Source organism: Cygnus olor, chromosome 2 (assembly GCF_009769625.2).
Source record: "Cygnus olor isolate bCygOlo1 chromosome 2, bCygOlo1.pri.v2, whole genome shotgun sequence".
NCBI classification, from domain to species: domain Eukaryota; kingdom Metazoa; phylum Chordata; class Aves; order Anseriformes; family Anatidae; genus Cygnus; species Cygnus olor.
Genome location: NC_049170.1, coordinates 123897586 through 124397605, shown reverse-complemented (window position 1 = coordinate 124397605; position 500020 = coordinate 123897586). Strand labels below are relative to the sequence as shown.

The 500020-nt window shown below is 41.8% G+C and overlaps 6 protein-coding genes, 3 long non-coding RNA genes and 33 other non-coding genes across 53 annotated transcripts; 37 read left to right on the top strand and 5 right to left on the bottom strand.

Moving 5' to 3' along the window:
- Positions 1 to 68368: 68368 nt before the first annotated feature.
- On the top strand, positions 68369 to 70069 carry CRH (corticotropin releasing hormone). Of its 2 annotated transcripts, none has more exons than XM_040545788.1 (2): positions 68369 to 68668; positions 69025 to 70069. In XM_040545788.1, exon 2 carries the CDS (start codon positions 69040 to 69042, stop codon positions 69589 to 69591), a length of 552 nt encoding a protein of 183 aa, XP_040401722.1. In that variant the 5' UTR covers positions 68369 to 68668; positions 69025 to 69039; the 3' UTR covers positions 69592 to 70069. The 2 variants fall into 2 exon arrangements, with proteins under 2 accessions (XP_040401722.1, XP_040401723.1); XM_040545789.1 differs by having other exon boundaries at positions 68389 to 68484.
- On the bottom strand, positions 70067 to 110233 carry TRIM55 (tripartite motif containing 55). Its single transcript, XM_040545787.1, has 10 exons — positions 109709 to 110233; positions 108852 to 109024; positions 101076 to 101241; positions 99146 to 99241; positions 94985 to 95218; positions 93961 to 93983; positions 93737 to 93861; positions 91418 to 91644; positions 89029 to 89316; positions 70067 to 71569 (listed from the first exon to the last, which is right to left on the bottom strand). Exons 1-10 carry the CDS (start codon positions 109895 to 109897, stop codon positions 71450 to 71452), a joined length of 1641 nt encoding a protein of 546 aa, XP_040401721.1. The 5' UTR covers positions 109898 to 110233; the 3' UTR covers positions 70067 to 71449.
- Positions 110234 to 121218: 10985 nt separating this feature from the next.
- On the top strand, positions 121219 to 121291 carry TRNAR-ACG. Its single transcript has one exon. It is a non-coding gene; the product is annotated as a tRNA-Arg (tRNA).
- Positions 121292 to 124031: 2740 nt separating this feature from the next.
- Positions 124032 to 124121, bottom strand: TRNAY-GUA. The gene is given in 2 exon segments: positions 124032 to 124067; positions 124085 to 124121. It is a non-coding gene; the product is annotated as a tRNA-Tyr (tRNA).
- A 231-nt stretch (positions 124122 to 124352) lies between these two features.
- Positions 124353 to 124425, top strand: TRNAR-ACG. Its single transcript has one exon. It is a non-coding gene; the product is annotated as a tRNA-Arg (tRNA).
- Positions 124426 to 125632: 1207 nt separating this feature from the next.
- On the bottom strand, positions 125633 to 125705 carry TRNAR-ACG. The gene has a single exon. It is a non-coding gene; the product is annotated as a tRNA-Arg (tRNA).
- Positions 125706 to 125920: 215 nt separating this feature from the next.
- Positions 125921 to 126010, top strand: TRNAY-GUA. The gene is given in 2 exon segments: positions 125921 to 125957; positions 125975 to 126010. It is a non-coding gene; the product is annotated as a tRNA-Tyr (tRNA).
- Positions 126011 to 127851: 1841 nt separating this feature from the next.
- DNAJC5B (DnaJ heat shock protein family (Hsp40) member C5 beta) lies at positions 127852 to 179439 on the bottom strand. The gene is made up of 4 exons (XM_040545785.1): positions 179333 to 179439; positions 140168 to 140381; positions 136371 to 136545; positions 127852 to 131192 (listed from the first exon to the last, which is right to left on the bottom strand). Exons 1-4 carry the CDS (start codon positions 179437 to 179439, stop codon positions 131098 to 131100), a joined length of 591 nt encoding a protein of 196 aa, XP_040401719.1. The 3' UTR covers positions 127852 to 131097.
- TRNAY-GUA lies at positions 146055 to 146143 on the top strand. The gene is given in 2 exon segments: positions 146055 to 146091; positions 146108 to 146143. It is a non-coding gene; the product is annotated as a tRNA-Tyr (tRNA).
- Positions 148774 to 148862, top strand: TRNAY-GUA. Its single transcript is given in 2 exon segments — positions 148774 to 148810; positions 148827 to 148862. It is a non-coding gene; the product is annotated as a tRNA-Tyr (tRNA).
- Positions 150130 to 150218, top strand: TRNAY-GUA. The gene is given in 2 exon segments: positions 150130 to 150166; positions 150183 to 150218. It is a non-coding gene; the product is annotated as a tRNA-Tyr (tRNA).
- On the top strand, positions 151481 to 151570 carry TRNAT-UGU. Its single transcript is given in 2 exon segments — positions 151481 to 151517; positions 151535 to 151570. It is a non-coding gene; the product is annotated as a tRNA-Thr (tRNA).
- Positions 154166 to 154254, top strand: TRNAY-GUA. The gene is given in 2 exon segments: positions 154166 to 154202; positions 154219 to 154254. It is a non-coding gene; the product is annotated as a tRNA-Tyr (tRNA).
- On the top strand, positions 156970 to 157042 carry TRNAA-AGC. The gene has a single exon. It is a non-coding gene; the product is annotated as a tRNA-Ala (tRNA).
- TRNAA-AGC lies at positions 159591 to 159663 on the top strand. Its single transcript has one exon. It is a non-coding gene; the product is annotated as a tRNA-Ala (tRNA).
- TRNAY-GUA lies at positions 160773 to 160861 on the top strand. The gene is given in 2 exon segments: positions 160773 to 160809; positions 160826 to 160861. It is a non-coding gene; the product is annotated as a tRNA-Tyr (tRNA).
- TRNAA-AGC lies at positions 160939 to 161011 on the top strand. Its single transcript has one exon. It is a non-coding gene; the product is annotated as a tRNA-Ala (tRNA).
- On the top strand, positions 162122 to 162210 carry TRNAY-GUA. The gene is given in 2 exon segments: positions 162122 to 162158; positions 162175 to 162210. It is a non-coding gene; the product is annotated as a tRNA-Tyr (tRNA).
- Positions 162288 to 162360, top strand: TRNAA-AGC. The gene has a single exon. It is a non-coding gene; the product is annotated as a tRNA-Ala (tRNA).
- TRNAY-GUA lies at positions 163471 to 163559 on the top strand. Its single transcript is given in 2 exon segments — positions 163471 to 163507; positions 163524 to 163559. It is a non-coding gene; the product is annotated as a tRNA-Tyr (tRNA).
- TRNAA-AGC lies at positions 163637 to 163709 on the top strand. The gene has a single exon. It is a non-coding gene; the product is annotated as a tRNA-Ala (tRNA).
- Positions 164825 to 164913, top strand: TRNAY-GUA. The gene is given in 2 exon segments: positions 164825 to 164861; positions 164878 to 164913. It is a non-coding gene; the product is annotated as a tRNA-Tyr (tRNA).
- Positions 164990 to 165062, top strand: TRNAA-AGC. Its single transcript has one exon. It is a non-coding gene; the product is annotated as a tRNA-Ala (tRNA).
- On the top strand, positions 166174 to 166262 carry TRNAY-GUA. The gene is given in 2 exon segments: positions 166174 to 166210; positions 166227 to 166262. It is a non-coding gene; the product is annotated as a tRNA-Tyr (tRNA).
- TRNAY-GUA lies at positions 167515 to 167603 on the top strand. Its single transcript is given in 2 exon segments — positions 167515 to 167551; positions 167568 to 167603. It is a non-coding gene; the product is annotated as a tRNA-Tyr (tRNA).
- Positions 167678 to 167750, top strand: TRNAA-AGC. Its single transcript has one exon. It is a non-coding gene; the product is annotated as a tRNA-Ala (tRNA).
- TRNAA-AGC lies at positions 169024 to 169096 on the top strand. Its single transcript has one exon. It is a non-coding gene; the product is annotated as a tRNA-Ala (tRNA).
- TRNAY-GUA lies at positions 170204 to 170291 on the top strand. The gene is given in 2 exon segments: positions 170204 to 170240; positions 170256 to 170291. It is a non-coding gene; the product is annotated as a tRNA-Tyr (tRNA).
- Positions 170366 to 170438, top strand: TRNAA-AGC. The gene has a single exon. It is a non-coding gene; the product is annotated as a tRNA-Ala (tRNA).
- On the top strand, positions 171550 to 171638 carry TRNAY-GUA. The gene is given in 2 exon segments: positions 171550 to 171586; positions 171603 to 171638. It is a non-coding gene; the product is annotated as a tRNA-Tyr (tRNA).
- On the top strand, positions 171716 to 171788 carry TRNAA-AGC. Its single transcript has one exon. It is a non-coding gene; the product is annotated as a tRNA-Ala (tRNA).
- Positions 173069 to 173141, top strand: TRNAA-AGC. The gene has a single exon. It is a non-coding gene; the product is annotated as a tRNA-Ala (tRNA).
- TRNAY-GUA lies at positions 174257 to 174345 on the top strand. Its single transcript is given in 2 exon segments — positions 174257 to 174293; positions 174310 to 174345. It is a non-coding gene; the product is annotated as a tRNA-Tyr (tRNA).
- On the top strand, positions 174423 to 174495 carry TRNAA-AGC. The gene has a single exon. It is a non-coding gene; the product is annotated as a tRNA-Ala (tRNA).
- TRNAY-GUA lies at positions 175610 to 175698 on the top strand. Its single transcript is given in 2 exon segments — positions 175610 to 175646; positions 175663 to 175698. It is a non-coding gene; the product is annotated as a tRNA-Tyr (tRNA).
- On the top strand, positions 175776 to 175848 carry TRNAA-AGC. The gene has a single exon. It is a non-coding gene; the product is annotated as a tRNA-Ala (tRNA).
- A 22147-nt stretch (positions 179440 to 201586) lies between the features above and the next one.
- PDE7A (phosphodiesterase 7A) lies at positions 201587 to 279420 on the top strand. 3 transcript variants are annotated; one of them, XM_040545772.1, is made up of 13 exons: positions 201587 to 202328; positions 242745 to 242805; positions 250250 to 250333; positions 262648 to 262799; positions 264554 to 264617; positions 266759 to 266854; positions 269834 to 269934; positions 272807 to 272938; positions 273235 to 273326; positions 273941 to 274085; positions 274910 to 275006; positions 275867 to 275947; positions 277310 to 279420. In XM_040545772.1, exons 1-13 carry the CDS (start codon positions 202191 to 202193, stop codon positions 277519 to 277521), a joined length of 1455 nt encoding a protein of 484 aa, XP_040401706.1. In that variant the 5' UTR covers positions 201587 to 202190; the 3' UTR covers positions 277522 to 279420. The 3 variants fall into 3 exon arrangements, with proteins under 3 accessions (XP_040401706.1, XP_040401708.1, XP_040401707.1); XM_040545774.1 differs by lacking the exon at positions 266759 to 266854 and having other exon boundaries at positions 202124 to 202328; XM_040545773.1 differs by lacking the exon at positions 250250 to 250333 and having other exon boundaries at positions 202125 to 202328.
- A 1854-nt stretch (positions 279421 to 281274) lies between these two features.
- Positions 281275 to 304541, bottom strand: MTFR1 (mitochondrial fission regulator 1). 3 transcript variants are annotated; one of them, XM_040545775.1, is made up of 9 exons: positions 304449 to 304541; positions 304252 to 304261; positions 299121 to 299263; positions 295749 to 295847; positions 290215 to 290333; positions 286881 to 287122; positions 284913 to 285174; positions 284578 to 284746; positions 281275 to 283001 (listed from the first exon to the last, which is right to left on the bottom strand). In XM_040545775.1, the coding sequence occupies exons 3-9, from the start codon at positions 299184 to 299186 to the stop codon at positions 282942 to 282944; spliced, it is 1017 nt and encodes a 338-aa protein (XP_040401709.1). In that variant the 5' UTR covers positions 299187 to 299263; positions 304252 to 304261; positions 304449 to 304541; the 3' UTR covers positions 281275 to 282941. The 3 variants fall into 3 exon arrangements, with proteins under 3 accessions (XP_040401709.1, XP_040401712.1, XP_040401710.1); XM_040545778.1 differs by lacking the exon at positions 304252 to 304261 and having other exon boundaries at positions 304442 to 304531; XM_040545776.1 differs by lacking the exons at positions 304252 to 304261; positions 304449 to 304541 and adding an exon at positions 303638 to 303655.
- A 181-nt stretch (positions 304542 to 304722) lies between these two features.
- ARMC1 (armadillo repeat containing 1) lies at positions 304723 to 335688 on the top strand. Of its 5 annotated transcripts, none has more exons than XM_040545783.1 (8): positions 304730 to 305191; positions 307119 to 307200; positions 307703 to 307903; positions 311904 to 311995; positions 328665 to 328854; positions 332587 to 332703; positions 332789 to 332863; positions 333434 to 335688. In XM_040545783.1, the coding sequence occupies exons 3-8, from the start codon at positions 307730 to 307732 to the stop codon at positions 333623 to 333625; spliced, it is 840 nt and encodes a 279-aa protein (XP_040401717.1). In that variant the 5' UTR covers positions 304730 to 305191; positions 307119 to 307200; positions 307703 to 307729; the 3' UTR covers positions 333626 to 335688. The 5 variants fall into 5 exon arrangements, with proteins under 5 accessions (XP_040401714.1, XP_040401717.1, XP_040401716.1 ...); XM_040545782.1 differs by having other exon boundaries at positions 306800 to 307200; XM_040545781.1 differs by lacking the exon at positions 304730 to 305191 and adding an exon at positions 305740 to 305840 and having other exon boundaries at positions 306800 to 307200.
- Positions 335689 to 382858: 47170 nt separating this feature from the next.
- LOC121065386 lies at positions 382859 to 385416 on the top strand. The gene is made up of 3 exons (XR_005817029.1): positions 382859 to 382896; positions 384340 to 384435; positions 385356 to 385416. It is a non-coding gene; the product is annotated as an uncharacterized LOC121065386 (long non-coding RNA).
- Positions 385417 to 388111: 2695 nt separating this feature from the next.
- LOC121064385 lies at positions 388112 to 396091 on the top strand. Of its 2 annotated transcripts, XR_005816485.1 has the most exons (6): positions 388112 to 388780; positions 390401 to 390479; positions 391488 to 391587; positions 392335 to 392488; positions 392837 to 392890; positions 394895 to 396091. It is a non-coding gene; the product is annotated as an uncharacterized LOC121064385 (long non-coding RNA). The 2 variants fall into 2 exon arrangements; XR_005816486.1 differs by lacking the exon at positions 392837 to 392890.
- Positions 396092 to 412995: 16904 nt separating this feature from the next.
- On the top strand, positions 412996 to 499571 carry LOC121064384. 2 transcript variants are annotated; one of them, XR_005816483.1, is made up of 5 exons: positions 412996 to 413263; positions 436321 to 436447; positions 444690 to 444842; positions 458645 to 458752; positions 498940 to 499571. It is a non-coding gene; the product is annotated as an uncharacterized LOC121064384 (long non-coding RNA). The 2 variants fall into 2 exon arrangements; XR_005816484.1 differs by having other exon boundaries at positions 436321 to 436456.
- The last annotated feature ends 449 nt before the right edge of the window (positions 499572 to 500020 follow it).

Genomic DNA, 500020 nt, shown 5'->3' with positions numbered 1-500020 from the left:
GCCATGACATTTCGAGCTGATCCCGGGTGCCCTTAAAACAAGCTCATGGTAGCATTGAACTGCAGCCAAGGAAAGTGGTGGGAGTTTTTATATGAGAGACAATTTTCTGCTAAGTTAAATCACATCTCTACCTTTACATTATGTCCAGAGTGATGGAAACAGTTCTGGCACAGTAGTGTTTTGGGATGAAAATAAATTGCTTGGCTTGTAAACGGGGATGAACATCTTTATAACTATGATAAAGTCTTACTTTTTTTTCCCTGAGTCAACAGTTACGAATATGATTCATATACCATGGAACAGCAGGTTCTCTATGCGTTTCAAGGCAGATCCGATGGCATAGACCGTTTCCCCATTTACCACAAGATGGCATCGCACTGGAAACTGTTTCGTTCTTTCCTGGACGGCTCATGCTTTCACGTGGAAATACAGAAAAAAAAAAACAAACAAACTTTAAAGACAGGTCTTCGAAGAGATGTACATGCACTATGAGATTGGATTTAGGCGTATATTTATACTTTTGAGAAGCATAAAGTCCATCGTTTTGGAAGTCTGGTCAATATCTTTACACTGATCCCTGCACTATCCTGAGTTTTATTCTTAAGCAGTTAGCTCTTTGAGTTCTTCAGTTTGTATTTGCACAGAGCCCAAAAGCCTTCAGGTAGGTGACTAGGTCTAGAAGGATTTAACTGGTAGTATTTATTACACTTCCAGACATGCCTTGAGAGTTTGTGATTACTGTGTATCACTATAACAGCAGAAGGAGCACGTACTACCAATTGGTCTGTTTTACCTGACAGCCTGCACCTGCTAAGGAAGAAAAAATCAGAAGCTCAGAAGGTAAAAATTCGCTTTCTGGCAACTGCTGTTTGGAACTGAATTCCAGCCTTCTTATGTATTCCAGAAATTGTAATTTGCTATGTGAGTGCTTACAAAGCAGTAAACAGAACTATTGATTTGCTACATGGCTTCAGTGTTACTTTGCAGTCATAACCTAACCGGGGCACCCTTATGGTTATTGGTAGGCAAGTCTACACAGGGTCTCAGACTCAGTTCAAATGTGATTTTATATAATGGCCTTTTTTCTCCTTTTGCTGATCTTTCTTGCGTGTTTCATTGCTGAAAGCAATGAATCGTTTAGCCTCTATGTACATGATTGAACAGTAGCAATTATAATCAACAGAGGAAATCTGTAAATGCTTTAAATTGTTTGTTTGTTTACTTGCTCTTTATGAAAATCCTGAAAATCACACTTTCAGCAGACTAGGTAAGTCTTTGAAACTAATCACAAGTAGATGTTACAACACATTCTGAAAGCATTTCAAAAAACACAAATCATTTAAATCCCTGTTTAGAGAATAAGCCTGAAAAAAGTTATTGCATCTTTTTAAAGAATCAGACTTTTAAAGAACATGGGTGAAAACCTTCAAGCTGAAGTCTTTGATGGTTTTGCTCTAGTCCTTGGCAATGTCAGTTTTAATTTATCTCGAGCAGAAATTTCATAGTCTTTGTATAGACCTCCTTCTGTTGTGTAGAAGAAAGAAATACATGCTTAGTTTACTGACAACACCATTTTTTTTTGGTCCTGTAAGCACTTAAGAACAGACATAACTGAGTAATGAGCTTCACTCTACTGTGCTTCAAGCTTCCTCAGCACAATGTTGTGTTACTGAGGTCTGACTACAAAATTATTACAGCTGTACACAGAGATGGCACCCACGTGCTGCTGTACAGGGTGATGGACAGGACATCTCTGAGCTTGCGATTTCACAGTGTGGTTGGTACAGTGGTAGTTTGAAGAATGTTTGAATGGATTTGTAAACCCAACAGGATTTTTAAATGGAGTCATGGATATTTTGGGAAACTATCCCACTGTGGAAGTGGCTTCTTAGATGCTCACTGTAGTAATCAGAGCCCCACTATGAGCTTATAACTCTCAGTTTATAGCTGAGAATTACAAGCAGGCACACAGCTTCCAAGAAGTGAATAGACGTGTGTACTGCTGAAATTTTGGGGTTTTGAAAAGACAAAAGAATGATATCAATGTTGAATTATGGAAATTACATTTAGGAAATAAATATTTTTATCTTATGCTTGCTCCAGCTTTAATAACAGGCTTTTACAGCAATTTTTTTAAGGATGAATTTTTAGATTCTCCTCTTTTGGGTACCGAGTTTTAGAATCGCATATATCACATTTCTCCAAATGTGTCTGGATTTGTGAGTGCTCAGCACTCACTCAAAGTACTTGAAATCAATTACCCTTAACTGCAGGCCCTCACAATCCATAGATACTTGACCAATTTCAGTCTTGCCCTCCCTCTTCTTTCATGAGGTTCTCTGTCTCTTCAGTGTGAGTGATAGAAATGCGTAACTCATAGTGTGTGTGCATGTGTCTGTGTGCATGCTTAATTCCTCAGTGATTGCTTACTTTCTGTACAGTGAGATGATCAGATAGAATTTGGATGCTGTGTTAAAGTGCAGACTTTCTTTGTGGTGAGAAAAGCTGCAGTTTTGCTTTGTTGCTGTGTTTGTTCGGTGTTTTTTACCATAATAGTGGTTTATATGAACAGCATAAGGTGGCAGAGTGCAATTCGCAGAAGCACTTGTCTGAAACATTAATAGAAACCATAATGAAGGATATATGCAATGCACCAAATGAACAACATCCATATGATATACTATTTTTTTTCCTGTTGAAAAAGAATAAGGAACTATCCTGCCTAGCTTTTATTTTTGTAGTTGCTGTTCAGCTGGGCTACAACTTTATGTTTGTGTTTCATCAGAACTGCTCCAATATACAGCATTCAGGTCTTACTGTTAGTGATACAATTAGCTTAGATTTACTCTTCAAACTTTTGCCAATTACCTCTGGATGGCAGTAGATGTAGTTGCAAGATGATTCAACCAATTCTTTAACCTGCTGCGAGGATCATTATGAAGAACACTTTTATCAGGAAAACTCAAAGTGCTAGTAATTTTGGCAAATAGTAGAAAGTGCCCTTAAATTACCCACGATGTCTCCAAATCACTTCTTTCCACTGATTTTGTTCAGTACACTTTAAAGTGAAATCTACATTGCAGGATTTCTTCCTGTAAGAGGGAAGTTAGCTCACCGAAGCTAAATTAAGATCAACAGTTTGTAGACCTAATTCTGCTTCCCAATTATTATTTTTAAAATCCTGATGTATTTCAAAAGGTATATTATTTCCTGGGATATGTAAGTGCTTTTGCAGTCCAAGTAATAAAGCATAGAAATGAAAACAACTTGGCTAAATAAAGACACTTTTCTATTCCCTAGTCCATATAATGTGGACAAAGTTGTCTGTCAGGAATAAGCAAATTGCAAAGGCCTGAAAAAAAAATAAAAAAAAAAGCCTTATGGTTAAAATTTTTGCTATTTAAGAAGGAGTTATGTTACCTATTACAAATAAAGTGTAGTTCCTTCTTGTGGTTTCACCGATGTAAGGCCTTAAGCTAGAAATGCATTAAGGGATGTGCTAAATTCTAAGCATGTGGATCGTTTTGTTGATGTTGAAGGTATTACCTGTGCTCACACGATTAAAAGCTTTCTGGCCTGTTTGTAAGTGAGCAGGAAATCTCCCTGTCTGAAAATGTAACGTAGTATTAGCAGAAGGCTGGATTTGTGGAAAACCATGAACGTGACACTCAGGAGGCTGTAGCTGTAGTTCTAAAATCTAAAACCAAGTAATTGGAAATGCATTTACAAGTGGATACCCCGCAGAGTCAAATTTTTGGTTCAGAAGCCAGAACATAGATAGCTGGTGAGATAGCATGCAGATTTGGATGCCTATAGGCCTTTGTGGAAAGCGACTGGTAGACCATAAGCTGTTTTGATCACTTGACTGGCTGCGACTGTGTGGTTTCATTGAACTGACTTTGGGTAAACAAAACACAAGCTAAGCTAATTTGAGGCTTCCCAAGTGCACGATGCCTATCTTGCTATGCATTAGGGAATTGGGCTAAAATCTGATTGCAATATGTTTTACTTTTTTATGAGCTTTACAGTGACCTGATTTTCTGAAAAACTTTTCTTGTAGCACGGTCTTAATATGAAAAATCCCAGCAATGGTGTGGCTTGCTTTTGTTAGATGTTTTTTTAGGAGAATTCAAAACACAGAGTGGGACCTTTATCAGACAGTGATGAAAAGAATGGCAATGTAGTAACGTATTCTTCTTCCAGGGTCACTCCTTCTTATCACCTTTCTAGAGTATGCCTACTCTTTGGCATAAGATTGCTTCTGCAAGTTTGTTTTTTTTAAACACTGAACAGATTTCCTTCTTTTACAAGAAACCTGTCATGCACAGAGATTTGCCCTGGATTAAGTCTATACTTGCAAGCAGCAAAGAAAAAAGGTTCTTTTGTTCTTGGGCGGGGTTCGTGGTTAGAAATGTCTCCAGTGTTGGGAGTGATATGGAATATGTGACAGTCTTCATCTGAGATACAAAAGGTGTACCCACAAAAGCCTCATTTTCTGACAGTGGCCTAAGAAGAGACTTCTTGGGCCACATTTTCAATAGGCAGTCTCAGCCTTTTATGTGTATGTGCGAATACTGCATGCATGTTATTAAGCCTGTGCAGATATCAGCATTCATGTGGGCAAGAGAGATTTGAATGTTGACTTTTGCCAAAGGAAAAAGGCTGAGATCTGATCTCAAAGCAAAACAATGCAATGTATTTAGGGTCACAATTCTTCAGTAACTTATCAGGGAATGTTCGCCTTGGGGCTAGACGTAAATCCAAGCATCATTTCATACACACAACGCAGCCATTTCACACAGCACAAACACCTGGATCCCAATCCTTGCAGGATGATGTGGAGATGTGTGCTGAAATGCTGCTTCTCAAAGATATCTGCAAAGCCTTGGCACTACTTGGCCCTCAGCAAGGAAAAGGCTTCCCATGCACAGTTTATAACCTTATCCTCCACATTTCCATCCATCAGTGAGGCTGGTCAGTCAGGATGGAGTTTTGCTTTCTGTTTGTTTTCAGACTGTGTTGTTCCCAAAGCTCCTGTTGACACCAGCGTGATGAAATACACACTGAAGATGTGTGATCAGGAATGGGGAATATGCACACACGTCCTGCCACAAAGGAGAAAAAGCATTTGCGTGTGCAACTGTGCCTCCTACAAGGTACTTTGATGATGTGTGCTGTAGGTGTCCAAGTAAGATACTAAGTGCTGTGCTTCAAATCTGATGTTTCAATTACTTTGGTTGCAGTCACGTCAAGGTCTTGCTAATACATTTTCGGTTGACAATTATCAATGAAAGGGGAAAGAAGTCTTGGTTTAGACCTTTTTACATACAGGAAAACGGCACTTTATAGGTTCAATCTAAGATATTAGGGAGGTTTTCAACCACGTGTAACCACAGGTGACTCATGTAAGACAAGAATCATCTTTAAGCTTGTATGAGCTTGTATCTAGGATATATGTTGTGGTTCAGAGTAAATTAGGACAATTTCTGTTAAACAAATATTTTTCATTTTAAATGTCATACAACCTAAGGCTGTTACTCTACGTCACTACCCAGTGGCAATAGATTTGTCTGAAACAGTTCTTGCACTGAAAATGAAGTCCTAGAGGTTAACAGAGTCTGGTTTTAGACCATGGTCAGAAGGTAGCTGAATCAGCATAGCTGATTTAGGTAGCTTCTGGGGTGGGAGCAGCTAGGCATTTGAGAGGGAAGAGCAGCCTCCCAAACAGGCTTTGTCCATGGGGGCATTAGCCACAGCTTGACTCACAAGTGGGGATGGCTTCCCATGGAGGAGCAATTGTGGTCCATGCCTACAGCAGCCTACCAAACCTCTTTTTGAAGAAGTCTTTCCTGTAAAGGTGGCATAACTGCTCAGGTAGTCGCTGAGATCTCCCATAACTGCTCTTGCAGCAACCCGAGCTCACAGCCTGGTGCATTAAGGTAAGCTGGCAGCAGTTTGGGATTACCTTAATATAACATACTATAAACAAGATCAGTTGCTACATGGGTTGCTCAGTCATTCCCGCAGAGGGTTTGGGAGCACCTCGGAGAGGTGGGGGGGATAGCTGGGAGCAGGAACGACATTGGCCATCCCAAGGTAACCTCCCTGCTGCTGCTGCTGAATCAGATCCCTCAGATCTGGGGAAGGAAATTCCTTGTCCTAAATTTGCAGTCAGATCTCCTGGGTCCTTGGAGGGGATGAGTGAGTTTCTGAGCTGTTCAGTGTCTCCCTTGTGCATAATCAAATCAGCTATTCTATACAGTGCATCCTTATTTTTTAGTTTTATGCAGCATCCTTCTGTTCATCAGCTGCTGTACTACATGTACAGCAGCAAAGCTGTAAAATGGAATAGGATCTCAGTTTCCAATACCTTTATACAGGCACCGTAGGAATTGGTCAGTCTGTAATTATCCTCAGTTACTGAGGAAATATTCAGGGAGGGGTAGGGCAATTGTGTGTGTAGCAGTAGTCAGGTGATAAAATGAAAATTGTTAAATATTTTAATATAATAAATGAAAGGGACAACAGAAAAGTTTTGCTTTTTTTGGCCAAGGATGCATGAATGGCTTAATCTACAATGTTGTTGACTCCTGGTTTCAAACCTGGAGATATCTCATAAAACTCATGTTCCATCTTTGCTTGTGGGACTGCCTTGTACTTCCAGTGCAAGAAAAGTTCCAATCTTACCGTCATAGGCTTTGAATGGAAACAGAAGTGTTTGCCGGGCTGTGGTGCTGCTCCTTGTCACTCCTTTCCCTGCAGTATTTACAGAGCCAGGCATTCACATTCTCTACCTGTCCACATACCTCAAATTCTGACAAAGGACACCTTCCTTTTCTCTTGAAGCTGATCCTGCACCTGCCTCCTCTCTGGGCTTCTGAAAACTTGCCACATTCCCTACAGACCCATTCTGAGTACCTCCGAGATGCTCCTCGTAATCCATCATCCGCAGCTTTCTTTTCCTGCCATCCATTTCGTTCCCTTCACTAATTCCTCCTTATTTACAACATTAATGCAGACATCTCAGCTTCATCTCCAAGACTGTTAATTCTACCGTGTTTATTTATCTGTTCCTGGTTTTTGAGGCTGTTCTCCATAGTCTCTGCTTTACCCCAATCGTGTCCCATTGTATTTCTAATTCTTTCTGTGAAGCACTGAGCTAAAATTCACCTGACTCATGGGGCAGCCTTGCTCCAGTCTGCAGTATGTCTCTGGACTAGTTTGCAGACAGAACAGCTGCCTGCTGTGCAGAGGTGTGTCAGACCTGGCGTTTGTAGTGCCTGTCTGCTTCTGGGTACCTGGAAAAAGTACCTACTAAATTGCGTGAGTAAGACAGGCTTAGCTTTCCTCTAATGCTCTAATATAAATGGTGTGATAAGTACGGATGGTGTGGCAAGGCTGAGAAACAGTCGGTGGTGAGTTTGGGAAACATTCGATGGTAAGTTTGAGAAACAGTTGACGGTAAGTTTGAGAAATAGCAGAGCTGTGAATTAAGCTTATGACTCAACCCTTATTGATGTTACCAGTCAATTAGAGGATCATGGAAACTCTCAGCTGTACATTTAGTGTGGGCAGTGTTACGTACTGGAACACAATTGCCTTTCACTCACTCAGTAAGGCCTTTCCTGGGCTTTGTATCCTGCATCAGTGAAAACACAGGCATCTACAGTTGTGAGAGTAGAGGAAAGAAGGGGGAAGCTCAGTGGAAAAATACTTCATAAATGAGTTTTAGAGGATCAGTAGGGAAGAAGGAGGAGATCAACATCTCTTTAAATGAATTGTTTGAATGATTGCAGCTTTTCCTTCACTCCAATTTACTCAAGCTGTGCAAAACAGCTCTAGATAAAGTATATTCTCATTATGTCTTCACTGATTAGGGAAAGAAGTAGAGAAAAAAAACCACAACTGTAGATGATTTAGGACTGGACTGAGAATATTCATGGGTCTTGGGATGTGCTCTTGATCAGGCTATGGGTTATTATGATGAAAACATCTGACACTAAGCTTGTGACTTGTAAATAAATCTCGAGTCAAAGAATTTGAACAAAAATAAAAGTAGATGGATACTATCAAACTTACTGTTTGCTAAAAAGTCTAGTTAAGGATCGTAAGTAAAAAGATTTGTGTTTATCATCTCAATGGATTCAGCAGCAGCCTTCATGGTGGCAGGTGTTTGTTTTACATAAAGGAAAAATACACTTTGACTGCGATATTGATTGTTGTTCTCTAGAAAAAAAAATCTTGCTTTTATACCTTTACATTTGAATTTGCATTTTCCACATAAAGTACACTATTACACTATTATAAAAATACATATATAGAGAAATAAAATACACTTGTAAACCTATCCTCCTACCCAATTCAGCTAGGCACTTCAGTTCTGAAAACTAACCACCTGTGTTTTCCTTTCTTTGGATATCGAAGTTTAAACCCAGGCAGATAAAATTAAGCATGTATTAAGCATGAATCTTGTGAACTGGTCTTTAAGCCCTTTCTCTTTGAAATCCATGTTTTTGTAATGTTACATATATATCTGTCTCTCTCTCTATATATATGTACATACATATATGTGGGACTTGCCAAGAAAATGAGAGCCAATGCTAGGTGAGAGCTGTTAGACAAATTAAAAATATGTTGGCTGCTACCTTGCTTCTTCTGTCAGCTTCCTTTGTAACTTATCTAGGTGAAAAAATTCCTCTGGTTTCCAGTCTGTTTCAGGAAGGTATTCAGACACATGAGCAGTCCTACTTATTTCAGGGTTTGAAGCGAGGTATGCGTTTAAACTGCACATTTTGAATGCAAAATCCTCCAATAGTGTGTCTCACTGAGCAGAAAATCTGAAGGCCCTCCATTCTCACCTGCAATAAAAAAAAAAAAAAAGGAGAATAGCTCCAATAGGACACTTGACTGTTGAATGTATATTTTGTTTAAGCATGGGTATCTTATGGCAAATGCCCCACAATGGAACTTTGTGTATTCATTCTCTGTGTGAAGGTTAAAGAAGAAATCTGAAAGTCTACAAATAATTTCTGTATTACTAACCCCTCCATGCAACTTTTAGGGTTTCCTAATGAACTTCTTATCTGCTAACATGAGTACAGCAGTGTACTTGTGTAATTGCTGGCCATGTAGATCACTTTATAAGAACTGACAAATGAAAGGCCAAATAATATGTTAATTACCTCTTGTTGAAATGTAAGTGCTGTTGTGACCTTTTTCTGCACAGTATAAACTACTTTTTTTTTTTTTTTTGGTGTCTAAGAGAAGTTATTTAACTGTATTATGAAAACCATGCAGGGCCTGATCCTTGAAAGCTTCTACTAACAAAATTTTTCCCTTGCTCCGTTGCAGGTCTACAGGCTGATCCTTGACAGGTAGGACTTGGCATTGCCTTGGGTTATTTCAGCTTTGCCAGAAATCTGAACCTGCTTTGGTGCACAGATGAATAGTGGGACTAATTAGAGGAGCACAGCTTCACAGCATTGAGCCAAAGCATTGCTCTGTATTTGTTTCTGAGGGTACAGTTAGGGTATGATTAGCTAGGTTCAAGAATGTGAATAATTGTCTGAGTACCTGCAAGACACAGCTAGGTACCCTTGGTGGGTACAGTTAGGCTAAGCTGTTGAAAAGGGTGTGTAGGAGGAAAAAATATTGCAGATACTCAGACAATTATTAACATCCCTGTAACTTGCATTACATACCACATGGATGCCCAGAGTCCTGAGCAAGGTAGCTTTTCCCAGCTTTCCCTTCAGTTCCCTGGGATCTTTAAAAGTTTCCCCAAGAGAACATGTTGGTGCTTGTGGGCTGGAAGGGTTGAGTCAAAAGTCAAAAATCACACGTTTACAGCATGGCAAATGGGAAGGACTTCTAGAAATTGTACAGATGATAACTGTGCCTCTAAACTACCCTTGTCTGCTAGTGGTTCTCCAAACTTTTTATTCTTGTTGCTGTCCCATGAAAGTTTTCAAATATGACTATAGCTTCCCTCTGGCTTCTTTTTTTTTTTTAATATTATTTTTAATGCAACATCATACACTACTGGTTCATATTCAGCTCATGAATCAGTATAACTCATTTTCTGCACAACTGCTGCTTAATGAGGGGTTCCCCCTTACATAATACAGTATGATACACAGTGTAATATATGACAATACACAACCAGTCCATATTAAATTAAATGGAGCATTTTAAGCCAAGCACCTCAATAACATACTAACGCTTTGCAGTCCTGACCTACATGAGATGACTAAGGCCTTATGACCAACATTCATTGTTTTGATGCCATACTTGTACATAGTGTCAGAAGAATATTGAATGCACAGAGCAGGTGAGGAGTGAAATAGAAATAGAAAATAGAGCAAGTGAAGCCATCTGAATCCTTCACTCAGAAGTGAAACTGGCAGGAAAATGGGAAGAATGATTGCAAAGCTTCAGGGTTTTCTAGGGTGCCATGTAGAAATGACAGGGTGTGCGATCCCTCCCGCTGCCACAGACAGCAAGTCCTGTAGTACTGGGGGTGATCAACAACACTTTCTTGTGGAAACATGAAGTAGACCACAAACTTCTCAACAAAGACATTTAGAAATGTCAAGACTGTTGCAATTGACAACAGAATGTCACTTGGAAAAAAGCGCATCTTGACACCGAACCAGATGGCGGATGAGACAATTGAGCATTCTGTCACATCGCCGCATAACAAAGCCAAGTCACGTGAATGTGAACTGCTACCAGCCTCATTAGTGATTTAATAATCTGCCTTCTAACATGTAGTCAGGTGAAAACACTGTACACGAAACTGATCTATCCTGAGTGGTTCTGGTTGGCAGGGCCTACTGGAAAACTGCTCTGCTCCTTTTTCATAAATTTAGAGCTGATATTGGAGCTGTCTTTCAGGAAGAAGGCCTAAGCTGTCACAGTATAAAAAAGAGTGCATGAACAAAATCCTATATATTCTAACTTTACAAAGCATGAGGCCATTTAAATACAGAGCACTGCTGTTCATCTCTCATTAAAGTCTTCCTTATCATGTTCTCCCCTTTGTATACAATGGTGGATTTAAATGGATTTACTTGTGATTTACTTTGGTGTACATGAAATAGGAATCAGGATCATAAAGCAGGAGCGAAAGTTCTTTGTGAAGGCCTGATTCTATTTAATCAGACATCACTTCACACTCCTCTAACTGTGCAACAGAATTGTGAGGTGAATGTGAATATAACCTATATAGCCAATGCGATGCAAAATAGATTTTGTATCAGAAAGCATCAAGGCTGAAAGCAACTTTGCTCCTTAGGACCTGAGCATAGATGAATTCATTTCTTCTCACGTATGCGCTGTTATAATCAGCCATAATTTAATTGAAAGCAGTTAGAATTAGAAATTAATGTATTTACATACACAGAAGGTTAGTGTGAAAAGAAAATGAGGTCCGTTTAGTTTCAAAGTCATCAATTTCAGGATGTCTTCCTTTTAGTTATCCTTATTATAGCAAGTACTTTGTAAAACACAAGTATTCTTTACAGAATACTAAAATGGTTTTGATTTTAGTAAAATCTACCTTGAGTTTCATTTACACAATAATTCATTTATTGTGAAGTGTTATTGAGAAACATTTTCCAGTGAAGATCTCTAAATATTTTAGAATTCAAGTGCTGGAGAGGGTCTCATCACATTATAAAGCAATCAGCCATCTTGAGACAGGTTAATAAAAGCATCTTAAACTCATCATCAAAAGGCAATCTTGACCTCCATTATCAGGCACAGGACTCCTAATGATTCATTGATCACATTTTCTCTGTTCAACAAAAATATCATGAGCCTAAAGGTTTCAAGATATCCAACATGAGAGATTTTTTCCTGCCTCACAACTACATTTGACAGGTGACCTTTAGTCTTTCTTTCACATTAGTGAGATATTTAATATAGATAATGCAGATACATTTTTTTTTTCACAATTATCTAAATGCACATGCTCACAGAATCCTCTCTTCCAAGTACCACACAGTAAACAGGTACAAGAGTCTTGCTTCTGTAAATGCCTTCATTATAAATAAGTGCACTGCTTTCAGCTTTCCTCTTCCAGTGAGATCACAAGATTTAAAAGCCTCTGAATGTATGTAGTTAACCTGATGCCGTTTCACAGGGAGATTGGGGCACGTGTAGCTACACAAGAGGCTTTCAGAACAGATGTGTAGTCTGTTTATGACCCTTCCATCCACCGTGCCAAGAAATCCACTTATATTTCCAAGGTACTTAAGAGGTCCGATGTACTCAGCATTTCAGTTTACACCTACGCTGCAATGCAATTCAAGGGGTGGACTGTGGCTTGCCTTTCCATCCTAAGCTCACCTGAAATTTCCTGGCTTGGGTACAGACAACAGGGGAGCAGTGACGCTGTGGACATCAGCAGCCAAGCACTCGCCCAGGGTCCTGGGGAGATTTGCACAGTCTGCAGAAATCCTTGCTGTCAGCACCAATGCTGGGCAGCTGAAGGTGACTCAGGTGTGCCTATAACAACTGCAGTCACACCTCTGGATCATGGTAATATTCCCTTTTTCAGTGCTTCTCAGGACCTGGCAAGTGCCTCCTGCTGAAACTGTGGAGGTCAGAGGTGTTGTGGAGGGCGCAAGATTGCACAAAAGTGTTAAAAGAGCTATGTCACTGCAGAGCTAACCATTAGTAAGTCAGTAGTCCTCACTGCACATCCTCACCTGTGTTACTCTGTGGGTCATACAGTGGCTGCATCACCCATTTCTTAATAGCAGGGAGATGCTTTGCAGCTTTTACAGGGGGCTCTGCTCAGTTTGAGTGGGTGCAACTGTGGGTTTGACTCTTCTGTCTGTTATGCTGGTAAAGCCTGCAGTTATTGCACGGTAGTCAGTGAGTTTAAGAAATATGGTCTTGTCCTTCTGAAGACAGCTCTCTTCTGGAGAGAGGCGGAGGTGGAAAGGAAAATTGTCCCATTGGGACAAGATGGCACCCATGGCTCTGCAGGTGAGAAAGGCAGGGGACCTGAGAAGTAGGCAGAATAGCATTGCAAAGCAGCTGGCAGAGCATGAGCTCAAGGTCACTTGGCTGTTGGCCCAAATCCATTAAAAATACTGAAAGCCAGCAACTAGTCAGGCCAGCAGCCCTCCCCTTCTTCCTCCTCCCCCCCCCCCCCCCAACAAACAAACAAACAAACAAACAAGAAAAAAGCTGAGACATGACATTGTTGATTAAGAATCTGAAGATTCTGCTTAGCATCCTTTTGAAGGCCACCATGGACGTAAACTGGGACTGACATGGTTTATGGCATCAGTTTGAATTGAACCAAAAGTCATTTTACAGAATGGCTGAGTTGGAAGGGACCTCAGGAGGCCATCTGGTCCTACCCCCCTGCTCAAGCAGAGCCACTCAGAGCAGTTTGTCCAGGACCATGTCCAGGCGGCTTTTGAAGATCTCCAAGGAGGGAGACTCCATAATCTCTCTGAGCAACCTATGCTAGTGGTTAGTCACTTGCACAGTAAGAAGTGGTTCTTGATGTTCAGACAGAACCTCTTGTGTTCCAGTTTATGCCCATTGCCTCTTTTCCTGTCACTGGGCACCACTGAAATGGACTTGGCTCCATCTTCTTTACGTTCTCCCTTCAGGTATCTGTATACATTGATAAGATCCCTCCTGAGCTTTCTCTTCTCCCAGCTGAACAGTCCCAGCACTCCGCACACAGGAGAGATGCTCCAGTACCTTCATCGTCCTCGCAGACCTTCACTGGACTCTTTCCAGTATGTCCAGGTCTCTCCTGTAGCGGGGAGCCCAGAACAGGACACAGTCCTCCAGGTTCGGCCTCACCAACTCTGAGTAAAGGATCTTACTTGAATACCTCCCTGAAAACAGGTCAAAGCGTAAGCTCTCAAATGAATCAGGAGCTCCTGAAAACTTGTCAGCTTTTCTTGGGATAAAGAGGTGAATGGCTGAATGCAGTAATACTTTGGTAAAAAAAGTCTGATAGAGCAGCAAGTACAAGCTCTGGACTAAAGCTTTTCTCAGCATTGAGGCCTTTGCAAGGTTTCATCAATTTGGAGACAGCTAAATCTTTCTTCCCCCCTCTATTAATAAACATAAATGTGTAGAAAATTACCCTAATCTTCTTCCAAAGAGGATGTGCCTCCAGAATCACTTCCAGTACCAAGAACCTCAGAATTCTGCTGCCATATTTAGAGGCGATAAAAACAGTCCTTGAATTTCTGACCAAAATCCAAATATAGCCTATTTCTTTCTGCCAACTGAAAATGTACCTTTTTATTTCATTCAGTTTTGTTTAAACTGAACTTTGTTCCAAACTTTTCATTCTATAAGCATTTCTTTCACTATAATTATTTAACTAAAGTGGGAAAGTGCCCAGTTTAGTGAACTGAATTAGTATGCTGCTGAATGTGCCTGCTATTGTCATTCTACTAGGACTCGTGTCCTGTTCCTGTTATGACTCTCACTGACTTCAGCAGGTTTATAGAAGAGCAGAACCTAACCTGTGAAGGGCAAACAATTTTATTTGACAAATCTGAAGTGGACATCGTTGCTATTTCTACAAGATTTACCAAAGTCTTCACAGGAGGATGAATACACTGGTTGCTACTTGGCCAGGCACTGGCTTCATGTCTAGAAATGCAGTGTATTTCAGTGATGCTGTAAGGCATCTATGCCTACAGCTTATGTGTGTCATGGTGTGTCAAGTCCCGCTTTCCCAAGCATTCAGCAGATCTCTGTCTTGGTTCTATGACAGCTTTTGTGATGGGCACCTCTCTCTGAGAAGTGTGAAATGTAGCTCGAGTCCCAGAGAACATCAGGATAGAAGAGGCCATGCGGGAGTGTGGGGGACGTTACTGTAGTATTAAATCAACTAGTTTTAGGTATCTACACTGTAGGAATCTGCAAAGAGATGGTGGTTCAGGCTCCTGTTAGAGCCCGTGGAGAGAAATGAGGAATGCTGAGATGTTCTGGATGACTTCTTCGAAACAAGACAAAGCTTGCCCTACAAGTGCTTCTTTTCAGTAAGCTCATTGACAATCTGAGCAACTCAAATATAGCCCTCATTATGTAGGTGTCACAGACAGGTGAGATGATCCTATCTTTCCTGTGTAGGACCTCGACAGGTAGAAACAATTTAATATATTCTTATATATATTGCATATCCAGAATCTTTTTTTCTTCTTGTTTCCTTCTTCTTAACTACTCTGAAGAAGCTGTTTTTTCTCCTCCACTCTCACGTATTGTTTCTTGTCTTCTCGTGCTTACATTTTTACTCAGTCTGTTTGTCGTCTATACTTTGGTGCTTCAAGATGATGATGGTTCTACATAAACAAGTTTGGCAATCAAATTACTTAAGAAACTCCTTGAAAATCTTTACTGAGACCTTTACTGAGACCTTGACCTCAGGTACTGGATGCAGCCAGTGGTGGTCTGACCTGTCACCTGCAGAAGCTGTTGTGCCCAACACTGAAGCTGCTGTTATCCAGTGGACCCTGTGCTCAGAACCATCCTCTGTCTTACCCGGAGCCTCTCATGGCGATACAGCTAACTGCTCTAGGGGCTGGGTCCTGCCAAAAGAGGGTGGGTGGTGGGGCTGTTTTCTGCCCCTGCCTCCCTGGCCACAAACTCCTGCCTGTTCCTGCGTGCTGCTGGCAGTTGTCTGACCTTGGAGTGAGTCAGCTCAGGGAATGGTACCAGCAGAAAATTACATTAAAAAGGAAAGAGTTTTTTCTCCTCAGGGGAAGAGGTGAGGTGGAGATTTCTGTGTTTTTTTTTTTTTTTTTTTTTGAAGCTGCAAGCTTTCAGGTACGGCAGCGCTATGCTCTGGGGTATGGTATAAACACAATATACACGTCTTTAAAATGTCTGTGAAGAAATAGTACATAATGATCCAGTGCAGCTCCCCCTCTGAAGCTTCCTTTTGGCTTCAGTGCTTCAGGATTTCAGTCTATTTACTCACTGCTATATTTCTGTACTGCTGTCATTATTCTCTTGTTATTCTGCATCGTCAAAGATAAAGATACTGTAAATATTTCAGTACAACGTTCAAGCAAGGGGCTTCCAGTGCTGGAAAGCCCTTATGTAGCTACGCTTTATGTATTGCTTTTACACCAGGTTACACTACTTTTGATCATGATGGTGAAATTCAGGAGTGATTCCCAAAACATTTGTAGGTCATGTCTCAGGATCCAGCAATGAAAGGAATGGGGAAAAAATGAGATCTCAAATATCTTTTGCTTCCTCATCTTGTAGCCTTTGAGGAAGAAACTCCCTGTGGTCTCCCTTGATGCTGCTGTGCTGCAGAGGTGCAGGCTAGCAGGTGCAGAAGCAGCCAGGTAAGTGCAAGCACCAGGTTCCTTGCTGTTATCCAAGTACATGACATCCCACAGGGACAGTACTATCCTGACCTGCATGACAGGGGAAACCACAGTGCAGCATTTTTCACATAGCCTTCGCCAGGTTGTGTTACGGGAGAAGGCCAACATTAAGGTTGGCTTGGCTACAGCCCCTTCACTTGCCTCTGGTAGATCTGAGCCTGCCACATGTTCAAAGCAGATCTCTCTATGCTCGTGGTTGCCATTGCTTTTCATTAGAGAATTCACTGGATTATTTGCTGGAGATGAACTAGGAGTGTAATCCCAGTGAGTCTGTTCAAAAATGCAAATGATTATTCACAGCAGCTTTTTTCGGGGGGGACCACAGTAACATTTGTTCAACTGTATTCATTACACTTGAGCTATAAAAAGCAGCAAATTAAGGCTCAACATGAAGACACATAAAATCAAAATGTGACAGCAGAAATGGTTCAGTATCCACCCACCACTTGCAAAAGGAAATGAGGAATAGTGTCTTGCTTCTTCCAGAAAGACTATCACAGTGATCCTTCCTAACATGCTTTAAAGTCCAGTCTTCTCCCTTTGAAACCTTTACTATTTTGCAAGCCATAATGCTTGTTTTTTCCCTACAGTTGCAAAGGAGGATGCAATCTGGTTCAGTCAGTTCAGTCAGAAGGGAAAGGACTGTGGTTCCTGCCCTCCTCTGATGGTGCATTGAGCACAAAAACTTTGCAGAAGTGGACTAGCACAAAAACAAGGGAAAATGTTATTATACTTGCCTGCTTAAATAATAATTTTCTTATGCAGTATAAAAAAACTACATGTACATTTAATTGACTTGTTTGCAGATATAGATGAATAGAGAATATGCATTCAGTATGCACTTTCTTTCATTAAAAAAATCCTTTCTGTCTGCCCAGTTTTTGACAGATGACCTGAGTGCACATGTTCAGGGATAAAGATCCAGAAACTTACTTCCCCAGCACGGGCCACTTTCTTTCAGTCTGCCAGATCTTTTATTATACACGGATCAGGACCACAAGGTAGGCTGTAATTGATAGAGGTGGATGCAAAATTCCCAGTAAAATATATATTTTTTTCATTTTGCAAAATTAATTTCCGTATGATCAATATAGCTTGTGACTCGATTATTTTTGCCCAGCCCAGCTTAAAAAGTTCAGGGGTTTCTTACTGCACTGCTTACAGAACTGACCAAAGAAACAGAGCTGAGTTGGAGTTCTTCTAAATGAAAAGAGTGCTAAAACACAAGTTAATGAAGTTCACATCAGTTTCAATTGCTCATCTTTTGAGTGTACTTACTTTCACATTTGGTATATGCTGGTGTGAGAACCACTTTGTCAGCATGGTGCTTTACAAAAAACACACATATAATTAAATATTATTCCATAATATTCAAATAAATTAGCTATTTTTGCTTCTTATTATAATTTTCTCCTTTTTTTTTTTTTTTTTTTTCCAGAGCCATGAGAAAAAACATCCTGGAATGTATTTGGAGGAAAAAATCAAAAGTTTGTAAGTGAAATGCTCTGTTACCACACTGAAGGAATGGGACATAGTAGTACAAGAGTACCATTCACCAAAAGTAAAGCAGCTCAAAACCTCACAACATAGCAAACGAACTATTAGGTACACCTGACTTGATGATTATATCTGTGCTGCGGTCTGGACCAAAAAAAAGCCTGTTTGTCCTCTTGTGATTACTTCTGATGTACTTTAGCACTGTCACATCCCCCTGGTTTTGCTGTTTTCATTACTCCTGACAGAACGTTTGGGTAAGTGCAAGAAGAGAGAGGGGATAGTATAGCGGTTTGACAGCTCTAATTATGAATATTTAAGAGCTGTTTGAATGTGCTCTCTTTTATCACCTAATTTCCTATCAATGACAGCTTTGGAAGCACTTGTCTCATTTTTCAAATCAAAGCTTCCTCAAGCAAAATGCTTGGAGACTGAATAGCTTATGCATACTATTAATCACAGAGGGTGGGAAAAGATCCATCAAGTGTTTCAGATAGTTTGAGAGTGCTCCATCCTTGTAGAGCTTTCACCTCCCATTTCTCACAGATGAGTGTATTTGCCTCCTGTGAATGATCTTTGTGATTCTTCCTCATCCAGATTTATCTTCCTTCAAAAATGCGTCAAATGATGCCTGGATATTTAAAAACAGACTAACTTCTAATTGGGGTTAGTCATAGGTAGAATGGAAGAGTAGTCACGTGTTGTTTTCTTAAAGGAGGATACCTCTTATTCTGCTTCCAAGGGGTCAACTTTCATCAAAGAAAGGTTACAGTTTAAATGTAAATGAGTAACTGCTCCAACTTTGAAATGAGCTTTCTTGATTTGAGCCAGAAAGAACATTGTTGTCTGATGCTTATTCTGTGATTATCATTACTTTCTACACATGAGATTGACTTTGGTCATGATGGCAAAATGTTCCCCAATTAACTTTATCATAGTTTTGTGCTTTTTGTGTATACTGAAATGTCTTCTCCTTATTAGACAGGATTAACCAGAATCTCCTCGATAATGACATTTAAATTCTGCAGGATGTGCATAATGGATGGAGCTGGAGAAGGGGAGTATCTTCATAGATGAAGGTGGACTCTACCTGGTAATAGCCAAGCTAGCCCTTGGCCTTCTGGGAGACTTGTGATGACAGAGCAGCATGATAACATCCCCAGTTTTTGAAGGAGTCTGTGTCTGCAGTGCTTGTTCCCTCCCATTTTGTTGTGAATTTACATTCCATATGTTACTGAAAGATGAGAGAGAAATGACAAAAGTCAATACTTCACTAAACAACATCTCATGGTATTTCCTACTATTGCTAGAGGGGAATATTATTCCTCCAGGTCTCATCAAAGTGATAGTGTAGCAAGAACAGCCAGTCTCCAGCCTGGAGATGTGCGGGATTCAATAAAGTGATGTTTTTCTTTCCTTGTTAGATCGAGAGAAAAAAGAAGAAAAAGAAAAAAAAAAGGTTTAGATAGGGAAACAGAGAGAATAAGGAAGCTGAAAATAAATGATTTGGGAGAATGAAAAGCAGATTCAAAACTCCTTCATGTACATTGACACAGCAGGATAAAAGTGTCCTTGAGCTTAGAAATGCCTAGTCCCACAGCTCCCACTGAAATGAGTAAGATCTGCATCCTGTCAACTACAAATGAACCTCTTACCAAAGACACTCACAGCTGAAAATATTGGATTTTTGTTTTCATAAAGTGTTGTTCTATATCCTATATTTAGACTGCATTTTCATGTGTCTAAACTTAGTAATATTTTGGTCCAGCTACCAAGCTAGAGGGAGCTAAAGAAAAGTGAGTCTGCAAACATTTTAAATAGACTTCTACTATTAAAGCCATTTTTAACTCTGTGGCATTGATTATATTTTTAATTTTCCCAAAAAATCTCATTTTACCCTCTGAATGCTTGTTTTAAATTTGGTTCTGATGCACAGTGCATTTTCAAACCACAATTTGTTTGTCACTGTTCCTCATTGTTTAAGGGAGAGTCTGCATACAATTTTATACTCACATTGCTACATGCATTGCTCTTAACAAATTCCTTCAGACTGTCTTTAAAACACCTTGAAATGGAGCTACAGTTTTAATTATGCAAGGTTTGGCTGTTGTTTTTGTTATAGCTGTTGTGGAAAGGAAGGCCAGGTAACAAAGAAAAAAAGGATGTTCTTTGTTGGAAGGACGAATTATGTCCTGAAACAACCACCAGGATAGTAGATTTCCCACTGAGTGACAGGTGAGACTTTGTAAGAAGGCAGGTTGCAGCCAAATACTGAATTTGGCCTCAAAGAGAGGAGACAATTCTAATTGTGCTTTATGGATTGACAGAAATTAATAGAGACCCCGTGCGCTTGGCTGTGAGGAAGAATATGAGTCTGCTTACATTTTTCAGTCAAAATTATTAGTTTTTGTTAATTGAAATGATTAGCACCCTAGGCATATTAACTGTGCTGTTCAGTCCAGTGTAAATGAGCTCACCAAATCATGTCCTTTATACACAAGTTTAAAGTGGGTCAAAAATAAATTGAATCAGTGACCTTTTCTAGTAGTTTTCCCCAGGGCAAAGCAGAATGTGCCATGTGCCTAAGTAATCTGTTTTCTTTTTACAAGGGTCTCTCTCCTGCTGTGCTTTTCAACATCCTCCAAACTTTGGTGCCTGAGTCCTCTTGATCACAGCTCAAGAGGAAGCCTTGAAGCGCTTAGATAACCATACTGTCACAAAGCAACCAGTGCTCCACCAAACCGAGCAAATGCAATATGCAGAGAGTTACAGACTGGTTGGGGCTGGAAGGGACCTCTGGGGGCCATCTTCACCAACCTGCTCAGGCAGGGCCACCCAGCCTGCTTGAGGGCTTTGAATAGCCTTTGGATAAATTGATGTGTAAAGAGACAATGAATTATGTATTTTTTACTAATTTTTTTGCTGGGATCCATAGTTACTTGGGGTATATGAACTACAGCTGGCACGAGCCAGAGCCATAGACCTGATTTCTATCATTACCAATGTTATTTTCAATTCTTCCAGCAGTGTGACTGTGAATTTTCATGTTAAGTAATAAAAAATTATTTCACAAATATTTACCCCCTTTATTTTGCATGACATAATACTGTTATGAGAAATAGGAATCAAAAGCTAAATGTCCCGAAGAACTTTTGTACCACAACCCTCTGTGCCAATTAATATTTGTGGTTTATGTCAGGCAGCCATTTGATGATATAAATAATCACTGATTCAGAAAGTGAAGTGCTGATTTCTTTTCTCTCAGATGTGTGTTCAACACATCTAAGTAGATGCCCTCATGTATTCCCTCTGAGGTTTTTTTCAGCCTTCAGGGAGGGCTCTGAAGACGTGGTATGTGGAGCCAAGAGCAGATCACTCAACCCAGGTCTCTGTCCTGCTGACCGAGTGTTGCTCCAACTACATTACCAGATTAAAATGAGGAAATTGCCCCTTCCTGCTGTTTTTTCATGGACCTTGATGTATCAGAGCACTCACAACATTCCTTCAACAGTTCACTCAACATAAGCAAAACAGAACTTTCAGTTTATACGCCCTGAGAAGATGTAGACAGGATCCAAGGAGCTGTCAGGGCTGAGGTGCAGAATTTGGCCATGCAGGATGGTGGGATGAAGTCTTCAATTAGTATCTCTTGCACACCATATCTCTAAAAACAAAGGCTGGGGCACATCTCATCCAACCTTAGAGATAGGTATTAGATAGTTACCTCATCTGATCGGTCATCTAGATTCATCTGCAGGGAACAGAGATAGCACGGCACCTCTAAAGAGACATTTATCCAATTTCCCTAAAGTGAACTGAACTGCCCATGGAGCTGCTTCTGCCTCACTGCTGATGGCAGAGGGAATGCAGACAGTTAGCTTAAGCAGAATTCAGTAAAGGTCAAATTCATAGAATCTGATTTTTCAGATTATAAACTTGTTTTAGGCACATTTTGTTTCTATTGATAAAAATGACCATATTATACGAGCATGTAATTATTTCATGCTCTGTGTGTAAAGCGGTGCATAGAATCTGAATTCTACTGCATGAAGATTTTTGGTTTAATATGCAAAAAGAGTGCAAAAACCCGCTCAGTTTGAAACCATCGTCAGACTACATAATTTCCCATTGTACATTTCTGCGTCATTAGTGAGGTTTTGTAACAGTTCTTTGTATGAAGATGTTCCTAAAATAACTGTATGGATCCTGCATCCAGTCCACAGCCATATCAGGGGACATGTAGGAGGTGTCAACAAAGCCACCTTTGTGTAGTGGGAACTATGTTTGTTATTTGCAAGAATATAGCAATTCTACTGTATTTAGACTTTCATATTTAATATTTAACATCCCTGGAGGTGTTCAAGACCAGGTTAGTTGAGGCCCCAGGCAACCTTACCTAGACGGTGGCTTCCCTGCCTATGGCAGGGGGGTTGGAACTAGATGATCTTTAAGATCCCTTCCAACCCAAGCCATTCTGTGATTCTAAGAGTCTATGAGTTGTGATGGTCTTATATTACAAACTAGATAGTGACATTGAAGAAAATATCATGATACCCACAAAAGGCACTTGCTTGTCCATGAGTAGTTTATTTTCTCATTCTCGTACATGGAGAAAATATACCTTTTCCTTTTTCATTAAAACATTTTCTCTACCTTAGGATCCTGATAACTTCCTCCTTTTCAAAAGGAAAATAGAAGACTAGAAAGGAAAATAGAGGAATTCTTCAATACACATCAAGAAATAAGAAAATTAATTGAAATATTTGGACAGGAGATAATTTCAATATTTTATGTAGATGTATAAATCTTAAGCTGTATTTATAATGTAGTATCCTTGATTTCCATTCAGGATGTAGATTCTGAAAGGTAATGTGATCTTTAGCTCTGTTTCAGAATAGGGCAGTTAAATGGTAACAGCTGATTTTGTAAGAAGAATAAGGTCATTTGCTTGGCTTTAGATCAGCTGAGGAGAAAGTAATAAAAACTTTCACATCGATCTTTTCTTTTCCTTATGAATGGTCTTTTAAGTAAGTGATTCACCTGTGCTAGATTTTTTTTCAGAAGTTTTTTTTTTTTTTGTAGAATTTTCCATATTGAAGACTGCATAGTTTTTTTTGAAATCATTTGACTCTAATGAGACTGCGTCAAAACTGGTCTTCAAAAATGGTTTATAATAGTGTTTTCTGTTGAGGAGTTCATTCTTTTACAATTGCCAACTTAAATGGGATTTTTCTAAATTGATACTCTCTTCAGTTTAGGTACGTGTCTTTATTTAGTCTTGAAGGCTTCACATTTTCAACAAGGTCTTGCACCTTGTTATGAAAAAGGATTTGCAAGATGGCAGTAAGTGAAGTGTTAAGAGTCAAGTAAAAGATGGAGAAACCTCGAGTTTGGCCACATGGGGGAAGTAAGGGTAGAGGAAATAAGAACGTCTCTGGCCGGTGTTCACTGTACTCTCAGAAAGCCCATGAATGATGGGGAGTGACCCCATCTGATGCCATGTCCTCTGTTGCACTTTCAGCTCCAGGAGGATGCAACAGAGAGTGAGAACTCAAATTTTTGAAGCTCCTCCTTGCCTTGCTTAAAGAATTACATTTTTGTTTTCTTGCTTTTTTTCTTGTTCCTATTTTTTTTTCAGTTCATCTTAATTAACCGATCAATGTTCTAGCCTTCTTATTTTCTTCATTTTCAAATATGAGCCTAAAAAGCTGTGTATTTGATGTATAAACTATCCTATACAATTGTTAACTTCTTTTAAATCCTCCAGGGCAGATGGAAAGAAAAAATCTTTATAGTTATATAGACTTAAATATACTGTTTATTATCCTGTTCATAGTCATACTCTTTTAAAGTCTGGATAGACCTGAGATTTGTAGTTTCAGGTAAATGAGAATTTATCGCTTCCTGAGCATGGTATTTCCTGTTTGCTGGTGTAGGTCATGTTTTAAAAAAGTTGATTTTCCTGTGTGCTTGTCACTGATATGTAGCAGTCATGTTCAAACGTGCTATCTAGGTTTAATTCCAATTGAATTTTCTCTAACTAGCCTTAGGTATAGTTTTATGTGTTTGCTCTTCCTATTTCCTAAGTTGAACTCATTTGTTTTCACATCTGTAGAGCAATGGGAATCAGATCCATGCCACAGCTCTTCAATAAAACAGTAATCTACATCCAGTTCTCTGTTACACTCCACAAGTAATTACTTTCTATGTCTAGGATGGGAGGGTGTGGAAGGATAGTGTTGCTTATGAGTGGGTCTCCAAAATGAGTTTTCCTAGCCTCTTCTTGATTTCCAGTTTTGCTCTTCTGCAGCTAGATCACAACCTTTGAGGCACCACTGACAGCACGGCTATTCATTGCTCTGGCAGCTCCTTTGCCTCCTGCTTCCTTATCTGTATTCTTTGCAAGTGGAAAAAACCAACCAACCAACCAAAAAACAAACACACATACAAAAAAACAATAGCAAGAAAAAACCCCACCCAACTTTTTTTTTTTTCCTTATGCTAAAAGACATTTCTACTTGTCCTGCTGTGTTAAACTGGAATTTAATTAATAATCAAAGATATTTATTCTTAACCCAAGCTCTAACTACTCACTCAGTCAAATAGGCTAGGGGAATGTTAGGAGAAATTGGGGCTGGCTTTGAGATGCTGTGTAGCCTCTTGTAGAAGCTCTTGTGGACTGTATGTGGTGGCAGTTTCTCTGTCATGTAATTCAACACGCTCTGTCACATCAACAAAATGCAGCTGCCCCATCACAGGACAGATGCATTTGGTGTCATTTGACAAGAGCATGCATGTGAACCAGGTCATGGCATTGGATATAATGGGAAGGAGGCAGCAGGAAGCAGGCTGCTAGAACAACTTCTTTGTCTCCCAACCTGCTCCTGCTAAGGTTTCTGGGTCTTTGGCAAAAGATGGATTAGTCTTCAGGCTGTCTGGTTCTGACCCAAAGACTAGAGGTTAAGTGCCCCTGCTGCACACCATCTGCAGAGAGTCTCAGGAGATCAAATTGGCAGTTTGATAGCTGTATTCACAACCCCTGGTCCCTGACTGCAGTCACGCATGTTGGGACTCCCAAGGAAACTTGTTCTGATACCACATCTGGGTAGAGAAAGCATAGAACCCTGCTGGTAGTGAATCACATCTGCAGATGATAAGGATTAGCAGAACTGTGCTGATTTTCAGTACTTGATAATCTGGTGCCCTGTAAGCTGGGGAAAGATATGCATGGTGACAGGACAAGAAGCAATGGACACAAGTTATCTCAGGGGAACTTCTGTCTGAATGTAAGAAATACATTCTTCAGCAGGAGAATGACTAAACGTTGGAAGAGGCTGCCCAGAGAAAGTATGGCATTTCTCTCATTAGAAATACTCATGCCTTGGCTTGGCAGGGCCCTTGATAGCCCAATGTGAGGCCCTGCTCTCAAAGGGAGGTTGGACCAGGAGGTCTCCAGAGGACCTTTCCCACCTTGACCTCTGTATGAATCACAGTTTCACTGTATTCCCTTTGAAGAAGGGCCAGAAGTGGAAGGGGCAGACGATGAAGAAATTAGACAAGCAAAATGAGATGGACAGTATTCCTGTGTGACTGCAAGCACAGGATAAACTGTTGGTAGAAGAGAGATGCAGATGTGCTCAGAGCAGGGTTAGGCTTTATATATGACATTGCACTGCTCTTAATTTTATTAATTTTATTAATTTTCATTAATAAGAAATATTACCTGAAGTTAATGTAAAAGCTGCTTAATAAATTGAGCATCCTGCATGACCTGACTAATTAGTCTCCATAATCTGCTGCTCTTTAGGTGCTGACCCTGTCATGGTGTATGCATGTAGTTGCAGCAGGACCAGACAAAAAATTAGATAATGGAGGAAACACACCGAGAAATACTATAAAATCTTCCTGTACAGAGACTATATCATGAAAGCTGCTTTTGATTGTATTGTCCCATTGCTCATGTTGCGACCAATACCTAAAAATAGAAATCCTATTAACAATGATAAATAAGTGGCATGTTTAACACAACCAAATTAAATGTATAAGTCTTAAGCAAATATTCTTGTAATAATGTTAATTCATTAAACTACAGGTGTTCTCAACATGAGGTCATTATATTGTGGTGTCACACATTAATAATCTTTTCCTGTCACTTCTGAATTAAATAATTTATGGAAATCCTGTGCATTTCCTCTGCTGATTAATAAACTTGCCATTGCATACTACTGCAGGAAGTAGAAGCCCTGAGTATTATCAATCCTGTAGAGATTTCTGATTTACTTAAATTTCATCCTGTTCTTTATTTTCACGTGTCCTATCGTCTTGCTGGTAAACTATAGCTGGTAATAGGTTTAATAATACACACTTAGATTTAGGCTACAAAGATATTTTCATTTTAAAATAGGAAAGATTTCAGAATTAGCTCTTTATTCACCTCACTGCCAAATCCTGAGACTGGGATCTCAGACAGGTATAAATCTGAGGAACTGCTATTTAAGCCAGTAGACAACTTACTCCTGTTGAGTGACTGGCCATGTTAGCTTACAGCTATGGGCACAGGCACAGCATGAGAAGAAATCAGGAAGCGAGCTGTTAGTGGGGCCAGAGGCAAGATTTAATTTGAAAGTTCAGCTGCACTTGTAACAGACCCAAAGTTACACCGTGCTCATGCTGATTGACCTAAAGCAGTCTGGAGCTGAAAGAGGTGAATGACAAAACCTGTGGGTTTCACCCACGACATATTCATTGCATTACAATTTGGGTGCTGCCGCCTGTTACTCTGCTGCCCTCCTCCCAGCTACTTATTCCATTCCACTTACCACGTGCGGTTGGCTCCCACATCAGTCTCGTTTGTCTGGCTTCCTTATCTTGGTTTGAGGCTCACTGTAAGTCTCAGTAACTTCATAGCACCTGCTAAAAAGCCCCATTTTTATATCCAAGCAGCTTCCTTGCTCCTTCATTTCTCCTGGTCCCATCCTTGTCTGCTGCATTTCAGGCAGAAAATTCCTACTCCTTTATGCTACACAGAGGCTATGTCTGCATTAGCAAATACTGTAGCCCAACGGGAGCAGATGTATGCAGTGAAACAGTGCAAGTTCAGGACCTTGTGTACACCCCATAAGCATTTCAGAGGATTTCTTTTTGAGCAAGTTTTTATGGCCAGGACCCTCATTTACATTAGGACAGGACCTCAGTTTCCCTTGTAGTTTCATTTTGCACAACCCATGCACTTTGAAACCAGTCCACAAAATGAAGCAAAGCATGTTAAGTGGTGGGCAGGCAAGGGATTTGCTTCAGGAGTGCAGTCCTTCTCCAAATACTGGTAGATGAACCTATGGTGAGACAGAGGAGGAAAGTGTCTCAAAATGGAGACAAGTGACAGTGACAACATGTTGGTCCCTGACAGTCCGGGAAACCAAGTACAGGAAAAACCATATTCAACTTCTATGGCCTGGGCTGGAGACATTCAGTGCCACGATGTCTTTAGAGAATTTAGGTACCAAACACTAACCAATACTAAGTAACTGCCCAGTGAGGTTGTAGATGCCCCATCCCTGGAGGTGTTCAGGACCAGGTTGGATGAGGCCCCAGGCAACCTGGTCTGGTGGGTGGCATCCCTGCCCATGGCAGGGGGGTTGGAACCAGGTGATCTTTAAGGTCTTTTCCAACCCATTCTATGATGCTATTCTATGAAATCTTTAAAGGCCATGTACGAATAAATATTATCGAGAGTTTGTAAATTTATCAAAGTAGCAAAACTCACATCTCTGTTATCAGGACAAAATTTCAGCTTCAAGCCAGGACTCTTGAGTTTCTCAGTGCAAGATTTCTTTCAACTTGATCAAAACAATAGCTTTTCCCGAAGATTACTCTCTCAAAAACACCTAAAATATATTTGCTGTATTTAGGATAAATTATCAGTGTAAAGCAGATACCTGTGGAAAATATGAGTCAAGAAGGTGAAGTCTGTTAAATGGAGAGGCATTTAAAGCATTAAGCTCTTAAAATAGGCTTCTGGGAAACATCCTCTGGTAATGATCACATCAGATTTCTCTGTTCAGATTCTGAACTTCCAAGTTGATTATACATTACAACATGTCGTTTCCTGATCAAACAGTAAATTACTACCTACTCCTAAAATTAACCTTTCAGCTCCCTTATATGTATTTTGAAGCTTATAATTTTGGTAAATCCAAAAGCTCATGCATGAAGACCTGGATATAGAAGATGATACATTTTTTGAAAGCTGGCAAGAAATCTTACTCATCTAAGAAACCAAAAAGAAGCTGAATCAGACTTTATCAGACCTGCCAGTTAGTCTAAATGGTTCTTCTTTGCTGGTGGGCAAGGGAAAAAACAATCATGGAGAATGCAGTGTTGAATTTAAAACGCAGACATAAAATGGTAGTGCTTGTAATTAGTCTCTGAAAAAAAAACACCAAAAAACAATGTTAATAAATATCTAAAGACCATTAATAAACACCTGAAGACTAGAAATCCCACCAACTTGTTTTAAACTGTACATTGCCTAAATGAATTGTGTAGTCTTGGTAGCAGACAGAGAGCTGTGAAGGGGCTGTGTCCCCACAGCTTGCCTGCTTTCTGCACCTCCTATGAACTCACCAGCCCCTGAGCCCCTGGGGAGAGGCTCCTGGAGGCGGTGCAGGGAGGACGGGGCCAGAGCTGACCCCAGCCATCCCAGGCTGTGTCTGACCCTGGTTCTCCTCACCAGGCCTGATCCTGGCCACCACCCATGGGCTGACCTCAGCCCATTGCCATTCCCAGGGAAGTGCCTGGGTCTGGGGCTGCCCCACTGCCCCCGGCTTCCCAGCTGGGGCAGTGGAATGGGAAGGCCTGCTGGGCCCTGCCCTGATGTCCCCGTGGAGGTCTGTCACTGCCCACAGGAGCCCACAGCCCCTGCAGCACCCTGGCACTCCTGGTGTCTCTCCTGTGAGCTCCATCAGAGATACACAGGAGTGGGGAACATGTACGTGAGTGTCTTGACTCACCTATTTTGGAAAATAAATAAAAGCTACACACTGTTATTAGGCAGCCTGTGTGCACTGGACCTCTCCTCTTCCCCCGCCAACCCCGTTCAACTTGGCAGGGGGACAGTGAACTACCACTGTTCAGCTCACCAGGCCACTTGTGACTTAAATGAGATGGGGAAAGATCCTTAGTTTCCCTTCCTTATCAAAAGTGATGGCACATTTGAGGAAACTGCTGCCTGTCTCCAGCACGGTATCAAGAAAGCCATGAATTATTTATTAGTCCAATTAGTTGACATGGGTGAAGAGTAGTGAGGGCTGTAAAATAATTACTTATTGATTTGCCTTTTCTTCCTTGAACCACTTCACAATTTTGGTGTGAGACAGCAAAAGCACAAAGGCTTGGGAGCCTGCTTGCTATCCATTCTGGTTACAGTGGAGCTGGCATTACAAATAATGAGGCTTCAGCTTTGGACATGTTCAAATATTGGTGCTGGCACAACAGATGGAATAACTTCATTTGCTACAGCACAGATGCTGTAACCCCATTATTTTCTACAGGCATGTTAAGCAACAATCAATAACTCTCTGTCTGCTTATGGCATTTGGAAATCGCTGGGGACTACTTATGACACTCATTTGTTTTTCACACTTGCCATTAAATCGTATTCAAAACACCCCAGACATTCAAAAGGTGGCTACATAATTTTTATGCATATTAAAACTAATAAAAAAATCTACCCAACTTCAGCAAATGACAGGCCATCTTACCTGAGACAAAGAAGAAGGCAGGGGTAATAGCCATTTTTCTGTTAATCAGAATTCCTCACTGCTTCCATAAACTTCCTGAGTTGTTTTCTTATTGTTGCTACATCAATAATGAGCAATGCTGGTTATGGTTTGTATCAATGCCTGTACCCTGAGATCGCCAGGTCAAAGACAACCTGAGATTGATGGCTGTACGTGCCTGTTATGGTGTAGATGTCTCTAACCCTGTTGTTGAGTTGTGGCTACAGGCCACTGCTGTGGAAGGTCTTCACAAAACCCTTTAATTAACTGTTTTGAAACATCAAGTAAACTGCAAAATAGGTGCAGACAAAATTATGCACTGTTTCAAATAAATCAGAAGCTTTAATAACATTACTGGAAACAAACAAATCGAATCACCTTCTAATCCTTGTGGGAACTCGTATCGCAGGGTAGTGGTGTGACTAAGGAATTGTATCAGGGCTCTGAACTTCCTGCATTTTGAAGCACTATGGGTCTTGAATTTTTTGACTGTTGTCAAACTGCAAGTTAGAACATGACAAATATACCATTGTTAGTCATCACAGTCAATGGTCAGGAAAATGTCAGGTCCACTCAAAATCATTTCCAAGCACAAAAGAATATGAAGACATTTCTATCGCAGGACCAGCCTGCAGCAGACAAAAGTGGGTATGACAAGCACTGACATTTAAACCTTTGAATCAAATGTACAGGTTTGAAGGCAGGAGTAGGATTTTCTTTAGCTGGTGACTACCATACTTTCTGGTTGCTCAGATTCCCAGATTCACATACCACAGGGCCATTTGTTTTTCTGTACTGGCCAGAGAAGCATTACTTGATCAGACTCAGCACTGAGCAACTTGTCTGAGTAGAAGTTGGCGAGGTGGATTCTCCCTGCTGACTTTACACTACAAACAGCATGTTTTTTCTCAACACCATTCTCATTGTGGTGTACATGATGGGTGACCTTATTGTATACAACACTGGCACACACTAGCCACTGCCAGCAACAGGAAAATGAAGCTTATGATGTTCTATACGTCACCATATAACGTATAAGGAGCCATATAATGTCACCATATAATGTATAAGGACCATCCCTTTGCTTAATTTGAGTCACCTCTCTTGGCCCTTCCCAGCCTCTCGCCCACCTCCAGCATGCCTGCTGGGGAGCAGAGTGAAAGCAGAAAGTCTTGACACTGTGCCAGCACTGTTTCTGCAATAGCCGAAGTATTGGTGCCTTATTGACACGGGTTTAGTCACAAATCCAAAACATGGCACCATACGGGCTGCTATGAAGAAAGTCAGTTCCATCCCGGCCAATGTGGTGCAATTTCATATCGGTGCTAGCTTGTGAAATACCTGGACTGAGATTCTCATTCACCTTCAGCTCTCCTGTTGCAGGGCCAAGTCACAGCTTGACCAGAAGCTGCAGCCAAGACAGGCCTGGAGAGGATGAGGTTTCTAGAAGTCATGTTTGTTCCTGGCTTGCTGACTCTGGAGGGGCTGTGGTGCTGCTTATGGTGAATGTCATTGCGAAACAGCACACTGGAATTTTCATTTGCTTTAAAAAAACACAAAGCTAGGAAATTACACATAAAACTGAGAAGAATACTACAGCTGAAAGCTTCAAGCACTGTAAAGATACAAAATTACATGATTAGGTTACCTTTGTGATTCTACAACAGGGGATTATCACACCTCATTCATTTGCCCTATGGCTGTCTTCAGCTCCACAGTCTAACACCACTTTTTCCACAGACAACTTTAATTCCAGCATTTCCTTAAGTGCTTGCCTTTGCAACATTAATGCTCTCAGCAGTTTCTCTTTAACACAGTGGGGGTGATTTAAAGATATTTGTAAGAGGTTTTTATGTTCTTTATTTCTCTCTCTCTCTCTCTCTCTCTCTCTTCCCCCCAATAAAATAGATTTCTAGGAAGCAAAATTGAAGACCATTGTGCTAACCAGGGTCAGAATGAGAAACATCAAGATCTTATTAAAAAAACATTCATAGTCTGGGCATTCATCTCATCCAGTGAGTCCCCTAAATTTTTCTTGCAATCTGTTTGGGAAGCGAGTATTCTCAGCAAGTAAATGTGAGCAGGAAATTAGGGGAAAGTTTCCAGCAGTTAAGGGTTCTTATGTTCAAGTGTTATTTTGAAAATATTTCTGGTTAAGTGCTAACACATTTTCAAGTGTCATTTAACAGGTATGATGGCATTTCATGTGGGAGGTGAGCGTACACCAACAACAGCACTACTCCTTCAGCATGACACATATGTTCATTTTGTGTGCTGGAACACTGCGGTTTTTACGGGCACCTTGTCAATACCTACATTGGCATCATTCACAGAGTAATCCTATGGGTGGTGTTCCCAGGAGGACTGCAAATTTAATTACTGTCAGAGTGCTTAGGGGCATTTTTGTACATCAAATCAAAACACATAAATAAATAAACAAACTTCTCACTTCAGTAATGGCACTTTCTACCAGCTGTAACACTACATTCTGCTGCCAGCTTCCTGCCAGCCAGTCCAGCCCCCATCCATACTCGGGTACAGAAGTAGAACTCAGCCCCATCAGTAGCCACATCAGTTTCTGAATGCTCTGTGGTCATTGCAATCTTTGCTGAATTGCAGAAACAAAGTAAACATAGCTGCTCTAAATACATTTGGTCCGGAAAGGGAGTTACAACTGGCTGAAGATAAAGGTCAGGAGCAGCCTTCAACAAGACTATCCATCCAGGAGGATGTTGGACAGACTTCAAGTGTACTCCTGGGAGAGATTAGATATCTTTCAGAAGAGAGCTTCCCCTTGGGTCCTTGCTTTGTTTTATTCTGCAATGGCAAAGGATGATCTTTCCATCATGCTGACCACCGCCTTTTCCCTTCAGTTATGCTGAAAGAAAGTCCTTTCTCTGACACCAAGGCATTTTTCCTCTTGGCAACTTTTTCTTACAGAGTTTAGCAGCTGGTAGTATTGAGGATGTCAAAGGTCAGGTCAAATATGAGAATTTTACCTTCTTCTATTCTGAATGTAGAGTTTATGCTGTTAGCATTGGCCTGCGTGGGACACCAAAGAGGTAGAAACTTTATGCACAGGCTAGGGAATTTACACACCTTTTTTTTCTATACCAGTATTGTGCCGATGTGTACTTAGTAATAAATCACAACTAGTTTTACTAAGTCAATATTAACACAGCAATTTGAACAAGCAAACCTTTTCAAGAGCTAAGAATTAATCCTTCTACCACATTTTATAAAGCAATATCAAAGGTGACATTGAATAAATATTTTTCCTAATTTCTTGCTTCCAGATGTCTTTATTGTCTTACGTGGACTCAGGGTTTTTGAATAAGGACACTCTAAAAATAGAGGTGTTTGCTAATGTTCAAAATTAGGGCTGTGTGACTAATTGATGGCTGGCAAAATGGGGAATGAACTGTGTTCAGCTTGAACCATGTGTAACTGTCCTTTTCTTTTCACTGAACTGTAAATCCTAAATATTTTGGTGGCAGTAGTTCCTGTTTTGGCCAGTAACCTAGGGGCTAGAGCACTCCCTGCCATGGTGTGGGAGACACTGGGTGAGTTCTAACCCCTGCAAAGTAGATTCAAGCCCACATCTCTCACTGTCTTGGAGATTATTGGGTGCACCCTCAACAAGTTTACTGATGACACCAAGCTGAGTGGTGCGGTCAACACGTCGGAGGGAAGGGATGCAATCCAGAGGGACCTGGGCAGGCTTGAGATGTGGGCCTGTGTGAACCTCATGAGGTTCAACAAGGCCAAGTGCAAGGTTCTGCATCTGGGCCGGGGCCATCCCAAGCACAAATACAGGCTGGGGAGAGAATGGAATCCTTTACAGGATACAGGGGGGAACATGACTACTGAGGATAAGGAAAAGGCTGAAGTTCTTAATGCCTTCTTTACATTTGTCTTTACTAGTCAGACCACTTATCCTCAGAGTACTCAGCCTCCCAACCTGGAAATGTGGGACAAAGAGCAGAAGAAACCCCCCACAGTTCAGGTGGAAACAGTCAGAGACCTGCTGCTCCACCTGGACTGTCACAAGCCCATGAGGCCAGGTAGAATCCACCCATGGGTGCTGGGGGAGGTGATGGATGTGATTGCTGGGCTGCTTTCCATCATCTGTCAGTGGTCATGGTCATACGGAGAGGTCCTGGATGACTGGAGACTTGCTAATGTGATGTCCATCTATAAGATGGAGGACCCGGGGAACTATAAGGAAGACCCAGGGAACTACAGGCCTGTCAGCCTGACCTTGCTGCCAGGAAAGGTGATGAAACAGCTCATCTTGAATGCAATCACACAATGTATGTGGAACAACTTGGGGATCAGGCTCAGCCAGCATGGGTTCATGAAAGGCAAGTCCTGCCTGACCGACCTCATCTCCTTCTGTGACCAGGTGACCTGCCTGGTGGATGAGGGAAAGCCTGTTGACATAGCCTACTTAGGCTTCAGCAAGGCCTTTGACACGGTCTCCCACAGTATTCTCCTGGAGAAGCTGGCAGCCCATGGCTTGGACAGGTACACTCTTTTCTGGGTTAAAAATGGGCTGGATGGCCAGGCCCAGAGAGTGGTGGTGAAAGGAGTAAAAACCAGCTGATGACCAGTCACCAGTGGTGTATAGTCAGGCATTGGAATGGGTTGCCCAGGGAGGTGGTGGAGTCACAGTCCTTGGGGGGTGTTTAAGAAAAGGTTGGACGTGGTGCTTAGGGACATGGTTTAGTGGGTGATAGTGGTGGTAGGGTGTTGTTTGGACCAGATGATATTGAAGGTCTTTTCCAACCTTAATAACTCTGATTCTATGACTCTATGATCTTTAAAGTCCCCTCCAACCCAAGCCATTCTATGATTCTGTGATTTTGTAAGATGGAGGGGCAGGCAGCAGAACGTGGGTAGAAAAAAAGGTTCTCAGTCACTCCAGTTCGTATTAGCCTGCTTTGTACAAATAATTCAATACCCACTCAAGCAGGAGCCAAACCGAGATGTCCTGTCACTCCGTTGGGACAAACCTTCACTTGACTGCCTACCAGAGGAGCTCCCTGAGAATCAGGCTGCTATGCACTCTCTGTCTCTGAATATTTACCGCAAAATAGACCAGCCTGAAAAATGAAAAACTAAGTGGATACTCCTTGCTTACATGTTAGGACATTTGAGAAGAGTGCAGCTGAAGGAAGTTCATATCCACTGGTGGTTTTATTCAGGGTGGGGATGTCAAACAAAGCTCCCCCATCTCCGAATGGGCACCCCAGCTACCTCCAGTAGTCAGCTTCCAGGTGGTACAATCTCAGCTGGGGAGCTGTATAGGATACTAAGCAAACATATGGAGAAAGTGACTAAAGTCTAGGCTCATTTGGACAGTGAAAATTTTAGGACTTCCCTTCCTCTTCCCCTCCCCCCCCCCAAAAAAAAAATACAATGCCAAGCAGTTAAGGGCACTAAAGAATTAAGTCATTAAGACTTTTCCCACTTTCCCCATCAAAACAGAACCTGATATTTAGCACGCTGTCTGGATTCAGCTCCTGTCAGGTAGAGGAGATAACTGAAATCAGGTTTCAATATCCAGTGAAAGAAGACTCTCATTTAAAAATCCCATTCTTGTTGATGAAAATCTAGTTTACAAGTCCCTATGGAGAGGGACTCTTTACTCGGGTAGATAATGATAGGACAATGGGGAATGGTCTTAAACTAAAAGACAATAGATTTAGACTAGACATTAGGAGGAAATTCTTCACTGTAAGGGTGGTGAGGCACTGGAACAGGTTGCCAAAAGAAGCTGTTGCTGCCCCATCTCTGGAGGTGTTTAAGGCCAGGTTGGATGAAGCCTTGGCCAAACTGTGTGGCTTTCCTGCCTATGGCAGGGGGGTTGGAGTTAGATGATCTTTAAGGTCCCTTCCAACCCGAGCCATTCGATGATTCTATGTTATGATTCTATCTGTGTCTTGCCAAACACAAAGGTAGAAGTCTTTATCCTGAAAATAATATATATATATATATATATATATATATATATATATATATTAAGGGCAAAGCAGTGAGATGCTTGGTGCTGCTGGCTTAAATCTACTGTGCATTACTTTGCTGTTGCTGTCTTTGTTTCCCTTCCTGTTTTCCTTCTGTGATTCAATCTGTCTGTTTTTCAAGTAGAGTGCTTTAGAGTGAAACCCCCAGAAGATGTAGGCATTGTAAGTCTTGGAGCTGACAGACAGCACCCACAAAAGTTCGTGCTTGGTGCTCAGGGCAACAGGGACTTGGTCTGAGTTTCTTAGGCACTGTTGGAGTAATAGTGTGCAAGCACAAAGCTAAGAAGGGTGGCAGTGAAGAGCTAAAACGTGCTAAATGATCTGGGCTATCAGGATTGCAGGAAGCTTCACCTGGGTGCAACTCAGAAATGCTAGTAGGATGAGTGAGGATTCCCAAAGAGAGGTCAAGTAATATGATCTTAAGAGCTGTACCTTGAATTGCAGTTTCTAAATACCAATCAAAGTCTTAGCGTTCTCTTTTTTTTTTTTCTTTTTTTTTTTTTTTTTCAAAACACAGTTTCCTGTCACTATTTTGCAAGCTTTGAAAAAGCTTGGAATGTTAAATCAGCTTTCTAATAACATTTTCCACATTGGGAGAAACTGGTCCCTGTGAGCAAAGTTAGGCTCTAGTATTCCATAAGGCAATCTTTTTTGTTCTTTTAATTTGCTGCATTCCCACATATATCTAAAAAAATAAAAATAAATAAATAAAAGCTGGTGAGGCCTTTCCCATCCCTTGCATGCCTTTACACTGAATAGGCAGCAAATCACAAGTGCTATGTGATGGGAGCTAGTTAATAAAATGCTGTTGTTCAGATATCAGGAAGCATTCCTGAACATTGTGATGATGTGTGAGAAATGTGAAGCTGAGTCTGAATAAGGAGTCAACTCAGGAGGGTGTCGTAGAAGATTTATTAACTTCAGGACACATATATTCACCCGCTTCATTTACTCAGAATTGCCATGGGTATAAGTGAGAGCAAAGTCTCTCCAGTATCTTAAAAGACAGAGAAGTGCTGAATATGCCCAATGGATCTGGGAAACTGTATTTGGGATGGGAGAAAAACGGCAAGGACTTGTGCAGACTACAAAAGATAGGTCAGGTCTTCACACCTCCAACCCTAGATGGGAAAGAGAAAACCATTAGCTCACTGGAAGGTGTTACAGATGTATTTAAAGTAAAGGTCACTGATTTGATTCACTTCTGTTGAGTAATAAGCACCTTCTCTTCCAGAAATATGTATTGCAAAAGTCAGCTTGAGCCTTTCAGGTGTAGGTACAGTGTATCACTCTGAGAAAGGTCAGACCAAGCAGCAGCTTCTCTTCTTGAAAGGAGCCAAGAGACAAAATGGTTTTTATTAAGACTTGTTCTGCAAAGTTCTGCCTAGACTTTGAGCAAACTATTTTCACATGAAAGCAGAACATATTTTCTTACAGGAAAATTCTCAGTCTTTCAGGTGTTTTAAAGATATGTGAGCCAGTCTGTTAGACAAGAACCATCTGATGATAAACCAGATCTATAAACCATTTTAAATTGAGAGCATAATAGGATTATGAGCTATGGTTACATTTATTTTTCCACCAGTAGATGAATGTGAAACATCCCAGATTTTTTTTTTTTTTTTTTTTTTTTTATAATTTAGATGGAGCCACACAAATTAAGAATTAACAGTGCAGGGTATAGTCAATTTAATGTGCTTAGAAGAGTTCTACTGCTCCTGTTGACTAAATAAATATTTATAAGCACAGTTCATGAAGTATGGAGTACTCTGCATGTCAATGGTTACTCTGATAATTTAAAGTCATAATTCCAGTACTGCCATTTTGTGACATTAAAAATAATGAGGGACATTAAAATGGTAAACTGGAAATATGCCCGTGGTCCAGAATATGCAGATGCAAAAATTATGAGAATGTGATACAGAAGTAGAAGAATAATTTCAAAAGAAGTATATCTGGAAACTTATATAGATTAAGAAATTTTGCACACAGCATACAAAACTGAGTGTTGTGGGCTAGTTGGTGTTAACTAAATATCTAAATACATACATCATTTAAGTCCAAATTTAAAAACTGTCAGGCACATAACTTATAGTCATGCCCCAGTAGGTTGTGAACATATCAGACCTCATTTGCCGGATAACTGTGGAGTGTTTGGCAAATCCAAGAATAATTTCAGGGATAGAGTGAAAGGTTCCAACTAATTTTCACTTGGGTAGAGACAGTTTGGCACTGATAATTATCACCAAATTTTTCCTGTGCTCCAGATTGTCTCTTGCCTGGCTTCTCTTGTCCTGAGCCTCTGTGCTGGCCCCATAGCCTGCTGCCATAGTCAACCATTAAGGAGTAAAACAGTGAGCTGTTATCACTGGCAAGATTGTTGAGACAGATAACCCAGCTGTTTGTCTTGGGTTGAAATACACCATTTCTGGTGATATGGACAATTGAGAGAGACTCTAAGGTTTGCTGATGATCAGGGTATTTCAAGACCAACCCAGAACTAGACTATTTATGACTTTTAAGGGGAAGAACAGCAAACAAACTTCTATCTGCCTGCAAAAATATACGCAGACATATTTGGCTGTTTTATGATCTGCTTCTTGTCTCAGTGGAGTTGATTTCATTAAAGCCAAGCTTCCTCTTTGTCATTTCATTCTTTTTCCTTCAGACTAATACAACCCCTGAATGAATGATGACCAGAGGTGCTATCACAGTTCCTCCAAAGGCAGTTATTCTGGTACGAGATTCATTCTCATCCACCTTAGCAAACTGTAGCGCTTGTGCCATCCCAGTATAGTTACAGTGGCGAGGTTATCCTAGAGTAGATACAGTGGGGCTGGTGGAGAAGTGCTGATAGTGGCAGAGCTTGCTCTAAATCTGGAACAGAGGTAGCTCACACTTGGACCAGGTATTATGAGTGTGGCAAACCTGTATCCATGTGTGAGAATGGGATGGTCATGAGACTATACTCCAAAACCCACCCACAAAAATAAAACCTTGTTATCTGCATACGTACAGGGTAAAGCAGCTCAAAGAACATTACTGCTGGCACTATTTTAGAATATCCCATTCTGTTAAGCTGTGGGATTGGTCAATATAGATGGCATAAAGTTCAGTTTGCTAAGTGGAATGTGGTCAAGCTTTTAGTGGGTGCAAATTGACGCAGCTCCACAGAAGCTGATGGGTTCATGTTGATTCACATCACTTAATGGATATCCCACAGTTTTCTGCTGACCTCTTTAATCTGCCCAAATGTTTGGCACCTTGCACTTTCTGTAATCACTTAAAACTCTGGTGAGGGATTGGGGTAAGGCAAAGCATTTTGCATGTATTTTGGCACTCAGTGAGCACAGATTCTGAAGAAGCTTTGAGATAACTAAATCCTACCTTTCTTTAGAAGTTGGACATCTGCCTCCCAAAGGCTCTGCGCTTTTGAATATCACTTCCATAACTTCTCAGTCAGATGTAAGGGTGGAGAGAGTGGGGTGCAAAATTGGCTGAGAACTGTATTAATAACTTAAGTGACTTCAAGTGAAGTAAATACTAAATATATATTTCCAGTTTGACACAAAATCCACTGACAGCAACCATAATCTGAGATCCTTTCATCATGTATGATTATAATCACTCACTGTCATGAGGCACCTATCTGTCACATTTATAGTTAGAAGCAGTGGAGGCAGCTGACATCTGACAGGGATGAAGCAGACCTGACAGGCACCCCCATCTTGGCTTGCTTTTCCCCTCCCTTTCATTCCTGTCTTGTAAAGGCTGGCAGACATCTCATCCCCATGGTGCCCCAGTCTCAGTGCTGCTAAAGGGAAATGTGACTTTATGGGATGGCTTCACGTCCTCCCTGCTGTCCTGATAGTAGCCAGGGACATGGGCCTTTGAGGTGAGTACGTAATTTCTCAGAGAGCAGACACCCATTACAGTCAGGGCACATGCACGTTCTGTTTGCTCATGATCAGGGATTCTTTTCTCTCTGGGTACCCTTTAAAAACACATCAGTGTGGGATCCTTCCTGAATGTGGCCTTGGTATTAGGGATTGCTGCTGCCACATAAATTTAGCAGCCCCAGAACACAGTGATCCCTGTGAACCAAGATGGCTGCCAGGTCTCTTCTGTGAGGAGCGTGCAGTCTTTGAGCTGGTTAGCCCTATAGTCAGCCCTACAGTGTTATAGAAGAAGATGAATAACTACATAATGACTAAGTAAGTGTTTTATCTTCTGCTTCTTTTTCCTTCCTTGAAGATGGTAGTGTCTACCTGCCCCTTTCCCGGTAAACCTCACCTCTTTCCTCACGCTTGTTTACTGCTGGAAGTCATCACCTTGGTCATCCTCCATCCACACCCAGTCTGTGGTGATTCACTCCCTTCCCATCAGCAAACAGGGAAAAGAACCAGCTCAAAAGCTGGTGCCATCCTGTTCCTTCATCACAATTTATATGATTATAATAGTTCCTAACTTTATGTGCCATGTATACAAGATTGCCTATAAAATAACTCCATCAGACCAGGGGAGAACAGTGGGTGAACGAATGCCTAGGTTGGCATATGTCTTTCTAGGAAGTCCTTTCATTTTTTTCCAAATCTTGCTGTGAAAAGGGCTAGGAATTCCTAATCATTTATTTTACAGTATTAAACTGATCTAAACTGTTCTTTAAAGATGAGACTTTGTGATAAAATTTGCCTTTGGCATCTAACGGGCAACTATCTTAACTTGTTTTTCTGAACTGTTGTGCCACAACCATGACACTTGTAGTCTCCCCATTGATGAAACAAGGAACGCACAGTTTTTTCTTACTTTGTTACACCAGCATAGATCTAGAATAACACCACCTTTGAAATTAGTGGCAGATTTTGGCCCATCAACATTTTGTGAGTTTTATAACAGCAAGGAATTGAAACGAAGCCCATTGTTTCCAACTTTGGGAGAGGAACTTTATCTATCCGACAGCTGCTGTAGTCTACCTGCAGTTGATTGATGTTAGCTTAATAATGATGATCGATTAGATCATCAGTGTCATCCTTAGAAAGAATGTACTTTGGCTAATGACATCAGTTGACTAATAGATTCCTGTTTAAATGTCAGGGGGCCAGAGAAAGACACTCTGCTAAGTACTTACATTATACCTATTGAAAAAAATCCAATCGTCTACCTTACAAAGGACTTTTGTGACATAGTTATAAGCCCTTTATTTCCTCTACTACTGACAAGCAAATTTTGCTTAAAGTTGCAACAGCGTAAAGCTGAGTTACTCCATTTGTCTTCAAAGTTTGGCTCAGCCTTTCTAGAAAGCTTCAGATATAAATCACTGAGCTGTTCCCTGCTGTCATTACAGAAAGCACGTCTCTAGCCCTGAAACCAGAGGTATGGGAGGTGGCTCCTTTGTCCACTGCTGTCTCAGAAGAAGAATGTTCTGTATTTAATTTTCTATTCCATTGTGTTTGCTTTTGGAGAAACTCAAATTCCGTTCTTCTAATTATATTACACATCCTACAAACATCTTGAGAATATCTTGCATCATTATTGCTGTAAACAAACCACATTTCCCCTTCCCCTCAAGCAGAAGACTCTGAATAAATTTTGCATTAATGTTATGCACAAATTAGTGATTCCAGTCGGCTATATCATGCAATGAAATTTTCAAACATAATTTTCAATTGATTTCTAAATTATCATTCAAGGAAATACTTGCTTAATGCAAACTTACAGTAGGTAAATATGAATGGGAATGTCATTCTATTAGTATTTTCTGTATGGATTCCTTACGGAGAGGTACAGTTTATGACAAGAAATGACTAAAATTCATCTAATTTAAGGAGGTGGTTGAATGAGGGACAAAACTATTCTCTGTGCAGATGCATAAGTGCACAGCAGAAGATAGTTTTGTACTTTTAACTTGAGTCAGAATGTACAGAACTGTGAGCAGACCAGTTTATTTTATCAGTATATCTACAAGCTTTCTTCCACTGAAAATTAATTACTGGGCAGATTTATTTTATTCCTATTCAGAAGATCACTTCCAGTGTAAAACTAAATTGCAAAGCTGATGAGAAATTATTACAGATACATGTTTAGGTTTCTTTATTCACAAGCATGTATAATTAAATCCAGCTGCCCACCCAGCAGTGGTTGTTTTTATAACTCAAATTTGAATGTGTTCAAGTGAATTAATTATTTGCATGGCTCTGGCTCACTGGTAAGTCAAAAAACTTCATGGAAAACTAACTATAGGTGCTGCCTGAGATAAACAAACAAAAAAATTGACAAGCAGGGCTGTTTGCTTAGAGACCATGGCAAGTTTAATTGTTACTGATATTCAATTCATTTGAACACGTTCCTTCTGGAGCAGGCAGATCTGAGAGGACTATTGCAGCAGCAAGGAACAAGTGAACACTGCTGAAGTGGAGGAGCACTTCAGATCCCCGGAGAATCAGAGGAGAGTCTCTACGTGGATGACAATTTTAGCCACCATTGAGCTCTCAGGGAGGCGGAGAAGAGAGGCTCTCACCTGTTTATCACTGTCCATAGCAAGGGAGGAAGCAAGCTAGGGAAATGTATATACAGAAAAATATTCCATCATCCCAGTAAGAATCTGAAGGTTCAAACACAGAGGAGGGTGTGAGAGTATCTGCAGCATTTAATTTTATATGTCCAGCTTAACTGGCTAAGATTATCCACGGCAGGCTCACCGCCAAAAGACTTACTGGACTGAACTGGCAATGGGTAGGATTTGCTGCATCCTGATTTATACCATTTTTTCCAATAGCATCTGTGGCCCTTGCTCATGCCACCTTGCTCCATCAGCGTGCAGGGTTGCTCACAACATATGAGCATCACAGACCGGCCTTAGCTGTTCTTTCCTTGCATTAAAACACCTCACGCTGCTGGGAAGACATAGACAAAATCTCTTCAGGGGATAATGCAGCTGTGACCTTCCTGGATAAGGATACGGATTTCATTTGTGGGGTTGTCTGCTCTCACAGGGTGCACTGTAACCTGGAGAAACTTCAAAACTTCAATAAACTAGTACTAGTTCCAGAAAAAGCCTAGGGACAGCAGTGCAGCACTTGGGGTAAAACAGGCTGTAGGCAGGCAATCTCTTGCAGATGTGGCTGCACCAGTAGATGTGTTGCCTCAACTTTTCATTGCTGCCCACTATTAGAGAGTGTTGCTGCTCTGATCTGCTCACTCAACTACATGTCTGAGTGCTCCCAAACCCACTTCAGTGGAAATGAACAAGCTAAACCTGAATTTGCTGGTTGGAAGGGGCTTTGGGCAACCTGGTCTAGTGGGGGGTGTCCCTGCCCATGGCAGAGGGTTGGAACCAAATGGTCTTTAAGGTCCCTTTCAACCCAAACCATTCTATGATTCTGTGACTCTGTGAAATTAAAAACAATACAGCTTGGCAGACCCAGCACAAAATTGCTCTCTTTGCAATTTGAGGACAAGGAGAAGTGCTCATTGTTTCATCGCATGTTGCATCATTTGCTCATTTCACCTTTATCTCATCTATCTAGAGAATAAACACATACCAAGGATGTCTGTTATCAAGAGGAAAAACAACTTGAAAAGAACATTTTCATGTCTATCTATCTACCTCCCTCCCTATCTGTCCTTTAATTCAAGTCTTTAAAAGTTAATGATATATTACGACCACCAATCCAGATTAAAACATTGTACAGAGTATAATTTGGTATTTTTGGAAGTATTTAAATTTTTTTTTAAACATTTTTGTTTCCCTGAAAAACTAACATTTTTAATGGTGGATTTTGCAAAAGTGTCTTTTTAAATTTTCTGTCCAGTGCATCATGCTGTGACTCATGGAGTGCGGTTGTATAGGTCACATCAAATTTCTTTCTTTAAGGAAAACATGATGTCATGTATGCGGCCCAATGTGATGTGTCAGAGCACATGAGAGGTCATGCCTGAAATGTGACAGAAGCTGTTCTCAGATTCGCTTAAAATCTAGGGACAAACAGCAAAGTGCTAGATAAAGCTGTCTCATGATGTTAATAGTATTAACTCTTACGTTTTTCTATAGCACCTTTAATCCTAAAATGTGACCATCTTGAACAAAGAAATCATCTTCTGTTTCAAATATGGCTTAAAAGGATGACTTTTTCTTTTTCTTCCTTCCTTCCTTCCTTCCTTTCTCTTTCTCTTTCTCTTTCTCTTTCTCTTTCTCTTTCTCTTTCTCTTTCTCTTTCTCTTTCTCTTTCTCTTTCTCTTTCTCTTTCTCTTTCTTTCTCTTTCTTTCTCTTTCTCTTTCTGTTTTTCTTTCTTTTTCTTTTTCTTTCTTTCTTTCTTTCTTTCTTTCTTTCTTTCTTTCTTTCTTTCTTTCTTTCTTTCTTTCTCTTTCTTTCTTTCTTTCTTTCTTTCTTTCTTTCTTTCTTTCTTTCTTTCTTTCTTTCTTTCTTTCTTTCTTTCTTTCTTTTTCTTCCTTCCTTCCTTCCTTCCTTCCTTCCTTCCTTCCTTCCTTCCCTCCCTCCCTCCCTCCCTCCTTCCCTCCTTCCTACCCTCTCTCCTTCCTACCCTCTTTCTCCTCCCTCCCTCCCTCCCTCTCCTTGGATTTGATGTGGACCCACCTGGATTTGTGCTAAAACATAAAATCTCCTGAGATACTGAGGCCCTTAGGTTTACAATTTTGATTTCACTTGACATGGTATTGTCACACATAGACTGTTGCTTCAGCAATAACATGAAAAGAAAGCTACTGCCTACAAAATCATCAGCACTACATTGACCCAGAGCTACAAATGTACTCTGAGTCCATAAATAAGTGCACTTTTTTTAGATTTAGACTCTCTTTGATGACCACCAGCCCAATGCAATGGTTGGGCCAATTAAATTCCATAATCAGATAGCCAACTGCTTTGAGTAATGAGTTTATCTGCTTTCAAGTTGATTTTGTACAGGGTAGCACCAATGATAAGGAAGAGATTTTGGTTAAAATAACCTGTCAATTACAATATTTAAATGATTCTAAATGTGAAGGCATGAACATGTGTATATGTGCATTTTATGAATTAATAAAAAATGAGTTTTATTCTTCTGAACTGTAACACTTCACTTTTCGTAATACATTTCATGAACGTGGGCACAGTTATCATCTCACTGAGAATTTATGTTTAATATTTAGTCCCAAATTCTCTTGCAAAAAAGAGAAATCCATTTTACGTCACATTTTTATAAATCTTTGACCAGATTTGTTCAAAAGTTTGAACGTTTGTTTTTGCTTGAGTCCAGGCCTTCCCTGTTGCATGATGCAGACTGTTTTCTGTATGTAGTAATGAATGCTTTGTGATTTCTGAAAAAAAAAACCAAAAACATTGCATCTCATTTTTCTCTGTTTTGTTGCATTGGTGCAATTTTTTTCCTCTTTACTTGCACTAAAGCAAAGAAAATTGTGTACTGTGTCTATGCCATAAGACTGTCAAATAATAAATCTATATTGGACTACTGTCTTTATATTTAAAAGTTTCAGTCAAGATTTCTAAATATTCCTGAACACAACACTGTTAATGGGAATAGCTGCCAGATGAAAATGATTCTCTCTAAGTTTTGTCCCTTCTATACATTTAGCAACCTCTTTGGGTAATTAATTGTCCTTTCCCATTGAAAAACTTCATTATTTGGTAAAAGCGCCAGTTTTTGTGAGGTACGGGACCAAAATTCATTTGATGCCTTTTCCTAAAAAAAATCTTTAATTTCCTGACTCTTCTGTGAGAACAAATGCAGTTAAAAAGGGCTGATTGCTCTTTTCTAGTACTGCCATTGGAGTTACGTTTGGGGAGATGCAAGTCATCATTTCTTCTTCTCCTAAACTCTTCTAAAATGTCACTCTTCACTCATACTGTATATACACTGCAAAGTGTGCCCAGATCCCAGATCCAGGCTTGGATCCAAACCTCTGGTCTGGCCAAGCTTTTGTTTTTTACCGCACACAATCCATGCACGTGTCTTTGCTTCCATTCTGTTGCATTGGTTCAAAGAGAGTTCAGTGCTAAGGAGCTACAGGAATATGTCCCAGAGTCCTTAACGCCTCCTTAAACAGAGCCACTTGAAGGGCTAGTTCATGGGAGAACCTGTCGGCATATCAGCCACCCCAGCCTGTGTCCCCAGGGGTGAACATCAGCAGAAATGTTTCCCAGGGGAAGTGAGATGGGCTTTCCTTCACCTCAAGTTGCCTCCTGCTTGCTGAGGTGAGAAGGAGGCGTCCTGGCTCTGTGTCACTGCAATGCCATGCAGCTTTGGTCCAGCCACGTAAGGGCAAAATGAACCATCTTGGCTTGTTACTGTACCAGGAAAGTGTTGCTCACAGGGCTAGCGCTGGTGGCATCCCTCTGCTGGGACCAAAGCCGGGCAGGCTGTAGCCCAGTTTGCAGCTGAGGAAGGACCAGTGCAGGCACATCTGGGCAGGAAGCAGGGAGCTCCTGGGCTACAGACTGAGTCAAGAACAAATTCCTGGCTGACCAGCCTGGCTACCACAGGCTTCACGATTTTACAGAGGCAATATATTGAGTCAAGAAAAGTTAAATACCAAGCACAGTGCATTCACTCATCTTCAGGGGCACATCAGCCTCCAAGAATAACACCAAAACCCTTGTTTCAGTTTATTCCCCAAACCCTTGTTTCAGTTTATTCCCTTTCCTATCTATATTCAGAAGAAAGTGGAAGATGTTTCCTTAAAATATTCGTAATCCTCTTGGTGCAACTAGTCTAAGTTCTAAATTTAACTTTTGTCCTAAAGCCACAAAACGCTATTGGTAATAAATTCTCTCTCTCTCTCTTTCTTATTTGGGAAGGAAAATAAATTGTTTATTTTTAACAATTCAGTTTAGAGGAAAAAATTATAGCATAGTGAATAGCAAGTAAATTAGCAATTCCATCTATTATCCAAACCAGCAGGTCTTCTATTAACAAGAGCAGTTTGTGGCCCCTGGATTATGAAATCAATCAGGCAGTTTATTTTTCTTTAATTTCAGGGAATCAAGTAGTTGTAAATCTGTCAAAAGCCACATGTAGGACTTGTATTTACCTGTGCTGCGTTGATTTAACTGATTTAATATCACTTTCTTACTCCTTTCGATTTATTTTCTGAAGCTGGGGCTGCTGATTGTGTGTAATTTATCCCAGATTGAGGGCAGTTATTAGACACCCACTCCAGCACCTCTGGTACAGACAACACCTTCACTCCTCTTTAAGAAATGTGCTTAAAAAACCTGACACTCAGCCAAAGGGCTGGTAACTACACATAGACTGGGCAAGGGGATGTTTACTCTGCTTTGTTTGCAAATTTAATGGAAGATTATTATTATATATTTTTTAATCAGGCAGGTATGTTGGCACAGAGAGCAGCTGGTGGGTTAGCTGTCCAAGGCAGCTCAAATAAAACTTCAATACACAGATTGTTTCATGTCCCTGCTCTGAGGCTGGGTTTTATTGAATTGTAGTAGATAACAGAAAGCTATGAGCGATCTGCAGCAGAGGCTACCATTGTGCACAAACTGGGATTAGGGAGGAAATATCCATCTTCATATTCTGCCCTTCTTAAAAAGACAAATGAGACCTAATTGAGTTCTTCTTTGCCTGTAGTCTTCACTGTCTGCTTGCCATATCTAGGAAGCAGGAAACTTTCCATTTGGTTTATTTTAGATCGCTTGACTGCCCATAGATATTTGCCACTTGTCAGCCTCCAACTTTATGGTCCAAAGGCCATACACAACTACATGTGCACATGCACCTCAAGTTCTTTTTCTGAGGTGTTGAGTTGGTGCCACGAAGTGGAGCCAGAGTTATAGCTGTCGATGCTGGGAATCATACAGTCTAAGCCAGGGAGAAGAGGAGTGTGGATAGATGATGCCACAGCCACTGGCCTCATCAGCTTCTGCAGCCCTGGAGGGACATTGAGCCCAGAAGAACTCAGAGCAGCTTCAAGACTGGCCTGAAATATGCCATGGTGTCAATCATTCCTTTGGAGCCTGAAGCCCACTGAAGCCATTCAGGTAAGCTCTAATGTAACTGGCAGTCTGTTTTATAACTTAGGTCCAGGACCAGAGATCTTCCCTGGAAATTCAAGCAGCAGTCAACTGCATTACTGGATTGCATTTTGCCTTTGAAGATTAAAAGAATTCAATGGTTAAGATTAAAGTATACTTTCACTGTGTGAAGGCATACAATCCACCTACTCAGAGAATTAGATGAGTCACTCAAAAATTCAGTGCATCAATACATTATTTTTTAAACACAAACAAAATCTGAATTAACAATGGCTGCAGGTTTGAAAAGGATGTGAATGGGCACATACTTGCTTATGAGCCTTCATGAGAAAACATTTAAGGTAAAGAGCATATCAGTTTTTTAAAAAACTGTTTCTAGAAAGAAGAGTAGTGGTAGATGTGTTTTGCAAGGTTGCTCTCTGCTGCTGGTTCTACATTGTCAAGGACAAAGTAGATATGAAGACAGATGGTATTTCAGGCCAGAAAGCATCTTTAGGTCATCTAGCCTTAAACCCTTTGTGCATCACATATATGCAGTTCAGCATCACCTCTAAGCTGAATTCAGTAACATCAGGGGCAGGCGCTGAGCTCCGCTCTCTGGGGACAGTGACAGGACCTGAGGGAACGGCACGGAGCTGGGACAGGGGAGGGTCAGGCTGGGTGTTAGGGAAAGGTTCTGCACCCAGAGGGTGGTCGGGCACTGGGACAGGCTCCCCAGGGCAGTGGTCACAGCACCGAGCTGCCGGAGTTCAAAAAGTGTTTGGACTATGCTCTCAGACACATGATCTGGTTTTCGGGTGGTTCTTTGTGGAGCCAGGACTTGGACTCGATGACCTTTGCGGGTCCCTTCCAACTCAGGATATTCTGTGCTTCTGATTCTGTGTTTGATGACAGATCTCCCAGAAAAGCACCTGGTCCTGTTTTGAAAACACTGAGAACTGGAGAGCCTATGCAGACTAGGCAGACAGTTGCCCAGTTTCATGATAAAAATGGTCTGTCTTTTCTCTGTTTTGGATCTGTGTGGCACATGTTTCCCTCCAGCACTCATGTCTTCTTATGCCTTTCCCCACCAGATTAGAGAGCTCAATGGAGCAGAGCAGCAGCCAGCCACTTTTCAGTCAGTCAGATGTCTTAATTACAATGTCAGTGATATGAATGACCCAGGAAAGGAGCTTTGCAATTCCTTAGCCTCGCTGGAGCACTGAGAGTACTGCCTTGCATGCAAGGGCTGTGCTGTAGCCTAAGCTTGCTCTTCTGTTCCTGGAAGCCTGTATTAATTACCCTCCACAGCTGTAAAACCGAAATTGTGCAAAGGTGATTCAGCTTTTTAGCATCCAGTACCTCAGGGAGAATAGTGTGCTCTCCACCCTGTCCATGGACTTCTACTGACTACTGACTGCTCTCCCACCCTCTGCCCTGCAACTAAGGGCAGGATTCAGCCACAGCTTAATGACAAGTGTAAAACGTGGCTAGGTCTGGGTTGTACAGTCAAACCACTTCTCTTCAGCAACATAAACGTTCTTCAGTGCTGTTGTAGCAAGGTAGAGGTGCCTTACAATATATAATAGTTTTATTTTAAGTTCAATTAAAGGGATTATTTTATTGCCAAAGTAGCAAAAGGAGACCATATTAAGGTGCAAACTGAAATTTTTGGAGGCTACATCTACACTATGCAAAGGAACAAAATGCAGAAATTCATTAATCAAGTTCCCTGAAACAATTGTGTAGTAACCTCAACAATGTACAGGACAGTCCTGTGAGGAGGTGCTATCTTGGGTCCTCTGTAGGAGCCACGAAGTCCCATTTCTCAGCAAGGTTGGAAGGTGTGACACATAACCTGTGCAGTCAGACTGCTACTGGTTCCTAACTGAGCTCAGTAAACACTAACCCAGGGGTCTACATACCTTCAGCAAAGCATTTGTGTCAAGACGTCCAAGACACTGTGCTCACACTTTAGGACTTGTAAATATTAGCAGTCCATAGTTTCTGTGCTGAGATCTGGATGTGTCAATCTAGAGGCCTTTACTACCTTGTTCTCTTTAAGTTGGTGTATACATGGACTGTGCTGACCAGGCTTCATCTGGAAGAGAAGAAATCCAGCTGCACATGTTCCACTGATCCTTCAGCTCCACTGCCTCATCCTTGGGATGACACATGTCACAGGTGATATAATGTTTTCTTCCACAGCTCAGGAGCAGACTTGTTAGTCACTGAAGAACTCAGCACAACTCAATTAAATTTCTTCCACTACCTAATTGACATTTAGTCAGCTAGGAAGAAAACAACACCAACCGAAAACAGTCCTTGCTTTCAGTGAAGATGTTGTGAAACTCCATGATCCCAACTGGCCAAATGTGAGGAAGAAATGAAGAAAATTTAATTAGACATTGCATGGCCTCTCCTCCAAGATTAAATGTAATATATTTCTGGTTAAAATTTCCCTTGAGGATCCTCCTACTCATGTCAGGCACACAAAAGTGCTAAAACATCTGTGACAGCATGATGCATAACATAATATGTAGTCTGTGGTCACAACATCAGGATTAACTTCCAGCCAAAGAAGGTGATCAGGCTGCAGACATATATGTTAAAGGTCTGAGGCTCTGAGCGTTTGTGATAAACTTAATCTCTGAAAGTGAGATGGATTTATACAGCCAGTACCATTGTAATGCAGAGCATGCCTGAGCTTTAAATGCTACAGGAGATTACTCTTCAGAGTGATACAGGACAGTGTTCCCATCTTTGGGAACAACACGCTACAGTTTCCAGCATTTAGCAATTTTTAACCCCACTCCTTGAGCTACTTTGTTTTTTTCCTAACAACCCTGGAATCATATAAACATAAGAAAGCATACTGATGTCATGATCCCACTGCCTCTTAGCCAAAGTAGTGTGATGCTGTGACATAAAATGTATGAACTCTCTCTTTTCTCCAGAACCTGGGGAGGTTAATCAAGAAGCAACAGATGAATCTTGTCTCAGTAGAATTTTGACACTGTCTCAGGGGTATTTGTCTTAAGCAGTCTAGGGGAACTCAGTCTAGACTAAGTTTCTTTCTGGTGGTCTGTGGGCTTCCCTCTAGTTTTTTGTAAGATGTCAGAGGTGAGTTTCAAAGTAGTTACCAACAACAGTTAAATAGAAATGTATGCACACTTCTTTACAAATTGGGAAGGCAAAACAAAGATGGAAGGGAATTAAACTTTCATCTACTTTTCACCACACCTAATTCTCATATGGTAACATTGCAAAAGGTGGTCCATGGATTTTTTTTCTCTCTCTTTTTTTTTTTTTTTTCTTTTCAAAAGGATTGAGTAGTTCTTGTTGAATGGAGTTGAAGAAGAATGTTCTAGATGAAAATACAACAGAACTAGTGTAAATCTGGTTTAAAATAATTGTTCAGAGAGTAGTTATGATTATCTTTCCAGCTGAGAAGATGTGTCCAAGGAGTTATAATGTGGATTTAATATTCAGCATTTGATTAATGGTTTGGATGATAGAGTAGAGACTATACCTGTTAGACAGGCACATAACACTCAGCTGGGAGGGGCAGCATGAATGGAAAAGGAATGTTCTTGACAAACTGGAAAAAAAACACAACAAATTATCTGGCTGGGCTAAAAAGCTGCAGCTCAACAAGCAAAATTCTATTCTTAGGAAGAAAAATGCACAAACTTAAAATGGGGGGTTTCAGTAGACATATTTTCTGAAAAGTTTCTAGGGATTATAGCAGATCACAGCCTGAACTTACATCAACCGTGTCACATTATTTGGATAAAACAATGCACTAAGGTGCGTGAAGAGGAATGCTATTTGATTTACTCACTACTGAGGAGGCTTCACTTTAACATTGTGCCCAGCTTCTGGCATTATCCTGCAAGAAGTGTATTGAATCGAGAGGAGACTAGGTGTGGGTGCTGCAGTCCTAGGAAACAAAGTGTGTGAGGGTTGAGGAAAGCAACTGGGAAGGGTGTTTACAGAGAAGATTGAGTGAGACTGTTGCTGTCTTCAAATAATGTTGGGTTTCCTAGGATGAGAACTCATGGGCAATGTGGATATTGAGGTTAGATGATAGGAAAACTTGCTAATGGTCAGGAAAGACTGATAGGGGAGGATGTGGAGTCTCTGTGATCCTACCTTGAGGCAAGACAATGGTTTGGTGCATCTCAGACAGGACCATCAGACGAGTGAGGTTGTCTGGATGCACAGCTGCCATCAGCATGTGTGTCCTATCTGCCTTCTGCTCTGTCACAGTCAACAAGAAATAATTTGTGGTGTATTTCATATATGCTACCTCCTATTTTTACTTGTGTTGAGCTTCCCATATCCAAGGTGCTGGGTTTTCCATCTCACACTTTCACTGGTTGCCTCTATTTTAACTGCTGATCATCTGCAAGAGAACGCGTTTCTGTACTAGTTCTTTCTGGCTTCACACCAAATGAGTTACTCAGTAGGAAACAAAATAATCCATATTTCTCTACATGTTTCAGAAGTCACAGAAGCACTATTAGAGGACATAGTAAGAATTACTGTCAAAACTGAGTTTCACAATGTCTGCAAAGCAGGTAGGGCTCCTGAGTACGTAGGAAACAATAATGGAACTGAGTTGCACTATGTAGAAAGTAGCAGCTAAGAGTAATCCCTTAAAGTAAGTACAGTTATGGTGGTGCAAACCAGGTCTAGCTGAGAAGAAAAACAGGCTCAAAGAAACTTGACTCATGTTACATTATCATAAGATCAGCTTCATCCTCAATAGACAAGCTTCCCACACTGATTTTGATTAAACTCTTGTCACATGTAATATTGATTTCTACTAAATTATTTCTATTCACACAATGTGAAGGAGGCGGACTGTCCCTATGAGCATAGAAGGTCTGTGTGTCCTTCAGAAAATATATAGAAAGTAGTCTGCCCTTCCAGCATTGATTATTGTTTCAATACATGCAGGAGCAGGAAAGCATTATGCATGTGCATTTCCCAATGGCTAGTTTCAGCACTGAAGGGAGAAGTAACATTTGCATTCCTTAAAGAACTGATTGAGATTCTAAAAACAGATTGGAAACTTAATGGTAAGAAAGGCACAGCTTGAAAGTCTTTACTTTTTGGCATGAAAGTGTGGACCAGATTGACACAATCTGTGACGTAGTTTCTAATGAAGCATTTGTAATGAGACATTTAAAGCAACTCAAGAGGCCTCTCTATCCTGTTGGGAAAGGAACACAAGGAGCACATATTTGAAATTCATTCAGCAATGAATACATAAGCTGATCTTGACATGAATTTAGAGTAGGATTCAATTGTAGATAGGTGCTTGGGGAAGAAGTTGCTTGTAGCAAAAAAAGAAAGAGAGAGAGAGAGAGAGAAATTAAGAGCTAAAATAGTTGGAGGAAGCTCTTGGGAAAACTGCCAAGAAGAGAGAGAGGTATCTGCTTATTGAACTGTTGAATCATGGAACTGATTTCAGTTGAAAAACTTTTTGCTGAGATTTCGTGCAGAGACAAATTTGGCTTTCTCAGTAGGCAGGTGGGAAGGGTGGGACCTCTCAATTTCTGTTTCTCTTTCACATCTTGCTTACCCCAGTTGGGGGGGTGCCTTTGGTGCTCATTAATACCCTTTAACAAGCCTATCTTAAACCTCTGCTGTAGGTGAGGTCAGTGAAATTGAAACATTTTTTATCTTGTTTACATGTTTATTAGTTAGGCAACTCAAAGCTTCCCACTAGGCTTGATCTGGACCCACTAACATCTGTTAAAATCATAGTTTACCTTATTTACTTATTAAAAAAACACCTGTTTGCCTGCAGAAAGCCACAACAAATGAATGACTGTGCTCTAACTATCTGACCTTGCTTCTGTAGCTCCATTTTCTCATGTTAAAAATTTGTTTTTCTTGCTTCCTTTGCTAATTATTTAGGGATTAATTTTCTACCTAAGCTGCTTGTGAAGCTCTTTGAATATAAAGTGTTTTTAAGTGCCAAATATTGCTATTACTGCTGATTAGGTTATTAGGTAATAATCAGTAGCTGAAATCGGACTTCCCAGAATAAGAAAGAAGTCTGGCGCTCTTCCATCCTCTTTCCCATCTGAGGAATGACTGACTGGCTCTGAGGTGCGTGCATGGCATGCTTGTAAACACCCCTCTGAGGTGCATACCTGGTGTGGTCATATACACAGGTGCGTTTTAACACCTGATCGTGAAATTAACTTTTGGATGCCATGACAGCTATCGCTTTTAGTGACATGAATAGTGTACGCCACACTGCAGCCATCCTTAAGGACTGTAATGTAGGGATGGGAGAGCCCAAAAAGACTAATGCCTTGATTCATGTGGTCTGACTTTTACCCCAGCTTCTGCGCCTAATATTTCCTCTTGGCTGGCTCTTGGCCTTCAGAAGCGCTGACTGAAAACACTAGTCATGAAAAATGAGGTGGAAGTAGAGCTGAGTGAACCCAGGCACAAGCTTCCTTCTGTCTCATATGAACATCACAGAAATGGCTGATTACAAAAGCTGTCATCGTCCCCAGTAGTCACGGGCTGAGGCCTATCTCAGGCACAAGGGAAATTTTTGTCCTTGAGACACTGATTGATTTCACTGTTGGGATATAAGTCAGGGAGGCACACCAGCTCTAGCCTCCAAGGTTAGGTCTGCAGCGTCTTCTAGGCCCGGGCTCTGATGGCACCCTGCTGAACCGCGTCACTGAAGGAGCTGGCTTTATGTTGTCAAGTATAATAAACCCAAATGTTAGCATGAATTTGCTAACAAATGAAGGTAATTGGGTTCTTTAGGAGGGAATGAGATGACAGCTTTTACTGTACTTCAAATATCAGTCCCAATTACTGTAAATACGATCATGATGCAAAACATTAATTAGGAAAATCTGAACTGTTTGAAATGTAGAGTCCCATATGAATGATTAACTACATGCAAAATATTGTGCCTGATTAGAGGCATTCTACTGAGACATCCATCTGTGAGCTCTGAAATAAACCTGGTGGGAGCAGAGGAGAGATTGCAGCACAGAGGGGCTGGCTTGCTTGAGATGACCTAGGAAGCTATTGGGCCATGCATATCTCCTGTAGGGTGATAGGGCTTCCAGGACTGTAATGTCTGTGTACCCTATATTCTGTGCTGTAACAATCTCCAGAAAGACTATTTCAGGGGTAAGGAAGTCAGGCACTAAAACAGTATGGAACTTATTCAAAGTCACCTAGGATGACAGAAGCAGAGAAAGGAACCAAGCACCGGTTGTCCAAGTCTTAGCCTAACTCTAGCTCTCATGCAAAGGTGGAATTGGCTGTCCACAGCCAGGTGGGAAATAAAACTTCTCAGAAAAGACGATAATGAGCACACAGTTTTGGAAAGATCAGGAACAACAACCCTGTCTATAGATCAACCCAAGTGCTCTTTCTGGTGGTGTGAATTCTTGTGATATTGCTTTAGCATGTGTTCTTCAACCACTAATGAAATAACACACCTGGAAATACTGGCTTTAGGTATTTCCTATGGGACAAAGACATTTGCTGGTTACCTCCACTTAGTCAGGGGCAAACACTAAGTAGAAAAGGACATTCTACTGAAGTAAATAATACCTGCCTCTAGGATATGGCTCAGTGACAGAACTGATGTAGGAAAAAATGGGGAAGAAATAATCTCTGATCTTGTGACTTAGTTTTATTCACCTGTTCTTTGTCAGGGAGATGGACCATGAGAGATCAAAACACTTTATCTGCTGGCTTGTGTCTTATTTGAAATTCATTGGTCTTCTCAGTTCATTAAAAATACTAAATAACTACGCTATTGCTGTTTTATTAGGAAACTTGGATATATGCTGCCAAATGGGCTATTTTAAGCAAAATATTCTGTTGTAGTCTAAATGTACTATTGTTCCCTATTTGGACATGTGTCTGTAGCCACTGAAACATAAAAGCTCACAAAATGGTGTTTCTTTGTCAAAACCTTGGTGAAAGAATCACGCAACAAAGGATAATTGTTCCTAGTTTGGATCCCCTTTTTCAGTCAGTTCTTAGCCTGAGAGTCCCCTCTGTTTTTTGTTGGTGGTGCCACATTCATTGCTGGTAGAGCAGCTCACCACCAGATCACCCACTGATCCAGCTGGAGCATGAATATACACTCCCATTCCTGTCAAATTACTCAGATCACGTGCTGTGGTATTTTTGCTGCCTCCATCTTGTGTGCCAGCTCTAGGGGGAACAGATGATATACCCAGAGCAGCGCAAACCCCCGCTGGTACAAAATTAACTTGCTTTTGAAGAATTCCTATCCAGCAGCTCTTTGCACCAGGTGGCTGCAGTACTTTTGATCCAATACTGGCAGGCGCCTGGTCAGATTTGCAGTGCTGAGTACTCAGAGCTGTGTGCCCAGAGCTTGCTCTGATCATGTCATGAGCTTTTCTGCTTTCCTTTCTCAACAGCTTTAGTCTTCTCAGCCTCGTTCAGATGTATAGCCTTCCAAAAACAATGTCCAATAAACTTCCCCTGCTATTTATGCTGATGTATGGCTTTACTGGTGATGTGTGTGCATTTTGGGGACAAAAAAGAGTATCACTTATTGTCTGATTCCCTGGAGTACTATAATTGATACTTGCATCTATCCCAAAATGGAAGGTGGCCGTTGCACTGATTTGTTCCAAAGAAAATTGGTCTAGTCCATAACAATAAAATGTTATACAAATTATGTAAGAATATAATAATGACAAATTTAAAATAGGTAATATCCTAGCATTTGGATGTCTTATCTCAGTATGCTCTTTTATATGATTAAGTAAAAACAAGTTTATGCCTAAGCAGCTTATGAAAATTTCCTTTAAAGTGCTATATCAGCTACTTATTTAGGAACTCTTCAAGAAACTCCCTAACCATTGGTCAAAATGCTACAATTTATTAACTTCCTCTTGTTGATTATAAAGTAAAATATTTAGTGGTCTTTTTTCATAGAATAAATGAAGTTAATGAAGAAGGCTTAAGCATCCAAATTTTAATGGGAATAAATATAGAAAACACATTGGAAGCTGTAAGTGGAGAGTTCTTTTGGGTGACTTTGAAATCAGTTGCTAAAGGATGGTGCAGGTAACAAATGATAAATGCTGTTAGGTTGATAAGAAAACTGGTTATTCACCACTCTTATTGAGGTCTCTGCTCAGTTTGATTTGAAAAGGTCTGCTCTGCAAAACCACCCCAAAAACCTCACTGCGTGGCTCTCTCAGCAGAGACATACCAGTCTGCCCAACAACACTCCGGTTTCCACTGGTAACACCAGGATTTCCCTTTGAGGATGGCCACAAGGTGGGCACAGTTGCCATGGGACTGATTTTCCAGTTTGGCCACACAAGTAGGACAAGAAAAACCTCAGACACTACAGATGCTCCTGCCAGTGATGCTGTAAGTGAACATCTCCGGTGCTCTTCCTGCTTTCTTACTCAAGGCCCCTGGTCAATCAGAAATGTGACGTGAGTCCTTATCTGAAGTGTTTAGCTGCCACTGAAAGAGCTTCTGGTAATTCATCTGCAGCGCAGGGCGCTTGTCACTGATGAAAGGCCCGGTGTTAGTTTTAAGCATGATTTGACTCATGCATACTTTGTAGTGTGTTGCTCTAGTGCTCAATTTAGGGACAATGAGACAAGATTAACTCATGAATATTTGCATCCGAGGTAGTTGTTCTCATTATACTGATAATGAGTGCTTCTGGCTGTAGCCGGGAGCGAACAGTTTCAAGAACTCTAGGAAGCGAGTGGTAAGAATTGAGGATGATTGCTTTCCAGAACAGTTAATCCCCAAAACTAAAACCCAGGTTACAGTCCTTCTAACAGCATAGACAGCTGAGAGACTAAACGACGCGGGTCGGAAACATCATAAAGCGTAGTGAGCACAGCCATCTTTTGCATCTTTCCACCTGAAACCCAGCTGGAGGAGATGTTTGCTAGGTGTGAGATAGCTGAGTTCTAGCACCACCTCTTGGCTCCCACCTGTAGGTATGGGACAATGTATTCAAGCTAAATAAATGAATGCCGGGGACTCAGGAATCTTTGCCTTTTTTGATAAAGATCACTCGATTCTTCTCTTCGTGGAGAGACGTTATTTCCTCAGCTAGAGGCCCACAGCAAGCAATACTCCAGTATCACAGAGCACTGATGGGATTTCTGATATTTCCACTGGAAATCTGAGCTGTGATTGATCATCTGCCTTGTTTATATTGTGGAAGAATCATAATTCTACAACAGTTTGAAAATAATTTCCTTTCGTTTCCAACGTAAGGGCAGTGACGTCAGATGCAAAGACATCTTTCCCGGAAGAAAGGAATCCCAAGAAGGATCTTGCCAGTTTTACAGATGGGTTGTATAACTGAAGTTCTCTTTTTCTTATCACGGTCACATTATATGTTAGGATCTGTTATAGGGCTTGTTTATTTTTTTTATTGCAGTTGTCATTTACAGATAAAGCACTTCTCAATCAATCCTTGTTCAGACAGATTCTTGAAAGAAAATTCTATATTTTTCTATTAAAATTCTACTCTGTCCAACACAAACCCTGTCTCTGGATCACAAAGTCCCTGAGCCGCAGATCACTTCCCACCAGAGCCCCTGCAGACAGACCAACACAAGGGCAAAGAGCCCTATTTGACTGGATGCTCAGTTGACAGAATGAGAGACATGCGCCATATTAATGAAGTATAGTAAGCACCATAATGTTAGTTACCTCTTTAACCCTCAGCAGGGTAGCACAGTTGAAGACACAGCTAGTTTTATGGCTAGTAAGTGAAGCACCCGTGAATTTCTGTATGAACTCAGGATGAGTGCAGGTGGGAGATGCAGCCTGGGACTGGTGTCCTGGGTGGAGGTATGATACTGATGTTGTTCTTGGCAAATGGAGGAAAGCCAGGTTATTTAGAATATAAAATCTGCATGTGGCCTAACTGAAGTCTTGCTATCAAAATAACAAAAAACTGCTTTCTTTCTCCAAAAGCACCAGGAGTTATACATGCTTTGAGTTCACCACAAGTCAGTTCAGTCACCCCCAGAAGAGGCAAGCCACTGGAAGGTTTACTTCAGTTTACATTCTTGAAAACAACTTAGTCTGTCTCAAGCTACATCCTAGCCATAACTGAAGGCTGAAGGAGAAGTATACTATTTGTGTTTTGGTAATGAACAGGGCTTGGTTATCAGTAGGTGTCAATGAGCACGAAGAGATTCACCAGTGTTTTCTGTGACTTCTCTGCAATTGGCATGTTTCATGTCTGATTCTTAGAAGACAAAACTCAAACTGAATAGGACCTCTGTGATGTTGTGGTGGAATTATACATGGAAAACTCGTTCCTTGTGGCTCCAGTCATGTTGACAGGTAGCATGCAGAGTTGTTTAAGCTGTGGCATTCATTCTTTGGAGCATGAGGTGGCTCTGCCTCAAGCTCCGTGTGGCAGCTCAAGCAGAACCATGCAGAGAGACAAGGTTGTGCTTAGGACAGTGCTCAAGATTTGAAATCTGGCCTTGATCCAAAACAGGGATTTTGTTTTCATTCTCTGCAAAGAAAGAGTCAAATAACATCTTCTGTCAGCAGATTTTGACCCTGCTTTGTGTTGACTCTTATGGATTTTATAAAGGGATCATTGTGGAGCTCATTTTTGAAATGAAGAACCGTTCTGAGGGGCCCAAAGTAGGATCTTTATCCCCCAGATAGTTATCTAGGGTGTGGAGTTTATTAGAAGTTTGTCCTCAGATGTAGCTAAGCAGATGAAGGAGCGAGGATAGCCCCGTGCCTGAGGCAAGAGACACAGTTCCCAACTATCACAAAAAATACATGCTGCAATTCCTTTGCTCTCAGGATGGATTAATACCTTATTCCCTTGCTCCCTGCAGGAGCTACTTGAGTGTTTCCTTGCTCTAAATAGAGCTGTGCTGGAAGTGTTGGTTGGTTGTGAAATGTACAACATTGCTTCTTGCTCATCTCTTTAATTTGGGGTTTGTTTCTTACCAGGAATAGTAAATAGACCCAGAGAACAAATCCAAGTCGTAGGCACAATCCCTGTAGTAGTGAAATTGGACGGCATCTTGAGTCACATTTATTTATCTGTTGTCATAGTTCTTGCTGACATAATAAAGACATTATAATGCCATTCAATCACCTATTGCCACGTGGAAGCCAATTCACTTACCACTGCCCTTCTTTTGTAGTTCACCGGTTGCCTGCTGCTGACATCTCCTTTCCATTCCTGTTTTGCAACAGTCAGCCAGCCTCCATCACACAGCTCTGCCAAAAGCTGTGCCAAGACAAATAGGAGGAAAGTGTGTGTGCGCTTCAGTTTGGGGCCAAAACAAGTTTAATTGCAGTCAGTGTCAGAACCCTAGACTTCAGGATGCACATTTTTTTATCCCCACTGAGTTGAAAACCCTACCTTCTCCTCCTCAGGAGCATTAATACAGATAGGATAAGTGAGGGACTGGGGTGTACTTCCCACACTACACCCAGGGGCCTTCCTCCTTCTCCTACTTGCAGAGGAAGAGACAGTTTCAAAGCTCAGTTTCAAGCTCAAGAGCAATTCTGACTAAGCTGTAAGTGCTTTTGTGTCAAAGCTTTTACTGCATGTATTTCCAGGTTCCTCTGAATCATTCTCTCATAGTAGAGGTCTAGCTGAGCAGTCTGCCTGGGGTGGCATCCCTTGCATGTTCCGGGGAGCTGCCTGTTGAGCCAAGGATTTTTAAAATCTTCCCTGAGCCCAAGACACTCAGAGAAAACTGAAGAGAGACAACCTCAGTGAGTGTATTTGAGAGCACTTCACACTGCTGTCTTACAGCAACACCCAAAGGTCAGTGACACTCACTGTTAACACCTTAAATTTGGCTGCTCTATAATTATTTTTCACGCAGACTTCACTAAGGGAACTGGAAAAGCTTTGTCAGGACATTCCCAACCTTTGTATGTCCGTAAATGTAGCTGCCTCAAAAGAGATGTTATCAACTCAAGTATTACTTGAGATGAGACTTATTAAAATAGAGGCACTGATTACTTTTCTGACATTATTTTTTAAGTTAAAAAAACTAAAAATAAAACTTTGGCCACTCTGGTTGCAGCCGTCTTCTCCCATTTGAAAGCATCCTAGGAGGAGCTGTGAACACGGAGCTCCTAATGCCTGTGATGCCACCCTATGGCTTTTAGCTTTAGTTCTTGTCTCCTAAATTCTCAGCCTCCCCTTGTCATTTAGTAAAAACTTCATCTGTACGAGCCAGGTTATGTCAGAGATGGGTGCTGACGAGCTCTTGGCATTTACCTAGATGTCTGCAGCCAAGGTTTGGTTTAATTGTTGATCCAAGGGCACGTAGAGCAGAGCAAAGTGAGAAAACACTGCGCTGCTGCTGCTCCAAACCCACGTGCCTGCTCTTGCACAGAAAAACAAGGAGCTGCGAGCTCTCGACAAGACTTTTATATGAGATGCAGCATTGCATTGCCAGAGCATCATGCGATACAGGCTGGGGTAGTCCAAGCACCTCCATGCCCGTTACATGAGGTAGGCCCCGTCCTGCAGCCTTGCCTGGGTGCTGTATCCACGCACATTTCCTGGCACTCGCTCTAGCCCAGCCTGTGGGCCTTAATTGCGGATGGTGTTGGACCATCTCAGCCTTCTGGGGAATGGAGGAGGCTTGGCAGTAGGCTGGGGAGTTGCAAAGCTGCTGTATTTCACTCAGTACAGAATGCATTTCACTGCTAAAGGACATTAATTCTCTACAGCTACTCGTTAACCTCATTAATTTCAGAGGTAATATTTGCAAAGCAGTTTGAGATCTGCTTTTTGCAGATCTGTTTGAGAGCTTCAAGTGGTCTGATGTCAGGCCACTGACACTGGTGCTTCCTGGTGAAGGAGAAATCAGAAATGTAGTGGCTTGGAATACACATCATCCATCTTACTTGATGTGCATATCCACTAGCCTGAAATAGAGGGGTTTGTAATGACATCCCACCATTCAGGGACCCCAGGCTGAAGACATATCTGCTTCTTAGTTACCTGGATGCTCCTAGTCATAGAGAAGCAGCTACAACACTTCTGGTGCTGCTTGCCTTTGCTCTCCCAGCACCAGAAATTAAGAATAAAGCCAGTATTTTCTTCCAGGCTAAAATCTTCCTCATTTGCTAAAAGAATAGTATATGGCAACATGTGTGGCTGTGCCATCGGTGGCCCCTATGTTTACATCTGCAAGATGACGAAGCAGAAGAGAGATGAAAGAAGCCATCCAGCAAGTAAATTCATTAAGCATATGCCTTGCAGTATCAGTAAGCCATAGTGAGAACGGAATGGTTGAGGAATCTGGAGATTTTGTCCTGTGGAGACTGACCATTTCCTCCATTTATTAACTGGCATGATTTGTGGTTTTGTTCTGTACTTTGATTCCATCACCCGGTCTTTCATCTTGTCCATATCAAAACTTACTCCAGTGTTCTCAGACACTGCAGTTCTGAATTAGAAGGACCAGACAAAAAGTCCTGCCAAATTCCCAAGAGTAGACTGTGTTTTGGAATTAGCATTGTCTTCTCCTCATAAAAATAACGTGATGTCAAATAAAACTCCATTAACCACTGGCTTAGAGAAATATTGTTTGATCCTGAGATGCTGATGAAAACTACCTTCATGTTCCCAGCTAATTTAATACTACTATTTACTATGATGTACCGCTTGAATTGCAGTAGCACTTAGGATTCCTAGTCACAGACTAGGGCGCCGCTGTGCTAGACACCAGGCAGGCATGGAACAAAAAAGAAAGTCCCTTCCCTTAAGAATTTGCAGTCTTTGGCATGGGCATGGTCATTATAAAGATGATAATCTTTTTTTCCAAGAAACGCCTCATCTTGTTCATTATCCTTCTCAATTAGTCTCATGGGGCTCCTCTTCCAGCAACACACACCTGTTGGTAAGTGCAGCCTCGTCAGAGCTAAGAGAGACTTTGATTCTTCCATTTTTTAATGAACAACAAATGGTGCATTAGAGATGTTTGCTCCTTCAAATATGCAGACATCTGAATTTCTAATTGTTTAGCATTAGTCATAACTTAAGTAGGACAGAGCAGATTCTATATATAGTCTGTTGCCCAGCCATTCAAGACAGATAGCGTTTGTATTTCTTCCCATACCTCCTCACTTGAAGGAAGTGAGAAGGCAGTTGTTGCATCTCTAGCCTCAAGTATTCCAAAAACTGTGCTGCTCCCATCTCTTCCTCCCCCAAATATTGAGATTGTGCTCAGAATCATGAGATTTTTAAAGAAGATGACATTTTGAGCTCTTCCTGTGCTTATTTGGGGATTCTCAGCCTTGATGGTGTAGTTGGGTTGTGTTTTTAAGCTAGAAGGCTAATTTTTTTTATATATTTTTTATTTTATTTTTTTTTTAGCAACAGTTGAGGTTGTAACAGGATTGGAGGAGCAGGAGTTGCTCTTAGTATCACAAACCTTCTCTAAATCACACTGGTTATTTTCCTTCTGTACTCAGTTTCATTTCTCTGTCTCCTTCTCATATAGTGTATGCTTTTAAATATAGAAGTATCATGTGTACTTACATTACGAAGGAAACCCCCGTTCACAACAAACAAACACAGTGGAAGTGAGTGAGGGTTTCACTTTCTGCAAATTCAAACTCTAACTTTTCTCCTGTTCTCTTCACCTCTGGTGGGACAGCAGCAGATTGGCCACCGAAAAATCACAGACGCAGCAGTTTGCTCAAATTCCTGCTGCCTGGGTGCTGGAAAATACAACACCAGCACAGACATGTTTCTTTATTTTCAAAGTGACCCCCAGATCCATCACCCCAGCAGCATGGTTTCCCCACACTTGTATGATGGCTATGACTTCTGGGATGGTGACTCCGATGGCTAATGGAGGCCTGGTGCTGCATGGGGTGGCAACAAGGCAAGGTCCCTGGTGTAGCTGATGGCTGAAGCTGACAGTGGCTCAGAGACCCTTTCTGTTGGAGTGTCCGAGCTGGACAGACAGGCTCTCCTCTGCTCCTGGCCTTCAGTATGTGATTCCTCATGGACTTTCTGGAGCGAGGACGCCAGAAACCACCAGCAACGTGGTCTGAGCTCTGTGGGCTCCCCTCTGCTCCACACCCAGTGTCGAACAAAGGGACGGCTCCATGCTCAAACCTCGCTGTGGCAGGGATGTGTCCGAGGAGAGGCGACTTGAAAATTCCCGCTTGCCCTCCGGGCCCACGCCAGCCCCAGCGCCTGCTCTCCTCTGCTCCGGCCTCTGCCTCCCCTGCCCACCCCAGTCCGTACGCTGCTCCCAGAGGGCCGGGGGGTGTCCTCGCTCGCCTCCCTGCCCACCAGGCTGAACCCAGCCTGTCAGCGGGGTGCCGGAGGCGTGCACGAGATTCCAGCCCAGTCCCTCGGCCTTGCCCCGGGCCCGGCAGCTGTGTTTGCCAAACACGGGCAGACAGGCCGGGCGAGCGCACAGCAAAGTTTCTCTTATGGCGAAATGTACCCAGACACCGAGGCAACCAGGAATACAAATTGCTCGGTGCTTTCACAGGGTGATCGTTTGATGGATTTCCTTGTTGCTAACAATAATTGTGAGATTAGTTCCTGCAGAATTATCATTAACAGCGTAGAGAGCTCGCATGCGTACCCGCGCAGCCTTCTCCATCCGTTATTTGAGTGCAAGAATAGCAACTGACAAGTCTTGTGAGGTAAATATAAAGGTCAGCTGTTGCCTCCCTAGATGAGGGCTGTCAGGAGGAGAAAGGCACAGCTCTTAGCATGCACACTCCTCCCAGCCTGCTTCTACAAGTCCCTTCACCAACTGCAATGAGAGAGCGTGGCTATGAGGCACAAGCACTTTTTGGTGACGTCCAAGAGGGTACATGCACAGCTCCTGCCTGTGCCACTTGAATAAATCCTCCTGGGGGCACAAGGCATTAAGCACATTTTAGGAAGAAATTCTTCTCTGAGGGTGGTGAGGCACTGGCACAGGTTGCCCAGAGAAGCTGTGGATGCCCCATCCCTGCAGGTGTTCAAGGCCAGGTTGGATGGGGCTTTGGGCAACCTGGTCTAGTGAGAGGTGTTCCTGCCCATGGCAGGGGTGTTGGAATCAAAAGATCTTAAAGGTCCCTTCCAACCCAAGCTGCTCTATGATCCTATGAATCTGTGTTGGTGAGCCATACCACAGAAAATCATAGAATCATAAAACGAGTCAGGTTGGAAAATCCCTGTGACATGAGCACATGACCCCCTTCCTGGAGTGAAATCATTTAAAAATTGTCTGAAAGAGAAATTAAAACTGAATGAGAAAGTTTTGAAGACTTTTGGGTTCAAAAGAAATGACAAAAAGCTGAAGTCCTTATTAGTGTATTTTTTCTTATCCTGACCTAGAACATACTTTTAAAAATTATTATTTTGTTGATTTATTTTTATTGAATTTCATAATTCACTTTAATTGTGGTTCTCTATGATTAGTCTAACAAATTCAGTCTGATGAGGAATAATAGGCATAACAGGAATAATAGGAATAGTATTTTGTTCTTAAGATGACTTATTACCTGCAAGATACCTTGAATTTTTCTTCCTTTTCTCTAGATTGCCTTGGAATCCATAATATTTATGACCACAGGATTTAGATTTCTTAGTGTCAGAAGTAGGGTCAAATGAAAATGTGATGTATACAGGAGTCAGTGTGTGACTGCTGGCACTGCAGAGTGGGCAAGATGTGCTGAAATAGTCACAGAATAAAAGATCGTGTGTTGGAGACCTGATCAGAGGCACCAAGTAATGATGGTGATACATGAAGTGGTTAAGTGAGAGGACATGGAAATATTTGCTGAATGCAACAAGACCAGAACACCTTACTGTCTTCTGACAAAAGCTAGAATTATAATGAAATACTACACTATTGTAGAAAGCTAATCTACATCTGGTGTGTCTTCTTCCATGTTTGTAGATGGACATCTTCAAAAATACCTGGGGTAAGAGCCATACCCTCCGTTTAACATCATCACTTCTATATTGTTATTTTTAGAATCGCATGAGCTCTCTGCTATGGTCAATCACTGAGGACGGGATTCTTCTCTCCTAACATTAGCTATTTAAAAATTCAATGACTAGACTAAGGTAGCTCTCTGCACTCCCTTTATAGACAAGGGAATGAGGTGAGCTTCTCCAGAAGCCTCAAGATATTATTTTGCGATGGGTTGTATCATGCACTGGGCATGCTCTTGCTTTCCATTAGCTACAGCAGAGTGGCTATAAATTGCCCTTCAGTAGGTGCCTGAGTTTGAGATTGCTTAGGCTAAAGTGCAGGTGCCACCCAACCCGTGTTAGTATAGAGGAGATGGACCTTGATAACGCTTTTTGTTCTGAGACAATGTTATTGTGCAAAAATTATGGTTGCGCCTATGTTTGCAGAATGAGTCAAATATGAGTACTTTTTATATGAAGAGCCTGCCAATCTCAAACTGTGTCACTAAATGTAAAACTCTACTCCAGATTTACCCCATATCTGCCTTGTTTCTCTTCTTCACCCCTCCAGTGAGAATCCAGGATTTCTTCTGTTGTAATCTTCTTCAGGAGCAACAGCTGAGATTTTGCCTTGAAACTGGTTCCTTGTTGGAGAAATGAATTCTGTGTTCACAGGAAGTCAGTTCTGCATGTGAAGTACTGAGGGAAGCACTTTTCAATTCAGGTATCTGTCTTGTTCTGTAACCCTTGTTATCAAGGCATCCAAGTATCTCATAGTCTTCCTGCATTGAAATTGTTGCGAGCCCTCTAACATGTCATTCAGGGTCCATGGGGAAACCATGGGCTAATGTGACCATGTTGGATTAGAAGCAAGTGTGCATGAGAAATACAGACCCTGCTCAGGGCCAGGGGTTGGGAAAAAGCTAAGAAGAACCTGGCAGGTTACACAGCACTTATGAAAATTGCAGGAGCTATCCTAGCCCACTCCTTTGCTGTACTTTCTGTCACTGTAATTCTTCAAGGGATGAAACTGTCTGCCTAAAGGGACCTCAGTAATACTGAAAATGATGAAAAACATAAAATAATCTGAGCCAATTCTAACTGGCATCAATCTTTTGGAGAGATGTAACTCTGTAACTTATTCAGATCTCACCCACAATACTAAGAAAAATGTGTTTGGATCAAAATGTTTCCTTCTTTATGTTTATGATCTCATTATTTTAAGAGGTTTTGTGGTCTTTAAGGGTATATTAAACCTATAAATGGAGGCACTGTGATAAAACCCACCCCGGAGCACATCTGGAGGGTTTGAGTTTAATAAGTGCCTCTTACATTCAACTGATTGAACTTAGTTCCTGCTTCTTTGAACCCCTTGTTCTCACAGAAAGCTGTGCTGACACGCTTTAAAAGCATACAAATAACGTCTGCTGTGACTATCTCCACAACATATTCCGCTCTGTTTTTGTTGTAATATGCTTTTCAGTTCATGAATGCCTGAGATAGCGGAGGTAATGCAGAGACAAATCTCTGGTATTACTACTTGTTTTTCCATTTGTGTGTTTATGATGCACAAGATCGGATTCTTTGGCACTTCACCAATGACATCTGAGGCTGGAGGTAGGTATAACAAAAATTAAAGTGTATAGCGTCCCTAAGGAGATGCTCAGAACTGGGCTGTGGCCAACCTCATATATTAAGTGGTTTGAACTTCATTATTTTGTTAAGGAAATGGATTTCAGATTCGTCACTGATGTAGCGTCGATAACACACGACCACCTTCCGCAGTCTGTTCAATCTCCTCACCGTGGTGGGACACGCACAAGTGCGTGGCCCCAGGCATTTGCAGTCTGTGCAGGGTAGAACCGGTAGGGTTTTCAGTGCAATTTTCCGATTTAAAGGGAAGGACATGATGACTGTTGCAAGTGAGGCGGTGGCGGAGCGGGACCGAGCTGCAGTGGCGTAGCTGGTGGGATGCAAAGGCTGAAGAAGGCACGTTGGGCGTGGAATGGGCGCTGGGCAGAAGTTCTTGCCACAAGCAGTGCCACCTCCCGAAGAGAGGACGGGGTGGTGAGCGACCTGGCTGGAGATACTGGTGGAGTGGAGACCGAATGGTGACGGGAGAGCACTGCAAAGGGACCTCAAGGCGTGCAGTCACCCACGGAGGGGGGCGAGCAGGGAGACCGCTGACCGGGAGGGCGACGAGGTGGGGAAGATCAGCGCGAGGGAAAACCCAAGGGTTTTCTCGCTCTCCACCTCGGCGAGAGGGGACGATGGAGGGGAAGAAGGGCCAGAAGCCAGGCGGGGAGGAGGCCGGGGGGCCACCTGCTCCGCCCGCCCCCCGGCAGCCTCACGGCGGGCGCAGGGAAGCGCTGGCACCGCCGGCTTCCTCGGCAGCCCCGCGGAGCCGCCGGCCGGGATGAAAAGGACCGGGGAGGGGGTGGTGGTCGTAAGGGGGGGGGTCGTCGAAGGCTGCCCGGGGTGGCAGCCCCGGTGCGGGTCGGATCGGGCCGGGTCCGTGCCCGCAGCCGGCCGGCGAGTGGAAAGTTTTCCCGGAGTGACCTCGCATAGTAGGCGCCCGCTAGGAAATCTCATTCAAGTATTTTTGTCAATGGGGTTGGGGAGGGGGGGGGGGGGGGCGTGAGGAAAGGGGGGGGGGCACCCCGCTCCCCGTCCCCCGGCCCGGCTGACGTCACCGCAGAGGCGATAAATATCTGTTGATATAATTGGCCGTGAGATTTGGGGTTGCGATAGCGAAACTCGGCCCATCGGCGCTCCGACGGGCCCCCATGATTTATTCAGCAGTGGATCGGGGCACGCAATCGGGCTGTCAGGAGAGCGTCAGCTTATTAGGCAAGTTCTGCGTGATTCCAGGAGAGGGTCTAAGCTATAAAAATCCCGCGCCCCGGCTCTGATTAGGACCAAATCTGATCCCAAGTTCGCCACGAACCGGCTTGCGAGGGAGAGAGAGCGAGAGGAAAGGGACGCCGGGCACCGCCGAGCCCCGCCGCCTCCTGCCCTGCCGCCGCCGCCCCGGGTAGGTGCGGAGCGGTGCGGAGCGGTGCGGAGCCGCTTGCGCTGCGCTGCGCGGGGGCTGGGGCGGGCGCAGCCCCGGCCGCGCATCCCCGGGGGCAGGCGGCGGGGATGCGCGGGGGAACCGGGCGCAATTTTGAGCCCCCCGCGCATCCTCCGCGCCCCGACGGCAGCGGTCGGGCCGGGCCGGGGCTGAGCGAGGGAGGGCTGCGAGGCTCGGAGGGGCTCGGGGGGGCTCGGAGGGGCTCGGAGGGGCTCGGAGGGGCGCGCAGGGGCGCGCATCAGCACCGGGACAGCGGCCGCGCTGCGCGCCCCCCGCCGGCCGCGTAACCCCTCGCCCCGATTCCGTCCCCGCTGCAGGTCCGGGCGCCGACCATGAAGCTCCAGGTGCTGGTGTGCACGGGACTGCTGCTGCTGCTGGTCGCCCTCCTGCCCTGCCAGGAGTGCAGGGCGCTCAGCAAGAGCCCCGGAGCCGCCCACGGGGCTCTGCACCAGCCGGATTTCTTCCCGCAGCGGCAGCAGCAGCAAACTCTGCCCGTCCTGCTCCGCATGGGAGAAGAGTATTTCCTGCGCCTGGGCAACCTCAACAAGAGACCCGCCGGCTCTTTCTCCGCCTCTTCCAGCAGCAGCAGCAGCAGCAGCAGCAGCAGCAGCAGCAGCCACCCACAGCCCCAAGCCTCCGCCACCAACTTTTTCCGGGCGGCGGTGCAACAGCTGCAGCAGCTGCCCGAGCGCTCGCTGGGGAGCCCCGAGGAGGGCGAAGGCGAGGGGGAGGCCGTGGAGAGGGAGAAGCGGTCCGAGGAGCCCCCCATTTCTCTGGACCTGACTTTCCACCTCCTCCGAGAGGTCTTGGAGATGGCCCGAGCCGAGCAGTTGGCGCAGCAAGCCCACAGCAACAGGAAACTGATGGAGATCATCGGGAAGTGAAGCGGCCCCTCCCCGCCTTGCCAAAGAGATTCCGCGGTTAGCACAAGAATAATTCCACACTCCGATGTACCATAGTGCTGCTCTGATGTCATCTCTTTATTTTTATATAGCTTTAAACCTAGAAGGGTGTACTCCGAACAGCCTCTGTCCCTTGACTAGCATGCACGGCCGCGTACCAAGTGCAGAAACACGAGTGTCGTCCGTAACCTCCCCTACCTTTATTTATTTCTCCATTTCCCAGTATTTCTAGTGGCATCGCTGCGTAGGGATGTGTGAGCATTGGAAGAAATGTCGCCGAGAAGCCAGATAACTTTCCTGGCGGGGGCAGGGAGGTGGGAGGGGGAATCTCTGTAAGCTACTTTAAATCCACTTTTTCCTGTAAACATTTTCACAATAAAACATCTTTTCAGCGCTCGGTCAATTTTGTTGTGTAAGAGAATGTTTAATATTTATATTTTTAATAAAAGCTGCAAATAACCATGGCTGGCTAGACTTTCTTGCCTAGGCACCCCGGGGCGAGCCCCAAAGCCGCCCCCGCCGTGCGGGGTGCGAGGGGAGCAGAGCGGAGCGTGGTCCCGCACGGGCTCTGCTTTAGCCCTAATTACGATTAATTGCAATTAGCACCCCCCAGCAGCTGCAAACGGCCCCGGTCCCCGTGGCCCTGCCCGGACCTCACGGGGCATTTTGGGGGGAAACGGCCACAAAGCAGGGCTGCAGTCCCAAAGAGGCAGGGACCGGGGGTGGCCCCGCCAGGCTCCCCCGTGCCCCCCGGGGGCTGCTCAGCCCCGTCCCCGACGGTGCCCCCCCTGCGGGGCGCTGCGAGCCCGGGGCCGGGCTCGGCTCCTTCCGTCCCTGCCCGGAGCCCGACGCCTGGTCCCTGCGGCGCTCGGTCCCCCCGGCAGCCGCCCGGTGTCCCTTAAGGGCTGCCGAGAGCTGGGTGACAAAAGGCACGGTGTCACCTTCAGCGCAGGTCTCCCGTGCGTGGAACCTGGTTTGGCCGCACGGCTCCTCTCCTGCCCTGCAGGCCGGCGTTCGCCCTTCCCACGGCGTGCCGTGGGGCCTTCGAGTGAAAACCTGAAGGCACAGCTCTGCGCCACCTCACCGCACCCGAGGCGCTCCCTAGCATCGGCCCCACACGCTCAGAGCTGTCCCGCATGGGTGCCTGACGCGCACACACCTTCCTCGTCCCTCCCCGCCCGAAATCTGTGCAGGTGAGCATCACCCGCTGCGGCTTGGCAGGAAAAGTGAGTGCAAGGGGAGAAGGAAGAAGCAGCGGCTTCCCTCACCCCTCCTGTGCTCGGCCTCTGCAGCATGGGATGTGCTGATGCATCTCGGGGACCGGGGACCACAGGTGGTGCCCAAATGTAACCCAGATGTGACTTTGGGGTGCCAAGGGGGTGGCAGTGGCACCGAGGTCACCCCACAGGCTGGACACGGGAGGGTACCGAGGGGAAATGCTGGGCTGGCACAGGATGCTCCTGGTGAACATCACAGCAGCGTTTTAGCTAACATCAGTGAAGCAGTTACACCTACACGGGGACGTGCCAAAAAGTGAGTGACTAACAAAACAGTAGCAGTGCTCATCCTGCAGCTGTAGCGATGCTGCTTTTCCCTTGGAAACCAGAAACTGGAAAACACTCTGATACACTGAAGTACAGCAATTTGTCCCCACGCTCCCACCCCTGTCGCGACTCTGTCGTCTCAAGGGCCGGGCACGATGTGGAGGTCAACTGAGTTCCCGGGAACGAAACCTGCTCGGATGTCCCTTTCCAGGCCAGCTTCTTTGTCGATTCCAGCCAGGCTGCCTGCGCTTGCGGTCCTTCCGAGGAGCACACCAGAAGCCAGCCGGAGTGAGTCATCATTCATTCAGTGAGTTCAACCAGGAGAAGGAGAAGACATGACGAGCCGGCTCGCCACCCCTCTCATTGCTCACGGGAGTTTCCTCCGCTCGTCCTTGAGGGGACGGTTCAGAGCCAGTCTGTAAAGGAAGGAGAGGTTGGCAAATGGAAAAGATGGGCTGCATTAAAATACGTCCGATTTCACAACAGGCAGAAAAAACAGAGTGAGGTGGGAAAGGGGGGAAAGGCAGGGGGCACGGAAATTTGGGGAGGCCAGCCGGACTTCTAACGCCAGAGAAGGCAGAGGGACTTTTGCCACAGACAGCGGTAGAGGAAGGATTGCGCTGTGTGAGCATCGCACTCGTGCAAAGGGCTGAGCCCTGGTTTGGACCTCTGGAATATTATCGCAACGAAGGTGATAACTGCCTGCTTAGAAGGGATCCTGAGCCAGCTTGGCTTGTGTAGCGGGTCTCCAGATTGATGTGGACCTAAGCCAAAAGTTATTGTCAGTGCTCTGCCACTCAAAGTGATCCTTGTTCTGCTGTCATGAAATCTGCCTTGGATGTGCTCTGTTTTATTTTATTTTTCTTTAAAGTCTTTTAATAACAATTTCACTTCAATTTCAGTCAGACCAAGAACAGAAAATAAATAAGAGAGAAATATAAGCTTCTGATTCTACTCCCCAGTGTAGAATAAAGAAAACCCCGGGGAAAAATTTGCCTTTTATTTGCACAGGTATCCTACACTTGCAGTAAAAAAAGAAATCTGGACTGCATGTGCTGTACCTGCTAATAATTGTTGTTATATTTTAAAATTAGATGGACATTTAACAGGCCAGTATAACATACTGAAATATTTTTACTAGTTCCAACGTTTTCAGATTCCTCTGGCAGAGAACGAACACCAGCTTTGTGAGGGTAACCTGATTTGGTAGCTAAGGGATGCCTTCTGTCTTCATCGTTGTAACCACAATTTGACAAGAAATATAGAGGAATTTTTTTTCTCTATATTCCTATATATGTACATATATTATTGCACATTCTTAATATTCAAATAGTTGTATGAGCTTCGGGCCAATGCTGCCAGCCTTCTCTATGCAGGATTTCACCTTACTCTGGGAAGTTCAGCATGATCTCAAGAGAACCATTTGGTGTCAAGATATTACTCAGGAGAGGCAAAATGCCTGAGTAGTGCTCTCTGAATTTTAACACATTTCAGTCTTTTATACTACGCCCCTAAAACAGAAAGATACCAAAGCAGTGGTGCTAACATACATATCCAGGAACAAACAAGGAAGCAGGGATGCTTATGAGGAACGGAAGCACAGGATGATGGTTTTCCTTAGCATTTTTGTAAGTACTCAGTGTTAAAGTGTACCATAGGAATTAGTGAGAAGTGGTGGCATGTTACGTATAGATTGGCTACTGGGCTTCATTCCAGTTACTACCTGTTTGAGCATCGTGACACCAACAGACGAGACAGAATGGAGGTATGGAAAAGTAGCTCCCTATTTCTTTACTTGTACCTGATTAGATTTCATAGCTCCTTTTTTAGACCTAGATCCTCAGGTGCTCTGGACTGGAATAGCCTTACTTTTTCCAGTGAAATACTATCTGAGAATCTGATTTAATGTTGGAAATACGCACTGATCTTTGACTTAGACTGATATTTGCCAAGCAAGGCACCTCTGCTACTCACTGCAAAATACAGGGCTCAGAAAGGATTTTTATGGACAGGTATCCTTCAAAAGAACATTATTTTTTCATGCTATCTTTTTAATGCGCCCTAATGAAAACACAAGTGGGGTGAAAAATCTGGGAGGAACAGCTGCCTACTTGAACACAAAATTCCTTTTTCAGCAGCGCTGGTGAGAAGGGTTGTTTCCCAGGCTTATGTGAAAGTATTGCAAAGAATCGGGCCCATGGGGCCAGATCCTCAGCTGGAAAAGCACGTAGCTGATTGAGTCCCGATTATAGAGATGTGACTCTCAGACCTGGAAAGTGCTGAATGCAAACCTTTCAGCTGAAATGTTCCAACCCAGATTACAAAAGTCAGGTATCAGCAGTAAATACATGGCTAGACTTTCAGAGTCATAGGGGGTTGTGTGCTCTCCAGATCTCAGTAAGTGCGGGAGCGTAGGTGGGTTATTAGTCCTCCGTGGTGTTGAAAATTTTGCCTTTTATTTCTGGAAGGACACCTGGAGTAGCTAAAAGTAGTTTTGAAATTGGTTGTGCAATTTTGCGCACCAAGCCCTCAGCAGCGTGTGTGACCAGGCATGGGGCTGACCCCTGTCACTCCCCCTCAGCCTGCAGAGGAATAGGACTGGTGAGAGGTTTAGGACATAATTTCCTGCAATTTCCTACTTTTTTTTACTTAAAACCGCAATTGTACCTTGCCATTTGTCTTCTTGTGCAAGATGGGCTTTCTATACCACTTCCACTTGCTATTCCAATAAGCCATTAGCCAGAAATATACATTAAACTAAGCTCAACTTTGAAGCAAAGAACGATCTATGGACTTAAAGTTAAGCAGCTTTTTTCATAGACTTTGGATGTAGCATATTAGAAGAAATAAAGCCTTGGTCGGGAAAGGTGACTGCATTCTCTTGTTAACCAGCATTGCTGGTGCTGCATTTCAAACAAAACAATCTTTGTCTACATCACTGACAAAACCGTGTTTCATAACGTGTTAACTCCTTCATACGCTGCTGAGATGGCATCTTCCTGTGTCAGCAAAACAGCGCCGGAGCTCCGGCACGTTCCCACTGGGTTTGGCTGGGTGAAACATTCTCTCCCTGCACCTCGCTGGACTCAGCAGGCTGCCAGGCTGCAATACCTCGATGCGCCTTTCCAAGAGCAATAACCCACCAGCACGCCCAGCCGGGAGTGAAGCAAGTGCAGAACTGACAACGGGGCTATTCCTTGGCTTTTCGGCTTGTGTTTTCACACCTGTGACACTTTAGTATTTGTGCTCTGAGTCACGCAGTCACTGAGGTATGCTATCCTCATGTGAGGCAAGAAACCATCAAAGGGTGCCAGGAGAGACTCTTTCCACATTACTAAATACATTTTCCCCTTCCAGTGGCAGCTCACACAACACGGAGTAATACAGTGTGTTGGATTTTTTTTTTTTTCCCAAAGATTTTACAAATCTTTTACAAAGATTTCATCTTTGTAAATATTATTTATTTATTTATTTATTTTTAAACTAGGAGGTGATTCTGCAAGGCAGAAAGCAGAAGCAGGTCCCCTCAGCATCAACAGGGTTTGGGCATCTGACCTCTCCATGGGTTCTTGCATCTCATCCCGGATCAGCTCCCTTCCCCTGTTCCTGCAGTCCCTCTCCACTGCCAGGGAAGAGCTTTCTGCTGAGCATGGCTCAGCCCTTGCCACATGCCTTTCAGAGGTTTCAGATTCAACACTTCATCGTGTTTGTCCATTGCTGTTAGGTAACTGCTGTTAAGCTGCTACCTGAGCTTTATCTTAGTCTTGGAGATCTCATGGGTAGGGCTTGTTTTTCACTATACCTAGAATAACAAGTCCCAGCCCTCTATTTGGGTCCCTAACAGCAATAAAGAATAACTGAAGCGTTTACCTCAGATTACATTAATCACATTAGGCCAATGCTGAGAGAGTGCTGAATACTTACACTTTGATTTATATTTTCCCTTGTGGTGTCGAGTGACATCAGATGATGCTTTTAATAAGCACCAGGAATTTTCACCAGGCCAGCTCATGAAGCGGGGAGGGAAGCACACCCTGCATGACTGATGGTTGGATTTGTTTTCCGCCTAAGTGAAGTCCAGGCTGGAGTTTACATGCCAGCTCTGTGGAGGTGCTGAGCAACCACAACTCCCACTGAAAAATCCATTTAGCACCCCTCAGCAGCTGGCACGCTGGAATTTGCGTGGATAAACAGTATAAGGATCTCGGGGTTTAGCAGATGAGTCGTAGGTGTTCAGCACTTTCAGCATTTGCTTCCTTAAGCACAAGCACTGGTTAAATCCGTATAGGGTTCGAGCAAAGGGTGTGGAGGGAGGAGAAGAGTGAGTAGACTGACTTTATCACAGCTTTTTTATTGATTAGGGCCCAGCAGTTATCCTATTTATGGTGTGGGAAAAACAGGCAGTCCAGGCCTTGTAGGTATTTGAAACATAATGAAGTCCACCCGCTGTTTTCTGCTGTGCCACTGCTAATCTCCATAGCCTTTAGGTACAAAGACTGGGACCCATATTACCAAGCTTTAGTCATCCAGAAGTGAGATATCTGGTCAGGCAAACTGTATTCATTCTCTCTAGTGGGAGTGATGAGAGAAAGGCACCACCAGAGGGTGATTTGTCCCCTCCTAAAAGAAGTGTCTATAGCGTTGTGTTGCCTTCTGAAGGTGCCCGGTTCTCCCTGCTGACTCCAGAGTCACTCTTGGTGACCAGATTAGACTAGGTCTGGCTTTCAAATAATTACACAAGAAAGATTCCACCCAAACACCTCAGAATATCAGAAAACTGATAGAAACGATGAACTTTGATGGCACCATTTCTTTTTACAAGATCAGTGCCTCTTAAATTTATGAGGTAGGGATGAAAGGTGCAGGGTCTTTGTAGTCTTCTTCAGTTTGATTTTTGTTTTGACAATTTTTTTTTACTTATTTTTGATGATTTCTGATACGGCAGGATCTGGAGAAACAAATTTTATAATGGACCTCTCAGAGGTCGTGTCACATCAGCTTGCAAGGAGATGTGAGAGCAATGATAGCTGAAATAGTTGTTTCCTCCAGTGCTGCAGATCACCCAGCAGTACCTTTTATCTGGCTTGAACATGACTAAATGATCAGAATTTTGTCTAATCAGTCCAAAAAACTAAAAAATGGTTACTGGCTTTATTATGCTGGTCACAGGAGAATAGATTATGCCTTTGCCAGCAAAGCAAAAATTACACACCTTTTCAAAAATTCTTACATTTTTTGAACAAATATGGTCCTCCATAGTGATTTTGAAGTTGAAGACTACTACTAGTTGAAGACTTTGTGCCACCTGAGTATGATATTTCTGACTTAGCGTTGAATTCTCCAAAACTGTATTTGCCATCTTGTGGAACCCTGGTCTCAGTTTTGACATTCCCAATGAGAAAGGTCTACATTTACACTGAAATTCACAAGGAGAGAATGGATGTGGCTTATTATAATCCAAGATGCCCTAGGAAGGGGGTTTATTTCTTAGAACCATGTACATGGATACACTAGTTGGTTACAAAGAGCCCTCTCACACAGCTATATCAAAGTTTGCTGGAGCAACAGCACAAACCGAAGAAGGTTCTGCCCTTTGGCTCCCATCCACCTCCTCCTGCTTTCCCTCCATGTCTCACTGTCCATTTGCACTGCTGCAGCTGTATGCAGGGCAGCGCTAAGAATGGGAATGCCACTGGAATGACATCAATTTGTTGTTGTTGTTGTTTTTGAGTTGAAGAGTGATATTTTTAACCTGGACCATTTGAATGATTTGATTCCAACACAGCCCAACAAGCAGCTGCATCAGCACAACTGCCATGCCAGTGGTGGCATCTAGGCAGGAATAAGAAGCAGGGTCATTTGGCAACAAACTCCTGTACTCCTAAACTACCTTTGATGCCAAAAAAGAAAAAAAGAATAAAACAAAAAAAAGGATCTAAACCCTTCTAGGTATGTGAGCTACGCAACGCCTTCACTGACTCCTTTTGATACAGCACAATCGCAACAGTGAATTTGTAAGAAAATATGGCTCTTGGAGGGAGAAGCAGTGAAAATACAAACTTCTTAATTCTACGGTTTCTCTAGCCTCAGAAAAGGAGTGAGAAATTGAAGTTAATTCCCATATTTTTTTTCTAGTTTGTTTAGAAACAACCCCCAGTGTTGACAAGAAGAGGCATGATTAAAAAATGCTAGCTGGTCGCAAAGCCATCACAGAATCTGTAGGCTATGTTTGTCTGCCTCAAATGTCAAGTGTTACACTTCTGGCACTCAACACTTCCAGGCAGCGGAAACAAAGGGAGCACAACAGGTTATTTTTAAATGGTTTAAACTTTAGTTCAAGCATTTTGTTTTCATATTTTTAATGCAGTCTAGCTCCTTCAGCAAAACACCTGGCAGCTGTCACATATATCACAACAATACTCTTTCAAGCTAAGAGGCTGCTTATTTTGCATGGATCTTTTCTTTTTATTAGTAGGAACCAACAGAATACTCTCTAAATAATTGCTACGATTACCTGCTACAAGAACACATATGGTGGCAGTCTAAATAATATGCAAAGACATATTGCATATTATCAATGGAGACAAACTCCATCAATCACAGTACTAGCTATGTCACTTTCTTAATAGTGGTTGACAGTGAATTTTAAAAGTATATTGGGAGCAAATGCTTTACTTCAATAGATTTTCCTTATATTACAGTTAACAGGATGTGGCTAATGTCTATTGCAATGTCTCTTGCATAATGACCTGGTGATTTGATGTCTTTAAAGACAACAAATGTAGTTCAGAGGAAAACAGCCCAAATAGCTTATTTTGGTGTAGGGTTTGCACATCTCCCATAGGATACCAAGGTCCAGGCACTTGAGAGAGTAGTGAAAACAGTTTTAGAGAACAGTGTGAGAGGGTGGCTTTCTTCTAGCTGGCAGTTGGGAAAAATGAATTCCCTTCTCTCTGTAACCAATCTTTTTCACGACTCGAACAACAAAAAAAAAAGCCAGAAATAAGACACATTTTCAATATTTCACTCATTGCTGCACCTTATTGGAATTACTTTTTCTTGAGAGTAATTAATTACTGATCTGCATAAAAAGTAGTGTCACTACTGACCAGGAAAATGAAGGAAACCCAAGAGGGGAGTCTTACAGACATGAATGTTAAGGCTCAGTCTTTCCTGGATTTATCCACACATCATTCTTTGTTGCTCTGATGGAGAAGTTTTTGAGGACCTCCTGATCAATGAGTCATCTATTCTAAACATATCAATGAGCCATCTATTCTAAACGTGTAATTTCTGCTGTGTTTCCAGTCCTGCTGGACAACTGTCTAGCAAAGGAAGAATCATCTTGAGAGGCTGCAGGAATAAGTGGCAAGCCCTGGCCACCAGTGCCAGAAAGCTACTCATGGCTACCAGCTCTCCCCTCTTCCTCCTACTTCTGCTTCATCAGATAAGCAGATATTACTTCACGCCAACAAATTAATCATGAAGTAAAGACCTTCCAAGAATGTCTCTGTGGTACTAACCCATCTAAGCCATGTTAGAGAAACTTTGCTATTAACTTTCAGGGAAAAGGAGCAGATCTAGTAATGGTTTAACGTCATGTTTGTCTCTCTTGTATATTCTTTCCTTTGAGTAATGTGGATTGTTGTAAATTAAAGCTTTTTCTTCCTCTGCAAATGGTATTTTTGTAGAGCCAATGAATGAGACACAGTGCCAGTTCAGACTGTGACTCACACCAGAGCTCCATTCACTGGATCAGATAACAGAGCCAGCATAGCGGCGAGGTGTGTAGACACATAGCATGCTTTGGAGGTTGGAGCACTGCTTATTCTCACATCACGAGTGACTGACTTCGTTGGGTTGGTGTGAGTGAGTGTGGGGTGAGCTGTCCACAGCTCACATTCTCTGAGAGACAAAATTACACTGATGGAGATGCAGGAAGAAAAGCTGCAACTTCAGCTCAAGCAACTGGTTGCCATTCCATAAAGTCACTGTGTAGCAGAAACAGAAAGTCTTTGCCACAGTTAAAACATGTCTCCTTCCTCGCCTGTTGCTTCTGCCCCTTTTCTTCTGTGTGCTTGTTTTTCCGTGTGTTCGGTTGCCCAAATCTTCTTAATTCAACCACAGCAACTGAACCTGGTAGCCAAGAAATGTCTCTACTCCAGTAATAATGCATTGCTCAGCTAGCAGCACTGTGACTGCCTGGGCAGATGTCTGTGGCATCACGTCTCACATCACAGTCTGTGGTCACCCATTATTAGCAATGCTGGCCTGCTCGCACAGTGCTTGGCCAACTTGTGTGCAAGGTATTAAATCAAGCTTCCTTCTGCCCATCTTGCACTGTTCCCAGGTGAAGTCTGAGGAAGCTGTGATAAATACTGCTCTTAAAGCCTCGGATTCAGTCACAGTTATTGACCTGGTTATTATGGTGTAGAGTGCAGACCACAGGCAGCTGTCACCAGAACCAAGCTTGGAACTGACCTGCACCTGGGTGGACACAAATTCCATTAAAAAAAAAATCTGTTTATCTTATAAAATGAAATTATAAAATTGCACATAAATATAAAGATGAAATGCATTTGAAAAAGTAAATCTGCTGCCTGTCATTGGAAAGCTCACCCTTACTGAGGGAGGAAACAACAGCCACCTTTCCTCAGTAAGGCATTTTGTAATAGAGCAAATCAAGCAGCAAGTGTGTTTCATCATGAAAAATAGCCACTTCTGTGTGCAGAAGTGCTGAGCCAGGAGTGCTCTAAGAGACCAGGTCTGTTTATCAATCACCACCTCTGGTGGTTGAGATAGGCTCAGGCAGATTTTATAGGGTGCTCTCTAAATGAAAGAGAACAATAGGAAATTCAGATCACTTATTCTCCAGCACTGTGAGATCCTCATTCTCTGTTCAGTGAAAGGAGAAGTAGGCGTGACATCTATGTGGGACATCTAAAGCCTCGTTTGGATATCATGGCACCAATCTATCTCCATTGGACAGAAATCTGGGATAACAGGCTGTCTGAATTAGTCACTAGTCTCTTACTTAATGACCCGAAGATTATTCTAAAGATGCCAGGAATAAAAACCACCTGAGAAGGGATCTAAGACTGAATGAGTGCTGTGTTTGATATGGCCCTCACCTTCTCTTTGTTTCTTTTTGGATGTACACCAGCCATCCACCCTGCCTCTCCATGTCACTGCCGGGTGGGTGGGTGGGTGCTGCAGGGACCCATGCTCCAGCCCCTCGCCTGTTCTGCAGCCAGCAAAGCCTAGAAGTGGCAGGATGCAGAATTCAAACACAAGGGCCCAGCTCTAGTTAACTTCTAATCACTGCCAGTAGGACTTTCACTATAGCTAGTCGGATAGGCTGGTGTTTAAATATTGATCCAGCTGGGAGGGTTCAGAGACAACAGGCACTGCTTTACGTGGCTGAGTTCACAGCTACACCGAAAGCCTGAACTGTCTCCAGGTAGCGGGATGACGACCGACCAAATATTTTACAAACAGGCGGCTTGTGTTGTTGTGACACAAATCGACCACAACATGATGTAAACCAGCAACTGCTCATCCATGATTAAGAAATACTTTTTGTTTACACTCCATTTTCCTTTCAAAATGCCTTAACAGTGAAGAGAGTGAGCAATGCCTTGAGGAAGAGGCTTAATGGAGGTTGAATTCGGTATTTAAATGAGCTAGTTGCTGAAAGACAGCATCTAGGTGAGCCTGGCTTTGTACTAACTTAAACAGCAGAAATAATTTTGCCCACGCTGTCATTGTTGAGTCCTATTGCTAGTAATGGACTGAAAAATGAAATATACATAAATCAGATGGTACCTATGACTCACCAGACAAATCGCAGACCAGACTATTCAAGGTAAAACTTCAGGTGAAATATTTGCCACTCATATTAATTATGAGAAACTGTTGTCTGAAAGCTGGCCCTAATACATTGCCCTTACGACTCATCACTGAATCACTCAGATAATTCTCAGAAGCAAGGGAAAGTGAGATGTTAAAAGAGGAGCAATCAAGACTTTCCTGATTTTCTCTGCATGTGTTCACTAAATTAAGGAAAAAAAACATCTCACCTTAAGCACAAAGTCAAGATGCAAAATGGAAATTTACAAGCAGAATTTGCTACCAACTAAATACCAGCCTGACTGGCCTCAGACCCGAACACTACACCCGAGTCCCAGCTCGGTTAGCCAACTTATGAAGAAGCACAAGCAGAATTTTGAAAATTAACTGAGGGTTTTGCATCTAAGGTCTGCCCTATATTTTAGCTACAGGTTGAACACTTTTTTTTTTTTTCACACGGTGAAATTTAAGAGACGTTTAGGAAGAAGCTTCAAAGAGAATTCAGCTGGGGCTTGCAGGCTAAATGGTTCAGGGGTCTTCTGCAAAAGGCTCAGCTTTACTGACAGTAGATGACCCATTTTTCATTCAGTCAAACTGGGCAGATTTTTTAAGCGTACAAGCATGAACCCATCCAGTCTTCTACTTAAGATACAGTCCAAGTATATCCAGAGGTAGATGTTAAACATCAAGTAGCATTTTGCTCTCTGAACTCCCAGGCCTTCCACTAACACCAAGTACAGTTGTTCAGGGGAGCAGAGAGCTTTTGGAGCAGCAGCTGGCTTCCTGGGGAGCACTGCCTGGGCTACCTCTGCTGCTGACACTCACTTCTGGTCCTGCTCTGGGGACAAGCTGTGGGGAGGCTGTGTTGGGTGGGCCAGAGGGGAGAGGGAGATGCCTTGCTTAGCATCACTCCCCCAAAATCCAGCCTTGTGAGGCTGTCTTCTCTCAAGCAAGCCATCCCCTCTGTGCGAGCTGTTGGCTTTAGGAGGGTGACATAGCTTGCTTACCTGAGCAGACCAGCAAGACTGAGTTTCCATTTCACAGAAGAGAAAGGAAATGGTTATTTGCACAGCCAGGCAGTCATTCCAGAGCAGCACTGCTCTAAAATGTAGACCCACACCTCTTAAAGAGCGATGGAGGAGCAGAGGCACATGAGCAATGAACACAGCCTGATCTTAGGCTTATTTTCATTTTAAATTGTCTTATTTCGTCCACGTTGCCTGCATATTGACATGACAACCAATTGGCTAAAGCTTAGCTAAATACTGACCCCACTGGCATGTGATTTAAAGCTGTCTTGTGGAAAAAAGTATGAAGGATCACCAGCTGAAACTGAAGCGTTCAGCAGCAGGGCAAAGACAGCTATGGTACGTGAATACAGAGAGGTCCGTCCCTATGGTAATTTTGGCAGATGGCATAAGGTTGCAAGCAAGTAATAGAAAATTTTAAAACTAATGAAACAAGATTAACATAGGCCACTCTATTAGTATTTCTCCTCCCAAACAGCTCAGTCCTGATTATATTTTATATCCTCATGGAATTAAAGCACTGTACTTACTGGCAGCAAAGGGAAATTAGATCAGAATATTGTTTGTGTATGATTAACTTGCATTTCCTTTCAAACTGTGTGTGTGTGCCTGAGTCCTCTGGAACCACAGACAGACACTTCTCGATGGAGATCTGAGCAACAGCCTATGGGGTCCGGCACTTCTCTGGGGTGAAATAAACTGGATAACCAGAGACCTAGGTGAATACAAGGCTTTCATAAACTCTCACAAATGTACATGATGTCACTGCGTGAGAGACGTTGCCTACGAAATTTGGAGTAGGAAAAAATGAACAAACTCTTCCTTACTTATGTATCCACTGCCTTCTATTTAATCAGACTTAAATAATTTGAGCAGATATAAAGTCTTGTGGGATCTGCCCTCTGCCAGTGACTACACAAGAAGGTTTTGCTATACAATACCCATCCCTACTGATTTTGGAATTCCTCTATTACAAGCTGAGGGACAGAGTGGTTCCAAACGTGAAGGCAATTTTAAGGATTACACATTCCTGGAAAGTGCTCCTACTGTTCTTGATGTGCACGGCTTTCTCCAGCTGTCAGAGGGCTGCACAAGTGAACTGAAGGGTAGAACTGAGGGCTAGCTTTTCAAGTTTGGTTGCCTGAATCTGGGCCGCAAGATGGGCTTGACAGCTGGGAGTATTGAGCATTTGCATTTGTAGAAGAGACAGATATTCAGCAGTCCTAAAAAACTGTCTTACTGCTAAGGGTGACTCAATGTATATCTGGAAGTCAGATCTACATGAGACTAAAGGTCCATATCTCCTCCAGGTGCACCAGTCCAAGGGTTGGATGTCATGAGCATTTATAAAGCATACACACTCTTCTTCATGTGTCTAAAGCTTCAAAACTATATGCCATTAGAAGCATCCTCCAAGTGTAATGAGCACAAGGACACATGCCTGCGTCCTGAAATGCCAAGCAGTTGAATGAGTTTCTTAAATCTAACGCACAAAACATGCACTTTTCTTCCTATCCCACTTAGCCTGTCTTCTGAGACCGAACACATGAAGACAGTTTCAGAATGGGTAAAGGCTTGCTTCACCTCCCTCTGTAACTTGCCACACACACCATCTCTAAGCTTTCTTGTTTTTGTTTTGGACTCCGAGATCTGTTTCTCCTGTGCACTGGGATGGGCTGCTTGTTAGTGCCGGTGCCATCCTCCACTAACACAGGGCTCCCCACGGGGGCGAGGCAGCGCACGGATCTATTCCTGCTCCCGGTGTTCCAATCATTCACCCCTGGCTGTCAGCCGCAGAGGCTCAGATTCACTGCACAACATCTCCCTAACTTCAGATGCTGAGCAGAGGCACCTGGGGTAAGAGCGATGTCACCTCAAACTCAGCAGGTGGATGTGAAGAGGGTGCCAAGGGTGCAGCAGCCACTGTTAGAGAGACGCCTCTCTTCCTCCATCAACTGCAGAAGCCGCTCGCGGTGACTATGCCCCTAAATTCCTCGCTCCCTGGAGTGGGATGTGTCTGTAGCGCGGAGGTCCCTTTGTGTGAATCACCTCATGCTGCCCCTTCTTAGACCAAGCAGGCTGTAAACCTGTGGGCTGCACCTCCTGCTGCCCGTCCTGACTGATACACCCTTCTGTGTGCCGGAGGGAATGTCGCCGATACCATGGCTCACAGCGAAGTGAAGTGACCCTTCAATAAAGTAATTGGGGGTATTAATAGGGAGAACTGACTTCTTGCTGCTCAAACACAAGGAAATCCCTATCGGTGCATTCTACTGAAATAGCCTGAAAATAAATCATATGCTGCTTTTATGACAGTTGTGCAGCTTCATATTATTATTATTATTATCATCATTATTCTAAATTATTATTACCGTTTTTATTTCCAGTAGTTTTGTTATTTGGCTTTCAAACAAAAAGAGAAAAGGGCAGTGACCTGATATTTCACATGACAGATAAAGACACATAAAGTGTCTAAACAGTCACCTCACTACACATGGGGAAGCAAATCATTTTTATGCAAATAGAGTCTGCGACCAAAATGTCTTTCTTCCTCACCTCCTTTCTATTTCATGATTAAATAAATCATAAAGCTGTCACTAGAGACCACACAAAAAGAGGTCTCAAATGGTTGAAATGAGAGCCTTCTGCATTGGTCTATTTTTAATTTCAAAAGGTATTTTGAATTAAAAAAGAAAGAGAGGGGAAAAAAGAGCATGATGCTATTCGCATGCCTGATTTCCCAGGAGTACAAGCAAGCTCTATGTCCTCTTGTAATAACATAACAAATTTTCAAAACCAAACACAAATGAATGAAAATTAAACGGTGCTCCGTAAATTTAATTGAGATTCACAGTGTCCGATGCTTTTCAAATTCAAATTACCACCAGATAGCGCAGCCTTTTGCATAACTTATGCAGATAAAGCATAGATGATAGCTTCTTTTTCTCTCTCTTTTTTTATTTTTTTATTTTTTTAAGGAGAGACAGACTTCAGTCCTAGTGCCGGAATTTTTGCACATAAAAGCTGAATAGTAATTTACCATTTTTCACAGAAGCACCGTATTGTGTTGTACAGTGCTTAGAGTGCAGTACATAAAATGAGCAGGGAAAAACAAGCATTTTTGTATTGAATAATAGACCAAAATGTTTTTTTTTTCCTGTCATTAGAGTGAACGCTCAAAGGTAACTACTGTTGCTTTCTGTCAGAGGTCTTTGGTCTTCGGTAAATAAGATTAAATGCTCCAGTGATAACATAATTCTCTGCAGATCAGCCATATCACTTTGGAAATTGAATATAAATATATAGCTTACCTACAGAGCGTGTGAATTTGGAGCTGGAGGAACTAAATCATGGACCTTGTCTACAAAAAAGGAGCTACTCCAGAATAGAAGTTAAGGAACACTTAAGGTCTAACCTACAGTTGTTCTTTTGTTTTCAGGACAACTTCACTGTGTAGTGAAGCTCCTAGTCCTTGATCTTGTAGATATCTCAGCTCTAATTAGTGTGATGTAAGGAAAAAAGCCTTTGCCTACAGAAAACCGTGTACTAATCATGCTTTTTGCTGTGCCTCAGTATAGACTGGACCTTCTTAGTTTGGATCTACTTGGGGGCAAAAAAGGGGAAGAAAAGAAGAAAAACAGTATTCACAGCCTGCACTGGGATCCACGTTTTGGAAGCAGCCCCTCAATTTAGGACATGCCCGCTGAAAACCGGGGGATGCAAAATCCAGCCCTAGCTTGCTCAGCCTTATTGCTACGAAAAGCCCCTTTTCAAGACAATTTTTTTAAGCGCAGATACTTAAAAGCACACGCACAGCCTTGGGTGGTATCTGTGCGACGGTAGTCCCATCTAGTGTGTCTGGTGAGAGTTAGCAGTGCTGTCATCTTCCACCCCGTGTCACCGCAGGCTTGGGGCACCTCCTTCCTTCTAGTGAGCCCTGCTGTGGGCACCACTATGCTCAGTTTTGGTGCTTTTTCTAGGAGAGGGAGCTGCTACGTTGTTGTGATTCACTGACGAAAGCACTGCTCATAAGCAGTGCTCTCGAGCCCACAGCTATGTCTCTGCATCCTTTAGGGGTAGTTATCGGGAGTGTTTGTAACCAAACAACCCTGGATGCTTCGAGAGGGTTGGGCTCATCCCTCACAGCGTGGGGATGTGTTTCAGGGCCACGTTGGATGGCTTGGGCTCTTCTCCTCGGAGGAGACAGGCTGCCTCCCGGTGTAGGGTTATTCGGTGGAATTTTCTTCCTGATGTTTACCCCTCTGATGAAAACCATCACCCTCCAGATTTTACTCCCTGATTTATTGGATTTAACAAGCTCAGCTTGTCACACCTCCCGTCAAACCTCAGGGTCTCCATCCTGCTGGTCAACTGAACAGCAACTGAAATAAAAGCCCATGGACCTGAGGAAGTAAATTTCCCTGTCCATTTTGAACCAGGGGGATGCAATGTTTAACCATGCAGGAGTAAGCTGAAGGGTGGAGTTCTGAAGGTGAGAGGAAGAAATGTTTTAGGCAGCTTGACTTGTGAACCAGCATGATGTTTTTGGATGGGGGGGAGGGGGGAAAAAGGGAAAACTTCCTTTAAGACCATATAGGAACATCACCAGAGACACTATTTGAACTGTTAGTTAACGGTAAAATGAAATATTTCCTACCCATGAAAGAACAAATGTATTGAATCAGATTCCAAAGATGATGTAGTATGATAAGAAATGCCAAAGTGATATGCAGAATGCTAACTCCTGTGAGAAAATAAGAAGAATGCTTCACCAGCATTGTCATAACACGAACTCGTCGTTACCACTAAGCTCAGAGAAAAAGCTCTGTTTCCACAACACTTTTCCATGACATTCTTTAAATGGAGCAAGGGAGTAAAAACAGCAGTGTAAGGAACATCAGCCAGGATTTTTGAAAAATCAACCTGTTTGTCATTTGAGAGTGGGTTGTGTCAAAGTCACATGCAGGAAGGAAACAAAGCTGAAGTTCACATACTGAAAAATGACCAGCAGCACGCGACAGAGGCCATTTTGCTCACGATGCAGACTCATTTCAGCTCAGATCCACAGCTCTGATGTGGCATCATTCCTCCACCCTGCCTAGCTTGGTCACTCCAGTTTTCCTGTTCTTCAGCACACTCTGCACCCTTCAGCTCCCCATGCTTTCCCATTCCTCCTCTTGCCTCCAGCCCAGGGACAATCCCATCCCCAGTTCTTTCTTCCCCTGTCCCCAGAACCACGCGCTACTCTCCTCAACCTCCTGCTCCTCCCAAAATGTCAGTGTCACTCTTGATCCTAGAAAATATCAAGACACAGCACCCACAGATCCACACAACCCCAGGCACTGGCATCTTTCCCACTCGCTTGTTTTCACTCCCTGTACCCGGCCATGAAGAGAGCTGGGTACCACAAAGCAGCTACGATGTGACTGGAAACCACGTTTCAGAAGTTTGGCCACACCAAACATTAGTTTTGCTCCTCTACTTGTTGCTGGTAAATTAGGACCCAAGGAAGCAGACCAGAATCAGGCAACCCCAGTAAGGATTTTACCTGCCTATGGACTTGGGTGCCCATTCATTAGTGGAACTGATATAAAGAAACAGCAGCAACAGATTTCATTGTGAAATCACCTGCTTTTCCCAGCTCATTTGGAATATACTTGGAATATACTTAAGAAGACAAGGTCATAGAGGATTCGATAATTTTTAAATATATATATATATATATTTATTCCATATTCTTATCAAACCCTGACTTGAAAAACAACTGCTGGAATTTCTGGGTCAAATTTTTCTCTTGTTATGACTGAAGTGACTGAGAATCCTCCCACCAAATTCAAGTGTCACTGCATAAAGCCTTCAGCTGACAGTTAAATGCCCTTTTTATCACATCTGTATGAAGTCTTTCTTCTAATTTTTTGCCCACCACATGATGATTTATTATCGAAGAGCTGCTCATGTATGCTGAATGGTCAACTTTAACTTTTGAGGAAACAGCACTGAAATATTTACTACCCACATGTGCTTTTCCCCATGCACACACATACTCTCCTCCCGTCACATATGTACAGGTAATATCTTTTTAAGTCAGACAGCTTGAGCCTGACTTCTGCAAATCAGGACAGTCTGATTTGGAGTGCTGCTAATGGGCTGGTTGTCACCCACTAGAGCAGGAGCAGGTGTGATGTGCAAATACTTCACACACAGCCTCCTCAGCTCTGTTTCTTGGGTCCTTGACCCATGCAAAGTTTACACACATATGCAGAAGAAACAATATTCAAATTCAGGTTATCGCAACTCTAACATTGTCATTTTAAGGGAAACAACCTCTTATAGTTTAGCACAAGAACCTCTGAAATCTCATCATGCTGCTGGTAGTCCAGCACAGAACTGGAATATGTTATTGTCATGCTCTCCTTTAATCAAGTCACAAGGAGGAAACCCTCTGCAACAGATCCGAACCCAGTAAATCGTGCTGTTTACTGCTTGGCCACCAAACACACTAGGAAGCACCAGGTATTTGCATGGTTTTGTGTTCACAGGGAAAAGCTGTACACTCCAGTTGCAGCCACCAAGCCGCAAAAGGCAAAGCCAAGCTACAGCTGCTTAGCCAGTGGTGTACACATGATGTGCACAGGCTATCAACAGGTGATGAGAATAATCTCATGCATGGGATCTGTCTGCCACTAACACATGCAAACTTCTGATGGGCAGAGGCATCACAGCCTTTCTGACAGCTCCTGAGAGCGTGTGCAAGCAACTCTGGTTAGGTGCACTGGCAGCTAAGCACAAACAACTGCTGGCATGCTCCTCTGAAGCTGACAATCAGCCTGTCACATATTCCAGTCATCTGTAAACCCAGGGGACTGGCCAAAATGACGATTTAGGCTGTTTCGATATTTCTCAGATTATTCTTTAGCATGCAGAGGAAAATCAAGTCAGGTTTTCCTCAACAACTGCTGCACGCCACAACCCTCTGGGGTGAGCGCGGTGGCACTGACCTTGGATGTCGCTGCAGTGGCATTACTTTCCTTACCGCTCCCCGGCGCGCTCTCCTCCACTGCTGCCGCTTCCGGGGCTTCTGCCTTCTTTGCACTTGTTTCCAGAGAAACGGGAGCCCCTACTTTCCCCAGCCCGCTCCCGGGGGTTGAGCTCGGGCTGCTTGCTTGCCGCGGCTGAGCCTTATACCAGCTAGGGTAAAACAAGGGGTCGACGGTTTCTGCCGCGGGTGGCACTGGACTGTCAGACTCTGCAGTCTGTTGAGAGCCACTTGGTGTCACAACCTCATCCTTAATCAGGACAGATAAAAAGAAGAAGAAGAAGCAGAGTGCACCGCGTTACCTTCCTGCCGTAGCCAACGTTTCTCTGCATGCCGTGTTTGTTATATCTCACTGCAAGGAATGTATTTGTCCTAATATAAGGTCCAAAAGAATTACAGTCAAAATGCACAGCAAAAGTAACTAACATTTGAGTAACACAGATACGGCAAAGAATATCTGAAAAATAAAACAGGAGGGCAGAATTAGCAGGGAAGGAGACCCTTACTGAGAAAGGAGTGGGCAAGCTGTTCCTTAATGCATATTGTTGTACATTTTGGGCCTCATTTTAAACCCATTTCTAAATCAGAAATAACTCTCTGGAAGTCAGCTGAGGCACGCGGTTAATAATGGGCACCAGAGGAGAAGGAGGCCCCGTGTTTCAAATATACTGTCCAGTGAAACTCCAGTAAAGGGATAGAGCTGCCTGCCAAATTACAGGTTCTTGATTAGTTACTGTATTTCATTCCATACACAGATAAAGACACAATTAAACCCCCAAAATATAAGAAATCTTGCATAAGAGCCTCATGAACTGTCACCAGCCATGAGGAACAGGTGAGGTGCCTTTGAATGGTGTTTTGGATCAAGAGCAATGCATTTGCCAACAAAACTGTTGATATGAACAGTCAGATAAGGAGAATACAAAGACACTGGACAGAAACATTTGCCCACCAGCCTTGCTATCAATACGCTAACCAACCTCAGTCACACTTTGCTGGGAAGAGGAGCAGTCGGCTGAACTGCACCTCTCTACTTGCACCAAGCTCTCGGGCTCACCCGCACGATACCTGCTATCACCGCTGCACTTCTGCTTTGCCTTTCTCACACTGGAAGGCAAAAGCTGAGATACAGGTATCCCACACACTGCAACACCACATGCTACGGTGTAATGCACATCTGACCAAGTCATAATGGCATTTCACAATTGCTGCAGCAGCAAGCCATACATTTTCCGTTTTAGCCTTAGAAACAAGTGAGGGACTTGGCATTAGTGGTCCGGCTTTGTTAATTCTAATTCTTGTTTGAATGTAAAAGTACATCACTTATGCTACAGAATTTAGTTGAATCAGTGCAAATCTTCAGAAGACAAACTTAAAAAATCACTAAAACCTGACTTAAGAGCATCTTCACATAACTGGTGCAAACCCATGTGTGCTCTTAAATCAAAGCAAGAATCAATCTATAGTATTTGTTTTCCTTTGTTTTATGTGGAAAGCTTGCAGTAGTCAACAATTCACCAGTTGCTCTGTTGTTTTCACACTGACCTCTCCAAATACCATCAGAGTTGTCTTCAGCCACTCAGCAACTTCATCGGGCAAATTGCATAAGAGCAGAATCTGCTAAACTAGTTGTATCTATGGGCAGCTAAAGTAGCATATGAAGTATATTTTTTATATAGTCTTTTAGAATATGCAGCAATTATAGCCTCATTCTAATCACATTCCTTAAGTAAAAGTGCTGGCCTAAATTATTCACACACTGAATCTGTTTGCTGCCAGGTTGTAACGTTGATAGGTTAAAAGCAGTTCCCTCTTCTGTTTGGTGTGTGATATCCCTGCATCCACCTAGACAATAGCACTAGGATGACCAGACCAGAAGAAGGTAAGTGCCAGTCCCAGTAAACAAGATTAGAGGTACGATCTAAAAACTGCTGGTGGAAAGCTCACTGAATCCACTGGGGATGCCAAATTCTCTTAGTATAAATATTTTAACAACCATTTCATTTATAACAGTTAGTCTGAGTTAAAACACAGGACACAGCAAGCAGAACATCCATTATTATGTGCTTAACTCCCAAATTGAATCTCTTTTATTTATATCTTATGTATCCCACATATATCCTGGTTTATATAGCAAGGCAATTTTTTGCCCATCAAGCAATCTTTATGCAGGACAGGGTACAGTCATGTACATCTGTGAAAGGGCAATAAGCAGCTTTGCTCTCCAGTGCCTGGACTCCCTTAGCTGTGCTCCTGAGACATGGTGCCCACGGGCTGCAGGAGAGGGTTTTCTGGCTCTGCCAGACTGCTCAGCAGAGCTGGCAGGGCAGCGGGGCAGTGGGGGCAGTTACCTGGCCAGCTGGGGGGGCAAGCTGTGGTGCTGGGGCAGGTTCGGCTGGGGGCTCGCCTGCTGCACTCTGTGGTTCAGGGTCCTGCTGAGGCGGCTGTGATGCTCTCTCAGCCCCTTCCTCCTCCTCCTTCTCCTCTTCCTCTTCTTCCTCTCCTGATGACTCTGTGTGGACTTCATCCAAATCTTCCCCATCCACTGTCTCCTCCTCTTCCTCTTCCACCTCCTCCTCTGAGGGACAAGCGTAAAAGGAGCACCACAAGATGACTACAGTCTTTGTGTAATGAAAAGGCCATTTACAGTTGCACAGCAAAACTACTGATGATCCACCTCCCTGGCAGACATGAGGAGCCTGCACGGGTCACGAGCAGGAGCCTCACAGCAGGGAGGACACCAAACACACTTTTTAAAGGCTTAAATTAGCCCTTCCCATGGGAGGGAGGGCAGAAAGGCCTGTTCTCCTCAGTTATCCTCATGAGGGATTTGCAGTACGGACCTGCGGTCTTTCGTGAGAGGATAACTGGTCTGGCACAATCTACCAGGCAAAAAGTCTCTCTTGCAATTTTATTTGCTTTAAACACTGCTGAAGTCATAGTGAATTTTACCAGGTCAGTGTTTTGCAATACTTGACTGTGGAGACTTAGGGTACCAACCTCCCTAAAACCAGACTGTCAAACTTGGTCAAACCAGAGCTTGTATGTCCTATAACACATCCTATTTTCAGCATTCATGGTTGCTCCCCCATTTCCAGAAGGAGCTCTCTAACAATGCATTTTGTTTTGCATAATCATGGTATTCATCCAGACAAACATCAGATACTGTTCAGAGCCATCCTGGTACTTCAGAGAAATAAACCTAGATGGATGCATTAACCTACAAATTGACTGCACATTTTGCACAGGTTGTGGTTCTGCCTGAGACTGTAGAAGGAATGCAGATCTGCAAATCAAATAACACTCTCGTAATGGAGAAATATGTCTGCAGGCAAACACTCTCCTATGAGCAGAGTGCTAAATCTCTGCTTCCACACCCCCTGCATGCAGAGGACTTCACTGACTGTAGCAGGACTGAAGTCCTGATTGCCAAGGCTTTACTAATGCCTTGTCCCCAGGTGGTGGCTGTCACGTTCCCAATCTCATGGTAGGGTGCAGGAGGTCATAATCTTGGCAAGTGTATGCAGGTGGCAAGTGCACGCAGCTGTGGCTGATCACAGGGACAAACTGGGCATGAGGCTGTGAGCAGAGACTGCCCCTCACAGCACAAATACCTGCAGGTTCATGGCCCTGTGAGATGGCATTTGATCCTCTGCTGCTAACTGGTGCCATGGCTGGTGTCCTGCTATATGGACCCGAGTGCCAAGTAGAGCTAGTCCATGGGGCCCATCTTACAGACCAAGACCTGCAGCAGGCATGTAGGATCCCTCGTAGGGACCAGCCACATTCTCTGAATTTAGTGTGAGTTGTGGCGTGGGAGCAAGTGATGGGTGCGAGCGGAATGAGTGTCAGGCGTTTGCATGATTTAACTGGGCTTATACAGGTAAATGTGGATGTATTAGCAGAGCCCTGAGCCATCATGAAAACCAGAGATATCCAGATGACCATTAGTAGAAGAGATGAGACATCTCCTCTTTTAATAGGAGAGGTCTGCTTATTTGAAACACTCATGTCCATTAATTTCTTGTGGCTTACCCTGTAAGGTAAAGCATAGACGAGCCTAGATTGCAGGCTGCCAGGGCAAATGAAGAATTGCAACTTTGCAAAAGCACGTAGCATGTCATGATGTCACAACAAACAACATCACAAACTGTTAAACGTATGAAATATGATGACAATCTTTGCTTACTTCTATAACTGTGTTTTTGAATTTTGATAACATTTCTGTTACATTTCTCTATTACTATAAAAGAAAAAAAGTATGTCTTTTCTAAAGAAAGGAGTATTTTTAGTAGTAAACTTTCTATTTCTTTAATGACTTTCTATAACAGACAGGCCATACAACAAGGGCATCCTTTAGGGGGGAAGAGGTACTTTACAGACCGAAATAAAAGCTTAATTTTGTGGTCCCTTCACAGGAGGAATCAGTAAAGATCACACTCTCAGGAAAGTCTTGAGGCTCCATAATAGGTAAAATTAAGGATGTTGACAGGTTATGCGATTTTTAACTGTGATGGATATTTGGTTTTGATTATAATTGAAACAAAATGGTCTAATTAACCTTGAGATGGACAGAAATATCTGATTCAAGTTTTCCTGCTCTGTATCATCATGTAAATTACACACAATTGCTATGTAAGAAAGCAATTTAGGTGAAATAAATGACTTACCTCTGTCAAAATCAATTTCTCTTATTATCTTTTCTTCTCTACTGAGGTTCACAGTGAACTGGTTCATATTTTCATACCCATCCTCTATTTTTTCCATTTGAAATCCTTTAGATGCTTCAGTAATTCTAAAACAGAGAGATTGGTTATTTGCATTTGGATTTGCAGATAAATTTCCAATTTGTAATTAATTATAAAGATCAAATGTCGTAAGTTTAAATACTTACTTTTGTAGCAATGTTTTGGCATTCTGTGAAAACAAAAAGGAAATAAATGACTTCTTAAATGGTTCCATTTTTTGAGAGACTTTATGCATTGAGATCTAATTCTTACACTGGCTGCTTCTAAGTGCACTACTATGGATCTCATAAATGACAACCACAACATCTACAACTGAGATCAGATTTGAATAGTGATTAGTATACAGCCGAGTAATCCTCTTAGTTCATTGAAGATGTTTTAGTTAAAATCTGAATATGACAGCAAATACCAACAATCTCTACAAAAATGAAATGGAGATATTTATACTCTTTTTCGTATGTGTTTACGGTGAAAAGCGATTGTTCTGTTACCACTTCTAGTCACAATAACTATATCTTTGACTATGCATGACAGCATATTTCTGGAGTCACAAAATTTTATTTGTTTGGAAAGAATATTGTACTCTCAACAGCAAATCTTTGATGATTTTGTTTTTGTTTTTGTTTTTGCTTTCTGTTTAAAAAAGATCTTTTCAACCTTTAATATAGAGAAACTGTAACACTGCAGGACAGAAATTCTACACCAGTAAGTTTAGTGAACAGGCTACTAATGGTTTCCTAATCAGCTATTCTAAGTTTATAGTAATGAAAACAAAAAAGTTTTGAAGTAAAGGCATAAAAATGTGACTTAGAACACCCATATTCAATCTTGGAAAGTTAATCACACTGTCAATAGGCAAACGAAAGCTGTAAATCACAGAATTACATATATATGTATGTTTTAGTGGTGGGACAATAAGAATATGTAGGAAAATAATAAAATTTATGCTTTCTCTGGGGGGAACTCAAAATCGTTTTTGGTTTGAATATTATTCACAAGAGGACTAGTCTTTTTTTTTTTTGTGTTGATGCAAGTTTTCAAAGAATGAGTTTGTATAAGTGTTCACTCAGACATGACCAAATTCTGAACGCTCCTAAAATTGAGAAATGCTTAAACTGTATTTCAGCAAACCCAACACTCTATTTCTGCTTCTACTTATAGACTTTGTACCTGCAAAAACACAGCCATTTCTGGTTCTTCCATGAACTGGATTCCTGATTCCACCAGCTTTGACACAGCTTCCAAATGATCCGCATACTTCTTCATCAGGGAGCGGACGTGTTCCAGTTTCTCCTCTTGGGTTCTAGTGATTATTTGTGTCATCTCGTTTTTTCTTTCTTCCAGTACAGAATAGAGATAATCAAATTTTTCACACAGCTGTTCTTTCTGTCGTCTGCAGCATTCCTGTGAATCATTTGGTTTATGTTAAACATGTTATGTTCTTAAAAGAGTTTCTATTTTTACAGTTACTTGGAAGCATTTTCATCAAAGAAATTCCTCTTTCTGAACAGTGCAAAGGATTCTGAATGACCCCAGAGACTTTTATAATTTTCAAAGTTCAAGCTATTGGAACAAAAGTTTTAAAACTGTTCTCAAACTCTGGATTTCAAACCACTGAAAGCCCCCAAACAGGTTATTGTATAACTTGTCAGCCTTCTAAAAAAAACTGTGAAAGGTATTTATAATGTCTGTAGTGATACTTCAAAGCCTGCAGAAAAAGTAAAAAACATCACCATAGTAGCAGCTGGGTTCGTTTGCACAAACAGAATGTTTTTGAAAGGAGAGATCATCTCAAAGCAGTTCTGGAGAATTTTCTTTTTCTACCTGGAACTTTCTTGCTTAGGCCTGATTTTTACATAAGCCCTTTTAGACTCTGTTTTGACAGCAGGTGTCCATTATATTCCATTTACTGTGCACTGAATGAGGTAGAGGTACCACGAAGAAAATGGTGTGCGACAAAAGCACAAAGACAAGGAGGAGGAGCCAGGTCCCAACCCTACCTTCAAGCATTGATTTTCACATCATTGTCTGAGACACTTTTACTGTCCTACCCAGACAACACAGCGTATTTCACCAAGTAAGGAAGGTGGGTTTGATGACTGCTTCATTGTACGCTCTCTAACAAGAACACACTGCACTTGCAAGGGAGGATTTACGGGGAGGAAAGTGGAGACGGGTTATCAGTAATGTCTGAGGCCTACCAAGAAGAAGCACTTGACTCATCTCAGTGCCCTGGGGCATGTAGATGGGCATATCCTTATTGTGGTTATATCTGGTTGTGGATGGGGGTGGTTATTTTAATCTCTTTCTCGGGAACTGAGGCTGAATCAATTCCTCTTCTTCATCCCTTGAGGCACAGAGCTGAGATCCTGGCAGCACAGGGTTATTAACAACCCTGCAGTACTTTTGGAACTGGTATTATTCATAGTATTTGGCCACTTTTTTTCTTGACTTTCAGCCAGTGCTCTTTCCTAAGAGCTAGAGACAGTCTACCCTGTATTGTTCAAAGGAGAAGGCCTTTCAAAGATGGATATATGGCCAAATATCACAGCCTGGGTTGCAGGGTGAGGAGCAAATACAAGTCTTGTTGCATTGGCCCAAGTATCCACCTCTGCTTCCCAATGAGGAAGAGTAGGCTAAACAGGCACTCCTAATCTAAACCTCATGGTGGATCCAGCCATGCTCTGTCCTGGAGGTCCTTGGTGTTTCCCAGAAATTCCTCTGATGAGTGAATTATAGGGTGGGGATAAGGAACTTTTGAACCAAGTGAGACACAATTTCTAGGTGTTGTTCTATTGTTCAGACCTCAGATAACCTTCCTCTCCTCTTTCACTCCTTTCCTCACTTTCTCCCTCTGTTTCCTGCAGTTCCACTTGCTGCACACTCCATTTTAGTCTACAATGACCTCCTCTGAAATGTCACTCAGATCACTTTTAAAACAGCCTTAATTTCAGGACAGGTGTGTGCTATTTGTGAGATTTGATATAGGACAAGTATTAGGCGAAGAAGAGAGACAGAGTGATAGCAGAGTGCCCTGAGAAGTCCTTCCCAATCTCTAACCTCTAATACATAATATTTCCTGCCAGCAGATATTACAGAGTTGTGAACTTCAAGTGAGAGAGTACAAAGCTGGTTCCTAACTGCAAATGTGGAAATATTTCTGAGTACTATCTTTTCTGTATAAAATGTACCCTTACTAAGTCTCTGTGTGATAGAATTATCCTAATCAGATTCTGAGTAATAAAAAAGGTTAATAAATACATGACTTTCCGTTCTAAAAAAAAATCTTAGCCTTTTTTTTTTTTTAAGCACAACTACAAGAGAAAGAAAGAACATGAGTTGCACTGCTTGTTCTGAAGTATCTGTATTGCCTGGTCTATGCTATTAGCATTTGAAAAAGACACTGTAATTTTTCCTTCATTATCTGACTCTTGTTTTTACAGGACTAAACATTATTTATTTGTTGCTGTTTTTCAGTATTTACCATTTTATATCCTTCTGTTTTATCCTGTTTGTTTGTTTTCAGTATGATATGTGGACTTGGTATACCTTTCAATCAGTTAAAGATATACTAGTACTAATCAGGTGTTTTTGTTTGTTTCTTCTCTTTTTTAGCCTTGGATAGGAGCAATAGCTAAATATAGAACTGTAGGCTATTGCATACTCCAGCTAAAAGAAAAATGATCATGTATTTTCTGCTGGAGCAGACACTTATTGTTCTCCTCAAAGCGTTAAGTAAAGAGAGAAGAGACAATCCTGGATTATGAGCATTACTTCCACGTGTGCACATTTCTCATCTCCAGCTGTAGCTTTTCATCTTCAAGGACAAACTGATGTCAATTCAGACAAAGCTGTTGTATGGTAGGAAATGTGATTTGCTTGAAACGTAACATGGAAGTGCCAAGGTGAGCTCTAAGATCTATTTTCTGCAATCTCTGACTTTAAAGGTGGAAAGCCTGTTAAAACATCTGAAGGTAAAATGGCTGCACTTTCTCTGGGCTTCGAGTTTAAAGGTTAGGCTTTAAAGTGAGTAGATGACTCTGAGGAAGCTAGTTTCAGAAACTGTTGTATTTTTTAAAGTATTTTTAGCACAGTGTTTTCTCCATACTTCAGATGATGTTTGAAGTTTTGTTTCTATATCAGCTAGTTCAACTTAAATGAGTATAAGCTCTTACTTTTGTATCATTCAAATTTCTGCAGTTAACCTACTTGAAAGGCTTGTTTCTGTCTGCAAAGTCCTGATAGCACCCAATTTCATCCTTGCAATATGAAGGCTTCCTGACTACAAAGTTCTGACTCTGCTGCTAACACTCTCTCATTTATTTGGGCTAATGGTTTTATTTTCTTTGAACCAAACTTGGACATTTTCTGCTCTTTCTTGCTCTGAGGAAATAGGAGCTTTCATTAATTGTGTACATAGATAGTGGAATCAATTTTTCCTCCCATTTAGAATCTATACATCTTGGATTAACTTCTTTTTCACTGCAGTCTCCCTTTTCTGCTCCAGCTCTGAAGGGTCAATAGAATTCTAACTGGGCTGAGAGGGATGCGACTTCTTCACTAGATGCTTCATCAAACTCTGATCATAAAATCAATTCATATGAGCTGCTTTCAGCCTATTACTCTGTGATGCTCAAATTGGTCAGAGCTGAAATTTATATTTGCTTTGTTGGTGCAAACCTCTTGGAGGAAATGAAAGCCACTTCTGCTATTGAATGACATAAAACCAATTCCAGCTCTGTCAGAGAAAGACCTTTACCAGAAAACCCAAACTCACAGTAAGAACCCAAACTCAACCCACCCATGAGCAACACAACAGGATTCCTTAAAGGACAACATGAGTATATTAGAAATATACTCCACAGGAGGGAAAGTAACCAAATAAAGAGTTAATCGACATACTTGGGAGCTAAGCTGAGGCTACCGTGTGTCTGAGACTGAGGTTCTACTCAGAATCAGTCAGGACTAATTCTGGTCTTCTACAGCTCTAGCTCTTGAGCTTAGGTGTTAAATGAACTGAGAGTTGATGGCATTTCTGCTTTTATCTTCAGTTATAACCTATGCAACTAAGAATGCTGAATAAGACATGTTGATATGGATTATTTTACTCTTTGTCCTCAGTCATGTGGTCAGTGCCAGAGGCAGGGTGCTGAGCAGGATATATCCTTTGGATGAGACACTACAGCCAGTACTACAAAAAGCCACAGATTTAGCAGAATGATGTGGGAATCCATTCGGTAAAGTGAGGTCTAGTAAAGAGTGATCGTTACCACCAGTTTAAAAGATGCAACTCCACTCTGCCATACCTGGATAGGAAGGCATGCTACTTACCTCAACTGTCTTGCAGGTCTCCTCCAGCTGCGAGACTATCCCTTGCACTCTGTCGTTGCTCCCCACCAGGACTGCGATGCCGTCACTCAGCTCGGACTGGTCAGAAAAGGGAGAGCATGTGAGAGGGTGTTAGACACTTGGGGGGCACTGCCAGCCAGCCACCCACCGTCCCCCCTCAGAGTGGCCCATCTAACAGTGGGGAGCAGGGGGATGAATAAGCCATACCAAGGTATTAGCTGCTCTTTTCACCAGAACCATGGAAAATTGAAGCATTACCTGCTCACGAGTTCCCTGCTAGTATTTTGACATTTGTTTCCTCTCCCAAAACACTATGAGAAGATTGACATTTTGAAAATTTTCATGGAGAAGAAGCCATGGTTTGGAAGGAGGAAGCACTTTCTTCTAGAAGTTTCTTCTAGATGCTTTTGTCTAAAACAGCCACAAAATAGTCTAAAACACTATGTTTCAACAGCCTCAAAATATTCCATTTGGGTTCATTGACAGGAAAGACTTTGTCTCTTGATGGGCTGTATTTTTTTCTAGTTTCTGGAGAGGAAAAGAGGATCCATAGACCTGGAGGGACTGTGGGCATCACAGAGCCCGTGCTATGAGGGCAGTGGGGCTAGGGGCTGTGGTGAGAAAGGGAGGGAGAAAAGAGGGAGAAAAGGGTGGAGACAGAGTAATTTCAAGGGAAACAGGTGAACACTCTCTCAGGGACCAAACTAGTGGGAACATGGAGGGCCCTGCTGTGTAATAGAAGGGAAAAAAACATGCAGGGAGGAATGAGCTGGAGATGTTGAGGCAGGGACCTCTGCATGGAGGAAGCATGAAGCACTCTGACATGAATGGGAGATGTTCTTAGAAGAGGAAAGTCAGAGAAGATACTCCATAGGGAACTTGGTGAGGGTGCAGAGGAGGGCAAGGAGCCCTTGGCATACCGCTGCAGTGATCTGTCTACAGAGACATCTGTGTCTGTGGCCTCTACAGCTTTGTAAAGGATCCTTTGAAGCATGCAACCCACAGGCTCTGGATTAGACATCCATTCTTGGGCATGAAAGCCCCTTTCCACAGGCACACTGGGGAGGAAACCGCTGCTTGCAAGTCTCCACAGAAAGGGCGTGATTGAGGGCATGGATTCGGTCCAAGAAACTTCTCCCACTTTTCTCTCCTTTTTTGATCAAAAAGGATGCTTGTAACTACTTTTCTAAACTGACTTCTCATTTGTAGTTTTCACACACAAGCATCCGTGTGACAAAGTTGGAGGCTGGGATTGCAAACTTGTCCTGTCTGATTGCTAGGCCCACTGGGGCCCTCCAGAAAAATGAGCTGTTTATCTCATGAGGATAACCCAGTGAGTCAGGTTTTAAATTAATACTGTATTAAAAATAAACAAGTCTTTTACTGGTGACAGCAAGGGCAGAGGATGTTAGGTACATCTTGTGCTGCCAACTATTGAATATTCCTGCATTTACTTGCAGGAGGTTTTTCACTTAAATTTTCTTAAAAATGGGATGCTTAAAGGCAAAAGTGCCTGATAGATAACTCTTTGATTTGTAACGGCCTGTTCTCTTTTTATCATGTTCTGTAAATCCCACTTCTTTTTGTGATCTGAAAGCATTGAAAAAAATAGATTAGGAACCTCAAAAGGGAGATCCTCATCTTCACATCAAATCTTGGTCTAAAATGTTTACTTACTGTCCTAACAAAAACTGAGACACTTTAATATCTTTCTGTGTGATTTATCATAAATTTATTTCTCTGTGTTCTGAAACAGTTTCAACACATCTGTGTGAGCCCTTCATTCCCATACAGGAATGGAGAATGTACTCCGAGACCCCTTTGGAAACTCACAGGAAGCTCATGGGAATACTTTCCTGTTGATGGTTCTTCCAGTTGCTGGGAGGACTATGAGATACAAAAAATTATTTACCTTCTGTCTCTGGTAAACGTTTGTGAGAGGAGCAACCTGGCAGTCTTTGTGGGCACCAAAGACTTTGCACAAGGAGCAGGTGGGCATTTCACAGTTCAAACAATAGATATTAATTCTCTCATCTTCATGCTCTTCACACATTGGCTGGTCACATTTCCTTTCAGGCCTGCAAAAGAAAATAAGTTTAAAATAAACTTGGTCTCATAAATTTCTGATGACAGTACTCAGAGTATCAACATGAAACAGTACAATCATGTAGCAGTGTCCGAGGTTGAGCTGAATACTCACTGTAGATTTAAACCTGTCACACAGGCTGACTAAACAGACAGAAGGATCATTTAATATTCTGACATGATAGGATGTGATGAGAATATAGAAACATGATTTCATATTGTGATTCCAACTGGGAGTGTGACTGAACCCTCACTCATGTTTAAAAATGTAAATAACCTCACTAAGATTGGTCTGAGACTACCTGTATACTTTAATTAGCATGTTGTCCATCATCGGCCTGAAATAAGAAACATATGTAATTCCGTTAGGGTTCATCATGCAAAATGTTGGGTGACTGGCCTTGATGCAGCAAAGCTTCTATGTAAATTTGAAGTAAGAGTTGTAGGTATCAATGGGCCTTCATGCCTCTAACTCTATGATCTCTGCTGATGTGCCCTGAGGTCCAGGTCAGGCCTGTCGATATCAAACTGGACCAAGTCCTTGCGGCCTTTACACCATGCCAGCAACAAAATAAGGTCTCACACAAACTAATTTTAGCTGGGTGGCACGTGTCTAGCTGGTTGGACTTGGTGACCCTGAAGGTCTTTTCCAACCCAGATGATCCTGTGACTCTATAGCTTGTACAATCTCAAGCTTTTTAAGAGCAGCTAATTTGATTGTACCAACCACCAAGGGTATGGTTACACAAGAAGTGTGTAACCTCACCTACGCTAAGCCAGGATCTATCATTAGCTTCACTAGCCCAGTCCTGATTTCTTTTCACCAAAATGATTCAGCCGTATATACGCTAGTCAACCCCTGCCATTTTAGGAACCAATTTAGTTGAAACTTCCTTTAATGAGCCACCTAATTGACATACCCAGTGTAAGTGAAAGCTCTGGTCCTATCTGTATGGGCAGGATGATGATTTTCTGAGCCTGTGCTCCATGCTTAGCACCCTAAGAACATCTGTGACAAGCACATGAGCATGTGACAACGTGGCACTGGAGCATAGGGTTAGTGGAGTGCTGTAGGGAGTGTGCCTGGGGGTTCCAGCCTCCAAAGGCTGCCACTCCTACTGTGGTGTGCAAAATCTTTCCAGTATAATTCATTATAGCCTTATGCTACTATCTGGAGGGAGAACTATGACTTACCTGTAGCAAATGGGACAACAACATCACAGAAATATGTCGTCGTCATTGGATATAAAATATTTCCCCAAACTATAGAATTTATTGGCATTAAATGGAAACTTTTTTTTTTTTAACCATTCTATAGAGCTCTATAGCAAGGAGGCAATGAGTCATTCTATTACAATTTTAAAACATTCTGTAAAGATCATTATTTTATATTGTACTACAGTAGAACTTTCCATACAGTTTGGTGAGAGGAATTTTTTTAATGACAAAGTACAGGTTTTCTCTTCTGACCTTAAAAAAGAGGAATGGAATGTGATCAATTAAATGCATCTAAAAAAGATTGAGCAATAAAGAAAATGTCTCATGCCTTTGTTTTTTGAATTCAAGAAGGCACTAGAATTAAAAGTGTTTATAAGGAAAACCTGTGATCTTCGATATAACATGCTTTACAAAAATAAGAACATTTCTGAACATTCAGAAGAACATTTCTGGAGGAAGCCTGCATTATTTGGGTCAGATCTCCAGCATACATTTACACAAGGCCCTCAATGTGTCAAACTGAACACCATTTCAAGGCCAGCCAAAAGAGGTGTGTCCCCACTGTGAAGGATGCTTTACATTGTTTGCAGCTGACTGCTAACAGCCCCTGCTATGTTATGGTGTGCCAGTGGGTGGGCCCACCTGCCGGGGCAATAACAGACAATGAATATCAAAGTGATTAATTAAGCCTGAAATAGCTGCTCTTCCTGAAAATATTTACAGGACCAGAAACTACGAGAATGTTATTTGACACTGGAGCCGTGCCACTAGCATGAAAGACACACAGCACAGGGCAAAAAGGCGATGGTGTCGAGCAAGTTCAGCCAGAAGTAGCCAACCTTCAAAGGTGCCGCAAGGAGCTGGAAGAAACCTGGCAGAACTCCCTGAACTAGCGGGGCCCTGAAGACAGTGACAGAAGACCAGAAGTAAACAGATTTACGGTCTCCTTCCTAGGCTTTGCTAAAGGAGAGATTTTTTGCAGAACATTCCCTGACTTCAGAGGAGATCCTCTAGGTTTACGTTGGTGTAGCAAAGGCTGAAACACAGCTCCTAAGTGTAAAACAGTGGCTGCTCCTGAAATGGAAGATTAGAGTGTAGCCAGTAGGACAACAACAGCATGGCTTTACTAGGAGAAAAGATTCATCACAGATGTGGTTGTGACCAAAGAATGGGCAGGCAGCTGAAATACCCTAATAGTGATTCTACGATTCTTTGTCTCTGCTCTTTGAGATATTCAGCCTGCATTTGACTACTACAGGCTTATTTTTTTTCCACTGAAATTGGATAAGGACCTTAATGTGCAGAGTGTTGTGCATGCTTTATGCAGAGGAGGACTCTTGGCACTGGTGAGGCCACATCTAGAGTGTTGTGCCAAGTCCTGGGATCCCCAGTAGACGTTGATGAGATCCTCCCTGAGCCTCCTCTTCTCCAGGCTGAACAATCCCAGCTCTCTCAGCCTTTCCTCACAGGAGAGATGCTGCAGTCCCTTAGCTGTCATCTTGACCCTTTGTTGGACTCTCTTGTACTGGGGGTCTCAGAACCTGGCACAGCACTCCAGATGTCCTACTAGTGCTGAGTAAAGGGGAAGGATCACGACCCTCGGCAGGCTGGCAATGCTCTGCCTAATGCAGCCAGGAGACTGTTGTCTGCCTTTGCTGTGAGGACACATTGCTATCTCATGGTGACGTTGTCCACCAGAACTTCTAGATATTCTCCTGTGAGTCAGCCTCTCAGCCAGTTAGCCTCCAGCATGTACTTGGGCTTATTCCTCCCTAAAGGCATGACTTGGCGTTTCCCTTTGTTGAGCTTCATGAAACTCCTGCTGTCCCATTTCTCCAGCCATTTCCCCTTCTGAATTGGTGTACCAGCCACTCCTCAATGTTTGGTATCACCTGCAGACTTGATAAGGGTAGACTCTTGTCCCATCATCTGAGTCATTAATGAAGATATTAAACTGCATTGTACCCCAGTATCAACCTCTACCTACACCAGTAATGACTGGCCACCGCCTGACTTTGTGCTGCTCATCGTAACCTGTTGAGCCTGGCAGTTCAGCCAGCTTTCAGTCCACCTCACTGTCTGCTATCCACTCTCGACATTATTTCATCAGTTTGTCAATGAGGATATTATGAGAGGCAGAGTTGAAAGTCTAGCTAAACAACATCCACTGTCCTCTTGTTCACCAAGTTAGTCATCTCGTTGTAAAAGGCTATCAGGTTGGTCAAGCATCATTCCCCCTTCGTAAATTGACACTAACTACTTCCAATCACCACCTTGGTTTTTATATGTTTGGATATGCGTTCTAGGAGAGTCCAATACCTGTATAGGAGAGCTTGCTCCAATACCTTTCCAGGGATCGGCATGAGGCTGACCAGCCTGTAGTTGTTACAGAGTGACATCTGCTTTCCTACGGTCCTTAGGAATCTATAACAATTCCCATGACTTTTCAAAGATTATTGAGAGTGGTTTTGCAATGACATTGGCCAGTTTGCTCACCACTCATGTGTGCATCCCATCAGGATGTCCACTTTTTAAAAATTATTCCCTAACCTCATCCTCCCCACCGAAGGTAAGTCTTCTTTGCTCTAGACTTTCCCACTGGTCTCAGGGACCTGGGATTCCTGAAGGCCAATCTTACCATTTAAGACTGAGATGAAGAAGGCATTGAGTACCTTGGCTTTTCCTGTGTCCCATTTAGCAGTGGACCCACATTTTCCCTAGCCTTCCTCTTGCTGCTGATGTACTTGTAGAAGCTCTTTTTACCCTTCACATCTCTCACTACATTCAGCGCCAGGTGGGTTTTGGCTTTCCTAACTCCATCTCTACAAGCTTGGAAAATATCTCAAAATATTCCTGGGTAATCCATCCGTCTTTTTTTTTTTTTTTAATTTTTTAGTTTTATCAGGAGTTCTTTGTGAATCCATGCAGGCCTCCTGCCACCGTTGCTTGAGTGTTTGCACACGGGAATGGACCACTGCAGGTTGGATGAAACTTGGAGGAGATGGTCCTTGGAAATCAACCACAATGATGGAGTCTCCCAAAAGCGGCAAAAAGTCCATCAATACTCAAGGCAGAAGTGGGGCTTGAAAAATGAGAAGACCAAAAAAAAAAAAAAAAAAGGACTTTGGGATTCCTGCAGTTCCATACATACACACCACCATTGTGAATGCCTGACCCAAGAAAACCTTTGGCACAGGTAAGGCTTGGGCTTTGTCTCCATGGGGACTTGGAGAATATCCAAGTGATCTCTCTCCTCGTTCCTCGTGCTGTGCAGTCTGTGGGGCTCCTCCTGCAGCACTGGTTTGTGTCACAACCCTACCAGTGCCCACCACCTGCCCATCTCCCTGGTCCAGCCATCTGAGAGCCCAGGCATCTCTGCAGCCCATCCTGGAGAGCCACAACCTCCCTTTGGGAGCTCAGTATGAGACCACTGAGGTGTCAGGAATAGCTGGTCGTGGCAGTGCTGGGTACCCTGCCACCACTGTCGCAGAGCCTGTGCACGCTGCTCTCAGCATGGTGCCTGGTCCCTGCTGCACGTGCTGCTCTGTCCACGCACAGGGCTGCAGGGCCAGCCTTCACCTAGTAGGTGTAAGGGAGAAGGAGCACTCGACCCTCGCTGAGCAGGATTCAGCTGGAACAAAGCCCAGAGCACCCTTTGATCAGGAATAGCTGGCTGAGCTCGTTAGAGGCTGCCAGAGCGTGTGAGAAGTCCCAATTTCCTGCAGCTACCCTTTCCTGGCAGCAGCAGGCCCCCTGATGCTCCTCAGAAAGTTTGGGTAATCAGTGGCCCACAGACTTTCAAACATCGGTGTAATATTTTAGTCAACTCTATTTCCACTCAGTTCGGCACTTTGCCCTCCTTTAAAGCTTTGCAGGAGCCACATCCTGCTTGAATATTTTTTTCCTTGTGTTGCTAATAGGTTCTAAATTGGGCAACAGGCTACGCTGTCATCGGCTGGAGTTTGATGAGCAATGTGATAGAAGATAAAAAAATGATGTGATTGTTATTAGTAAGAAGGGCTGCATGTGAGGGCTTGGGCAGAGCTTCCCAACCTCATAGCAGCTTCTGCCCCAGCTTTTATTTTTGAAAGAACAATGCCTTAATTCAAATAGAAACTCAAAATAGAAAAAATATGTTTGAAATCAATTATTTTTTTCTAAGCAGGAAACAAAACTTGCTCCTTATCTGGATTTTCCTCACTCTCCTCAGCTCATGCAAAAAGCAGCTGGGAACTGGCATCATTCTGGCATGCAGTTATGGTGAATTATACCCACAGAAAGACCTGGGGGAAGAGGTTCCCCTCTGGAAGTCACAGGAGCTGCTGTCTTGAAGGATTGTCTTGGGAACACTCAAAGATGCAAAGGTGACATCTCACCCTTCCTATGTACCTCTGCCAAACCCAGCCCTCCGTTTGAAGGAGACTGGTACAAAAGGAAGGAGAGGAGACTTGATTTCCCTTGACTTTCTTATTTCAGCAGGACAGCACAGGGTAAAGCAGTGGCAAATCTTGCTCACACACCATGGGAGCCGGAGGAACGTTAGGCAGAGGGAGATAAGCAGCTGAAGCCTACAAAGTGCCAAATAGTTTAGATAATGCTGTTATGCACTGCTGCTGCTACGTAACCCTGATAATTATTTTAAATCTAAGGACATACATGAAGGTTAAATAAACACCTGAACAGATTAAACAAACAAATATTTTGGATAGGTAGCTAAGCAACTATATGTTCATATTTATATTTTTTCTCTTCTCCCCTTTTATTCTCCTTGTTGCATTGTACTTTAGTAGAATTTAAAAAAATAATCTACTAAATCTCTTACATTTCTATTTAACTGAATTTTGTTCAATTTGCCCATGAACTACATGGGAAAAAGGAACTGCATTTCCATATTTTTAAAGTTAAATACAACTCTGAGTAGGAAAAAAAAAAAAGAAAGAAAAAAGACATGAGGCCACACATGTCCAGCTAATTTTGTTGAGAGCAAAGTCCACCACCATAGCTCTGCTGATTCATTTCCTCCGAGATTTTTCTGACTCAAATAATATTTGGATATCAATGACACACACGAGGGTAGCTGACCTTCCCTGGGCTCGGAGTGCTAAGGGCAGCAGAAAGGACAATTTTAAGCCAACTTCGTGCTCTCCGGCGTTTTGGAGCTCAAAGCTATGCCCAGCTACAACAGTCCCTGAAGGAATTCAAACAGCCAAGAATAGCCAAAGCCACTGCCGGACTCCAAAACGTCCTCTCTGCTAGTAACTGACCTCCTCTGCTGGAGGAGGGTAGAAGTGCCCTGAGCTGGGGTCCAGTGCCTGTGCCCACCTGCTGCCCCAGTATTGCCTCTGTTATCCCTGCAAAGCTCTTGTGGGAGCAGGATGGGATGACTATCACGGAGCGTGGCCAGGATTACACCTTCCTTCAGGTGTACAAAACACCTTGCCATACAAAACCGGCCCTACGGATGCACCCTGGTGACAACAGTCTGAGTCTGCTTGCTTGGTGGCCTGGGACCACGATTAGCTTCCCCTTTACTACATTCCCCAGGGTGGTAGCATGTGTACTACCCATCCCAGGGCAAGAGAGAGAGAAGAATGCAATATTGTTCTACTGCTGGATCTGTTACACATCCATTACAGGCAATTAACATTAGGAGTAATCTTAACTGTTAGGATTAATCCATTCCTCTATAGTGGGATCCTGATTCTTGTACACAACCACATAGCACTCTCATATATTATTTCTGGCTGTTCCTTCACTTTTACAGAGTCCTGAATAAGGCTTGACTTCTTCCCAAGCATTCACATCCCAAGCTGACAGGAGTGGAGATTTTTTATTGAGTTTTGATTTGATCTTATGGTGCAGGGCATCCTCTCTGTGCAACTGACCCATCTCCTTGTTTGTGTTGCCTGTCCCTCAGGACTTTCTAACAAAATTTGAAATTCCTTTCCTTTCTTTAGCACGAGAACGTACAGGATAAAGAGAAAGATGTTCTTTTGAACAGTTTATAAAATAAGCAACATGAACCTAGCTACTTTTCCCTTATCCATATGAATACCCACTCTGACTTCAAGGTCTTCGCTTGCGCAGGCAAGTATTGCTCATGTGAATAAGCATGGCATAGTCGTCTTCTATTAGTGGTAGCGAGGAAACTCAGCATCTATTTGGATACTGTTTTCTGAGCTCAGTAAGTGAGCGCTGACATCATTGTACAGCAAACAGGCAGGCATGCACAGCAGCACAACCCATTTCCGTACTTCCAAGAGAGAAAATAACTAAATAAACCTCACTTCTGACAAATAGAAAGACCAGAAGGACACCACGGTCACCTAAGCAGTGTCTGCTTTTGTGACAGATATTCTATGAAGGGTACAAATTCACTGCTTACCTTGTGGACTCCTGCTTGTATATGTCGATGATGTTCTCCACCAGCAGGTTCCTCTGCAGCCCGTACACGCCGTGCCGGTCAAGGACCACTTCATGCCTGCATGAGGGGCAGCGAAACCGGCCTCCCGAAGCCACGGTCGTGCCTCCCCTGGTGGGCAGGTAGGGGTTCGAGGCCTGTTCTTGCCAAGCAGCCCAAGAAGAGGTGAGTAAGGCCATGCACAACTTCACCAAAATGTGTTTTGACAACAAGACATTGTCCTTGGAGCACGCAGAGGCTGTTTCATGATGGACCAGAGCCCACTGAAATCAAGGCCACATCCCTCTCTCTCCCCTTTTCTTCCCTACCAGCACAAGGAGCTCTGGGCCAAGCCATTCAAAGCCCATATTAAAAAAAATTACTGGGAGAAGCAGCTGAAGCTGTTCAGATCAGACTCATGGCGCTGCAACGACCTGCGCTAGAGATAGCACAGCTTTTCCAAAAGTGCCAGGGCAAAACCCTGTGTGTAGCAATCCATTTGTAGGTATGCCCAAGGCGAGGGCAGCTGCACAGAGGAGCCCAGGAGAACACACAGAGACTGCAGGATGTAGGCCTGGCTCCTCGGCTCTTGCGTGCTGCCACCTCCTTGTAGCTGACGGGGAGCAATTCAGGCTGGTGCAAGCTCAGCCCCAGCCCTGAGGAAGCTGGGCCCTGGGGACATTTCCCCAGCTCATGTTCTGTTTTAAATCACCCCCCCCGCCCCCAGTCTTACCAACTACTAAAATCAACCAACTGAGCCGTGTGATATTCGGCTTTTCCATTCATTCAGCAAGTGCTGCTTGTCCCTGCAGAAGCAGCGCTTTCCACGGGAGTGAACCTACCTGGAAAATGTCGCTGGCGCACTTCCTACACAGGTTGTGCTGGCAGGGCAGGATGACCACCGGCTTGGTGAACATCTCCAAACAGATGGGGCAAATCAGCTGCTTCTCCAGGTTATCCATGGTCTGCTGCTCTTTGGAGAAGGACTTGTAGTTCAGGGAGGTGCTCATGCCTAGCTTTTCCAGGGGCATACGCTCCAGATCACGGCGTCGCAGGTCGGTTTCCGGGTTAATTTCCCTTGAAATAAATCCAAGGCTCCGCTGCGATCAGAGGCTCTCTGGGCTGTGCTCACTGGAGGACATTGTTTAAACGGGGTGCCGAGGGGAGCCGGGGCTGTTTTTAGCAGCGCGGCGTCACGAGATGCCATTCAGCCGTGCCCATATAAGCGCGTGAGAGGAGGACAGGCTGGGACAGGTGACGGCTCCCGGGGGACCGGGGGGGTGGCCGCAGGGCCCTGGCTCTCCTCACTCGCACATGGCAGCCTTCACCCCCCTGGGAGGAGGCCAAGCGATAAGCAAGCGCCATCTGCTCCCCCCTTATCTTCGCAGCCACTCACTCCAGCGATACAATGAACACCCAGGAGGCGATGTGCAGCCTGCAGTTTAGGCCGCGTGTTTCGGCAGGCTCTGGGAGCTGGCTTTCCCAAGGTGTGGAGCACATGAAGTCCCCGGAGAAGGCAATAGAAGCAATGGCTGCTCTCGGGCTCGGTTAATTTGGGGTGTAAACCTGTCACCACCTTGAAAAACAGCTTAAAAAAATTGCCTGCCTATATCTGCACTTAACTTCCAGTATGACTTTTTTTAGGAGCTGTAACATTAGAATCTAACAGGACTGTTCAACACATAAATTCCACAGCAGCTTTAATATGCCCCAAAAAGCATTATTTGAACTTCCCAATGGGAACGAGTCAGAAGAAATACAGTATGAAAAGCTTTAATTTGCACTGCTAGAGAATGTGTACTAATTGTACAGTCTCTCTCTCTCTCTCTCTGCATAGTTTAATTCGAATACATTTTAGTTTTGGGCACTGCAGTGTTTGTGTCTGTTTATTAGACACTGATATCCCTCTCAGCTTGGCACTTGCTCTGGAGTTATTTTTAAAATGACAATTTCCCAGATAATCTGTGGCATGTGATGCCTGATCTTAAGGAAAAGCCATCTGTGCTTCTACTTGCCAATAATTTATCACACAACTGTACAAGTAATAAATATCTCAACCTCAATTTAAGCCAAAGTTCCCACATGTACTGTATAAAATCACTTTGCAACTGTACTTACTGTATATGCAATCAGTATATTGTCTGCTCTTTTAATCAATAACTTTAATACTTTCTTCACAAAGTGTCTTGTGGAAAACTCTCATGTTTATGTTGACTCCTAACCCTGGAGTGCTTGGATATGACACATGCTATACAGCAGCTGAACCCGTCTTGGGGCAGACCCCAACTCCCTTTATCTGTATGCAGCACCAGTCTGCAAACTGGGCAGTTCAGGGAGATAGAAAAGTGAGGGTTTTCATTGATTTCCACATGAAAATGATTCGTATTCTCTGCATGCAATGACAGTGAATCACATTAAATTCAGTGTATTACTGATTAGTTTTTATTTTCAATGCCTTGCATAATTTCTAAGCATTCGGGTGAAATCCTGTACCCATTTGCAGCCCACCAAGCCAGAATTTCACCTACGTAAAAATACAAACTTGTCAGCAGTCACATAAAAACAAGTAACTTTTTCTGAAACCTTGCTTCGATGAGAAATTTGTAGCAGTTTAGTTAAACTGGTTTGAAGTCACACCTTTGGTTCAGCTCCCTGCTGTAGACAAGACCTTGGGGCTGCACGGGGAAAGCTGTGCTGGCAGCTGAGCAGCGGACAGCTGGGGCTTTTGGCAGGGGTGGAGGGGATTCGTTCCTGGCAGCAGCAAGACGATATTTCTCTTCTCTCCCTCCCCTCTGTGGCCAGGTCAGAGGTGACTTTGGTGTCTGGAGGAATTTGAAGGCCTCATGCTGACCCTGCCTCAGCTGCCCCTTGCACATCAAAACCTGCGTGAATAAGGAGCTTTACGCTGGGTGAGGAAGGCTTTCCTCGCACGGCGAGGCAGATGCTTCCACCCGACAGTACAGTGAAACTCTGTGAGGAAAAGCTGAAGGTTAGAAATGCCACTGTGTAGAAGCATCTGCGTACAGCGATGCGTGTAGCAGGGGGCATTCAAGACACAGAAAAACCCAGGGGCGCTTGGGTCAGTGAACTAAGGCACCTCTGAAGGTGCAATGTGTACCTGGGATGTAATTCTGGGAAAATTATACTTACCTGTGGCGACCCACAAAAGTCTTCAGTTAACTGGCTGAAAGTGCCATCTGATGCATACGCAGAGGACATCTGATGGCCTCTGCACCCACCAGCCCATGACGGCTCTCTCTCTTGAAAGAGCCACCAAGCCATCTCTCAATGGAGCAACACAGGGTGAGGGGACCTGCCTTAGCTCTGCTCCTGCACAGAAAATCTGGATACCTGCCAGACATCACAAAGGTTGCAAGGGTGTTTTTTTATTGCATCTTTTTACAGCATAGTTTGCCTGGGAGCGTTACCTGGCTTTGCTGACAACCAGAAAACTAGCTCCTAGAGATATGCTTGGTTTTCTAGACATCACTTCTAACTCCTCTATTTTTGCGGTGTATCACAGCTTGTGGTCTGTGGACTGAGGGCCAGGAGAGCCTGGAAGACTGGCTGCAAAGCAGTGGGTTTAGGAGAAGGATTTGAAGGCGGCAGGAGAGGTTGAGTGATGTCCAGGTTCAGGTTTCAATACCATAATGACATCCCTGGGTTTTGCATTCAGAGAATTCCCCTTTGCAACCTCTTATCTTGTACCAGTGGCGTGAAGCTCTCATCTGTCAGTCATAGGAAATCTGCCCTATTGCTCTCTTGCATGACTGGAAAACAAAGGGAAAAGCGTGTTTTCACTGCAGGGTAACTCCCACGTGACTTACCTTGCCACAAAGCTCAGCAGGGAGAAGGCTCGCTGTGCAAGCACCAGGCTCCCTGCCTGGGTGAGGATGAGCCTGGTGAGGATGAGGGGTGCTCTTCACCCATCTCACCTCCATCTGTGCCCATTTATCCCTCAGTCACCAGCCCCTTAGCAGTGGATGGTGAATACTGGCATTCCCACCTACAGCAGGCCTGTTGCAGAAACTCAAATTCCACTTACAGTTGCAACAGGGTATTAAGCAGATGAGTTACTATAAGATGAAGCCCTCCTACCTATGTAAGTGAAAACTGCGAACAGCATCTTGTATTTTGTGATTTTATTGTGATCACTACACATCCTACAATAAATACTAAACCTACCCTTTGATGTACATGACTCAGTGCTGCAATAGAGAGCCTTTGCAACAGGGACAAGAGCTTTCAAAAACAGCTGCCTTTTGAGATGGACATTTTTCCATTCAACATATATATTCATCTTTGCGTACCTTATACATAATGATAGGCAATATGCCTATATGCAATATGACCTTCTAGAAACAATCTGGGAGATGGTTTCAGGTCTCCAGGGAAAGACAGTCCAGCACAGAAGGTAATGACATCTTCCGAAAGTTCTCTTTCTACTTTTGAAATCACAGCAGCAGAGGCAAGCTCAAAGCATTTCTACGGGTGATTCACTGGAAGCACATGAAATGTGCAGGGGCACAGGATTTCAGGGACAAGCTAGAAAAAAAACAGTAGCCAGAGGGTTGATTTCTGTCCTTTTCTTTTGATTAGGGGATGGACACCCATCTGAACTGAATTGTGCCAGAAAGAAGCCTTTTCCTCTGGACTTATCCACGCTCAAGAAGCTTCCATGGTTTGCAGCAAACAGACAGAAACATGAGATAAAAGGGTAGGTGAAATAAATCATCATTTTTGTTCCAGATTCATAAGCACAACCAACATAAATGCCAGCAGGCAATTTTCAGAGACTTGGATTAAAAGACCCTGAAATGGGGAGAGTCCGTGGATGAGCTCCAAGGGGAAGTCACCTCCACGTGCTGTGGCTCTGCTGCCGGCAGGACGCCAAGCCGTGGTGTTGCTGCTCCTGGCTGTCTGCAGGCTTCCAGAAGGAAGGTCCCACGCCTTCCTGCTGCCACCCAGCAACACCAGCAGGCCAGAATAAACCTGAACGTCACCTGGCCTTAGAGGACACGAGCTCTGCCTCCTGCAGAAAGTCCTGGTTTACTCAAAGTCCTTCAGATCAGGATTAGAAAAGGTGGTCAGGCCGTGCCCATCAGTGAGGCAGGGCAAACCTGAACTGTGATCAAGACGAGGCATTAATCATCTCTGTAATTATCTGTATTCTCAAAAATCTCAAAACGAGCAAGCCCGAAAAGGCAGGCTGCTCAAGCAGTGGAACAACAAACAGAAGATTACAGATTCAGCTTCTCCCTCAGCCACACGCAACTTTACAAGCCCAAAGGTTCCCAAACCCTCATTCCCTTTTGTGTACTTTGGACTCTCAACACATTACTGATAGAAAGAGATCTACACTTCACATGCAAGGCATAAAAGTATGTCCTAACTGCTGCATGGGGAAGAAACTGGCCCACATAACTGACCACCTAAAAATAGGCCCTCTCCAGGGCTAGGGACGAATTTCAGAGATAACAGGCTTGATTTTCCACACACTGAAATATGTGCTGGGGAAATATGCCTTGAGAATGAGACACAAAGGGAAAGGTTATAAATAAATAATAAAAAAAAAAAAAAAAAACAGAAAATGGAAGAATACAAGCAGGAATCCTTCATCCTCTCAGAGAGTAAGTGACCAAATGCTTCACTCTTTTAGCACGTCTAGCCCTGACCCTTTCCCCTCCACTTTGCTATGCTAAGAGCACGGCATCTCATGGGAGCCTGTGGATCATCACTAAATGCCTCCCCTGTTACCAGAGGGGAAGGCATGACTGTTTTTTCCCTGAATCGTTCTTGCATTTCATGGAATAACATGGTAACTTAGCGCTCGGCTAAGGGAGGATGAATTGGTGCTGTGATGGTGGGGCTGGACGCAGGTAGCCCAGACGGCAGCAGCAGGGGGGCCTCCCAGGCCAACCAGAATTTAAGGAAAAAATGATAGCAGAGTTTTAGCAGGAGGAATTTTGACCAGGGAACGGATCTCATTTCTGCTTTATCCTTGACAACCCATAGTGCTCCCCTCCAAACCCCCAGCTCTATCACCAAGAAACAACAGTGATGTTCAATGGAGAAGTGATTTGTGTTTTGCAGCACAGATCCAGCTCAGGCTTCCCAGCTGGTGTCAGCTCATCGCTTCGCAGAGATACAGCCTTGGCCCAGGGTCACGTTTCTCCCCAGCCCTGGTCCGCTCAACGTCAGCCACTTGTGATGCTATTTCAGTCTGTAGCCTCCATGGCTCAGCTGGCAGAGCAGAGGAGTGCAGGTATTTTTTCTCCAGGACAACACTTAGGTCTGTAATTCAAAGGAGAGACTGTCTTAAAGTTATACTCAGCACGACTTTACTGTCCCAGGCCCCCAGACTGGTTTACTTTGTGTTTTCATCCCTCCTCTTCCTGAGGGTCATTCCTTCAGGACAGAGTAAAAACTGAGTGCTGGAAGACAAAGGATTGAGCTTTGTGCTGTTACAGTTAAACTAAAATTTGGGGTGTAGAGGAAGGAAGGTTTTCAGACAGCAAGGCATCATCAGGCCTGTTAAAGCACTTGTTTGGCATGTGCCCGGTGACAGGGGTGGTACCTCTGTCTGTTAGCCTTATTTTCCGATGTATTTCAAATTTATCTCTGCTTTCCTTTTATGTCTTCCTTTGTCCTACAAATGCTCTTTAGGTGTATAGCAAAACCAGCATGACTATTCACATCTGAGTGCCTATGCCTTTTTTCTTTTGAAAGTCAGCTTAGAAGAGCAAGCTCCTCTGCTGGACATTTACCAGCCAAGTTCTTTCCCCCCCTCCCTCACGGGAGGCTCACACGAGCAGAGAGACAACAGCAGCTGGAAGAAGTACATTCAAACCAGTCAGGAATTGAACACGCACGACTCAAGCTCTGATCAGGGATGCCATCGATTGTGACATTGCGTTCATTGTACCAGGCAGCAGTGTATTAGATTAACGTTGTTTTGAATTATCACTGCAGGAACCATCTCAAGCACATCAGCCTGCATCCACACGTGTGGTGTTGGGTCCCCCTCTGCCACCACACCGCACGTTTCTGGTGCCTCTTCAAAAGCTTTGACCTTGTCACCAAAAGGGCAGCTTTGAAGAGCTGTGGTGCTTTCAGAGCAATCCTTAGCCACTGGTTCAAGTCCAGCTCCCAGGAGAGGGAGTTTTGTGGTGGGAGGAGGCCCCTTGCTCATCACTAGTCTTTTTGTCTGGCTCCCTGGACCAACACCTTGAGGAACCTCTGGAATCGAGCCTGGGGGCCAATCTCCTGTTCTATGCCAAACAGCATCCCCAGTCACCTCTGTCAGCAGAAGACGTCTCTGCCACTCCTGACCGCCAGGTACCTGCCAAACTCCTTGGTCTTGCAGCCAAAATGGGGCAGGCATGGCTATCGCTGTCCTTTGGAGAACATTCCAGGAGCCTGATAGGCGTTAGGTGGCCACAGGGTAGCAGTTCGCCATAACCTTTTGCAAGCAATGCCTATGAGCAAACAGTAACACTGAAATCCCACTCAGATCAGGCCAGAGAAAGCAAAAATGTAAATAAAATCATTTATCCATGACATTCAAGATAGATGATTTTTTTTTTTTCGGATACTTAAAGAAAACAACAAATAAACAAAAACAATCTCCTACCCTTACCCATCTAATGGATATCTCTGCCTGGTCTCTGTGAGGCCACTTTGTAAAACTGGGGGAAGAAAGCCTACAGAGGCAAATGGAAGGTGTGCAGGGGAAAAGACAGAAAGCCACGGTAAGAAAGGAGAGAGCAGGCGGGCACAGCTGTAAGTCCCAGGATGTCCTAGACGCTGAATAAGCACTGCTCCCTTTGAATTGATACCCTAAAGCCCTGCACGACTCCTCCACCTCCTCTTCTACTTTGCAGCACCTCAGCAACCCACTTTTCATCCTTCCCACATCAACTGTCAGCTCCCCTTATCCTCTTCCATGAACACAGCAGACCATCTCACCCTCCCTCTGCAAATACAAGTCCCATGAAGAAAAGAGCAGTCCCTGCTCAGGCAGAAACAGCTCCCCTCGATCCTGACCCCAGAACTAGCTTGGATCAAGACATCCCCTCCAAAACAAGGCTGATGAGGCACACACACTTTGCCTTATGCCCATAGGAGTAGTGATGGCAGGCAAGGCAAAGGAGGGATGTTGACATTGTTACAGAAAAATAATAATAAAAAAAAGAACACAGAAAACGGTGGCTTTCAGGCATCAGCCCGATGCCTTTCCCGTGACAGCACTCTCACTTGGCATTTGGGCCAGGGTATTGTTTTGTTGGCTGGCAAGGTAATGCTAAGGGAATGAAATCATTTTTATTTTTGCTGAGAAGGGTCAGTGTGCCTTCTGGGTAAGGAAGAAGTCGGAGGAGCTCCGTGTTAAATCAGGGGACCTCCCTGGAAGGGATTTTTTTTTTTTTAAAGGAGGAAATTAGACATGAGAGGCGCTTTGTTCTCCCATGAGGAAATATTTCTTGGTCAACACAGCCTGAGGTATAAGGTGTGGAGGAAGATAGCGTGCTACTCACTGTGTCAGGACAGCCTGCGGCAAAATGCCTGGATATGAGGGAATGGCCTTGCTGATTTAATCTTCAAAGCAACTAACTGAAGCCTGGTTTTCCCTCATTTCTCCACCTACCTCTTTTATGAGTTTATCTATCTTGGCAGCTGCGAGTAAGTGTTTTTATTTGCATTTTGTCTTAACCTGTCTTGAATTAAGTATGATTTCAGTGTAATTGGATACTAATGACTCGTTCCTTGTCAAAGGATGTGGTAAATCTCCACGTAGAGCTTGGGGCACCTCACAAGCTCTCTAGGTTGCCAGCTTGTTCTCCACAGTACCCAAAGCATTACTGCATGTGCCTTCGTCAGCTGCAGAACCCCTCTGGAGAGGCCAGGATGGGAGAAGTGTATTCTAGAGACAGGAGCAACAAGGAAGGCCATCTGGCACGAAGAACTGGTGCAGACCTGAATCTCAAAGGCTTCTGGGGGGTTGTTGGAGGTTTTATGGCTCTTGGTGGAAGAACACGTTCTTGCTTCATGGGCTGAGAAACAAGAAAGCAGAGAAACCCTCCTTCAGACAGAATTGAACCAGCAGCTTAAAAAGTGTAAAAGTCGTGTTCCTAGAGTCTGCCTTGCTGCCAGGTGAGCCAACACAGCACGTTAGGAGAAGACACCAAAATGTAGGGTTGGCAGCATACTGTCAGGCACGTGTCTTTCCCTACCTGCACACCCCTTTGTAGCACCCCTTCTCATTTCTAGCTCTTGCCTGCACTCATTCCCTAGTCTGAGTTCCCAGCTCTGACTCCAGCTTCCTCCAGGCAGGAGGACTGTTCTCTGCTTGACCAAGCTTTTGAATGAAACCATTATTTTTGGCTGTGGCCCTGCCCAAATCCATGGGACCCTGATGTCCTGCCTGTCCTGGGCATGTGGTGGAGGATGTCTGACTGCCAACTGGAGGAATAAGTGCCAGTCCCAGCTGCCCAACTGGGAAAACGCGCTACTCCAACCCCTGCACTCTTCTGTTTCCAATTACAGTTTTCCTGTTATTAAATGCCCACCAGCTATTTGGACACGCTCACACTCTTTCATTCACTTTGTGGTTCTTTGTGATTAATCTAGAAGAGAATAATAAAACCCCTTTGCAGAAGAGGAGCTATTTGCAAGTCTCTGCTTATGAAGGGGCTGCTCCCCTCAGTGCTCACCCCCCTGCACTGGCCTGAGGCAAATCAAGAGGAATCTGGCCTCATCTTCACCACCCACCTTACTAGCACCTGCAAAAAATAAGGAGAGCAAGAAGGAGAGCAAAAAGAAGACGGAAATAACAGATCAAAAGTGAGGTGTCCATGGAGGCAGGCAGCAGCTCTAGCTCTTACCTACTGGATTCCTTCTTCACTTTTTCCACTGATTTGACAGGCTGTCCCACTGCTTTATTCCCACTCCACGTTTTCTGCTTTGTGATCTCAGGATGACCCTCCTCCTTCACAAGGCACTGAAAGTGGCTGAGCTGCTCTAGCAAACGGGATGGGGCAGCCTGTGCCTCTCCTTTTTGCACTGCCCCTGGCAGCAAGGTCTTATCCCACTGTTTGCACTGACTGTGCTGATTCACCTCTCTGACCTACAGGAAATGAAACATTTTCCTGGATTATCAAATTGAGGGTCCACAGACTACCAGAGCAGGGACAAGTTGAGTTGTGTGGCTTAGTGCAGGGAAGGTGAAGCAAGATCTCCTTATTTTGGATCAAGGAGGAGCTAGAGTGGCTCATCCTCTTCAAACTTCACTCTCTATGTCCTCTTTGTTATCCAGAACATAATACCCGTGGTACCCTACAAGATGGTCCTTGACTTGAAGGAGCACTTACAACCAAGTCAGGCCTTCTCTGCAGGGGAGCTACAGATGCTCACCCTCATCCCATCTGCTTGTGCATCCATGAGAAGGAGAGGACCTCTGGCTGAGCAGAGGAGGCTGTGTAGAAGGCCTTCATCTGCGTTCACTTGTAGCGGCCAGAGCAACGTTTGTCTGTCAGGCCTCACGGAGCAATAGTTACAAGGTGGTTTTAGCTGGATGCATTCCTGATGTAAGATAGGCCCCTGTTGTGACACTGTCATACCTCTGGCTTGAGACCTGCCAGACAGCAGCTGCACGGCTGCTTGTGCAGGAAGAGCAGACCACTGCCAGGGTGACAATGCAGCCAGTGCCCCAAAACATGTCCCTGAACTGGAGCCTGTTGAGGAATTATCCAAAGTAATAACAAAAGATTAAAACAAAACAAAAAAAAAGACCTAGAAGATCAACATGTCAGACTGGTTTGGGGAAAAGAACAATAACAAATTAACATTTTGCTTGTGAAGGATGAAACTGAATCAACTTTCCCTTATGAACAGGGATAGGTCCTTGCTTCATCTAACCTTGATGTGGCACCATGCAAAGCACAGAAATACAACACTCAGTTATTGCTCAGTTATAACAGTGCCCTGTTAATACCCAGTAGTCAGGCAAAACCATCATTGCCAAGGGAGGTAGCAATGCACGTTCAGATAGGGTTGTGGTGACTAACGTCCGTCTCCAGCAGTTCCTGACATTTTCTCTGGCAGCAGCTGATGTGAATCTCGCCCTGCTCCTATGGAATGGAAAGAAGAGCCATTCCTGTTCTCCCATGTTCCAAAAGGTACAGGGCTTGCTAATTCTTTTGTTGTTTGTCTAATTAAGCTAAGGCTAAATATCATGCAGTTTGTTTTTGGTTAGCTGGGCTCTGTTCAGTACAGACCTGTTTATGAAAGCGTGGTTGGACAACCGTCAAGCCAGAAATCAAAGAACAACCAAAGACTATCACAGGAGAGAAGCCAGCAGCCCAGTGACACCTGGGTTGTTATCAGTACTGGCTTAACACGTGTGGCTGTGGTAAGATTAGCAAAGGGCTCATAAAAACAGGCAGCAAGCATTGCCAAGAAGTTCTGAGGCTGAATCCCAAGTATCATTAAACTGTGAGGTTTTCTCCATCTCTCTCTGGAGAAGCAAAACACACTTTGGATTGACTGACAAGGAAAACAAGTTCTGGGGTGCTGTTGCCTATGTGGAGCATGCCAAGTGACCAAGAGCACAGCCACTGATGTCCTTTCCAGAGCACCAACACGGTGCTTTGTGTGGATTCAAAGGTAAAACCTGCTTTGACAGTCTGAAAAGAGTTGTCTCTGACAGCTGAGCCACAGGAAGAAAATGGGGGGTATGGACCAAGAGCAACTTGGAGCTTGGGGCAGGAACTAACATGCAGATGCGACTCTGGTATGTTGCAACGGGAGAGGTGTCGGTATGATGGTGGAGCTGGGGTTACCTAGAAGACAAGTTGCCCAGGCTGTCTTGTCCCCACTTGTGGTGCAGGTTCAAGCATGGGGCGATGGCCCCAAGGTTCCTCTGCTGCCACTGTGCTGCGGACATGGAGCCAGATCCTACCTCCCCTGCCCAGCAGGAGGGATCCCTGCCCGGAGCAGGCTGGGGAGCCGAGTTTGTGAGCAAAGAGGCATGACACAGCTCCCTGAATTTGCAGACTGAATGACATTTTGCCTCATTTTGGGCATGCAGGTAATGTGAGGCGACTTGTTCCCAGCTCACAGCTGCAGAGCTCTTTGCGGCAACATCGTTCATCGTGGCAACATCGGACATGGCTCTGCGACACGGCTCCCTGGGGGAACAGGGTGTCCCACCGTTCAGCCACCACCTGTGGCTGCAAAACTCCGCTTTCCCCTCAACAACAGGAGCTGGGGGTGATAAGGTCTGGCACCACGGGCCCGCAGCCGCCCAGCCCCCCCCGCCACCGCCCAACACGGCCCGTGCGGCCATCACCACCCGGGGCCAGTGGCGCAATGGATAACGCGTCTGACTACGGATCAGAAGATTGTAGGTTCGACTCCTGCCTGGCTCGTTCGTTTTTTTTGGTTCTTTTTTTCCCCCTCCCGACCCAAGCAGCCCTGTCTCGGCTGCTGACCAGCTGCTGGAATTGCTGGGAAACTTCCTGGGACGCTAAAAGTCGCGCCTACCTGCCCAGGGCCTCAGTAGAGGTCACTTACCCAAGTCAAGAAAAAATAATAGGAAAGTTTAATGTACTAACTCACTCAGCAAGGATATGCTCACACTTCCAGCGGTGATGCACCAGGTTTCCCAGCTGGTGAGCAGCAGGACCTCTTGTCCACGCACGTGCCACAAATCTTAAAGTGCAGCCAGCACCTCCCCACGAAGGGCCATTTTCACCACCTCTCCTGTGAACTCCTCCAGGCAGCCTGGGGACTTTTAACCTCATAATCTAACTTCCCTGAGATTTTTTATATTTCCCCTTCCTGCAGTAGAAGAGAGAGCCTTTGCTTGAAACACAGACAAACCTCTTCCTACAGCGCTGGAGCTGAAGGACCCTTTCTGTTGAAGCAGCTGTCCCCTCTGGTCCCTGACAGCTGTTTAACAGCAGCACCTCAGCCCTCTGCCAGCCCACCTCACACTTTAGAGTTTCGGAGTAAAAATACCTAATCTCTGGCACATTTCTATTATTAAGTGAGAAATCTGATACAAATGATTAAATAGGATACAAGCACACAGCTCTTTATTGGCCATAACTGGAGGCCAGGTACCGAAATAATTAAGCACTCACAGACGGCTTGTCACTGACAGTTGGCACCTAAATTAAGTACTTCGCAAGCTACTCTGCCATCCAAGCACCACATATACTCTTATTGCAATAAAAAGCACTTAATATATTTATACACCTGAACATGTCCTAGACAAGTGGAAAGCTGAGCCAAACAATTACATTGATGCATTAATGTAATAAGGACATAGCTCCAGAGGCAAGGTAGTTGCTTAGCACACAGTAAGCCCTGAGATCACTGCCTGCATTTTTTCTTTTCACCTTTACTTTCCCTTTCTCTTCTCTTCTCTCTCTCTGTCTATCCTGGCTTTCATTCTGTTGTATTTTTTTTTTCTTTTCCTCTGTCTTCCTTTTCATTACAGGTAACATGTATTTATGCAGAACGACACATCTCACCCTTTGGGTGAGAGAGAAAAAACATCTTGTTTCAAGCTGGCCAAGAAGTCAGCTTGCAAGATGGGGGAAGAAAGAAGATAGTCCCTTCTCCATAGGAGGTGCTGGGTGTGCTTTCATTTTGTGAACCATCCTTGAGGAAGAGGAAAAAGGGGATCCACTAAATAAGTAAAAAGGAATGCAGGAATTTCCATGAACTTCTGCAAAAGGTAGGAGCAAAGGCATTTATATACAAATGGGTGAAACTTGACTAAGAAAAATTAGTCTTGTGGCCCTGGATGGAATTGGTACACTCTCCTACACCAGAGAGTATCAAAGGGGTGTTCCTGGACTGTGAATTCAGATTTGACTGCTAGTGTGTGAACATTTAAGGTAATGGACACAGAAGGAAATGGATGTCTTTACTCATTCTCTGCTTCCCAGGGTGCCCCTGTTCCCTGGATTTCCTCCTACATACTTCCTAAGAGGGGTGCACTGCATCACGCTTGAAGAAAAACAAGAAAAGGTGGCACAAGTGTACATAAGCATACATTAAAATGTACTAAATAATAGAACGCTTAGCTGGGGCCAGTGATTCAATGCATGAAGTGTGTAACTACATACCAGAAGCCTGTAAGTTTGACTGTGGCTGAGCCTGATACATCTTCTTGCCCACTGATGGACAATTTTCTTACCTTTCTTATTCACACAGATAATGGGCCTTACTTGCAGTTATATCTGAAAAGCACACCCTCACACAGAGAAAACTAATTCTAGGTTCTTTTGAAGGAGAAAACCTCCTTTCTTCCCCTACAATGCAGACAGACTTTGCTTCCTTGAGACATGTTTACTTTTTTCCAAGCCAGGAGTCATTGCCAAGTGTGTTTTTTCTGCACACCGTGTAGCACCTGTAATGAAAAAGATGACATGAAGGAAAAAGAAGACAGCACTACAATAGAACATAAGACAGGGGAAAAAAAGCAGAGTATGAGTGCTGGCTTTATTAGTTACCACATGCCAAGCAAGCCTGTGACCATGTCCATTAAGTCCCTTCTGTATAAAGGACACCTCTGCCTCCTCCCACTGCTCCACCTTGTTGCAGCTCATCCTGTGCCTCCCTTTGCAACATGACCAGAGGCTAGGGAAGAGTCTCAGGCCCACTACCACCAGACGAATGACCATGGGACACTTTTATCCACTGCCACCAGGCAGGGTACCCGGAGCAGAGTTCTGGTTGCTGAGGATTACTTGGCACCTATGGGGGGAGCTGAACTGCAGCCTGAAGGCCACTGTGGGAAGGAGACCCGTGGCCCTGCCGTGCCACCGGGTGATCTTATAAAACCGGCCAAGAGTGATTTAAACACGCCTATTTTGGGGTTTCACATGGAATAATGTCAAATATATGCACGTTTACTACTGGAAACAAACGCATACTCCCACCAGTGCAGCTGCAGCACAGAGGTCAATGCGTACCGCACAGCTGGCACCTGGCCGTGGTAGTTTTATCGTTTTTCCCCGGCTGCACCTTTGACAGAGACGAGATGGGATCTGCTCCCACACGGGAGGGCAGCGTGTCCCTCCAACCACGAGCTGTGGCAGCTTACTGAAGCCAGTTTGCAGGAGAGAAAATAAAGAAAAAAAAATTGATGCCGTCTCCTTCGAGCCGGAATCGAACCAGCGACCTAAGGATTCCCGCGGGCAGCGCCTCTACAGTCCTCCGCTCTACCAGCTGAGCTATCGAAGGGACCTGCCCGACGCCGCGCCGCGGCCGGCCAAGCTCCCGCCCCACCCCGCGCGTCGCTCTGCGCATGCGCCCTCCACGGGCAGCCGGCTGCAGGGGGGGCGGCGCATGCGCACGGCGGGCCTGCCGCCACCCTCGCGTCCCCCCCCAGCTCCCAGCGCTCCGCCGTGCGGCCCCGCCCCCCCCGAGAGGGGCTCGCTGAGGGGGCGTCTGCCCGGGCGCTGTTCGGGTGCGGGGCCAGTGGCGCAATGGATAACGCGTCTGACTACGGATCAGAAGATTGTAGGTTCGACTCCTGCCTGGCTCGCTCTGCTTTTTTGGCTGCGCCGCGTGGCGGCCGGCCTAACCCAGCCAAGACTTACTTGCCCGGAACTTTTGGAGCACAGAGCCGTTATACGCTCTTTGTGTAAAAAAAGATACCATTTTTTTTCCCTGTTAAACACAGATGTCCCACATTACGTCCTGGCCAGCCATGTTTGGCAGCGACAAAGGAGCATGCACAATGTGGCGGCGTGCCGCCTCCACCTGTGGCGCCAGGTCTCGTGTCATGTCCTGCTGCGGGTGCCCTTCACAGCTGGAGCTGAGAGGACGGGAGGCCAACAGGAGCCCTGCTAACCTGCTGCATCGCCCCGTAACTCGTAATGGTGGTTCTTGCTCCACGTGAACCCATTTCGTCCTTACCTCGCGTTGAATCTGCGATCATGGAGGTGTGGGCTGTTCCCAGGTCTGATTACCAGGCATTACTGGCTTGCCTCTATTGATTGTGCGTACTCACTGTGGTAATACTGCCCATTGCAGTGGTGTTGCCGGTTCCTCTGCCCTTTGGCATGGTGCTATCTGCCCTGCTCACCGCGCTGTACTGGGCAAGCACTGTCCCTCGGCTAGAGCCTAAGGAGGGGCAGGCGCTGAGCTCTGCTCTCTGGGGACAGTGACAGGACCCGAGGGAACGGCACGGAGCTGGGACAGGGGAGGGTCAGGCTGGGTGTTAGGGAAAGGTTCTGCACCCAGAGGGTGGTCGGGCGCTGGGACAGGCTCCCCAGGGCAGTGGTCACAGCACGGAGCCTACTAAAGTTTAAGTGCTTGGACTGTGCACTTAGTCACGTGGTCTGAATTTTTGGGCAGACCTGTGTGGTGCCAGGAGTTGGACTCGATGATCCTTGTGGGTCCCTTCCAACTCGGGATATTATATGCTTCTATGATTCGGCCTGTGCAACTTCATTGGAGTGTTAATTGTGTTATTTGTTGCCACAGGAAATGTGTTTGACTGGGTGGATATTTAAGTGGTTTGAAAAGTTTAAGTGTAGATGTTGTTTTTTATATTTTATGTGTTAAGGTGTTTTTGTTGTTGTTTTGGGAGATGTGATAATCCAGTGATGTGCCAGGCACGTAAGTGGCATGAAATTACCAGTGCAGGTTTACGAAGAAAGAGCTGAGTAAAACACAACCAGAGCTCTGTAGGTGTGTATTTGCGTGTCAACACTTGGAGGAGATGGAGCGCGGCAAAAAAAACAGAGCGAGCCAGGCAGGAGTCGAACCTACAATCTTCTGATCCGTAGTCAGACGCGTTATCCATTGCGCCACTGGCCCCGCGTGGTAACAACCATTCCTCGCCCTCCCTTACAGGCTGCCGCCGCCCCCCGCAGCGTCCCCCCACCCCGTGCCCCCTCTCCCCCCGCAGCCCCCACCCCGCAGCGAGCCCCGGGCCCGGCCGCTTCCCGCCTCGGAGCCGTGCGCGGTGCGCGCATGCGCCGGGCGGCGCGCGGTGCGCTCTTGAGCCGTGGCGGCGGGCTGTATGGCAAGTCCCTTCGATAGCTCAGCTGGTAGAGCGGAGGACTGTAGGGGCGTTCCTCGCGGGAATCCTTAGGTCGCTGGTTCGATTCCGGCTCGAAGGAGACGGCATGTTTTTTTTTTGGCACCGGGTGCTCGTAGCCGCTATCGCATCACAGATCACCGAACCAGCTCCCACACCGCTGCTACAGTTCCCCACCTCGCCAAAATGTCCTCCCACATCATTTCTCCTTACACATCTGCAGCCACTTTTTTTTCGCTTTTCTCTCTGAGGCACCCCCGCTCCGCAGCCCCAGCCTCTGAAACACCCGAAGGCTTTGCTGCGACTCGCCGACCGGCAGCAGGAGCCGTGCTGCCGTCACGGGGGACACGGGGCCTGCTGCACGAGTGCCAAGACCCGGTTACGTTGTGAAGGAAAACAAGAGGCACGTTGCTCCCGCTCTGGGCCACCTCAAGCCCTCACGAAGCAAGTCACTGCAGGAGAACGCCTGCTGGGATCGTCCCGGCTGATTAGGGTGTTGAAACGCCAAGGGCTTTTTCCAGAACCACCTCTCCTCTCCCCAAACGTCTAGACACAATTTTCCGGGCTCCCTGCTAACCACCAGCATCCTTCTGGCCCTGACACGAAGGTCCGGGCCCTCTCCTACCACACTCCTGTGCTCACCGCTTCTCCCACCCTTCCCTGTGAGGCTCCTCCAGAAACTAACGCGTGGCGTTGGTGCAAGCAGTTTCGTCTGCTGGGTGGTCACGAAATGGGGCCAAACTGCCCTGTGACATTGGGCTGGCACTGTGCTGTGTAAGCCCGCTGAGCTGTTATCCCAGCTGTTCATCCCCTCTCAGCTTGAAAGGACACGTGGGGTGCAATGATTTAATGGACGGGCCTCTCCTAGTTCATGGAGGGAAGGAAGAGGCTGCTTTGCAAGTCTTTCTCCCTGCTTTCTAGCAATACAACAAACATTTTCTTTTCTATAGGAAATAGTATAGAAAAGAAAAATCAGCTTTCTGAACTGTGCTTAGTTTTGCATGCTTCGTTATTTTTTTCTTTAACAATTTTGTTCTAAAATAAGGCAAAAATGTAACTCCTTTTCGACTGAACTCATACCCGTACTCTGGGTATTAATTCTTAGGGAAGTTAAACAATGAAATCAAACATACTACTCTGTTTGATGTGTCTTGGATTAAGCAAAGTGGTTTATTGTATAATCTTATTGTGGGGAGAAAAGTGCACTGGCCACCTAAGTAGGAAGTAGCTGCCATGTTGATGGTAGTCCTAAATCTTCTAAGATGTTTCTTCCATTCTGTAGTTTGAGTGAATCTGGATATATGTTAATACTCAAGCACTCAAAAGGACAGATTTTAGAGATTACATCCAGCCAAAACTGTTGCCCCTTATCCATTTTTCGAATGCTTGGGCTTCTGTGGTCATAGAGGCTGGATACCATCATAGTGAGAAATACTCCTCTCTTGCAGCAGCCCAGATTATCTGGCACTCTGTGCTGGCTCTCGGACAGATGCCAAATCCCTGAGTGAGATCCTGGCCCAAGGGAAGCTCATGTGAGGTCTGCTGGTTGTCCTCAGTAGTGGCATGAGTACTCTGCACAGGCCCTGTGCTAGGGGAATCGTTCCATACAGGTATTTAGGCCAGTAAAACTACCATGTTACATCACTTCAACCCACTGCTGAATTTTCCTATGTAGACAAGCATCCTGCTTTATGTAAAGGACGCATTTGCAATGTGTGGCTGTACCCCTGGCTGCTTTGCATAGATAGGTTCATCTGCTGCAATCCAAGAGTGAGTTCCTCTTCGGGGAAATCCTGAGCTGCTGCTTGCTGCTCGTCAGGGTGCAAAGCCATCATCCTGGACAGCTGTTGAGACAGCTTCTGTAGTTGTTACTGCAATGAAGTTGTTGATGGTATGGAAAAAATGAAGGGAGTGCTACAATTTGTACATGCAGGCTTTATTAGTCAGAGTGCTTGATGGTAAATGTACCTTGGAATGTACGGTAATTTACATCTTAAACAAATGCAGCAAAATAGAACAAAGTCTGAGCAACTGTACATTATGAGAAGATTAATGGGTGTGTGACTGAACCTTACATAGAAACAGGTCATATAAGCACTGCTGTGTTCACTTTAGCAACTTTTTCGAAAAGCAAAACAAACAATAAAATCACATGGAAGAGCTAAGTCCTGAAATCCTTATTCATCCTTTCTCAAATCAGCCAATCCTGATGATGGTGAGAGAGGCAAATGTTCTGGTACCCTGAAAACCAAGTTGCCTCTTTGGAATCAAACTGTGGGTTCAGACACACAGATTTTTAAGCTGTAAATCCTGGAGAACCCACTCAAAGGCTTGGTCATTGGTTTGTTTGGGGGTTTTTGGCTGACTGAGATAATACATGGTGGTTCCTCTGTAGAGATCCCCATGTCAGTAAAAGGGCTTTACAAGCGTGTGGCAGCTTGTCCTTATTTGCATCACCCCGCAAGATCGAGTCATGAATCTTTCCCAAGGAAAATCTCTCATTTAGAAAGAGTGAATAAGAACCACATGACTTACGGTACATCTCCAGCCGATGGAAATCACTTCCTTGATTTCAGTAAACCTTGGATCTGGCTCATACACGGGTCCTGAGGGACACTGAAGGTGTTGCGTGTGAATAAAATTACCAAAATGGTTTTACTGATCTAGGATTTAACTCTCCCTTCCTAGTTTCAGGCCTGATCTGCAGCTGTCAGTGAAATCAAGGGACCTTCCCTGGGAGCAGGATGAGGGACGTCACATGTAGAAGGATTTCTTATATAACATGTAGCTTTAAGCTAGACTTAAGGCTGGATGAAATTCCCATCTCTCTGCTGGAAATAGTCACTACATCGCATTCACACGTTTTCAAAGCAAATTTCTTTATCAGAGAGTAAAACTTAGGAAATCACTTAACTTTCATGCTTACGACGTACTCACTATGTGCTCCCTCTGTTCCTGTGGCGATGGCTTACAGCAGAGCACGTGCTGTGCACAAGGGAACAGCGAAGAAGGACAAAGTGTGTGTGTGTGTATGAGTACATTAGGGTGCTGATGTCTCACTGCCTGTTCCCCATGGGCCCACAAAACTACCGCCAGTGCACGGCGCTGGTGCCCCGACGCACACGTGGTCAGGTCTGGCTGCCCAGCGGGAAGGTTTGTGGCACTTGTCTGCCGTCTGGGGTCACATCTCCTCCGCCACGGGATGTTGTCACCAGCCTGGCCGTGGGACCACAGGAATGGGCTCATCCCCCCAGTGCCAGCTGGGCGGGCGGGGCAGCGGTCTGGATTTGTGCACATATGAGTGACCCCTCCATGGGGACCTCATCTGCAGCCCATGGGTAGGAGGGGATAACTGCTCTCTGCCCACACACAGCCCTAGTTGCGCTGGGACTTCCCCTCCTCTCTGCAGCAAAAAAAAACCCAGGACTGTTTCTGAGGACAATGTGAGCGTCAGCTGTCCCCAGTGCCTGCGCTTGGAGAACAGGTAGATAATCTGAACTAGAATAAATGGCTTTTAAAATATCCATGTGTTGTGGGAACTTTAAAGAAATGTTCAAAGTAGTATTTCTTGACTTCGGAGCGATAGCTGGTGCTATGAAACACACTCTTTTCCCATATATTTAGCTGCCACTAAATGACATTTGAAGTGAAAGGTGAGAATGGAAGGAAAACAATAATGTTTCACAACCACAGAATCCAATTTTAAAGAAGAGAATAAGACTTTTGACTAGCTACACATTCACCAGTCTCTGTAATTCAGTGGTACATTACTTCCCCCTTTGGACTGCAGCACTGTGATTAGAGGAACAAAAATAGCAAATGTACAGAACTGACAGTGATTGATGTAACATGATCAATAGAGTGAAATTCATCTGTCTAAGGCTTAAACTACTCTGTCAAATGAGACAAGTGCTAAGTTTAAGATCCCAGAGTTACTTCTTTATCTCTTACAAATTCGGGGCCTAACTTCTTTATGCTTGCTTTAGCTGTACCCACACATAACTCCACTGATCTGTGAAGCGGTACACCTGGTTCATTTTTCAGAAATACACAAGCACTGTGGTTTTGCTCAAAACTGAGCATTTTGTGTGTTTGGGGATATAATTGTCAGCATGCTTCTCATCCCTACCTCTTTATTTAAAGCCACGCAACATGCTCTTAAAGCCTGGGGCCGAGGGGAGGACCCAGGCTCATCTGAGGACGAGGACTGTGGGGAAGATGCTCACTCCTCTGCTGCCTCCCTGCCCTGCCAAGTCCTTGCTGCCCCGCAAGGCGGTGTGGAAGTGATGGATGCCGTCCCGGTGCCAGCGGGGTGGTGGGGACGGCGGCCAGGGGCACTGTGGAGTAAGAGATCTGGCAGAAGGCTGTTGGCTGGGGATCAACTCCCAGCACACTGCAGCTGCAGATGGAAAAGTTGGGGCTGCCCGGCATGGACGGCAGACCCATCCATGGAGGAATGGGGGAGCTTTGTGGTGGTGGCAGGGAGAGGAGAGCAGCTCTGGGACAGCCCAGGGCCAGCAACCCCCTCCATGGGGTGTTTGCAGCTGGTACAGGCACTGTCCTGTGTGTGTGCAGGAGTACACAGAGCCTGCGTGTGTATCTGGTGCCGGATGAAGCTCCTAGATTTGGAGTCATCTGTCTTGTCAACACCACCACAGTGACCCTAGAGCACCTCACCCTGGCTCAGATTTACAATTTCTGGGGCTGGGCACCAGCAAGGTGCTAGCTGCTTTCCTCCTTGGGAAGAACAGCCAGAGCTGCCTTGCCACTGACCTTCTCTTTGAGGGAAATCTTCCCTGGGGCATGGAGAAAAGGAGCTGGTGTGTCCAGAGAGGGCCTCAGGACCATGTCTGGGAGGTGAAACCCCAGCTGAGGACAGGGGATAAGAGCCATCACACCAAAGAGAGTATTGCAGAGGAAAGACCACGCCAAGCAGGGCAGCTTGAAGCAGCGAGAGCTCTGTACTGGCTGTAGGCATCTCCTTGTAGAGTGCAGATGTGAACCTACATGAAGTGGCCTAAAGAGAGATTCTGCCTCAACAGGAAATTACTCTCAGGTTAGTCTTGATTAGCTTAGAGACAACTACAAATACAGACTGCAGAGCTTTCCACGTGTTCTTCCTTGCCGTGACACTCACTGGGAGGCACCCTCAGGCCGTGTTTGCCCGCTCTAGGAGTCCGTGCGGTAGCTCCGGTGGCTGTCCCCTATGAGCTGCGTCTTCTCGGTTGCGTTTGTCGGCTGAAGCACAATAGGAGTTTCTCCATCTAAATCGGGGAGGGAGACAAAAATACTTTAAGAATCCTTCACTTGCTGCCACAGCCAGGCTCCTTGTTGGCACCACAGCGTGTCATCTGCTGCCCTGGCTTACGCCTTAATCTCGGTTTCGGAGACACCTGTGTGCCTGCTGAAGAGGCAGCAATGTTCACACCGAGTCTACAAATGCTCTTACACCTCGTCCACACGTAACGACAGATTTCAGGGTGACTATTGCTATTGTTGCTGAACCGGACAATAGCTTTACCTGGTGCCCTGTGGGGATTGCAAGGTAGCGGTCCCTGCCTGCTCCAGGCACGAGTGCTTGCTCCTGCAAACGTCGGCACACAACGAGCGCCGCTGTGACTCAGCAGGCACTGACCTTGGCAGTGTCTGAGTGGGCCAGAAATGAGTCTTGGAGAAGGCAAAGTTAGCAGGAAAGAAAGAAGAGAGTTAAAAGGAAAGCAACGTGTGAGCAGTAAAACCTTTGAGAGTGAAGAAAGCACAGACATCCTGAAAGGCAGCAAGCTACATAAAAATGTCAAATTGCGTTCTGAAGTCCTACGTAATTTATTTTCAATAGAGTTTTGAGGACTATTATTTTTATGAGTCTGGAACTGCCCAAACCCCATAGTGTCACTGTATAACTGCTCACTACTTCGTACTTTCTCGTTCCATTCAGTTGTATGCTTGGTTTCCCAGTATATCTGTAAAAAAATACATTTGTTGTAGAGCGGAGAAAAGTTGAGTCCTTACGGAGCTCCCCGCTGGCTGTTGTGTTCACTCTGATAATGAACAGGGTTTGGCTGCCCTTCTCCCAGGCCTCCTTCCAAGCCACCATTTTTTTGGGGGGAGGAGGGCACTCGAGTCCAAGAGAGTGAATTTTAAAGGTTCAGCAATCTCTGTGAAGGAGCTTTCATACGAAAATCTTTCGACTATCCATCTTGAAAATAACAGTTTTCGGAGTAATTGAATACAAATTGCGTTTTTTTTTCCAAATGAGAGAATGTTTAGAAAAAAAAATCATCTGACATTTCCTCCTGTTTACATGCCAGTTGATGGGATGAATCATGGGCAAAAGATGTAACGTATAGGAGTAACTTAACCCAGAGCAGGAATCTAACTGCGTGCCATACGGCTTCCCCTCGCTGGGGGCAGAACCGCTTCGACTCTGTCAAGGTGAAAGGCAAGGATGATAAATGCTGAGCAGCTTCTCTGTATGGGCAATTCCTAATTTAGACGCAAGGTCAAAGACAGACATGTTTCATAACTTCTAAAAGTATATGAGTAATTAATGCCTTGAGCTTGGTGTGGTTTCGCATTAGCTTGGCAGTTTCAATCCATTTTTAAGTTGCTATGTATTTTCCAGATCTCTGAGCAGCATTCCCTCCCACCCTCTGCTGCCTCCAAGTTGTTCATTTTTTGGAAGCTCATTTATGGAGGGCAGAGCCTAGCAGTTAGTTTTGCTGTGCTACCCAGATGCGCAACAAGAGACCCACTGAAAATCTGTCACGTTGCTCCCGGCTGATCTACACACAGTTCTGAGCTGACACCTTCCCCAGGTCCTTTGCTGCCTGCACCCTTCTGAGATGCACGATGCTTTTTATCAAAGCAGGGACCTCTGGTATAATAAACTGTACAAATATAGACTGTTAATGGAGAGCTGCAGAATGGAGGTGCGGCAGGATTCACAGCTTAAACTGCTTTCTATAGATAGCTCCTGCTCACTGTTCGCCTACATTGATATCATATGGAGTGTGGAGGAGACAATGAAGTGCTAAAAACTTACTGCTTCTGAGTTAGGAAAGTATTTTGTTATTCTGGTTCTTTTTTCTTTTACTTTTTTTGTTTTTCTTTTCTTTCTTTTTTCTTTTCACTTTTTTCTCTTTCTTCTTTCTTTTTTTCTTCTTTCTTTTTCTCCTGTATTTCATTTTCTGTAAAATGAATCTTGCTTTGTTCTTGCGAGAATAACCAAACAGGAGAGGAGAGCAAACCAGACAAACTGTTTGAGTGCATCATTGAGGGCAATCCAAACTCAGTCATCTCACCTGGGACCACAGAAGTCAACAGAAGGTTTGCCATGGACCTCAATGAAAGCAAAATCTGTCAGCCTGCACTGTGTGCAAGCGAAAACAATGAACTACTGCACATCTGTGCTGCAGAGAGGTGTGTGATGCTCCCCTCTGTTAGTGTATTTTCTCAGGTCATCTGTGGCATTATGGCATGCTATTACAGGTTACCGGCATTCATGCATTTTTAATGTCACTTTATTATTTTTTTTCTTTCCTGAAATGCTAAAAAATGTCACATTTAAAATGTAATAATCCAAATACAAGATTTATTTTGGAAATTGATCTTCTATTGTGCATTGTGTGACAGAGAGAGTCCTCTTGTGATTCAAATCAATAGTCACGGGAAGAAATCACTGTAACCTAAGCACAGACCAGATCTTACTAATCCCTAAATTCTCTTAGTTCTTCTTGTTGATACTACCCATGGAAGTAAAAGCTGTAAAACAAGTCTCCCACAGTAGATACTCAGCTAGCCAAGCACTTGAACTAGTCAAATACATTTCAATAAAACTTTCTTCTAGAGGAATATGACTTTCTTTCAGAATTGAGGGTTTTGAAATGATTGTGACAACTCACATTGCTTTTCCATTTTAGGGAATGGATCACAGAATTTTTGGCCTCATATATCTTTATTTACTAATAAATTTGTTTTATGGTATGTTAAATTGGGGAATCAAATAAACTGTGTAGCACCTTGAGTTTTGTTAAGGACAAATGTGAGGGATTTCAAAAATTACTAGTGTTGTGCCCTTTCAAAAAAGGAAAGTCTAAGTCCCTGCTCCCACAACATGCATACTGCCTTTTCTCACAGTATGACTGGCTCCAAGCAGCTCCCAGTGAGCGCAGCAAGAACTGGTGGAGACTTGCTCTCAGAGATTTTTAGCATCAGGGATTGTGATGTTTTATCGCTGTTGCATTCCTCAGAAAAGCAAGGGCTGATTATAAAATATTTGGATAAATAAAAGTATGGCCTTAGTTTGGGAATCTACATTTTGACCTCAGTAAAAAAAAGTTCTGGCTAGCAACAATATATAAACTTGGGACAGCAGGAAGCAAAGAAATTAATTACCAGCTAGAATGCTCAGTCTGTGGGCAGAGGGCATGCAAAGAATTTGGATCCTGATATGATTTTCTCTTCCAAAATGTAGTCTGCTACAGGACTGATTACAGTTTGTTTCTGAATTACCTACAAGCGCATTTCTATTATTTACACAAAGGAAGGTATGAGTATTCATTTATCTGGCCCAACATTTGAAAATGTCTGGTGGAAAAGCCCAATCTTTTCTATTCCAGGTCATCTGATTCTTTTTGACCAGTATCCCTAAAATCTGGTGAGGAGAAGAGGGAAGGTAACTGCAGTTTGAGCTGGTTACCATTCATTTCTCTAAATGCAGTGCCTATTTTCCTTTCAGTTGCAGAAAAGATGCTCCCACCATCCTCTGTCATGACATTTTTCCTTTTATTTTTTTATTTTTCTTTTCATCTGCTTTTAAGATGTAGAGAGTTCTACTCTGCTTAAGCAAGCCGGTTTTGATTGGCAAGAAAATGTAGCAAGATGGAAGAGAAGGCTAGGAAAGGTAGAAATAGCTAGTTTTCCTCAGGCCCTACCTGATTAATATTGTCTTCAGAGTACCTAAAACATACTGGTACTTTGCTGAACATGCAATTTATTTATTTGTTTATTTATTTATAGGCTATCTAGTTGAGATTTGGTGGGAGTAAAGGGATGGGAAGATGGCCTAAAGTTACTGAACTCATGTCAAGAAGCACTACTAGTGCTGGATGGAGGGAGCACAGGTTTTTTTTCCTGCCTCTGCAGAAATTTGTCCTGGATTTTGCGAGACAGCAAAATGCCTGCCAACTTACAAAAAGAGACAGGGAAATGCTAAATTAAACATTTTTTGTCCTTCCAAGTTACACCTTTGTATTTCAGACTTCGGTGTCATAGACCCATAAGCATCAAAACCCATTTTTTATTTGCACTTTTCAGGTGCTTAATGTCTTACGGTATATTACATTTATTTCAAATAACGCACTGTGGTTATAAAGCTTTCACTAACATTTTTTGTTACCTTTGCACTGACTGACCAAATATGATCAATTTCTAAGCTGACTGTATTTACCTTGAAATGCTTCTAGGCAAAAACAATTTAAAAACAACACTCATTTGCATATCAGTTATATGAATAGCATTTGTTTCAGCTACTACAGGTGTTTTGTTGCATATTTATGAAAGGGTATATTTGTGTGTAAAGATGGGAAAAAACTCTTCCTGCTACGGGAATGTGACATTTCCAATTTGGCACTGCTAGTTTAAGTATAATAAGCCAAGCCAAGAGGGTGACCTGCTGTGAAGGGGTCCTGCTGTCCCCAGCCTGTGATCCCTTCCTTGAGCTGGATTAGCACTTGTCCTGTCCCACTGTGAGGCACACCAGGGAGTTAAACTGGCAGGGAGCTGCTCGCTCTTTTGGGGAGATAACTTTTCATCTGAGTCGTATCCAAGGTTTGGCTCCTGGTGAGGCAGCACAATTGCTATGTCCAAAGCAGTAGAGAAGGAGCGAGCAGCTTGAGGGTGGATGGGAGAGGGGCAGGACCATGGCAGCTCCCATTCTGAATGTCTTAGGTTACTGCACAACCTTACAGCTGGAAGCTCTGCATCTTTTCTTAAAGCCTTTTCTTGCATGGGCACGGTTGGCCCATCACAATTGATGGATTTTACCTGAGTAAGAACTGAATGTACTTTTTCAGGCAGGTGAGATGTGGCAAGCACCAGTCCAGCTGGAGCCTGCTATGTATGTACAGGATCTAGGATATGAAGCAACAGGGGTATGGGGGCTAAAAGGCGAGCATCTTCTCTTCAGATGAGCCCTGAGACTTCTAATGTTTGCGTCTAATAAGAGATAGAGGAGATATTTAGTTATTAGTTCCATAAGTTTAGTTTTTCATTATCATGCTACATGGGAAGTTCATTAGGTCACGGTGTTAGCTGGAGAGAATTGGCACATCTCCACGGATGTCTGGAATCAGCTTCAGCATTGCGAGCACAACATCTGGCCTACAGGCTCTACGGGCTGCTTTGAACAGCTCTGCTAACCAGTAAGCCCCTATAATACACACCTCTTTCCATGTCATTCTTAATTTGCTCTTCCAAATCTTCCGGAGACACACAGAACTCATACTCTTCCCCTTCAGGTGCTTTGGGTTTGCACTTTCCGCAGCAGCAGTTGAAACAGCAGCAGAGGCAGCAGCAGAGGTAGCAGCCCGTCAGGAGGCCGCAGACTGCAAACAAGCCCTGGGTTAAAGACAGCAAGAGGAAAACCCCGTGAGCAGTGACCTTCCTGAAACTCGCGGCAGCCTCTTCAAAGAGGCTCTTCAAAGGGACTCAGGCTCCCACATGCTTGGTTCTCAGAGGAGTCCAACCGCCAGACGAGTGCCTAAATAAGGACCAGACCTTCCAGGGTCCTCCTCACCCACCAGCTCCTGCTTGACGCTCGGGACCACAGCCACAAAGAAGCCACCAAACAACAGGCCCCCGCATGCCCAACTCCCGAAAGCCTGTCTTCAGCTGACGGCCCTCAGAAAAAACCTCCAGGCAGTATGCAGAACCCCACCCACCTTAAAATGACTCATTTCCATCTTAAAAATGACTCATTTGCCCAAGAACTTTTTTTTTTTTTTTGCAAACACTTATTTACTGGCAGGTTCTTGTCAGTAACAAAGCCAAGACAAAAAGAAGCGAAGACTCAGATGCATCCACATAACTTCAGTCACTGAACTAAGGCAGCTAAATTAGGCCCGCAGTCTCTGTGGGCTCCCCACAGAGGTGATAGGAAGCTAAAAGACCTTCCAGGGGGTGAATCAGCCCCAGGAGAATTTGCATTGCCCTTTGGAGGCGTCTCTTTCTCTTCTTTAGCCTGTGCAGGAGCACAGAGGTGACAACTCCTGGGTTAGACTCCTTGGGCTGTGGTTTCTACGTCTGGGAACTTAGGCATCAAGAAGCTCCCACCAGCATTGCCCCTGCTCACTCCTGCCCCTGTCACACCAAGTGCAGAGGCTTCAGCAGAGCCAGGCTCTAGTATTATAGGTATCCAGGCTGCCCTTTACTAAATGTAGTTTCACTTATGTGCTCTTGCAGTTACTTCTTAAGTTCATAAGTAAACATGCTGGTGAAGAAGAAAGGAAGCATAAATGCCAGGATATTGTCAAATTTGACAATGAAGCTATGTAAATAACACTCAGTTATGTATGCATGTCTCAGGCAATGTTAGCACGGGCTTTGAAGGTAATATGATATTTACATGTGTAATATTTACCGTTTATGTGTTTGCAGGCTCGAGGCCAATGATAATCTATTCTACCCACAGATATATCAAGAGTGAACAAGATGCTTCTTAAAAGACAAGGAGGACTCAGACATTTCTTTTAAAATGTTTTCCTTCCAACTAACATCTGAAACTGTTAGAAATCTCAGAACCTCTAAAATAAGTTATCCGTCTGTTTATCGTTTATGCCATAATGGAGAAAAAAATCAGCACAATGGATAGAATGAAAAGAAGTATAAAAGTTTATCAAGTGAAATATATACATATATCTATTCATGATAAATTAATGATTCATGATTCTTATATTTAAAATATCGTAGATGGTAAATCAGGAATCAGAAGAACACTGATGTGATCATTAAACTGTCTTCATGGGAGAGGGAGAATTGCTTTTTGCAATAACAGTTGCATGAACAACTCCAATGTCTGCCAGTGGATAAGCAGTTCAAGTACCCACTACCCATGTTAATATGTTCCAAGTTTAGTATGCCTGCTAAGAAGTCTGGCAGTTCCAAAAAAGTAATTTTCACTTTGCATTTCTCCTTTCATTTGACTTTCTTTACTTCTAATGATACACCTCCTCATGATGGTCAGATTTTCTCAGTATGAGTGTGTTAGGGAAGAGGATTTACCAGGAATTTTGGTAGCTGAAGAAGAAGATAATAAGCAAAAGCTGTGGTCCCTACCTTCTTCAGACTAAAATGGAGAAAATTAGGGGTCCTAAGATCATCCACAGTCAGACTTAAATAGTATTATGATAGATAATATAAAAATCTGAAGCTGACCTGGCATTTGTGCGTGATTAAAAAAGAGATGAGGATTAGTGACCTCAGCTTGAAAAAAACATTTGGTGACCTGTTTGTGCTTCGGAGGTGGCAAGGTTTGGAACTGTGGGAGAGATAGAGAGACCACCTGTAACAATCCTCAGGTGCTGACCATTTGCATATTTTGGATTTTTCCTGGCTATTCTGCACAGAATTCTTAAAACTCAGGAAGCAGTGATTAATTTTGCTTGGACTTTCAGCATCTCTCTTCTCACCTCCAGGATACATCTCTTCTGAAACAATCCACACGTTCCTCCTGTATGTGTTAGGGACTTACTAGCTTCTCTCTGTACTCTCCGCTGCTCTCCTTATGAGTCAAAGCCACAGCAGTTATTTCCGTTCCTGATTTTCTGACCACAGAGTATTTTATACTTCATAAAGCTTCCATTAACAATCAGCAAGCAGAAGAGGAAATAAAAGTTAAATGTGAAGAAAACTTTAATTATCAAGACTGTTAGAGGAGCCAATACAGTTGCCCTCTCAGCTCTAAGGGAATGCTTCCAGGCACCTGAGCCATGACAAAGAGGCCAAAGAGGAGGGTGAAAAGACAGCAAAGAGAACAGGGATGGACCCAGCAGGAACAGAAAGCAGCTGTGGCCAGGAGCCCAGCCGCAGGCAGGCAGCCTCCAGGCTGTTTCTGAGGATGCCATCCCAACTGTGCAGGTGTCATTTCAACACTGGTGGTTTTTGTTCATTAGTTTCATTTGCAGTTTGGCATTTGAGCAGCTTCCATCTCATACTGATTCAGCTTACAGATTGTGGCTTCCTAAACCCACAAATCTGCAGTGAAGAGGCTGTGAGGGCAGTGAAGCACTGCCCTGATCCATCACAAATGCAAGAATGCACGTTCCATCGTTCTGAGATCAAAGCTGTCACAGCACGTTTGCTTCATGCAGTACAGACCATTCCCATTTGTTCCAGCAGAGACCTTTCTTTCCTGTTATTTTATTGTTGGAAACAGGTGGGGAGAGCATTGGTTTTGCATATTTGCAGTTCTGTTGGTTTGTTACATTTCTGTAACATTTCAATATCCGCTGAAACACCAGAATTTGACATATAGAAACATCAGAGGATAACAGTGACATAAGCAAGCACATGAACACAACTCTTTTATCACAAGAGCACTCCATGATGTGTTTTTCCTTGAGCAATATGCCAGTTTTTGATGCATCATTCTCTTCCTTTCCTGATCTCTTCCTCCACTCCCCAGTTCTCACCTTTTCTTCCACTTCCCTTCTCTCACCCCCTCACCAAGAGCTGACAGGGCACATATATGACACCATAATCCCACAGTGTTATGTATTATTATTGCTTACTTATGCTGTGTGCTATATATAGCAAAGAACACAGCTAAATTTGTACTGTAACAACTTATTAACTGGTTGTCACATAAGTGGGACTTCTCATTTTTGAACAATGAGTCACTTTTATTTAGTCACTACTGAAAAGAAAGTCAAAATTAACCTGGAGCACCAGATTCAAATCTAATTAATGTCTGGAAGTGTTACAAAACATGCACTTTATTTACCAAGTTAGAAAGAAAAAGAAAACATTCTATATTAGCCCTCTTCTGAGCTGATGCTACATCTGCCCCTGTCGATTTTCCCAGATACATTATTGTTTAATTAAGATTTTAGTAGTGTTTTACATCCTGATCCTACTCTTTGTTAAGCCTGTATGAACACTGTGTTTTTCAGGGGTTTCCTTGTGTATATATGTATCTTTGTGCATTATAATGCCTGCTTTTCAACAGAAAATAACAGCTTACCTTTGCCCACCAGCTTGAGAGCATGAAGTATGTGTTAACATTTTCCTCACCAAACTGTTCTGCCACATAGAGCCCTAAGGATCCATACTTGTCGTATATGTTTCGCTTGGACAGATCAGTCAGTGTTGCATGAGCATTGTTTATCTCTTTAAATTTTTCTGCAGCCTCTGGATTGTCAGGGTTCTTGTCAGGATGATATTTCAGAGCCAATTTTCTTCAACATAAAAAGAAAAAAAAACAGGGAAAATAAACATCGGTAGTGTGTGCATATAGTGCATGTATACGGACACGAATAAAACATTACAAAATACTCTAGCAGAGACATAATTATTCTGAACAGTACGTTCAGCCTGGACCTTCTTATTTCCAGTTCTAATACACACAGAACATTCAGTGGAAGGAAAGTGACACAAAGTAAGTGAAAATGAAAGTTTTTGTGAAAGAGATGTGCTGGTTACACTAGGCATGAACATTGTGCCTTGATACCTCATCAGCTATCAAATTAAGGGAGAAAGCGATACATGCTGAAAGCACAGATTTTAGCCTGGTAATAAATCACAAACATTTGTTGCATTATGTTTGCCAGCTGATTTGCATCATTTAGCAGGTTTCAACAAAGATAAAGATTTCGTAAAGGATGTTTAAAAACATGTTTATCCCATCAAAATGATCTTATAGCAAAGGAAATTCAGTACTTGATTGTCTATCAATAGTAGCTATATTAAAATATAGTAAACAGTGTCTATACTTGCAGAGCCCAGACAGTGATGATGAAAAACAAATTTAGGAGTTACAAGAGAAAGGAAGCATGTTTCTGAAGCACAAGATGGAAAAGCATAACGAGTTAGCCCCAATTTCCAATGCCTGTCTGAGCCTAGTTCACCACTGCCACACTCAATGCCGTTCCTAAGGTAGTGGAAGCGGATTGTTGACCGTTTGGGGCTGTTTACGCTGGTGGAAAGCCTTTGCCGGGACAGGGCTCAGTACTGTCTGTTTTCTCTGACTGTACTCACTGCTACAGCCTCAGAGTACAGATACAGCTTGAAAACAACCATGTGGGACTGTTGACTCACAGACAGCACTGGGGAATCAGATTTGGGGAATAAAGGGTTTGCTTCCAGCCATGTTGGAGCAATGTGAGCTCACACATACCTGCAAAGCAAGCATAGACATAAGTGTATCTTTTTGAAAATCTCCACTCCCTTTGAAGAAGTGGCAATAAAATTTTCCAAGGACATTTATTTAATGACTAGTGCTGACCTCTAGTGGCATCAAAAGTGATTTAATAGTGTATTCAATTCTGTCATCCTCACATAAGTCAAGCTATGTTGTATTTTTAAATATTCTCTCTGAGTGTTTCAGAAGCTAGTCATGACCGTTATGCCAAAATAAGTAAGTAAGTAAACAAATAAACTAATTGTGGTGTGAAGGCAGCGTGCCCACACTTGCTTTAACAAATTTATCCTCTGAGTGGGATACTGCTTGACTCTCTACTGAAGTCCCAGTACTGGTTATTCTCCCAGCAAAATGTAAGTGCTTTTCTCTTTATGACAGTTCCTGTCTTGGAGACATTCTGCCAGTATCAAGACTGACATGAGCCTGAGAATAGCCTCTGACAACAATATCTTCAGTTCTATACACCGAACTCAAATCATCTTCTCATAGATCATAGCTAACTCCTTAAACATGTCTCTAATAGCATCAATAGCTTCATGGTCAGTCATAGTTAATATATTGTGCATATGGTACCTTAAATATAATAAAAGATGAAATAGGAGAACTGGAAAAACAAGCTAATTCTTGCATGACTAATGACATAATGTGCCATCCAAGTATTTAAGTAGCTTATGCAATCTATTCCTTTTCTTAGCTGAAAACAAAACCTAGCAATTAGAATGAAAAATTGGAGAGGCATTACTTTCAAACTCATGCTTGGCTGGAGGCATCAGACAATCGATCTCTGACCTTTCTTCCTTTTCCCACAACTAACAGCCCCAAAGACCTCTTCTGCCCTCTTCACTTTCCCAAAAATCTCAAAAGAACTTGAACACAATGTCATTTCAAAGAGGTGAAAAATATTAGTTACATACTTACTTTAGCTTAGTATTGTTTTGCAATGCTAACAGCCTTACTTACAACATAGTACTGTTAATAAAATATGAGATATATTCTTTAGTTTTGGGAAAACTCAATAAAATATTATGCTAACAACTCCCTGCACAACAAGATGTCATATACTAATTGGTGATGATTTAGTAGTGGGTCAGAGATCTATATACTGCCAGTATGATTCATATGAGTGAGAGAAAGGACTCCATTAGGTTCAGCCCAAGAAGCAGTAAAAATAAGGACAAGAACAAAAATAAGGACAAGAACATGACATGGTAGCCTTCTGTGATAGGGTTACAGCATTGGTGGATAAGAGAAGAGAAAGTAACATCATATACCTGGAGTTGTGCAAAGAATTTGTCACTGTCCTGCATGACATCCTTGTCTCCAAGTTGGAAAGACACGGGCTTGATGGACAGACCACTCAGTGGGTAAGGAATTGGCTGGATGTTTGCACTCAAAGACTTGCAGTCAATGGCTTAATATCCACAGAATCACAGAATCATCTAGGTTGGAAGAGACCTCCAAGATCACCTAGCCCAACCTCTGACCTAACAGTCACAAGTCCTCCACTAAACCATATCACTAAGCTCTGAATCCAAACGTCTTTTAAAGACCTCCAGGGTGGAGATCAGTGATGAGTGGTGTTTGTCAAGGGTCCTATTTAATTATTTAACACCCTTGTTGGCGGCAGGGACAGTGGGATTGAATGCACCCTCAGCAAATTTGCAGATGACACCAAGATGAATGATGCGGCAGACATGCTGGATGGAAGGGTTGCCATCCAAAGCGACTTTGACAGGCTTGAAAGGGGGGTCCTGTGTGAACAACAGGCGGTTCAACAAGGCCAAGTGCAAGGTCCTACAACTGGGTTGGGGCAATCCCAAAGAAGAACACAAGCTGGGCAATGAGCAGATAAAGAGCAGCCTTGAGGAGAAGGACATTGAATGTACCAGTGGATTAAAAGCTTGACGTGAGCCAATTTGCAACCCAGAAAGACAAACTGTATCCTGGGCTGCATCAAAAGAAGTGTATCTAGCAGGTCAAGGGATGTGACTCTCCCCCCTTTGCTCCCCCAAAACATTCTATGATTCTGTGAAATAAGAGGTGTCAGCTATACAGAATTTCCCTGTGAGTCTCTTGGAAGTGAAATGTCTGCTTAGGTGATATAGTTGTTCATTATGAATACAAAAAGGGAAGAAAGCACAAAAAAAAAAAAAAAAAGAGTAAAATGAATTCTGGCCTCCTTCCTATACCAAACACACAACTTTAAGTCAATTCAGATTTTTCTCATGATGAATGGCCCTCTTCTTCCCCACTGACCACTGCAGGCCCTTGACAGCAGAAAGAAATGTGACACTTTGGGAGAGATAAGTGAGAAAAAGGAAAAAAACAGCTATTCCACAAGATGGCTGGGGCATTCAGGGAAAGGAATTTGGAAGAACACTCTCAGCATTTCTGTTAGTGGTAGGCTTAGAGTGCGAGCTGAACTCAGGCCCAGACTGTGCTACACACACTGTCTGCTGGAGGTACATCTGGGTGGAGAGAGTGGCATAGTGGAGGCAGGAAAGTGGGTGTAAAAAACAGTGCAATGGAAAATGGAGTGGTGTAACTCATACTCCAGCCACTCCATCAATAGCACAGCTGGTAGAGCAGAGATTGTAGGTACTCTTGCATGGCTATCCTTTGCTTGTTTGTTCAATTCCACCTTGAAGAAGTGCCTTTTTGGCTCTTGCGCAGATACCGTGACACCTTTGCCATTTCAAACATCCACAACTACAAGGCAATTGTGAGGTCAGAAGAGGGAGACTGAGGTAAGAGTGCTGCTTGTGGTCAAGAGTGAAGATGGGACAAGATTCAGAAACAGATCTACAATGGAAAGACAGCTCGGTGGTGGTGTGCATGCAGAATATCTGAGGTAGGCTACTTGAGTCTAAGGGCCAGGCCCAGATTCACAACAAGTAGGGCAAGTAGAAATGCAAAGAAAAGGTAGAAAACATGCTTCAACACGGCTCAGAAAAAGCAGAAAGGGCAAAAGAATTCATTTCAAAGATTCTCCACTGCAGAAGAAAGCAGGACATAGAAAAACTGCCAAAATATTTTATTATAAAGGCCATGTTTTTAAACATAAAGTAGATTAAGATATCAGAGAGACAAATTCTTAGACAACTAATGAAAACTTCAGTGAAACAAATAATGAGGTCAAGAGAAATACACTTGTTGGGTAGTTTCGTCCATCAAGAAAGAGGGTGGGAGGGTTGGTTGCCATGGTATTGAGTGTTTATTCAACATCTCTGGTTTTGCAAGGGATGATTGTACATGGTGGAGGAGATGTAGCTGAATGGTGATGCAGTCTTCTAAAAATTGCATAAATATGTGAGGAACAAGTGAAGGGCGTGTTGCCGGGCAGGTGTCTGTGATTCCTTCGATAGCTCAGCTGGTAGAGCGGAGGACTGTAGGCTCCCATGCACGGCCATCCTTAGGTCGCTGGTTCAACTCTGGCTCGAAGGAGCGCCCTTTTGGCTCTTGTCCAGGGGACGGGCTGGGAGACTGCGAGCAGACGGCTGCTCAGGGGCCGGCCGTGGGCTGGGGAATTAGCTCAAGTGGTAGAAGCGCTCGCTTAGCATGTGAGAGGCAGCGGGATCGATGCCCGCATTCTCCAATGCTTTTCCGTCCCCTTGCCTGGACATCATGCCTGCGGCAGTGGGGCCGCGTGTCGTCCCTACTGTGGGGCTCTGGAGAACCTGGGCAGCGTCTGGGCTGCTGCGGACCACGACGGCATCCAGTCAGCATGCAGGCCAAGGGCAGCACGGGCTGTAGCAGCAGGGAAGTGATGCTCCCCGCCATTAATGGGCACGCGATCGACGGCATCAAGAGAAGCATGTCCTTGTGTAGGCCTCTGTGTGCGAGGAAGACGTTGAGCAAGTGCTGCAGGCTGAGAAGAAGGCCACACCCGGGACGGTGTGACTTGGGAACACGTGCTCTGCGAGGACGGCTCGATGAACGGGGCCTATCGAGAGCCAGGAGAGGAGAGGGCTTTGTGGGGAGCAAAGCAGCCCCCCTTCTCGGGACGGCTTTCTTGGCTCGTTATCGATGCAGTAGAGCTCGGCCTTTTTGTCTGGCCGTTGGCAGAAGAGCGCGGAACAATGGAGCCCCGTTGAAGGCAGGAGAGGAGTCCCGAGGGTTGCATGACATTGTCTTTCATCCTGAGGATTTTCAGACGGTGGACGAGGGTGGGCAGGGGCTCTGCGCGGTCCCCCTGCGTGTGAGTGGTCGTGAGGTGAGGTGCTAAGAGCCGTGCCGCAGGCGGTGTTATCGTCCGAAGGTGGGAGCTGTTGGAGGTAGCGGTTGCACTCTGCGCGTGCTGAGGACGGGGCGTCTGTTTGCCCTTGTGCAAAAGGCGAAGCTGTGAGGGGTTGTTTGGGTGTTGCGGAAGTGAGGAGGAGTTACTGAGAAGATGGCGGATGGGTGTTGTTTTGTGAGCGTGTTGATCAGAGGTGAAGTGAGAGGAGGGCAGAAGGTTCAGGCGAGTGGTTTGAGGTGGTGGCATTCTGGATGTCTGTGTGTCTGAGGAGAGGGCAAGGAAAGTGTTTCTGCGTTTTTGTGTATGTGCCTTTAGTGAGGGAAGCGCCTGAGGTGTGCGTGGAGGCGTGTTGGTGCTGTAGGGAAGTGTGTATGGAGGAGAAGTTGTAGCAGAGTGGTGCGGCTTAGATCTGGAAGCGGGAGAGGTGTGTGAGGGGCGTGTGAAGGGCGTGTTGCCGGGCAGGTGTCTGTGATTCCTTCGATAGCTCAGCTGGTAGAGCGGAGGACTGTAGGCTCCCATGCACGGCCATCCTTAGGTCGCTGGTTCAACTCCGGCTCGAAGGAGCGCCCTTTTGGCTCTTGTCCAGGGGACGGGCTGGGAGACTGCGAGCAGACGGCTGCTCAGGGGCCGGCCGTGGGCTGGGGAATTAGCTCAAGTGGTAGAGCGCATCGCTTAGCATGTGAGAGGCAGCGGGATCGATGGCCCGCATTCTCCAATGCTTTTCCGTCCCCTTGCCTGGACATCAGGCCTGCGGCAGTGGGGCCGCGTGTCGTCCCTACTGTGGGGCTCTGGAGAACCTGGGCAGCGTCTGGGCTGCTGCGGACCACGACGGCAATCCAGTCAGCATGCAGGCCCAAGGGCAGCACGGGCTGTAGCAGCAGGGAAGTGATGCTCCCCCGCCATTAATGGGCACGCGATCGACGGCATCAAGAGAAGCATGTCCTTGTGTAGGCCTCTGTGTGCGAGGAAGACGTTGAGCAAGTGCTGCAGGCTGAGAAGAAGGCCACCACCGGGACGGTGTGACTTGGGAACACGTGCTCTGCGAGGACGGCTCGATGAACGGGCCTATCGAGAGCCAGGAGAGGAGAGGGCTTTGTGGGGAGCAAAGCAGCCCCCCTTCTCGGGACGGCTTCTTGGCTCGTTATCGATGCAGTAGAGCTCGGCCTTTTTGTCTGGCCGTTGGCAGAAGAGCGCGGAACAATGGAGCCCCGTTGAAGCAGGAGAGGAGTCCCGAGGTTGCATGACATTGTCCTTTCATCCTGAGGATTTTCAGACGGTGGACGAGGGTGGGCAGGGGCTCTGCGCGGTCCCCCTGCGTGTGAGTGGTCGTGAGGTGGAGGTGCTAAAGCCGTGCCGCAGGCGGTGTTATCGTCCGAAGGTGGAGCTGTTGGAGGTAGCGGTTGCACTCTGCGCGTGCTGAGGACGGGGCGTCTGTTGCCCTTGTGCAAAAGGCGAAGCTGTGAGGGGTTGTTTGGGGTGTTGCGGAAGTGAGGAGGAGGTTACTGAGAAGATGGGCGGATGGGTGTTGTTTTGTGAGCGTGTTGATCAGGAGGTGAAGTGAGAGGAGGGCAGAAGTTTCAGGCGAGTGGTTTGAGGTGGTGGCATTCTGGATGTCTGTGTGTCTGAGGAGAGGGCAAGGAAAGTGTTCTTGCGTTTTTGTGTATGTGCCTTTAGTGAGGGAGCGCCTGAGGTGTGCGTGGAGGCGTGTTGGTGCTGTAGGGAAGTGTGTATGGAGGAGAAGTTGTAGCAGAGTGGTGCGGCTTAGATCTGGAAGCGGGAGAGGTGTGTGAGGGGCGTGTGAAGGGCGTGTTGCCGGGCAGGTGTCTGTGATTCCTTCGATAGCTCAGCTGGTAAGAGCGGAGGACTGTAGGCTCCCATGCACGGCCATCCTTAGGTCGCTGGTTCAACTCCGGCACGAAGGAGCGCCCTTTTGGCTCTTGTCCAGGGGACGGGCTGGGAGACTGCGAGCAGACGGCTGCTCAGGGGCCGGCCGTGGGCTGGGGAATTAGCTCAAGTGGTAGAGCGCTCTCGCTTAGCATGTGAGAGGCAGCGGGAATCGATGCCCGCATTCTCCAATGCTTTTCCGTCCCCCTTGCCTGGACATCAGGCCTGCGGCAGTGGGGCCGCGTGTCGTCCCTACTGTGGGGCTCTGGAGAACCTGGGCACGTCTGGGCTGCTGCGGACCACGACGGCATCCAGTCAGCACAGCACGGCCAAGGGCAGCACGGGCTTGTAGCAGCAGGGAAGTGATGCTCCCCCGCCATTAATGGGCACGCGATCGACGGCATCAAGAGAAGCATGTCCTTGTGTAGGCCTCTGTGTGCGAGGAAGACGTTGAGCAAGTGCTGCAGCTGAGAAGAAGGCCACCACCGGGACGGTGTGACTTGGGAACACGTGCTCTGCGAGGACGGCTCGATGAACGGGGCCTATCGAGAGCCAGGAGAGTGAGAGGGCTTGTGGGGAGCAAAGCAGCCCCCCTTCTCGGGACGGCTTCTTGGCTCGTTATCGATGCAGTAGAGCTCGGCCTTTTTGTCTGGGCCGTTGGCAGAAGAGCGCGGACAAATGGAGCCCCGTTGAAGCAGGAGAGGAGTCCCGAGGTTACATGGCATTGTCTTTCATCCTGAGGATTTTCAGACGGGGACGAGGGTGGGCAGGGGCTCTGCGCAGGATCCCCCCTGCGTGTGAGTGGTCGTGAGGTGGAGGTGCTAAAGCCGGGCCGCAGGCGTGTTAATCGTCCGAAGGTGGAGCTGTGGAGGTAGCGGTTGCACTCTGCGCGTGCTGAGGACGGGGCGTCTGTTGCCCTTGTGCAAAAGGCGAAGCTGTGAGGGGTTTTTTGGGGTGTTGCGGAAGTGAGGAGGAGGTTACTGAGAAGATGGCGGATGGGTGTTGTTTTGTGAGCGTGTTGATCAGAGGTGAAGTGAGAGGAGGGCAGAGGTTCATGCGAGTGGTTTGAGGTGGTGGCATTCTGGATGTCTGTGTGTCTGAGGAGAGGGCAAGGAAAGTGTTTCTGCGGTTTTGTGTATGTGCCTTTAGTGAGGGAAGCGCCTGAGGTGTGCGTGGAGGCGTGTTGGTGCTGTAGGGAAGTGTGTATGGAGGAGAAGTTGTAGCAGAGTGGGTGCGGCTTAGATCTGGAAGCGGGAGAGGTGTGTGAGGGGCGTGTGAAGGGCGTGTTGCCGGGCAGGTGTCTGTGATTCCTTCGATAGCTCAGCTGGTAGAGCGGAGGACTGTAGGCTCCCATGCACGGCCATCCTTAGGTCGCTGGTTCAACTCCGGCTCGAAAGGAGCGCCCTTTTGGCTCTTGTCCAGGGGACGGGCTGGGAGACTGCGAGCAGACGGCTGCTCAGGGTCCGGCCGTGGGCTGGGGAATTAGCTCAAGTGGTAGAGCGCTCGCTTAGCATGTGAGAGGCAGCGGGATCGATGCCCGCATTCTCCAATGCTTTTCCGTCCCCTTGCCTGGACATCAGGCCTGCGGCAGCGGGGCCGCGTGTCGTCCCTACTGTGGGGCTCTGGAGAACCTGGGCAGCGTCTGGGCTGCTGCGGACCACGACGGCATCCAGTTCAGCATGCAGGCCAAGGGCAGCACGGGCTGTAGCAGCAGGAAGTGATGCTCCCCCGCCATTAATGGGCACGTGATCGACGGCATCAAGAGAAGCATGTCCTTGTATGGCCTCTGTGTGCGAGGAAGACGTTGAGCAAGTGCTGCAGGCTGAGAAGAAGGCCACCACCGGGACGGTGTGACTTGGGACACACGTGCTCTGCGAGGACGGCTCGATGAACGGGGCCTATCGAGAGCCAGGAGAGGAGAGGGCTTTGTGGGGAGCAAAGCAGCCCCCCTTCTGCGGGACGGCTTCTTGGCTCGTTATCGATGCAGTAGAGCTCGGCCTTTTTGTCTGGCCGTTGGCAGAAGAGCGCGGAACAATGGAGCCCCGTTGAAGCAGGAGAGGAGTCCCGAGGTTGCATGACATTGTCTTCATCCTGAGGATTTTCAGACGGTGGACGAGGGTGGGCAGGGGCTCTGCGCGGTCCCCCTGCGTGTGAGTGGTCGTGAGGTGGAGGTGCTAAAGCCGTGCCGCAGGCGGTGTTATCGTCCGAAGGTGGGAGCTGTTGGAGGTAGCGGTTGCACTCTGCGCGTGCTGAGGACGGGGCGTCTGTTGCCCTTGTGCAAAAGGCGAAGCTTGTGAGGGGTTGTTTGGGGTGTTTGCGGAAGTGAGGAGAGGTTACGAGAAGGATGGCGGATGGGTGTTGTTTTGTGAGCGTGTTGATCAGAGGTGAAGTGAGAGAGGGCAGAAGGTTCAGGCGAGTGGTTTGAGGTGGTGGCATTCTGGATGTCTGTGTGTCTGAGGAGAGGGCAAGGAAAGTGTTTTCTGCGTTTTTGTTGTATGTGCTTTAGGAGGGAAGCGCCTGAGGTGTGCGTGGAGGCGTGTTGGTGCTGTAGGGAAGTGTGTATGGAGGAGAAGTTGTAGCAGAGTGGTGCGGCTTAGATCTGGAAGCGGGAGAGGTGTGTGAGGGGCGTAGTGAAGGGCGTGTTGCCGGGCAGGTGTCTGTGATTCCTTCGATAGCTCAGCTGGTAGAGCGGAGGACTGTAGGCTCCCATGCACGGCCATCCTTAGGTCGCTGGTTCAACTCCGGCTCGAAGGAGCGCCCTTTTGGCTCTTGTCCAGGGGACGGGCTGGGAGACTGCGAGCAGACGGCTGCTCAGGGGCCGGCCGTGGGCTGGGAATTAGCTCAAGTGGTAGAGCGCGTCGCTTAGCATGTGAGAGGCAGCGGGATCGATGCCCGCATTCTCCAATGCTTTCCGTCCCCTTGCCTGAACATCAGGCCTGCGGCAGTGGGGCCGCGTGTCGTCCCTACTGTGGGGCTCTGGAGAACCTGGGCAGCGTCTGGGCTGCTGCGGACCACGACGGCATCCAGTCAGCATGCAGGCCAAGGGCAGCACGGGCTGTAGCAGCAGGGAAGTGATGCTCCCCCGCCATTAATGGGCACGCGATCGACGGCATCAAGAGAAGCATGTCCTTGTGTAGGCCTCTGGTGTGCGAGGAAGACGTTGAGCAAGTGCTGCAGGCTGAGAAGAAGGCCACCACCGGGACGGTGTGACTTGGGAACACGTGCTCTGCGAGGACGGCTCGATGAACGGGGCCTATCGAGAGCCAGGAGAGGAGAGGGCTTTGTGGGGAGCAAAGCAGCCCCCCTTCTCGGGACGGCTTCTTGGCTCGTTATCGATGCAGTAGAGCTCGGCCTTTTTGTCTGGCCGTTGGCAGAAGGAGCGCGGAACAATGGAGCCCCGTTGAAGCAGGAGAGGAGTCCCGAGGTTGCATGACATTGTCTTTCATCCTGAGGATTTTCAGACGGTGGACGAGGGTGGGCAGGGGCTCTGCGCGGTCCCCCTGCGTGTGAGTGGTTCGTGAGGTGAGGTGCTAAAGCCGTGCCGCAGGCGGTGTTATCGTCCGAAGGTGGTAGCTTTTGAGGTAGCGGTTGCACTCTGCGCGTGCTGAGGCGGGCGTCTGTTGCCCCTTGTGCAAAAGGCGAAGCTGTGAGGGGTTGTTGGGGTGTGCGGAAGTGAGGAGGAGGTTACTGAGAAGATGGCGGATGGGTGTTGTTTTGTGAGCGTGTTGATCAGAGGTGAAGTGAGAGGAGGGCAGAAGGTTCAGGCGAGAGTGGTTGAGGTGTGGCATTCTGGATGTCTGTGTGTCTAGAGAGGGCAAGGAAAGTGTTTCTGCGTTTTTGTGTATGTGCCTTTAGTGAGGGAAGCGCCTGAGGGGGTGCGTGGAGGCGTGTTGGTGCTGTCAGGGAAGTGTGTATGGAGGAGAAGTTGTAGCAGAGTGGTGCGGCTTGATCTGGAAGCGGGAGAGGTGTGTGAGGGGCGTGTGACAGGGCGTGTTGCCGGGCAGGTGTCTGTGATTCCTTCGATAGCTCAGCTGGTAGAGCGGAGGACTTGTAGGCTCCCATGCACGGCCATCCTTAGGTCGCTGGTTCAACTCCGGCTCGAAGGAGCGCCCTTTTGGCTCTTGTCCAGGGGACGGGCTGGGAGACTGCGAGCAGACGGCTGCTCAGGGCCGCCGCGGGCTGGGGAATTAGCTCAAGTGGTAGAGCGCTTCGCTTAGCATGTGAGAGGCAGCGGGATCGATGCCGCATTCTCCAATGCTTTTTCCGTCCCCTTGCCTGGACATCAGGCCTGCGGCAGTGGGGCCGCGTGTCGTCCCTACTGTGGGGCTCTGGAGAACCTGGGCAGCGTCTGGGCTGCTGCGGACCACGACGGCATCCAGTCAGCATGCAGGCCAAGGGCAGCACGGGCTGTAGCAGCAGGGAAGTGATGCTCCCCCGCCATTAATGGGCACGCGATCGACGGCATCAAGAGAAGCATGTCCTTGTGTAGGCTCTGTGTGCGAGGAAGACGTGAGCAAGTGCTGCAGGCTGAGAAGAAGGCCACCACCGGGACGGTGTGACTTGGGAACACGTGCTCTGCGAGGACGGCTCGATGAACGGGCCTATCTAGAGCCAGGAGAGGAGAGGGCTTTGTGGGGAGCAAAGCAGCCCCCCTTCTCGGGACGGCTTCTTGGCTCGTTATCGATGCAGTAGAGCTCGCCCTTTTTGTCTGGCCGTTGCAGAAGAGCGTGGAACATGGAGCCCCGTTGAAGCAAGGGAGGAGTCCCGAGGTTACATGACATTGTCTTTCATCCTGAGGATTTTCCAGACGGTGGACGAGGGTGGGCAGGGGCTCTGCGCGGTCCCCCTGCGTGTGAGTGGTCGTGAGGTGGAGGGTGCTAAAGCCGTGCCGCAGGCGGTTTATCGTCCGAGGTGGGAGCGTTGGAGGTAGCGGTTGCACTCTGCGCGTGCTGAGGACGGGGCGTCTGTTGCCTTTGTGCAAAAGGCGAAGCTGTGAGGGGTTGTTTGGGGTGTTGCGGAAGTGAGGAGGAGGTTACTGAGAAGATGGCGGATGGGTGTTTGTTTTGTGAGCGTGTTGATCAGAGGTGAAGTGAGAGGAGGGCAGAAGGTTCAGGCGAGTGGTTTGAGGTGGTGGCATTCTGGATGTCTGTGTGTCTGAGGAGAGGGCAAGGAAAGTGTTTCTGCGTTTTTGTGTATGTGCCTTAGTGAGGGAAGCGCTGAGGTGTGCGTGGAGGCGTGTTGGTGCTGTAGGGAAGTGTGTATGGAGGAGAAGTTGTAGCAGAGTGGTGCGGCTTAGATCTGGAAGCGGGAGAGGTGTGTGAGGGGCGTGTGAAGGGCGTGTTGCCGGGCAGGTGTCTGTGATTCCTTCGATAGCTCAGCTGTAGAGCGGAGGACTGTAGGCTCCCATGCACGGCCATCCTTAGGTCGCTGGTTCAACTCCGGCTCGAAGGAGCGCCCTTTTGGCTCTTGTCCGGGGACGGGCTGGGAGACCTGCGAGCAGAAGGCTGCTCAGGGCCGGCCGTGGGCTGGGGAATTAGCTCAGTGGTAGAGCGCGTCGCTTAGCATGTGAGAGGCAGCTGGATCGAGGCCCGCATTCTCCAATGCTTTCCGTCCCCCTTGCCTGGACATCAGGCCTGCGGCAGTGGGGCCGCGTGTCGTCCCTACTGTGGGGCTGCTGGAGAACCTGGGCAGCGTCTGGGCTGCGGCGGACCACGACGGCATCCAGTCAGCATGCAGGCCAAGGACAGCACGGGCTGTAGCAGCAGGGAAGTGATGCTCCCCCGCCATTAATGGGCACGCGATCGTCGGCATCAAGAGAAGCATGTCCTTGTGTAGGCCCTCTGTGTGCGAGGAAGACGTTGAGCAGTGCTGCAGGCTGAGAAGAAGGCCACCACCGGGACGGTGTGACTTGGGAACACGTGCTCTGCGAGGACGGCTCGATGAACGGGGCCTATCGAGAGCCAGGAGAGGAGAGGGCTTTGTGGGGAGCAAAGCAGCCCCCCTTCTCGGGACGGCTTCTTGGCTCGTATCGATGCAGTAGAGCTCGGCCTTTTGTCTGGCCGTTGGCAGAAGAGCGCAGGGAACAATGGAGCCCCGTTGAAGCAGGAGAGGAGTCCCGAGGTTACATGACATTGTCTTTCATCCTGAGATTTTCAGACGGTGGACGAGGGTGGGCAGGGCTCTGCGCGGTCCCCCTGCGTGTGAGTGGTCGTGAGGTGGAGGTGCTAAAGCCGTGCCGCAGGCGGTGTTATCGTCCGAAGGTGGGAGCTGTTGGAGGTAGCGGTTGCACTCTGCCGTGCTGAGGACGGGGCGTCTGTTGCCCTTGTGCAAAAGGCGAAGCTGTGAGGGGTTTGTTTGGATGTTGCGGAAGTGAGGAGGAGGTTACTGAGAAGATGGCGGATGGGTGTTGTTTTGTGAGCGTGTTGATCAGAGGTGAAGTGAGAGGAGGGCAGAAGGTTCAGGCGAGTGGTTTGAGGTGGTGGCATTCTGGATGTCTGTGTGTCTGAGGAGAGCAAGGAAAGTGTTTCTGCGTTTTTGTGTATGTGCCTTTAGTGAGGAAGCGCCTGAGGTGTGCGTGGAGGCGTGTTGGTGCTGTAGGAAGTGTGTATGGAGGAGAAGTTGTAGCAGTGTGCGGCTTAGATCTGGAAGCGGGAGAGGTGAGGGGCGTGTGAAGGGCGTTTGCCGGGCAGGTGTCTGTGATTCCTTCGATAGCTCAGCTGGTAGAGCGGAGGACTGTAGGCTCCCATGCACGGCCATCCTTAGGTCGCTGGTTCAACTCCGGCTCGAAGGAGCACCCTTTTGGCTCTTGTCCAGGGGACGGGCTGGGAGACTGCGAGCAGAAGGCTGCTCAGGGGCCGGCCGTGGCTGGGGAATTAGCTCAAGTGGTAAGCGCTCGCTTAGCATGTGAGAGCAGCGGGATCGATGCCCGCATTCTCCAATGCTTTTCCGTCCCCTTGCCTGGACATCAGGCCTGCGGCAGTGGGGCCGCGTGTCGTCCCTACTGTGGGCTCTGGAGAACCTGGGCAGCGTCTGGGCTGCTGCGGACCACGACGGCATCCAGTCAGCATGCAGGCCAAGGCAGCACGGCTTAGCAGCAGGGAAGTGATGCTCCCCCCGCCATTAATGGGCACGCGATCGACGGCATCAAGAGAAGCATGTCCTTGTGTAGGCCTCTGTGTGCGAGGAAGACGTTGAGCAAGTGCTGCAGGCTGAGAAGAAGGCCACCACCGGGACGGTGTGACTTGGGAACACGTGCTCTGCGAGGACGGCTCGATGAACGGGGCCTATCGAGAGCCAGGAGAGGAGAGGCTTTGTGGGGAGCAAGCAGCCCCCCTTCTCGGGACGGCTTCTTGGCTCGTTATCGATGCAGTAGAGCTCGGCCTTTTTGTCTGGCCGTTGGCAGAAGACGCGGACAATGGAGCCCCGTTGAAGCAGGAGGAGTCCCGAGGTTACATGACATTGTCTTTCATCCTGAGGATTTTCAGACGGTGGACGAGGGTGGGCAGGGCTCTGCGCGGTCCCCCTGCGTGTGAGTGGTCGTGAGGTGGAGGTGCTAAAGCCGTGCCGCAGGCGGTTATCGTCCGAAGGTGGGAGCTGTTGGAGGTAGCGGTTGCACTCTGCGCGTGCTGAGGACGGGGCGTCTGTTGCCTTGTGCAAAGGCGAAGCTGTGAGGGTTGTTTGGGGTGTTGCGGAAGTGAGGAGGAGGTTACTGAGAAGATGGCGGATGGTGTGTTTTGTGAGCGTGTGATCAGAGGTGAGTGAGAGGAGGGCAGAAGTTCAGGCGAGTGGTTTGAGGTGGTGGCATTCTGGATGTCTGTGTGTCTGAGGAGAGGGCAAGGAAAGTGTTTCTGCGTTTTTGTGTATGTGCCTTTAGTGAGGGAAGCGCCTGAGGTGCGTGGAGGCGTGTTGGTGCTGTAGGGAAGTGTGTATGGAGGAGAAGTTGTAGCAGAGTGGTGCGGCTTAGATCTGGAAGCGGGAGAGGTGTGAGGGGCTGTGAAGGGCGTGTTGCCGGGCAGTGTCTGTGATTCCTTCGATAGCTCAGCTGGTAGAGCGGAGGACTGTAGGCTCCCATGCACGGCCATCCTTAGTCGCTGGTTCAACTCCGTCTCGAAGGAGCGCCCTTTTGGCTCTTGTCCAGGGACGGGCTGGGACTGCGAGCAGACGGCTGCTCAGGGCCGCCGTGGGCTGGGGAATTAGCTCAAGTGGTAGAGCGCTCGCTTAGCATGAGAGGCAGCGGGATCGATGCCCGCATTCTCCAATGCTTTTCCGTCCCCTTGCCTGGACATCAGGCCTGCGGCAGTGGGCCGCGTGTCGTCCCTACTGTGGGGCTCTGAGAACCTGGGCAGCGTCTGGGCTGCTGCGGACCACGACGCATCCATCAGCATGCCGGCCAAGGGCAGCACGTGTAGCAGCAGGGAAGTGATGCTCCCCCGCCATTAATGGCACGCGATCGACGGCATCAAGAGAAGCATGTCCTTGTGTAGCCTCTGTGTGCGAGGAAGACGTTGAGCAAGTGCTGCAGGCTGAGAAGAAGGCCACCACCGGACGGTGTTGACTTGGGAACACGTGCTCTGCGAGGACGGCTCGATGAACGGGCCTATCGAGAGCCAGGAGAGGAGAGGGCTTTGTGGGAGCAAAGCAGCCCCCTTCTCGGGACGGCTTCTTGGCTCGTTATCGATGCAGTAGAGCTCGCCTTTTTGTCTGGCCGTTGGCAGAAGAGCGCGGAACAATGGAGCCCCGTTGAAGCAGAGAGGAGTCCCGAGGTTGCATGACATTGTCTTTCATCCTGAGGATTTTCAGACGGTGGACGAGGGTGGGCAGGGGCTCTGCGCGGTCCCCCTGCGTGTGAGTGGTCGTGAGGTGGAGGTGCTAAAGCCGTGCCGCGGCGTGTTATCGTCCGAAGGTGGGAGCTGTTGGAGTAGCGGTTTGCACTCTGCGCGTGCTGAGGACGGGGCGTCTGTTGCCCTTGTGCAAAAGGCGAAGCTGTGAGGGGTTGTTTGGGTGTTGCGGAAGTGAGGAAGGTTACTGAGAAGATGGCGGATGGGTGTTGTTTTTGTGAGCGTGTTGATCAGAGGTGAAGTGAGAGGAGGGCAGAAGGTTCAGGCGAGTGGTTTTAGGTGGTGGCATTCTGGATGTCTGTGTGTCTGAGGAGAGGCAAGGAAGTGTTTCTGCGTTTTTGTGTATGTGCCTTTAGTGAGGAAGCGCCTGAGGTGTGCGTGGAGGCGTGTTGGTGCTGTAGGGATGTGTATGGAGGAGAAGTTGTAGCAGAGTGGTGCGGCTTAGATCTGGAAGCGGAGAGGTGTGAGGGCGTGTGAAGGGCGTGTTGCCGGGCAGGTGTCGTGTTCCTTCGATACTCAGCTGGTAGAGCGGAGGACTGTAGGCTCCCATGCACGGCCATCCTTAGGTCGCTGGTTCAACTCCGGCTCGAGGCGCCCTTTTGGCTCTTGTCCAGGGGACGGGCTGGGAGACTGCGAGCAGACGGCTGCTCAGGGGCCGGCCGTGGGCTGGGGAATTAGCTCAAGTGGTAGAGCGCTCGCTTAGCATGTGAGAGGCAGCGGGATCGATGCCCGCATTCTCCAATGCTTTTCCGTCCCCTTGCCTGGACATCAGCCTGCGGCAGTGGGCCGCGTGTCGTCCCTACTGTGGGCTCTGGAGAACCTGGGCAGCGTCTGGGCTGCTGCGGACCACGACGGCATCCAGTCAGCATGCAGGCCAAGGGCAGCACGGCTAGCAGCAGGGAAGTGATGCTCCCCCGCCATTAATGGGCCGCGATCGACGCATCAAGAGAAGCATGTCCTTGTGTAGGCCTCTGTGTGCGAGAAGACGTTGAGCAAGTGCTGCAGGCTGAGAAGAAGGCCACCACCGGACGGTGTGACTTGGGAACACGTGCTCTGCGAGGACGGCTCGATGAACGGGGCCTATCGAGAGCCAGGAAGAGGAGCTTTGTGGGGAGCAAAGCAGCCCCCCTTCTCGGGACGCTTCTTGGCTCGTTATCGATGCAGTAGAGCTCGGCCTTTTTGTCTGGCCGTTGGCAGAAGAGCGCGGAACAATGGAGCCCCGTTGAAGCAGGAGAGGAGTCCCGAGGTTGCATGACATTGTCTTTCATCCTGAGGATTTTCAGACGGTGGACGGGGTGGGCAGGGCTCTGCGCGGTCCCCCTGCGTGTGAGTGGTCGTGAGGTGGAGGTGCTAAAGCCGTGCCGCAGGCGGTGTTATCGTCGTCCGAAGGTGGGAGCTGTTGGAGGTAGCGGTTGCCTCTGCGCGTGCTGAGACGGGGCGTCTGTTGCCCTTGTGCAAAAGGCGAAGCTGTGAGGGGTTTTTTGGGTGTTGCGGAAGTGAGGAGGAGGTTACTGAGAAGATGGCGGATGGTGTTGTTTGTGAGCGTGTTGATCAGAGTGAAGGAGGAGGGCAGAAGGTTCAGGCGAGTGGTTTGAGGTGGTGGCATTCTGGATGTCTGTGTGTCTGAGGAGAGGGCAAGGAAAGTGTTTCTGCGTTTTGTGTATGTGCCTTTAGTGAGGGAAGCGCCTAGGTGTGCGTGGACGTGTTTGGTGCTGTAGGGAAGTGTGTATGGAGGAGAAGTTAGCAGTGGTGCGCTTAGATCTGGAAGCGGAGAGGTGTGTGAGGGGCGTGGAAGGGCGTGTTGCCGGCAGGTGTCTGTGATTCCTTCGATAGCTCAGCTGGTAGAGCGAGGACTGTAGGCTCCCATGCACGGCCATCCTTAGGTCGCTGGTTCAACTCCGGCTCGAAGGAGCGCCCTTTTGGCTCTTGTCCGGACGGGCTGGGAGACTGCGAGCAGACGGCTGCTCAGGGCCGGCCGTGGGCTGGGGAATTAGCTCAATGGTAGACGCTCGCTTAGCATGTGAGAGGCAGCGGGATCGATGCCCGCATTCTCCAATGCTTTTCCGTCCCCTTGCCTGGACATCAGGCCTGCGGCAGTGGGCCGCGTGTCGTCCCTACTGTGGGTCTCTGGAGACCTGGGCAGCGTCTGGGCTGCTGCGGACCACGACGGCATCCAGTCAGCATGCAGCCAAGGGCAGCACGGGCTGTAGCAGCAGGGAAGTGATGCCCCCCGCCATTAATGGGCACGCGATCGACGGCATCAAGAGAAGCTGTCCTTGTGTAGGCCTCTGTGTGCGAGGAAGACGTTGAGCAAGTGCTGCAGGCTGAGAAGAAGGCCACCACCGGACGGTGTGACTTGGGAACACGTGCTCTGCGAGGACGGCTCGATGAACGGGCCTATCGAGAGCCAGGAGAGGAGAGGCTTTGTGGGGAGCAAAGCAGCCCCCCTTCTCGGGACGGCTTCTTGTCGTTATCGATGCAGTAGAGCTCGCCTTTTGTCTGGCCGTTGGCAGAAGAGCGCGGAACAATGGAGCCCCGTTGAAGCAGGAGAGAGTCCCGAGGTTACATGACATTGTCTTTCATCCTGAGGATTTTCAGACGGTGGACGAGTGGGCAGGGCTCTGCGCCTCCCCCTGCGTGTGAGTGGTCGTGAGTGGTGCTAAAGCCGTTCCGCAGGCGTGTTATCGTCCGAAGGTGGGAGCTGTTGGAGGTAGCGTTGCACTCTGCGCGTGCTGAGGACGGGGCGTCTGTTGCCCTTGTGCAAAAGGCAAGCTGTGAGGGGTTTTTGGGTGTTGCGGAAGTGAGGAGAGTTACTGAAAGATGGCGATGGGTGTTGTTTTGTGAGCGTGTTTATCAAGGTGAAGTGAGAGGAGCAGAAGGTTCAGGCGTGGTTTGAGGTGGTGGCATTCTGGATGTCTGTGTGTCTGAGGAGAGGCAAGGAAAGTGTTTCTGCGTTTTTGTGTATGCCTTTAGTGAGGGAAGCGCCTGAGGTGTGCTGGAGCGTGTTGGTGCTGTAGGAAGTGTGTAGGAGAAGTTGTAGCAGAGTGGTGCGGCTTAGATCTGGACGCGGAGAGGTGTGTGAGGGGCGTGTTGAAGGGTGTTGCCGGGCAGGTGTCTGTGATTCCTTCGGATAGCTCAGCTGGTAGAGCGGAGGACTGTAGGCTCCCATGCACGGCCATCCTTAGGTCGCTGGTTCAACTCCGGCTCGAAGGAGCGCCCTTTTGGCTCTTGTCCGGGGACGGGCTGGGAGACTGCGAGCAGACGGCTGCTCAGGGGCCGGCCGTGGGCTGGGGAATTAGCTCAAGTGGTAGAGCGCTCGCTTAGCATGTGAGAGGCAGCGGGATCGATGCCCGCATTCTCCAATGCTTTTCCGTCCCCTTGCCTGGACATCAGGCCTGCGGCAGTGGGGCCGCGTGTCGTCCCTACTGTGGGATCTGGAGAACCTGGGCAGCGTCTGGGCTGCTGCGGACCACGACGGCATCCAGTCAGCATGCAGGCCAAGGGCAGCACGGGCTGTAGCAGCAGGGAAGTGATGCTCCCCCGCCATTAATGGGCACGCGATCGACGGCATCAAGAGAAGCATGTCCTTGTGTAGGCCTCTGTGTGCGAGGAAGACGTTGAGCAAGTGCTGCAGGCTGAGAAGAAGGCCACCACCGGGACGGTGTGACTTGGGAACACGTGCTCTGCGAGGACGGCTCGATGAACGGGGCCTATCGAGAGCCAGGAGAGGAGGGGCTTTGTGGGGAGCAAAGCAGCCCCCCTTCTCGGGACGGCTTCTTGGCTCGTTATCGATGCAGTAGAGCTCGGCCTTTTTGTCTGGCCGTGGCAGAAGAGCGCGGAACAATGGAGCCCCGTTGAAGCAGGAGAGGAGTCCCGAGGTTGCATGACATTGTCTTTCATCCTGAGGATTTTCAGACGGTGGACGAGGGTGGGCAGGGGCTCTGCGCGGTCCCCCTGCGTGTGAGTGGTCGTGAGGTGGAGGTGCTAAAGCCGTGCCGCAGGCGGTGTTATCGTCCGAAGGTGGGAGCTGTTGGAGGTAGCGGTTGCACTCTGCGCGTGCTGAGGAGGGCGTCTGTTGCCCTTGTGCAAAAGGCGAAGCTGTGAGGGGTTGTTTGGGGTGTTGCGGAAGTGAGGAGGAGGTTACTGAGAAGATGGCGGATGGGTGTTGTTTTGTGAGCGTGTTGATCAGAGGTGAAGTGAGAGGAGGGCAGAAGGTTCAGGCGAGTGGTTTGAGGTGGTGGCATTCTGGATGTCTGTGTGTCTGAGGAGAGGGCAAGGAAAGTGTTTCTGCGTTTTTGTGTATGTGCCTTTAGTGAGGGAAGCGCCTGAGGTGTGCGTGGAGGCGTGTTGGTGCTGTAGGGAAGTGTGTATGGAGGAGAAGTTGTAGCAGAGTGGTGCGGCTTAGATCTGGAAGCGGGAGAGGTGTGTGAGGGGGTGTGAAGGGCGTGTTGCCGGGCAGGTGTCTGTGATTCCTTCGATAGCTCAGCTGGTAGAGCGGAGGACTGTAGGCTCCCATGCACGGCCATCCTTAGGTCGCTGGTTCAACTCCGGCTCGAAGGAGCGCCCTTTTGGCTCTTGTCCAGGGGACGGGCTGGGAGACTGCGAGCAGACGGCTGCTCAGGGGCCGGCCGTGGGCTGGGGAATTAGCTCAAGTGGTAGAGCGCTCGCTTAGCATGTGAGAGGCAGCGGGATCGATGCCCGCATTCTCCAATGCTTTTCCGTCCCCTTGCCTGGACATCAGGCCTGCGGCAGTGGGGCCGCGTGTCGTCCCTACTGTGGGGCTCTGGAGAACCTGGGCAGCGTCTGGGCTGCTGCGGACCACGACGGCATCCAGTCAGCATGCAGGCCAAGGGCAGCACGGCTGTAGCAGCAGGGAAGTGATGCTCCCCCGCCATTAATGGGCACGCGATCGACGGCATCAAGAGAAGCATGTCCTTGTGTAGGCCTCTGTGTGCGAGGAAGACGTTGAGCAAGTGCTGCAGGCTGAGAGAAGGCCACCACCGGGACGGTGTGACTTGGGAACACGTGCTCTGCGAGGACGGCTCGATGAACGGGGCCTATCGAGAGCCAGGAGAGGAGAGGGCTTTGTGGGGAGCAAAGCAGCCCCCCTTCTCGGGACGGCTTCTTGGCTCGTTATCGATGCAGTAGAGCTCGGCCTTTTTGTCTGGCCGTTGGCAGAAGAGCGCGGAACAATGGAGCCCGTTGAAGCAGGAGAGGAGTCCCGAGGTTACATGACATTGTCTTTCATCCTGAGGATTTTCAGACGGTGGACGAGGGTGGGCAGGGGCTCTGCGCGGTCCCCCTGCGTGTGAGGGTCGTGAGGTGGAGGTGCTAAAGCCGTGCCGCAGGCGGTGTTATCGTCGAAGGTGGGAGCTGTTGGAGGTAGCGGTTGCACTCTGCGCGTGCTGAGGACGGGGCGTCTGTTGCCCTTGTGCAAAAGGCGAAGCTGTGAGGGGTTGTTTGGGGTGTTGCGGAAGTGAGGAGGAGGTTACTGAGAAGATGGCGGATGGGTGTTGTTTTGTGAGCGTGTTGATCAGAGGTGAAGTGAGAGGAGGGCAGAAGGTTCAGGCGAGTGGTTTGAGGTGGTGGCATTCTGGATGTCTGTGTGTCTGAGGAGAGGGCAAGGAAAGTGTTTCTGCGTTTTTGTGTATGTGCCTTTAGTGAGGGAAGCGCCTGAGGTGTGCGTGGAGGCGTGTTGGTGCTGTAGGGAAGTGTGTATGGAGGAGAAGTTGTAGCAGAGTGGTGCGGCTTAGATCTGGAAGCGGGAGAGGTGTGTGAGGGGCGTGTGAAGGGCGTGTTGCCGGGCAGGTGTCTGTGATTCCTTCGATAGCTCAGCTGGTAGAGCGGAGGACTGTAGGCTCCCATGCACGGCCATCCTTAGGTCGCTGGTTCAACTCCGGCTCGAAGGAGCGCCCTTTTGGCTCTTGTCCAGGGGACGGGCTGGGAGACTGCGAGCAGACGGCTGCTCAGGGGCCGGCCGTGGGCTGGGGAATTAGCTCAAGTGGTAGAGCGCTCGCTTAGCATGTGAGAGGCAGCGGGATCGATGCCCGCATTCTCCAATGCTTTTCCGTCCCCTTGCCTGGACATCAGGCCTGCGGCAGTGGGGCCGCGTGTCGTCCCTACTGTGGGGCTCTGGAGAACCTGGGCAGCGTCTGGGCTGCTGCGGACCACGACGGCATCCAGTCAGCATGCAGGCCAAGGGCAGCGGGCTGTAGCAGCAGGGAAGTGATGCTCCCCCGCCATTAATGGGCACGCGATCGACGGCATCAAGAGAAGCATGTCCTTGTGTAGGCCTCTGTGTGCGAGGAAGACGTTGAGCAAGTGCTGCAGGCTGAGAAGAAGGCCACCACCGGGACGGTGTGACTTGGGAACACGTGCTCTGCGAGGACGGCTCGATGAACGGGGCCTATCGAGAGCCAGGAGAGGAGAGGGCTTTGTGGGGAGCAAAGCAGCCCCCCTTCTCGGGACGGCTTCTTGGCTCGTTATCGATGCAGTAGAGCTCGGCCTTTTTGTCTGGCCGTTGGCAGAAGAGCGCGGAACAATGGAGCCCCGTTGAAGCAGGAGAGGAGTCCCGAGGTTGCATGACATTGTCTTTCATCCTGAGGATTTTCAGACGGTGGACGAGGGTGGGCAGGGGCTCTGCGCGGTCCCCCTGGTGTGAGTGGTCGTGAGGTGGAGGTGCTAAAGCCGTGCCGCAGGCGGTGTTATCGTCCGAAGGTGGGAGCTGTTGGAGGTAGCGGTTGCACTCTGCGCGTGCTGAGGACGGGGCGTCTGTTGCCCTTGTGCAAAAGGCGAAGCTGTGAGGGGTTGTTTGGGGTGTTGCGGAAGTGAGGAGGAGGTTACTGAGAAGATGGCGGATGGGTGTGTTTTTGTGAGCGTGTTGATCAGAGGTGAAGTGAGAGGAGGGCAGAAGGTTCAGGCGAGTGGTTTGAGGTGGTGGCATTCTGGATGTCTGTGTGTCTGAGGAGAGGGCAAGGAAAGTGTTCTGCGTTTTTGTGTATGTGCCTTTAGTGAGGGAAGCGCCTGAGGTGTGCGTGGAGGCGTGTTGGTGCTGTAGGGAAGTGTGTATGGAGGAGAAGTTGTAGCAGAGTGGTGCGGCTTAGATCTGGAAGCGGGAGAGGTGTGTGGGGGTGTGTGAAGGGCGTGTTGCCGGGCAGGTGTCTGTGATTCCTTCGATAGCTCAGCTGGTAGAGCGGAGGACTGTAGGCTCCCATGCACGGCCATCCTTAGGTCGCTGGTTCAACTCCGGCTCGAAGGAGCGCCCTTTTGGCTCTTGTCCAGGGGACGGGCTGGGAGACTGCGAGCAGACGGCTGCTCAGGGGCCGGCCGTGGGCTGGGGAATTAGCTCAAGTGGTAGAGCGCTCGCTTAGCATGTGAGAGGCAGCGGGATCGATGCCCGCATTCTCCAATGCTTTTCCGTCCCCTTGCCTGGACATCAGGCCTGCGGCAGTGGGGCCGCGTGTCGTCCCTACTGTGGGGCTCTGGAGAACCTGGGCAGCGTCTGGGCTGCTGCGGACCACGACGGCATCCAGTCAGCATGCAGGCCAAGGGCAGCACGGGCTGTAGCAGCAGGGAAGTGATGCTCCCCCGCCATTAATGGGCACGCGATCGACGGCATCAAGAGAAGCATGTCCTTGTGTAGGCCTCTGTGTGCGAGGAAGACGTTGAGCAAGTGCTGCAGGCTGAGAAGAAGGCCACCACCGGGACGGGTGTGACTTGGGAACACGTGCTCTGCGAGGACGGCTCGATGAACGGGGCCTATCGAGAGCCAGGAGAGGAGAGGGCTTTGTGGGGAGCAAAGCAGCCCCCCTTCTCGGGACGGCTTCTTGGCTCGTTATCGATGCAGTGAGCTCGGCCTTTTTGTCTGGCCGTTGGCAGAAGAGCGCGGAACAATGGAGCCCCGTTGAAGCAGGAGAGGAGTCCCGAGGTTGCATGACATTGTCTTTCATCCTGAGGATTTTCAGACGGTGGACGAGGGTGGGCAGGGGCTCTGCGCGGTCCCCCTGCGTGTGAGTGGTCGTGAGGTGGAGGTGCTAAAGCCGTGCCGCAGGCGGTGTTATCGTCCGAAGGTGGGAGCTGTTGGAGGTAGCGGTTGCACTCTGCGCGTGCTGAGGACGGGGCGTCTGTTGCCCTTGTGCAAAAGGCGAAGCTGTGAGGGGTTGTTTGGGGTGTTGCGGAAGTGAGGAGGAGGTTACTGAGAAGATGGCGGATGGGTGTTGTTTTGTGAGCGTGTTGATCAGAGGTGAAGTGAGAGGAGGGCAGAAGGTTCAGGCGAGTGGTTTGAGGTGGTGGCATTCTGGATGTCTGTGTGTCTGAGGAGAGGGCAAGGAAAGTGTTCTGCGTTTTTGTGTATGTGCCTTTAGTGAGGGAAGCGCCTGAGGTGTGCGTGGAGGCGTGTTGGTGCTGTAGGGAAGTGTGTATGGAGGAGAAGTTGTAGCAGAGTGGTGCGGCTTAGATCTGGAAGCGGGGAGAGGTGTGTGAGGGGCGTGTGAAGGGCGTGTTGCCGGGCAGGTGTCTGTGATTCCTTCGATAGCTCAGCTGGTAGAGCGGAGGACTGTAGGCTCCCATGCACGGCCATCCTTAGGTCGCTGGTTCAACTCCGGCTCGAAGGAGCGCCCTTTTGGCTCTTGTCAGGGGACGGGCTGGGAGACTGCGAGCAGACGGCTGCTCAGGGGCCGGCCGTGGGCTGGGGAATTAGCTCAAGTGGTAGAGCGCTCGCTTAGCATGTGAGAGGCAGCGGGATCGATGCCCGCATTCTCCAATGCTTTTCCGTCCCCTTGCCTGGACATCAGGCCTGCGGCAGTGGGGCCGCGTGTCGTCCCTACTGTGGGGCTCTGGAGAACCTGGGCAGCGTCTGGGCTGCTGCGGACCACGACGGCATCCAGTCAGCATGCAGGCCAAGGGCAGCACGGGCTGTAGCAGCGGGAAGTGATGCTCCCCCGCCATTAATGGGCACGCGATCGACGGCATCAAGAGAAGCATGTCCTTGTGTAGGCTCTGTGTGCGAGGAAGACGTTGAGCAAGTGCTGCAGGCTGAGAAGAAGGCCACCACCGGGACGGTGTGACTTGGGAACACGTGCTCTGCGAGGACGGCTCGATGAACGGGGCCTATCGAGAGCCAGGAGAGGAGAGGGCTTTGTGGGGAGCAAAGCAGCCCCCCTTCTCGGGACGGCTTCTTGGCTCGTTATCGATGCAGTAGAGCTCGGCCTTTTTGTCTGGCCGTTGGCAGAAGCGCGGAACAATGGAGCCCCGTTGAAGCAGGAGAGGAGTCCCGAGGTTGCATGACATTGTCTTTCATCCTGAGGATTTTCAGACGGTGGACGAGGGTGGGCAGGGGCTCTGCGCGGTCCCCCTGCGTGTGAGTGGTCGTGAGGTGGAGGTGCTAAAGCCGTGCCGCAGGCGGTGTTATCGTCCGAAGGTGGGAGCTGTTGGAGGTAGCGGTTGCACTCTGCGCGTGCTGAGGACGGGGCGTCTGTTGCCCTTGTGCAAAAGGCGAAGCTGTGAGGGGTTGTTTGGGGTGTTGCGGAAGTGAGGAGGAGGTTACTGAGAAGATGGCGGATGGGTGTTGTTTTGTGAGCGTGTTGATCAGAGGTGAAGTGAGAGGAGGGCAGAAGGTTCAGGCGAGTGGTTTGAGGTGGTGGCATTCTGGATGTCTGTGTGTCTGAGGAGAGGGCAAGGAAAGTGTTTCTGCGTTTTTGTGTATGTGCCTTTAGTGAGGGAAGCGCCTGAGGTGTGCGTGGAGGCGTGTTGGTGCTGTAGGGAAGTGTGTATGGAGGAGAAGTTGTAGCAGAGTGGTGCGGCTTAGATCTGGAGAGGGGAGAGGTGTGTGAGGGGCGTGTGAAGGGCGTGTTGCCGGGCAGGTGTCTGTGATTCCTTCGATAGCTCAGCTGGTAGAGCGGAGGACTGTAGGCTCCCATGCACGGCCATCCTTAGGTCGCTGGTTCAACTCCGGCTCGAAGGAGCGCCCTTTTGGCTCTTGTCCAGGGACGGGCTGGGAGACTGCGAGCAGACGGCTGCTCAGGGGCCGGCGTGGGCTGGGGAATTAGCTCAAGTGGTAGAGCGCTCGCATTGAGAGGCAGCGGGATCGATGCCCGCATTCTCCAATGCTTTTCCGTCCCTTGCCTGGACATCAGGCCTGCGGCAGTGGGGCCGCGTGTCGTCCCTACTGTGGGGCTCTGGAGAACCTGGGCAGCGTCTGGGCTGCTGCGGACCACGACGGCATCCAGTCAGCATGCAGGCCAAGGGCAGCACGGGCTGTAGCAGCAGGGAAGTGATGCTCCCCCGCCATTAATGGGCACGCGATCGACGGCATCAAGAGAAGCATGTCCTTGTGTAGGCCTCTGTGTGCGAGGAAGACGTTGAGCAAGTGCTGCAGGCTGAGAAGAAGGCCACCACCGGGACGGTGTGACTTGGGAACACGTGCTCTGCGAGGACGGCGCTCGATGAACGGGGCCTATCGAGAGCCAGGAGAGGAGAGGGCTTTGTGGGGAGCAAAGCAGCCCCCCTTCTCGGGACGGCTTCTTGGCTCGTTATCGATGCAGTAGAGCTCGGCCTTTTTGTCTGGCCGTTGGCAGAAGAGCGCGGAACAATGGAGCCCGTTGAAGCAGGAGAGGAGTCCCGAGGTTACATGACATTGTCTTTCATCCTGAGGATTTTCAGACGGTGGACGAGGGTGGGCAGGGGCTCTGCGCGGTCCCCCTGCGTGTGAGTGGTCGTGAGGTGGAGGTGCTAAAGCCGTGCCGCAGGCGTGTTATCGTCGAAGGTGGGAGCTGTTGGAGGTAGCGGTTGCACTCTGCGCGTGCTGAGGACGGGGCGTCTGTTGCCCTTGTGCAAAAGGCGAAGCTGTGAGGGGTTGTTTGGGGTGTTGCGGAAGTGAGGAGGAGGTTACTGAGAAGATGGCGGATGGGTGTTGTTTTGTGAGCGTGTTGATCAGAGGTGAAGTGAGAGGAGGGCAGAAGGTTCAGGCGAGTGGTTTGAGGTGGTGGCATTCTGGAGTCTGTGTGTCTGAGGAGAGGGCAAGGAAAGTGTTTCTGCGTTTTTGTGTATGTGCCTTTAGTGAGGGAAGCGCCTGAGGTGTGCGTGGAGGCGTGTTGGTGCTGTAGGGAAGTGTGTATGGAGGAGAAGTTGTAGCAGAGTGGTGCGGCTTAGATCTGGAAGCGGGAGAGGTGTGTGAGGGGCGTGTGAAGGGCGTGTTGCCGGCAGGGTCTGTGATTCCTTCGATAGCTCAGCTGGTAGAGCGGAGGACTGTAGGCTCCCATGCACGGCCATCCTTAGGTCGCTGGTTCAACTCCGGCTCGAAGGAGCGCCTTTTGGCTCTTGTCAGGGACGGGCTGGGAGACTGCGAGCAGACGGCTGCTCAGGGGCCGGCCGTGGGCTGGGGAATTAGCTCAAGTGGTAGAGCGCTCGCTTAGCATGTGAGAGGCAGCGGGATCGATGCCCGCATTCTCCAATGCTTTTCCGTCCCCTTGCCTGGACATCAGGCCTGCGGCAGTGGGGCCGCGTGTCGTCCCTACTGTGGGGCTCTGGAGAACCTGGGCAGCGTCTGGGCTGCTGCGGACCACGACGGCATCCAGTCAGCATGCAGGCCAAGGGCAGCACGGGCTGTAGCAGCAGGGAAGTGATGCTCCCCGCCATTAATGGGCACGCGATCGACGGCATCAAGAGAAGCATGTCCTTGTGTAGGCCTCTGTGTGCGAGGAAGACGTTGAGCAGTGCTGCAGGCTGAGAAGAAGGCCACCACCGGGACGGTGTGACTTGGGAACACGTGCTCTGCGAGGACGGCTCGATGAACGGGGCCTATCGAGAGCCAGGAGAGGAGAGGGCTTTGTGGGGAGCAAAGCACCCCCCTTCTCGGGACGGCTTCTTGGCTCGTTATCGATGCAGTAGAGCTCGGCCTTTTTGTCTGGCCGTTGGCAGAAGAGCGCGGAACAATGGAGCCCCGTTGAAGCAGGAGAGGAGTCCCGAGGTTTACATGACATTGTCTTTCATCCTGAGGATTTTCAGACGGTGGACGAGGGTGGGCAGGGGCTCTGCGCGGTCCCCCTGCGTGTGAGTGGTCGTGAGGTGGAGGTGCTAAAGCCGTGCCGCAGGCGGTGTTATCGTCCGAAGGTGGGAGCTGTTGGAGGTAGCGGTTGCACTCTGCGCGTGCTGAGGACGGGGCGTCTGTTGCCCTTGTGCAAAAGGCGAAGCTGTGAGGGGTTGTTTGGGGTGTTGCGGAAGTGAGGAGGAGGTTACTGAGAAGATGGCGGATGGGTGTTGTTTTGTGAGCGTGTGATCAGAGGTGAAGTGAGAGGAGGGCAGAAGGTTCAGGCGAGTGGTTGAGGTGGTGGCATTCTGGATGTCTGTGTGTCTGAGGAGAGGGCAAGGAAAGTGTTTCTGCGTTTTGTGTATGTGCCTTTAGTGGGGAAGCGCCTGAGGTGTGCGTGGAGGCGTGTTGGTGCTGTAGGGAAGTGTGTATGGAGGAGAAGTTGTAGCAGAGTGGTGCGGCTTAGATCTGGAAGCGGGAGAGGTGTGTGAGGGGCGTGTGAAGGGCGTGTTGCCGGGCAGGTGTCTGTGATTCCTTCGATAGCTCAGCTGGTAGAGCGGAGGACTGTAGGCTCCATGCACGGCCATCCTTAGGTCGCTGGTTCAACTCGGCTCGAAGGAGCGCCCTTTTGGCTCTTGTCCAGGGGACGGGCTGGGAGACTGCGAGCAGACGGCTGCTCAGGGGCCGGCCGTGGGCTGGGGAATTAGCTCAAGTGGTAGAGCGCTCGCTTAGCATGTGAGAGGCAGCGGGATCGATGCCCGCATTCTCCAATGCTTTTCCGTCCCCTTGCCTGGACATCAGGCTGCGGCAGTGGGGCCGCGTGTCGTCCCTACTGTGGGGCTCTGGAGAACCTGGGCAGCGTCTGGGCTGCTGCGGACCACGACGGCATCCAGTCAGCATGCAGGCCAAGGCAGCACGGGCTGTAGCAGCAGGGAAGTGATGCTCCCCCGCCATTAATGGGCACGCGATCGACGGCATCAAGAGAAGCATGTCCTTGTGTAGGCCTCTGTGTGCGAGGAAGACGTTGAGCAAGTGCTGCAGGCTGAGAAGAAGGCCACCACCGGGACGGTGTGACTTGGGAACACGTGCTCTGCGAGGACGGCTCGATGAACGGGGCCTATCGAGAGCCAGGAGAGGAGAGGCTTTGTGGGGAGCAAAGCAGCCCCCCTTCTCGGACGGCTTCTTGGCTCGTTATCGATGCAGTAGAGCTCGGCCTTTTTGTCTGGCCGTTGGCAGAAGAGGCGGAACAATGGAGCCCCGTGTGAAGCAGGAGAGGAGGTCCCGAGGTTACATGACATTGTCTTTCATCCTGAGGATTTTCAGACAGTGGACGAGGGTGGGCAGGGGCTCTGCGCGGTCCCCCTGCGTGTGAGTGGTCGTGAGGTGGAGGTGCTAAAGCCGTGCCGCAGGCGGTGTTATCGTCCGAAGGTGGGAGCTGTTGGAGGTAGCGGTTGCACTCTGCGCGTGCTGAGGACGGGGCGTCTGTTGCCCTTGTGCAAAAGGCGAAGCTGTGAGGGGTTGTTTGGGGTGTTGCGGAAGTGAGGAGGAGGTTACTGAGAAGATGGCGGATGGGGTTGTTTTGTGAGCGTGTTGATCAGAGGTGAAGTGAGAGGAGGGCAGAAGGTTCAGGCGAGTGGTTTGAGGTGGTGGCATTCTGGATGTCTGTGTGTCTGAGAGGGCAAGGAAAGTGTTTCTGCGTTTTTGTGTATGTGCCTTTAGTGAGGGAAGCGCCTGAGGTGTGCGTGGAGCGTGTTGGTGCTGTAGGGAAGTGTGTATGGAGGAGAAGTTGTAGCAGAGGGTGCGGCTTAGATCTGGAAGCGGGAGAGGTGTGTGAGGGGCGTGTGAAGGGCGTGTTGCCGGGGCAGGTGTCTGTGATTCCTTCGATAGCTCAGTTGGAAGAGCGGAGGACTGTAGGTTACATATGTTGACATCCTTAGGTCGCTGGTTCAACTCCGGCTCGAAGGAGCGCCCTTTTGGCTCTTGTCCAGGGAGGGCTGGGAGACTGCGAGCAGACGGCTGCTCAGGGCCGGCCGTGGGCTGGGGAATTAGCTCAAGTGGTAGAGCGCTCGCTTAGCATGTGAGAGGCAGCGGGATCGATGCCCGCATTCTCCAATGCTTTTCCGTCCTTGCCTGGACATCAGGCCTGCGGCAGTGGGGCCGCGTGTCGTCCTACTGTGGGGCTCTGGAGAACCTGGGCAGCGTCTGGGCTGCTGCGGACCGACGGCATCCAGTCAGCATGCAGGCCAAGGGCAGCACGGGCTGTAGCAGCAGGGAAGTGATGCTCCCCCGCCATTAATGGGCACGCGATCGACGGCATCAAGAGAAGCATGTCCTTGTGTAGGCCTCTGTGTGCGAGGAAGACGTTGAGCAAGTGCTGCAGGCTGAGAAGAAGGCCACCACCGGGACGGTGTGACTTGGGAACACGTGCTCTGCGAGGACGGCTCGATGAACGGGGCCTATCGAGAGCCAGGAGAGGAGAGGGCTTTGTGGGGAGCAAAGCAGCCCCCCTTCTCGGGACGGCTTCTTGGCTCGTTATCGATGCAGTAGAGCTCGGCCTTTTTGTCTGGCCGTTGGCAGAAGAGCGCGGAACAATGGAGCCCCGTTGAAGCAGGAGAGGAGTCCCGAGGTTACATGGACATTGTCTTTCATCCTGAGGATTTTCAGACGGTGGACGAGGGTGGGCAGGGGCTCTGCGCGGTCCCCCTGCGTGTGAGTGGTCGTGAGGTGGAGGTGCTAAAGCCGTGCCGCAGGCGGTGTTATCGTCCGAAGGTGGGAGCTGTTGGAGGTAGCGGTTGCACTCTGCGCGTGCTGAGGACGGGGCGTCTGTTGCCCTTGTGCAAAAGGCGAAGCTGTGAGGGGTTGTTTGGGGTGTTGCGGAAGTGAGGAGGAGGTTACTGAGAAGATGGCGGATGGGTGTTGTTTTGTGAGCGTGTTGATCAGAGGTGAAGTGAGAGGAGGGCAGAAGGTTCAGGCGAGTGGTTTGAGGTGGTGGCATTCTGGATGTCTGTGTGTCTGAGGAGAGGGCAAGGAAAGTGTTTCTGCGTTTTTGTGTATGTGCCTTTAGTGAGGGAAGCGCCTGAGGTGTGCGTGGAGGCGTGTTGGTGCTGTAGGGAAGTGTGTAGGGAGGAGAAGTTGTAGCAGAGTGGTGCGGCTTAGATCTGGAAGCGGGAGAGGTGTGTGAGGGGCGTGTGAAGGGCGTGTTGCCGGGCAGGTGTCTGTGATTCCTTCGATAGCTCAGCTGGTAGAGCGGAGGACTGTAGGCTCCCATGCACGGCCATCCTTAGGTCGCTGGTTCAACTCCGGCTCGAAGGAGCGCCCTTTTGGCTCTTGTCCAGGGGACGGGCTGGGAGACTGCGAGCAGACGGCTGCTCAGGGGCCGGCCGTGGGCTGGGGAATTAGCTCAAGTGGTAGAGCGCTCGCTTAGCATGTGAGAGGCAGCGGGATCGATGCCCGCATTCTCCAATGCTTTTCCGTCCCCTTGCCTGGACATCAGGCCTGCGGCAGTGGGGCCGCGTGTCGTCCCTACTGTGGGGCTCTGGAGAACCTGGGCAGCGTCTGGGCTGCTGCGGACCACGACGGCATCCAGTCAGCATGCAGGCCAAGGGCAGCACGGGCTGTAGCAGCAGGGAAGTGATGCTCCCCCGCCATTAATGGGCACGCGATCGACGGCATCAAGAGAAGCATGTCCTTGTGTAGGCCTCTGTGTGCGAGGAAGACGTTGAGCAAGTGCTGCAGGCTGAGAAGAAGGCCACCACCGGGACGGTGTGACTTGGGAACACGTGCTCTGCGAGGACGGCTCGATGAACGGGGCCTATCGAGAGCCAGGAGAGGAGAGGGCTTTGTGGGGAGCAAAGCAGCCCCCCTTCTCAGGACGGCTTCTTGGCTCGTTATCGATGCAGTAGAGCTCGGCCTTTTTGTCTGGCCGTTGGCAGAAGAGCGCGGAACAATGGAGCCCCGTTGAAGCAGGAGAGGAGTCCCGAGGTTACATGACATTGTCTTTCATCCTGAGGATTTTCAGACAGTGGACGAGGGTGGGCAGGGGCTCTGCGCGGTCCCCCTGCGTGTGAGTGGTCGTGAGGTGGAGGTGCTAAAGCCGTGCCGCAGGCGGTGTTATCGTCCGAAGGTGGGAGCTGTTAGAGGTAGCGGTTGCACTCTGCGCATGCTGAGGACGGGGCGTCTGTTGCCCTTGTGCAAAAGGCGAAGCTGTGAGGGGTTGTTTGGGGTGTTGCGGAAGTGAGGAGGAGGTTACTGAGAAGATGGCGGATGGGTGTTGTTTGTGAGCGTGTTGATCAGAGGTGAAGTGAGAGGAGGGCAGAAGGTTCAGGCGAGTGGTTTGAGGTGGTGGCATTCTGGATGTCTGTGTGTCTGAGGAGAGGGCAAGGAAAGTGTTTCTGCGTTTTTGTGTATGTGCCTTTAGTGAGGGAAGCGCCTGAGGTGTGCGTGGAGGCGTGTTGGTGCTGTAGGGAAGTGTGTATGGAGGAGAAGTTGTAGCAGAGTGGTGCGGCTTAGATCTGGAAGCGGGAGAGGTGTGTGAGGGGCGTGTGAAGGGCGTGTTGCCGGGCAGGTGTCTGTGATTCCTTCGACAGCTCAGCTGGTAGAGCGGAGGACTGTAGGCTCCCATGCACGGCCATCCTTAGGTCGCTGGTTCAACTCCGGCTCGAAGGAGCGCCCTTTTGGCTCTTGTCCAGGGGACGGGCTGGGAGACTGCGAGCAGACGGCTGCTCAGGGGCCGGCCGTGGGCTGGGGAATTAGCTCAAGTGGTAGAGCGCTCGCTTAGCATGTGAGAGGCAGCGGGATCGATGCCCGCATTCTCCAATGCTTTTCCGTCCCCTTGCCTGGACATCAGGCCTGCGGCAGTGGGGCCGCGTGTCGTCCCTACTGTGGGGCTCTGGAGAACCTGGGCAGCGTCTGGGCTACTGCGGACCACGACGGCATCCAGTCAGCATGCAGGCCAAGGGCAGCACGGGCTGTAGCAGCAGGGAAGTGATGCTCCCCCGCCATTAATGGGCACGCGATCGACGGCATCAAGAGAAGCATGTCCTTGTGTAGGCCTCTGTGTGCGAGGAAGACGTTGAGCAAGTGCTGCAGGCTGAGAAGAAGGCCACCACCGGGACGGTGTGACTTGGGAACACGTGCTCTGCGAGGACAGCTCGATGAACGGGGCCTATCGAGAGCCAGGAGAGGAGAGGGCTTTGTGGGGAGCAAAGCAGCCCCCCTTCTCAGGACGGCTTCTTGGCTCGTTATCGATGCAGTAGAGCTCGGCCTTTTTGTCTGGCCGTTGGCAGAAGAGCGCGGAACAATGGAGCCCCGTTGAAGCAGGAGAGGAGTCCCGAGGTTACATGACATTGTCTTTCATCCTGAGGATTTTCAGACAGTGGACGAGGGTGGGCAGGGGCTCTGCGCGGTCCCCCTGCGTGTGAGTGGTCGTGAGGTGGAGGTGCTAAAGCCGTGCCGCAGGCAGTGTTATCGTCCGAAGGTGGGAGCTGTTAGAGGTAGCGGTTGCACTCTGCGCATGCTGAGGACGGGGCGTCTGTTGCCCTTGTGCAAAAGGCGAAGCTGTGAGGGGTTGTTTGGGGTGTTGCGGAAGTGAGGAGGAGGTTACTGAGAAGATGGCGGATGGGTGTTGTTTTGTGAGCGTGTTGATCAGAGGTGAAGTGAGAGGAGGGCAGAAGGTTCAGGCGAGTGGTTTGAGGTGGTGGCATTCTGGATGTCTGTGTGTCTGAGGAGAGGGCAAGGAAAGTGTTTCTGCGTTTTTGTGTATGTGCCTTTAGTGAGGGAAGCGCCTGAGGTGTGCGTGGAGGCGTGTTGGTGCTGTAGGGAAGTGTGTATGGAGGAGAAGTTGTAGCAGAGTGGTGCGGCTTAGATCTGGAAGCGGGAGAGGTGTGTGAGGGGCGTGTGAAGGGCGTGTTGCCGGGCAGGTGTCTGTGATTCCTTCGATAGCTCAGCTGGTAGAGCGGAGGACTGTAGGCTCCCATGCACGGCCATCCTTAGGTCGCTGGTTCAACTCCGGCTCGAAGGAGCGCCCTTTTGGCTCTTGTCCAGGGGACGGGCTGGGAGACTGCGAGCAGACGGCTGCTCAGGGGCCGGCCGTGGGCTGGGGAATTAGCTCAAGTGGTAGAGCGCTCGCTTAGCATGTGAGAGGCAGCGGGATCGATGCCCGCATTCTCCAATGCTTTTCCGTCCCCTTGCCTGGACATCAGGCCTGCGGCAGTGGGGCCGCGTGTCGTCCCTACTGTGGGGCTCTGGAGAACCTGGGCAGCGTCTGGGCTACTGCGGACCACGACGGCATCCAGTCAGCATGCAGGCCAAGGGCAGCACGGGCTGTAGCAGCAGGGAAGTGATGCTCCCCCGCCATTAATGGGCACGCGATCGACGGCATCAAGAGAAGCATGTCCTTGTGTAGGCCTCTGTGTGCGAGGAAGACGTTGAGCAAGTGCTGCAGGCTGAGAAGAAGGCCACCACCGGGACGGTGTGACTTGGGAACACGTGCTCTGCGAGGACGGCTCGATGAACGGGGCCTATTGAGAGCCAGGAGAGGAGAGGGCTTTGTGGGGAGCAAAGCAGCCCCCCTCTCGGGACGGCTTCTTGGCTCGTTATCGATGCAGTAGAGCTCGGCCTTTTTGTCTGGCCGTTGGCAGAAGAGCGCGGAACAATGGAGCCCCGTTGAAGCAGGAGAGGAGTCCCGAGGTTGCATGACATTGTCTTTCATCCTGAGGATTTTCAGACAGTGGACGAGGGTGGGCAGGGGCTCTGCACGGTCCCCCTGCGTGTGAGTGGTCGTGAGGTGGAGGTGCTAAAGCCGTGCCGCAGGCGGTGTTATCGTCCGAAGGTGGGAGCTGTTGGAGGTAGCGGTTGCACTCTGCGCATGCTGAGGATGGGGCGTCTGTTGCCCTTGTGCAAAAGGCGAAGCTGTGAGGGGTTGTTTGGGGTGTTGCGGAAGTGAGGAGGAGGTTACTGAGAAGATGGCGGATGGGTGTTGTTTTGTGAGCGTGTTGATCAGAGGTGAAGTGAGAGGAGGGCAGAAGGTTCAGGCGAGTGGTTTGAGGTGGTGGCATTCTGGATGTCTGTGTGTCTGAGGAGAGGGCAAGGAAAGTGTTTCTGCGTTTTTGTGTATGTGCCTTTAGTGAGGGAAGCGCCTGAGGTGTGCGTGGAGGCGTGTTGGTGCTGTAGGGAAGTGTGTATGGAGGAGAAGTTGTAGCAGAGTGGTGCGGCTTAGATCTGGAAGCGGGAGAGGTGTGTGAGGGGCGTGTGAAGGGCGTGTTGCCGGGCAGGTGTCTGTGATTCCTTCGATAGCTCAGCTGGTAGAGCGGAGGACTGTAGGCTCCCATGCACGGCCATCCTTAGGTCGCTGGTTCAACTCCGGCTCGAAGGAGCGCCCTTTTGGCTCTTGTCCAGGGGACGGGCTGGGAGACTGCGAGCAGACGGCTGCTCAGGGGCCGGCCGTGGGCTGGGGAATTAGCTCAAGTGGTAGAGCGCTCGCTTAGCATGTGAGAGGCAGCGGGATCGATGCCCGCATTCTCCAATGCTTTTCCGTCCCCTTGCCTGGACATCAGGCCTGCGGCAGTGGGGCCGCGTGTCGTCCCTACTGTGGGGCTCTGGAGAACCTGGGCAGCGTCTGGGCTGCTGCGGACCACGACGGCATCCAGTCAGCATGCCAGCGAAGGGGAGCATGGGCTGCGATTTAAGGGAACTTATTTTGTCTTTGCATGTAATTGAGTTTATCTATGTGTGCGTGCCCGTTTTGGTTCTCTGTGTTCAAGAATGACCTTGAGTAAATGCAATAGGGTGAGAAAAAGGCTACCACCAGGATTGTGGTCCTCAGTGAGTTGATCTGTCATAACCTGGAGAGGAGATGTCTTTGTTGTCTTCCATGTCTGTTGGTTGATTTTTTAATGTAATTTTATCATCCATTTTTTTATGAGTAGTACAGGCCTTAGTATTCGTGGGCCTAAGAAGGCATTAATTTTTTTTTATATTTAACTGTTTTTAGATGCATTGCATTTCAACTTGATATTCCCTGCACTATGATGGTTTCAATGAGATGAATTTTTTGAGAGGATAATCAGTACAACAGATTCATTTATTTTGTTTATTTAGAAATTTTTTGACTATGGACATTAATATGTAGAGAACCCCCTTAATGATTATGTACTGTAGGTTTTTATCATTTTAACAAAATTGTATTTCACTCGTGTAGTCTCATACACAAATTGTCTCCATTCATTGGAGCAAAATTTGTGAGGTACTTATGATTTTGTCTATCAATAATGGGTCTTTTCGTACTTCTGAGGAAGACAGGAAATATGCTCTCTGCATACTACTTCACTGTCAGTCTGGAAAGCAGAAGTCAATATGCAGTTTAAGTTATTATGACAAAAATTGTTCTAAAGAGTATTTTTGTAGGAAATTGAAGGTAAACAGATCTCCTTTGAAATTCTGCTGATTAAAAGGTTGTTAGCTCTATCTCCTTGAAAATTTGATTGTGCCAAACTCCAAATAAAAACACAGAGAGGTACCTCTGTCATGTTTATTAAAAAGTAAATTTTGCCCTGGGCTGTGGTAGTATGATTAATACTGACTTAATTAATAATGGCATGAAACTCAGAATCAGGTATTGCTGGTTTTATACCTTGTACTGAAGATTACCCGTTCAGCAGCAGATTTGTGGATTAGCATAAATTAAATGATAATTAAAGCAAATCTGTGAGACTGACTCATCATTTTATCTTGCAAATATTTACAGCTATTCCATTAAAAGTGAATCCCTTTGACATTTCCACTTTAGTTAGAAGCAGTCTTTTTTTTACTATAATTACTAATAAAGATGGATAAAGCACCACTGTCAGTTTTACCATAGATCGTTGTGTAAATCATCTGTATTCATGTTCAGCATTAAATAAAGTTAATTTCATTTTACATTCTTCCATGACAACTCTCTCCTTTGGGTACTAAAGAAGGCTTCCTTTCCAGAAACTTAAATGTAAAAGCAACAAGAAAACATGAGTTTTGATACAGGTGGTTTCTGCAGCCAGGCTATACTACAGGGACACAGAAGGTGCAAGTCATGAGTGAATGTGATACTGTATTAAATTTATCCTCTAATGCTGTAGTTATGCAACACAGAACTATGCAATAGTTTTGTTCCTGTTGTGTTAATAGTTGGACCGTTCATTACTGCTACCGTCTACATTGGTCATATGCCTTTTGGGATCAGAAAGAGGGAGAGATGCAATTTATTCAAAAGGACAAAGTCCCAACAAAAATCAAGCTAAACAATGATATGAAGAGATTTATTTCCTAACATCTTTTCCAGTTCAAATATATTTTTACATTTGATAGCAAGGTGTGTTGAAAAGAAACTGCTAATACAGTGCAACCAACAACATCCATAATGATGCTGTAATAAAAGTTTTACTATATTTATTAAACCTGTAAATACATGCCTGGCATGTTTTGCTGTCAAGAACATCTATTTCACTCATGACATTTAATGTTCTCTCTCTTTTTAATAACAGCAGTACAGATTTAAGAGCAAAAAGACCAATAAAGTCTTCTAGTCTTACTTCTAGGTCTTGTTACATGTCATCATGTTGATAAGTTGTGTTTGAGTAAAACTTACTTAAAGTCTTCCTACCTTCTTTTAAAAAGAGCATCTGCCAATTCCTTTGCCAGTATGTTTCAACAGTTGATTACACTCACTGTTAAAACCAATACCTTATTTTAAGCTTGAATCAATTTCAGAGTCCATCCACTGGTTTTGGTTATGCCTCTCTTCATAAACCGAAGACCCCTCTCACACCTAACATTATTCATTTTAAGGACATTACACACTGTAATCAAATCTATTTATTTATTTTATGACAAGACAAACTGATTGAAGTCCTGTCTCTTACTCTTATCCTTAAATCATCCCCTTTGTGCATAGGCTATAATTTTTAATATCAGGAAAAGATGTTAACACAGAAACTGGATGTAATATTCTAAGACTGCACTTCGCAAGTGTGGTCTGCATTCTTTATCATAACACTCTGACCTCTTGTTTGGCTGAATTAAAACATTTTAGATTAAGTGCGCAAATTACTTGTGAGATTAAATTAATGGATTCACACAGAATCATCAGGATCATCTCTGAATCTTTTCAGTCTCACAGACGAAAAAGAAATTGTAACAACAAATGCCTAAAATGCAGGTTACTCAAGAGGTTTTACTATCGTGAGGATGCCAGGCCCATAAACAATTTTTGCTAAGAGTTGTGGCAACAGGAACAAAAAGTAAATAGTTATACTGGTATAAAGTATCTACTGTCAGAATATTGTGTTGCTTCACTAAATTAGATTAAACTACTCCATGGTAAGTACTTGCATAAAAATACAATATTGAGGAGTATGTATGTTGGCTTAACTTAAGAAGCAATTTTTCTGAGTGTGGATAATTTCTGGTTTTGCAGTTGAGACAATGACTCGTAGATGCAAACTCCTCTGTTCACCGTTGATTTAACTGGTTGGCAATTTCAGGTTCAACTTAATGATGACATAATATCAATATTAACTATTCAATTTCTGACTATTTTAGTATTTTGAAGGATGGCAGAGCACTGAATCTCACAAAGGCAGAAGCTAAATTAAATACCAAAAAAAACCCAACAACCAACCAAACAACAACAACTACAACAAAACAAGAAAATTCAGAAAGAAGTATGAAGAAAAGAATCAGAAAGAGTAAAATAAGCAAAAAGAAATATGGAACAATCTTAAGAATAAATTTGTTTTGCCACTGCAAGGTGGTGAATATAACAATGTTAGCAAACACCTTCAGTGTCATAGCTCTAACTTCTATGGAGGGTTGCTTCTTGAACCACACAGACTGGCTGCTGTATACAGCACAAGCTTTGTGGAGAATTCATACAGTGTCTTTGCACAACACTATGGATCCGTAACTATCTATTTGATAAGATTTTTAAAAAGTTTCCTGTGTTTTAGACACGTTGCAAAGCACATCTTACATACCTGTAGGACTTCTTAATCTCATCATGTGTTGCTCCCTTCTCTAGGGCCAGGATTCCATATAATGCTTCCCCTGACGTTGACAAAGCACGTTGCCTTTGTTCAGCCATGTTAGCAGTGCATTACCAAAGCTGCTAATGTAGAACAGAATTTAAAATAGTACTGGCTGCACGTATATATGGATAATATTTCTTAGTAGAGGTTAAAATTACTTATATGATTTACATGAAAGTAAAGCTAAAATAAAATCTCCTTTAAATTGCCCTCCGTTCCTTAAGAGATTTTAAAGGGGTTTTAAAAAGTGGGGAAAAAAAAAAAAAAAAAAAAAAAAAAAAACAAGAAGAGAAGCTCTTACATTATATATATATATCACTGCTCATAATAAAGATTTGGTGTTTTTGTCACTGAATTCAGTGGCTAAATTTTCCACAGCACTAATGTCTGCATGTAGTATTTCCACCTAATTTTGTGTTTATTTTTCTCTAAGTCAGATTCAGTTTAACTAATTATAGGTGCCTAATTTGAGTGATTAAATTTGAAGCTTAGTCAAGCAAGGTTCCCTGTACAGTCAACAGACAGAGATACATGCTTGGAGGACAATTTACCAAGCACTTTCTCCCTATTACCCCTGCGGGGTGCTTAGGATGGCTGCAATCCCAACTCGTGCCTAAGGATAGATAGAATGAATCTGGATCTCGGCAAGTGGGAGAATGACCTCTGTTTTATAGAGTATGGTGTATTATTTATGGTAATCTTATGTATGGGAAATACTTATATCAATCGGTATTTGGAGTGTGGTTTATAGTACAAGAATTTGGACAGAGTTTGTGAGCTGCTGATATATTTACCATTGTGATGTTACTTTATAATGTAAGTAAAGGCTAAGCACAGGCTAACAGATTTAGTTCCCTTAGATCTATCATTCATTCCTTCAGGTATCTCAGAGGTAAAGAAAACAAACAAGCGATTCACAACTGAATGGCTCTACTACCTACTTACCATTCATAGTTTGTCCTTCTGAATTTGAAGTTCCAAAAGTTTTAAAGCAAACCTTGATAATGCTAGGTAATGACATGAAGAAACTCAGATGCACCGTAATCTAAAACACCCAGTACAGATACCGAAAATTCACAAAGAGAAAGCTGCAGCTCTTTGACTTGCAGACTTGCTACAACAAAACTCTCACCATACCTCTTAATTTATTTGAATGTTGCACCTTTCTCTAAATGTTGACAAGTGATTACAGAAAAAGCCTAAAAATAAGTAGTAGCCCCAGTCATAAGAAGAATTTCTAAGAACCTGCTTTGTGAGGTAAGATTACCCATTCTGCTCTTTCACCCTTCTCACTGCTGAGCTAGAAACACTATCTTGCTGTTATTTATATATTATTTACTAGGCCACATTTTGGTTTAGAAAAAGCCATGTAACACTTTTAAGCTCTTTAGCTATGTTCACTACCAAGAAGGAAATCACATACCAGGTAAGTGCACACAGGCATATAATAAACTGAGTAATTCAGGTAACGAGTAAGCAATTTACTGAGCAACTTAAATTTATTCATATTTACTTCGATGTTTTCTTTTTCTAATAAGCTAACACAATTTAGGATCTCATGATCAGCTGAAAAAAATCTTTTCTACTTTTAAGTGTCATACAAAAACTATCGAATAATGGACTGAACTTTTGTTTTTAAATTAATAATTAAGAATGAAGTTATGTTCAAGCTTATAGGTACAATTTTTAATAATGGCATGCCCAAAACATATTTAACATAATCCTGGGATCTATCCTGATCACACTGGAATTGTACAAGGCACATTAAGCCTGATAATGCACAAGGTAATGCTAGGTAACCATGTGAAGCCACAGCTATACAGGATTATTTTAAAATTCCCTTACATAACGATGATTAGCTACATGGCAACCCCAAAGCATAAAACAAAGTCAAAGTTATGATGAATTTTATTCCGAAGAACAAAAAAGTCACGTAATTTATACTTTCTCATAAAATAATTTTAATAACCAGTCAGCTACGGAAATTTAAACTCACTAGCCTACTCAGTCTTTTAGTGATTAATCCCCTTGAAGGTCTAGCTACTCAAAGTTATTGCTTACTTGTTTAAAGCAGCCCCATAAAATACTAAAAGAACAAGGAGATGACACTTTTCTAGAAAAAAATATGCTCCCTGAATTAAGGAAGATAAAGCAGTTACAATTTTAGTACTAGATTTCTGATGGCTAAAATTATATTAGAATCCTGTTTTCAGGCTATATATTTTTGTTCCAGTAGAACACAGACAAGAGCATCTTGTTTATTTCCTTGAATGAAAATAAGATATATTAAAATTCTGATAATAATTCCACATCCTAAGAGGATGGAAGCCCAGCTAACTTCAACTTTTTCTATGCAAATCTTATACCATCCAGGACTAACTGTCTTACACAGGGGTCCTAATAACATGCCCTTTTTCTACCGCACCCATAATTCATTTGGATTTGGGCTGAAAAATAAGGCAAGGTGATTCAAGTAACATACCTGCTTCAAAAAGTGACGGAACAGTCTGCCATGTGTAAAGTCACAACATTATCAATTCACTATCTTGATGTCTTTATGCCAATACAATCCAAAGAGAAAGAAGTGCCAACAGAAGCCCTGTTCCACTTAAAACGGCTGCTGCTTTTCATCCTTCACATGCAGGGTTAAACAGGTCAGTGGAGTCTGATTACTCTTTTTGTTTGTTTGCTCAGTATCCAATTGGTTCTCTCTCAGGAAGACTATGAAAGAATGAATAAAACATTCATGAACCTAAAGGCTGATATATCTGAGACCAGAAATATAGTATGTCCATATATTTAGTTAGCTGTTCTCTTTACTCTTGACATGGACTTGAGTTTGTCCTTTTATTTTTTTCTTTTTACCAGCCAAATATATTAAATTTGTTTAACAATACAACAGTCTTGCCCTAAATTTCACTTCTCTGAGATCAGCTGCCATGGCTTCAGTTTATTACGTAGTCCCTTTCAGAACAAAATTAACTGAAGACGACCCTTTAGAACTGAGTTCTTGCAATATTTTATATTAAAGCAGAAGATGTGGGGTGTTCTCTTTTATTCTGATATAGCTTTTCCTCAAACTTATATTATTAAAAAGTCTGGAGAGCCATTCCTTTCTATTTGGAATAGAGACAATTGTAAATACCATTATGGTGTCCACCATAGGCTGCAGGAAAATACCTGCCCTGTCATCTGTAGTACCTCCTCCACCCTCTCCTTCTCTGAACTTGGTGGTTGCAGGGATGTTTTTCACGCTATTTTTTTCCCCCTCAGTCCTCCCTGCCTTGCAGCATTTTCTTCTTTCTTGAATATATTTTCCCACAGGTGCCACCAGCTTGACTAGTCAGCTCATCTGTGTCCTGCAGCAGGTCCATTGCAGAGTTCTCTTCCCACAGGGGCCTCCCTGCAGCCACCCACTACCAAAACCTTTCCACAGACACCCAGTACAATTTTGTATAGACTAAAGTTCTGAAAATGGATTCATGGAGCCCCATAGCCCAGTAAAGTCTGCTTTGGCAAGATTCAGTGAGTTTGCGCTTGGATTCTACTGCAAGACTTGAACTATCAATAGATTTTTGAAAAACAAGCACAATTAATTATGAACATATGAAAAGACTTTTTGAAAAGAGAAGCAACAATGTGACAGTTGATCAAAAAAAGCGTATGTTTTTCAATGTGAAGCATGAGATTTTAACATTTCTTTTGTTCTTAGCTGTACCACGAAGCCCCATTCTCAATTGCTAAGAGTGTTTATTCCTCAAATTTCAGCTTTGTACAAGGAAAAAGCAAGGCACATTTCAATCTGAAATATGTTTTTCATAGTTATGAGAAATAAAAATAGCATATATTTTCCAGGACATTAAGAACAGAGTAGGTACAGCTAATTCTATTACACTGAAAGAACGCAATACAAGATTACAATCCTTATACTTGATCTCAAACTTTGAAATAACTTTATCTTTATTGCAAATCAAAACAGAACAAAAAGACTTTATAATGGTAAGACAAAATTGGGAGAAAAAAAATATAAAAGGAAGAAAATAAAATCACTTTGAGGTTACCCAAATTCTCCGTACCTATATACATCCTATTATCAAAAGAAACCAGCACTGTTCTGAAGTCTTTTCTCATGTGCTATTCTGCGTGAATACAGCTCCCTCTGGTGTGTTAATATTGCTTTGTAACCTGTACTGTTTTTCTCATAAGCATTCTTGTTTTGTTTGAAGGAATTGAACACTATATCTGCAAATCTATTTTTTTTTCCCCTTGTGGATCATAGGTACATATCCTACGTGCATTCTAAAGCTTGTTTAAAAGATCCAAACCTTAATGAATTGCCATAACTCTTTCTTCAGATCAGCTATATAATTTAGAAGAATAAAACATAACATTTAATACCTATTCACTTCTCTCATTTGTTATTATTTTTTGTATCATAACACCTGGCTATGTAATAGTATACCATGACACCACTGTGGCAGACAATGAAAAACTGAGACAGTCCTTGTCCCAAAAGACCTGTAGCTAAATAAGTCTTACTTACATTTTACATTTCATTTATACGCTGCATGCATTTCAAAACAGACAAATCATAACATGTCTGGAAATGCAAAGCTGCATATCAGCCTATAAAAAATTTGAAACATGGCCCAGACTGAGCAGGAGGTCCAGAGTTGCTTCAGAAGCCTACAGCTGCACAGAGCTAGGGGGTTGAAGAACTCTGAGTCACTCCAGTCCTTCCACCCACAGCTCCCTCCTTTTCCTGGCTCACAGCAAGTTTAGAAGCTAAGAGCCTGGAGCTGAAAGACTGGTAGGTACACATACATGCATGAAAGGGCTGGCACCATTGCTCAACAATGGTGTGAATTTTTAGCTTCCAAGACAAGGAAAGGCAATTTTTAAAAGCTGAACTGTTTTGTCAGTTTGCTGAATCTGGTGTTGATAATATTGACATCAAAAAGCACATAGGAGATATAAGTGGTCAGATAGGCTACTCCTAACCTCCATGAAGAACCTACAGCTTCTGACTCTTTCTTCTAACAGAGACAGGGAAAGAAAATCTCTAATTTTAGTCAGAGGAATTTGGGGAGTGAAATAAATTAACTTGATGACATGCTTTAGTAAAGTCAGCAGGTGAAGGGAAGTGATCCTTCCCCTGTACTTCAGCACTGGTGAGGCCACACCTGGAGTTCTGTGTCCAGTTTTGGGCTCCCCAGTCCAAGACAGACATGGGGCTCCTAGAAAGAGTCCAGCAAAGGGCCACAAAGATTACAAAGGGACTGGTGCACCTCTCCTATCTGAAAAGATTGAGAGAGCTGGGAGCCTTCAGCCTAGAGGAGAGAAGGCTCAGTGGGGAGATCATCACTGTCTATAAATACATGAAGGGAGGGTACAAAGGGGTCGGAACCAGGCTCCTTACCAGGCTGTGCCCAGTGCCAGGACAAGAAGCAATGGGCACAAACTGGAATACAGGAGGTTCCCTCCGAACATCAAGAAGCACTTCTTTACTGTGAGGGTGACAGAGCACTGGCACAAATTGCCCAGAGAGGTTGGGGAGTGTTCCTCACTGGAGACCTTCAAAAGCCACCTGGACATGGTCCTGGGCAACCAGCTCTGGGTGGCCCTGTTTGAGAAAGGGAGTTGGACCAGGCGGCCTCTAGAGGTCCCTTCCAACCTCAACCATTCTGTGAATTCAGGTTGTATTTTATTACTTTCCATATCCTGTTTTATGTCACTGTTTGACAATTTCTAGAATGTCATAGAACCATAGAATATTCCGCGTTGGAAGGGACCCATAAGCATCATCAAGTCCAACTCCTGGCACCACACAGGTCTGCCCAAAATTTTAGACCATGTGACTAAGTGCACAGTCCAATCTCTTCTTAAATTCAGACAGGCTTGGTGCAGTGACTACTTCACTGGGGAGCCTGTTCCAGTGTTCAACCACCCTCTTGGTGAAGAACCTCTTCCTGATGTCCAGCCTAAACTTCCCCTGCCTCAGCTTAACACCATTCCCGTGGGTCCTATCACTGGTGATTATGAAGAACACGTCAGCACCTGCCTCTCCACTCCCCCTCATGAGGAAGCTGTAGACCACAATGAGGTCTCCCCTCAGCCTCCTCTTCTCCAGGCTGAACAGGCCCAGTGACCTCAGCTGCTCCTCATATGTCTTCCCCTCTAGGCCCTTCACCATCTTCATCGCCCTCCTCTGGACACTCTCCAACAGTTTAATGTCCTTTTTGTACTGTGGTGCCCAGAACTGCACACAGTACTCGAGGTGAGGCCGCACCAGCACAGAGTAGAGCGGGACAATCACTTCCCTCGACCGACTAGCAATGCCGTGCTTGATGCACCCCAGGATACAGTTGGCCCTCCTGGCTGCCAGGGCACACTGCTGGCTCATATTCAACTTGCTGTCAACCACAACCCCCAGATCCCTCTCTGCGGGGCTGCTCTCCACTGTCTCGTCGCCCAGTCTGTACGTATAGCCAGGGTTGCCCCGTCCCAGGTGCAGGACCTGGCACTTGCTTTTGTTAAACTTCATGGTTGGTGATCGCCCAGCTCTCCAATCTGTTCAGATCTCTCTGCAAGGCCTTTCCCCCCTCATCCAAGTCCACAACGCCTCCAAGTTTGGTGTCGTTGGCAAATTTGCTCATAACACCTTCTAGTCCTACATCCAAATCATTCATAAAAACATTGAAGGGGACTGGCCCTAAAATGGAGCCTTGAGGGACCCCACTAGTGACCATCTACCAGCCTGATGTAGCCCCATTTACCACAACCCTTTGAGCCCCACCCGTCAGCCAATTGCTCACCCATCGTATGATGTTTTTGTTTAGTTGTATGCTGGACATTTTGTCCAGTAGGATCCTATGGGAAACCGTGTCAAAAGTTTTGCTGAAGTCCAAAAAGATCACATCAGCTGGTTTCCCTTGATCGACTACATGGGTGATCTTATCATAAAAGGAAATCAAATTTGTTAGGCAGGACCTACCCCTCATGAACCCATGTTGGCTGGGAGTTTTTTTTATTTATTTTTTTTCCTAAATATCCCTCCATTAAGGGAATTCTAAGCACTTAAAATCTAGAAGACTACAAAGTCTAAAGACTCTACAGCCAGCAAAACAGCAGAAAAAGCTCCAGAAATATAAGAAACTGTCCCTAACCCTGAAAAAGACTACACCTTACATGCCCACTTCCCCTGTTTTCAGATACTGGCACAGGGAACTTGGATGATACACCTCCCCTAAACCCTGCTCCATCACTTTAACACCAAGGTTTTAACTCTGGTAATATTTGACATACAGGTGAAGGCATAAGGTCACATTCATAGTAAGCCCCATAATTCTGCAAAAATCATGAGAAACCTAGAATCATAAAGCAAACACACAAAATAACATCATCTTCCTATCCATAAACATGCTCTAAAAATTACTCACCTGAAGAAGAGCTACATGCAGTAAAGGCACCTACCACTATATAGCTTGCTTTACTCTGAATGGTCCTACTAGTTGTTACCTCAAAAAGACATGCTTACCTCTCTCAACTTGGGAACGCATCAGCCCATACACTCTGACCCACCTAAAGAACCCTGCAACTGGCTGAAGGGAAAACAAAACACTTACTACCAAAGAGCAGCTCAGGCAGAAAGAACTCTCTAATGGGACACCTGTGGCTTGTATACCATTAGACCCACCTGGCACCCAACCAATCAACCGGGAAAGGGGTAGGGCAAAGTCAAAAAAAAGTAGAAATCAAGCAGGATAAGCAGCAGTTGTGTTGTTTTTGTTTATCTGGCTTAGCTCAACGGTGCGCAAAGCACAGCACAGCGAGCTAGGCTGTTTCTAGAAGCAACAATTCCTGTGCTTTTGCTTCAGCTTTGAATATTAAAAGGCTAATGTGACCAAGTAAGTAACTGAAACTATTTCAACTGGAATTAGCTCAAACCTTTCTTAACACTTTCTTTACACTCATGGTGGATGAAGATATCTCTATATTAATTCTCTTAGATTTATAGCTGCTGTTGGTAACGTTAACCATATTTTCCTTTTGAATCTGAACAGTCTTGTATGGCAGTAAAAGGATGGCTTAACATTGGCTGCCCATATTTTTCTTTTGGTGGTCTTTAGGTTCATTGTTTATCATTTTTAGAGACCTTTCATGCAGATAAAGACCAGGCAAGATTATGGCTGCTCTTAATGAAATTAAGTACTATGAGAACTGGGAAAAATTACTAGGAAGATTTACTGAGAAAGTTTAATACCAGCAAGCCAATGCAAGTGGTAAAAATGTTTTAAATAAATTCACTTTCAGTGGAACTTGTGGAATAAAGGGAAAGATATAGGGATAAGAAAATGAAACTTCCCTTAATATGGAGAATGTTACTTTTCCCAGCTGTGTAAAATGGCATCAGCATAAACTTCTCACTTCCCCTTGGCCTTTTTGGTTTTTAATCAGGTTGTTTTAACTTTTACTGTCTTATACAACGTGAAACTGAGCACATGTTCTCATTTACTTTCCACCCCGATGTAAACACGCAAGTACTTCCTTTCCTCAAAACTTTCCTAATGTGATTACTTTTATCACTTATTTCTGTGCCTTGTTCTGCCTAAAAGGTGGAACACTGGCAAGGATGTTGGGATTTATATTGGTAACTGACCAGAAGTGACAAGATAAAGAACAAAGATGAGCCTGAAACAGAAGCTCTTGCTAGTAGATCACTTTTCTCAGGTGAATGGGTGACAGTCTGAAAACAAAAAAAAAAAAAGACCTAAAACAAGTAAAGCATAAAGATGCTTTACTTAAGTCAAGTATGGTAGGCTAGTAAGATGAGAGAATGTGTATCCTGAGAAAGGGTGTATACAGTGGTAATATGTGCAATTTTTTCACTCTTTTGGCAGGATGTACCTTTTATTCTATATTTGAATGTTGTGCTGTGGTGATATTAGTTTTAATAACACCCAACTGAACAACCTCATCAAAAGGCAAGTGACTAAGTGGAAAAGGATGCTTCTGACAGGATGTGCTGGGTCTCTGGCTCAGGCATGGGGACTGATTTTTGTTAACAAGGGAAGAGTACTTATGAGGCAGCTATATCCCCAAATGTTCTTATCGTTTCTTTTCAGCCAGTTCTGTTTCATATGCCCTACCTGAATTGTTCTGCGTGCTACCTGTTAGATATTCAGTCTCCTAAAAAAGAGAGAATCATTTTAAGCACCTTTCTGAGGAATGAGCCTTTTAAGGTCTTAGACAAGCCCAACAACTCTACAGCAAGAAATTACATCTTCTTACCACATTTCTTTGTTACTGAATAGCTACTGTCATTACGGCTTCAAAAGAAATAACAGAACTGATTTAAATAATATGATTGCATTACATCCATTTTTAAATATATATAGCTATATTGGAAGTAAGGTATTCCATCTGGTAAACCATCTGCAACTCCATCTATTCAAGAAGTAAGTATTCATAAGAGAACATCCATATATTTGAATTCTCTGAACATATTGTGACCTTCTGTTACTATTCACATAGAATATCTCACTTTAAATGTATTTTGGGTTTTTAATATCTTTCAACAACTGCACTATTTGAAAAAGTAGCAAATTCAAGAAAACCTCAAATGAACAGTCTGTTGTATATGCACATTACTTGTGCCTTTACCTGGTCAGTTTGACACAGAGAAGTAATCCAGAGATGAAACTTCCTGGCTCATGCAAGTAAAACCTGTTCAAAGGTTAGGTGGACTACCTAAGTGATGTGCGTATAAACACTTTTTTTTTTTCTCCTAGAAAAAAATTAAAGGCTTAAAAATGAAGTTTTAAGTAATAGTAATATAATAAAGTTTTTCAACAAGATAGTCAGTGGAGTGCTGGGAATTTTGTTTTCATCTGAAGTTTAGGAGAAAGTTCTGTCTACCTTCCCTTGTTTAAAATGGAGATAGCCATAACCAATAAAGTTATTGTGGTTTATTGCTAAAGAAGACACAAGCAACTAAGACCTGAATCATATCAATCTGTCTGATGTTAAGTCAAATTTCTTTCTGAAAATCAAAGGATAGGATGTCCCTAGTTTATATAACTTTGACAACTCAGAGATAAGTTATCTGGGACTTCAAGTAAAAGTGAAGTAAGAGAGTCTTCTAATGCCTTATTTAGAAAAAGTTTCTAGTTTTCTTTGCAAGCTGCTATAGCACATTAAGGCATTATTCTACTACTATTTATTGTAAGTTAACAATTCCACAGTTCTGGTAGCAAGGAAAATTAATACATTTTAGCTACAGCTAGGGATCAGGAAGATTAGCTTGAAGACTGTGAGTGAGTGCTTTGACCTACTTTTGAGATCGTTTTACAAGGATCAAATGCAGAAGCTGCAGTACCACATCTCAGTACCTGCTCCTTAGGAATTCGCAGCTGCTTTCAGTCCTCCCCACCACGCACCACCTTTCTCCAGCACCTGACTGCCCTCTCCACTTGTTCCTGCTTCACACAGTTCTCTTAAACAGCCACCCTTGTGACCCCTCCCATAGTTTTTGTCTACCCAAGCTCATTCCTGAAATCCCCAGCATAGTCCTCGATTCTCTCCTGGTACCTGTTTTCTAACTATTCTCTCCCAATTCCTTCACGCTGGCTCTTCATGTAAATAATTCTCAGGAGGAGGGAATGCAGCGGGGGAGATGGCAGTCAGTAGTCATCTCTTTTTGAAGCTTCATTAATCCGCACGCAGGATTTATTACCCTGTCATGGAAATGCTCACTTAACTGATGGCTGACAAAGGTAAATTCTTTTTAAAGTGCTGATGAGTAACTGTCTTAAAATGCTGCTATCTGGATCCAGAAAGGAATGTCTATTGACTGGCTGAGTTAAAAATCAAGAATTAAAGCGATATGCAGTCCCAGGACTAGCGGAATTATGGACTAATGGATGAGAAGATCAAGTCTCAGATTCTTTTTTCCCCTTTTCACTTTTTTGGTGAAAGTAAAGGTTTCCTAAAATTAATTTAATTAGCATAAATATTTCACCAATAAAGTAAATAAGCAAAAACATAAATATGAATGCTGTTCTCAGCATAGTAAGTGTAGAAAAAGAGCAACTGGAAATATTTCCTAGTAACTCAGCAGACTAACATTTCAGGAAATTAGTAGTTTAATTGTTAACCATCTATCACAACTGTTCTTAGGGATTTTTTCCCTCTTATTATGACAACATTTTTCATCTGGAAAATACTCAGAGCTGAAGCTTAGAGTATGAAGCTGTATGCTTAGAGTTGGCTTAACTGGCTACCAACAAAGAAGTGGTCCAAACTTGCACTGGATATTTTTTCATATTTTTTTTCTCTTAGTATTCAGTTAAATCAGCTTGCTAATCTGACTCATTGCATGGCTGGCATTGTTGCTAGAGGTGATGCAATGGAAGTGGTGACCTCACACCTTTTCAGCAACAGTGTGTCTCCAGGTTACCACAAAAACGCCCCGTAAAAATTATACACAGGCCCGAATGCCACACAAGTGTGAAGCATGAGTAAGTGCTGTTTAATTAAATCGCAGGAGTTGTGAGAATGGATACTCCTCCCAGCTAGCCTGCGGCTACACTATAGGCCAACACTTTCAGGGCTTCTGCTGGCAAATTTACAGTGCCATGGGAGTGTGACACCAAGTGCTGCTCCAGCTGCAATGCTCTCTGCCCCTTCAATTTGCCAAGACCGATCTTGGGCACCAGCGGGTTGACTCCTAGGCCAGGCCTCATTTGCCCATGCGGCCCTAACGCCTCGTGGCTCAGGCGCTGCGTCTTTCTCCGCAGCCGGCACGAAAGCACACAGGCAACCTAAAATCCTCACGGAGTGCTCTGCTAATTTGACAAAAACGTAATCGCGTGCCCACACCCGATCCAGATCAAATTTGTACTGCTGGGTGATGTGGCATGGCACCGCTCCAGCGGTAATGATGGTGGAACCACAGCGCCCGTCTGGGGCTGCTCTGGCAGGAGAATTACCCGCGCGGGAGGCGGCTGCGGCCTATCGCCGTGCATACAGCTCGTGGAGGATCTCCAGGACCTGCCCTGATCCGCACGGCAGCGGCGTACCCGAGCACGCTGCCAAACCACCTTTCTTTCTGCCCTCAGAGGAGCTGCTGGGTTAGGCTCTGACTGAGAGAGTTAGGCAGGGAAAAAAAAAAAAAAAAAAAAGAAAAGGAAATTATACGTCTGAGGTTTTTCTTTCAGGCAAGTCTCTTATGAAAATAAAGGAGTGTACAAGTGTCTTTGTTTTCCTGCCAACTTTTATAAGAACTAATTAAGACCAAGGAGAGCTTCATTTTCCTATTTATTTCATACCGAGAAAAGCTAATGAATTTCGCCTATTGATTATTTTGCAGCTGCCTGTTTTAATTGGATTATGATTGAGAAACAAAACGCAAGGGTAGCAGGGCTGAGTGGCCAGCGCTGCGGGGCATCTGTTGGAGTGTGGCCATGCTGTACCAGCAGCCCGTGGCTGATGAGGCCGCGCCGTCTCTCCGTGCAGCACGAAGCCAGCTCCAGAGCCACGGCCTCTGCTCCATAGATGCTTTTTTCTGAGTCTGATGATTTACCCGTAATAAGGTCGGCACTGTCACACGGGTACGGAGTGTTGGCATTTCTTCCCTTGCTTAAGAACGTTCCGCTCTGTTCAACTTTGCAACTTGCCTGTTGATGGCAAGAGAAAATTCAGGCTGCGGGACTCATTGGTAATAACTATCAATAAATGAAGAACTATGCTTTACCAGAAAACAAACTTTGGTGGTAAATATTCACAGCCCTTAGCATAACTCATATTTCTTAGTTCAGGCAAAGGAGTTTATTATATCAAAAAGTCCCATGGACTTCATGGAAGAATCATACAGAATTCAGTAAAGACCTTTATGGCTGATATGACACCTACAAAATAACTTTGATTCAGGAGGTGATTTTTTTTTTTTTCATTTACCTTTGATTCAGAAGAACCCTTTTGGCATATTTTGGTGAGATCCCGGCCCTGTGTAAATCAGTGGCACAGCTCCCAGCTGAGATAGACAGAAAATAAGTGCCCAACCATTTGCAGCTCTTATTTATATATTTTTTCTATAAATTACTATACGTGACTGGGGAGCCTAATGGGTTTTACTCACAAATTCTACATTTTTTTTTTTTTTTTTCAAAAGTGGGGGAGGATGATTCACTCTAAGGGAGGCGAGGTTCTTTATTTTCTTTCTTTCGTTAGAAAAAAATAAAACAGCTCTGCAAACTTCTACATGTTATTTCAAACCATTATTTCAAAAGACTTCACAAGTAGTAGGAATTCCCAAAGGTGATGTGTAGCACTTGAGCAGGTAAGCTACTTTGGAAGGCGTCTTTGGGAACTAGCGCAGTCCTGCTGCCCTTTGCATAGCACCCGTCCCTAGTCAAGGTGAGCCCTGTACACGAAGCTTCGTAAAAACCTCTCAGATGAAAGTGAGATGATCTCTGTGCTGTGAATAACAGCTCTCTCTCCAACTTTGCACTGTTACATGCTTACTCCATTCTAAACTAGCAAGCCTTCCTGGGTAGCTAAGCAGAAGCCTTCTCTTTACAGCAAGTTGACGTTAGCCACCAGCACCCTCTGGCTCCCAGTGTGTGCACAGTCTCTGGCATAGAACTGGGAAATGCTTTGCTGCAGGATGCATGTTGTATCTGAGCCGGACAGAATCCATGTTATGTATTATGTATTATAAGACTCTTGCTAATAGTCTTAATGTTCAGTATATGCTGTTAATGTTTGCTCATATCGCAACCTCCTCTGCTGGTGCAAGGCACCCGACTTTGTCATCTTGCATCACAAAATGTGGATGTCACAATTCCAAATACACAACGTGCAAATAACAGATTTCATCAATTCTTCCTTTTCCTATTAGCAGAGTGTTTAAAAGTAACATGCAATTTTAATTAATTTACTGTTACAATTGTATATAGAGCAATGTTTATTCCCATAAATAAGTTTGCACAACAAACGTTTTTTCTTTTTTTCCAGCTTGTTTTTAGAATGATCTACTTCATCAAATATTTCTGCAGATGGACATTCATGCGTATAGACATGATGAAGTGACAAGAAAATAAAAATATATCTGAAAATTGAATGACAAAGCAAGTGTTTGCATTCATACAGCTGTTGTGTTCAGGAGCATGACTCCAGGCTGTGCATTTTTTCCCATATCTTGCAATAAAGCTTTCACTTGTAATGCAAATTATATTGACTTGCAATGTATTAGTGTTACTTATGACTTCTAACAAATGAAAGACAATTCTCCCATTATCTGGGAATTGATTATCTTGGCTACAGACCCAATGACATACAGTTTGCCCACAGATCATCCTGTTCAAGGTCAGCAGCAATAGAACAAATATTTCACCAAATTAAGCTATTTGGACCTTTTGGTTCTTGAATCTTTGTGCTTTGCAATAAAGTATCAGGATCGTTCTTTAGGGTTATTATGCTATTTTTGTCCTTTTAGAAAAATTACAGGTATTTTAGGATGTGTTTTTTTTCCTACTGATTTCTACTATTTTTTAATTTTTTATTTTTTTTGTAATCATCAATTCACCATATAAGTAAAACCTTAGGTTTTACTCATACACCTGAGCAGATGTCATGGCTTCCCCCATTTTAGTTATTCTATAAAACATGCTGGTTTGCCACATTTTGGACAATTTGAGTATTAGTATAATTACTCTGTTTATACATTTTAGGCTGAAAATGCTTAATAAAGAATTATATTAAATATTCAGAGTCTGAGGTGAGATTAAATACTATAAAAGTTGCTTATTTGGTTAGGCCTATACTTGAAAAGAGTAGTCTACAGACTTCTAGTCATGTAATTTAACCTAGAAAAATGCTGACGTGGTATTGATTTATGTAGATTCAAATGATGTTCTGACACATGACTAGAGGGTGTTCTCCAGAACTCCAACTCAGCAAAGCATGTAAGAACATGCATAACATCAAGTATACACTTTGTACCACTAGTACTTTACTCCAGTTAACCCATATTTTCACTGCAAATTCTGCTAGGCCTGTCTTGTATCATACATGTCATATATGCACTCCAAAGAGTATCTCTAACTATGTGAGATTTTAAAGCTAGGTTTTCTAAAATGAACTACTTTTTGAATTATACAGCAGCCCAGAAATCCCTTACAGAATCCTGACTTACACCATTTATGTGGGTTTTTATGGCACAGGCGATTTGGTGGAACTGTGGGCTGACTCCCGAAGGTGCACTCTGTCCCTAGTTTTATTTTACCAGCTGTGCTCTTGTCTGGTCCCACTTTTTGTTTATTTACTTATTTATTTTTGGGATTGTCCACTTTCTACCAGTGTAACACCCAAACACTTTGGGCTCGCTGCAGAGATGAGTATCAATAGCAGGAGCAAGCAGCCGGGAGGAGTGGGATGGGGCGGCGCGGCCCCTCTCCACAGCAGCATCTACCTCAGCATCGATGTATTTTAAAACCACGTTTCCACTGCACTCCACACTATTGCAAGGCCCAGCCTCTGTGGCTTAGCACTTTGACCCCCTCACCCAGCTTTTAAACAAGGCACACTAATTAAATGCAAAGCTGCTTTCAAGAAATTGATTGAAAAATGTTCGCCTAGAACTCAGGGTATCTTTGTCTGAACATAAAAGTCAGTTTATCAAGAGTTAATCCTTTTAGTATGCACTTGTCTTACAAGAACAAATTTCTTTCATTTGGTCAAGACAAAGGAATTCAGGAATTTCTGTAAACTAACCCTCCCCTCTCTTTGTTGCACTTTTGTTGACATATTGGCAACATTCCTTCCAGTTTTAATTGGATTAAGCACATCGGTATTCAGTGAGTTGTAAATCAGACAGGATTCCAGATACGTTTTTGCTATTGTTAAGCACAAAAGGTCTAGCAAAGAATAAAACTAAGTAAAACCAGAGGTAGTCTCTTGAAATTAATGAAATCTGCTCGCGGCATTTGTTCAGGTGGTTAATGGGGGGACGGGCAGAATGACACATGTTTTTCCAGACTTTCAGGGAGAAGTCATGCTAATGCTAACCCTGACGCATCCTTTCCTTCACAGGGAAATAAATGTCAGGATGCTACATGGTGGAAAAACATGAGTTACTGAAAATATTTAATCCTCTCATTTCTATTCATCTGAATAGGTTTACCTTCTGTTTTTATGGGTTTTGATAGAAAATGGTACCGCCAATGAGCTAAAAAGGAAGCATAAAATGATTAAATGCCTGATTTTTGATGTAAGCTCGTAGGTAATGGAGAAACTGAAGTAGTACATTTGAGCATCTTTGAAGACAGAAAAAAATAATTGAAATATAAAGCAGACTAATCAGAATACTAATTAATATACATTTTTAATACTAACTGATCCGCTGAATGTACTTGTTATTTCTAATCATATTCATTTTTACTTAATTCTTTTCATGAGGGACTAACCGCATAAAATGGCACTTAAAAATAAAAGTGAATAGTAAAAAAGTCAAAGTGCAAGAGGAAGGTGAGTGTAAGAGAAAGACTACTAGGTTCCTGGATGTAGTCACCTGACTTACCAGATGTGCAAGTGCCGCAAATTATGTTAACTCCCATTTCTGATTTACTTCACACACCGGGGGGAGAACATTGTTTATTTGTCCTTTTTCAGAAATTATCAAATAATTTTAGCACCTATAAGAAAGCTATTCTAACTATTCTAAATTCTCATACAAATAAGCTTCTGCAACAAGGGAGTGTGCTCGTCTTTAATATAATCAGAAATAAAATGAGTTAAACTCTTCTTTGAAAAAATTTGGTGTTACTAAGCAATGTCTCACTTTTGAGCTTTAAATGACAACAAACTGCTTGCCTTTAGTTTTTGACAATGCAGCATAGTGAGATTAATAAGACTGGTGCTTCACTAAGGTTGGTATGTAGGAACTTTAGCTTGTTATTTCACTTCTAGCAGTATTTGATATTACCAGTTTTAATATTACAAGGAATCTTTACCAACTGCCAATAGGCTAATGAAGAATCAGATGGAACACCAGGAATCTTTTGAACCTAAATGCAACTTCCAAATCCAAAATTAACTAGCAGTCCCTAATTATGGGGGACTGTCCCCTAACTATGGGACTGCTTAACTTTTTTTTTTTTTTTTTACAAGTCAAAATGGCTTTAAAAAATCCTTTGCTGAGACTGCTGAAAACACTAATTCCACCTTCATGTATAGAAATCGAGAAAGGACATGCACTTTTAATGAAGTCTTGGAACCATATAAAACAAAAACAAACAAACAAAGGGTTACAAAACAAAATCCAAATAAACCACTACATTTTCTGCAGAAAAATGGGCAATTGATGCAATAATAATTATCACGGAAGCTAACAGATACTGTATGTTGACGAGGGTCTTCAGAAATGCCTCAGTTGTTTCACTTGTCAAATGTGCAATGCATTCATTCTGTCCATTGATAGAGGTCCAAAACCCCTTCCATTACCAACACCAAAAGCGATGAATTTTCAGCTTGTAATCACACTGGTAAACTTGCGAGCTGCACCTCTGGAACTGCACCTGGGCTTCTCATATCCTCCCACTCTGATATTAAAAATGTACTTCACATCAGCTGTTACGCATGTACAAATGACACAAAGAGAAGCTTTCTCCACAGGCTTCTGTTGACACCAACGCTCATAGTCATTTTGACACTATTGTAATATGAGGATTTTTGTCCAGACAGCCATAATTACTGAGAAAACCATAACTTCGGTGGCTGAGACCATTTAAGCTGCATGCACTCTAGCAAGTTTTCTAGAAATGCATTTAAGAAGTAGTAACTGTAGAAAAGAATCACTCACACTGTTATTGCCAATAATATCGGCACTGGAGTTACAAAAATATGTCTTTGAAACTACATTAAATTTTTGACAGTCTGCAGCTGTGTTCATAACTGGCTTTTCTTACCCTGTTTCAGCAGTCAATCCCTGTTTCTGAAGGCTATAACTTGTCATTAAAACTCTACTCTTAAACTAACCATAGGGTGTGATTCTCGGGGCTGTGAGCAAAGGAAAAATGGAAGTCCTCTGGGATCAGTCTTTTTCAATTTCTGCTGCAGCTTGCTGGTGTTAGCGCAGAAGTGGTATGTGGCCAGTAGGCAAGTTCAGTTCAGTGAAATTGAGGTTGTTAAAAATGTTGAAAAGATTCTAAATACTTCTCAATATAATATTCAAAATACTGGAAGCAGGGGCAAAAGCAAACAAACGGACTTGCCAAGGCAAGTCAAAAGGACTTTGCCTCTCCAGCAGAGGGACAAAACCCGCAGCTAATGGTAGCATGGCACACCTGACAGAGCGTATCTTCACCGAGACTGCCCTTCCACACTGCCTACCTGCTGTCACGAACAAAGCCGTGTACCCCAGTTCATCTGATTAACTCTGTGGAAGCAAACCAAAGTGTCTCAATTAGGAGAAAGGCAGCGCTGTGTTCCTTCCTTCCAGGGAAAGGAAAGGCTCCTGCGAACACAACCTGAATGGCCTGCTGTCTTTCTCTTAATTATTGACTCCGAAAGTAGCCTTAGGCAATTACTCTCTGGGTTAAGCGTCTAAAGTTACGAAAGATAAACCTTGCCCATACCATACACAAAGCTGCTATAATGTGGGTGCAAAAGTGATTGGAAAACATCCTCAGAGTCGTTAGCAGTGGTTGACAGATTAGATTAAACAGCATTCCTCAGGAGGTCTCTTCCAGATATCGGATTTAATCATTCACAGGAATTTCACTGTTGACCTGACTGTCTTTGAGAGTATGTTCACTAAATTTGCAGGTGAGAGAGATCTAGGAAGGACAAGACTAGCATTCAAAATGGTCTTGACCAGCCCCCAGAACAGTTTGTCCAGTAAAGGCCAGTGCAAATTACCACAGCCAGGAAGGACTGCCAGACTAACAGGACAGCTGTCGGCTCTGCAGAAGATCTGGGGGCTGCAGTGGACAGCAAACTGAACAGGAGCCAAGGACGTAGCATCACCACAACATTCAAACGTGCCTGATGCAGACTCAGGGCAAAGCAGGAGAAAGATGACAGGAGATGAAGAAAGGGACGCACCAAGCAGGGAAAGGGGTTTCCTCCAGCGGGGCTGCCACAAGTTTGGAAGTCCTATGGAAATGTATAGCATTCATTCAGACAATAACTGGCTAGAAACAAAGGACGTATCTGAGCATGTGCTGGAGAAACGGCACAAGCCAAAACCAAAGTGTAACAACGCAACCACTGAGAACACAACTTGAAAAGATGTTTCTTCCTGTCTACAGAAATAAACCATGTAACTTCCTCAGGTAAGAAGAAAAGAGACAAACTTCTGCATGTCTTGATCATCTATCTGTACAAGTAAGTATTTTTTGTGCTCCTCAGGTGTTTTCAAAGTACAACCATGCTATGCCTTTGAGGATCCCTATTTTCTGTTTCGTACAAGAACACGACTGAAGCCTCCTGTTCTGTGCAGACTGTTCAGTTCTGCCAGCGTGAGCTGGCAGTGCCCCGAAGCGATGCTCTGTGCAGCACGGCTGGTCCAGCAGGATGTCTTGCTGAAGTACCTGTGTGATCCGAGCCTCTTCTCCTAGGAACTGTGAAACTGAACTAATTACGTTTTTGTGATCTTCCATTTCCCTGGCTTTGTAAGAGTGCCCTGCTTTGTGACAAAACTGTCCGTCAGTAATGCTTCTTCCTGGCTAGACAGCACCCCTGAGTATGCCTCATGTACAAGACATTAACTGCAAAAGTGAAAGGAATCATTGAAACTTTATGAACACTCCCTAAATTTGAATACATTCAGATATGTACTCTGTACTGAAGGCTGTATCTGCCGTGATAAAGAAGCCACACCACACGGGGCTTACGCAGATAAACTATGGCACCTGATAACATCATATGATGCTTCTAAGAAGTGCAGCACTGTGGTGCTCCAAGAACTCTGTGGTTCACAAGGAAAGCAATTTAATTCAAACAAAAACATTTTGTTGTTGGTATACCTGTATAAGGAAGAAAATAAATAAAAACCTCTTTGCTGTGCTCTTAACTTGCAAGACAAGGCAGTAAGCAGAATAGGCAAGATATAAAGCACAGTTTGTGCATTCTTTTTAGGCTGAAAATGTGTAACTTATGCCATAAATCAAAGACTGTCTATCGTCCAGGGGCAGGATTCTTCTCAGTAAACTCGTACAGGAAACCACAGCGCAAGTAATATTAGTAACTTTTGTATTTATGAAAAATAGTAATTTGTGTCCTGAAAACAAAACACTTATGGAATCATTCACTGTCTGGAAAATGTACGCTTACTTCATAAGAATGCATTTCAGATTCCTTAAAGGTGTTTATATAATGTTAATTAGAGATCAAAGATAATTGGATTGTTAGTGAGGGAGAAGAAAAGAAAATGCTGATTATGTTATTTAAGGATATACTGGCTCAGACTCAGCGCAAATACAACCTTAAAGAACCAGTTTCAACTAGTCTGATGGAAAGAATATACAGTTGATAGGAAGCATTCAAAAAATACATTATCAACAATCCTCATTTATAGCTTGACCTTATAAGATCGAAGTATACGCTCTGTATATTCTGTGAAAGTAGGAATATGCTTTTATTCTTCTACACAACATATTGCTGATAAATGAATTTTAGATGGGCTAGAGTAAAAACTCAACTTACCGAAGTATAGAAAGCAAAATTGTTATCAGTGTAGGAGAACCAGAAGGAATTTTGAAAAATGAATTGGGGGTGGGGGTAGGAGAATCTTGACTCCAGTGAAATTTGTGGAGATCTGCTACGGATTCAAATGCAGCCATGATTTAATGCAAGTAGGCCAAATATGAGTAAAATGTCTAAGAATGCGGAAGAAAACTTGACATACCTGAATTAAATAATAATAATAAAAAAAGCTGAGTACATTATTTTACTGGGAATTACAGGCTTATTATAAATTGTGAACTACTGCATACATTATAATGTTATATGCTGAAAATGCTTGCTATATTTTTATTTGAAGAAACGGGATAAAAACAGTTGGAAAAAGCTTTTAAGATGAGGCAGTTGGCCCACTGTTGTCTCCCATGCGCCCGCATGTCCATGTATATCCATGATACAACATGGTATTGCAGTTCTGCAGAAGAAGGAGGTGCATTTGTTAACTTGGTAGCTCGCAGTGAAATAGCCACCAGCCCACACCTATAAAACTTCTTGCTCCTCCAACTAGTTCAAACAGACAAAAACCCTCTAAACAAAGCGACTATTCTTCCTAACCGGGCTCCTCCAGAGCCATGTCATTGCCTATAAATAACCATTATCATGTGAAACCTAAACCTTTCTGCCAGTAAGCAAGCACTTAGAAGAGCGATGTATTATGCAAAATTAAGTCATATGAATCATTTTGCAAAATTTGATTTTTAAGTGGGTACGTGCGCTTCAAAGAACAGCAGCGTTCCCTTGCCTATCATGCTATATATAGTGTTTTTTTTTTTTTTTTTTTTTTTATGATGGAGAAATAAAGAGATGAAAGGATGAAAAAAAAAAAGCAGCTGCAGGGAGAAACAAAGGGAGAATTATTCCTAAAAAAACCAACGAAGTATAGTTCTGTCCTATTGAGTGTGGTGTGCGTAGCTATGGACTGGATGACCTCATGAATTATTCCACTTCTTCCTCAAAAGCGTGACTGCTGGAACGGTGAGATTTGCCACAAAATTTGGCATTTTCTGTTAAAAACTATGTGATTTTACTTCTGCATGTTGTAGGGGAAAGAATAATCCTGTACCCCCCGGTAAGGGGGTACCACCTAAAGGATGTAGGGATCGGACTGCAGGCACGGACACCTCCATGTCCAGCTTTTTATGAGGATTTAATGTTTACAGGGATTTAATGCTTTTTTATTTTACACAGAGCTGCCTCCAGGCGCTCGGACTGGGGCAGGGGCTGCGGGCGGCCTCCCATACCCGGCTCCCCTCACACCGGGTCCCCTCCCCCGGGGCCTCGCCGCGCGCGGCACGTGCCGGGGCGGGGCCCTCCTCCCCCCTCCCTCCCCGTTGCCCCGCCGAAGGCGCGAAAAGGCGACGCGCATGCGCGCGGGGCCCGCCGGCGGCGCCGAGCCCTCCCGCTGTCTCCGTGTGGTGCGGAGGGAGGGGGGAGGGGGGGGGTACGTGATGACGCGCTGCGTGTCGCCAGGCGCGCGACCCACGCACGGCCCGCCGGGCTCGTGCCTCCTCCCGGGGCTGCGCCGAGCGGCGGCGGCGGCGGCGGCGGCGGGCGGGGCGAGGGCTCCCCCCCCCCTTCATCCTCCTCCTCCTCCTCCCCCTCGGGCCCCTCTCGGCGGGCCCGGCCCCTTCCCCCGGCGGAGCGGCGCCTCCCCTCCCGTCCCGTCCCCTCCCCTCCCGTCCCCTCCCCTCCTCCTGGTGCCGGACAATAGGGCCCCGGCCCCGCTCCCATGCGCGGCGGCGGGCGGCGGGGCTGACAGCGGCTCCCAGGCCCAGGGAGCGGCCGCGGGCTCCGCGCTCCCGGCCGGGCCTCGCCGCCTCGGGCGCTGCCAGCGCCGCTCCCCCCCCCCCCCCCCCACTTCCCCTCTCCCTTCTCCCCCCTCCGCTGCCCGGGGCCCGGCGCCGCGGGGAGGTGCGGGGGCGCTGAGGAGGCGCCGGGCCCCCCGCGGGCCCTGTGCCGGGGGCTGACCCGTCCCCGCGGCGAGCCCCGGCGGGGCAGGTGCGGCGGCGGGGGGGGGTGGCCGGGCCGCTGCCCCGCGGCGGGTCGGCGCCCGGAGGCTTCTTCGATGGAAGTATGCTGCCAGCTGCCCGTGCTGCCCCTCGACAGGCCGGTGCCGCAGCACGTCCTCAGCCGCAGGGGGGCCATCAGCTTCAGCTCCAGCTCCGCGCTCTTCGGCTGCCCCAACCCCCGGCAGCTCTCGCAGGTAGGAACCCTCGGGGGGGGGGGGGGGGTTAAGGGGGTCCCCAGCGGGCCGCTCTCGGGGAAATGCGGCACCGCTGGCTGGCTGCTGCTAGGGGTGGCTCTGCGAGGCTGTAGGGCGAGCGGGGAGCTCCTCCGGGGTGGCTTCCAGTGGTGCTGGGCTGTGGGGTTCCTCCGTCGTTTCGGAGCCCGTGCCGCTTTCCAGCTTTTCGTCTCCGGGTGCCTTTCAAAGGGCTGAGCTGCCTGTGGCCTTGCCCAAAGCTGCAGTGGTTTAACCGAAATAATGAACGGGCACTGCGGTGTTTTATCTGGGATGCAAATCTGTGCCGCCCTCCAACTCCTAGGACTTGGCAATCTGTCTAGGAAGAGACAAAGATCCTCGGCTTCTTCATTTCCATGGTATTGTTCCCTGCCCGCATTACATCAGTCGCAAGATGAACTCTATGGTACTTTGTTGCATCTGATCTCGTTGGAAATGTTACAGGAATGGTCATTACGGCTGTCAGAACAAAAGGGAGGTTTTTCCTGAGAACACTGTCCTGAATTTCTCAATCTGTGCTTGTATGGTTTCCTAGCAAATGCCAATAAAATTATATTCTGGTGGAAGTCTCTGGAGAAAATTTGGGATTGCAGAGGAAAGCATGTGCTTTGGTGGCAAGTCAGATGCTTTTGGCTTCCAAGGATTTCCTGAAAGGTTTGTTTCAGGACTCTGGCTTGCATTGTCCTTACGGAAGATGCCATCTTTGCGCTTTACGCGTGTGATGGCCAGTTCTTTTTGTTCACCTTTTTGGCTGTCTTATTGAGTTGTCCTGCTCTTTCGTGCCTTGCTCTGCTTCATACATGCATAAATAGAACATAAAGAGCACCCAGCCTCTTGGCTTTGTCCCTCCTCAGGCAGCGGTGAAGCTCTGTGTGGGTATGAGCATTAGGTGTGTGTATCTTTGGGAGGGAAGAACCATTAAAATACTGCTTAATGACCAGGAATTTGAATGCATAGTGAGGTGTTATTAGTAAGGTAACGAAAACGAACATACATTGGTGACTGTCCTAACCCCAAGTGTGAATGTAATACTTGATGAAAACTTTGTTTTTATGACAAATTAATTTTCCACGTAGCAAATGGGTTAGGATGTTTTCCATTTGTACCATTTGATTCGAGTTTTACGTGGTGATGATGAATTTTCCGTATGTACAAGTCTTCCTGAAAAACAGTCCAATTTAGCACGTTATCCTGTGCAAATGAGGGAAAAGTCTCTCTTGTTTGAAGAAGAGTTGATGGTGCCCTGGAAAAAGGAACAGACAAAGCAGTCAAGGTGATACATTGTCTGTATTCCTCTTCTGTGTGGTCTCCAGCACAGGTGATGCGTGAAGTAGACACAAGTTTATAAAATGAAATATGGTACTGGCATTTCGGTACTTTTTTTCCCAACCTTGAAGCTTCTCCATCTATCCTTTTAGCTTGACCAAAATGCTGCAGGTACTTCAGAGCGAGTCACAGGGAGAGGTGATTGAATAACGTGTAAAAGACTGGAAACTACAGCTATGCTTAGGACCTATGGGACCAAGTAGCATTTCGTCTGAGTAAGCCAGAGGAATATGTTTATGCCTAAGTAAGAGAACTAGGATATTGAAGTGAGGGAGTCCTTGCAAGTACCGGCCAGCTGATTAGAGTACAGCTATATTTTGTTGTCTTTAGATTACCTTCCCCCCCGCCCCCCCCTTAGGAACCTCTTAGGGCTAATAGGATATGAACGTCTTCCAAATCTACGGTTATTGTAGGCTGGTGTAAATGATGGGCTAAGAAGCATCACCGGTGAGGTTAACGATTGTGTAACTTCTGAACTTCACTTCACCTTTGAAGTGTCCTGGAAGACTCCTGGTATTCCACTCCACTTCTTTTCGAAGAGGTCTGGATCCTTACCGGTCTGTCACTTTCAGCTTTCAGTTTGGGCTAGGTTGGAGCAATAGGAGTAGAGCTGGAGATGTGTACTAGCATACTCAAGAAGCCAGTGTGTACAACCAGCATTTCACGTTTAATGCACATTTGGTGGGTTTTCTTTAAAAATGCGAGGTCTTGAAAATGAATTCCCACTTAAAAAGTGGAATTATTTACACATAAGACATTTTAGGCTTAGCCTTTCAGCAAGGAGGTATGGGAAACAATGGTAAGAACACGCATGTAGCATTTAATTCTGACAATGCTAAGCCTGCAAGTAGTTCTGTCTTTTAATTAAGCGTGATTTCGGTTTAATATTTTGTTAAAATTTCACTCAGTGGGTTCAAAATGGGCCGTGCATTGCTTTGTTGCAGCATGAATAAAGCGCTGCTGGAAATGACCTCAAGAGTTGTGGTCTACTCCTGTCAGCCCCAGGAAGGATGAATTGTGCTGGCGATATTATTAGCAGATGTTTGTCTAATCTGTTTGCCTAATCTGTTTTTTAAGATAGAGTCTTATGAGATGCGGTGAGCTGACATAACTCGTTATTGCTGAAGGTTAAAGTCCTGACGTTGGGCGCGTATGGTTATTACTTCCTTTATACCATCTCAGATGCTTGTCAGGAGCTGGCTAAAAGAGCAGAAAACTCACGCGGCTGGGAACATGGGGTAGCTACCTGCCAGCTCCTCGCATGAAACAGTTGTGACAATCTTCGCTAAGCCTGATTTAAAGGAAAGGATGGTCCCATTAGGCTTTTGAAACCAAATCCATAAAAGCCTCAAATAATAGAAATTACACAATCTCTTTAGACAACTTAACTGTTGTTAACAGTGCTTAACTGTTCCTGTCAGTCAAGAGTTCTTTCATAATACTGAATTTAGATCTTCCTTGTGGCAATTTAAACCTGTTCCTATCCCCAGCAAACGCAGAAAAAACCTTACGCATTTTCTCTTTTCTCTTATGAACGAGTTATTTCCTTATAGTCGTCTTTTCTTCAAGTTCAAAGTATCAATAATGAAAATAGCAAGAGTGACATCTGTTAGCTGGAGGTTGTTTGTGATACTGCTCGAGTCGAGCCAAATGAAGAGCTGCTGTTGTATGGGTTTGTACATCTTTCTTGAGATAATTTTCTTTGAACGTGAAATAATCTTAAATGCTGGTGTTATAAGCTGCTTTTAAGGGCACCTGAACTGGTGACTGTTGAGATGGTCAGGGCATTTCACAGCGGTGAGTTTGACTTGAGGTTCACTGCGAGGTCAGGTGGATGTTAAATAGTACCTTGGATGGTGCCTGTAGGGTGTCCACTCCAACTGTTACAAAATGATGCTTTTTAAATTAAGGCTGAGCTTTCGGAGGATAGTTTTGGATTCTTTGCCTTGTCTGGTTTTTAACTTCTGTTGTTAATATTAGTTAAAAAGTTTCTAAAACTGTGCCTGTGCTTATTTAGTGTGAATTTTTTAGTCTCTCTTTAATGAATAAAGGTTTATAATGAAAACCACTTTAGAAACATAGCTGTGAGCGCTTCTAGATTACGTGTCCTGCGTTGCAATCCACTAAAAAAAACCAACAAACCCTTGAATTGAGAGGTCAGCACATGTTTCTGCGATTGCTTTTTATGCCATATAAACATATCATACGTGACTAAGAGAGAACTTTGGCCTAGCCCGTCACTTTTGACTTCTTGCTTTCATTCTGCCTCGTGTTCCGCTCTTGTTGCAGTGTCTCCAAAAATTGTATCACTGATGCGTCTGAATGGAAGTAAAGGTCTAGTTCTGGCCTTTCTGTCTTTAAGTGCTTGAACTTGATGATGGAAAAGAAAGAAGTCTTCTAAGGATGAGTTTCTGTGAAGAGGGAATGGGGCAAGTTGGGGTCATTCAGCCTGGAGAAGGTTCTGGGGAGACCTTACAGTACCTAAAGGGGCCTACAGGAAAGCTGGGGAGGGACTCTTTGTCGGGGAGTGTAGTGATAGGACAAGGGGGAATGTTTTTATAAACTGAAAGACAGGAGATTTAGATGAGATATTAGAAGGAAATTCTTCTCTCAGAGGGTGGTGAGGCACTGGCACGGGCTGCCCAGAGAAGCTGTGGCTGCCCCATCCCTGGAGGTGCCCAAGGCCAGGCTGGATGGGGCTTTGGGCAACGTGGTCTGGTGGGAGGTGTCCCTGCCCATGGCAGGGGGTTGGAACTGGGTGATCTTTAAGGTCCCTTCCAACCCAAACCCCTCTGAAGTAATAAAAGACTCGATCTGAGTGTCAGAAATGCAGGCACCAAGTCTACCTGCAGTACGAGGTATTCCTGTGTACCAGGCAGTAGTACCATGCACTCACTGTCTGCTGTTCGATAACCCAACTCACGAGCCTTCGTTATTGCATCTTAATTTCACGCGTTTAAGCAGCATAGCATGGTGCTCTGTGACGCTGCGTGCATCGAACAATAGCCTGCAGCTCGTGCGTGTCGCATCCGAAGACTTAAAGAAGACAGCAGGGAAAAAAAGTCACAAAGAGCAGCTGGAAGCGCACGACGCTGGTGAAACCTTCAGTGAAGGGAACGTTTCCTCTGAAAAATGTGTTCCCGAGCATCAGCTAGCTGCTTTGGCCACCTTTTACTGTACAACTCCTCCTGCCAGTGTTTGCCCATTGCGCCAGATGTGATCCGAACGTGTTTCGCTCTGCGTGTAGCCTTAGAAGACAGAGTTGAGCGGTGTGTTTGTAAGGCCATTGCATGGGCATCGGTCGCTAATCCCACAGTTGCACCTTCTTGCTGGGAGAAGCGTTGGCGCGACCTATTTTTCCCTTAGAGCTGCTCGTTTCTGCATTTTCCTCTTAGTTGTGTCAACTTCTTTGTTTTTGATCGGGTTATTTCTCAGCCCTGGCTGATTCATAGCGTAGTTCCACAAATGGCCGTGCCTGCTAGTAACGAGGAAGCAGCATGCCAGACCGGGAGTAATGAGCAGCGGGGAGACAGGAGGAATGCCTCCTGTTGGGCCCGCTATTGAACGGGGAATTTACTCTAAGCTCCTTTCTTTACCCATTCTCTGCTTTCTGTGACTTTTCTTTTATATCGTTCCAGTCCTCTCCATCGGTAGTCCTCAGTTGCGTGCTCTTTCATTAGCTTTCTCCTGCCGTTTCCCATATCTCTACCGCCTGAATAATGAACAAGTTAAAATAACGAAATAATTTTCATGATGCGATTCCTAGCCTCTGGAATTAATTCTGTGGGTTGCTGCTCCGCTTGCCATTCCCTTCATCTTGTATTTATTGTGTCTGGTTGCTGAGATTGCATCTATTCATATGAGAGGCAGAGACTGACTCTGACTGCTCAGCGTGGACAAGTTCTGATTGGGGTTTTTATGCACAACAGTAATTTTCTGGGGCTGTTCCTTTTTAAAACGCTTTCAGAGTTTTATGACCAATTAACGTCTTCATACATCGGGGTATAAAGCGGCATCGGTACCTTCATTCTGCAAAAGGTCACAGCAGCTTATTTCATGGCCTGTAATTGCCTGTGGAAGATCTAAGCAGAATAATAGTTTAAAGTCCTCATTAATTAGTTTGTCTTAAATCACCACAAGTCAATTCTTTATTACTTCTTTGTCCAGATTGTGTAACAGTATATTTTGTGCTTTGCGTGAACCTCAGCTTTCTGATGCTATCTTTAAAAAGAAATTGCTTTGAAAAGAGAGATGGTAACCATGTGCCCCTGAAGTTTTGAAGTGTTGAATATTGAACCATAAAGTAATTTTGCAAGGATTCTGCTTTGGCGTGTGGATAATCGAGATGAATGATGAGCTAATGACGTAGTAATGCAATGCAAATACAGGTTGTCAGAATTAGAAGTGCTTTGTATGGGATGTCCTTTGCAGCTGCTTTTCTTTAAAAACCTGCATTTGCTAAGTAAATCTTTTTCAGGTTCCCTGAGAAAAGATCCAAGATGGGTTAACTTTGACTCGGTATGGTAATAAAGCTCTCATAAAAGTCACGTAATTTCAGACGTTTCTGTTGCGTTACTGCTTTGCTGTGTGGAAAATGATGTTGGGGCCATCTGCAATCGAATCCTTGGTATTTCTTCAGTTCTTCTATTTTCTGCAAAGCCTGCAGGGGGGTGGAGGGGAGCCCTGGTAGCAGTTAGAATGTGGTTCTTCAGAGCGTTTCCCCGTCACGCTGGTGACCGCTGGCTTTTTGCTTTCTTGCATTTCGCTCATCGCTCTGTGTCTACAAGTTTCCACTTGCTTTTCTGCAAAGCTGTAAGTTTCCCAGTGCGCTCGGTCACTTTCTAGCATGGTGGATCTCTGATTCATTTCAGTAGCAGGACCGTTTCTAGGTCCTGCTAGGTTATGGCTCCTGTTTAAGAAACACCTGGGTGAGACTGAGCGTGTTGTACTGGTTTGCTTAAAAATTCACCGAGGCCCTGTGCAAACAGTAAGTCATTTGGCTGCTCAGGGTGCTTTCACGCTTCTGTGGGGAAAAAATCTCAAGTAATTTAGCAGTCCTCTACTGTGTAAACCTTTGTGAACACACCGATGCTTTCCACATGTGAATTTGTGCGGTTGGATGCCCAGGATGTAAAATCCATGTGTCTTGTGATGTGATTTTAGGAATGTAGCGTGCTCTGTAATTTAGAGTAGTCTTCCCTTGTAAATGCGAGACTTAGGGTGGACACACTAAAAAACTTGAAGAGTTTAATCTTAATCTCGGAAATCATGCTAAATAGCACTTGTAGTGCGAGTAGTCCTTTGTCTGTGCGCAAAGCTAAATGCAACACTCGATCTTACCTGCTTCCACTGCAGACAAAATCCTTGTATGTGAGCAAATACAAATGCGTGTGCCTTGTCTGTGCGCACACATGCATGCAGGGCCTTACACACCTATGTCTGGGACCAGGAATTGAGCCTTGGCCTCTCAAATTCCTGTTAAATAAGGTGCACAAAACCCCTTGTAGTAGGGCTTGGAGGAGTTTGTGTTTCGTTAGATGTGAAGTTCTCCTCCGTTTGTTCTGATTGTGCCGTTAGCAGCTAACTGCAGTGTAAATAAGCAGCCAGTGTAATCCAGCAAGGCAGCCTGCCAAAGACAAAGTAAAAATGCAGTTCTAGAAAACTGGATTGAAGGGCTAGTTGGGGAACTGTTTGTGTGTATGTTTACATCCTAGGTGCACCGTAAGAAATTTGTAGCCAAATGTTTTGTTTTCTTTCTGGTCTAGAACAACTTCTGTGGCTGTTCCCTCACCTCCCTTGCCCTCCTCCCCTCCATACCCTGAGAAGTTTTATTTCTGTTGCAGCAGTCTGACTCCTGTTTTCCTCCCACTTTCCCCCACTTTGTACACCTGCGATAGGGCAATCTGATTTATTATCTTCCTGACCACACTCCCACAATAATTATAATTAGATTCCCGGAGTCTGCTTTTCATCACGAGGTAGAGGGCAAATTCTTCTCTCTGCTTCTAGCTGGAAGTGTGAAGGAGCCAAAATTTGCAGCAGGCCTGCCTCAACATCAAAAAGCTGTATGCTGGAACGAGAGTAATGAGGATAGCTTTGTGTCAGCAGAAGACTTCACTGTTTCTCCTGCTCCTTGCTGCCAGATGAGGGATGTGGAGAGGAGGAGGCTGTTCTCTTTGAGGAATCTTTCTTCCCCCTCCTCACCCCTGTAGCAGACACAGCTGGAGGCTACTCTGACTGGTAAAATGGGACATTTATTACACGTGCAAGACAGCCCCCATGCCCATCAGTTCTTTCCCAAGGGCACAAAAAACACAGGAGAAGATACAGGAGCTTGTTTCAAGGCTATGAGGAGAGAGATTTTGCTGGGAAGCTTGGGGCTCGGGTAGGTGGATCAGCCTTTAGCGCGGCTGTGTGCAGTCTCCTTCTGATGTGGTTCTCTTTAGTTGTCTTAGAAACTGAGATGCTGCGTTGGGATGGATGCTGGCAAGCAAGTGACTTCCTGAGGGACTCGTTTATACATCTAGATCAAAAAAAAAAAAAAAAAGCGAGTGCTCTTACAAATAGTAGTATTTTAATAGTGTAGTCCAGTAGAGGAGTTTCTCTCTGGGGACCGGAGCTGCTGTGGCAGGAGTGACGCTGGTCTGGGTTATTTCTTGCTTTGTGGCTAATGAAGTCCATATATTGATGTTGCAGCTGAAGATGCACTGAGGAAGTTTCATATTTAGTCAGACATGAATTAGCGCTTCCGTTTAAAGAAAAAAAAAAAATCAGTATACCGAAGTTCTTGTGCATCGGCTATCTCTTGAAATATGCACGGGGGTGTGTGGGGGACCTGTCAGTAGTGTCCTGCCTTAGCTTCTCTCTTGGAGCACTGAGAGCATGTAATCGGTTCTGAAAAAGTCTGGAGTACTTATATGTCTTTGACTGCAGAATTTTAGGCCGTAGATTTCAGCAACTGAATTAATCGAGCTCTTTTTCTAGTATTGTGGAAAAATCCCATCCATAAATTGTTTTGCGGCTGCAAACACGGTGTGAAACTTGCTCAGCACAAAATGTCAACGCGTGGAAGTACATGCGGGGAGTTTTCTTTGATGTTCTTGCTTGTTATGGAAGATCGGGAGAATGGCTTTGTGGGGTTTTGTTCTGTCATTTCTTTTGTTGTGAAGTCTGAGCTGCATTTCTTTTAGCATGGTGATGGTAGGAATTTGTGTGCTTTTCGCTGGACTTTAAATGTCTTTAATCAGCTATTCCTAGCTTGTTTTCATTTGGACAAAGTAAACTGACTACATCTCAGTCCAGATAAAGCATAGAGTAGTTAGCCTACAAAGCTGGCAGAGGAAACAGTATAATTTTAGCTATTGCCTGAATTTAAAAGAAAAAAAGAAGTGAACTTGAGCTTTTTACTTTGAGAATCGTATAATGTCCCAAATACTTGCAAAAAAGTGTTCCCCCAGTTTTGTTGTCCTCCTTTCAAGGAGGATCCTGTAGTTCTCCTGAATATGGTCATCCTACTTCTGTCCTTGCCACATCCTGCTTATATCTTTATCACAAAATCGTGATAAATTTGCAAACCTACCTTAAGTGAAGACTGGAAAATAAAGATAGCAAATTGCAGGTACTAAATTCCTTACGCCCTGCTTGCAGGGAGTGTGTTGGACTTGTACTCGACAATCCACGGTGAGCTCTTTAAAGAGAAGAAAGGCTTCGTCTCCCTAGGGGTGCTGAATGGTTGAAGCTATGGTTACCTTGGTGCTTTTCTTGTTCGCGTAATATTGTGGCATTATTTTTGCCAGTGCCCTCCAGCTTGAGGCATGAAGGAATGTTTTATGTCTTAATAAGAGGCCCTTGATTAAAGCCTTTCCCCTACTGCCTTTTGATACAATAGAATTTAAGTGAAATAATCTGTGCACTACAATGCTAATCCATTTTCATGAGCTTTTTAGGAAGGATGATCTGAGAGGATTAGACAAGAAGTTATTATTCATGATTGGTTGAATAAGTAGGAAAGACTATTAGGACTAATGAAGTTTAAGACTTTTTTTTTCCTTTCTCCTGGATACTGCTCTATTTATAACAGAGCATAGGAAAAAGGCCATATTAAAAAAAATCAGTTTGTTGAAACCAATTTGGGAGAGGGGAGGTCACATTGCTCTCTTATACTGAATGTGGCAGAGGGTCTGACTGGGGGCAAGGAGACTGATGGATCAGTTAAAGAATACATCATATGCACATTTTATAATGAAATGGGGGAAGTGTTACAGAAGATTTTTTTCTTCCGACCCTCGTCAAAATAAGATTGTAGAAGTTGAGCACGATATTTTTTTGCATTTAGTATGTCATAAAACATGAGGGTGGTTTCTGTAATTCTGCCCTGTTTGACACTCCGGTGCTAGCGCTTAGCTGGTGACGGCTGTTGGCTGGAACCGTAGTTTTTGTTACTTTAAACAGAATTTCTCCTTTTTCAGAGGACAGTTTTATTTAACGTCTGCAGTCATCGTAGTATTGGCTGCACGGTGTCGCTTCTGGCTGCATATCTTTACTCTTTTGCTGACAGTCACACTCCTCTGACCATGCAGAGAGCTGGTTTGCGCAGCTAAAGCAGCAGAAGTCCCTTTCCTTCTCGTCGTGCTCATTTTCTGCTGATGTAGCTCCGCTCGCCTTTCTGCAGGGCGTGAGGAGTGTTGGTGCAAGGCAAGGCATGGGAGCCGCAGCCGGAGGCAGCGCTGGCTCGCGTTGGACTTGTCTCCAAGGCAGTTGTGGGAATGCCCGGCACAGCTGACAACTGTGCGCGATTGTTTCAGTTTCTCCCCAGATGAGAGCAGGTTGAATAATGAATGCCCTCTTGTTATTCAAATCAGCTAACGCGCTGTGTTGTGCCGTTCGGGATTTTTGTAAAAGCAGTGGGCACCCCGTGGCTCATATACATGAGCATTTGTGTGACTTCAAAATGTGTAGTTTCATCTTTATTAGGTGGGTCCGTGTTCCTGTGTTTTTCAGATATTGGGTAGATTTGGCTTGGTAATAAGAATGTTTTAAGAGGTGGGCTATTGTTAACCTTTAAACAAATTTTCCACGGATTACATGATGTCTAAAGAACGTATATTTTTTCCTCCCTCTTTTTAACAGTAAAACATCCAATTTGGAAATTTGGCTTAATAGACTTGGCAAAATATAAAATTTGGGGGGGCATTCTTCTGTGTATGAATACTACATTTAGAAATAACGCACAAATAATGTGCAAATGAAAGGTTATTTTCTTGTGAAACTGAAAGCTTCTTTCCTATCTGCACCTTTTACTGAAAAGTAGCTGTGGTTGTTACAGCTTATAAATGAAATGTGTCAGAACATGAGGATCGTTCCTTTCTTTTCTTTGGAGAAGTGCTTAGAATACTTTAAAGGCTTGTGAGTGTGTCTGAATATGTAAAATGTGCTAACTAAATGGTGGTGTGGTGGGTGCTGCATAGATTAAGAGAAGAGGAGAAAACAGCATTCAGTCTACCATTTGCTGAGATGTTGTCTTGCATCTGACAAGTCACAGGACAAAATCATATCATAAATGTATCAATTTCTGAAGGTTTCTATTGCTTCCATTTGATTTTTTCTAAGAAGTTTAAATTTACTAGATTTCTAGTCTTTTATCACTTACAGTAGCGTTTTAGAAGCACTCGGTTGGAATGAACAATAGGTAAAGACGAATTAGTATTATGCCATTGTAAGGTAGTGCTTTAGGATGATGTCAGATGACAGGTGAGATTATTCTTCTTAGGCTCTTTTCTTCCTCCCCCTCTAGATTCCTGGCTGTTTTATATCTCCTTCAAACTCTGTCGAGGTTGCCCTGCCGCTTGTCGTAGGCCAAGGACAGTCACACCATAATAGCTGTTCCCTGCGTTACTGAGTTGCCAAGTCAAACAAATTTGGATTGACTGAGTCCATGTGTGCACAGTTGTTCAGCCGTCCGTTTCTGCTGAATTTAGTAGCGCACACGTTATGCTGATTATGTTGATTGGCAGCAGGATTTTGAATCCCAGCCTCAAGTGCATCCGGTTCTGTGAATTACTTGTGGGTGGGTTGTTGGGTGCCGATGTCCCAACCCCTCTGCTAGGAGAAGTGCCTTCAGGGAACTGGGATGCCATATGCCGGCCTGCCCCATTGCAGCACCAGGAGAACATCCCTGCCCAGGGAGACTGGGGAACAAGAAATAAACTGCTGCATTGTGCCAGGAGAGAAGGAGCTGCAGCAGTGAATGTACCGGCTTCCATTTCATGCTGGCTGCAGGAGATGCCACGTAAAGGTCTTACCTGAAGTTCCCTTTGTGAGAGCAGAGGACTGAGACTGATGAAGGGCTGTGTGTGAGACGTGCCCCACCGCTCCTTCCTGGGGTTCATCCCACTTGGGGGAAGGTGAAAGTAATTTGTGCTAAATACTTGATGGCAGAATATTATATTGTTTTGAAAGCCGTAAGTTTTTGTTGAATGCACACATTGATCTCTGTTTCATCTGTTGCATCTTCTATGTCTACTGCCTGTTCTGTGGCCTTGCTTTCCTCACGACCCTCACATGAAGGCCCAGGCCCAGATAAAGCCTCTCAAACCCTTTGTGAAAGTTTCAGATTTCTTTATGGGACCCAGAACTTCCCTTTCCCCCACAGGTGCTAATGAAAACAAGTATGGCAAAGGAAATAGATTTATGGGAATAATATGGAGTATTAATTACATTAACTTGTAATAAAGTTTTTAAGTAGAAAATCATGAATTCCACGGATTTCCTTGCTTGAGGGGCAAAGAAGGAAGCAGTTCTGGGCAGGAGGAGGAAGTTGTGGGCTTCTGGGACTCCACGGACACCTATGGCTGTGTGTGTTATCACGTAGTGGTGAGTACTTTCATCCTTGCTCCTTGTGAGGAGATGCTCTGTGCTGTGCCACTCTTCCTCTGCAGGGGTGAGCAAACTAATGTGCTGCAGAGAGTGGGGCAGCGTGGGCACGATACGGAGAGGCCTTCAATGAGGACAGGAGGAAAAGGCAGTGGTTGCTGAGTTATGGTTTCCGCCTGTGAGCGTGCTCCTCAGAGGCCTTGCAATACCACATAGTGGCTGCCCACACCACCAGAGCAGCGAGGCAGGTCATACTCTGCTGTTGCACGGCTCTCAGGTTCTGCTGGTGGCATTTTAGGCCTGGCTTGAGGCCTCTGCTTTGGCTTTGGTGTACTTCATGTCCATCTGGTCAGAAGTGCCATCTCCCAGCCGTTATTTTCTGTGATGCCATGTCGGGCCTCACGTACAGCTGCTTTGCCTCCTAGCTCCAGCAGATCCAGGGCTGCATGCCTGAGGCTGGGGTTTTGGGGCTTACCGCTGGGCTCAGCAGCCCCATGTCTGGGTCTCAGGCCAGCTTTGGGCAGGCTTGGGTGCAGAGCAGCATATAAAGGCTTGCGCTTTTGGAGCGGCCGTATCTCTTGGGCAGGGCTGTTAAGGTGCTGGTTACTGAGGGAGCTGCTGGTTACAGCTGAAGTGATGGAAGATGGAGGAAGGCCTAGTGAAAGAGATGCTCTTGGGTTTGGAAAGCCTGATACTACTGAGCAGTCAGTTGTAGAGTATGGTTACAGTCTCTAGTTTCTGTAGCTCTTCTGAAATGGTACCCATCCCTTGAGGTGCGAGTATACCGTACATCCACGCAGACCAGTAGAGAGTGTAGGCCTCAGCTAGCTTATGGAGGCCACGAGAGCCAACGTGCACAAACTGAAGCACAGGAGGTTCTGGCTGAATGTGAGGGGGCACTTCTTTGCTGTGAGGGTGACAGAGCACTGAACAGGTTGCCCAGAGAGGTTGTGGAGTCTCCTTCTCTGGAGATATTCAAAACCTGCCTGGATGCCATCCTGTGCAATGTGCTCTGGGTAATCCTGCTTGGCCGGGGGGTTGGACTGGGTGATCTTCAGAGGTCCCTTCCAACCTCAGCCATTCTGTGATTCTGTGAGAAGAATTAACATCCTATCATCGCAGTGTTTTTTTAATGCCTTCTTTTATAAATTAAATCCAGGGCATTCTGCAGATTTTTAGTGTTTTATCAGTCCATGGTCATACACTTTCTAGTTCAGAAAAAAGAAGCATATTAGGAAAAATCCATTAATGTATTCACAGTGTAATGCTTTGGTTCAACAAAGATGGGAGACTTGCAGTTCTGAAGGCCAATGAAAATTTTGTATAGTTAAAATGGGTATTTATTAATGATGATTTTCTTTAGTTTTGCAGCATGCAAAGTGCAAATATGTAGATTTTACTCTAAATACTTTGTTTCAGGTTGGGTTCTGAACTAGATGTGTGCATGCTTGTAAGTTAATCTTACTTGGCTGAAATGTGCAAACAAAAAAAAAAGAGCATTCTGAACCTCTGTCAGTACTCCTAAGAGAAGCAATGTTATGATAAGGCCAGGAATCAAATACTGTTAAACCTCTGCTTGAGCGGTGAGGAATCGTATGAGGACTATAAGTGAGGTAAGTCTTGACCTAGCAACTAAGATCTCTTGTTTCCTGTGTGTCTCCTCCACTGTCTTCATGCCCTTCTCAGGCACACAGAAATGTATCCCTTCACTTAGCTTTTTTTGGCATGTTTTCCTCTCTCATATATTCCCTTTCCAGGCCTGATAGGCTGTTACAGGATATGGCAGTTCTGGTCCTGTACTATTCACAGGAGGAGGGACTTGTGCTTAGGGGAGAAGGATCTGGTCAGACATCCATCCTTCACACCACTGGGGTAAAGTGTCTGCTCCTCAGCACTGGGGCTGTGCAGGACAGAAAAGGGGGAAGAGTGAAAACATTCATTGAGATCTGATGATACAAATTGGGGCCCAAGACTGAAAATACAAAATTATTGGAGCAGATACTGTAATAAGTATTAGTGCTTAGATTTTTTTGGTGGTATTTCCACCAAAAGTCAGTCAGAAGTGTCAGTCTTGTAGTAGCATACTGATTTTTCATTAAATAAAATTAATATGCTTATGTTTATTTGTGGAAAATAGTACTGTGAGATACAGACTTCTTTTTATAATGATTTATTTATGCTATACTTATTTATCCAATACCTGTTTAAGCCTCTAACAGCAGCCGTGAAATATTTTGATTACTAGGCATGTTTTTCATGTGACAGAAAGCAACGTGATGACATCTACCTCTTTGTCTTGGAGAAAGAATATTCTTTTAAAGCCTACCAACCAGAGGTTGCATGGATGTGAAAATGCTGTTATCCTGCTAAAGGAGTTAGATTTATCTTTCATGAATGTTCACCTGTGTGAGTACACTTCAAGTATGAAGTATTAGATGATTCAGTGTGACTGGTTTTAATAGGTGTTGTGCTAAGGGGAGGCTGAGGGACTGCCAAGCTGCTTGCTTTGAAATTTCTCAAGCAGTGTTTGAATGAAGCTAGCTAGTGAACAGAGCTGTGGGGCTGTGCTTAGTAGCTCTGAGTTACAATCCCAGAGCGCAAACTCCAATAATCAGCTCGCAAAAAGGCATAGATGGAAGTTTGCATCTGCTACTGCCTCATCTAAGAGGAATGCTTATTTTTATCTCCCCCTCACAACTTTAATAACTGGCAAAAACAATATAACTGGCAAATAACAAGCAAATATGTAGTGTTTAGGAGTGTGATCTGTGCTTTTTTTACCTTACAGCAGCCTTCCAGTACCTAAAGGGGCCTACAGGAAAGCTGGGGAGGGACTCTGTCAGGGAGTGTAGTGATAGGACAAGGGGGAATTTAAACCGGAAGAGGGGGAGATTTAGATTAGATATAAGGAAGAAATTCTTCACTCAGAGGGTGGTGAGGCACTGGCACAGGTTGCCCAGAGAAGCTGTGGCTGCCCCATCCCTGGAGGTGCTCAAGGCCAGGCTGGATGGGGCTTTGGGCAACGTGGTCTGGTGGGAGGTGTCCCTGCCCATGGCAGGGGGGTTGGAACTGGGTGATCTTTGAGGTTCCTTCTAACCCAAACAGTTCTGTGAGTCTGTGTTAAATACGCATAGGTAAAATACTGCAACAGTAGTGTGAAGGGGAAAAAAAAAGACTTTCTAAAACCAATAGGAAAGACAGAAAAAATGCATAGCAGTGCCTGTAACTAGAATATTGTGTGCATGTGGGTTTCAAACAGATTTTTTTCAAGTATTTGAGATAGGAGTTCCTATGCAGCAGTGTTTAAAAAATGTGCGTGCTTTGGTCTTGTCCTTTTATTCCTTGTGAGCGTACAAAGGGCAGCCCAGGTGCAACCTTCTGCTGGTTGCTGTAGGCAGCGGTAAATGGACAAACTGGATCGTTCTTTCTCGTGCACATGCTTCAACAAGAAATATATGCATTTAAAAATGTGGATGGACTAAGTTCAGAATTAAGAATTTAAGTTGACTCCTTTAAATTGTCCTGCAATCATAGATCAAATTATAGCAAAAGTATGCCTCCTTGAAAGATGATTAAGGAGTTTTGAGTATGCTAAGAGCAGCTCTTGAGGCCATGGGGCACAAATTAATTCTAATTAGCCCATGGTGGAATGTGTCATTGAGGTTTTTAAAACTTTCTGGTCTATAAGGTAGACATCCCAGCACGTTTCTCAAGATGTCTCACCACGTTAAAATCCACACAACACCACCTGGAGGGTTCTACTTTAAATTGCCAGTCAGCTTTGTGATGTGTATCTCCAAAGCCAGCTGACAACTCAAAGCGTTTGAACATCTGCAGGGACCACATTACATAAATGTGTTGGCACCGATGTCAGCTCTTCCTACGCATTCAAATGAAGCTGGTATGGCTGTGCTGTATCTTCTTAATCAGCTTTGTCCAGCCATCTAGGTGATTTGTCTTTGGAAATGATGTCAGTTACTTAAGAATTTGTGGTACCTCGCTTATTGGCAAGGAAATTGCAGTTGGAAGAAGCTGAGCAGGAAGAGTGGAAGCTGAAGAATTTGGTGCTTAAGTTCCCTTCTGGAAGATGGGACCCACAGAATGTCTTCAATGTTGTGTCTCTGTCTGCAAACTGGTTTCAGGGTATGCAGATTAAGTGCAAAAATAGGATGTTGTTTTTCTCTCAAGTGAACTTCTAGGCTGGATGTTTGCCTTTTTTTTTCTTTAAAGCAAAATGAATTATGTTACGGGTAATACTAGCTGCCTCAGTGCTGCCTGGAATATAGGCATCGCTCTGCATTGAAAGCTTACACAGCAACCTTCGAGAAGCTTTATCTGTACTGACAAATGTAACTAGCTCCAATTGCAATCGAATACTTCTTTCTGTCTCAGAGTTTCCAAGTTTACATGAGCCGGTTAAGTTTTCCTTAAAAGTGAAATGTTATATAAGTATGCTACGTTTATTATAACTTGCTGATTGTATTGATTTAGATCATTTGATTAAAAATGCTTTGTGCGTCACTGCAAATAAAAATTATTTTTGTATCCTGTTGCTTTCATTCAAGTACAATAGGTGAAGCGTCATAGTTACAGCTCTTGGAATACATATTTTTTTTATTCCTAGGCTTTTATTCATATTAGCGGAGGGCATTAAAGCTAAGGAGAACACTCTATTTTTTTATTCAGCCCTCCTGTTTTCAGCATTCATTTAAAGATTGCATGTTTTCAATTACTCTTAAGGTTTAAGGTCAAATTTTTAGTATTCCTGTAACAACTTCAGTTAATGTTTTTCTGTTGATGGAAAAAGGGGAGGTGAAACTTATTTTAGTGTCTTAAAATTACAAACATTAAAAGATGTTTCTTCATGAAAACAAAGGATGATTATTATGTTTTCAGGTTTTTATGCTTTACAAAATAAGTTTTTATCGTAGCTATTACCTTATAACCAAGTATATTATTCTGATAGCATTTTGGCAGGGGTTCGTGTTGTTCCTGAAAGCAGTCTCTTTACTGGGGCTTTCCAAGAGAATTTAAATGTCTGCTCTTTTGGGGACAGCAGAGGGAAGGAAAGATCCTTACTATGAACGTCTGGCTACGTTTCTGCTGTGCAAACTACGGACTACATTTCTTTTACAACAAACTTTTTGTGTGGATTAATGATTGTGGCTCCCTCAAAGGACAGACTGCTCTTTTGCTTGCACAATAAAGAAGCCAATGTAAAATCTTCCTCCATAGTCATCACACCGATCCAGAGGCTGGTGGTCATGATACCTGAAAGAGACCTTTGTTGTGACATACAAATCAAGTTGCAGGCTGTTGATATTCTGCAAAGGTCTAGACAGGGATGCGAAGAAAAAAACAAGGACTTGATGGCTTACCTAAGGAAGAGGTGGTAGATCCAGAAAGCATCTAATCAAGATACTGAAGACAATTTTATCAATTTAGTTAAAGATTTAAGCTGTAATGAATTAGCATTTTGTATCACCAGATACAATGGGTCTCTTACTTCATTGATAATTATTACAGAATTGATATGCCATTTAGAGGTATTACAGTTATTGGCTGTTTGGGAAGTTTGAGATCCATGTAATACGTGATATCATACATTGTTTCTAGTTGTTTATTTCTTTTCCCTCCTGATCTGAAGATGTTTTTAGTGCCGGATGCTTTTCGGTAGTTTTCCTGTCTGTCTTGACCATCGGTACAACAACCTTTTTCTGGAAGGCCAGATTTCCTCCCTCCAGTCAATTTTCAGGAAAGTGCATTGGTATCAGATTTGGTTAGGGTTTATTAGCAGGACTACTTTCATTTAAATGGGATCCCATTGGCGTGATGTTGATTTGATCTGATGGAGTATGACAACACCTGGGGTTTAAAAAAAGAAGTCTTTTTACCTACACTGATGATGCATGTAGACATTGAGGACATGAGTCACCTAGTATATATTTTTTTCCTTGGTTTCTACTGGAGAAAGTGGCTAGGAATCTGAGGAGCCTTCTGCACATGTGCAGCAGGCTTTGACACGCACCGATTTAGTGCATACGTGTAGGCTGTTCCCATATTCATAGCTCCCTGGGTTTGTAACAGACTTTATCATCGAGAATGAGCTCAGTGCCCAGAACGTGCTGAGTTACTGTGTGAGATACCAGGTGCTCTCTGAAGGACTTCCAGATCTCTGGCAGTCCAGATTGATAAATGTACGGAAGTTGGCTGGGTTACTTTTAAGAACTTTGTCCAAACTGGTGAAGTTTGTAGATGTGCTGTTGCATATACGTGCCAAAACGGAAATGGGATGGGGAAACAAATAGTCTGCCTGCTGCTTGTTGAGGGAGGCAAGAACATGCCTGGCTTCTCTTCTGGTTCCCTGTTTGTGTGAACTGTGGAGTCCAAGTTTCTTTTGGATTAATCTGGTGGTGGTGGGTTTTGGGGGGCGTAGCTCCTCTGTGCAGTTAGTTAATTGTCGGGGTGGCAATTAAGGAAAAGCTCAGGGATGTTGTCTGCTCTTCGGGTACATGTGCTGCATACATTTACAGACTGAGGGATTCCATCCATCACTCCTTTTCTTTTGGGTTCTGCAAAGAATTCAGTTAGTTTTCTGACTTCAGAAAGCTTGCTTGTGTTATTTCATCATGAAGCTCTTCTGTCTTGCTACAAGCCTGTGGTGGGTTTCCTCAGCCTCCCTTTTTTACACTCTTGAGTAATAAACAATTTTGCTGTCAGATAAGAACAAATAAAAATAAGTAGTTCTACTGCTGAGTTAACCCATTTTAGTATTATTTGAAGGGCAGCAGGGGTGGTTTTCATCCAGTTCACTGGGTTTCTTAGATTCCTTCCTTTTATGTGGAAATAACAAAAATACTGTCAGCTATACAAATCATTACTTTTTCAAATTCTTCTAACAGAAGAAAGTCTTGCACAAAAATTAGTCAGACATCGGGGGGAAAAATGCCTAAGAAGTCCATCAAGTGAATTTGTGAGCATATATTTTGTACAGGTATGAAACGTCTAGGAAAAAAAATAAGTATGTTGTATTATTTGGCTAGGGAAGAAAAATAAAATTATTCTCCTGAGGGATTTGTGATGAAGTTTATATGGTGGAAGAAGTTGGGGGCTGATAATATAATTAATTTTGCATATGGAATTCCATTTTGTATGGAATGATTTCCATGAATATATTGTGACAACATTCCGCCTGCAGAAAATAGCTTATTGTCCCTTCAGCTGGTTTGTAGTGGATATATCCGTGACCTTTATAATTGTGTACAAAGCATTCTTTTAGCTTCTAGATGTCCTTTTTTTTAAAAAAAAAAAAAAAAGAAAAGAAAATGCTGCCATATTAAAATAAAAACACACTGTTTTGATGTAAACTGAAATTTATCCTGAGTATTTCACAGATGTTTGCTATTTATTAAACATAACCATGTTTTCCTCTAATGCAATAATAGAATTGCTGTACTAAGCCCTGAAGAAGGTACAATCCAACTTCAAAGCTGTCTTTCAGTGGTCCGTTTCAAGGTATGATAATAGATGCCTACTTGCAAAAAAGATAGGTTTTGTCTCCAGTGCTTCTCTTCAGAAGCCCTGTATTTGTATGAGGCTCTCCCACTGCTGCTCATCACGGCTGGAAGGAGGAAGGAGCAGAACACCTTACGTTGCCTTAGCGCAAGCTGTGCCTGGGTGGAAGGCTGAGAGGTGTGCAGCTGGATGGCGGTGAGGGGCTGCAGTTCAGCTTTTTGGCAGTACGTATGTTCTGCTCCAAGGTCGTGTTACGCTGAAGTCTGCTTTGAAAAACCAGGGGATAAAACGAAGATATAATGATGCGGATGCATCGAGGTGCAAGCTAACGCCAGCCATGTGTAGTACCCCACGTGCACATACCCTAACTGAGGGCAAATCGGCCTCAGTTAAGGTGATCTTGAAATACTTAGGGTAGTAGCCTTGTACCAGTAAACACAAGCCGTAACCTGATGATGAGAGGTGTGAGCTTTTCAGATAAACTGCTGTATGCCTGTGGATTTTCAAACAAGCAATTACTTTTATTAAACAAGGAAACTTAATTATAGTGATGTTTAGTCTCGTTGTAATTATTGCAAAGGTTCTTAGGATCTCAAGTGCTCTGCTGTGCCCTTGTGGCTAACCTGTTCAAAGCTTTGTATGATGTTAACTTCTCAGGGTCAAAGGCATTTCAGAGTGAACTGCACACTTCTGAAAACTTACTCTCACTAAGGACCGATTGCTTTACAGATAATTTTAGGCCCTGTCCATGCCTAACCCCAATTACTGTACCACTTGGGACTTTAGTAGGCTTTGTATATTGAACTGACTTGTCTAGAGGAAGCAACCATGGACAATTTCAAAGCCTAGGAGTTTTAAAGGTTTTTATTTATCCTCTAGGTTTATAGATAGTAGAAGCAGCAAATCCACTGCAGAGTGTTCAAATTGTCCAGGGAAAAGTGTAAGTAGCTCAAGTCAAGGAGGATAAAAATGAGTCTGTGTACGTAACTAATTTAATTTGCATTGTACTGCTTTCAGTAAGAAGTTGGTACTCAGTGGTTAAGAATAGTTGCTTTGCGTTTGTGGATTTGCTTCCAAATATAGTTTCTATGCTGAATGTATTTATATATCTCTGTAAACATTTATTGCGCATGAAACATTTCTCATTTGTTATTTTTTTAAATAGATTTTGAATTTGTTAGTTTTGTGTTAATAGAGCATGAGGACTTATGTATTCAGTTTGTATTTTAGAGCAGCTAATGTGGCCTTCGAGACGAAGCTAGAGTTTGCAATGTTGGGAAGTCATGTGGGTAAAGTACGTTGGGACCGAACAGAATTTTCTTAGTACTTCTCTTTTTCTAAATCAAAAGGAAAAAAAAAAATCTAATTTTTCATCCCTTATGGATGTAATTCTGAAGAGGAGCAGCACATTTAGGACATGTTGGGATTGCCTGTGCAATCCATATTAACATCCATCAATGCACTGTGAGGTTTAATTTTAACATTATTTGCTTATATGAGGCCCGTAGTGATTAGAATGGAAGAATACAAATGTAGTCTTAAATTCCGTGCCCAGAAGGACTGGTGTCTGGGCTCTGATCTTTGTGCTGGGCTGGGCTTTTGAAGATTAATACTTGTGAAATGCTCTGATACTTTTGATGATTGCTTTAGAGAAGCCACTGAGAAAATTAATTCTGCCTTCAGAGTTTGAGCACTTGGCAATACGTGAAGCCTGTTGCCATTTCAGACCTTTCACTTGTCTTTTTAAGAAACGTATTATGATTTAATTACGGGAGCACCAACCTATGTGCAAATATTGACTTGTGAGCACTGTGGAAAACCAGCATGTAATTTTACTCTTTTTCTATTGGAAAAAAAAAGTATGTCATAAGAGTTAAGCTGCACCAGCGTTCTTTTTTTTTCTTTCATTTTTTTGAGGGGGATTAAAATTAAGGACATTATAACTATGGATTATAAACATCTGACTGTTGGCTAATGACTTATTGCCATGAATACCTTTCAGTGCAGGATATTTTCCAAAATATCTATTTCGCTCGTCTAGAAGGACATCTGAAATTTTCTTGAAAGGAATAGAATTACTTCCTAGAAATACTCATTTCTCTCAAAGCAGAATGAAAGTTCAGTGTTGAAAAATCAATTGATCTATAATTTTCAGGATTTGAAGAGTGTTTTGCTATTCACAATTTGAGAAGTGAATGAAAGACCAGGAGCTGGGTTTTTCACCAGTGACTTCCAGGAGAAGTTCTCTGATACGGGATGTGGTGGGGCTTGACCAGGCTGATGGGTCAGCCGCCGTATGCGGTGCCTTTTCTTTCCTGTTCTCCTACACTATTGGAATATGATGCGAAAGAAGGGACAGCAGGATGAGGATGATTGCACCTGAAAATTTTGGTTAAATAAGGATCAGTTTGTTTTGTGTAGGTAACAGTAAAGAAAAAATGGGGTAGTTGTGATGGTGGTATACTGATCTATAGCACGGGACGTAAGGCTCTGCTTCATGTGTCACTGGTTGGTTCCTCCTCTTTTCTCTCACACACAAAAAAACCTAACAAAACAATACACACACACAAAAATGCAACTCCAGGATCTTCAGCTACAGGCTGGATTGCATTTCTTTGTTTTTTGTAGGTAAGCCTTTGTGGGTAGGCTTGGAGCTCCCAGTACTGTTCCCTTCAGGAGCAATGACATCCATATTCAGTAACCACTAAAGCAAAGAATGGTTTTAGCATTTTCTGTTATTCTTTTGTTCTGATCTTTAATTCCATGTGCTCATCTGTATTTCCAAGAGTCTTAAAATTCCCTCACAAGGTGAGAAAGGCTTTAATTACATAGAGACTCCCATCTATCTTCTGTCGCGTTCGGAGTGGTAGCTGACAGCCGATCCTCCTTTCCCTGGAGAATGGTGCCTGCAGATCTGCACGCCTCGGGTTGCATCTTCCACTTTGGGTAGGTGCTGAGCTGCCGTTTCTCTCGGAGCCCGTTACTCCTCTCCTTCTCCTCCCTCGTTTCCCAAAGGCGTTTCGGAGGTTGCTCGCGTAGCTCAATTGCCCGGGCATTCTGCTTCTTTCCAGAAGTCCCTCTGTAAAAGTCCCTCTGTAAGTCAGATCGATGCGGTCAAAAGGAAACGATCATCCAGTATTCTACGTTTTCCCCTTCCTGGCCAAGACATCGAATATTTATAAAATTAATTGCATCTTGGCTTGTCACGTACACACAGCATGAATTTAATACTGGAGATAATCCCGCAGCAAGTTGAAATGGCTTCTCGCCGAACAGCGGAGTGACTAATGGAGCTGAATCTGAAGGCCAGAACTGGGGTCTGGCGGTAGAACCGCATGCGATTCTTGTGTACCTGAAGCATTAGCGGCTTTCAGAGGCGCCAGACTGAGCTGCTGTTCGGAGCTCTTGGTTAAAATGACAGATTTTAACGTCGGTTTGTGTGCAAACAAAGAATGCTGCAAGTGGACCAAAATCAAGACTTCAAACAATACATTCACCCCAAGTAGCGAACTGTTGCCGTAATTAGATGTTGCTTCAAAGTGTATGCTAAGATTTTTCCACTACAGCTTTTCATCACTTCCACAAGTTCAGCGTGCCCTATACAGATGCTTAATTTGTATGCCGGGCCCTGTGATAAAGCTATTTCTGTCGATGAGATTCCAAAATTATAGGCACTGATGTCAATGCAGATGAGGTTAGCCTAATTTGGTCAAGAGAGGGCTATGCCGTGCAAAATCTTCTTTACATGGGCACAGAAAGGCCAGTGCCAAGACTGACAGGTGTCCAGTGGGTGGCAAGGAGCTTCGCAGCTAAACATTCTGGTCCCTGCTGCCACAATCCTTGCTTCTTTAAGAAACAATGTGGCAATTGTATGGCTTTTTATTTTTATTTTTTTATTTTTTTTCTTCCAATATTCTTGCAGAATAACTAAGCAAAACAGGATTGGAACTGAATTTTTGGAACGTAAATCTCTTGTATCCCATTGAAATAACTTTTCTAATTCTACATTCTTGAATTCGATTTCTATTTAATGTAAAGCTTGACAATGAAAGTAGTACCATGTTACCTTCAAGAATGGAATGTTAAATTCAGAGGTACGCTGCTATGAAATCCCACTAAAAAGATTAGTTATGAGTGGTTTTTAATTGTAGGAGATCTTGGAATACTGTAAATGAGATAAAATGGACATTCAGGTAAAATACTAAGTGTGTACAAGCATATCATGTTTTTGAGAAGGCCATAGAAGGATAGTAGTTACAGTTGAAGAAGCCCCTGAACTTTCTTCTACTAGCTTTTCACCTTTTGTCTATGTCAATGTGTCAGCTGTGAAGTGCATCACAAATTAGTCTATTAATAGACCGCTTTTCTTTGTATGCCTGCTTCCATACCTCCTTTAATCTGGGATTGCACTCATGGATTTTTTTTTCTTCCCTGGGAATTTGGTTAGTTTAGCATTGTGTGTGTGTAATTGTCCTGTTACTTTGTCAGCTCTTTCTTTAATGATGTTTTAAAAACAAACAAACAAAAAAATAAACCTCTTTCTCTGTATCGCAGAAAAAGTATCTTACGCTGACCTCTCCATAATAAAATGGCAAACCTTTTCAGCGTCTCTAACAGTGCCCCTTTTCAATTTAAGGCTCACGGGCATAAGCCAAGGCACTACTGAAAGGCTCTCTCTGTTAATGGCTTATCAATAGTGGGTGAGATGCTGAAATAAGTAGACTGTTTTTGATGAAAGATCTTTGGCTGCGTGGTTGCTGGCACCCACATGCTAACAGAATATTAATGGAGTACAGTAACTCTTTTACAAACATGTAAATGTCTATAAAATATCAGTCTTGCATGAAAATACCATTATTAAACTTTATTAGCAAGTCTTTAAAGCATTCACTCTAAGAAATTTGCATCTGTTACAGGGCAGAGAAGGAGAACCTGGAAGCACGCAAGACAGGGTGGCTCAATAAAAGAGACAAAAGACGGGTGGCTCGGTAAAATGGAAGATGGGAAACTGGCAATACTACCTTGTAGGCTGGGAGGTAGCGCGAGGTGTTGCAACGGCAGGTGCTGAACCGGCGTGGGGAAGGTTAGGGGTTTCAGCACCCGGTCTCATTAGAGCCATTCTGAGTTTAACCAGTTTGGCCGAAATTGGTCTGCTTAACCAGTTCAGTTGAAATTGGTCAGCTCAGCCTTAATGGGCGTAGGTTTAATTAGTTCTTGGGAAAACTCACGGAAGACTACGAGCATTTTTGGGTACGGTGCATCAGCAAGTTCTGAAGTAAGCGGTTAGTGGGAAAGGCTCCAGAAGAGGGAAAGAATGGTGTAGCAGAAACTGTAACTGTATTTTTTTTCACAAGCTTAAAACGTTAAGTTTTTGAGGTGAAACAAATGGAATGCAGTTGACTAATGTGACTTTTTCTTATCCTTTCTTGTATCTTTCTTGTATTTCTGATAGTGCGTGTTACTTCTTCAAGTGCTTTACTTTTTTTGTGAAATGTTTGGGCACGGCCAACGTGATCTTTCTTTGAATCTCTTTAATCTTTATACACTCTGTGGTGACTATTTAAGTTAATTATTATTTTCATTTGTAATGCCTTTATATTGAAGAAAATATTAAAAAATACTATATTGACTTGTGGATTTGACAGTTGATGGTATAACCAGTTTCAGTGTTTGCTCTGTGTAGTCGTTCGGGTATTTTAATGGAAATGATCACAGAATAGTGAAACAAAAGCTAGGTTAGATTTATTCTGAAATAAAATATTCTGAAATAAAAGAACCTGAATATTCTGTTGCCAGCTCTGCTTAATTTATTAAACCTGAAACTCTCGGCTTTCCCCTTTAAACTTTATCTTTTTTGACAACGTAATATTTTCGTGTTTGTGTTGTTACTAACAAGGAATCTGAAACAATGATGATTTTATTACTGCCTTTTTAATGTGTAATATATACCTGTGTGTGTAGGGGAATGCTGATTCTTTTTTTTTCCACCATAGGAACGCTATTTTTTTAAACAGAACTTGAAAATGGTATCTAAAATATTTTGAATAAATGTCTGCCTATAATAAATGAAAGCTGGGGAGTCTCAGTAGATGTCAATATTTTAATTTTGTGTAAACTACTCTATAAATACTCCCCGCAAAGTGAGTTGAGGCATGCGTGGGGTTGGGGGCGGGTTGTGAAGTGCCTCCTTTCGCAGTGCTGGAGTAGCAAATGCTGGGAAGAGGCAGAGGCAGGCAGGCAGATGTTTCTAAGGCTTAGAGGGAGGTGAGCCCTGGTAGTTATGGGAGATTGCCCTTCACCTGGGAGTCAAATAGGAGAAATAAAAGCTATCATTTTTTAAAAAATTCAATCTGTTCGTTTCTGATTGCTTTTCATCTCTGAATGAGAAGGCAGGGAGGAAGTCAAAGAGCAGAGGGCAGCAGCTCCTGTACTCTGCCCCTTGGCTTTTAGCCCTTGCTCGTTTCTCTCCATTGCTCTGCTCTTTGTGCTCACGAGATAGACGAACGTGTCTCAAAATTCATACCTACAGCTGCTGTCTGTGGAGGCCCCGATTGCTTGCCAGCCCCACACACGCTTCTGGAACTGTGAAGCTGCGAGGTGAGCGAGTATCCTTCACGAGGGCAGCTATAGCCATACAAATCACTGGGGAAGCCAAGGGTGAGAAAAAAAGCTCCAAACCAAAAAGTTTAGGCATTGAATTTAGATGGCAGGCTTCTTGTGAGCTTTGTGTCTTCTGTGGATACTTTATGAAGGGTTACAGGGAGATGTAACTACTGTGATTTACATTTGTTCCTTTTCTGGTGTTGTGATAGGTTGACAGTTTTTTGATGTTGTCCTTCTGTGGGATTGCAACCTCAGCAATTTGGATTTAGGTTTCGAGTTAAAGATAAGACAGGCAGTGCTACAATCTTCCGCTGTTCAGAGGATGTGCTTTAGAAATAGAACACGGCAGTTTTATTACAAAGTCTCAAACACTGGTAGCTTTTCTCGTCACATATTACTGTTCATCTGTTTTCACTTCCATAGCCAGGTTACTTGCAATATGCGAAGCCTGTTGGATTTGAAATCGTTCTTCGGCTGCTTCCAATAAACCATTCAGTCTGTGTGAAGATGCACAGTAACTCACAGCAGCTAAAACCTGACCTTCAGCACAGTCTGTCCTGAGTGAACGGGTGGCGAGCTGAGGCCCTGACAGCACTTTGCCTTGTAACAGCCGTACTTTTTCCCTCACCAACTTTATAGACAAAGGTGTTCACCTTGGGATCTGAAAAGAGTCTATTTTCTTGCTGTGGCACAGACCTTTTGAGGGTGAGCAGATGCCAGCACACACGCACAGGTGTAGAGAGAGACAAACTGATGGAAACCAGACCTGGTTGAGCACATGTACGACCATGCTCAAGAGGTTCTCTGTCCAAGGTTTTCACCTAAATCCTGCAGACAGCTGAAAAAAAAAAATTCTCATTTTATTTAGGAAAAAAATAGTATGTGTGGACTGTCATCTTAATAACATTTTGACTTAACTCTTGTATTTCTTCCAAGAGGATACTGTGAAAGTGGAGTACAGCTTCTTGCCATCCTCTCTTCTCTGGGGAGAAGCAGAACTTTTAAGTTCTTTGCTTTTAAACAAAGCCTTTGCTTCCTTCACGCAGCTCTTGCTAAGCTTGTAGGAAAGAATTACAGCTTGAGGAAGCAGGAGAGCATCTTAACTGAATATTGAAATACCCTGTGATTCTTCACCTGGCTGGAGATTTGATTGATTGGGGATGGAACTTCGCAGTGGAAGTTTTGTGCATGAGGACTGAAAAATATGAGTATGATGTGGCTATGCTTGCTGACATGTCTGCAGTAAATGGAAAAAAAATTAATGCTATGCTGCATTTTCTGCTATGGAAAAAAAAGATTTTATTTTTTGAGACTGTACCAATGTTGACTATTTCATATCCGATAGCATACTATAAATAAAACTTTTGGAAGTGTGTATAAACATAAAGTTAATTATACGTTAACCTGTTTCTTTTTCTGATGGCTATCCAACCTGTTCTACCTTTCCCCTGACCCCAACCATCCCTAATAAAAATGAACAATTTGCTAAAGGGTTGATATTTGCAAAAGCTTATAAGCAACTTTGTTTTTCTAGTCTACAGCGTGAAGGTAGAGGTCACTGAGGCTTCAGACACTGAAATGAATAGACATTCTGCTGAGAATCTTCTAAAGTATCTTCTGTTATGAATGCTATATTAAAAACACCCCCGTTTAAAACAAACAAACAACCCCCCCAAAACAATAGGTGAACAACAGAAACACACGCACAAAAAAAAAAGTTGTTTTAGTGATAGAGGTTGCTCATTCAAAAAGGCAAATCCTTCGTCTTAGTTTTGGAAGACAGATGCTGGAATTGTTTGGAAATTTAGTTCCAACATCCTTCCTTTTTTCACTTTTACTTGAGTGTGCTGGTTTTATTACTTTTCCTTTTTTTTTTTTTAAATGTGTGTAAATGCCTCTACAATGCAATTGTAAGCAAGCAGCCTCAGAAAATGGGAGCCAGAAAAAAAAGGAAATACTGTGTTGTAGAATTTCAGTTCTTTTGCTAGATGTTTTTGCAAGACCACAGGTTGTATGGTACAAACAGCGTGACAGATGAGCCAGTTTAGATGCTCTAAATTTATAATGGTGTGTTCTTTGTATTCATTGAAATGTACTAGATCAGGTAAACCACCAGCAGATTAATTATAGTTTGTTATATGAGAGGCTAAGAGTTTAGTCTAATTTGTGTTGCAAAAGAAGTGTTTTGGAAAGAAGTAATTTATTTTTAGGTGCTTAACTTAAGGAAACTAAATCCTTTCTCCTTCACCCCGCAACTGATACGCATGCATTTATGCCAAGTCGTCACACAAGGCTGTTTCTTTTAACCTGCATAACCATGATTTTGAGAAAGTAACATGAAAGGTTAAAAACAGCCATCAGAAAAAAAAAAAAAAAGTTTCGTAGCTTGCTAGCTTACTTTAGCAAAGATTTATGTGCTTTGTTTATCAAAGTATTTAATACATCATACCCTTTTTTGAAATAATATCTGAAGTGAACAGAGGATGATCCTGGTGATTTCTGTTACTATGTTAGAGTAGCTGGTGAATGAATATGGCAGTATAGAAATTTAAGGTTTTCAGATCCCTGTTATTTACTCAGCTTGGATTCTTTTTCTTCTTCCTTTATCTCACTGAGGACTGAGGTGGAAGATGTCTAAAACTTAAATGTTTTTAAAGGAAATTGCTTAGTTCTGCCTTCTGGACCAGTAGCTGTCCTTGGCTTTTTGGAAGTTGAAGTTCTGGAACCCTAAGCCTTGCTTTAAGATCAGCCAGCTTCTTGAGTGTAGTTGCAATGACTTCGGAGTTAATGGCTGCGTACACATGGTAACGAAGGTGAATTTTGCAAACTTTTTTTAATTTATGTTTGCTCATTGCTTACTAACTGATAAGAAGCTATGTTAATGAGCAGAACAGTCAGACTCATGTGCCTCAATTGAAATTATAAAGCTTAGGTAACATTTTAAATTAAGACAGAAGAGAAGTAGCATTTATAGAAGTCGGTCACTGTATAAGCATTTTGTAATTCTAGAAGGCTTATTCTCAGGATCCATAGAAAATATCCCATTATTGTTACCTATTTTCCTTGAGTGCGGTGTTTAGTGGATGGTTTGGGCTGCAGCAAACAGCTACCCATGTAGTTACAAGAATACTTCTCCTATATTATCATTTAATTATTCTTTGTTAGTGAAGCCTGCTAGAGAGAGAGATCAAATGATAGACAATAAGGCAGAGAGAAAAGCGAAGAAAAAGCTCTAAACTCATTTCCATTTTGTCTTTCACTACGTGCTGATGACTTGGTAAATGACACATTCCTCAGCTGTCTTCACATGCTGTTAATGTAAGTACAGTTACGGTTCCTGACTGGCTCAGAACAAGTCATGGACCAGTCAGGGCTGTATCCTAGAAATCCAGGTGCCACGAGTCACTGTTCCATGTCTGCTTAGGAAGATGCTATTTGAAGGACAAGTGAGACCCCACAGAGAGATCATTTCTGGGCCAGGTGGACAAGTGCGTGCTTGTGAAATCAGGACGTTCTGGAAGGTGGGAGAGATTAGCAACAGGCCTCAAAATTCTGCATTTAAAAAACCTCATGTGTTGGAGATAGTGAAACCCTGCTGCATTTAAACAGGAGTCTTGTATGAGACCCAATAGTGTATGTGAGATATGGTGCAGTTGTATCAACTCTGGGTTTCTTGTAGGTGTTGTTGAATGTTATTTTTTATTCAGTGGGGAGCATTTGAAGAAGCATCTGTAGTGGTTACTGAGGTTTGTAAGACAATGAGTCATTCTTCAGGATGGCTTACATTCATTTTTAAAATAAAGAAGATTGGAACAGATGGGTATGTAGAAATCTACGGTTAAAACTGGGATCACGCACATGATACTTTACTCCTAGGTATCTGCAAGGCTCTTTTTGCAAATCACAATGGCATATTAATGGAGAGCTACTTTGATAGAAGCTGGTCCCATATTATGGCAGTTTCAAAAGGAAACCAAAGTGACATCTGCTCTGATATTCTGAAACTAAACAGCAAATTCTTTACTGGAATCTTTGTAAAAAATATTCTACGACTGTGTTTCAGCACTATTGCTAATGATCTTTTTTAAAATGGGATTATGCAGGAAGATATGTATACTCAGTAAATGCAGAAACTGTAGCCAAACATGCCCTTGCTTAGCTGCATCGACAGTGCCTTATATCGTTAAGTTTAAATTCGAGTTACTGGGATGTTTGTTCCTTTGAAAACTATAGGAGACACCACTTGTACTTGTTTACTTGAGCTGATGGTAAGAAGGGAGGAGCTAGATGCAGGCTTGTTTGAGATACTTGTTAAGTACTGGAAATCTTACTTTATCAAGGATGTTGTCTCTGCATGCATCGAGAAGATAAAGGCAAAAAATGAAAAGCAAAAGCCTCAGCAAAAAAAAAGTAATACATGATAACTGTTCTTTCTGGTGTGCTCCCTCGTCTCAGGAAGAAGCTGAGGCTGCTGGTGTGTGCAGCCCAAGTGTCGCTGCTCGTACTCCCACAACTTAGGTAGCACAATAGTTACTATGTAGAGAGAATTTAGTGCTGCCTTATTTTTATGTAGTCTTGTTCCTGAGGGTTTACCAGACCTGCCAATGACCTCAAACAATTTCTTTCATATCTAAGTGAAACATCATTTCTCTCTCCTCAATCTTAGAATTGTTACTGGGTGTATTCATAGCAGTACTTTCTCACAGAGAAGCTACTCAGCCTCTTTGTTGATGTCTTACACATCTCGTACAATCTGCACTTTTTGGACTTGTCCTGCCCCCAAGTTCGGAATCCTTTTTATGAAACAGCCTTTCAGTTCCCAAGGCACAGTTAAAACAAATTGTGCTGCAGTAGCATTTAACAGATAGGCAGGCAAATATTTTTCTTCCTGTGTTTCGGTATTAAACTTATGCATTCTAAGAAAAGATTGAAGTAAGAAGAGTTTAATTAATTAGACCACGTACTGTAGAAGACAAAAGAGCAAAGGGTGATTACTTTGTTTGTCTTCTAAGATAACGCGTTTCTGGTACCAGTGGAAGAAAGGCTCACTCCACGTGTCGGGAATAAAACCATCAATCCACTCCAAGAACGTTTTCATGTGCTTTGAGACAGGTAAACAGAAAATTGATCAGGGATTGAGAATAGTGGTGACAGAGAGAAGTGTTTGACCTATCAAAGAATGTAAGGCTATATTTCTCTTAATTTTAGTTGCAGGAGAATGGAGCTTTGAAGCAAATCACCTCATTGTCCCTTTTTACCAGGCCCATTTGTTTGTGTTACAGCATGGTTTTGATCTGTACTAGCTAGGATTCTTTAAGAAGAAGCTAACCATTCCTCTCCTCCTGTGCACCGAATGTACTCCGATCCATGATGGGGACATAGCGGTATGACCGATTATCAATCATTTTTGGCAGCTTTTAGCCTCCTGTGGTGGAGTCCGATTCAGGAAATTTGACTGGATGTGGCCTTTCAATATAAGTATTTCCTCAGCTTCGTGTAGCTTCATAGAGCCATCAGCAGCTGCTGCATTCTGATCTGGACCAGTTGTGTCAAATCACTGATGCAGGTACAGCCTAATGCCACTTACTGATTTTATTTTATTTATTTAAAGTAACATCAGACTGGTGATTACTAATTGTTGGGGTGTCTTAACCTTGATCAAGCGTTTGGAGGTGGTAATGCTTTTAAATCTACGTCCATGGTGGTTTATAGTTTGGGTGGATGCTAACAAACCTTTAGTATTTATTCACTGAGGTAACAAAGAATGCATTTGGAGTGCTCGTGCCTATGGTTTTGATTTGACAGGTATTTGGAGGCAATGGGAGAGGAGGGAGCAGAAGATATGGGTATGAGATGTAATGGTGCTGTAGTTGCCTTCAGCTCGTGCTGAGATCACGATCGTAGTCTAAAAGCCAGCACAAATATTTTATAATGTGATTCCTAATAGCAGAGCTCTATCTCTGTAGAGTCTTCCCCATCTTTCATTCAGTAAATGTCCACTGGGGCATGTCTCAACATTTCTTGTGAATGAGAGGAAAGTCTCTTCTCAGTGCTGAAGCTATTCCTTTGATAGCTCTCTGCTGACTTTGTAGTTTGGGCTCATACTTGAGTTTATGACGTGGTCTTTTTACAATAAAAATAATTCTAGGGAGATGCAGTATCTTCTTATTTTCTTTCCGGTTACTCAATTTCATCGTTTTTAACTCCTTGCTGTCCTGCACTCTGTTCCATGAAATCCTTTGTTCCTGCCCGACCTGCTTTTTTTTTTTCCCAACCCCCACTTGAGATTTCTTTGTATTTATTAAACATTTTTGTCAGCTTACTGTCAAAGCTGCTCCGAGGACATAAAACTGCTTGGCTTGCGTGATCAGTGCTCTCAGAGGAAATCAGTCTACTCCAGCCCTGGGATGTGGCTGGGTGGGGGGGCAAATTGGAGACGAGTCCAAGCGTTTGAGCAATAAATGGCAGAAATGTGTTAGTTCGGGCCTGAGTATGTGTAGAGGTAAAGGTACCATAAGGGATGACTTGGTATTTAATGGACGTAGGAAGAGATTAAAGAACCGAGATTGGTTTTAATGCCTGCGTGGATTCACTGCATTAACTGTCTTTGGTTAACATTATTTATAGTAGCTTGCCGTAAAAGCAACCTTGAGGTAAGTTTTGAAGTTCAGTTCATAGTAGTTCCCCAGGTGGTGGAGATAAAAAGGGGCTCATGAATGTCAGCTACAGTGAAACCTGTTGGAAACAGGCTCGTCATAAAATGCAAGGGCGAGACAGTGTCCGGAATGAGCTCGGGTGCTTTCAGCTTCACCCCGTAGTCTAGCAAGCTTTGCAGCGCTGAAATACGTGCACAAACGTCGTCGTGTTTCTTCATCTCCTTTACTCAGTTGTATGGAGATGATGAGTGCTTGCCATTCGGAGTGTCCTGCAGCTGTCCTGCCGTCCACTTCAGGCAGCGCCCCCCTTGTGGGGTGCCTTGTGGGGTCTGGTGGGGCACCGTGGTTCCTGCAGCTGCAGGCAGAGCCCAGCTCCCTCTTATTTGCCAGCCTCGTAATGCTCCAAGGGCTTTCAGCGCTGGCAGGGATCGGGGAGGGAATTACGCTGTAGGTCTTTTGGGTGATCCAATGGAAATTGCACCGATTTGGTCTTTCACTCTGATCCTTATCAAATGGATTATATCTAAGGTAGGTCGTTTTATTGTTCCGTTTGGACTAGATGGTTTTACAGGTAGCCCGAGAGAAAACGAGTCACTAAGAACTCCACAAGTACTGATTTTTTTTCCCCCTTTTTCAACACTAGTCTGTTTTGGAAGTACATCATTCTTAAATCAAGATCACGTTTCTTGAGTGTTCATACGCGCTTTTATAGTTCTCGGCTTCCTTGCTTGAAGTGGGAAGAGTTTGTAGCAGTGCCATGCCAGTTAGGGGACTGGGAGAACGACCTGAAATGGCTTCTGAAGGGCAGGGTTTTGTTGGCTGCCTTTACTAGCAGATCTTCAATCTTATAGCACTTGAAAGGGTTTGTGAAAATAAGGAAAAACACTTTTAAACATAGTGAGAATAATACAAATTCGAGTGTTTTGCTTCCTGGACAGGATATCCTTTTGTATTGTCGGTTTCAGGGCTAGGGGAGTGGAAATACCAGTTTTGTTTGCTTAGGTGAAATACCAGCTACTTCTCTTACTTTGTAGCCTTTCAGTGGTTGATGCCTGTGTTTGAGAAAAATGCATGCAAATGTTAGGTCGAGTTGGGAGTGCCTACTCCTGTGTTGTAAAGAACACAAGTATCCACATAATGGGGATGACGGTAGTAAACTGGGGTGGAGCGGGTGCCTGGAGAGGAGACCAGGCTCTTGTCAGCGTAGCTCACTGCCTAGCTGGGGGTTAATCCCAAAAGGAGGGAAGCAATGAAGCTTCAGGTTGTGAAGAGTTCCTGCATTTTTATATACTGTTTTATATTTTTAACACTCAATATTAACATTTTTGTGCAAACTACAGGAGAGTCTCAACAAATGTGAATTTGAATTTGGTGTAAAAATTATCTTTGCCAGGTATCTGTGCCCAAAATCATCAGTCACTACCAGTAACACAGTTCTCAATTTACTGAAAGCACAAGTGGTCAGGATTAGTTGCTAGCAAATGCAATAATTTTGTCACATCAAGAAAAAGACCAGAATACGCTAATAAATGTTCAGTTGTATCTGAAGGCAGATTATGATTTCCAAAGTTTTACCAACTGGTATTCTAGTCAGTGTGTCACCTACACTATGTACTCTTGGTTTGTTGGTTTTTTGAAATTTGACACAGCCTGCTCAGGGATTTTGTCCTTGTTCAGTTTTGTTGAAGATTCTGTTAAGGGGAGAAAAACAGGAGTTCCAGGTAGCTGATGTAGCATGGCTGTGTTCCTAATTACATGAATGGTCATTTCTTTTAAATGCGTGTATGTGTATATATTTATATATTTATATTGTGATCGTCCAGTCATACCACTTCACTGTTGCTTTTGTGTCCTTCAGCCATCCTGATTTAGTTCCTACAGGCTTTCTGTCTCCAGTCAGTTATATGCATTTTTTTTCTGACTATGCTTTCTTTTTGGATAGATTTTTGTTTTGTTAAAACTTGAAGTTTTTAAGCTAACAAAACTTTGGGGAAGTCTTATGCCACATGCTGTACTTTAAGGTGGGTGAGAGAAAATCCATGAAAGGTAGGTGTTAGATATATGTGTCACTGAAGTTGGTAACTACGGTTATTCAGACAATAGCTAAGTTTGCCAATGAGCATTTTCGTCTCGGGGTGACGATTATATGAAAAGCTTTATATGGAAGAAAATATGAAAGTAGCCCCCTTCAGATATTTGCTATATACGTACCTGAAGTTAATCTTACTGCTGTTAGCATCACCTTCCTGAAATTAAACCCATTTTCTTATCACTGGTTTGATAAACTTTCAGTAGGACCGTTTTGGACTTCAGTGCACGATTTGGAAAGTAGCAGTAGGACTGCCTTGCAGTGGCTTGCCTCTGTCTAACAGCGGTGTAAGTGCTTTAAAGGAGCACTTTCCAGCACCTTCCTGAGTAGAAGCTTGGCGGTATCTTGTGGGACACTGGAATTTTAATTACTGAAATCATTGTAAGAATTATGTTAAATGACAGTCTCGCTTTTGAAATCCAGTAATAGTTGGAGAAATCCAGTCTAATTAATTTGTCATTGTAGGCACTTCTAGTTGAACAACAGTCTTAGGGTCTTAAATTGTTTCCAAGGGTGTATATTTGCAGCAGCATAAGCAGCAAATTGCAGTTGCCGTAATACAGTAACTTCTCCAAACTTGTCCTCAACTTCTCTCGCTGAAAACAGTCTCTCTGGTTGTTGGGCCAAGTAAGTAAAAAACATCTGTGGCTGTGCTACTGTCCTCTAGCTTTCTCTTCCAGTTTCTGAATAAACAACTCAGTTGCAAAATGAAGGTTGCACGCCTCATCGCAAAGTGTAGATTGCTTCGTTTGGATGGGAAGTACTGAATGTTGAAAGCTGACATCGCTTTCAATTTCTTTCTGCTGTTACAGAATGAGACCAGCAGTTGCTTCACCTGACAGTCTGAACACTGGCTAGCCAACATTGGCCCAAACGAAGTACCTAGGAGTAATTCTGGTGCTCTGCTCTGAACCGGATGAGGAAATCATTTTTGATAAAACTGATCTATCAATGGAAACTTTTCCATCTGGCTTGAACAGAGCAGGTCCTCTGCTTCCAATTGTTACCTGCTTATGCTGTGCTACATAGCATCAATGAAGTGGTTTCCCTTTGAAGAAGTAGTATTTACATGCTAGTTTTGCATGTCATTTCCACAATGTGACCTTTAATAGTTTCCTATAGTCTTGTGAACAGATTTTGAGAAAGAACTGACTTGCAACTGTCTTTCAATTGATATTCCCTTCCCCCATTTTTCTGGAGTCCTTTTATCATTGCCATTCTTGCATTAGTGGTTCTTCCACTTGAGTTTGAACTTCTTCCATTCCCTTTCCATAAAGATTTGAGAAATGAAAGCTTTTCTTCCTGTGTTCTTCTTTGGAAGAAGAAATGGCACCCTAATACGAAACTGGAGATTAAGATGAGGTTTTCAAAGTGGAAATCCAGTGTAAACATTCCTCCAAATTCTCAGATGTCTTTTTGTCATCCATCTATACTGCTGAAGCAGAAGAGCCCACCCAGTTCAGACTCGTACTGATGGCTGGAGAGGAGTGGCGAAGAACCTCTCCTAACCATTTGAGGAATTTCTCGACTCCAAGTGAGTCCAGCAGGTATGCCCAAAGGACCAAGTTGTCCTTGTGCTTGATAAAGGAGGGCTGCCTTAGCACATTAGGATTGTCTTCAGCTTGAGTGCTGACGTACTCAGTACAAGAAGAGCACTGGGTTTGGGCAGTGCTGTCCGCCTGTTGGAGTGATGCTTGCTTGTTTGAGATGTGTGCAGAGCATCAAGGAGTGCAGTGTGCTCTACTGTCTGTAATAAACATGAAGCTTCAGGTGGACCCAAGAGATAGCAGAGCTCTAGAAATACAGTTTTACTCTAAATGTTTATTTATAAATTATTTATAAAATTGAGCAAGATCAGAACAAAGAAAAGGTAATTTGGGTAGAATAATTGGACGTAAGTTTGGATTTGGCAGTTGTTTTTTGTACAAATACGGTAGTTAGGAATTAGACTTTCTTGGTCAGAAGTGTGCGACTGCTTTTCAGACCCATCCAGCCCAGCTTGGAGTGCTGGTGTGGTATTTTGAAGTATCAGAAGTCAGGCTCTGTCCTTGAAGTCTTTAGCCGTGGTTTCTGTAGGTTGATAGAGTGTATGCTAGTTATCTTGGCTCTGCAAGTGAAGTAAATTTATATTGTAAGTGCAGTCCTGATGTAGGATACAGATAATGGGCCTTCGATTAGTGATGAGGGGGTGAGTCGTTTTTGATGGTCACCGGGGTAGAATTGCAGTGATTAAATAGAGCTGTTACTTGCTTTACAGAAACTTTGGTTCTTCAGGATTTGTTTTTCCTTCTGCTTAACGGACTTGCTGCACACGATGGTTCTTGGTGGAAGCTGATGCTCCTTCTGTTTGCTGGATTTGGATGGGTTTAAAAGTGGAACCTGGACAGCATACCTTAAGGAACCACAGTCAGGGTAGATTAAATGACTCTACTTCTTTGTTTTGCAGGATGGTGCATTTTTCTAGAGCAGTGTAGGGGGTAGTATAGTTTAACAAATACACCAAGAGTTTAGTTTAGAGTGGTGAGATAAGTGATGTACCCCAGTGTGTTGGCTGATACAGTCTGCTGGCTCTACGGGGCGTGAGCAGACACCAATGCAGTCCGTGGCTGGGTGAGCACGGTATTATTACTTAACCTACCTCTCACATGCTGCTAAAACCCCGTTACTGTTAGCTCCCTGCTTGGTCTCTGGCTGCACACCACAGCACTCCTGGCTCTCTGTACCTCACCTGTTCTCCTGCTCTGATGTCTGACCACTCAGCACCCACCCTCTGCCTTCCTCTCGGTGGAACTTGCTGGTAAACGATTTCATTTTATCTGTTATATTTAACGTATTTCAGTGAGTGAAATATCTGTCGTACCTCTACCCTTTTAGCAACATTAGCTGAGATTGTCTAATTACATCTCTAAGTCTTACTAGTGAGGTTTGCAGAGTAAATTGCTTTTCTTTTCATTAGGAAACGGAACTTTGAAAGGTAACTTTAAAAGGGTTTGATTGCTAAAAGATTCCTGTGAGATCTCTTACTGCCCTTGCAGAACCAAGTTACTTGTTTGTATAAGCAAGTGGGTTATGTTTTTAAAAACACATCCATGTGTTTGATCTCATACATGGATGTGCTATTTTAGCCAGCCAGTATGATTTTAGATTGTTAGCTAGCAAATAATGTTTTAAAATTGGTACATCAAAGGGATTTCTATTTTGATCAATTTTTGTATTTTTTTTTTTCTTCTCAGAGACTAATACGGTTCTCAGAGACTAATACGGTTCTTCTAGCTGCACGTGTGCTGAGTTTTCTCCAGCATGAGATTACAGAACTGTACTGGACATGTCCGGTAATCCGTGATAGAGAGGTGCAAATTGCAAGTTAGCACTAAATTACCTCAGTGATTGTGCCTTGTCAATGAGACGAAATGTTCCAGGCTACTGCAAATACATTTGGCTGAGATTTGCTGAAATTCTCAGGCAGGTTACAGGGAGAAATTTGAACACGTTAGTGGGAAATCAGCATCGTTTTCTGGCTGATGAGTCGGATTGCTAACTTCCCCATCAGGACAGGCACGCCGCTGTGTGAAATGCTGTACAAACATATTTCAAAGGAAGGATTATTTGCATCGTTTATGGTCTTCCAAGGAAGTATCGAACAAAAGCTAAGACAGTATAAAAGCGCTGTATAGGGAATTCTTTGTAGTCTTTACAACAGCTAATATAATCGGACCTGATTTGGAGTTAGGTCTTTGGTCATTTCTGTAATTAAATGTTAAGCTTACCTTTGGAGAAAGAAAACTTTTCTGACCTCAAGAATAAGGTTTGGGGGTTTTGTTGTCGCTTTTTTTTTCCCCTCCTCTTAACATGAAAAATACTAAAACTCCTATGTAACTTCTGGGTTTGGGGTCTTAACACATCAGCTGTACAAATCATACTGATGGAGGTTATTGATCTCTAGTCTTTCTTTGAGTGCATTCAGTTTGCACTGTTTATAGGTGCTTACAAGCAGCTTTGCCTTTTCCCCTTGCAAATAATTTTTCTCTTTTTTTCTTGTATAATTCTTAGCCAAGACGTATTTTTCTGTGCTGTTTCCAGTCTTTTGAACTTGTACATTTTCAGGCCTGTGCCTATGGTATGTGTTGTTTTTCTTGCTATACAGAGGGGAAATGGGATACTGCACTCACTTCCAGGCTGGCTTTTACCTGAACTTCGTGAAGGGGTATGATAAACCTTTTAGGCACAGACGACTTCTCTGTTCTCAGTATGTGTTGGACAAGAAAAAGTCAGGAGTTCTTACAAAAAAATAAATAAATAAAAATCCATTTAGTTAAAGGTGTTGTGAACTGGCAAAATTGCCCTAACTGTAAGGTGATCCTGTAAGGTGACTAGATCCTGTAAGGTGACACCCTGATCCTAGGGCTGAGAAAGCACTGGTGAAGGCCCTAGGGTGGCAAGTGGCAGAAGGTGGTGAAAATACACGAAAGGAAAGGCATGAGTGCAAGGTTGTGCCAAGCTTTAAAGACTCCATGATGCCGGTGTTGTGTAACTACAGGAACATTTCCCCCAGCTTTTAGCTGTTGCAGGACTAGTTCACCACATTTTCAGGAATTATAACTTCCTGAATTATAACTGTTATCGCATCAGCTCAATGTGTGTGGAGCTATAAAGACGGCTTTGTGTAGGTAAGAAATACATCCTGTTTGGGAGTCTGTGTCCTGCGCAGATAGCTTGATGACTCTTGTAGACCTTTCTTCAGCCTTTATGGGTTGCATCCTGCTTCTCTGGTACCTTTTGATTTGCCTACGGAAAGTACTGGGTGGAAGGAAGGTGGCACATGCCAGCCACGTCCTGCCCTTGCAGAAAAAATGTTCAATTCCTCAGATGCAGCAATGGTGTCATTCAAGTTTTTACTTCTTTTAAAACTAATTTCCCTCTTTAAAGCTAAAAGAACCTATGGATAAATAAGTAAGCTAGGAACTGCAAGTATTTGTTTCAGGTATTACACCATAGAAGGCTATAAGGACCACATTTTTGCATCTGTTTAATCTTGTTCTGTGCCTTATTTATTGTAGGAAATGTTGAGAAGCATCTGGAAAGAAATGTAGAGGGATATTTTTCTTCCGCACTCTGGTCCTGTTTTTCATAGTTTCTTCATGAATTCTTGTCCTTCCTTTGTCCCCTCCAAAAACAAAATCAGAACATATATTTGAAGGATGCGTGTTCAAATTTTGAAGATTAATTTTAAGGAGTAAATTGGAAACGGACAATCAATATTTTGTTTCAATTAAAAAAAAAAATCAGTTGTAACATGCGTGAAATACACTTTTTTTGCAGAGACGTGGAGCAATTTCCTATGACAGCTCTGATCAGACTGCGTTGTACATTCGTATGCTAGGTAAGCACACCAATTTCTATATTGCAAAGCCCTTACAGTTATGATTGCTTTATATATATATATATTTTTTTTTTTTGAGTATTGTACCCTTAAACTTTTCTTCTGGAAAATATTCTGGTTACATTCTCTAGAAAATCATTTTTATGCTTACTTGTTTTTTTTTGGTGGTTTGGCATTTTTATTTTTGAATTAACCATTGTGTCAGATGCCTTACTCCGGTATTTAAAGAAAACTCAATTACGATTCTTATAATTAATGTAACACATTTGGTAGAAGTTTAGTTTTCCAAATGACTCTCATTTATTTCTGTGACGGATCTTTATTTCTGTGATGGAATTTATCACCTCTGCGTGGTATCCTTCTGATTAAAACTGTAGCTTAGAGAATATGTGTGCGTGAGGATTACCACACACTTCAAAAAATTTCAATGCTGAGGCAGTGAAATGTTCAAGGTGTTCTTAAAATAATGATACAGTTTTAAACAATACTTCTATTAGTTCTAGAAGATGACTTCAAGGGAAAGGATGTGTGACAGGACTAGTGGCTTAGTCAGCTTTCTGAAGAATGTTTCCAGGGTAGCAACTAGATAAAGGGTAAAGCCAAATCAAAGAGAAAGGGCAGTACTGGGAGCAGCAAGCAGCAGGGGACACCCTCCATGATACTGAGTGTACAGAGGATGGACCTGAGGTCAGTGGTTGCGAGGAGAAAGATGCAAAGCTCTTGCAGATGGCATGATGGACTCTGTATATGCTCCTAAGTCTGTTTCGCTGCAAAATTACACTGCTTAATTTAAGCCAACTTCAGCTGTGATTTTGTGTTGAAATGGACTACAAATGCTTACATGCTGTCTTGCACAGCCCGACGAACATGAGCAGCTAGTGATTATAAATTCTTAACCTGATTCAACTAGGTCAGCCAGAACATGTATTTTTACACCCCGAATCTTTTTGATTCAGTTGCAATTTGTACATATTCCAGTCCTCAGAAATTCGTGACTGTGTTCTCTATGAATTTAGTCACAAGCTGTATATGTATGTACACATGTGTACATATATATGAATTTCTAGTCATAGCCTACATGTGTAGGCAAATGCATGTGTATGTGTGCATAGATATAAATAGAACTTTGACTTAGCATCTTACATTTTTATTTTTAAGTTTTGTTCGTTTTTTTTCTTTTAAGCTTGTCAAGTTAATAGTATAGCACTGGCTGTCTAGTAAAGAATTTTTGATAAGAGAATGTGTATGGAGATTTGTTAAGAGAAGTAGGAGGACAGAAGATGCTGGTTTCTAAATGCTAATTGAAAAAGGTGCTAACATTTTTTTGGGGGGGGGAAGAAGTAGGTTTATTTCATTTAAAAAAATTAAAATCACTTATTTTCAATCATCCTTGCAAGATGAACACTAGAATTTTTTGAAATCTGATTTGCTTCTGCTCTAGTCGTAAGAATAAGACAGTAAATTCAGGCCTGAGGTAGTTTGTTTCCTTGGTTTTGTGATTCATAGTTTTAAACTAAATTTATTTTGCTATAATTAGAAAATACAAAATTTTCTGCTTATAAAATCGTACAAATTGAATACATTTAATCCCCTAATAGGGGAAATAGGCATTCATTTTGTTTAAAAATGCACTGATAGGCTTGAATTAAAGGTACTGTAAGCATATGTCTGTTTTTATTTTTTGATACTAATCTGCTAATGGTAGAAGTCCAGCTTGTAAAAAAAATAGTTCTCTTCAGAGATCAAGAGTTATCTTCAGCTGTTCTGGAAGTTTAAATTAATTGTATCATCTAGTAGTTAGGCCCATGATTTCTGCAGAAGAGTTTTATTTAATGATCAAGTAAATCTAGAAGAAACCAAAGCATATTTTTCTGTGGTTCCTGGTGTGTGTATATAGCTGACCTGAGGGGAAAATTTAATGTTTTTGAAATCTTTCTTCACTGGTCATTCCAATAGGCAGACATGGAATATATTCAGAATGTGTGTGCAAATGTGTTGAGTAAATTGAATTGCACTTGTTAGCTAATTTGAATTAATTTATTAGATTATGTGATTGGTGTTTGTTATGAATAGCATTAACTTTTGCAGGCATTACTGCTTAATAATGCTGTATGCTAGCTATTCTGAACTAGTAAGTCTGTTAAAGGATAGACGTCTTCTAACTTCTGCTGGAGGACATCAACAAACACAAAATTGCTCACTGGATATTTGAATCAGTATGTTAAATTTTTATTATTTTCTCACTTGTTAGTGATCACTTTTTGCTTTCCCAAATGTTAAATACACCGTACCATGCAAGATAGCAACTATTTACAGATTTATTATTGTTGTATTCGTAAATGGATTGTACAAAAGACCAGCCTGAAAGCTGAACAGTTGGATGCATCGGTATGTAGAAACATTCACATCAGAGTAGATTGAAGAATGAATATATTTGACTAGAATATTTGTGAAAAATGAAGTGTTACATTTCCCATACAGAACTGTGATTTTTTTTTTAAACTTTAGCAGAGCAAGCTGTAAGAAATCCTTTAGCTGTAGCTTAAAGGGAAGTTGCAAAGTCATGGGAGGTATTGCCTTTTTACTTCATTGGTTGCTATTCCAAACAGACTATGTCTACTAATAGACTGTACCTCAGTAAACTGTATATTTTAGCAGACCCAAAATATAAACCCAAGGGTATCTAGGACACCTCCCTCAGCATCTGTTTAGTTGAGCTAGCTGTAGAGTTGCTTCCTTTAATGTCTTCAGGCCATTCAAGTGGCAACTCAATGGATATTCACTTGCACCAAGTAGGTAGAAATTCCTGTGGTAGGACAGTGTTTCCAGGTTCAACTTAGAAGATGAAATTTTAGGGGCACACGATACAAGCAACTAATTCAACTGTCTTCATCCAGTGTCAATATAAACAGTGTTGACTCTAATGACTCAGCTGTCATACCCCCTTCCCAAAATATACACTAGGCCACCCCCGAGTGGCTGATTTGCTATTTTAATATTTAGATACAGATGCAGCATTGTAGAATTTTTCTTTTTAAAACCTTGGACAGACGGGCTAATATATCTGCATCACCTCAGTCAGCTCTACTTCTCTCAGCAACTATGAGGAATTCTCGATACCTAGAAGTGCTTCCATGTAATCTTTGGTACTTTACTGATTTTTCTCTTCTTCACTTTTCTGATTTTTTTTTTTTTTTAATTTTATTTCTTTGGTAGTTGTTTTGTACTGCCTGAAAGTTTTGCTACTGTGCATGGGCTGGAAAGATTGGGGCACTGACTGCTTGTGTCAGGGAGCATGCACCTCTTCCCTGTACCTGGAGCTGTGTCTCTGTTCTAGGGGTCCTGATCACTTGACGTAGAAAAAAAGTGGAGGCAAGCAAATGTGTAATGCAGGTGCATGCTCTTCAGTGGTAGCAGTTGCTGTGTGGTATTGCTTTTGCTTTAATTCCAGCATATTCGGCTGACCTGTCATCTGTTTCTCCAGCAAATTTAATAGGAACTTGAATCTCTGAAGCTAGTAATTCTTTCTGGAAATCCTGCTCTTCACATCTTCATGGCTTTCACTTGAGTGTGGGTGGTTTACCATGAGGTGGCTTCTGCTCCCAGCTGTCCTCCGTGATCTCTGAGATTTCTGCCCCTTCTCCAGAAGGCCCCGGCTACCCAAGCAGCTGCTGCGTGGTTACTGGTTCAGACTGGAAGATTAGGGTAGCACAAAATATGTGCTGTGTAACCTTAACATGCAGGGATGTAAACTATGGCATTTCAGCTGCCTTGTGAGTGTCAGAGCTGTCCTTGCAATGTAAGCAGGAATCTGAGAGAGGGGTAGGAGCTAAACAAGCTGTCTCAAGGTAAGTTCTACTAAAGGCCTGATTCCTTTTCAGCTGTACCTGCGAATTTCCCTCTTACACCTTATTCCTCCTTCTGTTATTTACTGAGCCTTCAAATCAGTTTTTCCCTGTACAGATTTTGTCTTAAGAAAAGCAATCCACCCTGGGCACGTAGAACTATTCTGGAAAAAGTTCTGATTGAACAGCCAACAGACACTGTGTTAGGCCTGTGTGTAAAACCAAATTCTGAAAGAAAGGTTTCATACTTTTTTTCCTCCCTTATGAAAAACATAAAGTAAATAATCTTAATGCTTTGGATTCACAGAAACTCTCAGGAAAAAAAAATGTTCCTGGAAGTCCACTGTCACTAAGATGTTGGACTTTAATGTGTTCCTTAAGAAAGCAGAGGAGTTAATTCACAGTAGTTAAAATGGTTAGAGTGACACTTAATCTTAAAAACTGTCAGCTTGCTACCATTTTGTCTCCTTCAAGGAAATTTACTGTATAAGCAGTGTGATCTGATAGTTTCAAAAGATTTTGTAACCACTTTAATATTTTTTTAAAAAGGCCTAAGTACATAACTTCTCATAAGTTATCTTGTTTTAGGTATTGAATTTAATTATCTTTCAGCTACTATAATAATAACCAGCTCTGATGTTGACTTCTGTTGCTGTTTGAAAGAATTACACGGTAGTGTCTGGTAAAAGTAATCCGAAATGTTGTGTGTTTTTTTTAAGTTACCTATGATGATGAACATATTTTTCTTAAAATTAAATTCATTTCCAAGTGATAGGGTTACGAAATCTTGCGCAGAATTTTCGAAGCAAATCAACATGAATGCTCTGAGTACGCACAATAAAGTTAGCACATTTGGCATCAATCGATCTTCAGAGCTCAGATCAACTGAACAATGACTACGTAATGATGGTCAGGTAGTTCTGGATGTTGTGGGACTAATGACATATGTGCAGTAGAGATTAATCTCATTGTGCTTAGGCACATGATTTCATAATGTGCTAACATGCAGTCAGTGACATGTTATTCCTTTTTATTCTATACATGTGGGAATTTCAGACAGAAGTATACTACCTTTCTATTTGGAGTAATTTTTCAAATCACATTTTTGGTCTGAAATCTTGAAAAATGCACTAGTACTATACAACAATAATGAAGACAGCTCTTCGGCTTTTGTTTTGACCCAGTAGGAATTTCTACTTTGGTTATTTCAGTAAATTCCAGTCCTGTAGAACTGGTAACATTCTGCAGAATTCCAGAATAAATTCAAGTGTATTCTGTAAAAACTGTTGTTGAGAACTTGATTCTTAACAAAATGCCACAACCAAAGAGGGAGAATTTTGCTTAACAGCTACTTAATGACTTTTTTTTGCTTTCCTCTGAGAATTTAATTAATATGTATACAATTAAATAATCTCATTTTACCTGTATCTTGTTACCATCATTTTTTGCCATATGTATGTTTAGTATACCACTTCTTCTTTTGATTAACTATTCCTGTAATTAGGCAGTTTTATAACTCCTGATAAAAGCAATGGAGTTAGTTCTGCATTTTTCTTGCTGTCCTACTTAAAATCCACAACATTGTTGGCATTTCAAGAGAAACAGAGGTACTGTTATTCTAGCTGTTGGGAGTAGGCACTAGCAAATAATAATTAAAAAACAAAACAAAAAAACATGTCAGAGAGAAGTTTTCTAGGTATCATTTGTCAGATGAACCTGCTTGTTCTGTTTGCAGAATTCCATGTTAGTCTCCAGGTATTTTTCTGTGAACTTCTCCTTATCTTGACACTTTGAACAAGTAAGTTGTTTGCAAGAGCAGTTGTATACTGCCTGAAACTATTTGCTAATTCACGTTAAGGCTGGTAAATTTTGAAAGTTAAGGGTACTTTGAAAAATAAGTATCATTCATAAAAGTTACATCATATTTTCTGTTAAAAAAAAAAAAAAAGCTCAACTGAAAATTTACACAGCTGTATCTGACTGATTTGTCAGATAAATATGCGTAATGGATAATGAAGGTTACATTTTCCTTTGTGTAAACATATTTTCTTACGCAACTACTAATGTACTCACCTCCCCTTTTCCTAAATTTCCTCTTTTCCTTTTTATTTGCTCATTCTTTAAATCCACCAGCTGTCTTTGTGCCTAACAGAAGAGTTCTACAATTTGCTGCCTCTGTATTGTCTGGAAAAAGGCAAGCCTCTTGCACCTCTGCTCAGACGAATGCTTGAAATTTTTAATTCAGTATATTGTCAGTGGTCTGAAAATAATTTCTGTAGATAGCAATGGACTTACTTTACTTTGCAGCTCTGTTAAGGTTTTCAGTTAAAAAAAAAAAAGTATTTGTTATGTTTTTACTGATAAGACAACTTTAGATTCTTTACAGAGGGAGCCTGGGATATATTTATCTTCTGTGGTGCTTCCAGCGTGCTTCACAGGATAACATTCATGTGAAGTGTGTCACTATAGATATGTCTGTGTTTGTAGATACATATCTCTGGACAGATGTTTAAGTGCTAAAAGTATATTACCTAAAGATAGTGACCAAAACTTTAGTATCTTCTGACTTACCCTGTCGTCTTCAACATTACAAATTAGCCAGTTGGCAAAGAAAAAAGCAGTTAGAATACTACTAGTTACTGGAAATTATATAGCGCGCTCTCTCTCTCTCTCTAAACCAATCTCAATTTCTTGCGTTAAATAGTTTTGATTAATATGAAAATCACTGTGTTTGAAGAGAGGTGCATACTACACTTAAAGGATTTTCATAATTAGAAACCAGAAAATTTCCACATCTTAGATTTCACTTTAACAAAAAAAGTCTCAGCGTGGAAATAGTAATGCATTTGGTTTGCCCAAATTTGTAATTGCTAAAGGTTTTTAAGTGAAAGCTTTTAATCCAAGTGAACTGCTTATGCATACATCTACCATACAAAAGAATACTGATCAGCTTTCAGTTGGTAAAATGCCTGAGTAGAAATCAACAAGCATGCTAAAATTCAGGTTAAAGCTAATTGCAGTGCAAAATAGTTTTATAAAATTTTAATACTGAGTTTTGATATTTTAATAGGCTCATGTGTAATATTCAAACAGCTGAGCACAAGTAAGTAAATGCTAGTGGGAAAATATTCTATTATGTAAAATAAAATCATATTGTAACTAGCTTATTTGCTAAAAGCTACCATTTCTAGAAGCTGAATATTTTTTGTACTATACAAAATGTTATTGTTTTATGTGTGTTACTGAGGAACAAATCAACTTTTAATGTTATTGTTTCCTGTCATATCAAGGTGCGTTTTTACCATACTGGTGTAGCAAGCTGTTCTTAATTTCATCTGAATGCTTGTCACATGCTTCTGGCAACGTATGCTTTAGGCAGGAGAGATTTTGACGAGAAAGCATGCAATTGCATGTTTAACAAGTCTTCAAACTTTGTTTTGAATTTCACCTTTAAAACGAAAAGCATTGAAATAGGCCTATTGTTTGAATAACCCTACTCCATTAAGTACATGAATCTTTACCCCTCCAGGCTATGTTCATTTGCATTTTATCTCTGCCACTCTTCCACACTTTTATTTCACTCTTGACCCTGTTTCTAGGAGATGTGCGAGTAAGAAGTCGGGCAGGATTTGAAACAGAGAGAAGAGGTTCTCATCCATACATTGATTTCCGTATTTTTCACTGTAAGTATTTAAAAGCAGATTAATGACAAATAAACAAAGGCTTCCATTAAGTTTAACTAATGAGCCTCTAAAAATAGTTAGCAGCTTATATAGCAAGACCATTTTTTTATATTACTTAAAATCTTTCATGCTACTTCATTACCAAAAATTGAATAAGAAAATCTTCACCACTAAATTTCTGTTTCTAAAAATATAGCTTAAACTTGTAGTTATTGAATTTAGACCTGAATTCCTATGGAAATGAAGACTTACCTAAAAATACTGATGTGTATGCTGAGTACTTACTTGGAAGACACAATCAGTTGAGAAGAATACTTTCCTGCTTTTATAAAGCAGCAGAAGGGCCCGGTGCAGGATGATACTTGAAAAGAATTACCATACGTTGTTCTTGACCTGATCGTAGTCAGTCACTGTTTCATTTTCTCAAACAAGTAGCTAGACCTTAAATTTTTCACAGACGGACGAATCTAAAATAGAGATTAAAGTGTTATAAGCAAATAGCAGACTAATTTTTTTAATTATGGGTTTTAGGAAACACTTTTTTTTTTTTTCTCAGAGAAGTGTTACAATAAGAATATTTTTGGATAAATTCACTTTTTTTTCTTTACATCCATATTATAACTAAATATATCAGTACTTGTAATATCAAAGCTGCAGTAACCACCATACCTGAATATGCAGCAGAATGCAGATGATGTGTTAATTCAAGGATGCAAATAACATGAACATATTGTCGTGAAGTATCTATACCAACGTTGTATCTGCACAATTCTGAATAGTCTGTGCAACGGTGAGATTTAGAAAAGCTATTTCATGGCAACAAGTGTGGTTGTAATTACCTTATTAATAAAAAATGAGTGGCAGAAACTGTGCTAATTAATAGTCTGATCTTACCTGAAGTTGCTCATTTTTAAAGTAGGTCACTACTTAAATCTAAAACTCTTAAACTCTTAGTTTCATTCAAAAGTTAGTTTCATAAAATAGGTGAGAAAACAAAGTTTGAAGAGTACGATGTATTGAATGTTTAAATAAAGAGGAGAAGGATTCTGTCTCAAGTCCTGATAATTCTGCCGAGAATTAAAAAAAAAAATCACAAACTGTAAAAATAGCGTGCAATTTATTAATTTTATATACATATATATAAAAAGATATGTGGCATTTCATGCTGATACAGGAAAATATTAACAGTAGTACTAAAAGAACAGCATGTTAGTCTTGTGTGATATTATTGCCATTGTCAAATTAACTGTATTTTCTATGATACTCATCACGCTGTTTCCGTCCTGACAATTGTGCATCAGGCAGATGAGGAAAAGGATTTTTACACCCTTTCTTCTTGCCCCTACTTGTTCAGGCACAGGCAGCAACTTTTAGCAACATCAACTGTGGTGTCTGATGACAGCAAGGAATGTTGCTAGGAGGCCCAAAAATTCTTTGGCTGTAACTTTCCTCTGGAGTCAGCTGCTGTGGCAGTTCTGAGTTGCCATATTATAGTCAGATTTATTTTGCACTTAAGAATTGTGGCCCGTTGCAGAGTTGATCTTAGACTTCAGACTCCTGCTACTTCATGTAGAGTTTCTTTCCTATAAAGAATAAGGAATTCTCAGGTGAACGAGGGCACATAAGGAATTCAGCCCCATATCCCACAGTACCAATAAATTATCTGTTCATTTACAGAATTAAAAAAAAAAAAGTTTTCATTTTCCCTGCAATGCTAATTGAGTCCTGATCAGTGTTTCCCTAATAGTTTTAGGCAAAAGTTTTAGTATCTTGCTACTAGACTGCTGATAGAGAGGAGTTGTGGGACCTGATCTGACCTAATTCTTGGGATCCTTATTTATTTTTTCCTCTGGTAACTCCAGAAGAATTTTACCATATTCAGCTGTGGGGCTGAAAAATGGTCAACCATAAGAGAGGAGCCAGTCAAGCTAAAACATGTTCTTTGCTTGGAGCAAAAACTGCGCTGAAATGGGTCTTTTCTACAGCAGAGGCAGACTAAGGCATCTGACTGTTGTCCTTTTTTTTCTTCTCCACAACAGCTACGTACCGAACATCAGTAATGCATGGCTATGTTTCCTTCCTGGTGTTTGTGAAGTTTCATTGTAACTTTCATCTATTATTGACTAACTCTACAATGTGTTTCTCAAAATTTTGCAATGATCATTGCTTACCTCTTTTACAGATGACATATCATGGCTGTCATTCACAGTGTTGAAGCATTATTGCCATTTTATATTTTGCTTAGCTAATTTTTGTTGTTTAGCATCATTTTCATTTTTTTCTCAGTGATATTTTGTGAAGAACGTCCTAGTCTTTCAGAAAGTCGAGCCAATAAACTGCTGATTAGTTTTTCCAATGTTTTATTAATAGACTCTTAATCCAAACTTTTATTGATAGGTTTGAAGAGTACAGAATTTTAAATACATGACTGTATTTTCAGAAAGCTACTGTTGTTTTTTTTGTGGGGAGAGGAGGTTGAAAATCAATCATTTTTCTTTTTAATACTATTTTCATTTGCAACTTCAGCTTGCGTTGCCAAATACCAAAGTAAACTTTAACATCTCAAGATCACTTCTATTTCTTCTTAAGGATTATAAGCTCAGTGTCTGTATCTTCATCCCAGCATTCTGTAATTGGTATATGAATATTCAACTCTCTAAATTGGCTAGAAGTATTCTTACCTGTAACTTCTTTCTAGGAAAACCAGTTGTAAAGTGACTGCTGGAAAAATGTTTTTGTTTCTGTTGTTGTTAGAGATAGTAATGTGGGAGACACATCTGCGGATTGTGAATGCAAGATTTGACTGATGGTCAAACTACATTTTTTGGGTGCCAGCTTTTCTTCTACACTGTACGCTGTTCCAGGAATCACATTTTGCTAGCTCTTCACAGGAACTCATCAGAAAGAACAGCGCAAAAAACAGCTTTTTGTTTGAACAAGACTACATCCTGCCACATGGGAAAAGTCAGTATTGTGTCCCACGTGTTGGTTGGTAATCAGTTGTCACTGGGACGGCAATTAGCAGTTTATCTGTTACTGTCATCTGTTGATTATGTTTCTGTGGAACCATGGGCAAGTTAGCAGCTGAAGGCTGTGGATTCTGGAGGAGGGAGAGCAGCCACATAACTTGCTTCCTCAGAAGAAAATTAAATGTAATTTTTGTTCAGTGGATATACATTTTTCACAGTTACACAGTAAGCTGCATATACTTTAACAGTATTTTACTTATTTGAATATAGAGCACTGAATCTACATTGCACTCCTCAGGTAACAAGTTTGACATTTTACTGTCTGACTACCATCATGTGCAGTTTGATTGTCGTGGAAGTTACTGAAAAAGTGATTGCAGTGGTTATGATCATTCTCGTTCTCTGGTGGTTTACGAATAGGCTACAGTTAAAGTGGTTGCTTTTTGAATTGTTTCTGAACAATTTAATGTCAACAGATTACATTGATAAAAGCTGCTGCAAAACGAAATACATGCTAGAATAATTGGTAAATGATAGTATGTGAATGCTTCCTTTTTAAAAATAGCAAACCAACAATAAAGTTTTAGGGTTTTGTTTTCTGGTTATTGAGAGGTTATAAGTAAAGTTTAATTTGTTAAAGTGTATGCATGTATATATGTGCGTATAGATACTTTGTGTTTGTGAAGACTCTTTGGCATATACAAACAGAATATATTGTGTACTCTCATCACTGTTTCACCTGAGAAAAATCAGTGAATATGCTCAGTGAGGTGTACAATATGTTACAGTGGGGAAATGAAGCCAAAATGAATAAGATAACAAACAAAATCATGAAGCATCTTATGCAGATACAACTTAATACTTATAAAATTCCTTTTTGGGAAAAGGTGGTTGGGTATAGTTTGGAAGAAACAGATAAAAACAAACAAACAAAAAACTTTGGTCTTGTGGAGAGCAAACTTTTTTTTTCTTCTTGCCTTTCCTTTTGTATCTGCATGAGAACAGATAAGATCTTGTCAAAAGGCTATCACAATTCTCTCATGCCACTGTAGTCTGAGCATATTTGTACGAGATGATGGTGATGTTGCCAACACGTGGCTCTATTTTGTGTTCCAGAGATAACTGAGTATGTCACACCTGTGAGTTAAAATATCTTAGAAGTAAGAGAAGATTTTTGAGTTAATCAGTACGTTTCTGTAAACATTTAGGAATGACTCAGGTTTGAATCAAATTGGTGTTTACAGTACAGAGATACATCCTGGAGAGAAAACGTGATTGGAGCTCGCTGACATCACTGAGATATAGATAGATGTCTTCTCCCTGGCTGCATTCAGAGCCTTCTTTATGGTGGAAAGGAAGAGTTCAGGTGGCTTGCATTGGCAGTGTATAAATCTGATTCTCTTTGAGTGCAAACACATGAAGAAATGCCAGATTTTATCTTTGGTGTACAACTTTCAGACAAAGATAAGAGTGGATAAATACACTGAACATAGTATCTGCTACTTTGAGATCTGGCAAGTGTCAGCATCTGCTGTTTTCAGTGTTGCTTTGAACTTTCCTCATTCACAAATCATTGAAAATATATACCTTGGACAGTGAAGTAGACTTAGCTGAAAGGCCAGATGTCAAGTGAGGAAGAAGAATCCAAGTCCAAATTGATTGCCTTAAAGAGTTTGGGAAATCCGTAACAGTACCTGAACATGCTTTTGACTGTCATCTAGAGGCTGAGATAAAATGAGCACAGCCCAGAAGAAATTGAATGCTCATTTTTATTTCATTAAAATAGAGGAATTACTGAGCTGAATTTGTTGAACAGGAAAGAAAGTTATTCTTAAATGTTCTACTGTGAAGAAAGGCAAATTTCCCAACAAATAAAATCATGCGAGGAGATTGCTGTGTGGTGAGAGGTTGATTTAAGTATTTTATTTCCGTGTGAAAATACCAGTACTAAGGACTGAAAGGCTCACACTCAAGAGATTTCTCTGAAAGCTGCCTTTCTGTGCAGGACACATTCTGAAATTAGCATCTCTTTTTTAGCAATCCAGATTATGAATATAGTTTTTCTCATTCAGATGAGAGAGATTTTTACTTTAAATTAGTGTAGACAGTGCAATCACACAAGGGAAGTTGCAGAAGCCTAGTCATGGGAAGATCTAAAAAGAGCTTTGGTCAAAATAACACAGTGAAATTAAACTTGAAATCCAAGTATATTTTTGTAAGCTTGGTTAAGGAAGATTTCCATGTAAAAGCTTCCAGTTAAGAATACAGGACAGATACATATATATTTTGCTATCATAGATGGTTATTTTATCTACAAATTCCTCAAGTTTCTGAAGAACAGCATGTGTGCTCTGGAGTCTTGCACTGGTACAGCGTAGTGTTTATTGCTGAGGTAAGTTTGACCTTAGAAGAAGACACAACCACATTCTATTTTTTTCACATCTTTTGAACCTCTCTAATATGTTCATTTTTCCAGGTAGTTTATTTTTAAAGTTGTACTTGGAGCCAAGTTTGCCATCATAAAAAAATGCACACATTCTTTTGTTTTTGTCTGTTCCCAGTGTGACTTTTCAACTTACAGTCATGCAGCCTTTTAAAGGAATTCTCCTTTTTCTGTCTACCAGTGTGTTTCTTTTTTGAGTTCTTCTTTCATTTGTGTGTGTGGGGAAGAAAGGCCAAAAAGAATTACTTGATAGTTCTGTCATTCCATTGTCATGGAACTGAAGAATTATAGAACACAAAAGAGTGGGTGTTTTCTTGGAAGACATGTAGAAAAAAAGATCTGGTGATTATTGTCTGGAATATATTATCCTTGTTTTGGGAGAAGACTTGAACCATTATGTTGTCATGTGTTCTTGTTTCTTCTTCAAGAGCATTAACATCTCAACACTGGCGAGACTTAAGTATAACTTTTTTCCCCCCAAGGAATAATAGTGTATTCTGATGATACTCACCTAAATATTTTCCTTCAATGAAGTTTATTGGTTTACACTATACTGGTGTGAGCTACAGATTTGCCTTGCCCCCTGTAGATGGAGTCAGGTCAAAGACAGAAAGCATGTAACTACAAGATTGCTGGGGTTATGATTCAGTATATTGGTAGGGAAAGAGTGTGTCTTATGTGTACTGTTCCTTAGTTCTCAGATAATTACAAAATGTTATGCAGTCCAGCACAGGAGTTCCATTGCTCAATTCACTTAATTTTATATTGTGCCTGTGGTATTTACAAAGATTGAGGAGCCAAAATTCAAAAGAATTATATGGATAGAGTCCTTTTAGATATCTTTTCGTAGTGTTTTCTTTACACTTTTGGTGCTGTGTTATTTAAAGGCATACAATACCTTTGGTGACTTGGCATTTAATTTGTACCGTAGTAGTAAAATCCCTGTACTTTGAGTCATTTCTCTCAAATTCTTTGCTTTGAGCAGAGAGTTGGTCCAAAGAGTTATGAGAAGTCTCATCCATCCTGAAGTATTCTGATGGTCTGTGGCTTCTATACTTTGCTAAGACAGTATTTTATTCTGCAAGATTCTTCAGAGAGGGTATTATCTTCCACGATCATGGTGTCTAATGGTTATACTTGATCATTGGGGGTATCTGTCTGCTAGCGTTTCCACTAGATTGGTAGTACTGCTAGAGTTTCTTGAAAGTTAATTCCTTTTTTTTTTTTTTTTTTACCAGTCAGTCAGATGACACTTGCAAAGCCATGGTTCTTTCACTAATCCTTAATCCGTAGCATAATTTTCAGTGTTCATTTTATTTAAAAAAAAAAAAAAGTATGAATGTGTACACAAATGCATACATAGGATACCTTAAAACAGTTTGACCTGACTTTCTTTTAAGAGGTGACCTATTGCCTTACAATGGTGCTAACAGGGGCTTAAGAGTGGATCTAAGGAAGTATAACAATGTAATTTAGACACCAGTAATCTGTATATATAAACTTTAAAGTCCTTCTGAAATTGTATCTCACAAATTAAATCATAGATTTTCTTAATGAGTCTAATACCAAATGCCTTAAAAGTACTTAAAAATGCAAACTATGACAGTGAAAACCTTAATGTAGAGCTAAACAGGACTCAAAGAAAAAAGAGGGATCTAATATAATGCACTTCCTAACGGTTTGATGGGAATAGATTGGAAATTAGAATGCTTATGGGTCCCTCTAGTGGTGTGAAGTGCTAGGTAATACTTTCAAATTGTTCATAAATAGAAAGTGATTTGTATCTTGGAAGGCCTTAGAAATACAGTTACAGTTGTCATGCAAAATTGAATATTTCTTTCACATATATTTACAGGTAGTGGAAAATTTCTTTTAGTATCTCAAGGTTTGTGATATCTGCTATGTAAAAATAATGAAAAGAATAGCTAAGTAAATCTGTAGTTGTCTTTACTATACCAAAATTGTGAGATCTTCCATGAAGAGAGAAGAGATTCTCTGTAGTTCATTTTTTTTAGAAAAAGAATCTCCTCTGGTGGACCTGTGCACCTCAAACTTCAGTTTGATATTCAAACATAAGAAATATTCACACACAAGAAAGATCCACCCTTTCACTTCTTTTATTATACACCTCAAATTTATTTATTTTTTTCTGTTAGTGGCAGAGATACCAGATATCCTCGGTTAAACTCTTTCTACTGATAATAGTAAAAATAAATAAATTTTATCATGGATAATTTCATATTTATGTTTCAGGCTGTAGCATGGAAGATGTGGAGGTAAAGTTCATGTGCTGGACTGCCTCGTTTAGACGAAAACCCCATCAGAGGCTAGGAGTCATTATCTTTGCATTGAAAGAATTGGTTTTGCTAGGATTTAAGGCTTCTATAAATAAGAAATTAAACTATTAAGTTGTCATTCCTCCTTTCATTCTTTTTCCTTATTGTACAAAAGATGCAAACATTGAGAATAAATATATCAAACATTGAGAATAAATATATTAATCTGTAGGTGGCTTTGATTGTTTTTTTCCCTATTTTGTATTTTTATTTCAACACAAGAAAAAAAAAATCTAATATCCCTGTGAAATGTGATAACTGTGATAAATTTTCTTTCAGTTTTTCATGAAGTAGAACACACCTAAAAGAGTGGGAAAAGATTAGACTCTGCATCTTGGAATGCAGATGAAACCCGTTGCACGAAGGCAACTTGCATAACTTAATATTTTTGATGTTTATTCATAACATTTTGCTAAAATAACTGATGTTAGTAAACAATCATTAATTTTTCTTTATTTTAGAGTATTTCGGATTTTTTGTCCTATTCGCATCTCATTTCTAGATGCCTGGAAACAAGAATGACTGTCTTAATAAATAAATAAACGAATTTAGAAGTAAAAAATATATTGGATGGTATTCTAACTTTAAGTGGGGAATGAACTAAAAATGGAAGAACGTCATAGGAGAGCTGCTGTTGACTAGGCACAAAGACCTACAGTTTCTGTCTTCAGGTTTCTTGCATCAAAGCTGGTTCTGAATGCTGTAGCTTCCTTCTTAGCATTTCCAACATCCTGACTTTGCTTTCGTGTCATGTACTTATTTATTTTGTCATTCTAATTTATCCTTATACTGTCCTTATCTCTTAAGAACAAATGCTCAGGATTAGACATTAGAAAGGCATTTAGCACACGGAAAGCTCATGAAATGAAGCAAATGAAATGAAGGACGTTTGGGCTGGGAGGAGGAATGTTTTCATGCCATGTCTAGAGCAAATGTAATGCACTCTTCCATTACAAATGGAAAGAAAGTAAAGCTGTTATGGTGCCCTGTGTTTTTTTTTATTTTATTTTTTTTACCTAGGGTCACTGAAATTAGCAAAGAATGTCAGCCCACCCTCTTCTATCATTAGTCATAAAACTACATGTTAATCATATATATAAAGGGAAAACAAGTTTCTATTGCACTGTTGCATCATTCAGGCTTTACCAGTCCTTCCCATGAACTTGTCTTTGCTGGTGTTCCAGAACTCACAAAACGATTTATTTTTTTATTTTTATTTCTATGTTATCCTTTATAATAATACTTTCTGACAAAAAGGGAGCTGCAACTATGGATGCCATCAGTGTTACTGCAGCTTAAAAATCTTTTTTTTTTCTTCCTTGAAATTTTCTTCCTTGAAAGCTAGCTATTTTCTTTTTCAGCCTCCTTTTTAAATTAATTACCTGTCAAACCTCCACATCTGACTCACCTATCCCAAATCATTCCGTATCAAATGTTTAACTATTTTAGGGAGATCAGTTCACTTTCTGGGTTGGTGTAGTCCCCTTGAATCGGGTATTCTGGAAGTGCAGAATCTGGAAAGGCTCAAAATCTCTCATTTGGAAGTTACTCTAATCATTGGAGATCTAAATGGTGGGATGTTTGGTTGAGCTGTTAGTACCTTCAGCTGAACTGGGGATACACATGTGGAATGAGTAGTAGTTCAAAGGGAAATGCCAAGTCCTGCACCTCAGGAGGAACAGCCCCAAGGCACCGGCACATGCACAGGAAGCACTTCTTCACTGTGTGGGTGACCGAGCACTGGCACAGGTTGCCCAGAGAGGTTGTGGAGTCTCCTTCCTTGGAGATCCTCAAAAGCCACCTGGACATAGGCCTGGGCAGCCTGCTCTGGGTGGCCCTGCGTGAGCAGAGGGTTGGACCAGATGGCTCCAGAGGTCCCTTCCAGCCTCCAACCACTTTGTGGGGCTGTAATAGCAGTATTGCTGCCTAGAAAGCTGGAATGAAGTGGGCTTTGTTGTAGCTTGCTTGAATTACATCAGGTGCAGCAGTGCTTTCCAGAACCACGAAATGGTTGGAGGCTGGACTTTTTTTCTTTTACTATATAAGAGGGAGGAATAAAATCATATGTAAAGGTCGTGGTTTATAAACTGTACAAACTGATAATTTAGAGGTGAAAATTATTTTGAAGTTGAATCTCACTAGTGTATTGCAAAGTAAAGTGTAATGACTGTTCAGCTTCACAGGAAACTGCATTTCCTTTGAAAATTTAATTTTTCTGTACCCACATAGTGAGAAAAACTATTGAAATTTGTGCAAATTCCCTCAAATGACTTACAAATGTGAAAATAGGTGGGACGTAGGGACAGACAGCTGAATGATCATGTTTTGTTTTCTGTTTTGTGCTTTGCTGTTAAAAATTTGTTTTACTTGTGTTACCTACACTGTGCTGCTGTTCCACCAAAGACTGAGTGGCGTCTATGAAAGAGGTACTTGTAGCATGACATCAGAAGTAGCTTTTTGTTAACTACAGATCTGTAAAAAGACTTCCTATGATCAAGAAAACTATTTGTACTTCTGGAAGATTTTTTCTATTGAAGTATGTTGTTTTACTGAGATTTAGTGAAATTCCTGGACTTTGTATATGGATTTGTGGACATTTTAGATAATTCCGTGACCAAAATGTAACCATTTTATATTGTTTTATTTCAAACCGAATGACCTCAGGTCTGAAATTTGGATTTTAAGCAACTAGGTCAAGATTAAGAGGGAAGAACTTGGAAACCTATGCTCTGTTAGCAGGAACAGTTACATTGCTGCCTGTTTCTGTGTTCTGCAGGATTGACGGTGCCTCAGACTGTACCTTGATGTTAACAAACTCGGTTAAAAATACTGGCATGGTAACGCATCATGACAGAATCGATTTGCCTTCTGTATGTGAGAATGCTGTTTTATAAGCAAATTTATCATACGTAGTACACCTGCTTACATAACCTGGCTATATGTGTATCAGTGTCTTCAGAGGAAGAGCCCCTGACCTTAATTGTGATGAGTTGGAGAAAAATATTTCATTTGAAGTTGTCTGTGGTACTCTTTAAAAATGGTGGGAACTTCAGTGTCCTGATAAACTACCTGATGCTTTTCAGCCATCTGAAAGATGATTCCACTTTTGTCCAATCAATTGTCTGAATTAACAGCAATTTAAATAAAATGTTACTGCACTTCAGATACTGTATGTTAGTGTAATTCTGTTCTGTTCAGAGATGTTTTATTAGTGTAGACTGGAAATAAATCAAGGAGGTAATGTGGAGCAGAAAGAATGGTGTATTTTCTGCAGGGAGAACAATTTATACAATTAAAGCATTATCTTGCACAGAATCAAACTGCTCTCACTGCAAACCATCGAGGCTTTTAATTTAGGTCCTTAATAAGGCCACACCTTTGTCTCTAACATATTTTAGGCTGGGCGTTACAACAAATACTACAATGGTTTATTTCACTGATTTCTAATATGCCTTGCTTGTGGAAGGTCAAGAAGTCTTTATTATGTAAGTTGGGTTCATGTTGTTTTTGAGGCTCTGTGTTTTTGGAAAACAGTGCATTTACTTCTACTTCCTATCTTAATGTGTTCTTTTCTTTTTAATATACATCTTTTTGGACAAAATGAAGGAACGTCAAAATTATTGACTGTTGGTTATGTGGAACTACTGTTTGGAGTAATCCTGGAAAGAAAGTGAAGGTGAAGTTTGGCCATAAATATTTCAAACTGGAAATATCTGGAACACTGCAAAGAAATGGTAGCTATATGTACTTTGATCTTCAGGTTTCTGAAACAAACAGACGGACCCTTTAACCGTATCAAGGGAAAGTGGTCATAAGCTAGCATGAGTCCTTTGGATAGCTAAGCTGGTTAGTCTAATAAAAGTAAAGCAAAATAGTTGGATTATTCTTTGAAAGGAGACTACAAATACGTTCTGTAGTTGTTACACTGTACTGAGAAAGGAAATTAGATACACTGTGAGAAGAAATGTAGGTCAGTGTGTGATTGTTTCTCTTTTTTCCAGAGGAGAGGTTCTGGGTAAAATCATCAGGAAAAGCACCTAAAATAGTTGTGTGTTAAAACTTTGCTAGTAAAATTAAGAAAATTTCTGAGCTTTAAAATCTGTGTGTGTGTTATTTGTAGATGCTCAAAATCGCTTTTTAACTCCTGCATCAACACATTATTTAGATGGTATATGTATCTAAGATGATTTGCTAGGGGCATGGATTAGATGTGCATATGTGACAGCAGTTTTCCAAAAGGAACTTGCTTGCAATATTTGTATTTTTGCACAATTCTGTAATATTTCTGTTTGAATAGTAACAGTGTTCCTTAGAACGAAACGTTTCATCTATGATTTCAATATTTGTTTTTCTTCACAGGATGCTTAAATGGAAAACTTTCTTTTCTAAGCCATATCTCTGCATTTACTATTCATAGTGATCTCTGTTCATGGCTGAAACATTTGATACACCAGAAAAAAAAAGGCAGTGCAATTGTTGTACCAAACGTCCTTGAACAGTGTTTCTTGGTAAAGGTTTTTTAGAGAGAGTATTTATTTTCTTGTTTTTTTTTTTTTTTTTTAATAGCAAATTCTGAAATTGAAGTGTCTGTGTCTGCAAGAAATGTGAGAAGATTGCTTAGTTTCCAGCGATACCTGAGATCTTCCCGTTTTTTCCGTGGTATCACTGTTCCGAATTCTTCAAACATTTTAGATGATGATTATAATGGACAAGCAAAGGTTGGTTGCTTAATTTTTATCTCTGTTTTATCAAGTTTGTCTTTAAAATATTTGTTTGCATATTATGACCTCATGTTAAGAGGCAGTGCAAGGAAATACAGTTTTTAAGCATGTATTTTTGTGTTTATATATGTTTTGTGCATACTTTATAAAAAGTCCAGCCAAAGTTATGCGATTTCTGACAAACTCCTTCACCTCCTTCGAGTTTGCTGGGATAATTTTTAGAGCTTACGTGGCTTGCGTTTTTTTTTTTTTTTTAAAGTCTAGTGAATCAAGGATGCACTGTAATAATTGAAGAAAAAAGTGAAGGAAGGAGAATGTATCTGTATTTAAGAAATGTAATGGAACAATTTGTGCAACTTCTTACTCTCCCTCCCCTTTTCCTTTTTAGTCTGATTTCAGATTTTAAAATCAGATTTTAAAATCAGATTTCTGATTTTAATGACCGTCTGAAGGAGTGACTGACTACTACTGCAAGCTTAATAAAATGTAGTAAATGAAGTTATCAGAAGAATATTACACCAAAATGACTTTTTTTTATATGCAGTTCTTCTAGAAAAGTATGATATCTGTAATATACTCATGCTATAGTACAGGTAAAGCATGCTCGGAAGACAGGCAATACTAAAAAATTGTTACCGGAATAAAGGGCTAGTGAATTGGTGACAGAGGATGCCGAAGGGGAATGAGCAGGCCAAGTTTACAGGTTGTTGAGAGCCCAAAGGCTGTGTCTTTCTACTGATTGTGTATAATACTTTTTGTTAGGAACCCTGATGCAGAAAAGAATAAATATCCTTATAATACCGCATGTCTGATACTCAAAGTGATCAGGCTGCAGTATAGGAAGAATCTGATAACCTTGAGGATGGATTTAAAAATATATATGTAATTTAACAGCAGAAACATCTTGTTAATGCTGTTTATTTCTTCTGGTAGCTCAATTTTAATGGCTGGTGGAGGAAAAACTAGGACATAGCAACAGGATCACAAAACAGCTACTAATTTAATGAGAACATGAGAAAGCAAGTATCGATTTTAAAAACGTGCTGGACTCTGAGGACTAGAATGTGCTTTGCTCTTCATCCATGTTTGTGAAAAAATAGTTTGTGTGGAGTGGCTGTGAAGTGCAATTCCAGTGAGATGCTAAGTGAAAAGCAAGTTTATTAGGAAGAAATTATAAGCTTGTTTTATATTCCTAGTAAAAAATCTAGATACTTTTTCTTCTGTATGAACAAAAAGGGAAAGAGAGAAAATAAGATAAAGGACTACTCATGGGTTAACTATTAATGCATTGCAAAAATCTGGAAGAGATTCTGAAACAAAGCATTGGAAGTCATCTTACAGTATTTTGTGATCCATACATCTATTAAAAAGATTACGTGAAATGTCAAGTGTGGGCCTTTGTTAAGATGTCTCAACTTTTTTTTGTCTAAACAGAGTTATTCTGTCATACTGCTTCTGTTTATAACCTAATTGTTTTAAAATTGTGTCACTTCTTTTAAGCAAATGACTAAGAGTATGAAGGGGAGATCTCAAACCCATACTGTCAAGACGCTTCTTATATTTCAGTTTTATAATTTGAGGCACATGTTAAAGTTTTCCAGTAATCAGACAATCATTTTTAATACTATTTTTTTTATATTGAGATTCTTAAGATTTATATCAGTCTGAAATCTTAAATATTTCCTCTGGGCTATGGGAAGATAGGCATATGCTGAGGAAAACAAAGTTACAGCTTTTGTGTTTTCTTTCAGTGTATGCTGGAGAAGGTTGGAAACTGGAATTTTGATATTTTTCTTTTTGATAGACTGACAAATGGTGAGTTTAGTTTTTCTATTTCACTTGTGTTTTTATCTCTTAACATAATTCAGCTATTGCTCTTATGTTGTGATGTGATTGCTTGTTCGCTCAAAAACACAGATTTCATCAGGTACCGTTTTGATTTAGTAGTCCTTAATCTAAATTCTAGTTTGCCTTGTCACTCCGTTAAAATGCCATTACTGTCAGTACTGATAATAATCATTGATTTGTAGAAGAGGCCATTGTACTTTGCAGGTGCTGTTTTCTCTTTTTGTACTGTAAGTAGTAATTTGATGTAAATTGACAATTAACTTTGCTAATTTAATCTTTTTAAAAAACATTATGGAATGCTGTTAATTTACGTCTGTGTCCAAAAGGTCAGTTTCACTAAGCAATTATTTTTTGGATAAATTGAATGTTGGGTAGAACAGTTTTAATTACTTGAGAAACTATTACTACTCTTTAGTAGACAGCCAGTTACAAAAGAGATTTGTAAATGTGCTGGAAGGGAGAAAGGCTGCTGTAGTGAATAGGGAGAAGTCTTGTATTGTAATATGCAGCAATGGAAACTGGATTTTGAATAGAATGGGAGGAGGAGATGAGTCCAACACCAAGGAGACAGGCATGTGTGCCAGTGTGGAAAGCTCTTGGAGCCTGGGCTGTGAATGAAGAGCAGCTGCTGCAGTTCTTTCATCAGTCAAGAGGAGTTGGTAGCAGAGATGCAGTCAGTGTGCTTAAAGCTTGGCAAGAGGAAACAAACGAAGTTCAGAAAGGAAACATGGCACCAAAAGATAATTTTCTCTGCTGTTTTGTTAAAAGGACGCTTGGCTTAACCTACAGTAAAAGTAGTATCCTCACAGTTTCATTTCATGCAAAGCACGGATATAAAAATGAAAACAGTGGGCATTCGTACAGATAGGATGTTTATGTAGGTAATTATAAGCTCTGATTAACTGAATGAAAAAAGTTGGGTGCGCAAGCTAAATTGTTTATAAGCATAGTTTATTTCAGATCAGATTACTCCCTTCTGATAAACTAAAGTCCTCCTTTCTATATGGGGCCTTCTCTATCTTAAATACGCTTTTTTCGGATACCTTTTAATTACTGTCAGTACAGCTTCTATTGTGGGAGCCTTTCTATATTATCCTCTTTGCATTTTAATTTAGTCATTTTAGGAGAACATTTTGAACAGGCAGTCTTGTTCTTGAAAGTTTTTAAGAGGAGAATGCTGTATACAAAGCTTTGCTGGATGAGCAGCCCTGGATGAGCCTGTGAGAAATACGCTACTCAGTAAATGTTCTTTGAAGAATTGTTTATCTTACTGTGAGGAAGTGGCATACACGTGTCAAGCCTAGTAATAAGCTAGATTTAGCAGACATTTTTGTCTTTTTGTACCTCAGTTTCTGCTCATGCTATGTTCCCTAATTCCTGCTAAATGAAGATTGTCAGAGTAAATGTACCAGAACTAGGTAATCCACCATTACGTATTGTTTGCAGAGTAAATACAAATAATCTGCAAGCTGTTTCAAGTAAACAGTAAGCATGCAGGTTATTTCCCTGGCTCGTACAGTTCTGTTTGTTTTATCACTGCAAGTGATTGTAATATTATAGCTATGAGTAGGCATAAGTATAGGCATGAGTATAAGTACATTGTAAGCTTGTGATAGTATACATTTCCTAGAGAAATGTAAACATTTTTTCTTTGTTTTTTGGGTTGAGTAAGGAGTAGCTTCACAAAAAGAAAAGACACAAGATTGCATATGTGCAATGTACACGAATTGACAGTGTTGACTGGCTTTTATGTTTGCCTGACTGTTCTTGTATTCCTTTTAAACCTGTGTGTCCGTTTATAAAAATCGTGATGCGACGTACCACAAAACTGAATACTGCTTTAACAGATTTGCACATTGAAACTTTTTGCTTTTTTAATGTTTGGTAATATTTTCCTCTTACCAGCTGACAGTGGACAGTATTGGTGATTGCTACAGGAGATAGCTGATGGAATCTTGTTATGCAATAAAATTGAAGTATTTACCTTAAGTTGGTTTAGAGAAATCTGCTTGTGTAATTTTTGTCACCAATTTGTTTGAAATACATTTCTTGTGAAAGTCACTGATTTCATGACTTCCAATGAATTAGTATTTTCATCTTATTTTTAGGAAACAGTCTAGTCAGCTTAACCTTTCATCTGTTTAATCTTCATGGACTAATTGAACACTTCCAGTTAGATACGATGAAACTTCGTAGATTTTTGGGTAAATACAGCTTTTTATTATGATGAATATTGCTGTTTATCCGCATTTTTATACTTTAATTGAAGTGCTGGTTATAGTTTAGTAATAAGGTTTGAAGAGTACTGATCCAGTCCAGATTGTACAGTGATTTGAAGTACATTGACTGAGAGAAAATCTCTCAAAGTTTCTGTGAGTATAGAAATCTCTGTTAAAATCAAGCAAGTATTGACAAGTTGAGTAGCTTCATAGCAGATGCTGTGGTGTATTTGTTAAATCTAAATCATCAGGAATATATGTGAATTCATTCATGTGGCATTTTTATTGAGAAAGGATAGACTGTTCCTTTCTTTGGTGTGATCTTCAGTCAGGTTTTAGTCTTCATTTCTGAAGTTCTCAATATAGTTTCCTAACTATGCTGATCATACCCATGTTGGCAATACCTAACAGTGCCAATTTGATGCTGTCTCTTGCTTGTTCAAGCCCTTGTACAAATATTCACTGTACCGCAGACATACTGCCTCCACGGACGGACAGCACGAGACAATGTTACGAGGATGTTTGGGCCTGTGGCAGTGCAGTGCTTCAGTAGGAAGATTTGTAAATATGAAGTGGAGTATTCAAACCAAGCGGTACTTCCACTTGACAGCTGAAGGAGCTGTCTTTTCGCATCCTCATGGCCCAGACACAGACCCTGATGTGAGGTGTCCTTCACTCGGTTCTTGTGTGATGGTACTTTTATTTAATTTGGTGGAGTGGGATGCTGATTTTTAACTGAGCAGGAGAAAGAGGTTTCAGGTCCCTCTTAGCAGGCTTTCACGGCTTCAGAGAAAACAATATTGTGGTTCCAAAGCTTGTCATTTAACGAGAAGAGAAACCACATTCAGAAGGCTTTTCTCCCCTTTCAAGTAAGGGAATACTTTTGTTTTCATCACTGAATTCTCTTTCTACTTCATAAATTTTATCGGTTCTGTCATGACTTTACTGTTGTTTTAAAGTGGACTCAACTCCTCCCAGTTCCAAAAAAGTAGAGCAGCTGACCTTGGGAATTGATATATTGCAGTGTGAAGAAAGCAGTTGTAGAAATCTGGTCTTAAGCTGCTCACGTTGTAACTGTGTTTTGTCTTTGTCACCTTGCTTGCCTCCTGGTTAGCTGAGATTTAGCAAAAGATTATTTTACTTAAAACAGACTGTGGAAGAAGGCAAATTTTTATTCTAACATTGAAATTCACCACCTTCCTGTTTTTGTTGATGCCTTCTACTTAACAGCAGTAACAAAAACATTTCTTAGCTCTGTCCCTGCCCATCTGTGCAATCAAGCAACCTTTCTTCCAAATACAGCTCATTAGCATGAACCTAAATCATTCTTTTGCTACCTTTTATACCTTGTTCCAAAGCAATCTGAAGATCAAATTCCAGAAGATTAAGACAGTTCAAGTGTTCCCTGGTGAGGAAAATTCCCTAAATCCACTTCGAGAACTTACTGGGATTTTTTTTAATAATGAGAGAAATCTAAGTTTAGTCCTTGATGGGATCTTGACATTTTATTTTTGTGTGTATATATATATTACATATCTATATGTGTATATATCTATACACACATGGTCTTTCTGTGATTTCCAAAAGTTACCTGGAGATCTGTCATCTTCTGTTTGTTCTCAATTTCTTATTCCGGACTCAGAGAGAGAAAATATAAGGTACTACATTCCTAGAAACATATGGTTGAAGTGCCATTCTAATTCTGGCAAATCACAATCAAAATACTATCCTAGGTCTACTTTCTTAAAGTAAGTTAGGAAAATTGTGGACTTCAAGTAAACAGGACCAGCTTATGAATCCATAAAATTCGAGGAGTAAGCCAAGGACCTCTTCAGTCATGCAGTGAACATAAAAAATATGTGAAAGGGAGTTCTACCTCAGGTTAATGGAGTGCAAAGATGCTTTTCTTTATTATTGTCCATATGAGGTGTCAACTATGCATTGGATGCTCTTGAGATCACACAATGGTTACAGTACTTTAACTTTTCATGAGCCACAAATCTTCAGAAATACCATGGCAGTAATACTTAAATATTACAGTCACAATTACATGGACGGTGCTGGCTTGTAAGCTGAGTAGGAAAAGAGATTTGGATGGGAATGACAGCCTGTAGTCAGCCAGGAAAATGTTCTTTCAAAGTTTACTTGAAAGAACTAATGCATCATCAGGCAAAACTCTGCAATTTAGAATATAATTTGATTGCTGTACTTCAGATCTTCTCTCCGTCCATCCCTTTAAACGTTACAGTTCTTGTACTCTAAAGGACATCCACATTAGCTTAACCACATAAAATATTCTACTTGCAGTGCTGAAAGACAGGAAGATGGAGGAGAGTAGCAAAGCAAGGAAGAAGTTAAATCAGAAATAGTAAATCTAGGAGTGGTTAATCAGACCATGGTCTAAATTAAATTATTTTCTAAACTGTACATAGGCTTACATTTATTTGAGTGAAAGTATGAGAAAATGCCTAAACTATGTAGAGGTGTCTTCCCACGACTGCTTCCTGAAGGAGAAAGAAAAGCACTTAATATGACAATAAAACGCTGCCTAATTCCTCTGCTTTGAAGGCATGATATTAAGCCATCCTGATGCTCCATTTAATAGTATCTTCATTTTGTATTCCAGGTTGCCTCAACATTCAGGCAGGCTAGGTTTTCAAAGGGAGACTTTCCCGGAAAGTTCTTAAAGTCAAAGTATCTCAGATCATATACTGACTTCAAGTTGTGTAATTTTTGCTCTGAGATGACTTTACATGTAGTTGATTTCTTTTAGAAAATACAGTTTGCTCACATAAAAATCTTTTATACCTAGGTGTTAGTTCAACTGACAATTTATTGACTTTGACACTTTTATGTGTGTGTAACCTGTGATATTGCATATTTCTGTGTCTAACAAGGACATAAAATGGTACTTGAAAAAACTGCTATTTTATTTAAATTTGGATATTTGTTATTTTCCTGCAGTTATGGTTCAAGAAGATTATCACAGTCAAAATCCTTATCATAATGCAGTTCATGCTGCTGATGTGACTCAGGCCATGCACTGTTATTTACAAGAGCCTAAGGTAAGGGAGCATTCTCGATTTTACATCACATGTAAATATAGTAATATATTTATTTCTGCATGTGTATAAGTGGTTTGTGTGCACATACACGTCTGTATTGTATGTGCACATACACTCCTTTTAAAGCAAAAAAAAAAAAAAAGGCAACAACAGCCTCTTTCCCTCAAACCCAAAACCCACTTTTTGAACAGGTGGTGGAACAGGAGGACAAAAGGAGCAGAGGGGAAGATCTCCATGTTGCTGAGGCTGTGTTTTCACACTTAGTAGTGTGCTTTTCTTTTTTTTTTTTTCTTTTGAGCTGGCATTGTTTTTTGTGTGACTTCATTGTGAACCAGATGAGCAAATTGATTAAGTTTGCAGCTGTTTAGCATAGAGCTGTGCCCAAAGACATTTACATGGAATTGCAGCCTGAGTCAGAGCTGGCAATAATAAACTGTGTATTCATGTTTTTTTACCTTTTTTTTTTTCCCAGTCTAGAAACTACTGTTACTCTTGTTTGGCTCATCTTTGGTGTTAATGAATAATATGCTTCTGCTAAAGGCACATTATAGCAAGACATCAAGAGTACGCTTTTACTTCCTTTTAAGAAAAGCAAAGAAGGAAAACATGCAGTGTGACAGACCTCAAGGAGCTGAGCTAGTTCAGGGTTTGCTTCATATTACTTGGTCTGCTGGCAGTCTGTTGTAAACGAGTTAGACAATTTCAGGGATAAATCATAGAATCACAGAATGGCTTGGGTTGGAAGGGACCTCAAAGATCATCTAGTACCAAACACCCCTGCTACCAAACACGCCATCCATGGGCAGGGATGCCACCCACTAGATCAGGTTGCCTAGGGCCTCATCCAACCTGGCCTTGAACACCTCCAGGGATGGGGCATCCACAGCCTCTCTGGGAACCCTGTTCCAGGGCCTCACAACCTTCTGAGTGAAGAATTTCCTCCTAACCTCTAATCTAAATATTCCCTCTTTTAGTTTAAAACCATCCCCCCTTGTCCTGTTGCTATCTGACTGAGCAAATAGTCCCTCTCCATCCTTTTTATAAGCCTCCTTTAAGTATTGAAAAGCTGCAATGAGGTCACCCCGGAGCCTTCTCTTCTCCAGGCTGAACAGCCCCAGCTTTCTCAGCCTTTCTCCATAGGAGAGGTGCTCCAGCCCTCTGAGCGTGTTCATGGCCTTCCTCTGGACCTGCTCTAACAGCCCCACATCCTTCTGGTGCTGGGACCCCAGACCTGGACGCAGCACTCCAGGTGGGGCCTCACAAGGGCAGAGCAGAGGGCACAATCCCCTCCCTCCACCTGCTGGCCACTCCTCTGGTGATGCAGCCCAGGAGCAGTTGGCCTTCTGGGCTGCAAGCATGCACTGCTGGCTTATGTCGAACTTTTTGTCTGCCCAAACCCCGAAGTCCTTCTCTGCAGGGCTGATCTCAGTGAGTTCTTCTCCCAGTCTGTGCTCATGTCTGGGATTGCCCCAACTCAGCTGCAGCACCTTGCACTTGGACTTGTTGCACCTCATTAGGTTCTTGTGGGTCCACTTCTCCAGCCTGTCCAGGTCCCTTTGGATTTCATCCCTTCCTTCAGTTGTATCGACTGCACCACTCAGCTTGGTGTCATCTGCAAACTTGCTGAGGGTGCACAATCCTCAGCAATAAATCCTGTCCTTTTTATTAAATCAATGCAAACTGTAGTACTCTGTAGCCAGAGTGAGATAAGGTATTTATCTTGATGCCAATTATCACTAGTTTGGTATTCTTTTGAAAGCAATGCCTCTTTATTCTGTTTCTGAAGTAAAAACAAATAAGTGCTGGTTCCACGGACATTTTTAGAGGCTCTTTACCCACTCCCACTGTTTCTCAGTGTTGCTCTCAGATCAGTTGTTGGGGCAGTGAGACAGGTCACAGAACTGACGCATATCAGTTATATTTATGGCATGCAGTTTGGAGTCTGTGAGCATTTCATATTCATGATGAATACATTTAATACTCATGATGAAAGTTTTTTAATGCTGCTGGTAGTAGTATGGACTTTTTTGAAACATACATAGCTGCTGGTTCCGTTGTACCCAAATGCGTTGTAAATATATGAGACGTGATAGACGGCAAATGCAAAAGGGAATATAAACTCCTGTCCTTGCAGGGGGTTTGCTGCATTTCATTTTTGTACAGGTCATACTGTCCTCTGTTTGAATGCAAGCTAGACATTGATACTGAGTTTAACCCAAACTTCCCAACCAGAAGTAGTAGCGGGAAGAGTATCTAAGAGCAGTGAAAAGAAGACCATGCAGTTGAATGCTGAGTTAATTAATTAACATGCACATGCTTCTCGAAAATATTTATCTTCAGCAGACTTTCTTCCTTCAGTTATTTTCCCAGTAGGCTTTGAAATAAAATTGTGCAAAAGAGTAGAAATCTGCTCTGAATAGTTCTTAAGGCTTCTAAAGTGTTAGCTGCTTCTTTCTAAGGTGACAGTATTTTTTTAAAATATAGAATGTATTTAAAGCAGTCTCTGTGCATACAGACAGACTGGGTAAATGAGAGAAAGCTCGCTTTAAGAATTTGCTGCTTTTAACAGGATCTGTTTAGAAATAGCAATTCATTGCCAACCAGAAAGTACCGTTTTCTGTGCCAGCATTTTCTGAGACTGAACCTTGACATTCAGAAGGAAGAATTCTTAAACCATTGAAATTTTTGTAGCTTTTTTCCCCCTGCAAAATACTTGGGAATCAGTGGAATCTTGGGTTTACAACATTAAATTTCATCAGAATTCCTATTTGCTTTTAATTACTAAAAAGAAAACCAAAAATGTGACACCTGTGCACCTGTTTTAGGGGGGTATGCTTGCACTGCTGACAGAATTACATTTGTTATCTTACAGCTTTCCCAATCCTTAACTCCATGGGATGTTCTGCTCAGTTTAATTGCAGCTGCCACACATGATTTGGATCACCCAGGCGTTAATCAACCTTTCCTAATTAAAACAAACCATTACTTAGCAACTTTGTATAAGGTAAGGAGAAAATTGGTTGTTTTGTGAAAAACAGATTTGGAGAGTTCCTGAGGAGTACAGACAAGGAATATAAATTGCGATGTCTTTAGCTAGTTGTAGGTGTGAATTTGAGAGTGTTTCCATGCCACTGGGATAAAAATGTGCAAGCTATCGAAGTATTCAGGATGTGAGAGTTTTAATCCCCTTCAAAACCAACCAACCAAACCCCCCTCTGTGGTACAGCTCTTAGTGTGAAGCTATTCAATCCTTTTAAGACCTAAAGTCATTGACATCTGTGATACCTCTTTCATTTGCAGAATACCTCAGTACTGGAGAACCATCACTGGAGATCAGCAGTGGGGTTGCTGAGAGAGTCTGGTTTATTTGCACATATGTCATTGGAAAACAGGTATGGTTTATACAAAATAATATAGATCAGTTTAAGATGCAAGTAAGCTGTCACTTAAGAAAGAATAAAACATTGCATGGCAGTTCATAATTTACATTTTGCATTCAGATCTATTTTAAGAATTATCAGATACCATGCTACTGGAGTAGAGGAGTTCATGGTGCAATGTTAGATTTGGAAAACAACACCTACTGTGAGCACGCTGAAGAGATGTGTTCGTGTAGTCAAGCACCTGTTTACATTAATTTATATTAAACCTGGCAGCCTTTTCTCATTCTGTCACTGCAATTGCAGTTCAAAATAGACCTTTTTCACCTACTTTAACAATCAATACACATTAAACAATTTGTGTGTATTTAAGAAAAAACAAACAAAAAAGCTAAAAACTGTTTTCATCTTTCTGAAAGCTGCTGCTGATATGTTCTGATATTTCTATGGTTGTTGTAGGAAGAGAAATTAAAAAAAGAAACCATCCTGTGAAAATACTGATCAGGAAGCTTGTGACTTGAATTTGTATCATAATGAATATGATAAGGAAGACATGTAAATGTAGTGATGGCTGCTATTCTTAATTGCTATGCTGTCTGAATGCTCGGTATCGCTAATTACTACAGGCAGCTGATGGAAAGCCAGATAGGTGATCTCATTCTTGCCACAGACATCAGTCAGCAAAATGAGTATCTGTCCATGTTCCGATCCCACTTGGATAGAGGAGACCTATGCTTAGAGGACGCAAACCATCGTCACTTCATTTTACAGGTGACCTTTTTTGCTAATATTTTTGAAAATATGATTTTAACTAGAAAAAAAATTGAAGTGGTAAATACTAGTAGTTCTAGGCTATATTTTTACTTTCAAAATGAAGTAGAAATACCCTTAGTCATTCTGTTTCATTGCAAAAAGTTTGTTCCCTCCACTTCTCTCCCTCTCTCCCATTACTTCTCACAAGTGATTTCACATGTTGGTAGGTAACTTGGATACTAAACCAAGGAGAAATACATCTTCAAGACAAGAATTAGTTCTTCTGGTGACTCTAGTGTAGTCTCAGTACCGTGAAATGCTTTGTCAGAATGTACTTCAGGGAAAAAATAAAAAGCACTATTGTTGTGAATCAGCTTCATAGCATCAGCTTCAACTTCATAGAAAATTTTATGACTAGGTTAATTGTGTGGACTGTAAGAGAAAATGGACAGATGAGAAGTTCTTTCCTGTGCAAACTATTAATAAATATGTGAACTTCAGATCTAGAAATGCAAAATCCTGTTTGCTTTTACTGAAGTTCCTTTTTCTGAATTCGTTGTTGTCTCCTGTATTACTGAATAAACTAAATGTAGTGTCCCTGAAATACTTTGACTTGACTCAATTTTCCTATTGCTCAGAAATGATAATGAGATCTGATAGTTTCCTGAGTGTTTTTTAAGTATGATTATGGAACATAAACTTGAGGGAAGCACAAATGGTAGGTAGGTTTGTTATTGACAAAACTTAAAATATCTGCTGCCAGGAAATAGATAATTAAGAATGTTGCTGTTGGAGAGACAGGGGTAAGCAGGGTGACCTAACAGTGTGTATTACTTTACTAGATGGCTTTGAAGTGTGCTGATATTTGTAACCCATGTCGGACTTGGGAGCTGAGTAAGCAGTGGAGTGAAAAAGTAACAGAGGAGTTCTTCCATCAAGGCAAGTAACAGTAAAGTATCTGTTAGTTCATAACGTATTTATATTGTGGAGAGAGCAATCGTGAGTCATAGCTGCCTGCAAATAAATAGTGATTTATATTTAGTACTAATAGAGATTTACAGTACAGTGTGGGATTTTCTTCTTTATTGGGTTGTATTTCTTGCAAATGGTTCATGGAAATAAAACCTGGTGAAAAATCTGCTTAGAATCTGAATGTGGAATGACTGGCTCAATAGATCCTTCAGATGGGAAGGTGCTTCAGATAAATAATTAGGTTCCATTTATGTGTTCCTAGTGAATTTTGAAATATATTCTTGCCAGATACTCAATATTTAAAATTTGTTTGGATGTGAGGACCTGTTGGTAAGCAGGTACAGCTAGGAAGGAGATTTTTAGTCATGTAAGTAGCAGTAACTATGTGATAAGCAGCTAATAAAGCTTTTAGTTGACAAGTGGAACAAATTAATTTTGCCCATTATTATTGAATTCTTTTAATAATTAAAACTGAGCTTCTTTTTTTGAAGGCTAGTTTAGCTGCCTTGATTTGAGAAATGCTAGTTTGCATAGATATGAAAAATGGAGAACTGACTTTTATTTGGTGCTACGCATGTGAAACTTATTACTAGATGGAGATTACGTGGAAGTAGAACCGTAAATTCTCTTCAGTGAGAAATTTGTGAAGGCTAAAGCAAGAGAAACTCAATTTGTTGTTTCTACAGCAATGCAGGAGTTTTTGCAAGGAAGTATGTTAATCCGTCAGGAAACCTCTGATGTTTTTCTTGAATTACTGCTTGTGTGATCAAAATACGCAGTATTGGACCTGATGACTTAACAGTTGTATTATACTTTTATTTCTTTAGGAGATATTGAAAAAAAATATCACTTGGGTGTGAGTCCACTTTGTGACCGACAGACAGAAACTATTGCCAACATCCAGATTGGTAACTGCAATTCACTTTATTTCAGTAGATTCCTTTCAGGGTGTGTATCAAAGAACATCTCTTTTCCATACGTTTCCTGGAAGCTGTACCTGGTCTCTGTGTGTAGCAGCACTTCTTTACAACAAACTTTTTGCTTCTGATTTGTTTAATTTGCTATACCATTTCTCCCTTCAGTGTAGTATTTACAAAATGTTCTGTACAGTCCCGGAGACTGAGGTCGCCGTTTCCTCACAGAACGAACGGGGAGAGCATGGGAGGCAGCTCTGTTACTTTTCCTGTGCTGCTGCCCAGTCGTTTCCTAACCTGGGCTGGCCAGTTTGAGAAGAGGAGTTTTTCACCTTGCCCGTGCAGTGGCTGGTGCCTTTTGAGGTTGCTGCAAAGCAATTCCAGCTCTCTGGTGTTTGCTTTCTGGAATGCCAGCATTCATTTTAAATACAGCCTTACCTAGGGTGGTGGACAGGGATCTGATGGAGAACCGTGAATAGCCATTACGGTATTTTTTGCTATCTTTAGCTGAATTTGAAATAGCTGAAGGGCTTACTTTTTTTTTTCTATTTGTTTTAATGGAGTTTTTTAAGTAGATTGAATAGGACTCAGTTAAAAATAGTAAAGAGAACAATAAATTTAACCACAAATATACTGTGAAGCAGTGCTTGAAGTTAATTAAAGATTAAAAAAAGTTTGATCAGCTGCGCTGCTTTGGTATATAATGTTAGAGAATTATACATTTTTGTAATTGACAGATCTAAGCAAGCCCAGTTTGGTAGGCTTACCATTCAATTTTTGGTTCACAGAAATTAGATACTATAAATAGCTGCGCATACGCATATGCACAAACACAAATGTAAATGTTTATCTGTTGGTATTTTGTGTCCTTTTTGTTTAAAATTTTGTCTAATTGTATTTTTCAGTATTTTTAATCAGCTTAATATTGTGAAGAGAACCCAGGTTTTCATTTTATTTATTTTTTTCCCTGTGTAATATAGTTCAGATAACCTAAGGGGCAATTTCTTAGAAAACCTACATGTCTAAATGAAAGATTTGTGTAGTTTTTGTGACTTAGTTACTGAAGCTTCGATTCCCTCCCCCCAAGCCTTTCTAATATTTTACTTTATTTGGTCATTCTGAAAAAAAAGCAGGCTAATTTGTAATCCAATATAGTGCTGCTCCTTTGACTGACCAGTGAAATCTTTTGTATTTTGAGAGATTATTTAGTAAAGATGCCCTAAATGTCAAATGACTTTTTAAATGTGTATTTGAATAGTCCTATGCATTGTTTAATTTCTTACTGAATTTTATTAAAGTTTAGTGGGTTTTCTCCTGTTTTTTCACTTGGGTATGTTTGTTTGCTTGTCTTCCAAGGTTTTATGACCTACTTAGTGGAGCCGCTATTTGGGGAGTGGGCCCGGTTCTCGAACACCAGGCTGTCGCAGACGATGCTTGGCCACCTGGGACTGAACAAGGCGAGCTGGAAGGGAGTGCAGAGAGAACAGTCTAGCAGTGGTGATGACGTTGATCCCGCTTTTGAGGAAATGGACTCAGACATATTACCTCAGGAACCTCGATTGTCCTGACCTCAATCTTCATGACAAAACTGCCTCTTCTCTTGGTATCTGCACAGCTGGATTAAAGGAGATACTTGTCTGCCCGAGGTTTTGGTAAAATGATGCCAGCATTATTTATTTCCAAGTTTTCCTTTGACACAGACCATTTGAACCTGATTTTTTTTAACTGCAAGATCCGAACATAGAGCAATATGCATATGCCTCAGTTGGTTTTCGTTTGGAACCTTGAATATGCAAAGCACAGCAGTGACTGAGCCTTGAAGGAACAGTACGAGAGCTTCATTGTGCCACATGTTTTGTTTTGTTTTTTTTTTTGTGAAATCTGAAATCTGGTCTTCAAATCTAAGACTTGAGATGGATCGTTCCACTTTCTTGGAATTTAGCAAGACTTGCATAAATGTGTTCAAAGCATACCTTCCACTCAGTCCCTGTTTTAATACGGAAATGTGAAGTGCCCATCCTCTGCTGCCTCTGGCAAGACTTGATGTTTACAAATGTACTCTGAAACTATTGGTTCTAGACTTAACCTTTGCGCATGGCTGTGAAGGAACCACTAACCTGGGTTTTTTGCTTTTTTAAAAGAAAAAGATCAAATCCGAGACTGCAGCTCTTGTTTCTTTGGATGCCAGAAAAGCCTCCCATTTGCCATAATTTTGTTTGTGCACTGGGAACTGAGCATTCATCATAGAGCACAGCCAAGCTTTACTCCAGTGCTGTATGGGAATGCAGTTTTTTAAAAGCGGAAAACACTTCTGAATTTGGGAAGGGAAGGGGTGGGGGTGGGGGGGAAGCGTCTGAACTGCATTGCGATTCTGCAGTGAAAACATCGCATGTTGTTTTCACCATTGTACACTTGAACTGCACATGCAAGAAAAAGGTGGAATGTCTAAACACCATAATCAGCTCAGGGTATTTGCCAATCTGAAATAAAGTGGGATGGGAAGCGTGTCCTTCAGAACAAGGGTACAAATGCCCCTTTCGCTGCAGTGTGTGTGTATGTGTGGGTGTGTGAGTATGTCTGGGGCGGGGGAGGGCGGGAGGGAGCTGGGAAGGGTTTGAACGGCAACATTTTTTTTTTTTTATTTATTCTTTTAGAATGTGACAATTTCATGAACAGCCACATCGGGGAGGAAACTGTAACAAATTGCTACAGATGCCTTAAACTATGCACAAAGCTAAGTGACCAAATTTGTTTTTGATTTGAAAAAAAAAAAAGGTAAAAAATAAAAAAAGTGCATTGTTTACTTATTCCTCCCTCTACTGAAACATTACCCGCTAATGGGGTTTTGATGGGAAAAGGAGAAAATGTTTTTTAGGACAAAATTAAAGGACTAATTTTAAACTTAAAACATTCCATTTTTGTAATTTGTTTTACATTGTTTTAAGTACAGTAAGCACAACTGTAATCTGATTTGAGAAACTGGTGCTTTCTTTTAGTTCATTTGTATTTCCCTGTTCTTATTGTAAAAGACTGTTTATTAATTCTGTTTACAGTTTGTTGCAACAGCCATTCTTGGGAGAGAGCTTCAGCGTAAAGCCATTTGTAAAGGCTTTGCCGTATTCATTTTAATATGTGCCTGTTGCTGTTAACTTTTAATTAATAAAAAAGTTCTTTTCACGTTATGCTCCTGTACATTTAAGTTATGACCGAGTCATGGAAAGATAGCTGAGGTTGCAGTGAGCTTCCACTGTAAAACTAAGCCCATTTTTTGGATTTGAAACTACTAGTCCTCCTAATGCTCCAAAATTTATCGCATCTTCGAGCTTGGCCTTTCACTGTTTCAAAAGCAAATTCTGACTTAGCTGTTTGTTTCCCTTCTAAAATTAAGTTGTTTCTTACTCTTTCATGTTCCCTGAAGTAATATTATTAATCTCAAAGTGGCCATGTTTAAAGAAATAAATTTGTAATGAAACCACTTTTTTTCGAACCTGCGTGGACTTCCTTCCTTTGCTGCCAGTGCAAGTTCTTGCTATTGTCTGACTGCACTAGACGATCAAATGTGCTGTGAGTTTGGGTTATAACGTGACGTAAGAGTAAAAAAAAAAAAGCCTTATTTTAACAGCTTGTCTTTAAGAGGGTGGTGGTACTTGCCAGAGTTCTTCGGAGCTGCCGGAACAAAGAGGAGGTAGCTGTGTGTTTGAGTAATTCACCGTGGAGAGATTGCAGCGCAGCTTCCTTACAGCCTGTACAGATTTGCAGGGTTAAGCGTGGAAAAGTACTGATTTCTCTGTTTTTTAAATAAAACCTGTTCTGAGCCTGCAGATACTTTCGAAACAACCATTAAAATCAGAATCTGATGTCTCCTGATTCTCACATTTTCAGAAATGTGACTCAGTTTATATTGCCATTGAGGCGCTGTCTTTAAACTTTGCTAATTGTTGCAGGATACTTGTATTTTAATAAGAATTTTTAATGGAAATGAAAGTTAATGAACTTACAAATACATATATAGCAATACTTACATAGAATATTTATAAACAACCTGCGATTCTTCAACATTTTGCAATCTTAGCGTTAGATTGATCTGTTCTGATAGGGACCAGTACAGCTTGTCAAAATCCTGGAGTAAAATGTGAGTAATTTTGTTCTATGCCGGCTTTCCTAGGGAGGGGCTTCTGGCTTTTCCTACAGCACTGGATTTGAAAAAAATGGTTCTAATCCCATTTATTAATGTGCATGGAAGCTTCTGACACTTGACTGAATTAAAACAAAAATGTCTCTCTTGAAAGTACTGTCTCGAAATTCCTTCTAAAAGTCTACATTGGATGTCAGCGTTCCTGCAGCTAATTGTTTTGTGTATAGACCGAGAACATTAATATGCCAGGAGTGTACTTAACGCGTTACAACTGCTAACAGCCAGTCACAGCCCATGTGAGTCCTGAAACGTGTTACGGGATGGATGTCAGCTTCCCATCATAATTGGTTTTAATCTGCGAATCTGCTGCTGTTGGGCCATGCTATTTGCCAACACAGAGAGACAGATACGGCCCTTAGCTTATGTCTGAGGTATCTGTCCCGTGTGAATGTCCTCATTTGAGTACTTGTGTCTTGGGAGGTTTTTCTGTCAGCAGTGGCATGTGTATATAAAAGATTTCAAGTAGAAAGATACAGATTAAGGTACAGAAAAGCATAAAATAAATTATTTGATGACAGCTTTGTGATTATTTTTTCTTGTACAGCATTTCTGTTACCGTGGCTTTACGTCTTGTCTTGCCACGTTTCTGGTTTTCCTGAGTACTGAACACCTCCACCTCAGATCAACCTTTCAGACTGGAAAGGTTTTAGTGTGGGTTTTTCTCTCGTTTTAGACGAGTGTAATAGGCCAATTGCTATCCTGAACTTTACAGTTAATGATTAACTGGACTGAGTTCCATTATTGCAAATGAGAGAGTTCAGATGAAGCTGGTGGAACCACTTTCACCAGATGGGACTTGGGCAGAGGTTTTCTCAGCCATACCAAGGGACTGAGAGGGGAAGTGTTTGTGTCCGAGGAGGGCTTGAGTATCTTCCTGTTAAGTTTGTAGGGAAGCATAAAACTCTTGTGCTCTCTGATCATTTATCTGAATACAACAACAGCACAGCCCAGTCAATGCAAGGACTAATTCTACTGTTCTTCCTGCTGCACAGCAAGGTGAGTAGTCCAGTCATGAAAGGGATGCAAGCTGTGAATACATTTATGGTCACTATAATAGAATGTACACTACGCTTTGTTGGGGCTGACATCATTTGTAGAGTACCACAAATCAATCACATACACGGTGTTTATTTTAACTGCTTTTATTTTTACATAGTGGCAATATAGAGCGTTAAATACAAAACTTGAGCCCAAAAGTATCTTTCAAAAAAAGTGTTTTAAAGGCATTTAAAAGAACATGAAGATTTAACGGCCTATCAGTAAAACTGATGGCCAAGCATTTTGAAAGGAATTTATATCGTGTACATATTAACACCATTTCAAGTTTCACACCAGAAAACATCTTCCTTGATCATACAATCTACGTTCCAGTTATAAGCAGCAAAGCTTTAGTCATCTTCAGTAACCTAACTGGAGCCATTCAGCTGTCTCTACGTAAAACACGCTGCGTTTTTCTTTTCCTAGAAAACAGCAGCTCTAAAAGGCACTTGTACTTGTTCCAGTAGCCAGATAAACTTAGAACATGAACTAGCCAGGCTTGGCTTTTCTAAGTTTATCCACAGTCAGAGCAAACCTTGGCTTCACCTGAGCGTGCAGCTGAGTTACAGCGCTCTGGTTGCTGAGCAGCTTTCTTCAGTCTGGATTTTATTTTTAGTTTGAGCCCCTGACATTTGTGGATAGAGGCCTGAGCTCAGGGGGTTGGCTGGTCAGTGACCCAGCCCTGTACAGGTCTGGCAGCAAGAAGCTGCTCTGGGAAATCCCCAAAGGACCTCCCCTGGAAAACAGATTATGTGCAACAGCTCCTACCATCGCTTCCCTGCCAATAGGACCGTGAGGGCTTGTGCAGTCCCCACCTGCTAAAATCCTATCCAGGGACCCAAAGGCCACTGGGAATAAAAAGGTGTCGATGAGCATCTCTTAGCACAGCTGAGATGAGCGATATACTTTTGGCAACTTGCACCCCACAGTACTTTGTACCTTTTTTTCCTTTACATCACTCCTACGCTAGTTAACACATACTCTGACACTAATCGTTTTACTCTGCTGCTATCTACTGGTTATTTCAAATTCATTGCACTAGCTAGTCACAGAGGCTCCCTCCACATGATTCACTCTTCATGCGCTCGTGTTGGCCACAAGATGATACAGATCGGTTTTGCTGTCTGACTTTTGCAAGCTCACAAACTCATTTTGGGGGGAAAAAAACCACAAAACACCAAGAATGTGCTACTATTTAAAATATCTCATACCAGGTGACCTTTGCAGCAGGTTCATGTTTTGACTTTGTTTCGCCATCAAGCAGAATGTGTTCAGTTTTAATTTGGGCTAAAAATTCGCTAAAACTGAGTTTAAAAGAAACACTTTTACACGAAAAATTCAGTATCAAACTAAACTTTATAGTGCAAGTCATCATTGGAGCTCAAATGACTGATTAACTTAAGGGTGTATCGCTGTCATTATTAACATGTACACAATGTTTTAAGGTGGTCAGTTATGCGCAAAGAATGTTGTAGAGATAACTTAGTGTTAATGAACTAAAACCACCCCGTAAGTCTGAGTAGAAAGCCAGGTTTGGATACGAAATTAATACCTGAGTACAATGGTCAAACTTACTCCCCTTGATAAATCACGTACAAACACGCACCTCAGACGCAATGTTTAGTTCCTCAATTCAACATTTTCACATTAGGTTTTTCCGCGTTGTACGAGACCACTCGGTACTAGTGCTATTTGCAACGTCAGAGATTTCGGACAAAACAGCTCTACAGTCTTTCACGTAGTGATCTCAATACGTTAAGATTTCTCAATTAAAGTCTTCATTTTTCCTGTAGACTTCAGCATGTGCGGTCCAAACTGAGAAGGAAACCAGAAACACATTCAGGTTGCTTTCAACAGAGACCTAGCTGAACTATTATCCATCCATCCATCCATCCATCCAAGTTGTAAGTAAAACTAGAACCTGAGCAGAGAGAATCTCATTTATCAACTTGCTTCTCTTCATGTAGATTTTACCCACGTTGTAGCAACAAAGTAAAGGGAAACATGTCAGCGATCAGCTGCAAGCACTCAGATTAGGCAGCTAACCATCTGCCGGAGAAGCTCTGACTAGAGATCCTTCACTCTACCACAGCAAAATACGAAGCTTGATGCTGTTATCTTTAGAAGTTGACAACCAAGTGCTCTAGCAGGAGTTTCTTGAGATTATTCCTGTTCTTTGTCCTGTGTTTTTGTGCAAGTCTTTGTAAAGCATAAAAGGACTGATTTGGCAAAGAAGTTACATACTGATAAATAACCTATGACAGATATTTATTAGCTCATTATGCATCAACATTTTTGTATTTCATAAATGAAAACCTTCAGTTTTCTTAGTTTTTGAGGATTCAATGATCCTTTGTCTCAAAAGATGGACTTCAAATTTCGAAGCAAAATTTGTGAAAAGCTCCTGTGCAAATAAAACATTGCCAACTCTTCTTAAAGCCTCTGCTGCTAGAAACAAGTGATTGATTTTGGGGAAATATACAGCCTTGTAGTTGTGAAGAACAGCCTGAATAATACAGAAATTAAAGGCCTAAACCAAAAGGCAAGTAAGTCAACCTTAATAAGCTGAAGTACTCAGAAATCCTGAGATTTGTGGCTTAGAAATATTATTTTCCTAAAAAAAAAAAAAAAATTCAGAGTACAGACGACTCGTTTGTTTTAAATTTTGGATTTTTATGTGCATTTTTTTCTAAACTCACAAAGGGAGTCTCTTTTCTGTTCTGATTCTATAGTACAAGGCTTCAAGGACTGCTTACTAACAAAACTGATCTACAGTAGCCTGTTGTGTAAGTAAGTGAATGCTGCTAGAAACTCAGATCTTGAACATTTGCTGCTTAAAAAGCCCTTACTTGAATTTCAAATCAATCTGAAATACACTAGCAGCCATTGTACTATGACATAGATTTTACAAATAATTTAACATACCTGCATTGTAAAGAAACTTTATTAACTCACTATTAACTCAGCTTATGCTAATTATTAGAAGAAACTCCCTACGATAAGATCCAGCAGGCATTCTGAGCAATTTGCTTTCTATGTCCCTAGGAAGGGCTGATGTTTCAGGATCTTGTTTCAAAATTGCACATGCGCTATCTGAATGGTTAAGAATATCACATTCTCATAGCAACACATGAGGTTTTTGTTTGAAAAAGAAAACTCCAGGAAGGGTTTTTAAAGCTCAAGTCAAAACAGGACACAATCTTGAGAACAGATACTAAAAACACAACATGATTGCCAAAATCCTAGTGTGTCAGTGGCATTTCATAGGGCTTTGTGGACAGCGATGTTAACTCCTAGGTATTTGCATCTGCTGGCAGAAAGATTTACTCTGGCTTACCAGGCAATTAGCATTTAGTCCAAGCATGTGTTCAGTGAGAACCACAATACTCACCAGCACTACTTCAGTCTTTGTCTTTGTTTCAGTCTTTGGAATCACTTTTTCAGTTTCACTTTGGCTATCGCTTCGGTATCGATAGGCAAATTTCTTTTTGAGTGCTTCTGCTATTAATGCAGCAGGATCTGTAGGGTCAGCTACTTTGGCTTTTGTATCTTCTGGTGATCTAGAAAAGTCAACGAGAAAATTTAGCGGAGTCCAAAACAAAGCTGGAGAAGTTGTGAATGTTTTTGCATTCTTCTTACATCACCACCTGTCTTAACCTGAAGTAGTTCTGAGTCATAAAAACAAATCATTAATGCTCAAGTTAACAATATAAATAAATGCCTTACCTTTTCACTGACCGTAGCTTCACGCTGTTCATGTCCTTGAGGATTTCTAGCATGTTTGGTATCTCAGACTTCTTTGGCCCATTTTCTGTCGGAATCTGTCCAGAATTTTTTTTGTTTTTCCGTTCTTTAATGAGCTCAATGGCAGACACGCTCCGTTGCAGGCCCGGGGGAGGGAGTGGTGGTGGTGGTGGAGGAGGGGGAGGAGGAGGTGGTGGCGGTGGTGCTCCAGGGACAGCAGCTGAAGCAACTGGACTTAACCCAACTACAAATAAAGCATGCATTCTGTGTCAGTTTACTTGTAAATACCCTTATACGTCACAAGTGTTCAGGTAAGAACATCACTAAAATAGCTTTGATTGCTTCCTCTCTGCTTTCTTTAGGTTATCACGTAACTTCTTCAATCCTAAACCACTGAAGTAGACATGACTGAAAAGGCACGTAAAAGTCCTCCTGAAGGAGGAGTTCTTTGGATTTCCAGTTGAAATTCTGGGTACATTCATGTTTTTACTGCAGTGGGATGGATGTCAGGATGTCTTTTAATTAAATCCTGATTTTAACATTATCAGTATTTCTTCTGAGGGGCAAGTGCTGGGCTAGAAGTCATAGCCAGTCTGTCACGTGAGCAATGGTTCTTCCAACATTTCAGAAATAAAGGAGTTACCATACAAGATTTTAAAATGTAAATTCCAGAGTTCAAAGAGTGCTTAAATTCAATCTTATTCCAACTCTTTGAGGTGGACAGCTAATGATGTTTGGAGAGATTCTTAGGTTTATCTTGAATTGAAATTTCCTGTGCTCTTTAGGTAAAAAATGTTATAGCAGTAAATAAATTAAGAAACCTCTGTTCGAATGCCCCTTTAAAGAAATCACCAAGACCAGACCAAATCAGAATTCTGAGGCTTAAAGTCTGTATAAATAGGTATGTAAATAATACAGGAGTCTGCTCTGCATATACATATTCATACACAATCGTTACCATATTCTACCAGAAGAGGGAGGTAAAGATGATAAAATCACATCAAATTTTAAGTTTCCTAATACATAAAGGAAAAGGGAGAATGAGGAAAAGTACGTTATGGTGGGATTTCTGTCAAGTAACTTCAAGAATGGAACTGAGTGATCCTTAAAACTGTTTTACGGTTTTGAATTTGAGTAGTTGAGGAAATATAAAGTAACTGCTACCAGTTCACAGAAAAAAAATGAACATCTGAAGAATCAGAATATTATGGCATGCATGAACAAAACAATGTATTTGCTAAGTGACTGTAGGAACTGATGAAAGCTGAGTGGCTATTATCTCCAATGCGCAAGGGCTAGCTCCACTAATCCTTGCAGATCATACACTCAGACCTGGATGGATGGTAGTCAGAGGGGAGGGAAGGAGGGGAAAGAAGCTTACGAAGAGTTACTCTGCTTACTACAGCGAACAGTGCACCGCTTCTGGTTCCGTATGAACGTGTCTGATCCCAGAGATGACTACAGAAAACAATTTCATCTCCTTTTCTGCAATTTATTTTATAAGCTTGAGATGTATGCCAAAAGCATAACTAGCATCTTACATGATAACATCACGATATAAGAGAATCAGTTTCATTACTGGGTGGGATGATTTAGGTGCTAGTAGTTAAATTACGCTCTTTTAGCTTGGTTTATTCTATCACGTTTATCAAGAGCTGTGCTCTGAAAGCTGTTAATATTCTGTACTTATCCATAGATTCAGAATTCTGGCATGCTTTCACAGAAATGTAAAGACTTTTAGAATACTAGAAAATGCAGAAAATCTGACAGGTCTCTTGTCTTCAAGAACTATTCTGTATTCCTTGGTTTGTATGCTACGTCTGTCTATCAAACTAACCAAAACAGCCTGGAGAAGTGCAGTGTATCACAAAAATGAATTAGCACTGTAGTGAACATAAAAAGGACAAACTCATTAACTCATTTGTGCTAAGATTGCAGCAAATTTAATACCTGCGGACAGATTCTGCTGTTCTTGCAAGATTACAATTTTGGCTATCTGTGCTCTCAAAGAGGCTAGTTCATTTTCTAGAGCACTGATCTTCTGCAGAGCTTCTTCGTTTGCTGTCACTGTGCTCCTGGACGCTGGTTCGTCTTCTAACTGGCTTGGTGAGGATCCCTGGTTGCATGGGGATCTTCCACACCGATGTACTTCACCCGGACCGGGCTGGGCTGTTTTTGACCAAACTTCTGACCTGTAACAAAAATATCAAAAGATTTTTTTTTTCAAAAGGCTTTCTAATAGATAGAAACAAAAGCAACGTTACATACAAAACAGGAACAGGAGTTAAAAGGAGTGACTTCAAAGTTGTCTTCACACAAATCACTTCCCCCAAAACACTGTACACCTCCAAGCGAGTAAGAACTTCACGTCCTTTCTGTTTGCATCACTGGCTGGTATTTCTCCTCCTTCTGCCTTGCCAGCTTTGTATGGAATCCTTAATTTCCAGAGAAAAAGGAATTTATTCCCTCCTGCCCTCAATCTTTCTCTGCCTCATGCATATTTTGTTTTTTGTTGAAATTAAGATTTCAAACATTTTTTTTGCCCAAATGCTACCATTTTTTTTCCCCATAGGCTGTAAAAAGTCATTTGTAGTTGATTCCCTTGAAGGAGGAAGAGTTTCTTATTTCCATGGCATGTTTTGTACTGTTCCTGGACTTTTCCAGCCCTCAATTTTAGTGGTGGGAGAGTGGAACACAGGGAACAGTTTAGTGGTGATGCACACAGACTGCTTATCAGTAAATAGGAAGGGATCTTATCTCAAGGTTTCTAACAATAAATAAAGCTATGGAGAATAAAACTTCATACGATTTTAAAGAGTCTAGAAGCTTCCCTTCTCTCTCTCATAAGAGCAAGAAAACACAACTCTGTTGCTTTCCTTCATCACCCACTAAAGCTGAAGCTATGTTAAACACTGAGGGGTTATCGTGCATCTGCAGCTAACAAATGGTTATGCTTACAGAAGACGCCAACATTTTAAAACAGTTTATCTCAAGTAGAACTGATAAGGATTAACAAAACGGTTTATCTCAAGTAGAACTGAAAAGGATTAACGATAATAGATTAATATAAACAGAAATACTTTCTAATTGCTGATCGTGATTACATAATCTTACCTCGTTTCTGAAACTTCTCAGGCCGGTCAGGTTTCCATTATTTGTTTCAAACACGAGGGTAAGAACAGTGTCTGGTGATACGTCTTTTCAAAACGTGCAGAGTGGCTCTAGACTAAATACAGCTTCAGAGCCCCGTCGCTCTGGGTGTATGGGGTAAGCTGCTCGGGGTGGGATCCCATGAGATCTGTAGTGGTGCTACACTTACAACAAGAGCCAAGCTCTGAGGCTAGAACAAGCCGTGTGCTGTGACCACCTCCGTGTGGTCTTAGATGCACAACTGAATCTTTCACAACGCTGACAGAAAGCACCAGCACAACTTGCAAAACTTGGTTAAGCACAGCTGCATATTATGAAGGATGTTAAAATTTAGGTGGTGCTACCTCCACAGGCATAGAGAGCAATCAAAACTAAGACAATCACAGGATGCTTCCTACGGCAGCCATCTCTCTGCACTCCCTAAAAAATAAAGTGGAAGGGGCCAGCAGTCACTTCTCTCTTTAAAACGTACCTCCTACAGACTCTTAAAAGGAGCAGAACAGCTGAACAGAAAGGGTATTTTCAGCTCTGAGCAGCAAAGGCATTTTAAGCAAATTTCCTCAGTGGAATTTAATGCTGTGGAAAAATATTATGCCTGAGTTGTCACTACTGCTCTGGCTATGGGTAGGAGAAATATGACTTGTCCTTTAGTTGCTTCATTTATAAAATTGCGTTCACAGAAAAAAAAAAAAAAAAAAGTCTGCAAGACTGTTTACGGAATTATCCTGAATGTGTATTTTAACAGTAACACCTATGGGATCTCCTTGAAACAGAATTTCAAATGCACGGAAAACACTCGGTGCTTGCTACATTACCTAACACCCTGCATGGACGTAATAACCAGTACATACTGAAATATTCATACCTGCTAAGTAGTCCACCTACAATGCTGCATTACGAGCTGTTTGCCCTAAGGTCACTATTTATCTGCAGGATTATTTTAGTCCCAGCCCACTCTAACTATCCCCTCCTCCCCCTTCACACAATGCAGGCATTTCAGCAAACACGCCAGTCTTACATCTTTCATAAGAGGTTCTCTGAAGCAACAAAGAGCTATTCTCCCTCTTGTCTCCATTAGACTTAATAGCTTTACAGTTCAATCCTTAAACAAAACATTTCTGTGCAAACAAAAGCAGTACTGGCCGGTTCATTTTCTTTGTATCAAAGACACTTTACGAATAGTTTTTCTCAAACAAGCCTTGATTTCTGGGACTCCCCTTGGAGTTTGTGAAACTAATGCTGCGGTACCAGGATATCACGCAAAGCTTCGCTGTGGCAAGTTATGTTGGAGGGCATCTAGGTCCTTACTAATCTGTTTTGTGCCTTCAAATTAACAACGTATCCTCCAGCAATCTCTATCTGTGCCTTTCTCTGGAAGGTCAGTTGGAAGACAAACTTCCTCTGCACTACAGAACCCTGCCTTTGTTTCAGGCTAGTCTGAGCAGCAGTTTGGGTAGGCTACAACACAGAAGTTCATCACTTCAGCCAACTGTTTAATGCAGCTGCCGTGCCATGTAGCGCTCGTGGTCCAACACAACGGTACCTGCGCTGTGATTCTGGACACAGGCGCTCGACACGCTTCCCTGCCAGTTCTCATTACAAAGATTAAAGGCAAAATATGTCATAATTTTTTAATTCTCTGCTACAGAATGCAGAGTCTTAACCAGAAAGGTGAAAAATGATGCAACAATTACCAGATTGTCAGAATGACAATCTGTCTTGCTGTTAATCAGGAAGCCTTATAACACCCTGCCCCATGCTAATGGAAACCTCTGGAGAATCGGAGAAGAATCAGCGCTGGCAATCATGCTATGCCACAGCAGACATTTTTGTGGGGACAAGGTTGTGTGAAGCTGTCACACTTTAACTCTTTGCAATAAATAGGTAAACAAAAGCCACAATCTTCCTTGTAGGAAGCCAAACTCCTACATGTTCTCAAACCAGCCTTTCATTCACAATCCCGTTACTCCAATCTCTACTTATTCTTTTCTGGTACCTAGCTTTTCTACCACTCTTCCCTCTCCCAGCACACAAGTGCTCTCCATTAACTGTAATGCACAGTATATTCTCAACAGACAGAATCTAGTTTTTTTCTTTGGCTTCTAACTTGAAGGAGAAGATTTGAGGAGCATACCTGAGCCTTGTAGAGACTTCACCTTCCTCTTGAGCAACCCATCTGACATCTGCAAAGGAGGCCACTGCATCTTCTCTAAATTGATGAGGATGGTTTCCTTCTGTGCCATGAGAAGTAAGCTAAATTTTGAAGACAAAATTGAAGGTTTTAGTCATGATTCCCAGTCCATTTCACTGTTATTTTACCCAATGCTTTTAGTGAGGCTGCACATTACTATTAACACATACATGCACAAAACACATCTTACTTACTTACTACACTTGTTCCTATCCTGGGCTTGGTCCAGAACACATTTCACTGACTAGCTCTATGTCAGTGGCTACCTATACACACTCTCACATGACCCTAATGCTGAAAATCCAATGCAAATTGTTACCTTAATGACAAACAAGCATCAACATTCTTAAATAGTGTGCTGTATTATCTCAAATAATGTTTTTAATTACATTCATTAGCAATAGTTAGAAGAGACAATAATTACTACTCTTACCTCTTAAACTTTTACTCTGATTTAGTATTATTTTGAAAGTGAAATTCTGTTGAAGTGTTTCCCTTCCTCTACACCATGCAGAATTTCTGTACAAGAGTTCAGGCGTAAACATTACAGAGGAAACAAGCCACTCCTACTAACTCCACAATCACACGGACTTTCAGTGAGAGGTAGGATGGAATCGTAATGGAAACGACTGCACTATTTGCTAAAAATCTCATTTATAGCATGCCAAACAGACTATTTTTCAGCACAGTTCTGTCACCAGCTTTTTTGAAGCCAAAGGTGAACAAGGCTCAAGAGACTGGAACCCTTCTTACATTTACAGCTAAATGTCAGACCTGAATGAAGATTTGAAAAATTGTTTGGACCATCAATATATGTTCCATAACCACAGCTATACAAAATGGTTTCAAATCTCCTTGGAAACACTGGCTGCTTCCCCAGGTTAGACAAGGGCATGTGTACTCAGTCACTGGACTACCAATCAGCCCGGGCTCAGTACCTTAGCAAATAAAAGCTACTGAAATACCTTTCAGTAATTTCCTCTGCTCCGTTTGCTGTCTTTAGTTGTTTATCTCCAGTGCAACTATGCCACCTCTTTTGCTTGTATTAGATACAATCCACGTGCCAAATTTGCACACGAGTTGTTGTAGCTGCTTACATGCTACCTGGTTGTGGCCAAGAAGCTAGTAATACTCACAAAGAAGGTGGTATCATATAGTAATCTCTTAAGGATAGCTTTGATCTGTACTGTTAGCGCTTAAGTCAAATTTCAAGGCAACTCGCCTCTGTAAGAGGCGACTATAACGTAGCAGCAACTATGGAATGGTCGCAGTAACCTGAATTTGTAGCAGACCTAGCGCAGTAGGACTGCGGTCTTGATTAAGTGAAACCATTTATGAAGAACATTCACAGGTATTTCAGTTGTAACCTTTGGTACACAAGTTCCAGGGAGACAGAAATTGTGTTGTTATTTTTTTTTTTATTATTTTTATTTTTGTTTTCCTTCGTGTGTTGTGGTTCTTTTTTTTTTCCTTCCCCCAGGAGTTGTTACAAACAGCTTTGGAAATTGAGATTACTCATCTTCACCTCGTACTCTTGCAACTTGTGCGTGAGCCTTTCTCACAGCTCCCAGGAGTGCATATTGGCATCACCAGATCATTTGGAAACAACAGGGTTTTTTCCAGGTAGCATCAGCACAGATGGTAATATGTTTATCACATTAACAGTTGTGCCTAATACCATCACAGTCTGCCTCACTTTAAAACAGTCTAGAGAATACTATATTGCACGTTAGGAATTCCATTGTTTGAGGTTTCCTTGTATTGCTGTTGCTGTTTTAAATAAAAAAGAGATGTTCATGACCACAGCAGCTGTATTAATGTTAGTGGCAATTAAAAGCATCTGTAGCATGTCAGCCAGTTCTTGCAGGTGACACACATTTTCCTGATGGCAATGGTCACGTGAGGAACTATTACCGTGAAAAGATTGAAGGCATATTTAAATAAAGGCACTTGCATCAAAAAGCATCTTATAAATCAGCAGTAAGGAATGCATTTCCCATTGCCAGGTTTCCTGCTTTGTGAGATAAATAAGTTCTAATCCAACATTTAGTAGCAAGCCTTCTGTTATATTGTGAGGCAAGTTTCGTCTTACTTTTTTATTCATATTTATATGTAAACAGAATCTGCTTGTTACCCATATACAGATGTTTCTTTTCTCTATCCCTATAAATGACAAGGCTTTCCACAGCAGTGGATTTTGAATTTCAAGTTGAGGCAGGATTTTTAATTGAATTTAGAGGTTAAAAGCCAACACCCATCTCTTAAAACCTTTGCTCGTCTGTAGAATGATGTTTCAACAGCCCTGCTGAATACCCGGTTCCTGCAGCCAACCTTGGCTGAAGAACACTTGGACAACTGCTCTGCCAGCACCTGAAACGGGGAACAGAGAGCTGAAAGCAGAGGTGGACGTGGAAGGAGTGGAAGTAGCCTGCTTTCCCGAGAAATATAGAGTCGTTGCCCCAAATTTTTCCTTAACCTACCTTTTTTTTCTATTTTATTATGTGTGTATGCTTCACACATACACGTGTGCATGTGTGCGTGCACCTGTGGCTTTCAGATCCATTTCTGAAAGAATTTCTGGAAAACAAAACACTCACTGTTCTGTTTTAGCTGATGTCAAAGCAGGATCTCTATTTTTCTGTTTGCTCCAGGAAATAGAAAGTGGAACAAATATTTTTATACATTTAAGAATAGAACAAAAATCTCTAATTTCAAATTACTAATAAATTTAGGTATTAAACATTTGGAAATACTTCAACTAAGACAAACTTCCTATGATTTTTCAAATTAGCCCAGTAAATTCTGTTGTTTGCTAGATTCAAGCTAATTCCCCAGGAGACCTGTATTCGGTTACCAGGTCTGTGTCAGACAAACAGGAGAAGCACGGGACTAGAGCAGAGGTGCTGTAGTTGGGGGACACAGGAGCCTTCCTCTCCCTGTGTTACCAATCCAATCTTCTGAGTATTTTGTCGGTTTGTTTGAATCTACCTAGGCTATATTGATGTTTAACTATTTTTTTCCTCCTAAAGACCACAGATAAACCTAAAATAATGACAGACAGAAGAGCGTTATGCACCATTTTCATTTGTTCATGCTATAGAGAACAGATAAGGTAAGTTTTGTCACTGCTGCATGTAGCAGTTAATTTAAATGTTGACTACGGCAAGGCCCAGAGAGAGGTACTACAACAGCTGCAGACCTCAAAAATCAGAATATTAGGCTATTACTCTGCTTATTAGATGAGCAGAACAAAAGCATGCTAGGAGAAAAGAATGAACATAAGAGAGATATGCTTTCAGTATCTCTGATCCATTTATCAGAAAGAAAATGAAAGCCTACAGACAGCTTATTGTTCTTAAAGTTAGAAACACTGATGATACGCATGCACCCTCAGATGAGGCAAGTATGGTTTGCTTTGGTTTTTAATAAAGTGACTTACAGCAAGTTTCAGTGCATGGTCCTTTCATAATATAGCTAAAGCTGGCAAGAAAGAAAAAGGAAGAGACAGCTATAGGAAAGCATCAGTTGCAACAGCATAAAAATGATCAAGACTGGCATTGAACTTCAGTACAGAATCTTTAACACAGGTTAAGACACAAAAATAGACGTTAGCATCACAGTTTTACATGTTCAGCAGTTTACATATTTAAAAACTTATAAATAGTTATAAAATATATATTAAAAAGCCTTGCATAAACCACATAAACTTTAATATACCTAAAGGCTCAATGCTGTAATATTTCAAATTCAATCAACTGTGATAATTGTACTTCTGTTTTTAGCATCCTTTCCTTTCATCTAACAGAAGATGAATGTTTAGCCTTACTGTGCTAACTTACATAAAGTCTAAGCAAAGCTGACCGTTTGACTCTTTAAGAGGGAAAAAAAGCAAGTATTTTATTTGTTCTAGCACAGAATTCAGATGAAGATGCATATTTATCTTTTTATTTCAACACTAACAGTATTTGGAAAAAAAAATCCCCAGACGTATCTTACAGCTCTCTGCAAGTACCTAAATTCTTTCATATACTGTATTGAGAGAAGGCATTATTTGGCTAATTATTAAAAATGAACACTGTCTTCCCTTGTACAGCCTTTACAAGGGAAAATCAGATATACCACAGGAGGACTTCACTTGCTTTCAAAGTTGAGGCACACAGAGCCATGCTGCTAGCATAACTACTATGAATTATATACCCAAAAGTTTCAATCCAGCATCTCATTTTGTTGTCCTCCTGCACAAATTTCTCCCCTGCAATGTGTATGTATATATATTTACATACATATATGTATTTATTTATATACATATATATATATATGTATATATGTATGTATATATATAAAATAAAAGTTTCATGAAGCCACCAGTACTGGGAGATGCTTGGCCCCCTAGTTTCTCAAAATAATTATCTAAGAGAGTGCAAACAGCCTGTTTTTTTTTTTTTTTTTTTAACTATCACACCAAAAAGGCTTCCATGACAGTCTGAACTATCTGATTTTACTAACGTAATTTCAAATATTTCAAATTTAAATATTGTTCATACATTTCGTATAGGATAAAGAGATGAATTTAAGAGTGAAAAATTTAGCTTTGTAGCAATTACCCTGTCTTAGTGTGGGTGATGATTCCCACCCTCCATTCATCACCTTTATGTTCCCCTCCCTTGTTCAGTCCCAGAAATATTCCCTTCTCAGCGTGAGTTTCAAACACAAGATTTCTCTAGCTCTATACCCACCCCCAATCCACAGCACACTCAGAGTTGAAGAGATTATGTGTAACAGCTTCCATTTTTCCATCTGTTCCTGAACAACTTGTTATAAAAAGCAAGGGTATTCTCCTCCTTAAGCTTTACCCTTGCTCTTTACCCTCCCACTATACGCAGTCAAAGTTAGAAGCAAACAAATCAGAGAGCTGCAGAGCACTGATGTTCCCCTTTCACCTACACAATGCTAGCCTTGTATAAAAAAAAGCAAGAGTACTCATGTTATCTTAGAACTAATTTTTAACTTTCTGATAAAGCTGTTTATTTTCCAAATATTTTTAAGTAACACTGTTCATCTTCACATGCCTCTTAAGCCTGGCTTTAAGGACTGTTTTCAGAAATCAGTTTCAAACTTTTTTAAGAAAGAATTTCTCTTCCATGAGTAACTTTTTAATACTGTATTGTGTCATTTTAGAAGTTCCATTTTCTTTGGGAAAAAAGTTTGTCTGAAGTTTCAGTATGTGTGTTACAGCAACATGGATTCGTGTTTTAGGCAGTACAGAAGCTGAAGAATTCACATTAGGTAAAAGTCTGAACTTGAAGTGGGAAGAACTGAGGTAAATTAATTCTCCGATGGGCCAGGTTTATCTTATTCTGCTTTTAGTCATTTTTTTTTTAAATGAACTGTAGAATTGCTTAAAGTCTTTTGACACAGGAGCAAATCTCCTTATCTGCGTAGTGAAACTTGTGTTTTAAACTGCTGAGAATGCCTACCTGAAACTGAACTCTTGGACACTGTATTAGAGAGAGGTTAGTACCAATTTTTCTTACAATACTTCGAGATGAACCATAAGGCTTGCTTGACCAAAGTACCTAGAAGGAAGAAAAAAAGAAGTCATCTGTTAGATGATTCATTCTTCTATCATATCGAAGTAGCTTCCCCTTACCCTTCTGTACTATGCTTGTGCTAAATGTATGCATGATTTGTAAGTTATTCCTTTCACGCTAGGAGAGAGAACATAACACATTCACTCAAATTTCCATCACTTAATTTAGTGAACTCCTTCCATTTTATACTTAATTTGGTAAAAAAAATGTTTTGGTCATTAGAATATGCCTGTTTAGGCTCAAGACAGCCTTTGCATTAAGTTTAAATTCAAAGCAATACATCTAGTAATACAGAAGGATTCAAAATTTAGTAGTTTCTTCAAAAGCATAATTTGTCCATTTCTAAGACAATAAAGAGTAATCTGCATTGAGTCATACACCACTTTTTAAAGGGTTTCATGAAAAGCAACTCAATCGTGACAAATCCATAAAGTTATGTAATTCTACATTTCCCAAAGTCTATTTTCTTTTTTCACTACGAGCTCTTCTGACGCAGGAACAGTGTCTACCAGTCTTCAAACAAACAAACCACCCTCTAATAGCTAGCATAAACTACAAAGTGTAACTGTGGAATTAAAGGGTAGAGAAAAGGAGAAGTGAAAAAAAGACATATTTGAAAATCAGACTGTCATAAAATACACATGCACTAGAGAAAATTGCACATAGCACCTCAATTCATCTGGCTTCTGATTCTGAACCGTTTCTACTGCAATTCATGTTTCTTCTACACTGTTTCAGTAGGGACTGAATTTCTGTTGTACTTAATGTCAAGAATGTTTGCTCTACTGTTTACCATAGCTGTATGAAATAAAATGAGACTATAATCCTAGGACAATACTACAAATGATCCAGAACAAAAGAAAAGAGCACAGAGACAGAAGTAGGAAAGATTTAAACACAGAGAATGGCAACGGAAACAGAGCAAAGAAGTGAAAGAATAACAGGAAGACTATAACTAAACAATTAGAACACTGTCAGGCAATTGAAAATACTTGAACTGTGTCTACTTATGACTGTAGATACGAATTTACTACTCAGACCTTAGTTTTTAAAGGCTCATAGCTTCAAGCAAACTCAACATCCTGTTAGAAGGTTAGCCCAAACAGAAAACTTAGATAAAATCCATGCTGTTAATACTATTAAACCAACCCTCATGTGGCACGGCTGTATCGCCTGTGTGATTAGTGCAGGGAAGCTGTGGGAGTTTCACAACACACGGCTGAAAACCATTTTGATATACTAAGCAAAGATCACTACTCGCAGAGTTCGAAGGTTCTATTCAGAAGAAAATATGTTCCGTGGTATTTATCCCCAGATTATATTATTTCAAAAACTTCACACAAACATTTTGCTTAGTCCTATACTGAAGCATCTTTCCTTCCCCTGACTTTAATTGAATGTATGACGTTTGATAAAATAAATGCACATATGCATTGCACATATGCTACGCTAGATTTCCACATCAGAGCAGCAACTTTGCCAATCACCCACTCAGACTCAATTTTTTCATTATATGAAATACAAATTCTCTTGCTTAATATGCAATTAAGTTACATGTTGGAAAAAAATGCGTTCTAGAGTACTCTGTGGGTACTGCATTTTGGATTCCTCAAAGACCTCACACTTGTGACATTAATGTTTATCTGTACATCTGAACAAAGAGCAGGTAGACCTGGAGCCCTCAGTAATACGTCACCAACAAGCGGTACCACAGTAGTACAGCCTCACTATTCACAGCAGCTTCTGCTCCTAAAAGCAGGACAGTTTACAAGAGCCTCAAAGCGACGGTACATTGGAAAAAAATAGTATTAGGCAAGGGAAGGCTTGATTAATTACAGTAGTACTTCCCCAACAGCGAAGAGGCTAGACTAGGTGCTGTATTAGCGAGATACGGGCAGCACATTATTTAAGCAAGTGGTAAAGCTTGTTTAGAGATTGCTCAGACCACAGCCGAGAGGCTGGCTAGGGCCCATATACCCACAGTGTTTGGCGCCCAAATGCCTTTCAGGTTTTTGCAATAGTTTGGTGCATCAAAGCTTTCTGAGTTACCTAAACTCAGTCAAGATATGGCTGGGCGATATTTTCAGAAAACCGCACGCGAGCTGTGCCACCAGGTACGTCAATAAAGTCAGCACACCCCCCAGGCGAGCTAGTAAGTCTCACCCCTGTTCACACGACTTCTTGTCGACTTGAAGCACTGGCAGAGCAGGTCTGCAGAACACTACTTAGTCATACCCCTCATTGCATCAGCGTTTTGCTGTTCTGCGGGACGGCTGACATCTGGAAATGTACCTGCATTATCACAGCCTCGATACAAGTAGAGAATGGGGGGTAACAGAGGTTAAAAACCCGTTTTTCCCCCTCTATTCAAACTGCCAACGACCACAGTAGAGCCCATTCTCAAGCTTGGATTTTTCAGAGTTACACCGCATAAAATCTCAGACTTCAGTTCTAACAAAAGCCTAAAATACTGATTCTTATGGGTAACTTACAACGTATATTAGTTTTGCTCTCTGTAAATTCCCGAGATTAATAAAAGGTTCTACCACAATCACTGGAGGAAGAACCACCTTAAGTAAGTACCGCATAGCTGGTAAGCCATTCCACCTTACTAAAATTATTGGGATTATTGCAGTGAAGCCAATAATTCAGCTCAAAATAGCTCCTAAAGATCCCAGCGATAAAGCAGGCGATGCGTAACACCTATCTCCCTCTGCTAAACATTGAAAGAAAACTCTACATACACTTTCCTCTAGGTAGAGACCTGTGCATGTGCATTCCTCTGTTTCCCCAATAAAGAACACAGCTGTGTTGCTCTCATGTACAGTAACACTCTGAAGAGGAGAGGCAGATGTAGCACAATTCTTGTCGTCTCAGTTTCATGGAGCTTTGCACATCTCCAAGATGCAAGCAAAGAACTAGTAACATTTAAGAATTAATATCATTGTCAAAAGTCAGTTGAAAGTTTTCCTTCAGCTTCAAAATGCACATCGAAGCCCAGCATGAAAAGGAGCGTTTACACTGTAAACACTTCATTATTGGAGCTAGAAGGAGCTACACAATATTTTTAATTCACATATTACTTGGTACTTCAGTGTCCAAGTAGTGAATTCCATATTTTTTCCAGCAATGCAAAATCATATGAGAATTTAGTATATTTAAACTGTTCTGCTGGAATGGATATGCACAAGCTAAAATATATGAAGTGCTTTCCACGCCTGACTTTCTGAAAAAACGAATGAAGTTTGAAACACTTACTGATTCCATGTTTAATCCAACGTGTTCAAAAGCCATCCTAATTAAGCGCTTAAGCCAGCAAATCATCTGGATTGGAAAATGCCTTTCCAAGCCTGGATTTAAGCCTTCCAAATCTGCAGGACTGCGGAGGTTCCATAGTCCTTCTGAAACAAGAAACACAAACAGTTTAGAAGCGTGCTGTGGTCATGTACAGGAGTAAATTGTTCCATGCATTCCAAAAACAAGCTTTAGAAACAGTTACTGACAACAAGATACGTTCAGAGCCAATTCCAAGTACTGCAAGGTACAGGCATCCAGAACGCAGTTACCTAGTAGAGGTGACAAAGATGTTTTTGGATGATTTTTAAGAAATCAGAGCTGTTGCAAAGTTAATCATTAAAAGGCTGGGAAACCGTGGGATGACGGCAGCAAGGGACTAACACCAAGATCCACGGGCCATATGCCTATCTGAAACTCTTCTCCATGCAAGAACAAGCTACAGAAAGCAGACCACCTCTCCTCTTTCAAGTTCTCTGACAGCTTTGCTGTTTCCTCCGTTTTCCCACAGCTGAGAGACTGGAAATGTGGAAAAATGACTAATAGAAGAAAAAGACAGGAAATCGTGTAGCTGCGGGACCTGAAAATCCTCCAGTGACTTGTAAAGTTGGCCAGATTTCAAATTGTGTCTATTTATACATCCTACCATTCACTTAAATCAAGATGTTTCCATTGCTCCTCTAGCGAAAATAGCGTATTTTGCCTCTAAACATGTTCTACACCAGTCATAACTTGGATGCCATCGAGATGTGTGTGCCACCAAAAAAAAAAAAAAAAAAAAAAAGCCATAGATGTAGGTTTACGTTTGTTTTGTGCATCAGACTAGAAACAACACTCTGCTGAACCACCCTGAACAACATATTTGTAGCATGAACAAGTGTGGTGCTGAAGCCATTGCACACAGAAGGATGACTAAGGCAACGGAGCAGCAAGGAACTGTTAGCTCGGAAGTTTGAAAGTCGGGAGATGGAAAAGCTCGGCAGTTTGAAAGCGCCCACAAGCACTACGGTTAAATCATCACTGTTTCCATTACAAACATTTTTTTTTTCCCAACAGTTCCTTAGTAATAACCTGCTTCTTGTGGAAACTTGGCAGGAAGAGCGCAACTTTACAGCTACCTTTTTTTAGACAGGCTTAAAAACAAACAAACAAAGAGTTTAATATTAGTTTCTCATCACTATATAAAGAAAAACACACAACATTGTTTTTTACTGCTGAATAAATTACGAAAAAAACTAATCTATCAGCTAATGTAAAACTAAGAGAAAAAAATATATTAAGAAAAAAACACAACAACAAAAAAGCGAACCAAAAGATTAGATGGAAAATGCAGTTCTTATAAGAAAAACAACAGGGAAAAATAATGGGCTACCTATCAAACAGCCACCAACATAAGCTACACTAATACATAATAAATAAGAAGCCCTTAAGCTATGGACTACCAAAAGCTGGAAAAGTCTTTTAGGGAAGCGTTACCATCTACTTGATCTAGTCTTCCTTTAGGCATCTGTTAATTCTTCCCTTAGACAAGCTGCTAGACTGCATCTTTGATCACACTGCACCTGCTGTATTTTTAAAGCAGGAGCATTACAAGTGTTTCTACACGCCTCGTATTAGATTTGGCATCATATCTGGCACTGCAGAGATGCGGTGACATAAAAGAGAGAAAACTGTATTAAAAGGGGAAACCTGTTCCGAAAGCGTGCCTCTCCAAAGGAGCTCCTCTGCCTCATTCCAAAATTCAGACTTGTTGAACACGTAGTGTGGAAATCAAAGAGAAGAAAAAATGGAGGCTGTGTCAAGACATTCACACGAAAGAGTAAAAAAAGGTAGAGAATGTATTGCTGAGCACCTGAGAGCACAGGGCGGGCGGGCGAAGGCAAGGGACAGCACTAGAAGGAGATCACAGAATGGTTTGGGTTGAACACCTCCAGCGATGGGGCACCACAGCTTCTCTGGGCAACCTGTGCCAGTGCCTCACCACCCTCTGAGTGAAGAATTTCCTCCCAACATCCCATCTAAATCTCACCTCTTTCATGTCATTTTAGTCACGTTTTGTTTTGTTCAGTAAGCAAAGAAAAGGTATTGACTACTTGGATTCTGACCAACCAGGAGGACTGAGTCTTTCATAACAGGTGATTTGGCCAGAAGCGACTTCCCTAAGATAATTATCTGCAGTTCACATTATAAATCATTGTTTCTTCTGTAGCCTAAATACTTCAAGTACCCAAACTACAGTCATCAGCTTCCCAATCTTGTCAATGCCCCATTGTTTGCTTTTGTTGAAGAAAGTGACGGAGGTCTGTCTGTAAAGCGCAGAGCACCACCCAGTTCCTGGAGACTGACACTAAGGACAGCCATGCTTTAATAAAGACCGGCTAATTAGTCATCTAAAGGCATATCTAAAAGGAAAACATTTACAAGTATATCCCATTATTTTTACAAGAATGATTAGTGTTCCAGAATTATCCCCAGACAAACTTTATATTCGTTTCTTCCAAACTATATTGCACTGCACTTGTCTTCATAAATGTCAATTATTTCACAATTACTCTGTGACCCAAGTACAGAAAGGGTTCGTTCGGAATGAAACTGCTGGACAGCAAGACTAAAAGCATTAGCAGATTTTTCTTTCCTGCTCTGCATGCACGCCAACTTCAGAAGCAGGAGTTAAACATTTATTGCTTCTAGTAACCTAGAATAACACCTCTTTTAAAATATTCATGCCTACTTTATTTATCCTTTATGTTCTTGATTATCCTCTATCTTCTTGATGCTTCCTACACTAAAAATAATAGCAGTTTAATTCCTCTAAAGCTTCCACAACTCAATCACTACAATAAAATGCCCCAAGTGACAGCAACATTGCTACGAAATGCAGTACTTCTGCTGTGCTTAAGTAACACTATTACAATGATAAGCAGTAGTCATAGGCAAGATTCCCAGAAGAGGTGAGAGGAGTAGTAACACAAAAAATTACATATTTGCATAGAGCAGGCAGGGTGGGAATTTCATGGGTTCTTTGTTTATAAAACTCTGCTTACACAGAAATTAACAATGCTCCAGAACTTTCTGTCTGATAAGGAAATGTGCAGAAATTCCCTGGTTCAGAAACGAGCAGGTCTGCACTCCTGAGTGTCCAGGTTCTCACTTTCCCCTCCTGGAGCTCTCCTTAGCCCCCACTTTTTACAACCACTTTTGCAGGTTTCACTCAATACTTTCATATCAAGTATCGGTCTAGAGGGCTGAGAGACAATACCGCTTATAAATTATAAAATGTTAATGAAATAAATACAAAGGCTCTGGAAGCTGTACACATAAGTATACTGGTCAGCAAATACAAACTGAAACCCTTTGCCAGGCTCTCCAGCGAGTGCTACACATGAAAGACGAGAAGAAGGAAACATTAAATGCAACTGCTTTCAAATTGAAATATTTCTGTATATTTTCCAGTGCTGTATTTATTCAAGTCCCTTCCAAATTACGAATTCTCTCTCTTTAAAAGAAGATATTAATATTTTTCTTACTAAAGAAAGTTTCCCTTATTCATGTAAACTCCACACAAAAATAAAAGAGAATGGTTTGATGCACCTGACGCAGAGGATCAGCCATATGCAAAGGACAAGTGCACAAAATCTGAAAAATGAAAGGTCTAGTCTCTAAATTGAAAGGGTATGCATAACATAAACAAGTAGTTTTTTTTTTTCCAAAGTGTGGTTTCAAAGAAACACCAAGCATATCAAAAATTATATTAAAAAAAAAATCACAAGCAGGTTCCTCCTTACTTCAGCAGGAAACCAGGCCATGCATATCTTCAGTCTTGATGACTGACGCATGACCCAAGCTCACCTGATGAAATTATATCCATAAGGACACACATCAAAGAATTAATGAAGAAAGATAAAAGCCAACAAAAAATTACCACAGGAAACCAAGCAGGCAGGCAGAATCTTCTGATAAAGGACCGGGCCCTCTCCCAAATCAACACAGACCGCTTACAAGTAATGTAAGTATTTGGCAGAGGTCACGCAGTCAGCTACAGAATTCTGCTTTTGGCCTGGCAGGCACAACTAACAAAGTACCTGTTATTTTCAGAAGCACCTGCTTGGAATGACAGACCTAGAGAGATAAAAGTCGGTGGATACTGCACAGACAGTCAAGGGCTTATCTAAGCTAACATCAGCATGAAATCTAAAGCAAGAATTGGAAATAATACATATATTCAAAAGGAGTTGTTAAAGTTTTTTTTTTTTAAAGAAATATAATCCAGTTGTACACACCTCAAAGGACAGAAACATATTTACCACATCTGGCCAGTTTTACCACACCTTACCAGCTAAGGATGGAGAAGAAGAAAGAAATCATGTTTGAGCACTGGTTTGATCAAAAACCTTTGCTCGACAGAGATTATAGCTAAGTGGTATAGCGTAGAAAAGTGAAATGTTCCAACTTTTCTAAGCCATACAGCCATAACCACACACCTACACTCTGCTGCCAGACTCAGCTCCCTGGTTGTTGCTGTGAATGCCAGTCCCTCTGCTACAGCTTTGACAAATAAGAAAAAGCAAATGTTATTAACAAAAGGATGTATTTGTCAGAAAGGCAATCAAAATGTTTTCGTGTTTTTCCCCATAATCTCTATTAGTAACAACTTTGAGCTCCTAAATGCAACAGCTAGCTGGTGACCTGACCGAATAAGATTGTTTTGACTCAGCAACGTGCAACTGGAAGTTTTGGAGGCGATGGGCTGAACACTCACCTCCCTTCTGTTTTTTTTTCTTTTTTTTTAGCACTAGGTAAAAAGCAGACAGGGTTATCTCCTTTCCACTTATGCTTAGTAAGCGTTGTGTTCGCAGCTGCCCAAGGAGGGACTATTAACGAAGCCCTGGTGCTACTTTCAGGCAGATGAACACACTACGGCCGATACCAGCATTCAGACCCCCCTCACCCTCGATCTGGGGACTTTGGACAGCTGGTTGGACAGAGCACCGCCCAGCACACCACGAGTTACCTCTTAACGACCACAGTTACCGCAGAACCCGGCACCGCGGCGGTACCACTGCAGGCGCGGACACCACAAGAACACCAACCCAACCGCCGCAGCCCTCACACGCCTCTCCCCCCAGATACCTCCGCCTCACTAAAACCCCCTCAGAGCCCCCTCAGGACCCTCCCCAGCGAGGCCTTCGGCCCCGGGCGGCCACCACAGCACCACCGAACCCCCCCCCCCCCCAGCCCGCCTCAGACAACGGCAGCGCTCCGCTTCCCCCCCCCCCCGCCCTCACCGCCTCAGCCGCCGCCGCCTCAGCGCTGCCTCCCTCAGCCGCTGCTCCCACCGCGCTCGCCGCCCGCCCCCCTCCGCTCAGCCAATCCGCATCCGTCCCGGCACCGCCTCAGCCAATAGGAGGCCGGCCCGCCCGCCGGGAGGGCGGACCTCGGACGCCCTCTGGAAGACGCCGAGCGGCGACCTTACCCGGCAGGCAGCGGGAGAGGAGAGGCTCCGCCCCCGGATAGTGTCACGTGACGCTTCGGCGCCTATAAAAGGAGCTGCGGGGCAGTCGCCATTTCCTGTGCGGCGGGAGGTGGGGCAGCTATGGGGGGATTTGCTGCGGGAGTGAGCGGAGGCGGCTGTGTCTGTTTCTTGTGGAGTGAACGGAGCCCGTAGCGCGCCCTCCCTGAGGAAGGCTCCTCGGGAGTGTGGGAGGTGTCGGTGCGGGAAGCGCCGAGCGCTCGGTTTGTGTGCTGGAGGTTTTGTGGCGTTGACCTGGCGCCTTGGCCCTGCTTCACGGGCTGCCGGCGCGTCTTGCCCGTTAACGGCGCTCCGAAGCTTGCGGCTCTGGTGGTCGTGTTGTTTGTGTCTCACTAAAACGTCCCAGAAAGGATAGAAAGTGTCGCCCTGCCTAGGCGAAATGCTGATGTGGTAGCGCACAGCGAGCTGCAGGGGGCATGCTGAAATACCTTCCTGTCAGGGGTTTGCCGAGGTATAGGCCGGCTCAGAAAGAAAAGGATGCCTTTCCCAGTGGTGGATCTAAAAGGTACTTATAATGTTGAGAGTTTTACTAAAATATGAGACTTGAAAGTTAAGGGCGAGCACTTTAGACCTCAGATAGCTCAGCTGTGCGGAGTGGAGCAGTAGAATGTGAGAATGGAGAGAACTTTACACCAAACTTTTTCTCTTTGTTTACTTAAGAAGAAACAGACTTTAACCTTATTTGCTAAACAGCTTTAAGTCTGTTCCTGGTAAATTCACGAGTGGGACCGGTGGGCTGGGGGCTCACTGCTTTGTGCTTGCTTTGAGTGCAGGTAAGTGCTGTATCCCCATGTAGCTCAGGTTTTAAGCAACACGGAAGTGTCACTGAAGTACACTTCGCACTTTACTTCAGCGGTGAGCTCCGTTCCGTTTCTATACAGTAGAGACGCGATGTGCCGCTTCCTAACCCTCACCCTCGGCCCTCTCCGGACTACAACTCCCGGCGCGCACAGCAGCGCCCCCGCCATCCAATAGCGCCTCCCCCTTCAACAAGGCGCTCCGCGAGTGGCTGAGAGGCGCTGTCGGAGAGGCGCCAATGGGCTAGCGCGGCGGCGCGGGGTGCGTGCGCGGCGGGCGGCGGAGCGGAGCGGGCCGTGTGCGGCGCCCGGTGCCCTGCGAGGGCGATGGGGGCCCGGGGCTGAGCCCCTGCGGCGGTACGGGGCCGGGGGGGCTCCGGGGGTCGGGGTGGAGCCCTCGGGGGGAGGGCGGCGAGGCCCTGGGTGGGGAACGGGCCCGGCGGGAGGGGGAGGCCGCCCCCGCTGCCGCCCCCAGCGCCCCGTGAGGGCCGGGGGGGCTCCTCTGCGGGCCCCCTGGCTATAGGTGACTCCATACAACTTTTTAAGCATCTTAATTGCATTTTTCCTTAAAAACGTCAGGGCTCCCAGCTCTCTTAAATTGTGTGTTGGAGGTGGTGGAGGAGTAAGAGCTTGGGTTTTCGTCTCGGTTGTGGTAGAGAGAGGGAGGAGGGTCTGGGGAGGAAATGAGCGGGGCCTGGTAGGGTAGGATTTGGGTAAAGCTGAGCTCTGTGCTTTTTTCAGGGGGTTAAGAAAAATAAAGGCAAAAGGGGGTGATCAGTGTGAGGAGAGGGGTGGGAAGGAGGCGATGCTCAGGGCACAACTGGAAGTCACAGGCTTTCGTTAGCATCAGGCTCACAATGGACCGGAGTTTTAGGCTTTAAGTTCTCTTGGCAGCTGTGGGATGTAGTTAGTGCTGAGCTTGGTAGAGACTTTTTAAACGTTTAGGGTTGTCTGTTTTGAAACTATGTAGCAGTATTACATGGAATTGTAGCTTCCAATGGATCTTTTTTGTAGTTATAGCTGAGAAAAAGAACCTGGAGATTAACCACTGACCTTTCACACTTGCACTCTCCTGAAAGCGGGGCCAGTGATGCGGAAATTAGCAGCATTTTTTTCCCTATATGAAAATGGTTATGATAATTTCTGGCAAAATGCATCTTTGTGGTTGTTTTTGATGAGTATGGTTAATTTGTCTTGCTGAAAGGTCTACTCTCAATAAGAAAACCAGATAATGCTTCAACAATATTATTTGTCTGGGAAATTACGTGAAAAGTGTGTGACCCGATCCAAATTTAATTTCTTTCCTCTTTATGCAGAGGAGAAAGGAGAACACAAACTAACAATGTGCCATTATTCATGCTTTTGAGTCTTCAAAAAAAAAATCAGTTGTGTGAGTTTGTATGGCAACACCAGGACCACAGCTTGTGTTCAGCAGTTTCAGAAGCACGTGATCAGCCCTTTGAAGCAAACTGTTACTTTGCACCACCGCATAGGCCTTCTCTTCTGAGTAAATGTATGCTTTTGTTGCCTGTTGAGTAGTTACTCTTCATTAAAACAGCTGTGGAATCTGAGACTGTCAAGCTCATGTGTCTCATTTGAAATTGATGCGGTGGCTTGGACTTCGATTGGAGCAAGGCATGACCTGGTTGTTCCCCTTTTATTGAAGGAGAACTAGTGAGAAGTTACGAAAAATGCTCTAAGCCCTTTTCACCTTTGAGTGAGTATGGTCTTATGCTAGTTACTTGGCAAATACAGATAAAGTAACGATCACTCTGCTTGATGCAGGGTTAATCTTTTGCAGGCTTTTTTGGTTTATTTTGCTGTAAAATGAGATTATCGCTAGAGGCACTCTGAAGATATATATTTTGATTTTACGTGCGTTTATACAGAAGGGTGTTTGTAGATTTGTAGGTTGCCTAGCTGTGAGAAAACTATGGGTTTCTTCGAAATCTTTTTTAGTACTGTAAAAATATTAATATACTTTTATATATTATTTATACACATGTACTCAAAGGTTGTCTAGTCTAAAATTATATAAAGGAAACAAGTCAAAATATTATTAACCAAACCTATCTGTTCTCCACGTGGGAAATTTAGATCATGTCCTTATGAATTGTTCCTTTTTTGGTACTCTTACACAATAATAATGCACTTGTATTCTTGCCTCATCTGTGATATAACTGATGATAACCATTACTAATGCAGATTTTCTTCAACAGGTATTTTGTACTTGTGGTGTAGGAAAAATGAATTCTACCATGAGTGAGGAGCCTGATGCGCTGTCTGTAGTGAACCAACTGCGAGACCTAGCAGCTGACCCCTTGAACAGACGGGCCATCGTTCAGGACCAAGGATGTCTGCCAGGTCTCATCCTGTTTTTGGACCACCCCAACCCTCCTGTTGTTCACTCAGCTCTCCTAGTAAGTGTTCTGGAGAGATGTTTTTGTCATTTGGACACTTTGCAACTTTGTTACTATGTCTTTAAGCAAGTGAAAACTGTAAAAGCTAGAATCTGTCCTTATGTTAAGTTGTCTTTATACACTTTTTAAAGAGAAACGTGCAATTCAAAAATTATTTAGCAATGAAGCATTATTCCAGGGGAATCCATGGTTGTTGGAAGAGGTTAATGTGCTTTGCATTTTTCCCCTAATACAGCCATTTCACTTTTGTTGTGGAGGGAGGTAAGCACCCATAATATATATATTTAAGATAAAGCTGTGGAGTTGTGTAAATACACACACTGATTTGATATTCACATTAAAAAAAGGATCATAAATTATAGGGTAATTTAGAATAGAGGTGACTTCCAGAGGTTACGTAGTCCAGTCCCATGCTCAAACTGAGACTAATTAGATCACAGCTCAGGGTTGTGTCCAGTTACAGATTCTGTGACCTCTCAGACACCCTGTTGCAGCATTTCACCATTCTCATAGGATTTTTAAAACAGACAAAAAGTCCTTGTTCCACTTTTTTGTTCATTTCATCTTGTTCCAAGTCATAAACGCTCCAGTCCTAATTTCTCATCTTAAATCCAAATTCTAACTATAAAAACTGTCTCTTGCTTAGAAACAGGACAAATAAAAGTCAGGGTTTCCTTAAAAGTTTAATTCTCACAAGGAGATTTGTTATGTTTTTTTCCATATTTATGCCATTATTGAATCTTAAATGAGGTGAAACTAAAAATAGAGCTCTGACTTTACATTAAATTATACTTTTTTTATACCAGTAATACTTACCCATGCTGAAATTGTTTTTTCATTTGTTTTACTTTCACAATGGATATTAACGAACTCCTTGGAATGACTCCAGTGTCTCTGATACTCTTCAGGGTTCAGGGAAGGAGGCCCCATAATCCAGGGGATGTGTCCTGCTGATTGGTTTTCAGGTTAGCCTTGCCATAGCGTTTGCCAGACTCTAAATCCTCTTCACTAGAGGAGTTTTGAGTTGAGGTTATGGTTCTTGGGAATATATTTCATTCTTTTTCATTAAAATGTAGGTTCCTTAAGTTGTGGTCTTAAAAGAGGATCTTGTTTGGGTGTCTCAGTCTCTTTTTTTTTCTTTGCTCGTGTTCTCACTGCCTGATTTGGTAATGATTCTGTGATCATGTTGCAAGAATTAACCCTACATAAAAAGAAGTGACTTTGTCAGATCTGTGAGGGCTAATGCAGTTCACAGTGTGATTCCACAGCCCTGGATATTGCTGAAATTGTGTGGTATGGACATCTAGTTGGTGGGAATGGGAGACAGTTGTGGTTTTTATTTAGTAACAACCTACAGGTAGATTAAGTTAAGAATTGAGATTTAGAGGAGACCACCCGACATTCCAGGGCCCTGGCTGCAGTCAGAAATTGAGCAGTTTACTATGAAGACAAGTTTTTGCCTGCTGTCCAGACTACTCGTGTTCATGAGTTCTTGAACCTTAGATTCTGTAGCTTTTATTGTCTAGTCTCCTTCTTTTGATACTTTTCCATTCTGAAATGAGTTCTTTTGTTTTTGTTTTTCTAGCCATCTGTTCCAAAAGGTGCTCCCATTTGAATGGGAGTCATTAAACATAATGATTTTCCATTAAGATTGTACCCAATAAAAGGATGTACAGCACTGATATTAAATTGCTCATTTTTTTGTGATTCCCATAGTGGAAATTATAAATGAGTCATAATAAATCCCTATTGAACTCTTTGATATGTTGTGGGATCCTTCAGGGAGGGTGCTTTCTTCCCCAGATCCAGTTTTGGCTCAGTCCTTTCTTTGATCTGATCAAGAAGGGGTATTTTTTCTGCTCTAGTTTAATTCCAGGATTCTTTTTTTCTGTTGTGGTACATTTTACATGCTAAAAGGCTGTGAATGTTTTAAATCAAAATCAGAAGTGACCCAGGTCATACTTCCTTCTAAAATTTGGACTAAAATTTTCAAAGACAACACTCTGAAGTTAAGCAATTGCATTAACATTTCAGGTGTAATGATAAAAGACACCTTTGATGTTTTAAGATTTACAACAGTATGCTTGCATTCAAGTATGGAGATAGGTCTGTTGATTATGTTGAAATTCTTCATGAGCTGAAGGCTGACATGGCTGAGTATTTTGCTGAACAGAGGCTGAGCTGAAGTCCATGATAGTAATCTCATGCTTCAGTAGACTGCAGTTTAGAAGTGTAAATTATCTGACTCCTTTGAAGGTGCAGACGTTTGCATCTCCCATGGAGCTGGAAAACAGGTAGGAGGAATTCCTCATGCTGAAAAGCCAGGTCACTAAAATTGTTCTGACAAACTCGTCTTTGGTCCTGTTTTAGTGGGAACTACATTTGTATACAAAGGATAAGTAACAGATGGAAAAGACTGTCTATGTTTTAACTCTTAATTAGCTGTTAAAGGGAGTTTCTTTATAAAAACATTACATCTTGCTAAATTGCCTAAACAAACTTAAAAATATGGTAAACTTTTCCCACTGTTGAAGATACTTGCCTTAACATGGAAGTTAGGAGTTAAAAACTGTTGTTTGGATATTTGCCTGTAGTTGGAAAGTATTCAAGAAAATACACAGCATTTATAAACTAGATACTGATCCACATCAGGAAATAGCAGGAATCACAATTAGAATTAGTACTGTGCCAGACAGAAGCCAGACTTTCTGAAAAGGCCATAGAATGGTCTTGAATTTTACCTAGTGTGTGCTAAAGATGATTTAGAAAGATGGGTAATTAATTCTCTATCTCTGAAGGTATTAAGGGGCAGGTTATTTTTAAACCAGCTAGTGAGCGGCATAGCTATTATGTGACTTTATTTAAGTCACTAGTGTGCTGCTTAACCTTGCTATCACAAAACTAATTTTATAACCCATTACATTTGTGAATTGCAAGATTGTGGGTATGCAGTTCTTGCACCTATGTGAGTAAAGCAGATTGAAGCACAATGAAAATACACCTCTGGAAGTTCCTTCTAAGAAAAGTTTCTGTCAGCACCGAGTGTAGAGAGATGCCTCATGAAAAGGACTTGAAATTTCAACTGGGAGAGTATTATCTTAGGAGTAAAGAGAGTTGGCTGGGCTCAGCAATGTGAAGTTCTGCAAAAAGTTAATGACAAATAAATCCATGGGCAACAAATAAGTGTTAATTCCCAGTTTTGGTAACAGTAGCCTAAACAGCTGAGTGCTACTTCTTATTCTTGTACTTGCATGGAGCAATGAATAACTTCAACATTATAGGTATGTTAAACATTATAAACCTTTTTCCACTATTAATGTTTCCAGTATTGCAATTAGTTTTTAGAGACTTATTAATGTGGTAGAGCTCTGTTCCTGGTGATGATTTTCTAGTACTGGGTGAGTCCATAGAACTGATGGAAGTTGTATGCTTTGTGTATAAAGAATTGCATTGGATCTCGGAACATAAAGGTGTTGGTTGGAAGGGACTTCAGGAAGCCATTCCCTTCTGCTTCCTGGTTGAAGTGGGACTGTCACCAGCACTCAGGTCAGCTCCAGATTTGTCTCACCAATTCTGTAGTCCCACTAGGTCATCGTTCCAGTGTTGAACTACCTTCATAGTGCTTATCATAAGTTCTGATCTAAGCTTCACAAATGGCAATTTGTGTTTGCTTCCCCTTGTTCCATTGTATGCTGCTGTAGAGGAAAGCTTGTCTCAAGCCATCTTCCTAAATGCTCTATTAGTAGTTGTAGGAAGCTGTTAGATGGTCCCTTAGATTCCCTTAGTATGAGAAAACCCAGTCTTTCAACCTTTTCTTGTAGATTAGATAGTCTATGCTTTCTGTGAATTTGAGAATAAAGCAATTCTAATGTTCACAGTAGGTGGTAATATTCTGCCTCTTCGTACTGGAGGTGACATTGTGAATGTTTTGTGGGTGCAAACTGATAAAAATGAACGGTAATGTACTGGAAATATTGCTGATTTGTCCTCTTTATTTTAGGCTCTCCGCTATTTGGCAGAGTGCCGTGCCAACAGAGAAAAGATGAAAAGTGAATTGGGTATGATGCTCAGCTTACAGAATGTAATACAAAAGTAAGTTTACGATGGGTTGTTGGATCCAAAGACTGTATAAATGTAACATTCTGTTGCAAAGTAAAATTTCAATCATGATTTTGTATAGTGAATTTTTAATAGTGTTCCTTCTTGTTGAAATTGTGACTGCTAGCAATTACTTGTCTTCATTTTGCAGTACAGCGAAGTAATTGGATCATAATATACAGGAAATACTCATTTGAAAGTCCTATGCCAAACAACAGTTTTCTTGCTCTTGTTACAAATAAGTAATTTATTCTCTTCCCTTTAGGTCCTTTTGTAACCTCTTCCATCATTTTATAAGGGTGCCATGCCCCCTGGTGTATTTAATGTAAATGGTTGGCATCCGTCACATTTGTTCTTTGAATCCCACTTTTGGGAGGGAAATTGTATATGCAATTTATTTGTTTTGATGTGTTTTTGAAGGTTTGTACCTGTAGTTCTGTGTTGCGGAAACATGTTTTGGTGGTGATGTAGAAGTTAGTGAGGTTTGTAGTGGTCTCTAATTTCTTTGTAGAAATTACAAAATGTCAGCTGGGTTCTCTCTCTTAAAATATGGTACTGTTAGGTTTTGTTAAGGTTACTAAACTTTGAGTCTTTTAAATACTGGATGATGTATGGATACATGCATGCTAGAGATGATACATGTGTGCACTTAAGATGAAGTAAGATGAATCATTAGCAAAAAAAAAAGCCAAACCAAACACAAAAACGACTCCTTCAGAGGTCAGTCTGTCATACCAAAAAGTAAATTTGCTGTCAAGTAATCAAACAGGTGATTATTTTACACACAATTTGATGGTGTTGTAGTTAAGTAGACATAACTGTGAGGAGGGAGGAGAAAAACCTGCTGCACAGATGTTTCAGAAGAATGTGTAAAACAACTTAAAGGATGAAACACAAGTGAACTTGCATGTTAGAGGTTCAAGTAAAAGCTTTCAAATGTTTAATATGTTAGTTGAATCTCTAGTGTAAAGCTCATAGTATAAGCTTGAAGTTTCTTTGGGAGAGAACCCAAGGCTAGGTTCTGTTAGTTCCTTCATCCCATAGCCCCATTAGTTTTTTGGTGGTGTGTGTTTTGTTGTCCTCCTTCCCTCCCATTGTCAATTTGACCCAGCTGGTCTGAAGGTTTGAACCTGAAAAATCGGAAGGGAAAGTTTTCTGGTCTGTTTACAATTCCTGTGTGATTCAAAACAAGAGATTTAAACTCTTTACCTTTAATACTTCATTAGTTCTAAAACTAACAAACAAAGCTAACAACATTATGTATTGGCAAGAAATTCAGCTAAAATGTCATCTTATCCACCAGGTACCCAAAACACGAGGATTTGAAACAAATGTCTTAAATAGGAAGACGAACAGAATGACTAAAATTCAGAAGCAAACAGTTCTCAATTTCTTAGTGCAGTGTATTATACCTTTTTTGAAACAATTGGCTTTCCTAATAGTGTAGATCAAAAAATGGAATTAAGTCTTACAATATCGACCATTTTTAAAGACAGGTACAATTAAGGTAAAATATATGGAAATCTCTGCTTGCTACTTTATAGTAAAAGCAAGAACTGAAAAATTTAGGTAGTATTAGAAGTGTTTGTTTCAGCCAAACTGCCTTTTAGTATAGATCAGATGTCTATTTAGACTACAGTTTCTTAGCATTTTATGTAATCCACAAGAGGTTGGTGAAAGGGGAATGGTATTTATCAGTTTCTGTAGTTAACAAGTATTACTCAAGCAACAGTCATAATTAAAGCTTGTGTTTAAAGAAGTTTATGGAAATTCCTTAAACATCATTTTTTTCCATGTTTCAATTTCAAGGACCAAAAGTGTTCAGAAGTTCAGAAACTTGCAGAAGAAGAGAGATAAGTCAAAAACTGGGAATCTTGTAGGTGTTTTTTTCTCTGGAAAGCTCTTTGGCAAGATTAAGAACATACATTTGATTTGTATGCTTGTAACATTTGGAACGTGTGAGATGATGAAAATTTAAATACATAGCATCTTCAAACACAAGACTTTGTCATGTGCTTGTCAGGATTTTAGGCTGTAATGTTGACAGGAAATGCTGAAACTAAGTTTTGTATTGCCTGGAGAAAGATGGTAAAAAAAAAAGTGCTGAGAAGATAGATGAAAATTATTTGTCACAAAAAACAATGGTTTGGGGTTGTTTTCTTTGTTGCAAAGTCTGTAGGGTAGAATGCAAGGTTCTCTACCTTCACATTTGCTCTACAAAATGGAGAATGTTTTCTGATGTGATTTCAGTTTCGCAGAAGAAATTGTAATCGCTTGAACTGAAACTAATCATTAATAAGTGCAATAATAAATGCTTTGTTACTGACTTCAGTAGGTTCATTCCATTGTACGTACTTTCCAGAATCTGCATATCTAGCTCATCACTCTCATCTGAAGTCTTCTCATTATTTTCACAATTTAATTTGCATTTTAAATATTTTTTGTGACATGTTATAAAAATACAAACAGTTAATGCTGAAATATGAATTCATTATGCTTTTCCAGTTACTAAACAGCCCTTTTGATTGAGGTGGAACCCTGCATCCTCCAGACCAGAACCTGTAGTCACTGGCCCTTTGCTCTTGATGGGTTAAAAGCAACCTGTGGTGTGAATTTTGCCCTTTTATCAAGGGCATTTAATGCTCACCATTCACTTTCATTGATTTCTTTTACCTAAATAATAGGCAGTAGCTTTCCGCGTTTAATACTGAACTGTGGCTGTATTCTGCCATGGGTGGAGTGGTGTTATATCTCTTGAAGCAGCGTGCCCAAAGAGGCAAGGTACAAACAGGGTAGGTGTCATACTTTAGGCTTAAGCTAATACAGCTCAGCAGTGAACTGACAAACACTGTGCTTAGGAAGCCATGAGTTTGTTTAGAATTACAATTCTGTTCTGTTTTCTGTTATGTTCATCCTGAAATGAGGGCTTCTCTCAATGTGTGAGTGACTTTTTATTATAAGCCTTGAAGGTATTGAGACCTCAGGGTCAGGAGTGGAATTTCTTGATGGCTGTCTGTGTAAACCTGCCTGAACTTAGGCAGCCTAACAGATTGAGGATTTTGAATGGTTGATATCACCAACTGGAAAATCGCTGGTTTGCTAATTACAATTTGTTGTAAAAGTACAGTGGAGCCTCAATCAGGCCAAGAACCTTTTGTTGCAAGTAACATACAACCAATGGAAGGGAAACAGCACGTATTTGGGCTTTTCATCATGACCATGAAGCACTATTTCCTTCAGAAGACTTAGAATGAAAGTGGAAACTGACTGCCACCTGTTTATCTGATAAGTACTATCTGTAGTGCATCACAGAAAATAGACAGGAAATATTTGAGACATCCCAGTTTAACTGTAATTCTTTGAGGCACCTTCATGTCTCATTTAATGGTTTACCAGTTCCCTAGTACCCTCTGATCAGCTTTTTGATACTAGTTTACAGTAACTATTATATCTCAATTGTGAAAGATCATTTTGATGCTTAAAATGAAGGGTCAGCTGACCGCATTTCACTTAAGGAACAAAGGATGGGTTTTAGGCTCACAATGACTGTGATTTTTCAAGATGTATGAATACTAGGTTTTGTGAATAGAAGAGTAACAGATTTTAGATTTAGAGACTGGAGCTTATAGACTCTAGACCAGAAATATGAAGTGTCAGCTCTGAGGAGTACAGAATAAAAACTCGAATGGAGTGATATGTATTTAGGATGTTTTTTCAAACTGAACTTGATTTGCAACTTGTATGACTGAGATGCTTCATATGAAAGTGTTTATACACTTCTGTATTTTCTAGGACATATGAGGAGCAGTTCAAGACACTTTAAATATAAAAATTTCTTCTATACTTGCTGATTTTTGCTTGATCAGGGAAGATTTCTTATTTGTTCTTCCACGCCTGCTTAGTTTTAGGTGAAGTTTGATGCATCTTTTCTTTCAAGTGTTTCAATCTAGAGTAATAAGTGTGTTGGAGAGAAATCAGACCTTTAAAATCTCTACCTGGAGGATTCCAAACATCTTTTTTTTCAATGACTAATCATGACTTGTTGCTATCAAAAAATGTTTATCACTCCCTTGCCAGGTGATTGAGTACCTGTAAGTGTATGTGTTTTTGTAAATAAAAAAGGAGAGATTGAGGTTCATTGGAGATAGTGTTTCAATGTATTTTAGTAGTTAGCAGTTATGAAAACTGGTTATACTGAAACTGGTTTAGTTGCTGGCTTTATGAATTGTATGGAGCACTTAATGTGTCCGTATGGACTTTATAAAATGTTATTAGCTGCTTCTAGAATTAAAATTAATTAGGGTTTATAGCCTACAAGGAACTACACCAATTTGTGTTCAGAGGGAAAGTGAGTTTTGATGGACAGTAAAGGTCAAAGTTCATAATTTTTCATAATCTTTATGAGGAGCATAATGGTACTGTTTAAATATAACTAACATGTATTCTAAAAAAAAGACGAGGTGTCAGTATACTGAATAGGTCTTATTATGGCACGGCAAATTACTGAGAGTAAAATTCCAATTACTTAGCTAAAAGAGCTTTTCAAGATAGTCTTCCTTTGCCAGGGTGTCAGATTTAACAAGCTGAACTAAATCCAGTGCATTAATCAGCTCTTCCAATTTATTACTTGCCTAAGAAGATTAGGGCAATTAATATGTGCTTAATTAGAGTCCCTTGCAGATATGGTAAAATACATGCAGTCTATAATTGCTGACTTCTTACTCAATTTTAATTTTTGGTAGTCTTAATTACTTAGACTTTTTGAAAATTTAATTATTCGTTGAAACCAGCAAAGTTTAAATTTATGGTGTCTGACAAACAAAAAAGAAAAAAATCCCCACAGAGTACTTCAGGTAGTATTTGCTGAAATGAGAGCAGTAGGGATGTAGTGTCACAGCTTTGCTATTTTTGTTGTCTCACATACTTCTTTGTCTCCTTTGTGGGAAAGGAAGAATGACTGGGGAAAGGCAGGGCAAAGGCCATGTATTAGCAAGAAAGCAAATTACGTATTTACAGGGATATCTGATGATGGAGGGGATGTTGCCATATTATAACTGGCCACAAGATAATACTTTGTATAAAATACAGCTAAAAAAATCTGACAACTTTTCACACTTACTACATTTATATGTTTATACTATTGGAATGCTTAAATTCTGATGTGAAAATGAGACGAATAGCTTTTACAGACTGTACAGATATTTTTCTGTACATGAATCAGTAGTTTTATAGTCCTTGGTATGTTGTGTTTTTTTAACATCAAAATGGAGAAATGGCTGAGGATTGGGTAATGGGAAACCTGATTCTGTTGCATGGTTATTTTTGTACTGTACCATACTTCTGATGCTGAGAAGTTGTTTTTCTCTGGAAGACATGGTTATGTCTAAATATTCCTTGAGCATAAGGTTACAAAAATTTTGTGTTCAGAAATGATTTAAAGTGTACCACCTGCACCTTAAATTCCTGACCTGGAGATACACTCTATGGTGTGTTACCTTCCCTGTTATCTTTCCAAGCCTACTTTACCTACTTTGTTATATTTTGTCTATTAGAAGTTGAGTGCTTCTATTAAATTACACTTGGGGCATCTCTTTGGGCTGTGGGGTTCCAGTCTATTCAGTGCTGTAACAATGTGCTTGTTAATAATAGATGGTCACGGCAGGAGGGTGTCTGCAGGCTGTTTTATTCAGCATTGTTAAGCAAAATGGCTAAATATCCCACTCCTCTGTGCCTAAGGAAAGTTTTTATTATATATTTTGTTCATCTTAAGTTTCAGAAATAGTTTCTTTTTTTGAAGTTTTTTGAAAAAGTGTCAAAAAACAACAGCAAAATTGCAATGAAAAATTAGGGAATATAAGCAACATCAATATATTGTCTTTAAATATACTGTATTACCTGTTCTAAGTGGCTGAATGCTCCATTTGTCTGTCAAACAGCTTCCTGGTGTTTAGAGATTGTTATGTATTATTTGGAGGGAGTAGCAAGGTGGGGGGGAGGATGGGTTCAGTGTCATAGGCTACCTACATCACTAAGGCATGTATACAGTGAAAGTTTCTTGCTCTTGTTGCTTGTGGGTCATTACAAAGTAATGAGAGTTCAGTAATTGTTGTTTTTAAAATGTTTGAAGACCTTTTTTTGGGTTCTTTTACTATATTTAGCATTGTGAAAGGCATAGGAAGTCACAAACTCAACACACAGATGCAGGCACAGAGACAAGTGGTATCAAAACACAAAAAGCATTAAGTAATGAAATGACATAAAAATCGTAGTTTTAAAGAATTAGTGTTAACTTGAGCTTTAGTCATGACCTAATTGACTTACTGGGAGAATCTTAGTATTTTTTGTATGATCAAGAAAACAAGGTGTAAAAGCTTGAATAGATGAATATCATTTGTAAAAGCAGACTTGATTGCCAGGAGTTCGGATGTATTTAAATGTTGAAATATTACAGGGGGTTTATGTTTTGTGGGGATTAATAGAAGTTAGCAGTCATTTAAAAAGCTGTTCTCAACCTCGATTCCGAGAGGGACAATTTGAGGGGAAGGGTTTTTTTTGTGTGTGTGGAGTAGGTCACTGAGAAAAATACAGAAGTGTGACCAAATGGAAGGATCTCCTCTGTGCCCTGTGAGATGCACTGGATCATTTTGCTTTTAATGTTCTGTTTCTTTCATCTTCGGACTTCTCTGTAGTCAGAGTTATTACAAAGTCGTCATTTGTTCTTGTACCTAACCTGTTTTTTACTAGGTGGACACTATGATCAGTACTGTCTGTACTCTAATCACTTCAGTTGTTGTCAAACCCTAAACTTGGCTTTTTGTGTTTGTATTTTTTTCACTGTCATGTGCTTTTCTGTAATGCCCATTATGATGTTCTTATTACTGACTGCACTTAGTAATAGTTTTGTTTGAATTTCTGCTCTCCAAGCTACGGCCTCTGCCATATAACCTTCCACTTGATATCTAGTGTGTGCATCAGGGCTGTTGGTTGTGTGCCTTATCATCTGATCTCTGTCTCAGTGTAATTCAGGGATTATACATCTGTATTTCTTAGGCAAAGAGAGGGCAACAATCATAACTGCTTTGAGTGCTTTGGATTTAGAAGTGAAGAAATCAGTTGGGAAGTTTGAAAATGAGCTAGTAACTTTTCCTTATAGGCAAGAAATATTGTGAAGAATATTGCAGAATAAAAGAAACTTTGAAACACTGCAAAAAAAGTGTGAAATAGAAATTACTTTAATATGTACATACATATTTGAAATCTTTGTGCTCAATGTCTTAGCCTTCTTGTTTATTTAGAAACTGCCCAGAGCAAAAGTTAAGTATTTTAGAGTAGTGTGAACTAAAGGTGTTTTTAATTCCTATTTTTTTCTGCAGACTTTGATATTAAAACAAAGAATAGCCTCTGAGAAGCATTATGGCTTTGAATATTAAATAATGAGATGATTCACAGTGTTGCAATAGTTGATATGTTAATGCAATCTGAATGGGCATTTAACAAATTGTTTACTGTGTGGCAAGAAAAATCATGCTGAATTGGGTGCATCAAGACTTGCCTGGCATGGCATGCCAAAAGAAAACCATGTTCTCTTTTTGTGGTGGGATTGAATACTGAGGTGGGAGGGAAAAGATTTTGTGTGAATTGGCAAAAGAGATGGGACTAGTGGCAACACAAGGGTGTGTGCCTTTACACTCAAAGGTGAGTGCCTTTACACTCAAACCTTGTAGTCAGCTGTTGTTCAAATATTTCAGAAACAGTGACCTTCGCTGTTTACCATTGAGTTTACAAGAAAAAGTGCTGAGATAAGTTCTTCAATGATACACTGACTTTTTCTGACAGCTCACTAAAATAAAAAGCAAAGATGCTTTGAAATGAAAATGGCAAACTGTGTTGTGAAGTATTTAATAACTTATTGCAGGTGTGGATTGACAGTATTGTAGGCTAGAACCATTTATCTTTGAAAAGGGAATTCATAGATACCTCTGAAAGGTTTCTCATCTTTTCTTGCCAATATCATGTCTGCTTTTGGATTACATTGAGCATGTTCACAGGTGATGCTTGTCCCTGGTTTTTGACCTTCTTGCAAGGTGTCTCAAAAAAAAGGCAGACTTGTTCTGTTAAACCAGGTTTGGATTACCTTATTTTTCCTGAATGTCATCCAAGCAAGGTACACTGTGTGGTGTGTGATGAGAACTTGTATAGTTTCATACATGTATTACAAAGGGAAATTAATTAAAAAAAAGTTGCTATGAACTATTCTTCATTAGCAGTTTTTGAATGGAGCTATTATTTTGAAAGAAAGGGAATTTTACTCTGGAACAACGAATTCAAAGTGAGTATATTAGTCTGAATTAGATGCACTTCTATTCAGGAATATGTTTTTGCACTTGTTTTGCAGTACATGTTAGAGTATCTTTTTCTGCAGTATTTGTCTTATTTTGCAAGTGGGCAATCCCGTGCAATAAATTAAAATTAGCACATTCTATAATTACATAGTACCTCATGAAGGTAAAACTGTTTTTTAATCTTGATAAATGCTTCAAACCGTTTTGCATGAGTGCTGTCCTTTTGGCTAGCAGTGAAGCTGCTAGTAATGGCTTGCTTTAATAAAAAAAAACAGAATCCATTGCAAACAAGTAGTTTTAGTATGAAAACAAGATGGTATTTGGTTATAGAGTTTTCTAGAGTTACCTACTTCAAGGTTCTGCTGAATAGATACATCTTAACTATATTGGCAAATACATCAAAACCAAAACTTCTGTACAGATAGGCCTGTATAGACTAAACCTATTTTTTTCCTCTGCTACAGATTAGTGCTCTATTTTAACTCTTATTGTTCATAGAGGTTATGTTTAGGGTAGCTTTATCTATGAGCTTGCAGCCTCCCTGCTTTTTTTCCACTTTCTCTTTTAGTTTTCAAGGAAATAGATGAGGCTTACTAAAATATTTTTGGAAGGTATTTAAGTGTTTTCCAGATAGTGGTGTACTATCATCGTATATTATTGTGATGTACTTAATGGCATTAAAATGTTGATAATACAAATGGTATTTGGCTTCCTTCGTCTTCCTAAAATCCTCATTACAGAGCATAAAGCCACCACTACTGATATTCCTGCCTGATTGCTGCAGCGTTATTACTGGGAGAGATTGCTTTTTTAATTCCAGTATCTGATACCTTACACCAGAAAGGAACAGAAAGCGATGTTACACTTAAGTTTTTTTTAACCCCAGTGCAATTTGCTGAAGCCATTTAATGAACATGATTTCTGCCATATAAATCCATTAAATGATTACTGTTCATTAGCAGGCAAGATGTTAGAACTAGCTACTGTGAAATTCAGCATGGAGTTTGTGTCTGTTGTGCAGACTCTTGTCTAGCAAATGCTATTCTGAAGCCTTTTGAGTTTAGTTGAGTAACAGGCCTTGATTTTTTTTTGAGATGGAGAATATGTCCATATGGTAGATAGCAAGCTGTGGAAGATCAAAAGTTGATCTTCCATTTAGCATATAAATAGCAAGAGTTAAACAAAATTCGATGAATAGCTGGGTCAAGCATATGGCATATGTTCAAATCTGTTATCCCATTCTTGAAGGTTCTCTTCCTGTGATCAGAGAACAATAGAATGCATCAAGGAAATGGTCTAAGCACTAGATAATTATTCTGTCTGCTGAACGTTTAAGATTGTCACAGTCACTGACTAGCTAATGGAATTGTACTGTGATTTTACTCAGATTTAAACTTTGTATTTAATACTTAGGGTTTGGGTTTGTTTTTTAGCAGTCTTGAGAATATCCCAATGTTTACATAGGATTACTTTTTAAATTTCTAAGGTCAGCGGGCATATTGCTTGTACTGAGCTTGAAGTGGCACTGGGAAATGCAGTCCTCATTCCCAATGTCAGTGATGTACCTCTTGTTTAGTACAAAATCAACTTCAAGATTTCATATCTTCTTTCTGTACCAAACTTTTCTGTTTGGTATCTCCTGGTCAAATTGTCAAGGCCAGTAGTGCAAGTAGGGACTGGAAGACCTGCAAAGTGTCAGGCATCTGGCAGGTCTGGAAAGTATTCTAGGAAAGTCAGCCTGACCTTGCCTTGTTTCCACGATGTGCCAGCTCTGGAGTAAATAAAGGTGATGCACAGCTAGCACATTGTTGATACCATTGGTGTGAAGTCACGTAACACAACTGCACTCAGGCATCAAGCAGTCTGGCTGCTTGCTTTTTGGATTTAGAGGATCTTAGTTCTGCAGCTCAGTGGGTCGCTTTAAACTAGCCCAGTCCTACAGGTTCTGGTGTTTTTCCTATAAATTGTATTTCCTATTGTTAACCCACTGCTGTACTGAGATGTTGCTCCTCAGAATGTGTTTTTAAGGAAGTAGGTGGTAATCCTAATCCTCCTCGTCAGCTGCTGTGTAATGTTATCTGGTCTTTACTGGGTGTTTTAGGGCTAGAGGAAACTGAGCAAGTGATGTACTGTAACGGGTGGTGTGGAAATAGCACCTTCCTGGGGCTGTGAGAAAGCGCGCACTGAAGTTATGCTCCTTTTCAAGTTTTCAAATGGCCTGCCCGTTGCCTGGAACGAGTCAGGAGAGCAGCCATATGGTTGTGAGACCAACGTATCATGGGATGCACTAAAAGCTCGCAAGAAAGAGCAGCGTTCTTGGAGATAAGAAGGAATCCTGCCCTGGCACTGGAGCAGAACAGCCAGAAAAACAGCCAGATCAAATAACTGTCTTGAAACAGATTGCTTTTTCTCTAATACCATGCTCTTTCTTTAGGCTTGTCATTCATGCTCAAAGTTTTTTCATCAAAACCATGTCAATCACTGTGCCTCACTTCTATAATCAAGGATTAGTGATTTTTTCCCCTCTCCTTACAGAATATAGCAATTCTTTGTAATTTACTGATCCTTCTAGATGTTGCTAAAGACTGTTTCTGTCTTTGAGTATAGGAAGAACAAACTGAAAGAAAATTGATCACCTGCAAATAAATACATCAGTGGTTTTAAGGGCATAGTTGTTTTGAATATCAATTTTAGTCATTTTTAACCCTAATGTAATCACTTGATCTCTACCAAGTATATGCTTGAAGGTTTCTAATACAGCCACATATGCCCAACAACTTTGGATGGAATTCTTGCCAATTCATTAAATTCTTGTTTGTGCTCTTTTTTTGTCATACAGGATACTGCATTGACTGCAGTGAATGAGGTTTATTTTAGAAGTAAAGTGATGGCTGAAACTACTATCACTACTTAGAATTCCAGGGAAAATATTTACTTTTATGTGACCATGTGTTTTCCTGAGCTTTTTGGAAAGGTTCTTTGGTCATTTGAGAAATGGAGTCTCTCAAACTAGTATTTAGAAGAAAAAATGTTGCGTTCAACCCTTTGTTACATTATCACTGACATGCATAAGATTTTTCTGTAATAAAAGCACAAGTTAAACTTGAGAGTCGTTTTCACTTCAGTTGACTTTAGATGTTTGAGTAGGTCATTTAGTACGGAATTCAGTTGAGCTCTTTGTGAATGTGGTCACAGAAAGGTTGAGGTTGGAAGGGACCTCTGGAGCCATCTGGTCCAAACCCCTGCTCAAGCAGGGCCATGCAGAGCAGGCTGCCCAGGACCATGTCAGGTGGCTTTTGAAGATCTTCATGGGGAGAAACTCCACAGCCTCTGTGGGCAACCTGTGCCAGTGCTCTGTCACCCTCATGGTGAAAGTGTTTCCTGATGTTCAGGCAAACACTGCTGTGTTTCAGTTTGTGCCCATTGCCTCTTGTCCTGTCACAGGGCACCACTGAAAAGAGCCTGGCTCCATCTTCATTGCATCCTCCCTTCAAATGTCTGTATACATTAATAAAATATATTGCTAAAATGTATTTTAAAATTGATGAAATTGATAAATCAATTGATTAAATTGATAGATAAAATCACCCCCTGAGCCTTCTCTAGTTCCAGCTCAGGGCCTAGCTGGACACCGCACTCCAGGTGTGGCCTCACCAGTGCAGAGTAGAGGGGATTGATCACCTCCCTCAACCTGCTGGCAATACTTTGTCTAATGCAGTCCGGGACACTGTTAGTGTACTTTGCAGCAAGCACACATTGACTGATGTTCAAGTTGGTGTCCACCAGGGCCTCTTCTACTAAGCTGCTTTCCAGCTGGGTGGCCCCCAGCATATATTGATGCCTGGAGTTGTTCCTTCCCAGGTGCAGGACTCAGCATCTCCTTGTTGAGCTTCATGGGGTTCCTGCCAGCCCATTTCTCCAGCCTGCCCAGGTCCCTCTGGAGGGCAGCACAACCATTTGGTGGGTCAGCCACTCCCCTCAGTTTTGTGTCATCTGCAGACTTGCTGAGGGTGCACTTACCCCATCATCCAGACAAGTAAGGAAGAAGTTGATGATTAGACCCACTGTTAACCCCTGGGGTACACTGCTAGTCAGTGGCTTGCTAACAGACTCTGCAGGCCCAAAGGCACTGATCACCACCCTCTGGGCCAAGCATAACTTCCCCTTGGTGAACCTATGCTGACTGCTCCTGGTCACCTTCTCCTTCATGTGCCTGGAAATGGTTTCCAGAATTAGTTGCTCTGTTAACTTCCCAGGGAATGAGGTGATACTGGCCAACCTGTAGTTCCCTGGGTCCTCCTGCTTGCCCCTGTTAAAGATAGATATGACATTTACTTCAGTCCTCAGGCACCTCTCCCACTTGCAGTGAGCATTCAAAGATTGTTGAGAGCCTTGAAATCTCATGAATGAGTGCAGCTGTTAGCTTTGTATTGTGGGTAGTGGACAAACTGAGCACCAAAAGCAGTGTCATTGTAGAAGTGAGACTGAGTTTTATGTTTGGAATTAAATGACACAAGTCTTTTTGATAGAATCTGGGATGTTGTTGAATCTCTAGCAAACAAAGATGCCCTCTTTAATTTGAAAACCTCCTGTCTCTGGGTTACAAACTCAGTAGGAACGTTCTAATGAAATTATAGTATTTCTGCTATCTGTTTAGCTAATGTGTCTTTAGAGCACCATGTATGCCACTAAGGAAATGCACGTAATGGCTTTTTCATGGGATCTGCTGTACTTAGAGCAGGGTTATGGTTGCATCTGTTTCCCCTGATTCAGGGGTGCATGTGTATGTATGTTTATATAAACTACATATATACTAAATTATGGCTTTAAAAAGGGTAGGGTGGTCTTTTACACACACGCATGAATATATAAAAGTGTATAAACAAGCATACTTGTATCTTGTCTTTCTCCAAAAGGGGAAAATCCACTCTGTTATATTAGTCTTCCTCAGCCTTTGTACTTCCAAAGTAACAAAGTCGTGCTTCTTCTGTTTACATCAGATACAGCTGTACTGGAAAGGCTGCTGGGGCCATTCTACTCTCATTTATGATGCTGTGTGTGTACTTAGATCACACGCTGATGATACAACCATAATGCTATATGCTGCTGCTTGCTATTCTTTCCAAGCGTGCATAGTCTACACACATAACATATACCTTTGGTGTTGTGGCTGTTAATGATCTTGTTTAAGCCCTTTTTAAAAAATATTATGTCCTGATATAAAAGTATCTTATGTTAAAAACATCTGCAGCACTTGGACCATGTTTACAAAGTTATTTTTGATTTCAGAGAAAATGAGAAATGTTTCTGGTATCCTCTTCTCACAGATATAACACACGTCACTTGGATTCTGTGTCCATCTTACTTACAGAGCCAGCCTTGAGTGAACGTAGTGGAAGGACAGACAGCAATCTAGGATGACAGGAATTCAAGAAGACAGTTAAAGGTTTGGGTTTCTGACAGGCATCTTCTAAATCTTGCTGAAGTAATGTAAGATGTTACTGCCTCTGAGAATGGTGGTAGCCAACTCTTAGTCTTTCTTTAACTGCAGACTACTGCCATTTCCCTAGCAGGGCCAGGACAGCACTGGTCACTGCGTAGTGACTCCGTAGCAGGTTCCTGCACCATCTTTGGTGAATGAAGTGCTGTACCAAAGTGTGCGCAAGGGTGGTGGAAAGACGAGCAGGAGTTCCCTTCTGCTGCTCTGACAGTGGTGGGAGGCTGGGTCACGCGGCTGTGAGCAGAGCTATCTGAAACTGCTGAAGCATGCTTGATGGGAGGGCCTGTGTCAGTGTCTTAAGAACAATCACTTCTTAAGGTTAGTTATTTCTCGTTTCAAGGAACAAGATCACAGCCCAAGTGTTATCCTCTTTTTTTTTTTTTTTTAATTTCCACTATTCTGCTACTTTATTTTTAATTTTGCATGCAGCTTCGTTTTGTTACGAATATAGTGTATAAAAATAGCCGATGTTGAACATCAACTTGGCTTTAGAATAGGGAGGAATTATTATACTTGTTTATTTACAGATGGATGTTTTTCTGAGAGATATTAAGGTTTCTATTTTTTATAGCTGTTGCATAAATTGCTTTAATGAATGTATAACAGATTGATGCAAAACTTGTATTCACTCGTTTTACAAGTACACAATTATAAATGGTTTGTGTGGGATTTTGTGTATCTTTGATTTAACTAAGTTGCTGAAAGTATGGTATCACTTTACTATACAATAAAACTTTGGCTGATACTTTTTTTTTGAGATTGTCTTGCCATCTGATATTCTTATGTCACTTATGTCACATCGATTGTTCTTGCCCTTGTAGTGTAGTGTCCGACTTTCACGCTGCTTCTGTTACCTGGTCTCTCATTTAGCTCAACAGATTCTCTTTTATATTAAAGTAGTCTTGTGTTTGGGACCTTTTTTTTTTTTTTAAATGTAAAAATGTAAAAGGAATAATTAGTGTTGTCATCTGTAACTTAGTGGTAAGTAGTACTAATCCTCTGTTAAAATACAGGAAACAATATGAGTAGTTTGTAAGTGTGTACGCGTGTATTCAACTGTGTAGAGGTGTTTTAGGAATAACTTAGAATGCTATCAAATAAGAGTGGATTTAAATGTGTGCTTTCAAATCAACAACTTGTGTAGGTAGTGCAATTAAGTGTATGTTATTACTCTTCCAAAAATTACGCCAACTATAACGTTAGGAGTACAAAATGTGTGAAATTCACTGTTGATTTTAGACTTTTAGACCCTTGAATATTTTATATTTACTGCCATATTGGCAACTTTAATTTTTTGTGCATGCGTGCAAATGTGTGTGCGTGTCTGTATATACATAATATAGGTTATATTAGGTGTATTTTTCTAATTTCTTTATGATTTTTTTTTTAAGTTCCAGGGTGCAATAGCACAATTGTATTCAAACAAAAACTGTTGCCAACTGTTAGTGGGTGCTGTAGGTGGGATAGTGAAATTTCAATAATGTGCTTAGTTAACTGTGCTTCATTATTATTTTTTAATGTTAAAAATAGAAGCCCTATGTTGCAGCTCACTTGATATCAACAGGATTTTTTTGTTGGTTGAAAGAATTTGCCAAAACTAATGGGTGGATACATTTCTTGGTGTCTTGATATCACTTCTTCTGCACAAGCTATTTTATTACCACCTCAAGACATCAGCTTGCATGGCTTTGCTATTAAACTTTATCATCTATTCTATTACTTTATCTAATAAATCATGGAAGGATGAAGTTGAAATCTTTGTGAGTTTTCAGCACTTGTTTCTGTAATTCTAAAGATACTTGATAATTACTTGGTGTTTGCTAAACAAAGCAGTAAAGCTCTGATTCATCATTTTAAGATTAATTGTGAGCTCATGCAGCAATAATTTTGTTTCTGCACATAGGTTTAAATCACTGGTATAATTAATACAGGGTTGAATTTGGACAGCGGATTTATATTAGTACTGTGTTAAAATTAGTTTTCATTAATCATAAGAAATTAATATATGTTCAGCTTACTACCTGGATTTTTTTTATCTGAAAAATGCTACCATATAGTTTGTACTACAAATTTTAGTCTAGTCACTAATATCCTTTGCAATCTTTAGGAGAATTTGTGATTCTGCTTTGCTGTTGTTGCTCAGTAACTTTTGAGAAGAAAACATTTGTCAAGGTTACAGTTCTATAGGGAAATAATTTTTATTATATAATGAGGAAAGTGGAAAATGAAATGTATCTCAAGGCAATTGAGGATGTTTTTAAAAAAAACTTGACTGAAGTAACAGCAGTGTACTGAGCGTCTACTGCTGCTTTTTGTTTGTAGTTGTCAAACCCATGTAAGCCGTGTGTAGTTTAAGAAGGATGATTTAGACTTAAAAAAGCATTAAAAATTGGAGTGTGCCTAATTAAATAGTTTTCCATAATCCCCATTCCAAGTAAAATTTTAACAGTAATTTTGGGTCTCTAGTTGGCATTGATGCCTTTTAAGGAGTGAAAACAAGCATGACTGGGTTCTGATTAGCACAGAAAACATTGTGCTAAAAGATGAGCACTAAAAGATGAATAAGAGTGAACTCTTGAGTTCAAAACTAGCCCAAACACTCTGATTTTCAACAAGAAACAAATGGCAGAAGGAGGTTGAATGTTCTATTTGGTGACACCAGTGCTGCTTTTTTTTTTTCTTTTAAAAAGTCCCTGTTAAATTTTTTTGCTATGTATTGACTATGTAACTGTATTTCTGTAGCTGGAGCGGTACATTAGCGGTAGCTGGAGCACTAACGTAAAAATAATTCTTTACCAATCTTAATCCCCTTTTCTTTCAGGACCACTACACCAGGAGAGACTAAACTTTTGGCTTCTGAAGTTTATGACATCCTTCAGTCATCCAACATGTCAGACGTGGACAATGTGAATGAGATGAATTATCGTCGACGGAAAGCACAGTTTTTCCTTGGCAGTACAAATAAACGTGCCAAGACGGTGGTTTTACATATAGATGGCCTTGATGACTCGGTAAGGAAACCTTCAGCATTTGTGTGAATAAGGCATGCTGTACTGAGATGTCTTCTGCACACACAAATAATGTGTTCAGGCTACTTGCGTGTGGCATCATCAGTTGTCAGCAATTTCTGTGAATTGTGTTTTGAACCACAAGATTTGTAAAAAATCTTGCGTACGCTGAGTTTACGCAGAATGTCTAAAGACAGTATTTTGAAGGCGAATTTCCTTTATGTTTAGCTGCTCTAAAAACTATTTTATTTCTACCTCTCCTAATTTTCTTTTCTTTTTCGAGAACGAATGGAATAAACAAGGTACCTTCGGCAGTTTCACTTAATGATATTTTGTGGTTCTACCAGTCTGTTAAATTAAAAAAAAAGTTTCCCTTCAGTTATGTGAGATTTCAGTTGCTGGTTTTTCTTTTTTTTATTACCCTTAGTTTGGAAACACTATGTTTTCTTTGAGTTGGTTTTGCTACATCTTTTCATTGTCTGTGAGATCTTTTCTACTGTAGTGACCAGAATGGCATTTGAGTTAATGAGGTCTCACTGAGTCTTTATGTAATGTCAGAATAACTTCTACGGATTTATCTACCGTACCCCTGTAGATAACACCCCAGGGCCATGTTTGCCTTTTTACGGCTGCCAAACAGCATGTAGGCTGTTTAAGCATGTTATCCACAAGTGCCCTCCGGACTCTGTATCTTCAGTTTTGTACCCATTTTAAATGATCAAACCTGATCCTTTGCTTTGTTGCTTTACATTTTGCCAAGTAAGCGTGTCCACAAGCCCAGTTTATCAACAGCATGCCCGTCGCACTATTTTCACAAGACCATAGTTAATTCCTTTAGAAATAACATGCTGTTCTAACTCACTTTATGCAGAGTAAATATTTTTTACAGTTTTGTCTTTCTACCACTTGCTCTGCCTAGAAAGACTGTGCCTTGTCAACTGCATTGGCTTTTGTACTTTGAAGTGTTCTTTTAATCCAGTCCAATCAGTTGTCTCAGTTTTTTTTTCCTTTTTCTCTTATTGTGTTCTTTGTTTTGTTTTGTTCTTAAGCTTGTAATTGGTTTATTTGTTCATAGGTCTCTCCAAGAAAGAAATTTCATCCGCTTCTACTGTGAGTTTAGATGTACTGGTTATAGCTCAATTCCATCTTAAAAGCATTTTTGTGTGCCCTTTTACAAATGGAACCTAGCCAGATTTGTAGAGTTTTATATTTTAAGTGTTGAGACAAAGGTATTCACTGCTATTCTGAAAAAAATGTGGGATATTTAGATATTCAGATCCAGAGAGTAAAACTGCAGGCTTCTGTAGTTGCCTAGAGCACACCAGCATGCTTTCTTAGCTCACTGTTGAAGAAAAGAAAAACCTAACTGTGTGCTAGCTGGAGACAGCTAGTGTAAATAGCTCTGTATTTCATCAGTTGATTAAAGAAATGCTAGTGATACTCCAGGTGCCCATCCAGCAGTTAAACATCCCAATAGTGCTGTTTAAAATGTCAGAATAACTTGAGATTTTGAGAATGAAGGATGTGAACAGTAAAAGCAGTTTATTCCCAACTTAACTAGCAAAGAATGTTAGGCGGGACATATGAGTGTTAGAAGGCACAGTAAATAAGTGCAGGGCTGTAAATACTGTGTTCTCAGTTACCCGTGTTTTTTTTAGTCATTTAGATTTGAAGCAAAAAGCTTCTCTTAGGAAAGATTGCAAATCCTACAATTGCTTGTGGGTTTTGAAACCTCACATAGTAAATATTCATCACTTCAGGAAGGGAGGGGAAAGGTTCGTTGTTGTTTAGTGTAGGGTAAAATGTTTTTAAGATCTAATTACCATATTTGATTGTAAGTTTAAAAAGAAAAAAAATGGGGCAGTACTTCAGGAGTCTGTGGCATCCCCTTCAGCGAGTTTTCTAGTCTGCAGATTTCAGTGGGATTTGTTAGGGTGTGGTAATCAGTATTCAGCAGACTAGCACAATTGGAAGCAATAATCTTTACTGATCCCGAGCATTTGATGAGCTTTTCAAGAAGATTAGGTCTGGGTGGAGGACAGGGGAAGGTCTTCTCTTTTTGATCATCTCGCTGCCCTGTCAGCTGGCTTGTCTTAGTCTTCAGAATTACCACATGGTTCAGAGTTGCTCAAATTATTTGGACACAGAAGTTGGCCCTATACCAGTCTCTTAACGTAAAAAGTATCTGCAAGAAAGTAACCTTCTAAAACCTTCACCTGTCCTACCCTGTGCCCATGCATCAGAAGTACCGTACAGAAAGATGGCTTGCTGTGTACTGCTGGGGTTTGTGCCCGATTGCCGTAGTCAGACATACTTTGCAAAAGACATTTGGCCAGCAAGGCTGGAGGATGCCAAGCTTCCAGCTTTCTAAGGGTTCTGTAAGGATGTTGGTAAGTTTTTTGTCCTTAAGAAGTATCTTTAAGAAGACCAGCTATCTGATCGCTGAAGCCTGGTTTCGAACTGAACTGAGGTGCCTGTGAGTAAATTTGGCATCTCAGAGTAAAAAGCCAAATTCTTTTAAAGAATTGCTATATACCGATATGGTCATGAGTTGTTTATTTAGGCTAACAAACTACAAATGACTTCATTCTTCTGTCCAAAGTAGTTTTGACTTCCACTCATAGAAGGCAGCCTGTCATCTTTGTATCAGATATTTCCTGTGTATAATAAATGCAGCCTATCTGCCAACGTTAGTTTTTTTAAATGGTCAAAAATGTTAACTGTTTCAATGCACATAAACTTACACCAGTGAATTGTTTCAAATACATATGTTAAACTGCTGACAACAAACTGCTTCAGTCGGTTCTTCCAGAGATTAAAATAAGTCAATTTATTTTTAATGTATGAAACTGTCCCAGGTACTGACCAGTAGTTATTTGATAACTAACATTAATATGCTTTGAAATAACTTATTTTAAATATTGAAGAAACTTGGACTGAAAGTCAAATACATCATTATTTTGAACCTAAGTAATGTCGTCAGTGTATTCCTAGTACAGTGCATCTTTTCTTTTTTCCCTTTCTGTGCTAACAGTCTCTCCAAATATATTTTACTCCCTTTTGCTACAAGCATCTTGTCATGCAAATACTAAAAGGAAAGAAAAAAGAGAACATTCTAGGATAATACAGAAAGGTGCAACTAGTATAGGTCAATGTAATGTTACGGCACAGTAGGTGATGTCACTTGCTTTAAACTTAACATTCCGTGGGTTATCAGCCAAATGTTTTCCCTTTGGAATAGGAGTTAAGCTTATGCTGTGCAGCGATGTCCATGAGCTGCCACAGATGAAGCAGCTGCAAGATACAACAGCTGCTTTGATGCATTCAGTCAGTATGGATGCAAGGTGTCTGATAAATAGCAACTTAAACACTAACTACTCATCAATGAGCACTTCAGTCAGTCAGAACTTAACCAGAGGGGACTGTTTAGCTGATCATACGGAGAAAAACATTCTTTGCTTTTCAGCACTTTCCTCTAATTATTTACAGTTGATTCCATCCTTCTTCGACTTCTAAAGTGTAAGCAGTTTTTTCATTTTCTTTTTTTTTGTTGTTGCAAGAGAGCCTAATATTTATGCACTAAAATGTAAGTCTTAGTTCTTATTTTACAAAATTGCTGTTGAGTAACCACCTGCCTTCAGATGTACAGGAATGCCTTAGCAACTAATTGTTAGCATTTTCACATGGTGTATTATGCAAGTATTGTATTCGTGGGACTTTTCTTTTTTTCCCTAGTCTCGAAGGAATCTTTGTGAAGAAGCTTTGTTGAAAATTAAAGGTGTTATTAGTTTTACGTTTCAAATGGCTGTTCAAAGATGTGTGGTCCGAATTCGCTCAGACTTGAAAGCAGAGGTAAGTGCTCAGTAACTCTGAAGATCCTCACGTTACTGCATTTCTGTCATACTAAGCTCTTGCTTTATCTCTGTACTTGTTCTAGGCTTTGGCAACAGCAATTGCATCAACCAAAGTAATGAAGGCACAGCAAGTTGTAAAAAGTGAAAGTGGTGAAGAGGTAGGATTTGTATCTTTCTAAACACCAATTGTTTGAGTTTGCCTGTGTCTCTAATACGTGATGCACCGTGTCTATAACACCTGTGCCAGACAAAATTTTGTAACTGGGTCTGTTACCCATACGGTGTAAGGTGAATAAAGAGTGTCCCGTGTTAGGACGTATATCCGTAGAATGGTTTTGCGGAATTTACAATGGAATTGTTTGGGTGGATGACAGAAACACTGTAATTGTTTCTTGTCTTAATGATAGGTTTTCCTGATATGAAAAGGATCAGACTGAAACTTTTTTGGCAGCAGTTGCTGAAGCGTGAAGTGTGTTTTTATTTCACAACCATAGTAAAAGGGCAACATCCTTTCAATTTATATTTTTCTTTCACATTAAGCAAAAGTTTTTCTTGTGTGTCTTCTAAGCATGGTCTTCCAGATGTATCCATTGATGTACTTGCTGTAGGGAGGGATGGGAAGTAGGGGGGTCTCACAGCGTGCATGCCTATCGTCCTGATATGTAACTTTCATTTGTTATTTTAAGTTACAACATTTGACATGATTTTAATCTCTTGTGGTTTATCAGATGCTAGTTCCGTTCCAAGATACTCCAGTGGAAGTAGAACAGAATACAGATCTACCTGAGTATTTACCAGAAGATGAAAGCCCTACAAAAGAACAGGATAAAGCAGTGTCTCGTGTTGGGTCACACCCAGAAGGTGCAGCAAGCTGGCTCAGCACAGCAGCAAACTTTCTATCCAGATCTTTCTACTGGTGACTTGTATTTGGTGTTAAAAGACTGTGTGAACCAACAGGGGGGCCAGTTTTCCATTGGTGTGGTGAACTGCCAAGTGCAATTTGCAATAAATTATCACAGAAATTTTAGATTACGCAAATGTATGCTGCATTTTACATTTTATTGGACGTTTAGCCTGATAGGGCAGGGGTCAGAGGACAGAGGCCTCCAATCAAGTCGTTCTGTCATTTGTTTTTCATGTAGGTTTTATTGCTTCACTTTTTAAAATGGGTCCACTATTACATACCAAACATTTATGTGTATAGAGCTTTAAGTTTGACTTCACATGAAACACACGATAGGGAGAATTCATTTAACTCAAGTCTCAGGGCCTCTGTGAATGAAAATTCTTAATAGCTCTAGATGTACATGAAATAAAATGCCCTTTTTATTTCTGCATCCCTTTTGACTAATTTCATTTAATTCCTAGGTTTTGACTCCAGAGAAAAAAAAAATAGTCTGCCTCTCTTTTTGCCTTCATTTTTGCCAACTGTGTTCACAGAACGAGCATGATGTTCCCTTTTTTGCTATTAAGCTAGAATCACTACAGACTTGAAATTTATAACCCTTTTATGTGTATTAAAATTGTTTCCAGTCTGACCTTAACCATCGGAGTGCTTGACATTAAGAAATAAGGGGATTGAATAAACACAAATATGTGTACATACATTGTACAGTAAATAAACTAGAACATATTTGTAATGATGGGTGTGACTGACTCATGTATATAAGTAATAAATACCACTGACTGCTGTTTAGGCTAGTTGGGAAGACTGTAGCAAAAAAAGCTCTGGTCTAAGGTAGTGACAGCCCATTGCAGCTCTGTCTGAAGAGAATAGAGGAATGTAAACTATTTGATTAAGAAATGGTGTTCACTGTTAAGAAATATTTAATGGTAACTGAAACTTTATGAACTTGAAGAGTAAAGCAGAAATGAATGCCTCTTTTGCCACAGTGCCACTCAAATTTAGGCTTTAACCCTTTTTATTTTCTTTTACCTAACAGATCTGATAAGTAATTACTGTTATCTCCTAATGTCTTTCATGAGATTCCCATGAAAGTATGTCAGCTTGGACAGGCTTAAAAACATGTGCAAACAGTTGGCTTTACCTTGTTACTTACGGACAGCATAGGTTTAAAGATGTCTTGATAATTTCTGTGACCAGAAGTGATAATAAAAGCAAAACTTTTGTAGGTAGAGAATAATATAGACCTGAGCTGTTCCTGAGCTGTTAGTTAACACTGTGTGCCTGAGAGTATTCAACACACAGTGCTTGAAAACTGCAGTGCCACTGCTTTGTTGCACTAGAGGAATACAGCTGAGGACTTTAATTATAAACCTCATTATCTGATGCTTTTTTTGTGGTAACGTATTTGCTGTAATATTAACTATATTTACCACTTTGGAGACTTGGGGAAAAAGAGTTTTAATGCATCAAAGTTAATTCCCGTGTGCCTTTGCACAAGGAATAAAAGAAAATTCACAGGCTGTCATAATACTACAGAAAAATACTACAGAAATGCAGAGGAAGTGGTGATGTAAAATAATAACACAGATCAGAGTTCACCCACCCAAGTTAATTGTCATTCTAGGACAAAAAAGAAACGAACGCTTGTTGGCAGACTAAGTGTCTCGTGTTTTTTAATATAACTAGTTTATTTTTGATTCAGGTTTACACGCACAGATTGAAAATACAGGCTTTTCAGGGCATGTATTGCTTTAAATATGTAATATTACTCATATTGCTGTCTAGAATGTTACAGTACAAAATGTGTTTGAAAAGCCCTCTGTTCTATAGCCATGAATGCAGAGTTTGTTCTTTTCTGCATTAACATCTGTTTGCATTTGCATTGCTGCACATCTATTTACTAAAAGACTACACCCTTTGGATATTAATGGTTCAATACCAGTAGGTATTACAGTTTGTTTGTGCATTCGGTCTGTAGGTGTGCTTTTATGACAGTATTGCAGCTCTTGTAGAACAGTTTAAGGCATCTGTAAAAGTTTTTGAAATATATTGTAAAATAATAAAGGATAATATAACTAAATGTATGACTGCTGATGGCTTTTTAAGTGTGGCATTCAAGTTTTTTGTGGTATTAAAAGTACATTTTGAATTTAACAGAAATGCAAAGTAAGAGTCAAAGTGAGGTCTTTGCATATCACTGTTTTTGTGTATATACTTTGAGCATACTTTCATTTTAAACAAAGTTTGCGTAAAGAATAGGTAAGTAGAAGCTACTTAAGGACATCTCATTCATTCTTAGGGCTTTCGTAGAACATCAGTTGTCTTTGCTTTGCAGTATATATTTTATTATGAAAAACAAGAATCAACATTGTTGAGATATCTCTGATTTTGAAAAAGCTTTTTTAGAAAAAGCAAAGGCAGCACACAGTTGCTTGCACTTTTTTCAGAAGTCACAGTAAGGATAAGAAATCCCTTTGACTTAAGGAGATGGGGGTAAAATGGCAAAAAAAAAAAAAAAAAAAAAAGGTTTCCAAAAAAGTTGAACTGGGAGACAGAGCACTGGTCTCACATTGCACTAGCTATTCCTTGCTTTCCAAGGGAGTCACTGCCTTGCATTATGGTTTAAGATCCTGAATTGTCCTAGGGTTATAGCAATGTAAAACATAATAATCACTGCCATGTTTCTGCATAATAAGAGTAAATGCTGATGGGGTAGATAGAGGCAAAATTGGGATTCGTAACTGTGCCTCTGTGAACAGCTGTCAAAGCGCTGTAAACATTCTGCAGTATGGTGAAATACAATATAGTCTAACTTTCCCCCTCCACAAGCACCTATGGCTTATTCTGTACAAAAATAGCTGATGTTGCTGAGCTCTGCCACAGGCCTTCTAAGCTGGGGGCAAAAGTACTGTGTGGGGCTAAATCAGGAGAAGGATTCTGCACCTAGGCAGATGCAAACTGGCAGGTGTGAAGTACTCCTGTAAGTGCATGCAATGGAAAATAAAATGTGGGTGCTCCTTTTTGCCTGTGAACAACTCTTCAGCTGTCAACTAGCAGAGTTTAAAAACATGCCTAATAAAAATCAGCAGCAGCGTTCTGTGCTGTATTCCTCTTGCAGAAGGCTGGGTCACATAGTCTGTCCTGTTTCTTCATCTGCATCTAATTATTTTGAGCTCCTAAAATGTGAACAAATCTATTTGCTAAAATTAAGATTAAAAAAAAAATAAAGTAGGGATGAGAATAGCCTTTCAACCCATCTCAGATTCTGTTTGTAATTCTTTAGGAAAAGTTGAGTTCCTGTTACTTGGCAAAAGGGGGCCTGTGATGGGGTCACTGGAGACTTCTTGAGTCAGGTACAGTAAGTAATTAGCCTCAGGGGTGAGACTTACTATTCAAATTCCTTCTCTAAAGCTTAAGAATACAGCTGTTTAAAAAAAAAGTCAGAGTTTTTTTAGTTTATATGGAGCAGGTAATGTTCTTGTTTTGCCTGCTTTTCACACAGGGTTGAAAAACTGATTTAAATTACTGGTACTTCACGCGTGTACTGGTTAAAACAGAGAGGGCAAGGTATACCTTTATAAGTTGATGCAGGTGCCACAGAACTGAATGATTAAATTTCTTGTGTTATTGTTCATTTAGGTGTATGTTGCACGTTAGTGACTGGAAGAGTTAGAGCTTCCCCTGTGGAATAAATTAAGATCCATTAAAACATTTTAAAATGTCTGGTGATAAAGAAACATCTCAGAGAAGATGCACACTCTCACCACATTTTTGAGCCACTTGTCGTGGTACGAATTGGTTTTGGTATGTTGGTGCAACCTTGCACTTAAGGCTTGCTGAGTGCCTACTGTTCAAGTCAGTTTCCTGTGCTTGTGCTAATCTGCCTGGCCTTCCTAAGGAGCTGAATAAAATCAGAACTAGAACCAAGTTCACTATGCAAAAAGCAGCAGCGTACGGCAAAATGTGCGGTTGGTATGGAAAGGGTTCTTTTAAATACCAGGTATGAAAAACTTAACCACAATACTGTAGGAGTGTTGCTTTCCTTCCTATCAGAGCACCGAGTTAAATTTAAGTGATGAGAATATGGGTGTGCAGCTGTTCTGTAGTAACTCCTTGCTATTTTATAGCCCCTTCCAGTTGAGGTCCCTGGGGGCTGTGGGTGTGCTGGCACACGGCTAAGGGGCTTGCCCCGTCAGCTTCTCTGTGGCACCTGCCCCTCTGCTTCTTCACGACCAGGGAGGGAGGGCGAGCTACCAAGCGAGCACATGGTGAGCTCTCAGGGAGCAGCTGGCGCGCCGTTCTCACCTAGCATCTCGCAGTAACGCGAACATACGTAACAGGAGGTCTTTACCAAGATGTTTGCATGCTTTCCTCCTTTTACAGACTCTACAACTCCATTTATCCAAAACTGGCCAGGAATCCTGAGAAGCGCAGTATTTCACGAGCTGGCTGAGTCGTAGTGATGTTTTGCTGCAAAACGAAGCTGAACTGCTTTCAGCATAAAGAGAGGCCTTTGCTTTGTCTGGCCTGGAACAGAAAAGTCAGGTGTGCTGTAGGCAACTTTCTGCATTGAGTTATACGTAGGATTGCATCATGAGCCAGGCATGACTGAAGGCTAGTTTTCTTCTCAAAGTAGCCCTTAACAATTTACTGAAATTCCAAGTAAGGAATAACTGTTGGTAACAAATACCCTTTCTAGATGATTTAAAAATAATAAAATAAAAATAATAATTCTGCTACTTTCACATATGTTATGGTACACTTCTAAAGCTTTGCAGAAAGCTAATTTCAGCAGCACTATGTGCAATGCATACCCAAGGCATTTTCTGTGGTCACATATGTTAAAACATCACCCTGACACTGGTGTTTACACCCTTTCCAGCAATTAATGTGATTAGTTGCTTCCAATCCCTAAATGCTTCTGAAGGTGTGATCACCTTCATGAACTTCCTGTAAGTACACTATCATATAGCTCATATGAACACATATCTTCTTAGTTACTTCTCAAGAGAACGTTTGAACGGTTCTTTAAGCTCCTCTCCTCCCCTATGTGACAGGTTGAAAATGGTAGCACAAAACGATGTCACATTTGTTGTGTGACCTTTTGGTCATGTTTCTTTCACTGGCGAAGAAGCCAAGGTGCGTTGATTTGTGTTAAGCTTTGAGGGTCAGCAAGAAGATCCAGAATAGGGAGTCCTTTTTTGGGGGAAGGACAGAAGAGAGGGGAAGCTGGAAACATGTTTCAAGATTTACACTTGCAAAAAGCTGCTCCTTTTCGCCAGAGGAGCAGTGCTCATTTAACAGTACACGAGCCTGTTTAAATGCGATGGTTTACCTTGCATTATGGTGAGATTAATTTTTTTCTGAATAAAAGCTTAAACTACCATAGCAGATTTTTGATTATAAAAACCTATACTGTTAATGTGGAAGTCCCATGGTTAATGTTGACAAAGTCATTCGTGTTCATTATCTTGGTATAAAACTAAAAGCTTATATGTTGCCCTTGGTTTTCATGGCTTTTCCCCTTTACTACAACAAATATGTGCTGTAATGTTTTAGCAAATAACCATTATTGTTTATACACTGTAATTCAGTGGGATGTAGTAAATGGCATATTTTAAGGAGTCTATTTCTTTGCATATAAAATATCTGTAAAGCTTACTGAAGGTGAATAGTGGCTACTACTTAGCTCTCAATTGTTGGCCACGTTACTGAAACAATGAAGATATATCGCTGACTATAATAGGGAAATAGCAGTCATTTAACATAGTTGAGCATTAACTCTGTCATTTACGCTGCTGAAGCAATCATTATTACAGTGAATGTAGCTGGGTTTGTTTCTCCATATGTGTAGATGTTCTGGTGTATAAAATGCATTGCTGTTTGTAACAGTAAATTATGTGTGCTAGAAGGCTCCTGTTGCTATTTAAAGGAAGTTTTACCCCAGCCCTTCAGCAGACTTAGCAAAAATAAAGTAAATAATGACTGGTTTGGGAATTTCTTTCACTGTAGCAGTTTCAACAATGAAAATTTGTGCCATCCTGCAAAATTTTGTACTAAGAAAAACCAGAGTAGATAAAACCATGCTTCTGTATATAAGCCTTCACAGTGAAAACTTCTTGAAGCATAATTTTGCAATATTTCTTATTACCAATTGAAGAGGTGCATGCTCCCCATTTCAAGGTGAGGACTCTGTAAATTAAAGCTGCCGGTGGCTCATCCTTCACCTGGGATGTCTCAACAGTCACAACTTTAGCATTATGTTTGCGGTCTATATTTGCGTGTCTGGGGTAGATGAATTGAGAATGTAATACTCTGTTTTCTTTTTTCTTCCGTTTACATTGTACATGTACATGCTCAGTGTAATGAACTCTGGCTCAGGCATCATTCATGCTATAGCTGAACAGGCACAATTCAGTCAGGGGTCTGTAAATTCTGAAAGGGAAATTGTAGTTATTGAGGAAAACCACCAAAAATTGTTTTAGAACTTTTAAAAGTTGTAATGTACCTAAATTAAAAAGAAATGCTGCTCATAATACACAAGATAAAACCTATGTAAGCATGATGCTGACCTCTGTAGGGTGGATTGATATCTGGGAAACTGCTGCAAGAGCTAGGCCTGCTCATTACTTGAGAAGAAAAGACCCTTCATGTGTAAATGTTATCTTCATTATTTATAACAATTGGAGTAGCAAGAAGAGAGGACAGAAACTAATGCCACAATATGAAGTGAAAGCTCGAATGCAGCACACTCCCCCCACTCTTCCAACCCATGTCCTGACACTGTTGCCACCAGCCTGCAGCAGGGCCTACAAACAGAGGCGAAATGCTGCTGGATGACTGCAGGGAAGGAACGCACCCTCTGTGCATGTGAGACTATCACTGAGGGAAAAATGGTGGCACCCGCAGGTGTTATTTCCATTAGCTCTACAGCTATTAGAACTTTAATATTCCAATAATGATAGCTCATAAAGAACCAAATCCTGAAAATGGGCTTTCATCTTTAGAAGCCCCTTTTTGACCAGCCAAATATTACTGCTAGTATCTCTTGTGCAAGGTCAATCTCATATTCTTTTGGTTAAGCAGAGCTAAGGTTGGCTTTGTGTTTGGGTTGTGGGATATTTGGGTGGTGGGATGGTTGGGTTATGGGATGGTCAACCAGCACAAGGGGAGGACAGAGATGGGGTTCTTTAAACAAACTCTCCATTTGCAGAGGTGTAAGGAAACAAGTCTGGCCTTCACCTATGTACTATGTGCCCATCTCTAAAAAGTTTTGTGCTTAAGTGCCATCAATGAATATTTGTTTCCTCCAGGGTATGAACAATAACCCCCAAACGCCCTGCTGAATCCTGAGCCCCAAGCTGCTTTCTGCGTGGGCAAACCTCTTTGCAGAGACACGTGGAGCAGCAGCAAAAGCTGCAACTAAAGCACTTCTGGGGCTTATGGCAGCTGCTGAGTGATGATGCTGGGATCACCAAAGCGGATGATAACAGGTACCCAGCAAACTTTCACTATCTGGTCCCAGGGACTACAGCCCATCTCAAGTACCCACCTACTCCAAGGCTGACATGGCAGCTGGCATCAGCTACTCAACCAATCCCATTTACTTTCAATCACACCATTACTACAACCTCCCTCCTCCATCTGTGTAAACATATGTCTTTGTTAAACACCACCATTTGTACAGGATAAAAATTGTCAATGCTGACAAAAGTGCCCCCACATAATGCTGTTGTGATTTCGGTGCTGTCCTTAAGCTGATTTTAGAGAAGTCTGTGAGCCGATCAACATCTCCACTGCTATTAATGGGAAACTTTGATAGAAATGTGAAAACATACATTTTGTCCATGGGTATTGGTCTCCATTTTCTAAGACTCAGTTCTTCTAACATTAATTGTTAGTAGCGTTTTGAAGTGCCACAGAAATACCTCTAAGCAATCGCTGTTTCAAGAGTAATCTTTTCTGTTATTAATATGTGAACTTGGCAAGAACTTATTTTCATCATACCTTCCTGGGGCTGGACCTTAATTCTGGCAAGGGAAAGACTACAATTCTAGAGAAAAAAAAACTGGTTTTAAGCGATTGCTCCTTGCAACAGCTTTTTTTTTTTTTTTTTTTTTTTCTTTCCAGAAATGACCACTACTTGCCTCTGTACAGGAGTTTTCCCTTTTCTTTTTCTTGTAGTATGGTCTTGACTACAACTACAACTGAACCCCAACATAACCAGAGGCCTCTACCCCCTAACTGAGCTTTCTAAAGCTTTTTTTTTCTTACTCCTTCATTCATTCAGTCTCAGCAATGCTAAACATGGAGTTGTAGTTAACAAACTCCTACCATTAACAGGATTTAGGCTCCCCAAGGATTTAAAAACAATCATTTTCTTTCTTACTCATTTTCTCCAGCCATTTGGGTATGCTGGAGTGCAATTCCAAGCTTTCTCTCCCATCATCTCCACAGCTGTGCGGATTAGGGATATTTGTTTTTTTTTAATGAAAATTGAGACTTTGTCGAATTGCTTCCCTTACAAATTAGGGCTTTGCAAAAGCAAGCATCTGAAAAACAAAACAAAATAAAAAACCCAAGTCCCGAACCCTGTAATAAGATTATAACAGCTTTCCATCCTTCTTGTTACTTTGTTAATCCTCTCTCTTTCTTGCTAGCCCTGGTTTTATTTTGTCAATCTTGCTGCTGTTTCCTGCTACCTTTTCCTATGTCCCTGGCTTGGTGGAGTTGTGAAGCAGTTAGTGTCCTCTGTATTTTGTTTGTTGCCTGCTTTGCTTACCATAACGCTGCAACTCTGCATGTTACTTTTCAGTCAGGCAAAGCAGGGTAACAGGCAGAGTTTCTCCCTGCTTTTTTGGGGATTAGTAAGTGATTTGGGATTTGGTAAAGTGAAGTACCTGATCTGAGTCAGAGATACACCATCTGAGCAGCACAGATGTTAAGACCTAGATGAGAAGGGGTCTGGTAGCAAATCTTATCCCACACACTTCATAAAGTTGCAAAAAGTTGTTTCTGAGGTGTGAAGTTTCTGAAGAGAGACTGTATTGCCTCCACAGCTGGATGATGCTTGTAATAAACTACAGTGTGGGATATCAGGAAACCCTGTATTCTGGTTGAAAGTACTGGTATCTTCCCCTGCTAGGGACACAGGGGGCTGCTAGTGTAATCCACCAGTGCCTACGGTAAGGACTTGTGCCTTGTGTTACTATCAATCCAGATATTTTTGATAGTTGATGATCTGGCCTTAGTCCCCCTGTGGCTACTTAGTACTTTCTGACTGTTTAAATGTTATGAGGTTTCTAACTAGGCCCTTTTTTAAGGGTACTTTTTCATGGTGTAATCCTGGAGTTCTGAGGAAAAAGGGAAATTCCTGCCCTGGTTTGTGGAGGGGAAGGTGGTTTCCTCCTCTGCCCAGCCTCTGACACCCACAGTGCTGCCTGGACTGGAGGCTCGGTCTCCATTTCACATACTTCAGAGTTTCTGATTCAACCTTTGGAATGCTAATGTGGTTTTGTTGTTGTTGTTTGTTTGTTTTGTTTTGTTTTGTTTTATTTTGCCCTTATTTTAAAATGGCTTTTAATATACTGACAGTCTGGCCATGCAGAGCAACTGCAATATGGAAAGAAACTGTACTTTTAGCACATCTCAGGTCTTTACACTCATCTCAGCTGCTCCTGTCCGGGCTCATTCCCCTTGCTGTTATTTTTTTGCCTGCTCTTATATCAAACACAAACCCTGCATTATCTCGGCAGTGCTATCAAATACCACCGTTCCCTCCCAGTCTGCCGCTCACGATATCCGCGTAAAGACGATATTTCATCATTCTGCTGGAAACCGCTCTGCAAATGAAGCATGAAGGCAGTGCTAATTAAGGTGGGCCCAATTTGCTCCCCTCGCAGTGATGGCCCAGCTGCGGGCACGGAGCGCGGCGGGGAGAGCGCGCTAGATGGCAGCATGGAAGTGCCGTTGGGAGCGCCTCGGCGCGAGGTGGAGGGTGACCCTCCGGCCTCCGCTCCTTTTCATTATTATGACTGTTATTCTTAATAATCGGTCCTTTCACTTGTCTGAGGGGTTTTAGGCAGCTGTGAGAGGCCGGGTGTGGCATTTTTTCCCTCTCATCTGCTTGTATTTTTACTTAAAGCAAAATTTCCTGTCAGAGTGAAGTTTTGTCTCTAGCTAAATATATTTACTTTTGCATTTTATTTTTCCATAACTGATTAGACAGACAATGACCCTTCAAAAGGAATTGGTAGTGGGGACTGTCTGGTTATGTGTAAATACCCATGTATTTATGCTCCACGTACCACCTGCCTGAGTGACAGGAATCCTGATCTGAACTGCCTGACGGCAGTGCAAGCACAGGCTAATTTTCTCTCAGTTTTACTCTGAATGCAGATGATCCCGGTATAAGTCAGAATTCAAGAATATAAGAATATATATAGAATATATATATATATTCAGAATATAAGTCTGAAGTCAGAATTTAGCCCAATTTCTATGTATTTGCAAATACAAAGAATCATAGAATCATGTAGGTTGGAAAAGTCCCTTAAGATCATCAAGTCCAAACATCACTTAACACTCTCAAGTTCACCACTAAACCATATCTCTAAGCACCACAACCACAAGTCTCTTACATACCTCCAGGGATGGGGCTCCACCACCTCCCTGGGGCAGCCTGTTAAAATGTCTAACCACCCTTTCCATGAATAAACTCTTCCTTATATCCAAACTAAACTTCCCCTGGTCCAACTTCAGGCCATTTCCTCATGTTCTGTCACCTGAGAAAACAGACTGACACCCACCTAACTGCACCCTCCATTCAGGTAGTTGTAGAGAGTGACAAGGTCTTTCCTCAGCTTCCCCTTCTCCAGGCTGAAAAACCCCAGTCCCCTCAGCCACTCCTTATATGTCTTATTTTCTAAAACATGCAGCTTTCTTGTTTTTTTTCCATGCTGCCTTCCAGGTCGTGTTTTGGTTACAGAGAAAGACACATGCCTTATGCTCCAACCTCCAAAGCAGCGTTTGTGCACAGGCCCCATCTGTTGCCCAGAAGACTGCAGGTAAGGTGTACAACAGCCATGGAAGTTGGTGGTCTGCTACCTGACCTGCACAGCACACCTCTAGGTCTTCTGCAACAGGTCTTCACCCGACGTCCCTGGAGTTCCCCTGCTGATAGTTGTCTTTAGAATACAGGAATGTGAGCAATGCCACTCTTCTTCTGATGTTTCTGCTGGCAATAGAATCATAGAATGGTTTGGGTTGGAAAGGACTTCAAAGATCATCTAATACCAACCCCCCCTGCCATGGCTGGGGATGCCACCCCCTAGATCAGGTTGCCCAGGGCCACATCCATCATGGCCTTGAACACCCCCAGGGATGGGGCATCCACAACTTCTCTGGGCAACCTGTGCCAGTGCTTCACTACCCTCTTAGAGAAGAATCCAAAGATCCAAAAAGGTATTTTAATTTGGCACCCAGAAGAGATGCAATATTTTTTTTCCTAGTGCCTCGTAACTATTTTATTCTAAAAGAGAGAAAGCAGAAAGAATTTTTTTTTTTCCTCCTGTAGAATCCATTGAAAATGGTTTACCGAAAAATCAGTTGACTCAGCGCATGTGGATGTATGTGCAGGTTGGAGAGAGAAATGCTGTGGGAATTAGATCAAAGAGCTCTTGTTACCTGGACTTTCCCAATAGGCATCAATTTGTTTATGGATTTCAATCCTCCAGTGTCTATTCAACAACCATGCTCTATATACTATATTAAAAAGTTAAATTCTATCAAACTATTTTAGCAGTAAATGCTTTAATATTTCAGCAGCATAACTGTACATGGGATGCATGATCATGCTTAGCCTTGTTTCCATCTTTGGACTTTTCCAACATAAGTCAGCTTCATGGATAGGCAGAGCCACTGACCAAGAAGTCCGACCATACAGTAATTTTTGGAATGCCTTTTTCTTACGGTCCCATCCGGCATTGTGTCAGTCTCACTGACCATGCTTGTAAGTGCAACTGAAAATGTTGGTGCAATGGCTACTGATGAGGGATTAAATACCCTTCTGAGGTCTTTAGACACTTCCCTGAGAAGGGTTGGACACATACTACTGGAATGGGCTGCTCAAAAGCAGGAGTCCCATCAATAAAATAAAAAATAGAGATATAATAATGCCATATACAAGTAGTTGAAGATACCAATATTCCATACAGAGAAGCAATAAATGAAAGTTGTGGGTGTTACTGACTATGCTACCAAATATTTTGATACCAATTAAAGTGTAGTGCCACTAGAGATGTTTTCATCACAATATGAGACAGAAGTACAAATACTGACTCAGAGAACGACAGTGGGGATATGAGCTTGTGCCACAACAGATGTATAACAGCAGAGAGGCATGTATAGCAGCGTGATTCAGAAAAAGCGGGCATAGGATTGCTTGTTATGGAGATGACAGAAGTTGAGGTTTCTCATGTGGGGACGGAAAAGAGATCTTTTCCCAGCAGTCAGGCAGAAAGGAAAAATCATCCTTAAGAAATGTCCCAGGCGGGAAGGACTCATGTTAAGGTTAGATGATTACAAAGCATTGACTTATGATGAGTTTCATAGTGCGGTACTAGTTTTTTTTTTTTAGCTTTTCATGGTTAGCCTGTATGTCAAACATAGTAGTTGTATGAAAACCTCCAAGATACCTTGCCAAAAGGAGTGCACTCTTGGGTATTTTGTTCAAAATGAGATTTTTAGTATGGAGTTCAAGACTCAGAAAGCCTCCTTTGCCTATATCCATCTTGTATGGACAACATCAAAAGGAAATTTGAGGGGACTGAATTCAATTTGGCTTCAAATGGACAGGCTTCCTGGGCAGACTGGTAGACATCAGCCTCTATGTTGTCCTATTCCCAGTCCAAATTAGTGGTTCAATACACATAGTCTAGCAGTACTTTTATGTCTAATATATGTTATTGCTATCCTATTAGTAAGATGAACAAGCAACAGTGGGAACTGCAAACAGGAACAAACAATTGAACACAGGCATTCAGTGAATCCAGAAGCAAAATGAACATTTTTTTCATTAATATTTTAGCAAAACTGGATTCTTTCTCCAAATAAAACAATGCTATAAAATATCACAGATTCAACATCTGCTGGATCTTCATTAGTGTAAGTGTTATGTTCAATTTCATGAAATTTTATCAGCGACACTTAAAACTGAAGTAAAGAGAGTGTTTTTCCAGCAAATACTGAGGTCGTCATGCAATAGGAACCTGAGCTTATTTACTGTTGGTCTTTGTGGTGCTACTTTAGGATTAACTCTTACTGTTTCTTCTCTATCTAGGTAGAAAAGTTGGTTGGTGTCAGACAGCAGTAATTTTTGGCTGGTGATCCCAGGGCTCTTTTCCCTGCTGCACCTGTGTGACTTGGGGAACTCATCAAACCCTTCATGTTTCACCTCCAACCTGGGCAAAAGAAGTCATCGTTGTGTTTTCCTTTGAGTGTAGGCATTAACAACTGTTTGAGACGGCAGTGGGAGCTGGATGGCTTGGTGGATTCTCTGCCATGGATTCTCTGCATGCACACCAAATGGAGAGATGTTAATAGGACCACAAAGCCCCTTGCAGAGGTGTGCCCACTAAGACCACACATAGTAAAATGCACACATCCTTATACAGGTAAGAAGAATTTGTATAAATTCCTTCGGCTTGTGTTTGAGACTTGTTAAAGATTCATCTATAGCTTTTTCCTGCTTCCTCCTCAAATACTTTGTAATTGGATCAGACTAGCCTTAATCTCCTTCTTTTCAATTGACCCTGGAGATGATTAGACATACTAGAGACTTCTAGACTAGATAATAGTCTCTTTGAGAGACTGCAACCCTAGAGATGCTTCTAGCAAATATGCCAAATATCCTAAATAGCTATGTAGTGTCTAACAGGAACAAGCAAATGGTGATCTTTGCTCTGAGGAACACCAGTTCCACTGTGTACACTTCATGCTATGAGCAGAGGAAAAGGAGGATGGTCAGATAGCTGTTCAGGTCGGTCAGACATGTAACAGGCTCTCCCTTTGTGTTTTGTCACTGGTGTCCTCCTAGCATCAGAAATTCCAGAAATAGGGTTTTAAAGGTATTTTTGCATCGGGGTAAAGAAGGCAGGCTGAGATCTGGAGATGTCAGTCCAAACAACAGTGGGAGAGGGACAACTAGCTACCTCTAGGTTGCTGAAGGTAGCAGTCAGTGGAACAGGGTACCCTAAATAATGCCAAAGATGACAGGATGAGGGGGCATATATGTCAAATTTGGCATTATTAAATTGAAGAAGGCATATTAACTTGCTACACAGGCAGTTTCAATTCAGAGAAATGTGGGTTGTGAGCAGTTGTTTTTACACATTTACTGTTTCACTAGAAGGATCAACTTTTTTTGGAATGCTTTCCTCTTTGTTAGAGTAACCTGTGAGGTGCAAGGGTGCTGCCTATGGAGTATCAAATTAAGTAATAGGAAAGAAAATCAAAGACTTCTGAAAATGACAACAGAAAGTTCAACCTTATTGAGCTGTGCAACATAACAAAAAGTCGGAAAGGAAAAAAAGAATACTGTATTTCTATACTGTAAACAGAAATTTTTTTTTGCTAATCTGCAACTGCTAAAACACACAAATATTAAAATAATGTGGAATCAAAAGAATCTTGAACTAACTTTGGCACTTGCCTGTTGTCCGGTTGCTTATTTCTCAGTCAGTTGGAAGACAATTTGTTTTTCACTGCTTGGCTTGAAAAGCTGAGGTGAGCTTACTATTTTTTATCAATACATCACCAGGGGCCTGCACACTCTTTTTCTCAATTCTTTCTCTTTTCAGAGTCCTGACAAATGCTGCTGTGCTCACTGTGCACAGCCAGACGTCTCGGGATCAGAGCTCGTGGGCTCACATAGGGACAAGATTTTAAGAAACACTTGATACAGAAAGCAGCACTGGGCTGTCAGTAGGTGGTGTGCCAGCATGAAATTGAGTAAGGCATAACACACATGAGTGAAGCCCTTTAGGTAAAATACAGAGCAAAAGAGATCCTGCCTATGAGAATGTAGAAACTCTGTGGTACCCCTTGCAAAAACAGAAGCAGAATTAATATCCTAGTTGACAGCTTAGCCCACGGAACTACATACATTCTGTGCACATTTGCATGGGGTTTCTAGTATGGCAATCCAGACCTGATCTGTGTGTTAAAGGCTTTCACGATCTTGTAAGCATGCCTCTAATAGGTAGAGCATTGGACCACTTGGTTGAAGAGTCCTGTGTATGTGTCATAATCACATAAGTTAAATTCAGCTTGCTGCTTGTAGAGCTGTCAGCCTGAATGCTCTTGAAATTAAGCTTTCACAGTTTGCCATCTGGGTCCTTTACGAAGGCAAAAATGTTCCCCATCTCTAGTACTACGTATTAAGAGACAAAAATTGAAGTTTTCTATACACCTGCCAAACCCACATTTTGGTACCAATTATGGTCGAGAGTTTTCTTGGAAAAGCATCCATATAACAAAACGAATATTTCAGATAAAGTATGGGATGCATTTAGTCTGGAAGTTTCAAATTACGCATGACTGGAATCACGTTTGTCTTCATCACCATTGTTAAGTCTTCATCTCTTTACTCAGTTCTTGTACAGGCAAGAAACCTGCTCACCTAGGTGGTCTGAAAGGCTAATATCTTCAGTACCTAACCCTCCAATGTTAGGGTGCATTTGTTCCTGAAATTTAATTCGATCTAGTTAGGACTATAGAGGTGATTTTGTGCAACCTTAAGGGATAAAATTGAAATGTGTCTTTTGTGACTTTTTTAACAGCAATAACTTGCACCTGGTAAAATTGTAGTATTTTGTACTTTGTAAAGAGATGACATGATTGGCATGAGTTTTGTTCAAATTGTAAATGTTCTTCTGCCTTTAGTTTCCATTTCCATCTATAGTTGCCATTTTTTAGAAGGTCCCTTTCTCCTTCCAGATTTGTACAGCAATGAACAGGCCTGTGTTTGATTTGGTTGTGTGACCAGATATAATTTCATGAAATTGCAGAGAGGTAGAGTCTCTTCACAGCCATCCAGGAGCTCAATGCTAAGATATGCACATGAAGGAGGTGGCTGAAATGGAGCATGGGATGGCAACATACAATTATAGAATCATAGAATCATAGAATATCCCGAGTTGGAAGGGACCCATAAGCATCATCAAGTCCAACTCCTGGCACTGCACAGGTCTGCCCAAAAGTTTAGACCGTGTGACTAAGTGCACAGTCCAATCTCTTCTTAAATTCAGACAGGCTTGGTGCAGTGACTAGGTCCCTGGGGAGCCTGTTCCAGTGTGCAACCACCCTCTCGGTGAAGAACCTCTTCCTGATGTCCAGCCTAAATTTCCCCTGCCTCAGCTTAACACTGTTCCCGCGGGTCCTATCACTGGTGATAACAGAGAATTATTACTCCTTTTGCTAACTTTGTGCCTGGATGAAAGAACTTCTCAAAATATGAGAGTTTCATTAAGCTACAAAAGGTAAGAGTGTGAATGTCAACATTGGACAGTATTGATGTAATATGTTCCTATTTTTAAATTAATAACATAGATTTAGCTCAGAGGGGTGAAGTGAATTATGTGCCTTTCTCCACAGGTATTTTGCAACCTGTCAATCCCTCCATGTAGACTTTACAAACTGGTAATCCCATGGCCTTGGTATAGATAGTCAGGAGCCAGTTGTGTGGTTCAAACCATTTAGAATTTCTGTTTTTGGTTGTCTTGTGGCTGTGATGTTTTGTCTTACACAGAAGAAGTTGCTTTTCTGGGTACCAATGCACATTGTTAACACCTTTCTCTTTTGCTTTCACTTTCACTTCCTCTGGCAGTGGTCCTGTGTCCCCTGGGTGGCATTAAGGCCCTACTAAACGTGGTATAAAGGTACTGAAAACATGGTGATTGTATGGATGTTATACACTTTACTATCGAATGTAGGAGATATTTTGACAATTCTGCAAGGAACCTCCATTTATTATTATTATTATTATTATTATTATTATTATTATTATTATTAATCTATTTTAATTTAAGGCTGATACTGAATACCTGAATAGTAGCCTTAATAACTGGTAATATCAGCAAGTGTACTTTCATGAGAAGAGCTACAGCTCTAGAGGTCTCCAACACATCAGTGATGGTTCTTGCAGATATATTTGCATCTGGTGGGAGCTGAGTAAGTATTTAGTTGGATATTTGTTTCTTTGCTGGTGCTAGCATATTAATAAGCACTTGACCATTTATTAACAGGATCCTGTTTTAATTCAAAGGGAGAGAAAAAGCAACAAAGGTTTATTCACTTAAACTATAACAGCAAAACCACAGATAATCAGAAAGAAGAATCAGATTGTGAACGAGTCCTTAATTTAAATAAAAGGCAACATGGTTAGATAATTATATTTTTAATTATTTGACTAATTATTGACTAATTGGCTATAACATGTGAAGACAATGCTAACAAATCATAGCTTTGGGAAGCATTTACTTTCAGAATCAGTGTAACACGTATTTGTACAAACAGTAACGCCAAATTAAAATAGCTAGACTGCCTTAAACCTGGTGAAAATAGGATGTGAATCTCAATTAATTTTTCAATTTCTTCTTCTGCACAATGTTCTTAAGATCAAAGTATAAAGACAGCATTTCTGATTTGAAAATGAACATATCTTTCCAAAAATAATTACGATTTTTTTTTTTTAAGTATCTTTTTCCACCTATTTCTCTGTTTCTTCTACAAACCTTTATGAAGAAAATATAAAACCCTATAATACTATATCCTACCTATTTTCTCTAGTGGAATATTTCACTGGGGTTATTATCACAACTATTTTGATACGTTCAATGAAATTAACATTGATTCCATTTGTTGAAATCATATGGAGACTGCAACTGCACTCTGCCTTATTACCAAATGAGTACAGCATGCCCTTCAATAATTCTCTAAACTCTCAAATGCCTTGGAAATAATATGCTGGAATGTTACTGAACTGTGACTGAAGCACCATTTGTGCTAAGTGTGACAGTGCACGAATGATATTCCACAATAAAAGTTCAAACTACATTAATCTTTCACAGAGGTTCATTGACTGGGAAGAAGCCTCAAATACAAAAAAAAAAAAAAAAAAAGAAGGCTCTGTCTCCTCTTCCAATTATTTCCGAGTACTGTCTCTGTATGAGTCCTTTAGAAATATATACACTATTTCTCTGTTATGTACCTAAACTGAACCAATGAGAAATTAAAAAAAAAAAAAAGTAATCAATTGTATTATTTCCACAACCACATTAGCAAAAACTTTACCTCTGCATTTCCTGTAGAGAAATGCCTCTTGGCAGTGGTATCATTAGGTATGTAATGGGAGATAGTGTAATATACTTATTTTTATTCCTTGTAGATGACCATGCGTAACTCATTTTGTGGTTTTGCTTCCCTCTGCAGTCTTGACTTACAGCCATTCCTGACTCTAAAAAGGGCAGACTCTGACCACACTTACTTTCTTCACAAGATCCTGGTACAGAGAGGAAAGCTAGTTATTTAAATGGTGATGTAAATTTTCAAAAATTTAAGATATGTTCATTTTGGAAATGGAAAAGTGAATTCTGAGAGGCAGTGAGATTTCATAGTAGGACTATGACACTTGGAGCTGGGTTGTTCCACTTTCAAGCCCTTCTCTGTTGCTTATTTGATTTTTGTCCCTTTGACATGTCCTCTCACATTTTATTTCCCTCCCTGGTGAACTGGAGATAAGAAGGACATTGCCCTGGGTGCCATTCAGGGATTTGGAAACAAGTTACAGAATCACAGAATCACAGAATCATATATGTTGGAAGAGACCTCCAAGATCACCTAGTCCAACCTCTGACCTAACACTAACAAGTTCTCCACTAAACCACTAAACCATATCTCTAAACTCTACATCTAAACATCTTTGAGATATGGTTTAAGTTACTCAATATCTGCACAATTCTTGTAGTAAAAGTTTCTGGAATTTGGCTACCAGTGTCTGATCTTGACCTGAAGAACTAAATTATTGGGGCAAATGCAGACCAAAGTGAAGTGGCTAAGATCAGTCCAAGGCTGTGCCACTGCTGTGTGCAGTTCAAAGATGTACTTCTCCCAACTCGTGATCCTGCACCATAAAGGTCAGCCTTTTTTTTTTTTTTTTTGGTCTCCCCAACTTCCATAATTTTTTTAGCTGCATAGCATGGAGGATTCTGTACTCCTTTACAAGCCAAGACCCCATCTAAATCTATCAGTGTATTCAGAGGCCAGAATTGACCTTTTTAATCCAACATTTTGCTGGAAAGATGGTACATTGCTAAATGTAGGTCCTCGCACCAGCACGTGCCCTCCTATGCACTTGGTGCAACAGTCCCTTGTTCAGCGGGTCAGTGCCTGGACAGAAGGAGAGCCCCTGGGAAGTGGAGGGATTCCTCCATCACCTTGGAGTAAAAATTAGTTTACTTTTTTATTTATCAGCAAGAAAATTGCCTTCTTTGGCTATGATCAACCAACCTTCTGGCATCACATAAGAGATCAGTTGCTTAAGAGTAGTAGGGACCGCTCTGACCATCTAGTCTGCCTTCTTGCATAATATAGACCTATTGATGTTCCCTAAATAACTCATACTTGAAGGCCAGTGTATCCCCAAGGAAAACAGCCAGTGCAAGTGTCCACCAGGACTCTTAGCACATTTTACTGTCTGTTAACTAGTTTGTGGTGTTTTCAGTGTGTGTAGCTTAATTTTGTTGTTGTTTGTTTGAATTTTTTGGACCAGAGCTAATCAAAGAGCTTTGTCTATACTACTGATGAGGAGTGAACTTTTTCAAGGTAATCTGGTGCTGCTCCAGTGAGCTTCATGTTTTCCCTTTGAATTGTTGGGGACATCTTGGTAATAAAAACCATGAATGAGAACCCTTCCCCTTATTCTGGACAGCACCAGCAGGTTCCTTGTTTGTTCATTGGTGCTATGAATCTTGCAGGCAGTAAGGCAAAGGGGCACAGTTTCGACAAAGACAAGGAACATCCCCTCCCTGTGTGTAACCTGCACAGTGAGGTACTCCCTAGGGAAATGGGAGCTTCGGGGTCCATTCCCCTCATTTCAAAGTAGAGTTTGGATTTTAGGTCTCCTCTTCCTGGGTTTGGGAACCTGCCACCATGTTGCCATGCAAAGGGAGCTCATCACTGCTGCTGCTACATCCATTAGAAGAATATTTGGACTGCTGTCTGGGCACATGTTATTTTGAACCAAACTCCTGTGCAGACCTGCTAGGAACCATTGTTTCCTACCAGCTCTATATTCAGGAAGCCTACAGGACCAAGGGGAGAAAAAGGCATTTGAAAATGTGAATCACATTCCCTATGAAGTAGCTAGGGAGCCTTTGCTCCTACATAGGCAGTCTGAATCAATAGTCTGGGACCAGGCATTTATTTTCCAGGTGCTGCAACGCTTAAATTTAAGTGCCAATAGTAGGTGGTCAGAATATAGCCCATCCTGCTTTTCAAATGCCATCCCTCTGCTGGTGTTGTGTGAGTAATAATTATGAGTAATAATTATGGGATGTTTGCTAGTGCAAGGCAACTCTGGGGGCCAGATGAAGAAAATCACAGGGAAAAAAAAAAGGCAAGAGAATGCAACAATTTTGGATCCATGCAGCCAGGTTTGCCTATGCAGCTGCTATTCATGCAGCTGAGTCATTGCTCCTGTCAGGGCTTTTGCTTACCTATGAGTCTCAGTCATGGAATTTTATTGGTAAGGACCATCTCTGCCCACACTCTATAGAGTCAGCTGTATTTGCTGTGACAAAGATTAATAAGCTACTGGGTGATGAGTAAATATTTAACAATATTTTTCTTTGCTTTGCTTTACATGTAAAATAAATATATTTGCAGAATATTCATTTTCCCTAGGTCTGGCAGCTTCCTGGAGTCTTTCACTTTTGACTTTTAGCAGATATGTTCATATGCTGTATCTAAAAGGATGGTAAGGCAATCTTTATATTTTGCATATAGCAAACATTATGTTTCATCCCCCTTTGAGAAAATCCCTTTCTGAGGTTTCAACTAAATGTGTCTCATCTTCATATTCAGTATGGCTCTACTTATGCTGCAGTTTCCAAATTATTGTAACCCTTGGGTGCCTTTTTTTCAGTAGGATTTTTCAAGGATTTTCAAGTTCCATTTTGTCATCAGTAAAATGTCTTGATGAGATGAAAGGGCTTCCTTTTAAGGCTTGAAATAATACTTCTTTCTTAATTAATATTCCTTATGCTATAGTACAAAAAACATATTGAGCTGGTATTTGCTGGGATTGCAGGTACCAAGAGATACAAAGACTGAGACTGCACCAAAAAATGTCAGGGGTTGTAAAGAAATTTCATAATCACGGAGAAGTGGTGAAAGACATAGAAATGGAATTCATTCTGAGAATAATCTGAAAAATCTGAAAAAAAATTAACAAAGATTCAAGGAGAATTCACTGTTGATGGTCTCTCTTCCATGTCTAACATTACCGGAATTTCTATCTAACTTAGAGCCCAGGCTGCAGAAATGATAAAGACAAAGATCCCTTTTCTTTTAGACAAAACTGCAAGAAGCTCAGATTTAAGAAGTAATTACATTATAGGTTTCTGGCATTATTCACGGAATGAAACATTTCCCCCCTCACAGTGAGGAAAAGATTGTATGGGAAGGGGTGCTGTACTGAGACTAGGGCTATCCCTGATCCTGTTTCATCAACAGATTAAAAAAGCCTGTGTACCATGGAGTTTAGTACTATGGTTTAACTAGTTAATATAACCTACCCAACTGCAATGCGACATTTATTACATGGCTGAGTCATCCTGTTAAGTTCTGCCATCCTTATCCATTATTTCTAGTCCTTTTTTTTTTTTTTCTAAATCCTTGAATTATCCCATATACTCTTGCCAGGATTATGTTCATAGGGAAAGAGTGGGTATGTGGTACTTGATTCCTTCTCTCTCCCCTCTCCTCAGACTCTCCTCAGTAAATACAAGCATTGTGTGGTTACTCCTCAGCAAAGCTCATGGGCTTAACAGAGAAAATCTTTGCGCTGTTTGGATGGAAGGTCCCACACAGTAATTCATCACATATCTAAATAGCTCAAAGGACTCTTCAGATCTGAATGCTGGTTAGCAGACAGCAGTACAGTTTACAAATTGCAGAATTGCCCCCAAATTACTCACACTTCTGCTGCCTCTACGAGCATCTACTGTATATGCATGCTGTCAAGTAAAACCATCTTCCAGAAAAAAAAAAACACAAAAACAATCCAACCCAACCAACCAACAAAAAAGCACAGTTCATTTATAAAAAATATTTTATTGGAAAATAAAACATATTGAGATTGGCATGAAATTTCTTCATAAGTATATTATCACAATAAGTATTTTTTCCTGTGACATCCTCGGTCAGCTTATTCTCCAAGAATAAAATTAATTCAAGAGTTTCAGTGAACACTGATTATAAATATTGGTCATGAAAGACACTAGTTCTCTCTATGTCTTCATTTAAGACTGTATGAGTCTTTGACTGTACGAGCTTTGAATTTGTGACCAAAACATTACTGCTCCCAGAATTACTTGTACTAGTATTTCTGTACCGTATCAAATGTACAAAGGCAAGAAGGGGAATGTTACAAACATGAATGTAACTGCACTTACAGGTTCCAGGACTAGAAGAGTACTTATTGCACTAAACAGGAAGACTTCAATAAATCTGCATGCTCTTCAAACCTTTGAAGCTGAATTCTGCTCTGAGTTACAGGCACATAGCCTTCATTGAGAACTGCATGTGAATAATCGGGGTGCAGGGAAGGTCCAAACTCTGGTTAGAGGAAATATTTCCAGAGTGTATTATGTTTTGAGCTGCACAATATACTTTTTTCCAAAATAGGTAATTGAAGAAAATTCCAGACTGAGGAGGTAAGTGCAGTTGAATGTTCCAGCAGAACAGGAGAACCTGCTCTCTTCATTCTCATATTTCACTTTGCTAATTTGCTAGTTTTTATACTTCACAACCCCTAAGAGTTACATTTAATGTAATGTTTGTTGTTGTTGTTGTAGGTAACTGCCATATTGAATCTAGGACTAAAAAATAACCATTGGAAATGTGGTTATATCTGCAAACCAATCATAGTGTAATGTGGAAAAGGGGGTTTCCTATTCCTGATCATTTATCACACACTCTAATTGATCACTTTCAAATTGTATTTGATTCAATTGTACACTTTCAAATTTAAAAGTATGCTGTCAAGACATGTTGGGTCTTGTTTCTGTTGACCTAATCTTTTTGTTGATGACCTATCTTTAAGAAGTAAGTATTTTCTTTCTTTATATTTTTCCAGGAGGAACAAAGCAAAATGATTGGAGCTTCAGGTCTTTGGAAAGAAAGCAAAATATCAGAGGGAAATTCTTTACAGAAAAGAAGGGTGAGTACAAAGACTTTGAACAAAAGACTTAAATTCCATCTGTCATTTCCACCCACTACTAAATCTACCAAAGACTGAACATTTATCCCACTGAGCTGCATACTCTGATATCTAACCGTGGTGCTATTGATCACTGCAGAGCATAGGCCTGGCTTTTTAGCTTTTTGAAACTGTTAACATAGATTTAAGTGCAACAGAGGAGGCATGAAGCCATGAATGTTTTATTGGAGTGCTCCAGATCATCTCTCAGCAGGTGTGTTCAGTGCCATCACTTAAAAGATTAACCTCCTATCCCTACAACAGCAATTATAGCAGGAACTGCCTTATTAGGTAAAACATATTAGTTAAATTGGAACTCTAACTCTATTGATAAATTCATTCAGTTAAGCTGACCTCATGGTTCCAGGCTACATGGGAAAATCTGCAGTCTTTTTTGTCCCTTCATGCATAGGAATCAGCAGGTTAATGAAGAATTAGTGAGTAGCCATGTGACTTAAAGTGCATATTAAGGATGTGTCTGTTTTGCAAATGTATAACCATCCTTTGTGCCATACAGTCTTTGGGCTTTCTCTTCAACAGTCAAGCTCAGTAAGACATTACACATATTCCTTCCCTTTCCTAGGAGGAATTTGCCAAAAAGTCTTTCCTCTGAGGCATCTTCTTCCAAGAGACTCGTTATATTTAAGCTTTGATTTCAGCTTCATAATGCCCTGGTATGTTGAGCAAGTGCAGTTTTTGGGTTGTTTGTTTGTTTGTGTTTTTTTTTTTCTTTTTCTTTCCTCTTTGGAGTGAGGAAAACAAAGCAAAAATGTTGTTAATACCCAAGATTTCAAAAGTAGTGGTGGATCGCTTTTGTTCCTTGATCTAGAGGTGTAAAATAAGATTTCACCAATGAAAATACTGACCAGTGTGACTTGTCTTGGGAAACGTAGAAAATCTTTGTCAAAGCCAAGAGCCTAAAATGTCATTCATATTCTACAGATATACCTGTAAGGTTTTATTTTCATATGGTCTTCAGACAGGGAAAATGCTACTAGTTTTTCTCTCATTTGTTCCATAGCAAGATAGAGCATCTGATTTCCAAGCCCAGAAATATTGATGTTATCAGCAGTTGTCTTTATAGAACATTGAAAACTTAGTGTGATTGTTTAGAAGTGGGTTAGCAATGTGTCTGTTTCGAGGGTTTTCCCAGTTTAAGTAAGGCATATACTGAATGACAGTTTGCAGTGCACTAACTTTAAAGGGAAAGAGAGAGGATGAGGGCATGGTTTCTCCAAAACAAAAACAAAATAAAAAACTTCAGTTCTAAATGATAGTAGGCACATTGAAGGGATTAGTTTAAATTTTAAAATAGCTGACTGGCAGAACAGCCAACAAAGGGACAGGGGAGCCCAAGGAAAAAGAATTACGTATTCACTGATTTTACTGTACATAAGAATTGTGAGAGCTGAAAGCCCTTTATGTAGGATAATGAAATGGTAACAGGGCTGTGGAATTGAAATATTTGTTCCTGCCAGAGCTGCATAGCAGCTGACATTCTGATAGTGAATTTTAATATGAGGTGACTTCATTCATCCAGATTAAAAGAAGTGGTGGCTGCTGATCCCTGGTAGGTCTTGAGGCACAGAACAAATCTGATGGGGGAGATGCTGCTGCAGCTTGTCCAAAGTGAGAGGGTCAGAGAAAGGTGGGTAGGTGTCCCTGTAGACTGAGAAGGTATGTACATGGCTTATTGCAGTCCTGGTTGCAGATGTGGAGCATGCTGCTTTGTTCCTCACACAGTCTCCTTTTCTCTCTCCCCCTAGGAAGGGAGGGAGTGGGAATATCCACTCTCCCAGGGGAGATGTCTGTAGCTCTGACGTCCTCAAAGGCTGAGGATTGACTTGGGGTCTGGAGAGCACTGAGAATGGGGACAAGCAAGTCTGCCAATAACAAGAGTTATCTCTTGTACTTTCCCTAAACATTTTTCAGATGAACTCAGTGTATGTGTGTGTGTGTGTGTGTGGATACATGCAATACTTGGGGGGTTGAGGGGGACAGACAAAAAACCAAACAAACAAAAACAAAAACATCTTATTGGAAAAATCAGAATAATGGAATACAACCTTTGGAAAAAAATGTTATCTTGGAAAGAAGGCACTGATAGGACAGGTCAAGGTATAGGAGGTATCGAGGTATCAAGGTATCAGGTATAACAGTGTGGCCAGCAGGACCAGGGAGGTGTACTCCCTGTACTCTGCTCTGGTGAGGCTGCACCTTGAGTACTGTCTTCAGTTTGGGCCCCTCACTACAAGAAAGACATCAAGGCCCTGGAACGTGTCCAGAGAAGGGCTACGAAGCTGGTGAAGGGCCTGGAATAAGTCCGGTGAGGAGCTTTTTCTCTTTGTACAACCAATTCTACTCCCCTTAGGAAGAAAAGGGCAAGTTTGATCATGGGAAGAGGGTCTTCATGCAAAGCTGTAGATCAAGTGTCTGTGCATCTGATGAAAGGACTTGTATGTCCTTGCCATCCTGTGGGCTTACGTGCTCCAGCTTTGCTCCGTCAGCTCTGGTGGTACTGATGTATGAGCAAGTTCATTAAAGGGACAGTCAAAATCTCTTCTGGGTCAGGCAGTGTCTAGCTCTGCCTGTAGTGGCAGCAAGTCCTAGAACTCTGACAGATCTCTCCAATTGTGGCATTTGGTTATTCGTTTCTTCACTTACATAACACAGAAAGTGTCAGGCAGATATTGTGGCTCTAGCTCTATGTATTATTACAGGAGCCCTTAACTAGCTTCATTTATTGTTGCCAAGCACTAATATTCCTTCTTTACAGGGAAAGATTTAAGGCACACACTCTTTAAATGAGTTGTTGAAGATCATGCATAAAACTTGTGTTTACAGAGGTACTTAGGTATGTGAGTTCCATTGAAATTAGTGGCACAGGATAACAAAATATAAATGTGGGTATGACCCTTAAGTCTTAGCTCCTTAAGTTTTAGCTCAAGTGAAAACCAAACCCAGTGCTACCTGACTGGGGTTTCTGCCACAACTATACTACTGTGACTGCAGTAATCTTGTCCACCTCTTTAGCATGTTGGATCTCCAGTCCAAAATATAGTGACTTAAGTTCTGTAAATAACAGTAGCAGGTTTTGGAGAATCTCTCACAAATATTCCTCTTCCTTTCAAGAAACACCAGGTACGTCTCTGGTTTATGGGTTGAATCTATTCCCATACTGTCTTGCTGGATTTGTGCTAGCATAAGTGCCTTTTATAGGGCAGTGAACTGAAAAACTAGAGACATAACAAGTTATAGACCAGTCAAGCACTAGACTTCTCTCTGTAATTAATTTGTGAGGTGTGAGAATTGCTGTTTGTGTAGGAAGATGTGTGACAGCCTCCATGTACCATGTGTCTAGTCAAACTTGTCCATGGTTGGTTTGTCTGGGTATCAGAACATCTGAAAGTTTTTCTTGGTATGTAGTCCCATTGCAGGAATGTATCTCTCTGCCTCATCGACTCTACCTCTTTTCAAATCTCATCTTGAAACATATCTTTTCTCCTTTACCTATGTCTCTTAATTCCTCTCTCCCTCGGTCATTGGCCTTATGACTGAATGGTTTAATTTATTCACTGCACAATGTCTTTATGATGCTGTTTTCTGCAATTTATATCAGACACAAGACAGTGGACAGTGTTATTTAATTCCATTAAGGGCTTTAGGATGTCATTTTTATAAAAGATTCTTACAAAATAAAGTCATGAGTCTACAAAAGGTTTATTCATGCAAACAGTTACAGTAAGATTGACAGTACGGTTTCCATAAAGAATTTTCCAGGTTGGATCCTGACATTTTATACCTGGGTATCTAAACATCCAAAGTGGAGCGTCTTGTGAAAGTCTTAAGAAATTAAATTCTGTGACAGCTAGATGACTTACGGCTGGCCGATGAATTCGTGATTCCACTGTGATTCCAGGAGGGTACTATTTTATGGTCATGTTGGGCGATACTTATCCCATCCAGACTCAGGTGCCCCAGCAAGGTGCAAAAGTGAGAGCTTGGTCACTATACAGCCTCCACGAGTCAAGTCAGAGCATGGAATTTAGAAGCCTGCTTTTCCCCCTGTACTTCCTACTTTGTACATTTCTTAAAGTCTGGTCTTTTTGCTGGCTATTTATATAGATGCTTTCTGGGTGCTTGCTAAGTCTCAGGCAAATCTGGCTTATCTTGGGAGGATTTTCCTGTTACCTCATAAAAAAAATAAATAAAAAAAAAAAGCCAATTTTTGATTATTATGTTTACTGTTAGATAATTTTTTTTTTGAAAGTGGCTATATCACCTGTTATTAGTATTTATTAGTATTTAGCATACCAGAATTACAGGGAAAACAAAAACAAAAACAAAAACAAAAACAACCCCATCTCCCCCTCAGAATTAAAGCAGAATAGAAAACCCCACGGCTCTTTTTTTTTTTTTTTTTTTTTTCTCTCTCTGAGTATCCCTTCCATGTTAGACTAATCTCAGCTGTGATAAAATGTTCCCTGCTGGCATGTTTCTTCTCCCAGAATATCTCCAGTTCACTAGTCTCAAATTATGACATGTATCCCTGAATACGAAAGCTTTTGGCTGAGCCTGAATAAGCTTTCTGGTAAGACAGATGTTTGCTCTTTGGATATGTAATAGAAAACCCATCCAGTGTCTCATCAGTACAAAACTGATGATGTGATCCAACTTCAGGTGCTTTGTCTCCTACAAAAACTTTTATATCTATTACCTGGAAAATGGCATGATGATTTCAAATTGGATTCTAGACACTGATTGAGGCCAGACCCTAATTCACTGACAGCAGCAAGTCTTTCCATTTATTATCTCTCTGTTGGGACTGAGGGGAGGCAGGAAAGCAGAAGGAAGCAAAAGGAAACCTATAAGTTGTACTTTTTTCCTTTTATTTTATTTATTTTATTTTATTTTATTTTATTTTATTTTATTTTATTTTTATTTTTATTTTTATTTTTTGTCTTTCTTAATATTTCTTTTGTACTAAAGCAGATGCCTGAGTTCTCGTTCTGTGGCATGATGAAAGAGAAACTCCAACCAAACTCCAAAGCTTGGTCTGACTGTTGCTTTTATGTCTCTGTTGTCTCACAGGTGACTTCCACTTTTAATCACACTCTTACTGTTCTAGCCAAGATCCATCAGTGTGCTTCATGGATTTAGGTCTGGAAAGGTAGAAAGAAAAATTTAGCAGCCCAGAATAATAGATCAGGCATTGCACAGACTTCCTATTTCCCTGACCAATGAGCCAGAGATTTTGTGAACCAGCTTTGGTGTATGGTATCAAGGAATCTGTTCAGTAACTGATCTGTTGTGTGAAAAACATTTGCTTTTTTTTCTCCATACCTTCCTATTTTAAGATAATCAAGATTTATTATTATTATTATTATTTACACTTTTGAAGTAAAAATGGTAAGCAAAAGGTGGTTGGCTGAGGGTTAAAGAGTATTATAAAGTCCCATAGAAATGGGATCTCTTCTCCAAGCATCAGTAGAATCACGGGGCTCAGAAGGATGTTTCTGATGGATGGGCATTTATGTAGCTTGCGTTAGGCCTCACACAAGGACATCCAGACATCGCATATATGTAGTTTATAGTTAGCTTTTCATGAATTCTCCTTGTAATCTCTTGTATATGGAACCTGGGGGAAAAGTTAAATTTTAACAGTGTCAGTTACCTATCTGTTGATTAAATTTTAAACTTATTGAGGAAGTTGAATATTTTGCTGTCCTGGAAAAAAAATATCTGAACAATTTTGTGTGTGTCTTCCAACACAATCACATTCAACTATTCCTTAAAACAGCTCGCTGTGCCAAGGAAAATAAGAAGTATTTCAACTAGGAGATAAAAATTACTGTCATGGGAGAGACTAATGTTTATGGTAAATATTGTAATATCTTCGTACATTCAAACTTGGTTTCAGAGGATAAAAGGATTGGCTAGAATGCAAGCTTGCAATGTGATTTAAACGAGACATTCGAATACATGAAGGAGGCAGGGGGCAGCTCTGCTTTCCTGGGTCAGAGGAGGAGAAGGCAGTCAGCAGAAGAGCAAGAGATCCTGATCCTCTTTGCAGGTGTTGTCTGGTAGAAGAGGAAAACGTGTGCCCTGGCAGCAGGGACACTGAGCAGCTCGAGTTCAGGAAGAGTGCAGCTATGTGGCTTGCTGTAAGTGAATGCTAATAAGACCAATAGACCACATGTTACCCACACCGTTTTACCGTTCCACGGAGAGGGAAAGAGAGAAAAACGAAGTGGAGGAGAACAAAAGGGTGGGAGTGACAGGGAGAAGAAAAGGGGGCTGTTGCTGTAATCAGCATTGCACTGAACTGTGAATTTTAACAGGTTCTCTTTAGTTCAGATTGTTATTTTGTCTGCTAGGTATCTGTGCAAGATAATGATGACTGCTGACAGAATATTGCAGCGTAGCCGAATTCTCATGGACTTTGCAAACGGGTCTCTTGTCCAATATGCTCCAACCTATATGATCACAGCTTAGTCATATTGCCACATTGTTTTTAATGGTACATTTAATTTTATGAATAAACTGGTTTCTAAATTGCTAACCAGTTGTCTGATTAGCTGCCACAGATACCATTTTATCTAAGTGCTCAAGTAAAGCATAACTGCCGCTTTTATGGCATTACCAATATCCCTATCATGTCTGCCTAACTGCCATCTACGTAACCTGCACTCATACAATAGAATTCCTTTAGAAATCAATCAATAAAAGTATGTGTGTTTGTGAATAAAACCAATGGTTATACTTAGTTTTTGTAAATAACACATGCTATCCTACGACTTAATGGCTTGTTGAATTTCAGTGCAAAATGTGACAAACTGTGAAGTATGGGAATGGGTCATGCGTCTTTTGTTCTTTCTCTTCAAATATCTACTCTTGCTTGCCTGAGAAATCAAGGGTGTATTTTTCAGGATTTATTTTCCAGCCTCCAAGAAGGGCTTATTTTAGTATTTGTGGGGTACAATCTGAAAACATCGATTTAGCTTGCATTCAAAATGAGCTACTGGAACAAATTTAGATACTGATTTTCTTGAGATCTGCAATTTGTTCCATGAAAGCAAACATTATGACCAGCAGTCGTGCCTGTAAAGGGAAAGACAATCGTCTGATAATGTGCTGGAATACTTGCAGCTCTGTGAGGTAGGTCTAGGCATCTCCATTTCCTAAGCAGAGAAATGAAGTTTCATGGTGCACTGGGAAAGTGGACAAAGCACAGTAACTAAAAGTTCATGAGTGGGTGCTCACGCTACTCAGACTAAGTGCCTATGGTGTGAATTATTTACAGGCAATGAAAAAAGAGACAAGCTCCTTAGAGGACCATTCAGTGTCAGCCCTGTGAAACCTGATAGAATAAATATTTTCTGACCTCCTCATATGCTGTTGGATGCTTTTTCATAGTTTAGGACTAAGGGACATAGGAACAAGAGTCAAGAACTGAACAAAGCCATACACTTAATAATAGTACAGGGTGGTCAGGCTGGAGACAGCTTTGGTGTTGGTAGGGCAGTATTGCAGGAGGACAGCTTCTCCCCATCACAGCATGTGGAGTGCTTTGTGAATCAGCAAGAGTTAACAAGAAGAACAACCTCTCCCCCATCCCTGCATTAAATCTGTGCCTGCCAGCTATTGCATTTCTCAGTTTCTCATATGCACCTCTGGTCTTGCTTGCTCAAGGTCAAAATATTGTCAACACATGGTAGTGAACAATGTGTGTTAGCTTGTACAGTTGTTTGTTGCAGGGGTGTTTGCTTTTTAGCACAGCATAAAATGGTTAAACATGATGTTTTGCCCACTTACAGCTAGTGCTTTTGTACTTGATTTATGTGGTTACCTGAGTTATTTTCCATCTGTTTCCTCACATCACTTTCAACTGGCTTAATCCTGCTGCCTGATTGTGGCACCTTCCACGATGCCGTGTAATTAACCACAGGCAACTATTCAACATATTAGAGATGAAAGCAACGTAGCGGGTTTTCTCTGGCTTCATGACATGTGAAGGCCAAAAGAACAGCTTTATTCCCTCCAAAGCTTCGCTACTATTCTTCGGTGGGTGATTATAGTATTTATAGATGGCCTTGTAGGTATGCAGATATACATAGGACACCTTGCAATAATATTTCTTTGGCCCCATAACCAACCCCTCCACACTGAAAAGAGAGGAATGTTGGCAACTGGTTAATATGTAGCAGAAGAAATTAAATGCCTCTGACAGTAATTGCCTGAAGAAAATTCAGAAGATGAGATAGCAACAACACAGCAGACACAAAATAACAAGATTAGGAGCACAATAGCCATATGTCACCATTATATTAAGAAAACAGTGCTTAAAATGGCGAGGTCAGAACCTTTGCCAAGAGCCTGACATGTGGTTGCCAAAATAGTTTTGTATGAGAAAGTAGTGTATGGAAAAGGTGCAAAAAACAGCCTTCCCCCTCAGGACCCCAAGGTTTGAAATCTCTGTGTGTCAAACTGAGACTTATTACTGCAATTGATGAGGAGTATTAATGGGGGAGGGAAATGTTAAAAATGAAAAACAATTCTTTTTCCATTTCTCAGTCTACTTAGAACTAAATGATGCTATTAAAACAAGCCATAGTTGGCTAATGAATTTTTCCCCATGTAAATCTTGACTCTTAAAAGGTTTGTGTTGCATTATGATCCCCCCTCTCTACAACTAAAAAGAGTAATAAACTGGGGTGGCTTGCATCAAAAATGAAGTTTGTTTTTTGGTTGTGCATTTCCGACAAGACTGGGGTTGATGTAGCCTTTACCAGTAGCACTTCACAAATTGCATAGCAGACATTACTAGTCCATTGAACAAATCATCTTCAATACTTAAAAAGGTCTTATAAAAAGGATGGAGAGGGACTCTTTACTTGGGTAGATAATGCTAGGACAAGGGGGAATGGTCTTAAACTGAAAGAAGATAGATTTAGATTAGAAGTTAGGAAGAAAGTCTTCATTTTAAGGGTACTGAGGCATGGGAACAGGTTGCCCAGAGAAGCTCTGGATGCCCCATCCCTGGAGGAGTTCAAGCCCAGGTTGGATGGGGCATTGGCCAACCTGGTCTAGTTGGTGGCATCCCTGCCTATGGCAGGGGGATTGGAACTGAATAATCTTTAAGGTCCCTTCCAACCCAACCCATTCTATGATTCTTTGATTATGATCATGTCTTACAAGGAGATCAGGTTTGTCAAGCGAGACCTGCCTTTCATAAACCCATGCTGACTGGGCCTGATCACCTTGTTGTCTTGTAAGTGTTGCATGATGGCACTCAAGATAATCTGCTCCATTAGCTTCCCTGGCTCCAAAGTCAAACTGACAGGCCTGTAGTTTCCTGGATCCTCCTTCCGGCCCTTCTTGTAGATGGGCATCACATTTGCTAATCACCAGTTGACTGGGGCCTCCCCTGATAGCCAGGACTGCTGATAAATGATGGAAAGTGGCTTGGCAATCACTTCCGCCATTTCTCTCAGTACCCTTGGATGGATCCCATCTGGCGCCATACACTTGCTTACATCTGAGTGCTTTTGCAGGTTGCTAACCATTTCCCTGTGGATTATGAGGGCTTCATTCTGCTCCCTGTCCCTACCTGCCAGCTCAGGGAACTGGGTACATGGAGAACAACTGGTCTTGCTGCTAGAGACTGAGGCAAAGAAGTTAACCAACCACATGAAGTTTAACAAAGACAAGTGCCAGGTCCTGCTCCTGGGACAGGGCAACCCTGGCTATACGTACAGACTGGGCGATGAGACACTGGGGAGCAGCCCCGCAGAGAGGGATCTGGGGGTTGTGGTTGACGGCAAGTTGAATATGAGCCAGCAGTGTGCCCTGGCAGCCAGGAAGGCCAACTGTATCCTGGGATGCATCAAGCACGGCATCGCTAGTCGGTCGAGGGAAGTGATTATCCCGCTCTACTCTGTGCTGGTGCGGCCTTACCTCGAGTACTGTGTGCAGTTCTGGGCACCACAGTACAAAAAGGACATTAAACTGTTGGAGAGTGTCCAGAGGAGGGCGACGAAGATGGTGAAGGGCCTAGAGGGGAAGACATATGAGGAGCGGCTGAAGTCACTGGGCCTGTTCAGCCTGGAGAAGAGGAGGCTGAGGGGGGACCTCATCGCGGTCTACAACTTCCTCGTAAAGGGGAGTGGAGAGGCAGGTGACCTATTCTCCGTTATCACCAGTGATAGGACCCGCGGGAATGGTGTTAAGCTGAGGCAGGGGAAGTTTAGACTGGACATCAGGAAGAGGTTCTTCACCGAGAGGGTGGTTGCACACTGGAACAGGCTCCCCACTGAAGTAGTCACTGCACCAAGCCTGTCTGAATTTAAAAAGCGATTGGACTGTGCACTTAGTCACATGGTCTAAACTTTGGGCAGACCTGTGCGGTGCCAGGAGTTGGACTAGATGATCCTTATGGGTCCCTTCCAACTCGGGATATTCTATGATTCTATGATTCTATGATTAAGTTCCTCAGCATTTTCCTCATCTCTTGTCACTATATTTCCCTCCACATCCAATAAAGGATGGACATTCTTCTTAGTGTTCCTTTTCTTGTTTATCTATTTATAAAAACATTTTTATTGTCTTTAATAGCAGTAGGAAGATTGAGCTCCAGTTGGGCTTTGGCCCTTCTAATTTTGTCCCTACCCCACCTCACAACATTTTTGTTGTCCTCCTGAGTGGCCTGCCCCTTTTCCAAAGGTCAAAAACCCTCTTTTTCTTCCTGAGGTCTACCCCTAGCTGTCTGTTCAGCCAGGCCAGTCTTCTTCCGCTCCAGCTCATCTTTCATCTTTGCCCTACAGGACTGCCTCACAAGGGACTCCACCAACCACTCTCCTTAACAGGCCAAAGTCTGCCCTCCAGAAGTCCAGGGCAGCAGTTCTTCTCACACCCCTCTTTACTTTTCCAAGAATTTCAAACTCTGTTAGTGACCGCTGTGCCTAAGATGGCCTCCAACCTTCACATCACCCCCAAATCCTTCTCTGTTAACAAGAAAGAGATCCAGCGGGGAGCTGTCCCTAGCTGGCTCACTCACCAGCTGTGTCAGGAAGTTATCTTCCACACACTCTAGAAACCTCCTAGACTGTTTCCTCTCTGCTGTGTTGTATTTCCAGCAGACATCTAGTAAGATGAAGCCCCCCAAAAGAACAAGGGCAAGCAATTGCGAGACTTCTCCCAGCTGCTTGTAGAATATTTTGTCTGTCTCTTCATCTTGGTTGGGCTCCCACCAGGACATCTGCCTCATTGGTCTTCCTCATGATTCTTACCTATAAACACTCAACCTTGTCATTGCCATAGTTCAGCTCCAAACAATCAAAGCACTCCCTAACATACAGGACTTCCCCTCCTGCCTCTCCTTCCCATCCTATACCTTCTGAAGAGTTTGTAGCCATCCATTGCTCCACTCCAGTTGTGTGAGCCACCCTTCCATTTCTTAAATTAATATATATATATATTTTTAATGAAAGATATAATTACTATGGGAATTATGGTCCAACTTTTGAAAACTTGCCTCCAAAAGAAATAATTTAAGTTTTGCATTTTCAATACTATCAAGCTTTATAAGTGTAAATGATATACTTGGGTTTTGCGTGCAGAGAGCAAACATTGCTATATTATTTTAACTCAGTGTTGTTCTCTACTCCCAAACACTGTTATTACAACTATGTTTACATTACGTAAGCTCAGTATTTGACTTTGTGGAATCTGGATGTTTTGTAGATATTTTAAGGTTTCCTAAATTGTTTTTACTCTTAAATAGTTTTTAGGGTATCAAATCCTTCCATTCAAGGCAATTTTCTCCCCCTCCACCTGCTAAAAATTCACACAGAAGTTCTCTTGTTGGTGTCTATAGTGGTCAGGTTTGGGTTGGGTTTCAGGTCTCCTCAGATTTTGATTAAACATGATCAATTCCCCTAAGTCTAAAATATCCATCTCTAGGAAGACGGACCATAAAGATCATCTGAGCATAGAGAAAACTATCATAATATCATTTTCAGAACAAAGATATAGGAGTCTTATGCATATCTGATCAGTTAACATCTCTAAAGTTTTGGTATATTTGTACATTTGTACATTTCCATGATTTTTCTCCCTGTAAAGAAATGACTGATATAAAGGGACAATTAATGATACTTTCTGTTTTGGGCAATCTCTGGTATATGCCTAGCCTTACATAATTTTTGTAAGAGCAGATAAATAGGCAGTTTATACTAGCTCAAAAAACAAACAAACAAAATCCCTCAGTGAGTATAAGGTTTCTTGGTACACATTTAACCAGATCTCCTTTAGGTCTTTTAAAGGTAAAACTGTCAGCAAAATATCACACCCCAAACTGACACAGTTACACCAGTGTGAATTTTCATATGTAGGCCAACTCTTGCTCTACTATATGTAAAATGAATCATAGGCTGCAGTCCAATTCCCTTAACAAAAAATAATTGGCAGAAACCTCTACTGCTAGCTTTGGCAGCACAGGATCTGTATGGGCACGCCGGCTGAATTCATCTTATTTTCAGAGGCTCTTCTTCAAAACAAGGTTACCCTGTGTGAGTGAGGCATCATCAGGAAGTTTGCCCTGCTGTTGCCCATTTTATATCCTCACTGATGACATGATGCTTAACTCTGTGTGCCACTGGGCTACTGTAGTGAGCACCACATAGCCTGATGCTGGATATTAGTCTGGAAAAATAGTGCCACATGGCTACCCCATGTTCTTTGTGGGTGCTGCTGCACTGGTACCACCTGCAATCCCAGCAGCTACATATTGGTGTGGCTACTGTGAATACAAGTGCGATACAGTTTTGTCCACCATAAGACACAAAAAATGTGAAGCTCTGAACCCAGCTCTTTGTGTTCCCTTTTTCCTTTGTTTGTTTTCTGAAGTGCTTACTTTGTAACAACCTTTTGCAAATATGACACCTAGAATTGTACCTTTTTGCACCCTCCCCCAAGATGAAAAATGAAATTACTGGTCTATTAACTGATTTTAAGATCCAAGGGTTTATTAAAAAAAGGATTCAAAACTCAGCATTATTGCAGTGTATGAGAAAACATTTTTATCATTGGTAAATTATCACTTACTCAATTTCATCTATCTTATTAAAAGCTATGTTGGAACAGCCTGTTGCTTAAATGAACATACCTCCCCAGGAATATGTTGTTTTGATTCCATGGTTCTTTTTTTGTTAAAGCCGTTTATGAGCTGAAGGAAGTGAAAGACAAGTGGAAAAAGATTAGCAGTTGATATCTCTAGTTCTGACTAGATCCTGCTGCATGTTTAATATTTAGTTGATCTTAGATTTAAAAATAATCTTGATATGCATTCAGTAATGAAATGGTAAATATTGCCTTGCAGGTTAAGGCTCAATAAAAATAACAGTGAATGTGATGTTTAACAGGCGCCATTTTTTTAAAAGGTTTTCTTGTCTTTGAAATACATAGGTGACTATTTGGCTTAATAAAAGCTGGCTGTAATTAGTGATACATGCTTATAAGGATTCTAAGTGTTCAAATTCAAGCCATGTTAGGGCTTTCTCATGTTTAAAACCCATCCATTAGATTAGGTGGAAGGGTCGTAAAGCATTCTGTGAAATCAGGCACTGATATATCACTCTTGAAGGGTGTTAATTTGGTTCTCCAGTTCTGATTTGTTTGGAAGAACATATTAATTGCTTGTTAGACAGAATTAAACCATTTTGTGCTACAAAAAAAAAAAAAAAAAAAAAAAAAGGAGAGATAAAAAGGAATTGCTGAAAATAAAAAGCTGGATCTTAGCAAAGCATTCATTCTGATTACAGCAGCTTGTTTTGCAAAAGGCAGAACAGGATGATTCTGTCTTTTTCGATCTTTGAACAGCTCTGAGAAACAAAGGCTGATACTGCTGAGAGCTGAAAAACAGAGAGAATTTTATTCCCTGCCAAAAAGATATTCTTAAGGTCATAGTATGATATGGTCTGCCTCAGCATCTCTCCTGGCTTACAACTCAAGCAGTCAGGAAAAGGACTGCAGAAAAGCTATTTCACTTGAAAGCAAAAGCACTTGGTTCTCTTGCGGCTGCAGGGAGATGATTGTACCTGGGGCCTGATCCTGTGCCTCCTGAGCCAGGGCAGAGTCCTGTTAAAGTTAATGGAGCCTAACTTGGGCGTCAGGACTTACATGGATTAAGTCAAGAACAAAGTCATAGCTACCCAGGAATCTGGACAGAGGGGTCTCTTAAAAATCACTTAAAAATTACTGTCTCTGCAACAACAGTGTCAAATTTAAAGTACGAGGCATTCCCAGCAGATACGGAGGTTCATGCTGTGTGTATGGCAAGATTGTAGAGAAGACAATGGCTGGACAGACAGCAAATGAAGGGTGAATGTTCTCATGCTCTTCTAAAATTATTTTTTAGAAAAATTATGTTGCTGAATTATTCTTTTTTAGAAACATACAGAATATGTGCAAAAGCACATAGGATGTAACAGATGCATATTCCCACAGCAGAATTGTAAACATTGGTTTGAAAATCAAGGGGCAAGGCTGCCCCCCTCTATTATGTTGCCTGGCATGTTCTCATGAGGGCTATAACTTCTGCCATGTATTCCTGAAGTATATATATGCATAAGAGCAATGAGCTGGAGGAAGGACCTACTTGTTCACATGAGCCCATCCTCATGGCAAATTGTATTTGAATCCCCGGCTTCTTAAAAAACATTATATGTAAAGCTGACAGAATGTTAACCACCTTTTCTTGATAATTTCACGTGTTTGGAGTGTTGTTCTCAAATGGTGTGATGAATCTATTTGGGAATTTTATGGATTCTGTCTTTGAATTCAACAGACTTCACAAAATTTGAATATCATGGGGATCTCTTTCACATCTGAAATATATGCGCACAGATTTAAAATTTACTTTTTGCAGTGACCTTAACATATCTTGTCTTTTGGCTTTGTCTGCTTCAATTCTTAAGTCTCTGGCAAACAGAAAACATTAATATCTTAGAAACACCAACGGGAGACTTCCTTTGTATGATTTCCTTTTTGTATGCCGTGAAACTTGAGATCCAAACCTTGTGCTCATCGTTTGCTAACACATGTATGCTTTGCTCTTTACTTTTTGTCTCTTTAACAACCTGCTGAACCTCTTGTTTTTTCTGCCTGTTGAATTTCTGTCTTACCCTAACCTCTGAGCTCTGTGAGCCAGGAGCTGTCACCAGAACTTGCCGTTGTCACTGCCAGTCACTCAATCTTGGCTCAGAGTCCATGCCTGTTACCAAATGCAAAAAACAAACAAACAACAACAACAAAAAAAAACCCAACCCACACATCTCGTTTATTAGGTCTGATCTTACCCTCAGGTAAGACAATGCTGTTTTTTGTTTTGTTCGTTTTTCAGGCATTTGAGATATTTAGTTGATATATGGGGGAAATTTACTTTGTGCTTTAGGAAGGATGTGTATTGGCTGCAAAAGCTTGCTACTAATATACGTGGTTGGCTGAAGCACAAATACTCAAATTTCTCTGTTGAAAGATATATAAAAACTTTTGGCTTTTTCTGAATGTCTGCAACTTTATTTGTGAGATAAAGGTCATCCAATTTTTCAGATTCACTTGTCTAAACTTGTTCTGTCCATCTGTTTTTGTCCTGGCACACACACCAGTAAATCCTTCGTGTAAGTGCTGTTTCATTGTTCTTCCAGAACAGTGAGGATGAACATTCAGGAATATTATTGTTCTCTAAATAAAATAGAACTGCTCTCATTTTCTCTAAATAGGAAAATATCCATTAGCAAGACAGATAGGGGTGTGAAGTCCATAACAAAATAACGATATTATGTGTGTTAGTAATCAAGATAAAATATGGCTTCATTTTTAAAATGATACCTAAGATACAGTGGAACAACAGAGATTTAAATAATTCAAAATATTCTAACATCAATGTTTGTTCTTTTTTAGCTGTTTTTTAATTTCTGAGGGACTCATTTGTAGCCATCTTCAGATTTGGCCACAATGTAGTGGGCGTGTATTGCAGTACTTTGCAGTGAAGCGAATTGCTTAAGCTTTTATATATTTATAAAATATATATGAATTATAAATGCTGTATACTTTTGCACTATAAAAAACTACTAGTCCTTGTTATTGTCACCCCAATGGGTAGGTGGAAATGGTGTAAAATTTATAAAGTGCCTTTTGGAGTCAGATTATGATCCATATTTAGATTTGTTAAATTACAGGAGAGTAGAAGTGAGATATGGCTGCTAGAGGCTTGCATGTTGCTTAAGAGAAAACAGAAAACATGAATGTCTTAAATTGTTAGAAAATGATGGCAGAGTCACTGTGAATAAGTGACGAACAAAGGAAAAGATAAGACAATAAATTGCTTCAGAAAAAAATAATATATATATATATATTTTGTCTGTGATGTTCTTTCTATTTATAATGGGGAAAAATGTTGACCCTGTTGTTGCATGAAGCTGTCACCACAGGAGCAGCGAATGTGACTTTCAAACAGGCTGGGCTTGGTCTATGTTTACCTGTGGTGGCATATGTGGACAATCGTAATGGGGCAAAAAAGCAGGATAGGGCACAGCTGCCACAAAGGGCTTGCCTTCACCAGGCAGAAGCCTTGCAGGCTAGCTGAAGTTGGCTTAGTAAACTCCTTCAGAGGACTTTCAGTTGACTTGAAAAGACAATGGTATTTTTGAAATAAATACTTACGTAGTGGAGTAACTGCTGTTGTATATCAGCATTTCAAATGATGCGAAGGAAGCTGTTTCTGTTTTCTGGGACGCCTCCCTGACTGGAGGCATTATTCTTTATTATTCTCTGGAAAGTTGAGAATCAAAAAGGGCACTTCGAAAACATAGCATTTGGGTGATACTGGGGTAAAGACAAGCAAAATACAAGTTAATGCATCAAAACAATTTTTGTAACGCAACAGCAAACATTTTACATAATTTCCACAGGAGAAAACAAGGCCTGTGAATTTTCCTTTTCCATGTCAATTAGCTTTCCTCATGCTTCACCAAATGCCTCTAGCATCACCTAGAATTACTGCGATAATGGAAGTTTAACTTGGCAAGAGGCGGAGTAACTCAGTCAAGGCAAGAATAATGAGACAGCCACTTCTCATTTACACAGCCAAAACCACCCCTCTCTCTCTGACTCCTTGACCACAGCACAGGAGTGCTCACGTCTCCTCCTCACACAGCACTGTGGTGGTTTGAAGGAGTAGGTTGCATTTTACAAGATTGTGAAGAACAGATTGTCCTGCAGCCAGACTGGGATAAAAAGGGCTCGATTCTTGGCTTTTCCTGCCTCAGCAGGGCAAAACAGCCTTGAAGCTGGTACAAACAACCAGGTGGGGAATTACCCAGTATGGCACATAACATAAAGACTGCTCAGTGCTTTTCACCTCTTTCACTGGGTGAGCAATGATCCTCTGTTGAGTGCTGGCCATTAGGCTCACTGTTAAACTGTATGGGCATTGCTACTATATATATAATTTTCCTTGGACATCTTTTTTTTAACCTTGTTTTGCATTGTTATGTTTAGGCCTCATCATGCCAATGGGTTGTTACATACCAAGACCAGTTTTATGGATATTGCACTGGCAAGGATAACCAAAGGAAAATAGAACAGAAGTGATACTGCCTCTCATTTTGCTGATAATGGAAAACCATTGTCAAGCCCCAACTTGTAAGTACTTTGTATTGAATTCTCAGCTGATGCAGACTGTCTCCATGCCACAGAAGAAGGAGTTTCTGTGTGCCAGTGCTCCCAGTGGCTTCAAACCTCTTCATACGGAGCATTCGCAAAATCAAACCTGCAGCAAACGATCCTGCCTTGAATGTGCTTGTGAACATAGATATTCCTTGCCATGAACCAGAGAACAAATTTTATTTGAACTCTGTCCCCTTGTAATTTTTTCTTTGCAATCCTCAATATGTTTTTGCATTTAGGGACTGAAGAGACCTTCTGTAGCTTTGCTAACACATGCCAGTTCCCCTGGGTTAGAATAAAAATCTGTTTAGCCTGGTAAAATTCCTCACAGCTGTTAACCAAAGATTGTGTTGGATGAGGGGCATGCCCCATATGTCAGAGGGTGCCGAGTTCACATGTTGATAGGGTTTCACATTTTAATTTTGCTGTCTAAAAACACAAATAACAAAGACAAAACCGCAAGCCTCCCATGGCAGAATGATTCCAAATAAAGCAAACTATGATTGATTTTAGTTTGACAGCTGAGAATTATTATGCCTACCTACACAGGAGCACATAAATATTCACTAGAGAAATGAGTGTCCAGCCTTGTCTTTTGGCTTGTAAAGTCATCTTGGCCACAGTTCTGCAAAGACAGTACATGCTTAGCTTTCAATATGAGAGCTGTAATTAACTTTCTGAAAAACACTGAGTATGTAGTAATGTAACTACACATCTGATCACACCATCAGGTTACAACAGCTCTACAAGCGATGGCCCATCCTCTGTGCTGTGTAATTGATCACACGTGAGTTTTCTAATTCCCCATCTACTGCCAAAGTAAAATGTTTTCATTAAGATTTAAGTTGAGTTGTGCTAATTCTCAATGCCGTTTCAAACTTTGATTGTATGGTTTTACAAAACTTTTTACCAGTCTTTACCCAGGATGCCAATATATGTTATAAAATAATTCTGATTTAATTGAGGAGATTTTCTCCCCTGTTCAGAAAAGTTCTTTTTACAAGTAATTCAGAGGGTTACATACTACCGAACAAGCAAATCTGAACTACTCATTTATACCAACCAAGGTTCATTAAACACAAAGGGGCTTTAATTATTAACAAGAAGCATATTGTTCAGGATAAAACAAAATTATGAATGTGTGCAGCAGTGTATGAGTTAATTCAGTCTGACTTCGCAATAGAAACTACCTTGGGTGAATAAGGAACGCAAATACAAGCCTTTGCACTCAAAGCTCTGAATAAAGTAGTTGTGCTAAACAATTCAAAAGGCAGTGGCCTCTCTTTCCAGTGCAGCAGCTTGACAACTTATCAACAGCACAGGTAGGTTGTGCGATTGCCTTAGGTTTAAAATAAAAGTGTGAACACACCCAGTACATGGGAAGAGAAATTCTGAAGCTTGCTCACAGGTTTTGTTGGAATAAGTCTAACTATTAGCAGCAGGTAAGCACCAACATAGGGGCTGATTTTATACTTTTCAAACTTGCAGACAATTTTGTGTTTTCTAAGGGAACACACAAATGTCATTCATCTCTGGACCCTTCCCGTATCCCTACTGATAAATTAAAAACAATGGAATCCCACTGCTGGTTAGAGTATCAAGCAAGTTTTCAAGATGGTCATGTAAAATTGTACATACAGTGTTTAAAATTAAGTAAGCCATTGTAAATGCAGCAGAGTGCTACACATCCTTTCTCTTAATTCCCTCATTCTTTAGCATGAGCTGTAGTGGATGTGTACCCTTTTTGTACAAAGTAGAATGATTTAAAATGACTCAGACAGAAGGGGAAAAATTAGGTCATTTTATCCTTCCCTAACTGTCTTTCCAAGCCTAAGAACATTTTTTCGTGTGGTTTAATTTAATTTATGTATCTAACTGTGATCTCATGGAGTCATCTGAATGAATCCTATGAGCAAAATTAAGAGGTTTTATTTCCCTTCTACTTTTTCCTAATCACAAAATTATGTCCAATAAAAAAGAAACAAGATTTTAAATATTTAGGAGCTGTGTTTAGAGTGGCAATGCTCACAAAGTTTATAGGCCAAAGTTTTCAAATATTCTGCCTAATTTTAAATTCCAGATTTACCTCTTCCATAAAAAAGCCACTATACCTCTTGGAGTCAATGGGAAATATGGGCATTCAGTGACTTTAAGTCAGGCGATGTTTGTGCAAATATCAGGTCCAAATATGAGTCTGACTCAATTATTTAGAGTTGTGTCTTAATTGTCCAGGATTATACCCATAAAGTTTCTTGCTGAGGAATGTTACTTTGGAGCACCTAGCTTCTGGGGCTTAATGTCTCCCCAAGGTCTACATCTCTTCTGGGGATGCAGAGAGCAATTTCCTTCCTGGCACAACCCTGCCCACTTCCTAGCCTGTACCGTGACACTGCCAGGGTCAGAGACAGGACAGGGACAGGAGAAGGCAACTTCGTGCTTCAGTCTGTGAGGCAGGGACTGCCACATCATCTGGGAGACCTGGGTTAAACTGCTGCCTGAGGGGGATCAAGTCTACCTGTCCTAATTCTCTGAAGAAAGCCCTCTGCCCCCTGCTCCAGCAAACAGCCTTTTGTAAGTTGTGGAGGAAAACCAGAATTTCCATTTCTCTCTGTATCCTATTTAATGGAAAATGGGTGTTTCCCCTGAAGGTGTTGAATTTGGGGTTTCCCAAACTTTAATTAAGCCTGTGAAGAAAATTAAGGATGAACTGCTGCCTTTTTTTTTTTTTTTTTTTTTTTTTTTTTTTTTATCAACGCTTGGCTCCTTTTTGGTAGGAACATTTGGTGCCTACTGAAATGCTATAAGGCTCCTTTGTGCCTTAACCCCTCTTTTTTGGAGGAAAGTTGTAAGATGGATATGGGTTTGGGATGTGCTTTCAGGCACTGTGTTTGAAAACTTTGTCCCTGTCTTTAACAGGTTATGCTTGGACTGCAGATTTCTGGTTGTGCTTTTAAAAGTAAGTCTTAAGCCTGTATATATGATACATGAGCTATGAAATCTTTCCCTAAATTTGTTTTATTGCTTTTATATGTGGTATAAACTGAAAAATATTTTACAGTCTCTATATTAAATTCACCAAAGGTAGAAGCAGTTAGAATTTAAGCAGGTTATAATACATTCCATACATGGACATGAAGTTACCAGTGTACAAGTAAAAAGTATTCTGACTGCTGTACACTTAACCTTAACCTTTTAGCATGATAAGAATTAAAGATAAAACACATTACTGGAGGGTAAAAGGGGAAGGAAAAATATTTTAACTGAGTTACAATAGAGAATGAATTACAGACTTAAGCACAAACATGAGAACTATGACTTGTTGAATTCCTGCCCTGAATTTAATGTCAAGTTTCTGAGAGCTAGATTTTTACAAATTCCTTCAGTTTTTCTGTTAATTATTGTCAGATCATTTAGATGCCTATATGCGCCTATAAGCTGAGAAAGTAAATGCTGAAACCCCCAATATTGTACTTGGAGTTAATCATCAGGATTCAGATGGAAGTGATGTTCTCTGTTTTAAGAAGTATCATAAAGGATCTGTCATGCTTGATTTCTTAAAAAAGAAAGGGCTAAATCTGTGCACATGCTAACGTTAATGAAGTACTGAATATTTATTTTAGTAAAAATCTGTTCTATTGTCATTAAAATGATTACAATTTTGATGTTATAAACTAGAGCTTTTGTTAGACTGTAGATGAAATACCTGAGGTCTTGGCTCAAGCTCTCTGTAGATAAATACAACAAGTTAAGGTATTATTAAGACAACATATTATGTAGTAAACAAGAACTAAGAACCACTATAGAACTTAAACATGCTAATATAACATATATGCTGAAAGCTCTGGAAATATAAGTAACTATGTGTTAGAACAGTTAGCAATGTTATTCCAGTCTTGTGGATGTTGTCATAAGATGATTCTGAAAATTATGGGACTGGTTGTCTGGTAATGTTGCAGGGACCTAATGAACTGATTACAGTCTGTTGTGTAACCTGCTCATTCTCAGGTACTATTTTGTTCTGTAAAAAAGAAAAAAAAACACAAAAAACCAACAACAAAACCATCATGTACACACCAAAAGACACTAAGGGTACAGCTGGTTTTGACATTATTATCACATATTATTATTTTTTTAGTCACAATTATGCAGAACTCAAAAATATATTAAAGAAAAAATTGTATGAAATCTCTAACCTTATATGCCAGTCGTGAATATATTTGACGAGCTTTGTTCTAAAGAATGGCAAATTTAGTATTTCTTTTCTTACTGTATTGCATTTTGAATTCTTACTGACACACATGCAAGAATTATAACTTTTCAACATCTAAAAGATTTTTTCCTCTAGTCTATCTACATAAATCCATAATAAAGAGGTAATAGTAGATTTCAGCTGAGTTTCAAAAATGATTTCACAGTAACTTAGGAAAACAGGCATTTGAGAACAAAAATTATTATTGATTAAAGTAAATAAATTGAGGGGCATTGAGGGCAGTGGCAGGTTGTAGGGTGAAAGTCAGGGATCTCAGGTGCTGGGGCTCAGGGAGCACCCTGATCCTCAGGCAATACAGCCACCTGTGGTATGTTCATGGCAGTGCCTTAGCTGATGCTGTTCCATGCTGGCCAGCACTGGCCAGCCTTGGGATGTGATCCAGGTATCTTACTCTATAGCTGCATGCCATGAGCCCTGATCTGTAGAGTGAGTCCCTTGGAGCTTTGAACGATGGACACAGTAGCTGCACTTTGGGTCAAGGAGAGACTAAAACAAGATGTGAGAGTGTCCTTCCAGTTTGTTTAATGCTGAGTGGGTTTCACTTCTCCTTCAAGTCAATCTCAGTCAAATATTTCAACAGCCATGAGGACTAGACTTGATCCTGCTAAGCCTTACTTAAAAGAGGAATCTTAATTCATTCAAGTCGCAGTGACTTTGATGGAACTGCTCACATGTGTAAGAGTCTGCAGGATCAGCAACCCTTAGCTAACAAGGGAGTTGTGTAAAACTGAATGGCATCTGTAAATAAACACAACACTACAGACCCTGGTGTGCGGCTCTGCTCCTTTTTGGACACACTATCCTATCATTGCTGAGGCAAAGTCTTCCTGCTCTCTTTGTATCACACAGATGGGATCAAAAAGCTGAAGAATTGCTTTTTCATGACGGGAGTCCGTCACAGGAGCATTGCTATTAGTCTTTGCTAGCCATCAATGTCTGGAAATTTCACAGTCAAGTTGCTAGTGATTGTATTGAAAGGGTTTGTGTGTGGGTGGCTGAAAATATGGTGCTTGGCCTCTGGTGCCAAGCTCTCAGGCAATATCAGCTGTCTTTGCACAAGTGATGAGGCAGAATATGTTACTTTAAGTTTAATATTCAGAACTTTGTCTGTTTTGCTGTCAAAAAGCTATACACGTGGAGGGGATTGCTGCTGATTACAGAAAGCAATTAACTACCTCAGCACAGAAGAAGGCATCATGCATTTGCATGGTGAAAGATGGCGTGAAGTGGTTCTTTCATTTCTTACATTTAAATTAATCTCCTCAAATGCTCTTCTTTATACGGCATCGATTGATTGTTACATCAGTAGTACTTTAACATTAGACTCTCTGGATGTGCCGTGGACTTCCCTGTGTTTTGTTATGTGAGTGTAGTTAGATGATGATCTTTTCCCCCACATTTAATAGAAACATTCCAAATTGTTTTTTACCCATTATATTACATAACATTATTAAAAAAAATATATTAAAAAATATTATTGAAACTGCCTAATTTGATTTTTTTTTCTGGTGCTTCTTTCTTTACTACAAAATCCAGTAGATTACCTAAAAGTCATGAAAAAGTGGAACAGATTTGAAAAAGAGAAAGAAAGCCAAGAGGGAAAGGAAATCCTGAAGAGAAAGAGAGAGGAAAAGGGCTTGAAATCAGCTGAGTGTAGCGAAAGAAGGCTAAGAATGAAAATACGCTATGATATATGATACATGGACAGTAGTCAAGGTAAAAGTGAATGTCAAGGACAGGTGGAGAACAGGGTGAGGAAATGTTGGGTGCTTTGCAAAACATTGCTTTTGCATCAATGTAAATCTTTAATGATGTACATTTTGTTATCTCCTTTTGTTTTATAATGGTGATGAAAGCTGGCAATACCCTCCAAAGGACATCTAATACATGGCTGGCAGGACAATCTCTTCTGGGCCACCATTTAACGTCAGGTGTAGGAAGGAGTTAAAATGGTGATTGTTGGTACTTCATGGGCTCCTGATGTATTCCACCTGTGCACATCTGTCTTTGAATACTCATCAGTACTCATTTTTAATTGAGAGTGCTTTTCTCCTTCTCTGCAACATGCTTGTTTGCATGCACACACTTTGCAACAATGGCCCCTAAGCTGCTTAAACAAACAAACCAGGCAATTTTATTCATCTTTTCTTAACTATTTTGCTTTATTTTTACGCTGTGGCAGAAAAAAAGAAAAAAAAGGAAGACAAAAAAACACAACACTAACAACCACAAATCTGTTCCTTCAGGATTTAGTGCTAGCCAACAAAAAAGTTTAGCAGTGGGCAGTTTGGAAAAAGGATAATATATATGTATTTAAAGATAAACTGTTCTTTATTTCTCTCTGCAGCAAACCATATTGCTGATTAACCACTGCTTTCATAAACTACAAGTGGGCCATTTAAGCTGTTTCACTGCTGGTTAATGTACTGTATTGTGCTCACTCTTTCTACAGTACCTAGCTAGTGTTTTGTTTTTATTAGAAATTCACCTATCCTTGTCTGCTGAGGAGAAAAGAAATTACACTACAGAGCCCTGCAGCCCATAAAATGGCAGAGATTCCTAAATAAGACTGGCCTGAAACTGAAACCTCTGTCTGCCTGCACTGTAATGAAATGCATGACTACAGGAGATAATAATAATTGCAGCAATAGCTCGTTACAGCTCCCAGATGATTTGGTGCTGTCAGGAGTGCACTGTCCTCTGACATCCCAGGAGGCGAGCAGCATCACTGACTGCAGGCCCTGATTGGTGTAGTGAAATATTGCTGGCAAAAATTAAAAGGTCTTGGTGTCAAAATAATTCATGATATGCATATCTTCCATTCTGATGAAACGGCTGATATCCGGATTAGCAAGATAATAAAACTGATCAGGCTACAGTTAAACAATTTAAGTTGGAGAGCCGTTCATTTTGCAGGTGTCACTTGTCAGATCAAGGGGTCAGAGCGGGATGAAAGGCTCTCCCCAGTAACCTTCGGATGATTTGGATCTGGAATGTTCTTCATGATTTGTCCAAAGTTTTCATCACTGTGCTGCCGAGTAGCATTACTGTGGCAGGCTGTGCTCTGACATTCAAATCCTGGGAATGACAGGTTATTAGGAGAAGAGAACTGGCTGTACATACATTAAGCCCCGTATCTTTGACCTGTAATTTGAACTGATAGTGATATTGTAATTGAGTGAGTAAAAAAAGGAATTTTTTATTAAAACACAGGAAGATGAAGAAAACGTTTATTTTCAGGAGATTTATGGGTTCATAAAATAAGCTTTTTTGATGAAGATTTATTTTACCATTCTTGAAATGCTGAGCTGTATGCTTACTATTTATTTTATGGAACGGTTATTTAAAATAATACACCTTCCTGTGTATTTCCAGCTTGTTCATCAGTACCCAAGTCTGTACAGATGGAGAGAGATTCATTTCATATGGGAGTTCAAGTATTTGAATAGTTCGAGGATTATCCCAATAAAATGGACCTAGGAAAATATTGTACCCAGTTAATGCTCATTGCTTCAGAGACCCTAATGTCCTTTCTTGACACCTTATTGCAGGCTATTATTATACAATGGATCTTCAGTCATATGGTTATAGAGAGTGGGGCAGAGCCGTGCTATCAGGGTAATTGACTCCATTGTGCAGCAGCGTTACACACTTGAGTAACTAATTTAATGGAATGTGTTTTCGTGTTCTCCCACACAGCCTGCCCCCAGAATAATTCTCCTGTCAGGGCCCCAGCAACGAGGGACAGGTGAGGAGTGGCACAAGGGCTCTCAATTTCTTGAAGACGGGGCTGCTTCTCAGCAGAGGCTCAAGCAGAGCCAGCTCCCATGGTAGATTTGCTGCCAAAGCAACAACTGCCTCCAAACCCAGGAAATTAATTGGGTTACAAAGAATACTGAACCTTCAATGCTTGTTTGGCTGTTATTATTATTGCCAATGATTACTATTTGTGACTCTTGCTTTTTGTTAAACAGTAGAGCGATAGCTCTTTGGCATAGGTAAAGCACTTACATGACCTATGGGTAGCAGGAATCAGGCTGTACATCTATTTGGGGCAGAGCTCTGTATGTATGTGGAAAATTCCTCTCCCTTGAAACTTAAAGAAGTCTTGCTCTACTTCTGTGTGAGCAGGTCCTTGCACAGATTCAGACAGAAGCTTCTGTTTTCCCCCCCCCCTGCTATAAAGCTGATTACAAAGGACAGTGATGGTTTTAGCCAACATTTAGCCAATTGTTTGTTGATGCTATGTTTTGCTTCTGTATTGTTCCCAGAGGTGCAATGAAATGGAGATCAAAAAATCACTATCAAACAGATATTTTTGTTTCCCTGTTACCACTTTTCTAGTGTAATCTAAATGCTTGGTCATATTGTAGAAATTAATAGGATATACTTCATTGCTTTGGGTTTATTCTCTGTTAACTTTTACAAGCAAGATCACTGATCACGGAGAAGGCATGGACCCACTGCATTTACATGATGGCTTCTTTTACAGAAAGGGAGTGGTATTCACATACCAGGTCTTGTTTTAAACCAGAAGCCCAACCCTGTACAAGATTTTTGTCTCAGAATCGTTCTTCTGGCTTCAGGTAAAGTTCAGATATTTGAGTAGATTCCAAACAAAGTACTTCACAGAAGACTTTTACTTAATTAGTCTCCCCAAGCATATCTACCTCTTCTTTTGCTTGTAATTACATCACCATTGTCAAGTGAATATTGATGCTTATATAATTAAAGAATTGATCCTTAAAGCATAATAACATTATAGTAATATTTGCATAATTATATTAAAAAAAAGTTTCCAGAATGTAAGTTTTATGGCCTGTCTTTCAGAGGGATTTGGATATGCTTGCCCTTACATTTGGGTCAAGTAGAACAGAAATTTGTGGGCTTACTCTCATGAGTAAAGTTAAATATGTAAGTATATATCTGAAGGACCAAATCCATAGACCTTCCCACATGCAATTTCGCTAGCCTACAGTGAATGACACAGTGGTCTTTAGCCATAAAACCTTTTGTAGTTTTGGAAGGACATAGAGTTTAGGCTGTGTAAGTGGTTTTGCTTTGCACTATGCCATTAAGATATATGCACAGTTTGCTTTTATGATGTTTGCTGTCATTTAATTACTGATGCATCAAGATGATCATCCCATTTCAATTAAATTAAAATTAACGTGTTTTTTTTTTTTCCAAGTCAGCTGAAGATTTTCAGATGTTGCCTTCTGCATGCACCAAATATACTCATCAGCTAAACTGAAGGACAGCATGTTTGAGGACTGTTTGATGTCAGGTATAGCCTTTCTACTTAGTTTAAAATTTTGAACTGGTAGAAATTAGCACAGAGTTTGGTTGTCTGACTATAATAGCTTAGGAAAATCTTTAGTGAAGCTCAAGTGGAATTTCACCTGCTCTTTCAGGTACAGAAAGTCATCGCTGGATGGGTCACCACTGGTAGGCTATTAACATCTGTGGGAAGTTTTGGTGTAGAGGGTCAGAGAAAGCAACTGTGAAGGTCTTTTTGATCGTGGTATAAAAACAATACCAACCTTTCTTTGCCATTGCTTTTCTCCCTGTTAAAATTCAGGACACAAAACCTCATGTATAACAGTTATGTTAAGAAATATATGGCGTGTCATACTCCTTTGATGTTTTGCACTTTTGTACTGCAGAAGTATGTGAGTCCTATTTCACTGGGATATCTTGGTGGCTGGCTTTTCATAACTTTAAACATAGCCAGTAAAACAGAAAGGTAAATGGCTTTTGGGGGAAGGCTGTTTAAAATCTTTGAATTTGTACAACAATCTATTGGATTATTTCCCTGTTAGTTTATTGGAGGTTTGCATGGAAATTCAAGTGCATTCCTGCTGGAGGCAAGATGAAGGCAGAGGCTAGGAAAGGCCTGGATTTTTCAGTATTTCTACTTAAAAAATAGTGTAAACTGGATTTAATCTCTACCTTTATTCTCCAAATAGATACAAAGTTCTTGATTTCAGCAATCACTTTTGATTCTGCTTTGTTTCTCATACACAGTATGTAAACATAGATGTCAACCTAGTTAGAAAACAGGAGATACTTTGTGAATTTTATGTATAATACATACTGGTTAGGAATAGATATTTATATTTGACTCTATTTTTACATGCAATTCAATGAGCTTTCAATGAGGACAGATAAATTTTTTGCCCTTCTGTTATCTTTCCTATGTCACAGACGTGTGAGTATACACATACCAGCTATATATATACAAGAAGATAAGAAAAATAGAGGGAGGTAAGTTGATTACATACATAAAGCAATACGAATTTATTGTTTCCACAACAGCTGTACGTTTTGGGGGTACCTAAGAAATGACTCAGTAGCTTAGCTTATTTGATTCCCTTACAGGTTTTATGTCTTTACCCCATTTTAATTTTTCATTAGAATATAATAATAGCCACAGGAAAAAATGATTTGGTCTGTGATCGATTTCATTATGTTCTCATCGTAAGGGGAGAATCTAAAGTGGGAGAGCATCACTAATTTTTCGGCACAGTAATTTATTCTACAGTATTTAAATGTTGCAATTTTCACACTGAGGCACATGCTGCCACATCTATCGTCCCCTGGACCAGTCTCTGTCTTGCTCTTTCCTTTTCATCTGTTTTGTTTTTGCATTTTTTTCATAAATTCGACAGATGGCCTCTTGATGAATCCTTGATAATACTGTCATGTAAAGCAGCTAAGACTAGAAATCATCTCACAACAATTTTTCATTGCAAAGAGAAAATTGAAGGCAGACAAACATCACTAAGTCCATAACAACAGCAACAAAATATCCACTTCATGTAAATAAAGAGGACAAGCTTTCCTCGTAATGCTCAAACACTAATGCCAGTATCCTTTAAAGCCCGTGGATGGTTTTATGCTACATTTAATTCATCTTTCAAGCCTTGGGTTTGTTTAGTATTTTGTTGGTTTCATATTCAGAAACGTTTTCCAGGCTCTTAATGTGTTCTTCCTCCGCCTTAGTCCCCCTCCTTTTAGGTCTTTATAATTGTGGATCAGGTGAAGTTTGCTTCCCCTCATTTCAAGGTCATGCACCACTAGGACCATTTTCCTGACTCAGAGGGCACGTAATTTCACAGCCGTGTACTCCTCATTAATCCACCCTGAGTGGGTGCTCAGGAAGTTCCAGATCACAGATTTGTTTTTGTCTTGTTCTCTGACTCAGTGCTTCACAAAAGGATTAGATTAACCCCTTTTGATTGTATTCATATCTTACTGCATCGTGATAGAAATAAAGTGATTTCTTCTTCTCCCCACATAACCTTCCCACCCCTCCACCTCTGCACTAGGGACCCACTGCATTTCTTTTCAAATAGGCTTCAGTTAGTTAAAAAGAGGCATTTGGCAGGCAGAGAGAATTATTAGTTTGTTTTCTCTTTCCTTTCTTAATGCAGCTTTAATGCATGAATCTTTTTCTTCCCATTTGCAGAGACTTGTTTATTAACTTTGAATGGTTTCTGTTTAACTGGAAACTGCTGCAGTCCACTGGCTCTGAACCTGGTCTCATCTGGACCTGAATTGTCTTGGTTCCAAATAAACAAACAAATAGAGACAACACTGACTACTGGAGGGGATCCATCCTTTCCCCTCAATAAAGTGCCCCAGCCACCAGCATGAGATCTCCCCTCAATAAAGGAGATGTTGCCTGACATCTCCTTGGCACCTGGTGGTGGAAGGGATGCCCCAAGTGGGGTCTGCATTCATTGGTGTGCCCCTGGGGACTGGGAACCTGGCCTGTTATGGGGGTTAGGGGAGGGTCTTGCATCCTTGTGACTCAGTTTGCCTAGGACAAAATGGAAAGCATGTGGAAGCTGTGAGAAGTATTTTAAAATAGAGTTGAGCTGCTGTGTTTATCATCTTAAGGCAGCAAGGTCTGGCATTGAGAGCAGCCCACTGGGAGTCCCTGAACTGGCACAAAACTTTGTGTAACTACTTAACATTTGTCCTTCTTTCCTCTGTCTGTAGCAGTAGGAGATGAAGTTTGAATAGTTATATAAAGCTGTTTCTGAATTCTTCACTTAGGATTCAGTTTGAGATTAAATCACACAAATGTGTGTGTCTACATGTGAGCTTTGTGTCTTAGATGACTTCACAGGTTTTTGAGTGGACTCTGCATGTGGGCACCTCAAAATCTTCAGTGCAGCTCAGTTTTTTTGCAATATGAGTTTAGGAAGGTGGTATACCTGTAGACATCTGAATTCAGATGTGTTAATCTCAATATAAGTTCATTCTTAGTGTCCTTTTACTGAACCTATCTTAGAAGTATACCCAAATAGAATACCTACACTGAGTTTGTGGTATCTCTGTTTTTTATTTCTACTAATCTTGCTTCTTAAGGAGATGACCATGAGCCAATGAAGAATGGAGCCCCCTAGCTCTAGCTATAGGACAAAATGAAAGTGGAAAGTGGTTCCTGATCCACCAAGGTTATCACTGAAATGGATTAGGTTCAAGCTGGTTGTTGTAGTAAGGGGATGCTGACAACTACCAGGGGAACTCCAGAGTTTCAGAATGGAAGATGGGAGAGGAAGGGTGAGGAAAAGCTTTGGCCAGCTGGGAACTATAGAGAAAGGAAGGAGGTGGAAGGACTGAAGCTGAAAGGCAGTGCAGAAAATGGTAAAAAGTAGGGAGAGAAAATTGAAGTTGAGTTGCATTCATTGGTCAGATAAACAAAAATGGGTGGCTTGGAGGTTAATGGGCACCACCCTGACTAATGGGCATCATCTGAGGAACAGCTGTATGTGATTTCCTATCTGGCCATAACTAGGTCACTTTGGGGAGGGCTGAATCATTACACTTTATTTTGCATTTTTGACATGTTAGGTGTGTATATGCCATTGGTCTCAGTGATATCCAGAAAGGGATAACTTATTACATCCTGAGGGTGGCATTACGTATTTCATATTGAAAACTGCAAAGCAGGGTGGGAAAATGCCCAGTCAAAACTGTAGAAAGTTCTCTGAATGTCTCCCTGCTTTGACTTCTTTGGTCTTTCCATGTGGCTTCACTCATGCGTGCTGTTTTGGGCTCCCCAGTACAAGGAAGTCATCAAAAAACAGGAGCAAGTTCAAGAGAGAGCCATCAAGATGGTCAGAGGCTGGAGCACGTGTCCTGCGAAGACAAGGGGAGTGGGTTTATTCAGCCTTGAGAGGAGCCATCTTCAGGAGGACCTAACAGCAGACTGTCAGTGCCACTGAGGAGGGTATCAGGAAGATGGCACCAAGCCACCAGGTATGGTGGAAGGACAAGAGACAATGGACAGAAACTGAAACAAGGACGGTTGTATCCAAGTGGATACCAGGAAAAGCTGTTTCACCCTGAGGGCTGTGAGGCAGTGGAAGAGGGTGCACGGAGAGGATGTGTCATCTCTATGCTTGGAGGTTTTCAAGATCTGTCTAGATAAAGCTTGAAGCAACATCATCTGATCTCACAGCTGAGCCTGTTGTAAGCAGGATGATATATCTAACGTGATTTACCCTCTGATTCATGCTGGATATAAGGGAATCTCTACTTTCTTCTGACCTCCTTAAAGCACTGGGGTGAAGCTTTTCTTTTCTGCAGCTCTGAGTCCAAGGTGGCAAAGACAGAAGGTATGATTCCAGCTGGACCTCCTTTTACTGTTAAGTGAGTCTCTCTCTGTACAGGTCCTGCAGGACGATGTTGTGAGGAACCACAACAGAGTTTGTCCCTTTGGGCCGTGGCCAGATGTGTCTGCACTTCTGGAGGCTCCAGCCCCCAAAGCGAGGTATCCCCAGTCACTGCAAGCTGTTCTGCACAGAGGGCATGAAAGAAACTTCATATGGACATAAAGATACGGAAATTTCAGATATATATATATATATATATATTTGATGGCTTCTTTGGGTTTTGTTAAAGCAAAAGGCAAAGTGTCAGAAGATACTGAGATTTGCTCCCACCAGGGACCTGTATCATGCTGAGTGCCATTCACTCTGGCGCAGATGGCTGTTGACTTCTTTCCAGGAGTCAGGATGATGTTGGACTACCTGTGGGGTGTGCAAGCTTACAGAAAAATTAACAACATAGAGTCACTTGTTTTGCATGGGAGGGGACACTACACTGCAGTTACTCTGCAGCTGAGCTGACTGCAGTATATCCTAGCTAGATTTAAACAAGTTCGCCTGGATGCTCCTGGTGGCATAAAAAAGAGAGCTCCATGCAGGCTGTAAAAACTTTCTGAGGGACTCAGCAAACATAGGGGTATTCATTCCCACTGATTTCTGTGCAACAAGAGTTGTTGTGTTCCCAGGACCCATACAGTTATTACTGTTCACTCTTCCCAAACTAAAATAAATACCGTATAGATATAACCTAAAATACTGTTTCTTTTAAAACGTGATATGACAGGATTCCCTTTGCTGTAGAAATGCTTGTGTTTTTTCCCTCAGCTTTTCCACCCTGATTAGAGGCCCCAGTTTTTCTCTTTTGAATCACAGAGAGAAAAAGCCACAACATGTACATGTCCGGCATTTAAATGACGTAAGAGAGAAAGGAGCAGAGCAGAGCAGAGCTGTATGAAGCAAACAGCCTTTTCCCTTCCATGAGGCAGCCGCTCAGAAGACTGAAATTTGCTCAGAGATACTGAAATGGGGATTGTTGCTTATGTTGCCACTCCTATGTGCTTTTAATGCTATAGTGTTTGATAAAGTTTTTCTCCATGAATAGCATTTGTTTTTCAAATGGCATGAAATACCACAAATTGTGGATAGATAGTGCCCTACAGAGGGTCACAGCTGCAACTCACAGGTGTGTTTTCCCAAGTCATCATGACAATATTTTAGAGATGGAAGGAAGGTATGAGATTTTCCAAGGGAATTTTTTCTCTTATGTTGGACCAAGCACCAAAGACATGAAGAGATTTGCAGACATGCTGGTGCGGAGGAAAAAACTAGAATAAATCCAAAGTGATCATCAGGAATATTGCAAAAGTAAACATTTAAATGTGACTTAGGTGCTATTTCCATAGTAAATATGATCAATGTTTCATTGACCAGAGAGAGGGATAGACAGACAGGGAAATCTGATCCAGTGGCTCAGACACGAATCTGGAACAGACATTTTGAAGTTCCCAGCACCATTTTTTATTTAGATGTTGTGAAGAAAATGAATGTATGAGTATGTAAAGAAGCACCACGTTGAAATCCCTTCTGATCATGTGGTATGAGATTGCTTTTGTTGTCATTTTCTGTTAGACAAGACCTGGATTCAAATCTCTTGTCCAAACCAAGCAGTGGGAGGACCTGAGCAAGCTTGGGAGGACACTTGCACCTGGTCAGTGTTGCAATGGATCTGGGGTGTAAGAGAAGCAGCAGCATCCATTCAGTGTGTTGGTACTGAATTCCCTTCAGACATGCCATACTCTTCTCATGCACCTCAGGGGCCACAATGATTTCTTGTAGGGTTCTGGATTTGTAGTAGGGCAGATAGGACAGTGTTAAGTGCCAAAGTCTCCTTTAATGGATCTGGTCCACTCCTACATCCATCCTCTCTGCTTTGTTCAGTGAAACTGTGATTAAAGGTGGAGAAATGGTTACCATCTAGGTGAAATTTGGAGGTTAACAACTGGGTAAGAATGGTATGCTTGCTAATAACTGGAGATTAATAGTGGAGGCAGAAGGGGCATGTCTAGTGTGGACTTTGTAAATGGTACATCTATATAGAAGGTCATTGAAGGAGAACATGAATAGATGATATCCACACCAATATCTAGTTTAAAACTCATGCACTTTGAGATGATGGAACTTTTGAGGGCCTCTTAGAAGTTTTATATAGTTTGTTGTGGCCAAATACTAGAAAAATCCAAGCAAACAGCCATCGTTCAGAGAGGTCTTAAATCACAGAAAAGTGATACTAAAGATGCATGAGGAGAATTTTCCAGCCAGTGGTGAAGCTGTCTCGGTTTGACTTCTAGCTGTGCGGTGCACTAGGGAGCTCAGCAGAGGGTGATGGGGGCTGGCAAAATGCTGCTCACTTGGGTAAATGGAGACAGGAGCATCTCATGTCCCAGCCCATTGATATGAGTGGATTCAGATACCTGCCTTGAGGAGCACCTGGGAGCTGTGAGTAGCCTGATACAGCATCAGGGCTTGCTGCTTGCTTATCTACCTTGTATACAACCCCTCAATAAAGAGGAGAGACAACAGAGTGCAGTGCCCCAAAATGTCATTTCTGTTATTATTTTTCATGGGAAAAAAATGCCCTGCATATAGAAACATGAAGTTGGTTCTTATTTTCTTCTTCATAGTCCTTTTCAGTTTTCAGCTTTGTCTGTTCATGCAGGCACCTTCTTCTTCACATGGCATTTGCTCCCAGGCTTTTATGCTACAAACAGGAAGGAATGGACATCATCATGGGCATCACATACATTTCATAGATAAAGGTCTGGGGCAAATCCTTTCTCCCCATTAAATAGAGGAAGAGTAGATAGCATTGCTTGGAGCATTTGTGGGGGTGAAACAGATTTCTGCTCTGCCGGCACTCAGGGAATCACACTCTTTCTGCTGTGGGAATGAGTGGGCTACAGGCATTGCTGCAGTGCTTGGGTCTACTGCTTCTTCACGGGTGCTTGGTGTTCAGCTAGAGCACAAACGGAGCAGAGTGCACCCAGTCTGTGGGCACAGCCGTACACAAGGGGAGACAAAGTTGCCTTCTGGAACCCTGAAAAACCTCTTCCTTCCTCCTTTTTTTTTTTTTTTTTTTTTTTTTTTTTGGAGCACTTAAGACCAACTGCTAATGGAATTTCATGATTTTAAATAATTTACATTTCCATCTGGTTTGAAAAACACCAGGTGGAGATTGCAGATTAGGATGAGTCTAAGTGGAAGGAAATGTTTGTTTAAAATATTAAAGCTAAAAACAAACATTTATGTGAACCACATTTTTGCTGTCCATTGTGCTGTGTTCTCATATCTTCTCTACCATTACTTTAAATGTGCAAATAATATTTTCTTTTAATTGTCTGTATTGTACATGTTGCTTTTGATTACGATCAGAGGATAGAAGGCCACAGTGGGGTACAGAAGGGAAGGAGAGCACTTACAGAAGGCTGAAGGAATCAGGGAGTGAAAGATTTCCTCAGCCTGCTCATTTGATCATTACATTTTTTTTGCTCTCTGCTATTCCACAGGCCTTGCTAACTTGCTTACTTGAAGGCGGAAATTAATTAGAAGCTAAGTTACACAAGGATGGTTTTAAGAGAAAGCGCGCAACTCTTCAAGGCTGATGAGAGTTTTGTAAATGACTGAAGGCTTGCTGGTGCATGGTCCAAACCACCAACAAAGGTAAGAACTTTCCTTTTCTCTCCCACTTGCCAGCTGGCAAGCTTTTATTTAAAATGGGGGATGTGGAGTGGTGGTTTATAAAACCGCTTCTGATACTTGCTCCTTTCACCTTGGCTGCCAGCTCCGTGCTGGGCTCTCCCATGTACAGCACACATTTTGCAATAGAGGCCTGCATCCTTCAGTCCAAACACAAGGTCTCAGTGAGGAGCTGTTCCTAGAGCACTGTTCCCGAAGATGCAGTGCTGCCCTTTCCCCTGTACTTTGAAATATTCCGTTTTAGGAAACCACATCTGATAGTCACCCTAAACCATGCCCTTCCTCCCCAAAGCTAAATTTCTTACTTTTCAGTTCTCTGAAAATGAGATGTTTTTCTTTCTGAATAGAAACAGCAGAGTCTTTCTGGTAGGTGCCTGTCTTGGGACGATGTGGTACAAAATCGCAACCGCATTGTAATGCGGTATGTTAGGCTAAAGCTTGCCTTTGCTCTCCAAAATGCCAAGTACAATACTGCAGAAACACAGTGAAAAGCATCAGTAACACAGAGTTAAGGTTGCGTGGGGAAAGTTGCACTCAAATCAAATAAATTAAATGTAGACCAATGTTGGCCTACATTTCCTAATTCAAGGATGCCAATAGCTCAGAGAAACCAACCCCCACCATCCTGTAATCTGTGCTGCATTTACTTACCACGAGTAAAACATTTCTGGCTGTTAACTGAAGCCCTGCAAACAAATCATAATGCTGTTTTTTACTATACATATAGAGACTACATTTTCACAATTCAGAGTTCTACAAGGACATGAAAACCCTTCACTACCTTGATCATATTTGGAAAAATTAGAAACAAAACATTAGTTTTTTTGTCTGTATACAGTGAACACGTTGGCTATAAACCCTTGTGTCCTAAGACACAACCAGAGAGCTGAAGAGTGAAAGACATTGAAAGTTAAAATGTCCCTTGGTGAATCTCAAGTGTAATTTTTAGTGGTTATAAGTTGAACTATGATCTGAAGGAAGGTATTTATTATATATGTGATACCAAAACTTTAAAATTTTTTTTTTCTTTTGGGGGGAGGGATTCAAAAGCAGTTAGTTGGAAAGTTTCTTGAACTCTCTCTCTCTATATATATATATTTAAAATAAAGATAGATGAATATCAGAATAAATCAGAATTGTCTGAATAATGCTTGCATAGATTTACCAAAGGAGAGGATATAAACAGTGAGCAGATTTTAATTTTGTTCAGTTTGTTTCAGAGCAAGCTGACAGGTATAATGCAGTGGATGTAATTTATTAAGACCTAAAGATTTACTGTTTGAAGAAGATTCATTTTGTGCAACCAAAAATCAGATGCTGCTTATGAAAGATTCAATAAAAATAGTTTGTTGGTTAAAAATAGATGAGGAAGGTAAATAGGTATTTTTCACGTCATAAGGTAATTGCAAATGGGTGTGTTCTAGGACATAGTGTTGAGTCACTCTCTGTACGAGTGCCTACAAAGAAGGAAGATCCGTAAAAAGTGAAAAATCTGTCAGTTACAATAAAGTTGATATTAATGCCAAAAAGAGAATGTGATTATGTTTAAGGGGCAAAAGAGTTGAAAGAGGTTTTTGCCATTTAATATGCTGTTGCACTAGAAATATAATGAGGGTTTTTGTTTCCAAGGATCAGTGGATGCCAACCACAAATTAAGAAAAGAAACTGATTTTTGTAAGAATCAAGAAATCTTGATTTAAAAAAAAAAAAAAAAAAGAAACGGGAAAACCCAACACACAAATATAAACTGTGGGGGCTTTTTTGTCTTGAAATGCTATTTGGATGTTACTTGTTATGGTCAAGTCTAAATTTTCTTTTAATCATTTTTTCCCTGACCTAAGGTGTCTTTATTGTGAGGCGTTATGGGGGTTACCTTTAAAGATGTTTTTTTTTCTCCTACACCCGTTATTTTTATAAACAGCTTTTACCATACTTCATTAATAGTAATCCCCTGTGCGGTCTTTGCAACTGGAGGCATAGCTGAGAGCTCTTCATCTGTACACATGAAAGAACTTGCATTTTGTACATTTGCATCTTAAGTTTCTCCAATATTGGAATGTGCAGTAGGTGACTTTAAATGACTTTCTTCTTGTTTCCATCCCATTTGGGAAAAAATAGTAATCTCACAAAAATGCTTTCTAAACAATATCATTAAAGGTAAGTAAACTAATAACACATAGATTTTAGTGTTTGCTGGTTTGTGTCAGCGTCTGGTAATACAATGAATAATTCATATCAAACTAGTAGAATGTAACATTTACATAAAATAATACTTTGCAAATTTATGGTAAGTACTAATTACTTGCCTTATTTGCCATGACTATGATATTAAATATTCATAAAAATGTGATTATTTCTTTGATTTGGCAGGCATTTAGATTTCTCTACAGCTTTTCACACTGCTAATTTTAATCCAGTAAATTATCTGGAAGAAAACAGTATGCAGCCTAAAAACTGTTCAAAATTCACTCCAACATTGAGCACATTATGGACGTAATGATCCATTACAACCAAACTTCAGGAAGGTCTTGCAAGAAAACTGAGAATTAAACAAAGAAATATGGAGACTATCATCATTATTTATCAGATATATTTATTAATAGTTTAGAATTGTATATACATAGAGCAACTTTTAAATAATTAGATCTACTCTTATATGTTTTTTTGTGAAGTTTTCTTAAATTCTTTCCCTGTTAAATCTGATGCTTATCATTATTTTTGTTCTATGTATATTTTAACCAGTTAAGGAATCTGAATTCTGTCTTTTGAATACAACAGACATCTGCTTATTTTAACTATCACTTAGAAAATAATTCTTGGGAATGTCACTTGGGCTTGTAAACTATACAGTATTAATCCTAGTTTGCACTTAAGCATGTGTATAAATGGGATTGTGTGTATATATGTATATACTGATTCCAAGGCTCCAAAGCTACTGCTGTAATTAAATCTTTATATCTATTTGTGAATATTTTGTTTCTGTTTCTGTCACTCTAGCACTGTAATGCATTTGCATTTCAGTTAATATGACTAAAGTATCTAAGAGTATATGTGCTGTACATTGTATATGTACCCTGAAACACGGAATAATAACAACATGAATCAGAAAGGCTGGTTCTTAGACCCCTATGATTAGGTTATTCCTCTGCATACTCCTTTGTTGTTTCTAGCAGCAAAAGAATGAATGGTCATCTGAAATGAGGTAATATAATCAAGTACAATCACCAGAAGGTAGCAATACAAAGAATTTGTGGGTATAAAGTTTTATATAATATGATACAAAAGAATAATATTAGGTATACAGTTGTTATCTAATTTATGTAATATGTGAGCGTAAGGAAACCCATTATATCAGGAGAATTATCTGCAAACCTTTATGACCAGCAGAGTCTGTCCTTGCTTCCTATTTCTTTCTTTGGAGATTCTGCTGCTGAAGAAGGTTCATGGCCAGGCACACCTGCTCTCAGCTCCCTGCAATCTTCAGCCGCTTGTTGGCTTGTTATCCCAGGGTAGCCCTGAGCTATCTCTGGGAGGTGTGCCTCCATCCCTGGAAAAATGTTCAGTTAAAACTGGTCAACAGCAGGCTCAACACGAGCCAGCAGCCTGCCCTGGCAGCCAAGAGGGCAAAATGCGTTTTAGGATGCATTAAACACTGCACAGCCAGCTGCTCAAAAGAGGTGATTCTCCCACTGTGTTTAGCATTGGTGTGGCCTCACCTTGAGTATTGTGTGCAGTTCTGGTCTCCACAATATAAAAAATGATCTTAAGGTCCTTGAATGCATCCAGAGTAGGGCAACAAATCTGGTGAAAGGGCTGGAAGGCATGTCCTTTGAGGAGAGGCTGAGGACACTTGGGTTGTCAGGTCTGGAGAAAAGGAGGAAGAGGCGACCTCACTGCTCCCTGCTCCTTCCTGAGGAGGGGAGGTGGGCAGCGAGGTGCCGGCCTCTGCTCCCTAGTAGGCGATGACAGGACACATGGGAACAGCACAAAGCTGCGCCAGGGCAGGTTCAGACCGGACATTAGGGACAATTTCTTAACTGTGAGGGTGGTCAGACATGAGAACAGGCTTCCTAGAGAGGTGGTTGACGCCCCAGGCCTGCCAGTGTTCAAGAGGCATTTTTGGATATTGCCCTCAATAATAAGCTTTAACTGTTGGTTACTGCTGAACGTTCAGGCAGTTGGACTCAATGATCTTTGCACGTTCTTCCCTCCAACTGTTCTGTTCTGTTCTATTCTTTTCTATACTTGGGAACTTTGTAGCTCACAAAACCTCAGTTAAATATGTGTAGAACTCTAAAAGATGCATAAACCTTTTTCAAGTTTTGATTAAAAGTTAAACTGAAGACTGGTAACTTGTAAAAAACATCACTAACCATATGTAAAAATACAGAGTTCCTGTATCACTGCTTAAAATAAACATTTGGAAAAGGTTTTGAAATATCAATCTGCTTCTTTGCTGTACAAATAAGAAATGTGAAATGAAATGTAACTTTGTTAAGTCTAAACACCAGAAAACAATTTTTGCTTTTGTCTTATGCAGCTCAGCCCTGCACAAGGCTTTCAGCATTTCAGCAAACCGTGTAGGTTATCGGAGCAGTACCGGGATTTCAGAACCATGTCTGCAATCATGACCTGCTCAGCCATGACCTTGGGATATGTCATTTGAGCACTCCAGCAGCTACATCTCTTGGGGCATATCCCCTGTCCTGATGCTCATTGCTCCCAGGTCTTGCTGTAATCAGGGCCGGGACTTGGTGACTCTTTCTAGTAGCAGCTCTCTGCTATATTCCCATGGCTATGTGCTGCCTCTTCCTCTGCAAGAGGATTTTAAAGGGAAGAGGCATCTAATGAAATTCTTGCTTAGCAGTCCACTTGTTTTCAAGGCATGTTATAGAAAGATGGTTTCACTCCCTAGCAGCATCAATCAAATATCAGATAGGTAACATGAACCTAAAACATTAAAGTGAAAAACCTAACACTTTTCTTTGCAGGAGGAGATGAGGAATGTGCAGTTCAAGAGACACATTCTGTGTTTATTCTGCTGCCTATTCTGTGAATTTTCTGCTCTTTTCCTGATCATTTGCTCCTTTCTAAGTTGTGTATCTGAATGGAGTTTTTGACCTTAAGTAAGTTTGAGAAACAGTAGCACTAATTTCCCCATTTTGGAGAAAAAAAGCCTTCAGAAAGCCTTGCTCAAGTATTTTATACATGTACAAATGCTAGCACCTTGTCACCAGTGAATACACCATGTAATTAAACTCCTCCCGAAGTTGGAAATGTCTTTTGTAAGGGAAATGAAATCATTTGGTTTTATGTGGTTTGACATTGTGAAATGGGGACAAGTGAAGCAGAGTCTTAAAATCCCAGTGCAGCTCTAGCAGAGCCTGTTCTGGCTGCTTTGTACTAGTCTCAGGGGTGAAAAGAGAGTTTATTTAAAAATAAGCATGTCCCTTATGTCAAGATGAGAAACTATTGATTTGTATTTGTATTCTCCACAAAAATATCACTGATCCCTTCAAATGGGAAAAGAACCTCTGCGTCCTGTGAGCGGTGTAAAAGAGGCTGCATACTCAAAGTCAGAGAAAAGCCAGAGGAAAATGGCATACAGGAGGTCAAAGCAGTTCACAAGGCTCATTGGCAGCTGTTTGCACCATATGACAGATCTGAAGGCAACTTTGGAGCTGTCTGTACAATATGTGGAGCTTACCAGAGATATAGAAGCTGCTGCGATAATGTCATCTCCTATAGAAAAAAAAAAGCTAGTAAAGTTGGCACTGTGTTTTATGGGCTGCAGTGCCAGTGATAGCCTTAATTCATGGTCGTAATCCCAATGAAAAGAGACAAGAAAGAAATAGAACTGGATGTTCACTTTGAAGGAAGTTCTACAACAGTACAACTCCTGGCATCAGCTTAGTGCTGCTCAGTACTGAGTCTGCACCATAGCCTCTTTTGCTTTGTTTTTCTTGTATCAGAAAAGCAAAAACTGAAACGAAGTTGTGCAAGTTATTGCCTTGACTTTCACTTGTCTGAAGGCCATTTGGGTTCAGATGGCTGGAGTCACACAAGAAACAAATCTGATTGCAACCTGGGGTGAGCTGGTAAGCATGAGAGAGTGCAGGTGGAAAAGAGAGGGAGAAGTATGCCTGTCGGCCACTGAGTGGGGCTTGTAGATGTCACAGTACAACAAAACCATTAAAATGTTTTCCATTGACGTATTTCTGTACAATTGCTAGCTAGCTATTTTTCATAACTTTGTCACAGCAGGCAGCAAGACTGATGGAGAGAACAAAATGAGATAAGAGAACTTTGAGAGCTCTTTACATTAATTCTGTGAATGATGAAATGCATGTTGTTTAAAACTGTTTATTCTCAACAAACAAAAGCAGAATAGTCTAGTTTTGCCTAAAGGATATTATGTACAGATATATAAAATTCTCTTTAATTGCCTACATTAAATCATTAATATCTGATCCTGGAAACTTATTCAGTAGTGTTTAATCACCTGAATAATATTGTTGCTATAAGCAGAACCACCCAAATTCATCACATTTCCTGAGCACAATATGTTCGTAGTATTTAAGATCCTGACTTGCCTAAACTTCCTTGTCTGACTCTACTGTTGATACATACGTGGCTTGTGAGGTAGATAACATACAATTCTGAGATGAAATGCTCTGTATAAATAGTTAATTTATTTCTATGTGCATTACCACTACATTTCAAGGCTCATACCAGAGCCCATCTTGTGCTGTCCTGCTGGAAAGACAATCTGCCACAAGTCTGGACTTTGAGGGATCAATTTGAGAAGTGTTGGAATTGCTATATGCAGAAATAGATGTGTTGCAAACTTCAATCACTGTAGGAAACCTGCTAGAAAATGTGGCTGCTCAGTTAATGAATCTGGAGAGTCAGATGGGCATATTGAAAGAAGATTGGAATGCAAAGAAACTGAATTTCCACCTGAGGAGCTCAGCATGATATTTTCCAAGGTTCATAAAACATTATTCAAATGTCTTATTTTTAACTTGTGCCCCCATCTCTTTACCAGAGACAACTTCTTCATCTAGAGAGACAGAATGAACTCAAGAAAATATAACACTGGTCCTCTCTTGTCAACATTTTTTTATTTATTTTTATTAAGAATGGAAGTTGTAGGAACTTCCATCCCAGAAATAATTTATTTGAGCCATTATTTTTTATTATTATTATTATTATTATTATTATTATTTAGGGAAGAAACAGCTTTTGAAATTGCAGTGAGCTCCTATGACTAGACTGACCAGGCCTGCCCTTAGTATGGAGACCCTCCGACTTCACCAAGGTGCAAGGGTATGAGAGAATGTGGAGATGAGGCATGCCACATCCAACAACTGGGTCCAGCTGACACAGATAATTCTCCTCTGTACCGCGAAGTCCTGTGCTGGTGAAAATCCTCTTTAAGTATCTTTTGCCTCAGATCTATTGAAACTGATCTTGAAAGGATGGGCTTTATGAGTCACAATGGAGCTTGTCTTTTCACTTGTTCTTGCACCACGCATGTGAAGTTCCTCTGAAGAGAAATATGGATCAGCACTTTCAGACACAGTAAAAAAAAAAAATAGAGCTTACTGTAATTTCTGGCATTGTTTCATAAAAGATATATAAGTGTGAGAGATTTCAGCCATATTAACACCAGTTTAAAGGATGAATGGCTGAGAGATACTTCATCTGAGCAAATTTTCAATACTTTATACGTGTATATATATTCAATATTCTTTATGATGAAACCCAGGAAACTGAGGCAAAGGAGAGTCTTTGTCCATATAGATTTCTTTATGGCTGGTGAACACAAACAGTATAAACTTTGGCTGAATAATGTGAACACTATTCTATGTGTGCATCTGACAACTAAACACAGGGCAAATGGATCCTGAACATACCTATTTATAAATTAATACAACTATGTTGCAAATTATTTAGACAACAGCCAAAAATATATGAAAAAAACTTTATTGTTTGAGAGAAAATAGCACGGAAACATTAATTAACTTGTAGGTGAATATGATCTTAGATCTCATTTGTATCTAGTTGCTTATATCAGTGTAACAAAACAGGCCCCTCAACACAGAGATATTAGGAATATTAAATTAGTTGTACTCAGAAGACTAAGTAGATTGTATTAAGGGAGCAAAAACTATTTAGTGAAAAAATATAATAGGAGGTGGGGCTTTACATGTATAAATGAAAATTCTTTCTGACAATATTTTGTTACTCCTGTGAACACAGGGTTGCACTGGCAAATGCTGCACAGTAATTGCAATCAATATTCTTTTCCACCTTCTGCTAGAAGAAGCTCTTGTATATTTTTTTTTATTATTTTTTTTCCTAGGTGTCCTAAGTTATATGGAAAAGATATTTCTAATGCAAGCTCTTTGAACGGCTGGAGGACTCTGCTGATAAAGACATAGGATGCATATTCTGCTGCAGAGGTCTTTATACTGTGGAACTGATGGCTGATTACAAAGCAGCCTGAAGATCTAATTACAATTGGCAACCAGGAGATGAGGGAAGACTGCAGACAATTTTCCTCTATTTTTATACACAGTCCTTGTGGCATTCACATTGCTTTCAATAAGCGTGCTTCTGGCAAAAACTGTCAATGATGGTAATCGTCTGGATGACTGGCTTCAGAGAGGCTCCAAGCCTGACCTTTGCTATTGTAATCATCACCATCATCAGCACAGGGCTGTGCACCACCCCAAAGCTAGAACAAGTGCTTTAACTAGACAGTAATTGCAGATTGTTAATGATAATGCTATTGATGATGCATTTTTGTTTGTGTTAATTGAAAATACATTACGCTGGGCTTATCTTTATGGTGGTGAATGATTAACACTTAGAGGATGAGGAGATATGTGGCTGAAGTAAGCAAACCAAACATTTTTTGTGTGACATTTTGCTACATTTACTCCACCTGGTACATAATCAAAATATGTAATACCCTGACGTTTGAAAAGGAAGGATTAAGATTCAAAATCAGATTAAAAATTAAGTTTAAATCCTACAACTAAACAGAACAATCTTAAGAATTACGGAAGCCTATGGCACTAGCCAGTGAGTACCACTACAGTTGTGTAATAATAATTGCAGCTCAACAAGAAAAGCAGATCATGGATGCCAAATTGGGCCAAAATAACAATTTAGATACTTGGAGATGGTTTGGTGTGTGAAGGAGGGGGAGTGTAAGTGGAAAGAGAGAACAGATCAAGGATCTGCAGAAATCTCTAGAAATTCTATGCTCTGGAATTGTCTAGCAAAGTTGCAATAATTGCAATCTGTAGGAAAGTTTAAAATTTACATAATGAACTTCAACCTCTGGACAGATATGACTAAACACTGTGAAGTTAGTATAAGACCCTTAGAAGTGTTTCTTTGGTCTTCTCATCCAGAAGGAAATTTGAAAATAAAAAGAAAAAATTATTTGCAGTATTCAGCTCTTCATTGGAGGAGTTTTTCTCATCAGTATTGCAGCTGAGTGTTGAGTAAAGAAGTTGAGAGAAACCAGAACTTCCCATGGAAACAACAGTTCTAAGCCCTGAGTGAAGGACAACTGCTGTCATTGGTAAAAAGCTGAGTTTCTGTAAGACTTACCTGGCAGGTGGGAGTCAAAGCGCAGGTCTCTGTGCTGCACTGGGAACCCTGCCTACTCTCTTTTGGATTTTATTTACCCCCCACCCCCCCCCTTTTTTTTTTCCTTCTTCTACAAGTGCAGCAGAGGTTGCTGAACTTCATACCCAAAAGTTCAGGACAATGTGTTTGACTTTCTCCTTCTAGCTTCTGATTTGTCTGCCTGACCTTCAGATTCAGGGAAACATGGTTGTATTAGCACCAAGACAAACACATGCATGTTTTCCTGTTGCTCTGTATCATGGGTGTAAGCATCAAGCACACACTGTGGCAACTGCTTTTGCACATTCCATTAACACAATGCATCCTAAAAATTAAATCTGATGAAATCAATAGGTTTCTACAAAAGGTTGCAATGAAAACTAATAGAAGGTAATCAGAAACAAATCTCTGCTGTAAAGTTGTACATGTTAAAACTTCACTGTTCTTGTTGTTAAACTGCTTTCTAAGGACCAGTCTCACTGAAAAGGAGACCTCTTTCAAACTGTTTCTAGAAGTTTATGATATTCTTTAGAAACTTACTATTACATCGTAGCTCTCACTAATGGCAAGATGAAGCAGGTAGAGTCACAAAGGCATGAAAGTGTGAGCCTGTGGAGAAATGTGCCTCCAATGTGCTTGTGATTAAACTCAGCTTAAAGAATTTGTGGTCTCTTGAATGTGAAAGTCTTTATCAACTCGCTGTGTTTCAGCAGCCTTTATGAAGCACTTGATCTCATTTTGGTTCTGTGAGCCTAAGTGTCCATTGCAAGAGAAATGCTGGTACAAGCGATGATAACTCTGCCAGCAAGTCCAAGAAGTTCAGAGATATCCATGGACATGACCAATGGGATGCACATGCTTTCCCATTTCCTTCTCCCTAGAAATGGGCTGAAATGTGTTGGTGGGCAACTTCACTTCAGCTCATGTTGTACCTCTGTGGATAAATAAAGGGCTTTCATTATTAGACTGTCTTTCAAGAGCAGTAAATTCACTTCAAAATAACTGGGCCAAACTAGTTTCACTTTTAACTCTACTGTCTTGTTCAGCTTGCACCAGATTTGAGTTTACTCCAATTTCTTTAAAACTTGAACCTGCAAGATGCGTTTCAGTTTTACCCAAATCAGTGGTGGCAGCACCTGTAATTACAGCACGTATTTTGTTCTCCATACAAGCAGTAGGATGATTGTTCCTCTTCTGAAATTTAAATGTCTTGTGCGACTTTATAAGATAGCCAGTAAAGTTGACTCCTACATGATGTGATATTCTGAAGTGAAATTAAATGCGTGCAGTCATATCTATCAATAGCCAGTTTCTTGGCCAAACCTCTGCAGGTACTCCTGAGACTCCATCATATGTTACCTTTTTGTGGAGGGTAAAATACTGATGGCAGACAAAGGGAATAGGCCATTACCCTTGCCTTGTTCATTTATTCATGTTAATACTCTACTGTCAAGTCATACACAACTTGTTTCTCTATAGTAACTGATGAAACGCTCTGAGCCACCCTCCCCTTTCTCTCAGTTTAAAGTCTGTCCTTAAGACCAGAGCTTTACCATGTAAACTAATGAAGCTTTTTCCTCTTCCCCATGGAAATGATTTTATTACAACACTTAAAACTTAGGGTACCCAAACCTGTTTTTTTTTGTCGTTGTTGTTTTTTTTTTTTTTTTTGCTGGTGTATCCCAGAGACCTTTACAAATGTAGAAAAGTTGTAAGGGAAGTGATGTAACCCAACACTGTGAACACCATCAATAGCCTTTGTTTGCACTTTCCACAAAGCAGAGTCCAAAACTGGACAGTGGTTTACTGTTCTTATTACAGGAAGTGTAAATTATTGCAAAATATTCCACCCAGCTTTTGTAATGGTGGTTGGTAAATATTTACTTTTTTATGAGGCCACTAGATAAATGGAATAAAGTGGAATAAAATGGAATAAGTCACCATAAAATATTCATCACACATTCTATGTTAACGAGGCCTTAAAACTTATGCGTACAGGAGAAAAGCAAGGTACTGCACTTAGTTAGACCATTGATTAAATTAAGCCATGAAATTACTGCCTATTATGAAAAATGCATGCTTGTTTTACTGTTATCTCCTCTCTTCCTCTGTGTTTTTGTACTGCATCTGTATGTTGTCTTGTCATAAACCTGGCTTGTAAGTCCTCAGTGGAGGAATCTGTCTTTATTACAGCATGTGTGCACAGCCCAGACATAGTGGCAGCCCTTGTTCTTGACAGGCACAGCTTTGTGCAAAGATGATGGAAACTATCAGTAACGCAGTTCTCAGAAAAGACCCTACAACACCATAAAACTCTCCTGCTTTCCTCATTCAAATGCTGAACTGCATGTGCTATTGGAAGATGCCCGCTCGTATACCCCCAGGTCCTCTGATCCATCAGGTTTATCGTGCCGGATCATCCCGTTGTTTTGCCTGCTGCAGTCCCACCAGGGCTAATACGTGATACTTCAGAAGACAGCAAATACCTCCCATTGTGCAGCTAGGTGATTATGCAAGGCTGTACACAGGAAATGCTTCTTTTCTATGAGATGCCAATGTTATTTGGAGACACTGAAATAGTAATAAGGCTTTTCTGTTTGTTTTTAAAAAATTCTGCTGAAAGCATATATGTATGAGAGCATAGCAGAGGTGTAAAATATACAGTCAGGTCCTTACTGCAGTGTTGCCCAAGGGGCATTGGAAACAGAAGTGTGTTCCTCACATTTTGTTTTCGGTGAGGTTTATTCTTTGCAATGTTTTTGAATATTCAGCCAACACTTCAGTGCTCCCTACCTTCCTCTGGGTGTTTGGGAAGGCAGCCTCGCCACAAGCAGCTGTTCACCGTGCCGCCGCCAAGGTCCTTCGCTGCATTTCGAGTGCTAGAGCTCAGTGTTACCAATAATTTATGGATGTGTATCTTCACAAATGTCAAAAGTAACCCCTTAAAAATCCGAACCTGCCCTCCAAAGATTTAAATATTTCAAAATACATTTGAATGACTTTCTGTTGTCCTAAATTTCTTAGGATTTTATAAAAGCACATTTACTCATTAAGCATAAGTATTTGAAAAATATACAGTCCTATGAATTTTGCTGGGAATAAAAAATATGTCTGTTGGCAACAGAAGAAAACTGCGTTTCCCACCAAGAGTTTAACCAAAACAGAATGTTTAAATCCAGATATCAGCAGTGGATCCCCAACTACACAACATAGTACTCTGAGTGACGATCACCATTTAAAAAATGTGTTAAATTATTTCCCAACACAATTTGTGAATACGCAGGAAGAGCCAATCATTCAGATGATTCAGCTTTGTCTTTGGATGATGTAAATTCATGGGCTTATTTAATAAGTGTTCTTGAAGGTGGTTACTTGTTTTTCTTCTGTGTGGTAGTTTCCCATATTTTAAACTTTAGAAAAGACGCAAGGGATGTAAAAGCCACAGTACAATGCTTTGATTACCCAACTTGGTTCATTTCTGGATGCTTTGATTACCCAACTTGGTTCATTTCTGGGTTAAAGCTTTTGGTATTGTTTTTATTCTTTATTTTATTTTATTTTATTTTATTTAAAAAAAAACCCTCACTGGGTTTGAAAATATTTTCTTCATAATGTTTGGGAAATCTCAACCAGTTTTCATATAAAAACCCTTTATATTTAAATACTTTATTAACAATTGTATTTATAGTGCAGGAGCCACTGTAGTGCCAGGTCTGACAACCTGTGCTGCTGCCACTGCGGTGTAGTGTTGTGACTGGAAGCATTTACACCCCAGGGGTGTCCCTCTGGAGCCTGATACAACCTCAGGGCTGTCCCTTGTCAGCAGGAGGATCCAGTTCCACGGTCCCACAGTCCCATGGCCCCACGGCGCTGCTTGACATAGGCTGGGATGCTGGGTTCACTGGCTTTGCAAGACCCATAAAATATCTGCCTGATTTTCTTCAATAAGCACGAGCTAGAGGTTAATAATGTGGGGATGTTTGATTCCCTGCTGTTTTAAATAATTTCATGGGGAACCTAATGTGATAGGAGACTAGTTAGAAAGGTTATTACACTCATCAAACTATAGCACTTCTTCACTATTATTTTCTACAGTTTTCTCAGCCTCCCCTTTATTCACTGCAAATGATTCTTTCAAAAGACTGGGTGGAGAAAAGCCCAATCCCCAGCTAGTGTCCTGCTGATGCTGGTAGCAATGTTTGTCCTTCTGCCCTGTTGGAGGAATGGCATGTGCAAATGGCATCTACTGCTAGGGCTCAAGGGTGGGAGATGTCACCTCAATCTCCAGGTGGTCTGAGGATGGGAGAGTGAGCCACCACATCACCAAAGTGAGTAACCCACCTGCCACGTAGGATTATGGAAGCATAGAATATCCTGAGTCAAAAGGGACCCACAAGGCTCGTTGAGACCAACTCCTGGCTCTGCACAGGACTGTCCAAAAACCAGACCACGTGTCTGAGAGCATTGTCCAAACACTTTATGAGCTCTGACAGGCTTGGTGCTGTGACCACTGCCCTGGGGAGCCTGTCCCAGTGCCCGACCACCTTCTGGGTGCAGAACCTTTCCCTAACACCCAGCCTGACCCTCCCCTGTCCCAGCTCCATGCTGTCCCCTCGGGTCCTGTCACTGTCCCCAGAGAGCAGTGCTCAGCACCTGCCCCTCCGCTCCCCTCATGAGGAAGCTATAGGCTGCCATTATGTCTTTGTCCTTCTTCCTCTTTGCTTTTAGTGTCACATTTTCTTCAGACTATTTGGGCTGTGATTCAGCACCCTTGTTTATATATTTTATTTCTTTCTCTCCTTCAATGAAATGTCTGTCTAGGTTGATTTCTCTCCCGCATGATATCTTTATCTTTAGGCCTTCCCTCCCCTCCTTCTTCTCTCCTATGTGTCGCTCCTGCTGATCTCCCATCCTTTCTTCATTATCTTTTTAAGGAAGATATGACCAGGTGGCCAAGAAGGCCAGTGATATCCTTGTATCAGGAACAGTGTGGCCAGAAGGACCCTGGAGGTTATTGTCTCCCAGTACAGGTGTCTCCTGTACTGGGTGTACCTTACTCTTCTCTGGTAAGGCCGCACCTCGAGTACTGTCTTCAGTTTTGGGCCTCTCACTACAACAAGGACATCGAGGCCCTGGAGCATGTCCAGAGAAGGGCAACGAAGCTGGTGAAGGGCCTGGAACACAAGTCCTGTGAGGAGCAGCTGAAGGAACTGGGATTGTTTAGTCTGGAGAAGAGGAGGCTCAGGGGAGACCTTATTACTCTCTACAGCTGCCTGAAAGGAAGTTGTGGGGAGCTGTGAGTCAGCCTCTTCTCCCAGGTAACTAGTGATAGGACTAGAGGGAATGGCCCCAAGTTGCACCAGGTGAGGTTTAGATTGGAAATTAGGAGACATTTCTTCTCAGAAAGAGCAGTCAGGCATTGGAACGGGTTGCCCAGGGAGGTGGTGGAGTCACCGTCCCTGGGGGTGTTCAAGGAAAGTTCGGGCCTGGTGCTTAGGGACATGGTTGAGTGGGTGACATTGTAGTAGGTGTGATGGCTGGACCAGATGATCCTGGAGGTCTTTTCCAACCTTAATGATTCTGTGATTCTATGAGGTTTTGTAGTCTACTCGCTTTTCAACACAACACTTGCGGATGTCTTGTGGTTGATAATGGGAACCTGAGTTTAAAATGGTGCTTACAGGGAGCTGCAGTGCTTTGGCATGGTCACCTGGCCAAGGGGAAAACATTTTTGTCTGGTAAAAACATAGGCTGTGGTTCATTGTCATTAGTGAAAAAATTCTTCTACGGTTTGATATATCTCTATATATGTCACTCTTCAAATTTGTATAATTTCCTTCAAAGAAATTCTATCTCTCTTGAGAGAAAAATGTGTTCAAAAAAAATAAATTTTAAAATTGCTACTTTTCTGTGTTTTTTTCACAGTTACAAAAGAATGTAAAAATCTGTTTATATATATATATATATTTTTTTTCATCCTCTTATTTTTAGTGGTGAAAGAGTAATGGAGAAGAATATTAAAACAGAAAAATAACTCAAAAATATTTTTAATATCCAGTAATAATATTATGACAATTATTTTTTAAAAACAAAAGCATTGTTTTTGGAAGCAGCAGAAGGAAAATTATTTTGAAGTCTTGTAAAAAAAATTGCTCTTTTCACTATAATGACTGTGTATTATAGTTCCAAGTTACCAAAACTACTCAAGACAATGCAGTGATTCATTGTAAAATGAAATAATTGCCTGAACTTGAGAAATTTGATAATAAGCTTGACATCACTGTGTTTTGTAGACTGGCCACGTAGAGCACTTGGGTAAACCTCTGAGTACAGTACTTTGCCTTATGAGATGTTGCTTACATTGTCCCAATCAAAGATTGAAATGGAAAATTGCTTTGGTTTTGTAGAATCCTACAAACTCAATCTGAGGGGATGTATGCTTCTTGACAATAAAATCCAGTCCCCTTTGAGCACTGGGTAAAAATCTAGTTCTTAAAAACTTGTGACATTTAAGCATCCTGAGGTATTTTTCAGTTTTGTGTATATTTTTCTAAGCCAATCAAACAAATTTCAGATTTCTTATTCAGACCAGCTCAAAACATGCGTAATGGGTAAAATTTATAGATACAGTATTTCAAATAAAATCCAAATACTTTAGAAAGACTTGTGGAAGACTTTTGATTTTCACATTTGTCTGTCTCTTTCTGTTTTCATTTATAAAGCTGAACACACTGTAGTTGAAGTACTCAGGTTCTCTGTAATACCAGCACAATCCCCAAATCTGGTTGCAATTCAGTGGCTTGAAGTTATCATGAGCATCTTGTTGGAGGGGGGCAGGTAGGAGAGGGGCCAATATAAACCATTCCCAAGTGACCACAGGGGTAGGAACCTGGGTGAAACTCCCCAAGAACATGTTGCCTAGAGGCTTTGATTTACCACACACAATGTGCATTCATCATCAGCTCCCACAGTCAAGTCTGAATTTACACGCAGGTAACATACTAGGAGATTCAAGGCTTTGCTTGCTCTCAAGCACATTGTTACCTATGAACCATATTTTTAAAATGCATTTTGAGATTTGAGCTAATAATGTGAATGACATTCAGTGAGATTGCCAAATGCTGGTAATTTACTTTCATTTTCACATTAATGTGGGCCCACCTGTGATGAATTGGAAACTAAATAAGCACATCAGTTTTAATTAGATATTTCAGAGACTGGATCTAGTCAAACAGCAGCATTCATTCTTATCTATTAAACAGCTACAGAGACAACTGCATTCCTTGCCGTGAGTTTCGTTGCCTTCCCTCTCACCTCCTTGGCATTTCTCTCCTCCTCTGTTACTGGAATATTTTAGAGGAAACAGTCTAAGCCAGGGGACTCCTACAGGGTTAATAACACAGTTATCACAGCACTGCCTGGTCTAGATGATTTTCCAAATTATACAGGAATTAATGTTCTAAATATTGTTTTACTCCACAATGGAAACCAAGCAAAAAATGGAGCAATTGGAATAAATTTGTGGTTTTGGCTTCGCCAAATGGAAGTGATTTTCTATTGATCATTGTTGGCTTGTCCTGCTGCACTGCCAGGAGTTAACCAGGGCAATTTGGGTACCCACTGCAAGTGTTTCCACTCCTGGAGGCGAAGGGAGCTGTAAGGGGGATGGAAATCCTCAGTGCTGTGTTGGAGCACAGACCAACAAGCAGTCAGACCAGCAGCCTGGGAAAAGCTTTTTTTTTTTTTTTTTTTTTTTTTTTTTCCTTTTTTTTCCCTCCTGGGCAGGTGCTGACAGTGAAATCTGCCTTGTGCTGTCTCGTACTGGCCTCAGTTCTTCCCCTGGCGAGTCAGCAGCGTGGCTGAAAGGCAGTTTCATATTGCTGAATGCTTGGTGTTTGTGTTGAGGCTACCAGCAAACAGTTGTTGTTGTTTTCTGTTTCAGCAGACAGTCATTCTCTGCAAAAACAACACTGCGAGGGATTTGTGTCTATTTGCCGCTCAAGTGCATGCAGAGATTTTTCTCTCCCCTGATTCCACCTCTCCTCCCAGGCTTTGCAGCCTCACCCTCTTCTCCAAGGCAGTTTTCAGTAGAAACCTGAGGTCTGAGCTGCACAGGCATGTTGCAAAGCAGCCTTGCAAGGAAGAAAAGTCCCTAGGTTGAATTTATTTATTTATTTTTAAATACTTCTGCAACATCTTGATAGATTGAACGACAGCTTTAAGAAAAGTCTATGCCGTTATGTTTCTCTCCATGTATAATATTAATTTACATAACTATTTCTAGAGCTCTTAATTACTGATTAAGAGCCATAGCAGTTGTAGGTGTAGCCTAGTAGGAATGAACTTTGAACTACAGCCTTTGGCATGCCTCTTGTTCTCATACTGACTTTTCCTTGGAATGGTGAGAAACTTGCAGCTGCTGTCAGGGGAGCAATTGGTGTTGGTAAGGCTGATGTTTTGACTGAAAACCAGCTTTGTGTCCTTACTACCTCCTCCTCTATTTTTATCATTGGTATTTCTGAAGGAAAGGCAATCAGGTTCATAAATGCAGAGTATGCAGTGCTGGGGGAAAACAGCTTTATGTGGAAGCAGGCATGAAATGTGTGAACACCTTGAAAATATTTGCCCAAGTCCTGGCTTGTTGCACGGACATTTCAGCCTACCAGCCAAGAAATATTTTGTGTGTGTATTTTATAAGTAACTGAGGTGTTTGGATACAGCACAGGAAATAACAGGGAGAGCCTGAAAGTAAATTCACATCTAATTCAGATTTCAGGCAGTTTCACTTAAAAATATGAATGCTTTTAAACAAAAATATTTAGCATTTAAGCTCAAGACAAACAGTCCGGAGCTGTCCCTGCTCTCTGAGCATAACCCATGGCATTATCTCAGCACATACCTGTGCTAAGGTGATTCGGAAGAGATTCCCAGGAGATGCTCACAGGCTTTTCTTCCCTGAATCCTCTGTGAAAGAGTAATAAATAGTCATAACCTACTGAAAATAAAGTTGTGCTGACAGCTTCACAAAGCCAAACAAATTGCTTTAAGCGTATTGCAAAGCATTTAAACATGCAAACATATTTTGATGAAAACACTTTGTGTAGTAGCTTTAAAGAAAGAGAAAAGATGTGCTAAATGAACACAGATATATAACACGGAAAATAAATTTTTGCAAATAGTGGGTCATGCCTGCTTTTGGACAGCCTCCATGCTCCCAGATCAAGCAGGGCTTCATCAGAAAGCCTGGCTGCAGCTGAATTTTGAAGGATACAGACAGGTGAGGAAGGCTTTGTTTCCTCCATCCAGATGAGAAAGTGTGCTGTAGTTTTGCTGGAGATCAGAGTCAGGGATGAAGGGGAAACTATCGTCTATTTTTCTGTTTTGTGTTGAGCACAGCAGTATAGAAGCTCCTGATTTCTCAAACATACTTCTCTGCTGTCAATCTTTTGCATATTTCAAGCTTGCATTCCTGGTTTCAAATGTTGCAACATCCAAATCTCGATTTTAATTTAGTCATTTTCCATTGGCTGGCCAATGGAAGGGTGGTGTTTGGCCTGCTTGCTTACTGTTTGTAAAAAAGACAGATTTACTGTTTAGTCCCCTACTTAAACAGATTTTCTATAAGACAAAGAGGATGCCAAGTATTTATTAATAGACCCCTCCTAATAATGGTGTTTTAATTAAAAGAGAAAATGAGGTGGTAGACTTAAATTCTTTATGCTACAGAAGAAGCGTAGGAGAATGTGAAGTGACTAATTTGTCCCTTCCCATTCCCTTCACCATGGTTTAGAAATCTGTGCAGACCTGTCCTAGATGTAAAGGTTAAGAAGAATTGATGCTACAGCAACACATCTTTTTTGGCCTGAGTAGTCTTTGATTTCTGGATACATATGAGTTTAAAAAACTCTCCTAGATCCTAGTCTTGCAAAGTATTATATAAAGTAATGCGTAGCAATTACTAGAATATGTGAATCATTCTGCAGGCACTCTGTGAAATATGACTTTTCATAAAACCTGTGGCACTCCTTGAACTTGGGGTAGTGCACAGAAACAGTGCAATAAGAAAGGCAAGGGTGGTCCGAGCTTGCGGTGTGTGCTGGTGTCCTGACCCCATAGCCATCCAAAAGAAGTCAGTGAGAAACCATAGCTACCTCCCTTTTTCTGAACTTGAGAGGTGGGGATGAGGAATAATGCTTAGCTGCTGAAGAGGGGGAAGACAATTAAGTCTAGAAAGCCCTTTGAATTATGCAAAGAGCTACTGCATGGAAAAGCCAGAGGACAAGGAACTAGCGTGAGCAGGTGCTGTGTAAATACTAAGGCATCAATGGGTATTTTATGATTCAGATGAAATCTTGTTCAGAAAGGCAGACGTCTCCAGGAGAGAGCTCATTCGAAACATGTGAAAGAGAAAAAGGGGTTAAATTTTCTAGGCAGACATTGACTCATCATATCATAACAAAACCTGCTAGAGCTGGTTAATGATGTGTCTGATACTTCAGCAAGTGACATAATGTTGAAATTTGGAATCAAAGCTGTCAGGAAATTGCTCCTTGCTCAAACACAAGATATTCATGATGAAAACCTGTTGTAATCTCCCTCTCCTGAGCCATTATGCTAAAGGGGCAAGGGGGAGTATTGCCTACTGACATTTCTTTCTGATCCTTCTTGAAGTGCTGCAGCTTTTCAGAGAAGTTTCTAGGCAGGGTTTTCTCTGATGATTGCTAATATGATACGGCAGTCCTTCAAAGGAGCAGAGCACACAGGGCTGCAGCTTTGGGGCTTATTTATGCAATCAGCAACAATGATTTATTTTATTTTTTTTTTCCAACTAAACAGCTCAACATACAAATAGTGAACGTAAGGGCGCAGTCCTTTCAGTGTTGCCCTCCCAGTTTGTTTCACTTTTCAGGCCAGTCGCCATTCTTTGGGGTAGGGCGGGGTATTGTCTGTTGTGGGATGTCCCTTCAGAAGGGAAAATTGCAAGTACTCTGTTGTGTATCAGTGTCTGCTGGTCAGCTCTACAAACGATCTGTCGAAATAGGGGTGCTATGGGAAGGAATTTCTACCTATGCCACAGTGCAAGTAATTAAGGTAAGCAGCGTGCTAAGTTGCTAAATTTTCCACCTGTGATGTGAAGAGAGGTAGGTGGGCAGTTCAACTTTCTGATTTGAGTCCCTTCTGGCCTTCTTTAGATCAGCAAAGCTGTCCACATTTTATTTTTCCTTTTCTCTTGTTCCAAGCTCAATTTAATGGTTCAACACAGAAGGTAAATGTGCAGTGCCCAGAGTGGAAACCACTCTCCATAGTTTGAGGGCTGAATTAAAGGTTCAGGTACATTTATGCTGAGAACATAAGGTGAATGATTTTTCTGTGTGTCTGTATTCCTCTGATGGGCACTGCCATGGCTAAATTGGGGATGTCTGGTGCACTCACGAATCATTTCCAGAGCTGTCATTCCTGGTTGTGGGGTGGGAATGCAGTGTCCTGCAGGCACCACAACACCATGGACCTGGGGCTTCTGCTGCATGTCTGAGCAATTGAGCCGTAAGTACTATCATAATTAAGCATAGGTCTGACCACATTTGGACTTTGGGAATATTTAGACAGAGCTCAGGGTGGGATGACTGCTTAAGCCTGGATCACAAATGTACTTTTTTGGTTTTTTGTATAGGATTAATTTAAGTGCTCAAGGACTCTCAGGCTCAGCATGAAGGTGCCTAATAAATTTAAAAATCTAGAAACTTGGACAAATTCCTCCACCTTGATCTCCTAAACACACACCCTGAATTTGTATGGTGAGAACCTCAGTTTATATTTTAAAAATGTTGAGGATTACAAAATAATCTTGAAATCATGTTTCCAGGTAAGTCACGACAGCAGTTTGTCTGTACAGTTTGTCTGTAGATGCAGGCATCTACAGATCCCTGGGCCAGACAAAACATTTTCAGAGCCCCAAACCTTGGGGCTGAGCTACACGACAAAGATTGCCAGAGTCCTTGTATTTCCATTCTCTGATGTGTTTTTTTTTTTTTTTTTTTTCTCCAGTTGTTTGCATGTTGCTGTGTGGTAGCCATGCAGTGCCCCAGTCCTGCCTGCACTGAAACTGAGCCCTGCCAACACCAAACAGTCTCACTGGCACCAGTAGCATTAGGGCTGTGCTTGAAGCGTCATGTTCTCTTAATCCAGCTCCACAAGTTTCTAGCCCATACATTTATTGTAAAAATTAATGCCTTTTTTCTCTTTTTTCTTCTTTCTTTTTTTTTTTTTCCTTTTTGGAAGAGGAAAGCAATATTATGCCTGCAACATTTATTTATAGTAGTTGCCAAATGGTACTTTGGGGATTCTCCTTTTTTTTTTTTTTTTTTTTGAATCAGTTAGTGAGGGAGCAAATCCTGTATCAAAGCTGTGAAAAAGCTCCATGGTTCTTCTACAAACATTTTGGTGGCACTACAACTCTTGCATTACCCCTTTCTTCCTAAGAGAGCCCTGTTTTTTTTTTTTGTTTGTTTGTTTTTTAATTATTATTAAATCTTTCATTTCAGGGAAGCACTAGTAACCATGGAAAAATTCTGAATACAAATTTTTGAGTGAGAGGACCAGCTTACAGCCTGATATTAGATGTTCTCCTCCTGGAAATAGAGCTACTTCTGACCTTCCCACTGTGCAGTATTTCCTGCTCACAGCCTGAGATGGCTCCTTGCTAGGGCTGCTGTCATTCACTTTCTCCACTGGTCTTTGGTTGGTCCACCTAAGCCCCTTTTCTATGGGATGCTGTTGACAGGGGCTTTGGTCCTCCATTCCCCCCAAAGAGAAGTTATCTGTTGACTCACCTTACTGAACTGAATTCCCTGCAGCCATGGGATGTCTACATCTGATACAAGAGTGGGAGAAGGGAAGAGAAAATGGGTCCAGAGTAAGTGTGTGAGCAGGGATGCTTTTTTCAGAGGTAGCCTGCCTTTACCCCGATTAAAGGATAATGCCAAACTGTCCCCTGTGGCACCTGATTTCCTCTCTCTGCAGTATAGAGACATAGACGGACACCTCTTGGTCCTCCTGCAGCCATCCCCACGGTGCTGCCCAGCCTGCAGGACAGATGGCTCACTGTGCGGCAGCTGCTGAGCCACCCTTGGTGTCTCAGAGAAGGCTGGCGAGGCAGCTGGTTTTCCCAGATACACCCCGCTGCCGCTTATAGAGGTCCAGCAGCTGCTGTGGGGGCAGCCGAGACTTCCGGTTAGCAGCAATGGGGCAGCCAGATGTGGCTGGCAAACCCTGAACCTGCCTAAAGGCCCAGCTGCTGGTGGGTGGGCAAGCCATAGTCCCTGGTGCCCAGGGGTGCAACCCTATATGCATGGTGTCCCCTCATGCTGCCTGAAGCTCCAGAGCCATTGCTGGCATGCAGATGTCATGAGGGATTTTTCTGGGTAGGAAATATGCTGGTCTACCAGCGTGGTCCTCAACCCAGGCTTGCAGGAGTAATGTGTTGGTGATGGAGTGCATCCCAGGGAAAAGCTCACGGAGCTATTTAATTCAACAAATGCCTCTCTGAGATCCTTAGAACAGCGGCTCTATAAAGCTCCTTCAGCAAGTTCATATCCTGCATAAATATTGTGCAGTTAGCTTCTCCCTCGTGTATGGAAATATGGCAGCATGACGCCATGCTGACAGCAAGCGTAGCACAGGAGGGTTAAGCAGATTTTAAACAAGCCCAGAAAGAGCACCTCGTTTTTGTTCAAGTTAGTTATCTGGGTATTTTAAGATACCCATGTCTGTGTGTGAAAAGTCTCCTGTGAAAGAGATGTATGTTATTTTCTGGCTATCTTAAATGTCAAAATGAATTTTAGTTTGAAGTGTTTCATATCAAAAATAAATGCCTGTTCTCTCAGCAGAAGTATATCATATTTTAGTGCCCATTGCTCCCAGGTTTTCAATTAGAACTTTGAATCACATTCCTGATTAATAACAAGCAATCAATCATAATTAATTAGTTAAAATGTTCAACCGTTAAAATCATTACCATTAATTAAAATAATTATCTCTATTTTGGCTGCACTTCATTGCCATTTCAGGGAAATGTGTTGCTTAACTCTACCTTTTGTGCTCAGTATGGGATTGTGGTGACTAAAATGCATATTAGAGGTGGGGGCATGGCTTTCAGAAAGCTGGCTTTTGTAGCAGTTTTAGTTAGCTTGAAATAAATATAAGTGCATCAATTACTTATTTTTTTTTAGTAGAATTATTTCTCCTTAGCTTGAGAATATCTCTAATGGATGAAGAGGTACTGTGTCAGGACTGTTAGCTCTTTTCTACAGATTTTATTCTTTACAAATATATGTTGCATAAGTCTTTCATAAAAAAAACATGACTGATATTTTTGTCGTATCATGTTGGATATCCATATTCTCAGATGGAGACCGTCTTCCTCAAGCTAAATGCTGAGGAAAGTAAACTTTGATCAAACACTGAGGAAAAGGATGGGCTCTGCTCCTACTGAACAAATACATTTGATTCAGGAAGGAAAGTGTGGGGATCCATTTAAGAAAAGGAATTAAGCTTCAAGAGAGGGGCATAGACCCACTGGGCATGAATCTCAAATTGTCATCCCTTTAGCTGTCCCTTGTTGTGGTCAAATAAGTCAAGTCCTGCTGTGCTCCCCAGAAACCCATTGTGTATTTAGTATCAGACGAGATAATAGAGAGATGGGAATTTAATCCAAGTGTGTGCTTGTGTCAGATATGCACCTTAATGTGCAGGTAAAAGCTTTCCAGTTAAAATGTAGGCAGTTTAAGGTTATTTCTCCCCCATTTCTTTACTTGTCTTCTAAACGATTATTTGAAAAAGAGACGTCTATTTTAGATGCTATGAAAAATGGTTGAAAAAAGAGTTATTTGAGCTTAGCTGGATGTGAACAATACACTTGTCACTCAGGGTATGGTGGATCTCCAAACTACGGCACCTCTAAACTATAGCACCCCAGTACCTCCACAGCCTGCCGTCACTGCAGTGTCAAGGGTGATGTGAGATCTGAGGCAGCAGCAAGAGATAGATGGGGAGCTCATAGGTGAGCAGAGGAAGAAGTGTCTTTACAACCGCTTCTTGTGGTTGTAAACTGTCTGTGAGGCTTTTTGCTGTTTTAGTGTGTGCTTAAATCCCAAGCCGCCTAGGAAGGTTTCTTCTGTCTTAGCTACTATTTAATTCTTTGAGCACAAAGTTAGTTCTGGAGATTGGTTCAAGCTCCCTGCTCACACATGGCTACCTACAGCAAGCTGTCCCGGGCCATGCCCAGTCAGGTTTTGCAGACCTCCAAGGATGAAGACTTCCCAGCCTCTCTGGCCTCTGCCAGTGTTTGACCACCCTTACAGTAAAGAAGTTTTTTCTTACATTTAAACAGAATTTACTATATTTTAGTTTGTGTCCATTGCTTCTTGTCGTGTTACTGATTATTTCTGAGAAGCATCTAACTGTGTCTTTATCCTCCCATCAGAGCGTTATTCCTCCTATTATTCCTCCTCTTTCTTCAGTTAGTGAAGATTTCCTGTACTTATAAAAATGGTCAGCACACACTTGGGTCACTTTGGCCTGAAATATGGCCTTAATTTCCCGGAACTGTGATTCAGATAGCTAGTCATTGCAAGACCTCTCTGCGCCCACCTGGGACCTTTTGCTATGTAGCTATTTCTTTAATCAGTGAAATATCACCTTATAGATTTGACACTCTGCTATGAAGATGACAGACACAAATGTGCCCTTTGAAAAATCTTTTTTATATAGGAGGTGGGCGATGTCTACCTAAGGCACATGAATTGGAATAAGGACACTTGAGTTCTGCTCTCTGTCACAAATTTTTTGTATGACCTGAGATGTCTCATTAGTAACTGACCAAAAGCCTGCTGGGAGTCTTTTCATTTGCCTTAATGGTCTTTGAATTAGGTGCTTAACTTTCTCAGACTCTCTGACCAATTTATATAAAGGAGATGGTGTTATTTGCCTATTTCATTGGGTTGTCACAAAGTGAAATACACTACTACAAAGTATTTTGGGATCACTGAGTAAAGAGTGTGCTATTCAAGTGCAAAGCGTTATATAAATCTTTAGAAGTAGTAATAAAAATGATAGAGCTTCCTCGGAAAACTATGATTTCTTTTTGCCTTTGTATTTCTAGAAAGACATGTCGTTTCATGTTTCCCCAAGGCATACAACATCATCTTAAGCACGCAGGGTCAAGTCTAGAGTCATATCTTGGTGGCCTGTTCCATAGGATAGTGTGATGGAAGAGACTGCTTTTACTCAGTTGAATTTAAAATTTTGTGAATTTAAACTTTTAAACACCAGGGTTGCAGGGGTCTTTCACAATGTATTATGGGATCATGACTTGAGTGATGCAGTTGGATGTGACTTAGTGCAAAGTGAAGAGGGAGAAGTTTCACAGTTCTGTGTTATTTTATAGAAGTGATCTAATTAACAGGAGTTTCTGAATATTTACTTAAGCAGATACAAAACTTTCAGATAACTGGAAAAAAAAAAAAAGGAATGGAGGAATGGTTCAGTCTGTAGATGTGCTATAGAAAAAAACAAACATTATTTAAAACACCATTGTAAACAATGTTTTAAATGCAATGGATTTCATTCCAATGCATTTTTCTTTCCTTTTTTTCTTTGTGTGTAATAGGTAACTTGGCTAAAAAAGTTATAATCATCTCCCTGTGTGACTTTTTTTTTTTTTTTGTCTGGGACTTAAGGCAGTTGTAAAATGAAATAGGATATTTTCTACATATCAAATCTGACTAAAACCAAGTGTAGTTCCCATAGGCACAAATCTGACATCATTTCTAATCACCAAACAAAAGCTATTCAATATTTTGTTATTTACTATTACTAAAACATCAAGTAAACCTGAAGTAAAGCTCTAAACTGTGTGAAGTTCAGCCATTACCAGGTGATCCCTATTTGGTGTGACTTCCCAGAACAGTGGTTCCAGACTTCAGGCTGGAGAATAGGGACCCAGAAGACAGTGGCATCTACTTATTTTGGAGCAGCCATCAGTTTTAACTTCCAGTCCAGAGCAGGATTTAAACTTGCAGCAGAGTCTAGAATACCCAAGCATTTTGTGAATCCAGCTTTGTTTTAATTTTGTAAAAAATTAAAATCTGAACAAAAGTGGCAAAACTGAAAACCTCATTATTACATACAGCTTCTGTGGAAATGAGGAAAAAATATTTTTTTTTTCTTTAGATTTTAGTGAAATAACTCTCTCAATACTTTTGTGGTTCTTCATATCTTTCTGAAATTTGTTACTAATTTCCCCTGCTGGCCTGTGTGCATTTGCTATCTTAAATACTAGCATTATAAATCATACCATTGCAAAAAGCATTAAGGTTTTTTTAATCCTGCTTGAAGGACCTGATATGTTGGCAGTAATGAAGAAAGCTACTTGAAGAATGTAAGAACTTGCTAATCAGATTGTTAATTGAGTATGCAAGCTTCACATAATACAAAGGCAAACTGTGAAGGTGACGATGATAGCCAGACTTCATCTGTTGAGTTGGAATTAACGATGAACAAAATCAAGATCCCTTTGTGGTTGATTCTTGTCCAGCTGCAGCCAACTATAAAAGACCCATCAAAGAAATCAACTCATTAGTTGGTAATTCTGTACAACTTCAAAAAGAAATTCTTAACCCCTCATCAGTCTTTCTCTGACAACCCCTTAAAAGCTGTGTTAATACAAAACAAAAAACATTATTTGCTTCATCAACTCAAAGAAATGGCCTGCAGGAAGATGGTATAAACTGAGGCTTTTAAAAACAGATCTATCCATAGGTAGAACAGTCAAACCACAAATATATTGTGACATGCACAATCTCCCCCAGTCACCCATGTCACACAGTGTCAATAGCCTGTCTGTTTCACAGAAAAACTACCTTCACTTTCAAATAATTTTAATATTGTAACAAAAAGTGACAAAAAACAGTGAATTCAGAAACAATGCTGCCACTAGGTCCTTATTGCCCTGTCACTTCATCTGGAACTCTCCCCACTGGGGGAAGTTGCTAAACCAAGGGTGAATTAAGGACTATGGCTGTATTAAATTGGAAAAGAACGTGTTTCCAGGGCAAGACTTTGTAGGATGTGAACTGTCCATTCAGTCATCTTGTTGCCTCTGTGAGTATGTACTTAACATTTCATTTACCTCAGTGGGACTACTATGAAAAAAGATTGCAAGCTTGAACATATATTTTATATTTTTAAGGTTTAATTTTATCAGATTATTCTGATATCAGATATCAGATCAGAGATTGTACAACCCTCCAAAGGCATTGTATTAAGTGGACAAAAATGCTTGTACAACCTCTATCTTATAGGCTTTTTAAAAATCTAAACCAATATTAGGTATGTGAGTATGTATGTATTTAGGCATGTAGGTATATGATTAGCTTTGTAAGAAGCATTATTTTGGATAATCTGATAAGAATGATGTGTGATTATATAGATATATTACTTTCTTAATGGAATTTCTATAATTACTATGGTAAGTGTCTGTATGTTAATTTTTGTATACTGCATTTAGACATATAGCATCTTAGAGGAAAGTAGAAGTTAGAGAAAATTAAATAATGATGGGGAATAATCCCAAAGGTGTTATTTTGATCATCAGTTAAATATCTATTGAATAGTAGACAGCAATTTCAAACCACCTTTTTTCCACTTTATTCCTCTCCTTTTCCACTGTTTTTAATTTGTAGTCCAAATCAGTATTTTGCAGAAAGTACTACTATTTGAATTAAAAAAAAAAATAAAAAAAATAGTAGAAGCTGAGTGTTTAGAGGTTTTGCTTGCTTGTTTTTGAAAGACAGACTGATATAGTTGAAGATGAGCACTCTGTAAAGTATCTCACCTGTATTCTTCTGGGGTGACTCCAATATTCTTTAGAGGAGACCTGACAAAAATGAAAGCAAGAAATTCAGTACACTAATAGCAGCTTTAGGTCAGGATTCACATCTGGATTCTGACTGTGGAAACATTTTGTAGCATCAGGGACCAGTGCAAGTGAGGGAAATACTCCTCCTAATATTGTTCTCTGGGGCATGTGGGAAGGTATGAAGTTTCTCTGTCTTTTGTAGAATCCAAGATAGGAGAAGATCCATTTTTCCTCCCTGTTTGCTAGCTGCTAGGATGTGTCCGGACCTCTACATGGTGAAGTATGCATGACCCCTATTGTGGAGCCAGCACTGCTAGTAACCTCTGCTTAGAAAGAGCAATTGTTTGAAAAAAAATCGTTTTGTGTGGCACATTTAATCCTGCTTTTATCCTTATTTTTAATCCTGCTTTTCATGAGGCTTGTACAGACCCTCACTGCTTCTGAAATGCAGCTTCACTGCTCATGGATTTGTATTTGATGAATGAAGGCTCTTTAGCCTTCCTGTCCAGGGCAGAAATCTGACTTTCAGTTTAAAGTGCAGAAATACACTTGGCTAAAATCTCTAGCTGCAGTACTTGGAGCCTTCTTTGTAAGAGAATAATGTTAATTCTTGTTCTCTGACCAATTATGGTTTATGTGAATGCATTGGGTGAAGACAGCAGACAAGTATGATTACTTGTCCTTGTCAGCATGCCTGAAGCTTTTGAAATTAAATGTTTCTGGTTTACCCTTGAGGACCAGCCCTGAGGCTAAACTCCAAGGAACTCTTGATTTTGTGAAGGTTTTCAGACCTATCTGCCCATCTCTCGGTGCTCCAGTATCAGAGAACTCACAGTGAGCTAAGCTCAGTGCGTTCATCTCTGGGACCCATTTAACCATTTGACCGGCTCGGACCCCCTTCTTCAGGAGGCCCTTGCCAAACACAGAGGAGAAGTGGCGAAATTGAGAGACAAGTGGAAAGCAATTTGAATGGGAAGAAAATAGGTGGGTGGGCACACGTTGGTGCGAGCGGAACATTTTGTGCCGCAATGTGTTCCTTCTTGCTGAATTCACAATTCACAAGTGTGTCCTATAATTAACACATTGCCATTATCAATACATGCTACGAAGCAGGACTGGGGAGAATTGGCAAAGTTGTCACCGCTCGTGCTAGGGCCATCCTGATCAAACCAACTCCTACAATGCTGCGGAGCTGACGGGAGCCGAAGAAAGGACACCAGAAGTTGGCATTCTGGGTGTGAGCCTTTCTCTCCCGCAGCCCCGCGGTTTCAGCTGGCTTTCGTTCAAGCCAAGTTGGCATGTGCTGTCTCTTAGCAACTGCGAGCCGGCTGCTCTGAGCCGTCCGGTGGTGACGTGCTGCTTGGCCACCCCGCCTGAGTGGTGGTGGTGATGATGGCCACCATGGTGGAATCATCCCCCCTGGCTTTCTGATGCCTCAGCTCATCGGTGAGCTACCTCCTCACTTCATTCATCCAGAGTACTGTGGAAAGCCAGAATCTGGTAGGACTGGTAGGACTGTCACTAATATGTCCATTTGAGGCTACCACTGCTGTAGGAACAGGGATGCAAACTACTCTAACATGTTGGAAGATGTCCTCAGCACATCTGTTCCTTTCCTCTGTTGAAAGCTTTCTCGCACTACTGCTTGACAAGGTGGGCTCTTCTCGGTGACAGCAAGCACGTGTGCAGATTTTACCCTCTGCAAAATACACATGTGGGGTCGTTGGGAGGCTACATGCACTAGTTTTTTTCTGATTTTGTGAAAAAGTTTCAAGATCCAAAATAGAAATGATCCAAATGTGGATGTTGGAAATGACCCCTGTTTGTCAGGGAAATAGGCTTTGTCATCGTAGCAGACAGCCCCTGGCAATGGCTGGAATGGTGCAACTCCAAAGATGGAACAACATCATCACAACTCATTTGGCTGCTTCCACCTGATGATGATTCTCACCCAAGTTTTATAGCAGCTTAGTACATGAGCTAACACAAATCACTTCATCCTTTCTACATATTGAGCAAACACATTTACAAATGTCACCTGTTATAAAAATATATATATATATATTCAAAAAAGTATTTTGCTTTTAATTTTGGTTAAATGTTTGAGCTTTTTTGCTCAGTTTTGGTTTTCAGGATTTTTTGGATCCCTCTTATTTTCTCCTTTTATAGGTACTAGTCCCTTATGGGTATTATTATTATTTGCCTTTGCTTTCTCCCCCAAAATTTAGTTTTTAAAATGTTAAGTTCACTTCACAGATTCCCATGCCTTGGCTACATCTCAGAGCAGTGGATTTAAAAAGAAGGTCTTTGCAAAGGTCTTTGCTTTTTCCTGGGCTTGATCTTCACTTTGTTACCATCAAAAATGAATGCAGTCATGCTTATGTAAATGTATTCCTTTAGTTTTATTTCCAGCCTTGAGTAGTTTATCTATAATTGCAATGATGGAGCAATTTAGATATATTCTGCAATGCAATGTCTTAAAGACTGGGTGCTTTTGCACACAGAGTATTAAATGCAATTTCAGTACTGAAACTAATGATTAAAAACAAAACAGAACAAAACAAAACTTTTTTTTTTTCTAGAAAATGCAAGTCCTTGAGGAAATCAATGTCTTTGCACCACGCTGTGTGACTCAGTGCTAACAAGATCTAGAGAGCCTGCAGTCCTACGGAATGTCCCTAAACATCCATTTTGCTCTACCTTATCTCTACCTTGCCCGGAGAAGCTGTGGATGCCCCATCCCTAGAGTTGTTTAAGACCAGGCTGGATGAGGCCCTGGACAACCTGTTCCAGTGGGTGACACCCCTGCCCATGGCAGGGGGATTGGAACTACGTGATCTTTAATGTCCCTTCCAACCCAAGCCATTCTATGATTCTATTATTTCAAGTACCTGAATAGGGAAAAAATATGATCAAGATCCTTGCAATGATTTAGAATTGACTCTTTCAGCTATATTTTTCACTCAGTTTTGTATAATACCATACCTTCTTTCTGAAAGCCCAAATAGGAACATTTTCTGGCATCACTCAACAAGATCTCATTTGTGCTCCCATTGGACCTCTTTACATTTTCATGCAGAAGCTGAAAAGGCTCCCAAAAGCTCTTATGCTCTTTTCTGCCCATTGGTGGAAGCTAAATCACTTAACTTGCTGTTAACAATTTCAAAAATAGATTAGTGAATTTCTTATTCCTTTCTCTGTCGAAGGTAGCAAGTGTTTAATAGCACTTGCTATGGCAAGCGGAGTTGAGATAGGTGCAAGCTGAGAGGGGAAAACAAGCTGGTAATTCATAAAGCCCTAAGTGAGTCACAAAGGTTTTCCTTTATGGGCAGGATAAAGCTAACAGCTGCTCTACTGCATTCCATTTGCCTGAGTCAACAGGCCCATTCTAATAGTTTGTTGATTATCTTACATTTTGTCAATATTGTGGTATGTTTTCCATGTTTGTTTTATTATTACTCAGACTGACAACATTTTATTTTTTGAGCTATGATGAGATAGAGCTTAGGGTGTGATGATAAGAATGATTTATCTGCAATTGCCATTGTTAGCAGATTGTTTAGTAGTAGCTACTGCCCTACACTAGCTATTTAATGATTTTTGCTTTCTCTCTCGTGGCCCCCAATCAAACTGATTTTTTTTTTCCAGTCAGTTGTTTAAACCATTGTCCCTATCACACATGGTTGTTTGGTATTCTTAAGGGGCAAAACATATTGTCTCTCTCCTCTCAATGCCAAGTTCCTTCCCTTGACCTAGGGATCATATTTGAAGTATCCTGACAGGGAAGCAGTAGAGTGGGTCTCTGGGCTGCTGTCCTTCATGCCCTGGTATGGGATATACTGGAAAAAAAATGAGTGCTTATGTCCAAGCATGGGTGGTCACTATCTTTCCTAGGCTCTGTGCTGGAGGCTCAGGAGAGAGCAGTGGCCATCCTTGCTGTCTCCAATGGGCACAGACTAGCACTAACTGTGTAGTTCTCAACCTGTTAGCATATCTTCTTTGATGCATGTTGGTAACCAGTCCATCTACCTATTATAAGAACATGAAGTACTTAATATATTCTAGAAAATCAGCTATTAGGGACCTAGGGGAAATGTAACTGGTTATACTGTATAAATGTATGATATGAACTCATACTATAGGGGACAGGGAACAACGGTTTTAAAATAAGAGAGTAGATTTAGATTGGATATAAGGAAGAAATTTTTCATGATGAGGGTGGTGAGAAACTGAAAGAGGGAAGTTGTAGACACCCCATCATTGGAAATGTTCACAGCTGAATTGGACAGGGCTTTTGGACAACCTGATCTAGTGAAAGATGTCACGGCCCATGTCAGGGGTGTTGGACTAGTTAATCTTTAAGGTCCTTTCCAGCCCAAGCCATTCTATGATTCTCTGAACATGCACAGTAGTGTGTGATGAAGAGAGAACCTCCCAATAGCTGAATTTGTTTTTTTATTGCTACCAATGGAAATTTAAACAATGGCAAGGAGTTACAGGGACCCCAAACAAATAATAAATAAGATTGTGGATCTGAACCTTACTATATTATATATTCAGCCCTAAATTGCTTCATTCTGTCTTCTCCCTGTAGACATACCCTATTGGAAACATACGAAAAGTTCCAAACATAAATGGCATGTCCCTAATAAATAAATGATTATGCTGGGAGCAGCAAGAATATTTTTCTGTTTTCTTTCAGCTGCTGTTATGCAAGTGTTAGCAATTTTCACAACGGTTCAGAATTCCCATACCCATCTGTAGTGATTTCCCTTAGACACCCATAAACCCACTTTCTGAAATTTTTAATGTATTTTTAACTGTGCTAGAAGAAATACTCAATTCATCTGATGTGCATAAAGCATTCTACTTTGTCAAATCATTTTTAAACTTCAGCAGTGAGTTCAGTAACATTAATTATAGCCATGTACCTTGCTCTGCTATTTCAAACTGCCCACTATTTATTTAAGATGCTCCAGTATCTTCTATCACTCTAATCATTTGCAAATTTATGTTACTCTTTTACCTTTTCATGCTTGCCATGGCAAAATATGTAATAATAGACTGTAATTAAATCTTCTTCAACTTACTTTATCACTGTACATCTTCTCTATACGTTTTCATCTTTCCACCCTCCATCAGATGATGAAACTGACAGAAAGGAAAGATACTGCTTGTGCTGCACAAATGCTTATGTGAGAATTAATCTGAAATTAATCTAAAAAAAAAAAAAACACATTAAATTAATCTAATATTTAATGAAGCTCTCAAGTTTTAGGATGTTAAGCCTAGTTTGGCTACATTTGAACTGAGCTATTGCTATTCAAGTTCTGCAGTGATAGTAAGTTTGGTTAGGAAGTGAAGTTTTTTAGCTTAAAGTAACATAACAAAAAATTGTGTTATAGTGAATCATTAGTAACACAGCAATTTCAGTGGTATCAAACTTTCCACCTTGGCTGTGTGTAGTGGGTTTACGTGGCAAGGTTTTTGGTAGCAGGGGGCCATAGGGGCGGCTTCTGTGAGAAGGATCTAGAAGCTGCCCCATGATTGGTAAGGGCCCCACTGCTGACCAGAGCTGAGCTAATAAGTGATGTTGTTTTGCGTCTCTGTGAGAGCATATTTAAGTCAGGGAAAAAAAAAACGCTGCACCACACGCAGCAGCTGGGAGAGTGAGAGGAGTGAGGAACAGCCTTGCAGGCGCCAAGGTCAGTGAAGAAGGAGGGGGAGAGGTGCTCCAGGCGCCGGAGCAGAAGTCCCCTGCGGCCTGTGGTGAGGACCATGGTGAAGCAGGCTGTCCCCCTGCAGCCCATGGAGTACCACGGTGGAGCAGGGTTCCACGCTGCAGCCCGTGGAGGAGACCACGGTGGAGCAGGTGGACCTCCACTGATGGAGGCTGCGGTCTGTGGAAGACCCCCGCCAGAGCAGATTCTGGGCCGGACCTGTAGTCTGTGGAGAGGAGACCACGCAGGAGCAGGTGACCTGGCAGGAGCTGCTGCCTGTGTGGGACCCAGGTTGGAGCAGTTTGCTCCTGAGGGATGGACCCCGTGGCACGGACCCATACCTGGAGCAGTTCTTGAAGAGCTGCTGCCTGTGGGCAGCCCACGCCGGATCAGTTCACCAAGGACTGCATCCCGTGGGAGGGACCCCACAGCACAGGGGACGAGAGTGACCGAGAAGGAGCGGCGGAGAAGAAGCGCTATAGACTGACCATAACCCCCATTCCCCTGTTCCCCTGCACCACTTGGGGGGAGGAGTTGGAAGAGGGTGGATGGGGGGGAAGGTGTTTTTGGTTTCTTTCCTTTGTTTCTCACTTCTTTAGATTGTTAGTAATAAGCAATAAATCTTACTATCTCCCTACGCTGAGTCTGTTTTGCCCATCACGATAATTACTGTGCAATCTCCTCATCCTTATCTCAACCCTTGAGCCCTTTTCATCGTATTTTCTCCCCGTTCCTCTTTGAGGAGGGGGAGTGAGAGCGGTTGTGGTGGAGCTCGGCCGCCCACCCGAGTAAAACCACCACATTGTGGTGAAAAATGTTTAAACAGAAGGATCAATTCCATCCACTTATTTTTTTTCTTTGAGCCAATGGAAAGCACTTTATTCTAGTCCTGATCTCATCCTGGTCTTTATTAGTGACAGGAAATATTGTTAAACTAGAGTGAATTTCTAAAGGAATGAACTATGTGACTGATAAAAGGAATGGGTGATCAGAGATCAGGTACAACTTCAGGCTTCTGATGAAAATGAAAGTGAGTATCTTTTATTGTATATTATCCAAAAGAATACAGGGATTATGGCAAGGAATAGTAGGGATTGTTCCATTAATTTCCAATACTTAAAAAAAAAAAAAAAGGTGTAAATGGGTGAAATTTTTAGCATCTTTTATTTATCTATATATTTAGTGATGGAAACTGGATGTCATTGAATGAGAGTTTCTTTATTAATTTTATATACAGAAATTTCAATTAGACTTCCCCTTCTAGCAAAATTTGTAGTATGCTATGAACATATGGCTGACTTCCTCTGTGGGATGTTGCAGTCTCATAAAACTCCTTAGGAACTTCTTATTATTTATTAAAGAATTTATTAATTTATTAGTTAAAGAATAGTCTCAGACTAAGTCCTATTAATTTCCTTATTAGACACAAAAATTAAGGACAACAGAAATCAGACATTTCTCAAAAATCTTCAGTGTGGATTTCAGGAATTTAAATGAAAACATGCTAATCAAAAAAAATAATAACCTTAGATTATAAGTAAATCTTCACTCTCATTTCACTTTCTGTTTTCATGGCCTTTCTCTATTTCTCTCTTCCTCTTTGAGGCCCTCTGATTTTCTAATTTTACATAAGAGTTTGGATGCCGCATTGAAAACATCTTCCTCTTTCTAGGCTTTGAGGAAATGTGTGTCCAACCACAAAATGCTATTGTCATTATTATCTTTTTCATCCTGTGGAGTCAGTGAGGTTCAGACTCCGGGCTGGACATCTGTGAAGTTTCCTGTTTCACAAATCAGGACCAGCACCTCTAAATCCTTCCAAAAAAAACCCAAACCCTTTCAATCCTAGGGCAAGACATATGAGAGGGCCTCTGACCTATTCTGGTTTTGGCTAACCATGAGACGAAGTGGAAGACATGGTTATCAACTGGAGCCTGTTGTCTGGTGATGAGGAGATGGGGCTGACTGAGCAGACAGTAGAGTCACCATGGACAAGCTTTGTGTGAGCAGTTACCAACATCTCCTGCAGCACCATGCAGCTACTTTCCCATCTTGCCTTCTTTCCCTTTTGTTTTTTCATCCATACATGCCTGGTTGCGGCAGGGCATAGTTCAGAGCTGGCAGTGGGTGTATAGCTTTAATTCTGCACCTGCTTGTGGAAGGCTTCAGACAGTTTTTGTGAATGTTTTGTATTTCTCATCCTAGCGGGGATGCTTTGGTTACTTCCTGTCACTCTTCAGTCACCACAGCAAAATATGACAGATTAATCTTTGGCTTCTGAAGAGACGTGAAGCCCCAATGTATTCAACAGAATCCTAATGATCTGTGATCTTGGGTGCTGTTAAAATAAAGAAACAATTGCATGATTTTTATTTTTGTGCCCATTGCCTCTCATCCTATTGCTGGGCACCACTGAGAAGAGTCTGTCCCTATCCTCTTGACAATCTCCCTTCAGATATTTAAAATATACACATGGATCAGATCTGTCCTGAGCCTTCTCTTCTCCAGGCTGAACAGGCCCAGCTACTTGAACCTTTCCTCATATGAGAGATGCTCCAGACCCTCAATCATTTTAGTAACCCTCCTCTGGACTCTCTCCAGGAACTCCATGTCTCCTAGGTACTGGGGAGCCCAGAACTGGACACAGTAATCACCAGGGCTGAGTAAATGAGGAGGATCTCCTCCAGCCTGCTGGCAGTGTTCTTCCTAATGCACTACAGGATACCACTGGATATGGGGAGCTCTAGGGTCTCAGAGAATATCCTATTTCTTGCTCATCCTCATGAATGCTATGTGGCCTGTTTACGCACTCCTGTAAGTCCTTGACCTGGCAACATAAGTCATCAACAACACTGCCACACCTTCAGCAGAAGAGATGACTGTCAGCCCCAGCTTCACAGAGAAGCAACCCTGCAACCTGAGGCCTGTGGAGCTGCATCCACTGTCAGAAGGTCTGTCTGGGTGGAAGACTGACACAGCTGAAACAGCAATTCCAACAGCTGCTGGGGAATGAGCTCTGTGGCATGTCGAAACCATACCTGAGAGAGCGTGCGCTACTAAGACCAGAGGCGAAGGGGTCTTCTTGCCCCCTTCTGAGTGAACTGGTGCACAAACTGCTCCTTGATTAGCTGCACTTAGATGGTCATACAACAGTGCCTGGTTGCTGGGTTGTGTGTGTTTCACATCTCCCACCTGGCCAGTGGAAAGGCCCTCCTTAGAGGACGGGCCCTCCCTGCGTGCCCTCCTGCCATGGCTGCCTGCTCTGGCTGAGGCAATCCTTAGGGCTGCTTTTTGTCCCTGTAGGGGTGGCCACTGTTCCTCCTGGCCCTGCCCATGCCTTGTCATCTGCTCCTGGGAGAGCTGTGGCTCCTGGTGGGTCTCTGTGCTCTGCTGGGGTTTCCCTGGTGCTGGAACCCCCCCAGTGCACTGTAATCCCTCACTGCGCTGTGGGCCGAGCCAGCACCAGAGCTGATTGCCTCAGTGAGTGACTTAAGGATTTCAGCAAACAAAATTAAACCCATAGACACGCAGAGCTTAGGGAGTAAACGCATGGTGGGCAACTGAAAGGCCACTCTGATGACTGTATCTGTTGATTTTGTAGGTAGATACCTGCAAACCATTAGGTAAAAGCTTTTCTCCTGCTGGGCAATAGCTTGACATTTCCACTGTGCTGTAGCTATATGCGCCCTTTAACAGGTGATGCCAACGGAGCAGATTTATCACACGTATCCCATGTCCCACTATTTTTAATTATTTTAAGAACTCTGTCTGTATATGCAAGTGTAGATCCATCCATTTTTCCTTGAACGTCAGTCATCACGGCTTATATATGCGTGATTTCAGGAATGTGCAAAATGAGACGACAATCTCATGAGACGAAAAATCTCTTTGGCATTGCAGAGAGATGCAGGAACACTACCACAAAGAACAACAAAATTCTGTGATATCTGGTCCTGTTGTATGGTGTCTGTGGGCTGTGTTTGTACAGGTTCATCTCTGTAAAGAGTGGAAAGGTTTGAAAGCAGTGACAACTTGGTCCATCTCCTCTGGCACAGCAGAGAAGTATGGGGGACAAAAAAGACTGTTAAAAAGGTAAAGATAAAGATTACAATGAATCAGTGTGTTGAGGAAGATATAGCTGGAAGCTTTGGCAAGATACTTGGAGCAGTAGTATTTGTTGTTGTGTTTCTTTTTTTAACAGTCTTCCACTACAAGGCAGGAAAATGATATACATATATGTTTTCCAAATGGAGTGGGATTAATTTTAAATTATGTATTTGTCTGTGATAGTGAAGTTTGCACTCACTGACTGAGATGCATCCCAGTCCTGTTTTGTGATCAGGTGCTGGTTTTCCTCCTTCTGACTATTACTTTATGATTGGAAAATAGTAAATGTAGTGCTGCAGATATGAGAGGTTAGAGGGACAGACCTGACTGTGAACAATCTCTTTATAAATAGAAAAATAAAACCAGAATTCCTAACACACTTAAATTCATATGATGGCAGAATACAAGGAAATATACAGGATTTTAAGGCAGCCAGCAGCTCACAGCCCTGTGCTTGCAGCACAGCACTAAATGGAAGTGTAAGTTTGAGGACCATTGAACAGTGTTCCTCTCCCCAATGAATCACAATTACAGTAACACCTGGATTAATAAATTTGTGCTGATTCATCTGGGAAATTCACCTTGTTTAATAGCCCTCAAATTTCTAAATAAAGTTGTTTATCTGTGGCAGGATGAACAACTTTGTCCCAAACTGGGCTGCAGAGCTTGTAGAAAGACTTCTTCAAGACCATTTGAAGGACTTTTCCAGTAAAACTATGAAGTGCAGTGCTGTCCTTGTACAGGCTGCTCATGTTTCGCAAGTTCTGCAGTTTCATTACCTGCAAATAACCTCATTAGGTTTACAGCGTAATTCTAACATAGTAAGATTGAGATTTTGAACAAGCTTTCAGCTCAGAAAATACCTCATATATAGAAATATGAGAGTTACAGCAGCTAGACTGTCTCTGAGGGATTACCAAATATCTAATTTATGTCTCACGCATGGCAGTGCTTGAGTCATACTGCTTAGGGATGTTTTGCTGATACATATGTGTTATTTCAATATTTTTCCATCTTTTGCCATTTTGTGCCTGATGGGTCACCCTTTGTAGAGTTAAATATTCCCTGTTGCTGTAAAGGTTGATTTCAGTCTCACACGTAAAACTGGCTGTAGCTAAATTTACCTGATTTGTGCCACTTTGCCAAGACTTCACAGTCCTCTCTTGTTGCTTTTCAATATTCAGACAGATACTGTTAGCTCTTGGATTATTTCTTCCTGAAATGCAGTCTTACATCTTTAGTCTTACATCTCTAATTTCCATTGCTTCTACCAATTTGCAGACTGTAATCTAATTCCCATTGGAAGTTAAGCAACAAAGCATCCATACAGCACATGAGATCTTGCATCTGCCACGCTGTGTGTGGGAGGAGGGTAAGGACATGGCACAGGAAGGGTTGTGCAGCTACCTGCTCTGTGTCAGGCAGGGCAAGAGGTGGAAAACAGCATCACTGTCCCATTAGTCCCCATCCTGACATTTGGAATGTGTTTTACTGTCCTGCCATCGTCTCTGACATTAAGTGACAGCAAAACTGTGCAAAGAGTAGAAATGTCTTCATCCACTCAGGCAAGGATGTGCAAACAACACTGAAAAAAAAAAAAAAAAACCACTGTAAAAGCTGAGGCTGGTTGTTTCAGTCTTCTGAACTTCAGCTGAAACTCTCCACACCAAAAATCTGACAAACTGCACAAGTAGTTGGATGTATCCTAAACAGTTAATCAGTACATGCAGATTTTTTTTTTTATTCTTATTGAAAGTTACAAATAATTTAAATGCATTTTTACAATTACTGGTGAAGTTCCATTTTCCCACCATTTCTACCTCTTTTAGACATATGTGGTTCTGAATAGATTCAAACCTCTACAAGATTCCCTTGTATTTGTGTTTAAATGATGCCCACCTAGCATTATTTATGCAGTAAATTCCCTGCTTATTCTGCACAAATAAGACATGTCAAGAACAAACAGGCTCTGCATCAGTGATAAATGGCACTCTACAGGATCTAGGAACATGTATCATTGGGGTTTGTTGATTATTCAGGTGACATACGGTAGTGAGAGTGATTAACGCTGTACTGCTCAAATTCATCAGTGAATAAAAGCATTACATTACAGTGTTTCAGGCTGAAACAAGCTACTAAATCAGACTCTTGCAAGACAGCGAACATTTACTTTTCCTAAGTACTAAATAAACCTTGCATCTTTAGGTTAGAGGAAATTGGACAGATGAAGAAATTGTAACCAATGCTATCCCTGTAATTTTGAAAGGTGTTAGATTTTTAAAGAAGACTCCTAAAATTCACCAAGCTTTGTGTCTGATTGTGAGCATGAAGGCAGTGAAGCTATGTATAGCTTTGAGAAAACATTGTGAAAATTATATTTTTGAGAAGATTCTTTAACCGACTTTTGAAAGAAATTAGGATGTTGGAAGGCAGAAAGGTATGGAAAACCAATGCCTGTAGTTTTCCAAGTATATTTGGGAAAGGAAAAAATTGAACCTTATCAAGCACTAGAAATATGAAACCAGAAAAGTTGTGCAGTGTATGCATGAAAGGAATAGCTTACTCTTCCATTGTGGATTTTTCACTTCTACACTGGTGAAAAATCAACAAGAGCCTGCCTGGCTGAACTGGACTGATGAAGTTAGGCACCTCATTCACCATTTATTAACCCAAATTCCAGTTCCTTCAGCAGCCAATATGAAAGAGTCATCAGAGCATTGTTTTTTTTTCCTGCAGTTTACTGTGTACACTGAAAAACTACATTACAGCTCAGGGTAGGAAAGTGTCATGGATTTTTTGGAGAAATTTAAGGCCTATTACCATGTGAACAGTCCGATGTTAAAAATGGTCTTGCTATGTACTTTAGAAAGGCAGGAAATCTACTTTCCAGATTTAAAAGGCCTGTGCATAGGGTGCTTTGGGAGAGCTCAGGAGAGCAACTGTCACTTTCCTGACATTTTAAAGAAGGCACCTGAGACCATTCTAGGAAATTCTGAAATATATATGTTTTCTTCTCCCTAAGAAATGTGAGAATCTGACATATTTAACAGACATGCATATATACACTGCTAATGAAAAACTTCAGAACTAATAAAAATCTTTCTGAACTAGCTTTTCTGTGGCATGTGTGACATCTACTGAATGCAAGACGATGATATGAAAGTTTCATTGGCACACATTTGGGCTGACCTACATATAATCATTGTGCCTTCCTTACAGATGAAGCAACATCCTAAACAATTGACAACAAATCCTTTAAGTCACACCAGCTCATCAGCTGGTAGAAAGCGTGAGCAATAGCAGAAAACTGGCAAGCATATCTTACCTGGTTTTTCAAAGGGTGGAAAACTAGTTGCTTCCCAAAATTTAGTGGATATATAGTATATAGTTTTGTTTGTTTGTTTGTTTTCCTATCTCAGAACAACAAACTATTTAAAAAATACATAACTTACAAAGCCTATCTTGGCCCTGACTGAGCCAAGTAGCTAGGAAAATAAGGAATGCCTTCATTTCAATTCAAAAGATTGAAGGGAAATATAACAGCAGTCTTCAAGCTGTTACACAGCTGAGATTCATGCTGCAGAGTGAATAAATCTTTCTAATGAGAGGAATGGATAAGCGTGGGATGAGTGACACGTGGAAAACATGGTAGTTCCATCTCTGGAGGCTTTTAAGATGAGGTTAGCCACGTATCTCTTGGGAGTGGTTTTTAGTACAGCTGATCTTGCTTTACACATGCAGTGGGGCACAGCAGACACCTGAGCTCTGGTGTTCCTGCTCAGACAAATCTGTCTCCACGTTTATCCGGTGTGATTCAGAATCGCTGCCTGTGGTGCAGCAATGATGTATCAGGTCTTGCGAATTCAGGTCCAGTCCTGAGATGGTTTCCAGTACTGTAGGGCTCTACCAACAGTATTAGAAGTGTAAACATGGTTTATCAGGCACAGGGGAGGCCTGAACACAGGTTTCCCACATCCCAGGTGATTAGTCTAATCACCAGGATAGACAAATAGCTGCTTTCTCTGTGATGTATATAGTTATTTGCACAAAACTGCTCAATTAAGAATCACTACTCCATTATAACCAAGCAGTTAGGACACTAACTCAGGCAGATGAATTTCCTAAGTGTTGGGCCCTTTAACCATGATTTGTGCTGAACAGAAATCCTACCCTAAACACAAGTAGCCATCCTCATAAAGGGTGTTTTCATGCAAAAATTGAGAAAAGCATTGGCGTCAATGTCTTGAAAATTTCTCACAATTTTATTTCTTTGAAAAAGCCTGTGCCCCTTCTGTACATCTAATTTCAATCTTGATTATCTCCTACACATTTGCTACTGTTACATTTCCAGCTCTCCAGAAGGCAAGCTGGCGAGGTTCTCCCCTTCTGGTTAACAATGATCACTCCCCAACCTTCATGACATAGATTGTAACTCCACATTTGGGATGGAAAGAGCTGTGCTTCCCAATAGCTGCTTCTTACAGGGTAACAGAGTTTTAAATTAAATCTCTGCACCTAGATTTCATATATTAAATGAAAGAAAAGCTCCTATGAATCAAGCCCCCACTAAGAAAATAAGATGTTGGAGCCATTATCAGCCTTTCTGGTATCTTGTCAGGCTTGCAATTTCTTTAGCTTTGCCTTGGGGATTGCTTGGTTTTGATTTACAAGTACTCCTGTCCCTGTGCTTGTTTCTCTTCTTCTGGTCTCCCTGGTAGGTTACAGAGAGACTCTTTAGACCACTATTGGCAAAATAATGCATGCTAGGTCTCTTTTCCAAGGTCTGAAACTTGTCCCAATCCAGTGCTGGCATGTCTCTCTAACTTGCAAAAAAAATCTGCTCCTGTCGCTTTTCCTTAATTGGATATTATCCAGATTTCATCAGGCTCCTAGTTTTGCCCAAATTATGTTTGTCTGGTCCTGCCACCAGTAATCTGATCTACACCATCAGGTAATTTTGTCCACCTATGACTGTTAAAAGAGCCTGGGATCTGGTTCTGGCTCTGTTCCCATTGAAAATTTCCATTCAGTTCAATAGCAGCTGGATGAGACCATTTGTTTGCAAATCAAGGAAAGACTTTAAAGGGTGATATCTCTTCCTAAATACATTGGAGATATTTGGAAAAAAAATAATAATAATAAAAAAAAAATCTGCTGATTATTTTTGTGCTAGGATGGCTGAAATGTGAGCTAGATTAGGAGCAATCCAGTTAGCATTTTAAAAAAAGCCAAAAATTGCAGTCTAAATGCCAAAGATGCAACTTTAGCCCACTATTAATTAATGTACAAATGAGTTATGACATAACAAGTTACTGCTATAAATAGCCTGTACAAAAAAGAGTGTCAATGCATAAATGTTGCAAACCATTTTTAGGGTGGCTAACTGCACACACTTTTGTCTGCAGGAGCATCAGACAAGGCAACAAAGGCTGGTCAGAGTGCCAGAGGGCTGGTGTCCCAGCAGCAGGCTGCATGGGTGCTGAGGGATGCTGAATGTGCAGCCAGAGCAAGGCTCGCCACCGTGGCTAAAAGGTAACACAGGTAACAGAGACACAACAGTGCCTTTCTTTTAACTGCTCTAGGATGTAGGTAGGAACAAATTACTTTCTGTTGCTGAGCATAAAAGTTTTCAAGGCACTTTTTTCTTTTTTTTTTTTTTTTCCTCCCTCCATGACAGACTAAAGAACTCATTGGTGCTGTAATGAAAGGCAGACTGCGTTCCCTGTCATGTCAAGAACGCTGCATCGGGAAAGTCGACATGATTTCATGGCTAATGATTCACTCGCTAATATCAATGTGGGCTGCAGTGAGGATAACCAAGTTGAGCTGTCTTAGATCAAATGATTCAATTAGGCCAGCTGTCCCTATTTGTCATGGCTCAACTCGCTTTCAAATTACCTTTCCAAAGTGTGTACGTGCCTTAGCATAGAACTTAACAGCTCGACTGTTTTACAAAACAGGGATATTTAGGCATGATGATAAGGGGAAAGAAAGACATCTCTTTTCATCTGCAATGAATATTTTCCTTAGCAGCTACAGTATGTATTTGCCAGGGTAAACTTTAAACATCACAGTCAAATGTGAATCACTCGACTCTCTTGACAACGCTCTCTTTTGGATTTCTAGACTGTCTTTGGGCAGATTAATGAAAAAGAAAAGAAAACCTAATGGGGTGTGCATGTGCACAAGGGCAACTGATACAAAAAGGAGCAAAGGGTTCACAGAAACCAATAAATAAGTGCATAGTCCCTCAGACGGATCCTATGGACATAAACAAAGCCAAAGTCAATAATGGCGAACGATCAATCATACGATGTCAAGTTAAGAGCTGTTCTGCAGTGCGTTGGTTATCTCGGTTAACCTACTGATTCGCTGACATGTTCTCTGTGGGAGAAGCAGCCTGCTGTCCCTGGGCAGCAGCCCTCGATGCCACAGTGGTGAGCGCTTTGCAGGGACAAACTGGAGCTGATGGTTGGCAGTATCAGTGTGCAGAGCCGGGGCTGAATAGGCGTGGAAATTGAATTACCCTTGGTGGTGGTCCCTGCAGTGTAGGACAAGGAAGCTTTTCCTGCTGAGGCTGATGCAGAAAGGAAGCAGCGGCTGTGCTTGCAGAGCTTTCACCTAAAGGCATCAATTCCCTCCTTAGCACTGCCGAGGTGGTAAATGGGTGGAAGAACCACCTGGATGTACCTGAAACAGATGAAAGTTATTACAAACATACTATCACAGCTGTTAATAAAGTATCACATATTTCCTGTAGTTGGATTTGGCTGATAATTTGGGCCTTCTCACTTTAAATATTTTAATAAGATTCCAGTGGTGTCTGAAAATTTTCCCCTGCTGTCTCTATAGCTTGTTTTGCACTATATATATTTATTTTGCCTAAGCTCTCTCTGGCAATCATACCAAGTTGGAAAATAGCAATAGTATTTACTAGAAAAATAAGACAGTTTTTCCCTGCTCTGCACTGAATGTCTTGTAACTGTTAAATAGCTTGTAATGCTATTGAACAAAATATACTATTGGTTTGGAAAAATTCTATAATAGCAAAGTATTTTCCATTTATCTAAGAGGAACAGTTAAAACTGGAGCAGGCTGAACTTTGGTTCCGAAAATTGTGTGAAGTCCTGTCTTTTTATCATCCACATCTGTAACTGAAAATAGAAACATCAAGTTAAAAAGTGTTATTGAAATACTACAAATCAGAACATTCTGAGCAGTTCTGTTTGGAATTTGTTCATTTTCCGATGGGTTATGCTGATAAGTAGTGCTCTGTGGAGTCCTTTGAACTGATTGGTAGGAAATACTAGGCATGCAAAGAATATGCTAATTCGATGCTATTAAGCAGAGATACAATAAATTCTCATTTGAGTTGTACAGCCCAGAACAGCTCTCTGGGTCCTTTTGTTCAGAGCCACAGTTAGGGTTATGGACTGCTGAGGTTTCTGTCCTGGTGCAGAGTTAGGAGTAAGTGAAGCAGTGAAGTCTCTGAGTCTTCAGCACTGGTCCTTGAAGATGCTTGTGGCAATTAAGATGTATATATCTAAAACTTTTTTATACAGTTCCAGAGTTTTCCTTTTTTTTTTTTCTCTTTTTTTTTCTTTTTTTTCTTTTTTTTTCCCCTTAATTTCTTTCTTTTTATTTATTTTTTCCCAAAAGCCTGAGGAAATGCCGGCTTCAAACCAGTATGACTCAGCAGGGTTATGAGAGAGTAGGCGGAGCACTACTCTCTCCTGCCTGCACTAGCATAGATGTGCTGCTAGTTTGTATTCAAACCCAAATAGTTCGCTGGTGCAGTCTCGCAAATTTTCTCTTCCTCATTCCTGTTCATTTATTTCAGTGGGAAGGCGGAATCAACACAGATTGTCCTCTGGAATCAAGGGAACTTCAGACTTTTTAAGTCACAGACTTAAAGCAATCAGCAACATTTTTCAAGGACAGCATGTGAGACTAAACTGAATTTGCCTGGGCTGCGATTTCCACACAGTAATAATGTATGGGTGGCTACTTTCATTCTCTGCCTCCTCTCTCCCATTTCTAGTTCTGCTCAACGATAATATAATGATCAGTACAATGTATTTGTCCTCTCTTTATTTTGAGGAAAACTTGCCACCAGGATACCACCGTCGACTTACATGTCGAAGAAACACATAGGAGCTCTGCTCCTCAGACCCTCCTGGTGCTCAGCAAAAAAAGAAAACCTTTCCTCAGACAAAGCATACCATGTGCGTGAGATATACCCCGAGATAATTGTCCTGCAGTTTCAGAATGGCTTGTAAAGTTCATGGCACAAAGGGTCTACAATGCCTAAACTGGCCTTCTGCTCCTGTAAAATATATGCATCTAAGTGTGTAAAAGTTACAAATCTACTTATGCAGCCTGGCCCATACATAGCCAGTACTAAAGAGAGTCCAATATACAACAATGCTATATTAGTTGAATGCAAAATATTAACTCACAAGAAGTAGAATGTAGTTTGCCTGCTGTCTAAATTAATAAACACAGGTAAACAGATTTACCAGCCTTATGCCTGGTATTTATATTTGTTAATTAATTCAGTTAATCAAAAACATGATGTGTTTTGCAGTTAGCAGTCTCTGGCTTTGACTGCAAGCGACATAGCTATGGGTGGGAAGGCTGTGGAGCTGAAGAAAATGAAAGATTGGGTGTGGGCTCTAGTGGGACACTTTTTCAAAGGGGAGAATAACCTGTATGAGTACAGTCAGGAAATGTGTCCTGACCAAACCGTCGTGTTTTTTGTTTTTTTTTTTTTTCTTTTTTCTGTTTGCTAGGTTTTCAGCTTTCTTATTCCTGATATATAAATCTTAGCAATGAGGTAGAATCTAAAGAAAATGACACCTTCCTTCCCGAGAATTTAAAATGCAAAGACTGCAAAATAGATTTGGGACTATGTTAACAAATTTCCTTGGGCTTTGCCTTGAAAAATACCATTCAGGGCTTATATTTCATCCTCCCTCCATTTTTCTTTTTCATTTTAAATATCACTTTGGGTTGGGAGTGTGTGTGTGGAGGAGGAGGGAAAGGGGCATTTCTAGACTACAGACTCTGCTCACTTGGAATAATGTTTGTTTGCATGAGTAAACCAGCTAAAGTGGCTATCACTGAAGTCATAACTGGGAGATGAAACCAGTTGGGACTATTCCCATGTGAAGTGAGTCAGGTTGCTGAATCAGGACCATATGTGAATTTTGCTGTGTCCCAAAGGTATTTTTTGCATCACTTTAGAAAAACTGTACATCTAGAGCACCAGGCAACAAAAGCCTGGGAATCTGAAGTTCAGGGGGACATAATATCCTTTTGGCTTTTCCCTCTCACCTTTCTCTCAATTTGCCTTCCTGCACTGTGGCTACAAATAGTGATTTTTTTAAATTCTAGGCTTTTAGCAGTTTGATATTTTTGTTCTACTTTTGCCCAAATATATGGTACTTGTAATTTTTATTTTATTCTTTTTGAATCTAAGCATCCTACTTTGTGCCTAGTTTTATCATAAAGACAGCAAAGAATTACCAGGTGTTAATTGTGTTCATTGTGCAGTATGTATTTTATCTTCTTCTACAACAAAACCAAACTGGAGGGTGTAAAAAAAGAAAAAATATGAGAACTGTAAAGACATTAAACGTGTAAAAAGGACCAACTAATGTGTGTCAGCTCAGCCAGATGCCCAAGGCTAAATCTCTTGATGTGAGATGGTGATTCAGCTGTCAAGGTGCCTGAGTAGACTTGTGGTCATCATAATGATTGGCTATGGATTTTTTATTTTTTATTTTTTTTATTATTTTTAGAAAGGCAATAAACAGGAAGGGTCAAAGTTATTCAAATGAACCAACAGCCCATTTTGGTGAAAATATAGCAGGGCTCGTTAACTCAATTCACATCTTTTGTGTCAGTTTTCTAACATACCATACATCTGGAAAAATGCCGTGATTTGTAAAAGACATAATGTGCCTCTTTCCCCAAAGGTTTTGTTTACTGTATGTAGTAAAATAGGATACAGTTTTCCAAGGAGATGGAATCTGATAATTTGTTTAGATATAATATGAAAGTATCAGTCTGTGAAATGAACAACATAAAAAGTAAGCAAATGCTTGAGATGTGTCAGCTAACAAAATGGCAAGTTCCAAAGTGTGCATTCAAGTGAAAATAAAAGTCTTCAGCAATATATATATATATTACTTAAAATCAGTCTCTCCAGAGGGTGTCTAATATTTTGATGTTGATTGACATTACTGAGGTTGCATTTTACTGTGACAGAGACCTTCCTACTCTAGGCAAAACTTATCTCCAGTCAGCTGAAAATCTAAATAATGAACATATAACTCAGGTTTTCAGGTATCACAAAGTATCAACCCTTCATAAGAACAAGCACACCAAATCAGACCAAAGGTTTCCATCTAGCTTGACGTGTTGTTGATGTTGTTGGCTAGTACTGAAAGTCTGGGTAAACCATGTAGAATTGTCTTAATCTGGAATAGAGGTTACATCATATTCAACTCTTGGTTTTAGCCTCAATACATTTTCCTTCATAATTCTTTGTTGCAGTTCAGATTAGCAGTCTTTAGTTTTGGAATATATAGCATGTGTGTCAGAAGTTTGTGATTCAACCCCCACTCTTTCCCTTTAGCTTGTGCAGGTGCTCTCAGACATTAAAAGCAACTGTTTGTTGGAGTATGCTTTTGCAAACTGTCAGGAAACAAATGACATTTGTGAAAAGCAGGTTTTACTTTTCTCCTCACAAATTGGAGACAAATATGTTTAAGAAGCGGTCCAGCTAAATATATATGATTTATGCCTTATCTATGTCAAGACCTTACACTGGCCCCCATTGCAATTGGCTTTCTTGGTGTACTTTTGCCTCCATACCCAATCTGATTTTAAGCCAAACAAATTAGGTGCTTTATTCTTTGTAATTAATCCTCGTTGGAACAAATGGTTTCACCTGACAGTGAGCTGCTTTGCTCTATAGTCATACAGGCCCATTTCAAGGTTCTCCGAATGGCACCCCACCCGTAACTGCTATCCTTCTGAGTGAAGCCAGCCTTGGCAGATGGCATTCGTATGGCTCAGCTTTAGGCTCCTTGTATAATACAGAGATTAGGAGCTAGCTTCTCTAGGTTCACTATAAATTCAGCCTCCAGAAGGTGATTTAAGGTTAACTTAGACTAACATACATACCCAGGTTGCTATTTGCAATGAGACAGTGTGAATACCTCCACTACAGCCTCAAGTCATATTACTGGGTGCCCTACAAAAACGTAGAGACGCATCTTTCCCCTCATTGATCTCAAATGACTGCTGCTTGTATTCATGAGAATTATGAGCAGAGCTTTCATAGTTTGTCATGTAGATGGCTTGACAAGAGCTGAAAACCAGTGTGAGTAAAATAAATGAGCTTTGGTGCCGAGTTAGGAAAGCTCCTGAGATTTCTCTCAGATGCTGGACTTGCACTAAGGTCACTGAGATGGTTCTTTCATCGGAGACTAGAGCGGTGAGAAGCTGATCTGAGTGTGGCTATAATGACTAACAAATGACTAACTGGAGAAGCAAAATGGACACAGTTTAGTTTCATTAAATTGGTACAACCAGTGTAAATAGGTTACATCAGTGTAAATTCCTCGTGCATATGCAGCTTGGAATTGAAAAACCACCTGAAGAAAGCAGCAGGATAATTGAATATCAATTTACTGTATCAGAAAGCTTTGATATAGCTAGAGTAAACTGTTTAACCGTTAAAAAAAAATAAAATTGGGTAGTGTAGAAGGTAAAAAAAAGAACAGATTTTGCTTGCAAAAGGTGCAAGTAGGCTATTTGCCGAAGGCCTAAACCATTCACTGAGTGTTCAGCTGCATTTTAACTCTAGCTCTCAAGAGCTCAAGGCAGCCCAAGCAGTGAATGCTGTGACTGCAAGGGGTTAACAGACAATTTATGTAAAGTCTTAGTATTCTGCAAAACGAAATGTGCATGTGAAATGGAAAAAAAAAAAAAAAAGGAAAAGATTATATTTGTCAGCTGTGCTACCATATGTTGCTCTGGCGGAAGCACAGCAAAATGGTGACAATTTCTATTTTATTGAATGAGGATTTGTGTTGATTTCCATTATTTGAGAGCTTCTCTGGACAAACAGAGGTATCTTCATTATCACATAAAACTGTGCTCACCAGTAACCTAGCATATCCATGGCTACAGGGTGACCTGGGATCTCGGTCTCCTTGAAAATAAAATATCAGAGAATCAGCTCAATCCATCTGCATATTTTAATGGATTTAGCCCTTGGAGGGCATGGGGGAATAGTCTTGTGAAAAGATAAGTGGCAGATACAGGAAATACAGACAAATTTGAAGCTCTTTAAAATCTGAGGAGAACTTATCTCATCAGCATGATTAAAACAAGTGTGTGTAAAGGCTTTGGTGGTTGCTGACTACTCTCAGCCATCTGGTCATGCTGGGAGGCAAGGCTTCATGGTTTGGGCACAGAGCTGCACAAACATAACTAAATTTCTCTTGGACATAGGCTGATATGTTTGCTTGGCTCCACTGTGTCATGTGGGCTTACTTGTTAAGGTTTTGCAGAGTAAGGGGTATCTGTGCCATTCCTTTTTTCATGTTATAGAGATGTCCTAGAAGATGTTATTTGTTATTCTAGGATCACAGCATTCTCTCAAGATTTTTCTCAGCATGCCAGGACCTCAAGGTGTGAGTTGCAGCGAGCTGGGTGCTAAGTGTTGCTGAGCATCAGGGGCTCTCCTTGACTCCATGTGCTCTGCGGGTGCAGTGTCTCTGCTGGCCATATGTCAAATGCAAGGCATGACAAAATAGTTCCATGGGGCACTAGAAATGATGGTCATTTACCTTCAGGACAGCAAAAGTTAAGATTTTGTTGTCTCTCCTGCTTAATGTTACTAAGCACCCCTTGAGTGTCTCTCCTTCCAGTGACCACAAAGCTTTTTTAAGCTCTCCGTATCAACCCTGCCTCTGAAGTGGCACCATCATTTACTGGCTAATGACACCACTGGGAATTACAGTACATATATTTTGCCTCGGCAAAGACATCAAGCTGGTTTCAGCTACCTGAACACCCATCCCAGGAAGGTGGAGGAGTGCCTTACTGCCCTAGCATGAGATGCACCACCACGAACAGCCCAGTTGTGTCTGTGTGGTGCTGCACCTAACCTTTAATCCTTGTTAAAAACACAGCTAGGCAATACGCAGGCAAGGATTGCTTTTGTTTCACCAGTTTTGGCTTTCCAGAGCAGCAACCAAGCCCTGAGTGTCTCATCCCCACTTTAGTGTGCTGTGTTATGTGGCCCAGGCTCGAGAGGCCCAAGCAGGAATGGCTGGGTTGTGTCCTCTGGGTGATGGCGTGCAACATACTTGGAGAGAAGTGCATGTTTTTTTCCACAGGTAAGGTTAGCAGCACATGGTTCTTGGTCAGGCTGCAAAGTAAAGTGTAGACGTGAGGGTTTCTTTCCTCGAATATCACCTGGGGGAATTAAACAGTTCAAATCATCTTGATTTTCTTACATGCCCAAGCAGAAAAGGGATTTGGATGCATAACCTGAGCATTCACTGCCTTAACGGGTGGGTAGGTAGGTAGGACAAATATTTGCTAGATAGGGACGGTTATTTGCTAACAGATATGTTAATAGACCATTTGATAGGGAGGGGTAAATTTCTGTTTCAATTTCAGGCCATTCCATCTCTTAAAAGGAAATAAAATCCATTGATTTGCTACCCTCTCCCCTTCCGTTTTGCAACAGACAGATTTTGGACTGCAGATCCTTTCTGTGATTCCAGACACCAAATCAACACAGCTGCATGACACCAGGGTGAGCTGTGAAGCTGCTGAAGAACCATGTTTTGGAAGAAGCAGAAAAGTAAAATCTTGATTCCTTGCAGTAACTTGTATGGAGGTGTGCTTGCTTGAGTATTGCTGCATATCATCTGATTAAGGCCATTTAAGCTGCTTTGCAATTTTTATGGTTATAGCATGCTTTTTTAACCTATGGTGGTTGCTGTTTCTAAGGCCTTTCTGCCTTGCGCACTTATGGCATTTTTAGTGAGTGATATTTCTCTTTTTGACAGTGGTTGAGAAGCCAGTGACCGTGATTTGCTTTTAGCTCGCTTGGGCCAAAAGGTGGCACATGCACAGTGTTCGCCACCGCAGTAAAGAAGTTCTTGTGTCTTAACTTTGCAACTCTCTTTTGGTTTTATGCACTAAATCATCTATGCTGTGCAGTGAGTTAACTACCTTGCACTGAGCAATCATGGAGCAAGCTTGCATAGGTTAAGCTTTTTTCCCCCTAAATCCTGTTATTTAATTCTGTGGGCAATATATAGTGTTTTAATAAAGTGATCATGCTTCATTGAAAAAATAATAAAATTATTTTTCATTCCAGCAGAAGGCACACCTTGCTACTTGTCCTTTTAATTGCCTTTCTGAGGACACATTTAATTTATGCTGTTTCTTTTTAGTATTTTGAGCTTGGAAGAGAATAAACGAGGACATTGCTATCGCTTACTATCACTATCACTTGCTGGTAAAGAGAATAATATTTTTTCATTGTTTCTGTCCTATTTTTTTTTTCAGTCTTGGTATTTGCTTTCTGAGTGCTGTTGTACATAAAAAAAAAAAAGTTCAAAGTAATAAATTCACACTATGCTTAAGTTTTGGAAAAAAAGTAGCTTTCCTGAAATGGAAACATAAACTAATAAAATTTAGTAGTTGGCACTACTCATAACTATTTCTCAGACAATAGTTTACAGGACCTCTTAAAGAGTTGAAAAGCTGGCTTTCCTTTTAATCATACTCTTTGATCTTAAAGTGAAACCTGGACAAATAACTTGTCTTTTACCGAACTAACTGAGCTGATCTGTAAGTAAAATAACCTCCTAAGCTACATACGTTAGCTAGAATATTTTCGGTGTCTAGGTTTTCATTAAGGAAGGTAATATATGACGGATGTCATCTTCAGTATGTGTCTCTGTACAGGTCTCTCCATACATCACTGTGCATGCGCTATTGATTGCAAGTCTATGTCATGACTGCTGTCTATAAAACAGAATAAATTAATCATTTATTGAAGATACATGTTTTACTGCAATTTGACTGTCATTTACATACAGTTCTCCTTTTAAATGTAAACATATTAAAACTTAAACTTGAAACTATGACAGCATATGTTTAGACATAACTTCCAATAATCTATTTAAATAACTCAGTATGAGTAAAACTTGAGCAACACATCTTTAAAGTAAGTCAGACTGCTAAACTGGGAGAAATCATTAGTTTCGTCTGAAAATAAAGTGGAAAAAAATCCTGAAATATTTTCTAACTACAAATCATCAATCCTGTTTATAATAAATCAGTTATTTTGAAATGTAAAATAGTATTGATATTTTATGCACCTTATTTAAAAGAAATCAATTTAACTACTATAAATCTGCAATGTTAATTTTCTGCATTGTTAACTGAATTTTGATATCCACCCAAAAACAGTCTGGCACGAATGTGAATAAAGACACAATCTAGTGAATAGGAAAGGTGGTTTAACATAGTGTTTCATAATAGAATAAAAACAAAGACAATATAAGTACAATAAGCCATATAATTGCTTTCACCACTATGTTGTTCTCAAGAGGAATTCCAAATTTATTGTAAAAGTGACTTTATAGCATATTTATTTTCAGCTAATGGCTGCCAAAAGGTGAGTCAAAATTTTCAAAAGGAAAAAAAATAAAATTGAAAGAGGCAGCTCCCACTGGAGTTTCCTTATTGTGTTTGGAGTGAAGTTCCTGAGTGTCACCATGTTTGTGCTATGAGCAAAAACTTTGAAACTTGTGATGGAAGTATCTCATCTCCTGTTAGAATGTCATCCCCATGTTCATGCCCTTGAGAGAAGATTTTGCTGTTCCCATATCTGTTGTTAGCTGGTTGGACAGAGTTCTGTACACAGGTATGGAGACTGACCCTTCTTATTATTCATTTGTCAGCCTCTCTGAAAGCACATCATGGAATTTGCTTCAGATTTTTTTTGGGGGGGAAGTTTGCCTAGAAGCTTCAAAAATAATAAAAAAAATCCTCACAAATTTAAATAATGCTATTAACATTGCAAAGTAGAATTTCAAATGTCAAAATTGAAGTTGTTTCTGGCAAGCTGTGGCACCTTCAAAGGCGTGCATTAATATGCCATCTTTTATTATATGAATCACTTTCTTCCCTTGGGTTTCATCTCATGCCCGGGTCAGATCTACTTTTTGTCCTGTGGCAAGATTCACTGTGTAAGTGGAGTGGTTTGTAAGTAGTATGATGGTATTTGGCTTAGTCAAATGTAGAGAAATCTTGAGAAGAGTTATGAGAAAAATGATTACCAACTGATAGAACTGTGTTGATAAATGTAAAGTCATACACACTGCAAAGAATAGTAAAAACTACATATTTGAATATCCACACTCAAATTGTAACAGATTAATGAAAATTCCGCTTTAATATCTGTTATTGACATACTACTATAGTGGAAGAAAATGGAGGTGCTTATAAGTAATTTTAAGAGAAAAAAAGGGGAAAACATTGTAAAACTACATATAAATATATATCACTTGATGCATCTTACTGTAAAAGGTAATAGATAAGCCTTATTACAAAAAAGATCTAAGAGATGAATATAAGGTCTTGGGAAAAATGAGGAAAATGTTGAGGTGCACATCAAACTTCTATCTGATGAAATGAGGGATGCCTGGGTTTGCTCAGAGAGCGTGAATGGAAGAATCATAGAATGGTTTGGGTTGGAAGGTGCCTTAAAGATCACCTAGTTCAACCCCCCTGCCATGGGCATGGACACCTCTCACCAGACCAGGTTGCTCAAAGCCCCATCCAGCCTGGCCTTGAACAATTCCAGGGATGGGACTTCCACATTATTAAGAAAATACATTAGATATATGTGAGTCAGGAATGATTGAGAGAAGGTGATCCATATATTCACATTTTCCTTTCTTCAAAATAGCAAAAAAAATTTAGCAAATTTAAAAGTGATACATTTACATGTGACATGAGGGAATTCTCTGCCTCACTCACAGCTGATCTACATGCAAGATATTACATGCAAGTAAGTGTAAGAATTTAAGATTTTGGATGAATCATGTTTATAGATATGAAGAGTCATAGTTATATTAAGGATGTAAGCACCTTTTTGAGAGAGAGAAAACTCTCATGTTTTATGACATGAATCAGCCCTAGCTCCAAATTTAATGGACTTTAAAAATCAACTTCCTTGAAATATTACATTCCTATCCTGTTCACTGTAGAGTGCTCTGCTCACTTCCTGAAACTCTTTCAGAGTCCTTTTTATGACGGCCTCCTTGGCTGAGATATTGGACGTGTCCAGTCCAGACCTGGGTCCTATTCCAGTCTTCTTGCAGAATCACATATAGAAAGGGGATTCAAGCATAGGAACTGAGTCCAGATATGTCATAGCAAAGGCCGCCTAAGTCTAGAGAATCATTAACTGATTCCTATCCAAGCACTCACCTGTAATTTTATTTTGTGATTTCGAGATGGTATTTACCAAACTTAAGAATCGATGTAGAATAAAGCTATGGGTTTTCGGGATAGTGTTTGAGTGGTGCACATAGTTTATCATTTTTAAAGTATTTTGTACTAGAGTCAAATCTCTGTAAGGGTTTTCTACTCTTGAACAAAAGAAAGCCAATATTAAATGATCCTTCCAACTTTGCTTTGTACGTGTAGAAACAGCACAGATTTGGTACAGTTTACTTTCTGCAATGTTAATGTTGCTCTAATTGGGGACCAACTAACCTGAGGAGATGTCCATATGGCATCTCTATGGAAACTCAGGATGGCAGATTCAATGCATCATTGTATCTGATAGCCCAAGCCTTGTAACATTTATTTAGTATCAGGAATCCAGCCTAAGAGGTTGGTTGAATGCTGTAACTCACTGAGTTGAAACGAGTATGGATAATCTACATGGGACAGCAGAATAGTTGAAACACAGGGCTGAAAGATGCCTGAAGAGACCAGCTAGCACAACTGGTTGCTCTGACAGAGGACCCAGTATAGCTTAGGAAGCTCATATGTATTGCACGCATATCTAAAGATGAGACAGCTTCACCTGTATATCTACAGATGAGACAGCTTTATTTGTAATGCTGCATTTGGCTCCCGCACTAGCCAAAATGATAAGTGGGCACTGTGGGGCTGCTAAGACGACTGAGAGGAGAAATTAGTAGACAAGCTTGCTGGAAACCCTCTAAAGCCTGGAAAAACACTAAAAGAATACCTTCAGGAATATGTTAATCTCTGGAGAAAGCTATGGCTGAGGCCACTTAAATCACCAGTTTAGATAAGGATAAGTAGGCATTTTTGCTGAAGTTATTTTGGGAAGATTTTCCTTGTATGTATGAAATGTCTTTCCTTCTGTTATAACGTGTATATAGTTCAGCACTTGTTTGTATAATTCCCTGTACATATTTAGCCTGTAGTGTTTTATGTTAGACTTAAGAATAAACTTGTTTTGTCATTTTCCACTCACCTTCTGTCTGCTATTTATAACTGTATGGAACAGTAATTAAGGAGAGAACGAAACAGCCTAATGTGATCGCCCTTGAAACAGTATTTTGTAATGTAAGGAAGAATAAGAGAACTCACTCAGTTTGTGGGCAAAAATAAAAATTTGCTGACAGATTTTTCGTCTCATTTTTCTCCACAAGTGAAATAATTGAATTCTTAGATTACTCTTTAAAAAATTTAGGGTGTAAAGGGATAAAACCTGATGTGCTGAGTAGGGGTTACTGTCAAAGGAGTTACTGTTCCTTTCTTGAGCCAAGTACCATTTGACAGTTTTAAAATAAAGCTTACAAATCATTTATGGGAAAATGCACAAATATGTTATCATGAGAAAAGTGTTGCGGGTTTCAGAATATGACAAGGGAAAATCCTGACTGATAATTTCATGCATTTGACATCTTCATAATGGACCATGTCAAAGTCCCAGGAAGGGGAATGCAAGAAGATTATATACTTTTCCACTGTAGTAAAGCAATCAGATCCCTACTGTGTGTGTTGTTCATCTTTTCTTGTATTGCTTTTTGTTTGCTTGTTTGTTTTGTTTTCTTTTGTTTTTGGTAATGCTCACATTCACAGAGTGATTAGGATATGCTGGAACTGCTACTGCCTAAAAATCTATCATTATGGATTATGATAGAAAGAATTTGAATGTCTTTCAAAGCTGTTCTGTTCTATTCTATTCAGGTTCTTTACCACACCCAGTGCTACGGTATCTGAGTTTTCCCCTAGAGCATTAAATAACATGAGCAGAATCTGTCACATGTGGTTTGTTCTCCTAGTATAAATGCAAGGTTAGGTCAAAATGTTCTTCAGCTTTCATAGTTAGACGTGCTCAGTAAATATGAGCTAATATACGTGTGCCAATTTTTGGAGTGTTCTTGAACTTTTGTATTGCATCACTCTTTAAGTGTTTTTTTTTTTTTTTTTTAATTTATTTAATTCTTTTTACCTGTTTGATACATATTAAACTGCTATCTGGCATTCAAAAAGTTGTTTTGAATTGTGACATTGGATCAAACATGTGAGTGCCTTGGACAGTCAAAACTTCCGAACACATGACAAATGCAAATTTACTTTCTTTTCTAAATTAAAGAATTGCCAGCATCTCCTCAGTAAGTTGTTAACATGTAAGCTTGTACACTTGTGGAGCAAGGGGCATTTTTGTGGAGAGATTATGTGTATGAAAGATTCTTGGTTCTGAATGCTTGATTACAACACAGGAAAAACAAGGAATTTAGACTTAAGAAAAATTAGGACTTAATCAGCCCCTGCAAGACTGTGACCTTCAAGACTGGTGGAAGACGTCAGAAAATAAGCCATGGGTGTAGGCAGGAACCAGGAAGGCACAGGAAGTTGCTCAGCTTGATGGCTTTTAATCAGTATGTACTACTTATGGCTTGCATTTGGAAATCACAGTATTTTTGAGTGTCAGGGTCTACTCTGTATCAGCTGTCATTATTGGCTAATGGTAATATTTGATAATCATGTTGGAATCTTATAGATTTTGACAAACTGTAACTGTTGGCTTTGTTATGGCAACATGACTACTACTCCAGCCAATTGATGTGTGAATTTGCCCAGTAACTTCTCACTTTATCATACAGTCAGGTTCAGACTCTATCTCCTACTACTAACAGAGCAAGCATTTTGATGGCACACTGAAATCTCTGCAACTGTGATACGCTATATTCTTAGAGCCTCCCAGATTGTTCACTGCCTCATCCGATTCTTTAAGTATAGCTTTTGAACACTGTTTTGTAGACAGTTATACCACGTCCTTCATCTTATGTCTTTAGATGAATATCTTGTGCCAGTATGAGTTTGTACGCCTAGCACTTTCTATGCCCTTTCTAGTTTTTGTGATCACTTTATGAGGAAAACTTTGTTTTTGCTTTTAGTACTGGGAGGTCAATCTTAATTTTGCATGTGCTTAGAATGATGATAATGTGTTTAGCTCCAGTATCTATTTTGAAATTTACTCTGACTGGTTATTTCCATTTTCACAAAACCAATCTGTTATAGAATCTTGCTTTGATCAACAGACCCAACAAAGACCTCTGTTTTGGTATCAACATCATCCGAGCTTTGCCTTGTTGTGGTGCACTCATGAATATGTTTCCTTTTTATGTGTCTTTGCAACTTGTGCTGAGATTGACACACTTTGGCAAAATTTTATTGGAGATATGAGACAGCCCCCCCCTTACTCTGCATGCTTTTGTGTCTTGTTATGATTGCCTCCATATGGTGAACAAAGAACTTGAAACTCAGCCCAGTAATGTATAGTACTGGCTACCTAAATGTGTTCAGCCTAGTTAGATCAAAACTTATGGAGACTCAGTGATAACTGTAACATTGAAGGTTATTTTAGTCAAGCTAAGAGGTAGCATGCAAAAGAGAGCTGCTGAGATCTCAGGCAATGGTTTGACAGCTCAGTCATCAGGTTCTTTTGCATTTACTGCCATTGAATGATATCTCTTCAGTACCCTTGGAGAACATGATTGTTTCCAGAGGACTAAGTGAATGGGAGGACAGCAGAGACCCAAGGAGTTAAGTGGAGAAAGTAGGGACTGGTACAGCAGAACAGTAAGAGACCTTCAGATGGGTGTTCATGATTGTTTATGATCTCATTTGCACAAAAAGATAAGTCTAACATGACTGGTTTTTACTTCTTGTTGCAGAATGAATTTATGTTTCTCAATAGTCTGCTTTGGGGCTGAGCATAAGAGTTTGTAGCTTCTCTTCTTTTCTTTTTGTTTTTTTCTTTTCTTTTTTTTTTCTTTGTGTGTGTGTGTGTTAGTGCTGAGCCTTTTTCTATTGATACAACTGAACTTCTACTCTGAAATAAGCTCACTACAGTTCAAAGACCACAATTAAATATATTTTCCAAAGCTCAAATTTGGTGAAAACTTTAAGAACTATATGACTAATTATTTTGATGGAAAAGATGAGCACAATTTACAATGTTTTTGGATTACAAATGTTACAGCAGTTTGCTGAGGCCAGAGGACATAATCACAAAATTAACAAGAAAATAGCTGTACAAGCAAGTGAAGTTGTTAATTAGACTTCATTATATACCATAAGTTATAACAAAGTTAAAGGATATATCTGACCTGTTGAGTGGGATGAGATACCAAACCAAATGCAAACTTCTGATATTTTCTGATAAGGTAAAAACTGTAGGAGTGGATAATCCTGTTATAGGCACCATGTGTAATAATGAACAACAGGTACCTACTTATTGAAAGGGGAAAATAAAATTATTTGTTTTGAATTTTGATGATGCAAATTTCCCTGTCTACTTACTGAGTTCAGTTAAACAGTAATTAGAGAACTTTTCCTTTAAATCAATGGATGCTAGTAGTTTATGCAGAAGTTGTTGTGTTACACCTGACAAAACTCAATTGTTCTGTTATTTGTGTAGTTGCTCTATGACCTTTTCCTTTCTATGCTTCTTCTCAAGCTACTTATTTCATTGAGATAATACATTCTTAAGGGCAGGGACCTTTTGTATTGTTCTGAGAAATATTTTGCATCGTTTCTGTACAGAAGTAGGGTAGTACATGTAAAAAAATGAGCTATAGATGTTTTTGACTTTTTTTTATCATTGTAGCATCCCTCAGATCCTCTAAGCAGGCTTATACTCCATCCTCAGTAAAAATTCTACACTGAAAAAGAAGCTGCATCCTCTTCAACAAAACTGAGCTGAACACTTTCTGTAAGACTATATCTCAGTAAAGCCCATCTGTTCAGCAGTGTTCAACATGTCAAAAAAAAAAAAAAAAAGAAAAGAAAAAAAAGGATTTAGAATTTACCTAATGTAATCAACTCTTTATTCTTATATAGGTTGATGCATTTCAAAGAAATACTGGAGACACTGACATGTAAGTTTTTGTCTTTGTGGTTCAGTACTCTGGAAAATTTATTTCTCTGTGTGAGAGCTCTTTTTTAACAGTAGGTTTCTCTTCAACTTTTTATAACATCCAATGATAGGCAGAATGTCATCTTGGATGTTAGAAAATCCAACTTGATTTGGTGATGCTGGGTTTTCCTCAGTCTTTTCTGATGCTAAGCTCTGTAAAGGTTGTAAGAATAGCTGGATATCTTGACATGATCTATCTTTTCCACTTTTTTCCCTTTTCCACTGGGATCTTTGGATTTCATAATCCTTGATTGCAAATGTTTGTATTATTGCCCTAAATTTAAATGTGAATATCATCCTCTTATACTGGTCAAAAAGATGCTAATCTTTCGTTTGCTAATGTACAAGTATTGCAGAAGTCTCCAGAGATTACAGGTGGCTTTGATGTCTTTTCCTACTGTCACACTCTAAACCAAGAGTATCTAAGTAAAGATTTCATTTAAATACACATGATAGTCATTGTCAATTAAGTACAGTTGTTAAAACATGCTGTCTAAATGCTTTATACTTTCATTATAAATAATATATCTATTCCAGACTCTATATGCCACTGAGATGGAAACTGGTATTCATGAAGTGTATGGTACATATTCAGTTAAATATGTACTAATAACATGGCATACCATCTTAAAACAACCAAGGCAGTAATTTTGTTAGAAAGAAACAGCAAATTGTGCCTTATAACCCTATGTGTATGGTGTTAAATCTGCCCTCTGTATTTTCTGCTTCTCACATGCATAAACGAAATGGATTTCTTTGCATCTGACCAACGCGTAAACCGCAGGGAGATGTTTTTAATAGGATTCATTGTGATTAGGAGCTGTGGAATAGCCCCATAGTCATAGCAAAGTTAGAATGCCACAACTATTTGATAGGAGACATTTCAATCTGTCATCATCTTGTGTGCCCTGACCCCGATAATACACCCCATTCAACCTGAGGCACAAACAGAAATGGTGAGGTAGGGTTGCATTTTTTTTTCTTTTAGCACAGCACCAGGCACAGTTTTTATGGGTTCCTGGGAGAAGAAAAAGCATTTTATTTCCTGTGCTGTTTATCTCCTATCTAACCATTTAAAAAAAGATATTTTGTTTCCTGAGACACAATAAACAAGTGGAAGAGGGAGAAAAATCCTTCCTTAGGTAACCTCAGAACAGAAGAACTTTGTGCATTATGCAGCTCAGGCCATGCCAAAATGCAATTTGGAGGGTGTCCAGCACTTCATTGGAAAGTAATGGTTTTCACTGAACTGAGTTATGACCAGCTGTTTACAGACAGTCTGTGACATACTGATAGAGCAGAACACCGTATGTTGCTTTCCAAATCAAATGATACAAGAAGTGTGACAGAGTGGAGAAACATCTGTCATTAGCAATTTTCAGCACGCTTCACTAATTCTGGACAAAATACGAGTAATGAACTTACCGCAGGAAACTTCAAATACTACCACTGCTGAAACAAGGATATAAACAGCTAGTGCTCCTAATGGCGTCTAATTTAATTCATTTGCAGTAAGAAACAAACAAAGTGGGTTATTTGTTTTTGATCATGGGGTAGTAAATAGTAATGCTGATCACAAACATTCATTTTAATCAAAGAAAAAGGGATCGTGGAACTCAACTTTCCTCAAGTTCAGACAGAAGGTAATTATCAGATACTTTTTTTTTTTTTCCCTTAGTCTTTTAAAATACCTGTCTGTCTGTCTGTCTATCTGCCTATCTATTTTAAAGAAAGATTTTCTTAGAACAGGCCAAGGAGAAGTTGTAACACAGATATCATCCTTCTCTGCCTTGGTCCTCTCACTCACTTCTCCCCCAGTCAAGTCCTCCTCCTCAGCCTTCAGGGACTCTGAAGACTGCAAGTTTTCTGTGCAGTATCACTCACCATGAAGACAATGGTGAAAGTAGCCCAATGGTGGCATTTACTCCCTTTGCCTACATTGTGGCACTGCTGATCCTGTTTGAAATCTAATGGGTCCAGATGTATTTTTTTTAAAGTGGCACTTTAATGCATATGTGGCCCCTATATATTACTCACTTTAGTATTTTCTGGTTGACTTCTCTATTTTAATCATATCTGGAGCCCAAACACTGTAATTTCGTGATGATTTTCATTTTATGTCTTTGAAATCAATTGAGTTGTTATGCCATTCGCATTCAGGGGCTTTGGTTTCCCCTTACCACTGATAACATAGCAAAATCCCGAAATGGTTTGGATTAAGTGGCAGTCCACAGGGGAAAAAGGAGGAAAATGAAAGGACAGGTTGTTACTCTTTATATGAACTTTCAACTAATGTTCACACAAAGCTATAATACGAAATGTGGAGGATAGATTTAGTCCAATCCATTGGTGTCCCACCTATGGGACTTTCCTTGGAATGGATCCCAGACCAAGAGAGTGAAAGCCATTCCGAACTGATGACTGTAAAATGAGTGTAGGAGGTCTTTGAGTAGCTGTGTAATTGCAAAATTATTCATGATAAAAAGCACTAATCTAGAATTCCCAATTTCTTGTAGATTTTCCTGAGATGTCACAAGAAAATTGTGTAACTTTCCAATGCTTTGGATAAACCAAATATATCTGAACACAATACATGGAAGAATAAGAGAAAATTAATGGAAATATTTTATTGCGATGGGAGATTATGATAGAAGTAGTTTTCTCTTTCTTTAATGCAGAAAAAGAAGACTGCTTGATAGAAAATATTTCAAGAACTGCAAATGTGATGTTCCTCTAATTCTTAAAGAAATCTACACAGGAGAGCAAAGCAAAGGGAAAATATAGGTACCATTGACACCCGTCATTATGTTTGTGATCTAGATAATAAAGTAAGCAGACCCAAGCAATTCGCTAACACTAACGCTATTCTTTACATAAACAGTAAATGTTTAGATTTTCCTGTTCACTGACTAACAGCACACATATCATAAACACTAAGCTGTTATAGTACGTTTCGTGTGTTGATTCACTTTAACAGTTGTTAGTGTGAAGACAGGAAAAGAAAAGTGGGTGTAATGAGACCATGTGCAGTATGCTGTGAAAACAGAGGCCCTTATTTGGCATAATGGGTTGCACCATAAGGGCCATAAAATTGTGCATGTGTTAGTATCATTTTAATTATTACGGGTGCCACATGTTAAGCAGAATAGCGGAACTACTAAAACAGCTTCAAAATCCTTACTGCTGATCGCTGCATTTAATTACAAATAGGAACATTTGGAGATAGGTCACCATAAAACCCTTCTGTTGTCAAATGAGCTCAAATCTGATTTTTGTAATTATGTTTTTATACCACAGATCCTGTTGAATAACTATAGGGAATAAAATTTTAATAAGTACTGATTAAATGCAGGTACATCTTGCTTCCTAAGAATATTTATGAATGTTCTTCACCACTTACATGAAGGTACCATCACTGCTTCTGTTTTGGTCAGTGATGATCCTTCAACCTTAATCCAAATAAGCTGAATAACTTTATGTGCCATGAAATATTGTTTTTTTTCAGTGAAGCATAAAAGCACTGGATTTCAATTATTCATTCTGTTTGCCAGAGCTGTGTACAGTATTCTAGTCCTCTAGTACCAAGGCACTTTCATTCTAACACTACATGTCACGTTCAGTACAATATGATAATTAACCTTCCTAAGGCAGGGTTTTGATGTAAAGAATGAAAACTTTTATTGGTCTTTCCCTTTTTCCATTGTAATAACATGTTCCTGGTTTCATGTTAATAGAATGTTAGTATCAAAATGAAAATTGTAAATATATCAAATTTGCAGTAAAATAAGCTACAATCACTAAGATTGTAGGTGCTAAAAATGGTAATTTTGGATTTAGATAAGTAAACTTTCATTTTACATAAAGATTGACTATAAAGTTCTCTAAACAGAGATTTATCACTGCAGGAATGAAAGTTAAAGAGGTGTTCAGTGACATAAAAAGGAAGTAGCAATTACATATATAAAATTCATCATAGGTTTTAGGCTTGATTTTCAATTATATTAAGTATAGCAGTGTTGTATTTGGCTAGATTGTTCAAAGAATAAAATTAAAAAATATATGCTTGTACATATTTCTGTGCATTTATTTGGTCATACTTCCCATTTCTTTTTTGGAGACTCATGATAACCTAAAACAGGCCTGACTTTATGCTTTTGCAATTTTAAATACTGTCATGAAATAGAATATTAATAAAAATAACTCACTGTATATCTGAAGAAGGAAATGTGTTTGTGAGACATTGCCACTGGACACATGGGCTAACACCCAGCTCAGAACATGCTCCAGAGCTACTGTGTATGCACTGGCTTCAAGAGACCATCAGCTGGAAATAATAATATGCAGTGCTTCCTGGAAAGAAACTGATGTAATTTGTAAAATGATCAGTAGAAGAGAATTGTTTTTCTGTTTCTGATGCAGACTGCTCTGCATCACTTATAATTGCATGGTAAAATGTCTCATTTAACCCCCACAGCAGTCCAAGAACTTCTGTCATGGCTCACAGAAAAGAAGCAAAAATCTTGTTGATTTTCATAACCTTTTCTGAAATGTGAATGAATAAGAGTTAATAAAGAACACAAAATATTCTGAGTGCTAACAAAGAGGCCCAAAGATTTTGGGAATGGCAGTAGGCAAGCACCATGAGAAAATAATAAGCTCCTCTGGATTAGAACATTTGCAGGTTATCTGCTAATGTGAACAAGCAGAAACATTGATACTCAATTGGGTAAAAACACAGGTAATGGTGAAAGTCTGGCTCCACTCCAGTCTCAAACGATTATGCACACCAGTGTGTGCAGCCCATTGGGGCTCACATTTTTTTGTACTCATCTCTGTGAGGGCAGAATGGACCTCTTGTTGGACTCTGGATCAGCGCTGGAATAATGCTCTATCTATCTCTAATGAAATTGTCTCTTACTAACATGAAATCTTTATCTGACAATGCTACCCTCCTTCTAAAAAACAGGCAGCTAAAATCAAATGCTTGGCTTCAGTACGTCCATTGTAATTCTGAATCCTGTGTAGCTCTGGTTGTGATCCTATTTCACGCTGTAAGGCATGCTTAGTGTTGGATGGAATTATGTCCTTGCAGGGGAAAATAATAATAAAGGCGTTTGAAGAATACTCAGCTGATTAACTGTCTTGTAGAGAAGATGAAAAAATAAAATAAAATAAAAGCAGTTCTTTATCTGTGGGTTTTTTTCCAGGTTAATTCCATGAATTGATCTTGCTCTGCAATTGGCAGTATAAGAATATCTTACTAAAAAGAGAATGAAGATGGGGATATCAACATAAGTGGTGGATGTTAAAGAATGGTAAGACATTATCTTACACCATAACATTGCTGAGCCTATATGAACCCATTATGTACTCATTTGAGCTCTATATCGGAAGTTGTCTGGAACATACTGGCTCATCCTTGTGGGTTTGGGCAGGAAATGCAAGTCCTGTACTTGAGGTACAGGTATATCAGTCCTTGCTCCTACGCATCATCATACAGTACTTGTAACCTGCTGGCTGTGGATGACTTGTTTTGGGCATTTGATTCTATGTTAATGGTATGTCTGCTGTATTGCTCTGTTTGACCCTACTTCCCTATCTCTAAGAAAAACAAAACAAACTAACAAACAAAAACTCACATTAAATTGAGAAGTTTGATATAAATAACCTCTGGAAAAAAAAATCAGTTCATCACTTCATGTTTTATCAATTTAATTTTAAATATAAAGGGTCATAAAATTAAAAATTAAGGTGATTATTAATATTACCTTGCAGAAGCTGCTACTGCATGTCAGAAATCCTGTCATCCATTCTTATTGATAAATAAGATCCTGGTTCAATAACATCACAGTTGAGACTTTTCCGGCAATGGAACATTTTGAGAACTACAGCAAAACTTATGGTAATACCAACTCATACAGATGGAACTGAACTCACATTCTTGTTTTTGGGCCAAGCCAGGTCCACTTGTGATTTTGGTCCACTTCTCTGTGCTAATGTGATTTCTTGGAGAAGAGGTTAGAAATAATACAATAAAGGTTATAAATAATTTATTTTCTGTGAAACAGACAGTATTTTACACAGTTACTTAACTAGTGTTTGCTTCTTCACCAACCAGTCACATCTTCTCTTATTTAATTCGTATCAGTTCTCAGGGAATAAAGACAACTATCTAACTGGTATCTGGTTACATTTAAAATCTGAGTGTATTCCTAATATTTTAGTAAGGAAATTCTTTGATTGTTCCAATCAGAGCAAAAATATTCTAAAGAATATATTGCTTTATATATTAAAAAGTCTCATCACTGGAACCTAAAGTTTCAGCGACTGCACTAGATACTTCTGTTCTTAATTCTCCAACACCAGTCCCTTATAAACCGTTGAAATTTTTGCTGCTAATATTAATTACATTAGCTGGAATTTACAGTTACTAAACCAGAAATATTTGTGATAATTTCATTGTCATTTCCAAGTCTGTGATGACCATGAAAGTAAAGCATACATAAATGAAAGTGGTTTTGCTGCACAGATGTTCTTTCAATGTAAAGACAGCTCAAAAAAATAGACCAAAACTGTTTCTTATTGGATTTGCTTTTGCCTGAATTCTTCTTCATTCTTAATCCAGTCATGGAAGCTTCATTTCATTTCAGAGTGGTTGCTGCCAAACAGTTGTGGTGCTGGTACCCTATCTCCTGCAGAGCTACTTGAAGGTAATAAGAAAGAAAACAAGTTCTGTATCCTGAAAAGCATAAAGGACAGTTTTTGCAGGTGTCACTGTTTTCCAAACTGTAATGCCCCACAGGAAAAAATAATAAAAAAATAAATAAAATGGACATGATATGTGGTAAATGACAGCAACATATCAGTTGGCCAACTGAGTATCAGTAAAAGTGAAAGTTTTTTTTTTTTTTTTTTTTTTTTTCTTTATAATGAGAAGACATTGTACAGGATAAGACATAGCTTGATAAGACATTCCCGCTAGGTCACCCTTTTGACAGAGATACTGAGGACTGCTGCTTGCAAATGTATTGCAACAATCAGGAATTGTGGGAACATCAATAGTTTTGACAGTGACGCTAGTAATGGCCATAGAGAACAACTCTGTGTTACTGTGAATCAGTCCTTGACCTCTAGAAAGGGATTTTGCCTTTACAAAATCTTGAAGTATGCTGAAGTTGAAACTCACCAGTCCACTATCTTTGCCTATCTATTAAATTCCTATTCAGAAATATTTGCAGAATTGTAAATGGCCTTTTCGATACTGTGGAAAAAGTACTTTTCCCTAACTGCTCTGCTTTCTGTGTCTACCCATTTCAGGGATAACTTGACACATCATTGTCTTTTGTGAAGTACTTTATGTTGTGCTAATACCGGCTTTTAATTTTGAACCTTGTCAACAAAAATACTTTAGCCTCCAGATCTATCTGTCGCGTTCAGGTGCCCCCTCTGTTCCATTAGCTTAGTTAGGTCTGGTATTTTATGAATGTAGAGAACAGATCATGCCTCTTTGGTGCAATCATTGAACTAACTAGGTCTGCAGAGCCCATCCTACTCTGCATCTTGGTCTTGGTTCATTTTTCAGATAAGGGAGAAAATGCTATCACTTTGTACATTGTACTTTTTTTTTTTTTTTTTTTGGATGACAATTTAAAGGAATCTATCAATTTTTTTCATCTGTATCATGCACTGATACTCCATTCCTCTGAGCCAAATCGTGCCCTAAGAAAAACTATCACTGCTTCCACGAAATGTTACTTAGTATGCAGAAGTGTTGCCTGTGTAATTTTATATGGAATCTTTCTGTTCCTCTCAATCTTATTATGATTGATTTGGCTGAGCTGTCTGCAAATATCAGATTCTCTGCTTGTCTTAGCCAAGATATTCTTATCCAGCTCTGTGTTTTTGTTTCACAGTGAAAGTCTATCAATCACTTTATTAAAGAAATTTAAGACTTTCCCTTCATCTGATATCCCAGCTTATGTGAATTGCAGTAATTTCCTAGTTATTTTGCTGGTGATGATCATGAAGAAGAAAAGTGGCGACATACGTGTATCATGGTTCTCCGATGCACAGCAAAATACCTTGCTGACCCTTTAAAAGACAGCAAGCAGGCAGAAGTGATAACATTGGAGCAGGATGTGACAGAATATAAGTATTACTTTCCATAATATGGTAGAACCTAAAAGCCCTCATGAGACTGAAATTCTATTCTCTGGAAGACTGTTCAAAGGGGCAGAGAGATGCTGTCCTTGTTATTTAGTTTAAAGAAAAGCTTGCTGGGAGGGGGCTGAAGGAAGGGGTGGAGGTAAGAAGTAATGGGGGTGGGAAACTGTTCATTACTGGTACATTAATAATTAATAGAATAATCTTACAGTTTCACATGTTCATAAACTATAAATACTGATTGCTTAAAATATTTTAAAATAATTTTGTGTATTAGCCCTCTGTGTTCTCATTTTACGTACCTGTCATCCTGGAAAAAGTCATTCATGTTTTTCTGGCTATTATTTCTATACTATTTATTCCTTTACTTATGTATTCAGTTGAAAGGATAGATAAAATGTTGGAATAGGTAAATTATAAGATGGCATCCATGCTGAAGCAGCTGAAAATGGGATAACCCAAGAGGATAATTCATGTACTGAAACAGGAGCAGATGTCAAAAGAGACAGCTTGTCTGGTTTGTTTGGATGATGATTCTCTAGCATGTATTGACGGAGCAAGATTGTCAGACAGCCTGTTTGTGAAGTTCAGTGTTGCCTGTCTTAATCGTTCTTTGCGGGGAGGTGACATTTTGTTGCAGGCAATTGTTGAGTAAATTTTTTTATGAATTGTTTAAAGCAAACCAAAACTGCACTACCAAGTGAAATTCTTTGCAAATACCTGAAGTCCAGTGGAAACAACTGTCATCTTGACTTTTTAAAATTAAATTGGATGGATTGCCCCATCCATACATTGTGCACAGAATTTTTCTGTTCTCTTCCTCCGGTATCCAGAGAAGGAGAATTCAAATGAAACAATGAGAAGGAAGATGACATCCATTCTGGACAGAAGGTAGAGAAAATCAAGACTTTTAAAAAGTAATATACATCTTCTACATCTAGGGAAATGTGCTTTCTCAGGATGCATTTGTGTTATTATGAAATTTTAGAGGAAAACATGAAGGAATATGAAGAATTAGGTTTCGTATTTAATAAGTGTCCTGAAAAACAAATTTCTACCTTCTTGACCCTGGCTGGTAGGTAGCTAAGCACCACCACACTGCTGTCTCACGCCCCATCCTCAGAAGGACAGGAGGAAAAAATATGATGAAAAAGGGCTCATGAATTGAGGTAATGTCAGCGAAATCACTCACCAGTTACTATCACACGCAAAACAGACTCAGCATAGGGAGATTAATGTAATTTATGGCCTATTGATAACAGAATCGAACAGTGAGCAACTAAAAGCAAACTAAAAACAGCTTCCCACCTATCCACACTCCCCACCCCTACCCCCCACCCCTCCCACCCACTCTCCCAGGCAGCACAGGGAACGGGGAATGGTGACTGCAGTTAGTCCCTAACTCTTCGTCTCCGCCGCTCCTTCACGGTCCCTCTCTGCCCCTGCTCCACGTGGGGTCCCTCCCACGGGATGCCGTCCTTCCCGAACTGAGCCTGCGGGGGCTGCCCACAGGCAGCAGCTCTTCAACAACTGCTCCCGCATGGCTCCGTACATGGCTCCCACATGCTCTCCATGGCTCCATGGGCCGCAGCCTCCTCCAGGCCACATCCACCTGCTCCACCAGGGGCTCCTCCACGGGCTTCAGCGTGGAGATCTGCTCCATGTGGGACCCATGGGCTGCAGGGGGACAGCCTGCTCCACCAGGGGCCTCTCCACCGGCCGCAGGGGAACTTCTGCTCCTTCCTTAACTCTGCTTTCCCAGAGGCCCAACCACCATCACTCCCTGGCTTGGCTCTGGCCAGAGGCAGGTCCCTTTGGAGCCGGCTGGAGCTGGCTCTGATCTGACATGGGGCAGCTGCTGGGCTCTGCTCACAGAGGCCACCCCTTCATCCCTCCTGCTACCAAACCCTTGCCATGTAAACCCAATACAATCACATTTTCAATTTTCTGCTGTTTTGTGTAAGCAACTTCAAAGGAGTAAAACATTCAGCTGGAAATTTGGTATTACCTTGTTAAAGGGAATGAAGTTACCCCTCAGTTTTTGTGAATCCCACTGACACTAAGGATCAGGGGTCTACTTAGCAACTTGTAGCAAAATAAGGAATAGGGAACATGCCCTCCCAGAAGAATAAGGAAGAAAGGTTTGTAAAACCCTGACTTCAGAGACAGAAATTGAGGTGTAAGCCAACCTGATACGGTCACATACATCTACCCACCACCCAACTTTTTTTTTTTCCTTTTTTTTTTTTCTTTCTTGAAATTAATTCTGTTTTCTTACCTATGTAACTAATTAAATTCTTCAATAGCTCTCTTACTGAAACAATTTCAGTGTCTCAGATTTTCTCCTCTTGATGCTGTGGTCATTTCTAATTGATGTACACAATATTCTGCTCCCCATATCCCTTCTCCCTTCTCCCAGTTTCCTAAGGCTTTGAAACACTGCTCATTTCTTCAGGTTTCTTCCTTTTCATTTGAAATCCATGTCTTTTACAAGACTAGGATTGTTCATGTCCAAATTGTTTATTTCTGCTCTCTCCTATTTTTTGGTTTACTGTTACTTCTGTGCTTTTTACTTGATTTCTCTGTCCATCACTTCTCCCATTATCTTTTGTGTGAGCTTCTCCATGTCCTTGAAACAACCTGTCTCTTCTATGCCAACCATCCAGTCCCTCTTCTTTGAAATCCATCCTTAACTCACACCTTTTAACTTGCCAGTGATGGCTTCTCTAGTAGACCAATTCCTCACCAAGCAAGTAACAAAAACCAGAAAATAAATAAATAAATAAATAAAGACAGAATTTGCAGATGTTATAGTTGGTTTTCTTTAATACCTCAGCATGATCTTCCATTTTGAATCTTCCATCTCTGAAAGGACACAGGTACGTATGCATTGCTTTTGTTTTTCTTCTTTTCTCTCAGTCTTTTAAAACGCTCAATTTAAGTCGATATCAAGGCTTAGATTAACACCATATCAAGGCCTTCAGATGAAAGGTCATGAGGTCAAGTCCTTTGTTTTGCTGTATCCTTGCTAAGTGAAATATATATTTCTTTAAGTATACAAATAATAGTAAGAGATGGAATGAAAAGGCCTTCAGAGGTTAAACTTAACATTAGTAAGAAAACTGTGAAAACACAGGTGTTTTAACTACTTGTGCTTTTGTGCCAGCCATGACATATGGAGCAGACACCAAGAAGATGGAGTTGAAGACTATTGTTAGAATTCATTAGTATCATCTTGCATTTTAAGCATTGCAATCTAATTTACTAATCAAATTTGTATCAGCATATGCATGCTTATGCTTAAATATATGATGAAGCAGCCACATATTTTTAAAAGATGACATATTTTTATTTACACTTAATTTTGCACTTCCCAGAATTTTTCTGTCTTTTCATATTGCCTTATGGTGTGTTGCTTGACTCCCGTTCTCTGTAAGTGTGAAAAGTCAGGAGGAGAGTTCACAGCAGGTTGATGGCCTGGAGATTAAAAGTCTGTCTAAGGACATTTCAAAGTTGTAAAGGTATTATTCTCACATGTACTTATTTCTTGGTGGGTGTGAACAACAGCTACTCACCAAGCTGGTCTAGTGTGAAATAGTTTCCTGTGAAATGATGTGCAGACATATGCAGAGAGCCACATGTACAGCACATGCACAGACTCCATCCTTGACTTATGATTAGTGGGATTCTTGCTGATAACTGAGTTAGGAATGACCAGTGGGGCATCCAATGTTTTAATTACTCACACAACTAAGTGGATTTTCCATGTTTACCAGAATAAAACTGCAATCCTGTCCTGATGCTTTGAGATTAACACATTAGAAATGACCTTGACTTCTCATCAGTAGTTCCCTATTGCTAGGCCAGTTGCAGACTGAGCGTTTCCAGTGTGCATGGTTCATCTCTATACATGCCTTTGTTTGTCAATTCCTGGCATGAATTTTACCCATGTTTCATAAAAGTAACTTTTATTCTACTAAATGGTAAATGCTATTCTTTGTCAAACTAAATATGTCAGCTAAATTATACAAAAGAAAGTAGTCTTTTGAGCAATTTTTAAAACCTAGGTAATAATTTGGCATCTGGTTACTATGGGGGATGGATACAAAATATAGTAGAAACACTGCTGATAATATTTTTTTTACTTTATTTTATTCTTTTAAGGCAGTTTATAGGACACTGAGGCAAGACAAGGCTATCCAGGTCTTTTGACAAAGCTCAATCACAGAAGCCCAGTGTGACTGTGACCAGAATGATAGGTCTTTTAATATGCGCTAAAGTAAATTCTTCCAGCCCTATTACTCTACACCAGCATAGCCACACCTTTTTGATGGGCCAAAAACTAGTGTGCCATATTCCAGAAAAGACAAAAGGAGCAGTAGGTGGGAATTGGGACAGGCTATGTATTGGAGGAGGCCCTGTGCATTAGGGGAATGAGAGTAAAGCAAAACTTGGATATAATTCCTGACAAAATCTAAATTATTTCTCTCTTTGTGTTACTTTGCTCAGTTGTATTATATTTATTGTATTAATGACTCCATATTAATGATATGCTGAGTTTTGTTCTAGAAACAGATTTTAGATTTGCTACATCTGCTAGGGTGACAATTTTTTGGAATAGCTCTTGGTGGATATTTACTAACATATGCAGATACTTCAATCACCTTAAAGTCAGACATTTCATCTTGTATAGTTGTATAGACTCCCTCTGAAGTCATTGAAGTCATTGGAGAGCCCTGGAAAAGCTGAATTCTCTCAATTGACTAGAATGACTACTTAGATATGGATAATACTCAGATGAGATTAACCCAGCTCTTGGTAAATACTTTCTGATCAGGAACTTGGTGGGATGTACCAGCATTGTGAGCTCTTCTCAGATAATTCCTGATAATTATCCTGATAAATTCAGAAATGCAGTGTAGGAACTAATGACATTTAAATGGAAAACAAGTACTGCAGTATGAATTTGTATACTGAACTCAGAGTACTCACTGGACCATAATACAGAAATCAAAGAATCATAGAAATCATGAAATCATAGAATGGCTTAGGTTGGAAGGGCCTTAAAGACCACCTAGTCGCAACCTCCCTGCCATGGGCAGGGATGCCACCCACTAGACCAGCTTGACCAAAGCCCCATTCAAACAGGCCTTGAACACCTTCAGAGATGATGCATCCTCAACTCCTCTGGGCCACCCATTGCTGTGCCTCACCACCCTCTGAGTGAAGAGTTTCCTGCTAACATCTAACATGTAATCTAATACTATAGCTTTGTTACATTGATAATAAAACCTTATTTTACACTTAGCAGAAAATCTTTGGTTTTGATTGCTAGTATTCATCTCTGATGCTGCTTTCCTGTAGCATTGCCAGATCTCTTTATTCTTTAGGGCTAGCATTGTAATTTATCTTTCCCTATTTAAGAATTATTTTTGGTGAGATTTTCTGCATATTCTCTCTTCCCAGTTCTATGTCTATTCTGATATCTTGTCCACTCCTTTTCACTAGTAGAAAAGTAAAATAAAAGTTTGATAACTATTGTCTTGAACACCAAAGAGTTTTAACAGAACTTCTGTATCAGTTAGCATTCTACATGTGCTTCTGTAAATACTGAAGAAAATGTGATTAAAATCAAATCTCAGTGCTTCAGTTATTTCCTCAAGGATCTAGTGATGTTCTTCTTGCTGTTTTTGTACAGGAAGATGTCTGTGCATATAGCAAATCACAAATAATTTCATTCTAAATGATTTCTTTGAGTGCTTTGCCACATTTGCTTGCCAGATATCCCACCTCAAGCTCTAGCCTTACACCTTGTCCTATGGAGAACAATTAAGAGAACAAACTAAAACTTTCTACATTTTCGCAGATTACTCAGAGAGCAAAGAAGTGTTCAATGTGAATAATCCTGTCAGACTGTGACCCTAAAAAGAAAGTATTAATTTTTGTTCTGTCATAATCTGTTTATGACAATGAAGATCCAAGCCAAAGAAAGAAGATCAAAGCTTTTACATGACATTCAACAACCTCTAGATGAATAGCCCCATCCATGCTGGCCATTAGCACATTTTCAGACAAAGAAATCAGACCCCAAACAAAATAAGCATGTTTCAGAATAAGGCCTATGCTAGAAAATCCCAGGGGTAATAGTTAGCAATCTGATTCAGATAAAACAACTGCCTTTAACATAAATTGTTCTTGACATTTTAAAGATATATTAAGGTGTTAAAATTTGTTGGATGTTTATTGACCAATGAAAAAGAAAGCATCCATACAGCCTTGTATCAGTTCATCTGTCTATTTTGCATACTTGTTTGCTGATGAGCAGAGTTTCTCTAAAGGAAAACACAGAAAAACAAAGGTAAAACCAGACCATTTAGTGAAATTATCATTAAACATGAATGTCATTATCTGTGATCAGGCACCATTTTCATAATTGTCTTACAATGAGGTTGTATGTCCAGAGTGTGACAGAGCTCCCTCTCTGGAAAAAGAGGTGTGGGTTTTTTTTGTGTGTTTTTTTTTTTTTTTTTCTTGCTTCATATTCAGTCCTCTTTTTATTTCAAGTATTAGCAGAGAGTAGTTGGGCTTTGTCTTCATCTTTCTCCTAACTAAAATAAACTTTTTGGACATGACCATAGATTATAGGCAGGCTGCTCCAACATATGCAACATTTTCATTTGTTTCACAGTGACTCAAGGAAGAAGTGAAGTTATTGAATTTTAAAAATAAGCTTTATTGAAAGTGTGGGGATAGAACTTTCCCCTTTCCAGCAACTTGAGAGGTAGTTTTTCAAACTCCTAAAAAGGCACAGAACAGTTTAGGTAAGAAATGAACTAAAGGCCAATTAATTTGGTCCAACACCCTTCTCAACACTGGACTACTTGTGTCAGGTACCTTGTGTGACTATCTCCAAGGGTGGAGGTTGCACAGCTTCTGTAGGCAACATGTTCCAGTGTTTGCTCTCCTTCACAGGCAACATTTGCTTCCTGATATCTTGCTGGAATTTCCCTTACTGCAGCTTGTCTGCGGCCTTTGTGCTGTCCCTGTGCACTGTTAAGTTCTCCAGACTGAACAATGCAGTGCTGCATGTGGTTGACCTTTGATGCTGGATAGATACACTACTGACTCATGCCCAACTGTTTGTACACTTGTCTTATCTCTCAAAATATAAATAAAATTTCCACAAAAGGAGGGGAACATGTTCATCTCCCTTCTAGTATTTTTCACTTTCCAAAAGAAAAAGAAATGCAGATGAGTCACGGGTACTCATGTTTACTTATATTATAGAACCTAGAGTAAATCCATTGTTTGAATTCTTCATTGCTGAAATTTTTTCTTCCATGGACCTATAAACTTTCATGCACATAGTTTTGACTACTTAGAAGTGGGAGTAAGGAGCATGTGGTGGATTCTCTTCATGTTCCTGCTACAAATCATTGTTAAATTTTGAATAAATAATTTAGAGGAGACTATCTTAGACCTCTTTTTGATGGCTCCTACATGGTAAGTAAAAGCTATTCTCAGAAGTAGTTACTTAATTGGAAGGTCCTGTAAAATATCTTAGACTCTGAGCACACTGCATCAAACTCCTCTGTGTCTGATTCCTGAAAAATAAAAAAATAAAAAGAAGATGGGGAAAGAAGCAGAGAGACTGAAATGCAGTTGTAATTATCTGCCTTCTAAAAAGCACATTGAAAATATGTGTGCCAGATTCTATTCAGGCTAAAACAGTGTCATTTTTATTTTTATTACTCTTACAATTGATATTTTTAATGGATTTCTAATTAATCAGTTTCTATATATAAATTTGTGTCTTACTGTATGTAAACAGTTGCACCAGAAAATATTGGGATCTACTATCTGTACAGAACAGAAAATTACACCCTGAAGAGAATCAACTCATCATTACAGAATTAAATTAAGCTTGTCGATTAAACCTTTGTATAGTGGTTGGACTTTTTAAAGATATGTAGTTTTATTCAGTTACATTCCAGCAGTGAGGAGGAGTATATTTAAGGCAAAGGGAGTTGTTCTCCAGAACAACTGTGATATAATTTTTTTTGTGATAAAAGATAAATAAATTAAAAATGATAAAAGATAAATAAATAAAAAGCAATTATAAACTGGGAGGATTATTTTTCCATGAGATTTTTGGTGACAACAGTTTTAAAAGCAAAGTTTGAATGACTTCTTAGGTTTCTACTGGTGGTTCTATGCCAGTCCTACTACCAGTCTAAGACCATGGACATTTGACAGATGTGAAAATCTGCCATTCAGAGGTCTTTCATGGTTCACATACACTACAGTGTGCTGAGTCCAGGAATGCCACTCCACATGTCACTGTTAGCATGTATTTTTCTTCTCTCCCCACACACCTTCTTCCTTATCTAATATTGTTGCTGCATTCTCTTCTCTCCAATTCCCTGTTTCCAAAAGGAATGCTGAAGAATTAAACTGTGTTAAATACTTACTGCTCTGTTGAGGATTGGAAGGGAAGTGTATGCTTTACCTGAATATCTCTTTCTAACAGTCCCCTCAGTCCTTTTAAAAAAAAAAAAAAAAAAAAAAAAAAAAAAAAAAAAAAAAGTTGCTCCTTTTGTGGAAAGTTTCTGTCTCCAAGAGAGGTAAAAGGTAAAATAGATAGTTAGCAAAATGTCATCTGCTGGCTAAAACCATGCAGTGTAGAAAGGCATCTTGCTTATGACTTTGCTGCTGTGATTGACTTACAAATAACTTTGCTATTAAGTTTCTGGATCTTGAGCGGAGAACCAACCTGCCTGGGAAGGCTAGGCTTCCACCAGAGATTAGGAGGAAGCCAAAAGTCTCAAGCCTATTTGTGACAAATGGAAAATTTGAAACCAGGTCTTTCAGAAGTGCAAGGATACTTTTCACCAACAATAGCGATTAGCGCCTTTGTTACATCATTTTATTGTTTAGGCATGTGTTGGTCTGTGTCAACACAGATTGACAAAGTCATAGAATTTTATTGGACAATGTGAAAACTCATTTGCAAATTTTATTGCAGTCCATCATTGCCTGCATTCACAGTCCAGAGGCCTTGCATTGTTGTGAATAACAATTGGGAGTAATTTCTGGCTATGGTCAATGTAGAGGTTGCAGTCTTCCACCGACAGGTGTTCCTTCCTAATTGCTTCCATTAGTTTCTCTTTATTGCAGGGCTTCATCGCCCGATGAATGTAGTGCTTCAACAAATACCAGACCAGAACTATCAGCTCCAGTGTGTGGCATGATAATCAATGTACACTCATCAAGCCCAACCTTAGTAAAATCCTCTGGTCAAATGTACAGTACTTATTTCCCAATAAAATATTTATTATACCAAATGCAATGATTCAAACAGAAAATGCTATCAGTGCAAAATCTGTGGCAAAACACAAGTAATTGCCAATACTTGTAAATATGCTGACAAGTCATGATGCCTATGGGAAGTAAAGAAACTTCTGACCTAACAATGTCAGTGCAACATAAAGCTTGATTTCATTCTAGATTGTCAACCTTCTTGATCATCAAACCTTTGTCTACTTTGGATTCAGAATCATAGATATTTTAGCAAAAAGAAGAGTGCATTTTGTATTTTTATTTGCCTTTCTTCTCATACTCATTGAAATATTCACACAGGTATGAGTGCAAATTGGATTCTTGCCTCCATCCTACATTCTGAATTATCTGAATTTTGTGGCATTGCACAGAGGTAAATGAAAACTTATTGTGCCTTTCAGATCTTTTGTTCTGTGCGGTAATTCTCAAACCAGACAGAATATTAATTGTGGTTTGTGTGTGTGTGTGTGTGTGCTTTTTTTGTTTGTTTGTTTGTTTTTTAGACCTGAGGTTACATTTGCAGAAAATACATTTAAGGATGACAACAAATGCCTGGTGTCTTCTTGCTAAGGAACTGAAGAAATTCAGTTGAGAATTATTGGAGATAAAAGGCCCAGAGAACCATTGTGTGCTTATTTAGAGTTTTCTCCAGAATATAAGTGTAGTTTAGCAAAACCCACAATCATATAAATCCATAGCTGCAATGAATTCCTTCAGAAATACCTTTCTGCCAGGGCATTATTTTGAAAATATTTTTCAGTGTCAACTATCCATTAAAATGAAGACTTTTTTTTTTTCCTGAGTTATTCCATTGTGCTTTCAAAGTCTTTTCCTAAAAGCAGCAATTTTTGTTTCTGTTCTCTATCATTGTCTTTTTGCATTTGTTCTTTCCCTATGTCTCTTTCTCTCTCTCCATGGTAACACAGAAGTTGATAACAATGTACGCCACTTACCAGCAGAAGGATTCAGAAGGGAGAAGTATAAACTACAAGAAGTGTAGAAAAGTGTGCTTAAAGCTGCACAGTAGCTCTCTAACTGCTGCAGGCTTTAACCTTTTTTTCTGCGCTGTTCACATCTGGATCATTTTCCAGCATAGCTGGGTCAAATTGATTTTGTCTTTTTTTTCACTTTACCCCTCTTCTGTTCTCTCTCTGTTGCTTCCTCAAAGTAAAAAATACTTGTTTGTTGAATGTTTCAGGACTAACCGTTGTTAGGAGGAGAGAATGACGTGGCTGTAAACCTGCACTCAAAGGCAAATAACAATACAGCCAATACCAATGGAGGCTTGCAAGTGAAAGCAGAATCAATCAGCAGCATAACCATGAAAACAACAGCCAGTCTCTGTTTCACAAGCATTTTTTCAGGACAAAACAAAATTCTCTGGATCACATTCATCTGGGCCATATATTGACATCTTGTGATCATTCATTGACATATCTGTGTCTGTTGTGCCTGCACCAGATTCTGTTGCTGGGAGAAGTCTTTGCACCAAAACCAACCAGAAATTAGCTTTTTCAATTAATGTCATTTTGTCTCTTTGCTCTAGATGCCAAATTACAGGATGAAAGACCCTTCAGACCACTCATTTGGTTCAGTGACTGTATATAGAAGTGCCCACAAATCCTCACTGGCCAATGCCCTTCCCTGCTACCTGATGTAAACAGGATGTCTCATTCACTGTGCTATTACTCAACCTGTACATTTTTGACCATGCTGCTTGTTCCTCAGCATCTCACAACTATGTTGGCCAAATTGTTTAGCCAAGTGAAAGGCCAAATTGGTCTGGAGGACTTGTAAAACACAGTTCATGACTACATTCTCCCTATAACTGAGAAATTCAAATAATCCCTATTTTCTACTGGCCACCCAGAAAGAATGTAAATATCAGCATAATTAGATTAATTTGCAACATTTTTTACACACACACACATACTCCCCTTTGGTTTTGGGCATGCATCCAACAGAACAATATGTGTCGCTGAAGTTTAGGGCCATTTGCTTAATCTTACCTTCTGGCACACTCACCTGTGAGTCACAGCCACGGCTACCTATGGGACAGATAGAGCCTCCATAGTGCAAACCTCTGCTTCAGACTTGCTCTCCCTTAAACTAGCTGGCAGAGGCAAGGATTTTCTGGCAAAAAGAGTTAGGTACTGAAATACTCATTGTTGGAAACCAGGGGGGTTGTGCATGTTTTGGAGGATGATTTTGGTAAAATGTGTGCACTGTGACATTTTCAGTCCAGAGTATTTCTATTTTTGGTACCAAAAAAAGCTTTTCAGAAACCAATCTTCATTTCAGCTAGTGAAATCAATTATTCATGGACCTTTATTGCACAGTGAAGTTATCTAGCTGTGTTTGGGCCCAATGCTTATAAACTCGTCTGCCTTTGCTCTCACATTTCAATTTTTGCTTGCTTGCTTCCCCAGATCTGTGTTCCTTAGAAGCAACATATTTTGAGAACAAAGAGTGCATAAAGCAGCAAACAAAGCCAACCTGGGACTTAATATGCCACACTGCTCTTCCCATTTCAAAAGAAAGGGAGATTTGTCCACGGAAGTATCCCTTTGTGGGAGACACTGGTTTGCATGGGTGTAGATTGGGTGAATATAAAATATATAAAATGCTTTGGGGTAGCACAGAGAGGAGGAGGTGCTGCTGGTATGAAGTCAAGGGACTACCTGTTGAGATAGGGTGGGTGACACCTCCTCCCACCACTGGCAGCCTTGTTGGCACGGCTACGAATTTGCCCTTTTTCTGCCAGGAGCCATGATCTCATATTTGTCAGGTATTGGAAGCAGTCAAAGTCAAAAACACTCCTACAGTTTCGAGGACGCAAGGATATTATTCTGCGGCTACACTACAGCTAGTTATGCTGTGCTGCTCTCACTTACTACCTCCTGTGCTGCCACCTGCCAGACCCAGCCCGCCTCATCCGAGCGCCGTCTGGCATTGCTGGAGCGTGAGGGGCACGGCCTCCCCGTGAAGGTGGAGTATGTTGGCACCGCAGGCCAACAACCCTTCATTCTTCAATATGGCTGGTGCCCAGGGTCAGCACAGGAGAAGGTTTTTTTTTTTTTCTTTTTTTTCTGGTCCAAGTAGCTCAAACAAAAGCCAATTACTGCACATATGACGAGGCTAACAGTGCTCCCTGAAAGCAATGCTGGGATTGTATGATGGAGGCGTGCAAGTCCCCAGTGCACTGCTGGGGAGCAAAATGTTGCATTGGCATGGCAGATTAAGAATTTAGATGCTGAACCTGTCTTAAGATGCATAAATTAAATAATGTTTTATTGAAACCATGAAGTTGCTTCCATAAGGTCTGCATTTATCTGCTTATTTTCAGTCCTTATGGCTGGTAACAAGCAGTCCAACAAGTCTGAGGGTTTTTTTGTCCTTTTCTAGGACAAACCCGCCACCCCCTTGAATGGTCAGGGTAAAACTCCAGAGCAGAGGCGTGGCAGGGCGCAGGCATGTGTTTCCATGGAAGAGTGGTGAAGGCAATGGCATGGCAGCTTGTGGCGTTATGGTATGTAGCCCATACAATTGCAGAGAGGCTGATTGGCTGGCCCAAGCAGAACTTCTTCTGCCGAGGCGTGTTACCACAGGCTCACTGGAGTGAGGACCTGTAGGCTGCGCCCACTCCTCCATTAACCCCCGTCACTCACTGCTGTGGCCCTGGTCCAGATGGACACAGAGTTATGCAGGCTGGAGATGAGGCTTTGTTCCCACTGTCAGTACTGTGGAGCCCATTTTTCTAAAGAAGCAGCTTTCAGATATTTGGGTTTGTGCCAGGTGCTGATAATCCAGAAAATCCTGAATATAAGTATGTTCTTTAAAAATAGCGTTCCCTTCACCTTCATGTGCCAGGCTACAAACACTGTTGTAGGAATAAGGGCACCTTGTTTGACAGAGATTTTTGAAGGATCATGTGGGGCTTTTGTTTTAAAATATATTAATTTATTATAACGTAAAGTCATCTGCCTGAGGGATGTGAGATGTTGTTGGACTACAACCAAGTCCTGGCTTGTAGCCTCCTAAAGCAGGGTGCTAAGAAATAAGTCTCAATAGAGATGGATGAAATGTTTATGTTGAAAATGTATTCAACAGACTTCACTTTTTTTTTCTTATGTTTTTTTTCCTCAAAATAGTTAATGTTTTCTAGATTTGTTCAAGGCATGAAATGCTGTGTGCTGACGTAGTATTCAGCAAAAGTTGTTTGTGTAATTGCAAATTATTTGAAACACCTTTTCTTTCTGTGAGGGTGCCATGGTCTTCTAAGACATTAGAAGACTCTTACAGGGAGACTCTTTTTTTCTTACAAGAAAAAAATTCTGAGCTCAACCATTCTGTCTTCTTTGATTTTATTATTACTATAACTTTTTTTTTCTTACAAGAAGACTCTTTTCTTAAGAAATCTTACATTGCATTATTCCTTCTCTCTGAGTAGATGAGTAAAAAATTCGTTGACATAGAAGAGGTTAATTATAACTAGCTTCTTTCAGGTGCTAGCCTAGTATTCTTATATCTAAAGCAATGATCACAGAATATGGATAAGGAAAACATATTAAAAACCTATTGCAGAATGTCTAAATTATGTCAAGCAAATATCACATTCTTTTCCTAAATAATTTTGGTGTTCTTTCCTCCCCTTGCAGCCACACCTGTACATTTTAATCCTCATTCTACTAGCCCCTAGATTTTCTGAGGTCTTATACAAAACTGTTTAAAGAGACCCCCAGAAGATAAGGGTTAAAGTTTCACAGTTTTCCTTCCATTAGTGTTTCAGTAAGATAATGCACTATTCAAGAGAATAACCATGATATTGGCGGTGATACTTATAATTTCTCATATACTCGTTTACAGAAATTGTCAAACTTTTTTAACACATATGGTGAATCCTAATGACTTTTTTTGGTTCAGTTATTGCCATGTGAAATGTAAGTGTGTGTAATGTTATGTTGTTGATGATAAACATGCATATTTTTAACATCTGAAGATCAGTGAGGACAGGTTAGCATCATGCTACTCCCTTTTTCAAACAAAAATTAGGTGAGCATTAATTCTTAACATTACAGGTTTATAGATAGTCCTGTGGTGTTTCTGCATGGGTGGTGTCTAACGCAGCTTGCTGTGTCCACTGGCACCACATTGAGCTTAAAGGAGCTCCATATGGAATGGAAGTGTTCTCATATTCTGCCAGTTATAAGACTGGAGAAAAAGACAGAGACAAGAGACATAATGAGCAAGCTAGACTGATGGACACTTATTAAACCAGACCAGCCCAGTACAATACCTCTTTTTTTTTTTTTTTTAGTCAGAAGCTCTCAGAAGGAATTCATACTTTGGGGTTTGGAGGTATAATCAGAATATTGGGTTGAAAACTATCCTATTGTCTAAAAAAAAAAAAATTGCTTCATTATTTCAAAATTTGCTCATTATGCTTAGGAAAAATCTTCTGTCTAAATCTAGAAATCTGCCATTTTATGCTGCTGTAAATTCATATTTACAATTGGTTTTTAACACAGTGTCAGTAGAAGAATGTCAGTTGACAATGACTAAACAGAGGGAGAGGAGTCTATTTTTTACAGGGCAAAACATTTTTATTTTTTCATTTCCTCCTCTTTTATCCCTCACTTACCTGCACCCATTTGTCTCCTTCCATCATCTATTTCATCTCCTAAGAAATCCAGGCTGTAAGCTGTCTGATACAGGCACCCATTTTTCATTATCTGTGCAGGTAGCTTCTGTAATATAAATAAATATCAAAAATTCTTTGTAACTCCTCAGACAATAAAACATTTTGTGAAAATACTGTCACTACTACTTCTGTGCTATTACGTTACGTTGAGGTAACAGCTATAGATCACTTAGGTAGATCTAGAAGGTCCATGAAGAAACTACCACAGACTTTGAATATTTTGAGTTGAAAATGGAAAAGGACTATCATATGATAACACTAACTTTAACAGCATAGTTATCTGCATGTTTGACTGCCTTAGAAGAAATTTATAACTTTATGCTTGACTGCTTCAAAGATCCTGAAATTTGAGTTGGTAATGAAAAAGATTTTGACTGCAAGCTTTGTCTCTGGAGATGTTACAAGGAGGCACTAATTTCATACAATTAACCAAGTAAATATGTAAACCAGACAATTATAGAAATATAGCTAAAACAGACTTCTGAGGGATTTGACAGATTACAGGCTGCTAACACTGTCATAATCACTGTTAAAATCTGTAATCTCATTAACATCAAAGAACAGAAACCAAACTGAACTAAACTGAAAAATGATTCAAAAAGATAAGAAATCTTTTTATTACAGCCACCAGAATTGTTGTGAAATATAAGAAGAAATGAAAGAGAGTGAGAACATTTCAGAAGAGGCTGATGAAATGAAAGCTGTGATGAAATATCTCCTGCCTTCCTTTGCCACACTTAAAATTGAAGATCCCACACTTACTCCAAACTAATGTTTGTTAAGCATGTTCTGTCACGAGGGATGAAGGGGTATATTGAAATGGTGTATAACAGTAATAATAAAATCAAAGAAGACAGAATGGTTGAGCTCAGAATTTTTTCCATTGTTAAAAATCCTGCCTATCTGTCCAACCATTTTGACATCAATCAACTGTTTTAGTACATTCATGTTGTTTATGTCAAAATTTCTGAACATGCTAGAGGCACAAATTCAGCATTTTTGCACTTTTATTTTTATCCAGGATAGAAGAAGCTGGTGAGCTTAGCTAGATTGTATACTTTGATTATTGTTGGTTTTTGCAGACAGAATTCCCAGGTTTATGATGAAGATAACATTATCAGGTAGTTTTATGCCTTTTTGTCACCCGTGATATTTTTGACAAGATTTTGAAGTCTCACTGTTTATAAGATAAATAAAAATGGGGGAGCTTTCTACTTGATGCAAGCAGCTGTAATGCACAGGTTCCACAGAAACCCAAACTGTGATGATTCAGCATAAAACATAGACATTCTTTTAACATTACAACATTCTATGTACATTACAAACAGCACCTCATAAAACAAGCAAACAAATAAATAAATAATAAAAATAATTTAAAAAAAAACAGGATGGGATGATGAGCAGATTCTCCTATGTTAACACTGTGCAAGAAATAAACTCAAAAGGAAGAATAAATTACAGATGAATATATAAATTCTGGCTGTTTGCAGCAAGTGATACAATACGAGAAGTGGGTTTTCAGGGTTTTAGTGCTGTGAAGTTGAAACTGTCAAGTCCCTGGTCAATACACGCAAGACATGGAACTGTGCTAGAACTATGACAGTGGAGAACAAGCAACAGTTCTGCACTCTCAAGTTTCTGTGATCCTTTTAGAGTAATGTTAAACATTACTCTAAACATACTCTTCTTTAGAGTATGTTCTGACGTACTCTAAACTATAGAGTTTACTATACTTATGCTCTAAACAGGGGTATGTAATAGTGAACACCTTCAATTCTGAAGGGCTGGCAGGTAGTTGTCTGAAAGATACAGTTAGTATCTATCTGCATATATGTATTTAAATGAAAAAATATACAAAACTCAAAAACCAACAACTGGTCTGTTCACAGCAACCAAACGATTTTCAAAGATTCTTAGATTTCAAATCTGATTATCTCTTTATTGTTTTTTGTTGTTGGGTAATTAAATCAAAATGTTACGGGAGTTGTTGTTGAAGAAAACAGACTCCAGGTCTGTGATCCTCCAATATTTACTAAAGCCGGCATTTGATTGTAGGTGAAAATCAAGAAAAGAATAAGAGAAATGTAGAATGGAGGTAAAAATCACTCTTTTCAGATATACTGCATGCTTCAGATTAAGTCTGAGACAGTCTCAGATAGCTCATAGATACAAAATGTATGTTTTATATTCATGGAAGAAATACAACGGCAAGATTATTAGAAACAAAACACAAGCATATGCATACAGAGGTTTACATCTGCTGCCACACAGATGCTGACTTTCTAGTCCCTCAACTATTTGAACTATGTAAGATCAAGGTCATGTGAAGGTTAAACAGACGGGAAGAAGGTTTCATGGGACAACCCCAGCTGCAATCATTCCAGAGGTTCTTCTGGGATGTAGAGTAGCAACAGTAGGAAAACTGAAAAGGCAATAATATAATAAGCAGGTAGGTTAACAGGACCTCGTGGAAAGGGCTATCAAAACCTGTTCTCAGTTTTAAAAGAATTAGGATGGACACCTGACTATTTCGTAACCAAAACGAGACTAGTAAGCATCCCAGTATACTCAGTCCTCTGGCTTAAAAGCAGACAATATAATCCAAAGTTTTTGTTTCTCTGAGTTGGCTATCAGAGAAGTGAGAATTGCAGATGCTGCCAAGATGCCTTTTTGCTGCCTCTTCATTAAGCTTTCTCTTGTTCTTTACAGCTGTGTGCAGAATATATGACTATGTGTACAGGGGTACAATTTAGGGGAACGAAAGTGGGGTACTTGCTTTCTGCTGGGACACAGCCATACTGATCTTTCAGTAGATGCAAAGGGAAAACTGATTCCCAGCACCAATAGGTTTGGTCCAATGAACACACTCTTGGAAGAGTAAGCCTTTCCAACCACAAAAACATCCAATACTTGAGTCTTGGTGTGGCTTTATACCAAATCAGGGTGATTATAACTACTGCTCTCACTGATGACACCAAGGTCCCTATGTAGCTTCTGTTGCACTGTGACCCATAGGATGACCAGTGCTATCCTGCCTTCCCCCTGTCTGTCTGGGCCATGTACTGATGCGTCTGGATCAGCTATAGCATTTGAAGTTATGGGCACTGTTTTTTTTTCCCAAACAGGGGAAGGCTTATGTCTGTTAAGCCAGAACTGCTGGGTTCAGTCCCTGTAGCTAGGGTGCTACAGCATCTTCCAACAGGACAGATGGACAATATCAACAATGGCACTTTGAAAACAATTAAGAAGCGTTATTGAGCAGAGGCCAGTCTGCCTACCATCATGGTAAAGTAGTCAGTCTGTCTTGGGTAACTGTTCCTGTTAGACTGATACAAAAGCAATGAGAAAGAAAGAAAAAAAGTCATTCATGAACAAAATGGGACCCATATTTGGATGTACTAAAAGCAAAGCATGCACTTTTTAAAATGGAAGTGGGTACTATTCAGGCAGTGCTCTAGCATTTTGACACACCATGTGGACTCTGGTGTGGGGAAAAAAAATAAAAAAAAAATGCATATGTGTGGTAATAATCTGCACATGACTGGTTGCTGTAATGTGCACTGCTGTACTGCCAGCAGGGAAGTGAGTGATTGCATCTCGCCTACACAATGGACACTGGCTTTGCCTCACATGGTTTTTCAGCAGGAGAACAAATAGGAGGGGGGAAAGAAAGGAATGAAAGCCACTGCCTGACCTGACTGCTCCCCAGGCCTATGGGGGCTTTGAATAGTCAGTGAGAAGTATTTTTCTTTCTTTTTTTTTTTTTTTTTTTTAAATCTTTTTTCTTTTCAAGCCTACTACTACGCTCAGGGAACTTGCTGGGCAAGAGCTGAAAGGCAGGTAGCTGCCTTTTGCTTTGACCTCTGTGTCTTTTAGCATAGGTGGTGAGACATATGTCACAGAAGCCATGCTCATCAGGAAAGTTTTACTTGTTTTGCTAGCCTGGTGGCTTATCCAGAGCAGTTTGATATTCAAATGAATCTGTCAGGAACAAGAGTGTGGTGCTTCAGTTCTTGCTTGGGCCTGATGACATTGATTTGTGAGCATACTGCTTGACTACGGGATGTGTGACAGATAAATTTTATCAAAATTAAGGCACAATTAAACATTTCATCTTCCTAATTACTGGCTGTAGATTCAGCCTGATGACCATGTGCTGTAAGAAATCAGCGACCATTACACATTTTAATGGAGCACAGCTGTCTTACAGCTTGGTAATATTTGCACAGTGCCACAGAACTGTAATTTATGATAAAAAGAAAAAATGTGTATTGGCTCTTTTTTGCCAAAATAGATTAAGGATTCATATACTTTAATGAGATTTGGACCTAGCCTTGGATTATCGTTATAAATGATTTATGTGCATGTTGGTGGACTCCTGTAGTTTTGAGTTGATTTGTGTTTTGGTCGACCAATATGTAATTCACTATTTCCTTGTGTGCCAGTATTTGCATTCTTTCCCCTCTCTCAGTTTCAGTTCTATTTTTCTGCCATAACTTAGCGAGAAGGGCAAGCGGGAAGGTTAAGGAAACACCGAGGCATATTTTCCAGGAGCCTCTCTCACAGCAAAACCAGCTCCCGAAATCCCTCCCCTGCTCCATCCCTGAGCTCCTCAAACACAGAGAGGACAACAGGGAAGGAGGTGAGGGGAGGTGGGTGACACCAGCCTGGAGCAGGGTCACCCCTGCAGTCTGGAACTAGGGCACAGGGGAACAGATGCTCCCCAAAGCCCTGCTTGGACAGAGACCTGCTCAAACACTGTTGCATCTCAAGGCAGAGTAACAGAAACCTTCCTCCTGTTCATTCAAAGCTTGACCTACAAAGCTATGCTTGCTCCTCCACTTGATATTTTCCCGTTCCAGTCATTTATTTATTTTTTTTTATTTTTTTAATTTTTTTTTTCAGAAAAGGGGTTCCTTCTGTACAGGAAAACAAAGCAAAACAAAACAAAACAAAACAAAACAACAACATATGTACCCAAGCTATTATTCTCAGAACCACCTTTCTTCTCCATTCGTTTCTTCAGTAGGCTTCTGTCGCAGATTATTTAGAGAACGTGTGGAACAGGGGAAACAAGATAAAATTAGGTATTTTATAGATACACATATAAATATATATACAATGGTTGTGCTTGTATTTGTTCATGTTTTACTTTTATATTAAACTTAGTGAATCAAATTCATACTGAGTTTAACTACCTAAATTTCCAAGGAGTCATGCATAAGTCCAGAGTTTGGCCCCATATGTTGAAAAACACTGAGATCCATATGTGCAGAAGAAAAACTAAATTCTAATTTTCATAATAAAAAAAAAAATCCTGTCCAAGCTTGATTTACTTCAGTGTTCATATGCTGGAATGTTTCATACTGTACCAGGTTGCATATGCTTGCACACTAATTCTCAATTGCCGTATGCAGTTTGTGACAACCATCTGCTAAGACCTCCCTTAGAGTTCTTTCTCCCACTCAGCCCAGCTGAAATAAAAATATGGACAGAAACAACTTCTGCAGGGAGATGAAGAAGTTAATAAGGGACTCAGAGTTAGACTACATATCTGATATGAATTCCATTGCTCCTACAACTTATGCCCTACTTATAAAACATTCCCGAAGTGTAAAATATTAAATATAACAGAAAACTGCAAAATAAAGCCATACTTCCTTTGACAGACTTGAATGTGCTAGAAAGGTAATAATAAAATATGTACACACAGTGCACATGTGTTAGCTCGCTCTCACTAACCGTTCTAAAACAGCAGCTTAGACTAACTGTGTATAGCACCTTATCACATTAAAACACCCTAAAGCAGGAGGGGGATGAGTGGTGAGAAAAAGAGGGTGTGAGAGAGAAAGGGCTGAAAAATCTGCTCTCGGTTTCTTTGCCAGAGAAGTGACTCCATTTAAGCCAATCTCATCAGAAATCTGAGTGCTGGATGTTGGCTGCTCCAGATCAATCCGGAGGTGTAAGTCAGTGACCAGAGCATCTGAAAATCAGGTGCTGCAGGTGAGGGAAGAGGGTAGGGGAACAAGAGATAAGCAATTGTAGAGGAGGGAGCCGTGGGGTAAGAAAGTGCATATGGACTGTTACCTTTGAGGATCTGATCATCTCCAGTTTTCCATTTCACATTATCATGCAGTCAAGGGTTAAATTCTGTCACATCTGAACATAGGAGTGATAGAGAGTTCAAAAGGCTATGTAGTCAGTCCCCTGCCCTCGAGCACTACCAGATATGCCAAAGCCATGGAGTGCAAGAGTCATTGTCAGCAAGTCACTGTTTAGCTACCTTGTTCTTTAAAACCTCCTGATACAATAAGATTGATTCCATCATTTCCTACAGTCAAATCTGTTTCCATTTCTACCATTTGAAGCCTCATGCTTCTTGTTGGAGCATCATGGAAAAAGGTGGTGGTGGTGTTGGTTTTCCTTAGTGCTATTCCTCTGTACATTAGCTGAGGTCCCAGTTGCATGGAGCAGAGGTGATGACTCCAGGTGTCTTCCAGACCACAAATCTATAAATATATGCCTGTATGATTGTCATCTGGTTCATAACAGCATGACATTTATGCCCCATCTTTGGTTTTTGAAAGGAGACAAGTGCCCTGAGAAAAGAATGATGACAGAATTATACATTGTAGCCAGAAATCATGGGGCTTGGGCTGCATTTCTGTGATAATTTGACTTCAGCAGGTTTTCATTGCAAGTGTGAGTGAAAAATCAAGCCCAGCAATGAAGCCTAAGTGTTTCAGTTTAAAAAGGGTAGAAAGGAAAAGGGAAAGGAGGAATAGTTTTAGAGCTGCTGTAAAAACATATGTGGAACTTGTGGTTTGTTGTCAGATTTTTAAAGACAACTTATTTTTCTTTACCAATTTGGGTATTTGGCAAACACAGTATTCCTAGAATAGACTGTCTTAGGTGATAGCTTGGGTTTTAAAGGCACAGCAAGTTATAAGAAATTTGCCCTAGAAATTGCAAGGCTGCACATATGTAAACCTTGAAGCTGTAATAGGATTGGACTATTTTAAGAGCTTTTAAAAGACTAGCATATTAAGTTATATATCAATCTGTCTCCCATTGATTATTATCTTAACAGCTGCTTTAAGTGTAGCCTATCAGTTTTAAATATAGAAGCAGCAGTAAATAGTGTGTTATGATATTCCAGATGGAACACTTATAATAAATTGAAACATACATGTATTTGAGAGTTTTATACAGCACCACTATTATGCTATCATTTTCTGTAGGTAGTGTAACAACCTCTTATCCCTACAACATTAAGAAGTTTGAGGATGTGGATGGGTGGAGAACTGATGATAACCAAATATTCAGCAAGAGCTTCTCGTTTCAGAAAGCGTTCCAGGGATCGATGCACGAATGCTAAGAGAAAGGCATGTGCCAAATCTGGGATCTGATTTCTCTTGTTCCAGATTCTTTCAATGTTCCAGCTCATGCCAACCACTGGAAATCTCTAAGAGGCCATGGTGCTGTAAAACATCCAATGGTAACTTGTAGCATGTGGTGCCTTGAAGTGTTTCTGCTCTAGAAGGGAAATAACTAAATTAAATGGAATTAGGGAGAAGGGCAGCTCTAGTGACCCAGTATTTTTGATGGAGAAAACACCCTGAGTCCACCTGGAGGTCACAGCTTTCCCATCACACAGCACTGCTGATGTGCTTTGTTTACAAAGTGAAGCAGAACTGAAGTGACATTGATCATTTTTTCCTCTGCTGTAAAATTAGCTGTGCTGGGGTAATGTAGTAGCTTGCTTTTGAAGGACCGTGACTCGATGTGAGGTGGTATGGTTCAATAGCTGAGCTGAGAGACCAGTCTGCCGAGCTCTCGATGTTATACCTGCACTATTAACTACACGTGTTGGTATTTGCACTAATAACCACACACAAGCCTCTGCATGTCTGCCTTTTTCCCCACTTGCATTGCCTACAGTGCTGAAGTCTGGGACAGTGAATGACTGTTGCAATGTGCCAGCCCCACTGCAGAAAGTGCAATTGATGAGGCTAGTAGTTCTTCTGGTCTGTATACTTGTAGCTTTTCTGAGGTACTTTTTAGTGCATTGGCTCTATGTTTAAACTGATGGAATTAAAATAGTTGTTAGACTATAAAGCACTCTGACCAGGCAGGCCCCTATCTCCTGTTAACCTTGCATAGAAATATGTTTCTGCCTGGTGGCTAATTCCCCCCCATGCCAGCAGGTATATCAAAATGGACAGTACTGGTGCTTATCAGGCACAATGTAAAGGGTTAGTTCACATCTCTGCTGAAAACGAGGTACCGTGCAGATGGCATATGAAGAATAACAGAATAACTTACCGTTGCCTTCACAGTGGTGCTGATTAGCAGCAGGTACCTGCTCTGCTGTTGCTTCTCACCTGGGTCAAAGATCTTCAGATGGGTGGTGAAACCTCTTTAACTAGGAGTGCGTGTGCTCACCAGGTTGTGCCAAGAGACATGTGTCATTTATAAAAGTAACTTCCTTTTGCAAATGGGAGAAAAACCTCAAAACTCTTCACATCTCTGAGGTTCCAGAAATGTAGCTGTCAAGTGAACAGTCTGTTTCTTCTACCTATTGGACTATGCCACACCCCAGCCTTATTTGTAGACAATATGATGTTTATTTATAAGAGGTCACACTTGAGCAATCAAGAAAAAAATGATGCTGGTATTAACTATAAAGCCTTCCATAACACCCAGTTCATGTAGTCTCAACCCCTAATTTTGGGTGCAACCACAGAAATCCTGTAATTTTCAATAAAATTGCCACTTACTGATGCCAATGTGAGCTGCTGAAAGCAATTACCTATACATTGCTCTGTATGCTGGGAAAAAGCACATTGCAGGATGCCTGTAGCCACATAATTCAGTTTCAGTAGCAAGAGTCACTATAGGAGAAACTCGGTAACTGAATGCTGAAAAACCTCTGGCAGATTAGTTCCTCTTACTGGTAGGTGTTACAGTGACAATATATCAATCTTTTTAAAGTAATGCATTGCCATTCACAGGTCTGTGGGCTGCTTTTATACTTCCATCATCATATCTGTGGCCTTCAAAGTTACAGCTGATGGACCTTCTGTCAAGACCCAGATACTTAATTAATGTGACAGCATCCTACATTTTTTTGAACCCCAGAGGCCTTGGAAAAGTTTAATGCAGCTTCCAGGTAAAGTTCAATCCACATGGCTGAGTCCCCTGAAGTATTTTCTGCAGAGAACATCCCTCCCCCACACTTTACCATAGCCAATGTCCTTTACATTTCAAGAAAGTGAAGAGCTAAGCTGGAAGGCCAAGCATTATTGCAATAGAAATGATGTGCTTTACAGAGCTCTGCTGCCCACTAACAAGTTGGATGCAAGACCTATGGTTAACCCCCTTCATTTGCAAAAAACAGGACAGGGCTGAGGGCTTTTGCCAACAGGAATTAGTTTCTCCCCATCACCATTACAGTTAAATGTAGTTTTCTGAGCATCTGTAGAGTAGAATATGAAGAGGAGCATTTTTGAGGAAAGGGAAATACGTGTTAATTTTGGATGGGTACTAAAACAATTTTATTAATAAAGAAACAACCTGATGCTGATCTCATTTACAATGTGAATGCACTGAAACAGCCCCATCAGCATCAGTTTATTTCACACTGCTATACCTGTGCTCACCAAATGATTCCAGGGAAGCAGGATTAGTTGAGAAAGACACTGTGGGCTTGGGAGCCTCTCTGCCTTCCCCAGACATAGCATCTGACTTCAGAAAGGATAATCCCTCTCTCTGAAGATCTTATTTCCCCAGGATAAAATCATTCCCTCTCTTTGTACATATACGTACAGAAGCACACAGGGTCAGAATCTGGCCCACAGTGCTTTTGTTCCCAGCACTTGCCAATGAGTGTCAATTATCTGTAAAGTAAATAAATACTGGCCACATTATGATATGAATTTCCTGTGGAAGGGAATGTTCCAGAATCCTAATAGCTGCATTTTCTTTGTCTCTTTGAGTTTTACCTTTTACATGCAATACTATTATGTACAGTCATTAACCAACTTAAAAAAATAATGCCTGTAATTGCAGCAGAAGCCAGTTCACTTATGGCTAAGTTAAAATGCCATATATCAGATATGTCAGTGTGATCTGTATAAAAAATGTAAACAATGAAAAATAACATTATCAAACATGAAAATCCATTAATGCTTGTCATTAGATTTTAACTATGCTTTTCGGGATGATAATGTGGAGAAGAGGAAGACACTTCAGCTGACCATGTCTAATGCTGCAAGCATGCAGCAGAATTAAATTCTTTATTTTCTCAGTACCCAATAAAGAAAACAGGAGCATTGCCTACTAAAATATAACAACTTTGATGAAAGATTCCTTAGCTCCCATTCCCTTACTATAGCTTCTGTGCAGAAATTGTACTGCAGGTACCGCATTGCATAAATAAGCTGACCTGTCAGGTTTTTGGCAATTTATGGGGCTGGTCAGCCTGTACATTTGTGCAGTTTTTTGTTGCAATGAGATGTAATGGCTTTTCAGCGCACCATAAGCACAGTTGTGACCACAGGCTCACTAGTGTCATTTTGTGTGCAGTAATGAAGCCTGACGAGTGGTCTCCTGCTTGCAGATAGCCGGCTGTTGTCCTAAAAATGCAAACCATTGCCTCAGGCCATGGAATCAGGAACAGGCAAAGGACAGTGGCACAGGCACGGCTCCCCACTGCTCACCCTCCCTTCAGCACACTGTACTTGGATGCAGCAGAATAGTCTTTACCCTTGTACATAAGGACACAATGAGAGAGAGTGATAAAAGCAATTGTGTGAAGACCATGTTGGAAATCAGGCTTCGTGATGTTGCTGAGCTGACATTTGGAAAAAAAAAATCCATTGCCAGTACATTCCCCCCATGCACAGGGAGTACTTCTAGCAAAGATGCTGCTTCATCATACTCTCCCTTCCTGTTCTTTTATCTGTATCAATATTTGTGCAGAAATGTCTGTGCATTGTTATTTATGTTCGTTTATATTTTGAGAATGTGTACTTACACCCACACCAGCATACACATGCACACGTGTATACACATATACAGGGAGGCAGAGCTAGCGGGCACAGTGGCTCACAGGAACAAGCCTGGCTGTTTTTTTTTTTTTTTTTTTTTTCACAGTTCATCTATATTCCATGGCCCAGGAGCGACACGGGGGCTCACACTTCCCCCAGCCCATCCGGCCCTGCAGCAAGCTCCCCTCTTTTTTTAAACACTTGAGGGTCACCAGAGAGTTCCTTTGAGCTGGACAGCACAGCACTACAAGGTGTCCTCGTTTCTGGAGCAAAGTGAAAAATTAGTCTGTTCTGAGTCAGGTAGTCCTGAAATTGGGTGATTTGTGATTTAATTAAGCTTTGTAGTGCAGAGCTCTTTCCTGCCCCCTTTCTCTATACCAGGCACCTGGTGCTCCTGGTAGAGGATCCTCTAAATCCTGACACCTGAAGGTGGTTTGCTCTTTTAAAAGGCAGGGACCACGCCTGGGGTTTCCATATGCATACTCACTGTTTTATAAACAACTACAGGCAAAGAATATTGGAGCAAAAGTGACAAACCTATTCCAGCTATAACCTAATTGTCATATTCCTTCTGATTGTTTCATAGCTCTCTGGAAAGTCGTCCTTCCTCCTTTCACTTGGTGGGAAGCATCTTCATAAAATGCCACGTTAGAGGAGAAGAGGGGAGCCAAAGGCTCTCATGTTCATCTTGGCTCTGACTTTCCCAATCTTCATCTTCAAAATGCCGGTGTGCTCATTTCACAGACTGCAGAAAGCTGCAGTTTATTTAGTGTTCCTCATGCAGGAGTAGAGCTGGGTTGAGCATGAGGAAGAAAACAAGGAAGGCCTGAGGGAGGCACAGGTATTTCCGTACAGGTATTGCTCAGCAGCTGCAACTTTGTCTTAGAAGTGAGATCACGGTCATCAGACATAAAACCTAGATTGCCTGGTTTTGCATTACTTCACTTCTGAAGTAGCAGCAAATATTTGGTGAAGTATCAGGACTGCTGCAAACAAGCACACTTGTCACAATGAGCGGTTCACCTCCTTATGTGACACAAAAGTGGCAAAAGCAAAAGTAGCAGATCCACTGTAGCCACCAGTCACTAATGTGCCTTATAAGTAATGCATTACCTTTGTCCTTATTTCTCAAAAGTGTAGCTTAATAATGATATTTCTGAAATGTTAAATATAAACCAAAAACATACAGAATGTACAATGTTGCCTTGGGAACCTTTAATTATTATTATTATTATTTTTTTAATTTGTGAAATTTTATGATAGAAATTCTGCAAAGTTAAGGTAGCATTAACCCAGTCTTTGGGTATATATAATACAAAATGCTTGAACTTCTGGGACAGCAGCTATTTCTATGGATACAGTATGTTGAACAGACATGGAACAAAGAAAACCAAAACAGTTGGTTCTCTGCTGTCAAGGAAACAAGCTGCTCTTTCTGCTTAAATATCTCTTACCAAAACTAGGAGGAAAAAAATCCTCCAAAACTCGAGTTTACACTTAAAAAGATCTTACAGGCACTGGAATGAATGCATTTTCAGATGTTTCAGGAAAGAATATTGTGGTGTCTGATATGGCTAGATCAGCATACCTCCTTGAAAGACCTTAAGGTTAAGGTTATTCTTAAAAGTAAATATTAAATCATTTTTTTGGGAACAGTAGGAGTCCAGAAGGAAAGTGAGAAAACATTTTGCAGTGTTCTGTTTTTTTGTGCTGCATGCAGATGACTTATTTAGATTGAGTCTGGTTATTTGTGCTCCTGTAATTTAAGCTCCTTTTTTTTTTTTTTTTTTTTTTTTTTCACCTATTTAAGCTACTCCGAGCTTTGTGGTTTAAAATAATGAAAACCTTATGTTTGTTGGAGAACAGAAAAATTTTATATTTCTTTCAAAAGCATTTAAAAGGTATACTAAATAGAATTACTTGCTCTCATATAAAGCTTAACTGAGGATGCATATGCATGTCCTATATGACACCTCCTGTGTACAAATGACATGGGAGACTCAGAAACATGGCTAAGGTTACATGAAAGAAAGGAGCAATAGAAAAAAATGAAATGACCTACAAAATTTTTAAAATCTCAGAGATTGACATGAATTCTGGTTAGAAAAAATCTTCAGTTGGAGTTTCTGCACTTTGGTGGAGGATATTGCAAGACTCTCTGGGAGCACCACAGCAGAAAATAGGTCTCTGCTAAGACGGGCAAATATCCTGGGAAAAAGGCTGTGACCTGACACATGCCACATAAGCCCATATCATTTCTAGATACATGAGTAGACCTAAAATGCCCAGCTAGCTTTGGCACAAGTTCACAGAGATGGGTCCTTGCTTATTCACTGCACTATTTCCTATTAGAAGCAGAGTACAAATGAGGTTGAAGGCAAATAATCTGTTGATTTAAAATTGATTTTGTTTCTGGACCAGGGCATTCTCTGTCAGGTTTTGTAACACCACTGGTGGGCTTACGTGTATGACGGCTGGGTACTGAGTGCCCTCCCAGGAATGGGTACTCTCCACATGCTCATTCCTAGCCCCAGGTAACAGAAAAGGCACAGGCATTCAGTACCTCACCCTTCTGTGAACAGGAATCAAAGTAAAACTTATCACCATATTCTTCCTGTGGGCTAGGAGCATGCAGAGGAATCTGGGTGTGTAAAACAGTCTTGTTTCCAGAGCTAGCATCTGCATTGGTAGGAACTTATGAAGAAATTCAGTGTATTTGGCCCTTCATATACAAGTGATTAAGGTTGATTATGAAGAGAATTGCCATGAATTGCCCCACTCCGTAATTCCCTGCTCCTATTTCTAGTAAGACTTTTGCTTAGGTACTCTCTCTTGCTATGTTAGCTTTGTTTGTCTTGTAGGCTAGAATTATTCTGGAGTGTTTTTCTTGAGAAAAGGTTGTGAAATAATTTTAAAACATTGCCCTTAAGGCAGAAGAAATTGATAGATTCAAAAGACATATTCTGAAATGTCATTAAAGGCATTACACACAACCCCACTTAAATAAGAATTCCTATTGGAGACCTAGTACTCATCCACAATTAACTTTAAAGTGTCTTCTTCACAAGTTCATGGATTATAAAATCAGCTAAAGTAACCTTATCTTTGAATTTCCTGGCTTTTCTTACTTTGTTTAGACACTACTGTAGCAGAAAAGAGGAGTGGGTTTGGGGGGAAGGGCTAGTTTGTACACTTCTGAATATTTGAGTTGTGCTTAATCATCCTCATGTGTGAAATCTTTTATTAAAAAAAATCAGTTTATCTGATACTTACTGCTCTTTAGTACAGCACAGCTTGGTAGCACTAGGTACGTCTTGTTGAAAGTATGTCCATAAATATGTCCCTTGCAGCACAGAACAGCTTGTTAACTTGGCAATCCTCAGCAATTTGCTTTGAAAAGTTTGCCTCAGTTTTGATAGTCCAAATGTAGGGCAAAAACTCAGAGTAACTTTTTAGCTAATTTTACCAATTGACACTTTCCTCCCGGTTTTAACTGCCTGCTTACTAGAACAATGACTGCAGTGTTTCTTTCTCTTTATTCAGTAAGATTTTTTTTGCAAGGTTCTTCATTTTTAATGGGCTGGAATGACTGATTTTCTGTTTTTCTAATACATAATGTAAAAAAGCATCCATTATCTTGATGATATCCTATTATCTTGCATATACATAAATAGCAAGAACAACAACACAGTGCTACTAAGCAGTATTATATATAGGACGGTTATACTATGAATTAAATTGTTTTCAATCAAAAGAGAATTACAAAAGTGGGCAAATGCTTTCTGTCCCTATGTCACAGATGGGGAAAATGTGACACAGAGAGGAAACTGCCCAATGCCCAAAGGCTACAGAGGATCGGTAACCTTAAAGAAAGCACAGATTTTTGCATGGATGGTATTAAAAATTTCTACACTCCTTTTTCTTTGTTTTAGTAATAGTTTTGGCAAGCTTTGCTGGAGATCTTTTAAAATGTGAGAATAGAAGTAGGATGGCTCCATTATTTCTATACCAAAGATATTAGGCTGACTTATGGGAGAAACCCTGAAGTGAAAACTCTTGAATCTATCTTCTAATTTAACCACATGAAGATGGTGATTGTAAACTTCAAAGTGGGTTACAATGGTTAAGTAAGTGAAAGATAGTATCTCTTTGCCATTATTGTCTAGTAGGTCTCATTGCTCCTCTGGGAATGCTCCTTAGAATAAATTAAAAGGATCCACTGAGAACCATTTTGCTTTGAGGTCTTCTTTTTTTTTTTTTTTTTTTTTTTTTTTTTTAATGATTGCCAAAAGCTATTTGCTAGAATAGTACAGAATGTTTACAGATGCCTTAGGAAAAAAACAGCAGAATGTGGAACTAATTGTGTTTATTCAAGATAATTATGAAACACAAATGACCATTACTTACAAGTCCCCTGACAGCTAGAGTTTGACTTATGGGGCCAGGATCAAACCCAGTAAAGAAAGGCCTTAATGTTAAGTTATACTGTCCATATGGATACCTTATATCAACACAAACAATACTGCTCACCCTTCTTTGCCCCTGTACCAAACTTCTTCGATACAGAGCAACAGCTGCTAACTTTGAAGAGGAAAGGTTGGTAGAAATCATGAGTGACTCAGAAGGGATCAAAGAGCCTGTTGGGGTGAGAAGTTCTGAAAAATGCAACCAAAGAATTTTCTGACAATTAAGTGGAAGTTCTGCCATAGGAAAACAAACCAGCTTTTCTGCACCAGTGATGGATGTTTAATTTCATTAGAGAAAGACAAGCATAAAGCAATCTGAAGACATGATTATTTACTGTAAAGAACAATGCAATGCATATTGCATTCATCCCCAAACAGTTTGTAAAGCCATCTCTATGTATTCATGTAAAACTGGTATGCAAATTTCATTCTCAAATCAGAGGATAAGAGAAAACTGGTGCAGTGCAGTGTTGGAATTACACAGAGGTAAATGGAGAAGAAAAAAAGTGAAAAATTACATAATGAAAATTTTCAAACAAATCAGTATCTACATTAAAGGATCTAGACATAATCTGATTTTCTAGTTTTGTAGGGGGCATAAAAGTGTTTTTTTAATTGATCTAGGAGATTATCTACCTAGTTTGTTTTAATTGATCTACCTCATTTGGATAATGACACTCAAATGGGTCAATATTGTCATTATGGTTTCATTTTGATTACTTCATTTTGTGGTTGCTTTAGTTGAATCGTTTCTGCTTTGGACAAAATAAATAAATAAATAGAAATAAAAAGATATTTAGGCTACCAAAAATTTCATTAGCGTGTGGTACTCATACAGAGCAGTCATTCATATATTTAGAAGTGTGAAAAAAAATTATGCAGGCTCTACTGTTTTTGTTGATTTCATTTTCTGGTGACACTCATGAAATCCAAATTAAGCAATGTCCAAATGAAAAAACCAGCAAGTTCCTTATTGACTTTGAGTCTTGCTTGCCCATATGGATGAGGGCACACTTTGGTGAAGTCCTGGTCCTTAAATCACTGCAAGTTTTGCTTCAATGGTCACTTAACATACCATGCATGTAACTTATGTTGAATGTTATAAAACAGCATTCAGTGTATATTTCACAATTCCAGGGGAAAGGATGTATATGAGAAGAGGCACGCTAATACAGAATTGCTGATCAGGGTTGAAACCCATCAGCAAACACACAGTGACTGAAGAATACTAGAGGTTCAAGGGGACCAGAAATGGTCTCAGTACACAGGTCAGTTCTGACCAGTAAGGGTCCCTGTTAACTAAGTTCCCACATTTCAGTGTTGGTACATTTTCCTGGGGAAGAAAATCTCTACTTAGCTCTGCATTTAATATGTCCGGAAGAAATTGGACTAAGATCTCAAATTAATTCTCAGAAAATTTTACAGATGGTTTATCACACCCCCTGTGGTTGCTCAATTTTGGAGGTAAGTAATAGTTGCAGGATTTGCATTTCATTCATATCCACTAGTGAGCCCCTGGTTGTCATAGCTTTTCCTTGTGTTGTTTTTCCTTATTCTCTTCTCAAAGCTGATTGCAGGTTCTCAGGCAGATGCAGGTATCTGCAGGTATGTGCTGATGCCAGGTAGGACTGACCCACCATGGGCAGGAGTCACTTAGGTGAGAGAGAGGGAGACTTTTGAAGGAAAACAAAAGGGAATGAACTGAGACCTTGCTCAACCTGGGGAGCAGCCACAGGCACTATTCAGTTGTTTTTGGACATGGTTGTGAGACAGTGTCAGGAGAGCCAGCTCCAGCAGCAAGGTCCACATACTGCTGGTGTCTGGGGAAATGACCCCGGCAAGGTCTTCTCCACTTTCCACTTGGCTCATGGCAGCACCAGGCACTTCATGGAGGAGGAATGAGCAAAATGGGCTGTTTCAGATGGACTGGAATCATTCGTGGAGCTGGGTAGAGTTTGGTGGTTCCTGGTTGTTTGGAACAGACAGGGCTTTGAAAGAACACAGAAATACAGAAATTTTTACTGTAACATTTCTGTTTTGATGTATATATATATTCATGTAATGTGTGATCTAGACATAAGAAGGGGAAAATTATTTTAAAAAGATTGAAGAACCTCAGAATGAAATTAAACAAAAACTGTCAAGGAAAAAGCATCAGTAGGGTTCAAAAATCAATTTTCTCATTGACTTTTCAGTCAGAACAGACCAGGGGATCTGGATCAGTCCCTCCTGGTGGCAGCCCTTTTCCCTGCCTGTTACAATTACTAGGCTGTGCTGAGTTCACCAGTTTCCCAAATCGTATTTTTAGCCAGAAGGAAGCCTTACCTCTGCTTTCTGGGGCCATTGTTTTCTTCTACCAATACATTCAATGTTACAGGCTGAAGGCATGTGTGAGGGAAAAAAGGGGAGGAAGCAGAACGCAAATAACATTCATACTCTCACCCCTTGGGCAAACAGTTTATACTAATGAGAGCTCCTTGAATCTCTTGCCCAGTGCATCTGGGCAAGGAAAAGGGTGGGAATTAATTGAATGGGGGATGATAAATAAATCCCAGCAATGAAAAAAAGGTAGCAAACCACATTTGAGAGGACTGCCTTCCTCTGCCGCAAGCAGTTTCTGGTGACACCACTCAACTGGGTAGAACCAGAGCAAAGGACCTCTGCTTGTCTCCCTCCCTTGACGGTCATACTCCATAAGGGTTAATGACCTGTCCGTCAGCTGCCAGGCCCTGTGTAACCACCTTGCTCTTCTCAGCCACCGGCTGATCCCCTCGCTATGCTGCTGAGGTGAGAGTTCACAGGCAGAGGTTAAAGATAATAAGAGCCTGGACATACATGGGGAGTTCAGCTCATGTACAAAGTCATAATTACATGAGCCATTACCATTGTCCAGGTGAAAAGACATCACTGCAAGCAGGGGTAGAAAACATTTGCAAAGACGGGCTTAAGAAGCAGGGATGGAAAATATCCAACTTTCTCCAGTGGATGCACTGTGGTTTTAGATAGGCTATAAAATGTGGATTGTTTGGTTATTCAAGTAGAAACCTGTTAAATGCATAACCTTGTTGCAACAAACTTTAATTCTTTTAGCAGGTCTGTTCTTTCAACAGGTATTGATTTGAGCAGCCTCGGCTATTTTTATCAAATGCATTTTAGATGCACAGAAAATGCCATTGAGGATTTTAAACCCCCAGTAAGCTGCACACAGGCAGTGTTTGTAATACACTGCTTGCTGCTTTCACAAGCTGGACAAACCTCATACATTATGGGCCAAATTATGCCCTTGGATGAGTACGCCTGATTCCCACTGCTGTCAATGTGTCTGTCATTGAAATCCGTGGGAGACCAGCTTGTGCATCCAAGGAGGAATCTGGCCTAAAATCTATTGTGCTCATGTTCCTTGTTACTTGGATATTTCTTGTGTCTGCCTGACTCCCTCTTTTCTTTGTCAAGATAAAATAAACACATTTAAAGATGTTGTGAAAAAAAAAAATCCACTAGTGCTACAATGTTTTGTTTGTGCATGTGACAGTAATTAATGAATGTTCTTTATCCTAAGTTTCCTGGAAAAGACACTACATAGATGGGTTTACAGAAATCTACAGACTTTTTGCTATCTTATGAGTTTTGGGCAAGCCTCACTGATATCCCCCCTAAAAATGAGCGAACATGGTTATTTCACCTCAAATTTTATTCTCTGCCAATTTGCCAATTTTCAGCTTCTCCTCGGTGCTGCCTTCCCCAAAGCGAGTGACTGAACAGAGCCTTTCTGGAAAACATTCATCTGCCTCCATGATGCATGAGCATTCCCCTAATTGCTTGGGTGGCTTCTCTGGAAGCGAAGCACGGTCTACACAAAATCATTTGCAAACATAAAAAGGCTTTTGGGTCAGCTAGACACCACAAAACTCAAGATGGATGTACCTTGTGCATCCCCCATGGGTACTTCTGGAGGGGAATACGGAGCAGAAGCTGTATGGATGACTGTAGGAAGGGCAACACTAGGGGCCAGCTCCTCTGGAGTGTTCCCCTGGCCCCTCTGAATGTCTGCTTGTGTCCTGGCCACTTCTGTGAGCTGGATAGCACGCTCAAGATTTACTCTACTCTGCATGGTTGCTTTGAATTTATTTTATTCCTAAGCAGCTAGTTGGAGTGGTAAATTTATACATGCATTCAGCATTGTCATAATCATATCTTGCCTGAGGGCATATTGATCCTTGTTACCATATTGACTCGATGCTTTTACATCTGCCAGCAGTAGGTCTACACATTTTTTTTTCTACAAAGATTGCACATTTTCCTTTCCCTGCCCCAAATTCTCCTTCCACACACAGTCTCTTTTATTACAGTAAAACAATTTTTAGAATTTTATTTTATTTTATTTTATTTCAGTGTAGCTTTTTAAATGTGCCTGTTTTTGCTCAGGTGAAGGTTGCAATGATTTCTGACTAATGAAAAGCAAGAGTAAAGCAAACAGCTGAAAATTAATTGGCAACAAAACTTTCTTTCTAAATTTTAAGTACATAGGAAGCATGTTTTGTATTTGCTTTCCAGAGTGAAAGAAACACTGAAAGCAAAGGGGAAGTTACCTGTTCATTTGTAATTAGATCACTTAAGACGAGGGGAGCAGTATCAAGTTGGTGCTTGCAGCAGAATTGCCACCACAAGCAATTTTTAATTTTCACTCATGTTGTCCATACAGTTTTAACTATAAAGGTCACCAATCAAAAGCAGATGTTAAAACGGGTCCAAAATAGTTTTTGCTTAACTTTTAGCATTTACTTAACTGATTACTAGTTACAAACCTGACACACAGCAGATATAACAGTGCTCTCGAGGAGATTAAAGGATTAGCCACTCACTAGCTTAATCAGATTAATCAGAGATTTTGAACACAATATACAATTCTATCCACAGAGGGGATACATGATAGCCACATGCTAGCCTAATTTGGGAAGGGATACCAGGATGGACAGACCAAGACAAAAGAGGGCAGATAAAATTGCTAGATGTCACAAGGGCTTTTCCTTGTACTGCACTTGTAAGTACCACTTAGAGACCTTATATTTTCTAGGAAAATTACCAATTCACAAAATATAACACCAACATCAGCAAGTAGCCTATGCAAAACTGTAAGGTGACTAATATAATGTCCAATTATATGCTTGTGATATTAGTACACGGTGAACATATGTGTATGTTTTTCCTAATTTAATTTCACATTTGAAAACTAATTTGTAATATGTGGTTATAAGCTCTTTTGTGACAAAATTGAAAGATGTTTTTGATACTGTAAATTATTCTAGAGTAAGGAAAAAAAAAAAAAAAAAAGATTCGCTGTCACCTGTGAGAGCTGCCAAAGCTGGAATTTAAGCCTGTTTTCACCTGTGAAGAAATCTAATATTTTTGAAGAAAACCTGTTTCTCTCTTCCACACAATTTGATTAAGTGGAAAAGTGGGGCAGAATCCCAGCACAGTGAAAGTGAGGTTTTCCTGTAGTCAAAGTTACTCACAAACTGCAGTATTTCAACCAGCAGTGAATAAAGAGAAATCATAGGCAACATTGGTTTGAGACCTGTTTTCACATGTAAAGGACAGGAGCAAGGAAAAATCAATATAAGTGATGCTATCTAAAACTATCATCTATTTCTTGACAAAACCCCAGAATGTTCTCTTCTTTCTTAATTTTTTTTTCCCCTCATCTTTTTTCCATTTCTGGGATAGTGACCTTAACAAGTTTCCTTAGCATTTCTGAATGTGTGGGTCTCTTTTCTGAATCATATCTCCCTGACATTGAGTCTTCAGGAAAGAAGCACTTTTAAGAAAGAAACAAACAAATTAATCTCAATGTGCTTCAGGAAAGACACTGGAGTTGGAAGGAGGCCAGCTTTTCACTCTGAAGGATGCTCTGTGCTTGGCAAAGCCCAGAAATGTGCGTCTGTAATGGCTCTTCTGCAAAGATTTTAAGATTTAACAATTAACGTTCTTTAAAAGAGGAAATGCAGCTTAGAGGGAACATAGCGACTAACAAGTAAGATCCGTGCTGCCAGCAATAAGGCATTTGCTATGTAGAAACTGCAATAAGAAACCGAACTCTTGGGGAGAAATGCTCAAGCCCTGCAATCTGGCAGCTTGCACCCGGGGCTGTGCATAGGGTGCACGTATTCAATGAGCCGAGGTGCGTGCATGCTGCGCACGGGCTGTGGGTGCTCCCTTCTCTCTCGGCAAAGAGCAGCTTTAGGATGACTCTCTGCATCTATAGGATGACAAAGCTATTGCAGCGGTCCGGCACTGATGCATTTCTGGCAGTGTCCCCGCTACCTCTCCCCACTCGGTCCCGGCTGCGTCGCGGCTCCACGCGGCTGAATTTCTCTTCCCCAAGTGGTGGCAGCTGCGGTTCGGCCCCGCAACCCGTGGCAACCAGCATCCCAACCTAGATCCCCAACAGGAGCGGCACAGGCACAAGCACAAAGCTGTCTTTTGGAAAATAGCAATTGCGCGCTCGGGCTTTGCTTTCACGAAGGGATGGGCTGAATTCACGATGTGCCAAGAGCGGCCAGGATGGCGTTGCTTTATTTTCACAAAGAAGTCTCTCCTAATTGCACGCGGGCTGTCTTTTTGCAAAGAAACTTGTTTCCACCTAATGCTGACAGTCATGGGAACCCGTGTGTGTGTGTGTGTGTGTGTCTGTGTGTCTGTGCAGGGGGGGGCTGCTTTGTGGCAGTGCCTGTACGTCTCGTGCCTGCGCTGATGGAATTATTGTTTATTTTTTTAATTTTCAGAGGTAGCTTGATGACAGCTGAAGAAGACTGTATTTGCCGAAGAGCAGCATGATGGTAGAGAGGAGCAGAGCTCCTGAGGGAGATCTAATGGTGCCTCTCCTTCCTGCACAGAGATAAAGACTTATAATAAGCGTGTATGTTCACCATCTGGCTCTGTGCATGTGGTCCTTATGGAGGCGAAAGCAGCACAATCTGTAAATGATCAGGAGCCATCGCACTCTCTCCAGAGAATCCACGATGCAATCAAGGTGACAGATGGCATGGCCGCTGCTGTGGCCTCATGGAGAAGATCAAAATCACCTTCAATAAACTCTGACTGAAATGGGCATGAGCACCTCAAAAAAGTCAGTTTGTCAGTCAAACTGCGACAGCAAGCTGCATTGGGGAAACATAGCGGCCAGCTCTCTGTTTTCAATCGTTTCCATCTGACTGAGCCTGAACTATGATCTTTCTCAAATTGTCCTTTCTGTTTAGCTGAAGCAGGCCAGCAAATTGCCAGATTCATAGCTTTATTGAAGGAAATTGAAAACATGATGTCCTCAATTCAAGGGACAAACAGCTGGCAGGTGCTTGGACACCCAAGCACATAAAATGGACCCCTAGTCTTTTGGACAAGTTTGTCCAACTTTTGTCGGAATAAATACAGATATATAATAAAATATATATAATAAAATTCCAATTTAGGCAGGGTTTATCAGGCATTAGCTGACGACGATTATATGACTGCAAATGAACTTCGTGCTACATATTAAACACTGGGTTTTCCCATTTATGCTAAAAATACTACATCTACTGCTAATTATAGCGATTTTTGTTTCCCCATTTTGAGTGAATACTTTAGTAGAGACTTTTTGCCATGACTGCTTACCAAGTAGAGTCCTGAAGGGCCCAATCCTGCCAGGTGTCCAACACCCCTGATGGGATGCCTCGGTAGCTCAGCATCTGAAAGGCTCAGGGGGCAGACCCAGCGCTCAGAAAACTGACCCCTCTTGCTTCCAGTTACACCAACAGGAGCCCCAAAAGCCACAAGCCCAATTTCCATCCTCATGCAGGTGGATTTGTTGTAACCTTGACTTGATAA

Excerpts from the sequence above, each read along its gene's own strand:
- CRH (XM_040545788.1), top strand. The coding sequence starts at position 69,040 with ATGAAGCTCCAGGTGCTGGTGTGCACGGGACTGCTGCTGCTGCTGGTC.
- TRIM55 (XM_040545787.1), bottom strand. The coding sequence starts at position 109,897 with ATGCCCCTGGAAAAGCTAGGCATGAGCACCTCCCTGAACTACAAGTCC. Across the intron at positions 93,862-93,960 it reads GCCAAAACATTGCTACAAAA|AATTACTGAAGCATCTAAAG; the intron begins GTAAGTATTTAA and ends TCTCTGTTTTAG. Across the intron at positions 91,645-93,736 it reads AGAAATTGATTTTGACAGAG|AGGAGGAGGTGGAAGAGGAA; the intron begins GTAAGTCATTTA and ends CTTGTCCCTCAG.
- DNAJC5B (XM_040545785.1), bottom strand. The coding sequence starts at position 179,439 with ATGGCTGAACAAAGGCAACGTGCTTTGTCAACGTCAGGGGAAGCATTA. Across the intron at positions 140,382-179,332 it reads GAGATTAAGAAGTCCTACAG|AAAATTGGCTCTGAAATATC; the intron begins GTATGTAAGATG and ends TTTATGTTGAAG. Across the intron at positions 136,546-140,167 it reads TCTCAAGCTGGTGGGCAAAG|GGCTTGTTTGCAGTCTGCGG; the intron begins GTAAGCTGTTAT and ends TCTTTAACCCAG.
- PDE7A (XM_040545772.1), top strand. The coding sequence starts at position 202,191 with ATGGAAGTATGCTGCCAGCTGCCCGTGCTGCCCCTCGACAGGCCGGTG. Across the intron at positions 202,329-242,744 it reads ACCCCCGGCAGCTCTCGCAG|AGACGTGGAGCAATTTCCTA; the intron begins GTAGGAACCCTC and ends CTTTTTTTGCAG. Across the intron at positions 272,939-273,234 it reads ACTTAGCAACTTTGTATAAG|AATACCTCAGTACTGGAGAA; the intron begins GTAAGGAGAAAA and ends TTTCATTTGCAG.
- MTFR1 (XM_040545775.1), bottom strand. The coding sequence starts at position 299,186 with ATGATTTGCTGGCTTAAGCGCTTAATTAGGATGGCTTTTGAACACGTT. Across the intron at positions 287,123-290,214 it reads GAAGTCTCTACAAGGCTCAG|GTCAGAAGTTTGGTCAAAAA; the intron begins GTATGCTCCTCA and ends TTTTTGTTACAG. Across the intron at positions 284,747-284,912 it reads AAGCTACGGTCAGTGAAAAG|ATCACCAGAAGATACAAAAG; the intron begins GTAAGGCATTTA and ends TGACTTTTCTAG.
- ARMC1 (XM_040545780.1), top strand. The coding sequence starts at position 307,730 with ATGAATTCTACCATGAGTGAGGAGCCTGATGCGCTGTCTGTAGTGAAC. Across the intron at positions 311,996-328,664 it reads TTACAGAATGTAATACAAAA|GACCACTACACCAGGAGAGA; the intron begins GTAAGTTTACGA and ends CTTTTCTTTCAG. Across the intron at positions 332,704-332,788 it reads GCTCAGACTTGAAAGCAGAG|GCTTTGGCAACAGCAATTGC; the intron begins GTAAGTGCTCAG and ends TACTTGTTCTAG.